General features: G+C 39.8%; 13 protein-coding genes and 1 non-coding gene across 15 annotated transcripts; 4 read left to right on the top strand and 10 right to left on the bottom strand.

The window, feature by feature from the left end:
* Positions 1–8,803: 8,803 nt before the first annotated feature.
* LOC134674063 (centrosomal protein of 104 kDa) lies at positions 8,804–23,354 on the bottom strand. Its single transcript, XM_063532112.1, has 19 exons — positions 23,016–23,354; positions 20,378–20,536; positions 19,658–19,793; positions 17,743–17,830; positions 17,114–17,294; positions 16,680–16,891; positions 15,857–16,024; positions 15,091–15,620; positions 14,644–14,794; positions 13,933–14,159; positions 13,421–13,558; positions 12,695–12,826; positions 11,894–12,107; positions 11,127–11,528; positions 10,605–11,022; positions 10,229–10,325; positions 9,823–9,962; positions 9,439–9,531; positions 8,804–9,340 (listed from the first exon to the last, which is right to left on the bottom strand). The coding sequence occupies exons 1-19, from the start codon at positions 23,053–23,055 to the stop codon at positions 9,219–9,221; spliced, it is 3,648 nt and encodes a 1,215-aa protein (XP_063388182.1). The 5' UTR covers positions 23,056–23,354; the 3' UTR covers positions 8,804–9,218.
* On the top strand, positions 12,331–12,402 carry Trnac-gca (transfer RNA cysteine (anticodon GCA)). Its single transcript has one exon. It is a non-coding gene; the product is annotated as a tRNA-Cys (tRNA).
* Positions 23,355–25,122: 1,768 nt separating the features above from the next.
* On the bottom strand, positions 25,123–34,023 carry LOC134674240 (venom serine protease 34-like). Its single transcript, XM_063532303.1, has 9 exons — positions 33,924–34,023; positions 31,495–31,635; positions 30,726–30,852; positions 30,450–30,556; positions 29,841–30,042; positions 29,446–29,509; positions 29,142–29,275; positions 26,290–26,441; positions 25,123–25,321 (listed from the first exon to the last, which is right to left on the bottom strand). Exons 1-9 carry the CDS (start codon positions 34,005–34,007, stop codon positions 25,139–25,141), a joined length of 1,194 nt encoding a protein of 397 aa, XP_063388373.1. The 5' UTR covers positions 34,008–34,023; the 3' UTR covers positions 25,123–25,138.
* A 6,278-nt stretch (positions 34,024–40,301) lies between these two features.
* On the bottom strand, positions 40,302–58,588 carry LOC134674043 (protein Cep89 homolog). Its single transcript, XM_063532093.1, has 14 exons — positions 58,395–58,588; positions 58,177–58,301; positions 57,378–57,636; positions 56,677–56,852; positions 56,051–56,288; positions 54,154–54,289; positions 53,500–53,630; positions 53,047–53,151; positions 48,863–49,156; positions 48,133–48,292; positions 46,760–46,927; positions 46,200–46,354; positions 41,843–42,026; positions 40,302–41,264 (listed from the first exon to the last, which is right to left on the bottom strand). The coding sequence occupies exons 2-14, from the start codon at positions 58,204–58,206 to the stop codon at positions 41,105–41,107; spliced, it is 2,196 nt and encodes a 731-aa protein (XP_063388163.1). The 5' UTR covers positions 58,207–58,301; positions 58,395–58,588; the 3' UTR covers positions 40,302–41,104.
* A 1,034-nt stretch (positions 58,589–59,622) lies between these two features.
* LOC134674231 (microtubule-actin cross-linking factor 1) lies at positions 59,623–372,110 on the top strand. The gene is made up of 108 exons (XM_063532291.1): positions 59,623–60,088; positions 153,533–153,594; positions 163,017–163,106; positions 170,905–171,075; positions 213,740–213,933; positions 214,860–214,945; positions 217,629–217,816; positions 217,995–218,126; positions 218,489–218,658; positions 219,510–219,731; positions 220,198–220,402; positions 220,903–221,013; positions 221,461–221,573; positions 222,388–222,532; positions 223,068–223,184; positions 223,437–223,561; positions 224,070–224,298; positions 224,861–225,040; positions 225,767–225,859; positions 226,433–226,607; positions 233,254–233,469; positions 233,997–234,093; positions 235,130–235,250; positions 236,987–237,219; positions 237,896–238,046; positions 238,964–239,047; positions 240,441–240,710; positions 256,164–256,279; positions 256,513–256,978; positions 269,687–269,833; positions 270,877–270,981; positions 276,911–277,029; positions 278,288–278,486; positions 279,348–279,575; positions 279,917–280,054; positions 280,346–280,569; positions 281,055–281,255; positions 281,880–282,080; positions 282,694–282,796; positions 283,191–283,298; positions 283,704–283,847; positions 284,165–284,270; positions 284,442–284,570; positions 284,775–284,932; positions 285,328–285,459; positions 285,900–286,012; positions 286,564–286,705; positions 287,229–287,395; positions 308,502–308,661; positions 309,147–309,343; positions 309,915–310,861; positions 311,449–311,573; positions 312,304–312,464; positions 312,933–313,057; positions 314,126–319,533; positions 320,071–320,265; positions 320,719–320,946; positions 321,491–321,625; positions 322,412–322,651; positions 324,921–325,091; positions 326,569–326,763; positions 327,879–328,010; positions 328,441–328,574; positions 328,919–329,111; positions 329,339–329,565; positions 332,044–332,308; positions 332,905–333,102; positions 333,806–333,969; positions 334,278–334,377; positions 334,821–335,006; positions 335,551–335,669; positions 336,185–336,343; positions 336,916–337,147; positions 338,015–338,203; positions 338,650–338,804; positions 340,085–340,310; positions 341,025–341,157; positions 343,716–343,839; positions 344,600–344,720; positions 345,109–345,266; positions 345,630–345,781; positions 346,755–346,995; positions 347,802–347,897; positions 348,184–348,366; positions 348,835–348,994; positions 349,413–349,490; positions 349,679–349,798; positions 350,250–350,522; positions 351,421–351,544; positions 352,321–352,448; positions 352,765–352,841; positions 353,188–353,259; positions 355,536–355,613; positions 356,691–356,862; positions 357,454–357,571; positions 358,235–358,344; positions 359,782–359,904; positions 360,434–360,551; positions 365,937–366,073; positions 366,380–366,416; positions 366,671–366,882; positions 367,324–367,478; positions 367,593–367,699; positions 367,790–367,952; positions 368,211–368,279; positions 368,884–369,240; positions 370,090–370,182; positions 370,427–372,110. The coding sequence occupies exons 1-108, from the start codon at positions 59,986–59,988 to the stop codon at positions 370,605–370,607; spliced, it is 22,965 nt and encodes a 7,654-aa protein (XP_063388361.1). The 5' UTR covers positions 59,623–59,985; the 3' UTR covers positions 370,608–372,110.
* On the bottom strand, positions 77,764–83,224 carry LOC134674096 (uncharacterized). Its single transcript, XM_063532149.1, has one exon. The coding sequence runs from the start codon at positions 83,195–83,197 to the stop codon at positions 81,566–81,568; it is 1,632 nt and encodes a 543-aa protein (XP_063388219.1). The 5' UTR covers positions 83,198–83,224; the 3' UTR covers positions 77,764–81,565.
* On the bottom strand, positions 104,004–106,648 carry LOC134673825 (proteasome subunit alpha type-7-1-like). Its single transcript, XM_063531853.1, has 4 exons — positions 106,270–106,648; positions 104,903–105,116; positions 104,471–104,623; positions 104,004–104,139 (listed from the first exon to the last, which is right to left on the bottom strand). Exons 1-4 carry the CDS (start codon positions 106,527–106,529, stop codon positions 104,020–104,022), a joined length of 747 nt encoding a protein of 248 aa, XP_063387923.1. The 5' UTR covers positions 106,530–106,648; the 3' UTR covers positions 104,004–104,019.
* On the bottom strand, positions 362,091–364,882 carry LOC134674034 (protein wntless). Its single transcript, XM_063532082.1, has one exon. It carries the CDS (start codon positions 364,470–364,472, stop codon positions 362,835–362,837), a length of 1,638 nt encoding a protein of 545 aa, XP_063388152.1. The 5' UTR covers positions 364,473–364,882; the 3' UTR covers positions 362,091–362,834.
* A 1,027-nt stretch (positions 372,111–373,137) lies between the features above and the next one.
* On the top strand, positions 373,138–377,003 carry LOC134674040 (26S proteasome non-ATPase regulatory subunit 9). Its single transcript, XM_063532089.1, has 4 exons — positions 373,138–373,417; positions 374,088–374,323; positions 374,928–375,041; positions 376,776–377,003. Exons 1-4 carry the CDS (start codon positions 373,207–373,209, stop codon positions 376,875–376,877), a joined length of 663 nt encoding a protein of 220 aa, XP_063388159.1. The 5' UTR covers positions 373,138–373,206; the 3' UTR covers positions 376,878–377,003.
* Positions 377,004–377,055: 52 nt separating this feature from the next.
* LOC134674037 (dual specificity protein phosphatase 23-like) lies at positions 377,056–378,754 on the bottom strand. Its single transcript, XM_063532086.1, has 3 exons — positions 378,357–378,754; positions 377,900–378,023; positions 377,056–377,449 (listed from the first exon to the last, which is right to left on the bottom strand). The coding sequence occupies exons 1-3, from the start codon at positions 378,744–378,746 to the stop codon at positions 377,145–377,147; spliced, it is 819 nt and encodes a 272-aa protein (XP_063388156.1). The 5' UTR covers positions 378,747–378,754; the 3' UTR covers positions 377,056–377,144.
* Positions 378,755–379,645: 891 nt separating this feature from the next.
* On the bottom strand, positions 379,646–384,401 carry LOC134674038 (dual specificity protein phosphatase 23-like). Of its 2 annotated transcripts, none has more exons than XM_063532087.1 (4): positions 384,383–384,401; positions 382,469–382,890; positions 381,222–381,345; positions 379,646–380,190 (listed from the first exon to the last, which is right to left on the bottom strand). In XM_063532087.1, the coding sequence occupies exons 1-4, from the start codon at positions 384,384–384,386 to the stop codon at positions 380,039–380,041; spliced, it is 702 nt and encodes a 233-aa protein (XP_063388157.1). In that variant the 5' UTR covers positions 384,387–384,401; the 3' UTR covers positions 379,646–380,038. The 2 variants fall into 2 exon arrangements, with proteins under 2 accessions (XP_063388157.1, XP_063388158.1); XM_063532088.1 differs by lacking the exon at positions 384,383–384,401 and adding an exon at positions 382,969–383,058.
* Positions 384,402–389,848: 5,447 nt separating this feature from the next.
* Positions 389,849–409,672, bottom strand: LOC134674102 (partitioning defective protein 6). The gene is made up of 7 exons (XM_063532158.1): positions 409,435–409,672; positions 401,928–402,153; positions 396,472–396,599; positions 395,903–396,000; positions 395,088–395,256; positions 392,913–393,037; positions 389,849–390,314 (listed from the first exon to the last, which is right to left on the bottom strand). The coding sequence occupies exons 1-7, from the start codon at positions 409,492–409,494 to the stop codon at positions 390,203–390,205; spliced, it is 918 nt and encodes a 305-aa protein (XP_063388228.1). The 5' UTR covers positions 409,495–409,672; the 3' UTR covers positions 389,849–390,202.
* A 296-nt stretch (positions 409,673–409,968) lies between these two features.
* Positions 409,969–411,499, top strand: LOC134673705 (coiled-coil-helix-coiled-coil-helix domain-containing protein 7). The gene is made up of 3 exons (XM_063531705.1): positions 409,969–410,132; positions 410,209–410,307; positions 411,360–411,499. The coding sequence occupies exons 1-3, from the start codon at positions 410,082–410,084 to the stop codon at positions 411,471–411,473; spliced, it is 264 nt and encodes an 87-aa protein (XP_063387775.1). The 5' UTR covers positions 409,969–410,081; the 3' UTR covers positions 411,474–411,499.
* An 11,446-nt stretch (positions 411,500–422,945) lies between these two features.
* On the bottom strand, positions 422,946–443,822 carry LOC134674044 (ethanolaminephosphotransferase 1-like). Its single transcript, XM_063532094.1, has 9 exons — positions 443,602–443,822; positions 441,983–442,051; positions 438,456–438,669; positions 433,079–433,232; positions 432,478–432,586; positions 431,221–431,378; positions 430,606–430,783; positions 426,917–427,093; positions 422,946–424,606 (listed from the first exon to the last, which is right to left on the bottom strand). Exons 1-9 carry the CDS (start codon positions 443,656–443,658, stop codon positions 424,544–424,546), a joined length of 1,179 nt encoding a protein of 392 aa, XP_063388164.1. The 5' UTR covers positions 443,659–443,822; the 3' UTR covers positions 422,946–424,543.
* Positions 443,823–447,896: the final 4,074 nt, after the last annotated feature.

Genomic DNA, 447,896 nt, shown 5'->3' with positions numbered 1-447,896 from the left:
GCCATTGTCAATAGAGGTGACAGTAGGGTGTGATCTATTGGGCATTAGCATGTCGAGCACTAGTAAGTTTACCTTAAATTCAGCCTATATAAGTCCCACTGCTGGACACAGGCCTCCTCTCGAGCGCGAGAGGACTTGGGCTATAGTCCCCACGCTAGCCCAATGCGGATTGGGGACTTCACATACACCTTTGAATTTTTTCGCAGATGTATGCAGGTTTCCTCACGATGTTTTCCTTCACCGAAAAGCGACTGGTAAATATCAAATGATATTTCGTACATAAGTGCCGAAAAACTCATTAAGTTTACCTTAAATCTTCGAAAATATTACTTCCCGGTTAGGAATGGACCCTAAAGCACAAATAACTTGCATGTCATGGAAATGAAACACCGATTATAGTCAGAAACCCTTTATTCATTTCTTCATCCAAAACTCGCGTTCGCGATAACAACCCTTACGCCTTGCCGTTAAGGTTCATAGTGCTACATCAACAAAACGGTGCTACAATAGTTGTACTGCGAGTAAACACAAACATAAACAAATATATGCTCCCATATGGTACTTTTATTTTGAAAATAATAATAGTTATTTGTTTTACAAGGGGGCAAAGTTTTTGTTTAACGCCTTGTGCTAATATTGATACCCGAGCATGCGAAAGATTCCAAAATTGAATTCGAAAAATGGAATCTTGAGCGTTGCGAGACAAAATTTGCCCCCGAGTGAAACACAGATTTTTTCACCACACCAACCCTAAGCAAATATAAAATATCAAACAAAATCAAACCAAATCAAATCCAAATGAATGTTATTGAATAATTATCATCCACAATCATCATTTAAAAGTCAATTCTACCAGCAAATATAAGAAAACAACTCAAAATTTGCATTTGATTACTTTGCCTCACAAAAATAAAATGCAACTATGCTATCAGTTTTTGAAGTGCAAAGTAAGCCTTTCCGAGCTGGTGTGGTGAAAAGAGAATTTACCCTTTAGAAGAATACTATTTAATCATTGACCATGTTCAGATATTTATGAGATTACTGTATAGGAGGTACTAATGATAGCTTAAATAACGAAGTCAATACACACGATATGAGAGCACAAAATATAAACAAAAAAAATACAAACACTTGCACGCGGTTCCATTAAATGACTTTCGTTAAATTCGCAAATTCCCTAATTGATTTTCAGCTTACAACTATTAGAAACAACGGCTAACAGATTTTTGTAGTATACTATTTCTGAAATGGTTCAAACTATGCTACCCATTTACCCAGGCACCTTTAGATATTCGCTTTTTAAGTCGGTATAGGTTCTTCATTGGGCATTATTGAAGGAATACTATTACAGAACCACGGGAAAAGGGTCTAGCAGGCTAAGCGAATAAGAAGTGCCCCCAACGACGGATTTGGTCATTCTTTCAGGTGGTGTAAAATAATGAGAAGAAAAATAAAATGTTTTTTTTTTATAATGAAGTATAAGGACATGATGCAGGTTAAACATATTCATTTTGTAGTCTATTTTATTGCTGTCAAATATAATTTTGTTTGGTTAATCTAACTTGAACGGTTTACAAAATATGACACTTTCAATGATACACTGATGATTTTACATTATCCTGAATAACTCGAAAACAAAAGAAGATCGAGGACTGATATTAAGCATAGAGAGTTCTTAGGACCTGCCAGTACACCACCTGAAAGAATGACCAAATCCGTCGTTGGGGGCACTTCTTGTTCGCTTAGCCTGCTAGACCCTTTGACATGTTTGAGTAGGCATATGATATTTTTATATGTTAAATCATAACTTAAATTCAGTAACTGTAATGCCATATGATAAATAAACAAGCCATATGACAAATATTAAAACATATCAGCTTATTATATTTTACTGACTGTGCCTGGGTATGGATAGACTGGTTAACTATTGACTGACATTAAAATGATGTGTAGCTAATATAGTGGCAAAACATTTTAAAAATTTTGCGGCACGCTCGATTCAGTCCAATTGTTTACATTAATACTCTCTTAAATACAATTTTAAATACTGGCCAAATCGTAACCCCACCACAACTTTCAGAATAATGCTAAAACCCACTGAAATCATTACGCATACTAGTGTCATGGCATTAAGCCTAAGGAATATATTTCCTACCTGATATTGAACTTTACTTCAAAGTGATAGGGTTCAATTTTGCATAATTTCTGACACCCTTATGCCTTTTAAAGTCCAGATGAAACTATTACCTCACAAAAGAGTAAAATATTACCTCAGCATGTGTTCAAAAAGTTGAAGTCGGGTAATAGAGTAAAATATAAATATTCGTTTTATTATTGTTGTGCGAGAACTTGCAGTTAAGCTCAATTTTGTTTTAGAAAGAAGACACACACAATTCAAGATAAATGCGTTGTTTAAATATAATGTCAAAATAATATCACCTTACATAGAAATAGGTAAACAGTATCAAAAGAGTCATCAGTTAAACGCTTATAAAATATGTAGGTATATTTTTTACAAATACCCTGTAGAATAGGATTAGTATAGATAAAAAAAATCTTTAATAATGTCCCGTTATACATCTTACAATTTAAATTAAGCCCTATGTGCGTCAGGACAATTCTTTTATAATATTGTAGACGGTATGAAATCACCTTAGAGTAGGTTTATTTAAAAATATTTTAGAATCATTCAAGAGTCGGAAACTGTCAAAATGTAACTACACTTTATTTCTTATTCATCTCGTTTATACTTATAAAATGCACTATATCCACAAACTTGTAGCGTCAGTTTATATTTACATAACGCACCTTAAGACCTACCTATTGTATATCTCTGCGGAACGGCCACCCGTTTGTCGCGTTAGTGACCACTTAAAACTATCTAATACTACTTCGTGGTAACACTCCACCGAAATCACACCTACCTTTTGATTATATGTTCACGAGACACACTTCAATCTTTTCAATCTTACCTCATGCTCATCAAACGCACACATCTATATTCTACTCTACTAAAGGATACTTACGGCGAAAATCCAACATAGTTTTTTTTTCCAGACACAGGAATGACCCAAGTATAGGATGGAACGACCTTATTTACTTATATAATAATCGAATTTCATTTAGGAGAAGACCTTAGATCAACAATAACATGTTTAGATATTTCTTGATTCTATTATCGTTGAGGTTCATGTGTATTTTGATTTAAACGATTATCTTGTCGCATATCAAGACAGATAACGCCCATATTTCATTAAGAATGTTTACCTATTTAAATTTCCTACTCAGTGGCCTCAAGACAGACCTTGGTATTTGTATGTGTATTTAATATTTAAGATCAGCCACCGTAATTCAAAAGCACATGTCAAAATGATAGGATACATACATAAAGATAACGAGATGTGTATTAATAGAACACCTGCTTTAGACAATAACTTCTGAATTAGGTAGGTAATGGGCCTGACCGTCTTGGATATTGGAAACATATTATTACTTATATCGTCGGCCTAAGTCGCAAACCTCGTAACTCCGTTTCAAGGAAATTAGTAATTGCTACCTTGGACAACAATAATCTCGTAACTCCGCTGGAGGAGTTACGAGGTTTGCGACTTAGGCCGACGACATACTACTATTTAGACTACCTATTCATTTACGGCGCTTTTGACCCTTTCCTTGCTGATTACATATTTACCTACTTAAGTTTGCTATAAATACTAAGTTATGTTCCTACAATACTGAATTTTAGTAAAAAAACGAAACTTAACTACTTAATACATAACCTCCTCCTTTTTTGAAGTCGGTTAAAAATAGGTAACTATACCAATCTTATAAATTCAAGTCAAATTAAATATAATTCAAATTATGAATATAGAATTACTCTCAAAATCAATCAAAACGAGGAATAAAAAATTCAATAAATAACCAACTTATTGAAAATGTTTTTAAGCTGTAAAACTAACAAATTGTTATTAGCATTTTGAATGCCAAGAACACCTAAAGGCGTTTTAACTAGTCGTGCCCACAGCACCATGGACAACTAAGTGTTATGGCGTACGCTGTCAAAGTAACCTTCACACTTTCAAGTAAGGTTTACATTAGAGATGCAACGAATAGTTGTTTGGTTGATACCGGATACCGAATGTTAAAATAATAGCCGGATATGCCGGATACCGGATAGTAACCGAATATCCACATCACTAAGTTTACATTAGCTTGCTGGCGCCCGAGACCTTGGCGTGTGAGTGACGTTTTTTGTTTATGACGTAAAGCGTCCAAAGGGTTAATAATGTAAATATCTACTCTACTACCGATATTTTTCACTTAATGAATACACTAATGGTACTGTTCTACTAAGGAAGAGCATTCGTAGTGAACTTTTGTTGTTTTACTAAACTAAGTATCATTACGTGTTATGTAGGTATCCTACTCTAAGCCATACACTATAAAATCCAGAACAATCTAGCTTCTACCTATATTGTGTGTTTACGGAGTTAACACTAATTAAACTTCCGTCTTTTCTTGCAATGTTTGGCAATGACGACTAAAAGTTCATATTTTATGACAGTATTTTATGTCAACGAAAACAGTGATGATTCGTTCTAAAACATACCAAGCATAAGTTGCCTGAAGAATCAAACAAAACTTCAAAAGTAATGGTTATATAATCATCAAAATATAGAATGTCAATAAATTATATATAATGTTGGAGAAAAAATGTAGAAGATGTAGAGTTACATTACATTACGTACGTATCCGGTTCAAACGACCAAATATTATACATATCAGTTATAGATTCTTCAAAACAAAAATAACGAGATTTTTTTTTTAAACTCACCAACTTGTGTAAAATATTTGCGAACATACGAGAAGAGTGAAGGAGAGAGAAAAAGCTTTGGACCTTCGAGTAAAATACATAGATGAACCTATTAAGATAAATGAATGATATTTGGGAGGGAAATTCTTGCAAAACAAGCAAAACAGGACGAAGGGAGTTTACTTCAAGTTAACATTATCCTTTAGGTAGGTACTTATCGCGTAATATTTACACGTCTATTTAGGTTAATACTTATTTATGATCATATAAATTTCTTCCACGTCGTGATAGTGACTACGTACGTGTGTACGGTCATATGTACAACTTATGTAATTAACTTATAGTACGATTATTGTATATGTATGCCTGTATGGCCCAAAAATTCGTTGACAAAGAATTTTTAGAAATATTTTTCTTAGATTATTAACACGTCTTTTAAAACATAATGTCATTAAAAAAATAACTATAATCATAATTAAAACCAAATATAGATACTCGTATCTTCAAAATATTATCCACCAAAACCACAGACAAGACATAGACCAGACTGAGCATAGTCGCGCTACCCCCTCTGCCACGCATACGGTAATATTGTCTTTGTGTGACGTCTGTGTCTTTGAACGGACCAATCACGACACGGGACTTCGCTCACCTCGTCCCGCGCACCCCCGCATTTTTGGCATCATCGGTTGCATGAATAATTGCTCTAAACTCGGTCTAGAGGATTCCTAGTCTATGACCAAAACGCAAACGTTTGTTATAATACTATCAACAATATGCCGCAGTAAACATTTACCCCCTTATTCATAAACGTTTACTAAAGTTATCAATCCGATAATAATCATTTGTCCCTTTCCGACGTATTGGTATGATGGAAAGGGACAAACGTTTATTATCGGCTTGTCAACTTTAGTAAACGTTTATGAATAAGGGGGTCAACGTATTAATTAGTCAACGTATTTTTGAGCCACCATGTACTTATCAAGTTACGATTGGAACAATGGTATATATCGCACATTTGAACTAACCGCGCCAACAGGTTTAATCGTGAGACGTTCATAACAGTCCAAAAGACCAAAGGATTCTGCATGTTTAGTATTTTTTCTGTCCTTCGGTTAACGTGCCTGCTCCGTACGAAAGTCTAACGGTGGCAGTACCAACTCCTCAAAACTGCAAGGATTGTCACCTCAGAGACAATCACAGATCGTCAACAAAGTGCACTCTAAAGGAGTCTTCTCAGTTCTTGACATAAATACTGTGACCGCGACACTAAGCCTGTGCTTGGAAAGCACTACTACATTTACTATTCCTAAAATCTATGAAATACGAGTATTTAGATCATGCAGAATCCAGTAGTTAAATGGTCTGTGTATATATACTGAGATAATCTGGAATATTCAAATTCTGGCAGTTCCAAATGTGTGAAGATATACCAAGAAACTGAAGTGGAGTGATCAATAGTTCTATGAATCTTAAATTTAAGTTAAAATCTAAACCGTCAACGAAGTCCCGCGCTTTATTCCTGATTTAACGAAAACTCGACCCTATCACAGTGGGTGATGTGGCTACGCTAGTTAATTTTAACTACGACTACATTAAAACTATACGAAAACTAGTTCGCGCAGTTTGGTAGCTATTGTTTTATGATCTACAACATTGTAGGGCATTCCGTGCCTTTATATGAAATAGAATATAGTTTTAAATGTCCTGCTTTATGCAAAAAAAGAAAACAGTTTTAATTGCTACTCTAAACCATAAACGACTAATTTCTAGCGAAATTTTATCAAATTCACTGCTGGTTGATGAAATAAATGGAGTACATACGATTAACTAATGACTCTTTGTGACATCTAATGAAAAATACTAACTTCAATAAATGAACAAACTATTATTAATCTCTACCATAGATTGTAAGTAACACGTTACATAACTCGGAGTAATTAACAATGGAGACGCCATGTCTAAAATTTTCGGTACAAAATAGTATGCCGTTTTTTGCGGGGGAGGGGCACATCAAATGTATAGGTACGTCATGTCAGATATTTCCGCCTATTTTCGACAGAGGGGAACGCCTGTTAATGGCGGCTCCATTGTTATTTACTCCGAGTTACATAACGAAAACAAATGGTCATAAAATTAATAACAACGATGTAACTTAGTTTAAAAAACTTTTTGTTAACAATAGATTAACGTTTAACTAAAATGTGCATATAGTTATGGCCAAGTTCTAAACGTAAATAGTGCATATTTGTAAGTTAAATATAAGTAGGTAGAGTTTGTTTAATTTAAAACTAAAGTACAAGCGTAACTGAGCATTTGTAAGACGGATTCTAGAATTTTGGACGGTAGCAGTGGAGGAAAGCTGTGCCTTAAATTTCATATATTCCTCAAAACAAATAATTTCGAGATAAAATATATTTAAAACTGTCCGATATATACTTGCTATTAACCCTGAAAAAATGAACTATTTAACCTTTAATCGCATATTATTTCAAAAAAAGTTTAATTGCGAAGTTCTACCAAGAATATATAAGTTTTCTGTTTATACAGTACCGGTCAAAAGTTTAAGTTCACTCTGCGAAATAAGGTTATCATATTTAATTATGTTCAAATATAGAATATGTTTTGAATTTCAAACGTTTAATTGTTTCCACTACTACCAAATAACAATAAAAATACCTCTTGGAGGAATCGTTTTATGTTATTCGGAAAATTTGATCCATTTAATATTTTTGTTCCGTGTTTCCTATGAGATTTCGTGAAGTTAGAAATCATTTAAAATGGGTCGCAAAGCCGATTTTAGTGTCGAAACTCGTGCTGTTATTGTAACTCTGTCAAATGAGGGCTACACGACGCGGAAAATCGCTGAAAAAATGAAGGTTTCTCAAACCGCTGTCGTGAGTACTTTGAAACGAAAACAAAAAACCGGTCTTAATTGCAGTCGATCTCGGTCAGGTAGGCCAAAAGTCACGTCTAAAAGCGAAGACCAATTTATTTGCGTGCAGAGCAAACGCCAACGTACTCTAACTGCTCCAGAAATTTGCGAAGAACTCAACGCCACCCGAGAACAGCGAGTATCGGTTTCGACAGTGCAACGGCGTCTGCGAAACTATGGTCTAAAAGGTCGTATTGCTGCCAAAAAACCCTTGTTACGTAGTCAGAATAAAGTTAAGAGGTTGAAATGGGCCCAGAAACACAAAAACTGGACGTTGAACAGTGGTCTAAAGTTTTATTTTCTGACGAATCGAAGTTTGAAATTTTTGGAGGGAGTCGTCGTCAATATGTTCGACGACAAGTAGGCGAACGAATGATAAAGCAATGCGTGTTGCCAACAGTGAAGCACGGTGGAGGATCAGTTATGGTCTGGGGATGCTTTGCGGGTGATAAAGTTGGTGATCTCGTGAGAGTCAATGGCATAATGGATAAGAAAATGTATCATAACATTTTGCAACGTCACGCTTGTCCATCTGGAAAACGGATTGTAGGCAGAGGTTTTGTTTTCCAACAAGACAACGATCCCAAGCATACGTCGAAGTTGTGCAAAAACTACATTTCATCCAAAGAGAACCAAAAAGAATTAAAATATATGGATTGGCCTCCTCAATCGCCCGACCTCAATCCAATTGAGTTGTTATGGGATGAATTGGACAGGAGTGTGAGAAAAATGCGGCCAACTAATAAAGAACAGCTTTGGGAATACCTATACATTTGTTGGAATAAAATTTCGACATCACCACTGCAAAAACTAATTACGCGAATGCCGAAAGTGTGTGTGTGTGTTGCATTGAAAGCAAAAGGCGGATATTTTGAAGAGTCTAAAGTTGGCAAAAACTGATCTTTTTTATTTAATTGTGGTTTTAAATTAGAGAATTACCTTTAATTTATTATGTAATAAAAGATTATTAAATACTTTTATTAGTACATTGTGTTATAGCTTCATTTAACCGAATTTACAGAGTGAACTTAAACTTTTGACCGGTACTGTATATTTGTTGTAACTTGTCATCTATTACCTATACCTTTAAAATTCATATTTTAATCATTTCAAAATGGACTTTACGTATTAGAAGTTAAAGTTCAAATTTGGCCGGTCAACTAGTCGCATATCATTTCATGATTTTAAGAGAAATTATCTAATTAAATTAGTTATAACTATCTAATATCTACTGAGATCTTGTTAAATTCTAAATGAGTATTTATTCCAAACTTTGTGAAAAACAATGGACAGTCAATGGACAGCCTTACATTCATACAAAGATGTAATATATCCAATCATAGGCTTTATTTGCCTCTACCATACGCACTTTGAATGTGCGCGTTACTCTCAATAAGGCCTTCTATACATTATTATTATGAAAATTGACTTATCTGAAAATAAAACAATCTCAGATTAGATCTATTTACGTTACGAGGTTTTGCTGAGCCGTGGGTTTCTAGGGCACTGCATGAGATGGCGCTGCCAGGGCAGGTCGCGCGCCAGCACGTTGGTCAGGCAGTACGGACACTTCCACTCGTCCATGCCTAATGCTGTGCAACAAATTGTTTGTTAGGAAAATGAATAATACTGTTTTATCACTGTGTGTTGTGCCTGTGTTTGTTGGCTAGTGAATTGTATATATACTCACGTATACAGTTGTGGTATTCTGGATCGCCCACTGCTAGCGCAGCACCGCATTTCGCGCACGCCTTCCACGAACCCTCGCCCATTGAGCACTCTTCTGTAAATAACAAGAACAAATACTTTAAGGAAAATTCAATAAATGTTAGTTTAGTTAGTTGAAGCCTGGAGAGAGTGGGGAGACCAATTGGAATGGTGTAAAATCATGGACTTTGTAATCCAAAGTAAACGAAAGAGAGTGTCTGTATGATGGCTCGAATCACCAAGTCAACTTGGCGCCATGGCTTCAAACTTCCAAGGAATTTGATCAGCTTTGAGGCCGATCGCATACGTTTGCATTTGTTTAATATCTCGCTGGTCGGCCCGCTATTAAAGCATCACGCAAACTTACCCAGCAAGTGCAGGTGCAGCACCCGCGCCTCCAAGGCCACGCGGCAGCTGGGGCAGCGCGCCAGCAGCACGCAGCGCCTCCAGTAGTGCGCTTCCAGCCCGTCAGCGCGCACGCGTCGCCCGCACCATGTGCAGGTCGTACTGAAATAGTACAGATCGAAGTTACAGTGTCTCTTTGGAGGCTGAAATATACCTATAGTGGTCAGACAAAGTGGACTAAGAGCATTTTTTGTCCTCTGAAGCCATTTCAGCCGCAACTGTGAGCCGAATTACATTCAGCAAATCAGCAGTATCAAAGAAGAATGATCTACTCGATCACTTGGCATATTGAGAGTACCTACCTCGTTGTCATTATCAAAGTACAGACAGAAATATTTAACATAAGTCTCACAATATTCGGGACTTACTTGCAGACGGGCTCGGGCGTGGTGTCGCTGCTCACGTCTCCCGCGCCGCGCTCGTACGACTCGAAGTGCGTCTCGCTCACGGCCTGCTGCCGCCGCCCTGCCACATCATTATCCTCAAAAAATATTTGTCCCTCCGTTAAACTCATGTTTGAGGTGATTCTGGCAAAACGAATAACATGGCCAAAGAAGTTGTTGCAATGGTCTCAGTCATTTAATGGGACCTTGATCGTATTTTTGGTGGACTACAGATGACGGGAGTGAATTCTGATAGCAGTGGTAGGTATAATAAGTACTTGGGATAAAATTTTTCGGCGTAATTTTACACTCAACATCAGACAGACAACATTTTAGAGATCCGGAATAGTTAAATACTTACCAGGGCTGTAGTAACCGCTCTCATCCATCTGACTGTCATCCAGTTGTAAGTTCCTTAACCCAGCCACCAGCTTAGGAGATTCCAGCACCGCCTCCCTGTAATACTCCGCCTTCACTTTAGGAGAATCCAAGCTTCTGCTATCAGAGTCACATCTCAAATCTATTCTGGACATTTGTGGTGAATCCATAGGCAGAGAGTCCATACTTCGAACGTCCATTCTGGATGTTTTAGGTGAACCTAAAGACGGAGAGTCTCTGTATTCCAAGTGTAGAGGTTCGTACACGGTGATGGGTCGTTCTTTGAGCTGTGGCTTGGAGTTGTCGTGGTCGTAGTGGATCATGGAGTGGCGGTTTTCTGCGTTGCGGTTTGTGCGCCGGTACACTACTGGTGGTTCCTCTTCCTTGTCCTGGAAATGAACCTGGGAGAAAATATACCATTGCGAATTAAGAGCGACTCAGCCATTAGTTTCTTGAATTTTATCAACAAGTTATTTTAAGAAGCGCTATTTAATTTTGAAATTACCTTCTCAGCAGCACTGGATCTCGGAGAATGTTTCGGACTCACAGCACTGTCCAACCTCAGTTTATTATAACAAGGATAGTTTGCGAAATCCTTAACAGCCCTGCTCGGAGTATACCTCTTCGTAGGAGATTTTTTAAGACTGCTTTTCGACTTGGAGGTTGTATAACTTCCACTTAAGCTGGATGGTGCTAGTGTAGCTCCACTGATGCTGGAGGTCATAGACTTGAGGCTGTAGGAGGAGGTGGCCCCGATGGATGACGTCATCCCGAACGACGAGGTCATGCCGCTGGTGGTGCCGCTGCGCGTGGATTGGGCGACGCTCGCCGTTTCTGCGGCTGAGTGAGATGCTGATTGGTCGCCATTCAGGAGCTGTTCTTCTGAAGGCGCTTGGTTTAAAATTTTCTGTAACAACAATGTTTTAATTACAGCCTATTGCTTAGCTGGTTTCTTGCTGCGATTGATTGATTGATTGATTTAAACGGAAATATCATACATGATTTTAATCAAATGAATTGCTATATAAGTCATTGCCAAAATCAAGAAGAAATTATTACAGTGAATATATTTTCATCAAACAGGACACATACAAAACTCCATGTGATGCCAGAGAATCCAATTAATTTACTGATAGCATATTTAATGCGGTGTGTCATGGTATCACCAAGGAGGAGTTTTGCTTTGACCACTCTAGGGGAAAGGACATAGCCCGCAACGCGAATTATACCTAACGCCTGTGGCAATTTCTGTTCAGTGACCCTGTCACTGACCTGCATGTCAATCCTGTCGAACTGCTGGAACAAATGTCGATAGATAAGGTTTCGGCGCGTGACAGCATCGTCGGGCGGCAGCTGAGCCCTGACTACTCTTGGCGAGCGCGCGTAGGCGGCGAGCAGGATGCGCTCCGCCGCGGCGCGCACGGAGCCGGCCGCGTGCTGCGCGCCCGCCGCGCCGCACTCGGCTAGTCGCCGGACCGTCAGACCGCTGCGACACACATCAGACAGTGAAACCGATAAGTTTATGATGATGATAAAAAAAGAACTGCAAATATAATATACGAGTATGTATAAAACACGTATTAATTGATAACAGCTGACGCAAGTTTCTTAGCCGACGTTAATTAGTCATCGTTTTAATTACTATCAATTTCACAACTATTAGAGTGCTTGATAACTAAGTATTCGTTATTTTCAACGAGACAGCAGACGGGGATATAGCTCAGTGGTAGAGCAATCGACTGCAGATCGATAGGTCCCCGGTTCAAATCCGGGTGTCCCCTAAGATATGTTTTTGGATTCCGTATAAATATAATAGCAACGTTATTTGTTTTATTTTTTTAATAAATCTTTCTCTAGACGATTGACGAAAAGATTTAAAGGTACAGACAGACGGAATGACTTTGTTTTAAGTACAGATTTAGCTAACACATTTTACGCAAAGTCGCAACGCAAGCAATCTATCAAGTAGATACCTACGTCACAATTTTGTTAAGTATAAGTTCGCTTCGCGTCGTTCGCTTTCAATCTAAAAATAACCATAACGCGAAACAAGTAAGAAGCATATAATCTTACCTGTTCTTATCAGTAGAGATGCCGTGGCTGAGTATGAGTTGCTCGAGCATCTGCAAGCGGGAGAGCGCCAGGCGAGGGTGCATGGAGGCGGGCACCGCGCGCACCAGCTGTTGGGGGATTATGTGCAGCGCCCTGCAACCGGAGTTATCATAACTACAACTATTCTTATAAATTAGCACTCCACTATTTTTTCAGCCAAGGGATATTAAATTTTTTGCTGGAATATAGATTTCCAAAATCTACAAAGATCTAGTGTGTCATTAGTTCACAGTCCAATTTACGTAATACTGATCAGAGAGATAGCTGACCCAATTTTGATGATACTTTCATAGAAGAAAATCGAAGTCTTAATTTTATCATTCCTCTCTACCTTATCCATATGCCATTTGAAGATAAAATTTCCTGGACACATGTCTGAAGAAAAATTAAAAATTATAAAATAATTGGGTTCCATATTATTATTGAGCATGGCGAAACAATGGCCGGGGCACCATAGATAATCAATGATCTGATAAACGTTTGGCGACAGACACTGACAAACTTTTTTTACATGCATTGTGGTAATATAGTTGGACCAAGAAAAGTCTGCAACGATTTTGATAGCACACGCAGTGCAAGTGTTATTTTAAACGTCAAACTTCTATGAAATTATGACGTATAAATAACACTTGCACTTCGTGTGCTGTCAAAATCGTCGCAACTTCTCTTGGTGTAACTCCATCTCACCGGACTTGCGGGCAGTCAGCGACGGTGAGCACGGTGTGCTGCGCGGTGGAGTGGACCCTGGGCGCCGGGTCCCCGCAAGCTCGGAGTAATTCTGGCAGCAGCTTCTCCAGACATCGGCCCACTTCAGCGGCGCACACCCTGAACCATTTTAACAAGAATTAATAAGTAATCATGAGTGGAGGTGGAGGTATACCAAATATAATTATGACAATTACAAATCTAACTGCCGTGAAACATATTATATGCAAGAAGCGAGATTTTCTTCACTGATAAGCAGACATAATAAATTTTATAGCATTTTTGGTGCAGCGGAGTGGTGGTGCGGCATAGTCGTCGGACGCCCTGTAGAATTTTGCATTCTATCTGTTTCTTTGCACGTTCTCTATTATATTCGCTTGTACCTACCTTACATCTCATCCAATTGCGAATAACTGTGATGAATCCAGCGATCATAACCCTAGAGCTGATTAGCTCTGACTAAGTAATTATACTACTGCGGCAAACGTGCTCACCTGCCCGGCACGAATTCCTGGAACAGCGTCTTGAGCACCTCGTTGGCTTGGCTGTACACGGAGAACACCTTGTCCCTGAGGGCGCGCTGCAGCAGCAGAGCCGCCGCTCGCGCCGTCTTGTTGGGTGAGGTCTTTGTGCTGCCGTTGGATGGAGATGTCAGCTCGGCGCGCAATCTTGCCAGGCCTTCCTCCTTATCCAGGTAGTTTTTGGAGTAGAATTTTTCCACCTACATAATTAAGTAGTCTGGTTATTGCAGTGGTATTTCATTAGTGCAAATAATGCCCACAATTGTATTAAACCCAAAACTACAATGGGAGGGATTTTATCTCTTGCAAAGTATCCTTCAGTTCCAGTAATAACTTTTCGCTTTATGTGTATCAATTAGCAAGAAGAAATAGACGCATTCTGCAAATTGCTTCTGGGCCTATTTTAACTGAACGGGATTTGGTGCGACGCTCTTAAGACTTATTAAGGTTACTGCATTTTAAATACCATGCAGAATCAGATCAGGAGATTAGGTTGCTAATACAACTTATGGATCCTTGGTACAATGCCTCAGGGGCCTATTTTAGATTTAAGCTAGTTATTAATTTCGTTTAGTTGTACCACTGTATATAATTGTATGTAAATGAATGATTTCATATTTTCCACTTATGGATAAGATTGTACTTTAAAATTTGCCTTGAGTAAAAAGTACCGGTTATACTTACAATAGGATAACCGAAGATGAGTATGGGCAGGGCAGCCTGCTTGCGTTCCCGCTCGTTGAGCTTGTGAGGTGGCCGGGGGTGGGAGGAGGCGCTGCCTCCGCCGCTACACTCCTCCTCGCGCGCCTCCCGAAGGTACTCGTTCGTGTGAGAACTGGAAAAAATCCGTATGTCACATTATTGGGAATAACAGATAGTTTTGAAGGTCATGTGGAACGCCGGACCGGTGGTCACGTCATACGCTTCATAGAAAGTTCCTATAAGATTAACTACGAAGTTTTATTGTCAGTCATTGTCAGGGTCCGTGTCAGGCTTTTGATGAACGTTAAAAGTAAAGATCCTTGCCATCATGAACTTATTCAGAAAACTCTGTAGATATATCATTAGTTTTCTCATTTTAATGTTACCATGCATTCTATACTGTCGATATCTAAACGGATCTTTACTTACTGTCTCAATGCGGGAAGCAGTCTTTCTTCATACGCTTCAAAGGTAGATCTAGGCCCCGCGCTTTTATTCCTCCGTCGGACCAAAGTCCCATTGGCAGCGTTAGGCGTGATGCTCCTTCTAGGACTATCCGTCTCTTTCCTCAACTCTTCTTCTTCCCTCCTCTGGATCTCTTCTCTCCTTAGGACCTCATCTCTCCTCTGAGTCTCTTCTCTCCTCTGGATCTCTTCTCTCCTCTGAGTCTCTTCTCTCCTCTGGGTCTCTTCCCTCCTCTGAAAATCTTCTCTCCTTATGGCTTCTTCTCTCCTCTGGACTTCTTCTCTCCTCTGTACCTCTTCTCGTCTCTGAAGCTCTTCCATTCTTTGCATTTCTTCTTTCTGTTCAAAGTCATCTCTTCTTTGTGCTTCTTCTTTCATTTTCTCATGTTGGGTAGTTTGTAGTAATGGTTGCTGGTATTGTTGCTGCGTTGGTTGTTCAATTTGGAAGAGCTGGGGTTCTGGTTGAGCTTCTTCGTGCAATTTTTGAATTGGGGACTGAAACACAAAGCTGTTTTTGAATATTCAGAGCAAGATACTTACATACCACTTACATACTGTTGTATTTCTTGACAATGATCATATCTACTACGACAGAGAAAATAGACTTTAAGATATAACCATTTAAAAAAAACAGCCACCTATTACGGATTTTTTTGATATCAAGTATGTAAAGCTGATAAAATAGCTGCTAAAATAAAGGTGGGCTTTTGCGTAAGACAATCAATCCTTACGTGAGGCACATCTTCTTCTTGATCCTGTTGTTCCTGGCAGTCAGGCTCGTCGATGGGCGGCACGGGCGACGGGATGTCGAGGCTCAGCGCGCCGGCGGCCACGGACGGAGACAGGTGGTGGGAGAAATCGTACTCTTGCGCCATTGATGAGTCGTTGCGGCTGTCCGGCTGAAAAATGGATCTCTTAACCTCCCGTGAACTCTTCCTAACGCTCTTATAATCGGACTGTTTATGTACGGGTGCGAATGTTAGTGTCGTTGTTACGAAACGTCAAAACTATTTAGCCGATTTATGTAATTGTACAGTAAATTAAAGTAGTGATATATCCAACATTATCTTATACCTTTAATCGAGCAATTCTTGTATATTATTTATTTATTTATAGGTATATATCTCTCAGGTGATCTCGGAAATGGCTCTAACGATTTCGATGAAATTTGCTATAGTTTTAGGGGGTTTTCGGAGGCGAAAAATCGATCTAGCTAGGTAGGTATCTCTGGAAAAATGCGCATTTTGGAGTTTTTATATGTTTTCCGAGCAAAGCTCGGTCTCCCAGATATTAAAATAATTACCGACTTTAAACAGGAAGTTTTTTTTTAAGAAAGCTGTAGTGGAACTTTTTTTGCTTGTGAATCACATCTTTCATGGCTCCTCTACACGATGGGCCAACGCCGGCCACTCCAAGGGACGCATTTATGCGTTAGAGGGAGCAAGTGATATTGCTATCTCATTCTACCGCATGACTGCGTCCCTTGGAGTGGCCATGCAGCGTTGGCCCATCGTGTAGAGGAGGCATCAGTCAGTCTTTGAATGGGCTTCTTACCCCTTCCTCCTCAAACAGCCTCAAGAGCGCCGGATCGTCCTTGATCCCGGCGAGCGCGTCCGCGATGCGGTCCCGCATGCGGCGCGCCAGCTCGAAGTCGTCGCGCGCCGCCGCCGTGCGCTTGCGCAGCCGCCACCGCCCGATCCTGATGCCCGCCGCCGCCAGCGCTGCCCCTGCTGACTTCAGGCGCCGAGCGTACTCAAATCGCTCTTCTGTACGACAAAAGGAATATGCTGACGTGAATGAAATAACCTAAACGAATGACATCGCCGACAGTATAAGTTCCGGTTCTAATAATTGGCAAAAGTAAATTAGTCGGCAACTGAAACTGCTGATGATACTCTTAAGTCCGGACTATAGTGGGCCTATAGGTAGGTACCTACTGCACCAAAGAAAGCTCTCCAAGAGCAAACAGAAATCTAAATAAGGCTTACCACACACTGCAGCCCGTTTCTTCTCATCCAAGCTCCTGACCAGGTCTGCGATCTCGGTGTCGACGTACATGACAAAGGCCAGGTCGTCGTAGGGCGAGTAGCACAGCTCCTTGTTGGACACGGGCGACTTCTCCAGGTCCTCCACCTCCTCGCCCAGCACATTCACTGCCATTAGTGCTACCTGCGTACAAAGCTTCATTCAATCTTCAAGTACATTAATCAAGAGGTATAACCTAAGTAATCGCTCGAAAAGATGGCACAATACCTTTGGCCTATCTTCGAGTAGATGGCGATACTTTTTGACATTTAAAAAATTTTACACATCAGTGAGAAAATAGGGATCAAAGCCAAATGCCGTTCTAAGAGTCTTAATCATTTGTGTACATTTAATTTACTTTGACAATATTTCTCTAGTCTAAATTCTCTTTGGCCTAGCCAAGATGCCAATGGTTTGCGACGTAGCGAAGGCAACAGTACTAATCTCTCACTATCACTCTTCCATATTAGTGCGACAGAGAGACATTACTCGTAGCGTATCGTTCGCTACGGACCTAACGATTGGCATCTTGGCAAGGCACCCTGAAAGGAATACCTCCCTTTGCAATGAGTTCTTGTACTTCGTATTTTACCTGGTCGTTATCGTTTGCTGGTGGATGCGGGCCAGATAGTTTCAGCTTCACGAATCGAGCGATGGTAGGTTCAGGAAGAGCGGCCGACCTACAAAAATAAGCATATATATGAAGTTAAAATTATTCTGTTAAATAGGTACTTAAAACGGTTTCATAATATTGAATGCCGTTGAATAGAAATGAGGGAGTAGAAGCGTCTATCAAGAGTAGAGGTAGTTGCATTAGGTAAAGCCAACCTTTTGACATATAAGAAGATAAGATAAGATAAGATAATATTTATTAATTAAAACTTATGCTAATTTGATTTATACAATGGTAATTATACAATTTATACTTAAATACTAGTAATTCATGGATTCAAGTTAAGATAGGTACAGATCAATTTAACAATATGTAGTGGACCCTATAATGGACGTGGAACCAGTAATGGGACAAAAAAACATAATTCCTCTAAAATAAGTATCTAAAAGTAGTTTATAAACACTGGCTGTATATTATCATAAATAAGAGTCCTAGAGCTGTTGCAGTTTGAAGTTTTATTAAATTTGGTTGTTTTTTAAGAAATTGGCGTCAACCTAAAAGTTGTCGTGTCACTGAAAAAAAATACCACTACGAATTCTTAAGAACTTCGCTAAGAGAGGTGAGTTAATTTATTAAATTTTAATTAATTAATACTTGATGAAAACTAGAATGTGTTTTGTTAATTGCATTTACCATGAGATAAGGTATACAACACACTATGTTGTGACTCCACAGATGTAAAAAAAAATAGTGGTATTTGGCCCAATCCCATTATAGGAGCTGTAAAACTGCGTACCTCCTATGATGGGACAAATGACAGAATGATGCTTGCTATGCCATACAGAAATAAAATGTAGTTAAGAAATATGTCAATCTGGAGGTATTCTCGGACTTCGGATAAATTAATATCGTTTTCCAAACTTTTATTTAACTTACTCTGTTAGTTAGTGTGGGTCCAATCTTGGTAGCTGAATTTGAGCCACTTTTCGATTTCCGATTCAGTTGAAATTTTGTGTAAGTGCGTAATTAAGTATGCAAATCGGATGATAATGCAATATTATGATAACATGGACCTGATCTGATGATGGAGACAGGAGGTGGCCATGGGAACTTTATCGCATTAAACCCTAACTAATTGTGTTAGGGTATATTAGAATTGTCTCGATGGATCTAATACAATAATAACTGGCTGATGTGGAAAGAAAAATACATTCAGCGATAAAAGCTTATACCAAAAATTGTTTTATTTTGCCGTAATTTATTCCCCATTTCAATATTTTATACTCATAGAGCAATGTTCATTATAGGGGGCCCATTACTGGATCCACGTCCATTACCGGGGGCCCATTACTGAAACTTTGGTGTCCATGACTGGAGAAAAAAAGCATAGTTTTAATTTGCTAAATATGTGGAAACTAATTGCAGTATCTTTGATACAACACGCCTAAAACATGAAAGACGTATAGGACTTTCATCTTTTAACATGCTAAGCGGTAGACCATTTACATGAATAAGGGAAATATCATACATACTCCAAATTTACTCTTAAATGTCCCATGACTGGTGCTGTTACTATAATACCGATACAAATGTGTATTTTCTAAACTCTAATGGAAAGAACAATACCTAAACTAAGTAAACATTTACTTGTATCTTAGGTATGCACGTTTTGTAGGTCAGTGTATAAGTGGGGAAGTGCTTACCAAACAAGATGATTATTTATTTATAATAACAATAAACTATATGACTATGACTATATTCTACTCTTTAGAACGTTAAGTGGTGACATACTTAGCAATTAGTTTGTACAACACACATATAAATCTTATGTTATGACCGTATAACGCAAATATCACCCAATAGTTGATGCGGTGCATTTGAATGTCAACCGTACCTGAGCTCCCTGGTCCTGGCCTCCAGCGCGGGCCTGGCGAGGGTGACGCGGCCCACGCTGGTGTAGGTGGCTCCACAGGGCGTAGCGGCGCCCTCGGACACCAGGCCGCCAGATACGAGGACCTCCACGCTTGATGCTGGAAAATATCACCCATTTTAGTCCTCTCTGAAAGACTGCTCATCATCATATCAGCCCTTTATCGCCCACTGCTGAGCATAGGCCTCTCTTCTAGTACGCCACTTGTCCCGGTCCTGAGCTAATCTCATCCAGCAGTGACCCGCAAAGTATAGGCAAAGAGTATTTGAAATAGAGGAATAAGTATTGTCAAAGTAAATTATGTAGGCTTGAGGATAGGCCAAAGGTATGGTGCCATGTTTTCGAGCGATGGTGCCTTTGCCCTACTCTCGACTAGATGGCGATACTTTTTGACATATCAGTGAAAAAATAAGGATCAAATACAAATGGCGTTCTAAAGTGTTAATCATTTGTGTTGAAAGATGGCAGTAAATGTACTGAGTACATCATTTACTTTGACAATATGTAATAGTTTTAATTCTCTTTGGCACAGGTTTAAATATGAAACCCAACAATGCTCTTATTAACAGTTAGCCTGTGTCCGTTCTCTTGCTAAAAATTGCTTTACAAAGTGACGTTAATTAGTGGCTCTTAGAGAAAATAGAGAAGCTAGAGAAATAAAATAAACAGGCGCTGATGACTCACGGATTAGCTGGTGGTGGGCCAGGAGCTGGAGCTTGTGCACGCTGGCGACGCTGGTGAGCCGCAGCAGCAGCTCGTGCGGCGGGCCGCCGGCGGAGCGCCACCCGCGCGCCGCCGGGCCCTGCGAGTTCAGCTCGCATGCTGGGTACGAGCTGTCCTCGCCTGGAATGACGGATTTTCAGTCTGTTTAGACACATACCTTGATTAGGTTTACCTCCTCTTCAAGGAAAGAAGCTTAAATGGCATCAAATTTATTGGTGCCTTAACTACAAAAATTCTGAATTGAAACACATTATGTTACTAAGCTTGAATTTATTAAATAGGTATCTGTGCTCATCCTGTGCTCATCATGATTTGAACCCGGGACCATCGGCTTCTTAGGCAGGGTCACTACCCACTAGGCCAGACCGATCCACAGGGAACGCCGAAATACTTGCCATATATAATGATAATGTAATAACCATGATAATGTTTAATGGATACCCATTTCTTGACATGACGTTGCAAAAATGATTCATACCTACAAATCTTTTTTGAAGGAAAATAGGTCGCGCGATCCACTAGTCATGTTTCCGTAATGATGGCGGACAATGCAACTACATCAGCCTTTCAGTGTACCAAAATACCTGTGTTTCATATCTGGTTATGCCTATGATGTATGACATGATAAATGTCTAAGATAGTCGGTACGGCTCTAAAGTTTACACGTGATAACTACTTAAGTACCTACGTGACTAAAAACGAACTTTTTTAACAAAGCAATAAGAAATCAGTTTAATGTATAGCAAGCTGCAAAATTGCACGGACCCTTAGTCAATGCAATTCATTCATAAACTGACCATGCACTTTAAGACACCTTCCTTCTAATTGGGGTAAAAAAATTGCGTTATGAGCACACGGTCGTCCGGTCGATATGTCACCTAGCCCTAAGTATTGATTCGAGCAGTCACTTAAATATTGAAGGCATAATGATGTAGCTCGCCGCTCGTTCGTGCTGTTCGACACATCTGTAGAGCTACGCGAATTTAGACCTTGCCACAATAACATTAAGCTATGGTTTGTTTAGACAGGTAACTTTTAAACAATAGATGAGCCTTCTGCGCTTTGCCCTAACATAATGCAATAATTGGTTCAAATTCAAAGGGGTGAGACAGTGTTGAAGTGCTGGAACTTGTGTTCTAAACTTCGCTGAGTTTACTACTGACTTTTGTAAACATAGTTAGCAAGTTCCATGCTTATGTTTTTCACCTAGCAGCAAAAAGTTGTTAAGACACCTAGCTTACCTATGGACATTTGTTTGTTACAAAGAAGCACTACGAACAGAGGCGCATACTTATATAGTGGAAAAGTTAAAATGACACCCCTGATCTGATAATTCCTACTCGGTAAACGTACCTACCCGGTCGTCTAGTAAATGCTGCAATAAAAGGTTCAATAAAGCATTGAAGGTCGTCGATTTAATTTCCGTGCGCGCACAGAAGGAAATTAAAAACCTTACACTAAAGTTTATACTGGCTGGTACTAGTTTGTAGTTTCTAGCGTTTATAGACTAGTTAGTCACTACTTGTTGTAGAGTCATGAACAGGACTGAAATATAACATAGTTAAATGCATAGGTGTTTCTGAAATAACTTAACGACGACATATTTATGTTTACGCAATCAAATCCCGATTCACGTAGAGTTATGTTATAGTTTTCATTTACGGGTCTACGGATCACCGTAGCGCCGTCTACGAGAGTTCGTAGCGGCCTCCCGCTTATTGTCTGCTAGACCAGCCGGCCTAGCCAAGGTTATAATCGCTATCGCTTCGACAACGAAAACCATTATGTCTCTCTATCACACTTCCATATTAGTGCGACAGTGACAGTTGCGTTTCGATCGCTACGGAGCGTAAGCGATCGGCATCTTGGCTACGCGGCCTGAACGGAGCATTTTTGCTACTACCTATTTGGAAAACTTATGTAGCAAAGTTAGTCGTAGCCTTTTAGGCTACGACATAGTAGTCCGAGAGAAACTCCGAAATAAATCTATGAATACAGTAGGTACAATACTGAAACGTTCCAATTTCAATATTCTGATCATCTTTAAATCACGCTGAACTGCCTACCTACACCCAACGGTTCTTAAGATAGAGCCCGCTGACAGGCGGACGGACAACGTATGCATAATAATAGGTTCCGGTAGTTACCATTCGGGTACGAAATCCTAAACATTGGTTGATGGTACAGACGCCTCGGGCCGCGTTCCAACTATAGTTCGTTTTTTTTAGCATTATAAAGAACTTGCAAGAAGGTAAGCGATCTTGACATGTCTTTTAATTGAAAAACGCTTTTTTAAAATCAAAAACTATTACTTATGAAAGCAGAAGAATATAAATGATCGTATTAGATTCTTAATTGTTACATATTTGCCGTAACTTATTTTTAAAATGTGTTTTTCAATTAAAAGACACATCAAGATTGTTTACCTTTTTTCTAATGCTAAAAAAACGAACTATAGCACTTGGTTGTTTTTGCTGTATGTTCTACATGCTAGATATGTTTTATAAATTTCTATCCACCTACGTTAAAATCTCAAATAGTCTGGCAAAGTAGAATTATTTAATTATCGTTTATAATTTCTATATTAAAATGCACTTACTTGTTGCGTACACGACGTGGAACGGGATGCGTTTCGGCATATCCCTTTATCTGGCCACCATCACCACTGCTCCCAAATCTCCCATCACTAACATAATAAAATCCCCACTAACAAAAAAACACTAAATAAAAGGACACTTCATTCGTCAAATCATAGCTAAGAAAATGTTTAGAATTACGTTTAACTACATTTACTAAGATATTTAGTGTAAAGTTATACCGGAGAGCTTGCGAGGAAATGAAAGAAGAATGCGAAGTCAGTAGGGAGAGGAAAATCAATAAGTTCGACGCGAAGTTCGCTCCTAATGAAAATTTTACTTTTTGATGACAGCGCCATCTATGCACGGTTTGGGAAACTAATTACAGGGTTTTCCCCGAGAGTTCGCTTTGACTGCCCTATAATTATAACTGCATTAATAATTGCATGCAACGTTATAAATAATTTGATATTAGAGGGTTAATGGCTGGGAATTAATGACAAACGAAGGGAAACATTTTAGGATGGGGTTATTAAAAGTTCTTTTTTTGTTTCAGACTTAGAGCGGGTTGCACCAAACCATCTGCCACCGTTTTAAAGCTTTCGTTAAAATTTATTGTGTATAGTTCGTTTTTTTTCATTAGAAATTAGGTAAACAATCTTGATGTGTCTTTTAACTGAAAAACACATTTTAAAAATACGTTACGGCAAATATGTAACAATTATGAATCTAATACGATCATTTTATATTCTTCTGCTTTCATAAGTAATAGTTTTTGAATTTTAAAAAGCGTTTTTCAATTAAAAGATATGTCAAGATCGCTTACCTTCTTGCAAGTTCTTTCTAATGCTAAAAAGAATTGGGTAGGTTTTTTTTATTTCATAGTTCACTGGTAAGAGTGGTAATGGTAAGTGATGATGAGCCCAGTTATAGTTTTTTCATCGCAATTTCTCATACACGGTGGTATTTCTCAAAAGTTTATTGGGTGAAATCGCAAAACAATAACCCAAAATTTGCAGCATGTTACTTTGCTACTCATCATGTGGAAAAAATATAACTTTCTCATCAGTTTGAACAATAAAGAGAGCGTTTTACCAGCTGGTGTGGTAAAAAATGTTGAAATCGGTTCATATGATAAAGAATTATCCGTGTAAAACCTACATACGTTCTATTTCTGTTTTCTTTTGTATTGTCTTCTTTTATTGAGGTGTGCAATAAAGAGTATTTGTATTGTATTGTATACGTTAGGTCGAGTAGGTAAATTAGCCGATAGATTTTTATATCCGCCGCGCCAGGAGTGTTGTTCTGTATCCAGGTGAGCAGCGCGGTGACTCGGGTGTCGCTTAGGGTGGTATTTCATCTGTCCAATGTCATTGCCACTGCCGCTAAGCCGCCTGCTGTGTCCAAGTCTAAGCAGCGGCCGAAGAAAGGGGTGCAGAGCCTTCGTGAACCTGTTCACAAGGATCGGTCACAGCTGACTCTAAAAGAGTCGGGATGCGACAGAGATGGCTTCAAAAAGGTGGAGGAGAAAGAAGTCAGCCCGTCCGAATCAGTGCGGTACCGCACCGACTGGACCCAACCATTTGCTGCGTCCTGCAACACCGACGACGCTGCTGTATGTGTCCCGATTACACTACCTTACGAAGGTCGAGGAGATCGTGAAGTATTATGTACGAGCCAAGTCCGGATTCATCCTGAGGGTCGTGAAGTTGGAATCTCGACACAATGTGAATTTTAATTCTTTTGTGCTGAGCGTTCCGACTGAACATACTAGCGACCTGCACCAAGGAGGAGTTTTGGCCGAAGGGTGTCAAGTTCCGGCGGTTCCGCGGCCGGCTCCCTGACACTGCGGGGTTGCGAACTGCGTCGCAACCATAATTGTGTTTTTAGTTTTAAGATATATTTTGTAATAATATGTATGCTAGTTTTAAGGTATTTATCTATGGGCCAATAGTTGCCTGAAAATAAATGTTTTCATTCATTCATTCATTGCGTCTCACTCTCTCATTAAGCAAAATGTGAGACAAAATACACATTGGACTATTGGACAAAGAAATTGCACAGGTGGAATATACCACCCTTAGTTAGGTACTAAATGATGAATGTGTATGACAGGTATATTAAACACAGTATGCATGACACCAGTTTATTTATTGCAATACGTGGCGTCGGGCGTGTTGGTGGTTATCCAGGGGAGCAGGGCAGTGACCCTGGTGTTGATGCCGGGCTGGCCCTGCTGCGCGCACAGGCGGCCGTAGCTGCTGATGCCGCCCAGGAACAGCAGGCTCGTGGACGGGTCCGTATACAGCGCCGGGCCGCCGGAGTCATCCTGTATACGATACGTATGTCATATTTGAAGGACCATTTTTTTTGTTTTTTTTTTAAATGTATTTGTACATAAATAAGTTTTTGGCAATACAAGCTTTTATTTAGTGTGTGTCTGTCGGCCTGTAATCAAATCTTGCAAGCTAAATTTGATCCACTTCCGTGTTTCCGATTGAGCTGAAATTTTGCATGCATGTATAAATCGGATGACAATGCAATATTATGGTACCATCGAGCTGATCTGATGACGGAGACAGGAGGTGGCCATAGGAACTTTGTGATGAAGCAACGCAACCTAATTGTGTTAGTGGTTTTTAGAATTGTCTTCATGAGTAGGTATTAGTTGTCTGTCGTAAAGCGATAAAAGCTTGTACCAAAAATTAAATTTTTGCCAAAAACTTATTACATCTATCGATAAGGATATTACGTCTATTAAAGATTGTTTTCTTTTAATTGGTACCCATTAACTCTGAAACTAGGCGAATTCCAGATATCTAATAGGACATTTTAGTCTTTAACCCTTTAACCGTCAGAGTCTGATATATAAGACATTACATATCCAGCTCATTTCGCCACAGTCTGATAAATAAGACAAAGACCTGATTTGGTTTTTACAGCACATTTATAACTCCCTTAACTATGCCAATCTTACTCTGCGTGGTACAATTACCGGCCGGTGGCGACACGAGCACGCTCGATCAAAAATTGCTGGCGGTTAAAAGGTTAAATTTGATCAGAATGAACACCAGTTATTATAATATCAAAGATGACAATTTAAGGATGTATGTTTGTGATACCCACCTACGGGCTACGAGTATACCAATGTCTGTAGATATATATGTACCATCACGTTCGGCGTGTATTGCGCCATTTAGGGTTCTAGCTAAATTGGTAGGTCACTTACGCTATAGAATTTCCAATTTGGCAAGAACCCAAAATGGCATAACAATCTCGTGTGGTGACCGTACATACCTGGCAGGTGTCTTTCCCGGCGGAGTAGTGGCAGACCTGGCGCGCCGTGAGCGAGGGCACGGCGCGCTGGCACGCGGCCTGGCTCAGCACGTCCACGTCCACCTTCTGCAGCGTGTTAGACACGGGCCCGCCGATGAATAGGGAGCCCCAGCCTGCAAATTATTCATGCAATCTACGTACTGTCACATAATAAATAATAGTACTATCGTACAGAAAGGAAACTTCCTACAAAACCGAAGTTTGACAGCGGTTCAGGGTCGAATCTAGCTATCCCTTTCTAATATATGACACTATCCCTTTCGGCTATTTACGGTTGTCAAAATTCAAGTGATTATCTTATCTGAGGTCGTGCACGCAAAAAGAAGCCAAGTGGTGCCAACCCTAATAATTGCTCGGAGCAATGCTGAGCCGAGCGGAGCCGAGTTTGGCCGATCTCAGGAGTTTCGCACCCCTGGTACTGTGTAGACGCCCTACTATATTATATAGGTGGTGTGCTGACGTGCCCAAAATGCGCTCGAGTATTTAGCAAGAAGATAGGGTACGTGAGCCACCTAAGGGCGTACCAGAGAGTGGATCAGCTACACTCTAATAACACGAGTTAAAAAAAAACAACGGGTTGCATTCCGGGAGTGCCAACAGAAGTGAAAACTCAATGACTAGTCCAAAATGTCTGCAGCACTATGTATGATTAACCCATCCTCCTTTCTATTGAAAAACTTTAGTTCCGAAATTGCTGGCCAGTGAGCTTAAATTTGTAGCGTTAATTGTTTTATCTACACACATATCATAAACTGTCTATGATGCCTTCAAAATTCGTAAATAATGGCCCACATTACGATTGTTACTGTTGTTACTGTTGTTGTGATTGTTGTTGGTGAATTGTTGAACTGTTTTGTTACAGCAAATTTCTTATCTGTGAAAATGTGGTAATAGCTTCATTACTATATCTAAATCGATTTGGTAATTGCATTTCAAATTTCGAACATCTCTGAAAAAAAAGGCAATTTGATTTGACCCCTATTCTAACATCAGTTGAGATGACGTTTTATTCGAAAACAAATGACAATTGCATACAATATTGACAAATCTCGCATGTAAGTTGGTATCGGACGATATGGTAATCGACCCCGACTCTAGTTTGTCTCTGAATTAAAAAGAACCTACGGATGCGTGACGTGCTTGAAAAAAGTTTTCATTTGCCGCCATTTGACGTACAGTTTATCTTTTAATTAGTTTATAAGTAAAAAATAATTTGTTTTGTTGTTTTTAAAGGAACTATAACAAAAGTTTCATGTAAAACGTGCGATAAAGATATTTCGGAGACGCCATCTCATATTCGCGAGTTCCGCCAGAGAGCAAAGTCGGCTGTAATATGAAGTTAGTGAATATATCATAGAAAGTTTATAATATGTGTGTAGATAAAGCAGTGTATGTAACTGTACATAATTAGGCATTAAAACACTCGTGTGATACTATTATGAAACTCATTTCATTCGTTTCATAAACCCACACTCGTATTTTAATGCCTTTCATTGTGTAGCAGTCACATATATAAACTACTATAAAATTCGAATAGAAATTGTAAAGTTACCTTGCAGACCTCGCATCTAAATATATTTGGTCATGATATTTTGAGTTTTATTCACCAGTACTAGAGTTCACTTTTATTAGCGATTTCATCAAGATGAAATGAATTATATTGCAGTGATATAAAGTTAGAATGTAACTGTGAGATCCTCGTATTTCAGGCCGTACAAGATTAGAACATTGAGCTTTATTGCTTAATATAAAAGTCCAGTTTTTAAATAATTGACCTGATTATGATACGTTATGACTAAAGTTCTTTGGTGAATAACATTGTCCGTGACACATGACGTCAGCGTTACATTACGCGTTACGCTGAATCGAGTTTATCATTTTTTCCCCACCTCAAAAAGTGCTCAGCGCCGCTAAAGAAGTTTATTCACTTCAAAAATGCCTACTCCAGAGCATGCAGTCGCTGTGCCCGAAATCGGTCAGAAGAGCATCATCATCATCATCATCATAAAATGTAGTAGGTAATTATTACAACATTTGGTACAGATGCTCGGAAACCTTAAATAAAAGTTAAATAACTATTTTTAGACTTACATAATTACGTTACGCATAAAACGTTAGGCGCCATGCATTAGTAGTAGTAGTAAACTCTTTATTTGTACAAAAATACATATTAAAAATAACATACAATTAGCAAGAAGTACAAAGGCGAACTTATCCCTTTGAGGGATCTCTTCCAGTTAACCTTTGAGTAGATTACATACCATACCATACTTACCATACTTGTCCTATATTTTAACCTCTTGGGCCTCAATGTCCTACCTAATATTAGTACAAATGACCTCCAATGGAATTTAAATCATAATGAAATGGAATAGAGGGTCTTTTGTTTTGTTTCGTTCGATTTTAAAACAAAGTAAATTGGCAAGTTTCCAGGCCCCTGTTTCACCAACGTGACAGGTGCGACGAATTGTAAAATCACTGTTGCTGACGTCACAGGCATCCATGGGCTACGGTTACCGCTTACCATCGGGCGGGCCGTATTCCTGTTTGCCACCATCATTGTATTATTAAAAAAAACTTTATGATATCGGAAAAAAACAGATATTTCTCTTGCTAAGTTTATGACAGTGATTTTACAATTCGTCGCACCTGTCACCGATGTGAAATTGGGGCCAGGTCACGTCAGCTTCTTTTTTCGAACTGTCAGAACGATTTGCTAATATGGAATAACTCGAGTGTGGGTTTAAGAAACGAAAAAGTGAGTTTTAAAGGTATCATAGAGGGTTGATGAAGTTTAGCTAAAGAATACTTACCTAACAAGGTGAACCGACTGCCAGCAAAGTCTGTATTTACAAACTTGAACGGCAGGCAGACGGGGCCCACGCGGTCGCTGTACACGATGTCTTTGGCCAGCCGCAAGATGGCGATATCATAATCGTAGTTAGAACTAAAATCCGACAAGATTTTAAAATTTAATACATTTCTACATCATACAAACATCAACATTTATTCAGCAAATAGGCCACAAGGGCACTTTTACACGTCAACATGGAATTCACAATCCATTTAAAGATTCCAACTGATTAAGCGCTTAGAAAACACGTTTTGAAAACTTACGATGTGTATTGAGGGTGGACTGTTACGCGTTCTACGTTAAATCCTTGTGTAGCCGATGTGTCACCTAAAAAAATATAAATACCTAAATAGTTTTCTATGCAACCTATGGTCTGTACACATAAGATCCCGACGTAGGGTTCCCCCACATATGTCGACCCGGAATCGGCAAAATCCGACAGCAAAAAGCTTTATATCTGCGTAATAAGAGCGAAAAAGTCGTCATTCGGCTCGGCTCGCATCGGCCGACGCCTGCCGACGCATAGACGGCTTGTTCGCTCTTATTGCGCGGACATAAAGCTTATTCCTATCGGATTTTGCCGAATGCGCGTCGATATATCTGGAAGACCCATATTCATAAACTAATTGCGTCCACCAGGATTATTCTGTAAACTCACCACCAGTGGTCTTATCGTGCTCGCCGACCACGACGGCCAGTGAGCTAGCGGCCCTGCCCACCACGCAGTGGGCAGCGGTCACCACGTATCGCGGGGCTATGATGGTGGCTCCGCACCGAATTTCCTCCTGGTCCAAGTATATGACGCCGGCCATCATTGGGAACTCGTTTACGCCTGTCTCCTGGCCGCCGACGATGCGATTCTGGAAGGTATGTTATTTACTAAATAGTGCCTCAAGTTGGCATATGGTCAACAGAACGTATAAGCGTTAAATATGGTTATTTTCTGTTTCAGTTTGAGTTAAAAATAAATTCGTAGGTGCGGCTCTGTCGTAGGTAAAACTCTACTACTTTCTTACATTATTTGCATTTACAAATGCAAGATAACGAGTTACGAGAGCACTCTATACTTAGATAATTCTCCAGCTAAGGGCGTTTTGGTGTTTTAGCCCAAGTACAAAAGCAGAAGTTGCTAAACGGGCGAGGTGTTTAAAATTACCTTGACACGCTCTTATTCTCTTAATAATAAAGTCGCGTCAAGATCATTTTGGACACCTCGCCCGCGTAGCAACTTCTGCTGCTGACTGTACCAGACCGTGTATACACCTACCCTCTTCTTATAGCCGCAGCTACACGGTGTTGGAGTTGGCGTTGCTGCCTCCGCCCGCAGTTCGCAGTAGAATCTGCCTCCTTTGGTCGTGGCTGATGTGATTAATCCTGAAATATAATAATATGAGTTATTATGTTAAAACAAATTCTATAAATATACCTACACATCATAGAGAATAGACGAGGCAAAGTTAAAAGTCACTTGATAAGACACGAAACTTTCTTTAAAACTATATTAGAAGTCAAAATTGAAGCTAGAAACTTTCCGTTCACTCACCGACGCTGATCCGCTGGCCGGTGGACACGACGGAGGTGGAGCCTCGCCCGCAGTACACGTCGCCACCGGAGAGCTGCGGGTCTCCGCTCCGGGAGATCAGCAGCCGGTCCACGGAGCACCCCGAGCTCTGTTCAAAAAGCGTAACGAAGACATGATAGAGAAAATTGTACGTTCTATATGATACCTTCTCTCTTCTTCTCTTCTGATACCTTCTTACCATTTTAGTCTTTAAAGCCATGCTGGTGATGATCTGCCATTAAGCAAGCGCCAAGTGGAATCGTGTAGTACGACGTCTGATCCAACTAGACTGAATAGATTATGTTAGGTAACTCTAATTTTACCCAGCGATCAAATGACGAGATAAAGCGCGTCTGATGTATGTTAGTGCTAGTCTTCTCCGGGCACTACATCCCGCAGCGATAGCTTGACGGGCAGATGCACCAGCGGCGTTGTGGAATATCAAGGGTATATTGATATAACACGTCTGGAGCGTGGAACATACTCGTATCGCGGGAAGGCTGATCTCCGGGCATTGCAGCCGGCAGCGGTAGCTAGACGAGCCGATGAACCAAGTGACGTAGTACATTGTAGGAATACTAGGAATATCCAGGACTGTGTATATAACATTTCTGGAGCGTGGGACATACCGCTGGTAGGATGATCTCCGGAGACTGCAGCCGGTAGTGGTACCCGGATGAGCAGACGAACCAGCGACATTGTAGGAGTATTTAGGGCTGTATATATAACACGTCTGGAGCGTGGGACATACCGCGGGTAGAAGGATCTCCGGGCAGACCAGCCGGCAGCGGTAGCCCGAGGGGCTGATCCCGATCCAGCGACACTGCCGCGCGCCGGTGTAGTTTTGAGGGTACTCAAGGTTGTACACATAGTACGTTTGACCTGCTTGAAGCTAAAAACAAACTGACATTACAGGATATGGCGACAAGTAGTGAAAGCCAACGATACATAGAAGGCTGTTGTAACGTCAAGTTGCTAATTGTTATAAGTATTCGCTGATGTAATTGGTAGATTTCAAGTATAAAATCATAGGTATTTCTTGAAATAATAAATAAAATCTAATATATCATCTACCTATTTAAAAAGCTTATGAAAAAAACAACATTGTTGTGGGCATTTCTCAGGAGGGCCATTTTTAAGTGTCCGGGGCAGTAATTGATTGAATTTACTGTTCAATAAATCTGAATTAATTTAGGCATGATCTTCAGCTTATATTCTGTCTGAGACACTATCAAATTATTTATTTATTATTTATATACCTAATACAAGAAAAAAAAAATCAAATGCCAAAAATGATGTTCGGTGGGCGTGTCCCGCACCCAGATTTTATGAAACAAAAAATTATTACTCAAGATGGGGCATTAGATCGCAGTTATTATGGGTATTCACGCATAAGGTATTAGTTAGCATATCATATTCTTTATATCACAATAATGTGTTTGCTCAACACATTGGAAATTTACGACGTGGCCCGGGCTAGTGTCTGATATCGGTGTAATTTGCAAAACATGTCGGTACTCCTTCAAAGTTGTAGACCAGGAACTCAGTGCCTCAAACATAGTATGCTTTAGTTGTGCCTTAACCGTTAAATAAAGTAGAGGTACAGTCACATTCTAATAAAGTGATTTTTTAAACGTTTCTCCGTCCTTCGGTGGGTTTGGTCCTATGTTTTTTTGAGATCGGTGGTGCAATTTACTCCGAAAGTTTTAGTGCAATTATCGTTATGCAAGTGATTAAAAAATCCTCAAAAGTACGTAAATCCATCATTATTACATCTCCTCTGTATCATTCATGCTATTTCTATAATTGCTGAAAAGCGATTAATTTTGATATCTCTGGTGTTGATTTCCTTGGTTTCGGTGGATTTTTTGACCACCGATATCAAAAAAGTGATCACTGAATTCAAATCCTGCTTTGTAAACTAGTTTGTTGTACTAATTTATCATATCTAAAAAGTGAAAGATACTTTGAATAAACGTAAAATTATGTTTTTTTTTTATTATGAATGGGCTTACTCATGGCCACAGACTAGCCGAGGCGTAGACGTGGCCTACGCTCGGCGTGGCGGCTCGGTGGTTTGTAAGTAAATTAAGTCATAGTAGGTACACAAAATCACTAGTTCACTATGAGTAGTTTTTTAAACCAGACTTGTAGACCCAATGTTTCTTTATCTGTCTTGATATTCTTTTCAAACCAATTAAGTAAATTATGTAAATTGTCCTCTGTATCACCTGGGTGTAGGGACACCTCGATACCTTTATACATGTCAGCCATGTTAAATAAATGTAGTCAATTAGATCCCACTTCTTTTAAAATAACTTGTGTATGTAAGTACTATGCACCCAAGGGACAGGATATAATATATAGAACAAGGGATTAAAAATAAAGTGGCCTTCTAATATCGACATAGCTTCAAAGTCACTGAGCGTACCTACTGATCGATATTTCGAAAGTATGCGTGACACAAATTGAACATAGAAAATGTTTTAACAATCCTTCATGTGTTATGTCTTTGTCTAAATATAGGAGTTACAATTTAGCTCAAGTGTTAGAGGGTGCTGGAGATCATAATTAATTGGTATTTAGATTTTCAAGCATTACTCGACCACATCAAATATTATAGTTTTAAATTGACGGAGTTCACACTTTAAAAACTCTGCTACGGTACTTACGGTACCAATGTAATTTATGTAAGCTTTCGAGATCATTAGCCTTGGTACATCGCGCGCTTATCAACAAATAGGAATGAAAAATATGGTTAAAATTTAATATAATGGAGATATAAAACTGAAATGTGATTTTTGTGTAAGCAATATAGAATTCGGTAACGCAAATTGATTTCAGTGCCTGCACATGATTTCGGTGTTTTTAAAATCTCAAATATCTTGAAAACTATAAGGTTCTAATGGAGGCCTCCTCTACCAATATTTTTTATATTAAGGGTAGATTTTAGGAAATAAAGTCGCATATCATATAAATTAAAAAATTGGCACCGAAGTCAGGCACCGCAGGTCATCTCTGAGAATCGCCCTTGTATGAATCATTCGATAGGAAATCTGTTAAAATCCGCGATCGTAATGTACCTACACTATTTAGGCACGCATCCCTTATGTACGAGTACATATAGGTAGCTAAATATATGGAACATAGGTATGTTAGGTACGTATTATTTCTACTTACGTTTTGTGTAAAATCGCAGTTGGCATCCTGCCCCGCAGCGAGGTGCAGCAGGAGCAACAACACGACGACTTCATACACCGCCATCTCTGAACACAAGCCTGACTAATAAGTTTGTTAAAAAGTTAAAAAGCTTCGTATATTAAATATTATTATTGGAACTTAGTTTACATAGTCTAATTAAAGTAATTAACTACCTACTATTAAGAGGAATCTACAATCTCCTCATTCATGGTAAAAATCCGTCTTTCAAAGCGTGCCAAAATAAGACATGCTTATATACAAACATAATCTACAAAACATTAGGTACTTACTTCAGCAGTCAGGTACAGTCACCTGCAACAATATGTTACTCTTCGAAAGCCGCAAAAATACGTGACACGCTAATAGCTCTACAAATAAGATCGTGTCAGATATTTTTGCAGTCTTCGTTCTGTAACATATTTTTGCAGGTTAGGTACTGTACGAGTATAATAGGTACCTGGTGGCTAACAGTGTTATACAGGGTGATTCATGAGACGTGAGCAGGACTAAACCTGCACACTCAGTTACTGATAATTGATCGATCACCGTCGTATTTAGGTGAAACAACAACACTTTTCCTATTTTTTAAATTTTTGGTGAGGGCAAATTTAACTCTCTACAATCATGGTTACCCTACAAGACCTAATTAATAAACATAAAACCTCTTTAACCGTAATGACAGCATTTTGATTACGAAGAAAATAAACTGTCAAACTTGAGTGAGATAAGAGTTTTCAAAAGCAACCAGACCGTGATGACAGTGATGACACAGAATATCGGTAGTTTAGTATTCTCATTTTAGGGTGACCATGCATGTCGTAAATAAATTTATTAATTTTTTTTTTTCAACACGAGTAGAAAATTAACTTTAATCTCACTAATACTGATACGAAACAGTTGCTTATAATTTACAAAATGCGCAGTGTTAGTCCTGCTCACGTCTCCTGAATCACCCTGTATGTACTTATAAAATCTTATAATATTAAATTTTAAAAAGCACCATTCATACTAAATTGATGATTTAACAATGTTGTCCTCTAGTTGTACCTACACGAAATTTATTTTATACTCTCTCATACACGTAAAATATGTACAAGAAAGGACTGTTAAAAAATAAGTTCTTAGATAATTTTAGACAATTATATTCACTAATACCTACGTTCAAGTGCTCATGAAGGTTTTTATTTTGGTTGTTATTATACTCCTAGAATATATCTTCACACTTCCTCAGGCTATTTATTCCATAAATTAAATTAATCCATATCATAATGCCCATATAATATTTTGCAGAAATTTCCACAGACAAGAATAGGCACTTACTTACTTTCAATGATCCCACCACACAGCCACTACGATAGAGCTCTACTACATTTCAGCATTTTATTAATTAACTGACGGCAAATGAACTGTTTACTTAACTGAACCTATAAACTGAATACCACCTGTACAAACGTGGAACATGAAGCAAGATTAGCCACCTTCGATAGGACTACAAGTGTGTGTCAGGCTCTAGGAAATAGGTTCGAAGTTACGTTGGAAATAGTAATCGCTGAAATTGTTTTCGTATTGGTTAAAAACACGTAATACTTTTATTTTTATTACAGGTATCATATAATAACACAGTTTAACTATCGTAAAATCAACCATAATTTATAGTATATACGGTTGTTTTTAAAAGATTTAAATATGAAAAAATTCAATTGTTACCTTTGTTTACTGAATTGAAAACCTTCGCCTGGCTGAAGGTTTTTGACATTCATACGTTTCGTTAGTCTTATTCTGAAGAACCCGGATAGCTGTTTATCCCTAGCAAAAAAGCGTTCTTACATCAAATTACACTAAAGATATATCTCACTGCTCTATTTCATCTGCCTGTTTCTCTTAAAATCTTTTATTACTAAGTAATTGAAACTTACCTAAATTACTTTGTACTCTAATTGAAATTAACTGCGAATGTCCTTTTTAATCGGACAACAAATATCCCTTAACCACTTTAAGGTAAGATCACTCTACTTTTTTTAAAGTAGCATTAATTGTAAGCATAACGACGCGTCCACGACTGAAGGCGTCGTAGGACACGACTCTCCTAGAAACGATTAATTGTTTCAAACTAATTAACACATCAACTGATAACGAAGCAGAGCGGCACTAATCGCCTCTACCTTTGATAACACATTTTCCGTCCGACAAAACATCAGGAAAAGATAGCTAATCCATCCATATTGGTGTCTCTTTATAGTCGCTAATCTTAGGTTAGGGGCATTGCCATTACAACTACGTACCTACAATGTATAAGGGCGTACGCTAGCTGGCGCGGGTGCATGCACGCAGGTGCCGTGGTAAGTAAAATCAGACGCAAGCGTCCGCGCCAGTTAGCGTTGCTCATACTATTTTTCGTTAACCCGCACATCCGCTCCGTGCATCCGCGCTAGCTAGCGAACGCCCTAAAGATCTCATCTGACTGATAGTGATAACTGCAAATAATATATGTCACTACTATGGTTATAACTATCGTCAACACTATTATATACTTATAAATGATACTTACCTCATACTTTTAATTTCCTTAGGATCTCCACAGCTTGAGTATGCCTTTCATTTCATTAGTTTTTCATTAGGTATTAATGTTTTCCGGCCGATTGCTCATAGTTTAAAACTAGGAGCTTTCATATAGGTAACTGATCACTGACAGTACTAAATTTTAGGATTTGATTATACGCTTTATGCCATATCGTTCTTTTGTTACGAAAACTTTAGCACCAAATGTTCACTTGATTTAATAATATGACTACGCGAATATTTAGATATATTCGACGTCAAAGATACGTTTACACTTTTGCACCTTACTCCTTTGTAATAAGGCGAAACATGTAAACATATCTTTGACGTCGACTGTACTAAAATTTTAAACTGTAACTGAAAAAAGTCGAAACCTCCGTTTGAAAATGCGTCTCGTAACTAAATACCAACTATGACCTTTCTCAATAAGGAGCAGAGGCCGTGAATACGTTTTGCAAACTCGTAACTTGCCTTTCCCAAAACTAATTGAATACCCTGTGCGCCTGTCAAACGATTTAATTTCCAGCATCGTGTGAACATAAGAGCTTTCTAAAGTAAACTCTCTCGATGAATAATATCAGCGGCACATGCTGGTGCAAGGAAACAGTCGACGTCACAAATTAAAATAAATCAGCCTTTGAGATAATTGAACGCATATGCAGGTAGGTATGACGTCACAATGTCATGTGTCTTTTGCTGATCGCATTTGCCTTTTTGACGTAAAAATTTGGCCTGTATGTGGGTACATAGATTAGGGTACAAATAGGTAGACTCTGTGTAATGTATGGGGCCCAATAGATTCCAGGACTTTCTCTTTCCGAACAGACTCTGCTTCGTCCTCGTTTGTATTTTCCTCGTTTGTAGAATATGGGTAAAACAAATGCTTAAGGTCGCCTCCATAAACTCGCGAACTAAATTGACATGAGTTTGACAAATAAAATGATACCAGGAATAGCAAAGAAAAAATAGTCACGGGTATATGTCGATAAAATGATATCGATAAGTAAAATATTGCACTTACTACCCATGTCATAATTATAAAGGGGTCACAAACGATTTCGATTAATATGAATGTGACGAGAAAAGTGGTTAATTCGATTGTAAGATTGTGTCGTTACCAATCAAATTAGGAGGTGCGGATGAGAAACTGACAAATTTCAGTGTCATGTTAGTGTGCAACAACTTGCCGTTCTTTATTTCAAGAGCTCGGTTGTCGCCATAAATCTAAAATTCATCATCATCATCATCTCAGCCTATATACGTCCCACTGCTGGGCACAGGCCTCCTCTCGAGCGCGAGAGGGCTTGGGCTATAGTCCCCACGCTAGCCCAATGCGGATTGGGGACTTCACATACACCTTTGAATTTCTTCGCAGATGTATGCAGGTTTCCTCACGATGTTTTCCTTCACCGAAAAGCGACTGGTAAATATCAAATGATATTTCGTACATAAGTTCCGAAAAACTCATTGGTACGAGCCGGGGTTTGAACCCGCGACCTCCGGATTGTAAGTCGCACGCTCTTACCGCTAGGCCACCAGCGCTCTAAAATCTAAAATTGGTGATTTAATTTTATACATGTGGCCGGTAGATGAGATTGATCCATAATTATTTATACTTGGTCAAGCAGATCCTGTCAGTAAAAAAGGCGGCAAATTTGAAAAACCGGGCAAGTGTGAGTCGGACTCGCGCACAAAGGGTTCCGTACCATAAAGCAAAAAAAAAAACGGAAAAAAATGCAAAAAGAAAACGGTCACCCATCCAAGTACTGACCACGCCCGACGTTGCTTAACTTTGGTCAAAAATCACGTTTGCTGTATGGGAGCCCCACTTAAATCTTTATTTTATTCTGTTTTTAGTATTTGTTGTTATAGCGGCAACAGAAATACATCATCTGTGAAAATTTCAACTGTCTAGCTATCACGGTTCGTGAGATACAGCCTGGTGACAGACGGACGGACGGACGGACGGACGGACGGACGGACGGACGGACGGACAGCGAAGTCTTAGTAATAGGGTCCCGTTTTACCCTTTGGGTACGGAACCCTAAAAATGAAGGCGCGATGGGATGTCGTCTCAAAGTAAATTTGAATTTCGCGCCTTTGTCTACTGACAAGATTTGCTTGATCTTGACCTAATTGTCAACTTAAACGTCCAGTTTAGGGACTGGGCTTCACAATCGAAACCATAGGGATACCGAGGCGATTTAATTTTTGCGTCCACACCACTCGAATTAAATGAGAAATTAATCACATTATACGAAATATTTCCCCGTCTGGGCCGGCCTTTTTTGTATTTTGAGCCAAAATCAATTTTTTCTATGTTATCACCTACAACTTAATTGTTACTCTAGCTGTAAGTTTTCCTAACAAATAAAACAAAATAAATATAATAAAATATCTATTTAATTACAATATGTTTATTCAATATCTTTGTTTCTATTAGGTACTATAAAATTGCACAATTTTGGAAATACCGACATTCTCTAATTCAAACTTTTTTGAAAATATCGATATGAACAACACTGGCCAAACTGTGGTATCATTTGTGCACATTGACCTGTCAATTTAGTTCGCGAGTTTCTGGAGGTAACTGTAGTTTTGGTGGTTTTATGCGAAAAAATACGCTGAGTCCAGTTTCAGACGATATATCGATATTACCACCACTACTTATAGTTTAGCTTTCGGAGGAAGAGTGGCAACTATTGTATTTCAGCATTTGTGTATGACCGAAAGTTGTTGCACTTTTCCAACTGCAAGGTGCAAATACGAAAGTGGGCACCGAGTCTATCACTACACCTTATAAAACAAAGTCCTCCGCCGCGTCTGTCTGTTTGTGTGTTTGTATGTTCGCAATAAACTCAAAAACGACTGAACGGATTTTTGTGCTTATTTCCCTTATCGATAGAGAGATTGAGGAAGGTTTCAATGTGTATAATTTGCTAACATAAGCGAAGCCGGGGCGCGTCGCTAGTGTAAAATAAATAAAATAAAACGAAACAGTAATTTATCGACATTCCTATATTGCTCCAGTCTACATAAAAGCACATCTTGTACCGTCTCCATATAATCTTTTAAATAGCTCTTTTCAAAATTTCTAAATACATATTATGAAATGCTTATAAACTCTGATCTCCGCTGAAATCTAAAACTACATCTATGACTAGGATGAACTAATTTTTCTAATTGACTTACGTTTGGTGCCCAGATTTCACGTTATGTTTTTGACAAAGATCATCACATAGAAATATTTATTTATTTATTTATTTAAACTTTATTGGACAGTAAAAAATTGTACAAAAGGCGACCGCGAGGCGAAGGTACCAGTTAACCCTCAGGCCAAACAGAGAACAAGTAGTAATAGGTGCAAGAAAAATTAAAAGTAGGAAAATTTAATATTAAGCATAAATTTTATGTTGAACAACATACTATTTCAAATATACATATTGCTACAATATACTTACTTATACATAGGTACATAACATACTAATACAGTATGTAAACTTACTAAAACCATTTACTCAAACCCGTTAATGTGTAGATCACACTGAGCAACTTTTATTAGGGCACCGACCCCGAAATCGCGAAAAAAAATTTGGTTGTTTCATACATTTTGCTGGTCTAGCATTGAATTTTTCTATGGGAGAATCAATTTCTTTTTTGCGATTTCGGGGATGGTGCCATAGTAAAAGTTGCTCAGTGTGACCTATTCATTAACGGGGTTGAGTAAATGGTTTTAGTAAGTTTACATACTGTATACATATGTGTACATGTAATATATATATAAATATAATATATATAAAAAAATATATACATATATCTACCTGCTTTCAGATTTCTATGAGACTTAGCTAAGAGACATTTCTAAAAGGTGTCTGCGCAACTTGATTTTAAACAGAGTTTTGGTCTGAGTTTGCCTTATCTCGAGAGGGAGGGAATTCCAAAGACGAATCGCATGCATAGTGAAGGAGTTGGTCATGGATCATGGAAATATATTAGTGTACTTAACTTTAGGTACTTAAATACGATTATCAACGGATAGAACACCTGTAAATCGACGACATAACAAGTTTACAGACTTGGGAACCCTTACAACAACACATTTATGCTAAACACTACTTTCCCGGAATGAGCAAAACATTTTCAAGCGTAGACAAAATGTACAGTAGCTATATTGGAATTTACGTCCTTCATGTTTATTTGAATTCTTTCGTTTATTATGCACCTGTCAACTTTGCTAAACATTAGCAGACCTTATCTCGTTTTATGACTGGTCAGTTACAGAACTTACAGATATTATATAGTTCCTAGTTATTTTCCATCGTATTTTCACGGAAACGTACGAACGTGTCTTGCTATTTCAGTCTGTCTCGGTACAAAAAATACAGAAATTGACTGAAGTAGCATGACAAATATGAACGTTTCCGAGAAAATGCGAAGGAAAATAATTATGCACTACATTCTGTACCTGTGTTAACAAAGATCTACATATAACTCGAAGGACTCTTTAACAGCTAGTGGACTGCATTTAGCTTTACATCAAAGCGATATTTGGCGTTATGTTTAGTATCTTATGAGTTCCTAATCCTATGTGTTATCTGTCCTTATCCTTTGCCCTTCTTTTTCCCCCGATCCTCTTGAAAGTACCCGCCAGGGCCGGGCACGAGCTTAACGCCGGTCCGTTCCGGTCGGTCGGACGCGGTCCGCTCCGGCGACGAGTCCGACACGATGCCCTGCAGTCGGTGCGCGTTCGTTTGACTTAGCCTGTTGATACAATACAATACAAATACTTTTTATTGCACACCTCAATAAAAGAAGACAATATAAAAGAAAACAGAAATACAAGCAGAGAGTATCAACTTGATATGTCAAAAACTGTTGCTCGTCCAACAGATTGGGACGATTCATAAGAGCTGGCACGAAATTTGTTCTGAACTCTCAATATTCCCAAACAACGTCCGCGCCAACTTTTGTGAATCAACCTAATACAGTGACAGCAACAGGCGCGCAGACGAAAAGGCAAACGGAAAACAACTTAGCTCAAAAATCTTTCGATGTGGTTTGGGGTGAGCACTCCATCTTCGTTTAGAGCAGCCTTAAAGGAGCCTACTGATTAACAGTCCGCTGGACGGTATCGGCCTGTCAGTTAGAACAAAATTTTGTTAGTTCCGAACAACTGACAGGCCGATACCGTCCGGCGGACTGTTAATCAGAGGACCCCTTTAAATAGAGTACGAAAATCGCTAACCTCCGGTAGGAGATGGCAACCGTAGGACCGTAATAAGAGTATCTATGAGTTTTGTGAATGATAATAATGAGCTCTCTGCTCGAGGATCACTGACCTGACCTCCTCCACATCGGCCACCTTGTCTATGAGGCTCCGTATGATGCCCTCCTTGTGCTCCAGCGCGAGATTAGCGCGCTCCAGCTCGCGGCGGTACTCGAGCTGGGCGGAGCTCGCGCGCCGCTCCTGCTCCACTATGCGACGCTCTAGCTCTTCGAGGGAGGAGTGAGCGCGGGATTTCACTTCCTAAAACAAACAGACATCTATTTATCCTCTATTATATGTGTATGATATGGATCCTGACCGAATTTTGAGCCATCTTTTGCATTTATTTCGAGGTCAGTTCCAGCGCGCCCATGGCTCCTAAACGACTAGGCGTGTTGCCTAACTACTAACTAACGGAACGCTTGGCCTTGGTGGCGCGCTATAAGGTACACAGACCGTAGCAGATAAGGTACAGAATACACATCTTGATCTCCCTCGTGATCCGCTACAGTGAGGCCAACGCTCTCCTGAGCGGAGCTCACGGAATGTTGCGAACTGACGGAGCGCTTCGGACGCGCTATAAGGTACACAGATCGTAGCAGATAAGCTACACACCTTTATTTCTCTCTTGATCCGCTCCAGCGTGTCTAGAGCTCTCCTGAGCGGCTCGGCGTGTTGCGAACTGACGGAGCGCTTGGTCTTGTTGGCGCGCTATAAGGTACACAGATCGTAGCAGATAAGGTACACACCTTTATCTCTCTCTTAATCCGCTCCAGCGTGTCCAGAGCTCTCCTGAGCGGCTCGGCGTGTTGCGAACTGACGGAGCGCTTGACCTGGGTGACGCACTATAAGGTACACAGACCGTAGCAGGTAAGATACACACCTTTATCTCTCTCTTGATCCGCTCCAGCGTGTCTAGAGCTCTCCTGAGCGGCTCGGCATGTTGCGAACTGACGGAGCGCTTGGCCTTGGTGGCGCGCTATGAGGTATACAGACCGTAGCAGATAAGGTACACACCTTTATTTCTCTCTTGATCCGCTCCAGCGTGTCTAGAGCTCTCCTGAGCGGCTCGGCGTGTTGCGAACTGACGGAGCGCTTGGCCTTGGTGGCGCGCTATAAGGTACACAGACCGTAGCAGATAAGAATAAGAATAAGAATAATATTTATTTCTTTAACATTATCCAAAATTTTAACATTCATAATACACTTAAATAGAACTTAACTAATGTAAATATACAAATATGTTTTTTTTTTAAGTAAACAATGATGTTTACTTAACATTAAATATAAAATCTTCTATGCAAGCAATATTTGTATCTGGCTCGAACATATTTTACATCAATACCTAAACTAAGTATATAATACTTGTATCTTAGGTATTTCGTGTTAGTAGGCCAATTTAGTGTAACTTATTGGGCAAAAACAATAAAGATTATATTAGTACGTGACAAAAACGTATGTAGGTAGGTACTTAAATAACTTTGTAGGTCAAGCAATGAGCAAGACAACTAAATGCTAACCTAAGTATAATAGCAGAATGATTATTTATAACAAACAATAGGTAGGTAAAGTGAGTGGACTATGTTAATACAAATGGCAACTGGTGACATAACTATTTTTATGGAAAGAGTGACTTAATTATACTACGAGTATTTTTGATAACTCTTGCTATACATAGCGCTCTAGGCACCCTCATAGTCTATAGAACTTAAATATCTAGTTTGCGCATTTTTCCTCGCTGGGCACTGCTCGTCTCCGGTTTTATGGTTGGACGGTTTCTTAAAGCGCTGACATGTAGCACATTTGGAAGGCTCACTCCTTGTACACTCCTTGATGCTGTGCCCTGATGATCCGCAATGTCCACATGTGGGCTCTGTATCTCTGCAGAACTTAGCCGAATGTCCATATTGCTGACAGAAATAGCATAAGGTCAGAAGAGTACAGTGTCTCGAACAGGGCAGGAAGACCAATTTATATATACACGCTGTTGTTGTATAAGCATTCTTCTGAGTTCGGCCGTACATTCCAAAATATAGTTGCAGGTAGAGCTGTCCTTCTTGCCTGATTTGTGACTGAGTTTGACTGAGTTCATAAATACCTCTCTGGAGAAATTAGGTTGCAGGTCTAATATGTTCTGTTCGAATATACAGTCAAACACATCTTTTTCGGGCATGTTTGTCGGTATCCCCAGCAGGATTATCTTGGGTCTCCGTTTGGCAGTGTCTTCTAGTTTAAGTCCTGATTGTTGGAGCTGTTGGGACGCTTTGAGCTTTTCGAGGTCGTCTTTTCTATCTGTGCTAATTATGACACCACCATTTTTCGTCTTCCTCATACCGCGAACATGTAGTTTAAGGGCTTCGGGCTTGATTAGGTTTTGGACCAGTTTTTTAGTATCCTCACTGGATTTCTCCTTATCGGCGGGGTAAATTGCGATGCTGCTGGTTTTGTATGTATGTATGTATGTATGTATTTACTTTATTGTACATAGAAATATAAACACGAGAAACACAGTTACAGAGTCAATTAAATACAACAAAGGCGAACTTATCCCTGAATGGGATCTCTTCCAGTTAACCTTTGAGGAAATGAGTAGAACAGAAGTAACGATGAATGACAAACAAAAGCAAAAGTGTACAATCCCTAAAATAAATAAAATGCACGTTTTGAATACACATTACTCCAAATATACATAAATAGAAATATAACAATACAAGAGTACATATACATATAATATATATAGGTATAAATAAAAATAAATAAATACTCAACATATAATATAAATAGATATATAGATATTAATTCGAACCAGAAAAGTAAAGGAAATGAAAGAAATAGGTACTTAATCGGGAAAAACAGAATTATCTAAGTATCGGAAAGCCACAATTTTCTGAGCCTCTCCTTGAGTGATGCTACAGATTGGTTTTGGTGGGCACAACAGTGGACGTTTTTCCGGTTCTGACCATATCGGCGAAGGACTGGTTTACTTCGGTAGTTTTGGGTGCTGCTTGTAGGTACTGCTTAAGTTCATGAAGTTGGGTGCTATAGTCTCTTTGCTGGGTTAAGTTCTTCACTTTAGCATGACACAGTAAATAATTCATCTTGGCCGAATGGTATTGAACGGCTAGCTGCGAGACTCCACCCATGACGCTCTTTGTTAGGTTGTTAATCCTCAATTTTTGGTCCGTGTTCAATTTACCTTCACTCGAAATTGTGCAAATTTCATTGAGGCGTATTTCAATTTGGGTCAACCATCCTTGAATTTCAGCTGTTGACACCGTATCTGGCATGTCCGATGGTGCTGACGCTACAGGTGTTCCTTGGGCAGTTTCCATGTCTACAGTATTTTTTTCTGAAGGCGGTGGGGTCCGTAAAGTCCGTGAACTTCTATTAAAGGCGTCTTGACCACTCATCGCGGCGTTGAAAAATTGTACTCATTTCCAACAATCAGTATTACTCACGCAATAGTTCACAGTGTGTGAAAAGTGCTGACACTGATTTGGCACAGTTACACTTTTATTGTTATGAATAATTATTAAATAAAGAATTCAAAAATAGCAGTTGACACGACCGCCTTTAACGGCTGTCGAAATAATAATTAGATAAGCTACACACCTTTATTTCTCTCTTGATCCGCTCCAGCGTGTCTAGAGCTCTCCTGAGCGGCTCGGCGTGTTGCGAACTGACAGAGCGCTTGGCCTTGGTGGCGCGCTATAAGGTACACAAACCGTAGCAGATAAGGTACAGAATACGCATCTTGGTCTCCCTCGTGATCCGCTTTAGTGAGGCCAGCGCTCTCCTGAGCAGCATATTGGCATGTTGAACTGACGGAACGCTTGGCCTTGGTGGCGCGCTATAAGGTACACAAACCGTAGCAGATAAGGTACAGAATACACATCTTGATCTCCCTCGTGATCCGCTTCAGTGAGGCCAGCGCTCTCCTGAGCGGCTCGGCGTGTTGCGAACTGACGGAGCGCTTGGCCTTGTGACGCACTATAAGGTAGTTACACAGATCGTAGCAGATAAGGTACACACCTTTATTTCTCTCTTGATCCGCTCCAGCGTGTCTAGAGCTCTCCTGAGCGGCTCGGCGTGTTGCGAACTGACGGAGCGCTTGGCCTTGGTGGCGCGCTATAAGGTACACAGACCGTAGCAGATAAGGTACACACCTTTATCTCTCTCTTGATCCGCTCCAGCGTGTCCAGAGCTCTCCTGAGCGGCTCGGCGTGTTGCGAACTGACGGAGCGCTTGGCCTTGGTGGCGCGCTATAAGGTACACAGACCGTAGCAGATAAGGTACACACCTTTATCTCTCTCTTGATCCGCTCCAGCGTGTCTAGAGCTCTCCTGAGCGGCTCGGCGTGTTGCGAACTGACGGAGCGCTTGGCCTTGGTGACGCACTATAAGGTACACAGACCGTAGCAGATTAGGTACACACCTTTATCTCTCTCTTGATCCGCTCCAGCGTGTCTAGAGCTCTCCTGAGCGGCTCGGCGTGTTGCGAACTGACGGAGCGCTTGGCCTTGGTGGCGCGCGCCGCTGCGCTGCGCATGCGGTGACGGAATATCACCGCCGCTTTGCGATATAGCCTGAATAAAAAAAAAACACTTGACAACTTTTCACCCCACTGAGTAAGTATCTTTGTTGTCGTAAAGAAGTTCCAGTTTCCGTTAATAATGTGTGTGTTAGCTTATGTCGCTCTGTCTATAAAAATTATTTTTTACCAAAATCTGATATTCAGCAGAGTTCAACGCTACTGAAACACAATTCAAGTAAACAAATTTACATACAAAGATTTAAAATCTTGACTTCCTCACCTCATTATGAGACCAATTAATCATAAAATTAACACTAGGTTTGGCGGGATACCGCTCTGGACCGATCAAAGTGGCGTGCTCTTGTGTTGGAGGCCAAGACTCATTTTGGGTCACCGCGCCAACCAAGTAAGTAAGTAACACTAGGTAGTCAGTTAAAATTCTGATGATAATATTAACCTGACGTTCTTTAGCGCCGCAGCCAACTCCTCCTTGGCAGCGAGCAGCTCCTTCTCCGCGTTGCTGCAACGGTCCTCGGCGGCGCGCAACTGTTGCTGCAACTTGGCCACTTGCTCGGTTTTGCGCTCGTTCTCCATGCCGTACTGGTGTTTCAGCTCTTCTAACAGCCTGTTACAATGAAATGTATGTATATATCTATTAAATACAGTTTATCAGTATATAATGGAGTTTCAAGAGTTGTGTAAGAAGAAGTTAAGAGTAATGCTACGAGCGTTTTAGCTACTATTCAAAACCACTTCTGTAGAAATGTGTCTATAGACTAATGGCGTTATTCATAAACGCGTTACTGGCCTAATAACCTACCTATAACTGCTGTGAATCGTTTGTCTTTATCTGTCATTTAGACTTAGAGTAAATGTATTTGTAGGAAAGGGATAAAACATAATTTAACTATATCAGGCTCGTAAAGTTTATGAGTTAACTATCTTGATTACCAACGCTTCGTATACCGTGTCTGTGCAAACCGAGTGGATGTTTAAGCGGGCAGTTCAAATGCCATAGACTAGAGATGCACCGGATGTCCGGTTACTATCCGGTATCCGGCCTATCCGGCCATTATTTTACTATCCGGCCGGATACCGGATAGTGACCTTCTATCCGGCCGGATACCGGATAGTAACATTGCTTGATTTCGGAGTAAACAAATTGGATTTAAGAAACAGACACGGTCATAATCGTACTTGTTTATTATTTTAAAACAATTTAATCATTCCACTGACTTGCACGCGCACTCATTTCGAACCTAGAAATGAGTCCGCCCGAACCTTTACTAGGATACAGGTCAAACCTGCAGAATGCGCACCTGAAAAACCGAAATGTAGGTATAGTTTCGCCGGCCGAATATCCGGCGGCCGGATACCGGATATTCGGCCACTGTCCAGGCCGGATATCCGGTAACCGGTATCCGGCCAAACAACTATCCGTGGCATCTCTACTATAGACCTTGGAAGCTTTACATCACGCTGTACGCCTCATCGAACGACATTGGAGCAAGACACAGTGATCGGACCTTTCGTTCCCGCCTATGGTTGTCGTTGCCGCCGTCGCAAGTCGCTCAATGTCGTGGCCGAGCCGTAACCCTAGCTCCGAGCGTGCACTCTCGACGCTGACGTCGACTGCCATGCTTATTTTAATCGAGGAGTATCGCTAATGGCTTCTCTACACGACGGGCCAGCGTCGGCCACTCCAAGGGACGCATTTATGCGTTAGAGGGAGCAAGTGATATTGCTCTCATTCTACCGCATGGTTGCGTCTTTGGAGTGGCCGACGCCGGCGCTGGCCAATCGTGTAGAGGCGCCATTACGATCTGTTACCGCTTGCAGTGGTCGAGGCGGCGCTCGTGCAGGTCGGCGGGCACGGTGCGCGCGCGCAGCGCGTCCAGCGCCGCCATCTTGCTGTCCGACGCCTCCAGCGCGTGCTTGAGCGTGAAGTACTCGCGGTGGACCGTCTCGTAGTCGCGCATCATGGCTGCCACTGACCAATCATACTACATGATAATAATAATTAAATGCAAAGTATTAAAAAAAAACAAAGTTATGAGAGTTGTAGGATGCCCGGGCTGAAAGCCTGCAACTTAAAAATAGACAAAAAAGGAACATAAACAGGCTGAAATGAACCCGTAATTCTAAAGTGCAAATATGCAGTTTAATAGGCATCTACCTATAATTCGTTTTATCCTGGAGAAAGTCGTGTGAAGGCTAGGCAGTATTTTTCATTTGTATGGCTGGGCCTTACAAATGAAAAATTCAGAATTTATTACTGAAATTTTAACCTATAGTGGGAATAGAGTTGATTTTGGTATTGTTTGAAAATTTAACGAAACAAAACAAATGCGAATTTGCTGAAACTGAATATGATTAAAATTTCATCGAACTGAATAAGTACTATAGGTTTGGGCCTTAGGAGGATTGGAAACTGACATATCAAACAATTGTCACGAACATGTCATAAAAGATCCCTTTATGGGTTTTGTTCTTGGCATGCTACACGAGCTAAGACATAGTAAATAAACTCTGTGAAAAACAGGTCAATAAATTCACTTACTCTTATCTTCATACAACTCGTAAACCTCTTTCAACTTGGACTCCGCCCTTTCAGCTCTCTCCAACAACGTAGCTCTCTCAATATCGCCCGTCTCTTTCTCCACCCCCAGCTTCTTGTAGCTCTGTCTCACTTGCGCCAGCTCCGACTCTAGGGCTGTCACCTTATCGAGCAAGCTTTTGTTTTCGGACACTATTTGTTTGGATTTCTTGTTGATGTTTTCGAATTGTTTCTCGTAGTCTAGAATGAGGGTGTCTTTTTCTTGTAGATTTTCTTGATACGCATCAAATAGAGGCGCTGTAAATTTCACAGTAACTTTAGGATTTTTTTAGGGTTCCGTACCCAAAGGGTAAAACGGGACCCTATTACTAAGACTTCGCTGTCCGTCCGTCCGTCCCTCTGTCTGTCACCAGGCTGTATCTCACGAACTGTGATAGCTAGACAGTTGAAATTTTCACAGATGATGTATTTCTGTTGCCGCTATAACAACAAATACTAATAAAAAATAAGTTCAAAAACTAAAACCCGACTACTGCAAATCGCGCTCTAAAAAGTATGAAACAAGATAGAATTCTTATCTAAAATTATCAAGCAGAAAATATTATATATGTTACCATTTTTTTTATATAAAAATACAACGTAATATAATTTACTGATTTTTTTATATATTTACAGAGATTCAGAGGATCGCCGTGGTCGTATGCCACGATTATAAACTTAAAAGTAATGTGGCATACGACCACGGCTATCCTCTGAATCTCTACGATATAGGCGATATCGAAGTCCCGAAGTATCCGACTCCTTTAGTGCCTATGAGGGCGCCGATGGCGGCCGTCTTTGGACCGCGTACGTCGGGTTACGCTCGACACTTTAAGTATGAGGGCGCCTTCAGCGCCCGGTTTCGGAACGCGTACGTCGGGCTACGCCCGACTCTTTTAGTATGAGGGCGCCGAAGGCGCCCGGCTCTGGAACGCGTACGTCGGGCTACGCCCGACTCTTTTAGTATGAGGGCGCCGAAGGCGCCCGGCTTTAGAACGCGAATGTCGGGCTACGCCCGATTCTTTTAGTATGCTTTTAGTATGGCTTTGGAACGCGTACGTCGGGCTACGCCTGACACTTTTAGTGTGAGGGCGCCGAAGGCTCCCGGCTATGGAACGCGTACGTCGGGCTACGCCCGACACTTTTAGTATGAGGGCGCCGAAGGCGCCCGGCTTTGGAACGCGTATGTCGGGCTACGCCCGACTCTTTTAGTATGAGGGCGCCGAAGGCGCCCGGCTTTGGAATGCGTATGTCGGGCTTCGCCCGATTCTTTTAGTATGGGGGCGCCGAAGGCGCCCGGCTTTGGAACGCGTACGTCGGGCTACGCCCGACTCTTTTAGTATGAGGCCGCCGAAGGCGCCCGGCTTTGGAAAGCGTACGTCGGGCTACGTCCGACACTTTTAGTACGAGGGCGCCGAAGGCGCCCGGCTTTGGAACGCGTATGTCGGGCTACGCCCGACTCTTTTGGTATGAGGGCGCCGAAGGCGCCCGGCTTTGGAACGCGTACGTCGGGCTACACCCGACACTTTTAGTACGAGGGCGCCGAAGGCGCCCGGCTCTGGAACGCGTACGTCGGGCTACGCCCGACTCTTTTAGTATGAGGGCGCCGAAGGCGCCCGGCTCTGGAACGCGTACGTCGGGCTACGCCCGACTCTTTTAGTATGAGGGCGCCGAAGGCGCCCGGCTTTAGAACGCGAATGTCGGGCTACGCCCAATTCTTTTAGTATGGGGGCGCCGAAGGCGCCCGGCTTTGGAACGCGTCGTCGGGCTACGCACGACACTTTTAGTGTGAGGGCGCCGAAGGCTCCCGGCTTTGGAACGCGTACGTCGGGCTACGCCCGACACTTTTAGTATGAGGGCGCCGAAGGCGCCCGGCTTTGGAACGCGTACGTCGGGCTACGCCCGATACTTTTAGTATGAGGGCGCCGAAGGCGCCCGGCTTTGGAACGCGTATGTCGGGCTACGCCCGACTCTTTTAGTATGAGGGCGCCGAAGGCGCCCGGCTTTGGAATGCGTATGTCGGGCTTCGCCCGATTCTTTTAGTATGGGGGCGCCGAAGGCGCCCGGCTTTGGAACGCGTACGTCGGGCTACGCCCGACTCTTTTAGTATGAGGCCGCCGAAGGCGCCCGGCTTTGGAAAGCGTACGTCGGGCTACGTCCGACACTTTTAGTACGAGGGCGCCGAAGGCGCCCGGCTTTGGAACGCGTATGTCGGGCTACGCCCGACTCTTTTGGTATGAGGGCGCCGAAGGCGCCCGGCTTTGGAAAGCGTACGTCGGGCTACACCCGACACTTTTAGTACGAGGGCGCCGAAGGCGCCCGGCTTTGGAACGCGTACGTCGGGCTCCGCCCGACTCTTTTAGTATGAGGGCGCCGAAGGCGCCCGGCTTTGGAACGCGTATGTCGGGCTACGCCCGACTCTTTTGGTATGAGGGCGCCGTTTGGAACGCGTACGTCGGGCTCCGCCCGACTCTTTTAGTATGAAGGCGCCGAAGGCGTTTCGGAACGCGTACGTATCTTGTAAAAAAATTGACTGTTTCATACATTTTGGCTGATCAGGACTTCTATACCTATTCACGTTATAAAATGTTGCAGGACATTAAAAAAACACCATGTATAGCGGCCAAACAAATTTCTTTTGCAAAAACCTTCTTTTATCGCCGTAGTCGCGTAGCACGCGGATAGAATCCAGAGAGCTTGTAGATTCATAGTTCGAATCACCTAACCGATAAATTAATGTTTTATCTGGCGCATGCAAGCAAAGCCGGGTGCAAAAGCTAACAATATTTATATATTTGAAATGTGCTATTTGAGCTCTTTCCAATGACGTATACATCATCATTACTTAATTTTAGTTTTTTGGTTCGTGACTTTATGACCTCTAGAGGGCGCAGTGTTCATTTTTTTGTGACGCCATATAGCCTATAACCAGCGGACGATTAAGACGATTCGAATGACACATCGTTTGTTAAATTATAATAAGTACTTTAGAAGTTATGAGGGAACAGATGAACATACATACATACATACATACATACCCACATACATACCGGTCAAAATCATAACCCTCCTTTTGCGTTGCCGTAGTCGGGTAAAAACAGAATAAAATAAAGATTTAAGTGGGGCTCCCATACAACAAACGTGATTTTTAACCAAAGTTAAGCAACGTCGGGCGTGGTCAGTACTTGGATGGGTGACCGTTTCTTTTTTGCATTTTTTTCCGTTTTTTTTTTAATTATGGTACTTCGTGCGCGAGTCCGACTCGCACTTGCCCGGTTTTTAAATCATCAATGGTAAGTAACCGAAAATATACTTAAAAATAACCTCAATTTCACTGTTTCCACCGGTTAGGTACAGTCAAGGAATTTAAATTCCGACCCATTTCGTACTTTGTCACAGTGACAACCGTATGAGGTCTCTAGCGGCTTTCATATTGATTGTCACTGTGACAAAGTACGAAATGGGTCGGAATTTAAATTCCTTGACTGTACATACTCAAGCCAATCTTGGCACCACGTCCCACGCACCAGTAGGCGAAGCACATGAATGGTGCGACAGTATCTCGCCGCGAGATAGACTGACTACCCGCCTCTGTCTAACCTCTAGCGGCCCACCATACAAGGAAAATTGGCAATCGAATTCGAATCAACGGTATTAGAAAATAGAGTTGAATTTGTTTTGTTTTAAAATCGAACGAAACGAAATAAAAGAAACTCTATTCCATTTCATTAAGATTTAAATTTCATTGGAGGTAATTTGTACTAGTATTAGAACATTGAACCCCAAGAGGCTAACGTATTAATGAAAGAGGGACGGGTAGTCTATCTCGGGGCGAGATACTGTCGCGCCAATCATGTGCTAGCACAGAATAAATAATAGTACTACCGTACAGAAAGGAAACTTCCTACAAAACCGAAGTTTGACAGCGGTTCAGGGTCGAATCATGCTATCCCTTTCTAACATATAGCACTATCCCTTTCGGCTACTTAGGGTTGTCAAAATTCAAGTGATTACCTTATCTGTGGTCGTGCACGCAAAAGGAAGTCAAGTGGTGCCAACCCTAATATGAATATGAATATGACCGAAGTCAGGAGTTTCGCACCCCTGGTGCTAGCCCGGCTGTAGGTATATATCTTTCATGGTCTTACCTAAAGCCTGTGCACTCAATAGTCCAGAAAGATCGACGACCCGAGACGAGTGCGGTAGATCGTCCGTCCCGCTCTTCGATTGAGCATCATCGGTGTTGCCAACTTCTAAAATAAAATAAAAATGTTTGGTAATATCATTTCGTGTGCGATCACTTAATGCTTCTGAAAAATAAGAATCTCGAAATGATTCTATTTTAGGGTTACCTACGCAAAAATCAAATTAGCACTGTTTTAGATATAGTTTGTCAAAGGACTGTCTCATTTCAATCAAAGACAGAGAGAATCATACTATCTTTGTCTTACTCTAGTACTAGCACTCAAAAGAAAAGGATGAGTATAGTTTTCCTGGTTCTTACTGACTGACAAATTGGGTCGACCAACTATACATATACTTACAACTGAACTGAGGGAAAGTGTTCTTAATGAAAATCTCTTCTCTTCCTAGGTACTAACCTGGCCCTTTGTACCCGAGACTGGTGGTGATGAGGGAGTCAAGGTCAAATTTATCAGCTTTGTTATCCGTCGCCAGATTTTGTATGTTGGCGCGGAGCTTCTCCTGGTATCTCGATAGCTGGACATTTAATCTGAAAATTGTAAGTTATACGACATTCGTACAAAGAACTCACGTACAGACACACACGACACATACACTCATCACACGATACAAGAGCACATCCCGTGAGGACCATTAAGTTAGACTTCACATCTACTATACAATTTATAAAAACTAATCCTAAGGCCCAAATCCTACTTACAGTAAATACTTCTACAGTTCGATGAAATTTAAATCATATTCAATTGGAACAGAGTCGCTTTTTATTTGTTTCGTTCAATTTTAAAACAACGCGAAATAAACTCTATTTCCTACCGTATAGGTTCAAATTTCAGTCGCAATTTTGTATTTTTCATTGGCCAATTGGACGTAGTAGCTCAAGGCGTCAAGACCTGATTCGGCCATGGCGACCGGCGAGAGCTATCGCAAGACCGGGAGGCATGGCGTGATCTGGTGTCGGAGGCCAGGACTCACTTTTGATCGTTCCGTCACCGTAATAATTATGGCAGGGCCTTTGGAGGGTATAATAAGCACAACAAATGGTTGATTGATACCTGTAGAGCACATCCTTGAGCGCCTGCATGTCCCTCTGCATCCTGTGCGTGTGCTCTCGAGCTTGCGTCAGCAGGATCTGACGGCTGCTGCAGCTCATGCATACCTCCACTAGTGGGATCACTGTTTCCACGCGATCTAAAATGTATAGAGACCTTTAAGAGGGAAACAGCATAATGTTGCAGAAAATGTGCGATGAAGCAAGGTCTTCAAACTCTGGCGCGCAGGTTAAATTGCCCTTTGAGCAGAATTTTGAAAGGACACGGATGAAAAGAATGCCTTCGATCAAATAGTTTGGATAACTGGTATCAGCGGTAATGCTCTGGTTTGCTAGGATAGCGGTGCCGTCATATAGCGGCCGTCTCCATAACAAATACTACGACATCCATATTTAGCCGTATTATTTAGTATGGAGACGGCCGCTATATGACAGCACCGCTATCCTGGGAAAACCGATCTTTAGACACGTTCAATTTTACATTTGAAAATTCATTCCATTCCATTTCCATCCATTCGATTTATTTAGCAGTATTTAGCAGATGGCGCCATCATACCTTGCTCCTATTTCTATGAGATTCGGCTTAAAGGGTTGCCACCCAAGGCATGAAATACCATTAAAAACCCTAAAAACCAAAAATTTGTCACAATTCTAGGGATTGACAGGGCAAATGCTGGCGCCATCTGGTAAATACTTCGACCGGCCAACCCCGTTACAACAGAAGTTAGGTGACAATTGTCATAAGTGCAAATGCAATCATAATAGTAAATAGCGCCATCTGCAAAAGTGATGCCGCGTGCGTGAAAGTTGTATGGAGATTGTGAGTCTTCTCTAATGACTTGTATCTGGTATAAGCGTACGGATATCATTACTTCAATTGTCTAGCTCTTCTGGACATACCTTTATCAGGCACATCCAACTGCTTGACCCTATCGCCGAGCTCCTTGCACCTGGCCTCCAGCTCGCTGTTCCTCTCTCTCTCCCCCTTGAGCGCCGTCTTGCACTCCTCCACATTCTGTACGAGGGTCGAGACCTGGACATACCTTTATCGGGCACATCCAACTGCTTGACCCTATCGCCGAGCTCCTTGCACCTGGCCTCCAGCTCGCTGTTCCTCTCTCTCTCTCCCTTAAGCGCCGTCTTCCATTCCTCCACATACTGCACGAGGGTCGAGACCTGGACATACCTTTATCGGGCACATCCAACTGCTTGACCCTATCGCCGAGCTCCTTGCACCTGGCCTCCAGCTCGCTGTTCCTCTCTCTCTCCCCCTTGAGCGCCGTCTTGCACTCTTCCACATTCTGTACGAGGGTCGAGACCTGGACATACCTTTATCGGGCACATCCAACTGCTTGACCCTATCGCCGAGCTCCTTGCACCTGGCCTCCAGCTCGCTGTTCCTCTCTCTCTCCCCCTTGAGCGCCGTCTTGCACTCCTCCACATTCTGTACGAGGGTCGAGACCTGGACATACCTTTATCGGGCACATCCAACTGCTTGACCCTATCGCCGAGCTCCTTGCACCTGGCCTCCAGCTCGCTGTTCCTCTCTCTCTCTCCCTTAAGCGCCGTCTTCCATTCCTCCACATACTGCACGAGGGTCGAGACCTGGACATACCTTTATCGGGCACATCCAACTGCTTGACCCTATCGCCGAGCTCCTTGCACCTGGCCTCCAGCTCGCTGTTCCTCTCTCTCTCCCCCTTGAGCGCCGTCTTGCACTCTTCCACATTCTGTACGAGGGTCGAGACCTGGACATACCTTTATCGGGCACATCCAACTGCTTGACCATATCGCCGAGCTCCTTGCACCTGGCCTCCAGCTCGCTGTTCCTCTCTCTCTCCCCCTTGAGCGCCGTCTTGCACTCTTCCACATTCTGTACGAGGGTCGAGATCTGGACATACCTTTATCGGGCACATCCAACTGCTTGACCCTATCGCCGAGCTCCTTGCACCTGGCCTCCAGCTCGCTGTTCCTCTCTCTCTCCCCCTTGAGCGCCGTCTTGCACTCCTCCACATATTGCACGAGGGTCGAGTATTGGTTCTTCAGCTGATCGTTCTCTTCTGCAAATAGTTTGTTGTATTCGAGGACTGCTTTCAGTTTGTCTTTTAGCTTTAAGATGTAGGCGTCTTTCTCGGATATCTGCGAAAAAAATGAGAATGTTGGAGTTGGAAAAGCTATTGGCCATGGAAAAATATGGTACTTACAATATCATAGCATATCTTTCACATGGCTAGTACACAAATGTAATAGATAAAAAATAATCAACTTATACTCGAATAGCAGAGTACCTATGACTGATTTACTGACTGACTTCACACTACATACACCACATTAGATTTATTTAGGTTTTCCAGTGTGATTAATTTCGCCTCTTTTTGCAGGCTTTTTATCTACGAACTCCCAGTACAATCGTATTTCTTAGATTGTTCCGTCTTCTGTTCTTTAGCAGAAACTTGCTCTCCCGTCTATGTGTGACATTACAGTACTTCTCATTTCTCATCTATATAGACATGGCAAACTATCTTACCGTGGTGACGCTCTCCTCACACCTACTAATAAGAGTGGTGATAAGCCCCTCGTACTTCTTGGATAGTTTCTTCTTCTGTTCTTTGAGGAGCGACTTACTCTCCCGACTTGGTCGAGGTGACGTTATTGCTATGGCTTGTATGTTGCGCTTCCGTGGAGGCTTCGGAGGCTTCGCGCCTACATGGAAAATATTTAATGTTGTATTTAACTACAAATTGGATACATAGTGCTAGCAAAGAAAATAATGCTTGTCACACTTTTATGCTTCTAATGATTACCAACTTGATTTCCATAAATATTCTTTTCCAATTTTTTGTTAGTGTAATATCAGTAATGTACTTTTAAAACAGACAACTTACTGTTTAAAGTAACATCAGACATCAACCATTCATTCATCTTGGCTTTCATAAATAATCTACACAAGTACAAAACACGAAACAAATTAATCTTCTGATATGCTTCTGATAAAGCTACATACCTATCTGAGAAGATGTTCAGATCTAAATATGACATCAAATTTTGATGTTTATTGTAACTGTATATGTAATGAAATTAAATAATTATTCATTACCTTAATGCTTTACCCTGTTGCGCAAGGTCTGCTGACTACATGCAATATTTATTAATGCATTTTCTACCATCTTTAGATGGATCTAAATTTACTTTCATACAAAATAAAAATTGTTAATATAAAAATCATACCAGCAATAACATCCCGAGGATCTTCATACAAAGGGTTCTCATCGACCAGCTTACACGGAACCTCATCAGTGCCCTCCAGTAGCTTCGACTCGGTCCTCTTAATGACGGTGTTGAGTATGTCACGTCTCATACTGGCTCGTTTTCCTGTACCCTGAATGTCAAACAGTCTATGGTCTAATGTGAAGTTGCCGGAAAATGTTAGCTTCTCCGGACTTATGTGAGCTAAGCATTTCTTGGACTTTCTTTGTATTGAAGATGTCTGTAAAGATGTGAAATGAGAGCTAACAGCAATTTGACTAAGAGCACTGATGATTTTGAATAATACATGTAACAACTAAGTAAGTGTTAGGTTAGGGACGTGGACGCGGTGGGCCCAATTTGTAGAAATACATTCAAAACTTCATGTAAGAAAACACTGCTGATGCTAGCAATAGTGTAAAAATGTGTCATAGGCTACAGTCACCTGACTGTTTAAAATTATGTGACGACTTAATTGTTATGTGAAATGGTGTTGGTGAATAACAATATTGTATAACCACTGTAAACATCCACTAGTACCTTCATGTGTATTAATAAAACACTGTTTATGTAAGGTCAAATAAAGTAACTCATTATGCTGCTCTACGTAATTTAACGACTCAAATTTGCTTTTAATTTTAATAAAGAGTAACAAAAAACAAGATTTCAATAGACATGCAAACATAATGATCTTTTTGTTAAATTAATTCAAGTATGTTATATGTAAACATTACAGCTTGGAACCTGTCATACATAACTTCTTAATAAAAACGTAATTTACCTTGGGACTTTGATAAAAACCATCTTCCATCGTCACCTAGTTTCAAGAAGCGAAATCTTAGCACCCATATTGAATATTACACAACAAAGGAAAGAGTTCCGCTCTTTGTTCCGACGAAGACAACGCTGAAAAGATTTGCGTGTTCTGAATAATTTGTAGGTCACGTATTTATGTGAAATGAAATCTAACTAGGTCACAAAAGTTCGATACTTACTTACACGCGAACAATGTATTGACAAAACTTTTCGCTGAAGTATAATAACTGGTTTGTACTATAAGCACTAAGTCAGATTCAGTCATTTTTTTGACTTATGAAAGAGGTGATTCTTTTTGCAGCATATTTATTATTTCCATTTGAGTTTAGCTTTGATATTTTTTTACTCTTACAGTAATCTAATCAAGTAGTAATAGTAAACACCGGTATTTTGACATTCGGTTGCCATAGTTACGGGGTCCGAACTATTTAAGACACTGTTTTACACGCGCGGATACTGTTAACTTTGCCAATTTAGGTGCATTTTTATTTTTGACCAGTTACTTATAGTGGCAGGAAAAATGGAATATGAATATTCGTTTTGTTTTCGTCATTTGTTTTTATTTTAAGTATTTAACTTTGCGTATCTTGCCTTATCTTGCACTTAATTTTAATATAATATCTTTTATATTTTTATTATTTTTTAATTTACACAAAAGTATGGTGTTTCATTGTGCTATCATGGTGTTCAAATTCCAGGATTTTCCTGCATAGGCGGTATATTACGTGTGTTTAAAAAATGTAGTTCTAAATCAATTATCAAATCCAAATGTTTAATAGACTAAAAGACATTCCAAATAAAATGAAGTAGTAACCAGCCTCTGTATTTTGCTATGTATCTATATTTTATTTCACTTTAACTTTTCTTTGAACAGATACCTATTTGTACTCCTTTATACACATACAAAGAACGTGTTTTTCAGCGAATGGGAACCACAAATTAGAATTACACCCTACCACGGAATTTATTTAATTGATAAGAAAACACAAGTAAAACGCAATGAAAGAAAATTTTACTGAATCATTTCATTATTAATTTAATAAATTCTCATTACTTTCTAATTTCTATGAAGAAGAGGATCATTGCTTTAAATATGCGTTCATTGACCCCGCATTTTCTCAATAAGATTTTTATCTTATCACCTTATCAGTTCTTTGGCACCTGTTTCAATGTTTGCCATTCGCGAATAGATGTCGTTACTAGTCTCAAAAACGCGTTAAAACATTATAATCGGGTAATTGCAATATGCTTCGTAACTTGGAAGAAAACCTGTGATAATGACGACTTTTGAATTTAGTCGGGTTATACTCAATAACGCGGCTGCGCTGAAACAGCTGAGCGACAGCAGCGACGCGGCGTGATGTGATTGAACTTCGAACTAAACAGTCGCATCATGTCTGCCCGCCGGTTCGGTGTATAACGCTCGGCATTTAGAATAACCTAAAAGCATTTGTCTTACTCCGTCCTCGCAAATTGAGGTTCCTTTTAGTTAATCATATTCATTAACTTTAATTACTTGTAGTAAGTATCGTTTTAATGTGTTTGTAGAGGTCACGGTAGTGTCTATCAAGATCCGCACTTGCTGCCGTATTCTCGCTTGCGTTTATCGATTTTCATTTTTACAATGAACATATTGTTTTGTTTACTTTATAACAGTGTGTAACGTTAATAAACCGATGCAAAATGTGTTGTATTCGTTAAGTGTTGTGGTGTAAGATTGATTCAAGTATGTGCGAAGGTGCGCGCGAGACTTCGTGTTTTGGATGACAAAAACATGGAATTTGAGAACGACTTCAGTCTGAAAGAATGGGCGAAGGACAAGCCTTTGTCCATTCTCCAGCTGGACCCGGCGGATAGAGCTGTGCTCAGGATAGCAGGTTAGTTAAAAAGCTCGTTATACAAAAACAACACGCCCCATCGTCTATCTATAGCATATGGGTGTCATTTCCCCATAATTGTCTACATTAATCAGGACACGTTATCACGCTTTTGATAACGTCACCATTCAAGATTAATGCCAGCAGTGTAAACTTGATAAAAAAGTTATTAAATTAAAACAATGCAGCGTGTTATTTTTGTACCGTGTTTGTTTTTTTCGTGCAATTCTGGCCTCGCGTAGGTTTTCACTTTCGTCCAGTCTCGTAAATTGGTCTAGAACGATACATGCAACTTGAATAACTTCGTTTTACTGTTTTCGAATTAAAACTCAAGGTTGAGCAGACCGGTTAATTAAGTAGGTATCTACGTAGGTATTTGCAGTTTGTTTACATCCTGTTGTAGTAAAAATGTAATGTAGGTACCTGTAAAGTTGATTGCCCTAGTCCCCTATGGACCGGTGGGTAAGTCGGTACCCATTAGCCAATAGGATGTTGTATTTTGCATGGACGTTTTCAAGGCCGGTCAATTTCCTCGGAGTTTCCGAAAGATAAATTCAATTGTCGACTTCCTATTTCGACGCATTTGCAGTTAGGTACCTAGTTAATTATAAACGTTCATTACAAAACTTAACTAGCGGCATAATTTTTAATAGTTTCTGTGATTTGAAAATGTTATAATCACGTAGGTATTTTATTTACCTAAATATCTACACCTATGAATGAAGCTTATCTACCTAGGTACATAGTCTACAGTACATAGTACATGCCTGTACTATACTGCCTATCAAATGTTTATGTGAATAAGGTAGGTATTTGGTTTGTTAATACATATTCTGAAATATAGGTACCTGCTACCTATGTACTTGACCTTGATCATCTATCTAGGTACCAGTGGCGGCGCGTCCATAAAAGCCGATTCCCACCGGCTTGCCTGTTTTTGGACGTTTGAGCAGAGTTGTAAAGGAAATATATAAGCCAAATCAGCCCCGGCTTGCCTATGGATATATTTGACGCGCCGCCACTGCTAGGTACCTATTTCACCTATAGGGTCTCAGTGTTTTACCTACTACCTAAATATCGATCTCGTATTGGGATGTTTCATAAATCTATAGAGTCCATCTTGTATTAACAATGATGCTAAAACGTATTTAATGTTATTATTACGTAGAATGATTTAATCCATTTTCTCCCATACTTACCTACATGACCAAATGTAGATAAGTACATACAATTTTAGTGTCTAAAAATTCTAGGACTAGGAATTGAATACACTCAAATAGCCTTTACCTATGCACCATAAGTATAACAAGTCTGTTTTTCTATAATACCCATGAAGGTGGTATTCCACCTATCCAATTTCTTTGTGCAATGTGTATTGCATTTCAATTTTTGCTTTAATGAGAAAGTGAGACGCAATGACATTGGACAAAGAAATTGGACAGGTGGAATACCTACCACCCCAAGTGACTCAAACATTGTTTTCTTCATTATACATTGTGCAGTGCAATGCAAACAATTACATTGCAACTTTTTTACCTACATACTTATAATAATAATTTTCATGTAGATACCTATAGTTCGTTTTTTTTAGCATTAGAAAGAACTTGAAAGAAGGTAAGCGATTTTGGCATGTCTTTTAATTGAAAAACGCTTTTTAAAAATCAAAAACTATTACTTATGAAAGCAGGAGAATATAAATGATCGTATTAGATTCATAATTGTTACGTATTTGCCGTAACTTATTTTTAAAATGTGTTTTTTAATTAAAAGACACATCAAGATTGTTTACCTAATTTCTAATGCTAAAAAAAACGAAGTATAGTTTACTCGAAAATGTAGAATCTCAATGACACACTTATACAAATTAAAACTTGTTCTTCTGAACATACCTATATGTGTTTTACCCGCGTGTAACCTAAAATAAGCTACCTACGTAGGTGTAGATACCTACCTACTTACCTAGTCAAGTCACGTATGTTACGAATACTAGACTTTTTACACGACTGCCCGAAAAAAAGGAGTGTATTGTTTTCAGGGTTCATGTTTGTATGTAAATAAAACCAGCGTCACGCTGAAACGCTGAAAATCAGCGTCATGGCTTGCCACGGCATTATGCTGAGTGGGGATCCTCTTTAGCATCTTAATAGTTTGTGTAATTTGTTTTGTGTGTTATTTCCAAGATGTAAAATAAATGTATTTCTTCTTCTTCTTCTTAATTAAGATTCTTTGTTCCACCATAAATATTAACTTTTGAATGACTGAACTCATTTAGATGTGTGATATGTATATCATTAGAATCCTTACATCATCCCGTCCCGAGTAACATAGGCTATGTGACGTCATAATAAAAACATTATGGCGGACTTTTTAGTTCGCTTTCAACCTGCAGTCGTGTTTTTAGGGTTCCGTACCCAAAGGGTAAAACGGGACCCTATTACTAAGACTTCGCTGTCCGTCCGTCCGTCTGTCACCACGCTGTATCTCACGAACCGTGATAGCTAGACAGTTGAAATTTTCACAAATGATGTATTTCTGTTGCCGCTATAACAACAAATACTAAAAAAAAACAGAATAAAATAAAGATTTAAATGGGGCTCCCGTTTGTTGTATACAAACGTGATTTTTGACCAAAGTTAAGCAACGTCGGGAGTGGTCAGTACTTGGATGGGTGACCGTTTTTTTTTTTGCTTTTTTTTTGTTTTTTTTTTGCGTTATGGTACGGAACCCTTCGTGCGCGAGTCCGACTCGCACTTGCCCGGTTTTTTAATTTATTATTAAACAGTCACATTTTATTTTACGGTCTTTGTGACGAAGTAATTAACGTACCTACAGAAGCGTAATCACAAAAGCATTGAAACAGTAAGGCGTGACGTCACAAAAAGCATCACAACACCTTTTCTTTCCTAATCAACAGTTCATTGACCCTCGGTATCGTGATCTTTTTGTCATTTCCATGGCTTTCACCGCTCCGGTCGCATTAGAATGGAAACTCAATGAAGGTTGAACTATAGCGTGATTAGGAATTTAAGTAGCCTAGCTATAGTTCGTTTTTTTTAGCATTAGAAAGAACTTGCAAGAAGGTAAGCGATCTTGACATGTCTTTTAATTGAAATACGCTTTTTAAAAATCAGTAACTATTACTTATGAAAGCAGAAGAATGTAAATGATCGTATTAGATTCATAATTGTTACATATTTGCCGTGACTTATTTTTTAAACGTGTTTTTCAATAAAAAGACACATCAAGATTGTTTACCTTATTTCTAATGCTAAAAAAAACGGAGTATAGACTAGAAACTAGCCTGTGTAATCTAGGTGTAGGCTTTCAGGACTTTCCTTATTGGTTTCGCTTAAGCACTCTCAACTCCAATCTTTTTTCCAACTTAAAAGAGGAGATTATCGATTCGACCGTATATATTTTTGTTTATTTTGTTTCTAGCTTCGTCTACGTGAAAAGATGATGATGGTTCATAAGAAAACTATCCTTTGTCCTTCCTCGCGCCTCGGACTATCTCTATTCATATAAATTGGTTTAGCGATTTAAGCGTGAAGAGGTAACCGACAGCCAGACAGAGTTGCATATTTGCGCATTTATAATATTAAAAGGGAGAATTTGACACTCAGCAAAGAGTATAACGACTAAGAAGAAGAAGAAGCGAGAATTTATATTAATCAATAGCGAAAAATCTTGTAATCATTTACGACTTTATTATATAATTTCCTCTAAATACGTATACGTAAACTAGGCAAGAACATTACCTCATAAATACATTTAGTAGATAATGCGTTATTTACATCTACATAAACAGGTACTACGGACGAACTGCGTAGACGAATGGACAAAATGCGATTTGGACGAACTGCGTATTGGACGTGCAGGCAACAAATCCTATCCTACTAAATACATATGCAATTATAAGCTAATCCAACTCTCTACTAGTAATTAGCGAAGAAATACGATGTAAAGGTTAATGACATTAAGCATTAGCTACTAATTCTATTCGAAATGGATGTCGTCTCCCGTTTATTACTAAGACATATCAAATAACTACCTATTTAGCCGCACAGAAAAAGAGCCCATCTTTTATCGCTAAAAATATCTGAACTGGTTAATAATGCGTGGGTAGATACCTACTTTTCCACACATTTCAAACATATCTTAACGGCCAATCCCAATTTTATTTAAATATGTAAATTCAGAACTATATCAATAAATTCGCATAATCTACATTTTATAATCCCAATTAAAAATACTTAGTTAAAACTAGTTTCATTATAACTAATGTGTGTACACATCACGATAAACACTGTAATTAACGAAGCAGACGTAAACCTGTTTGCAAATTAGGTACCTCTTGTACAATTTTTATAAACATACCTAAACTTTAACTTTGTCGATGGAATTAATTTATCAGAAAAACTCCTCGTGTGATCGATCCTTCAAGAGAATAGGTATTAAGGTGACGAAAGTTCGTAATGCAAGTTGATCTCTTCAGCTTTTATAAAATCTCTGTTAATAAATATATGTATGTACATGTACACCTAGATGATGAACGGCATTCATTCATAAGAATCATAAGCCATGCACTTTTGCAACTGCTTGTGCCTACATGAATTCGTAAATAAATTCTTTAAAGCGGTTCTATTTCTAAAATTTATAATATATGTAGACTACGGAAAGCCCTTTAATTTCAAGAAATTTATCTGTTTATTCACATTATGCGGAGATGTAGGGGGTTTCACATAGGTATTGATTAAAGTTAGAACATAAATCGTCAGTACGGCAATGCGCGTCTATAGTAAAAGTGCCGCGTTTTGCAGATTTCTCTGTTTATAATTTATAATACCTTCCTTTCCCTTAACTTAAACAGTATCGTAGTAGTACAAAAACAACCATTACAATAATTATTATCCAAGCCACTTTCCTAGGCATTGTTACGTTTTACGGCGTCGGATAAGGCACCGAAATCACCACGCTCCGCCGGCTCAGGGCTCTAATTACACGGTAATTATTTTAAACCCATAGGAGATATTTGGCTTGCGCCTTTCACACGATACTCTTGTACAGTCCTTAGGAAAATAGTAAGTATCCTGTAGATGATTCACTTAATATACATAATACGAAGCCTAGGCGATCACTGCTTAAATTTTTGTTTCATTGATTATTTTGATTGCATGTTATTTTTATTAATCTTGCACTTCCTTACACACGCCCTGATGTAATCAGAAAGCAACTAGGAAAGTTATACGTAGGCAACTCTGAAAGTTCTTAGAAAAGGCTACTTAGAGATCATATAACAAAAAGAGGCATATTATTTATGAAAATATAACTCTTTATACTTTTTTTGAGGTATATGCAATTTGGTCGTTATCTGTGTTTCAGGATTGATGGCAATTTGGAAATTGTACGTCAAGCGTTATTCCAATTTCGACCTAAGAATTTTTTCGTATTACTATTTATAACGATTTTCATTGTGGGCTCAGCCAACAACAGAGTTACAGTAGGCTTCAGTTATAGTTTCATAATGAAGCCTAGTTCTTGTACGTCGGTTTATTTTTTAAATTACTCATTTAATCGCTTTTGTAGGTATTCAACGGATGATCATAGAGAAGCATGTCATTCAAGAGTGACGTCAAAAGTTTACATCGCACAGTTGTGCGGTTAATAAAAAATACTGGCAAAAAATTGTATATCAGTAGTTTTTGATATCCCTCAGTATTCATATGACAATGTTAAAAAAATCTTGCTTAAATTATTTTGTGTCAAAAAAGCTTGAATCCCGATGGGTACTTCATGAATTTCATACAAAACCTCCGAGGACCTAAAATCGCCATACAAAAAAGGCATTGGAAGAATGAGCTGTGTGCGCTTCAGGGTAATCCTATCCTAATGAAAATTTGTACGCGTGGTCAGAAAGAGATAAAGCACGCATTACAATAAAGAGTAACGTCCTAATTACTTCAGCTTTTTCTATTCTAAACACTTTCAGTTTGCCCCTCGTAGTTACACAGTAAATATTTAACTACGACGATAACGCTGCAAAATAAAACACCACGGATATTATGGTCGTTCTTGTCTACGTGACAGCGTGATAAGATAAAACGGTGTCCGTCACTTTCTATCCCGTGGTGTTAAAAAGTGACACTTATTTTATCACATGGATAAAGTCATTCATAATATAAAGTACGTATGCGATGCATTGTTTATGAAATAATGAACTACGGCTAGTTAACGTCCTAACACTCCTTACATATACAAAGGGCATCACGATTTCAAAACTGTTATTCCAACTTGGGACCAGGAAGTCGCAATTCCTGTCGTAAACGCAACTTCACAGCGTGCCTCGCCACTAATCAACGCTGGCTACAGCTGTCATCGTAAAACAACACTCAATTTGTGGACTTCATTTTACGACCCTAGAGGAAGTCGGCTAATTCAGGTTTGATGACCTCTTGCTGCGGAATACAGATCAAGACGCCTTAAGCTCTTCAATGCGACATTTTCTGGCTTGAAGCCATACCTGGTTAAACGGTAACTTTTGACTGCAACTTGAAGTTGTTTTGTCGGCAATTTTAAAGAACAAATCGCCTTAGCTCACCGTACCAACTCTTTCTGGGAACTTGGAAGTTGGAACCATGCTATTGTCATTTCGAACGGTAACTCGTTTTGACCATGTTATTAAATTACGCTGTCAACTCGTCAGATCAACTTACTCATGGTACATTTCACATCTACATGATGAATTGAAACATGGGAATGTGTTGAGAAGTTGACTTACAACGTTTGGTCAAAGCTAAGTGACAATAGGGTGGGAATTTTGGAACACGTTCTAGTAGCAAAGTTTGAAACCAATTATAAATATAGCGGAATATTAACTTTTATTAGAAAAATTAAAGGAAATTCATAAAACGATATATACGGGGCTGTTTGAATGAATGATCAGTTAACGTTAAAATATACCCAAACAAAAACACATATTCTAAGAATTAAAAAACTTTCGAAAACTTTGCTTCGATTTATTTTGAAGACGAGCAACGGGATTTGTGGGATATACATGGTGGTATATAGACGGCGCCCGCTTACCTGCAATAAATCTCGCCATATCAGCTCAATCAGTGTAACAAAGGCGAGGTTTTAATTGCCGGCTAAACTAAGGTTTCATCACGCCAAGTAAAACGAAGTGAAAAATGTGCGTAGTACCTATGACTCGTTTTAATGATTTCTTTTCGTATCAATAAATACCTACTTGGACAATTTCAACAAGTGAGTCTAAATCGTAAAATTAATCAATGTTAGTATGTATGTCTCATAACAGTTTAAATTCGACCTACTTGGACGGACTAAATTTGTTCTATTAAATTAATTAATCCACGTCGATGACCTTTTTTTAGTACATAGAATTTCGTTTCTGTAAGGACCGCAGTTCTAACCTAACCTAACCCACTTTTCTAATAGCATTTCGATTCTGTGAGGGTGACAGTTCTAACCTAACCTAACCCACTTTTCTGATAGCGGTTCCGTTTTGTGAGGATCGCAGTTCAAACCTAACCCAACCCACCCAAACATAACAATAAGTACTTTAAATAGAGATGCCTATTTGTCAAATTTGCGAAGTGACAATTTTGACCAAACATCTTTTTGGAATATAATATTAGACAATAAAAAACGTTTGCTAAATAAGTTTTTGTCCTAATAACATTTGACAAAGTAAAATCATGCCAAATGATAATTTGACCAAATAAATTATATGCGAAGTGTAACTTTGCTAAAGGTTCCTTTGGGAAATGAAACTATTGCGATAAGTTTGTTGGGAAGTGAAATTTGGCGAAATGTATTTGGCCGAAACGAAAGTACACCTCAAACAGGACCCCTATTCGACAAGCGACGTTTGACGTATCGTGTTGATCTCCCGTTGATGTGGAAAAATCATAACTAATTTGGCTTACCTATAGCTTTTTTGCCGCCGTATACAGTCATATTATTGATATATCATTCACAAAGGACTCTAAACAACAACCTTGAATGATTACATAATCCAGATTTAATGCCATTAAATCTTGATATCAATGATATCCCCCGAGCGTTTGGCCCTTTGTCAGTGTCTCTAATCCCTAAATAAATGGTCCAAGAAGAAAAGGATAAAGTTGCAATTTATCACGGGGGTCATTGAACGCGGTACATAGATTCCACCTTTGTCAGTTACCATTAGTCATCGGTTGAATCAGGATCGCGAATTAACTTTGTCCCACATCTGTACATTGGGCACAAAGATGTCAACATCGTTTTGCACTTTCGTTAAACGAAATACAAAAGCCTAAAATAGAAGGTGCCCCGTCCTTAACACGCATTACAGAGCGTGGTATTAGCAGCAACATACTGAACTGAACATCGAGGGAGCTTATGTCTGGCTGAGTTAGCAATGTACAAATTGCAGAACATTCCCAAAACGCGGAAACGTTCTCGAGAATGTTCTCAGAACATTCCTGCAACATGGAAATTATTGTTTAAACAAGAGAATATACTTGAAATAAAATTTAAATAGGCATAACTTAAAACTAAATGTTATTATGCATATATTATTGTCTATTAGAGTTAGCTATTTTGTTGATGTGATAAATTTACCAATAAGTTGCTTAAATTCTCACTTTATATCAGAGAACATTTCGACTTTCGACAAATTTTTCCAATTTTTTTTTTAGTTTCATTAGAATCTAGAGGCCTCTATCTCCCGCCATGCCAAATCTCAGCGCGCTCGGACCAACTCGAAAAAATTAAAAAAAAAGTAGGCCATATTGAATTTTTTTTATGCAGTTTGTTTTGTCTCGGGGCCTTCTATGACATTTGGTCGAGCACCCCCCACCTAAGTCTGACCGTTTGGCCGGGCCGTCATACATTTTTCTGACCGGAAGCGGACGACCAAAAGTCGGAATTTTCTAGAGGTAAGGACTACACCTAAACTATCGTGAATATTCATGCATGCTATCACCTGCGATCTTTGTGGCAGGAAGTGTCGTGCTGCGATTGGACTTTACAGCCATAGGAAAAGGTGTGCCGCACCCCCGGTCTCCGACGGCGCACAGACCTCTTCTCAATAAACTGTCGCTGCAACAATCATCTGTCAAGATGCTGTGGCCAATGAAACTACGATAAATAAATAAATTCTCGTTCTCGAGAACATTCTCAGAAGTTACCGAGAATTTCTCATGTGGAAAGTTTCGCAACTTTGGAAAGTTCTCGTACGTGCATTGCTAGGCTGAGTTCCCACCAGAGATGAGCTAGGATGCGTAGCGATGGATGTGTTTGTTAAGAACCAATGTAATCACTTCACGCTGAGCAAGGATAGGTAAATTAAGTGATTCTATTGATTCTTAACAAACACATTCCTCGCTACGCATCCTCGCAGATCTCTGGTGGAAACGCAGCCTAATAGTGTAGATGTAGACGATACATTTGTGTTGTGTCCCGTCCCGTGGTGCTGCAATATCCTGCCCTGAAACAACTTACACCACTACAAATCGATGTCGCAAAGTGGAGGCACTGAAGCGTAATGTCAATAAATAAGTACTAGATAATTTATAGTCCCGTCTCCTATCCGTATCTATTGTCTACTGGCATATGTATGACGCAAGATACCCCTCTAACCGGTTTATTTTAAAACTCGCACGTTTTTAGCTTATCTTTGTCCTTTAAAAATTGCCATTCTTCCTAAGACTAAACAAGACAAGTTTCAAAACTAGGTATTTTAACTGCGACTACCTACTCTATAATAGAGCGAATTAGCGAATTTAAACACGCATCATTTAGTTACCTACTGAAACAAGTGAGTCAGCAATAAACAAAAGATGAAACGCAGGTTCAAGGTCAACACGTTTACATTGTTAAAATATAATACGGTTTGAATTACTTCACAGATGTATTCGTTAGATATTTGTTGTGTAAATAATAGAAAAGATATTGAATGATTACCCCTCTGGTGGTGCGGGTGTCTATTGGCGACGGTGATCGCTTACCATCAGGCGATTCGTCTTCTCGTTTACCTCCTATATCATAAAAAACCACTGTCCTACGTGAACGTGTAAATACATCCAATCAAAGTCCATTTCACGCACCATACTAAAGCTGTTAGTCATAACACGAACAGTTTTCACTAGCGACAAAATTATACACCTAAACCTTCCTCAAGAACCACTCTATTGATAAGTGAAAACCGCATGAAAAACCGTTCAGTAGTTATTAAATTTATCGCGAGCAAACATACAAACACACAGACGCGGCGGTTTGTTTTGTAAGGTGTAGGTTAGACATGGCGTTTTTGAGGTATTGCTGGCTAGACGGTAGCTTGAATAAAACAAGTCAGTAATAAACAAAGGCACAGGTCTCGGGTTCAAGGTCAATGCCGCCATCTTTCTCATATTGCTCGTACCTGCGTGCGCGAAGGTCTCTTATTCACATCCCATACTTATAGAGGCATTATTCTCGGGTGAACCAATGTATTTGAGACTTTGAGATTCATAAAAACTTTATGAGTCCCAGTGTTGTGTTGAATAGTTTTACCTACAATCTTCCATGAACTTCAATTTATTCTCTAGCCGCCCAGAGGCCAGAGGCCTATAAAAAGGTCTTTGGTTCCATTCTAAATTCAATCTTCATTATGACAAATTAAAATTGCATTTGTATTGGCAAGTTATGATGTCTGGGCGGCTACTCCTTCTTCTATTTTTAGGAAACTCGTCCTCGCACATATAGAAGAATTTTATGATATGAAAACACTTTTATGCTGGACCTTAAGGCGAGCATTTACTTAGCTAAAGGAATAAAATAACCCTGGAATGGAGTTTCATGGACGATATTAAAACTATTTATAGAGCCAGCACGTTGCAATTTTACCGTGGCTAAATTTTAATAACCGGAGTTAATGGTTCCAAGGGCCGGTATTATCTTGTCATATGTTGTAAATTGTATAAAAGAAATACGGCTGAGATTATAGAACTTACTCTCACAGTATTTTATTCAATTAAAATGTCCTGTGTAGTGGAACCCTAAGGTTGATCTGTAATGACCCGTCACACATGTTATAGTTATACGAGTTACAACAATGGAACGAGGATTGTGTATAAGTTTTGTAATACTATATACATGGACCTACGAGTACATGTGTCTTTAATGTCCTTACTTCTGAATTTGATATAAATCAAGAAATCGCAAAATTACTGAAAAGCTGGACATAAAGATATTCCATGCCAATAAATAAAATTCGATAAAACAGCCGTCTGGCATTGCAAGAGTCATGCGCAACTCTTACAAAGAAGTTTTAGAATTATCGATAAAAACTTTGGCAATATTTCAAACCTTAAGCTTTAACCAACTCTCATTTTTGTGTGTGGACCATTTCGAAGGTATGACAGGTTTGTAACCATGTTTTCATATATTAATTAAACAGGTGATGTGAAAATCTTCATTATACATTTCAGACGACCTTCGCCATAGGCACGCTTCATGTAAATTGGATGACATCACTACCTAAATGGCTAAAGGTGTGTTCTTTATACAGGATAAAATACCATGAACTCAAGAATAATGACTACATACCTATGTGCAAATGTTGTATATAAATTCAGTACAAAGTGCACCCGTGCGTGTATGTGGTGTAACCTGTTTGAAAATTTAGATAAAATTGTGGCGGGTTTTGTGTTTTGAATTTGAAATTAGCAGTAACATGTTTTTACTACTATTTGAGAATGTCGATAAATGCCTATTACATATAGGCAGGCAAACTTATACCTATTTATAGGCTTCGTCGAGGGAAAATGCTTAAATTAAAACAAAACAAGAATGATACAAATTGACCATCTCCAGGCTATGTCACAGGCTCACAGGCCGTTTAATAAGACTCAATTGGGCAATGAAGCTTAATGTCTATTGTTATTCAACCTACGCTGGTTAGTCAATTTAAATAAATGCTGTAAAACTTCATGAATTAAGATTCTAAACAGATTGAACACAAAACGTGGGAAATAATCTCTAAAGGGATATCCTTAGAAGTGTTTAAGAACTTTTGAAAGGACAGAATTATTTATTTTATTTGTTTTAATAAGGCTAAGTAAGAGTAGCCACTAGCGAAGTGTTTTTGCCTCGTAAGAGCTCGGAGCCGACAAGTATGATCTACATGCGCGTATTAAATTACAATACGCTGCACTAGTTATGTGTAGTACGGTTCAGTGCCCTGTAAGGCGATGCGTTACTTTCTCTGCAGATGCACCAGCCAGTTTTATTTACCAACTACGATTACAGACTATTACTTTGATTTGTCTAAGACTTCATATTTTTGAAAATTACGTGGCGGAAAATGTTAATTAGTACATTTTTAGAATCCTTTTTTGTGGAAATACAATTTTAATTGTAATATTGATTTGTAACGAAACTCATCATGCGGCTATTTAATATGTACGTCATATATGCTTTGTGATTATAAAGCATGATTTCTGTAGTTAATTGCAATAACTTAGCGACCGTTTAGTAATAAATTATAATGTACCTAACGACGATTTAATTAACAACCTACCACTTACACGGAACTGCCAATTATTGAATTGAATTTCCTGTCTATCTTTATTTGCAATCCAAACCAGATTTATAGCGGGGGAAGGTAATAAACTAACTTCTCGATAATTGCTCTTTCAATTAATTTTAATCTTTTAACATGGTTCACGGCGAGTGAGATATATTCTCAGAGACTTTTGCTTCTCATTTGATATTCGTCGTTTTGCATTCTATTTTTATTTACAAGCTTTTATTTAGTTTCACCTGACCGTTGTCTGTCTGTCTGTCTGTAATCAAATCTTGCAAGTTAAATTTGATCCATTTCCCGGTTTCCGATTGAGCTGAAAACTAGTAAAAGAAGTACATATAAGATTGTCTTTGGATACTTGTAACCAAAGGAAGGCACCTGTGCCATGTTTATCAAAAGCTTGTAACTTGTAATACAAATGGAAGTCACTTTCTAACAAAAGCTGTCAAAAAGGGACTTCCGCTTGTATTACAAGTTACAAGCTTTTGATAAACAGGACACTGAGAAGCTGGAAACTATCGGAATGTAAACCTTTGAGTTGGTGTAACTAAAAGCAACTGGATCACATGCAGTCTACATCTGTGAACCTCGACGTTAGGGAATCCCCAATCCTGTGTGACCTATAAACTCAGGCGCCAGGGAGACTGGCGACGGAGTGACGGACGCTCGTTGGCCCAAACTGGGGCATATTCCTTGAACGTCGAACTTGGCTTGCATTGTTGCAATTTTAGTTTTTGAACTGGAAATCTAGGTAATATGATAAAAATGTATGTGTCAATTTTTTTTTTGTTTATATTATACGAGTATTAACTGGATGGCTTCAAACATTCCCATCAAAATCACACACAAGACTTGGTATGCTACTTACTTAAAAATCTTGAATCAAATCACGTACCACTTTTATCTCAATAGCATGCGGTTAGCAAATAACCTTAATTTCAAGCTATTTTAGAGAATAGTTCTCAGAAACCCAAACATATTCCGTCTCGACGTCAAGTCATTCGTGACCACAATGCGAACTGGAGCACTTTCTACACCTTCGCTAGCATTGTGAACAAGAAATATTCAATTTATGCATACTTAGCAATCATCTTATTATCAATAATTGGTTTGTATCATGATATGTACTGTATGGTTACTTTCTCTGAGACTAATATTGTTACCGATCTTTACAACTGTATACGGTCAAGAGATAATCTGGATAATTATATCCTGGTAACTTCTTGAGCGATGCAATTAGTGACATGCTACTAAGTAGAACTAGCGATTATGGCATGACCAATCTAACGTGACATCATGAAAGAAAAATAAACGTTTCTTTTGTGAAACATAATAGCGGGATTGTTTATGTTAAACCGACCTATTTATTAAAATTTAATTTTTAAGTATAATTTCTGCTGTCAGGCATCTAGAGGTTTATAATGGGCCTAATAATCTATTACCAAGACACACTGTCAAGCAACTACTTTTCAACAATAAGTAATAAACAAATCTTCGTTTATTGTCTGCTATATTAAAGCGGTCTAGACTTAGACTAGACTGATCGGCTAAGGTGGCAAAATTACGAAAACTTATAGAACTTAGCCCAGTTGCTCGACATTTTATAATAGGCTCGGGCAATGTCAATCCGGGACCCTGACCGCTCACAGGCCAGCCCAGCGGGCGTTCACCCGCCTGATACGAACATAATATTGGTGGATTACGCGCATGCGCTAATCAAATCGCGCTTGGAATTCAAAATTCGAACGTGACAGTTGGTAGCGGAACTAGAAAAATATGGCGGGCCTTCTTGATGGCCAGAGACAATTTATTTCATGAATGGACGATAGTAAATCATAATAATGAGTCATGGTATCTTGGCGCCGAGGCAGAGTGCTCCTTTCGACGGTCCCGATTTTAAATATACTATTTCTATTTTTAAACTCATTCCTTCGTCTGGGCTACTGTTAAATTCTTATAGATAATTAACAGTTTGTTGAAACATTTGTGGGTAACGGATCCTTTTATTCATGATGCATTTATGTCAATAGCTTCGAGGAATGAGTAATTATACCACGTACCTTTTGGTACAAAAACCGTATCCTAATATGTATGACTCAACCTAGGTTCCCTCTTACTGCATTTTAATTTAAGGCGTGTATCATCGGCATTTCATAGTATTAATTAGCCAATATTACTATTAAAAAAACCGGTTTACTTGGCGTTAGAACGACACCAACTCGTTCATTTTAAATAATTGAAAATAGTTTTATCATGACATGATAAATAGTTATACCGATAAGTTGTGGACAGAAGACCCTGACATTTACCCCTTATTAAACGACACTTAGTCTAGGTTCTAAATTCTTATGTTATTGACATTTACATAAACGGTTTTAGCGTTTTATATGTATGCAATAATAAAGTTAAATTTTATTTGTAACTTAACACCCAATCAAAACAGAGCGGCTACCGCGAAAACCGAAATTCGCAAATTGCGGGGATCTTTCTCTTTTACTCCAATGAAGGCGTAATTAGAGTGACAGAGAAAAATCCCCGCAATTGACGATTTTCGGTATTGGCGGTAGCCCTGCAGATTTAGGTTGCTTAATCTTGAATCTCGTATAATCTCATTGCTTATTAAAATTGCTACAAGTTAAATTGACTCGTTAAAGTGATCATATCAGGATTGCAGTAGGAATGACCCAGTAATATGCTGCTGAACATATTGTGCAATTTATTTCTACTTACCTATATTATCCAAAGACCGCCACCCAGCAAACATTTTAAGTATTTTTTCCTAGGCTCGAAGAAGATTTTACCAATTTAAGTGAAAATTACGTCCTAAGTCACCAATTATTTTACGTATTGTACACTTTTACTTCCAAGTCAAAATATAGGGATAATAAAACGTAAATTTCACTTCATAAATACACCATGAAGTCAGGGACTTAGGGGTTGAAAATAAGGCGAAATATTAGGTAAAATTAACCTTAAACCCTGACCAATAGGTCAAATCGTCTAATAAGGTATTTTAGGTGTATTTGCAACGTAATTATTACTTATACGGGGACTATGAAGTCACGGACTTAATGGTTGAAAATAAGTCGAATTACTAGGTAAAATTAACTTCGTACCCTGACCAATAGGTCAAATATACTAATAAGGTCTTTTAGGTGTATATGCGACGTAATTATTTCTTATACGGGGACCATGAAGTCAGGGACTTAATGGTTGAAAATAAGTCGAAATATTAGGTAAAATTAACTGCAAAGTCTGACCAATAGGTCAAATGTACTAATAAGACATTTTAGGTGTATTTGCGACGTAATTATTTCTTATACGGAGACCTTTAGGTCGTCGATTTTATGTCCATTTAGCTACTAATTTTAGGTAAATGTTACTTAAAATAGATACCAAATTGCGACCATATAGTTAAAATCACTTGTAAAGTACTATCAATACCATAAGGTTGTGCCGCCATTTTCTTTCATTATAACGAGATGCTAAATATGAAATTGCATAATTTAAGTTGTTATATCTTGAATGGTGCCATCGCACGGTACTTCATTGTGCTAATATTCAAAACAAAACAATATTTTTGATCAAGTCAATACACTCACACACACAAATATTCAATTACAACACTCAATTACAAGCAAATATATGCATTTTGATTTTATAAAATGTTGAAAACTTAAATATATCAAAAGCCCATCGATAGTTTTGTATGTAAACCTAACATACTGCACGAAAAAATTTTCTGTGCACTAGATTTCATCGTTCTTCATCAGCGTAATCGGCCTAAATTATTTTACATGACTTAGTGGCCGCCATTATCATTGCACAACTTAAAGTTGTTTTCTTGTTAGACATCTTGTTTCTGAGTGAAAAGAATATATAAGCGTAATGTTTGTGTCTCTTTTTCTCTTCATCGCGTCTCATCTAAATATTGCCTCGCAGAGTAATTATGTATATGGATAAAAATATGTCGCCATCACGTCTAAAGGTGGTAAAGATTACCAAATTAGTACATTTTAACTACGCGGCACGTCGTGGCGACGTCGAATCCACGTCGGAAACATGACCTAGTGTTGACCTAATGGTTGTAATCACTAATTTACCGTCAATAAATACGTCGCCGGCACGTGCGTTTTTTCCCCATTTATGTCGACTCGACGTGCCCACGACGTCGATTCGACGTGCCTCATTTTGGTCCCCTAAATTGTGCGACCTAAAATAGGTGCCTTTTTCGGAATATCGACCAAAAATGTTTGCTGGGCATTTTCTGCTGAAATGAGAAAAGGGCATACAGTTTGGATATAAAATCTGAAATTTTCGGACAATCTCGAATTTGGACAAAGTTGCGTTCGGCGAGGTCACAAACTAGGATTATTCATTGAGCCATCAACATAAACAAGTCAGTAACAGACCTACCGGTTTTGACGAAAATGAACCACGTTACGTACTTTCAGGCGACAAAGTTACTGGATTATAGACAGATATAAGAATATCTGGTGGTGTCTGGTGAAGGTCGCGGGAGTCCGTTGGATGCGGGTGGCGCAAGCCCGGTCATTGTGGCACTCTTTGGGGGAGGCCTATGTCCAGCAGTGGACGTCCTCTGGCTGATATGATGATGATGATGATAAGAATATTAAGCAATACAATTAAATCAAATATACCGTAAAAAAATAAAACCAATTTTAATGACCGTGACTCGAAACGCCTAGAAAACTTCCAGTACGCACGCTGCAACTTATCCGAGATCGATGGAATCTTACGTCACTTCCAGCCTTGGTAAGTGCGGAATTATCATAATACCGGCGGTATTATACCGCATTATATTCAATCAGACTATCAAATAGTGACTCTTAAGAGGAATAGGGACCGGCCGCTTCTCCATACAAATGTAGTCGCCATTTTCCTCTCTGGATATTGCCATTATGGAAAATATTTTTTATGTAATTTGATGTACTAACGATGATGTATTAACCATAGCTACTTTTTAATTTTTTATTATTTTAATAATTAGGAGCGAAAAACAATTTATGCAAATTTTGAAATGCAGTAACTCCTATAATATTTAATTAAAAGTTCGTAAGAAAATAACGAAGGGGCATAACTATAGTTTTTTTTTTTTTTTTTTTAATCCTTTATTTATTTAGGGACTTTTAATCTTAAGATTACGCCAGTCCCATCGTACCTTAAACTAAATTACAATCATCTACGGCCTGACAGTATACTGACTAATATAATTATACACAAATAAATATATCTCCTTTGCCTCTTCAGAGATTGGTGCAGCCAAAATGCTTTGAAATACGCCTACATCTAACCTATTAAGATTTAGTGACTTCATTAACAATTGTCTATTACCTTCGTTCCGCACACATTCCACCAATACATGTTGGACATCCTCTACAACATTGCAAGCTTCGCAGTTTGGGGATGGCACTTTCTTCATCATAAAAGCGAACTTTTTCAGAGGAATGTGTCCTGAACGAAGTCTTAATCCTATCTTAATTAATTTCCTACTTAACCTAGCATTCATAAACCAAGGAATATGAGGAGGTTCACACTGCATAGTCCTGTACCATATACCTTTTTCTTTACAACGCTCATCAAAGTGTACTTTCCATATCCCACGTATTTTCTTATTGTATGTATGTAATTTTTCTGTAAAGTCTGGAGTAATGTAAACTTCTGATCCAATTGTGCAGGCTTCTTTGGCTAAAATGTCAACCTCCTCATTTCCACTCAATCCTATGTGTGCGGGGATCCATTGAAGTCTCAAAGACATATCAGTAGGTAAAGTGTACAATTTATCAAGCACAGTGTAAGCTATCGCTGTACCTCTGTTTCCAGAGGCGCAGCGAGCTACATGTTGCAAAGCACTTTTACTGTCTGTAAAAATGACGATATTTCTGCATTTTAAACTAATTGCATAAGATATCGCCTCTGAGATCGCAAATAACTCCGCCGACATAATACAAATTTCTGAAATTATGTTGTAACAACTTTTGGTTTTAAACACTGGGTCAAAATATGCGGCTCCTATACTAGTTTCAGTCTTTGATGCATCTGTATAGACTTTGTGCCAATCTCCATATTTTTCACTTAGTTCCAATAAAACATTGTTTCTTATATCGCTAGGATGGTATAATTTCTTTGCACATTGCACTAAATCTAAATTAGTACGAATTACATCTCTGAAACGAATATTAGAAACCCAAGTATCCAGACTGAACATTTTAAGGGGATTTGAGGTAAATATCCTTTCATGCTTTACGTCGGAGTAAACAGTTGCAAGCAATGGTGATTTTTTCCTTAGCCAGTACCTACATCTAGAAGATAATTCAAGTACTTCTAGAAATTCAACAGTTTTATTATTGGTCCATGTTAAACATTTAAGACAATATTTGTAAGCCAAATAAGATCTACGTATATGTAAAGGTACTATAGTTAACTCAGACTCCATTACATGAATCGGAGTAGTTTTTATAAAGCCACCTATTACTCTTAAGGCTTGATTCTGAAGCTTATCTAATTTCGTTACGTGGGAGTTAGCACTACAGTCATACAAAAAACATGCATAGTCCATCCTACTACGAATTAGCGCTATATAAATTCTCCTTAAATGAGAAGGGTGTACACCCCACGTCGGCCCGGACAGAACTTTCAATATATTAACGTATTTGGATATCTTTACAAGAATTTCATTTATATGGCTGCTAAATAGTAATGCTTTATCCAACCAGAAACCTAAGTATTTTATTTTGTCCACTAAACATATTAAGTTATTTCCATGAGTTAGATTAATGGGCAGTATTTTCCGTCTTCTAGTAAATAAACAAGCTTTAGTTTTACTATTCGATATTTCTAATCCTATTTCTTCTAACTTAATTGCTATTTCACTGAGTGACACTTGTACGCTCATTATACTTTCGTTCAAGTTACATGACCTTTTGTATATGACAAAATCATCCGCATATTGAGACAATATTACATTTTGTGTAAACTTAGCTATTTTATGAGTAACAATATTGAATATCAAAGGAGACATAGGGTCACCTTGAGCTAGTCCCTTTCTACACCACCTTTCACAATCTGTCAAACTATCACTTTTAATTTTAAGCTTCCTTCTAGTAAGAAATTTCCACAAGTAATTGCATACTTTAGAACCTACCGACAAATCATCTAATGTAGTTACAACTTTTTCTACCAACACATTATTGTACGCGTTATCTATGTCTAAAAAACAGGCGAGGGTTGGCATTTTCTCAGAAAAACCTATTTGTATGTACGTAACCAAGCGGACTAGGGCATCAATACAAGACTGTCCTCTTCGAAAACCTGTAACAGAACATGAAAATATTTTGTTTTTCTCAACATACCATTCTAATCGTTTAGTTAACATAACGTGGAAGATTTTGCAGATACAGGATAATAAAGATATAGGTCGAAGCTTATTTTCAGCATCGCTATGATTACCTATTTTAGGAATAGGTACCACCTGTATACTTCGCCATTGATTTGGTACAAAAGCATTAATAAATATCAAATTATATAGTTTCAACAAATACATTTTTGCGCACATAGGTAAGTTAAATATCATTGAATACGTTATTTGATCTTCCCCAGGCGAAGTATCTTTCTTTTTAATACAACACATTAATTCATGAATGCTAAACTGTTGGTCTAACTGCACATTTTCGGACCTAATAATGGGCTTACGAGGTGTCACGGAGTCTGGCGCTAGATTGCGCAATAATTCATTTTTCTTATCATCGGACACATTAAACGCGTTGCCTCGGATACCTTTGGCCCAACGCATTTTCTTCCAAACTTCTGATGCTGTGGTAGACTCGCCTAAACTGTCACAAAACTTATGCCAGCTTACAGCTTTCGCCCGTCTAATTTTCTTTTTGCTTTCAATATTAATTTTTTCTAATATATCTAAATTTTGTGGCGTTGGATTGCGACGAAACTCTTTCAGTGCTAACCGTCTTTGTGCAACTATTCTAGATAAATCTGAGCACCAGTAGTCTTTAGGCGTAAATTGTTGCACGGGGAATTTGCATATTTTAATTTTTGGAATATATTTATCTGCAGCTTCATTTATCAGTGTTAAAAAGTCATTATACAATATTTGAATATCTGCGACATCCGGTAATATCGTCGATAAACGCTCTTCAATATACTCTCTATATGCTATCCAATTCGCCTTTCTGTAATTACGCCTCGCGCTAAATACTAACTTACAGTTGAACGTCATAGAATACTTAATTATCAAATGGTCACTTCCTAAATTTTCATTACATATTTTCCAATTGAAATAAATTGCTATATCAGAAGAGACAAACGTAACGTCTGGTGATGACTTTTGTAACACGTTATTTACTAACTTTAATCTAGTATGACTACCATCATTTAATGAGATATATCCATTATGTAATGCCGCATCAGCCAGTTGAATACCTCGCCTGTTATTTTTATAAGACCAGTTTGTATGATGCCCATTTAGATCACCTGCTATTACCGATAATTTGGGAAACTTGGAAAAAATACCATCCCAATCGCCGTGAGTAGTACGTACAGACGACGGACAATATACTGCTAAGACGTTTTCTAGGTATTTACAATTTAGAATTTTGACATGTAGGATTTCAATTCCTGGGTTCACAACATTGTATGAGGTTCGGTACGATTGTATAGACTTATGAATAACGATAGCTACACCCCCATAGGCGTCTGCTCGATCGCAACGGTACACATCATACCCACTAAAGTTCATAACTGAGTCCACATCCAACCAGGTTTCACTTACTATAGCTATATGGATCTTTTCTTGGCTTAATAGTGCTTCAAACTGTACAAGTTTAGGTCGTATACTTTGTGAATTCCATTGTATAATATTTAAAGTCAGCTCTTTACCCATTACCAAAACTAGAAATTATACTACTCAAAAAATTTTCGCTACTTACGATCTTAAATACAAATTTAGTTATTGCGTCCATGATTAATTTAATTCCCAGTTTGACTTTTTCTTCCAGAGACGTATCTGATACTAATATATTTTTAGCCTTCTTTAAAAATAAGGCCCATGAGAAAAGATTCTTCTTTTCGTGGATGTTTTCTTGATCACTAGTGGTTTCCCGTCTTGCAGAGCCATCTTCACTTACTACGCCTGTGTCTTGATCCATCCTAACCTTTTGTTGTGTGCCATTCTTCTTCGTACCTTTTACTTTTTTCGGTTTTGGGGTACCAACATGCTTTTGATTTCTTTCTAAGTTACTTTCCTCGTCGCTTCCATCGTGTTCCATTTCTGATTCAGTGTTAGGGCTTTGTGTCGTGACAGTTTTTAGAACACTGTCTCGATAGCTTGTAGGCAAAGTGCTGGACGTGCCTGGTAGCGGGATGTGTTCATTTACTGCATCCGTTTCTGTTAGCACAGAGTGTACAGTCTCCTGGCCTTGTTTTTCACTTAACACTTTCTGTAATGCTATCCGGTACGTACAATTTTCTTCAGCCATAATCACTCGAATCCTTCGTTCTTTCTGGTATGACGGACAACTTTTGTCAAGAGCCATGTGTTTCCCTTTACAATTAATACATACAAAAGTTGTCGTTTCGCAGTTATCGTGAGCGCCTCCACATTTCGGACACGTTTTCTTCTTATTCGGACATACTCTTAGTAGATGCCCGAACTTCCAACATCCTGAGCACTGGGTAACAGGGAAATAATTTAGCTCCACCTTGATTCTATAGCCATATGCTGACACATATGGAGGCAAAGTGGACGACTGAAAACATACTCTGACGGTCTCACTATCAACCCACGCTCCGCGTTCATCGAGCCTTTTTAGCCTCTTAGCAGACAAGATCTTGTGCATACAATCAAAATTATTCTTTATTTCTTCTTCAGTAACATCCAATTCTATACGCCTCAATATTCCATATGTCAAATTTAGCTCAGTTGTTAGTTGACATCTGTATCCTAAGTCATTAATTTTTTTGGAATGCAACAATTTTTCTGCGTCATGTTTGCTATTGAACTTTACTAACACCTTGCACGAGTTTTTATAAGTTATTTTTTGTATGTTTTGTATGCCATCTGATCTCAATAACTTGGCCAAACCAACTTGTTTAGGCAAATCTTCCTTCGACGTGACACACACCTCACAACCCTCACATGTCTGAACAAAAGCCTCGACACGATTTTTCCGCGGTAAATCCGACAAATTATTTATTTGAGTCAAATCCGATAAGTTATTTTGCGATAAACTTCTATTCAGACGCTTTGATCTTCTCCTTCTTTCTACTAAGGTAAAACCTTCTGCATCATTTTCATCCGTGTCATCACTCGTATTTCTAGGTCTCTTTTCAATTCGTGCCATCGATGAGGGTGACGGTTGCGATAAATTATCCACCATACTTTCGTCATTCAAAACCGTATTGTCCTTATTTCCCTTATTCAAAATTCTTGGCCTTATCTCGTTATTTTCCTCTGACGAATCACTAGACACATCATCTTTTTTGTCCCCGAAACTCTTTTCACTCATTGTTCTACAAATAACACTTCATTCACTATAAGTACTTAGGCGTAAACAATAGACGCTCGACCCCGGCCGGCCGGCCGGCGGCGCGATAACAAACAAGTTATAATATAAATGCAATAACAGGTAAGGTGCAGCAATCGACACGTCGTGTTATCACTAGATGCGAAGCCGAACTATAGTTGATATACATCTAATTGTGTCAACATATTTTTAAATAATGTTAATATCCAGACAGGATGAAATGAGCACTTGAGGGCTACGCTATGTTTGCATGAAAAATTTGGCACGGCCGTCCACTTTCATCTTAATAAAACTATGAAATCAAATGGTAAACTATGGATGCGAACATGATGTAGCATAGTGAGTCCCAACACCTTATTTATCATAGAGCAAGAAAGCTTGACATATCATCTAACTTATATTGACAGCGAGGCAGCAGCGTGGAATAAAAACGTGTTTAATTTGTCTAGTTCAGCTTTTCTCATGGCGTGAGCTGTCTAGTGTCAACTCTGGCGCATCATTCATCATAGTTTTGATCGCAGCCCGATTACATTCTGCGAATGAATGGAATTGGAAGATTGCTGTTATTCAGTTGATAGATAAGCAGACAGTCGCTTAGTTGTTAGTTATATTAATATTGCAGTTTTTCTATACTTGAAGGCTTGAAGTTCTATAATAAATTAGTATCAGTTACACATTGTTGTGAAAGCCTTGGAAACATTGGAAGCCTTGAGAAACAAGCATCCCTCGCCATCTAGGCAACTTGCTTACCCTCCAGAGCCAGACCTTTCAAGTCAATTTCTTACAGTTTCAGTTGCGGATGTGAAGAATGCCATTGACTCTTTTTACAATGGGTCTGCGTCAAATATCAAACAAGCACTTCAGCAACTAGTATTAAACTTCCGCGAACTGGCGTGGGCGGTGACGTTGCGTCCTAATGTGATGACGTCACAGGGTGCGGCTCACTTGACACCTGTCATGCCCACTAATAACGCTCTAGGGAGCATACTAAAGTAACTAGACATATAATGAGCATAGCTTACAGCAAATGAAGCTTAATTAATTAGGCATATTAGCGGGCTGTTAGGCTGTTACTTAAGAAATTAACAACACTACTTAATTGAAACTATCGATTCAACTTTAAGCAGTTCTTAGTTTATTTCTAAAAGATACAGTGAAACGGGACGATGATGTAATCTACAGCTAGCCTGATTGATTTATTCTTATGTACCAAATCTGTCAATCTCGAACTAGTCCAAACAGGGTTACTTGGCGTTGTTTATAAAGCAAGCACGTTCTCGCCAGGTGGGCCGCGTCTCCGAGAACCCAGTTTCATGGAGTCAGGTGTCACCCTAATAATGTGAGGTCTCAGGTTTCAGCTAAGTAGAATCATTTAGGTTAAGAATGGTGTTTTCTGTATTTCAGAGCTCAATCCTATCATGTTAGCTCAGAATAGTAATTAATTATTAATTCTTGCAAGATGTCGATTTAGGTAATTTACCTACCAAATATTAATCGGCATAGGTATCTGTAGAATCTGTGGTAGCCCTTATTTTAAAGTGCAAAAGGCAATTAGAAATCTGTTCCAACCACTGCTAAGCCTGGATATTCAAATTATAATTCCATAATTATGCAAAACAATTTACCAATGACAGATAATACAAATTGCCCTCACAGATGCAACTTGCCCGTACTGGGCCAGGTGGCATTGTCACCTGCCCGCGTTTGTTCTCGCTCGCTCAAGCATACACAATCGCATGTCTCCCGAGCTCGCGACGGGTGTCGTTGCTCCTCCAATGAAAGTTAATTGTTGCCACATTCAAATAACTTGCTCATTATGTTTTTAATCAGCAGTTTGAGCTAATTTTATAGCCGATGCGGTCAATTAAGCCGGTTATCAGGTTGATCGGTGAATTAATGATTTATTTGTCGTATACGGTGTTTAGATCAATTATTAAAGGCCAGAGCACACGGGCTGCGAGTGCGTAGACGATCATGTGCGCTAAAATGTATGAGCCGCGCACGTATACGGCACGCAAGCGGTGTGCCGTCTCTCATAAGGATATGTATGTTACAACGCGCACGTGCACACCTACGCACACGCACCCGTTGGGCACAGGCCTTTACTAATAACATTACGTTTAGTATTAGCTGGTTTTATGCAACACTGATTCATAGTTTTAGTTTTTTCATCCCCAGCAGTCATAACCGTTTATTTTCTACATGGACACGAATCAAACGTTTTTCCTTGTCAGTCTAAGATCTGAAGCCGTTCTGTCACTGGAATGCGCGAGAGCCTGTCCCGTTACCTGGACCATCGTTCATCGCTGTGCCATGAATACTAACTAACCGGGAGTGACAAATGCACAAACTAACTGTTATATACCTACCACTGAAAAACACTTATGGTAATTACGTCGTGCAGCGCAGAATAAACATTTTAGTCTGGTATTGTTCAAACTATAAGCCCGTGGAACTTTGTTCAAATTAAGATGGCCTCCCGTTTGTCAACCATATTTAAATTCTTAGTAACATTTACTAATTAACTTTTTCCGTGAGCGCATTACCACAGTATAGGGACAATGGCAGTAAACTATCTTTGGCTCTTTTGGAAAACTCTCGACTTCACGTTTGCTCGAACGTATAAAGAACTGCTCGCAGATATTACGGGTCCTCTTTGTCGGATTCAGATACGGGTTGCCCTTGTAGCATGTATCGTCTCTTTGTTTTTGCGTGCTTTGTATGAACCTTTGTTTGAAGATGTATTACTCTGTAATAAATCTGTTCTGATGGTATCATATGTCGTCTGGCAGCCGCACCAAACTGGGAAGGGAACGGTTTCGCTCGAGCTCCTTTTTCCCCGCGAGCCTGATTTATTGCCGTCATGTAGGGCCGTTTGGGATGTAATGTAATTAATACGATCCTCATTTTCTTTATTAGGGCTTCAGTATTCAAGCGGTATGCAAAGCTTTCAGCATACGCACGATATACAGCGTATGTTAAGGAATATGTATGTTTCCCGGAAGGGTAGGCTAAGATCACGGATTCCTTACCGTTTTTACCAATATACCTAAAAACAAACCCACATAGTTTTTGGTTATTTATTTTAATTACATTTTTTTAATTCTCTGTTCGTCCACTCTTGACCTGACTGACCTGTCGTAATTTCTCCTTTGCTTGTTGAACTGATTTGGTTGAACAATCGTGCAAAAACTATCTTCTATCGTGTGTCTTATGATTTAACTTATTTCTGCAGTGACAACTGTACCGATTACAACCGGTCTTACATCAATAAATTTTCGCTCGATTCGACCACTTTTTTCTCCAATGAGTGCCAGCTAAGCACTGATATCTGCATTACAAGTACTGCAGTCTGCATCGTGGTATAGTATCGATATAAGCTTACGCAAATGCCAACAAAGAAAGATGCCAAATATGAAGATGCCTATCCGACACCAAAATACTTGTGGCTGTTTCTGACGATGTAAGGAGTCCGGTGTTTAGACCAGAATAGAAAATGACTTCCACTAATGTGCGATTTTGATTTATTTTAACATGAGTGGCACCCCTTTACAGTGTCAGTAGTTTTAGGTTTAAATTAGTTTTAATGCAATTTGTATATGGGTACTGCCTGAAATAAAAGCTTTTTATTTTATTATTTATTTATTTTTATATGTACATAACAAAAAATGCATTGTTTTACTTTTACTACACAGTTGTTCTTGATTGATATCAACAAGACGAGCTGATCTAGTTTGAGTACAGTATTGGATTGCAATAATCATTATTTTTATACTGATATTATGTACATTCTATTTAAAAGTTTATTAAAATTCTTAGGCAATTTAAAGAAAAAGTTCAAATAATTATTTGTAACGCAGCGTTTTTGTAGTTCTGATTTTACGATAGTAAATTAGTATTGTGTGAATAAGCTATCTAGAGTCATTCACATTCGTTAGTTTCATTATGCACGAATAAAACGTAACTTGTTAATAAAGATCGTAGTTTCTCATCTTACCGCAACAAGGCGGTGTAAGTGTTAACTAAGCGGCGTAAACTTTAGCGGATAATTAAATTGCGGACTAAGAGTCGGTTTCTTTTATATATTCTTAAGATAAAACTAAAGTTAGTTACTTTTAGTTTATGACAGAATTTAGGAGAAGCCGCATTTCTCTGATTTATGATAAAAAATATAAAAATGTGGAGTTATATATGATAAAAGGGCAGTTAAAATATCAAATTCTTTATACAATTCACCACTTCAACTAAGCTGTTATTAACTTATTAAGCATGGCGTCCAGGCCTAGGATCAGGCTAAGTAAATTTCTATGCCTTACTAAAAGTGACACTTATTAAACTTGTGCCACACGCCGTTCGCGAAAAAAAATCGAATCTCGTGCTCATCGTACCGTGACCAGCACTTTCCCGAGTTCGCCCGCGCGGGACGCTTGCAAATTCGTTCTTCACTCTCATAACCTCGTATCTTGTTATATTATGCAAGGAAAACTCAACTATGCCTCAACAAAATAAGGTTTAACTTTAGTAACATACAACTTAAGCGTACGAGAGCGATAGAGTTGTCGTCGAAATGCGATTGTCGACTGTTTATATTCTTACGATTGTATCATACTCGAATTAATTATTGGAGAAACATCTTTGTTCCAAGTATAATAAAGTTCAAATTGCAATGAGACGTAAGCTACGATACAATGTTTATAAATTATATCAATATCTGTTATAAAACTCGTGTCATCTGACATTCGTGATAGTGATGCGGTCTGTAAGAGTTGATTGATATTTCTTATCGTTATGATGTTTAATTGATTGGCAAATTTAAGCAGCCAAAGTAAGCATAGTGCAGTCGCGAGTGCACGAATTGAACCAAAATATGGAAGAGATTTGTCGGAATGTGGAATTAAAGTAAACTTATTACTTGACATCCCATTGGATTCAGCATGTTCCAAAAGGATAGGTACATCTTTTGTATTCTTTATATCAGTGAAACCAAACTTAGTCTAACGTGACGTAAGATCACTTTTTCTGCTTCAATTAATTACCAGACCATGCATAAAAACAGTGCATACGTTTAACTTAATGTTAATACCTGTCAATCTCCACACGCAGCTGAATGAATTTCACTTGATTGATTTAAATCATTCACGACAGCCGTGAAAATCAATCACCGGTTATTTTTACTTGACCTATGCCAACACTATCACCACGTGTTCAACACTAATAGAATCGGACAGACGTGATTGAAATATGTAAATATGTTGTGTATGAGCTAGTGTGTCTTATCGTTGGTTATTTTATTTATGTCAGTATTTTATCTTTGTGAAGCCGGTGAAACGTGGGATTGTCACTGTATAAATCGTACAAAGGAACATTATAGATAGGCATTGCTATTTTAATTAGGAACTACTAAGCCCTTTTTCCAATCAAAAAAATGTGTCTATGGTTGTGTGCCGATAATGTCCAACGAAGTAAATGCCTTTATATCACGATCGGTTTATTGACCGATCGAAAGCGAAGGTTTCAGTTACAGCTGGGGCAATAATGCTTTCGTTTTTCCGGATGTTCTCGTCTGCAGGCCGCGTTTTTCAACAGATTTTCGTGTTTGGTGAACAGGTTGGGTAGTTGTATAGGTTTTTTTGCCGATTCAGTTTTTGGATGTTTTTTAAATGAGTTCACGATGAGCTCACACTTGTGTATTTATTCGTCTTGTAAATCAGTTGTAAGCCACGTTATCCCTAGCATATAAATGAAACAGGAAACATGTGTTACCAAACAAACATTGAAACACTAGAGTCCTTAAATAGCTAATTAATCAACTTCAAATAGATCGTGAAGCCAAGATCAAAGAATCATCTCAGCATGTTGCGCAGGTCAGTGCCTTGTGGGCGATACGAGTACGTTAACGTTACTGTAGTTTTTGTTCGGCTAAATCGTTTAATTTATGCAGACATTAACCGATTAACTGTCGTGATCCGATTGCTTTGTTTGTGTGGGGGAGATATTTGTGACCCACGAGTACTGACATTCCCTTTGAGCGAGGGATTCTTTGGCGTTACTGTTCATTGTGTTCTATTTGTTTGTCAGACATTAACAGTTAATTAATAGTAACAAAGTGTAAAACTTACTAAGGAAATAAGGAAATAAAAAGGCTTTAATAATTAAATATTATACTAACGTAACCAGTCACTATCTTCAAAATACAAGATTGTGTAGAGCACCTTAGATTGTCGTAAAATTAAATAATAAGTGTCCCTTTTCATTGCTCTTGAAGGAGCTAAATCTATAATTTTCGGTACGTCACTATACCTATTGCTGCTAAAATTCAAAAAAATCCGAAGCACAAATGAAGGTAGGAGGGTAAGGCCCTCGAGCGATGCTCTATTTTTAAAGACGTTCGAAAATGTATCACCTGGGGTAAACCAGGCTTACCGTGTACGCGTAATGTATACCCAACTAATTTATCACCCTCCTTCAGTTTTTTAAACATACTAAAGCCAAAATAATGTAACGAAGTCAGGCTAGCGGCCATGACACCGTAAATCCACATCCTGACGAAACGTGTTCTCTAAATCTTGAGTTCCTTCAAATTATCAACTTTTAAGATCAGAACCTTGGGTTAATTGTTTACGTAGATAAGACCTTCGAGATAAACTAGATTAAACGGCGATTAAAGGGCATCTGGACAAATAAGTGATGTCATTTGTTACATACACAATGTTGGGCGTCACTGTATGCATAAGTACCTACAAAGTCTATTGGCCATTCATGGACCTTATTACAACGAGATAGGAATGACCAATAGTCACTTAAGTGTGTTGCTTTTAGTAGGTGCGATTAATCGAGTACGCAGTTCGCGAGAGGGTGTAAAGTTTCAACTAATGATTTCCTCAAAGGTAGAATCAAGGTACAGTCACCTGCAATAATATGTTACACAACGAAGGCCGCAATAATATCTGACACGATCTTATTTGTAGAGTCATAAGAGCGTGTCACATATTTTTGCGGCCTTCGGAGAGTAACATATTATTGCAGGTGACTGTACAAGTATTTGCACTATAACGTCTATAACGCTAGTCAAGTTATTTCGTGTTGTATAGTTTACAGTTACGCCTGATTTGACACTATCCTTTAAAGTGAAATTTTCCTAATAAGTTCTACGGTCACAACACAAACACACAAAAAAATTAAACCTAATTGAGACCTTCCTTCTTTTTTGAAGTCAGTTAAAAGGCGGGTGATTTGATTCGGTCGGGTCGATACACCGGCCGGCGAATCAATGGAACCCAATGGTCAATACTGGACGCCCACTTAGCATCACATTATGTGACTGAATGACGTGTAAGACACAAGGGAACGGCGGTTTATTTAATTGAATACATCTAACAATAGAGCCTTTTTAATACAAATAATCAAACAGTGTTTTGTTAGTTATATTTTAGTCAAATCTTGGACATGAGAATTAGTCATATCAGTATAGCAGTGACGTTACCTGTTACTCTTTTTTTCTACTCCCGTACTTTTATTAATCATTTAAAGGGTCGTGCACACACCTTTAAAACCCTACCTTATAGTTGTCAAGACAAGTCTTTAGTCTATTCCCCAAAAAAGTATTTGTGCATACACGCAGTATCTTTTTAGCGATTTTACGATACTTCGTGTAATGACCACTTAAAATATATTGAATGAAATACAGTGTTGCCAACCTTACTTTAAATGTCATCTCTGACAAATAAGTGAACCATAGACATGTTTTTTTTTTAATTTCATTCAGTCATTCATTGTTTTCCTGCGCGTACCCTCCATTTTTGCTACTTCTTGAATTAAAAAGTTTTGGTAAATTCTCAATTTTATTTCAAAGTATGTGCTTGGTCGTAGAAAAAGTATTGTATGCAATGTTGTTTAACTGAGTCAAAAAATACTCGTGGCGTCTTTATTAACAATTTTCGGCTTCGCCTCAAATTGTTACTCATGCCACTCGCCTTTTTTGACCTCTCTTAAACAACGGTTGCATAAAATACTATAAAAGTTTTCCTTAAAAGACGAGATTTCTATCAAAATGCACTTTAACCTTAGATTAATGTGAGATATTTCGTAATGCCTAATGCCATGGCAATGGTACAGACAACAGGACACTGACATAATATGCTTGCAAGATTTATTTGCAAATTGCGCAAACGCAAGTTATATTTCATTTGGGATTTCCTACATTACTATGAAACCGCTGTGATATCATCGCTTCTGTCCCGACAACCGACAACTCAATTGAACCCAGCGGCTGCTACAATCATGACATCTGCATAATGTTTTGGGTTATGACATGCGTACTCTCATGTAGTACTGCCGTAATAAGCAGCCTCGCTAGTTGCAACACTTGCAACTACAGATGTAGTGCATAATCGTTTTCCTTCGTATTTTCACAGAAACGTTCGAACGTGTCTTGCTATTTCAGTCAGTCTCGGTACAAAAAGTACTGAGGTTGACTGAAGTAGCATGACAAATACGAACTTTTCCGAGAAAATACGAAGGAAAACCATTATGCACTACATCTGTACGCTAGTTCAAACACATTAAGGACTATTTATATTCATGGAGTAGGTAACATGAAAGTGTAGATATGCTCGAATTGCTTCACTCAGAAACTCTCTACAACTCTTGGTATTTTTCGTATTTGACTCTGAATAAGTGAATATTTTAAATTAATTGATACAAAACGGACTAACAAAGTATTGTAGGACTTTTAATACACATACACATGTGGTTATCTACTTTTATGTGTCCACCCGTATCATTAAAATAGAGCAATTTAATCATTATCGTACAAAACCCTTAAAATATTTCTAGTCGGCACTGATAGAAACTTCAAAGAGATAGTTATCTTTATATGTGTCGTTAAATCGATGACTATCAAGTATTTGTATAGGCATACAATTTATCGAACGGAATTATATGCAGTAACTATAAAGTATAATTCTAACTTTTTTACTTACGAATAAATAATATAAAATAGTAATTTTATAGGACAAATATAATATTAATTTTATACATACACTAGAAAACCTGCGATAAGCGGTATTTATATTTATCAAATCATAAAACGAACTAGCATAGACATAGATAGTACTTTGTTATCACCGAACACTCATACTATGAAATCTTATCAGTACAGTCAGCAGCAGATATACCTGAGCGGGCAAGGTGTCCAAGAAAACATATACACTTCAATCGTCACAAAAATAAGGACATCTTAGTTGTCATTTTCACTTAGGCTTTCAGTTCGTCACATATACCTTAACTTCTGAGTTTTTCTTTAACACATACACGCTTATTTAATCACAATGACAATAACGGTTAGAATGTCAGTGGTAACTAAGCGCTCAAATTCAAGCTGCTGTCATTAATACCTACGCGCACTGCCAATCACGTACGTCAGCAGCCAGGGTGCCACCAGTTGCTAAGCAGTTGTTATTTTAATGGTAACTAAGCATCAACATTTTATCTGTCTAACTTTAAAATAAATACTTTCGCAGCTATGAATTGACACCTCCTTTCTTAAAGAAGTATTTTATCGTTAAGTGTCAAACTTAGACAATAAATAAGTAGGTTCTACGAGAATGATCGGTTTTTTATTTTAACTGTCATATGCGGCTGTTCTTCCAAACCGTAGAGCATATTATATATGTTAATATATTTATTTAGCCCGCTTATTGTACTAAAATATACTATACAGGGTGGCCCATTTAGATCGGCCAGTATGGGAAAATCTGATACTATAAGATATACACCGATCTCTTCTTAGGAACCATGTCATCGATTTTAGTAACACGAAAAACTGCATTCATACATTTAAAATTGTGTACTCAGCTCGGGAATCGAACCCCGAACGTTTTGAAAAATAAAACTAAGACTATTTATATTTAATATCGATTGTGTAGGTTTATTTAAGCTTAAATGTTACTATGAAATAATTATGATGTCTGAAATTAATAAAATGCATTGTTTTCATATCCTTTAATTTAATTTAGTAAGTTTTCGAAGAGACCACCATTTTTAGGGTTCCGTAGCCAAATGGCAAAAAAACGGAACCCTTATAGATTCGTCATGTCTGCCTGTCTATCTGTCCGTCCGTATGTCACAGCCACTTTTTTCCGAAACTATAAGAACTATACTGTTGAAACTTGGTAAGTAGATGTATTCTGTGAACCGCTTTAAGATTTTCACGCAAAAATAGAAAAAAAACAATAAATTTTGGGGGTTCCCCATACTTAGAACTGAAACTCAAAATTTTTTTTCATCATCACGTATAGGACGTGTGGGGTATCTATGGATAGGTCTTCAAAAATGATATTGAGGTTTCTAATATATATTTTTTCTAAACTGAATAGTTTGCGCGAGAGACACTTCGAAAGTGGTAAAATGTGTGTCCTTCCCTGTAATTTCTAAAATAAGAGAATGATAAAACTAAAAAAAATATATGATGTACATTACTATGCAAACTTCCACCGAAAATTGGTTTGAACGAGATCTAGTAATAGTAGTAGTACTAGTAGTTTTTTTTTAATATGTCATAAATCGTAAACCGCAATTTTATTGTTGCTTGCTGCTATGGAACCCTTCATGGGCTCGCACTTGGGCGCTTTTTTCCGCACAGGAGTAATCTAAGTAACACCCACTGCGAGTTCAAATCTATTACAACGTTCTGATAGAAAGTCGTACATACGCTACATGTGACATAGCTTCAAAAATTATATACATAGCATAAAACCAAAAGACACAAATTATGAAATTAATAATAGATATGAAACCCAAAAAAAATAAAAAGCTGTAATCTCTAGGTGCGTACGACTTAGATTTGAACCCGCGGTCTCTGCTTTGAAAAGCAAACGCCTTAGTAACAAGACCACAACGTGCCTTGACAATTGGCTCTAAATTCCGCTTCAGTTAGCTTTCGCTATATGTCATTCGTTTTGACGATTCTGTTAAAAGAAATAGTTTGCAGTAAGTTGACCGAGAGGCTCCTGTCAAATGGTTGAAGGATAAAACGTGAGATGGATGTATGTGATGACAAGACTGTACTGCTTTCGATGATTGTCAAAACGCTTTACCTGAAATTAGCATGGCTATCTTTCATTCAATATTCGACCATACTTGTATGCTTTAAAGTCTATTTTTCCATATTGTTCAGATATATTTGACACGTTGACCGCTTAGATACCATTGGTTTTTTGACAGCTAAGGTATCAATCAATGACTTGTTGTAAGTGTAGAAATTAATGAATAGCGACTGTTAAGATATTTGTTACACGTTAAGCGCTCACAAGTAAATACTACTATGACAGCCAACAACTTTTTGACAGTTTAAACGTTTACCTCTCTTTGAGCACCTGGAGTGTATAGCGACTTCTGCTGCTGACTGTACATACTAGGTAAACTAATTTACCTAGAAATTACCTACTCTTATATTATTAGAATGTTATGAAACTTGTTAATACACTTGAATACGCGGCAAAAATGCCGGGATAACGTGAGGAACAAGAAGACACTTATAGGGAGCCTAAACTGTGATAATATTTTTTCTAAGAAATTGACGGTTCGCTACTACCTATCGCTTGTATAGCTAGTTAATATGTAGCTTACATTTACGTCTTATATTTTTCCTACTTTTACTTTCTTCGAGTAAGGAGGCGTTGATTGAATTAGTCACTATTGTTCCTGATTCCCGATATATTATATTACTGATAACTGGAATTCCCATGACCGCAATGCTATAATTATCAATTTGTCATGTCCAATCAGCATCATTCATACTATATTGTATTTAAATAGATAATTGTTGATAACATACCGGATTGCGGTTATAAGCCACGAAAACAACTTAACATATAGTAGGTAAATCAATTAAGTCATCCGACCTTAAACTTTGTCATCATATATCACCGCTGATGTCACGTATCAATCGTTGAACAAGATATTAACGCGATGATGTCGCTCTCTACCGGTCTGCAGGTAAATACTAGTAAAATATACTACACTCATGTACTGCATTTTTTATATGCAGAGGTCAGATATGTAAGGTCAACGATGACAGTGGAGTTTTAAATCGATTTAACTGATGTTTCGATCAATGCTTTTCACAAGTTTCATAACAATACAAATTATTTGTTTAACAATACAATTTTATTACTAAGATTTCTGTTTCAAAAGTTGGTTTAATATATATTTTAACAGATAACTGAAAAAATACTGTTTAAAGAAAAACAGGTAATAATTTTCAGGATCTTCAGGTGCTTACATAAATTTAAATATCACTTTATTTAACAACATGTATGATAAATGATAATGTATGTACATATAATTAGGTATTACTATTTTTCTACAGTAGTCGTAGGTTAAAATTTATATCGTAGTCGCATCAGAAATAAATAACTCATAAACCATCACAAACTAGCACATTCAGTGCCGAAAACCCGACTATCGGGTATTTTAAGATTTCGTTCCCAGGCCGGACGACCCGATAGTCGGGATCGTGGTACTACTGCTTTATATGACGAAATTGTTTTGGCCTGGCGCGGATGTCTTGTTTGGCTGGGTGGCAATTAATGTGCTAGATAACCGGATCCAGGGGCCCCACAAAAAGCGGAGTTTTACTATGTGGAAACTGTTACACTTATACGAGTGGCGGTTATGGCTATAAAGAGGTAACGCGTAAAGCACTTAAAGTACCCTACTTAACAATTATGGTTTAAAGTAGCGCTGCATGCGACTTGTTTACGACTTGATCCCGATTTCGGTTTTAAAAGATGTTTAGTTTGACGGTTTTTTCAGCCGACTTTAAAAGGAGGAGGTGCTTAATTTTCCAGTTCGTGCTAAGCCGTTTCATTGGCATGTATTCTGCTTTTATCGAATATCCATCAAAGGAGTTCTCAAAAACTGTTATTGGAAAAGTGTCTGGAATGTCAAGCCCGTAGGTACAGTACAGTCAAGTGTAATAATATGGGTGGACAGTCGACGTCAAAAATATGTTTACACTTTTGCACCTTAAGTACTCCTTTGTAATAGGGCGAAAAATGTAAACATATCTTTGACGTCGACTGTACACAACTATACATTTTACTAAAAAATATGTCTCATAGCTCTTTATGTCTGGGAATCAAGAACGGCACATATTTTTGAGTAACTTGTATATTATACACTGATATTTTTAATACTTATTGTGCGTTCTTCTTAGTTCTTACTCGTAAAAAATGTCCCTGGCGTACTTTACACCAGAAAGAGTAGGATGCTTGACGATGGCAATAACCGGTGTCGTGCTCGCCCTACAGGTCAAACAAAGCATAAAGGTAACAGGGATAATAATAGACAGTGAACGTTCGGACTGTTCTAAACGCGGAGCGGCGTAAGAAAGGGACCGAAATAGACCGCTTCCCGGTTTGACGAACTTGACATTAAGGGTCTGCCCGTCTTTCTAGTCAAGTATCCTTGTAACTCATCATTCAACGTGCCTCTGTTAAAATGACCCTATCGTTCTTAATAAATTTCCGAAAACGTTGGTTACTTAGCAATTCTGAAATGAAACGTCAAAGCTTACTGAATTGTCGCCCTGTTGCCATCCATCTTGTAGGATTTTAGTTAAGCACCCTGCGGGCTACATGGCACGTTTTGGGTCAATTTTTACCACTGGCTTCAGGAAAAAGATTCTCGATTCTACAGGTCATACAAGAATATTTCTAACATCAAGCTTTTAAGCCGCAGTGGTGTAGTCTGTGGGTGTAGTAGTCGATGGTGACTCGCTTTTATTTCTTTCTCTTATCATAAACTTCTCTTCTTCTCCGTCGAATTACTCTTGACAGAGCAGTCGTGGTCACGTTGAACGACGAACGATTCTACGCCAGTTCTCCCTGGCAGATGCTTCTCTGGCACATGTGTTAAGTGGGTTGTTGGTAAGGGCTTTTATCTGATCCGTCCAACGCATTGGGGAACGTCCTCTTGACCATAAACTTACTATAATAGATTTTACTTAAAATTAACAAGTAGGGAAGTAGGTCAAGCATTAATAAAGTAACACTTAAAACTTCAATAAAAATGATGAATTATCATTTTGTTATGTGACCCGACCTTGAGTGATACCTACTACTGATTATCGTTCATTTCCTGTGTACAGTGCAAAATATTCACTGCAAAATCTGAATTATCTGCTTTAACACTGAATAAATATATTTGTAAACATGTGTTCAATGTAGAAAATCTGAGCGAGGAGTGGTGGATTGGGCCGTACGACTTTCAAGAGCAGGGGGTTTAAATTTAATCCACCAACCCCAAAATTAAGGATGTTGTCACTCCTTGTCTTTAAGGCGGAACATCTTCCATGTGAGATTACACTATGTATGACTTCAAATAGCATTTTAACCATTAAACAATCCTAAGCACTTAGCGTATTCCACTTCCAAATGACGTCTCACGTAGGCTGAGGGAAACTGTTGTCACAGCTTGCATCCATCATGACATGATCATCATAGGAAGCGAGCAGTTGCCGAGAACCGGTTCCTCTAACTGACCTAATGGCGTCCCAATTGCTGGCATCCTCGAGGTGTGCATGGGTTCGGTGCTAATAACTGGTCATAGACGGATTTAGGTACTAATTTGTTTTTCCTGTATATGATATGTACCTACTTACAAGGAATGGAAGGCTATTTGACTATATTATGTGGCTTTCCATCACAGAAGTCTCCTTAGGCTTCAAGTGCAATAAGGAAGTTTCCATCTGAAATTCTAATAGAAATTCTGATAACAAAGCATATGGACCATTTTCTGATGGAAAGCCACATGTCTGCCTAGTAAACAGGTCAAAACAAAGTTGGGAATAGCCTGCTTTCCAGCATAAAGGCGACTGTTAATAAGAACTTATGATTAATTCTCTGTCCTGTACCCATGGTATGGTGGTCGTTGTACAACGGGTAACGAATCAATCACTACACATAAAACAAAGTCCCCCGCCGCGTCCGTCTGTTTGTATGTACCTATGTATGTATGTTCGCGATAAACTCGACAACTACTGAACGGATTTTTATACGCTTTTCACCTATAAATACGGAGATTCTTTAGGTAGGTTTAGGTGTGTAATTTGTTAAGGTTTTGTATAAGTAGCCCGTGCGACGCCGGGGCGGGTCGCTAGTTTATTTATTTAAACTTCATTACACAATGACAGGAAAAATGTACAAATGGCGGACTTAATCCCTAAAAGCATAGTTAGGTATAGTTTCTTCTAAAAATGTCATCTATAATTATCAGTACGTTCATTTGATTTTCAAATTATTTAGACTTTTAGACTAACGACGCGCCGGCGCCGGAAGCAATTAGTTTAAGCAAGGTATTCGTGTCAATAGAAAAAAATATATTGCTTCAATGACATTGTAAATTTAAAATGCTGTAACTGTTAGATTATCTCAATGTTATATTGTCTTCTGCCATTGAATAATACTCGTAGTGTAGCGGCTAATAGCACTATATTTACATGAACAAACGTTTTATCAACTGGAAAACTCCACAATTACCCTTATTTGAGTAATTGTACCTTTTTGACAAGAATAGCTCCAAAACCGTTACCGTTATTACCCTAACAATATGGTCCCTACCAGACAGAGATAGACATAGGAACTCATTAAAAACGGACGGAGACGCTGTTCTGTGGTATGCTTTTGTTCTTTGGGCTGAGGTTCTCAAACTGTCTAAGAATAGTTTGCTCTTTTGGAACACTAGTATATACTGAGTTGTTCTACTAAAGCAGTGTTTTTCAAACTTTTTCATGACGCGATCCCCTTGGTACTTACGAACAAAATGTTTCGCTCGTGTATTGATTCGACGTTAGGTCTGTTAACATTTTTACTATTACTACAAAATCTCAATTATTTAATAACGATGACGATGCATAGATCGACTTCTATGGACATGGAATTGATTAAGTACTTGGTCGTTCAACGATATTATTCGATCGATCGATCAATGTATTACTTCGTTCATTCTTCGAATACCTAGTTTATTTTTTTTAATCATCCTTATCAGTATTTTTTAGTAGTTAAAGTTACACAGTAGTTTTAAGTTAGTAGTTTTGTCGACATTCCTTTGTATTTATGTCTTGGATTCATCACTACCCCTTATAAAACAAAGTCCCCCGCCGCGTCTGCCGGTTTGTGTCTTTGTATGTTTATTCGCGATAAACTCAAAAACTACTAAACGGATTTTCTTACGATTTTCACATATCAATAGAGTGATTCTTGAGGAAGGTTTGGGTGGATAATTTGTTAACCCCTGCGAAGCCATTTCGTAAAGCGGTTTCAGAGCGGGCAGATTTCCGGGAGCTCGGCGTCAGTGAGAACTGGCGTGAATCCGCGCAGGACCGAGTAAAATACACAAATACAATACAAAATAATACAAATAATTTATGGACAGAAAATGGCGTGCTCTTGTGTTGGAGGCCATGACTTATTTTGGGTCGTCGCGCCAAACTAGTAGTAGTAGTAGTAGTAAAGCGGTTTAGCTTTTCCAAGGATCAAGCACTTTGAGCACCTCTGTGTGTAAAAACTGGTTCACACGGCCGCGTTAATTGCCAAAAACCGACGATGTTTGCCAGTTAGCGTCGTTTGCGTCCAATTCACTTCCTACTAAACGAACACACGTTGTCTTCAAACACGCCTGATGTGTAGAGCTAAATGTATAAGCCAGGTCGCCGACTCCCTGTGTAGACGCGCGCGTCCACACCGGTTGTAATGTTTGGAATTATTAGTCAGATGTCACATCTCATGCATTGCATAAGTGTGTTCACGCCCTTATCTAAGCAGGGAGCCGGAACCGTGTCGACCACGAATGTTAGTTATCATTATCACACAGATGCGCAATTGCACGCCACTCCGGAGTGTGAGCGAGACGGCGCTATGCACGTATAAAACAATGACCCGCTTCGCTTGTCCAATGTGAAGTGTCTGTGCGGAACCGCATCCAATGTGAAAGATCACCACAAGCTTCCACGGTGTATTGGATTTTAGCTTCCGAGTAAAATTCCAATCCTATATGGAACCATTAAAATGTGCTTTAAAGAAAGGACGCTTACCACTCGGAATTTCGTACACTGACCCGCCGGTCCTATCTCTGTTGTACCTGCATAATTATATTGCTGTCCCGCTCGCACAGTGTGATTGACCGCCGGCATTAGGGCTCATTTAGACGATGCGAGAACTCTCATGCGAGTTTCGTTACATTGCGGTTTTTGATCAGTCGGTTGAATTGGACGTAACCGACAGTCCGCAATGTAACTAAAATCGCATGCTATTTCGCGCGCCGTCTAAATCAGCTCTTATAATTTGCGCAATCAGCAATTTAATTGCGTTAGAGATAGGAACAGGCGGGTCAGTGTACGCAATTCCTTGTGATAAGCGTCCGTTCTTTAGATGCCAATTTCGGAACTGCCACATCGGATATCGCATCGCAATTAAACATGTGGCATCATACCTAAATTATAATGCAGTTAAATCAAAATATTGACCACCCAGGTTGCAAACTGTCACGACTCATGAGGTCATGAGTGTCGTAATAATTACGGACAATAAGATTGCATCCGATGACAAGGAATCGAGATTACAGCTCGGCTACCGAGAACGATTAACAATGTAATTGTCGTTGTTAAATTACGATTACATGTGTAATTATTGTTATTAAGTTATTACAGGTCTCTTCATTGACTTTTATGACTTGTCAGCTTATCGAGATAATGACTAGCTAGACCGACCCATCGTCGGTTTCAATGAGTGTGATCTAAGCTCTATCTATCAGATTCTACCGCTTAGAATTATCTCAAGGAGCATAATATTAGTTACAATAGCATGGCTGACGTTGAAAGTGACAGTGATGGTCATGGACCATTGCTTTATAAGCTTCCTCCATTTCTCCAGTTAGTTTACGGCGTCCTAACCACAAGACTAAAGGATAATTATTACGCACAGTATAGAGTTGTAAATACTGTCTAGTAGAGCAGATGGGGGAGGTCTATATTCAGCAGTGCAGATCAGTTACGAAATGTTACCGTTGGCTAGATCACATTTGCAGTGTGCACGTGATGCCTTTGCATATTAATTAACTTTCTTCCAGATTCATAGAAATTTTACAGTATTGACTAGTCAGCATCTAATAAATAGAGGCGGCCAAAGCCCCAAATATATGGCGATGTCATCTTTATTTGGCTGGTAAGTAAAGCCATACCATACGGTAGGTAAGTACTATAAATTTGGCTACTTTGACCGTGTATCAAGTGAGCCCTCATACCATTTAAGTTATTTTACGACGGGGTAGAGTAAACGACATACAGTATGGAAAATTGGCACCATGCATTATACTTTTTAAATTACCTAAGTTATTAAATAAATATAACCTATGAAAAGAACTAACAAGAAAATAGAAGTCAAAGCTAACGAAATACTGAATTAAAACATCGAGTCATTATACTGTTGTAATTTATGTAATGCGACAAAACGTTTTGTATAGCGTACTTTCACACGGTAACCACCTCGCATTGCAGGTGGAATGCTAATGCAAATGCCATGTAGGTCACGGTTCAAATTAGCCATGTACGGTACGGGACAATAAGAACAATAACTCCTTACTGAGAATATGCTCCTTTGCTGCAACATTTTGCAGCGAATCGAAAAGTCTATTCATCCATTGATCGCTCATTGATGGTTTCATTTGTCATTGTGGTTAAAAGTCACGTTTACAAATAAGTTTGTTGAAATGATGACAGATGAATCAAATAGCGAAAAATTGGCACTTTGCTATAAAGTTTTCGAAGTACAATTCAGTGTTAATAGGCCAATAACTACGTTCATTTCGAATTGCATAAAACATAACCTCTCAGATGTCGCCGGAAAGCGCGCCGATTTTGATTGTTTTGCTCTTCGGTCGTTGACCAAGTCATATGACATACATATCTGTGACATAACAATTCATGCGTACGCGACGCGCATCTCTCCCCATCTATCGGCATTCTCTAGCAACTCTACGCAGACTCGAGACCGAAACGCACCGATGCGTGGGACGCCACTCGAAGTCATGTTAGTTTATAAAGAGCTATGTAGATGGCGCTGAGATCAATAAATTAATTTTATTTTTTATTATTTTTACAGGTAAGAATTCGGCCCCATGGATTAGTGTTTATGGTAAATATGTTAAGTTTATTCTGTACACAGGGTAGTCATTTGGAACATTTTTTTTAAAGATTTCAATATAATACGCTAATTTTAAATATTAACAACAGGAATATTTAAAATTAGAAGTAATCATTTACTTGTGATCTTATCTTGTGATCAAATGCATAAAAATTTGTGTTACAATCTAAAAATTAACTTATGACGTCTCGTAATCCCTATTCTCTGAACGGATATAACTTTAATGTTATGTTTATTATCTCATAAATCGGTTAGTGATAATGTATCGAAAAGATTACGTTATGTTATGTATGTTTGTCTTTAAACGTAAGTAGTATCATGCCGCGTTAGGCTAAAGTGTCACGTAGACACTAACGCCCTAAGGCTTATCTACGGAATAGGATTTAAAGTTAGGTCTTAAATATAAAATAAAAAGTGTATAGTTATTGAAAAATGCTTATGTTACGTTTGTAACTCTAACGTGCCTATTTTCATATTCCTACTTCTGTTTATTACACATCTAAGTATATTGTTATGATACTTATGATTATATGTTTGCCAGTATAAAAAAATACATGACATGCTTTATGAATAGAGTCTGTGCGGAAAGAGAAGAGTCGTGGATTCTATGGGACCCAATACATTCCACGACTCTTCTCTTTCCGCACAGACTCTAGGATACAATTAACATATGTAAATTATGAATTTGTGATTGAAAGCATAAAAACGTAAGTAATTTGGGCGATTTTACAACGGCCTTAGATAACGACCTCGGCGGTTAGTATAAAAAACTCATGAACATTGAGTATAAAAAAACTCATGAACTTCAAGTTAAGTTGGCTAGTAAACGAGTGCAAAGATGATTTATTTGATACACGATTAAAAACTCATACAGTGAAAAAAAACATAACCGTTCTAAATATTGAGTAAAAAAATCTTGTTTATTTATTATCAATGAGCTTATGATTAATGGTACGTGAAGCTAAACAAATTGTTAAATTTATAATGTTTAACGAGGCATGTCAGGCATGTGATCACGGTGTCTATATGACGATAAGTATTTCACTCTAAAATTATTGTGGACCGTATATTCAAACTATAAATAGCAGAACAATTAAAACTGGTCAATGTACATGAAAATGTTTGTGCAATCATGTAATGCCTGCCTACAACTTTTGAGAAAAGTGTCTGTGAAGGTTTAGGTCTAGGATGTAATGTCCAGAGCTCGGCGGGGGTGAGCTGTTTTTAGAGTTTGCACAATATGGACATGCCTTGTCATTCGATGGTATATGTGGTGTAATTTAATAACTAAATAAATTGTTTTATTTAGGCTACCTTTCCGCTACGATCTTTACGTCGCCATTAAAACAAATGAATTTTATAGCAAGCTTTTTTAGTAAACCTCTTCAAATAATATGTATATCCATCCATATGCTACTATTAAAGTTGATTTGTACATAAGGCATTGTCATTTTAGTTTAATTATAATTAATAAAGTTTTACTTTAATATTTCTTTCTAAGGTGTATCTATATTAATATCTACACTTGACATAAGTGACGTCAAAATGGCTCACCCCTGCCGAGCTCTGGTAATGTCTCAATCATTTTGTTTTAACTGTCTTTTATTTCTTAAGCTTAAGTTCCTTCTCCTCTTCTTTATCTTTCCCTATCTCCGCGATGATAGCGCCTATCGCATGTAGATCCAGCATTTTGATTGGTTTGCCTCTCTGCAACACAGCCACCTATGAACGATGATTTGTTTCAGAAACGTTTCTTCCCAAAATACAATACGAGAAAGATATTAACTCTGCCTGTTATTATCCGAGGGTGTACATCAGCGCCACGGTGATACAAGTCGTGCTTTTCACCATTACTCGTATTCGCGTTTTAATTTGAACACGAGAGTTATGTCTTTATCGTGATTGGCATAAATCAGCTCGGTTAGCCTACATCTAATTATCATTGGTATCCGCATACGAGTTACTAAAACAATGGCTAGGCCAATTTAGCCCCAACTGCACCGAAGCTGCTCGAAGCATCATACTTTTCTAAGTTTCTATTAATGCAACTTACTTCTAATTTTCTGTGATCTCTTCCCTGTACTACCTCTAGCAGTGCTCTGATGGCTAGCTTGATAGTCCCCGCATCCGTAGCAACTGCCTGCGGACTGTAGTTCTTCTCTAGGAACTCCAGAACCGCCCCGTCGCATCTGCCCGCTGCGCAAGCCTGACAAGACAACAGGCTTAAATAAGTAATAGAATTTCATACAGAATTATCACGCTCCACCCCACCCCAAATGGAGCTACCTCACCTCTCTATTACCATCACCAGAATCTCAGTTCAATAATTAACCGGTGACGGAGCGTTGAGAGGACCAACTTATGCTCAGATACTTCTGGGGACACGTGAGGGCCGAGAGTGGCAAACATCTTATAGACTGCGAAGACCACCTACCACCATCAACGTAACATCAGACTTGCGGCTGTTCAAACAAAGAATATATACCTGCCACTCGTAATACGTTCCCGAAGGGTTTGTCTGGAACAGATGTGGTGTCCCGTCGCAGTCGAATCCGCCAATGATGCAGGAGATGCCAAAGGGCCGGCGGCCGTTGCCCTGAGTATACTTCTGCTTCAGGCCCGCGATGTATCGCGCGATGTACTCGACGGTCACCAAGTCTTCTACCATAAGCCGGAAGGATTGGCATTCGATTTGTGCCCTAAGGAATTTCAATATTTGTTAAAGATGAGAAACGCATTCCACATATCACAAATTACACAAATAACATAAAGAGTAGTTGGTTAGTTGGCTAGTATTTTAAAAGAATGTGATATTGTAAAACATTGGAAGTCTTGTTTAACCTTATAATTATGTATTGAATTATAAGAGAGCAAGACGGCGTGGATGATGAGCGTTCATCATAGGGATAGATTTATTTAAAAGAATACCTGCAACGTTTTGAATCAAATAAACAGTACGTAAAAAATATGATGTTTACAAAATTCTCAGATTAGTCCCGCGCCTCGCTAAAGCTCCAAATCATTTATAAAGTTGTATAATTTCACTGCCTGCAAAAAGATGAGTGTTTTTAAATTAAAATTCCTTGTCTCTCCATATTGCCGCCGCTTTAAATCAGATGTTTTATGATCGTCAAATTTGGCATTTTCTGCCTCGTAAAAATATTTAGTCGAAACCGGAATGACATCAGAAGGCACAGACGGATGCTACCACTGATAACATTATAAAATTATACCCAAGGGATTAACATTCCTGCTACTGCGTCGTAAACAGATCGTACAATTTGAATTTTATCTCGTTCAAAGTCGGCGCAGTCTAACGATGGAGCTTTACAAAAAATCACAGCCAAAAACACCTATAGCATTAAACAAAAGCATTGAATGCCCATTTTTAGGGTTCCGTACCCAAAGGTTAAAACGGGACCCTATTACTAAGACTTCGCTGTCCGTCCGTCCGTCTGTCACCAGGCTGTATCTCACGAACCGTGATAGCTAGACAGTTGAAATTTTCACAGATGATGTATTTCTGTTGCCGCTATAACAACAAATACTAAAAACAGAATAAAATAAAGATTTAAATGGGGCTCCCATACAACAAAGGTGATTTTTGACCAAAGTTAAGCAACGTCGGGAGTGGTCAGTACTTGGATGGGTGACCGTTTTTTTTTGCTTTTTTTTTGTTTTTGTTTTTTGCATTATGGTACGGAACCCTTCGTGCGCGAGTCCGACTCGCACTTGCCCGGTTTTTAGAGTTCCGTTGTCAAAAATGGAGACCTTATAGTTTCGTCAAGCCTGCGTTTGGCAATGCATCATTAAAACTTTGCAGTGCAGTGGATACAAATGATAACATCGAACCTTGAAACCATAACTCTGGCATCAGCGGCCCACCCAGAAAACACCAACACCACATGCTCGTCCAGCGGGTATATCTTCTTCTCCATCCTGTCTTCCTGCAGTTTTGCCAATGCTCTCTTCTCCCCGGCCAGCACAACAACATTCGGCCCTCGAATCCCCACAGCTGCGAAGCCCCTCTTTACTGCTTCTTGGGCGTATTGGACTTGGAGAAGTTGACCGTCAGGAGAGAATACAGTCACAGCTCTGTCATAACGAGACATTATTATTCTTATTCGTATTCTTCTTTCACAAGATTTATTTGATGTAACTTTGGTAAAAGATGTAAAACATAAAAAAATATATAAAGATAAAAAATAATGCTTCTGTATAAAACTAATATTATGACGTGCTGTCAAAAGCTGACAATACTAAATATTCCCAAACATTGTTTATGGCCCATAAGGCGACTTGCACATTGAACAAACTATAAAATATGTCATTTAAATAGGGACCACAACTTTGTAAACCCAAAATACATATATTACATTAGAGTTTGTGCGAAAAGAGAAGAATCGTGGAATGTATGGGGGCCCAATACATTCCACGACTCTTCTAGAGTTTTACCCATATTGGTGGTGACATACTTAGCATAGTCGCGGTCTATATGTTTGTAATTTATAAAATATATTTAAGAAACATTACCATTGTACGCAATAGTCACTATTCCCCCAGAATGAGGCCACAATGCATCTCTGTATAGATACATCCATCATAGAGATAAGATTGTCAATGGAGGTATTGTGATTGGAGATGCAGCGAACCGTGGTATCTTTATTATATGGCTTCTAGTGTATGTCACCTGCTTAAAGAGATCATTGTTTGAGTTGTTGTGTACTTAATTACTGATTAAATTCAAAGAACAATGGCGTATGATATGGATAAATCTAATTTAAATCCAAGCCGGTTCATAATCGTACCATGAATGTTGCAGCTTCAAACAGGATTAAGGTAGAATATTGTGATAAGGCTTACCCGTCAAACGCAACTGTAAAGGGGCCCACAGATTACCAGTTGGTAACTGGTAATCTGTGGGCCCCTTAAAACCCGACAGCAGTACACTGCAATTTCTACTTCTAGGTTTGGCACTGTGAGACTCCACATGGCTTCTGGCTATGGTTCATGCATGACGCCACTCTGGTCTCATTTCAGCTTAAGTCCCCTAGCAGCGTGGTTGGATGTTAGAGCAGACCAGGTCTTTTTAGAGCAGTTTTTGAACTTAACATTAAGTACTTGCTAACTTCCATGCAGGCATCCTATTACCATGTTTTGCAGACTGACCTGCCTCCGAGAAGAAGGTACAAATTTTCCCGCTTTCTCCGCTGCATACCACCGGCTAGTGATGAATTATTTATTATATCCCCTTTGAACTATTCATAATAATCGGCAGTCTGCTAAAATGCTAATAATATGGTTGCAACACCGCATGCAAGCATAAATTTAATAAGGGATAAATGTCAACATCGCTTAGCGAAAGATTGAAAATGGATTCTGTTAACTCTTGGTGATAGCACAGAATAAATAATATTACTAGGTATAGTCAGCCAAGAAAGTGGAGTTTTCGACTCTATCATCTGATGGATAGAGTCGAAAAGTGCCACTTTCTTGGCTGACCGTAGAGAAGAGTCAGTTTTCTTCTGAAGATTTCAGATAAAGTTTGAGTCATGAAATAGGCTAAATTCCGAACAGAGCTAAAAGAATTGCAACTTTACCAACCGTTTTTGCCTGTTAAGATAATAATACTTACCCAAATGTCTGTCTAAATTACAGATATTACTTCATTTGTTTTGATTCGCAATCTAGATAGATTTTTTTGACCGTTCCTAATTGAGCATGATGTTATAAGTAGTTTCCACCGCAACAAAGATTCTATTTAGAGTCATGAAAAAAACGACTTAATCCTGTTTTAATAAAGCTTAAAATCAAAATTTAATCAGGTCGAAGAGTTATTGCAGGCACTGACTGCCACAGACGCGGAATTCAGACAAAGAGTCGTAACGACCAATTTAGCTCAAGTCGAGAGAACGATCGTTATTAATTTATCTTAGTACTTTGGTACCGATGTGAGATTTACTTGATGAGGCATTATTTGATTATCGTAAAATGTAGTGCCTGTGAATATAGAAACGTGTACAATATGCACGTGAGATAAAAAAATGTTCCAGTGGCCTAATTATGTAATTATTTATTTTATGATTGTATGGAATTACAGTAAGCTCTATACATTTTCAAACATGCAAGCATATTAATTGCTCTTAGCTTACAATATCTGTTCCATCTTAGTATATTAAAACCTTATTGTAGTTCCTTCCAATAATAGTATATTTTTATTTAGAAGTAAACACCCGGCCTTATGTCATTTGTCACTTATGGTTCGTCTTTGTCATTATTGCTTTGTGTTTATTTTATTGTTATTCAAAAGAATTGGTTATATTTCTGGAGGATGTGAAACATTGTGAAATTGCTGCCCTTAATATTAGGAACAGATTATTATTTATCGATTAACCTAGAACTTTTTGTCTTATTGGGAATTAAAGAAGAAATAACACAAAAGGTAGTGGACCTATGCGACTCTTTCATCATATTCGCGCGTACCGTGCATCGTATTGGTCTTCCGCCTTCATACCACAACAACTCAGTCGTAAAAACAAGTAAGTTGCCCAATGCCCATTCTATTGAAGACTATTTTCTTACTTCTTGAATTTGTTGTTCTTAAAAATCATCACAACGCACTATAGGACTCCGGTAAGTTGTTTTTGTGTTTTTATATCAACCAGCCCAGAGATGGGCAAAATGTAATCGACTAACGATTAACGATTAAGACTAAAAGAATTAATGGCGACTGACGATTGAAAACGACGACTGATCAATCGTAGTTGTATAGAGTGCAACTAATTTAGTTGCAACTAAATTAGTTGCCGATTGATTACGGACAACTAATTTTTGTAATCGACTAATTAGTTAGACTATTTTTTCCGCGACTAATGTTAGAAGCAAATTAAATGGAAAACCTCGGTATGGCTATGTTGACAGCCAGCAGATTAGGACTTATTAACGCATGTATAAAAATGAAATAGCACATGTGTTACTTGCGATATTTTGACCATTTTTATGGAGTGTAAAATTTCTCTTATCTAAGGGTAAATAAAGATTAGGTACTTTGTGCATTGACACTTAAAACACAATTTTATAAATAAAACTTTGTATTTTGTTGTTAATCAATGTCAATCGTAAAAATAATAATTAAAATAAAAAAAATATCAAATCAACGTTCTATATACGATAAAATGTTCATATCATATGTTATGATATAAAACATTAAAAAACACACTTATAATAAATCAAACTTTGTATATGAAACATTCAAAGCAAAAAGTATCAAAAAATCAAAAAAAGCTTATAAATAATCAACATGTTTGTACATACATCATAACATTATGCATGCTCAATTAAAATTTGCGAAGTATGTTTTGCATTTGTGACATTTACTTATTATTTAATCACTGTAAAAAAAATGTTTATAATTAATAAAACAGACACATTTCCAATATTGTGATAGGTTTAAAAATAAAGGATATAATCATTGGTAAATATTTTTTTACTATGTACTTTCTTTACCCATTATATATAAAGTATAACATTCAATACAATATATCAAGCTCTGCATATAATAAACTACATAATCAAAATTTGCTCATAAATATAACCATATAAATGTACTTAAAAATTAGAGTACTCACAACAAATACAACACGAGTAAAATAATCTATAGAATATGTTTACTTTTTTAAGTTCGTTTTCAATACTACTCTTTCTTCAAATAGATGATCTGAGAGCCTATTTTATTTAGGGAGATTCATCATTGTGGCATATGAAAAAACTCTCTCGACAGATGCTGAAGATGGCAAGGGTAGTGACATAGTTTTAATATAGATTTAACCGTGAAATTTAGTCGATTGAAACTAAAACTAATTTAGTTGTTAGTTGTACATTCTCACAACTAATTTAATCGCAACTAAATTAATCGCGATTAAAAAATGACGATTGATATTTTTAATCGATTGATTAGTTAACTAAAAAGTTAATCGATTAATGCCCATCTCTGAACCAGCCCTTGCGGGTAGGGTTTGCACGACGGATCCGAAATGTATGGGAAGATCCGCGGATCCGGATCCGGATAATTTCATACATTTCGGATCCGGATTGCAAACCCTACTTGCGGGGATTTATTATCTTTAATATCTCAGTTTTACAGGCCCCAAGTTGCCTTTTCGTTATCTCTGTGTTTACACATCCTTGATAACATTACCGGTATTGATCGATGTTCTTACTGAATGTGCTTGTCGCTAATTCCTGGACGCCCGCCTATATTCGGCCTTCGCTAAAAGCGTCCGTCTGCGTTCCACCCGTATTGAGATAACCCTCAAGTAAATAAACATGTTTTAAATTTATCTGATTTCAAGTCTGTTTTGTTCTTCATCATTCCGACGAATTTGGTAAATTATGAATGCCTATAATTTATAAAGGATATCCCTTCGTGATCTGAGATACTTGGCTTTGGCAATGTATTGCAATGTGGTCCAGCCCACGCTTCTAAATATGTTATAGAAGTAAAGCATATAACGCATCATCTGTGCGCTCTGTGCTCTACAATGGTTCTGTTTTACCTGAAAACCAGGTGTTTTCGCACTAAACTTTGCGCTGTCCTGTGACAAGTTGGTATCTACTTCTTACTTTAGAACTTTGTATTAAAATTGGAACAGTCTGTGTAATCTAACACACCATATAATAAACGTACATCTCTTTTCACACTGCTAATATTATTCATCTGTTTCTGTTTTATTGCCATTGCCAGAGATGAAGGGGGATGTCGCAATGCGTTTTAATCGAATAGGGTTAAACAAAAGCACATGTTGAATATTGAGATATCTCAATTTGATTGCAAAATATTCCACACGTTTCTATGTATGGGCATGTATGGTTTACAGCCCTAGAGTCCCATTAACAAAATGATTCACGCACAGTGGGCCGGATCGTCGCCATGTATGTCTCGGCAAACATTACACAATTATTGACCGCCTTGTGATGTGATTGTACAAATAAGCTACCTTCCTCTTAAGTAATAGTATAAAAATAACTGTTAACACAGTCGGCCTGTTGACAATATCACACCTTTGATCTTATTCGTTGCCAGAAGTAGATCCGGTTATTTGTGGTCTCTACTTAACTCTATAGTTGCGTTAGCTAAGGCCTCCGTTTCAACATGGGCAAAAATTATTTCGTATGTCCGGATGTTCTCCAGAAATTCGTGAAATTTTGAAAGTAGGTTCAGTAATGAATTAATTTTCACAAAGCCACTATAGTATAAAGTACCTGCAAGACGATTTCTACGGAAATGTGGTTTATAGAATATATGTTAGAATGTTTCAAACTTTACCTATACAAGAAGTTTGACGTTTTAAATAACATTTGCACTGTGTGCGTTAATATTTATTTATTTATTTATTTATTTATTTATGTTAGGAGAACCAACAGCTATAAAATTTACAATAGACAACAAGATTAAAACAGGAAGCCAATTACAGGAACTCACAGGTAGTTACAAAGTAATAAATTTTAAACTAATGCTAGCACCTACGCACACACACATGCGTACAAAAAGAAAGTGAAAAAAAAAAAAAAGAAGCATAATTGAAAATGGCAATAGAAGCCTTACAATAGATCTTAAGTTTTAATACTTATAGCTAAGTTTAACACACACTAAGTTGATAAATTCAATGTATTTGCTCGCCTAATGAAGAAAATAAAAAGAAAAGCCGAAAGTATAAGTACATGAATTAAATACAGTAGTAGAAAGGTCGCTCACACAAAACACCGCTTAACCAAACTGTGCCTCACACTGGGAACTTTGCAATTGAATATATCGATATCAATGTCCTTCGATAGCTCATTTAGCCTTCGACTCGCGCGAACTAGGAAGCTATTCTGTCTATACTTGGATGATGCAGTTTTAACAGATAATGGGGGATAGTACCTTTTAGAACGATAGGGAGTATTGAAAGAAAGTTTACCAAGTAGCTCGGAACAATCAGTTACACCACTGGTGATGTTCAAGAGAAAGGTAATGTCCGATATATCACGTCTTTCTTGCAACGGGACTAGATGGTGTTTCTTACAAATACTTAAATAATTGGATGAACTATAGGGATATTTCAGTTTATAGCATAAATATTTTATAAATTTTTTCTGGACGCGTTCGATTCGGTCAATGTAAGTACTATAGCATGGGTTCCAGACCTGTGACGCGTACTCCAGTTTACTCCTCACATATGCGCAATAAAGCACTTTAAGGGTTTTAGCCTGGGTGAAGTATATGGAATTTCGCATTATAAAGCCTAGCGCTTTTAGTGCTCCACTAATAATACTATCAATGTGCTTGTCAAATAAAAGTTTACAATCGTGAATAACACCCAAGTCCTTCATATAAGTTAATTTCTCAAGCGGGTGGCCCTTTAATGTATATGATGTGGAGGTTACATTGCGTTGACGGGAAAATGTAATTGAAAAGCACTTGGAGGGATTAAGCTCTAACCTATTTAGTTCACAGTACTCATCAAGACGTTCAAGATCGGATTGCAGTAACATTGAGTCATGGTTGGATTTTATCTTGTTAATGATCTTCATGTCGTCTGCAAAGCAAAGAAGTTTAGAGTGCAAAAAACACTTGCCTATATCGTTAACAAAAATGTTGAATAATAAAGGACCGAGCAAGGACCCTTGAGGGACGCCGCTCGGGACTGACACCCATCCAGATATATAGTTATTGACCACAACGGCCTGAGACCTATTATTGATGTAAGAGGAGAACCACCTCAGTAAATCCCCATGTATTCCCATGTCACACAACTTGGATATCAGTAACCTATGATCAATCCTATCGAAACACTTGCTGTAGTCAGTATATATGACGTCAACCTGAAGGCCACTATCCATTGCTTCAGTGACATAATCATTCAGTAAAACAAGATTGGATACAGTAGACCTTCGTTGCAAAAATCCGTGCTGATGATCACTAAAAGAATGTTTAAAAGTATCGTATACTTGTTTAAATACAATTTTTTCTAGTACTTTTGAAAGTATACATAATTTCGATATCGGTCTGTAGTTAGTTATTTCCGTTTTCGGACCCTTTTTATGCACGGGGGTGATAAAAGCCGACTTCCATATGGAGGGTATTGAGCACTCGGCGAATGAACGACGAAAGAGTAAAACAATGGGACACACCAAGCTCTTAGCACAGTTAATTAAGAACAGGGCAGGTAGCTCATCAGGTCCCGCTGACTTTGAGGGATCTAATTTTAATAATAAATTAGTGACTACGTCCGGATTAATTTCAATGCTATTTAAGCTAGCCTCTGAGTCATACCTAGGATAGATTGAGTGATCGATGTTTACTTTTGAGGCTGTGAAGGTGGTAGAAAAATAATCTGAGAAAGCGTTACAAATATCCAAACCTGAATTAAATATTCTGTTTTCATACATAAGGCTACTGGGTAAACTCTGAGAGCATGAACGAGACTTCACAAACGACCAAAATTGTTTTGGGTTAGTAGCAATATTTTTTTCCACCCGGTGTATATACGAAGTAAAACATGTATCCTCTAATTTACGTACTCTTTCCCTAAGAACGTTAAATGAGACTAAATCTGATAAATTCTTGTATATTTTATATTTTTTGAAATATTTGTATTTTTCTTTAATTGCTTTCTTTAATGAAAGTGAATACCATACCGGATAATTATCCCTTTTAATTGTTTTACTGGGTATAAATTTATTCCTAAGTTTCTTAAAAGTTAGGTAAAAGAAATCCAAAGCCTGCTGAATATAGGCCATTAATTAAAGCTTATTGTGACAATTTAAACATATGGATGTGAAAATAGTTTGTATACAAAGCATGCTTTCGTTTTTGACAGCAGGTATCTTAAGTTAAAGCGGTTGCTATGTCGCGGCATGTTTAGCCAGAGATAGTATCAGTCTTGTTTAGATCTTTAAAATCATAGATGTGTCCTGTTTTGCTATTGGATATAGCCTTACCTTATTTTTGATAAATTATTGTTATTAAGTTTCTTAATTAGTTATTTTGTGGCCGAACTAACCGAACGCAAAGAGCATCTCTTTTACATGTAAGCACGAGCAAAGATCTTCCTATTCACAGCGAGACGCGATTGGTCAAATTCATTATAGTGCACTGAAGTGTTTTGTAATAAAATCATTATAGTTGATCGTCCATAAGTATGCGATTATAGTTTGGTTTACGAAATCTTAATTCAATCATTAAAGTAGAAGACTAGAAAACGTAGTTATCTTTGTTTTGTTGGTCAAAGAACGCAGTGAGTCCGCATCCACTATGGATTTCATCTAGTATTTGTTTCCCATGGCCGTTGTCTCGCGACTTTCGCCCGGTTTCCCTGCGGTGGGAATATTATAATAAGTTAGCGCGAAATTAAGTAACGTTTCGCAGGAAATTGCATGTTATCCCCTTCTCTAGGACAACTTTGAGACGCACGGCTAATGCATATTCCTCGACGCTTACTAAAGTACTGTAAACTAAATATGTAATCAGTTGTGTTAAATTTAACATGCTACCACGGCAGTTTCTTAAATTTACTAAAAACAATATGTGACGTCCCACGGCAAACGGTAAGGTACCTTATGGCGGTTGGCGCTTACGCTATTATTAACGCCGCTCCCATGCAAGTATTATTGCGGCACTATGCGACGTAAGCGCCAGCCGCCATAAGGTACCTTTTGTCGTGGAACGCCACATATTATAACATTTATAACTAACTTTCGTAGGGATTTCGCTCGAGTATAGTGAATAGTAATTTAGATAGTTATTATAAATTAACATACAGCTTATTTTATTGTCTATTGGGCCATTGTTATGTAAGTTTCTTTAAAAATAGTCTTATACCCGAAAAAAATTCAGCGACGGGGTATATACGAGCAAGTATACCTAATCAATTATTTCCCAAATTCGTAACGTATTTCCCGTAGCCTTTTGCAGAACATAGTTAAGTAGTTTCAGAAATAGGTATGCAAATGCGTCAGGTTAGTGACCCACACCGACAAAAACGGCCCGTGAACACGATTTTAGGCTGAATAGATAGAACTAGTTATACTGTTTTATGCCTTTTTATCATGCAAAGGAGATTGTAAATGAAGAAGGCAATTTTATTTGTAGCTAGATAATTTTCTTTTTTATTATAACATATATTTTATATCGAAAAATAGTAAAATGCATCTAAAACTCAATACGGCATTAATTTATGGCATTTGAAGTTGCCATTAACATACGTACCAATCTGCCCCACCACGCACAGTCGAAACAGCTATTGGAAAACATCAAAAACAAATTCAAACTCGTTTCTGAACTGGTCATTCATACCTATTAGGTATATTATGTATATTACTGCCGACAATAAAAAGTAGAATGGTCAGCGTTTCGATCCGATTGGATCCCGGCACAACCGGTGTAAAAGCTATAGTGCTGGTTCCTTATACTCCTCGTAAATTTCTTTTTAAAAAGTAATATTTGATTGAAACCAGCAAGTTCAAGTTCGTCAGTTCAAGGCTCCCGGCGCCACGACCGGCACGGCATACGAATAGGCTTCGATTAGGCCTAGGGTTGCCAGTTGGTCGGGATTTGGCGGGATCCTCCCGATTTCTAGCATGTGTTCCAGATTCCCGACAAAGTGTAAACTGTCCCGAAAAATAGCTTCACGTTTTAAAACAATAATTTCAAGCTCCGAACTGTCGTCGAGCGAGCGAGCTGACGTAGTGTCAATAATGTAAATTATCGTTGTTTTTAATACAGTTACTTTAATTTGAATGTTTTTTTTTCCGACTTAAGTCCCAAAAACCCGAAAAATTTCTCTTGTTTCACGATAATAGCGCCTTTCGATCTGGCAACCCTAATTAGGCTGCACCGGCGTGACGTGCGCGGCTGCGCGTGCGGCTGTCTTTGGGTCGTTACTACTCGTTACGTTACTTAACTCATTGTAGAAAATTCAAGGGCCAAGTTTGTACGACGATAAAGACGTTCCATGTCCAAAACTAATAGGTATGAAAGAACTGTCATCATAAATTTAACTAAGTTTGTTCCCGATTGACGCATTGATTGAATTAGTTAGTGTATCGTCTGAACTTTGCGTGGCCAAAATTTTTTCCATTTGCCGTCGGATTGTACATTATGTACATGTTTATTTTTACGTCAATTTATTGTTGACTGCGATGCAATACCTTAATAACATAATACAATTCGACTTAATTACCTATGCATATGTAACGCTACCTATCGCTTCCTTAAAAGCCAGTGTATTGAGTTTGAAGCTCGCCGAATTTTCTGGATAAACCAAGCTAAGTTTGTCTTATATGGATATGGAACACTGTCATTGGGCGAGTTGGCAGCCTCCTAAATCACACTATTAAAATATCGTGTATTGTCTCCCTTACATCGCACTACATACATTTTAAACAGTATGGCATTTATATAGACCGCATCACTAAAACAGCAAAGCATCGCCAGCTTTCAGTTATTATTGGTCCCGTATTTCCAAATCGATTATTCTTCAATTTACTGGTCTAGCATTCGTTCTGCCCCGTAGGTGGTCTGTGTTGAGTCAACCACACTCGTTCTGCGCACGAGTACGATCTGTGGTGTTAACCGCAGCGCAGTGCCGGTTTTTGTAAAATATATCACGTTTTTTATTAGTTTCTTACAGGGTGCACGGCGCAATTAGTCTTGTATAAAAATACAAGAGTAATTGTACAGTCGACGTCAAAGATATGTATGTTAACATTTTTTGCCTTGTTACGATGTAAGGTGCAAAAGTGTAAACGTTTATTTGACGTCAACAATACGCTACGTCTAATAATCTGAAGGCAGCAAGGGACGGCCCCTTGCACGAATGCGCTAAACGCGCAGCCGTCTGGGAGGAGTCTCCACTCCTCCCGAGCGAGCCGTCAAACGTGTCACAAAGGGAGACTTCCAATGATGACCACGACCGCTCTGTCAAGAGTGTCCCGATCAAGAAGAAGAATAATCTGAATTGTGATGGTACCAGAACATTGAAAGTTTCCTGTAGAAACAATTCCACTCAATCCCTATCATGTTAAATAACTGCACTCGAAAGTTGGGGCTTCTTCGCCAAATAACACGTCGTCAAACTGTTGACGGTATATCCACTGTGCCCCATATCACGTAGGCGCAGTGGAGGCGGCTGTTACCAAATCGGCGCCGGTTCGATCTCGCTGATCTCATCGGCTCCACAAACAACATTATGCTTATTATTAACGAATAATGCTGTCACAAGCACATGCTATCGATGAAACGGTACCGATATGGACATTTATGCTTGGCTTTTAAATTCTGATATTATGTTTGATTTATTTAAGGTCAAATGGTATGATTCAATTTGAGAATCGCCTGAATCAATACAACCATATGTGGGCAAGACTTATTGGTGTTTATAATAGTCAGTTTACCATGTTACGCGTGGCTTCTTGATACCTACATGAGAGAACCAAACAATTTTCGGTAAATCATTAATTCAACCTGATATACGGTAAAATCCTAAAAAGCTTCTTACGTGAGTCTTTGTATCATTGTCGACATGTCGACACAATTAACATACCATTTGTTAATATTATTGCGACTTAATTCATAATGGTCATGGTGGTATTGCTGTTACTGCATATAGATTATACTAATGCCCCTGTAGCCTCAGTACACTGCATTGTGGTGCATTTTCCTCTAAAGAAAGTTAGAAAAAATTTCGCTATCGGTCAAAGGTCTCGACACTTGGGAATTAGGTTTTATGAAAGCCTCATCGCACACAATCATATTTGCCGGTGCGTAATTGTAGAACTAAATCGGGACCAATATTTACCGGTTCCAGTTCGGTATGCTTTCAATTTAAGAACTGTCAATACTAACCCGCCGGCGGTCACTCGGACAGTCACCGTTAACTTTTTTGTACAATTCTCCCGCGCCTTATACGGACTTGCTACTTCACTACTAGTACGTGCCTCGCCTCCGTTTGCCACCGTCATATTGAGGTTTGGTAACTGTTGTAATAGCTCTAGACTCTCTAGAGCCACATATATATATGTAGCAGAGCCGATTTTGAATGTTGAGAAAAGTCTGTGGAAGCAAAATTCGACGCGTTCCTTGCATCTCAATGCAAGCTATAGAGCGCTTACTGCGCTAGTCATTGAGTAAACAGTTTGTTTGCTGCTTTATTCCAGCGGGTGTAACATTTCGACAGTGTTTCCTCGATGTAGTACAGTATTATTGCTATACAACACAGTGACTACACGTGATACTTACAAAATGATGTCGTAACCACAAGCTTATAAAAGTATACACCACTTCATTGTAAAACAAATGAACGCCGTATAAGTGCATTCAATTTATCGTTAATCGTACCAGCCTCAATAACGTAACGGATCGTTTCATCCCACACCATTCCAGGGGTCTTATTCATGGCTGGCCGAGCATTCGCCTCAGTAAAACCAGAATTTATGCGGCTTTCAATAACTCATAGTTGCTAAGGATCGCTAGATCACACTTATATTGGTTTGTCCAATACGACGAGTATGGGAATGACATTTTAGTTTTTGCTCGCAACAAAGGAATTACATAATGTTGGAGTTCGCCGTGAACAGCTGATTCAATCAGCCTAGACCTCGTTCGATACTAACTAGAATTCATTGCAAATTGAAGCGTCTTCAGAATAAACCTACTAATGTCTATACTAGCTTATAATACCTATCCTTGCGAGTTTGCTAGCTTCGTGATGACAAGTGATGCATAGGAAATCTATGTTTGCGAAAAGCTCTTTGTTATCATCACCGGAAGAGGACTTTCATTTAAACCAACAAAATTCAGAGGTGTTATAGAGGTGTAGCTTTTAAACTTTCCTTAGTAGGTATTGTACAGTGTAAAATTTAATTTAATGTCATCTTCGTTCACTATCTTATAACTGAAATTCGACGTGTTGTAACTTGCTGCCAGTGTAACCAACAGCATGAGTAGCATGACATTTTAGTCAATATCTATAGATTGTATAAATACTAGATTAACCAGTAATATTTAACTATGTCAAATCCAGACATTAGCATATATATCGGCAAGATTTATTCAGTTGGTTTCGGTAAGGCGAGCCAGTCGGGTGACTGGTGAGTAACGAGGATTGCAGTAACGCCCGGTAGTGGCGAAAGTGCGCCGGTCTGTTCCCGCCTTGATACTGTTTAAAGATCCTATTAATGTTAGACTAGGCTCTACTTCGAGCCTATGATTATCGCGTTTATGGTGTGTCGTTGGAGATTAAACTTCCATAACCCATGACTCGGTTGATAAGTAACAAATACAGTCTTATCTACTTAATTTTCTTTTCGTGTTGACTGGTATTGGCATCGGGGATAAAGATTAATGGTTTTATGGGATGGCAGATGTTAGCGCCATTTATAAAATTAAGATAATTGGTATTGGTTGCTAAATATACACGTCATAAGTGCAGATATTGCAATAGGACCCATAAATATAGTTTGAACGCGCCCAATATCGTAAAGCTGTTTGTCACAAAGATTCACATAACGTATATAGTATAGTCTCTAAATAAATAAAAAACCCCATCACTTTTACATCACTAGTTCTGGTCTAGATATATATTAGGTAACTTAGGACCTAACTAAAATTACCGAATTGTTATTTCTGTTACAGTCGACGTCAAAGATACCTATCCCCTTACTATGTACAAAGGAGTAAGGTACAACAGTGTAAACATATCTTTGACATCGACTGTAGGTACTTACTGCTGCTCGAAGGTGTCGAGTCTACGACACGTCTAGCATCTACGGTATCTAGTATGCAAATTTGAGCGATTTATAGCCACCTCAGTGATTTGTTAGTCCTTGACAACCGTGGGCGAAATTATTCTGTTACAATTAACTTTCCTTTCTGTAGGTTATCCTTATGATTTACTGTACTGCAACCACTTAATGTAACCGGATATTTTATAATATTTCTTCTCTAATCAACTCTGCCTGTAAAGGAAAATGGCTGTGTGGTAACTTCACATAATATAAACTTACCACTTTCCAAGCTAAATTGAAAAGTAAGACATTCTAAATTTCCGTTATGGTTAATCATAGACTAGGAATCCTCTAGACGGAGTTTAGAGCAATTATTTCATGCAACCGATGCTGCCAAAAACGCGGGGGTGCGCGGGACGAGGTGAGCGAAGTCCCGTGCCGTGATTGGTCCGTTCAAACGACGAACGAGTTCACGGACGTCATACAAAGACACTTTCGACTCGAACATGGAGCAAAATTACCGTATGCGTGGCAGCGGGGGTAGCGCGACTATGCTCAGTCTAGAGGATGTTTTGTCTGTGTGGTTAATTAAACACATGTTAAAAAAGTTGACTCCCAAACAGTTCATTTGATCTATGAAGCTTGTCATATGTCTATTAATATGAACGTTGCGTATAATGTTCATGATTCAGATTGCTAATAATAAAAGTATCATGATTTTAATTTCAAACTTAAGCAACACCTAGGGCCTAGTAGCAAAATAAATTAATATAGGCTATAAATTTACGAGTTCCAGGAACCATTCTCAAAAGCTCTATTTATTAAGCTTATAAGCCAGTTTTAATTAGTTCTAAGCTCTCAATTGACTGTTTCTTAGAACCCAGCACAAGTTACATTACAGCGGCAAGTAGGTGGCCCCTTTAACCCACTAAAGATCTATTATCTTATCAATGAGATTTCTAATCAAGTATCAACACAAAAGGTGAATGGACGCCGTATTACAAGGCTGCTTAGTGACGGTTCGTTTAAATGGGTATTCATTCGGTGTTTTGTTCTAAGATAACGTTCGCAAAAGGCATGTTTCAACGATACTTTAGAAAGGAAATAGAAAGCATTCGAACATTAATTTTATACTAGCATAAAAAGCGTGTTAATAAATGTTTTAGCGTTGAACCCTAGTTAATTATCAGTGTTCATTAAGACGAAACAGGAGCTGAGTTTTAAATCTTTTAGGTAAATATACCCGTCTCGCTAACGGAAGCGGCACCTAAAAGTGGTGCCATAAGGACAAGGCGAAAAATCCTGCGTAAAAATCTCAAAAATCGAGGTTTCGTACTCCTCTGTTTCCTCCTCCAAAACTTAACCAATCGTAACCAAATTTGGAAATCTAAATGATTATGAAATTACCTGTGTCGAACCGTTTTGCTTTTTTGGCTAATTGATATCAGTTTTGAATGCCACGCCTCTCATTGCGGCATAGTCAATTAGGCCATTTTGGCCATTTTTGAAGGGCTCTAGCGCCTTAAAAAACAAAAATATCAAAAAAAAGCAAAACGGTCCGACACAGATATTGACAATATTAATCTGTGTTGAAAAAATCATTGCTCTAGCTTCAAAAACCACGGAGGAAAACGAGGAGTACGTTTGTATGGAGAAATGACCACTCCTGTTGGCTCTTAAATGACTGGAACTTGCTATCAAGAACGTAGACTACATACGTATAATCTCTACGCTAAGTTTGCGGCTTACACCGACTTGGCAGTAATAATATGGGAGCCGCCATACTTACTTTAGCACTTGGTGTGCGAACTTAGCTCAAACAGACTCTAAAGAATATCTTTCAGCACCTTGTACAGCGACCTACAATGTTTGTACTTTATGATTGAATGGAATTCATAAAGTGTATAGGCAAGGATGCACTTTGGCAGCTCGATGTAAGTACATACAGTATAGATATTTTATGGCTCCTCTACACGATGGGCCAACGCCGGCCACTCCAAAGGAAGCAGCCATGCGGTGACTTGAGATAGCAATATCACTTGCTCCCTCTAACGCATAAATGCGTCCCTTGGAGTGGCCGGCGTTGGCCCATCGTGTAGAGGAGCCATTAGATGGCAACTGTACTCACCATGTTTGAACCTGTTTTGGTAGGTAAAGGTTTGTTTACGCCGCCGAACCCATTCGCTAAATGCACGGGTAGGTTCAGCAATCCATCAACATTAGGGTTCATGCACCTTGCTATTCGCGGACGCACCCAACTTATTGGTGAATTATAACAGGGTTGCTGCCTGCATTTGATATAGGTACACCTTCGACAATTATAATAGGAGCATTATTTTATATACATAGTTGTTTTTACTTTTTATTTGTATTTGTATAGTTGTTTTTACAGATTTTTGCTTTGACCATACATAGTACAGATCAACTTCACAATGATCAATTGACCTGATACCATCTCCAAATAGCTGCAAAATGTACTGTTGAGGGTTAAGTTGTAGTCATATGGTCATATTAGGACGGCAAACCACCTCTAACTCTAATTATAAACCAGACCAAACTTAATCTTCACCCTTGGTGGCGCTGTGGTGTCAACCCTCGCTGGCTCAGACTCATAAATCCAACTTTGACATATCGTAACCCTTGGTCGAAGGCGAATTCCGTTTGCCTTCTAACTTTAACATTTGCAACTTTTACGACTACTCTGAACTATAACTACATGCGTTTGCAATAAAACCTATCAAACACGACAAGTTAGCTCGTATTTCAAGCGCTATAAGAGTCACGGTGCAAAATACAAACAATGTTCTGTACAGGATTAACGATTTACTCGGCACTGTTAGAATGTGAAGTACAATCCATTAAAACATTGGTGAGCCGGTACAGTCGCAATCAGACAGGAGAGTGGCCAAAGTGTTCACAAATGAGTAAATAAACAAGCGCTTTGCTTCTACTTTCCTTATGCGCACTGCCAAGGAATGGAATTCCTTGCCGGCGTCTATATTTCCGTGTTCTTATAACCCGGCAACCTTGAAATCAAGAGTGAACAGGCACCTTCTGGGCGAGCTCGCTCCATCGTAGGCCACGTCTACGCCTCGGCTAGTCTGTGGCCATGAGTAAGCCCATTCATAATAATAAAATAATAAATAAACAAAGCTACGACGTTGTAATAAGAAGAAAAATAAGAAATTAGGTTGGTTGAGCCCCTTCACAACCTATCGAAAAGGATAATTAAAGGTAAAATGCATGATTGTTTAACCCGCGCCCGTATTACAATATGTACAACTTAACATATGTATGTTTATATTTTTTGCAGCTTATTAAGTTGTAAAAGTAAACATATCTTTGACGTCGATTGTACATGAATCGCTACAATCGTTACACTAGTAGGTATCGTTACAGTAATACAGGTATGTTAATAAACACCCAATTTAGGCATTTGCCGAAATTACCATTTTCTCTGCAAAGGACAGATCAACGTGAGAATGTTGACAACTACTCGCCGCTAGAGAGCGTAGGTGATGCGTAGGATGTATGGTGATCTAATGGCAGTCTTTGCCATATTTCCACTTTGGCTTTTAATACTGGTGCCATACCCAATTTTGTATCTTAGTCGCTATGTAACGATTGAAGCTTTAAATCCTTTTGAACGCCACAGACGGCAATTGACGTCAACGCAAAATCGTGACAACGACGCCAAAGACGGTATTTGACGTCGATCGTTTTTTGATGAAAATCTACTGAAAAACACCCCACTTTTAGGTTGGCATTATTTATTCACGAAACTATATTTTACCCCCGTGGCGTCAATGGCACGGCAAATGGATCCGCCGTTTGGCGTTCAAAAGGTTAGATCTATTTCAAATTCTGCATTTGTAACCGCAAAACTTGACAGTTCGCCGTTGACATCGCCACTTTTTATCGTCACTCATTATAGTGTCCATGTGGTGTGGTTGCTATGTTAAAAACTGCTATTAATGCGAGTCGAATTTGCCTTTTGATTCTTACAACCGTTTAGGACATGGTGGACAAATTCGGAACTAGCCTTTCTATAAACATATTAAAAATAGTATTTGGAGCGACGACAGCGCCATTTTTAACTCGAAGTAAGTTGGTGATGATCTAATTGTTGTCTTCACAGAATTAAGTAACTTATCAGAAATATACCGATTAGGATTTGATAGGATTCCGATATGGTGTTATTATTATTATGAGTTTATTTTTAAGTGGCATGGCGTACATGTATTCATCGTATCATATAAATTAAGTAAATGTTTTTGTTTTTCTGAGCTTATTATGATCAATTGATCATTGTCTATTTTTAGAACCAACGGATCTTGTCTAGTAACAAGATAGTATTTAGTGATATTATTGCGCAATTAGAGAACTTCATAAATATCGCTGTGTAAACTGAATTCGAAAATATAAGATATCGACCTCGGCCCATCTCATTTTGACGTATCTCTTCAAACCTTACAGGGCATCTAATAAACAAAGGACGATTATTCAAAATCTCATCTATGGTATTTTCTCATTTTCTCGACGAATGTCCTTTCAAGTCTCATAATTTAATTTGCCAGCAATACCATATCCCTTTATTCCCTATTTTAGCATCTTATTGTTCGTTATATCTTAATGAACGTGGCTTAGCGCCAACACGGCTTTCCATTGCTAATGCCCGCCCGCATGCGTTGTTATGACACCTTTAACTGCGCGTTTACACTCACAACTATAAATGCGCGATTTGTCTGGACGACTGCCATAGTTGGTCTACCGCAAGCAAGACAAACGTACTGTAACTCATCTCAACATTCGTAGTTTGAGAACTTATTCGATTTGCTTGGGTTCTCTCAACTACAGCAGAAGCAGTTCAGTAAACTACTAGGTGTCCCTTTGGTTGCAAACATGTCAATTTAACTAAATGTTGATTTTGGCCTTGTTGTATATTTGAGCCGTCCTTTGCTGTTATTGTGAATTACAGATTTTGTTGAATTGCAGTCTAATTATGCAAGTCAGAGAAGCTTTCGGCTAGCTGTTTAGTTTTGCTATTACCATCAGCAACGAGTTTTGACTATGATATATGTGCAGCTTTTATTCGGGTCCTTATGTGTGCTGTGGTGTATAATAGAGCCTATGATGGTGATATGTCTGTAAATATCACATTATCCCACTTATTCAGTGCAACATATAATCATTCGCAATTGACGTCACCATTACGAATGCAAGATCGCTCATTTAATAAAGCGATTATCATTCAGTATGTATGTTGGTCCCCTTGCCTATCTAGATATGGCGGCGACCCAGAATCTGAGCCTTGGTGTATATGGAAATAATACTTGGCTTAACATTGTCGGCTGTCAACGGCGCCGATTCCATCAATGGCCTGATGAATAGACAGGTTGAATTATTAGACTAAGTTAGTTTGTATTGGACTAACTTTAAGGCGGTCATATATTATCGCCGAGGTCAAAATAAGGGTATGACCAATGAGGTTATATTAGACTTGTAAAATGTAAGCACTAAAGCTCAAACTCGTATGTAAGCAAGTGGTTTAGAATGGGGTCTTCGATACAGACTTGAGTTGCTTGAGTCTCAAAGTCTAAACCAGTTGTAATAGTAAAACATATCTGGGCTGTCGAAAGTACAAATGTTGATGGATATCATAGTAATGTGGCGTTTTGGATTAGGCCGGTAGCATGCAGGCTTCCACTTAACATCAATTAGGAGTGACAAAAGAGTTAAATTGTCACAAAGTCACCTTCATAACAGTGTCAAACTAATGCATGCAACTAATATTACGGACTACTATCAGCAGCAGGACTACTATCTATTATTTACATATTAATCGCAACCAATCCAATGTGAAAACATTGTCCCAAAAGGGTCATAAAAACCTAATTCAAAGTCTTAAATATTATCAAGCAGTGTTGGCCGAAACGTTAATGCAATTGAAAATGTTGGCCATTAATCATTATAAATTGAACCTTAAACCGTAACGGACGATTACAGTCAGTCTGTTATCGAGTCGATAATATTCAAGACAAGTTAGAGTTAAAATTTAACCCTAGCATAGCGTGTGAGTAAGCGTTAACTGGGTTACTTTAGTTATCAGGAACTGGCTCGGAACTGGCATATCTTTTAATCCGTTCAGAAAGTTTGGTGGTGAAGTTATAAATGGGCGTTACGCCACCGAGTGACTAAACGAACTAATTAACATCTGTGGGAGGCTTAGTCACCAGATGGGATGCTAATCATATTTCGAGTAGGCTTTAATAGTTAGCTTGAGCAATCAGAATAACAGTTGCTGCAATGTTCCTGTCTGGTTTAATACCATACAAAGTAGAGCTAGACCAGAGTGCGAGTCTTGCTATAACACGATATTGACGATATTCTTTTACTTGTAAGTCTTTCCAAATTGTTTTTTTTTTAACCCCAAGTGCTAAGTCGAAACTGCCTCCACCAGCAAATTCCTCCGAATAGTGCAAAGAAGAAGGTAAATTATAACAGAGTATAAAAGTCGCTCCTAATTGATTAATTCTCAGTATTTGGTCTGAATAACACCCCGATTTCATTAATGACACCGATGATTCAGTGACAGCATCTGCTTACATAGAAACTACATGACATCATTGACTGTTAAAAATGTCTTAAGAGGAAAATAATTAAACTACATTAAATATAAATAAGTAGGTCGTGTTCAGAAAAGGAAGATTATTAGGTTAATGTGTGTTCAGTCAACGGTAAAAATATGGGTGTAGACAACTTACTCAAAAATATGTCCCATAGTTCTTAATTCACTGACATAAGAGTTATGGGACATATTTTTGAAATGATTTGTACACCCATATTTTTACCGTTGACTGTTCATACCTAAATGTTTTCAATTATGAGTAATGTTTGTGCTAAGTTTATTTAATTGGATCATGTTCATAATTATTTATTATCTTTGCTAATTTAGGTCAATTGTCTGGTTTTTACGCGTTCTACGAAGTTGGTGGCACGTTTAATTTTCAACATAATAGTATTTTATTTATGTAGCTTGAAATCGTTATTGTTATATGCAGCTTTTATCAAATAAACTGTTCATTAATTATTAAGTAGTAAAATTGTTTTATTTTTGTTTCAGGTAACTCCCGTGTAAATAGCAGTTTTCATACAGAAGCTGTGTAGGTCGCATTGAAGTGCCGGGCGAGGTAATCCTTATAATCCTATGTTGTCCTAAAGCTCTGAAAGCTCTAGCTGCAGACATTTCGTAAGTACTGTAAGTACGACGCTTATCATGAATAGTGGCACAACTCAAAATGAAATCCTATTGCATTTAATATTCTATCTTTTACTGGTAAGATTTATAATCGAACGGCATTTCATTTTGTTTTATGCCACTATTCATGATAAGCAACGAGTAGTTGTCTAATTCGTTGCTTATCATGAACAGTGGTACAACTAAAAATGAAATGCTATTGCATTTTATATTCTATCTTTTACTGGTAAGATTTAAAGTCGAATGGCATTTCATTTTGTTTTGTGTCACTATTCATGATAAGCGTCGATTATTCTTTGAAAGGTAGACTTATTACTGAAAGGTATATTTATATTAAAAATGTTAAAGTTTTACTGTCTATAGAAGATGCAGCCTAGAGAAGATTAACAGAAACTCGACATCAGATACCGACCAGGATGTCTAGTCAAGGACAGTGACGTCACTATATAAATTTCTAACAGCATCTGTGAAATCATCCACTTAATGATCATGCAGTTTCTACAGAATCTCAAAGGAAGTTTGCCAATAGAACTTATTCAACTGAACAACCTACTCAAAACGGTTTGTTGTAAATAAACTCGCCGTCTCTTTCCGGTTTTATTGACGGAAGTAGGACAGACATTGCTGGGAATATTTGTTAGGTTAAGTCGTTTCTACATGTTCGTTAAGAAATGCCGCAGGCAACTTATGATTTAGGGTTGCCTAATAGGTAACCAAATTTTACACTAGCGTAGATATTAAAAAGATACACGTATGACACGTTTTAGAATCTAATGATAATGATGATGATGATGATTGATGATGAACTATTTATAGCACAAATGTGTCGTCTAGATAGCTAACAGGCACTAACAGCCAACACCGGTAGAATTCATATTAACTCACATTATAGACGGGTCTAACGCGAATTATATTCAATTACCTTGATTTACCGACGTTTCGACACAGGTTTCACTGGTCGTGGACCTGTCTATATTGTGAGTTAATATGTATTCAAAACGCGAAAGTTTAAAATATTATACCGGTAGAATTATCTGCATCGGCATCGGCACTTGGTCTTAAACGCAAAATTTGACAGCTCCGGACAACTGACAGGCCGGTATCGTCCGGCGGACTGAAACACGACACTGTAGTCATAATTATATAAAGTTCTATGAAATTTCATTCTGTTTACATTTATGACTTCCGGAAGATAGAGCGGTTCAACGGTTTCTTGATTCTCATGTTCCACTTATGGTGACAAGAAACATTCCGCCAAAACTAAAATTGCTTGTCAAAATAGTATGTATTTTCTCAAATTGTTTGCACTTGCAGCAATATGCACGGCAATGACCCTAGCGCGGTGACCGGCACAGGCCGCCGGGCCAATCAATCGGCCAGTCGGTTTATTAGCGATTTCCGAACCAAGATTTCAACCAATTTACCATCGTTTAGCCAATTCCACGCCAGCTCTTAACGAGCTTCAAATGAACGGCCACTCGAGCAAACTGTGTATAAGTATGTGTGTTGCAATTTCGTCTTCTGTTTTTTTTTTTGTTTCCTGATATCATCCAGATTTTAGTTATTTTATAGGATTAGGATTAGGAATTATGTGATTGTTGGACTTTATTTAGTGTAGGTTTACCTTCCTTTTATTGATTTAATGGGGTTGGCCGGTGGAAGTTTTTAGCAGATGGCGCCATCATAGCTTGCCCTGTCAATCCCTAGAATTGTGTCAAATTTTTGTTTTTTTAATACCCTGGATCTTTAAGCCAAATCTCATAGAAAAAGGGGCAAGCTATGATGGCGCCATCTATGCAAACCTTTGACAGTTGCCAACCCCATTGGTAATTAGAAAAATTAAACAGGAATATAATTTAACTGGGTAACCTAATATGAGACAATAGTAAGTAAGCAGACGTCCTGAATTTTTTGGGACGTACTGATTTTCAGTTGCTGAATTTGACCATGTCTGAACATTGTCCTCAATTTGGTCCTTAAGCACCAAAACCTAATCAATTATTGTTTTCAATTTAGTCTTTGTAAATATATGTTTAGGTATATGTGTATGTATACGTGTATGCTTGTTTATTTTATTGATCTGCGTCTCTTGAATGAGATATAAATAAGCTAAACATCATTGTTGTCATAGATAGACGAATCTTGAAACGAAATATATAGGTTTCAAGGTAGGTACGTTAAAAGATGAGACAAAAGAACAACCTTGACTTAAGATTAGAAATTCGCTGCGTTGTTACTATTTAATAAATTGAGCAAATAATTGCAGTTCTTAATAATAAGTTGAGTCATCAAGTATTAGTAAGTAAGTATGCGCGGTGGGTTGCTTGCCTTATCCATTCAAGCCTTCACCACACCGACACAACACACACACAGCTGAGCGCAAGCCAGTTTGACAGTTCTCGCCTCACTCAGTTGGCCGGTGCACGGCGTCGCGGCACTATCGTCCGCCATTTTGTATTTACAAAATTCGGAGTTTAATAAACCGTACGTGTTACCAACAAGTGTTGTGTGTGCTAACGCTCTCTCGGAGGTTCGAAATATAAATTCAAAATTGGAAATTTGATCCAGGGACCCACTTTGTGATTTTGGTATTTTCAAACGGTTGTTTTTAAGGTTATAAACGTATTCGCGCTCTTGCCCGGTGTTTTTTTTTCTAACTCACCGATGGCGTGAGTCTGTATGATGTAATGCAATAATTATTGTTATTTATATTTCTCGTGAGTATTTTACATATGTGCATTAGAGATTCCATCTCATTAAACAACCTAAACACAGGTAAAACTGGCCCTAAAATTAAAATAGTATAACAACATACATTCCAACCGGCTTTTGACGTTTTAAATTGGTGTTAAGACTCAAATTTAAAAATAATTCGGCAACACAGTCTTGATTGATTGTTCATAAAACTTCGTAGTTTGGTAAACTAGTTATCTGCACATCAATGATCGTATCTTTTTAAAATAGTCGGGAAATAGGTTACGGTTAACGTTCAGGAATTGGGTTAGTTCGTTAGCCAAAAGATTTCAACGCACGCCGTTACGCACCTATCAGAAATACATGTTTTTATACAATATTGATAAATATGGCACCTTGGTGTTTTTTTCGCGTTTGTGATTCATGAAATTAACGTTTTTTTTTTTAATATGAGATTTAAATTTTGTGCCTGTTCATTAGCCGTGTCCTATTAGCGTGACTAATTAATGACGTCCTATTAGAAAGTTATTAATAACTCATTAGTTAAATCTTGATGCAAGGTCACTGTCATCAATGATATCATTATTAAATTTGCCGCTACTGATGAGGAAACAATCGTTAATGCTATATCCGTATAAAAGTTATTATTCAACTTCCGTTTTATTTATAAAATCAATATAATAACTCCTGAACATAAATTAATAAACAACAAAAACTACAAACATCAATTCATCATTACAGAAAACGAAAAAAAAATATTCCTGTGTATTGCGAAATACCTCCAGGTAAACCATAGACTACTTAAATACTTCCCAATAAATACAAAGCGGGGAATCCCCTGAAAGTCTAAAGGCGCCCACTGATTAACAGTCCGCCGGACGGTATCGGCCTGTCAGTTGTTCGGAACTGTCAAAATTTTGTTCTAACTGACAGGCCGATACCGTCCGGCGGACTGTTAATCGGTGGACCCCTTAATGTAACCTTAAAAGATTGTCCTAATGTTTTATATTTCCTTACAAAAACTGTATGCGAACTTAAAAACTCGTATCATTTTACGTTTGACTCATTGATAACGTCATTGGTAACATGTACCTATTGATTATAAAGAAGGAACTTTATTACCTTAACCGTAGGTTCATATTTTAAACTCCGGGTTTAGATATGTGACTTGCCGCTAAACCTTTGGGCAAACATTTTCATCAGCTCGAGGTAAACATTGTGTTTTTGTTGTCATTGGATTTTACTTAACGTTTCTTAGCTCAACTCATGTCTGTGCTTCCTGGCTCTTATTAGAATTGGAACTATTTATAGTCAATTCAGTAAAAAATACAAGAGCGTATGAAGTATAGTTGTTGTAAAATTCTTCCTTTACTTTTTTGGATTTACGCAGTACTTCAAACATTATTTGGGGTATGTAGATATTTTAATCGCAATTAGGTTTTCGCAATTGATAATTGATCATCTTAATAGTCTTATGAACAGGTAAGTATAAAGACTCAGAGAGAAAGACAAAAAATTTAAGATGATTTCGATTACTCAGATGTGTTTACAAACTGAAGACAATTGAATACCAAAGTTCTGAAAGGACATTGAGAGATAATGGCAATTATCTGTGAATGTACGCTGATAACAGCTACAACATGCACAAGCCATAACAATAATCCTACTACGAAATCGCAATGATCAGATAATGTGATAAAGAAGGTCGTCGATTCGATTATTTTTGGAACTCTCCAAGATTAAAACAGATACAGAAATTCTGTAATACTTACAATAGTCGTAGTACAGAAAACTTACATTAATGTATCAAACGAGCATATCTTAATTTGTATCTTGTTGTTTGGTCTAATGAAATAAACAAATAGAGGATCGGATTATTTCCGACCCGGATCGCATCAGACTTCTGATATATTTGCTAAACAGAACGAATCCGATACCTATTGTTATCATGATAAACAAAAAAAGCTGATTGTCTTAAATTAAAATATTATCAATCAATATCCGACATTTTTGAGAGCATTCAGTCACATCACTGTGATTTCCACGTATGCATATTTTGTAAGCAGGCACATAAGCTGGAAATATTATATTAAGACGTAGGTTACATTGAATTCTCCTTATCTGGCATTTAATTCCGACCTCAACACCGACCTTCAGCCAGGTTTCGTAACGAAAAAGGAAATCCAGTGCATTTCGAATGCACCATTGTGTCCGAAAATGATGCAATTGTTTTATCTGAAGTTGTTACCGTTTTGATTGTTGTTATTATGCTGTCTATCTTAGATAAGATGGATAAATACTTAAGCTAGTGCTTGGCCTTCTAAGTTAGGTCAACGTTTAGTTGGGACCTAGTTGTGGTTTTGTTACAAGCAAAAAATTGTTTCAACCTGCTTTTTCTCTTAGTAATTGAAGGCTTTTGCCTGTATTACATAGAATAGGAGCATGATACCGGAAGTCTAGGTTGGAAGGTCAGACGGCAGTCGTTTTCGTAAAAACTAGTGCCAACGTCAAATCATTGGATTAGTTGTCAAGCGGACCCCGGGCTCCCATGAGCCGTGGCAAAAATGCTGGGATGACGCGAGGAAGAAGAAGAAAGGTGTATGATGCCGGATAAATAGAATTTTTCATTATATGAAAATCATCAAGCTCAAACCGAATAAATATACATGAATTAATGTTTGGTATGTGGGCTACATTCCAAAGTTTGTCATCTATAGCTCATTCAACTATTGATTGCTCTCTACGATCTACGTCACTCTTGATAATGTGCCAAAATACAAAATAGTACATTTCGATGCTAGTGCGGAAGGTATGTCATTACTTCACGAGTACCGAGATATCTTGCCACGAGCCGCAGGCGAGTGGCAAGACTCGGGACGAGTGAAGAATGACATTTCCGCACGTGTATCGAACGACGTTTTTTAATACAGTTGCGAAAAAATAAGAAAAACATTGTTAATCGTACACTAAACAAAAGTGGTAACAGTGACAGCTCGGTTAGACGTCGTCTTTAAGTATATTACATCTATGGGCGTTTGGCAGCTATTCCGTTCCATTCAGTCAACTTATTAAGAACGGAGTTTTCAATATTGAATATTAAAAAATAAACGTGTTATAATGATGAAGAGGTAAGTAATTAAATATGAAATATGTAATATTTTTCGTATTCTTACATTAACGATAGGTTTTTATGCTGATTACGACGTTTAAAGGAAACTAATATTAACACTCATCAATAAGTAGTCGTGAATTGGAACAAGTATAAATTTAAAAAAATTGGAAAAGTAAAAAGCACTAGTTCGAGATAACCAACTTTCCGCACGCTAAACAGCTACGTAAAGTAGCACTTTTTGAGCAACTGTATTAAAAAAAATATTCGTATCCGCCTGAGCGTTTACGATATTTGATACAAAATTAATGTCTCATGTCATGTTCGTGAATATTCAACATTGATGGAGATCTCTATCTCTCTTCACGCGGTAATTGTAGAATTGTAAAGACAAATGAATTGCTTATTTAGTGGAGACATAAGTCGCCCTAGCCCCAGATATTAGCACAGAATAACTAATAATACGTATTAGTATGTACAGTCGCCAGAAAATATATGAGAGCGCTAAAGGTGGTCCAAAATCTCTGAAGAGCAGTTTAACGTCTTGGCAATAGAGGCTTTGTTCAGATATTTGTGACTCCTGATGGCGACTGTACTGTATTTCAACTATTATCTAATGGTAACTTATATATTGCCTATATTGGCTTTTAATCTTGTTTATCTTATAATCGTTTACACACTACTTAAGCAATTATATATGCGGTCAATCAATTCAATGGCGAATCGACTCCGAAATGTGTTTTTAGAATTATAATAATATTTGATATTCATGAAGAATCGATCTTGTGAATATTTTTATAATTCTTCCTCGATGTCCGATTCCGATCTCTATGATTGATTTATCGATCATATCATAAAAAAAGACTAACTAGATACCTACCTCTATGACAAAACTGTATTGATATTGAAATATATTACGTTCACTCATTCTCCCATACACTTCTGTTCTGCCTCATTTCGATCGAAATTGGCATCAAATTTTAAAATTATGAATTCTTAACAAATGCCTACAAGTAATTTATAAAATGCAACACTGATTGAGTATAAAATCTTCGGTTATAAATAGTAGAGTCCATTTATAAATCAGTAGCTAGTTTTATAAAATAACAAATGTATAAAATTTCAATGTGTCTGGGTGAGCGTTGTTCATAACTATTTCAAATCGATAGCTCAAGTAGTTCTCAAGACACAATGTGACAGACAGACGGGCGGACAGAGTCGCACCATAAGCGTTCCTTTTGTACCTTTTTGGTACGGAACCCTAACAAGCACTGGAGATAAGCACTGAAGACTGTAATAGTTAGTATAGTAGACCTATTTGCAGACTTAACAATGATACTTTTGCTTAAGTTGATTTTGCATTTAAACATTATGCATTAAATTAAACCAATAAGACCACAACAACATACAAAAAATATCCCGAGCTCGCCTTAGATATAGAAATATGATCGCTCTACTAAATTTGTTTCTTTTGATATTGATTTGCAATCTGTACGACAGTTAATGATTGGAAACAAAAAGCTGTCTTGTAAAAAGTTAATTAGAAGGTTATTGAGGGCGCCATCGGTGTACCGATCAGGTATCGAGACCGGCGAGCAAAAACCTCAGATCTTTTACTTCACATCTGATACACAAAACAGATAAGTACAGAAGTCAATCACATGTATGTACTTTACTTTTCATACCTACGCTCGGCGGTCGCTCTAGGGTTGCGATTGTTGCGAACTATGACTTATGCACAAAAAACTATCGTGGTAGTGGCACTCGTATCCATCGTATCGTATCTCGTATCTAGTTGTTTGATTTATTGTTGAGGATGAAACGGGAAGAATGGAAATATAAATTAATAATAACATTAATAACTCAAATAGGTATTTTCATTTTAATGTCATTGTTATATTACAAATTTGCCACAGAAAATATCTTGCGATGATTTCGAGATTGGCGAAATGCACGATTATTATATTTTAAAGTGTAATAAATTCGCATTCTCATGTACAATGTAATAAATTCGCATACGCATTCTCTCTGAAACCACTGGTAGCTTAAAAAACGACAATTCACCGGTTAATGTTGAATTTAAACAACCGTCCACTGTACAGTTATAATAACTTTTTGTTTTGTTTCTCCATTATTGCACAAAAAAGTTCACAGACGCGTGTCGCAAGCGGATGGCACTCGCGCTCGCACTGGTCCCAACTGGTCCGAGATATCGTGTCCGTGAGCAGTGTCTATGTGTGCGTTGCTCGAGCGCGCTTTGTATGTAGATTGATTTCTGTACCTATCTCTTTTGTGTCTGATACGTATTTCTGTGGCACGTGTAACATTATATTTATATTCAACGCGTGACACTTTTGTTCATACATAAATTAACCTATTCTAGTGCAATGGACAATTTATTAAGTAGCCGTAAAGAATACAGGACCTAATTGCCGCATCATACGTTTATTTTCGAAATTGTTCTAAATTCCAAACTATTCGAATCCGAATTAAGGCTTCTAATATCGGTAGACGGGTTATAATAATGAAATCATGGTTCATCTCTCCTCAGGTCATGTGTACAAGTCCGTATATCTTTTTGCATATATTTAATTTGAATTAAACGCAATATTCCAACAAGTTACAATCGATAAGAACGGAAACCGTAATTACATTGGCTAGAAATCACAACTAATTCATATTTCAAATCTTTATCATTCTAAATCTTGCTGTTTACTTTAACTATGCGTCCAAATACTATTCAAGGTAGGAAGATGATACGTGAGTTACATACCTGTTCATTATTGAATCAGTAATTCAATACATTTGGGAGTAGAGATGCATAGAAACCTACACCACACCGCGTTGATCATGCCGCATCGAATCTCGGATACTAGTTTCGTACGTGAAATGTACTTAGCGGTACCGTTAGAACCGGTCGGATGGCCCGCGTTCCGATCATTGTTCCCCATGTTTTGCTCGTTCCTCAATGGACCAGTGTTGTGATTTTTATCTCCACTGTGTGCTTATCGGACACTTCTTATTGTGCGAAATTGCTGCGTTACTGTAAATATGATGATTATTGCGTTCGTAACAATTATGAATTAGCCTTTGTAGCAGCATGCATTGCATTCTGTGCTTATTATGGTTCTTCCTTTTAGTTTTTATAAATCAATCTGAATATTTTAACACCCTTGTAGATTAGACAGAAATACTAAGCGTATAGCCGCATTCTTAAATTATTGGTACCCAAAACGTACATCTTAAGATTCTTAAGTATAATTCTTGATTCATTTTATTAGTCGAAGCGGCGTCACTATGACTAATACAGTTTTAATTAAAACAGTTTCTGCTGCAGTTATTAACTTAAAAATTTGCATTTATAAATAAAATAATATACATAATAGCGTTAAATTTATTTGCAAATATGAGGTCATCCATATTATTCCCAATAGAGGTATGTATACACAATACGAATCAGCAAGAGTCTTCGTTCGTAACAAATGTTTTGTTTCTTTGCGGCGTGTTATTGAGAAACGGTATTATTATGGTAATTATTTTATTGTCTTTAAGAGGTTTTTGGAGAATGTTTGCCAGCGATTCAGCTGGATCGCACTCAGCGTGGTCTTGACATAAATATTACGGTAAACGAAATGTTCTGGTACATTTCTTTATGTTTGCTACCTCTATGGGTTATAGGTACTCTAGTAAAAACTATCATTGGGTTCATTTCGAATTTTCAATTCTATCCCTTCACATCATTACTTACATATCTCAAGAGAAATACTTTCAAACACGTTTACGTGTTTAAAACCAGCTCACTAAGTACCGACCAAGAAATACTTGCGATCGGCTGAGGAACGAACCATTCAGCGAGAAAATGGCCAACTGCATATTAGAGATTTCACGGCAATAACTAGTAACGGTGATCCCGGTCAATGGTCAAATGAATTGGATTATTTTTAAACTGTATTCTTCACAATGGCAGATCCGGCTCTAGATATTAAGCTTCCCACGGCAATGGGGTTTAAGTATTATCATAAAATTTGGTCTCATGCGCTGGCTGGCTGAGCTCTTTAACGGAATGAGGGAAATATTTGTAATTCTTACATTTAAAACGTCGTTTTCAAATTGTTTTAAACACAACGATTCCGAGGAAGTAGGTAAACTCTTAATTCGTTCATTTAAGAATACTATATATTCAGAAACTGAGAAACTATAAAATAAATCCTGAAGATAAATTGTGATGTGTTACACTCTTTAGGGCAGCGGTTCTCAAACTTTTTTGGTGACGGAACCCTTTTGGAAAGCGAAATATTTGACGGAACCCCAAATTAAAAATTTGCGTTCGTCACTGTGGACCAGATATACCTATAGAAGTGCCGTTTTTTTTGTTCTTATTATTACAAGTATTTTCGCGGAACCCCAACAGAGGCTTTGCGGAACCCAAGGGTTCCGCGGAACTCACTTTGAAAATGGCTGCTTTAGGGGGATCGGTTATAATATAACAAACGATTTGTAAACAAAAATCGTTAATGTTGTAGCAATACCTGTGAAGTATAGTCGAATTTAAAGGAAGTTCTTTCAACATTTTCTATAAAAATATTCAATTAAGATTCATATTACTGTTTAACTCCTAATTAATCATTTCAGCTGGAATTTGGTATAAAATCCCTTTAACGCAACAGTGTTGCACCGAAAATGCTACACATGTTGCGATGTCTGATTATAAATACGATTATTTTGGCGCAACGATTTTTTTTGCTACTTATATTTTAACAGTATAACGTTCAACTGTTAGCCACTGTCCAAACAAGCAAATAGTATTTGTGTACCCTGAATAGACTTCTGTGGACATATCTGTTTGCAGTCGGCCAGTTTTACCCGCGAGACATGTTTTAAATACGTCCGCGTATTTACTTGTTGCCGCTATTTTGCAATGCCTAATGTTGACTGAGTTATGGCTGATGATGTTAGCTTTTCATTCCATTAATCTATATCATATTTCATATGATATTTGCTTAGTGATTAGATAAAAGTTTTAACATTTCTTACTATGAAGAATGAACGGCTAAAGAATACGACATAGCGTCTTAAATCTTAACAACAACAACTAGAAATCCATGCATGCAAGCGATCATGGGAAAACTGTTGGGTATAGCATCGTCTTTTGTTCCATCGAACACAATTTTTCAATTAGGCACAATTCGTGTGACATGTTACGGCCTAATTGAGTACAATGATACCATTAACGAAGAAAAAACTTGTTCATTCGAACACTACTGTACTCCCAACACGATAAGGCTTAGAATTGACGGAAGTCAATTTCGAAACGGAACTGATAATATTGTTAGGAAGGTGTGTTTTTTAACCATCTTTAGTAAAAAACCGCCGATCACCACGTAGGTTGAAAACAATTGATTGAAACTAATGGAATTAGGCAATGATTATACACGCTTGAAAAGAGGATGTCTCGATTGAACGTCTGGCAGTGATGCCATTCATTAATTAAGCTCTCGTTTCCTAGGATAGCGGTGCCGTCATATAGCGGCCGTCTCCATACAAAATACTAATCCTTCCACAGATTTTGTATGGAGTCGGCACCCCTATCCTAGGCAAACGGATCTTTACAATTTTATTAGTTTTATTACAAATAATTTTCGCTGATTCCTCCCAAATGTACAATACGATACACTCTAGGTCTAGGACACACATTTCAGTAATTATTTGGCTTAATTGGTGAACGATACCTACATATATATAAAATTATAACCCTTAAGCAATATTTATTTACTCAGTTCATCTTTTCAAGTACGTCATATTACTACATACAAATCCTTACTTTTTGCTTTAATTCTAACTTCATAAAATTAAATTGTTCCTCAGAAACTTTTTGTCGTCAAGTCCATCAATCATCTTGTTCGCGTCTGTGGCAAGATTACTCTGTAATGACAGCATTAGCTGCAATATTTAATCATGGCTGGTATCATTTGGAGTTTCGAAACCGTGTCACATGCTCTTGGCTCGGTTTGGAAACTGGACAATGCAGTGAAAATGCCTTGTGTGACCTTACCTGGCGAGGTGGCTATGCGAGCGGTTACATTCGCTGAGCGGATTGATCGTATTTCTACTTGAACTGAAATTACGTGCCTACACAGAATCTTATAGATTGGACAAATTGAACTATTAACTCATGTTGAGGGCGGAAATCGAATAAAAGTCATACTTACTTACTAATACTTAGTAATACTTATGGGATAAATAGTTGCCCGCAACTTTGCGTGGGATGATGAAGATGATTAATAAAAATTGTCTTATGTCCTTTCCCGGGCCTCAAACTATCTCCATACCAAATTCATCTAAATCCATCACTAAATATAATGAAATTACGATAATTGTTGTAAAAAAAGTGTTGGCAACTTGGCACCCATTGTCCCCGCTGGCACTGGGGCGCCGGCACCCGTCGGATTCCCACGGCGGTGCGCAAGGTCACCGCCTTGGATGAGTTATTTGTCTGTGCGTTTGGGGACTGTCACACAATCGATTTTGGCGATTCCGGACCCGAAAAGCGGGTTTAACTTGTTATTCGTGCCCGCCTGAGATTAATATGCATACTTGGTAGATCCGATTAGTAAAATATGATTAAATTTGATGTTTTCCGAATATTTAAAACTGTCGGATCTGTATTTTTAACAATTATTATTTATTTATCGACCCTTTTTTAACCTAAAAGTATTTTTTCTTGGTTTTGCTAGATGAATTTATTGAAACAATATATTTATGATGTTAAATAATATCTCAATGTCGAAATGAAAGTAATCTAGTTTTTAGGGTTCCGTACCCAAAGGGTAAAACGGGACCCTATTACTATGACTTCGCTGTCCGTCCGTCCGTCCGTCTGTCACCAGGCTGTATCTCACGAACCGTGATAGCTAGACAGTTGAAATTTTCACAGATGATGTATTTCTGTTGCCGCTATAACAACAAATACTAAAAACAGAATAAAATAAAGATTTAAATGGGGCTCCCATACAACAAACGTGATTTTTGACCAAAGTTAAGCAACGTCGGGAGGGGTCAGTACTTGGATGGCTGACCGTTTTTTTGCTTTTTTTTGTTTTTTTTTTGCATTATGGTACGGAACCCTTCGTGCGCGAGTCCGACTCGCACTTGCCCGGTTTTTTTGACTAACTTTTGGCGTCTTAATTCATCCGTCTGTTGTTTTTCTAGGTATTAGGTAATTCTAGGAAAACCCAGTCATCTTGAACCAGAGACAATCAAACTTTATAATTGGTAACAGTCGATGATGAAGGATTGCAATGAAAACATTTAAAACCATGACGCGTCCATTTTTAGCCATCGATGTCAAGGCCATACTCGTAAATAACAAAGTAATAATTTTCACTTAATCAACCCAACTCTGACAACGGATGTATGTACGAATTTATTTTGACGTTATAATTTTCGCTTTTGGAAATCGGCCGTGAAGCAAGATATTATTGTGCCAAATAAAGGGATAATTCCGGCCGCTATTGCGCTTAATTTCGATAAATGCACCGCTCCTTAGCATTCCGGATTTTGAGAAATATTCGCGTTACAGTAATTGGCAATGACGGATCAAGGATTGCTTTTCACCTTGTTTTGATTTCTTATAGGTGAACACGAAATATTGAATACCTATTTTCATAGTTATACGCCGGAAGTTTTACTCAATCGTAGCATTTCTTAGGCATCTATGGAAACGTAGCCTACTAATCATTTAAGCCTATTACTGATTTTACTTAATTGGCTATACTTTTGTTAGTCACTCCGACGAATAAGATTCTCGTTTAAATTTCGGGTGTATCTTTGATACGGTGCGAGCGTGCGATTTCGATTTGGTTAGTCGGATCAAATCCAAAGGTCTAACGTACGCGCAGGTAGATACCCCGTCAGACGGGTCGGTTATTTTTATCGCATTTATTACATATGTAACATACCATGGATTCTAATATATCCGCAATTCTTGGAATGGATTTTAAAATTCAACGTCTTCGATAGGTTATAGACAAATATAACTAAGGGAATTGCGTATGATTTTATGGATATCCGCTATGATTATATGGTTACTTATAAAATAGTAGCCGCGTAGATGAAGCAAAAACTTTAATAAGATGATTATACTTTATTCATATGTCATATTTAATCGTCATTTCTTATATTGCGTATAATCAAACAGTAATTATTCCTCATTCTTAAACGAGTTCGTCATAATCATGTTTTGATCGAGGATCAAAATATAAAACGCTGATCAGAGCCGCGAATACCTACTCCGTAACAAGGTTTTTAAATACCGAAATCATCGTCGGGTTTTTATAATAGTCGTCATTAACTAACCTCCGAAAGAGCGTAAATGATAAGTGTATGAGGCAATCTGGACCTCGAAACTTGATATGGAAATTATCTTATTCCATTGTGTTTCCATTTCCGCAGGTGTTTCCACTGCTTCTCTATTTAACCAGATGCAAGAAGCCATGTGAAACCCGACGTGAATCATAGACAAACGAAAACGAACCGACATTCGATTTAAATGTAACCAAGCATTCCAAATTAACCATAAAGTTGCCATATTAACAAACTTTTAATCAATAAGTAACACAGTGACAGATAAATTAAGTGGAAAAAATTGTGTCAAGATCAAAAAGTGTGTGTCAAGGGATCTGTGCAACTTTCCTTTTGTGGAGTCGATGCCGTGATACTCTGGTGAATCATTAACAACCTTGGTCGCGAACGGGTTGCAGGATTTTGGCGGATCCTGCCTCATCGTTTCAGCGGAAAAAACGAAAGTGTATAGTGTTTAAAGTGACCGGCATGCGAGTGTTGATCTAACATGTCGACGCAAGCGTACTACAAGGAGCGGCTCGGGTTCGACCCGCAGGAGGTGGACGGAGTGAACGGGAACGGGTTCTACGAGGGCCACCAGCCGAAGCGGCACCGCAGCGACAGGCGACAAGGCAACGACTCCCACGACCAGGTGTACGAGGAGAACTTGACCAAGTTCAAAGGTACCACATGTTGGGGGTTCTTTATACAGCAGGCAGGTTCGTGGTGGCGGTTATAGAGAATGCGCGTGTTGTGTTGTTTACAACGCTTGCGTTCATTGCGTGCGTTGCTTTGCGGCGGTATTATAAACTTATAGGATAGTACAGTCACAGACAAATACATCGGAGCCTAAGGTGCTCAAAAATATCTGTACACGCACTCTAAATGTCTTGATAACAGAAACTTTGTTCAGATATTTGTGAACACCTTGCCCGATCTGATGGCGGCTGTACCTACATTTAGCAACTAGGTACTCATCACTGCCCTAAAAGAGAAAGATTTACCTAATATTGGGTTAGTGACTGTCTGTCGTATCAAAAATTTCGTACGCCTCTGACTTTAATAGAGTCTTCTGGCGTAATTATAATACAAAACCTAGGCAAATATTTGTACAATAGTTCGATTTTTATACCTATCTTGGACTAACATAAAAAAATGCCACTGAATAGCAATATGTAACTGTATTTCAAAACAGTGAAAACTGTTTGTAAACTGCCGCAAAGTAAACCACATCAACAGTGAGAGCAGCACGAGTGCGTGTGACATCTTGACAAGTTTCACTAACTGTTTGAACCAACGATAGGTCTCTCATTACATTTGCATATTTTTATTAAAACTAAACATTACCGACTCGACTCTCTTTAACTGCAGTCTTTAGTGACAGTTAAAAGCCACGAAAGAAAGTAATTAGAGTAAAAGATACCTCCATATTTTCAAATTAAGTCACTAACACATTTACATATTTGACATTAATCGGTTGTTGCTTTTACGCGTGGCTATATATCTAAAAGTCAGCAGTAATCAACTTAAAACACAGTAAACGTATTATATCGTGATTCAGAATACTGGTTTTACCTTCAAACTAAAAGTTGTGAGCCAGTTTAAAAATCCAGTAATTAAAAACTAAGACACATTAACATTATCATTTGTTTTTAATTGCCAGTTTTAAATACTGGCAGTATTTCGTAAATGGTTACAATGACAAAAATTTAAAAGGATTTATCCAGTTGTTTTAGCCATGAATATTATTGAATATATTATGATATTCTCTGCGGCATTTATTTTTCATTGACGATTGCGACTACTGTCTTTTGATTATGATAAAATGATACACAACTAACACCAAATGTATTATATGCAGAGTTGGGCAAAATGTAATCGACTGACGATTAACGATTAAAATTAACCGACTTAATCGCGAGCAACGATTAAAAGTGACGATTAATTAATTTTAGTCGAAAAGCTCCGACTAATATTGTCACGATTAAATTAATCGTCGACTAATTACTGGCGATTAATTTTTTTAATCGATTAATTAGTTCGATTAATTTTCTCTCGATTGATTTTAGCAATAAATATGGTCTTTTTAACCGACTTTAAAAAAAGAACGAGGTGCCTAATTGTTCTGAAACATTTATAAATAATATAAGTAACAGACGAATTTTTATGTATGTTCACTTGGAGACTATTAATTCGACAGTCTTCGAATTTTGTTTTTGTTAGAAAAGGGATGTTTTAGAGTTCGTCCCATTTTGTTATCAATAAAATACTGAAACCGCTATAGGCATACCTAAAGCAAAATTATCATTTTTTTAAACAAACACGTGCATTTGCTCTCGAAAGGTACTTACTATTGTGCGAATTACATATATAGACCGGCTGACGAAGATATAATAATGGCATTTTAAGGTCTGTAGGCAATTTTTTTTGTTAAAGGTTGTTCTTATCTCGGGTTATGTTGACAGTTCTTAAGGTCGTATAACAATGGCAAATTATGGATAAACGGATTGTTATCTATTTTGGAATTTCTAGTCCTATGTAAACAATAAAACAAACCTACAAAGAGTACGTATGCTTAGTATTTTATGTAACTGTATTATATGCCACGTGTTATTAGTTTCTCAACTTGCCCAGGTGTTTAACCCTTAAATGCACGACTTTGTCTTTTTGCCGGAAATTAATATATGTATCACATAATTGTTTCCTGATTCTAGGAAAAATGGTAAAAAAAATATAGCATCGATTTTTACTGCGAAATCAGTGTTGGAAGTTGCATAGGCTAAATCATATTTTATGTAAATATATAATTACATACTAGTAAGAGATATAGGAAAAATCTTACTGCCATCAGAAAGGTATACTATTTGTGATATTCCTATGATAAATTCTTGAAATATAAAATTATTACAAACCCCGAAAAATGTGCCCAAAATCACGTACTAAAAATCATCAACTTCTGGGTTTTTCCAAGTTTTTCGACATTTCGTCTCAAAACAAATGTAATTTTTATAAATTAAAATACTTTAAGTAAGAATCCGGAATATGGATTAGTTTTACTATTTAAATAATATACAGGAACAAATAGAATTTGTCTAATTATGCATAAAATATTATGTTTATGTTGTGTAGGCTGCATGCATCACTATTCACTAAGCATTATTATAGTAACCAATGTAACCATCTTATATTATTGAAGCACAGTTATAACACTGGAATGGTTTTTAATATGTACGCAAGAAGTTTTGATTTTTAGTTACATACAAAAATGACCACCTGTCTACTTTCAATCGAGAGTTAATCGAGAAATTTAATCGATTAATATTAAGATTAATTCAATTTCAATCGTATGTTAGGTCGACTAAATTAATCGCGATTAAATTAATCGCCGATTAATTTTGACGATTAACTTTTTTAATCGATTGATTAGTCGATTAAAAAGTTAATCGATTAATGCCCATCTCTGATTATATGTAAGTATTGTTTTGTGATGTGTTGTCTTGTCAAACTTGTTTTGAGCGTGACGTGTGTTGCTACTAGTTAGCATCGAGCCTGTCTGTTTTACTCACTAACTAGCCAGAGATGTGACTTATTTGAAATACTTGTATTTAAAATGCAAATACAAAATGCAAAATACCTATTTTGTATTTAAATACCTTTTGAAGAAAACTATTTTGTATTTTATTTGAAATAGTTTTTGGGACCTATTTTGTATTTTCAAAATACAAAATACTTTATAGTAGGTAGGTAATGTAGGTAGGAGTTACAATCTCTTCTGATGTTACAATCCTGGCAACTCTCTCATTCTTTTAACATGGAACTGTTGAATCTGTTTAGTAACGTCGCACATGACCACAAGCGTAGAGAGTGGTTATAAAAGTGGAATCTTGAGTGTTGCGAGGGTTTCAAGGCACGAGAGGAGAACAAACTTTTCTGCCCTGGTGAAACAAACGAGACGTTTTCATCACACTAACGAGAGGCATTATACTAGCTGTAAAACATTACAAATTAATGCTTTAAAAGTTGGCCGTTAAAAACCATCATCCATACCTACATCCTACCGGTTAATATGAGCAAACAACTAGACAACACTTTAGATAGAGGATTGATTTCAAAGAATATAGAGAGTCTTTTCAACTCGGAAAATCCGAGTAATTCTTTTTAATTCAGACTAGGTATTCACTACTCAGAGTAGTACCTTTTATCGCAAAGTATTTGTATTTTTAAAAAGTATTTTGAAAATACCTATTTCGTATTTTGTATTTAAATACAATTTCAAAAACTATTTTTCACCACACCAGCTCGGAAAGGCTTACTTTGCACTTCAAAAACTGATAGCAAAGTTGCATTTTATTCACATGTGAGGCTAAGTAATCAAATGCAAATTTTGAGTTGTTTTCTTATGTTTGCTGGTAGGATTGACTTTTAAATGATGATTTTGGATGATAAATATTTAATAACATTCATTTGGATTTGATTAGGTTTGATTTTGTTTGATATTTTACATTTAATATTTGCTTCGGGTTGGTGTGGTGAATAATTTTGTGTTTCACTCGGGAGCAAATTTTGTTTAACCCTCGTGCTTTGAAACCCTCGCAACGCTCAAGATTCCATTTTTTGAACCACTCGCTACGCTCGTGGTTCAATTTTGGAATCTTTCGCTTGCTCGGGTATCAATATTAGCACGAGCGGTTAATCAATAACTTTGCCCCCTTGTAAAACAAATAACTATTATATTTTGCATTTGAAATAGTATTATCAAAAAGGTATTTGTATTTTGTATTTAAATACTTTTTATAAAGTATTTTTCACATCTCTGTAACTAACATTAATTAATGTGTAAGATAATAACATTATTTTTAAACGTTTACCACCACTTAAGTGGTCATTAATATACCCTGTTTTATTCTCATATGGATGAAATGGTTTGTTAAGTGTATCGTCGTTAAATTCGAAGTGTAAGTAACTAAACAACATGCGGGGTATTAAGGAGATGTAGAATACATGTTTGTTATCAAAATTTATGATATTCTTCGAGTTTTGTGTCTTACCCACGCATGTGGAACAACTCCATACTCGTCGTTGGACATGAGAATTTTCTGTGATCCGATTTATAACTTTTTGTGGTGTTGACAAAGAACCGTAAAATTTGGGAGGGTTAGCCCTGAACATATTCCCAAGATTTCATAGATTTTAGTTTGGAGAATTAAAAGTTTTCGCCGAAAAACAGAAAATTCTTATGTCTAACCTAACCACAAGTCCATGGCGTCGTTCCACACTCCTCAGTGCTCCTGATTGTAGTATTGATTAGATAATGGGTATATTAAATATATATATGGGTATATTACGCTAAAGGTAAATTAACTTGCCTCGACAAGTCGGCTGTCATGTCTAATTGTATATAAACAATAAATTTCAATTTCAAATTAACTGCAATGCAATGCAGCACTGAAACTGTCCCGACTGATCGAAGCCAATTAAATTCCTCGTAAAATACCAATTAAAGCCAATAACTATGAAAGCCGGTACCTGTGGCGGCATCTGTTGAATCAGCTCGAAGGTCAAAGGGTGGCCAGTGGAGACCAGACGACATTGGAACGAATTTCTTAATAAGACCAATTTGGTGGCCAGCTCTCTACTGCACGGATCTTAAGTGGTGACTTGCAGATATTCTTATACAGATCAGGTCACAATTTAATAATCAATATTTTGATGTCCGGTCAGTGTCAATGATGATTTTGAATGACATGATATTAATTGTATGTAATATGTTGTAACGTGATCAAAAATGGATTACTTTCTTGCATTGGTTGGTTGACAGGAAATGTTCGATGCTTCACACGATTTTTACTTTTATTATCGACGACGGTTTTAAATGTTTTAATAGTCTCAAACAATGTAATCTATGGTATCAATTCGCATTGTCGTAAAGTAATCAACGAATCAATTATAGTTCCAAGGATCGGACAAAGGTCGTCGCTCTCCCAAATTTGTCGCCTATTCCGAAGCTCGTAAAACATGCGCCAGCGCGACTAAATACGTTTGTCTGCTCATAGTAACAAATCAACGATAATCTACCTAGATCTAGCAGACAGTGAAACAGACTGTTAAAGTAGTTGCGGAACTGACTACGCCATGTACGGAACACCAGGAATCCGATAAACTCGCAGATAGACTCCAGTTGGCAGTGGGTCAATGCGGACCGGTTACCAAGGTAATTAGGTAAACGAATAATACCTATAGGATATGTAGTTCCATTGAAAAGCCTTCATTGTTTCTGTCAATTTATGTGAATGAAGTTGTGCTGCTGATGTTTGTTTGAGCAGGTTGTATCCTCATGAGAAATTATATACATAGGTATATGAATGGCACTATAGAATTTGCAAATAGCGAGTATTGTAACAAATAGTTTTTATGCCATAAATAAATAAACATAGAAAATTAATTGTTCAAATGGAATATGGAGTCGTTCAAGTGATGTTAAATTAGAAAACAGTACAGATGTACTTAGTGCATAATTAGTTTCCATCGTTTTTCACGGAAACACACGAACGTGTCTTGCTATTTCAGTCTGTCTCGGGACAAAAAGTACTGAGGTTGACTGAAGTAGCATGACAAATACGAACGTTTCCGAAAATATACGATGGGAAACAATTATGCACTACATCTGTAAGTGGTAAACTAAAACGGGCTCGAGTACGACTGTTGTGAACTATATATTCAACGAGTTAGTATATTACAACAGCACGCATACGGGCATAATAATCGTAAATCCTAGTTGCATCACTTGCTAAAGCCAATGCAGCAAATTAGCGAACAGACGCTAACTGAGTGCGCCTGTGCTCGTCAGATGCGCATCTTATCAAGTGTGGAGCGCACTTGGGAAATCAAAGTACTGAGTCGTGGAATAGTCGAAACGAATCTAGGAACTAATTTAGGAATCTTATCATATGGACTCCTAGCCACCGGTCGTGGGGAAGTTAGATTTTACAAGTTTTAGTTAAATCACGAACTCGTCATGAAACCAAGCCTTGTGTCAATTATTTAGTTATTACATGTGTACAGCACCTGATAGCAATTAAATAGTACTGAGAAAAAAGGAAAACCTTTCTGAATAATTAAGTACAATTGGATAATTTCGGTCAACAAGTAACTTGGCGAAAATGTCAATGTTGCTGATCGACCTTATTCCAAATTCTTGTTAAATTAGCTCCAATACCACCTCAAAAATAATTAGCCATATAATTTAATTTGCTAACCAGTTATGTAACAGAATTAAATAAGAATGGAAACGTAACTATGAAACCAAACCGCGCGACCATTTGACATCGTTATACCTTCTGCATTTTCGTTTGTCGAATTATAGGTGTGACTGTGTTAGCATACAGTTAGAGTCCCACTGCTACTTTTGACGCATCGCTAAAGGACAGGTGAAGGCCGCTGAAAAATATGATAATTTCTGTGATATAACAACGATAACGTGGACAACACTATAATTCGACAAACGAAAATGCAGAAGGTATAACGATGTCAAATGGTCGCGCGGTTTGGTTTCATAGTTACGTTTCCATTCTTATTTAATTCTGTTACATAACTGGTTAGCAAATTAAATTATATGGCTAATTATTTTTGAGGTGGTATTGGAGCTAATTTAACAAGAATTTGGAATAAGGTCGATCAGCAACATTGACATTTTCGCCAAGTTACTTGTTGACCGAAATTATCCAATTGTACTTAATTATTCAGAAAGGTTTTCCTTTTTTCTCAGTACTATTTAATTGCTATCAGGTGCTGTACACATGTAATAACTAAATAATTGACACAAGGCTTGGTTTCATGACGAGTTCGTGATTTAACTAAAACTTGTAAAATCTAACTTCCCCACGACCGGTGGCTAGTATCGTTGTTATATCACAGAAATTATCATATTTTTCAGCGGCCTTCACCTGTCCTTTAGCGATGCGTCAAAAGTAGCAGTGGGACTCTAACTGTATGCTAACACAGTCACACAGTTTTGATTCTAGCTTCGTTCTTATCAGCTAATCAGCTTCCAATAAAATTTAGTAACTGTTCATTTATTTCCTGTACCACGCTTTTCACTTTTTTCAGACTTTCGAAGAATTGTATGATACATACGCTCCGATAATAAAAGCCCTCGGTTTTAAAGCCAAATATAAAATATTGGTGTATATTTGAGTTGGCAGGTTGGCACACATGACTAGTTCCGATTATTTTGAACTGTAAAAACTACAACAATCATTATAACAATCCGACAGATCATTAAGAAGAAAGTCAATCGATTAGAGTAAGTGTGCTATGTTATAATGAGGTTGCAATGATAATTGATCGATCATCACAGGTAGCTTTATAAACCGCCGATGCTGTTGAATTAACGTTCTTAACTCTTTGATCTAAGATTCAGGTCATTATGGATAATAATCAGAATAAATAAGAAGGTCTGATTAACTGCACGCGCGGGAATTCTTCCGTTATATCAATCGAAGTGTTTATGTTACCTTTTTAGTTTGCTAGTCAATAAAACGCATCTGCTAGGCGACTGTTGCTGTATGACTGCTAATTCAATTTGAAGAAAACAGAGGCGGTATGGTCATTTGGTACCTAACTTCCTGATGCATTTATCCACTACGAGTACTGACCAAAGTAAGCTCCAATTAAATTGTACAGTTGTGTCAGATAACATCTCCAAAAGCAAACGGTGACAAACCAACTCCCGCAAACACTTGAAATAATTTCGCATCCCGTCAATCTTAATGATTCAACATCACATGTGTAATTGAGTTGTCAATCACGGCATCGGGTCCGCTAACTGATGATTCCATCTTGACTCGCCATTACACTCGATGTGAGCAGGTCAGTCTGCACTTTTAATAAAGTAGTATGAAGAGCTGCAAATGTCAGTCAGCTCGGAAGTCCCAGTCGGCACCCGTTCATTTCCATTGACATGCCAGGTTCAGGTTCAGTAACGTTAATCGGTAACAAGATGCTGAGTTTGAGCAATCGGTTAAGGGATATAGGAGTTCCGGAATATATTTATAGCAGCAGTTGGCCTCACTTATTGTCTATGACTGATGTTTGAGTCGAGATAGGCCTTCGGGTGACTTAACAATTTGTTACAGTCAAGCAAGAAAAATAATTTCCCCTTTGGTATGGCAAAGACATTTCATTTGAAATATGTAATAGCCGATCGGACACTTTTTTGATGCAACAGGAAATGCGGTAAGGCCGCTATGATATGGATTCAAAGTTACATTTAGGAATAACGTAAAAATAGTGTACCACAAGACTATATACAACCACTACACATACTGTCCCACTCCCACTCATAAGTCTTATGAAAGTACAAACTAAAGTTAGTGACAAACACAATCAGTTTGATCCTCTGTGGTTTGAGCACTATTATGCTATTCGAGAGTTACTGACGCCGTGCGCCACTAAGACAACACAGGAATGACTGTAACTGAATAAGAATTTCATGTCAGATGTTACCTTCTCAGAAGAAGACTTGCAGTAGGCGTTAACAAGTGCAGTGCACTCACAATGCTCAATTGCAGCGATAACAACAGCCGCTCGTTAAGAATGCATTTCAGCGCACATCGCTTCAATTGTTAAGAAGTTTGCGGTGAAGTTTGTCCTAATTTGTTTAAGGTTAGGTCAAGTACCTAACTTTATTCAAACGACTTTGAGAATTACCGTCAGAGGTTGCCGCGATACAATTTCAGTGAATATATCACTGAAATTCTATCGCGGCGACCTATATCAATAAATGAAAGGAAGACACACAAGTCACACAACACATTAGAATCGGTTGAAGCAGAAAGTTTCTTAAGTGGTGGAAGGTTATCCTTACCAGGACAAGACGGTAAAATGATTTTGTTAACATCACATGGACAATTTCACCGGTTGCTTGGTCCTACATAAGATTTTACCAATTTTCAGACAGACATTTTTTTAGGCAGCCTATTAAGTAACACCATTGGTTGGCGCCAACATCTATGTTTCTCTAAATTAAGTTTTACGTTTATTCCCTGCGGTCTGTAAAGTATGCTGCACGCAAGTATACGCAGCATATTCCGCCGAGTAGGTTATAATTTCCGTCGTGTCGGCATTTCTCGAGATGATTGCTAATGAATGACTGCGATTTCCTCTAAATTGCACCTTCTACTGCAACAATTTATTAAATCCAACATCGCTGCTCGATATATGCCCACGTTATCCACAGTTGGTTTGTACAATATTACCTAGTTAGCTAATAATGTCTAATCTACATGAACTTCGTTCCACTCGTACAAGGATCTGTTCTTACATGTCTAGAGAAGGCACTCCACTCCATAACGTAACACGAGAAGCGAACATCTGCGAATGCTAATCAACTTGCTGATATGCTTAAGTGCTTATATTGGTACCTAACTGGGAACGTAAGTGTGCATGTCAGACTTTCGTGTACTACACATACATATCTGTATATGTAGGTTGAGATATTTAAACGTCAAAATAAAGCCAATTATGCATACTTGACGCTCAAATTATGAATATATCATAAAATAAATCTTATGTTGTCCCGAGTCTGTTTTATTTTGTTACAACAGTAGGTAGGACTCACTTAGCAAGCCGAGTATTTGCGCTACCTGCAGCACATATAAATCAATAAACAAATGATACCTAAGCTAACACTTCACAACAGATCTGCATAAATAGTAAAATGCATCACAAGTAATACGGAATTCTTGCCCTAACCAGTCTAGTAGGAACCATCAATTCGAGATTGTGATCTGTATAGGGCATTACGTGGGCAGATCTGGCAGCGTTGGCCACACCTTACTTGGTCATCTAGCTCGTGGTGTGAGATATTTTAATTAGTACCACGGCTTACTTGATGTTGATTAAGACGTGTCTGAAACTGTTAGTGCAGCATGAGATAGGACGAATAGCCCCGCATTCTTGGCATAGTAGTCATAGATGTAATGACACTAGATGACTATAATAATTCAGTTTGGTGAATGCTCAGCCAATAAGGACTTAAACAGATAAGGAGATAGATTCGAACCAAGTTCAAAGCCGAAATTACGTATATGAAAATTATGACGTTTATAATGAAATCTCCACAAATCTAGAAATCGTATCGTATCGTAAATTAAAGTTGGTAGAGCTATAGTTAGCTTAGATGGACTCTATTGATGTCGAATTAAGGAAATGAGAGAAATGCTTTTATATTTTTTCAAATAAACCATAACCACCTAATTAACGTTCAAGGAAGTATTACAAAACATCCAGCCGTAATGCGTTGTTGCAAATTCTCATAGCGAATGTTTGGCAAACAGTTCCTACTTCCGATCTAGAAATACGCGGTTCCCTGAAATAGCTGTGCCTATGTTTAGCCTAGCCGTCGATCCGTTCGTTCACCTGCTGTTATTGGATTTGGATAACGCCTAAACTCTGGCTTAGATGGGCTTATTGATTTTGTCGTGCTTATGTGTATGGTATCTTTGGAGGATAGCAAAACTATTATTTGGATACGACTATTGCACAAGGTTTTTACCAAAGTTTCAAGGTAGACAATCATTAAAACCGGAGTGGGTTAATGTTTAAGGGCGTAAGTAAGTTCTAAGTTATCAAGATGTATGTTATTAACAGATGTCGGTTATATTATACTTCAATACATCTTTTTTATGAAAAGGCGTTTTGTAATAGTTATGACTGCCTTAGGAGAAATAATGACAATTTACAAAAGTTAAGAACACAAGTGCACTTTTGAGACAAAGCGAAAATTTTCATTCAATATTTCGCCGCCCGTAATTTCGCTACGACGACAGACAGGTCTAAAACCACCTTAGGTCGCGACCAAGGTTAATACCATCGGCAGTCTAAATACTAAATAAATACTAAATACTAAGCATCTATATCTATATTTATATTTTATTTTTTCTTTCCAGACGAGCGAGATGCCATACAAAAGAAGACGTTCACAAAATGGGTCAACAAACACCTTAAAAAGGTAAACATACTACTTATATTTTATTTGTTTCTTAATATTATGTGTAACTTTTCGAGAGCTTTAAAATGTCTTATCATGGCTAAGGAAAATCTGTCTCAAGTTGCTATCATACTCGGTGTTGAATAGAATAATGACAATGACCCGATCTGTCAACAATGTCAACATACACACGTGTGTCACCGTCATCATGGCGATCAATTGTATGAATCGATAGTTTCATTGGTTAGATCATCTGGGGCTTCCATGATGATTCTTAATCGTGTAGGTATTCAAGTCTGATTGAATTTTCGTCAATTTCTAAACTAATTTCTAGTAAAGTAAGCTTCGACTTAAGCTAGTTGTAAATTCCAATAAATAATTAGTACATCGCCGGTCACGTCTGTCGCATGCATCCAGACAGATGGGCTAGTGTAGCTACCAAGTGGATGCCAGAAGGGCGTGGACCCGGCAGGCCGAGCCGGAGATGACGGGACGACCTAGACACCTTTCTCAACAACTGGCCGGAGGAGGCACTATGTCGGGAGTCGTGGAAGAAAAGGGACTTGCCCAGCAATGGGACGCCATAATAGGCTAGTAAAAAAAATTGTACGTCAACTCAATTTTAAGGTTATTGAAATGTCCAACAAACAAAGCAATGAGATAGCCATAAAACGTTACATTGACACTTCATTGATACCTACTTATTAAACAAGTCGTGTATTGCAAATTGACACCGATGTCATGACATGTCAGTAGACGATTGACGTAGAATCGTGACGCTGTGGAGTCAGCGCGGAATAGTAATGTTAAATGTATCATTACATAAATGCAAATATAAGGAAAATTATGGTAAAATAGACCTTGACTTGAATAATAAATTCCATTAAACTAGGTTTATTGTTGTTATTGACATCATCTTACCTTTTGCAAGTTGCAACAGGAACTATAACTAACCCTAACTTATCTACGACGGTTGGTTGAGTACTTGCCAGTGGCGGAGCGTCAAACATTTCCATAGGCAAGCCCGGGGCTAATTTGGCTTACATATTTCCTTTATAACGTCCAATAACAGGCAAGCCGATGGGAATCGGATTTTGTGGACGCGCCGCCACTGGTACTTGCGCAGTTGTTTCCTAGTAAGAACAGTCGCCATTCAGGTATATCGGAGTGGCCAAAGTGCTAAAAAATATCTTGATAAATTGATAATAGAGGCTTTGTTCAGATATTTGTACCTAACAGCTTGGTTGTTTCTCTAACGCTTTTAGCATGATGTACCGAGTAGGTATATTCCAAGAGTAAGCACGAAACCTGGCTTAACTGATAGATCATGAATGACTACACACGTCTTGATGACCTAACCTTTCTCTTTAAGTATGAGAACATACGCTTAATCAATCTAAGTGATGACTAACCGCTTTGCAACCAGTCGTGATATCCCTTTGTATTCAATTTGCAGGCAGTCTTCCAATAACAAGGATCAAAAGACCAAGTACAGTCAGAGTAAATAAACCTGCAAACGATTCAGGCCACTGCCTTTCGTCTTCATTTGTTTAGTGAATTCTTCATTTAACATATTTGTTGATTATTTCATTTCATGTATTCTTCTTCTCGAATGAAATTTTGACCGTTATGATTATTTATATTCAATTTCAACCAGTCTATTTCCTTTTTGTTTTGAGAGCCCTAAAAGAACAGAAGACGTAGAAAAACAGCCTTCTTAGGCAGTATTTAAAATGTTATGACGAAAATAGTGACTTATTGGCACATACATTGTTCCATTGACTGTGTAACTAATAGCATGAAACTACTCGAAAATTACTTCCCCGAAACACGAATCCGCAGCCGCGGCATGTAGCTTGAGATCAAACATACTTACCTCAAACAAAGGCAGACTAAGCAAATATTCCTCTAAGGGGTCATTGCATTGCAGATTAATTTGTTTATTCGTTTGTTCTTCATTGCTTTGGTAACAGTAATCGCTCAGGAATTCCTTTTTGGTATTTCCTTGAACGTTCATTTTGAAGTTACAAATATGCCTAACGAGTTACAGGAAAATAGCAACTCAACAAAACTTTAGGTACCCGGTAATGCTACTAAGTATTCAGAAGCAGTACAGTTTATGGTCAATGTGTCAAATTTTCGATAATATGATGGCCGTAGAATATAAAGTAGAGTTTAATGGGCATTAGAAATCTAGCACCGAGTGCTGGCAAAAATATTAAGTACTTAGTTTTTAAATGTTTACCTACTTATCTTATTCAGACATGAAATATCGATTAAAGGCTACAAACGAGACATCCATATAGCTACTTAAGTTATGTAGGTATGTACAATCTTTATCGTCGTTTTATTATATACCTACCTCACGAAAGAAACAAAGACGCGTTGAATCTTTTAAGGCTCCCTGTGAAAGAACATCAAACTCCTCCAAAGACTGCCCCATTGAAGTAAATACAATGTTACTCACAGCGACTCGTTACAACAAACAGTACATACTAATGCTTATCGGACGTCTTTGCACTTTCACACAACGTCCGTCTGTCTGTCTGAGTCACCAATACTTTTGGCTCGTTGTTCTTTGTTGATTGATATTATGATTACAATCTTGTGCGAGTCCGCACATGAAATTACTTTGGCGGTTACCATATGTAGTTTAGAGCTAATGACCTGACTTGACCTGCTGAATTAATTCGCTTATTCTTATTTTGAGTAATTATATCCGGGTTTCGTTTTGTTGATAGAAATAAACTAAAATAACTAAATTAACTTCATACCTAGGTCTACGCTGTACATATTAGAGAATGGCCATTCTTTCTCGAGTTAGCTCCGTTCAATCTAATAGTTATTTAGTTCCGGTTAGATATACTCGTGCCTTTGCAAATCTTCCTAACACGTTCAGTTGTTCTTATATTTTGCCAATAAGAATTAGATTAGATTAGATTATTTATTTCATGAAATAAATTACAGTACAACTTTGCCTAAACCAAAATTATAAGAATTAGAAGAATGAAAGCTGATTAGTAAATACATGATACTTGCTTTGTTCCTTAACTAATTATTGTTAAAGGGTTGTATATCCCTGTGAATATTTAACGTCTCAATTATTACACTTACTCTATAAACGACGAACACTAGTTTAATAAAACTAGGTGTATTTATTAAAACTTGATTTAGCGCTCATTTACGGTTAGTTGTGATATTGTTACTTAAAAAATTTACCGCTACTCCTTTTAAAAAGTCCTACATAATAAGAGACCGAATCCCAAATAATAGGAGTATGCACAAAAGACGAATGCGCCTGAAAGTTGCTATCCCAAAGGGTACTAAAATATTCATCCAAGATATTTTTAAGGAACATTAATTTTGTTTTGATAGAACTAACGCGACATAAGTTATCAGCATCCATAAATCAACCCTGCTGATACTTAAGCTGTATGTGTTGCAGATCTGAATTAATTTAGCCTACAAAAGTGGTGTAATATTGTGTCGCTGCTTGCTCATGCTCATGTACGTATCGTGCTTAGAACATAAATTACCGTTTAGCAATCACCGTATAAAATATTAATAATCCGTAGTTCAATATTGACATAGCCGAGTGGGTCGACTGCTGGTTTAAGCAACAGCGATAACAAAGGATGTAGTGACGCATGCCGCGGGCGCGCTGGATGTTGTCGTTATCCGATTGACCCGCTGCTGACTCACAGGTGAAGTAATCTTAATGGCGCTTTCAAAATAGGTACAACTAGCGACCCGCCCCAGCTTAGCACGTGTAGTTCAAATAATTTACACAAAACCTTAACAAATTAACCTAAACCTTCCTCAAGAATCACTCTATTCATGACCACATAAAAATCCGTTCAGTAGTTTTCGTGTTTATCGTGAACATACATACAGACAGACTCGATGGGGGACTTTGTTTTTTTAATAATATGTATTGATAGCACCACGTAGCACACTATCTCTTCTAATGGCTTTTGGTCTGCCTCAAGGCAGTCGCGTTGTTACCGTAAAGGTTACAGTCCATTTGTAACGGCAGCTGCACTACTGTTCATTTTACTATGGAAATTGACAATGACAGCGACGCGTTCAGTACCGGTAGTGCAGCTGCGGTTAGAAATGGAATGTTACCATAAAGGCAAAAGTACTCATGTCTGCGTATGTTACCAGATTTGTCACCAAGAATATCTCAGGTTGCGTTAGTAATCGTAGAACATTTGGAAATTGTAACTAACTGTAAACTTACCCATTTCATTTCCATAATTTATTCTTTGATTAGTATACAAGAGCAAATGAAAACTTATGAACATTTTAGCACAAATCTTACGACACGAAGTTACCTATTTACTTAAGTACCTACCTAAATTAATGCGGAAGCTTTATTACCTCAATAATATTTCCCTACTTACAGTACAGGAAATTAATAACTAAGATTAGCTTCATTTTATGGATTCTAAAATATGAGCTTTATCCCTGGTTTGGTTTTAAGTATCCAACCAAGCACATTCCAACTTTATTACCTAACGGTGGGTGACTTAATTCGTTTAGCTCAAGATAAGGAATTTGCTTCGATATATTCCGAGAAAAACTTTTAATGTAATAACTGGGAGGTATTCAACAGGAATACAACACTAGCAGAGTAAATAGCCGCGTTATTCTGCTCCCAATTTGGGATGGATGAAAAATCACTGGGTGCTTAATCCTTTGGAACTGATATTTCTATACCTACATCTCCCTAATTTTAGCGATCGAGCTCCACAGGATGTGTAAATGCCTAAATTGAAGTATAAAGAACATTGACTTTTACTTTACTGTTGCTTGAAGCGTCTGCAACCCGAATGACGGACCACCCTGCCACAGGATCCCTAACGTCTTAACGTTAACGTTCTATCATCCGACCCTTACGGTTGGTTTCCATCATTGTGGTATGAAGCCAACAGAATGACGGAATGATTTCCCAACCGGCCCACTCTCCAGAATTCTCCGTCGTCATCAACAATGACCGATGACGCAAGGCTGTAGGTTGAAGTCAGATTTACGACTAAACCTTATGCGGAGTGGTCAATCCCGAACTGCCACCCACACAGCTAAGACACCCACGACAAAATGACACCCTGTAGGTGAAATAAATGTCGATGAAGATGTAGTTATAAGTTCTAAGAAATATTGTATTTAAGCACACGTATGAATAGCGAGAAAAGCTGCCCCATGTCAAAGTTTTCCCATTCCATATTACCATACGAATAAGGTTTAAATTTGGCCCCGTTTTAGTTGTACGTGTACTTAAAGGGTTCCCATACCAAAATAATCTTTGCACACTCTCTTAGATCGATCGCATGTGATACATGCAAGCCGCTTCTATTGGATAATGCCAGAAGGGAAGTGTGCAAGTTGTTTATGCAGTGTCTTCAAGCATCTTATATGCTTTCAAGGAAATATTAAAAATGTAATCCAAATACGTTTAAATTCTGAATAAGTAAATCACTGCAATCTGCCATCGTTTAAATTCAAAGGATATTTATTTGCCTTGTATACGGATGAATATTGCAACCGACAACGTTTATTTACTTTCTCCATTGTTTACGAAATGCGAGGTTCGCTCCCTAAACTAAACACATTTCCCAGAAATCAATTAATCATCACAAACCGAAGCATTATTTACGCTGAGTGCTACTTTTGTCTACGCCTTACATGTTGCTAGGAACTAATATATAGCTTAGAAAGTTGATGAATACTATACAAACAAAAGTGTAAAATTTAAAAGTTTTTGTCTAAAACAAAAATTTTAAATAATTTTCGCTAGCCTGCTAGTAGAGCAATACGAAAACGACGTAGAATTAATACGACTAGGTATGATCATAATGGCGATAATACCATAACAAGAGCATCATGATTCAGAATTTTTAGAAGCGCGTTCCGAGAAGGAAGTAGTTTTGTTGATCGACCAAATTTTTAGCATGTTTAACAATGCGTTATCATCTTGTAAGTTATTTGTAAACTTATTTAATTCAAAATACATTAATGTAAGTAAATTCAAAAGTAAATTTTGCTAGAGCAACTTAACTTAGGTAACTTCAATACGGTCCTTTCTCGTACGAATTTTTTACTACTGTGTTTGATCATTTTTTGCGCCCAAACCGGCTCAAGGTTGAAGGTCGAAGCATCGTTAGTGCTAAAAATAACTAAGATTGTTGTAAATCTTTCGGATTCGTCGACGATGCATAATGAACCAAACCTAAAGGGTTGTCTGACATCATCCTCGGAATGTAAGTAACAAAGATGGAGCGCATGCATATGCAAAGCTTCAAGAATATCCAAATGGATCCATGCTACCGTGTCCTAAATACCGGAGGGGTGATGTATCGTGTTTACCGTAAGGCTAGCTAGGAAACCTGAGCCCTAACTGTGCGCTAAGCGTTGACTTATTATTATTTTAGGACAGAAAAAATAAAAACAGATTTCATTCTTATAAAATTCAACTAGTCAAAGCCTTGAAACAGATTTTCTTTAAACTAACTATTTAATTGGATTTTAACTTTAATTTGTTGTGATATTTCTATCTTTAAATATTTATTTACTTTTAATATCGTATTTTCTATTTAATACGTATTTGAGGATTACATCGAATACAAAGTTCACAATAGAATATAGGTAATTAGGTATATGTATATAGGAACCGCAACAAGAGCTTTTTCTCCTGTTTGTATTCTGATTGTATATCGGTCTGTTTCCGAAATTACAAGATAATACTTTGCCATTCCTAGTTATAAAAATTCAAGAACGTGGTTGATATTTCTACAATTTGCCCGGTAATGCTTATCGAGTGTATGGGAAATTAGACGACTATGAGGTAGTTTAAACTTTTACCTCTATCGTGACTTATGTTCTAATGGCAATAAAATCTGAATGAATGTAAGTAACAAGGTATTCAGAGTTGATTTGTACAATATCTTCAAGCCTTAAGGGATTTTCAGTATTTAACTTAGCTGGACACGCATTTTACGTGCACGTTTTGTTCAATAATACATTCTTTGACTTTTCATCGCTTATCATTTGGATGGAGCAGCACTGGAAGCATCTCAAGGTCTGTAACATACACTGCTTATTTAACCTCCTTTTTATTTGCTTTTGATTTTTTAATATCAACTGATTACTTTTCAAACTCAGACGGTAGTTATTTACTCGTTCTTATAACAACTTTACCGGCAAAGAGCCAATTGCTTTTTGCATCATTATGATACGAGTTTGCGAAAAGTATCAGTGAATATTATGTCCATTTTGAAGTCATTGAACTCGTCCATGTCCAATGTTCATTGACAGACTAATAAAAACTCTCATCGTGTTCGTTTGTTTAGTTTCGTTTTATATTGTCGGCTTCTTTTGTTTTGGTTGTGCATGCCTCATCTGTTTAGGTATTTCATTAAGAAACTGTGTTAGTTGACATGAGTCAATACTAACTAAATATCAATGTAATTAAAATCATTTTTTATATCTGTGAAATATGACAATGTAGTAAAAGTTTATATTTTGTTCAAAAGTAGTCGTCATTTTACTATTCCTTCTACAAGACCCATTAGTGGTGCCTTCCACAATGGACCGGCCACTAAATGTCAATTTGGCGGATAAATTTGTGGTTAAAGTTCGCGGTTTGTGACTTTAGAGCATCCGTCAAGGCTGAAAGTTTAATGATTTACACGCGTACGCGCAAAAAATGTTATGGTGTTCGTAGAACCTTTGCAAATTTACTAAAAACAAAACCGACTTTGAACGCTGAATATTTGTAAGTAGGTATATCACATCGTGTATGATAGCATTTTTGGTGCAGCGGATTGGTGATGGTGTTAACGGAATTGGTATAGATAATTCCAACTGAAATGGTAAATTAAGGTTAATACTAACGTAATTAACGTTAATTAATCATTAGGGTTGAAATTCTTTATATATACCAATTCCGTTAACACCACTCCGCTGCACTGAAAATGCTATAAAATTTACGATGTCTGATTGTAATACAAAGTGTATAACTATTAAATTCTTTAACGTAATTGAGCCTTTGATGGACCAGATATACCTATTACTATACGAATTTCTGCTATAAATAGTAGTCTATGGTATAGATTGAACTCATCAGACGATGTAACAGGATAACAATTAGGATCGTTTTGTGTGCTCCTTTGATTACTAAGTACTTCAGTATATCTTATCCAGGTGTTATCGTATCTTTCCACCATGCTGCTCGGACAGACATATACGAGGCTACACGTATGTGAGATCGTCAACAACCAGCCGTGTTGTCCCCCTCAACAAGTAAGTCTAGGTAGTGCTGACTTTACAAATAGGATGAACCGTCAAACTAAGCAATACTACCTCTCTCAATCTCATACTTTTTTGTACCTTAACCAGATATACTTTGGAATGATTTTTCGATGGAGATGTAGATATTGTAGATCGAGGTAGAATTGGCCTGTTTTTTCGGGAGAGTGATCATTTCTTCGAAAGGAATACAAGTTTGACGGTCATTCCATGTAATTTTGGAGTATGTAGACTCAGCACATTGTTGTTGTTCGTTGTTGTTTAGATTCGCATGCTGATGCCAATAATGCAATTGTTTCTTTAGTTTACTTTGAGTTCGTCATCGTCATATTCATCGACTACGTTATCAATCATTCATATCATTATATTTTTGGTTTTTGTTGAATTTTTTGGCTTGTGTGATTTTCTTCCTAAGTTAATGAATTCTGATTAATTATTGTTGAATTCCACTAATCTTATAAGTTTCTTGTTTTCATCAACTGGCTTCGTTGACCTTTTTTATTTTGTTTCAATATATTGTTGACTTATATTGGTAAATTTTGCTTGTAGATTGATGAGTAAGTTTGGTCTCTAAAGTAACATAACAGCTTTTTGACACTTTTCAGCCGCCTTGTATAACATCATCTATAATGAAGTTTAGTGTTGTTGGAATTTACTTTTATTAATAATTATTATCTTTTCAACCCTTTGACTGCTAAAGACGTCAATTAACGCGTGTAGCTGCAGCACAATATCAACCTCCGTGCATTCAGCCAAGGAGAGAAGGTTCATGATGACGCGCCGCACATTACAGACGTGGCATTCAAAGGGCTGTTACATATATTTAAGTGCCTTTGTTTCTTCCTTTGGTCAGCAGCTTCAGTGATAAGACCTGGAAAACGCTACCTCTGCAGGATGCGATACAGAAACCCAACCGCAAACACCGAAGTGCGCAAATTGCGGGCATCTTTCTCTGTCAGTCAAATTACGACTTAATTGGAGTAAAGAGAAAGATCTACGAATTTGCAAGCTTCGGTGTTCGCAGTGGGCCCTCAGTTGTGAAACTGTTTAGAATTTACAACTTCTTTGCTCTCCAGCATCGCCAGTTTTGCTACCAGTAATGCAACAGTTCTAACGAGAATGCTTGTGCGCAGGTGAACCGGCACGTGAACGACCTCTTCGAGGACCTGCGCGATGGACTCAACCTCATCTCGCTGCTGGAGGTGCTTTCTGGCGAACACCTCGTGAGTATACGCTTCATTTGTTTTATACAACCTACTCTGACAGTTCCAATGTCGTGTACTGATATTCATAAAGCTGCAGTGAAGCAGTCTGGAAAAAAAAATACTACTTAATTTTCTCTTCATTATTGTTTTCTTAAGAGTAGAAAACTTGAAATGAAACTTTCGTGAACGTGGGCCTTAAACATATAATAACGCAACACCTCGACAGGCATTTTTTCACCCATCCCACACTCCACAAATATGAAAACAAAAAGAAAAAAGAATAGGGTTAACACCGGCTGCACTTCCTCCCATTGAAAGTGCACCTCACCAACATCAGGGGGTTGCACTCAAATATCGATCCGGTCCACCACCATCTTGAAACCGAAAAACCGCACCTATTCTTTTTGACGTAGACGCAAATCAAAACCCCAGCGGACGCGTCGTACCTCAACTACCCAGGCTACTCACTGGAACATAAGTTCAGAGCACGTGCTGGGGTCTGTGTGTACGTCCGCGACGACATTTGCTGCAAGCGTCTCCGTTGCTTTGAGGCTGCCGGGTTTTCCACTTTGTGGATTATGGTTGACTCGGGCTCAGAGAAAACTCTGTATGCCTGTGTCTACCGATCGCACAGCGGAAACCAGGAGACAACTAGGCTCTTTGACCACCTTACTGAGATGGCAGATAAAGCCCAACAGCGGTACCCCGCGGCTCAACTCGTATTCCTTGGGGACTTTAACGCCCACCACGAGGAGTGGCTGTACCCGTACAAGAATACTTGCCACGCTGGGAGGGAAGCGCGCAAATTTGCTGTATCCCTAAACCTTACCCAGCTGGTAAATGTTGCGACGCGGATACCGGATGTTACTGACCATACACCCAATTGCCTTGACCTTCTGCTGACAACTGATCCAGACAGGCACTCGGTTTCGGTCTCAGCTCCGCTAGGATCGTCCGATCACTGTCTGGTGAAATCCGTGTCGATCCACTCTCCTCCTGATCTCTGCCCTAGGGGCACGAGGAGAGTATGGCGATACGAGTCAGCGGACTGGGATGAGATGCGGCATTTCTTTGCGTCTTTCCCCTGGCAGCAGGTCTGTTTTTCTTCGGGTGACCCCTCGTGTTCTGCTGAGGCTGTTGCGGATGTGATTCGGCAGGGAATGGAATATTTCATTCCGTTCTCCGACCTATCGCTCGATCACAAGACCCGAGCATGGTACAATTCGGACTGTGCTCGAGCCGAGGCTCTTAAGCAGTCTGCATACCAGGCTTGGGTACTAGCCCGCGATACCAAAGCTGGAGCACAGAGGGTTCGCGCGAGGAAAAAAGCCTTTAACTCAGCTGCCAAGTCCTGCAAACGGGTGCTTCGAAAGGCTCGATTCGACCACGTCAGTCGAATAGGGGCCAAACTCGCCTCCTACCCTCCTGGTAGCAAGCGGTTCTGGTCCCTGTCGAAAGCGGTCGAATCCAACTTCTGCAGACCCACATTGCCACCTCTGCAGAAACCTGATGGGACACTGGCCCACTCCGCAACAGAGAAAGCTAACTTGTTTGCTTCTCTGTTTGCGAGCAATTCACGTCTAGATGCAGGCTCAAAACTTCCACCTACGCTACCTCATTGCAGTTCCTCTATGCAGAGAATTGCTATACATCAAAAAGAGGTACGCCGAGCTCTGCTGAATCTTGACGTGAATAAGGCCAATGGACCAGACGGTATACCTGCACGTGTACTAAAGCAGTGTGCGCCTGAGTTGTCTCCTGTACTGACACGCCTGTACCGCCTCTCTCTCCAAACAAGAACGGTGCCGAAATCCTGGAAGCTTGCAAACGTGCAGCCAGTACCCAAGAAGGGTAGTCGTGCTGATCCCTGCAATTACCGACCAATCGCCATTACCTCCATGCTCTGTAAAGTCATGGAAAGGGTACTTAACGGCAAACTGCTGGCATACCTCGAAGCAAATGATCTGCTCAGTGACCGTCAATATGGCTTTCGCCGAGGTCGGTCTACTGGGGATCTTTTAGCGTATGTCACGCACTGCTGCGGCGAGGCCATCGAGAGGAACGGTGAAGCGCTTGCTGTTTCACTGGACATCTCGAAGGCCTTTGACAGGGTTTGGCACGCAAGTCTCCTTAGCAAGCTTCCTGCTTACGGCATCCCTGCTGATTTTTGTAGCTGGCTATCTGATTTCTTGAGTGAACGGTCGATCAGAGTAGTTATTGATGGCTGCTCTTCGGACCTCATGGCCATTGACGCCGGTGTTCCTCAGGGGTCTGTTCTCTCCGCAACCCTTTTCCTGCTCCACATTAACGACATGCTGCAACCCAGCATTGTAGGTTATGCAGATGACAGTACGGTTGTTGAGAGATATTTGGCTAGTGCAAGGGACAGCAGGGAGAATATACGTTCACAGAGAGAGGCCATGGTTGAGCGAATGAACTTGACCCTTAGTCTCGTTTCCCAGTGGGGTGATGACAATCTGGTCACGTTCAATGCTTCCAAAACGCAGGCGTGTCTATTTTCCGCTAAACGGAGTCCATTCGACCTGACTCCTTCTTTCCGGGGTGCATCTGTACCTATTACCGACAGCCTGGAACTCCTCGGCATGGAGCTGAGTTCAGTCCTCGGCTTCGGCAGCTTCATTGAGTCTAAAGCACAAACTGCGGCCAGAAAGCTGGGCGTCCTAAATAAGGTGAGGCGATACTTCACACCTGGACAGCTTCTAACACTTTACAAAGCTCAAGTCCGGTCGTGTATGGAGTATTGCAGCCACCTGTGGGATGGCTCAGCTAAATACCAACTCGCCGCTTTGGACTCAGTGGAGCGCAGAGCCAGGAGGATGATTGGCGACAAGAAGCTAACGGCTAAGCTTCAGACTTTGGCCCATCGGCGGAAAGTCGCCAGCCTGTCGGTATTCTACAGGTTGCACTTCGGGGAGTGTGCCCAAGAGCTACACGAGCTCATTCCACCGTCCCCATTCTACCATCGGACTTTTAGACGCACGGCCGGTTTCCATCCTTACTTGGTAGATATTCCGCCAATTCGCACTAAGCGCTTTGCTTCTACTTTCCTTATGCGCACTGCCAAGGAATGGAATTCCTTGCCGGCGTCTATATTTCCGTGCTCTTATAACCCGGCAACCTTCAAATCAAAAGTGAACAGGCACCTTCTGGGCGAGCTCGCTCCATCGTAGGCCACGTCTACGCCTCGGCTAGTCTGTGGCCATGAGTAAACCCATGCATAAAAAAAAAAAATATAAAATAATTATTCAATAAAATTTCATTTATATTCGAATTACTTAATGTCTTAGCCTTTAGTATTTTGACATAGGTATGGTACAAAAGCGTATATGTTTATAACGCTAAAACAAACCGTCGTTTTGGTCTTTATCCACATTATTTATTTAGTTTTCGTATTATAAGTAAGTCAAACAATATATAAATAACTACTTAATATTTTATTAAAAGCATCTGATTACCATGGGAATGGTTCAAATCCATTATGGAAGATGATAATGCAAAATAGTTCGTCCTCTCAATATACTCATCTCATTTGCAAGCAATCACTTATTTTCTATTCAATCTGTTTTTAATACGAATAAAAAACATTAACTGCTCTCAATAAACGCAACATTAGATACGAATTGAATGAAAATTTAATTTGAAATGAATTACATACTTACTACTTATTTTATTAATTCATTTAGGTGGTAGGAGTAAAATCAATTAAATGTGAATCAAAGCATACGAGGAAACGTGATGTTAACTAAATAGCAATTTAAATGCAAGGTTCTTAATTAGAATAAGAATTTGTGAAAAACATGAACCTTAAACGTTTTTATGGTCAAATTAATAAAATCGTAGTAAGTTTGCTACGAAAATATGTGATGACGTCCGCTAATATGTATTAGGCACTGGTCCCACCGCGAGCTAATAAGCTATGAGCTATCGGCTATAAACACGAACAAAAGATAAGCACTCCCGTGTAAATAAAAGAGACACGGCGATATTTATAGCTCACCGCTGGGCGAGTAACTATAAATATCGCCGTGTCTCTTTTATTTACACGGGAGTGCTTATCTTTTGTTCGTGTTTATAGCCGATAGCTCATAGTTTACTAGCTCGCGGTGGGACCAGGTGCCTAACACTGATCTACCAGCGACGTTCAATAATATTCTTTGATACTTTGACTGCAGGTACTAACAGTTTACTAGAACGTTAACGGATATTCCTATTTTTACCAAAATGCAGATAAATTTGTGGATAATATATCGATTGGGTCATACGTTTATGTATATTATACAGCCCTGCAGTATTAAACCTGCAAAACAATATAACTGTATGTGGGTCGCCAAAAAAATTCTATCACAAAATTTTAAGCCGTTAAACTTGACTCAAATCAAACTACACCCGACTATTCCAATTTTGAACCAATCAACTAGCGAACTAATAGCCATAGATTAAAAAGTTTTGCACTCCATTGGTTAATTAAATTTTAAATTTCCGTCAGCGCCCGTTAACGTGGTACTTATAATGTTGGTATCGCGTGTCATGGGGCCGATTTGCAGCGTCTGCTCATAGATAACTATGGTGTGGTGATACATGAAATCTTTAGCCGCTTGACTTACTTTTGGCATGTACGTATTTAAAATTTATGGATCCGACTATGATTAAATGAAAAATTTAATTTAATTTTTTTTAAATAAACTAATTTACCTTTATTTCACAACTTGGTTCTATCAATAATGTATTGGTACAGTTAAAATTGTAGGTACATATTAACATGCATTTTAAATTAAAATCTGTTAATTCATATTTCAGTAATCGTTTGTTATATGCCAAATGCTCGCTGTCTGTCATAATGTCATATGCATATTTGTAGCTAATAAAGTCTGGCTACTGAAATATTACCTTAAGTTTTGGCGGGAAATTCAAAAAATCTTGGGCTGGTCACACTGTGTGTAGTAGGATTTATAGTTTTGATACTAGAAAATATTTTTGATTTTCTGTGCACACGTAAGGTACCTAAGGAAATAAGTTAAATATACGTTGACGTGCACTCAAAGACAGCTCACATAATTTCTACCACTATTTAAAGTACAGTCAACGTGCAACACATAAGTTTACGGTCCAATGTTTTGATTTTATTGATATTTTCCAGAACTTCTAGTTTATACGTTTTTTACACACTTGTCCTGTTTATGAGATTCAGGTATTAATAAATTCACGCACTTAATCAAAGTTATAGGGAAATGTTAGAAATAGTACTTCAAGTATCAAAATATTAATACAGCACCAACCTACTAAATTGTTTACGACTTGTAAACATTACAGTTTTTCGTTAATAATCGATTCATGTCGACTTCGCACATTATCGTAATTATTTACGAGCTTAAATAATAGTTTGCGGATCACACTCGGTATAGTCATTATTCATATTATTTAAGTATTATTTAAAATAAACGCCTTATAAACCGCAAACAATTTGAATGAATGACATACATTGACAACAGACTTTTAACTTTTTTTAAAAGCATAGACAATTGGTGATGCAACAAGGAAATATTTGTCAATAAAATTTGGCTAGCCAGACTCTAACCACTATTAGTTTATTTTTTTCTAGTTAATACTGAAATTACTGAATGCCATTGTAACTTAGACTTTATGTAATTGTTTGTTAAAACACGAACTTTTATATGTGTGTTTTTATCACTTTCATTTTCTCGTGTAATATAAAAAAATAGACTAATAATTCAGAACTAAAAACTCACTCCTGATAGAATAAAATCTCTTTATTTTGTCTTGTTGAATTAAAAAGTTCGTCTAGTCAAGTTTTCTTCCAAAAAAAACAGGAACAGAAAGCATACTTGCTCAGTTATCTATCCCCTAATCAGTTTTAGTATACAGGTGTGGTGGAAGTTTAACTACTGCGCCCCCACACGAAAGAGTTTCAAATGGGGCCCAGGGGGTTAATGCACTCAGTTTATTCCTCATCATCATCATCATCTCAGCCATAAGACGTCCACTGCTGAACATAGGCCTCCCCCTTGGACCTCCACTCGTACCGGTTGGAAGCGATCCGCATCCAGCGTCTTCCGGCGGCCTTAACAAGGTCGTCCGTCCATCTTGTGGGTGGACGTCCTAGTTTATTCCTACTGCCTATAAAGTACTAAGTAGGAAAATAAATTCATGTTATGCCTTTCTTACCAAAGTAAAAGTGAAGGTACTTTCAAAGGTATGTTTAAATATTTCCGTATAGTCAGATTTTTCATAACTGTTAAAAGTTGTTCAGCCGTATCATGCCCCATTTATCTTTTGAATATTTAATTACCGTAGAGGCGTGGTTTATGCGCCACTTATTTACGATGACTTTCATGGTTATATACAGGGCGTCCCACGGCGATGCCACATGGATGGAAAGTACCTTAAATATCATAGATAGCATATTTTGCTGAAAGAAGACTTCATTTTATTTTTAAAACTTAGTAAAGTTGCATTCATACTTTTTTAATTATTTTTGAAAAAAAAATGTATGGAAAAAAATGATCGCGTCATTGGAGGAAAAGTACCTTAATTATTGTAAATGAACATCTTACTGAAAGAAGACATTATTTCGATTTAAAAAAACAAGTTGAATTGCATTTTAAATAATTTCATGGTTAAACCGGGAATCGAACCCGCTACACGAGAAAAAAAATACCTTGTACCAAAAAAATAATTCTCACATTGAAGCCTTTCGATCGGTATGACAAAGCTACAAGGTATTTTTTTTTCTCGTGTAGCGGGTTCGATTCCCGGTTTAACCATGAAATTATTTAAAATGCAATTCAACTTGTTTTTTTAAATCGAAATAATGTCTTCTTTCAGTAAGATGTTCATTTACAATAATTAAGGTACTTTTCCTCCAATGACGCGATAATTTTTTTCCATACATTTTTTTTTCAAAAAAAATTAAAAAAGTATGAATGCAATTTAACTAAGTTTTAAAAATAAAATGAAGTCTTCTTTCAGCAAAATATGCTATCTATGATATTTAAGGTACTTTCCCTCCATGTGGCATCGCCGTGGGACGCCCTGTATATCACGTGAGTAAGCTTTTTTCATGTTTTGGTTTAATACAAATATGCCTACATTTACAAGTTATAGAATGTGCAAGAGTGCCTAAATAAATGGACAATTCTATTTATTCAGTTATAGCTTTTAAATAATACTAGCAGTTGTACAAAACATATTTGAAGTGGATTACTTTCGAAAGTTTCTAATTCAACTGCGTCATTTGTCGCTTATCTTTTATTTATAACATTAAATAGTCGTGGCTCCCAAATCTATTATTGCACTGTAAAGAATATACAGTACAAGTACAAGTAACGGATCGTATTCCGCGTCAAAGGTATCCACCATTCTCTAATAATGTTGTAACGTTGTACGTACATGTTTTAATTATAAGTAATATAGTATGTCTCTACATGTAGAACAATAGAATAACACTGTACTCTTGAACGCAAACTTTATAAGTATCTCAATTTGAAAGAGTATTTCAGAGTGGCATATACTTTTAGCGCGTTGTTTCATCCGCTACTACTGATGCTGACTTTACACTGTGTCAGCGTATAAATTTACTATTATGGCCCAGTCCCTCTAAATCCTAACCTTTATTAGTCATAGCCTTTTTTGCAATTTCATATTTTTGACCTCCCAAACGTAGAAGAAGCTAGATGTTATTGGGTTAGCTTTTCAGGCGACGGCAACGGTCCAAATTGTTATTTAGAAGTTTGTAAGTGATCTTCCTAGCAATAACCACAATATTCCACAATTCCAGCCGCGCGAGCGAGGCCGCATGCGGTTCCACATGCTCCAGAACGTGCAGATGGCGCTCGACTTCCTGCGCTACAAGAAGATCAAGTTGGTCAACATCCGAGCAGAAGACATCGTCGACGGCAACCCCAAGCTCACGCTCGGCCTCATCTGGACCATCATCCTGCACTTCCAGGTCAGTGCCTAGGTCCAAACCTGTTATTAAATACTCTTTCAACGTGAAGACTATCGTGTGCCTAGGTTGATTTTAAGCTGTAGCCACCAGCCAGCAGTCTGTTGACATCTCTGGTAATCAAAGGGTTAAATGAGACAGCAATGCTTCGTCAATTATCGATATCGTCACACTTTTCCAGTATCGACTGTCAGTGCGTTAAATAGTAACACCGGAGCCGCTCTTTTCAAAATTCAAGTTTAAGTTTAATGAATAATGACGATTAAGTGTGGACCATCAACAAAATTAAAGAACTGAATTAAACTTTATCGTATTTTTTATAATATCTATGATAGTAATCATCAGTACTTATATTAGGAAAATCTTTACGTTTGATTTGATTGAATTAATTTTCTCTTTGGCAACTAATGATAAATCGTTCTTGACGACGTTCAACTTAAGTTAAACCAACCAACATTAATTCATATAGCTAGACATATGTCCTGTATGTGTATATCGCCAGTGTAATAAACTTTCCGATCTTTTGCTGCGATACACAGCTGTGAGTTATCTACATTTCTACAAGAGCTCCAACTTTATCGATGATTTTTCTGATAAACAAGCTGTTTACCCACTGCGAGGGCTCTTGGAACCCGTCTGCCACAAAATGTTTAATATAAATGAGCTTGTTGCATGACATAACATAATCATTGATAACGAGGGCCCCTGGCGGCATTCCTGATGCTTCATTATATGAAGTTCCTATAGAGATGAGAAAATAATAAGAAATTCCCCAACGGGCTATTATGATTCACATTTTAATATTGTTGAAAAACTTATTTTGATCCATCATCATCTCAAGGATTTTTATCGACAATACGTGTAACTTCTACTCATATAATATTGTCTGTCTGTCTGATGGGCTGTAGGAAATATAATGATTGTATTAAATATTTACGTCATCTAAATTACCCTAGCCATATGATATTTATTTTATTTATATCTTCTCAGCTTAAGTAAATGACTTTATTTCTACTAGAGCTTCCTCACGCGCGATTAAACGTATCAACTTAATCTAATACACCTTCGAAACATCGAAATCCATCTCTATCGCCATATAATAAGGCTCAATGTCCGTTGCAGGGTTAGTTAATAGTGGCATTCTTGTATGTAACTTTGACACGCACTAATCTAATGATATTATGTAGATGTAATAGGATTATGTCTAAAAACACGCTATTGGGGCCAAGGTTTATGTCATACAGCCAGAAAATACCAAATTACCTTGTGGTTTCGTGGAAACGCGTTATACGCACAGTGTTAGCGTTAGTCATTGTAATATTACAAGCACTACTTGTTAGGGCTAATGAGAATGAAATGCCTAAAGTTGTTGTATGTATGACTCGATATTTTTTTTTTTATTAATTAGGTAATAATATTAACTGCTTACTAAGCTTTTTAAATGACGAGTGTGTTTTCAAAAGGGGTTATTTCTCTATGAACACCATACAAAAATAAGCCCTTTTGAAAAGAGACTCCTCATTTAAAAGCTTGGTAAGTAGTTACGTAATTAAAAACCATATTTTAGTTTAATCGAAATTAAGTAACAAGAACTAACCGAAAAATAATTTATTTTACAAAACTATTTTGTTATTGGTGCTTAAATACGGGAAAATGCTAGCCAAAAAATTGGCTAGCATTTTCCCGTATTTTAATTTTATGTTAATCTCACAAGATCTTATCTATGTTAATTCTAGGATAAGGTCTAGTCCTACTTTCGCACAGAATTGCGACAAACCAAATTGGCAACCAGAAGGCGCCAGAATTTCACAAGTTGACCGGTCGGCTTCTTTTAAATTCAAATCCAACAGCCACTTACAAAGCCACGCCAAATATCCTTATTTGTGCAAGGCGATCAGCATTCAGATCACACCGGGTGATTCTAGCGACTAGCCTGGGTTAATCCACGTCGGAAAGTAAAACAGACTTGGATGTTTTTTGTAGAATCAGTAAGAGTTTCCAATTCTTTAATGTAATTGAATAACTCTGAAGGTATTATCTAAATATTTAAGCTCAACTAACAGCTATGCAAGTATGATAGCTATGAGGGGTGAGGTTAATGTTTTATGACAAAACTTTTGTAAGGATTTGTCATAAACATAGGATGTCATAAGAATACGTTAAAGATCATTAGGTACAAATTTAGAAGAGTGTTACAATTACCCTAATTAAAAAGCTGGTCCTAGTTACGAGTATGTCATTTGCAGTAGAAAATTCTGTAAGCTTTCTTAGAACAGCAACTGAGTTTTATATATATTTATATGTACGATGTATGTACATATAAGTAGGTACCTATAGAAACGTTTATAGGTACATATGTAAAATCACATAAATAATAAACCATAAACCACAGAAATTCTTTCGAAGCAACGCAACCTGCGGTTTTATTACGGCTGACATTGTATTAAAACACTAATTAATATAAGGCTACAGCTTCAGACTAATACTGTTTGCCGACTTCATTGCATTGTAGTGGTCCGATGATCTAACTAATATCAGTAATTATCTTGTTGCCTCAAATTATGAGGCGTGAAATAACATTGCAATTTAGTTACGCTTATGATTTTGCTTAACAATATGATATTATTTATAGTATTTACTAACTTTTTGACGTCGATTTGTTTTACAAAACTTAAAAAAATCAATTTTGCTATATCCTCTAGATGCCGAGATATCAAAACCTGCCCAGTTAAATGCAATTGTGATTTATCAAATAAAGGTTCAAATTAGAATGAATTAAAATGGAACGGGAGACCTTTTTAAAGACCTCTGCGCGGCTAGAGGATAAAGGGGTGAAAAATAGGTACTAGACAAGTAGAATAAAATTTTGATCAAGTGTGTAGAGTTACCCGGCATGAAACCTGTCTGTTTGTTAGTTGGCACGTAACTGCGATATCATGGGTGCAAGATCACGACGTGGCCGACGGTTCGCCAACAGTTACCGCACTTTAAGGTTTGCCTCTAATTTCATAAACTGTGGCTTAGCCGCTGTCTAGAGGAAGAATAAAGTGGGAAATTGTGAAATAATTAGATATTCTTGTATCGTTTTATAAAACGATTACCCAATCGCTAGTTTACAGAGCATAATGCCGGATTATAAATATAACATTTTTGATAGTAGTCGTAGTGAGGTCTATTGTCAAAGATCATAATGGAGGTCGCTTTTCGATCACTCTAAACGGTCGAGATTTCGCCAAGTTTTGCTTGCAATTTTTGCTAATAGATATTCGTCTAACTATTCATTTGGATTTGCGGAAATAACTCCTTGACGGAGCTCAACGCGGTTTAACATTAATCTTTCGATTTAACGGTAAGCGACAGCAGGAAATTGCTGTACTTTATTGGATTTACAATAAGAAGAAAATATTTCGCTGTAAATATAATTGTCGGATATTATTTCCTGTTGCTATTATATGATTGATCTAAACATACTTATTTGGTCTTACATCTTTAATATATTTAGTCTCATATCACAGTAACAAATCGTCTTTTGAAAGCTCAAATTAAATTACTGTAACATAGCAATCATAATGCGATCTTTAAAATAAATCGTTCACAAAAACTCCACCATTACCCAAGCCCACCCACATGCTCCTAAAATGTCAATTGCATTGCGCAATTGCTCTTCAAAGAGATCGTACGGACCCAAAACTTTCGCTGTCACATTCATTACGTCATTTAAATCCTGTATGACTTTTTAACTCTGGCGATACCATTTTGAATTTTTGAGCCAGTGTAGAGAATTGAAACCGTTCGCGGACTCATTTATACTATGATATACTATTTTATGTTTCTGAAGCGATGTTGACTCGTCATTTTTGCAAACCCGTTTTAATTCATATTTACATATATTCAGTCTTTACAAATTCGACATGATTCGTGTAGGATTATAATTTTGCTGTACAAGTAAATGATTTTACTATAATACAATAAGAGACCATTGAAGAATTTATAATTTTGAAGCGTTATTTAATTTTCGCATAGTCGTATCATACATTCGCAGTTATTTAAATTTTTGCTTTATGAAAGTCAGATGATCGCTTCAAGTTCATATTTTTGCACGAAACGTTCAAAACGAAAGTGAATCGGTGTTTTTGAACAGCTTTAAGTGCCGATTATTGGTTACTCTGGTGTAAGAATGAAAGTTTGTTTTCAAGTTGCGGTGTGTTTTTGTGCGATCAAGTTTCACTATAATTTGGGGTCTCATGCCATTTATGGCCGTATTGGTTGTTGCTAATTACATGATACTTAAACAATTAACTTTAGTATTTCTTTAAATTGGCGAAGGCTGTTATAATGTTTGACATTCGACATTTCAGTTAGTGGCTAACAGTAGTACATAGTAGGAATCAATGTATTATATTCCTGTTAACAGATTTAGGGTACTATCAACGATATTAATATATCAGTAATTATCGTATAAAGAGATAGAATATAGTTTATATTTCAAGTAGGCATATTACAATCCGCTTATGAACGTCAAATAAAGCTACGCCGGCGCCGGCTCTAACCCTAAACCTCTCAGTCTCACCCGAAAAGATTTACTTAAATCCCTCGGAGGAATGTAGCCCAATATCGGGCTGGCAAGAAACTCGACGGGACACATCTTATCAAAACATTACATCTTATATAATTATCATGCATTAAATTAAAAAAATCCAATTCATATAACTATAGAATTATACAGTGAAACCTGGATAAGTGGGATCTCAAGGGACGAGCAAATTTGTCTCACTTAAAGAGGTTTTCCACTTACACAGGCTCCCAGTTAGCCAGGTAAAAATAAATTTCTGTCTCATTTACAGAGGGATCCATTAATAGAGGTGAGAATAGAGTATATTTCAGTTATAGAGGTGGTTAATAAGGTATTTAGTAATTATCTTTAAAAATAAATAAGGTAAAATAATCCTTGTCCCTAAATAGTTTTAAGTCTGTTTAAATATTTCTTTGAATTTATTTTGAATGATTCTCCAAAGGATAGATATTTCAATATTAAATTAAATTTGATACGGACTTCATTGCGTATTAGAAATTTAATAAATGAAAATTTATTTTTTCGTGTTACTTATCAAAATTTCAGCTTTCGTTTGGATAGTTTTGACTACTTACTTGAATTAACTAAATCAAACTTGAAGTTGTTTAGACACAATTCGACGCTTATCGTAGTTGTACCACTGTTCATGATAAGCAACGAATTAGGCAAATACGGAATTTGTGGATAGACTAAGAGTTAGTAAGAATACGGCAATTGTTCAATGAAGTCCAAGTTAGAGAGGTCATAGATTGACGTTATCTCAGATACAGAAGTCAATTCCCTATAAAATTCTAAAAAACAATTAGGAAAATGTAATCTTATAAATATAGTCTCAGTAAAAGAGGTAAAATACACTCCATGTCTCAATTATAGAGGTAAATGTGACTATAAAATCACAACAACGAATCCCAGTTATAGAGGTTCGTTTTTTCTCAGTAACAGAGGTAATTCAGTGCTAAAGTGTCGGGACCGCACCATGAGTCTCAGCAATAGAGGTTTCTCAGTTATCCAGATCCCACTTAACCAGGTTTCACTGTATTATATTGGGAAACTATTATTAAGAAAGTATATTAGGAAACCCCTAATTAATACGTGTGATCAAAGACATATGTAACTTCGTATAAGATGAATAAAGTCTATGGAAAAAACGTGCCTCGGAAATCAAGAAATAGTCATTCTCGCATAGATGGCGCACACACCTTTGGTCTATGCTCGGCTAGATGGCGTGACGACACCGTTTCATATTTCACAATTTTAACACATAGATATCAGTGAATGAGCATGGGTCAAGACAATATAAAAATAATAAAATCATTTATCCATATATATAATCTTTTTTGATAATTTTATACGTGTTTATGTTGAGTTTTAGTCGTGTGTCGATAGATGGCAGTAAATTTACTGTGACTACAAAATTTGCTATGACAGGACCCCTCTATACTATCTATTCTCTTTGGTGTGATATAATGTTGGGTCCTACAAAATCCCTGCAAAAACCAGCCTCACGGCGTCACCGCATGACTCAGCTTGTGGTAGGTATCGTACGTGGGCAAAATTTAACCGAATAATCGCTCATTTCACTTTCGCTCCATAACATATTGTATTTTACTACTCGTACTTGCGTATTTATTACATTGTGTTACGTTAAACGTCATCAAATGTGACACACAGAAGTAACATCCTGTAATGGACTAGAAACTGCAGTATAAGCCCGATGCAGCGCATAAAGTGGATGTAAGATCGTTTTGATTGTCTCGGTGCTATTGTCATTTCTTCTTCTTTGTCGTCACACAATCAGTCGCTATTCCTCCCGTACTGTAGCCCTTCTTGTACATTCATGGAGTGGTTCATTGAATGCACTTTTGACTAGGTCTGACCAACGCATTGGTAACCTTACCGCGCCTTGTGCCTTTGACTTTTCCCTGCACTACAAGATGTATCGTTACGACGTGTAATATGTCCAAAGAGAGTGAGCTATTGTGATTAACATTCGGCAATAAAGCTTACATAGCAAGATTGTACATAAATGTTTGCGTAGTTTTGTTTACTCTGCTTCATTACTTTATATGTATTAGGTATATGTGACACACAAGGATATGCCGACGACCTTGTAGTTATCGTCAAAGGCCCTTGCCTCAGCACCATATCCAACCTAATGCAAGGAGCTCTAAACACAATATTCAAATGGTGTAAAGAAAATGACTTGTCCATTAATCCGAGCAAGACTGTAATAGTACCATTCACAAGGAAACGGAAGCTCGATAAACTAATAAAACCAAGACTTAATGGACAAATAATACCGTTCTCGGATAAGGTCAAGTATCTAGGGGTCACTTTTGACCAAAAGTTAACTTGGAACCCTCACCTGAGAAACATTATGCAAAAAGCAAAAATGGCCATGTGGTCATGCTGTCGAATGGCAGGAGCAAGATGGGGCTTAAGACCCAAAATTGCTATGTGGTTATACACAGCGGTAGTGAGGCCAATTGTCACCTACGCCTCCGCAGTCTGGTGTAACAAAACCAACCAAAAGACAGCAATAGACACTCTAAACAGCCTGCAACGCACGGCTTGTTTAACAGCTACAGGCGCCTTCTCCTCGACACCGGGAGCGGCCCTAGATGCACTGCTAGACATCATACCACTCCACCTGCAGGTGCAAAAGGAGGCCAAGCAGTGCGTCTACAGAATATGCACGCTAAACAGGCCAAAATGGCGCTCTCAGGCATTAGCCAATCTAAAGGCCTGGGTTTTTGCAAATAGAACCCTTAGCTTGCCCACTGATGACACGCACACCGAATGTCATCTCACCAAACTGTACACAGTAGAAATACCTCCTAGAGACAAATGGATCAACAACCAAATGTACGTCGAAGAGGGAAGCCACGTTTGGTATACAGATGGTTCCAAAAAAGGCAATGATGTAGGATGTGGGATCTATGGTGAGAGACCTAAGCTCAGAGCTAGCGTCAGCATGGGCACACAGGCCTCAATCTTCCAGGCAGAAGTCTTCGCCATCAACAAATGTGCGGAGATCAACCTGGATAGAAACCTAAGACACCAGCATATCTACATCAACTCAGACAGCCAGGCTGCTCTGCTGGCACTAGAATCCCTTGAGTCAAACTCAAAACTAGTCCAGAACTGTAAAACAAACCTAAATGCACTGGCTAACTCCAACAAGGTCACACTTAGATGGGTACCAGGGCACTCCGACATTAACGGAAACGAAGAAGCGGACGAACTTGCTAGAAAGGGCGCAGACACACCCCTGGTCGGCCCAGAACCGTTCTGTGGAATCACAAAACGGGATGCATATTCTCTGCTCAGCAAGTTAGAAAAAACGAGAGCAACCGAGTGGTGGAAGTTCGTTAAAGGACAAGAACACTCGAAAGCTCTAATCAAAGGGTTCAACAGCAGAACTGCTAAGGAGCTTTTAGGACTCAAAAGGCACAAAACCTGCGCGGTGACCAGAATACTGACTGGACACTGTAAGTTGAATAAACATATGTTTCAAATTGGGAAGAAACAAGATGCGACATGCAGGTTCTGTCAGGAGTCAGAGGAGACGCCCACTGAGGTGAAGGGGTGATTTCCCCTAGAGTCGGGTCCGAGTCCGGACGGCTGCTGGCGAGGTTGCGGAAGAGTACTTCGGCGTTCCTGGGACCTCGCCGTATAGCAGCGAGGCGGCAACAGAGGGGTTTTAGTGGGTAAACCTGGGGTCTCATGAGCCCACAACAGGGAGTCCCACATAACCATCCCGGCCCGTCCCCGCGCCGGGGTGGTATGCGTAAAGCATTTCCCCTCTTGAAAAAAAAAAAAAAAAAAGGAGTCAGAGGAGACTGCAATGCACATTCTCTGCTCTTGTGGACCACTAATGTCAAAAAGAAGTACCTACCTAGGGCGACACGTAGTGCAACCCTATGAGGTACAGAACATTACGGCCCAAAGAATCTGGAACTTTCTGGATGCAACGGGCATTAGTAATGATCTTTAAAGGGCCGTCACAATAGATCAATGCTGGTCGATGCGACACTCAAAGGCCCACAACACCACAATAATAATAATAGGTATATGTGAGATACTAGGCAAATACCATCTTAACTAGTCCCAAGTGCCCCCGCAAAGTTTCCTCATCTATTCGTACAGTTCACTTTTACTTTTGCAACAAAAACAGTGCTAGTCTAATTGCAAGTGGGGTATTAATGTAATCGAGTGAGACGCGTGGGCCGCCCGGGACCTGTCGCGGCCTTATAAGGAGCGCTATACAGCATGTCCTGACGACGCTGTATAGAAAAACAACCACTACCGTTACCGTTGTAGTTTGATTTATACTTGTGCTAGATACATATGGATTTATAAATCTTATCATTGTCGCAAGTGAAAAGCCACTTAAAAATTGCATATGAATGTATAAACACTGCGTACTTAAATAAATTCCCTTAAATTAGGTATTGTAGCAATACGTAATGATAGCGACAGTAGTCAGCCTAAAATCTCGTTTACAATGACTCCTAAAAGTCTCACACAATTATTTGCAGAACTATTGAAACGAACAATGTTAACAAAATGGTAAAAAAACCAAACTTGCATAATATATCACGTAAGCTATTAAGCCATTACACATCAGCCTCTAAGTACACCTTTTATGGGCAAGTAGTTAGAAATAATAACCGATATGATTATTCATACCTGCAGCCGGATACTGGCTAGACGACTTACCGTGCTTTATAATCTGGTTTAGTAGGATTTTGATTAAATCCTTCATTCATAATCCGATTTCAACAATCCAATACACAAGTCTAAGCTTTTATTCGTAACAAACCTCATTAGGCTTGGCCACACACAGAGCGCGACGCAGCGCCGCGTCCGCGCCGCGTCCACGCCGCGCGACCGCGGCACATGCTAACAGGTTACCGACGTCAAACAGACTGCGTCCCGCCGGTATCACGCCCCGCTTCTGTCGCGCCCCGCGCCGCGCGGCCTCTAGCGTCCACGCGGCGCGTGCGCAGCGCTGCGCCGCGCGGACGCGGCGGCCCGCCGCGTCTCGCAAGGTCACGTCAGTAGGATCGGACGTTAGGCAGCGAGCGGTGCGCCGCGTTCCCGCGCGGCCGCGCCGCGTTCACGCGCGCCTTGAGGGCGTGTTGAGAGCGTGAGGCCGGCGCGATCGGCGCGCGCCCTGTTTGACCAGGCTTCGCGTCGGCATCACGCGGCGCGGACGCGGCGCTGCGTCGCGCTCTGTGTGTGGCCAAGCCTTTACTCGTACTGTGTGACGTGGCCTTACAGGTACTTTCTTACAGGATAATCTTACACAATTCGATCTAGTCTCACAGTAAGCTCAAGGCACACTCTTTGCCGTGTCAGGGTGAATTGGTATCCTCAGTATTTTCAGTGACAGTTCCGAAACTATCTGAAAGGAAAGATAACGCTTGCATCATTGGCATGCAAACACCCCGTGTGTTGGATAAAGCGAAACTATACTTCACCCCGCGGAAAGACTGCTTTTATAGAAGTCAGATCCCGTATGGAGTAGGTACTGTTGTCTTTTCTTACCTATCGTCCATTTGAGCAGAAGCACCCTGATACAAGCATCTTTGTTTGCTTGGCTCAGTTCAAAGACGCGCTGTAGGAATTCTTGACGAAGCCAACTAACTAAAGATTAACCCCCTTATTCATAAACGTTTACTAAAGTTGACAAGCCGATAATAATCGTTTGTCCCTTTCCGTCGTATTGGTATGATGGAAAGGGACAAACGATTATTATCCGCTTGTTAACTTTAGCAAACGTTTATGAATAAGGGGGTTAGGAAATATTTAGAACTATGCCAATATACTTAAATGTAAAATTGGTCCTTCCGTATAAAGCATATGTTGCGGAGAATTCCTTAACGCTATTTATAAGTATTTTTTTTATTTTTATTTATTTAAGCCATTTAATTCCTTAATAAAAATAATATACGTATTTCATTTATTAAATTAAATATTAATACATTATTAAATTAAATTAAATATTATCAAACTAATCTACATGCAAGTTTAAATTGTAAAATTCTATTCAATAATTTAGTTTGTATTATTAAGGACCTCTTGACGAGTAAAGGCCTCCTCCATTTTACTCCACATTTCCCTGTCTTGGGCTATTGTTACCCAGTCGTCGCTGGCAAACTTTTTTAGGTCTTCTGTCCATCTTCCCAGTGGGTGGCCTGACCTTCTTTTACCGGGAGGTCCCGCCCATGTAGTGACTCTCTTAGTCCATCTATCGTTGTTCATTTATAAGTATTAGTACCTAGCAATTATTAGCCTGACATTACGTCAATATAGCTCAATCAAATAAAATAAGGAAGTCTTACTTAGGTGCAGCATTCTTCACATAATATATACTCAGCAGTATAACTCTATTAGGAACAGAGATGTATACGGTTGGAGCCGGTTTAGGTTTATTTGACGTTCATAAGAATCATAAGCGCATTGTAATATGCCTACTTGAATAAACTATTTTTTATCTTATCTTATCTTATCTTTATTGTTGACTGACGAACGACTGCCCAGTTTCCCTTCGTTTAAGCTCCATTTAGATAGTTCAAGAACTTGCATGCAATTGTCGTTACATTGAGATATTTGGTCGATCGACTGATTATTGCACTCTGTTTGCCGCACACCCATTTTACATCAGATAATCTAATGACACTAGATTGTTTTACGCGGTAAACGCAGCGGTAATTGTCATTTTGCCTACATTCCATTGAGGCATGCGTTTATTGCATAAGACATCCGCGCGCTTTATGGTTATCTCATGGGTACAGTCAACAACAGAGCTATGAATACAGGCAAAGTGCCAAAAATATGTATACACGACCTTAATGTACAGGCAATTAAGTACTGTAAACATATTTTTGACACTTTGCCTGTATTCATAGCTTTGTTGTTGACTGTACGTGCATAAAAATCTGGTAGAAACAGTGACGTGTATGTAGAGCTGATTAGTCCAGGCGCGCGCCTTACGGCGGCCACGGCGCCTCCGGGCGTGCACCCGGGAAGCCAGAGGCTGCGGCGGTCGCGGGTCAACGAACCGCATTGTGTGCGACACTGGCGTGCCCATGACATTCTAATGCTGTTCCTTGCGGTTCCGGTAAACACGGCGTCTTCAATCACTAACCCCCTTATTCATAACACTTGTTAAATTTTGTCTCTTGCCAGCCAAATACAAATGTCAAAACGACGAATAGGGACAAACGATTATCAACGGCGGAATAGAGTTAAGCCACGAAAAGTCTGCAGCGATTTTGATAGCCCTCGCAGTACCTGTGTTATTTATACGTCATAATTTCATAGTTTGACGTTTAAAATAATAATTGCACTGCGTGGGCTATCAAATCCGCTGCAGACTTTTCTTGGTCTGACTCTAGCACTTTACGAGTAATAATATGTAAATGTTCAAATAATTAACGATGGCGTAATCATAAAAAGTCCAAGTTATTCGTAATTTGCCGTTCAGACTTCCTATTTTTATCAAAACGGATACGCTTAATTACTTAGTTTTTTGCATGTGCTGATTAACTTCACAAAATAGACTTTATTAATTATGAAACTAAATTGGTTGATTTAATATTTCGGAAAAATTAAGGTTTCTCTGAAATGCACATATTTACAAATTTTTGTTTCACTTTCAAATAATTATGAAATCAAATATTAATTTTATCCTAAAAATCTAAACATAAGGCTTGTTATCAGTAAGACAACGTGTCCCATTCTTTGTTATGTTACGTTCCAATTTGTAAACATTGCGCTGCCTAGCGCCATCTGTATTAGAATAGCTGAAGCTTCGTTTCATTATAATCGCTTCGTTCGTACTTCACTAGATGTCGCTTGTGCTGGTAAACAACTTTTTGTAGGATTTACATATATGTTGTCGAGAGTTGTTCTAATATTGTTTATCGTGACGAAATTAGTTTCCAAGATTTTTTTACAAGTTAGACGTGAAAGCTTTTTTTTTTAATCTTTTTCTGAAAATTGCGAATTGCGAATTTTCTGAAAATCCTCTTACCTCAAAGTTCATGAGCTATATTACCTATTAAAATACAACAACAGTTTATTCATTTATATTTGTGACAATATTCTTACTGAACGAACAAGACAAATGACCGGAACCTGAAACTACTAAATTTAAACTTAATAGGACAGAGGAAGAGCCTAAAAGGTAGTTTTAAATTTTGGGGCGCTACTTTACTCTATCATAGGCGTGAACGTACGTCACAGACAAGACATTCTCCAGTCTGAGCATAGTAGCTCTACCCCCTCTGCCACAAATACGTTTACTCCATTTTCGAGTCGAAAGTGTCTTTGAACGGACCAATCACGCCCGTATTTTTGGCAGCATCGGTGTCATTACATAATTGCTCTAAACTCCGTCTAGAGGATTCCTTGTCTATGACTTACGTTATGTGTCGTGCCAAGAAGGTGTCGTACTCCTACCCCAACAGAAAGACCTCAATTTGGGAGGTTTGGTGATCAGGGAAAACCTTTCTTGGGGTTTTAATTATAAAGTTCTCCTTAGGTTATCCTCGTTAGTATTATAATACTAGTAATTATAGTATTATCAATGACGTCAAAGCGGAATGTACAAAGGATACTAGAAAGCCGAACGCGGGCGGCGGCGGCGTGGGTGCCGCCATCTGGTGCGGCCTTCCGACCTACGTGCGCCCTGCCCTGTAGGTCGCCACTCGTTCGCAATCAACACATCACGAGAAAAATCTTTCGAAATAACGTGTACCACAATATTGAGGGTCATTTGAGATATATGGGTATCTGATATTACTTGAATTTTCCACAAGTCCAGAAATTTCATTTTTTTATAGAAATGTATTAACTGTTGAGAACAGATTAAGATGATGATGCCATGTGAACAATTGTGAACGCTTTATGACAAATGTTAGGTTCAAATCTCCGGTCAAGAACTGGAAAGTTCCAACTGCCGTATTCGAACTTCAAGATATTCACAAGAGACGACACGTACTAGATCCATTCTAGATAGATACGTTATAGTTTAGATATCAACTAGTTCTCTTTTGCAGCGCAATTCGGGCAACCAATGTCACTTTTACGTTAGATAGAGTAAGATATCTATTAGATGTGAGTTGGATCTCTAAGTCATATCCTGTGGAAATCGTTCAAGAGTATCTCCAGAATCGCGCAAATGTCTAATTTGACAGGTTAGACCTTAAACATATCGTTATCGTATCTTGGTGATGTCTAAAAGATAACTAATAGATGTCTATTTCAAAATCCGAATCGGGCCTTAAATCACTGAAGCGCATATGTTTCTTTAATTGAGCGACCCTTTAATGACGAATGTTTCATTATTTTATGGTGATTATTGATTAATAACACATATACGGTATACATACATATTGCGGTGCCATAAAGGTTTATGATATTTATGCCAATGAAAACAATCAAAGGTATATAAAACAAGTAATAAACAACTCTAATTACGATTGAAATGTATTCAGCTGCTTACAGCATCTACCGATCGTTACAAGATAACAAGTCTAGATCTCTATATAGGTCAAATAGTTGTATCTGTGTCATTGTTACCATACCAGTATGGCGCCATATATTTGTATCAAGGACGGGGTTAGGCTGTATTTTTGTTAAGATTTATTAATTTTAGGTAGGGTATTTGTGGGAATTTCATTGTTTAGGTGTAGGCACATTTGTTACTCCAACTTGGGGTGAACGCGACACACTGATAATAATATTAGGTTTGTATTAATATCAAATGTAAAAGGTCCAAGCTAACCCTTTTAGTTGTTACAAACAATAACACTCTTAGCTTAATTACAATTAGTGGTCCGTTAAGTAACACTCAAGGAATCCAGGGTCAATTATTGACATTAAAGTCCTTCCTATTAGATAGGTACAGAAAAAGACTCTTGCCTCCGTTGCGTTTCTCCTTTTACCACTTTTTCCAAATTATTTTCAGAAGTAGGCCGACTGCCAGTGAATTGCAAAATTGGCGTAAATGCAAAGTGGATCTATACCGTATCTTGTATATTATGAACTTTTCTCACATGTTTTATCTGTCCATGCAAACGATGCAGACTGTGATGGTAAGTCTGGCGGAAAGGCTTTCGCTTGGCGCTTACTGTTGTGGCCTAGAGGTGGCGCTAGGCGTGCTGCGCAGGATTACGGGCTGAGCTTCGCTTGGCAACGGCTTCTGCCGCTTGACGATAGGTGGCACTAACAGTGCCTGCGTATATATCTCGAATATATGAGAAAACGTTTGTAAAAACGTATGTATGTATAGTGCTTTCATAATCATGAAAATTGTAGAGTTTATAGATTTCCATAAACAAGTAAGAGCCAGGTTTTTTTCCTTGTAGTATTTGATACATTACATAGGTAGTAAATTTGCAATCCGATTTGCATATTTTCTAGTAGTACGTATACTTTAGCACGTAAGGCTTCAGTGTATAAACTGACCTGTATCTATAATGGCCATACAATTTTGACATGACATGTCCTATAAGTTCCGGTAACAGAAAAAGCAATATAGCATTAATAGTAGTTTATGTGACTGCTACATAATGAAAGGCATTAAAATTTAAAATACGAGTGTGGGTTTATGAAACGAATGAAATGAGTTTCATAATAGTATCACACGAGTGTTTTAATGCCTAATAGCTATACACTGCTTTATCTACACACATATTATAAACTTTCTATGATATATTCACTAACTTCATATTACAGCCGACTTTGCTCTCTGGCGGAACTCGCGGATATGAGATGGCGTCTCCGAAATATCTTTATCGCACTTAACTATCTTTACAGGAAACTTTTGTTATAGTTCCTTTAAAAACAACAAAACACATTATATTTTAATTATAAACTACAAGATAAACTGTACGTCAAATGGCGGCAAATGAAAACTTTTTTCAAGCACGTCACGCATCCGTAGTTTTTAGGGTTCCGTACCCAAAGGGTAAAACGGGACCCTATTACTAAGACTTCGCTGTCCGTCCGTCCGTCCGTCCGTCCGTCCGTCTGTCTGTCACCAGGCTGTATCTCACGAACCGTGATAGCTAGAGAGTTGAAATTTTCACAGATGATGTATTTCTGTTGCCGCTATAACAACAAATACTAAAAACAGAATAAAATAAAGATTTAAATGGGGCTCCCATACAACAAACGTCATTTTTAACCAAAGTTAAGCAACGTCGGGCGCGGTCAGTACTTGGATGGGTGACCGTTGTTTTTTTGCATTTTTTCCGTTTTTTTTTTGCATTATGGTACGGAACCCTTAGTGCGCGAGTCCGACTCGCACTTGCCTGTTTTTTTTAATTCAGAGACAAACTAGAGTCGGGGTCGATTACCATATCGTCCGATACCAACTTACATGCGAGATTTGTCAATATATTGTATGCAATTGTCATTTGATTTCGAATAAAACGTCATCTCAACTGATATTAGAATAGGGGTCAATTCAAATTGCTTTTTTTTCAGAGATGTTCGAAATTTGAAATACATTACCAAATCGATTTTGATATAGTAGGTAATGAAGCTATTACCACATTTTCACAGATAATAAATTTGCTGTAACAAAACAGTTTAACGTAATGTGATGTGGGCCATTATTTACGAATTTTGAAGGCATCATAGACAGTTTATGATATGTGTGTGGATAAAATATTTTAAATCTCTGTATGGCCCATGTAATGCAATTTATTAGCACGATATAACACTTACTTATTTATTACTTAGTTCTTATCTTATCAATAATATCAACTCTATTTACTACGCACATGTAGGTAGCTGTAGTACCTATTACCTAACTAGTTTGTTTAAACAAGACCCTAATTTTATGTCGTGAATTTATGTTGACATTAATTTCTGGTTATTAGATCATCATAACAAGGTTAAACAGCTTACATATACTCTTGATCATATAATTAAATTTTAGGCGGCTATCCTTTTATGGGACGTTAGCGTCGTATTTAAAACATTACTTACTTCCACATGATATTGATACCATTCGCTTTAGGTTAAGACTATTGTTTTCAATAACTATGTAACTTGATATTAAAGCTACCGATATGTTCCTCGAATGTCACATAGTTAGGAAGTAAGTATCAGGAAGAAACAGCATGATACTCGACAGGTGTGACCAGGTACCCACGCCAAGCTTGTTTACTTCATATAAAGCGAGTGGGCATATGGGCGGTCTAAAATGTATTACATATTGTCTATATGGTATTGTACTATATTATTTAATTATCTTGGCTGACGAGTTTATGAAATATATTATAGAACGTGTGGGCATATCGGTATGTTTGTATGGAATGTGAACTAAATTTGCAATGACAAATAGTATAGTCAAGTGTAAAAATATGGATGCATACAACTTACTCAAAAACATATCTCCTAGTTCTTAATTCGTTGACATAAGAGCTATGGGACATATTTTTGAGAATGATGAGTGTATCCATATTTTCACACTTGATTGTACAAAGGTTCCCAAAAAGTCTATCGCGTGATTAGTTCAAGATAATCCTATATCAGTTTGAAGTAAACTTTAGTTTTAAATGCTACCTTAATTTAACCAATTAATTAACTTTGAAAATAGAATATAATAGAATAGAAAAACATTTATTTATAACAAACAAACACAGAGATGACAAACATGTTGACAAATATACAATGTATAACATTTAGTGCAAAATGCCATAAAAGGGTCACAACTCAGCATGTAGCTGGCAAAGCCAGCGCTGTAAAAAATAATTGCAAAAACTTCAAGGACACGCATAGGACGTGCAGTTAAGAAAAACATATGAAAGTTTAACTCTATGCGTCGTCTGAGAAATCAGTTGAAAACTGAGAAAATCTTTAGCTTTCATCTCTATCGTATAGCTTTACAATTTATGCTCGTCACCTCCATGCTCGTGAACATAGCCCGCCAAAAGTCACCAGATGGTGCCATTTATTTAGAAAGTTAGCATTGGCGCTGCTGACATATTTGCCGTGGAATTTCTATTGTGTATTATACTCGTAATCCTATACTTATTTAAATCTGTTATGAGGTCACACACAACTAAGTCACGAATCCATTGCAATAGTCAAAAATCATGACACAAAATCATCAATGATTGTAGCTAAACGACATGTCATTGTTAGGTATTCAAAAACCGATTGAATACTCAGTTATACAAAACGAAACGAAATACGGATATGAATATTTACAATTTATTAATCATCTTCCACGATTGATTTACATATGCTCATCAGTCTCACCGCACATAGTATTTAAACATTTGTAAAATAAATACACAATATTGAACGACTTGTAGAAATGACTTCATCACAAAATTTTAATCTAATAGTTAATTCATAAATCTGATCTCATATTAGTGACGTATACTTTAAAATGGAAAATCGTTATCATCAACGGAACAATTCGCGATTAATATATCATCCATTGTTTGTACAATATGATCTAGTTAAAAAATCCTAATAAAATAAGTCAAATTGTTTAATAACAAACCTGCATACGCCTCCGTCCGTCACGCTGCTTGCGCCGGCGCACCATCAGCACGCCAGTCACCTGTCAACCCGCGCTCTGCTCGCACGCGCCGCGTCCGTCCCAACTCAAACACATACGAAACGAAACGAACGTTCACTAACACGACTAATTATTAACCAGTGATTTGAAAAAAGAATTGTGGTGTGTTTTTTTTTTTAAATTTAGTGACGTGATTGGTGGATTCGATACGCGATTTTTATGCCGGTGACAGCTTCGAGAGTCGATTGTTTGGCGTTGATTTTCCTTAGGAAATTAAAATTATGAATGGCATTAAAGGCAAATGAATTAAACCTTAGGCTCCTCCAAGTCCCCGAACAACCGAACATGCTTATAATTAGAAATTATTAATTTTATTTCTTATACACTTACAGTACCTACTTGGTAGATGTGAGGCAGTTATTAAAATGTAGTCCCGAACACTATGCAAAGGCTGTTTTCCTCTTAAAATTTATTTTAGCTTAACATTTTTAAAAGGGTGGCCAATTTAAACCAGATTCATATCAGATTTCATACAGATGAGAGAGACATTTAACATAAAACCCACGACGACACATTTCACGACAAAGTGAAATACAGTCAATTCGCACTATACTTATAATGATCAAAAGTAATATTCTAGTTAATGCTTTAACAAATTCTACGTTAACTCCTTTTAATTAGGCAAGTAAAATTTTATTGCTTACATACAAGGACTGCATTGTCTAAGCGTTTGACGTAACGTATGAGCCAGAGCATGCACAGAGCAAAGTTGATGCATGGTAGCAAAAAGGCACATGCGCTGTGCTAGTCTTCATACATTTACTACCTTTGTCAATGGTGGACACCAAAGATTATTCATTAACGCTACAATCATGTCAGTCTATTGTTGCTGGTTGTTTTTAAACAAAAATATACCAAAGCACTAAATAAGTATAATAACACCTGTGTATTTTGTGATACTTATGTCTGAAGAAAAGTTCTCATAGGAAGAGTATGCTAATATTTATCAATCAATGTTGTTAGATGTGTAATTATTTACCCTATAAAAACAGCTCGGAAAATAATCTCGGTAAACCCTACAGACTTTTGTTTCGTCCCATTTTAAAACATCAACAATAACAAACTTGAAAATTAAGCCCAGAAATGCAGATTAAAAACGTTGAAATCTAAACATCGCCTGGCAATTATATCTAATAATTTATAAAAATTGCAAACTAGTTATTAGCTGGCCTTATCATACAAGTGAACACATTTGGAATCGTTTTTTACACTCAAAAGTGACATCACTTTTTCCTTAAACATTCCAATATAACATGCGTTTAATTTTTTTTGCAAGACCGGTTTAGAGCAAATTGTTTTGAAGCATCGAATAGGTAAATATTAGGTATTAGTTTACTTGTTTGATTTTGGATCATTATTAATACTGATCACAGTGATCACATATTTGTAATAAACACACGTATTTAAATATATGCAGTATCTGTAAATTGATCAGGACTTCTTAGTAGATTTGTTTAACGGAAATGTAAACGAGAATCTCGTAACGAGATTTACAAATCCTTTATTGCGGAAATCATTTATCTTAATTTTTTCATTAAGATTTATGACCGACAAAAATAATCTGTAAATGTCTTAATTCGTAACTTTAACTTGGTTTCCACGTATGCTTGCGTGATGCGTCACAGGATATATTATGTGACACTCTGTTCAAAGCGCCCGCCCTCCTTACCCGTTTGCGTAACTTCTTTTCTTACAACGCATGACACATTAAATCTTTTGCTCGCCACCAAAGGACCTGATTTATGATTAATTCTGGCTTAATCTGAAAATATGTTTCTTTTGAAATCGGGGATCCCAGGAAAATGTTGTCTTTTCCCATCTGGTTCAGTTATGAGAGACGTTGATGAAATGAAATTGATTGTTAAGAAAACCTAAATTAGACATTAATAACGATAATTTGGTACACCTGTATGAAATAGTTTTTTGTAAATATTTTGTTTTCTACATTTCGTTGTTTGTGCTTCATTTGTTTGAATAAAACAATAAGTCACGATAACTCAAGGTGCTATTGCAAATGGACACTTGTATGTAGGTATGAATCTAGTTTAGCTTCGCATTCCTACAGTAAAAATACTGACAATTACAAGTAGCCATACAAGGAGTAGCAAGGCCCGTCGTAGGCGTCACCATTGACTCGACCCCCGCAAACAGAACCCACGCGGCAATACCTCAATCATTTGCATTATTTCGATAATGTTCTAATGCGAAAAAAGGCAGCAGGAATTTAAGCTGTTCGAAAATCTAATTTCAGTAACGAAGATAAATTCGATGCTTAATAAATACAAGGCAGGTTAAGATGCAATGTGCCAATCCAAAACGTTTAATAGCAAATGAAGATTAATGATAATGACGATTATAACCTTGTCAAATAACACATGTTCTAAAAAGAACCTTAGGCAGATGATGACTAGGGACATATTGGCACTTGCATGTTTTGATACCTGTTTATAGTGTAGCTTTTATACCCTAAACTAAAGGAATATAAAAGGGGGTAACAACTAAAGGGGTACCCACGGATGATGAATCAAAAACTGCAAAGATGCAGTCTAAGAACATTGATTGATAGATATTTAACTCTCCAAATATTACTAGCATATAAAATGAAACGAGAGAGTAGTTATCGCCAAGTTGTTTGCATCTTAGGTTACTCGTATGCAACGCAAGCGCAATTAGCAAGTCCACCTTTTGCATAACTGTGTGCTTAACCAATCCAACATACCTGCTAGAAACACAGTATAGAGATGATAGTAACCTATCTCTGAACATTTAAGAATCCTAGACGCAACTACTAATCCAAGTTAATATAGAGTCTAGATTAACTTTAGATAGATAGTCTAGATTCTAGACTATCTGTACGTACACATGTAACATTAATATAACATCTACTTGTTTCTTGTTTGTGGCTAGCATACCTTTATGTCTATCGAAGATATACTGCTCTATATTATAAATGTACACTTCTATAACACTTCATAATTAGTTGTAAAATCTAGGATGTGTCTAGTAGCTACATTGCCTTGTCAAAGTGTCAACTGTTTTGCCACATATCGGAAGCATATGGTTCCTAATGTATTCAAGCCATGTAATGGCGACGCATACTTGATCTCCCATTATGTCAACATGTTTATTCATGTGTTTGCTCTCCGTATTTCGGTCAAGGTTTACCTCATTTGCCTCAAATGTGCGTTCATAATTTCCAAACTTTCCCTTTGATCTTTCATTGATATTTATATCACTGAATTGGTCATTTAGTGCCTTGTCAGAAAGTTTACTTCAAAACTGATACGGTAACATTACGTAAACGGTAGCATTAAGTCTCAACATTTGCAGGGGCCCTTGTTAGGTACCTATTACATTTCCCTGACGTGTCTCGTGTCTCACATTTCCCGTTTAACTCAAACAACCTGTTGTTAAACATTTATTTTAGCTAAGGTTTAACTCGCCACTCGCCTGGTCTTTACACGCCTAATACGATGTCACCGGTTGCTTAGCTCCGAAGCAGGCATGTGACGTCCGCCGGAAGGGTCGCACCATATTCGGCGCCCGCGCACCCATGGCCGCCTAATCCGTCAACTAAAGTCACGCCTTTCAATTTCAACATTTACAATTCACTTTCAAGATCATTGTCTAAAATTCCCACTTATTGTCGAGGAGAGAAATAAGCTTGTCTAAAGTTGTCACCGGTTTTATTATAGAAATGCGTATCGAATTGTTAATTCCACATTTGTTGTAGTCTGCGAGCGATGATAAAATTACGCCTGTGAAGGCGAGAACGAATCGAAAATGTCAATGTACAGATTCGTAAAAGAAGGAGGCAGCAGCAAGCGCCTCTTTGTGCAAGGGACGCTCGAGAACGACGACTCGAAGCCTTTGAAGTCCAGCCTGAAGAAATCGACACCGTCTCCCGTCGGCTCCCCCATCACCACCAGCCTCAACTTGGCTTCCGTACCGAGGAGTCTCAGGGAGGGATTAACGAAACACGAGACGGTGTACGATGGTAACTACCCGGGCATGGAAAGGACGTCGAGCTACCGATCCGGATCGTACCGCGAGGAGAACTACAACGGTCGGATAGTCCACGACGGGAACCAAACCCACTTCGAGTATGACGCGGCCGACGGCGCGCTGGCCGTGCCCTCCTCGGCCGGCGGCTACGGGGTGTCGGAACTGCAGGCGATTCACACGAACAAAAGATTGTCGACCGAGATACTAGGCTCTTCGCTAGAGTCGACGAAGATCTCGAAGAAAGACGAGAACAGCGGCCAGAGGCGAATCACGACCAGGATCGTGAAGAAGGTTACCACCCTCACGCGAGGGGAGGAGAAGGCCGCGGCCGAAGAATTGGCCCGCCGCGGAGAGGCTCGCGAGGTGCACAGGTCCGCCGAGCACTACAGGCACGTGGAGATGGAAGCGACTCACTCGCGAAGAGTGAAGGTAATTACGTCTGAAATTTTAATTGAGGAAGCCGTCTTTTTATCGAACGGAAACCGATGGACTTGCCATGATAATGTCCATTAAGACCGATAATGTGTTTAAGTCGTTTGCTTTTGTTGTTTAAAGTTTTTTATCAAGATTTTTGCTTTAACCAGTCTCTTCGATCATTCCTAATTCTTTTTAAGAATATATTGTAACAATTAGCTTTCAAAATACATCTTATCTTTGTTCTACATATACGATAGATTGGAGATAATTTGACGTTCACGATAGATTTAAAGAGGCAAACAGTCTAATAGCTCTCAAAAATCTTGAACTCTTGCTGTAAAAGCGTCGCTTAGAATCAGTGCTTAAACGAACGCGTGTAATGACGAAATTGGCATCTATTAGTTACACGAGTGATTTCCTGCACTAACCATTTACCATTACATCCTTGCACCTTGTGATTAAGTATCTGTGAGAGAAAGCTAAGATGCAATGGTATTTATTTATCTAATACCTCTCTTCATTAAATATCACCCATTTCCTAGTGTTTATGGGTTGTTTGGTTAGTGAGAGTGCCCTCTGACCTAGGTTAGGTAAATAAATCGCTCCCAACGAAGGATGGTTCATTAAAAGCTGCAATTCATCACGTCGGACGTTTGAGATACAATCCCAAAATAGATAGAATGTTCCTTGGCTGTTTAAGTATATTTCAGATAAGGCTTAAAATTCCAATCAATTTAATAATCCTTACATTGACCAGATAGCCTAACTTATTGGATTTATAAACCGTAGTGTTTTCAGAGTATAAATAACATATCGTTGATGATGATGGGCACTTTGTATTTGCTTATACGAATGTCATCCGTATTTAAATTTCAATGACTATCGCTTTTTGATGCCCACAAAATGTCAAGTGTAAAAATATGGGTGCACAAATCATCTCAACAATATATCCCATAGCTGGGCATATGGGACATATATTTGAGTAAGTTGTCTACACCCATATTTTTACACTTGATTGTACCTACGTTTATTTTTTAGAGGCTCGTCCGAAGATTTATTTGCTCCCTCTTTAGATAAATTAGCTTGATCCGTACCTATTGGGATCTTTCGATTGCGTTCTTCGCACACACATGGTCCAAAATAACGGTGCGCTCCAAATCTGAAAGTGTTAAGGATGCGGAGGAGTGTTCAATGCAAGTAGAATATTTTTCAACGTCTGCCTTCATTAACCGTTATTGTGGGAATTCTAATAAATGCACCTAATTATAAGCTTCCAAAAATAGTCAAAGGATGGGTATTTTATGTAGGTACGAATACGTTCTGCTTTTATCTTGTGGTTGCCATAATTACAAATATGTAATTTTATCTAAAATATCTTCAACAGACAAGATTTATTGTTTTGAAAATAAACATCTAACATTGATAGCTACGTTGTCAATTCTCACGTGTATTATAAATTAAATCAAACATAACAAAGTCGGGCTTAAAAAAATATAAGCGCTGAATAAATTAGATAACAATAGCAACAATACAAATATCAAATCATTTTGCAATTCAAATTTTGGGGTGGTCATGAGTGGAAAAGGCGCCCGTGACGTCATCGGTGACTTCACAGCGTGGGTGACGCGCTGGCGACGATCAAGATCCGTATAAGGCTAAGAGCATAAGCTGGATTTATAATGGATCTGTCATAAATATTTAATTACTTCTGATTGCCTTCTTGTTTCCAATCGATAACATACTTAGAGTTATCTGACAGTATATGTCTCTGTAAAGTAGTCAGATGTAGTGCATAATTGATTTCCTTCGTATTTTCTCGGAAACGTTCGTGTCATATCACTTCCGTCAACCTCAGTACTTTTTGTACCGAGACTGACTGAAATAGCAAAACTTATTCGTGCGTTTCCGTGAAAATACGAAGGAAAATACCTAATTATGCACCACATCTGTATGCTGTGGCGTCATTTCCCCAAAAAAAAAACGTCAACAATCAACAACGTTGATAATAATTTGAAATAGAGCAATAGGTACTGCTACCTCTTGAAGTTGGTCTCTTGCACTAAAATAAACAAAGTTTTACATTGGAAACAGATATGGTGCAGCTCTTATTAATAAAAATCACTGTAATTAAAGCAATAGCAAACCATCAACCGTTTAGCTTCAGGCTACACTTAAATAAATAATTGCATATTTCCGACAATTGCTTCGTAGATCAAGGCGGAAAATTACAAATATAAAGTAAAATGACTGCACAGTAAACGTACAAGGTTTTTTTCTGTATGATTCAAAATTCACTCTTAAATATTGCCTAGGTACTTACAAAGAGAGATCCTCTCTTGGATAATTGGGGTCATGTCATCTTATCATTGCATTATTTAGCAGTAAGTATATTACTGCAAATTATGTATTTGCTATCTCTTTTTAGAAGGGAAGAAAGGCAAAAATACATCAGCTGTCAAAATGTGCTCGTTAAAATAACCGTCGGATTTGGATCGAAATTTAAAATGGCAGATCGAAAGCCGGAGATAAGACCACAATAATAGCATAGACATGACGACGACGCCTAAAGTTCAACTCTTGAAATAACCGGAGTAATGTCAGCAGTTCAACCGTCTGTGAAGACGAAAATATTATACCAGGTTAATCGAAAACAGTCCTTATAAATCGTGTCATAAGAATCATAATACAATATAGATTCCTTCATGTTGCGCTCGCCTTTAATATTTGAAGTTTGTAATTAAGATCTTCAATTCTTTTTTTAATTAACGCGTTGTTGGAATCCATTCAGCCAGTGAAAGTACGTTATCATTTTAATTCCATACAATGGATAGATTTTCTCTTAATTAGTAATAGGAAGGCCAGGCGTGGGCGATTTGTTCAGTTAACTAACCATGAGATATGCGCTTACATTGTCGTGAACATGTTTAGTACATTTACATTCATTAAGTATATTAGGGACTTGCAAGTCACAGGACAATAGTGTAGCATAATCCTACCTACATACACGTTCATAAACTAGTGGCACTGTGAACTGTAGACCTCGCGAGCGTAACTTAAAACTAAATAAAACTATGACTCCGTCATTTAGAATATTTCCAAACTGAATCGACAAAAAATGTCTATTCAGTCATTGAATCTGCTCACAAAATTTCACGAGAATCTGATGAGAATTGTGAGGGATTACATCGAAATCAAAGTTGGACCAACAAACAAATTCTAGATTACAATTTACATTATGATTTTATGAACCCCATTCGGCATGTTGTATTTTAGGTCCGTAGGAATACCTATATGTAGTAGATTCTGCTCGTTTAATTCGTCTCACGGCCCGTTGCTTCGACTAACGCATAATTGTATTCGGATTGCAACGATTTTGCATAAATTGCACTGCCAGTGTGTAGTTAAATTGCGATTTTGATTTAGCGTTTGACTTCAAACGACGATTAATTTCTTTGTTAAGAATTGTAGACCATGAGTCTATTGGTGATTTTTACACATTTTAAAATGAAACTATTCTGATAATCCGAGGTTTAAGCTGTTATCTGATAATTAATGATATTCGCCCATAAATCCGCCGGCATACCTCAAGGCACCCATCTGAGACCGCTGCTGCATATAGTTGTTAGTTGCATATAATTATTCTCCATGCTTAACGCTTTTTGCTCATTTCTAGGTTTTTTGCATAATCATGTGCTTTCTTTTGTTTAGTAATTGATGACCCATTATATCAATTCAATGGGACGAGCTTGGTTTTTCTGACCGTTATTTAAAAGCCTTATAATACACATAGTAGGAACAAATAGGAATGAAGATGGTCTTCTATTCTTTGAAATGTGAATAGATTTAAACTTAACTATCGACTGTAGATGGAAATCTATGGGAGGATACAATGACTTATTCGCTTTTTCTCACGAAAATAGTGTTAGGGCACTTAGGGCAGTGTTTAGTTACGTTATGTATGTAAGAGTCCTAGCAAGATGTTGATCGGCGTGGATAGGAAGAAACATGTATCTGGTATCTATCTATACACCTTTTAACCTCATACCTTCTGAGGTTAAAAGGTGAGAAGGGTGCAGGAGTAATCTACGTGACGCAATCCGTAAATAGACGATAATGATATATAAACTCCATTCAACCACTTTTCTGACGTCAATTTAATGGGACAATTAGCCACTTAATTCAAAGGAAAAACTCACAAGGAACTATCTTAATGCTTAATTGGTTATGAAGAAAAAAAACAGCTGTTGAGGTGGTTGAACTCTAAAGTACTGCAATTTACTGAATCGTGATACTTGGCTTGTCCTTTAACCGTTCAGATTTCGCGGATTAGACACACTAGAGAGGTCCCCGTGCTGGCGATAGCTGTCATTGAGATAATAAAGTGGAATAATTTGTGTTGTGATTTTGGGTCCTCTGTTAATTTGACTATTTCTTCGATAACATTTACTTAAGATACTATAAAAATAAACAAGTACTTACTTGACATACATACATAAATAAACTTAAGTACTTACTTACAATTTACATGCGAGTAGGTACAAAGATGACTCGTAACAGTCCTTGTCAATATTTTCATAGACAATCGGCGCCAGCTCTTGGTAATCGTAATCAATTTGTACAGTGAACAGCAGAAATATAAGCAGGCGAGGTGTTTCAAATCGTCTATACGCGCTCTTATAATCTTAACAATGAAGTTGTGGCCAATATAAAGATTTTAACATTTAAAAATCAAATTCAAGAATTGAAGTTGTGTTCATATCATTTCACTTTGCCCGCTAAGCCACTTCTACTGCTGACTGTACACCTGAGTAATGTCGATATCGTGCACAAGCAATGTATTTAAACATTATTTTTCTAAAACCGCATATGTTCTAGATCTGTCTTGAGTTTTATGTGAGATTATATCTCGATCGGTTTTCGCATCTCACAGTAGCGGTCGTACTCGTAAATCACCGGAGACGCGGAGATGCGCGCCGATGCGCACGATTGTCGAAATCATGTGCGCAGACGTTTGCACAGCAGGTCCCATTGTCTTCCATTGTTTCGTTTAAAAAATTATGTAATGGTTTTACAGTACCGGTCAAAAGTTTAAGTTCACTCTGTAAATTCGGTTAAATGAAGCTATAACACAATGTACTAATAAAAGTATTTAATAATCTTTTATTACATAATAAATTAAAGGTAATTCTCTAATTTAAAACCACAATTAAATAAAAAAAGATCAGTTTTTGCCAACTTTAGACTCTTCAAAATATCCGCCTTTTGCTTTCAATGCTGCCATACACACTTTCGGCATTCGCGTAATTAGTTTTTGCAGTGTTGATGTCGAAATTTTATTCCAACAAATGTATAGGTATTCCCAAAGCTGTTCTTTATTAGTTGGCCGCATTTTTCTCACACGCCTGTCCAATTCATCCCATAACAACTCAATCGGATTGAGGTCGGGCGATTGAGGAGGCCAATCCATATATTTTAATTCTTTTTGGTTCTCTTTGGATGAAATGTAGTTTTTGCACAACTTCGACGTATGCTTGGGATCGTTGTCTTGTTGGAAAACAAAACCTCTGCCTACAATCCGTTTTCCAGATGGAAAAGCGTGACGTTGCAAAATGTTATGATACATTTTCTTATCCATTATGCCATTGACTCTCACGAGATCACCAACTTTATCACCCGCAAAGCATCCCCAGACCATAACTGATCCTCCACCGTGCTTCACTGTTGGCATCACGCATTGCTTTATCATTCGTTCGCCTACTTGTCGTCGAACATATTGACGACGTCTCCCTCCAAAAATTTCAAACTTCGATTCGTCAGAAAATAAAACTTTAGACCACTGTTCAGACGTCCAGTTTTTGTGTTTCTGGGCCCATTTCAACCTCTTAACTTTATTCTGACTACGTAACAAGGGTTTTTTGGCAGCAATACGACCTTTTAGACCATAGTTTCGCAGACGCCGTTGCACTGTCGAAACCGATACTCGCTGTTCTCGGGTGGCGTTGAGTTCTTCGCAAATTTCTGGAGCAGTTAGAGTACGTTGGCGTTTGCTCTGCACGCAAATAAATTGGTCTTCGCTTTTAGACGTGACTTTTGGCCTACCTGATCGAGATCGACTGCAATTAAGACCGGTTTTTTGTTTTCGTTTCAAAGTACTCACGACAGCGGTTTGAGAAACCTTCATTTTTTCAGCGATTTTCCGCGTCGTGTAGCCCTCATTTGACAGAGTTACAATAACAGCACGAGTTTCGACACTAAAATCGGCTTTGCGACCCATTTTAAATGATTTCTAACTTCACGAAATCTCATAGGAAATACGGAACAAAAATATTAAATGGATCAAATTTTCCGAATAACATAAAACGATTCCTCCAAGAGGTATTTTTATTGTTATTTGGTAGTCGTGGAAACAATTAAACGTTTGAAATTCAAAACATATTCTATATTTGAGCATAATTACATATGATAACCTTATTTCGCAGAGTGAACTTAAACTTTTGACCGGTACTGTAGGTCAATGTCGAATTTTAATTGATTTTCAGCTGTTCATAGCTATACTGCATATGTTATCAACAATTCAACACGATACGATTTGTTATGGTTGCAAAACTAAAACTAATAGAGCCGTAAAACTGTGAAATAGCTACGGTTAAAATCATGTTATTTATGAGTAAAAATACTGAAGAAATGATTAATTTAATATTCGTTACTACGTTTATTATTGAAACTCTACGTTTTGACTTTTATTGTGAATCAACGGCTTAAGTTTTAAACAATGTTTTTTTATTTGCTCGATCTTCAAATTTGAACTAAATATTCTGTTATCTAATGACCTATTTGAGTTCCTACCTAAGGTGGCTCCCAGCGGTCAGTGTCTTTGAAACAATAGTTAATCGCCAACCGCCAAGCTCCCAAGATGGCGGACAGGAAGGAGACAGGTGCGGCGCGCGCGCACCGGCGCGTGAACACTGTGCTCTATGGCCGTGCTCTATGGGCGCGGGGTGGCAAGACCGGGTGCCTCAAATTAAGCTACTTAACTCTAATAATTGTTAAAACACAAAGGAGTATGTTCCATGTCGTTGAATACTGGAATCTTTGAATTAGACCTGAATTTGATACAACATTGGGTGTGTTCTTGCAAATATTTAGTAGAGATTTATTCCATCAAAAACATAAATGTGAAATGAGAGCCAAGTTCAATATCAAGAGAAAAGAGCGTACTCCCATCTTAAAGGCCGGCAACGCGCTTGCAACTCTTCTGGTGTTGCGGGTGTCCATGGGCGGCGGTAATCGCTTACCACCAGGTGATCCGTCTGCTCGTTTGCCTCCTATTTCATAAAAAAAAATATATATATATATTAATAATATGCGTCGTTTGTTGACTTCGCCGGAAAAATAATGGAGATTTATATGGGACATGGGTGCAAAATTCTAGTTCGCTTCGGATGTAATCAAAGTTCAGGATTTGACTTACTTATATGGCAAAATATGTTATCGATTCACTCCTCTTGATATTCTTCTTTATAAAATAATAATCCGCGAACTTGTTCCGTTAATCTTATTTGGCAAGATGCAATAACCGCCTTATAAGGCTCTCTTAAATGTTTATTACCTGTTATATTTTATTTACATCATTTGAGTCAATCTGCCGTTATAAGCTCAAAACATGATTCAAGCTCTGACCGAACCAGCTTTTATTTTTTACTGCTGAATCATTGCAGTGTTAAACATAAGTGAGTCAGATTTAAAAACGTTTACGTTCTTACTAACTGCCTTTGTTTTAACTTATAAATGCATTTACTCTATATCGAATGAGGTTGTTTTAAGAATTTGTTTAAACTTGCCATAAAATGAAGTATCCACAGTGGAGCCAGCATCGAAAGTGTTAGTTCCGAACTAATAACCACAGACAGAGAAAGCAAAGGGCCTCTAATTGGGAAAGTGAGACGGCGATAAGTGGACACGCGATACTGGAGGCCTGGCATTCTATACCGGAGATTGATAACTCTTCTGTGTAATGAGTTTCCTTGCTTTTTATTCATGACTTGATTAGACATCCGTTATACTTGTATGTATACTTTCTTCGGAAAATTTAACTTATTTAAATCAGATGTTCTTATCTGTATGGTTTGAGTTGTTTTGATAATTTTGGATATGCTTGGTAAACTCCTTAATCATCTTAATGTTTGAATGCAGAATAACGCAAACATATTGAATGAACAAGTGTTTGCATTTGTTGTTCATAATAAAGTTGCTCCCCGTATAAATGTTACAGACATCATACATCTGACATACCTAGCTTAAAAATGTCTTGACATCCACTATGCTCTCTAACGCGGTGACAATAGTCGTGTTCTGATATTTCTATGTAGGTACCTTGTTTGCGATGATATATCTGATCTTGACTCTGCCGTAATAATATGAAATCTAAAAAAATATGGAAAATGATATCCAATTACGCTTTGCAGAAATGATAACAAACCGGGTTTAAGTCGCTATAACCGAGTGCCTAATGAAATCACTATCTCGCTAGTCTTATGCAAATGATTGTATTTGCATGGCGAATGATAAGAGCTCGAATCTAGCGCCCACGTGAAGTAAATATTGCGGATTGTGTTGTTCACCCCAGCCTGTTTTAGATGATCATTCAAAAATGGTTAGCCAATTTGCATATTTACATCGGCGAAGATATTCTAAGTTCTAAGCACATTGATATTGATATTGATATTTATTGAAATTAAATTTTACAGCATTACAGCTAACACCAATGCACTGTAAAATTAAGTAGAAAAATTAAGTACCTAAGTAATAATAGAGCGATTAATAAGCTAGCTATTGGATGTTTGTTCGCAAAAACGTAAAAAATCTTTAACAAGTTTATGACTTTCGTCGGCAAACAAGTCGGAGTTAGGTGCAAAAGATAAGAAATTATTAAGAAGTGTCCGGGAACGGACAATTGCAATTGCACATGAAGTCCCTGCCCTAAACCGGTGTATATCAGAGCTGATATAGAGCAGAGAGATTATGTAAGCTGATGATGATGAAGCAGAAAGTAACCCGGCTACCTCAAAACTTAATTTTGTAACCAACTTCAAGTGAAAAGTTAGACGTATTTTTTTTGTCGGCGTCACACTTTACTAAGCGACACAAGTTTAACTGCATAAAATTCAGAAAATTTGCATTTCCCCGTGTATATCAACCGGTGTATATCAGAGGTCTATGCTGGCTTTGAAATTTACGTAAGCTGATGACTGCGCTGATGAAACAAACGTTTACCTCCAAACTGAATTTAGTAACCAACTTTAGGTGAAAAGTTAACAGTGGCGGCGCGTCCACAAAAGCCGATTCCCACCGGCTTGCCTGTTTTTGGACGTTTGAGCAGAGTTATAAAGGAAATATGTAAGCCAAATTAGCCTCGGCTTGCCTGCTTGCCTAACTATGGATATGTTTGACGCACCGCCACTGAAAGTTAAGTAGGTACTTTATTTGTCGGCGACACATTTTACTAAGCGACAGAAGTTTAACTGCATAAAATTCAGAGAATTTGCATTTCACTGTTATGTCAACTAGCAAATTTTAAATAAATATGCGATATAAATGTATCCGTAACGGCATATTAAGTGAATTTATATTAAGGCAGACATTTTTACGGTTTGTCGACTGTAAAAAGGATCTGCACGTGAGAATTTATGCAGACAGTTATACAAACGACCTATAGTTAGCTCTTATTATGTTAAGTCTTACAGTAAGACATAAAACTATCGTGCCATCTAAATTGACTCATGAGTTACTTATTGGCGATTGACATGACATGATTGAAACATAGAGTGATATTGATCATAGATTGTTATCAGGTTATCATTGGCAGTGCAGGATAACTTACTAGCAATTTGGTAGTTTTTAGCGAGACTAAAAAAAACGTAGCTCTTTATTTTTTGTTTGTAACTGTAGATTTAATATATTACAGCTTTGAATATCAGCATATTTATCACCTGAGAATCCATTAACTCCTTCCAAAAGTTACAACTGTTACAAGTCTATCAGATCCCAAAACGGCTTCCCACATGGACCGTTACCTCCGCGTATGGTTCGCTCATTAAACTATACTGTATGCAATATTATTTGCGTTATTTGACACATTGTGACTGACGTATATAGAGATGTAACTAACCCAAATCGATTGTCACAGCAAGCGATTACGATTGGATGGCACGTAGACTGAGGTATCGAATTGTGACGTATAATGAATTTTTATTTGAGATTTAAATAAAGCTACAATTATATGGTTTTCCCGCAAGGTAAATGCATTTAATACACCGACCGAGTAGGTCGCACCCATCGTCAAAATCTAAACTAACTGGGGATCTATTTTAAAGTTTATTTATGTTATTTCTGTGTCAAATTTGTTGTCTGTTAGGTGACGATAAATATATCCATATTTGCAGTTAATTATCCACCTTTTCCTTACTTTTATTAAAAGAAAAATGAAAAATTCATATCGATTTACTTAGACGACTACCGATTCATAACGATGGTGACCGGCCAACCCTAAAATTAAAAAAGAAAAGACGTAGAACGTAAACGTTTGCAGTGCAGTTGTTTTCCTTTGTGATTTCGATGTGCAAGACATTTTACGTAGTATTGCTGTTGTGAGTGACAGACGTCAAATACCGCAAATAATGTTGTATACACTATACGATTGTCCGTCAATTCAGGTCCTACAGATTTATTCTTAACGTGGATGTGGATTAATGGGCTTTATATTGAGCGAATGCTTTCCTATTCTTGGTGGTGGTGGTGGTTCTCATTACAGAGTTATAGTTTGGCTAAAGTTGCTTGTCAGTGGACCATGAGCTGAAAGAACCATTCTGTCTTTTGCTTATGCTAGAATATTATAACGCAAAAAAGTGTATAAGTACATATCTTACATTATACTGTTACTGACAAAACTTTTTTGGCTGACTATTTATCTGTATTTTATACTTTTATTAGGGCTTGTTTGTGATAATTTAGATTTGAAAGAAAAATTATACTGTATGTAAAAGATGAAAGATAAGAGTCGCTTACATATCTTTATATGTTGGTGTTTTTAGTTTAATATGCTGGTGACCGGCTAATGATTCATATGATGTTGAATAATAGACTTTTATAACACAAATAAATGGAATCCCAGATAATTTATGCTTGGTGTCCGCTAATTCGAAGAAATTTTTAAGAAGTGTATATTTTTAAATATCCCAAATCCGAATTATTCAAGCTAAAATCAATATCAGCACCTAAAAGGTATAAATATATAATACCTACCGAAACAATATTGGAATGTTTATTACAAAGGCACGTCGGTTACTTCCGACGCGATGTTTTTGCCGCGTTATGATAATCACGATGATCTATCTATCTATCGATGCCGGCCTTGTCGAATGCCCATCTATAGTCATGATGTCAACGGTTCTGCGATGACCTCACCCGCCGTGTTATTTTACTTAGACCCATATTTTGGGGTATATAATTCAGTTCAACCTTATTATTATCCGAAATAGTTTGGGCTACATCAAATTATGAGCCATAGGCCGTAGGTGCGTGTCACAGTAGCATTTTATACAACGACACAACTCGCATTTCAGTCCGAAGAAGAGGCTATTGTTAAACTTCTGATATTAGGTACTTTGTTTGAATGCTTTATGATAGATTCACGTCCAACTCTACGAGAGTAATATGCATGCATCCATGTTATTGAAATGAGCCAGAATGCAGCCAACCTGAAAGCGAGGTGCGAAACAATTAGCCAATTATCTTAACCATGCGACTCCAGAGCCGCAGACTAAATAAAGATGGGCGATAACGTGGGAGCAAGGATTGTCGGACGTGAAATGTTGCCGGATTGTTTCCTTATCTGTTTCATCGTCGGCGCTAACGGGGCAGCAGTGATCAATGTTACTTTAGTGCCCTCTTTTACTTTTGAAAGTTGGAGTCTTTTGAGGATGGCAGTTACGTCCAGTTTAACCCTGTTCTCAATTCAAGTTTTTTTTTTATCATACTTAATAAACAGCTCCGATCATGATACTCGGAATAATAATTCCAATCAAACCATATCAGCAGTTTCTTCAATGAGGATCTAACTAAGATTCACCTACATATTAGATTCGATTTCGGGATAGATTTCGGTTGATTCTATGTCATTGTTTTTTTTCTCACCGTCACGCCAGTATCTATACCTAATCCCTTGGTTATTCCTCGTTCTCTTTCAGTACAGACATTGCTCAATTTAAGCAGCTTCAGCTCATCGCAAGTTGTCCTAGTCATAATCGTAATTGTGTACGAATTTCCCTCGTGTCCCATGGCTTGGCTCAGACCCGCTATGTTTACAGAGCGGTGACGGCAGCTCATTAGGTCGTGGCAGACGGTTATCGCGGCATCACGCTCGCAGCCCCACGATTCTTATGTTTCACTCCCAACCCAACCAAGATGCCAGGTGCTTGATACTGTTTGGACTTTATAATGGGATCAAATATTACGATGAAGCATTGCTTAGGTTTCTCATTCGGGATTCTTTTTGTGCCGAATTTTTATAGAGGCTGCTATAGGTGGGTAAATTTCAGCCTCGACTATTGGCGCTTTCTCTGCGTTTGAATGCCAAACTACCTCGGCAGAAATGAGTGCCTTTCATCCCTTGGTTAACACTCTACTATAATTAACGTTCTAATGGTATCACAAATTCAGTGCTAAAAAATAAATGGAAGCTTGCTAACTGATAAATGTTATGGACCTGTACCAGTGTACCTACTTTATAATAATGATGTTCTATCAGTATGTTCATAAAACTATTAAAATAACTAATCAACTGCAGTTGGTAAACATGAATTGATTAAATATAGTTTTGTTTCATCAAAGATGATCGATTACATCTGGCAATGAACATGATCCAGCATTGAACTTCAAATGCCAATGAACTCTCTATTTCAGTCAAGTGGCTAATCCAAAAGCAGACCACTTATTGCCATAATCATATTATATTGATTGAGGAATTTCAATATCTTTATTGTTGTATTGAATGCATATGAAAATGCAATGCTTAACTAGAATTTCTTGTACTTGTACAAGATGAAATTCATCTTATGTGTGTAAAATACATACACGCATACATAGGAACACATACATATTAGGGTGGGTCACTCGTGTATGGAGAAAAAAAAAGTATTAGTTATCCTTCGGGCACAGTTACAAAAACTTGCGTAATTATGCCAATAAACAGTATTTCAAATTATTCTGTAATCAGAATTCATTTTCTGCCTCCGGATCGATTTCAAAGTTTTCATATAAATATTGTTATGTTTTGTATGGTCTGCTGAGTATATTTATTTATCGCCTCTTTATTCAAACTTTAGCTAAAAAGTTATACCATTTTTAGCTCGAAATAGCATGGTAAAGGTTCATAGCCAATAAATATACCAAAAAAGTACTCAAAAAGAAACATTTTTTTTCATAATGTCCATACATTTAGCAAAAACTTTGACTAAAATCCGGAGGCAGTAAAATTAAAGCTAAAAATAAAATAAAAATATGTGCAATAATTAATCACCAAATGGCACCTTTTTTTGACTGTGCCCCCTATGAAATAAAAAAAAAGTTAAAATGACCCACCCTAATACATATATACATAAATACATATACATACATACATAGCAAGCTATCAACTAGCTACAATGCGTCAAATCAAACGTTGAGAAGCAAAAATATTCCCAAAAAGTAAACAAAAACAACTTGATACGATCTTCAAGAAATTGTTCAACACTTGCTCACGATTCGATTGACAAATAAGATGGATTCACGACTCAAACAAATTGGTGGGCACAATCCGATTCCGAGTGGTTGCTAGCATTCTTGACGATTCGATTGGGATGTAATGTCGGCGCTATTCGTTCCGCTTACTGACTTGGCGGTGTTCAGTTACTATGTTAAGATAGTGCTCTATTGTTTTAACTGCCAATGAAACTACTATCAGATTCCTTTAGCAAGAACGCAACGTGTACCTATCATCTTAAGGATTTGATTAATCTACCTCTAAGGGCCATGCATGAACCACAATTAGCGGACTGATCAACGCCATTCAACAGTGAACTATGAAACTTCCCATAGAATAAAGTTTAGCGTACGCTTTAACGGTGGTAGACGGTTGGTGCAACTGACCCTAAGAAAGTCCGTAAATAATTGATCGGCGACAGACTATTTATATCTAAGCAGGGTTTTGGGCTTGTTTTGTTGTGACATAGCCAAGCTTATTCAATTTACTAAATAGAATTTTGATTACATATTTCTAAATACATTTTCCGCTAAATTTGCGGTTTCTAAAAACCACCATTGAGAGTATCCATTGTGCTTCTAGATGCTTGAATCGTGACTCGAATCCCCGCTTATATTCCGCACCATAGATCAACTGCATTAGGGTCAAAGATTTGTAATAACATAAAAAACGGTGAATCCAATCCGGACAAAACCTAGCTCGCTCCATATTTCACAGTGTCAGTCCATTGTCCATTCTGTTCGAAACCGCAGATCTCGCTCGAGCTAATCTAAACTCAACAGCGATAGCGATAAAGTTCTTAATGACAATAAAGACGACGGTGATTACCTGGAGCATGACCAACGTTTCATTAAAGTTGATGGACAATCACTACAATCAGCGGCCGCTTTGCGATTATTGTTTGCAGCCAATGATACTTGAGGTGATGGCGCTAATAAGATGCTAATGTTGCCAAAGTAAGGACAGTTGAGTAATATGGACATCCTGCCAGTTAAATATCCTTCCACGCTTCAGACAGAACTATGTTTGAAAAAAACTTCAAATTAACGTAATTGTAAATTTACGTTTGGATTTAAGTTTTCGCCAAAATTTTTGAACTACATAAATAATAATGATTTTCCTGGTTACTTAATTATGTTCTTGTCGTCTATTGAGGTCATTGCCGAACTTGTACATGTATGAGCTGTTAAAACTGTCACAAGTATTTAGTGGTAAGTCAAATTAGAAGACACCTGCTATATTTTAATACAAACTAACAATTGAAAAGTGGGCGTATAATAAACGGTTTTAATTGTTTTTTTAACGTCGTACTAAAGACACAAGCCTATAAAGCAATCAGATATGCAATAAAAAGCCAAGTGTCGACTAAGTGAAGGCCCTGACACACTACCCGATGACATCATGGATTCTTTAGCCTCCGAGACTACACCCACGTATCCACGTATCCATACTAACCCACAAATTAATGCCGCTACCTTATTGCTAATGGTTTAAAACTCAATATTCAACATACAATGTTAATCCAGGTGTAACTGCTGATTGGTATCAAAATAGCCTCAAGCTTATCAAAATAAGATTCTTAGGGAGTATTAGTCTCCAAAAATGGTTGGTCTTAATTCATATTAAAGGGCAACTGGTTGGTAATGTCTTACGTAACGTGCGGACCAATTAGCATTTTCGTAAGATGGATGGATGGCCTTAACTTAGGATGGCACTTTGACTCCTTTTGTTTAGCTATTCTTTTCCTTTCTAACTCATTCTGCCTTAAGGTTGTCCTAAATTCTTACAACAACAGCAATTGCATACCTACATTTTGCAACATTTAGACTTTTTTCAGAATAACGTCGCCACAGCAAAGTGCAGCCCTTTACGAGTATTATGCTTTAAAAACTAGGCGTAGTTAAACTACAGTACTATAATATATTTACTAGTTGGACTATTCAATTATGATCACAGACGTACTCGTTTTCGACTGTTGCCAAATATAGTAGTCAAATGGACTAGCCAGATGTCAATAACAAAAACTTCGCACATCACACATTAGCAAACATTTGTATATGTAGATAGACAGTGAAAGTATGTCCGCGTGCAATGCTCATACGTCCAGCTTCATGGACTGATTCCCCTGCCCATGGCATTTGCTATGATAATGATACTTTCATTTGATCCGATCATTCGAAAACTAGTTTCCACTGCAATTCAAGACCAGTGCAAATATAAGGTCGTACTGGCTCTGTTGGAAATTGATTTGATACTCGTTCTCTGGTCCTGTCGAGTGTTTATCCAATCGAAAAGAAATCACGTAATTTATCAACATGAAATCCTATACAGACCTTGGCGCAGTTTGACAGGTTTAGTTACTAAATGTAGAAGTCGCGGTCGACCCTAGATATACCTACGCAGTATACAGATGATCGGACAGTCAGAAATCCTGCCTGAACTACATATTTAGTTCATCGATTGTTTTGCGATGCATCAAGCGTGGTGTAGACTCTTGAATGAACGGTATAACAAAGACATTGACACGTGCGCCTCGGTGCCGTGGCGCTAACAAAAACGGTTTAGGGATCTGTATTCCAAGAGAAAATCCCGTTGTTTATGTCAACATTTACTACGAGTATAATATGAGAAACGGCGAAGAACACAATACTGTATTGAGTATTATGATGACTTTTCTAAGCAATATCTAATTCTTATTCTTATTTGGAAACTGATCAAACATTCTAATTCTGCAATCCATCGTGTATACGGTAAATACGTTAGATTATGGTTCCTTTCTCTGGATGTAAAAATGTGCTGGACAAATATACTGAACCGTTCGCATTAAAACTGTTACAGAATTCGTCTTATTTCTTTAAATAACCGTTGTAACTATCAACTTTGTTAAAATGCGAGAAGAGTTTGCTATGCAAAGTACCTATAACGACTTTTGTCCACAGTACACGTAGGTATTTCAGCTATCTCTTTTGATACGACAATGACCAACGGTAAAACAGGTGTACCTTTGCTTTATTTTGGAAGTTTGGTTTTGTTTTAGAAGAAAATTCACGATTCACTGAAAGTATTGTCACATACTTACCATCGAGAGTATGGAGACTTTTATGTGTAGTTGAGGAAAAGTATTATTAGTATTTTAGTTATGAGATAATTTTATTCTGAGATTCAAGATTCCTTTTTACAATACAGGCAATCAGCAATTTTTTTTTACGTAGGTTCAGTAGGTAGTTGGTACCTACTTAAATGCCCTAAGCCGTTTGGCAAGTGGTCAAGCGGTTCGATGAACTATAATCAGCTGATCGATTCGATTTAGCATTGACACCGAGTTCATTGTCCGAGATTCGTTAACAATAGAAGAATTACGTGATTCGTAACATTTTACAGAGGCTTCGTAGATACAAATAGGCTTCCCAATATGTAAACATTGAACTTTCTGTACTCATTCTCAAATCATAAGCTTTTCTTATTAGCTATTACCATTTATTTGTCCAATATATAAGGCTGTTCAATCTTTTTACTATTTTATAGTCATTAGCAGTACAAAATAGCAAAATGATTGCAATGATTGAAGTATAATTTCTTTAAATTATAGACATCTTTTTTGATGCCAGCTCCTGTATGATTGGAGCAATCAAAATGATTTATTGGCCTTTCTGTAATTATATAGTAGAAGAATGCTAGTTAATCTTCATTTGTGGATAACCCGTTTTGTAAATCCTATTTTTTTATTTATATAAATGGTTTACAGTTTTACTAATAATTACATATTTCATAGTTAGGCTGCACGCGTATAACTTAGTACCTACTGCGAATATGATGGTGCGTTGATATGGCTCGGATATGGTTGTATAATTACACCCCTATAAGTAGCAGTATCTGCATATACGAACGAATTATACGGATTCTGGTAAACAGACCAGTAGTAGTAGTACTCATTTGGAAATGTTTACTATCATTAGTTTCTAAATTTGAATTAATTTAACTGCCATTACGGTATACCATATTTTCACGTTTTCCTGCAGTCAATTGCAAACCACTTAAAATAACTGTTGTTTGTCCGCTTACTTCTTGGAGCTAACTACTGGCGTGTTTTTCTCTAGGCTCTGGCCAGCTGCAGTTTTCCTTATAAGACACCGATAGCTTCGACATTCCAGGGCCTCAATAAACCCTAGGTTATCCAGTCAGGCTTAAATTAGAACTTAATTCGACCATTACACGTCCAGTGCGTGTTCGCTTCCTCATACTTTCATGCTATTATTGGTTTCAGTTAGACGCATTAGATTTATTGAGTCTTATTGCTGAGGTGATAGTGGTGAATTTGGTCTGTTGGATTATTTGTGCGGTTATCGCTGTCTATGGTCGGCCACTGCTTGCGGTTAGTTTTAATTTTGCATTTGTGTATAGTTGATTTGTATGCAAGGATCTCGTTATTACTTAGTAAACACAAAAGGAATGAAATGAGGTATATTTTGCACATATCCCTGGAAATACACTTAAGTTAAAATACTACTTAAAGCGTCACGCTTAACAACGATAGCATTATATGTTTGCTTAGTAATCGAATACAGCAACAACGAGCAATTTTCCGAGGTAACTTTGGCTCCTAACATGGCTTATTGTCATTAGAATTTGAACCGTAGCTACGAACAACACAATGTCTATATTACCTTTCACATATTTGATGCGAGTCTGATGTTAGACTTTAAAGAAGCGCTAAGTTTTTTGGCGCATTCTTGTGGCCGTGGGAAGATGGCGTCATTGTTTGTATGAAATGTATCAACCATTCCTAATGCGATATGAGGTAATCGGGCAAAAACCAAGTAATCGTGGGTTAGTAGAACTCTGCTCCCGTAACTCTGTTGAGTGGAACTGATGATTGCGGTTATGTCTCCTAATCGTGTATTCCAACTTGATCAAAGTATAAGCCAGGCAAGAGCTCTTAAAATTAAATTGTTTGACATTTTATTATCATTAAGACGTAGTTTACGGTCTTAGCTTAGTATTAGGTACTTCAACTGTCACAAGGATTAGGTCAGGGGTCACCAAATGGCGGACCTCGGTACGGATCCGGACCGCAGACCTATTTTATTTTTTTGCTTAATTTATAAACTCAAGTAAAAACGGACCACGATGTTCATTTTATTTTAAGAACCAAACCCCTGCCCTGAAGAAACTAATTAGGGTCCCCTGGATTGGGTTATCGCTGATGACGCAACTCAAAACTCCTAAAATAGAAATATTCCTTTGTTTACAATTATGTTTTTATTTATTTGTAAAAGAGCTTTGGTCCGTAATAAGAAATGTTGTTTTAACTGCTATAATTAACATGAGAAAGTTACGTTGTAAAAACGCTACTTACCAATAAAACCAATCTTGTAATCATCTTGTTATTTATCGTTCCCGTTTGCATCTTGTACGAACTTACTACTAATTACGACAAACAGGTACAAGTATTTTAATTACACTCTATTAGCTTCAATATACGGCTCAATTTCTTGTAACATCGAGTGCGGTACTGGTCTATTGTTGGTAGTATCATCATAATTGTTTTTTCCCAAAGCACGCGAATCGAGATTAAATCTTTAATAAGCTGTAGATGGCTTTGTTCAGTTCATTTGTATGTTAATGTAGAAACTTCAGAGACATGTTAAGATCTCTATTAAGTTATGTTACACTCGTATTTTCTCTGGCTTTTTATTTGACGCCAAAATTAATTTGATACTTCATAATTTAAAACTACTTTAAGCCAGTTATTAATTTCGTTTAGTAGTACCTACCACTGTATATATATTGTATGTAAATAAATGATAATAATAATAATAAAATGCTTTATTGCACACTACAAAAGAAATGGTACAAAAGTATAAACAGGTACAAATATGTAGGTAACAACAGGCGGACTTATCGCTAAACAGCGATCTCTTCCAGACAACTTTCAGATAGTGATGATAGTGATGATTAAACTACATATTATTTAATTTAGTAGGCAATACAAATCATTATTGTTGATGGCCCTCTCTAGTCTAGGAACGGTTAAGGTTTGTGTATGTTATAGGTACAAGTGTGAAATAATATTGCGATTGCTTATTATTAAGGACCGACTACAGCGTAATAAGACGTTGACGCTGAGTCTTCCGAGTAGCCTATTTTAATTACCAAGCTCCTAAAGTTCTTTCAAGTTGTACGTTCAGATTCATCTCGATAAAATGTAGAAGTTTTTAGAGTTCCACAGTTTTTAACGGATTTTCTTCTCCCTCAGATCTCTGACATCGTGGTGGGCCAAGAAGCAAACGTGACAGCCCGCGAGGCGCTGCTGAGCTGGGCGCGGCGCTCCACGGCCAAGTACCCCGGCGTGCGGGTCACGGACTTCACGTCCTCCTGGCGGGACGGGCTCGCCTTCAACGCGCTCATACACAGGAACCGGCCTGATCTGATAGACTGGCGTAATATCAGGTGAGGAATTGCATAGTACTAGTTGGTGTGTGGGCCAGAGTATACCGACTGTGTTTGCAGTGCGCAGACATGCCACGTGTGCACAGGCCTTTAAGCGACGGCAGCTGAGTGTTAGAGTGACATTCCATTTCCAACTGCAGCTGCAATACTGTTCATTTTACTATGGAAACGCGTCGCTGTCAGTGTCAATTTCCATAGAAAATGAACAGTATTGTATAGAATGTCACTTTTAGGCTTACGACTTTCCATCTGTAAGTATATATAGTTTCGAATCCTGGTTCGTGCTGAGCCTTGATTCTCCTCTAGGTTTTAATGTTATTCATGTATCATGCTTGAGGTAAACTAGGCGAGAGGAGCTATGGGTTAAATAGGATGCCCGGGAAATAGGGGGATAGAAATAAATATAGAAGACGAGTAGGGATTTTTTTTGCAATTCCTCTTCCCCTCTTATCTGTGTGATCTCATTTTATCTGTAGCCGTATGTGCCTTCATTAGTGGAAATTAGTGTCCGATCACCTAAATGTATATCACCGGTTCAGAATCTGACATTTCTCGCGCTGTAAACATGCACGCTATTAAGCGGTCCCGTTAGTGTAGCAAGCTTTCTTCTCAGGGCTAATAAAAGCTACGAGTACCTAATTTACTTCGTGTGAAAATGATCATTAACACATTAGGACGTCAGCTCTGATACTTTATTGAAGGAACTAAGTACATACATACCGTTAACTTTACATATTGGTGTAATCCGTGTAGTCATTTTTACAGTACATATGGTGCCACTTTCCTGGACTGGCGCTGGAATTAACACTTTCCATGCCTATGTCGAAACTGTAACACGTGCGAATTTCCTACTTTACGCACTTGTGTCGTAAATAACTATTCATTCATTGCGGGCTATGGCTAATATGACAAATATTGTTCTGCAGGTCAAGGCAGGTCCGCGAGCGATTGGAGACAGCGTTCCACGTGGTCGAGAAGGAGTATGGAGTCACCAGGCTGCTCGACCCCGAAGGTAAGTTGACGTTTTTCCCTTCAACATTCAAACTTTTACAATATGATGTTTTATGTCAAAATTGAAAGTTATTAGCGTATTTTCATATTTATTTGGAGTATTTTTTAATCAAAGCATATATCAATTTTATGTCACAACATAACTTTCATTGTACCAAAAGTTGTTGTATGTACGATGTACGTTGCTTATTTGGAAAATGGAAAAAGAAGCAAGTTAAGTTGGGCGCCGGTTGGCGTTTAATTAGACTACCCAACGCTCATCCTCACGCGGCCTAGCTCTCCGCTTCCCACGCTAGAGGTCAGCTATTGACATGTCAGCGTTGCGGGCAACGTCCCGCGCTCACCACTCACATGTCAACAATTATCTCGCCGGGCATGACCGACCATTGAGGCGATGACGGGACTTAAGTGTAAAAGCTCATTGATCGCAACACGAAGTCGCAGCACCAAAATTAGATGAAAAGTCTGTGGAGTAGCCCGTTTACAAGCTGTTTCGTCACTTTTAACTCTTGCATTAAAGGGGATTAACAGTCCGCCGGACGGTATCGGCCTGTCAGTTAGAACAAAATTTTCAGTTCCGAACAACTGACAGGCCAATACCGTCCGGCGGACTGTTAATCAGTGGGCCCCTTTAGACATATTATACATATTCTCCATTTTTAGAAGTTCAGTAGAAAATAAGGAGTGAAGCCCTTTTTGACTGTGTCTGAGCGACGTACGTATACAAATACGAGAGTTCTTGTCCTATGACGGTCTCCCCAGCAATATATTTTATAAGCTGGTCTTGCCCACATTAACCTTAGGTACAATGTGGCCGGTTTGAGAGCCCAAATTCTCCTACATAGCTACCTATTTTAATTGAATATGAAGAAATATTGATTTTAGAATTTTACTGATGGCTTTGGTACTGATGTATTGTACAGGTTTCTCTTACTCCTTAGCACTAAACCAATAACTACCAAGCGTATGGTATGTGTACCATACGCTTCCCTCGTCCTTCCCACCTGTCCACGCGCCCCAGCCACGTATCGTAACGGTTCCGCTCGGCGCCCGCGCCGGTGCATCGATTCATCGATCGCGATTATGCTAAACAATCGATTATGCGACGCTCCACCGCGTCCGGTTCGGAAGTGAAGGTTTAACTGGACAAAAACGACTGATATGCGCTCTTTAATTAATATTACAGTGTTTTTATCCGATTTATGTAATAATAAATCACTTTCCGGTCAGGGCATAAACCTCTTGATTACGTAATTTCCTTATGGCTCGAAACCATTAAAGTACATCTCTTATTATTTAGCAGAGTTGCCTTATAATATTGTATGTTATTTTGTTTAGAAGCCTTCCCAGTAAATAAGTAAGCTAAACAGTTGTTTAGCTTACTTATTGGCATAAATAGCGCATGAGCCAACAACCTAGTTGGGTTGTTGGCTCATGCGCTATTTACGGCGGTTATGGCAAATACATATAAGCTAGAAAAACATACAAAGTGCCATAAACATTTTATTACCTATATACTAGCTTAAAAACAATGACCGGACGATTTCAAACAATTTCAAGACATTTAAGTTGTGGTAAGTTGGTCAGGGTTGTCAAATTATAATTTGTTTCAGTGCATTGAAATTGAAATACTATATTTTGAGTAGAGAAATACATTTAATTAAAATATTTTATCACGTTCTCACTGCGAGCAACGCGTTGATGTTATATTTATGTACTGACTATGTATAAAAATACTTACAAAATAACGAGGTGTTACGGCGCTACTGCTCTACTAATGCTAATCTCATGTTGCAAAGTTCTCATTAATAGACCTCCTGACAGTCGTGACGTTTGTCATATTCGAAATATGAAGGCTTTCCTCCTTACGGACTTGATATATTCCAATGCGAAGGGATATACTTCCCGTTTGCTCACTGCGGGGCAACCCTGCCCCGTGAGAGCTGCGCAGGAGTTTACGAGGCATTGTTTACGGCCGCCTCGCATGACGTCACTCGCAAAAAATACGCCCACAACCAGTGCAAAGCATATTTGTTCCTATTTGAAACATGTAGCCAGTGTTGAACTTGATTTATGTGAGAATGTGAGATGACGTAACATTACAGATATTTACGTGCAACGTCACTAATGTATACTTTACGTTTAAATAGAGAATGGCAAGTTAGAGACATGTAGGTATACGGAACCTTCAATGCGACTTGCACTTGCAGTAAATTGCTAAAACCGTAGTAAGTCGCGGCTGGGCACGTATGTGTTGTCGCGTGGCGTAAATAATCGCGCAGCCTTCCTTTGTCGGCGAGAGGCGACCGCGCAGATAACAAATCGTTTCGAATTAACCACCCACCGCAGTTAGAGGCACCCCTACCATGACTGATTTAACGGATTTGCTGAAGAAATATGGAAAATTCTATCGTAAATAGAGACTTCTTAGATAGTTTTGGCATGTTATCAGACTTTAGGCAATTATAAATCCATAGTTACCAAGACAGAGGATTATCAGTTTTTTTGTTCAAAACTTGTATAGTTGACGTCTAAGATATGTTTGCAGCTTACTCCTTTGCAATAAGGCGAAAAATGTAAAGATATCTTTGACGTCTACTGTAACAACATTGATTGATTGTCAAGTTGGCAATTAGCAAAATCTTTCTTTGGTTCACATAAAATAACCTATGCATTTATTCCAGATGTGGACACCCACGAGCCGGACGAGAAGTCCCTCATCACGTACATCTCGTCGCTGTACGAGACGTTCCCCGAGCCGGCGGCCGTGCACCCGCTGTTCGACGCGGAGTCGCAGCGCCGCGCCGCCGCCTACACCGAGCAGGCCGCCTCGCACCGCGCCTGGCTGCACGAGAACATTGCCTTACTGCAGGTATGCTATGAGCACAGACAAACCATACTGCGCATAGTAGCGCTACCCCCTCTCCCACAAATATACGATAGTTTTACTCCATTTTCAAGTCAAAGTGTCTTTGTGTGAAACCAATAGGACCAATAAGATCTCAATGAGCTGTCGTGAGGAATGTCTGAAATGTTGTTCGTTCCCCCAGGACCGTGCTTTCCCGTCAACTTTGATCGAGATGAAGAAGCTGCTCAGCGAGAGCACGCGGTTCCGCAGCGAAGAGGTGCCCATCAGGCAGCGGGAGAAGCAGAAGTTGTTCCACCAGTATAGGGAGTTAGAGGTTAGTTGACAATATCTTTAATTTTCTGTTCGTGATCATTTTTAGATGGCATACTTATCGAGGGGGTTGGAGTTCCGTATTGAGTGTGATGAGACTGAAGAGCTAGGAGTATGCAAGGGCAATTTCAGCAGTTTGGACGAGAAACGTGCGCACCAATGGTAACGCAATCTCGGATCACATGATTGATATATTTCAGTGTCCTCTATTATAATAATAAAATAAGGGCGACAGCTGATAGCTACGTCTACCAAAAGCATACGAGTGGCTCGCTGATCTTTGGTGGATGCATCCTTTATGACCTACGAAAATCTTGAACAGAAAACGTAGAACAAGTAGTTATCTCAGTACCGTTGCGATTTCAGAAATATTTCGAATCGGTGGGCGAATGCGACATAGAGCCGACGCTCCGGCCGGAGGCGCTGGAGCAGGCGTGGGCGCGGCTGCTGATGGCGCAGCAGGAGCGCGAGCGCGACCTCGCCGACGAGATCCGCCGCCTGGAGCGCCTGCAGCGCCGGGCGGAGAAGCTGCACAGGTAACTGCGACATAGAATGCGACATAGAGCCGACGCTCCGGCCGGAGGCGCTGGAGCAGGCGTGGGCGCGGCTGCTGATGGCGCAGCAGGAGCGCGAGCGCGACCTCGCCGACGAGATCCGCCGCCTGGAGCGCCTGCAGCGCCGGGCGGAGAAGCTGCACAGGTAACTGCGACATAGAATGCGACATAGAGCCGACGCTCCGGCCGGAGGCGCTGGAGCAGGCGTGGGCGCGGCTGCTGATGGCGCAGCAGGAGCGCGAGCGCGACCTCGCCGACGAGATCCGCCGCCTGGAGCGCCTGCAGCGCCGGGCGGAGAAGCTGCACAGGTAACTGCGACATAGAATGCGACATAGAGCCGACGCTCCGGCCGGAGGCGCTGGAGCAGGCGTGGGCGCGGCTGCTGATGGCGCAGCAGGAGCGCGAGCGCGACCTCGCCGACGAGATCCGCCGCCTGGAGCGCCTGCAGCGCCGGGCGGAGAAGCTGCACAGGTAACTGCGACATAGAATGCGACATAGAGCCGACGCTCCGGCCGGAGGCGCTGGAGCAGGCGTGGGCGCGGCTGCTGATGGCGCAGCAGGAGCGCGAGCGTGACCTCGCCGACGAGATCCGCCGCCTGGAGCGCCTGCAGCGCCGGGCGGAGAAGCTGCACAGGTAACTGCGACATAGAATGCGACATAGAGTTTCCGCTTTGGGTTGCAGGGGAAATGAAATGTGATCGAGTGTATTCTACTTCCATTTTATTACATTTCACTAGCACTGCCATTTTTCACCTTTTTGTCAAGCCATCTATTTAATGGATTCAGTAATTATGAGCGAATATTTTTCTTACGTGGCTGGTATGTTTTTCCAGAGACATAAAGCAGACAGAGTCCGGCCTCGACAGCGTGGAGCGACACATCGAGAGCGAGATCCGTCGCGTGGAGCGCGGCGTGCACCCCGCCGAGGCCAAGATGGCGGCCGAGCAGATCGAGCAGGAGCTCAGGACCATGGAGAACACCATCCACGAGATGTTCCAGGACGCGCAGGCGCTCAAGGAGGGCCGGTACCCTCAGGCCTCCGACCTGCAGCGACGGTGAGTTTGCCACTGTGTTCTACTCAGAAAAACATTTCCGAAGTGCCTGTCTGTTCTCCTACGCAAAATTATAGTTGAATTATCTTTCTTGTGTGTTTAGTATGCAGCCAGATCAAACCCCTAATCCCTTATGGGGTGGTTTCCATCTGTCCAATGTGTATTGCGTCTCACATTTTGCTTAATCTCAGAGTAATTTAGACAAAGAAATTGGACAGGTGGAATACCACCCTTAGCAATTTTTAAATGTAGCCAAGGCATTCGGTCTCAGCCTGCCGTTTGAATCCTGCAGAGACGGTTAACTCATTCATTGCCAGCGCGAGCTACGCGCTACGAGCGTAGCCGATAACACAAGAAAAACCGTATGTAGCGAAAACAGGGAACCCGCTTAGCGGGTCGCCGGCTACGATTGTGTTAAAGTTTAGAGAAATGAATAGCTATAACTAACTTTGAATGGTTGTTATTCCAGCGTCCAACAAATCCACGACCGCTGGCTGAACGCGCGGCAAGCGTTCACCGGCCGCCTCCTGCCGCGGCTGTCGTCCGTGCGCCTCCCCGTGCAGCACACCACCGTGCGCCGCGAGACGCGCACCGTGCTCGAGACCCGAGTGCACGACGCCGACCCGCTCTTCCAGCAGCTGCAGGACGCCACCAAGTGGTGCAAGGAACGACTGGTTAGTACTTAGGGCATACTGAACTGGCCACTTAGAAAATATAAGTCGTCTCATATATCAAAATCCAGAAATTTTCAGTATTGCCCACGTACCACCGCTCACACTGTTAACTGTCTATCGGTGGACCTTATTACAAAAAACATAAGGTCCACCGATGGACAGTTAAGAGTGTTGCCGTTTGTACTCTCTTACTTTCACTAGTTCAGTAACTTTGGGCTGATCGACCAGTTGACGACCGATATACGTAAGCTCATTTGGTCCTACGAACCGTGATCCGTATACTGCATGAAAGTGGTGCTAGTTCTGCCACCTTCATTTGAGGTGTCAGGTATTTTTTTAGACATGTCTTCTCTGATATCTTACAGAACAATGACTTTAAATTCCAGTTTTTCTTATATCTTTAAAACCTTTGAAATTATACTAGTCTGTTATACTCCTCAAGTAGAATAAGTAAGTAATAAAAGAAGGATAGTAAATCCCTGTTGGTTTTGTAATTGCAGAAGAGACTCCACGAAGCAGAGTACGGGTCTGACCTGCCGGGCGTACAGCATGAACTCGACAAGCACCAGCGCGAGCACAAGACCATCGACCAGTTCCACTCCAAGGCAAGTGTTATATTTACCATAAAACAGTCGAAACAGTTAACTGAACATTTTATACTTTATTGCGACGAGTTAAAGTTTACCGTTGGCAAGTTTGGCTTATTGCTGATAATGAGCCGAGTTTTCTAACTTATAGGGGGTTAATAAGACGCATAAAATCAGGATGTGGCATTTGATATTGGATAGGAAAGTGCCTATTGATATGAGATGTTTATGTTTAGCTTCCTGAGATCCGGTGTTATAAATATATTACGAGGTGCTAAAGTTAAAATTTGTCAAATTCTGTATATTCCTTTTACTTGTCTGGAAGAGATCGTTTTTGCGATATTACTTCTTGTTGTTAACCTCTTATTGAGTTGCTGTATTATTTGTATTATTTTCTGTATTAAGTCGTCCAATAAAGAGTATTTGTATTGTATTGTACCAGTTTCTAATTATATTTATGCCCAGGTGGAGCAGTGCGTGCACAACCGCGCCAACTTCTCCGGCGAGGAGCTGACGCTCTACAACCAGCACCTCAACCAGCTGCAGAAGCTCTATGCTGAGCTGCTCTCTACCAGCACCAAACGGTAACTATGAAGCTTTGGTTTAGATCAGCGGTCGGTAATCTGCGGCCCGCGGGCCGCATGCGGCTCGTGAACCTGTCACTTGCGGCCCCAGTGCCGCCTTAACTATTTTGTATGTAATAGTGACAAACTACAATGTCTCATAAAGTCATAAATATTAACAAAGTACGGCCCGCGTCACCTCCGTTAACTACTATGTGGCCCTTGGCTGCTAAAAGGTTGCCGACCGCTGGTTTAGATAAAACGACGAAATTGGTTTCTTAAGTTGTAAAATTAGCTTTGCCATCAGCCAAGACACGATTCTCACTAGCAAAATGAAAGCAATACAAAGAGTTTCACAAGATAAATGCAAAGGAAAAGTTTACTTTCAGTTGTAACGGGAAGTAACTATCGAAAACTTAACACGTTCGTTGTGGCAACGATTCGGTTCGGCCAGATGCAGTATGTTTAGCTGTGTTGTGACAATGTGGATATATTCGAAAACATAAACATAATTCTCTATCACTCTTGCATATTCGAGCGATAAAGAGGCAGATACCTAAATTTCAATTTTCGCTTGTACCGGTAGGCCCTTAATTAGCCGCCTTGATGCATCAATGTGAAAACTTGTAAAAAAACAGTTGAATGCAGAGTATGTATAAGTTACTCTATGGCTCACTAGAGGCGCTAGTGCTGCACTCTGGCGGCAGAACATTGCAGTAATACCCCGGGGATTCACAAAGATAATGTTAATGCAAGAGCAACATAGACCAGTTGAAAATTAAACTTGCTGGAGTGACTCAAAATTAACCATATTATATATTCTATATATGTGCAGTATGTCGGACCTGGACGCGCTGCAGGAGTTCCTGCAGAGCGCGACGGCCGAGCTGAACTGGCTCAACGAGAAGGAGCAGGTGGAGCTGTCCCGCGACTGGGCCGACCCGCACATCAACCTGCCCGCCGTGCAGCACTACTATGAGGTAACTAACTTCACACTATTCTATTATCCAATAATTAACGCCCTTGAGTTCTTGGATTTAGAGTTGAAATTTGACGTAGCAGTACTGGTTGCAAAATAACCATTCGGAATGTCAATAAAGTCCAGTTTTAATTGCCAATTACCTATCTGGATAATTTTAGTAGAAATTAAACTAGATGGCCGATTATTTCGTAGATTTTAATGCTCACTTGCATCAGCTAAAAGCTACTTTTACTCATCGTTTTTTCATACTAAAGAGTAACTCTGATTTGAACATTCTTGCCCTAGCCTCTGTAACTGAGCGCTAAAATTGTGAATGAAATATCCATAAGACGATGTTGTTGTACCGTTTATTTGAAAATATGTTTACCAAATTCCGTTTTCAATCCTTGCAAGCATTCCTTTGGAGAAGATAGCGAGGTTTGTTCATTTGTTTTAATTTAATTTACTCCTCAGTTGCCTTTATATTTTCACGCTTGTTGACGCTTAAATAAATTTAAGTCTTATGCAGATAATAAATAAGGTTCGTTTTGCAGCAACTGATGTCATCGCTGGAGAAGAGAGAGCTCCAGTTCAGCAACGTGATCGACCGCGGAGAGGCGTTGATCGCTCAACACCATCCGGCGACGAAAACTATCGAAGCGCACTTGCAGGTACAATTTCAACTTTATTTGTTGCAATATAGAGTCTATTTTAGACTACCACTTAAATGTTCAAGTCTAACGACCCTCTTGTTCGGCGATACAACATTAACCTTTTGAACGCTACGGTTACCGTGCGCGGGGAGTGTCATCCTGAATCTTATTACAATGCATGAAGGTTGATATTAGGCTGTAGCCGCGCCTAAGTTGATGTAAATTTAGAATAAATTTCTGTGTATTTAATGTTTCTGTTCGATATATCAGGTGATGCAGTCGCAGTGGGCGTGGGTGCTGCAGCTGACGCTGTGTCTCGAGACTCACTTGAAGCACACCACCCAGTACCATAACTTCTTCGAGGAGGTCAAGGAGGCCGAGAAGTGGATACAGAAGTAAGAGCTCATAGTAGTCCTTTTTAATAAGCGTGACACACTAAACGAAGATGTTACAAGAGGAGTTTTAACTAGAAAGATTTGTTTTTTTTTCGGGTTTCAATAAAAATCACTTAAAAATCGTGTGGCGCTTTTGACCTACACCAAAATAAAGATTATTTAGTAGGCAAATTACAATGCGCTTATGAACGCCAAATAAAGTTACGCCGATTCTAACGCTACACCTCTGACCCGAGAAGATTTAAATCCCTCCTAAATTGTGCGGATATCCGAATATGGGCTCGTCTAGAATATTTTTGTGTTGCGTCACGCACAATAAACATTAAAGATAGTAGCGGTAGCTGTCATCTCATAGAAATCTTTAAACATTTCAATTTGTTATCCAGCGCAGGGTGGTATTCGAGCTGTCTAATGAGTATTCTGTCTCACATTTTGCTTAATGAGAGAGTGAGTCGCGGTGACATTCATAAATGTTCTACAATAATTGATTTACGTTTTTCCTCTACAGACGCGAAGAAGCTCTAAACTCGACGTTCTCCCAGTCAGAGTTCACTCTCGACCAGGGCGAGCGTTTACTAAAGGGCATGCAAGAGCTCCGTGAGGAGCTGAACTCCCACGGCAGCGTCGTGTCTCGGCTGGTGGAAGAGGCCCAGTCCGTGAGGCCGGTGAAACAGCGAAGAGCGCCTATCACCAGGCCGCTCAGGGCCGAGACTGTGTGCGCTTACAAACATGCTAACGTAAGTAGAATAAGTTTGTATTCTTTAGAAATCGGAAATTTGAATTCGTAGTCTGTGTCCATGAGTAAGCCCATTCATAATAAAAAAAAAATTAGATGATTTTAACGATCTGATGCGTCCATACCCTATAATTGTGAATACTTCGTGAATCGCACACGAATTGTAAGCGCTCATTGTAACTGTTTGAGTGATAGAGTGCACTATGCGCTAGTTTTCTGCAAAGAGGCGCAATCGCTGCGCGTTTTCTAGATGACGGCGGTCGGCGCATCTTAAGAATTAACGATGTCAAGTAAAGTAACGGCAGGGTCGCCATGTAAGGCTTAATATAAATTATAGAGTCCGAAGTCCTAATAAGCTCTTTGTACTAACTTTGATAGAAAGTGTCTAAGTATAAAATTTCATAAAAAAAATACTTTGTAATAACATTCCACACTTCGACTTATTAAATTCTACGCAGCGATAATTCGCTGCGACTGTACACACAGTACATACGGATAGTACAGTGTAGATATTTGAATATCGATGTATTAGGTGTATGGTAACGATGATGATTCTCGGTCAGATCGCGATCGAGAAGGGGTCGGCGGTGACGGTGGTGGACAACTCGGGGCGGTCGCGCTGGCTGGTGCGGCTGGGCGGCGCGGGCACGGAGGCGCAGCTGCCGGGCGCCGTGGTGGCGCTGCCGCCGCCCTGCGCGCTCGCCGCCGAGGCTGCGCAACGGCTCAGGAACGCCTACGACAGGGTAACTTGCTACTCGACATTTTGAACATTTTACCAAAGTTTTGCTTACCCCCTCACACCTACGCGCTTTTCTACCTTTTCGTTCCCTCGGCTTGAGCGTGAAGAGACTCATATGACAACTGTACGGTACCGTCCTCAAACATTCCTCTGGGTACCCCCGCAAGAAAGCGGGCCCTGGCGCTAGGCCGGGAAAACGCTAGGTTGAAGAAAACTGTAATTTGTGTTGCTTGTATAAATTGAAGTGGCTAACCTAATAAGTTCCTTCCTACAACACACATAAATACCAAGTTATAAACAAATATTTATATATTTTAAATAATCTTCATCACACGATAATCGTAACAACTACATACGATAAACTGAATAATACATTGGAAATAGCAATTAGAATTATATGTGTCTACAGAATTTTTACCTCATATTAGAAACTCCTAAATATATCCTTTGTTTACAAATCATTACCGCTAACCTTATGAATTATCTACGAAAACAAATATTAATGCTTATTGCATATTGAACTCTACATTATTGCCAATAAAAACTAAAATGGCATAACAACAATTCAATAATACTAATAAAATTGAATATAAACAATCGATTTAACAGTAACATCATTCGCTTTAAGCCATTCCTATTTCCCTTTAGCTCTTGGTGAACTAAAGTTATGTATACTGTATACATGTTGTACAGCAGTACAGTGTTGTTAATGTGGTGGTTGTGGACACAGGTGATCCAGCTGTGGCAGCGGAAGCAACTGCGCATGCGGCAGAACATGATCTTCGCCACCATCAAGGTGGTCAAGGGATGGGACTTCCCGCAGGTAAGATTGTCTTAGTATCTTGTGTGTTTGTTAATTTGGTTTGTGTCATGTGCATTTAATATAGTGATATTAATTATCTTAATGCTTCAAAAAACGGTAAGCGTCACTTTTTTAAAGTATATTAAAAACAAGTTAAAAGCTGCATTTTGTGACTACATATTTTAAACATAGTGGGAAAAGTTATAAACGCTTAAAGTACAGATATTTAAACTTGCTAGCTTTACACCTGGACCTAATTGGCCACTTTGGCCATTCTTTGTTTGACACATAACACGAAGATTTATTTTTAAGAACCGCGTAGATACTGTGGAATAAGACATATGGTAGAACTGTGCATGTGCAATGCTTGCAATTTGTGGTCGAATCATCATGAACTTACGGCAGTTCAACATAGCAGCTGTTGACTGTCAATTCGTCAAGAGATCCTACGATTGGCTAATTGAGAGAGTTGCTGTTAGTTCCTGTTATTAAAAACTTGTTAAATGTTCTCCATTTCTAAGTAACATAAATGTCAAAATGACGAATAAAGAATGACAAGCGTTTATGAATAACGCCATATGGTTTCCTTGACAGTTCGTTGCCATGGGCGCGGAGCAGCGGCAGGCGATCCGTCGCGCGCTGAACGAGGACGCCGAGAAGCTGCTGAGCGAGGGCGACCCCGCCGACCCGCAGCTGCGCCGCCTGCGCCGCGAGATCGACGACGTCAACCGCCTCTTCGACGAGTTCGAGCGACGAGCCAGGGCCGAAGGTACGTGACAAACAGACTGCTAGCCTATATGTGACAGCTCGGGCCATGGCCCTGGACTTACTCACCTACCCGGCCCATGGGCTAACTTTGGAAAAACACTACAATGTACTATGGAAAAACTAGCCCTGGGGCTAAAGGTAATTAAGTCCATAGATAGAGAACTACGGCCTGTGGACTAGATCCAGCGAGCGAGCCTGCCTATACATAGACTAGGAATCCTCTAGACGGAGTTTAGAGCAATTATTTCATGCAACCGATGCTGCCAAAAATGCGGGGGTGCGCGGGACGAGGTCAGCGAAGTTCCGTGCCGTGATTGGTCCGTTCAAAGACACGGACGTCACACAAAGACACTTTCGACTCGAACATGGAATAAAATTAACAGAAGTGGTAGCGCGACTATGCTCAGTCTGGTGGATGTCTTGTCTGTGGAAACAGACTGCTAGCCTATACAGGCTGTCCCAGAACTACCTCGTCACAGTGACACCGGAGGTAGGTCAACTCGAGACGAACCTAATCAGCCTAACATGACCCCAGTCAAAGTTGCAAGGTTTTCGAGTTATTAGAGAATTTTCCCCTTTGTGTTAACATTTTTAGTGCAAAGGGAAAATTCGTTTTTTTTTCACGAAAATAACTCGAAAACCGTTGTTTCTGAAAACCGAAAAGGTAGTTCTGGGACAATCTATATGTGACAGCTCGGGACCATGGGCGCGGAGCAGCGGCAGCCCATCCGGCGCGCTCTAAAGATACAGTCAGCCAAGAAAGTGATTTACCACTTTTCGACTCTATCAATCAGATAATAGAGTCGAAAGGTGGTAAACCACTTTCAGCCTGTGGGCTGGATCTGGCTCGCGAGCCTGCAAATCCGATCCACGAGAAGAGCCAAATTCCATGCTATCCGCCATGCAAGAATGAAGCAGAGGCCTGACCGCTATCCTCAGGTCCGAAAATCTGGAGACCTCTCTGATATACGTACAACTAGCTAAAGTAAATCTACTATTACAACGTGACTAGATTTTAGACGTAATAATTTGATGAATTATTACAAACCTGGTTGCTTATCTTATGCTTTCATGATTGCTATTTGATTTATTTAACCTTTCAAGTAAGCATTTATTAATTCGCATTTATAGTAGGTACTGATTTTATCAATCAATGCGATTCATTGAAGAAAGTCGTTTTAGCTATAATTTCATATTGACAATAGTAATAAATATCCCGAGTCGTCAGGAGATAATTGAATTGAAACCGAGTTGCAATTAATCAATTTTACTCTGTTACCAAGACGCACACCAATTAAATAATTGTAGGACAATTGGTTTGTTTTGTTACCATATTTAGGGCACAACTGTTGAAGAGGTTTGGGTTTTTATGACCCAAAATTAGTGTTTGTTAATATTTTAACTTCCTCTAGTTAGTTAAATGCTTTAATAATATAGGATTGCTATGATATAATGTTTGTGAAGTGCATAGGTTTGCGATTATCTACACCTACAGCATCTTATTGGCAATATTAAATATGATCATAATTAGGTCTCTTTTGAGAAAATCACCACAATTAGTGAACTCTACTCTGTTTTTAAACGGTTCTTAAATTCAATTCGGTTCTCAGTAGTTTATTATTGATCTGTCAAATACGGTCTAGGCTATTAACTTGAATGTCCGTCCTTGCAGCAATAGTTGTCCGTATGGGCGGCACTGTCGCGTGCCATAGCGAGTGGTGGACTGATAGCGTAATTAGGTAATTACAGTGTGGGTGGATGCACCTTAACGCTTTACTTTTAGTCGGTCTTGATAGTTGCTGACTTGCTTTGTAGATAGCTACAGGATCAGTTAAATCATTATCGGAATACTCTTACAATGAGCGGGATATAGGTTACTTTATGAGACCAGAAAATAATAAGAAGAGAAGAACTATTACTCTATGTCATAGGTGAATGTAGAGCGCGTGCTTGACAGTACATAATTTAAAACTATAACCAAATTAATTATTAAATACAAGCTGCATTAGAGGCAGATCAAATGGCAGTGAGCTACTGATGTTATAAAATGATTTATTAAAGTTAAGGACGTGTGAATATTGCATTGTTCTGATTTGGAAATTTGACATATTTAATCCATTTTTCTCAAAAATGGACGGCAAAGTCGACTTTGCCGTCTAAAAAATAGGTCGCGAAGCGCGGAGTTTATGGTCAGTCAAAAATTAAAAAGTTAAAAACATTGCAGTCTCGATTTTGGGACTGCAATGTTGCATACAAATTCCATTATTTGTCGAGTTTCAAACTTTTTAAAAGTTCAAATGGCCATATCAAATGAAGGCACAGGCCCATTAAACAGCCAAACAGATGATTAGTACCGCGACTATTTAGTTGTCTCAAATAGGTTGGCGTATTTTCGGCAAAAAAATACACTTCTATTTTTTTATTAAAAAAATAAAAAGGCGGCAAGGGCTTTTCTCTGTGAAAATATATACGTAAGAACGTTGCTTTTGTAAAATGTTTCTATGATATTTATGTTTCTTGCACCATTTTTGAGAAAAGCACTATATATGACTCGGCTGGAAGGCTACTTGCTGGCTTCGGATTCAATTAAACGGACTCCCAAGGTCGTCCGTTTAAAACGAATCCTCAGCCTGCAAGTAGCTACTTCCGAGCCTCGACAATAATGTACTATTAGGACACCGCAGATCCTTTCTTACAAGTATCAAACATTGTCGGTGTAGCCGTCAATGTTGAGGTCACAAACTCTCAAACGACAGTAGCGTAACCGTCCTACGGGAGCCGCAATTAGTCCGTACTACGGGGACGAGTCCGAGTGACGCTGGACGCGTTCTCCTTTCGAAAGAATTATATTTCATTGCTTTAAATTACGCCCTTTTATCGGTTAAAAGTGGTGTGAGTTAGGCTACTGCACGATCTGAATTGATGTGTGTTAAGATTACATTTCGCAGCGGTTAATTTAAATTGCATTGATTTAGTAATTTACACATCATTTCGAATTTTGTCTATCAACAAAAGTGATGAAAACGACATTTTGTGCCATATTGTGTAGGCAATAGAGGATATCAAAAATGAAGAAGATAAAACGAATATTCTCTAGAGGAAAAGATGGTAAATATTCCAGAATAATTATAATATTAGGACCACAACTATCTCAACATTTTGGGTCAAAATGTGCTACAATTCCTCCTTTGTTTCATAATAATATTACGTTTACATTTTGATTTTTAATGATTTATCGTGTAAAAAAATTAAGCTGTGCTCGCGCTTAAGATAATAAAACATATCACATACCACATGAAATTAAGTACTTACTGAGATTATAATTTTTGTTTTATGGTGCAATAATAAAGTTCATCGATCGGCTTAAGAGATAACAATAACATTAATTCTTCCAAAAAGAATAGATAGTATAGAGGAGTCCTGTCTAAGTAAATTTTGTAGTCACGGTACATTTACTGCCATCTATCGACACACGATTAAAACTTAAAATAAAATTTAAAATGTATAAATTAATCAAAATATGTTTACGGATAAATGTTTTTTTAATTTTTATTGTTCCACACTGACCCATGTTTCTTTCACTGATATGTGTTAAAATTGTTAAATATTAAACGGTGTTGCCAACGCCATCTAGCCGAGAATAGGCCAAAGGTATATGGCGCCATCCATTCCAGAAAGACTTTTTCTTTCGTTCCGAAGGACGTTTTTCTTTAGACTTTATTTATTTTATACGGAGTTATATATATATCTGCGACATATACATATCTCTGATTCTTCTAAAGAAACAGCCTGTCACCTTTTCAGTTCCGTCGGGGCATGTCGGGGTTAAAAGACTCACTCTAAAAATAGAGTTTATAATCACACTAATTATAAAGATCACAGGTATTCATAAAATGTTTATTCTGGCACGAGCTGTCAAGCGAGCTTTGATATTTATCTAATTATAGAAACGATTTGCACCAATTGCCTGTTTTTATGAAAAAATATGCCTCCAGTCGGGACCGTAGTGAATAAGGCACTCCTTCCTTAATAATTTAATACGAAATCGATCTTATCAGCAATTGATCAGTAGCCTGAAAACTTTACAATACAGTGTATTAATTACCTGGCGCCTTGTACTAATCAGTCAATATTTCCTTAAATGTTAAACGCCTAGCTCTTGTAAATCCAGTACCGAAACAACTATCAGATCAGCTGTCATATTGTTTATATTCGCGGTAAACACAAACAACAAATAGCTGACTGTCAAAACTATTCGTAACAGGCCAAAAAGCTGCAAATGACAGTGATGTGGAGACTGTAATGATGCACCAATTGAAATTTGACAACAATTTAAATAATGCAATTACACCAACGCCTGATGACCTTCAGCGTGTTTTCAACTGCGTCGGGTCATGTTATTGTGGCCCGCTTCTTGTGAAGTGCCATCACCGTTATATATAGTCAACGAGTAACACAATCGTACGAATGGATCTATGAATGCAATAGTGACAAATGACAATAGTTATGAAGATGTTATCGTACTCCTTATTGACCTAGGCTTCTAACCTGTATGAAAAACGTATGTCTATATTCTCTATTCGATGTTCAGTCAGGCGTAGCTCACTCCGCGATTTCATCGCTTTGCTACAGGTAGCTAAAAGTACATCCGTTCCACCCCAATTTTGGGGAAAGCCATAAGCCGCGCGTGGCGCTGTCGCTACCTAGCGGCCATATCTGTGCTGATCGTAACAGACGCGTTTTGTTAGAGAGTGAGTCTTCTGTATCTAGTACTATTATTTATTCTGTGGTTCAGTCAGTAACCCTGTAACCGTAGCCCATGGCTTGTCACTCGTGATTTCAATATCGACACTTGCTTTACTAAACTTACTTTTACTAAAAGTAAATATATCTAAAGTACTGCTGTCTTGACAGTTTAAAAAGTCAAAAACTATTACTGTTATAATGATGCATCCGGAGATACTTGTTAGTAAATACATCAAACCTTATTTTATTTCAAAGCAACAGTGATAACAATTCTTGTGAAAATCGCGACTCATGGCTTTTGTTTACAGTCTAATTTGGCATCTCGTCCTAGTAAAAAACAACCGAACCAAAGTACGTACTTTATTAATGATAACGACTCCTTGAGAATAAGAGAGCGCCTACACGAGACGAGAGTGACATCACGGTTGTCATTGCGCAATTGCAAGGGCAATTTTAGGTGTCGGGCGGCGATCGGCACTTAGGTGACCGCATGTCCAAAACATTTCGTAGGTACACTGAAGTGTAAAAATATGGGTGCATACAACTTAGTCAAAAATATTATATGTCCCATAGTTCTTAATTCGCTGACATAAGAGATATGGAACATATTTTTGAGTATGGTGGGTGCACCCATATTTTTACACTTGACTGTACAAAGACAATTTTGGGGACGACTGACTCGGTTTGTTAATTTTTGACGGGTTGCAAACACGGGTTAAAACGGTGTTGTCATATCAGTATGATATAAAACTTTAGTAATAAGTAGTTATGGTTATGTTTATACATAGCATACTCGTACGAGTAATTAACATTGAATAAGGCTATAGAAACCAAAGCCCAAGTCAGCCGTCAGTTAACATAGCAATTAAATTAATCAACTGTAGTATCATTGCTCTAGCTCTATGTTTTTATACATCGATCGTTTAAAACGAAGTGTTCTCAACACTATGCGAATATGCATAAAATATTTCTAACGTTGGTAAATAAATCGACAAGTATAAGTGAGTTTGACCATCTCTCAAGCTCTGGTTTCCTAGGATAGCGGTGCCGTCATATAGCGACCGTCTCCATACAAAATCGACATCCATATTTAGCCGTATTATTTTGTATGGAAAAGGCGGCTATATGACGGCACCGCTATCCTAGGAGAACCGAGCTTTAGGCCAATTATAAAATGATCCCGATGTTGGGCGGCAATTTGTCATACGTTCAGAATGTACCCGCTCACTGGACTCGATCGCTTACACACGGTTTAAATGTTTCAGAGAGTTGTGACAGTGTTTAGGGCGAGGAGTTTTGAACGCACGTGGTGTGACTATATGCTGTCAGGTGATTTAAACAGTTGTCATATAGTATTGTTTTGATAGTGTCTGTTGAAATGTAGTGTCATTGACTGACTAGTTTTGTTTGAAGTATTCGTTGGTAATATGAATTTAGGAGATGGTTAAACTTTTTATCGTATGTGTCCATATTCTTATGTAGATATAGTTTGTAATTGACAAAAATGTGCCACAGAATCAATTGGTTCAGCAATAAAAAGATTTATAGTGATAATCATTAATGTCTAAATCAGGTTTTATACATCTTTAATTGTAAGTTATAAGTGGTATTCAACTCTTTTCCAGACATAGTACGATTTATCGACCATATACGCGCCACTAGATTTTCCATTTTAGCATTCCGATTTAAGATTCAAATTAAATTGCACTTTCGGGAATTTGACTTACGAGTATCTTCAAATGAATCATCATAGCTGGATTAATCGGAATATATTTGGATTTTTCGGGATAACCTTGTAGATTGGTGCGGCCTGGAAAAGGGTTAATGGCTACATTTTAAACTTTAATTGTCATGTTTAAATCTCCCTTAATAAACCTCTAAACAAACGTCCACATTTCCAGAGGAGAGCAAGAATGCCGCGCGCATCTTCACCGAACAATCATCGTCGCTGCTAGAGCGGCTCGAGGTGCTGGAGCGTCAGCTGCACGAGCGCATCGCTAGCCACATCCCGCGCGACCTGGACTCGCTCGAGCACCTCGTGCTGCAGCACAAGGACTGGGAGAGCTCCGTGCACGCGCTCACCAGCCACGTCGAGGAGGTGCAGGCCACCTTCAGAGGTAAGCCACGAGACATTACTGCCTTGAACCTGCCTTGTCAACCAACTGACTGTCTCTGAACCTTTCCTATCACAGCATACCTCCTTTAGTAGCCCGTCTGCTCACTCTTCTTTCAAACTTTGAAAATTAGAGATCGAGACAAGTTAACGACTAAGGGCCTCTTCTATCATTCACTTACCCGGGGTTAACCGATTAAACCTGAAGTTACCATGGCTACCAGTACAATTTGACACTGGATTAACGGTGTAACCGGTCAACCCCTGGTTAGTGGGCTGGTACAAGTGGCCCTAAGTAGGTATTATCGCCTTGTGAAAGTCCTGGCCTTCCAAAATTTCAATCAACTCGTCTTGTAGTGTGAATTTCCTTTTACCAACATAAACTCTGCCTCGTCTTCCCACTTCCGCATACGAACGGAACACGAGTGCGCGCCAAAGAAATGCAAGATTTCCAATGTAACTTTTGAATCTTTGTACTGACAGCAATATACGCCTTTCACAAGCAATATTCTCACGCTTGTTTGTTTCCAGGCATCGCCCTAAAGACACCGGCCATGAAGAAGAACCTCGACAAGGTCATGGGCAAGTGGAACGACATGCAGTCTAAGAGCCAACTGTTCGTCGAACGGTGAGTGACATATTTTACAAATTCTTTCGTTAACAGTGCAAAAACCTTATGAACTGTATAGTTCGTTTTTTTTAGCATTAGAAAGAAGTTGCAAGAAGGTAAGCGATCTTGACATGTCTTTTAATTGAAAAACGCTTTATAAAAATCAAAAACTATTACTTATGAAAGCAGAAGAATATAAATGATCGTATTAGATTCATAATTGTTACATGTTATTTTTAGATATAGTTTAAATTTTGTAGGTTAGTTATTTAATTATGTTTTTTTAAGTATGTATATTAGTAGCTTTATTGTTACATATTTGCCGTAACTTATTTTTTAAATGTGTTTTTCAATTAAAATACACATCAAGATTGTTTACCTTATTTCTAAAAAAAACGAACTATAGAAGGAGCACTTAAGAAATATTTGGACAACTAAAATTCCAAAGATACCATATAGTACTTCGTAGTTTTCCCCACTTTATCTTTCTTAATGGACAAGTGCGTTAACGTAATATGGTTATATTATATTGAGGACAGCACCACTTCCAACACTTTTTCCTTAAAATTAATTGTCGCCAATAGTTGTATGTACCTATTATATGTCTACGAAGCATATCAAACATCGTATGAGCTAAATTTAAGTTATTATCTCAAGTTTTTAATAAGAAACCTACATAACATGTTAATAAAGTTTTCAAGTGAGTTCTGGACCTCACACCGCACAAGTTATGTCCTAATACATATTCTCTAATCGATTTTTTCTGATTAAGTATCTCCGTTAATTGATTCCCATATTAGGGCCCCCCACATCTGGCGTCTTTCGAGCGTCGGCGTCTACAATTCTATGGCCGCCGCTCGACGCAACGTCGACGCAACTGCGCAGCGACGTCATTTTCCATAGCGCTGACCAGACGCCGACAGACGCCGACGCTCGAAAGACGCTAGATGTAGGGGGGGGGGGGGGGGCCCTTACTGCGAAAGCTATATTTGAAATTGAACAATAACCAAATACAGCCTATCTATATTCTTAGTTTCCTATGTTATGTTTACAGGCTGAAGTACGTAGAAATCGTAGTAAACAGCATGGAAGAGAACAACCAGAGCATCACCGAATTCGAAATCAAGCTCGCGCAGTTCAACGACCTACCCAACGACATCGAACTGCTGAAAGATGTAAGTATTTAAACAAGTCCTAAAAGCTTTCAAATTCAATTGAGTACGTTCAGCAGAAGTAGGCAAGCGGGTCGGGTGTTCAAAATTATTGAAACACACTTTTATTGATGAGGGATCAAAAGGGTTTGCAGATAATTTTGAACACCTCACCTGCTTAGGAATTTCTGCTGCTTATTGTACAATTAACGACAGGAAGTACTTTTTGTTCTGGCGTCAAAGTCCAAGTGATACACTAAATTTACAAACATATTTGGGTGCGTAACCTGCGTGTCAATCGTTTATGCTCCGTAGCGCTGCGAACGAAACGCAATCGTCTCTGTCGCACTAATATGGAAGTGTGATAGGAAGAGATGACTACGATAAGGAGCGTTAACGCACGTTGGCTAGGCACCAGGGTTACTAACTGTTACGTTATGGTAATAGTATAAAAACAGCATAAAATGGTAACAGCATAAAAAGTAGCCGGTAATTTTCTATGTCTGTTAACGTCCGATATCGTAGCCAGTGACTTTCTTGAATTTTTAAACTCGAACGTTGTATTTAGACTTGATATTAATTGACGACTGGTCTAGCCAAGCAGGAAGTGATCCTGCCTGTGAAGCCGATGGTCCTGGGTTCGAATCCCGGTAAAGGCATTTAGTTGTGTGATGAACACATATATTTGTTCCTGAGTCATGGTTGTTTTCTATGAATATGAAGTATGTATATCGTCGACTAGCACCCATAGTACAAGCTTAGTTTGGGGCTAGGTTGATCTGTGTAAGATGTCCCCTAATATTTACTTACTGACTCCTCTGGCGCAGCGACCCAAAGTGTGTCTTGGCCTCCAACACGACTGTTCACCACTGATCCCGGTACTGTGCCGTTTTTCGCCAGTTCTCAACCCGGAGCTTGCGCAGATCAGCATCCACCACATACGCCCATCGATACCGAGCGGCGTCCTAACGGTTTTCCCTCAAGCGCTATTTTCATCGTCTCCCCCCATTCACTCAAGACGGCCGAGCCACCGAAACTTCTAATATTTACAATAGTACATTATTGTCGAGGCTCGGAAGTAGCTACTTGCAGGCTAAGGATTCGTTTTAAATGGACGACCTTGGGAGTCCGTTTAATTGAATCCGAAGCCAGCAAGTAGCCTTCCAGCCGAGTCATATATAGTGCTTTTCTCAAAAATGGTGCAATAAATATAAATATCATAGAAATATTTTACAAAAGCAACGTTCTTACGTATACATTTTCACAGAAACAAGCCCTTGCCGCCTTTTTATTATTTAAATAAAAAAATAGAAGTGTATTTTTCTGCCGAAAATACGCCAACCTATTTGAGACAGCTAAATAGTCGCAGTACTAATCATCTGTTTGGCTGTTTAATGGGCCTGTGCCTTCATTTGATATGGCTATTTCAAATTTTAAAAAGTATGGAACTCGACAAATAATGGAATTTGTATGCAACATTGCAGTCCCAAAATCGAGACTGCAATGTTTTTAACTTTTTAATTTTTGACTGACCATAAACTACGCGCTTCGCGACCTATTTTTTAGACGGCAAAGTCGAGTTTGCCGTCCATTTTTGAGAAAATATTTATTAATATAATCGTTCGTGGCGGGATACCGCTCTGGACCGATCAAAGTGGCGTGCTCTTGTGTTGGAGGCCAAGACTCATTTTGGGTCACCGCGCCAACAAAGTAAGTAGTAAGTAGTAGTAGTAATATAATCGTTGGTACGTTTGTTACAGATGCACGAGGACCTGCTCCGCATGCAGGTGGCGGTGAGCAAGCAGCAGGTGGCGGTGGAGCAGATGAACGACGACGCGGAGAACTGCCGCCGGCTGGTGGAGGGCTCGCGCGCCGCGCTGCCGCACGCGTCGCTGCCGCGCGCCGGCAAGCACGTCGACCTCGAGCGGCTCGACAAGGAGGTCGCGCAGCTCAACGCGCGCTGGAACAACGTGTGCCAGCAGCTGGCTGAACGGTCAGCACCATCTTATCTTATCTTAGGGCCCATTTAGACGATGCGAGAACTCAGATGCAATGTAACTAAAATCGCACGCGAGTTCGCGCGTCGTCTAAATCAGTCCTTATTGTTTTCGGGGGCCCATGCGGATACACTTCGACCCATAGGGATCTTTTGTGCAATTATCCCCCAGAGAAGATTCGGTCTACGGTCAGTACCATACTAGTACTGATTTATAGACATTAATACAAGGAGATTAAGGTCTAAAGTGGCTATAAGTAACGTTGCTTTAAATGTCTATAGGCCCAAAAGGACGCGCAGGAATTAAATGTCACTGACACGTGACCGTTCCCTATAGACTTGAACTTCGTGATAGAATGGTGAATAGTTGTCCAATGTGTAATGCGTCTCACATTTTGCTTAATGAGAGAGTGAGTCGCAATGATATTGGACAAATGAAATACCATCCTTAGTTATCATTTGTCGTATGGTCGCCTTCCTACCATGGTTTATCAAAATTATCAATGTACATAGCTCGGGGAGGTATTTGACAGTTAATTTCATCAGTCAGCGGGCAGACTAATGTAACTCTGCAGGACAATTACATTTCAACAGACGTAATTACATTTACAAACAGCATAAACGACTGATAATTGTTCCAATAATTGACAAGACTAATTGAATTTCATTGCAGCCTCCGAAGCTGCGAGGCCGCATACCAACTCCTGCGCAACTACAACGCCGGGCACGAGAAAGAGGCCGAATGGATCGACGACTCGTTCGGCAAGCTGCAGGCGCAGCCGCCCATCGAGGTGCGCCCCAAGGAACAGTTCGAGCCCACCAGGGTGAGTCTTCTGCCAACAACTATCTGCACTGGAATTCGCAATATCTATGCAATGGTTTTTGACAAACGTGTACCTGTTTCTGTTATGCTCTGGTTTGCTAGGATAGCGGTGCCGTGATATAGCGGCCGTCTCCATACAATATACTACAACATCCATATTTAGCCGTATTATTTTGTATGGACACGGCCGCTATAAGACGGCACCGCTATCCTAGGAAAACCGAGCTTTACACCATGCGACGGATGGTCAGATGTGAAATCGACAAACTTCGACATCTATCGATGCGTCGATCGTTGAACGATCGATTGGCGTGGTAACATACTATTGTCGACACGGTTAACTAAACATTCGTGAACCGTATTGCAATGCAATTAGATTCACGAATACTCAATGAAGTGTGTTGCACCTTTTGCTTATTTAATGCGAATTCACAGCGTATCCGTCATAATACTTAACTATAGCAACATTTTAATTGTTGTTGGCAGTTTAATATTTTCAGATTTTATTGTCTCAGATGAATTTCGACTTCAGATATCGACTTGTTAGGTCTCGAGTCCTTTCTTTCTCGTCTTCAAGTTGGTCATAAATATTGAATTAAACCAGTTATAACCAAAAAGCATGTGGTTACTGACAAACTGGAGACGTGGGCTGAATGTGGATTACCACTTACAGGTCCTAAAAAGTAATTGCATGCACAAATATATTAACTTCAAAGAAATCAACGATATACCTACTAATTATATATTGACTAAATATTATTGGTTTTAAAATAAAAATACTCGATAAATTTGCATGTTGATCAACCTATAAACCTAAACTATAATTTATCAGTCACGAAATAAGGTCGATTTTTGCACGTGTGCACCTTATTTACTAATTAATACTCATTTCTGGGTGTCTTGTGGTTTATATTACAGAATCTACTGACCAGTGTTGTGGAGCGAACGCCAAAGATAGAGAAGGTTAACGTTGACGGTGGCAGATTCATAAGAGAGGCGAAGGTAAATCACAGAACACTAAAACACACCACAGAATTTACTTAATCTGTGACCTGTCTGCGGACTGGTTCGAAATTTGAAACTTGTTTTTAGAGTCAACATAATAATTTCAAAAACAAAATAACTGACGATCGATACTCGGCAATGTCTATTCATTTGTTAAGTTATTTTGTTTTTGATAAGAAAATTTGACAATATCAATTCGTCAGATTTTGTTATAATTATTTTATGGAATTAAATATTCCTCATCTCTATTGAATGAGGGTTGTTTATGATTGTCGTTGGATGGATGATATGAAATAGTTCAGCATTTCATCACCTTTCCTCATTCCTCGTTTTCGCTTAGTCGTTTCGTCTTCTTTTTTGGGTCTCTTCGTCTAGGCTCTATTGTCTGCATCGTCGCACCTTTACTTTTAGACGCACGTCCGCTTTGGCCGTACATACCCCTGGAGTGCATTTTTATTTTTGAATCTACCTTCACAGACGTAGATTTAAAATTGTGACGCATGTGTTCACTCCAGTGGTGCTTTTGCGCTTATAAAATAAATTCCACGCCTTTTGTGACTAAAGTGTGTGCAATTTACTAACATTAACATGTATGTGTGACGTGTGGATGAAAATATGATGGAACCAGCAATATATTACTGCTCATCTGAAATGGCATTGTGACTAAAGCGAAATAGAATTAGCAAACAATTATGTTACGCACCATCTATTTGTGATTTAAATTTTATACATACCCATTTTAATAAGATCTTCTTTTACATTAGAAGTGTTAGAAATAAGAGTTCAAATTTTATTTGTCTAGTCGTCTGTAATTGAGGTCATTGATCTCTAATGACTACCTCTGCATGCATTGTTTGGGTTTATCACTGTAGTGTTGCTATAAATTTAGTAAAAAAAATATTGTTCTTTTTTTGCTTTGGTGTTTTGTTGGGGTGTTAATGCACGAAAAATGGGTATGAAAAGTAAAGTGTTTCGGTGTTGCACGCTTAAAAAAGAAAAGTTAAAGCTTTGACTATCTCCCAGCATGATTCTCTCCTGGGATACCTTGAAACTGAACAAATTAGCCCTATAAATTTATATTATGAAAGTGTGATGTTTGCAAGAAATGATAATTTTGCGTGAAGTATGAATGACTTACCAAACATATACATATAAATCATTCCCGAAGTAGGTATTTTATGGATGGTGAAATGAATGTCTCGAGAATCAATTTTCTAATATTTAATGCTTAATTATATAACAAAGCAGCTGATTGCTCTTTTTCTAAAATCTCTAAAAGAGGTACAATTTGATAATTTCTTAATATTTCAACGGAAAGTACACTAATTATTACAAAAAAGAGCATTCAACTAACTAACCTATAACCTGCTTCGATCCTAACTCGACTTAGATCCACTCATCGAGATGCCAGCGTTACGCCGAATGGCTCTGCGACGAGGTGCACCCCTCGCTCGACATGAAGCAAGTGAAGCGTCAGGCCGAGCTCGACCAGGCCGAGAGACACCGCAGCAGGAACAAGCCCGTGCCGGAGCAGAGCGGCGCGGAGAACGTGGCCAGAGAACTGGATGACCTGAACGCGAAGCACCAGAGATTGCTTGACATGCTATATGAAAGATTGAGGAGGATCGCCGCCGCCAACCCTGGAGACATTGTCACATTGGTAAGTGTTTTTATTTTTGCTTGGATGAGGCATCGACGAGTATGTGATGCCATATATTCGACTTCTAAATGTAAAATGCTACTCGTCAATGTCAACCAGTTGTGTCATTTTGTTTATTTTCGAAAATTCTGTTTAATGTTTGAAACTTGTATATGTTCCGCAATAGATCCTTTTAAATATGATATGGGAACTATTTCGAAATATTTACGATCTTTTCAATTTTTAGGACTTTAATTAGATGTAGGAATGCATTTAGGATAAATGAATCTTATCTTACTCTGACATATTTCACACAACGTTTAGGTTAAAAGACTATAAAGCGCTACGTTTTATTGCAATGCCAATTGCATAAATTAAAATTTAAGTGATTTATCGAGTTATTGTTTTATAAATATGACCGCTCTGACACTGCGGTTGTGTGTCACGTTCTACGTCCACTTTCAAGGTCATATTAATAGGAAACGGAAATATTATGAGCACGCGATCCGAACTGAAATATAAATCAAAAAGATTACATTTCAATTGCGGTAAACAAGTCCTACACTTCACGACTCATTGTTTAATATTGATTTTAACGTTAAACTGTTATGAAAGTTGGTTTAATTCTGAGGAATTTAGTAGGTAATAAGCTAACGGAAACGAAGTTTAAATTAGTATATACGCGATATATTCTCTAAACACGCCTATTATATTATTTAACCGATTCCACGCGCGAGCATCGGTTCGCGTGTTTACGTATAATTCACGACAGTGATGTCACCACATTATGTCATTAGGCTGGCCTCGAGGTGGACCGGCTAATGCCAAGATAGGCGTCTTAACGACATTTCATTTTTAGGTGCTTTTCATTCTTCCATCTGTAATACTTATTCAAGTCGTATGAAATCCTATGTATCTATATTCTATAATAAACAAGTGTAACTTTTAAAAAACATAATAGTCTTCTGTTAAGCCTGTAGCAATTATTTAAGAAGTTCGTTACTTTGTTTGCACGTTACATGCATTTTAAAAGGCTCCATACTTAATCGTTCCAACCTTTTAACATTATGGCTAAACATTGACTATGTACTGGTAATAAATAGTAGGAACTGGACCTCCAACCTATGCTCTTACGCCGATCGTATTATATATACAATAAAAGTCAGTTGTTTATTACCTAGGGTGTAAAACGGTGCGCAATTCCGAGCACATTGTTATGAAATGTGGCAGTGTGAAGGTCGCACGGATAATGCATTCGCTGCACTGAATATTACTCATACAACGCCGAATTTTCCGTCATAATATATCTTCTTGGATATTACATATGAAAACGCTCTGAAGCGATCATGTGGCGACATTGTGAGATCGTAATAAGGCTGATAATTGGTCCGATAGGTTCGTCTATGATGGTACTATGTAGTACAAGTTTTAAATGATGCATCGCTTTTGTTAATTTCCGTAAAAAATATCTACATTATTATAGGCACAATATTATGGTATGATATTTGGTTACTGGATAATAGCTATACACAATTTTATCGTCTGCAACGGAGCAAGACCAGATAGATGTTAAGTGCCAAAATATGCAAACACCCACACATTAAGTAATTGTAAAAACTTAGCCTTCTATTTATTTACGCCATGCAATTAAAGTCTCGATAAAGCCTCCATTTATCGTCCACCCACAGGCTGAGCTCATACCGTGGGCAGCACCTTTACATATATGGCAGTTGATTGAAGTTTGTTTTGGCTTTTAATCCGAAAATATATCCGCATATATAACAGGCACGTTTTGTCTAAATGGGTGATGTGATGTTATTGAAGTCTGGGGTTATCTAGCTGCTAGAATAATCGTGTTTATATATGACATACTTATTTATATCATTTGTCTCTACTCTAACTATGTAGTAGATTTTTAAGTGAAAAGGGACGACTCAATTTCCCATTTGAATGTAGATTAGTTCCCAACAAATTTTAATAGTGACGTAATTTTATTTTGACTACCTAACCATCTTTGATACTGACCATATTGCCTCGAAATAATTCAATGATACAAATAAAATAAAACCTGGAGCTAAATACGTCAATTATGTGTCTGGATTACATTCATACAGATAATAACGGCTCTTGAACTTCAATTTATAATATTGAAGTGTAATCGCAATGCTTTGAAGAGGCATCTTAAAATAAGTAGCGGCTTACTGACTCGTACAGTCAGCAGCAGATATACCTGAGCGGGCAAGGTGTCCAAGAAAACATATACACTTCAATCGTCACAAAAATAAGGACATCTAAGATGTCATTTTCACGTAGGCTTTCAGTTCGTCACAAATACCTTAACTTCTGAGTTTTTCTTTAACACATACACCCTTATTTAATCACAATGACAATAACGGTTAATAAGTCAGTGGTAACTAAGCAATCAAATTCAAGCTGCTGTCATTAATACCTATACGCACTGCCAATCACGTACGTCAGCAGCCAGGGTGCCACCAGTTGCTAAGCAGTTGTTATTTTAATGGTAACTAAGCATCAACATTTTATCTGTTTAACTTTAAAATAAATACTGTAGCACTACGAATTGGCACCTCCTTTCGTAAAGAAGTATTTTATCCATAAGTGTCAAACTTATACAATAAATAAGTAGGTTCTACTAGAATGATCGGTTTTTTTATTTTAACTGTCATATGCGGCTGTTCTTCCAAACCGTTGATCATATTATATACCTATGTTAATAAATTTATTTAGCCCACTTATTGTAGTAAAATATACTATACAGGGTGGCCCATTTAGATCGGCCAGTATGGGAAAATCTGATACTATAAGATATACACCGATCTCTTCTTAGGAATCATGTCATCGATTTTAGTAACACGAAAAACTGCATTCATACATTAAAAAAAATGTGTACTCAGCTAGGGAATCGAACCCCGAACGTTTTGAAAAATAAAACTAAGACTATTTCTATTTAGATATCGATTGTGTAGGTCTTAAGCAATAAATCATGTTTCATAGTAACTATGAAACATGATGTCTGAAATTAATAAAATGCATTGTTTTCATATCCTTTAATTTAATTTAGCCAGTTTTCGAAGAGACCAGCATTTTTAGGGTTCCGTACCCAAAGGGTAAAACGGGACCCTATTACTAAGACTCTGCTGTCCGTCCGTCTGTCCATCCATCCGTCCGTCCGTCCGTCTGTCACCAGGCTGTATCTCACGAACCGTGATAGCTAGACAGTTGAAATTTTCACAAATGATGTATTTCTGTTGCCGCTATTATAAGTAACAAGAAATACTAAAAACAGAATAAAATAAAGATAGGGGCTCCCATACAACAAACGTGATTTTTGAGTAGTAAATATCAAATGGCATTCCGCACAGGAGTAATCTAAGTAACGCCCACTGCGGCTTCAAACCTACAACGTCCTGATAGAAAGTCGTACATACGCTACATGTGACATTATCTTCAAAAATTATATAAACTAATGCGAAATTAACATAAAACCAGAAGACACAAATTAATAATAGATATGAAACCCAAAAAAAAACAAAAAGCTGTAATCTCTAGGTGCGTACGACTGAGATTTGAACCCGCGGTCTCTGCTTTGAAAAGCAAACGCCTGTTACTGAGACCACGACGTGCCTTGACAATTGGCTCTAAATTCGGCTTCAGTTAGCTTTTGCTATGTGTCATTCGTCTTGACGATTCTGTTAAAATAAATAGTTTGCAGTAAGTTGACCGAAAGGCTCCTGTCAAATGGTTGAAGGGCAAAACGTGAGATAGATGTATGTGATGACAAGACTGTACTGCTTTCGATGATTGTCAAAACGCTTTACCTGAAATTAGCATGGCTATCTTTTATTCAATATTCGACCATACTTGTATGCTTTAAAGTCTATTTTTCCATATTGTTCAGATATATTTGACACGTTGACCGCTTAGATACCATTGGTTTTTTGACAGCTAAGGTATCAATGACTTGTTGTAAGTGTAGAAATTAATGAATAGCGACTGTTAACATATTTGTGACACGTAAAGCGCTCACAAGTAAATACTACCATGACAGTCAACAACTTTTTGACAGTTTAAACGTTTACCTCTCTTTGAGCACCTGGAGTGTATAGCGACTTCTGCTGCTGACTGTACCGTAAATAACAATTATAATTTTTTTAATTTTTAACAAGCAGAAACGTCTGCGAACGATGCTATTAAGCTTAGAATAAATTTAAAAGTGGAAAAATTACTGTCTTGGGTGAGACTTGAACTCACGGCCTCTGGATCGATACTCCAGCGCTCTGCCATCTGAGCCACCAAGACCTCATCCCCAGCCAGCAAATCTTTCCACCATATTATAGGTCAAGGGGACCCTTAGCGACATCTACCGTAAGAGTGTTACACTTCTTAAACGGCTACCGGAGTTCCAAGTCATATTGGAAATTCACCAGTTACGATGTGCTACCCATACTAATTTTGATATTAATTTTTACTGGGGAATTTTGGCTGGGGATGAGGTCTTGGTGGCTCAGATGGCAGAGCGCTGGAGTATCGATCCAGAGGCCGTGAGTTCAAGTCTCACCCAAGACAGTAATTTTTCCACTTTTAAATTTATTCTAAGCTTAATAGCATCGTTCGCAGACGTTTCTGCTTGTTAAAAATTAAAAAAATTAGTATGGGTAGCACATCGTAACTGGTGAATTTCCAATATGACTTGGAACTCCGGTAGCCGTTTAAGAAGTGTAACACTCTTACGGTAGATGTCGCTAAGGGTCCCCTTGACCTATAATATGGTGGAAAGATTTGCTGGCTGGGGATGAGGTCTTGGTGGCTCAGATGGCAGAGCGCTGGAGTATCGATCCAGAGGCCGTGAGTTCAAGTCTCACCCAAGACAGTAATTTTTCCACTTTTAAATTTATTCTAAGCTTAACAATTATAATATTCATAATGTACGAATGAAAATTTCGTGATAAATATGTTAATGCACATTTTATCAAGGAGGAATTTAGTTCAACTATTAGTGGTTAAATTAGTAACGGTTTATGCCCGATTGTTTAGATGGTCGGTGTCATCGACTATATCAAATTAGTATATAGATCAAACACCTTTGCATGATACCGCAAAAGGAATTAACGGACGAGAGCTAATAGGGTTACATCATAATTAGACGTGAAATACCTATTACAAATTCTCATTCAGCTGAGTGAGTTGAAAGTTTTATAGCATTAGGTACTCTACGAACATTTTAATTGGTTCAACATAACTTGGATCGTACCTTCTTGCCTGCCTTGGACTTTATTTAAATGTAGTATTGTTACACTGAACGTATTAGGTCACACTCTGACCCACACATATCTCAACTGTAATAAGGTAAACTATATTTAGACGTTACGTGGACTGGTATAGTTAAATCGTTGTCTTTCGTATGGTGCTAATTTTATTGATGTAACATGGAACCGGTTTTTTTATGACGCCATATTGCCCCTGTTGTGATCTTGGATAACTTTTTTACATACTGAATCCTTAACGGCTTCTTTACTTTTAAACTCACATTTGGACGAAGATGAAATAATTCAATGAGATCATTTTATGTACCTAACATTAAGATCAAATCTTTGGTCCCACTTGAATAGGACATAATAGGCGTGACAAGTCTGCGTAACCAGACGGACTTTTTTTGCATCTTTAATGTTTCGGGCGTGTTGTTATTTTGTTTGTCTTGATGAAAATATCGAATACTTTATCGTTTCTCAAAGTAATTAAATGAGAATCCCAAGTTTCAACTCCAATTTTAAATTACTGCTAACATTCCTATAGAATTCGTTAATATAATTACTCATCATGACGTCATTTTACTTGGAAGCAAGCATCGAGTTAAAAAATGTTATTCCGTCGGCTAGTAGGTAACTAGTCTTTAGTGCGGAAAAGTTTTAGCTTACTAAATTCTAGCCATAGACTAGGAATCCTCCAGACCGAGTTTAGAGCAATTATTTCATGCAACCGATGATGCCAAAAATGCGGGGGTGCGCGGGACGAGGTGAGCGAAGTCCCGTGCCGTGATTGGTCCGTTCAAAGACACGGAGGTTACACAAAGACACTTTCGACTCGAACATGGAGTAAAATTACCGTATGCGTGGCAGAGGGAGTAGCGCGACTATGCTCAGTCTGGAGGATGTTTTATCTGTGATTCTAGCTAATTATTTCAGCTACCCGATTCGGTTGAACGAAAACTTTACTAGTAATTTAACTTTGTCAGAATTCTTATAATTCAACTTGAATATTATCATGATAGCTAAGAAATCAGCAAATCGTTGCAGTTAAGTTAGAGTGCTGCTGTATTCTTGACGGCAGAATGTATTTGCGTGATTGCTATCCGTGAACGGGCTTTGAACCTGCCATAATACCGCAGCGATGGACGCCGGTCACGAAACTCAATGAATGGGCGAAGGGTTTTTTGCGATTAGGTTTTTGCTCTACTTTTTGTCCTTATGCGCTGATGAGTTGATGACAGACGTGGAAAAAACTTATCTATTTGGCGCCAACGCTCTAAAAAAACCTGAAAATAAACAATGTTAACATCATAGTTTTGACTTCTAGAATGAATGATTGATGAGTTTTGATTGGTCCGTTCAACTGTGATGTAGTGTCGTGCCCTAACGCATCCGCTAGCCGTGGCCGACAAAATTAAGTTTAAATTGTTAATTTCATGTGACGGCAGTGTTTTTGATATACAGAGTGATTTCGGGGTCGTGGAGCAAGAGAGCCAGACATCATACGGAATCCAAAGATGGCTAATGATGTTGTTAATTATTTTTTATCACCAATAATGATGATTATTTTCCAGATGACAAGTAGGAAAATAATTTTTGCATACAATTTGGTGACCCTAATACTCATTGTGACGTCTTGTCGCTTTCCATACAGCATATGTCAAAAGTCCTAGGGTGACCATAATTACTTAGGGCCCCCCCACATCTGGCGTCTTTCGAGCGTCGGCGTCTGTCGGCGTCGGTCCAGCGCAATGGAAAATGACGTCGCTGCGCAGTTGCGTCGACGCTGCGTCGACGTTGCGTCGACGTCGGCCATAGAATTGTAGACGCCGACGCTCGAAAGACGCCAGATGTGGGGGGGCCCTTAGTATAACATTAATTTTACTTGAAAAATAAGAATAATTAAAGTAATTATCTTTTAATCTAATACTACCATATGATAATATGGATCATTTACAGAGTCCGAAAAAATGGTTCTGGATCACGACCCAGAAATCACCCTGTTTAATCTGAATCATGACTTAACCCTCAAGGTTTTTCCTCGATATCCCATTCGCATACAAAGAGTCGTTTCACTACTCGCCAAAAACGGCCATGTATCAAGTACGTGTGGAATTCGCAAGAGTTAGTGTTGTTATTACTTGGGTGACGTAAAGCGACATCAATCGTCATGGTCATGGTGTCAAGGTTTGCAGATTACTTGTTTGAATCGAATACTAAACAGTAATCGGGGATAACCAGTTATGGCTTTAAATAATCTATATTAGCAATTTAGTTCGTTCGTAAGGTTAGATCAAATGTCAGGGACTCGCTATCACATGTGAAATAACGATAAGAACTGAAGGCACAAGTACATAATAAGTATCGTTTAAGACGCCCCGCTCAAAAAGGGGAGTAGGACATATTTTTAAACAATGGCCGAAGACTCCCACCGGAAGGAATGGAAAAAGCGGCGGTGTTACACAGGGGACAGAACAGGGTCTAAATAATAATAAAAATAATCCTTCAAGAATTGACTTTAAAATTCAGCAGCTACTCTTACATACAATGACGTGGCAAAGGACATTGCATCGAATTATTCAGTCGAACTGATAGCAAATTCGATACGATGACGCGTGGTAGAGTTTTAGTAACGCGCGAACGACGGCCGGCGACCGACGCTCGGCGCAAACTAAACCGCTTCACGAGCGACGAACGAATTTTACGTTTCCGAATTTCGAAGAGTTAATGAGTGTTTGAGTGCCAGTATTTTTGGTGTTGTGTTGAAAGGTTGTCTATGGATTAGTGAAGTTTAAAAAATGTGTTTTTAGAAAGTTTACGTTTCGTTGTCAATGGTTTTTATCAGAAACCTTGACTTAAGAGTTCAGTATTTCTGCAATTTGGAGACCGGCTTAAATACTACATGTTTTTATTGCATTTGATAAGACACGCTGATTATCCGACATTGTATATAAGTAAATAAACATAACATACATGTGCTATCAGTCAGATAACACTTGAAGATATACAGGCCAGATTGGCATATTAAGCGAATAATTATTGGTTAAATAATAACTTAAAAACTTTTCGCATTGAGTAATGGGTGTCAGGGAATTTAACATTTATGGTTACGAAAGTTAAATATTTTCGACCGGCGTTTCAGATACAGGAAAAATCACGTTTAAAGTAAAACCACTTTTTGCTGTCACGCAATTATGCGGTTTTGTCGAAACAAGATTTATAAATGGAAAACTTCTTTTTTTAAAACACCAATTCTCGTTTTTATAGCTCCTACTGCAAAACTTTGCGTTTGGAATTAACATATTTACCGGTTTGCGACAATAAGACAATGCGGGCTGCAACATGCGCTCTTGTTCGGTTACGAGTATCTGATAAGGTGTACGCTTGATATAAAATTCGATAGCTGAAATAATTGCGATAGCTTTTTGTTATTATTACGAGATAACAATACCGAATGATAGCTTTATGGATTTCTTAGAAAACAATGATGCTATTAATGTACCAAGCTACTGTAGGATTCTCCTCTGATTATGAAGTAGGTATTCGTAAATCTGTATTTGTTGACATTGAGAGTGTAAAATAACTAGTTAAAAAATCTTAAGTAGCATTATTATCTCTGCTGAATATATCATAATGTTGTTATATATTAATATAATATACAAACCTATTTACAGTCAAAAAGTTTAACAACTCACTTAAAAACCTTAGATTAGATCATAGCGCACCGTGACATCACAGTTTGTTTCAGCAAAACGAAACCAAATACGTGCCGGAAATGTGTCTGATGGTCATTATTTTTTTCGTTCGTCTGGCCGTTGACAGATCCTTGGATTATTCATGTCAAAGATTTTAGAAAACATTTTTTTATTTGGAGGTTGTATCGAAAAAACGAATATATATCTTGCTTTTAGTTTAAGGATAATTAACAACAGCTTTCAATTACCGGTATATACATAAAATCAGGCTTAACCGATCAATTCAAAATTAAACAGATATTTGGTAACATCTGTAGCCTTTTACAAATTTCATTTATTCGTTCTATATTCGCTGTGTATGTTACCTGTTTGTGTTAATTTTAATACATACCTAATTAGCATCGGCGCGTCTACTAGTGGTCGTAGCTGCATATACAGAAGTGGACCAAAACAAATTGCCGCAGTGCTGAATTAATCATGGCCGGGGGGCCGAGATGCAACGCGTATTGTGCATTCGGAAAATTTTGCACCGACTTTTTATCCTGTTTGTAAAACTTTTTTTTCGTTACGCCCTATAAGTTATTTTGTCAAATATAGTATGCCATTTTAATTTACTACAGTATACTGTAATATCTATAAAAGAAAGTCTGTAATAGAAAACTCAATGAGTATAAAAAAACATGGCTAATCAATACCGCGTGTACACTGTACCATGTGATGAAGAAAGGATACGCTTAGTAACGATACAGAGATAAAATCAAGAGTTTATTGTTGCGAAACCACCGGGGAAAACGCGTCAATGCATGATTAACTGCCATCTTGGAAAACTTCACGCTTTCGCCCAGTTATTAAATATGAGGAATTTTACATTTAGATGAGACTGGTCATAAATACGATGTCGATGCAGCCGTTATATGCACTGTCTACCTGCGATTTTGAGCTCCGATACCTATCCAAGTAACATTTATGGCTGATTCTGATTTATATCTTATGATAACGTTAATAGAATCGATATTGTTCTCAAACCTTTATAGTGTTTGGAACTTTTCTAGTCCCAGGTAACGATTTGGCAACGATCGCACTAGAATGCGTTCACGTTACTATTTTTACTCACTGCCATATGACATTGCTTTAATTTGCTGCCCTTAAAACTCTTTTCGGGCTTTCATCGATCTTATGCTCTTGTATATAAGAGTTATGTTTATTTTCCCGCAACGCATCTTAAATATCGGCGTGCTTTTGTTTTCATTAGGTCTTTCACTAGTTTCGATATGTTGTAATGGACCTCTTTACATGTCTTTGCCGTTCCGTGAGTTTTTTCATTATTAAATCAGTATTACTTCTAATTCAAATGTATTTATGTTTGTACTTCCAAGTGCATGTGTGTCTATTTAATCTAAGTCAACACATTTCCGTTTTCCCTAACCTTGAGTGTGTTGTTTAAATTACGTGTTTTTGTTCATATATATTGCTGGCGGTTAATTTGAAGGTTAAACATCACATAAATGGCAATAACAAATGTTGCACTAACTTTTATTGCCTAAATTAAGGTATCAAGGTTGCAGTTAGTCATTTCTTTGATGTTGTGCGGAGTAAACTAATTTGCTCAGATTTTATCCAAGGTCTCGGTCGCGCGAAGTGAATTTAGTATTATAATGAATACCGGTTTTATTTTGCTTCCTTGAATGTCACTAGATATACCTAAAAATACCTAGACATGCTGTCTCTTCAAACTTTACTATGAATTTTAACACATAAACCAGTTCACAGTGGTTAATAGGTAGAATAAATATAATGCCATACTTTTTGTCTTTAATTAAAACAAACATTTTATAATCACCGTTCTTACTCATGCTATTGTAGAATTTGTAGAAGTGGTCTCGCTCTCTAGAATTGTGCACAGCATTTTTAAATTATTGACATAAAATCTTTAGAATATTATTAGAACGACATTTGGAAATTGTTATTGTTGCGTTTGGACCCTACTGCGTATTTTCGGAAGGTGGTTCATAGGATGACATCACTAATCCCCTGTTGACAAAAATATATGCATTGGGAATTGAATCGTAAATCAATAGAGATACGGTAGGAAATAAACATAAATCTGTTTGGAAATCGGTCACATTATTTAAATGTGCGATATTATATGCGCTAACGCAACCCGTTCCCTTTTGATTAACAACCCACTGCGGAACCCATCTGGGTCGCTGACCCCATTTAGGGTTTTTTGAATGACTGCCAAATACAATTTGCCACCATAGCTCCAGTTCGGTTTGTTGCTCAAACATATTGTAGATTTTTTGGTGACATCATTGGCTTGTTCCGTCTAGTAGTGTTCTTCATTTTCGCTATCGCACTTGATCTCGTGTTTTTTGTCCAAAGGCAGTTATTTATTAGCAGTTTCGTGAATTAAATGTACGAATACGTTGCTTAAATTTAAATTAGCGGTATAATGACGTTTTTATGGTAATATGAGTAGGTATTATCTTGGAGCATGAATCTCAATAGTGAGTTGGAATAATTGTAAAATCATTTTTAATGTATTGAAATGACGGAACAGTTGCGTTTCCAGCGACATTGAAAATTCTGTAACAGCCTTTTGCTTTCCAGCGTCCTGTATTTGTAGTCACTTAACATGACTAGACTAAACTTGGAAGTGGGTAAATAGTTGTAGTTGAGTTCATAACTCACGCCTCATTGTTTACTAATGTCCAACAACTATTAGTACGAATATGTTTACACGTTTGTTAATCAGTAGCATGTTTTCTACCTTATGTTTATGTTATTTCTGTTGTAAGTTTATGTTAAGCATTTAAAAATGTCACTTTTGTACTCAAACCTATTTAAACTCAGAAATTGGAATTATGGTGCAAAGGAGTAAGATATTCACACATACCAGCCACTTCATCATATCCGGAGTTTGGAAGAATGCCGCCGTTGGATCATTGATCTAAATATAGCGATTACTATATGTCATAACTCATAACCCTCTTGCGTTACTACATATACGTAATCTCTGTTTATACTATCCCATCAAAAACATAAATGTAAAAAAGGAGAGCCAAGTTCAATACAAAAATTATGCTTGGCTGTGGGGTTCGCCGCAAAAAGAATGGAGATCTAAATGAGTGCCAAGTTCTATGTAAAATCCAAATATGTATTTATAGGAACAAAATAACATTATAAACAAGTATTAAACTCTATCTTTGCTTTATTGGATACCTATAACAATTACTGTTATTTAAAAAAAAATGCGAGATCTTAAAGCAGGTTAGATTTGACTTGGCCAGTTTTCATTACACCAGTCATTTTATAAAGTTATTCAACATATATATTTTGTAATTCTGATAAAAACTGACCAAGCCAAATCTAACCTACTTTAAGATCTCACATTTTTTTTTAAAATAACAGTAATTGTTATAGGTATCCAATAAAGCAAAGATAGAGTTTAATACTTGTTTATAATGTTATTTTGTTCCTATAAATACATATTTGGATTTTACATAGAACTTGGCACTCATTTAGATCTCCATTCTTTTTGCGGCGAACCCCACAGCCAAGCATAATTTTTGTATTGAACTTGGCTCTCCTTTTTTACATTTATGTTTTTGATGGGATATCAATACTTTTTGTAAAGAAAACTAGGCAGGTATTGAGATTTAATGTTTTTTCTTGTGTTTCCGCTGCATGTTTTTTACTTCTGTTCTTTGTATGAATTATGTGGTGCCGCGCGCCGCCAACGACACACCGTTGGCCGGTTGTTTAGCGCGTATTACAGGTTTTTTGTATGGGGACCCCCCCTTTTTTTATTTTTAGATTTTTTCCTACGCTTACACACAATTACCGAGCTGGATTCCAAATTTCATCCTTCTAGGTCATCTGGAAGTAGGTTAGGTTTAGGTACTATATGTCAGTCACAATAAAAAAGAAATTTGTATGGGGACCCCCCCTATTTATAAACTTTTTTTGTTTTTAGATTTTTTCCTACGCTTACACACAATAACCGAGCTGGATTCCAAATTTCATCCTTCTAGGTCATCTGGAAGTAGGTTAGGTTTAGGTACTTATATGTCAGTCACAATAAAAAATGTTTTTATTGTATGGGGACCCCCCCTATTTTATAACTATTTTTTATTTTTAGATTTTTTCCTACGCTTTCACACAATAACTGAGCTGGATTCCAAATTTCATTCTTCTAGGTCATCTGGAAGTAGGTTAGGTTTAGGTACTTATATGTCAGTCACAATAAAAAATGGTTTTTTTGTATGGGGACCCCCCCTATTTTATAACTTTTTTTTATTTTTAGATTTTTTCCTACGCTTTCACACAATAACTGAGCTGGATTCCAAATTTCATCCTTCTAGGTCATCTGGAAGTAAGTTAGGTTTAGGTACTATAGGTATGTCAGTCAGTCTTAAAATTTACGACTTTTTGACCTTCATATCTTTATAACCGTTTGAGCTAGCTTCATGAAATTTGGGCTTCTAGATGTCCTTATGGATATAATTAAACACACGTAGTTTTATGTGTTTACGTTAAAGATGTTTTGAGTTATAGAAGGGTCAAAAGTGGCACCAAGTGGTTCGTGTAATATTACACTTGGCGCTGGCTAGCCAGTTCCTTTGCTTGAACTTGGCTTGACACGCTGCCGCGTGTCTAGATAATACCATACGCTTTTGAAGTGATAGTAAAATGACCGCTTTTTTTTATTTACTTACCCATCGTTAATTTTTAAAAGCCATTTTTTTTAGCGATTTTTATGTTGCCGTAATTACCCAAAGCGAATATAACCAACGTCATTAAGTTTAAAGTCCTAGGACGTAGAAGCACAGAATAAATAATAGTACTAGGTACAGAAGACTCACTCTCTAACAAAACGCGTCTGTCACGATCAGCACAGATATGGCCGCTAGGTGGCGACAGCGCCACGCGCGGCTTATGGCAAACCCCATAATTGGGGTCGAACGAATGTACTTTTAGCTACCTGTAGCAAAGCGACGATATCGCGGAGTGAGCCACGCCTGGTAGAAGTCGCATAAATTATTTTGCGATAAACTTTCGATGGATACGACGAACATCCCTTACAGCGAAGCCTTGGTAGTGAGTGAGAGACTTCGTGAAAGACGTCAACTTTTTAATAAGCTCAGGGTTTGTAGCTGACAAAAAATCTGTAGACGTCATTCATTTAACTCTACTTTCATGTTGTTTTTGAAGGGCCTAGTGTTGTTACAATCGCGGTCTGCCAACTTTCGAACTACAACTGTTCTTGCCATTCGACAATCACAACCCAATGTCAATATGCGACATTTTAAGTGAACCCAATTTAACCCTTCGATAAAGTAAATGCGGTATGTTATACAATCCACCCACCTTTACATAATGCGATTTTGTTTTCAAAACGGTGTCAGAGTGTCAAGATTAAGCGGTCACCGCACCGGCGCGGCGAAGTGCGCGCGCACCATTTCCACGCATTTTCCCAATCGAATCAGCCAGTCACCATCCTAACCTCAAAAGCTGTCGAACAGCTGTTTTATCTAAACCTTACTTGTAGGAAAGCACAATTAAAATGATGGTAACTAACGACCGGGTAATTACACGCGCGCGCTAGTCGTGCCGGTCGCCAGTTCGGAATGATTTAAAATTAGAATCTGTAGTTTTTTCGATTTACGGTTTTCTGGCTTCCATTCAGTTTCCAGACAGTACGTTTGTTAGCTGTATTCTCAACTCGTTAACTATCAATTCTTATAATATTTTAGTTTTTAATCTCTCTATTTTATTTACCTTTTCATCTTGTAGTAAGTTAGAATTTAACCGGTATTTATTTAGGTACAGGTTACATTTTAGATAAGCATTTTAAAGTGATGATTAAGTAGACGTTGTGTGAAATGTGTCAGTGTTGTGTGAGACGGATTTAGTGTTTGTGTTTTAAAACTGACAATGGAGGAGTACGAGTATGATTTCGCGTACGAGTGCCGGGTTGGTATTATAACAATAATTGCTTTCATTGCTAAAAAATTGCATTATACTATTTTACCTTGAATGCAGAGGTCGCACCCTTTAGGATTGGTGATATGACCTAATAACTGAAAAGTTAACACTATTCTAGATTTAGGGTGTCTATTATAACTATAATGGCACATGCGATCTCGACCTGGCCTGCCCCGTTAACACGCAAACAACACAGTATATTGTTATAATAAAAAGTTAGTAATTTATCAGCTTCTGGTCAAGCGTGTTAGATGTTTTCATAGAAATTTCTGAGGCCTAGGCCAGAGTAGTGAACAGACTGAACATGTTTCGGATTCTAGCTTGTTGGGGTGCCGGCTCGAGACTTCCCACAGTAATATTATTGTAGAACCTTATAATTAAAACGTATATTGAAAATAAATCACTATTACACTAATATGAGTCTAATATTAAAATCGTTGCAATGTAAATTTTCCAATTATCTGGTGTAGATAGTTTTAGTGGCAAGCAGATTTATAGATTCTAAAGTGATAAATTTTTTATAGCGTCTCGTGGAGGCGATGGCGCCGCGCTCCGCGCGCTCCTTCCGCCAGGAGTTCAATATGCAGGACCTGGCCACCTCCACCGAGCACACCTACACCTCCACATATACCTCCGAACAGTAAGTGATTCATGGATTTAGGCTTTAGCTATACCTAAATCGGACTACATTGTAACTTTAGAGACTTTAAGAGTAACTTGAGAGTGTTTCCTTTGAGAAGAATAAAGACTTATGTATTACGTTTTTCATTAAGCAAGAACAGTAACACTACATTTCACTTGTTGGTTATAAGAGAGATCAGTTAATTTATAGATTTGTGTGTCAGTTTTTAAGCAAAATTACTTTGATAACAGATACGTCAGGACGTCGCATTCGACAGAGCTAGACGGGCACACGCCCATATCTAACGGCAAACTAGTCTCGCCCAACTACACGACCAAAACTATCATCGAAGACGACAGACCTGACATAAGGAATCTCAAACGAGTACACAAAATGTACGAAGGGCCTAACATAATAGAGTCCAGAGGTATCGTCCACCCAGAGACGAAAGAAATACTCACAGTCGGACAAGCTATAAACATGAGAATACTCGATGTTCGGACGGGCAGATTACTATCATCGCCTGAAACGAGACAAACTATGACAATAGAGCAAGCAGCGAAGCAGGGGCTCATAGATCCCAAACTTGCTGCGAGGTTAACGGGACCTTGTGGAGTAACAGAAGACGGAAACGAAGTTACCTTACTGGAAGCAATCCAGAGCGAACTGTACGACGCCGAACAGGGACTGGCGGACCCAGCGGAAAAGAGAATAAAGGTAACAGTTCAAGGGGATAGACCGAGCACACAAGGAATGAGTATCTCCGACGCCCTCAACAGGGGACAAGTCGATCTACAGAACGGTCTCTACAGACTGCCCAATGGCAGCTACATTACCATCGCCGAAGCGTACCAGAGGGGTTACCTCATCTACAATGAGATTATCAAAATAAAGTCTAGCGTTCTGTCTTTATCCGACGCGATTAACCAAGACCTTGTTGACAACAACGGTTGGATTTTGGACAGAAATTCGGGCGACAAGTTCCAGTTAGATGTCGCCATCAAAAATGAATTAATCAATCCCAACGTTAGGGAAATCGTTGATCCTAAACATGACGTAAAAATAACGCTTGCTGAAGCAATAGAGAAAAATATAATAAACACTAAACATTCGAAATACGTACACAATGTAACTAAAGAAAAGCTCTCTTTCAAAGACGCGGCTAATAAGCGCTTAATTTGCAAACCCATGACACTTAAAGACGCTTGTGACCATAATTTAATGACAAACGACGGCAAAATACTATCGCCGGCCAAAAGGACACCTTTGAACATTTTGGAATCTATTTCAGTAGGTGTATTAGATAGCGATAACGTAAAATGTGTAACCGATACTAAATCTGCTCAGTTACTGACCTTGTCGGAAGCCCTAGGCGCGTTGATCATTCAACCCGATAGCAAGTTCCGAGACAATCTGACGGGAGAGATCTGCTCCATTCCTGAAGCAGTTGACCGCGGTTTGATTACGTCTGTGTCCCAAAGATCTATTTTCGACATCGACGGTTTCAGAGACCCTAAAACAGGCGAATTTGTCTCATTCAACACTGCCATGAGCCGTGGCAACCTTAAGTACGTCAACGGCGAAACATTCCTTAAATCGGAAAGCGGGGATTTCGTTTACCTAGAGGACTGCACGAAAGTGTCCATTGTTAGGCCTGAAGTATTAGAAATGTTTAATCGCAAGATAGGTATTTATGAAAACGGAAAAGAGCTCAGTGTTCTAGACGCAGTGTTTAAAAATATTCTAGACCCTAAAACAGGTTATTTGCTCGATGCCACTACCAAAAGACCTATACCTTTCAATCAAGCCGTCGAAATTAACATGATTACTCCCGAAGGAGCAGCATTGTTGAATTCTCTCCTTAACATTACTCTAACGTTGCAAACTGTTACAAAAACCGTCAAAAGATACGTCACGCTTACCAATACCAACAGCTCACAAAGATCTGAAACAATTATTACTTTCGCGGAAGCCGTAAGACGAGGGCTCATTGACGAAACCACCCAGACGTTCACAGACCCGCTTACCGGTACCGTCTTCCCCATACAACAAGCTTTAGATGAAGGTTTATTAGGCGTAGAGAAGAACGAGCCCCGCGTCATCCAATTACAGGATCGTATTAATAAGAAAGAGCTAGCGCCGGGACAAGTAGTTGAATTTAAAATTACGAAAAAATCTTATATCCAGGACTTGCCGGTTAGTCCTGAGGGCAAAGTTCAAGGAGACTCTCGACCTGAAACCGTCAAAAGTCCCGACCACATAGTCCGTGAAACCGTTCATCCGTCGAACATCACGATGCACGAAATTAGATCATCAAAGTCAATTGTCACAGAGCCGACAGTAACGTCTATGACTATTAAGAAAAATACGATTGAGCTACCTCGTGGTGGCTGGTCCCTCAAAGGCGCGATAGATCAGCGTTTGTTTGATCCTGAATCGGGAACATTTACTATTCCAGGAACAGACCGAGTCCTCGACTTTGAAGAGGCAATAAAACTTAACATAATCAACCCTGATTCTGCCATGGCAATCGACCCTAAAACCAAGAAACAAATCCCTCTAGATAAAGCTCTCGAATTCCGTGTTCTCGATAACACCGGACGATACAAGCAAACTTCGGGAACATTTAGTATGAAAGTAGCAATTGAAAGGAAACTAATAATCTTCTTACAATCTTCTATATCTATGTCCTCGCAGAAAATTTTAACTATCACGTCAGTAGCCGGTATGCCTGACAAAATGGAAATTTCAGAAGCCCGCGACTCTGCTTCACCTTATGACGTAACCAAAGAAGATCAGTCTGCGCTTGAACCCGTTCAAGTAACCTCTGGTGTTATCTTTGACCCAGCTACTGCTTTAGTCATATCAACCTCAACTGGTATTTCAGAAAACGTTTTAGAAGCCGTCGATAGAGGTATAGTACCAGCAAATACAGTTAAGGTCGTTGAGCCTCAAACAGGCATCCCTATAACTCTTAACCAAGCGATAGAACGAAATATTATTGATAAGAAAACAGGGGAATATAAAGATAAATCTGGTAAGAAAATAAGCCTTACGAAAGCCGCTCAGATAGGACTCATTGCAGTGGTCGGAGCACCACTAGTAGGCGCGTCTAAAATTATTCAAGTGGTTAAAAGCACTATGGTCGTAGATCCACGTACTGGACAGAAAGTGCCAATGGAAGTAGCATACGAAAGAGATTTGGTCGATGCGGTTACTTTTAAGAAATACGAGGAATCTTTAAGAGACAAGACTCCTGACAGTGACTCTACCGATAATGCCCATGGGCTGCCAGGCTCTAGCACAACAAAAGTTTCTCAAACTACAGGTAAACAAATTTCTGTAGGAGCTGCCGTGTCGGAAGGCTTTATTACAGTAGAAACTATTCAGAACAATCTGTCAGCCGACACTAGACGTGTTACTGAGCTACCTGCGGACAAGCATAAATCACTTCACCCCGCGGATGTAATACAAGTAGGTAAAGTTACACAAAAACCGAAGTACAGCGTCAATGTAGCTAAGGAAAATCTAGTTGAACAGTTTGAAACAAAACCAATCGTATTACAAAAACTTAGAAAACAAGTAGTTACGCCTTTAGAAGCGGTTGAAAAAGGTCTTATTGACAAAGACACAGCTACCATTTTGGAAGCTGTCAAAGTATACAAGGATGAAAGTGGGTCACCTATTACCCTTGAAAAAGCCATCCAAAAGGGCTTAGTAAAAGAAAACACCGGTAAAATCATAGATCCCCTACATGGTGATGCTGTCACTATTAAAGAAGCCCTAAAAAGAGGTTTGTTAGACGGAGAAGGTCAAGATGAGATTCTGATTCCCTTGGCCAAGAGTTTATCTATCCCTGAAGTCTTAGAACAAGGATTATTAAATCCTGCGACTGGAAAAATAATCCATCCAGAAACCGGTACCCAATTGACACTACGAGAAGCAATTATTTGCGAAATAGTAGATCCTCTGTCAATGGTGACCATTTCTCCAGGCAGAAAATTAACACTAGCCGAAGCTATTGAAAGGAACATCATTGATAACGATAAAAATATCCTTAAAACTAACGAAGGTTCACTGGATTTAGTCACGGCCGTCAATGCAGGCGTATTTCCAGAGCCTGAGACTGTGAAGTCATCCGAAAATATTCCACCTGCTGCCATGACGCTCTCGGTTGCTATTAAACAAAACGTGATCAATCCTAAAACGGCTGACATCAAGCATCCTCTAACAGGAAAAATAATACCCGTTCAGGAAGCTGTTAAGAAGGACCTGATAATGGCTATACCGTACCCACAATCGGAGGAAACTATAACACTGGAAGAAGCTTTAAATAAAGGGACAGTCAATTTGAAAGACGCCACTTTCACAAATCCAAAAACAAAAGAAATTATTCCGTTAGATAAGGCAATGGAACAAGGGCTTTTGGCAGTCAAGCCAAATACAGAAATAATGGGAGGCGTAGTTACAACAATTACTGAAACCTTTACGTCTCAACACACAATAACAACAAAAATGATTGAACTTCTAGCCGATTACGTGCTGGTAAATGCCAACGAAGTACAAAATACTAAGACTGGAGAAGTCATCACAATTGAAGAGGCAAGAGAAAAGGGCATTGTTAGAGACGAACAGGTTAGCAAAGAAGAGTTTACAACAAGCGACACAAACATTAGCTTTGAGGATGCGCTCACTCACGGGTACATTAATATTGAGCAAGGTACGTTCACTCATCCAAATACTGGAGAAACCATACCTATTGCTGAAGCTGTAAGCACTGGGTTATTAAATACTGAGGTACCTAAAGAAGTAACTGAACCCAAACAGAAAAGCGAAATGGAAATGCTTGACTTAAATGAAGCATTTAATCTTCTGTACGACGAAAGATCACAGAAGTTTAGAGATCCCAAATCTCCAAACAAAACTATCACGTTTAAGGAGGCTTTGGACAAGAAAATTATTAACCCTGACTCAGTAATTTACAACATTGAAGCTAGCCAGCCAGTTACTTTAAGAGATGCCGTAGACTCGGGTCTGATCGACAAAAAGTCAGGTAAATTAAAGGAACCGAAAACCGGAAAGTCAATCGACGTTAAAAATGCGGCCAAAATGGGCTTAGTAGCCGTAGTTGCCGCTCCAGTACTTGCTGGTATGGCCGTTGTTCAAGGAGCCAAGTTGGTAACAAGTAAAATTATGAAACCAAAACAAGAAACCGCCCAAGCTACAGAAACGCAAGGCCGAGTTATCACTGAGAAGTCACTCAAAACAGTAGACATACGTAAAATAGAAGAGCCAAAGAAATCTGTAGTCGAACAACACGAAGTTGCTCCTAAGCCAGCTGCAGTACCTGCCAAACTTTCTCAATCAAAGGAAGTCACTTTTGAAGGAATTAAGCCGGTAACAAATCAAACAATTGTAATAGAAAAGAAAACTGAAGTAGAACCCAAGACTACCAAAGCTCCTTTACACAAGAAAGACGAGCCTACGACACATTTCCAAACGGAATCCAGTGTTGTAGAAACTAAAAAGGCAGAAGAAATAATAATAGTAACAAAGACTGCTGATACTGAACCCGCTCGGAAAAAGTCAACGGAACAGAAATCAAAAGAAACTACTCTTATTCAAGACGTTAGTCCACAAGAAACGCTTAACCCACAACAGGCCATATTAGAAGAAATAAAACTGCAAAAGTTGCCCAAAGAGAATGATAAAAATCTTGTGACAGAAAAGACCGTCATAGTAACACAAGGCCAAATGCCAGAACATACACAAGTTGACTCTGCTATTCACGAAATACCTATTACAGATGTAAGACCAAAGCAAACACCCGGGCAGCTGATTCAAACTCTCGAAAAAGGGCCAGTTATACAAGAATTCCGAAAGACGACCCCCGAAGGCGATGAAATAACGACTATTGTTAAAACTGTTGTGACTACATCTGAACCTACTACTGAACACGTTACGGAACACGCCACTAGTACAGTAGTCACAAAATCTTCTAAAGTAACAACAGTTGAAATAACACAGAATGAATCATCATCTTATCACGTAATTAGTGAAGAAGTTTCTGTTCCTCCTAGTTATTCTGAAACTACTATTGAGAGCTACGAGACAGAATACTCGGAAGCTCCTGATGATAAAACAATAGTAGAAAACGTAGTTAAAGACAGAGTAACGCCAACAAAATCAAAACCTGTTGAAGAATCCAAAGACCCGGCCCACAAGGAGGGATCACCGTCTAAAGATGATATTGCTCCAAAAAAGAAAATCCAAAAAGACCAAATCTCCTCTAAAGAAATCACAAAAGAAGTACAAGAAGTACAATCAGCTACACCAGTGGAGGTGGCTCCGGGCGTAGTATATGATCCTAAAACAGCAGCCGTGATTTCCACTGAAACGGGCTTACCAGATGATTTATTGAAAGCTGTCGATAAGGGAACAGTATCTAAAGATGCTGTGAAAATTGTTGATCCCAAAACTGGTAAGGAAATTACATTGAAAGACGCCATTGCCAAAGGTGTGGTCGACAAGAAAACTGGAGAAGTCAAAGATAAATCGGGAAAGAAAATAAGTTTTGCAGACGCTGCGAAACTTGGTCTAGTGGCTGTTGTTGGAGCTCCAATATTAGCAGTTTCAAAAATAGTAGAGGTTGTGAAAAATACTTCTATATTAGATCCTAAAACGGGTGATAAAGTAACCGTAGAAGAAGCCCATCGACGAGGCTTAATTGACCCAGACACATACAAACGCACCATTGAAGTTGTAAAGGTCCATACATCACCTGCACATGGAGTTGAAATAAGTGAAATAACTCCAGCTGAGGCATTGGCTATTGAAAACTCCTCTAAGGGACCTAAAATAACGGATAAAATAGAACAAATTACTACTAAAACGTCAACACGTCCAGGTGAAGTCACTATCACAACAACTACGCAATATAAACCGGTAGAATCAGTGACTACAACATCGTCGTCAGTAGAACACAAAACTTTGGAAGTTCAAGTCACCAAACATACATCTATTGAGCATGACGCTAAGACAGTATCGGCAATGCTCATTGACGCTGAAAGGCAACCTCTGAGAGTCATTGACGAAATTACGGAACAAAATGTCACAAAAGTTAAATCAGAACCAGTGCAGATACTTTACGAAAACATTCCATTAATAGACGCAATCATGCAAAGTAAGATTGAGCCTAAAGTGTGTAGAATTATTATAAACGGCATAGAATCACCTTTAACAGTACAAGACTCATTAGAGCAGGAACAAATTAGTAGATTCACCCCTGTAGATGTAGTTTCGAAAAACGTAGTTATAGTCAGAGAGTCCAAGCCAAAATATAACGTGGCCATTTCACAGAAGCTCACACCCGAAGAGCTTTCTGAAATGGGTGTCTACGATATAGAAAAACAAATCTTTATGAACCCCAAGACAGGTGCCAAAATATCTTTCGAAGAATTAGTTTATGGATTGCAAATATTCGACCCTGAAACTGTTTTAGTCAAAGATTTAACTTCCAAATCAGATAACTACGTTCCATTCGATGAAGCAATCGCACGACCAATTATCGATAAAACGACTGGTCATATGGTTAATCCAAAAACTGGCAAACGCGTTTCGTTCTTAGAGTGCATACAGGTAGGCTGGATTGTTGAGAAACCTGAAGATGTGTCGGTACCTGAACAACTTACTATCGAATCGGCTTTAGAACAAGGATTGTATAATCCTACCACCGGTGAAATTAAGGACATCAACACTGGTGCTTTGGTACCCATTGGTTCAGCGGTTGAAAGCGGTCTTGTTGATAATGAATCACTACTTATTAGAATACCTCATTCAAACGAAAGCATAACCTTGTCCGATGCCATTGAACGCGGAATCGTAGAAGTTAGACATGGCGTTGTAACGATTATTGAAACTCAAGAAATTATAGATATAACTGTCGCCATACAACGAGGTTTAATTATCATCTCAAGGAGACCGATTTCAATTGAAGCAGTTATTGAAAATGATATGTATGAACCCAAATCTGGAAAAATTAAAGACATTGCAACGGAACAACTCGTTACTGTTAAAGATGCTGTGGATAGAAACATTGTTCATCCCACAATATCTGAAATCAAGGACACGCAGTTAGATAAGTTTGTACCGTTATCTGAAGCTCTTGACACTAAACTTATCAATCCTGAAACAGGTAAACTTGTAGACAAAAAGACTGGAAAACACATTCCATTAGATGATGCGTTAAAAAAGGGTTTAGTCGCCACCAAAGCGGTTACTTACTCCTTATTCGATGTCATCGAGTTAGGTTATTATTCCCCCGATTCGTGCAAAATTTTAGATCCCAAAACTGGTCATACCATTCCCCTTAGCAAAGCGATTACACAAGGACTAGTTGATCCTTCTGATGTTAAAATTAAAGAAGACAAATCTGAGGCAGTCGTGCCTTTTGACCAGGCAGTTAAATCTGGACTGATTGACTTAGAAAAAGGAATAATTACAGCGCCAGTTCTAAACCTTAAAGACGCTAGTGAAAAGGGCTACTTGCTAAGTGACAAAAAGCCATGGACGTTGCAGGAAGGACTGGTACAAGGCTGTTACGATCCAGATACTGGCTTATTAACTATTAATAACGCTACTATGACTCTCGAAGACGCTATCAAAATCGGAAATATTAACCCAGAGGCCATGACTGTCAGGAACTCTGTAACTGGTGACATGATCTCTCTATCAGATGCTATTAAGGCAGGTATCATTGACTCTAAAGAGGGTAAGGTTAGGGATCCAATTCAAGGAGATAAAATTTCTTTAACAGACGCATCCGAGCGTGGTCTAATAGTCCCAGCCAAACGCAAGTTAAGCTTGCCTGAAGCAGTTTTCAAGGGTTATTATGACCCTAAAACTGGCAAGTTCTCGCATCCTCAAAGCAAAGAAAAGATTCCAACCGATAGAGCTATTAAGAAACGCATGTTAGATCCTCAGTCCACCTTAGTTCATGCTGGTGGAAAGGTAATTCCGTTTGAATTTGCAGTAGACAAAGGTATTGTAGATAGTAGGACAGGTACAATAATATTAGGTGACGAAAGGATAGATTTCCGCGAAGCGTTTGAACGGGGCATCTTGGTTGAAGTTAGAAAACCCCTTTCTCTCATCGAAGCCATCGAAAAGGGTGTTTACAATGAAATAACTGGTCTTTTCATGGATCCTCAGAGCGGTAAGAAATACACCCTAACTGAGGCCATTAAACTGAACTTAATTGATCCGCATTCAGTTCATATTCAAGACAACAGATTGGGCAAATGGGACAAAATCACAATTCCCGAGTCACTAGAAACCGGTGTCATTGATGATAAGACGGGCAAAATAATAAACATCAATGCAGATAACGAGGAAATTAGTCTTCGCCAAGCTTTCGAGATAGGATTGCTCGTTGATAGCAAAGCTTCAATAAGTCTACAAAGAGCATTGCACCAAGGACTCTATGATGATAGCACCGGTAAATTCATCGATCCCGCTACCAGTCGCAAAATCACCTTGCATGAGGCACTTAGGAGATCAATTATCAGTCCCAAATATCTGTGCTATTTCGATAAAAAATCTGAGAAGCCACTGACTTTGGCGGAATGTTGTCGTAGTGAGATCATTGATAGGAGGACCGGCAAGTTCCACGAGCCGTGTTCTGACGTTCAAATCCCTCTTTCCGAAGCCATGAGCTTGGGTCTCATCGTCGATATCGAAAGTGCAGGCTTCACTTTATATGACACACTGGCTATGAACTTATACGACATTGGCGATCACGTCTTTGTACACCCCGTTACCGAAAGAAAAATCTCCCTCCAAGACGCGATAGTTGAAGAATTAATACACCCCGAAACCTCATTGCTCAAAAACATTCCTACGAGCAAATACATCAAATTAGACGAAGCGATTGAATCAGGCATCGTTGATGATAAAAACAGCGTTTACGTTCTACCAAACGGAAATCAAATCAATTTACTTGACGCTAAACACCGCGGTTTAGTAGTCACGGCTAAGAGAAACCTGGGCCTGGAGGAAATCATTAGGAACGGTTTGTTCAGGGCAGACAATGGTAAGATAGTTGATCCTAGCACCAACGAATTTATGGATATTACGAAGGCTATTGAAACAGGTCTGATGAATCCAGAGTTAACAGTGGTCAAGGACAGCTACACCAACAAATTCAAACCGCTGCCCCTAGCAATTCAACAGGGTGACGTAGACGTTACGAAAGGTAGGGTTCTTGACACTAAAGCCAAGAAGACCTATAGCTTGGACATCGCGTTCGATAAGGGTCTACTTGTAACCATCGTTCAACCAATTACTTCTCAAACGGTTACGAAACGCCACGTCACTGACTCGTCGGCTCCTAAAGAAGCCATGCTTAGAGAATTCACGTTAGACGAAGCTATTAAGTACGAATTCATTGATCCCGAAACGGCTGTCATTAAGGATCCTCATAAAAACAAATACATTCCATTAAAATTAGGTATTACTGAAGGGTTAATTGATAAGAGTGCTAAGGGATCGTTTGATCCTCAAACCGGTAGGTCGCGTACGCTTTGCTTTGTCTTTGAGAACGGTCTGATTGTGTACGTCCGCGAGCCTCTAACGTTTGAGCAAGCGATAGAAAACGGTCACCTGAACATCACGACAGCTCGCTTTACTGATCCACATTCCAAAGAAGTACTTACCATCAAAGACGCTGCCACGTTGGGCTATATCGATCCGGACACAGCGCTAATAAAAGATAATCTCAAGAAGAGGTTAGTAAAACTCCCTGAGGCATTCCGTAAAGGCCTTATGGACGCAGAAAAAGGCAATATTTTAGATACAGAGACCTCTAAGTTAAACACGCTCCCATCGGCTATCGAGAGTGGTCTGCTTATGACACCGAAGAAAAGTTTCAGTCTGATCGAAACCCTGAACTTTGGGATTTACAACCCCACCACCGGAGCGTTGAATGACCCGTTCATAACTACTAGTGTTATAGATAGAAAGAGATTGAACCTGGGCGAGGCCATCCAACAAGGCATCGTCGATGCTTCAAGCACTGTCGTCAAAGAACCTGACACGGGCAAGATCTGTCCGTTAGTGCAAGCCATTGAACAGAAATTGGTCGATCCCGTTGAAGGCAGACTAGTTATTGATCCAACCAAAGCTATCACATTGGACTTAGTCAAAGCTCTAAAGAAGGGATACCTACTGCCCGCAGAAACTAGGGTAAGTTTCACTATATTTTCTTGTTATTTGTGCTTTTATCAAGCGAAGGTGTTGCTTTATTTCTTACTCTACTCTTAAGGTGATCTCTAAAGCGTTTGGCTTAAACATTGGCATGGCACGACACCCACAAGACTTACAGTGTCGATATGTAATGGGTTACATGCAATGGGGGAGTCACTATTGTGGCATACACTAAATTACAATGTTTTTATCAATTCATGGATTAGAATATTGCATATATTTTGAAGGTCGTTTTTCTACCGATTTTTAACTGAACTTCAACAAAATCTGAACATAAGTACTCAATCCAATGATACAAACTTAAACACATAAGAGTGTAAAACAAAGGTACGTTAAAAATCGGTTGAAAATATCCGTTAGATTTCACTGTAAGAAGTAGTTAAATGCTTATCACAAGTTCATTGTACATTTTATATTGCCGCATAGTTGACTTTACACGTAGGGATAGAGCAAAAATTTTATAAATAAATCTAGTAGTTGATCAAAATTTCAATAGCAAAATTTTTACTCTTTGTTCTCTAGATCATTAGAAGCTTAAGTTTAGGTTATATCGCTTTCAATTGTGAGTTTTCTACTAAACAGTGTTCTGTTTGAGCGAACTAGCAATTGCGTTAAGGTGCGTGTAAACGGGCTCCCTTTTCACGGAAATATGTGCTGCAACTGCGGACATCTTGGTTGCCAGCTACATATTGCTGAGAAAATGTTGCATTTTTACCCGCACTAGAAGCGACGATGCTTATTCACAGTGTATTAAGGCTCGATGTATGTTGTTTTTATTTCCAGCCGTTGCCTGCGATGCTAAAGAACCCTTTTGAGCTAAATCGTGAATGCTTGCCTGTGAGGGATCATATTAACGACGATAAACGAACCATCACCGTCTCGCCAATACCTAACATCCCATGATCACTATGTGCTAAGAATTTGCGAAAGAGATCGAATGGGTGTTCGTTCATTACGATCCACCTTTCGAAGCTTTCTTTTGTTTGCTTTTTTCATACGAAAACCAGTGATTTATGACTGACTGGTTTTTTTCGGTTTATACCCTGAATAAGTCGATATACTCATTCCTTGGACCCGCTCACGTTTTGGAATGCATGACAGCGCTATGCTATTGTGATGTTTCCTGCGGCCTCTCGCGACAAACACTCACAATATCATCAAATGGTAAAACATTTTCGACAAACACAAACACTGAAGGTAGTATTTATATTTTCGTCTTAGTTTAAATGCTCGTTTTGTTTTGGGAGTTTATTTCATTATGAGATTGTAAGCATGTTTAATTTTATTTCTCTGATTCGGAATTTATGTTGTTATATCTAAATCAAAAACAACAATGGATCCATTTAAATTACTTGACACTTAATTGTAATGAAATAAAATCTCATTTAAATTCAATGTTTCTCGTACAATTTTAAATTTACGTGTAAATCTTTAAGTTACTTGTTTACCAAAATTATCTTGTACCTTGCTTTTACCTTACATCAAAACATTTCAAAGTTTCAGATTTCAACAGGTACTTCTAATTTTAAAATTTAAACCCAATTAACTCTAATCAAAACGTAATTTTAATTTAAGCCTAAGGAAGATGTTAATACCATAACTCACGAATGTCAAAAGCGGTCATTATTGTTAAATTTGTAAGCTTTTGACGTTTGTGACATTGATTCACTGCTTGCATGTCACGCTTTGCATGTTATGTTACGGTGTACGCAACGTTCTGACTGGTTGTGTTGTCATCTCCACGCTATTGTGTTGGCTGTCTGTGGTCTCGCCTTTTGTCTATTTGTTTTTTCGAGGACTCGTGTCTTTGCTTTTGTCTCTGCGTAGTGTTGTCTGTAATTATAAGCTTCCTTTTCAGGTACTCAACATAAAATCTATTTGTAAAATTTACAATTTGCATGATATAATCGAACTTTACAATTTTGTAAATATTTGAATGATTTTTAATCGTCTTGGTACAATATTGCATCTTTATAAAATCCAAAGCACTGTATGATTTTCCAAAATGAAGTCGTCCTGTATAAAGTGACTGACTGCACTTGTCTGTAGATAGATGCATTGTATAATTTGCTCAGTAGTTAGAGGCACAGCGAAGCCGGCGGGCTTTGTACATTCGCGTAGCTACAGGGTGTGCAAATATTAATGCGTGTGTTGTTAATATAGCAAGCAGTAGAGGAGAAGTACAGACTTTGCGACGAGACGCTGTCGAAGCTGTTGGAATGGATCGCGGTGGTGGAGGAGCGGCTCGCCAACCAGGAGGCCGTCAAGGAGGACCTGGACGAGCTGCGCAACCAGATCAATATTCTCAAGGTACGTCTATGAATTCGTAATTATAATGACTTTTACTTGGGCCATTGGGTCATACACACGCAGAAAACTCGCGTCTTTCGTGTTTCGGAAACTTAACCGTAGTGGAGTCTAGTTCTAATTAAGAGAGTCTGATTTGTGGGTATGACCATCATCGGTTCGGATTTTTTTTAGAACAAAACCTAACAAAACTGTGATAATCTCTGTCACCAATCAGAGAAGACAAGTAGGAACCTAATGATGTGTATGGCCTAGTCCATCGTAAAGTCTAAACATTCAGGCTTTTTGCCTAGCTGTAGGTATTATCTGAATCAAAATACGAGTAATAAAATATTCAAATTCTAATACGTTATTGACCGGGCTCTAAACCGGATAACCAAAACCTCCGATGGCTCCATAGAGGGCTGGCGCCCACTCGCTGCAGGATATTTTGGGAAAACAACCATACAATTTAATGTTATTCCATAAAAGTTGCAATTTTACTACTGCTGCATATTTAGGCTTTTCGTATAGTTCTTAAGTAGTGCATCAGTATTGTTTTCGCAAGTAACGGAATCCATTCTCCGACTGGATTCGTTGTGCATCTATACACGGTGTAACATGTGGGAACCGAATAATTTTAACCACGCATTTCTGAGGTCAAAAGAAGAAAAAAAGGTAATATGGGTTTAGGTCAATTTCTCGGATTTTTTTTTTTGTTTTTTCCATTTTTTTAATGTATTTGTACATAAAAAATAAATGTTATTGGTAAACTTGTCACTTAAAATTGATTTTTACTTTTTACGTAAAACCTACTTTTTGACATCTATCAATAAAGATATTTAGACTACGTCCCATAGCAGCAACATCGCCATCAAGAAGGCGTTTTGCACTATGTAACAATAAAAACATGATTTTTTTTTAAATTGGTATTAACTTTGAAAGTACGCGAAGTTTAAAAAAGTTTATAGGACATTTTTGTCTCTAAATATGATCAGGAATATGGTGTTGAAATTATTCGATTTCGTCATGTTACACCATGTATTAACTGAGCGTGTATTCCACAGCTGATCAAGGATGACCTGGAGAGCCACCAGCGGCAGGTGTCGGCGTGCTCGGACCAGGCCAAGCAGCTGCTCGTGTCCGGAGGAGACGTGCTGGCTCCGCATGAGGTCAGGAATCACCTTAGTTTTAGCATTTCAGCTTTATGGTAACATTCCATTTCTAACGGCAGCTGCACTACCGGTACTGAACGCGTCGCTGTCATTGTCAATTTCCATAGTAAAATTAACAGTAATGCAGCTGTCGTTGGAAATGGACTGTCACCTTTAACCTTCTTGTCTATAAATCTTAGCAAAGCTTTGCTCAATATTGTCAAAATTACTGAGGTACAAACGATTATCAACGGCATTTTAGATTGCAGACAATTATGAACTAAGTCTTGTTGACGTAATTCTAACCTTAAGATCGGTTTTCTTACTAAATCATCATCATCATCATTTCAGCCTATATACGTCCCACTGCTGAGCACAGGCCTCCTCTCATGCGCGAGAGGGCTTGGGCTATAGTCCCCACGCTAGCCCAATGCGGATTGGGGACTTCACATTCTTACTAAATAATTAACGAGTCGCATTACTGAACCCGGATTCAAACTTCATAAGCACATTGGCGATAGCAATCCTAGTTAAAGCGTAAAGTGCAAGCGAGACAGCTGCTGTTCTGTGGACTCCAAAAACTCGCCAACAAATCAGGAACGAGCATCCCCACCGACAATCAACTTACCGACGGCAAACGCAGAACAAAAGAAAATAGGCCTACGCTGTGAATTATAGTTTGTTTACGAATTTTCGCTTTGAATTTTTATGTTTTTTATTGAATAGCAGCAAGCGAACAAAAATGAACTGCCAAGCATGCCCACTCCCAATAGCCAACGCCTTAGATTTACTACGGTGCGTTGCCTGTAATGATACATATCACTTCAAGTGCTTATGCATGACTTCAGCCTATGTAAGAGAACACGATCAAGAATTGAAACGCTCATGGGTTTGCCCGCGTTGTGCAAATGTTACCTCGCGACGTACTCGTAAAGACGACAACACTCCTATCCGTAAGAGTCACGAACAGAGATTAATTAACGATCCAGATATGTCAGTCGACGACCAACTCCAAGAAGATAGAAGTTTAATAGGCGACACAAACTACTCCCTAAACCTAGACCTTACAAATAACCTACAACAACCACTTCATACACCACACACAATAGGTCTTGAACAATTTAGCATCCTTCTCGATCAAAAATTGGAGAAAAACTATCACAAAATTATGCATAATATGAAACAAATGATAATATCCGAAATGAGTACAACTATAAACGAGCTTAAAGATGATTTCCTACAGCGAAATAATATAATCACAACACAACAGGCAGTCCTGAAAAATGACATAATTAGTATAACTAGCAGGATTGTAAAGCTAGAACAAGAAAACTATAAATTAACCAGCGAACTCAAGGCACTGAAAAATCTCGCACATGGTTCAAATGAAATCGACCAAAATAAAGAGAAAAAAATTGTGTTGTACGGCCTTCACGAGTATAATGACCTCGAGAGTGAGTCAGAACTGGTATTTCGAATTTCTAATTTGTTATATGATTTTCTAAACATTGATATTAACGACCACGTTGATTCAGTCGTCCGTATAGGCAAAAAAGGAAAACTAAGGCGGCCGGTTCTCATAGAGCTAACAAATAAAAGATTAACTAAGCACATACTAGAACAAGGCTATTGTTTTCATAAAAGCAGATATGCAATTTCAGAAGTATTAGGGCGCGAAGCTTTACAGGAAAAGCGACAGCAACGAGAATGGTTATTACAGGCGCGGCGAAATGGGAAACACGCAGTTATACGCAATAATATGCTTTATGTAAACGGTCAAGAGTTTATTCCACCATCGATATCAAACAGCCAGCCGTTAACTCAAGACACAAGTCGACCAAACGATAACAAGACACAGACAAACCATGACAGCCACTTATTATCACTCAGTCCAAACCACTACCAAGTCTCCACCCAAAGTGAACCAAAACTGCATCAGCCCCCAAAAGACCCTTCGCTTAAAGAGCAACCTAACCATTCCTTTCGCAGCAACACCCTCGCATAATAATAATAATAAAAGCAATAACTGCAATATGAGTATACTTGTGCAAAACATCCGAAGTATAAAGAATAAAACGGAATTACTAGAAAGTCTTCTACACGAATATAACTACCCAGTTGTATGCCTAACTGAAACCTGGATTTCTGCACTGCAAAAAGACATAATACAAATTCAAGACTATGTCTTCGGAGCGGCCAGCTACAGGACCGGAAGAAGAGGAGGCGGTACAGCGATCCTTATCAAAAATGGAACATTTTTTAGTGAGAGAAAAGACATATCTGATTTGTCTATTGATAATATTATGGAGTGTTGTGCGGTAGAACTGTCCCCTAATATTTTGTTAATAACTGTATACAGAGTAAATAACAATATCCATATATTTTTTGATGCTCTAAACCAACTACTGAGTAATGTTAAATCGAAAATAAACAAACAAATAATAGTTGTCGGAGACTTTAACCTGGATGCTTTTCAAAATTCGAATGATTACCGTAAACTTATAAATATAATGTTAGAATATAACCTGCACCAAAAAGTTACGGAACCGACTAGGATCACAAGTACTAGCTCAACATGCATCGACTTTGTATTTTCAAATAATAAACATAGTACCACTTTTGTAAAGGACCTAGGCATATCTGATCACATGGCCCTGATTTATGAATTCTCAACGAGTAAAATTTTGCCTAATGTTGACATGTATACCAAAAAAAGATTATTCACTTCACGAAATATCACAAATTTTAGGGAGGCTATAAAACAGTTTAAATGGGATGATATTATCAAAGATGCTTATGACGTAAATGAAAATTATACTCGTTTCGATGGTAAAATGCAGGAATTATTAAATAAATACATACCTTTAAAAACTATAAAAATTAAAATCCACAGGAAAAAAACTTGGATCACAACCGGTCTTCAGCGTTCATGCAGGCACAAAAGACTCCTCCAGATGCTAGTCAATCAATCCAACGACAAAATATTAAAAAAACACTATCACACGTATAAAAATATTTTAAAAAAGAGCATAAAAACTTCAAAAAAACTCAACTACGCCCGTGAAATTCTAAATTCAAGTAATAAAACTAAAAGTATGTGGAGCATGATAAACAACATAATTGGTTCAAAAACCATAAATCGTTCGTCTAACATTACACTAAAACACCATAATTCCACTGTACAATGTCCTCGACTAGTATCAAATTTATTTAATGATTATTTTTCGACCGTGGGTGCATCATCTTGCACGCAGAGCAACCGACCAACTGGCCGGCCGGTTATGCAACCTGCCATAAACTCGATGTACCTCAGACCCGTAACTGATAACGAAGTACATTCAATAATAAGGAAACTCCCAAACAAATATAGTGCCGGTATAGACGAAATACCCACAGCTTTGCTAAAAAACTGTAGTGCAGAACTTACGCCTATAATTACTAAATTAATTAACCAGTCCTATACGCAATCAACTTTTCCAGATAAATTAAAATTTACAATAATAAAACCTATCCTTAAAAATAAAAGTGACCCGCAAAATTCAAACCAATATCGACCCATAGCCTTACTACCTGTAATATCCAAAGTTTTCGAAAAAACAATGGCAAATCGCATTTACAAGTTTTTAGAAAAATTTCACCTATTAGATGTAAATCAGAATGGTTTTCGCAAAGAACACTGCACCACGCTCACAGTATATAAATATGTAAATGAAATTCTTAATTGTATACGAGATAAACATTACGCTATCGGTTTGATGTTAGATATGACGAAAGCATACGACAAAATTTCACATTCAATCCTATTAAATAAACTTTATGGAATAGGTATTCGAGGCGATGCACACAAATGGTTACAATCCTACTTAAAAGACAGAGCGCAATGCGTACAAATCCAACATCATGACAAACAAACAGGTGAAGTCTCAAACATACAATCAGACACCCTAATAACCAATTGTTCAATACCTCAGGGGTCAGTTTTGGGATGTATCCTATTTTTAGTTTATATTAATGATTTGCCCAAAATTACAAAACACACTTGCATCATGTTCGCAGATGATGTGTCCCTCTTGTTTAGAAGCCCTAATAACCATAACTTTCAGAGCGATATCAATGAAACCTTAACAGAAATTACGAATTGGTTAAATGAACACAATTTGGAACTTAATATGAGCAAAACCAAATTAATTCAATTTCACCCGTACCAAAAAGACGATTTAGATTTATCGACCACCTCAAAAGAACTTGGCATCGAAGAGGTTAGCTCTTTCAAACTACTAGGATTAAACATTGACACGAGTTTAAATTGGAAAACGCATATTGAAGAGGTCAGGAACAAATTATCACGTTTTTTGTTTGCGTTAAGTGTATTAAAAAGGAACACTAACGTAGAATGTGCACTCTCGGCATATTATGCATATGCCTATGCATGGTTGCGGTATGGGGTAGTCTTATGGGGGAATAGCCCAGACGTCGAAGATCTCTTTATAGCACAAAAAAAATGCGTACGCGTTATAGCTAACATCCGACAACCAGAAAGCTGCCGACCACACTTTATTAACCTAAAGCTTCTAACCTTACCATGTATTTACATACTGGAGGCTGGACTATTTGTAAGAAAACACATATCCAACTTCCAGTATGTTAAAAGCGCGCGTCGAAATAGACAACTAGTTCTCCCTGAACCTAAATTAACTATGTATAAAAACGGGCCCCATTACCAGTCGATAAAAATATATAATAAAATCCCTGATTCTATTAAAGACGTTGAAACTTATAATATGTTCCGAAATAAACTGAAAACGTGGTTAATTGATAAATCATTTTATTCTTATCAGGAATTTATGGCATCTGACAATAGTGATAATGACTGAGAATTAATTTTACTGAAACCGATAACTTTGTCTCAATGTAATGGAATGATTAAATGAATTATTATTTTATAAATGAATTGACATTATTATTATTATAAATAAATTGACACTATTATTATTATAAATGAATTGACATAATTAGTTATTGTATCGCTTAGTGTTAGTATGATTCACGACAGCTTAAATTTGATTATTAATATTTGACATCATTGCATTATAAAAACAAGTATAGCATTTAAATTCGTATTGATTATTATTAGTGTTAAATAGATTCCATAATTATTATTTACTATGATGAAACTAACTAATTAAGCAATACGTGTAATATGTTTTGTAAGGTAACTTTAAGTATTTAGCTATTAAGGTTAACTTGCCATACCCTATTCAGGGTCCATGTTGTACAATTCAATTTAAAATACCATCTGTAAATACCATGGAATGCAATAAATAAATGAAATGAAAATGAAATAATACGGCTAAATATGGATGTCGTAGTATTTGTATGGAGACGGCCGCTATATTACGGCACCGCTATCCTGGGAAACTAGAGCATGCTCTATCTTATGCTCTAGTTTCCTAGGATAGCGCTGACGTAATATAGCGGCCATCTCCATACGACATCCATATTTAGCCGTATTGTTTAGTATGGAGACGGCCGCTATATGACGGCACCGCTATCCTAGGAAAACCGATCTTTACTCTGAACCTTATACTGAACGTAACGTACTGTTCTCAGTCGGATACTAAAACATTAATCATAACATTATTATTTGTCTTGGGTAGAATATTTCTGTAACGTCATTCTTCATTGTGCAAGAAAAGTGTAAAGCCCATTTCTCTATCTTGGTATATGTACAGTCGCCATCAGATATATTGGAGCGGCCAAGGTGCTCACAATCATCTGAACACGCCTCTATTGTCAGGGCGTTAGAGTGCGTGTTCAGATATTGTAAACACCTTGGCCGCTCCGATATATCTGATGGCGACTGTAAGAATATCCCACAAAAAGACTTATGCATACCTTGCAAAAAGAAACAAATGTATGAAATACAATAATATATCTCGTGATACAGGTGGCAGCACTGGAGCGCGGTGTGCGCCAGCTGAAGCAGCGGTGCGACAAGTGCTCCGACAAGTGCGACAAGATGCTCCGGCGACTCGCCGCGGCGCGTGACGAGCTCGGCAAATTCAAGTGAGTCTCCACTACTTGTCTGTGCACTACCGTACCCCTAATAAGTTTTTGGCAAAAATTTCATTTTTGGTACAAGCTTTCATCGCTGACTGTACTTTTCTTACGACAGGCAACTAATACTCATCGAGACAATTCTAAAAAACCCTAACACAATTAGGTTGCGTTGTTTCATCGCAGAGTTCCTATGGCCACCTCCTGTCTCCATCATCAGATCAGTTCGACAGTAGCATATTATTGTATTGTCATCAGAACTACATACAGCTGCCAATTTTCATTACGCTACGGTCCTTGGAAGATGGTTAAATTATTTACCTTAGATTCCATTACATAGTTAGTTACATACAGGTCGACCTAATAAAAGCTTGTTAAAAATAGGATCAAAGCTGTGGATCTATGCTTAAGTTGACTTATGCACCAGGTAATGCGAAACTGATAATATTTGAACTCTGAAGAGAAAACATGTCCCCAGTATATACATTTTGATAAGTGAGGGGTCATGAGTGATACAAGCTACTTGAAGATTTCTTAGTAATAAACAAACCAGGGTCAACGGAATTAACATGACTTTTAATGCATAGGATTAAAGAGCACGTGAACTATTGGTATATTTGGTATTAATCACTGGTATTAAAAGTTACAACCAAAACAAAATTGTTCTTCTTATATAAATTGACAATGACTTGCTTAGCTCGTACAATTTGATTTATAGTGCGACATAAAATAGAAATTAAATAAAAAAGAACTGAACAATTTCTATACTAAATTGATGCCATGTTTAAGGGTCGGTTGCACCAAACTGTTCGTATCGTTAAAGAGTTCGCAAAATTTTTATGTATGGAAAGTTTCATAGTAAAGCGCCGGGGCGCGCCGGCTGATGTTGATCAGTCTGTCAAATGTGGTTGGTGCAACTGGCCCTAAGCATTTTACGTCAAAAATGTGACAGATACGTAGGAAGTGGCGCCCTCAATAATTTTCTACAATTTCTTGTCGTACTATAAATATCTGCATGTTTTCCGACGCCGTTATAGATCGACCGTTTAAATGAGTCCGCCTGCGCGGTGCGGGGGCGACGGGGTAGGACGACTAAGGGCGGCGGGGAAGGTGCGGGCGGCAGGCGTACCTTCCCCGCCGCCCTTAGTCGTCCTACCCCGTCGCCCCCGTACCGCGCAGGCGAGGACTCATTAAAGCGGTCGGTCTATACCTTTGATTTAATTTTGCATAATCATAGGACAACAATGTAAAACGGCACCTTTTCCAGTAACGAGCTGAACACGTTCAACACTTGGATGGAGGGCGCGTACCGCACACTGGAGGAGAAGGAGGCGGCGATATCGAAGCTGAAGAACCTGCCCGGGCAGAGCGAGGACGTGCGCGAGTTCGTGTCCGACGTGATCGCGCACCAGGCCGACCTGCGCTTCATCACCATGGCCGCGCAGAAGTTCGTCGACGAGAGCAAGGTATGTACTCGTACAACACCTTACTTATGCTCTGGTTTCCTAGGATAGCGGTGCCGTGATATAGCGGCCGTCTCCATACAATATACTACGACATCCATATTTAGCCGAATTATTTAGTATGGAGACGGCCGCTATATGACGGCACCGCTATCCTAGGAAAACCGATCTTTACGGAACTGGGGCCTTACCATGATGTCCTTATTGCGATTCTGTTTAGGACCTAAACTGAATTGCTAAGCGACGGAGTTATGCGACTTATATACCTAGCTCCGTCCTTTAACTATTCAGTTTAGGTCCTAAACAGAATCACAAAAGGACATTATGTTAAGGCCCCTGATTTTAAACCATGACAATTGACCATTATTTGTAAGAGTTCAAGTGGATGGATGAGACGGCCAGGGCCAGGGCTCGGAAACATTTTATTTTTCAAACCGGTTTCGTTCATTCACCCGGGAACGAAAAGGATTTCGTTTCCGTTTGCGGTTACCGGTTAAAAAACTGTTCTATTGAGATATTTGAGAAATTCTTTTGCCTTCCGTTTTTGTGGAACGAAATTAACCGGTTGAATTGAAAATATCCAAGCAAGATAATTGCTGCCTCTTTATCGTATGACCACGAGTTTAACCAAAAGTCTCCGACAGTCGAAAGTAACCGGTATTATATATATCGTTTCCCACGAACCATAAAATTCCATTCCCTCTTCGTACCGGTTACGAGAGTAAACGTATTTTTTTTAGATACTAACAGGTATTTCAATACCGGTTCCGAGCCCTAACCAGGGCTGTCAACATTACCCCATTTAATCTCGAATCATGATTACCATCTGAAATGAGCTGGATATTAATCTCTTTGTAATTCCAGGAATTCCTCACAATCCTGAACGACTACCGCACATCGCTGCCCTCTCGCCTGTCCCACATCCACCCGTCGGGCGACAGCGCGCTGCGCGAAGCCGCGGCTCTAGCCAGGAGGAGACACGCGGAGCTGGCCGCGCGCGCGCAGCGCCTGCAGGAGAGGCTGAGAGGCGCCGCTGACGTCACCAAGCAGTACCACGACGCTCTGGACCGCGCGCAGCGGTGGATGAAGGAGGTACTAACATTATCTCAGAACAAAACCCCTATGAACTTGTCAATCATAAAGCGTGGCATCGACATACAAAACTTATGCTATGCAATCGATAATTTACCTCTAACTACACGTATGTGATTCGCAAGTTTAAGCTTAAAGATAAGGCAGATGTCGCTAGGGTCCCCTAGACCCGTATGGTGGAAAGATTCGCTGGCCTTGGATGAGGACTTGGTGGCTCAGTTGGCAGAGCGCTGGAGTATCGATCCAGAGGCCATGAGTTCAAGTCTCCCCCAATGCGGAAATGTCCCCCCAAAAATTAATTAAATTCTGAATTTTTTTAATGAACTGTAATTGGTTTGTAGGTTGAACCTCAGGCGCGCTCGGTGATATCAGAGCCCGTCGGCGGCGAGCCTCGCGCCGTGGAGACGCAGCTTGCACGCGCTAAGGCGCTGCACTCCGAGATCTTAGCGCAGGGCCGCCTCGTCGACAACGCTAAGGACGTAAGTACTTGACATTGGTGATACACGTGTTTTTCAATTTGAAATACGCTCGCATACGGTGTAAGTGAATTTTGATATTTTTGGTTGAACTGTATTGGTATTATACCGAATTATTTTAAATTCGTATTAGTATTGAATTTTGTTTGAAAGAAACACTAATTTTTGTCGAGGAAATTGGTTTCCTGCCTCTTTTTATAAAAGGCCTCGTCAAGGTTTCGGCTCCTAAAACTACACGAGTCAAATACTTTAGGGAGTATCTGTTTTAATAGTTAATACTCTATCGTCCAACAGGCATGCGACCAGCTAGTCAAATCCCTGGAAGGCAACCTGACACCAGCAGAGATCCGGCAGCTCGAAGTCCCGGTGCTGGACCTGACGGCGCGCTACGCGGAGCTGACGGGCGCCGTGGGCTCGAGATGCCAGGAGCTGGAGGCCGCGCTGCTGCAGTGCCAGGGGCTGCAGGACGCCGCCGAAACGCAGGCGCAGTGGCTGCAGCAGGCCGAGACACTGTTCAAGTGAGTCGCGTTGTTGCAATTTTTGAAGTGAAAACTTCTTAAGCGGCGCTGTGCACTTTTTGTGATGGGAAAGAAATGTTAAACTCGCTACAGGCACGTGACCGACAGATTCGACAGATGGAAAATTCGTAAGACGAACACGTGACCTAATCGAAAAACAGTTACAATGTCATTGAGTTTTCACTTCTGCCGGCACTCCCGGAGTGCTACCCGTTGTTTTTGTCTCCAAAAGTAGCGAAGAGGGTAAGCGGGCGAGGTGATTAGAATCTACCCACTCTTATTGTTCTAACAATATTGTGTTGTGTTGTATTGAACATCACGCTCGCTTATCCACTTTTTCTGTTGACTATAAAATCTACGGGAGACATTTTTTGGTCAGTTTTAGGGTTTTGAATATAAATTGACATCACTTGTCCTTTTATTTCTTGGAAAAACTTCTGTATAGAACGGAAATATTCAACGTACTAATTACACCCTTATTACAGGACGCAATCAAAACCAGCGTCCCTGATCCGCGAGCGGCTCGACGAGCAAGTGCGCGAGCAGCGCATCGCGCACGCGTCGCTGGAGGCGCGGCGCGCCACGCTCGCCAAGCTGCTCGGCCAGGTGCGCGACGCCGCCGCCAACCCCAGCAACGCCAGGATCGCCAAGAAGCTGGAGCAGAGGGCGGAGGATATTTACAACAGGTATTGTGTGCACTCAAACTTGTTTTAGCTCTCCAAAACTTTCTTTTCGATCATAGCGACCAAAAAATTAAGAAATGTAAGCGCATACGAGTCGCTTAGCTTCAAACTCGGGTAAATCCATATGTCAGATTATACGATTTCGGTATTTATGAAAAGGTAATAGGGTAGATAATTGCTGAGAGTGTCGAATGGATTTACCCGAGTTTGATGTTAAGCCACACATACGTTATTCGACAACTATCGAACTCATACATTTGATCGAAACTTTTTTGACTTGAGATAAAGCAGAGAGAACTGGGTGCTTAGCCAAGACGCCAAACTCTCTCAATCACTCTTCCATATTAGAGCGACAGAGACAGTTGCGCTTCGTTCGCTATGGAGCGTAAATGATTGGCATCTTAGCTACGCACTCTGAGGATCTGTAGATGGATACAGAATTGTCATAGTTAGTCGGATATCAAAACACCATCGGCCAATAAGCGAAAGGATTACACAAACTATCCTTGAATTCCCGTCAAGTTAGGATTAAAAGAAAAATAACGTATTTCTACAAGTTTTTCGGCTTTCTTCTTGACATGATTTGACTTTGTGAATTTTAAGATTTATTCATAACGCCCCCTACAGATACGAGAAGCTATTGGAGCGCTCTACGAAGCGCAACGAGTTCCTGGAGGGCGTGTGGAGCGAGCTGTCCCACTTCACGCAGCTCGCCAACAAGCTGGACGCCGCGCACGCGCAGCTGCTGGAGCAGGCCGACTCCAGGGAGCTGGCGAGGATGAACGCCGATGAGCTGCGCTCCAGGCTGAGCGACCTCGCGCACTTCAGGTTAGTGACTACCACATTACGCTTGAAATTATGAGCTTCGATAACCGACCTCTATCTTCATGACACAAGACATGTGTCTTATAGAACTAATGACTAAGGGCCGGTTGCACCAAACCGATTGTCACCGTTAAAGCGTTCGCTATATTTCATAGTATGGGAAGTTTCATACTACATTGCTGATTGACGTTAATCAGTCCGTTAAATGGGTTGCTGCAACTGGCCCTAAATGTCAGCGATTTCACACAAGATTCTAGAACAAAGTGAAATTCGAATTATGGTAAATAGAAGCTCTAAATAGGTCTCATAAATAGAAGCTTTTGGTAGCACAGCAGTTTTGATATTTATTTAGCCAGGGTTAACCTTTTCAACGCCAACGACGGATCTTCCGAACCGCAGGTCCAACGCAGAGTACGAATTAATCCGTCACTGACCACAGAGCAATATAGACCTACGTGCATATGCATAAAGTTCAACATCAGCTTTGACACTTCGGTAACGTGGCGTATGAATGACAGCTTATATGTTTGACACGGCGTCGAAAAGGTTAAACCACGCAGCATTCATATTTACCTCAATACGATGGATTTTTTTTAAATGGTAATTGTTTTTACAGAGACGTACAAATGCCGCTGCTAGACGAATGCCTGCAGCAAGGCAAACAGCTGATCTCCAAGAAGGACGTCACCGACACACACGTCGTCCGTGACAGGATGAAGGTAAACAACCTTGTACCTCTTTAATAGCTTTTATATGTATAAATAATCTTAATTTTAATTTTAACATAGTCGTTATGTTGTATCTTCTTGCTGTGTAACTTTTTTCTTTTTTAACTATTTGTTTACTGTATATTATCTTTATATCTTTTTCTTCTTGTCTGTTACATTCCGTGATTCTTCTCACTTGATGGTCTCATCGGAAGATTAGTGCTGGAAGCCACCAGCAACATGCTGAGATGGAGCCATTTTTTGTGTTATCTTATTATAAAATGCATAAGGTCCACCGATGATTAGCAGTATGAGCAATGGTACTGTAGATCATCATCTTCAATCCTCAATGGGTTCATGTAGATGTGAGAGTATTATGGTTAAAGTAATGGCTTGTATGTGTCAGCTCCTGGAGAACGCATGGCGCGACTTCAATACGTCACTGGAGGAGAAACAGAAGCTGTCCAAGCAGCGCGCCGACCAGCTCAGCCAGTATGAGACCCTCCGCGCTCAGGTGAGCCCACATTACACTATTTATTACGACATTTTTACTAATATTGGGCATAAATACCTAGTGGCTCTGTGAGCTGTAGACCTCGCGATCAGCTTAGAAAATTTAGAAGTGAAAAATACTTGGTTCATTGAATCATTATCATAGTGAACTCACAATGGTCTTAAGCGCCATAGACTCTATTGGTGCTTAAATAATTAAATAAAACTAAATCAACAAGAAACTATTTAATCATAAAATCTGGTCACAAAATATCACGAGCTCGCTCTGTGGGTTTGTCATTTCGGATAAGTAGTTTAGTTAGTGTAGAGATATATTATTAATGGCAAAGAGTAGATTATTTTCAGATAGTCACCTAAGTTAACTACGTTACTGGTATGTTTGAATAACGTAAACCATGTTCCCCAGGTGTTGGAGTGGCTCCAGTCGTTCGAGAACCGAGTCGGCCGCCTGCAGCCCGTGGCGCTCGACCTGGAAGTGCTCAAGCAGCAGGCCGACGAGCTGCGACCGCTGGCCAAGGAGTACCGCGACTACTCCATTACTATCGACAAGGTAATATTTCTAGATTCCGTCATTATCCCCGTCCCTTGAGTCTCTAAAACACTAATTTTTTTGGTCCAACATAAGCCAAGCTTAGTGAAATTTTGATACTTAACAATGGGACCAAGATCAAAATGTTTTGCAACTAAGCCCCATTTAATGCGTGCAATATTCGATACATTGCTAACCAGCTAACCACAGAGTACAATAAATTAACTTGATCGAATAATGCAAGTTCGTGATCCGTCTAAATGTGTTTTCTGACCGCTATTTTGAAAGCGATATTATTGAGATTATTGTACTGAACTAATGAAAAATGTATGAAATAGGTGAACGAGGCGGGAGCAGTGTACGAAGCTCTGACACGTGGCGACCGCGTGGACAGCCCGCACCGCAAGAGACAGCTCTACAGTCCCACCAAGCGACAGACGCCAGGTCAGTATTCTCACCTATGTTGTGACAAGTTTAGGGTGGATCAATATCAAATATTCGAAATTAAACTTTCGTTTCACTCACTTGAGTTTTTTAATTACACATTAACTGCAGCATCCGTCCAGTAATATTCAATTTATTTAATAAAAAAATTGAATTGTTTTTTTCTTGCAGTACGCACACTGGACGGTCGCTCGCCCTCTCCAACCAAGGGCCACGGGCTGGTGAGTCCGGGCTCCACGCACTCCACGTCCAGCGGCTTCTCATCTCGCCGCTCGTCCAGCGACCAACTACATCTTGAAGGTAACATTCTCATTCCCGAGAACACGAAATAAATTCATTAAAAAGTTGAATTATGATTCGCCAACGTCCAACGTCCCTTTTTTGCATTTGTTCCTAACCAGAATCATCACAACTAACTAGAGCTGAGGAGCTATGAACTCAATCTTCCGTGTCTTATGTAAATGAGGATTAAGAAGATGTGTTAACTGTTATATTTTATTACAGAACTGTCGCCGGTACAACAGCAGCTGTCAGAGATCAACAACCGGTACAGCTTGCTCGGAACTAAACTGGCCGACCGCCAGGGCGAGCTCGACTCAGTCCGTGAAGAGCTGAGACGCCATGAGGACACCATCCGCAACACGCATCACTTCCTGGACAAGGTACGTGCAACCTTGTGGCTAGCAAACAGCATAAATTCTAAAAAAAACCTTATAATCAAAAAAATCCGTTTTATTCCAAAATTGCCTAACATTATCTTGAAAAGGAGCTGATTTTCTTTAAACTGCTTAATCGATTTCTATTAAACATAGCTAAGAAACACCGCAAGGTAACCTGCTTTCACGTAAAAAAAGTGCTTCGAAATCGGTCCATTCGTTGGAGAGCTACGGTGCCACAAACAGACATTGGCGTCAAACATATAACGCCCCTCTTTTTGCATCGGGGCTTTAAAACACAATATGGTGCCGTGACTAGGATATTACAGTTCCTTAGTCTTACGAGAAAATAATTGAATAAAACAAGAATTTAGTTGACATTTCTGTGTTGTATTATTCAGGTCCAGAGGCAACTGCCAAAGGATTGCGTCCCCAACACGAAGGAGGAAGCCGACAAGACCATCAAGCAAGTCCGCGCCGTGCTCGAAGAGATGTACGAGAAACAGAGCACGCTTGACTCCGCAAAGACTCAGGTACTTTGGATTTTTTTACCCGATTACGAAAGCAATGGAAAGGCTGGTTGTGTTTGTGTTGTATTCTTTGTATGTGTGTTTGTGCCCAGCAGGCCAGCAGTGGGACACTTGGCTATTAACCTAATACAAATAAAATCTACTGTAACGTCAAAACTACCTAGTCGGGTTTGATGGGTGAGGTTACAATCGGTTCATTTTTATGGCCCGATTTATATAACAGGAAAGTTAAGGATATCTGACTTTTAACTAACTTTTTGTTATTGCTTCGTCATTGGATCTGCAGAATTACCAAAATTAAAGGCTATCTGATAATTATAACAAACTAGCAATTTTATTCAAAAAACGCAGAGAAGGAAAGAACGAATCGACCATTCACGACTTCTACTTCAAAAAGTAGGCTATTATAGTAGGTGATGATAAATTTTGTATGTTTCATATAGGTCCGCGAGCTGCTGAAGCGCAAGCAGGGCGTGGCGGGCGCCGACCGGCTGCACGACGCCATGGAGGACGTCGTGTCGCGCTGGAGGAACCTGCACGACGCCTGCAAGGACAAGTACCTATCCGAATACATTTACAACTCATTGACTGAACGTTGTACGGTCAAAGAATTTAATTCCCGTACCATTTTGTACCTTGTCACAGTGACAATCCATATGAAAGTCTAGATACCTCATACTCTTGTCACTGTGGCAAGGTACGAAATGGTACTGAAATTAAATTCCTTGACTACTGTACAACAATTTGTTATTGTTATTATTTGTTTGTTATTTGTTAGTTGTTTGTTATTATGTTATTTGTTAGTTACGAGCAAAATCTTCCTAATAATAAAACGAGTGGGAAGAGGGGTCTACATGATTAAACTGTTAATGATTATGATATTTGTAATATTGTAGATGAGTTGCAAAGCCTAAGAATAGTTTTAGGGCCAAGAGAAAATAGGCAGCTGAATCTCTTGCCATATGTTTTGTGGTAAGTGAACTTGTAGATATTTCTTAGACTTTGCACACTCTTTTATAATGTTATGCAAAAAGCCCCTGTTATTAACTATTGGTTTAAAAACATATTGTTTATCACACGATATATAAACGCCTATCGTTTTACCAGGATCCGCCTGATGGAGGAGGTGAAGGACTTCCAAGACACACACAGCAACCTGTCGTCGTGGCTGCTGTCCAAGGACCGCATGATGACTGCGCTGGGACCCATCTCCTCAGACTCGCGCATGGTGCAGACGCAAGTGCAGCAGGTATGTAGTGACAGATACTTAATTAACCTCTAGCGAACCAGAGGCCTATAAAAAGGCTTTTCGTTTCTTAATATTTACTTCGACGACCTTATTTCGGCTGCTAAAGGTTTTTCAGGCTGTTACGGTTACGGTTTAATAACGATCAAAACGGACGGTAACGGAACGGTCAAAAAATTGCCATTAACTTAAAGGTTCCACAGTTCCACAGTCAAATTAATTTGTGTTCGAACCAGAAGTCAGCCTTATACTTTATTTAAATATTATCTCCCTTATTCATAAAACTTTACGGGCCTGATTTAGATCCCATTTATACAAATACATAAGTCAAAATGACACATACAGACAAAATATTCAGAGCTAATTCAGGCCAGTAACTAGTTTATGAATAACGCCATAACATAAATAAACAAATCTATAGTAATGAGTTCTGTTTCTAGGCACTGTACTACATACTTTACTAAACCAACACATATACCTGCGAGTTTTGTTTATCGTACAGAAAACTAAAAGCCACTATTTCCAGGTGCAAGTCCTCCGCGAAGAGTTCCGCACGCAGCAGCCGCAGCTGTCCCACCTGGAGCAGGTGGCGGCCGGCGTGCTGGAGCGCCTCGAGCCACGCTCGCCCGACGCGGAGAAGCTGCGCACCAAGCTCAAGGACCTGCAGGACCGCTGGAACGATCTGCTCAACAAGTGAGTTACATGCCTTGGAATAAGAATTTAAAGTTGTGGCAAAAAACTATTCTTCTTCCTAAAATGGAATAAATTTTCGATTAGAAAGTAATTATGATGTAAAGTGAACGCAAAAAATTACTCTCATCAATATCAAATTACCAGGGGCCTTATTCCACTTGTGCAAAACTGACATTTCAAATCAACATCACATCAACAGATGATTGTATCGCATTGTTCAATGGAATCGCGTTCTATCGCAAACTTGTGATCGAAAAATAAGTAAGAAAAAATCAACTTTGTTTTATTACTACTATACGGTTTATAATGACTTTGAACTCGGGGTAGGTCGGTTAAGTCGGTTTGGTTCGGTTGTCACCTAACTGTGGATTGCTAATGTCAAATTTTGACAGGCATGGATACTATCGCTAGACTTTTTTGTCCATGGGCTTGGGCACCATCTTGGAGTTTTTGACGTGCGAAAGGGTATTTTATAGCATAGAGTAAAGCTTTTTTTTTTCAATATATACGTTTACAGGAATTAATGACATCTTGTGAGCGATAGATGAACTAAAGCGCTATTCATGGTGCGGCGGCGAGTAGTGGAACTATACGTGACAATTTCCATCAATCAAAAGGGGACTACACTGTTGATGGTCGATAAAGGCTATTATTAATTGAATTTTAACAACACGAACGCCTTATTGACAAGCGCTCTTTTTGTTGAACCCACACCTACACGTCAAATAATGCTCGCTCCACACATTCACCTATGAACGCTCAAAAATGCCTATTCACGCAAGTTGTAATTAAACCATATTTAGAAAAGTCAGTTTTTATTACTGGGTGGAATTAGGGATGAAAATCCCGGAAAAAAACAAATGCTTATCGCACACACAAAAAACAACACAAAATTTCGTTTTTTCCGGTTTTTTTCCAGTTTAGGATGACTCACGTTAGACCGGGCTGTGGCCGGGCCGCCGGAGCTACCGGAGCTTCCTTTTCTATGCAAAGCGTTAAGCAGGCTACTGACCAGCCTTCCAAATGGATGCCGTTACAATGGATTCATCCAAATGGACGGCATCCTAATACTAAACATTGTACGTTTTTGACATTCACGGACCGATTTTGGAATGTAGCCACGCTATTTGGACTGTTGGAAGGTTCGTCAGTGGCCACCTTTATGTCATCACCAGGGCTCGGGAATGGCACGGTGCGGGCCCGGCTCGGTCTTGCTATGTGCAAAGCCCTGATCCCCCCGAGTTTCTTGACAAGTTTCATTTTTTTCTATGACATTGATGCATCAAGGTGATTTGCTTACAGTGCCTATGTTTACAGATAGGCTACCGCAAAACGTGATAATCGAAATTTCGTTATCTGCCTCTCTGTCGATCGAATGGCCATGAGTGATAGAGGCAGAAAACGATATTTCGATTTACGTGTTTCGCGGTAGGCCCTGGGATGTGCTATTAACGCAGGGTTTTGCGTAATATTGCCTATTTCCTGCCTCAAATTACAGTGTGACAAAAACCAGTAGAATATAAATAAGGGCGCCACTTTCTACGTTACTGTCTCTCTTTTTTCACGTAAAATGCTTAAAAAAATGGCATCAATTTAGTATCGAAGATTTTTAGTTCCAGTTTATTTAATTTCTACTATTTTATGTCGCACTTTGGGTATAGGCACTAACTACTGAAATAATACAATAGTACTCTTTGTATATATATTTTTTATAATAAACTAAACGGGGATTGGGTCTATAGTTCGTTTTTTTTAGCATTAGAAAGAACTTCGCAGAAGTAAGCTTGTGGTTCCAAATCCGGCACTTTTAGCGGTAATCATACGAAGTAAATTATATGCATTGACCATGCTACATTAGATAATTCAATAATTATTAACAATTAAAGAGCCTGATAAAAACTGCACGCTTGCTTCTGTGGAGTTCTTTCTAATGCTAAAAAAAACGAACTATAGTCACACCTGATGGAAAGTGAAAACAGAGCCTAAGATGATGGAGCTTACCGGCTCAGTAAGTAATAATAGCCTATTCACTCTTGCTTTAAAGACACCGAGGCAGTGGCGTAGCTAGAGGATATGGCGCCCGGGGCACCAAATTTGCGCCCCCCCCCCCCCAAACTAAATGAACTAACGAAAGGGTCACTTTGTTACTTATTAAAGTTTACTTACATATAACTTAGACAAATACAGTGTATACAGGGCGTCCCAAGACTATGGGATGGGACATCAAGGGAAAGTACCTTAAATATCGTAGATAGGATATTTTGCTGAAAGAAGACATTATTTTAATTTAAAAAACAATTTAAACTGCATTTATAGATTTTTAAATAATTACATGGTTGAACCGGGAATCGAACCCGCTACACGAGAAAAAAAATCATCCAAAAATAATCCTTATCATGAATCCTTTCGATCGGTATGATAAAACTACAGGTGATTTTTTTCTCGTGCAGCGAGTTCGATTCCCGGTTCAACCATGTAATTATTTAAAAATCTATGAATGCAGTTTAAATTGTTTTTGAAATTAAAATAATGTCTTCTTTCAGCAAAATATCCTATCTACGATATTTAAGGTACTTTCCCTTGGGGTCCCATAGTCTTGGGACGCCCTGTATGTGTTTTTTTGGTACATCGGTGGCTAACAAGCTTACGACCCACCTGATGGTAAGCGGTCACCGCATCATATGGACGCCTACACTCCAGGGGTGTTACATTACATGCGCGTTGCCGACCATTTTAAAACGTATACACTTCTTTTTTGGAGGTCACCATAGCCTGTAGCCTCTCGAGAAAAGGGAATCTTATTTAACTTATTGTGAATGAGCTCCCTTTTCTCGACGAATTTCCTCCCGCCCGCTGTGAAGGGAATTCCTCTTAAACCGCACAGAGCGCGACCATTTAGATTCTAGGGTGTGAGGATAAACACTCTGCCTACGGCGAGCGGTGCAGTGATGGCAAGCTGTAACCGATGGCAGTTGCCTAGTTAGACAGCATGTTAAACAATTTTTCAGACAACAGCTCATTGTACTTTACCTTTTTTTTTCTTTATAAGGCAAACTTTTTTTTCGCGAGATCGGGGTTGGTCCCGTAGTAAAAGTTGCTCAGTAAAATCCCAAAACCTCCCTAGCAACGGGAGTGTAGTTATTTTTAGCCACCCTGTATAGGAATCCCCAGTACCTACTGTCGTCCGACAGATACGCAGCAGCAGCTGCTATTGGAGCAGGTTCCGTCTACTACGGCATATATGTGCTTGCCGGACAAAGGGCTAGCGATCCATTTGCATAGGTAGTCTCTTGGACAGTCCATAAGATGGTAACTTCCCGACAGGAGACCCCTGACGGAAAAGACGCGCTAACATGGGACACAGCTCTGAAGCACTCAGCCCGCTCGCCTTATAAAATGAAAGCATAGTAACTCCCGCCGAATATCCCTCTGCTTGATAGGAGTACCTAAAAGATCGGCTTTCTCTTTTGAGCTGTGGGCCAGATTACCATCCACATTTCACACTTCACAGTGGTGGTAAATACGACTGACGAAAGTATCCCTGCTGCTGTGCTTTTGGCAAGGCGGAGAGGTAGTCTTTTGCCCATTTTTGCGCCCCCCTTTGGACGGCGCCCGGGGCACGTGCCCCCTCCAACCCCCCCCCTAGTTACGCCACTGCACCGAGGTCAAATTTTCCAGGAAACACAGATGACGGGAGCGCATTCCATTCCTTAATCGTCCTTACAAAAAAGATGAGGCAAACCGTTTTGTGCGGACAAATATAGATAGTCAAGCAAATCTTGTCAGTAGAAAAAGGCGCGAAATTCAAATTTTCTATGAGACGATATCCCTTCGTGCCTACATTTTTCAAATTTGCCGCCTTTTCTACTGACAAGATCTGCTTGACCAACTATAGAATATTAACAACGAACGGGTGCAGTCGCTTTGCTCCTCCCGCCTGGACGTCCGACATTCACATAGACCTAGTATTAGGTACATAGATGAGCTATACGCGTGCCTCCGTGAGGGATAAAACATTCGCAAAGCGACAATATTAAAAACACGTTTTGACATTCCTGACAACATACCAAAAACAATCTACGTAATTCGGTCGGGTTATTTGTTGCCCACCATAAACCATATAAATAAATTTTGGTGGGGAACAAACAAAAAGTGAGACTGTGACAAGGACAAGCAATAATACCGCTTTCTCTGCTACTCCTACTGAAATTGCCATAAGTGCATCTGGTTCGGTCGTTTAGCCCCACCCCCGTGTCATCTCTATACACCGTGTTTTTATTGAATTCCGTTACCTTCGGGGTATGGATAAGTACGTTTAAAGCAGGCCACTGACGAGCCTTCCAAATGGATGCCGTTACAATGGATTCATCCAAATGGAAGGCATCCTAATATTCAACATTGTACGTGTTTGACATTCACGGACCGATTTTGGATTGCAGCCACGCTATTTGGACTGTTGGAAGGCTTGTCAGTGGCCACCTTAAGAGAACTAAATGGCGTAGATAATTAAAAAAAAATCTATTTTTCCTTTTTTTGTAGAAATATTAAGTTTTAAAAAGTAATTAAATGTAGCACATAGCGTTGTAGTAACACGGGCATTACATTTAACTCAACCAAACAATTGAAATCTGTGACATGTCAATGTTATTTTGAACATAAATCGACCGAGATTGTACTTAAGTTTAATAGCAGATGTATGAACTCATTCTAAACACTTATCAATGCCGGCACTAAGGCAAGTGTACACGCTTGTAGAGGCCTTATAGGAAAAAATAAATTATTGATTATCTCCGAAATTGAGTTAATTAGAATATTGGTGTCTTTGAGAAAGTAATTTGATTTAAGCTCAGGAATGCATCCTTGAAATTAACGGAAATAAAAAAAAACACGGTGTATTATTGTACCTCTATGACGTCCGATGATGAAAAGGGAAAGGTGGGATCAGGTCGTGCAATTCTTTTGGGTTATTCCCACTAGTTAACACCAAGTTCTTACGGGTGGTAACTACTGGGATTTTTTTCCCCACCTGTGGTAAACCACTGGTAACTACTGGGAATTTTTATTCCCACTAGTTACCACTGGTAAAAGGTGGGAATTTTTTTCCCAGTAGTTACCACCAAAATATTGCTAGAATGCAATACTAATAAAAACAGTATAAATACTAAAGGATAAATGTAGCGTGCTGTAATAAATAATTGGGTAGGTAAAGTTTTTTGAAGATAGGCAAATTATATTTTTTCCCGATAGTATTCATTATAGCGATCACGGAAATGCAGCTCTTTTATTTTTATATCATTTTATTGATTAAATATAATTTTTTAAATGATCGATATGACGTTTGTGAGGTGAAATGGCAGATTCCAGTAATTAATTCCTTGGCGCGTAGTAAATGGGACGAGATAGAAAAAAAAACGATGTCAACTGTCAGTGTCACTTAGCTCTCATTCCCGAAAAATAACGGACAAGCCTCATGTTACCTTGCGAATTGCTATTAATGTTATCATTGAGATTTTCGGCGACCTCAGCACGACCCACGGACTTCTGATTCCCCACGACATCTGCGCGTATTTGGACAAAGATTGAATTTACTTTCGATAACTTGGCACTGCATAAATTATTGGACAACGTTTTCTTCCCCACCCCTACACGACGGCCCCTACGCTGACCCTTGGACAGAGTTTTGCAAGAAAAATAAGCGAGTTCATACGAGATTGCGAGCAGATTCTACAAATTTGAAATTATTATCATAACAGTGATAGGCACAATGCCGTTGAATTAGAGGAGCAATGGCCGTACAGGAGTACCTACGTATCCGTGAAATACATAGGTACATAAAACTTTCTTCACTTGTGTTTTGATTTTTATTATTAAATTGCCATGAGCTGTTAAGTTCGTAAACAAGAAATCGGTCTAATTTTTTCTAACAATTTCAACCATCTGTTAGTTTTGTGTGGTTATCCTCATTTTATGAATGTTGTTCTTATTTTCAGGTGGATGTAAACATTCATTGGCGGTATTATACTGATGGCTAATTAGAACCATTGAGCCATGACATACTTCCTTGCAGTGTTATTCGGCTAAGCCTCTCCGAGCATCCTGTGAATCTGAAGGATATAATTATTTCCATAAAAAAGAGCAATCGAATTAGGACCAAGATATCCCGAGAATCTAAAGACATTTTATAAAAAATGCAATAAAATGAAAATGGGAGACTCTCTTATTTTAACAATGTTACAAGATCATGACAATGTTATGGTCTATACTTATTAAAATTTTAAAACCAACATGTCTTTATCTTTGACTTGAAAATGTACAAATGATTTGGGTTAAGTTTTATGAAATGCAACTTATGCTAAAAATCTATTATTATTATATGTCAAATTATCGTGAACTCGATGTTGCTTAAGGCGTATCCAGATTATTCAATTTTTCGCCAATCTGATTAAATTGCCCGATCGAATCGGGACGTATGGACGCAAACGCCAATTTGGCTCGCCGAATTCAACCGCCGATAATGACCAATAAAATGAGGTGCGGACACAAGAACACCAATTTGTGAGGCTAGTATTTTCGTTATGGGGCATTTTTTCAACTTAAATGGGTCTAATATCACCATAAATCTAAAATTGGAGATTGACGCCAATTTCATTTCTGATCAGATCGACCGATTTGATCAGTCCCGTCTGGATACCGCTTTAGCACCGCGAAAGGGCGCTGCGCGGTGCGCGCGGGTTGACGCATGCGCGTACCGTATGCTTTGTATCTATGGTAATATAATTTTAAAAAATATGCAAATAAAAGGCGGCAAAGTCTATTCGTTGTGCAATACTCAATAAGTTACCGCTTGTTATTTTAATACTCGTAATAAACAAAATGAGTTCAAGTGACGAAAACGACCTGGAATAGACGGCATGCACCGCCTCATTTGAAAGCAGAAGCAAACTTAATAATGAATAACTAGCTTCCTGCTAAGTCCTGGGACAAATACAACAGGACTTACGACATGCTCATGCTGTGGAAGGACACAAGAAGGACAGCCAAAACGCAAGAAACACCTACTCTGAATGTGGTTTTTAGCGTATTTCTGTGACCAAGTGAAAACTAAAAAGCCATCTACATTTAATATAAACTAAGAATATGCGTTCTTTTTTTAATTGTATTCGCGTCACTTTACCCCTATTAAATACGCTTTACTAAATTGAATTTGTTTTATTTCCTCACATAATTTGAGAATAGTGCTTACTATGTATACCTCAATGGAAGCAAAAATGTAGTATTTTTGCGAGTTGATACACTTGCTACTTGTGTATAGTGGCAAATGTATTAAACCCGCAATCAACACTAATCAATATGTAAACAGGCCCCAACGTGAAGCACATTTACCTACCCTACAGACATACTTATCCATATTGACCATATTTGAACCGCTCAACTCTCTTCAAGGGCACGCCACACAGCGTGATTCTATATACTGTTGTAATGTTAATGCTTAAGGATAATAATTTGTGGATTTTAAAATAAAACGAAACGAAATTTACTGGATTTATATTATATTATTTTGGATTTATTTTATTTTTATTTTATTTTATTTTATTTTGTAAGGAGTACCAACAGCTGCAAAAACATTATATAGATTTAGGTAACAATACAAAGCCAATTACAGGTACTCACAGATAGAAGAATTTATATTATAAGTTTTCTAAAGTACAGTCGCCATCAGATATATTGGTGCAGCTAGGGTGCTCATAAATATCTGAACACGCCTCTATTATCAGGGCGTGCGTGTTCAGATATTGTGAACATCTTGCCGAGCCCATATATAATAGCCAATAACGACCTAGTTATAAGACTATTACAATCTTAATCATTATGTATGTATAATACAACAATCACGTTTATATAGTCCTCACAAACGTATAAGTTACCATTTTGGCCAATATATCTTCAAAGCTTGGCACCGAATCGCTGTTAAAGACTTTGGTGTGCTCAAATACGCTGAATTTGGAAAGTAACGTATCTGTACTTCCTACAAGACGGTACGACGCACTTTGAGTTCATCTCTGTAATATTATATTTCCATTCGAACGTTTCCGGGATCGTCTCCATCTATTGTGTTGATACTGAGATCCAAAATGACTCGTGTAGCAGTCCAAGAGTCGTGGTGGAGGCGTTAATAAAAATGTTCTCCAAGAAGCAGTGCCAAGTAGTCGAAAGCAATCGTTATCATTATCAAAATATCCGTGTTGATCGTGCTAGGGACGTTAAAAATACTTATTCTAGAAATCACACCGACATCCAATTACAAGAAAACACAAATGTTTCGTCCGACCATTATTTTCCAATTATTTGCAAGTTATTTTCCAAGAATGACACTGACAGTTGACATCGATTTTTTTTCTATCTCGTCCCATTTACTACGCGCCAAGGAATTAATTACTGGAATCTGCCATTTCACCTCACAAACGTCATATCGATCATTTAAAAAATTATATTTAATCAATAAAATGATATAAAAATAAAAGAGCTGCATTTCCGTGATCGCTATAATGAATACTATCGGGAAAAAATATAATTTGCCTATCTTCAAAAAACTTTACCTACCCAATTATACATCAGTTAGTGATTCAGTAAACTGCTTTAAAAGTGATCAAACATATTAAACCAGTTTTACCGGTATAAGCGTAAACACTAAAGTAGAAGAGTCTCATTCTAGTTAAGAAGAAATTAACTTATTATCCGGATTAAATTTATCTTATTAGCTGTAAATTGAATTACATATTTATACAAACGTACAATTCTCAAAACTCAATTTAAGGTTGTTTTATGCGATTTTAATTACTTACACGGTCTTCCGATAAACATATTTTCCAAAAGAATAAAAGTTAAATAAAAAAAAAGAAGTGTACCCTCTGACTACTGATGCCTCACTGGTAGAGTGTTATTACCGTCCCGCTAGCGTGGGTGTTTAAAAGCAATCGAGCCAACCAGCGTAACATGACCGAGCGATGTACCCGAGCGTAATTGGAATGCGAACCTACGCTGGTTAGTCCGAGCAGTCAGCCGTCAGCCCATCCGAAGCGCGCCCTAAGCGGTTTTAATAACAACCATGCCCTTTTATTTAGCCTGACTACAAATTATGAATACCTACATATTCCAGCTCTGCGTCGTGTTATAATACTTATAATAGAACGAAATGAAGTAGCTCTAAATAATAAAACGAAATCAGTTCTGTCCGTTTTTGACTGATTGGTTTGTTCGTTTGTATAAATATGTAATTCAATTTACAGTTAATAAGATAAATTTTATTCGGATAATAAGTTAATTTCTAGTTAACTAGAATGAGACTCTTCTATTTTAGTTTTTAAACTTATACCGGTAAAACTGTTTTAATATTTTTGATCACATTTAAAGCAGTTTACTGAATCACTAAGCGACACATAATTATTTATTTCAGCACGCTACATTTATACTAAACTATTTATACTGTTTTTATTAGTATTGAATTCTAACAATATTTTGGTGGTAACTACTGGGAATAAAAATTCCCAGTAGTTACCACGTGCGTGTATGACCACGCCAAATTTGTCAAAATTGTTGTTATTACACCATCATCTGTAAATATGTAGTTAGTTAATAAGTTTGTGCGTGTATCCTACTAACATTTGTTGTAAGATTTAAATTAAAATGACGCGAAATTGATCCTTAGTTGGCCTTAAATAAATTAAATTAAATTATTAATCACAGGGTAATTAAATAACAACAATCTTAACAAATATAGCGTGTATGATCATGATTGTAGGATTGCTTTCAAATAGGATCAATAAACATTCTTTGAATAGGTAGGTATATCTTCCTTTGACGTGGCTGCTATAGTCTTCAGGATTTGATGTGCCGTGTGATCATCGCTTTCTGGTTGCAACTTGGTGCCATCGAGGAATGTCCATAGTATATATATGAAAGAAAAATATTTATCACACAGGGTTTACAGGGCGGCACCTTTAACCTTATTTTGGCCGTGATAATAATATATCCTTACTTAATATAAAATAGGTTAGGTGTCTACATAATTGTGTATCAATAATATTTTCAGTGGCTCATCTCTGTTATATATATGTCGTAGTCAGAACGTATAATCCGCCGTATTACATTACGGCTAGCCGTTTTCAAAAACAGGGGCGTTTTGAAATGCGGCGGTTCGTCGATTAGCCGGATTGTCACTGCGATACGTTCTTCAATAAGGCGGCCCACGTTTAGCCGCATCGTACATTGTAGAGTGACCAGTTCTATCGGTCGCCTACGTAACCGGAGTTTGACAATGTTTGCAATTTAATTTATTTCTACCATGGTCCCACCGCACTACATGTGTTTCTTTTCCAAAACATTTCCTTCACAACTTAAATAGACGGAGCCCCGCAAGCGGGGCTCCTATTTCTGGGCGGTTTGCCCTTCGGGCATCTGAAGTTACCTAACGAACCTAACCTAATTACCTACCTACGCTTTTTTCCCCAAAGTGTAACGTTTTCACGGACGTCTCACTTAATCAATAGGTAGGTAGGTTAGGTTCGTTAGGTAGCTTCAGATGCCCGAAGGGCAAACCGCTCAGAAATAGGAGCCCCGCGAAGCGGGGCTCCGTCTAGTTAAGCTGCGAAGGAAATTTTTTTTTGAAAAGAAAGTCCGACAAACTCCAGATTTGATGGACACCCCAGCGTTTGTCAGGCAGCGCCACGAGTGTTAAAAATGGGAACTAAAAACTGTCAAAGCGGCGGCTAATGACTCGCTGTATTACATTACGGCTAGCCGTGATGAAGAACGTATGGCGCCGAATACATTCCGGCGGATTCTCATTCAGCCGCATTCAATACGGCTAATCGTTAAACCGCCGCATTTCAAAACGCCCCTGTTTTTGAAAACGGCTAGCCGTAATGTAATACGGCGGATTATACGATCCGACTGCGACATATATACTAGCTTTTCCCCGCGACATCTTTAGCGTGGAATTATTAATTTAGGTAGGTAGCTATTATTTTATTCAATCAGTTAAAGGGTAATTTCTTGAATGAAAACTACCCTTTGTCATTCCCCGGGACTCAAACTATCTCTATGTACCCAACTAAATCGTGCACCAGCACCGGTGCTACACCGCGCGGGCGGGACAGTTCCTATTGACAAAGTTTGTTGTCCAGTTTGTGTTAAGTCCCCATACAAAGTTCCACCCCTTTAAGGGATGATTTCTGGAATAAAAACTATCCTATGTCCTTCCTCGGGACTATAATACCAATCTCTATACCATACCTATTTCAAATAAATCGGTTCAGTGGCTTAAGCGTGAAGAGGTAACAGACAAGACAGACAAACAGACAGCCACACTTTCGCCTTTATAATATTAAGTATGGATATGCACTAGTCCAAGCACCAAGGGCGTGTAAGCGATAAGATAGAGATTCCGTGTCGGTAAAAGACAATAGATAGGTACCTATATTAATAGTTGATCGCTGGCTGTTCACATTGCCGGCGAGGACTCTCTTTGCACTCTTTACTCGCAGCGATAAAAGCTGTCAACGATAAAGTCGCTTAGCGGTAGGTACTCGCTAAGCGATGTTCGCTTGGCGGTCGGAGAGACCATGCAACTAGAAAAAATAGTCGTATTGTTTTACCACATGTATATCGATATTACTAACGAACCTCTGTAACTCAAAAAAAAAGAAACTGTATTTTTACGTGTCTATGTATAATCACCTGCCTAACACGAATTTTAATGTGTTTTTAAGACTAACAAAAACCTACAAGAACCTCTCTAAGTCGATGCACTCTATAAGATAAAACCTCGTTAACACGAAGTTTTGGCGTTTCCCTTGAGATCCGTGCTATCGAGGTTCCACTGTACTACTATTCTGTGACTAAGGTTACAATACTTAATTCACGAAGGCTGATATTTGCTTGTAGACCTTCATCATCATTATCATCATCTCAGCCATAAGACGTCCACTGCTGAACATAGGCCTCCCCCTTGGACCTCCACTCGTACCGGTTGGAAGCGATCCGCATCCAGCGTCTTCCGGCGGCCTTAACAAGGTCGTCCGTCCATCTTGTGGGTGGACGTCCTACGCTGCGTTTGCTAGTCCGTGGTCTCCACTCGAGCACTTTTCGACTCCATCGGCCATCTTCTCTGCGCGCAATGTGGCCTGCCCATTGCCACTTCAGCCTGCTAATCCGGTGGGCTATGTCGGTGACGGTGACTTTAGTTCGTCTACGGATCTCCTCATTTCTGATTCGATCACGCAGAGAAACTCCGAGCATAGCCCTCTCCATAGCTCGTTGAGCGACTTTGAATTTTGAGATGAGGCCGATAGTGAAAGACCACGTTTCGGAGCCGTAAGTCATCACTTGGTGATTACTTGGTGACACATTGATTAAAGACTTTCGTCTTGAGGCACTGAGGTATGTCGGACGAAAAGACATTACGTAGTTTCCCGAACGCTGCCCAACCGAGTTGGATTCGGCGGTTGACCTCCTTCTCGAAGCTTGTAGACCTTATTAACCTTAAATACGGTGTTTAAAACGTCAAACTCGCTTCGGTCGCAGCCGGACGCCCCAACTCGTTTCCAGTTTTCTAGCTCTAATCGCTTCTCGCTCATCGTTCTTGGTGAAACCAATGCCAGTATATTGAACCTAAAAAATAATATATTATATTTACATTTATAACACGAGGTACGATAAATATACCAATTATTTTACACTACTGAAAACTGCAACTAAAACGTTCGATGTGTTTCAGAAATGTTTGGGCACAGTCATTTGTAAGGTCAAATATCCTCCCATCACCCATCTAATTAAATAAAATGTTCCGTAGGTTGTATGTATAACTATATACAGGATACAGGTGTATAAAGACGGGCCAATAACACCTGCTTTGTAGGTATCTTAGTTCAGTCATTATAGATTTTGACCTGTGAATAATCAGTTCTTGGATTTTTTTTCGTAGGTCCCTCGGGGGGGTCAAGGGAGTATAAATTCAAAAAGTAGACTGAATCAGGCTTCTGTGTATATTCAAAAAACGGTTTTTCTTGAATAACTCGGGCATTTTTGATTTTACAGTAAAACCGTGAGGACAAAAATTGTAGGAAATTTGATTCTCTACAAGTTTGGTCCTCACAATTTTTCTTCTAGGATCGATATTTTGGAAATTAAATTTTAAAAAAGCGACAAGTTCCTAAACCTACGTATAATGAACACCAACTACGCCGGTATCGTCTTGGGTTGTCCCATTCGTTTTTCGTCAAGTTCTTAAATTAGTCCTATTCTGCTTTCGTCACCCATTCTACATTCGTCACAATCGTCGGTGGCTTTCAATGTAGAATGCGTGACGAAAGCAAAATAGGACTAATTTAAGAACTTGGCGAAAAACGAATAGGACGATCCAAGACGATACCACTACGCCATATTGGTTAGTACCATGCAACCCCGCGACCCGCCCCGGCTTCGCACGGGTTACACAAAACCTTAACAGATTATACACCTAAATCTTCCTCAAGAATCACTCTGTTGATAGATGAAAACCGCATGAAAATCCGATCTGTAGTTTTTGGGTCTATCGCGAACATACATACACACAAACAGCGCGGCGGGGGACTTGGTTTTATAAGGTGGAGTGATTCTATACTCGCTGTGGTCAGTTCTCTTCCTCCCTCTCTTCCGCCCGGGAGGGTATAAATAATAAATAATTAAAAGCCTAAGCCGAAACACCTATTAAATACTTGTCATGGAGAAGTTACTTTCTGGTCTTCATGAAAAAGTTCCATTCACCAAATAGCACTCTTTAAATGCAAATGTAAAAATATACTATAAGTACCTATATATAAAATATTTGAAAAGTTTCGTCTATTCTTTCTGGAACCCATCACCAGAAATAGGTCTCGACTAAAATGATGCTTAAAAATAACTTGCAGATTAAACATAACGAAGAAGACATATTGCCAAACGTGAAATACGCGTCGTTAGGGTGTTCCAGCTGGTCTTCATCAGCAGTTCCACTTCATTAAATATCACTCATTTTATTTAATCTGAATGCTTGATCATCATATGATTCAACAACAAATTTAAATGTATTATGTCTGTAAGATTAGACGAGTTAGGAATAAATTCTTACGGAATGATCATTCACAGAGATAGGTAGAAAGATGGACAGACGGACGGATGCACAGACGGATAGACGGACAGACGGACGGACGGACGGACAGACGGACAATAAAGTGATCCTAAAAGTGTCCTGTTTTTTCCTTATGAAGTACGGAAACCTAAAGAATTACTTTCTGCTTATCATAGCGTTCTTTCTTTAGACATACGAGTACTTTATAGTAAGTAATAATCGTATTAACTTTATTCCTCTTCAACTCGATACCTACACCCGTTCCCGAGATAAAGGGCCTTGACTTGACAGACAGACAGACGGACGGATAGACAGACAGACGGACAGACGGATAGACGGACGGATAACGAATTGATCCTTAAAGGGTCCCGTTTTTTCCTTTTGAGGTACGGGACCTAAAAAAATAACTTGTACTGATCATAGCGATCTTTGTTTGGACATATCGTATAGTAATACTCGTATTTACTTTACACCTCTTATTACATATTTCGGTCCCTTTTACATATTACTTACATAGGTGAAAGAAAAACTATTAAGTTAAGTATGTATACCTATATATATTCTAATATTATTTCTAGTACCAAAAAATCTACTTACTAACATACCTACACGTAATTTAAAAAAACCGGCCAAGTGCGAGTCGGACTCGCGTTTCTAGGGTTCCGTACATAGTCCGACTCACGCTTGACTGCACATTTCTAATAGGTTTTCCTGTCATCTACAAGTGAAGATTTTATGTATTTATATTTTGTGTATTTCAAAATTTTAGACTTAGTAGTTTCGGAGATAAGTAACTTTTAGGCTATTTTCTTAAATAACTTCGAATAAATGTATTTTAAAATTATAAAAAAAAACTACTACTAATTTACATATGTGTACCAAATTTCAACTTAATTGGTCCAGTAGTTTTGGAGCAAATAGGCTGTGACAGACGGACAGACAGACGGACAGACAGACGCACGAGTGATCCTATAAGGGCTCCGTTTTTTTTCTTTTTGACGTACGGAACCCTAAAAACAAACCTCCTATGAGTAGATCCACTTCACTAAATGTCACTTTTTTTGAACGTAAATACTTGCTTTATTGATGAAAACACAAAAATCGCTATATGTATGCCTACTTACAAGATTCGAGGAGTTCGGATGGACCCATCATCAGAACTGGGATTTGATAAAAACGGGATACCTATACTTTAAAAAAAAATCCAAATCGGTTCACCACCGCCAATCGGTTGAAATTCTAACCTACGAGTAAGTAGTGGCTTACAAAATTAAAAATACCTACTTTCCAAATTTCATTATAATATAGTTTTTGAGTAAAATTGCTGTGGCATATGGACGGATAGACGAACAATTCTACCTTAGTGTACTTATGAGCTTAATCACAGAATAAATAATAGTACTAAGTACAGAAGACTCACTCTCTAACAAAACGCGTCTGTTACGATCAGCACAGATATGGCCGCTAGGCTGGCGACAGCGCCACGCGCGGCTTATGGCAAACCCCAAAATTGGAGCCGAACGGACGTACTTTTAGCTACCTGTAGCAAAGCAACGAAATCGCGGAGTGAGACACGCCAGTTAATATTTACTTACTTCTTTTTTTTACTTTGAGACATTCTTAGCGGTAAACGTATTCGCTATGGCCGAAAACAGTTTATAGATGATTATCTTATATCGATGCTTTAAATTATTGTTGCTTTCCCACAGCCATCGTAAATTTATTATCTTTTAAACTTTCGTTTTTCACGCGTTCCTGAAACCATAAAGTAACTATAACCTGTGCTGAAACTGAACAAATCTGTACACATGAACACTGAAGAACGTGAGATTGATGGAAGAAAATAATGCCAAAACCTGAAAGCTGAAATCTAAATTTGAAGAATGTAGCAGAATGCATTGAGCACTGTCAGTTTTTTGATATTCCATATTCCATAATATCAATATCCAGAGAGGAAAATTGCGACTACGTTTGTATGGAGAACCGGACATCCCCTTGCCTCTTAATAATATGCTTCGGCACATGATTACACATATTTATATGTAGGTACGTGCATTGTATTTCCATATCTTACAAGCAGAGAGCCAGACGGTGCTTGCTGGATATTGGTTTTTGAAATCTTCGACTAAGTCTTGGGTCATATGAAAATAAAGCTCTTTACATAACATTGTATAATATTTTCCTTTTTCATATTTTTTTTATATAATATGCATTTTTTTCTTGGATATAAATTTCTTGACTTCGATTGACGTGTTTATTATTTTCGTTACTATGACAGCGTGAACATTGTAAAAAAAAAAATAACGTGAAGGTTGAGTCCGCAGGTGAAGGTACAGTGACATTTATAGTTGGTCAAGCAGATTTTGTCAGTAGAAAAAGGCGGCAAATTTGAAAAATGTACGCGCGAAGGGATATCGACTCATAGAAAATTTGAATTTCGCGCCTTTTATAACTGAAAAGATTTGCTTGACCATCTATATAACTCACACAAGCAAGAACCACCAACGACGATTTAAATTAATATGATAAGCATTTAAATAGCAACTTTTTGGCGTTTATCGTGCGTACTTCTATTCGTCTTTTGGGAAAAATTACCACAAACAAAGGGCCTACGGGGAAACACGAAATTCCAAATTCGTTAACTGCCACTCTATCACTCTTGCATATCCGAGCGATAGAGTGGCAGATAAAGAAATATCGCTTTTCGGGTTTCGCGGCAGGCTGTAAACAAACCGCCTTGATCCATCAATGTTATATAAGTAGTTGGTCAAACCAATTTGTCAGTCAGTAAGAACCGGGAAATCTATAGTCGTCCTTTTCTTTTGGGTGCTAGTACTAGTGTAAAGTGTAAGACAAAGATTGTATGATTGTCTCTGTCTATGATTGAAAGGAGACAACCTTTGAAAAAACTATATTTATTCGAAACATCTGTGAAAACTTGATTACTTATGCATGCAAATTTTCAGCTTAATTGAACACCCGGGAAGTGGGTATTTAGATTTGATTGATACAAACAAACAACGGGGCAGGTGAAAGTGAAACTACATAAAAGCTTGTAAAAATGTGGCATCTGGAATTTCCAAGTTCTATTGGAATTTCAGATGAAAACGTCCTTATTGCATTTGAAGCATAAAGACGTACCCTTATTTTATGGAAAGCCACAAATAACAACCAATTCGAGGCTACTATTATTAAGGTGGCAAAATACGAGTAGGTCAAAGTAACTCGTAAGCCTCGTAACACAAAATAAGTTTCACAGAACAAAATTATTTACATATTCTAATAAAAGGACTGAAGTGTAGTGCTGCGAAGAAACGGTATTTTAATGACATAATTTTATTATGGATACCTATACATGGTAGAAGTAGGCATGGAATCCTCCATTTTGCGTGGTCTGACGCATCTGGCCGGGCTTTCCCGATTTTCTGTCGATGTCTGTGAAGACCTTTCGTCACAAAATACCTAAAATAATAAGTTTTAAATTAATCAAAAACTCTCCAGTTTGCTATTCATTCAAACTGAAAACATCCAAATTTCTAAGTCGTTATACGACCGGTGTCTTATATGCCACTGAAAATTCAACATCAATAACAACTAATTAGGCATAGCGTCCAATGTAGAGAATGGCACAGGCACTTAGTTCTTACGAATTTTACCTGAATTTATTAATCAAAGGAGCTGATGTAAAAGTGAGTTGGGAAAGTTGGCAGCTAGTCGCCGAAGGTCCGGTTTTCCAGAGTTTAGCCCCTAATCAAGTAATCATGCACCTCACATACCCTGGCTCATGGCTTAGGGCTTTTAACAACACAATAAATGCTTTATTTTATTTATTACTATTATTAATACAAGAAATAACCTTATGATCTAATTCAGTTCCCTGCAAAACTGTTTACACAGTTTGTCTGCAGGTGCGAGTCTCTGATATAATTACTTACATATGTAATCAATGTAAAATATTATAAAAACTAACATCATACACTTAACTAATATAATCAGATATACCTTACTTTACTTGGGTGACATTTGCAGGCACAGGCATGCAATTGTCACCCAAGCATTTTCAATAGGTGCTGCTTTACTGCTGTTTTAAATCTAGTTTTATTGGGCTCGAGCCTGATATTTTCTGGAAGACTGTTTAAGAAATATGGCAACCTTTTTTTTAGAGTTCGGTCTCCGTAATAATTGGTGACGCGGGGTATTTCATATTTTTGCACAGCTACTGATCTTGTATTATGTTTATGTTCTACTCGTGTCGAGATTTGCTCTTTATTGCTGTGGTTGTTAATTGCTAAGAGGTATTTGTGTTTTAAACTGACCGGGAGTATTTTACAAATTTTAAATAGTTTATTATAATTACCTTTACAACTGTTTCTAGTTTTTTTATTGACGAGTAACTTTAAGAATCTAATTTGTAGCGCTTCTACTTTATCTATATACGATTTAAAAGTGAGACCATAGCAATCAAGGGCATAGCTTAACACGGAATCAACTATTGCAAAATATAAGCACTTTAATACATTAATTGGTACTTTAAAGCTAAGGTGGTAAAATCTTCCTAATAAAATTCTAAGTTTGCTACAGATATAATTTATATGTTGTTGCCAAGAAAATGCGGAATCTACTTTAACACCTAAATATGTAACACAATCAACTTTTTCTATTGGTTTACAATGGCAATCGTGTAAGTTATTATGAAGACAAGTAAAGCTATGGGTATACATAGGGAGTGGCATTTCTGTTGGGCTTAGATATGGCGATTGTATAATTAGGAGCTTAGTTTTATCTGAATTCAATATAATGCCATTGTCATGTGACCACTTTACCACTGAGTCTATGTCTTGTTGAACTAGACGACAAGTTTCTATCATATTGGTACCTGCGCGTAGGGTGCATAGGTCGTCAGCAAACATATGTGCGGAACAGTTTCGCAGAACTCCACATAAGCTATTTACATGCATTAAGTAACACACGGGGCCACATACGGAACCCTGTGGTACTCCACAATGTACTAGTGTCTCATCACTTAGGTCGTCTCCAATCTTCACTCGGTATGAACGTGATGTGAGATAGTCGCGAAACCATTTGTTTAGCGGCTGCCCCACACCACATTCAGCCATTCCATTTAAAAGGGTGTTTGTATCTAAAGTGTCGAATGCTTTCTTAAAATCATAGAATATTGCTACAACAAATTTTTTATCGTCTAAGTAAGTATTAATTTCATCAGTGAATTTGGACAAAAGAGTGGCAGTACTTCTACTTTTCTGAAACCCATGTTGACAATCATTTAATATACTGTTTTTTTGAAGAAAGGAGCTTGTTTGATTGATTATACATTTTTCAACTATTTTATCTATACTGGAGAGAATGGATATTGGTCGATAGTTTGAGTATACTTTACGGTCACCCTTTTTATGGATTGGACGTACTAGAGATTCTTTTAACTTATTAGGGTATTTATGTTGAGTAACTGATAGATTAATTAATTTGGCTATGACTGGACATACTTATTTTGCCGCTTTCTCCACTATCTCTCCCTGCCATCTAACCCAGAGGGGAAAAATATATACCTTATTGTGGCTACTCCATCTTCCTCATGATAATTATTTTACTTCACAGAAAAGCAATTGGTTAAGATAGTTACAACAAAGTCATTGTTAATAGCCGGGGTTAGGACCCACGACCATTGGTTTAAAAATTATACTTTTTACCTATATGATTTGTAAGTATGTTTATAATAAATCTGTTTTCTTTTTGCCATTTTGAAGTAGTATTGTATCGCTTTATATTATTATTTGTCAATTATTTTTTTAATCATAGACAATTGTCACATGTTCGTTTCATGATAGATCTACACCCACGCAACTGCATGTCATGTTCTTGCGGTTTACTTTTATAACGCCAAGATCGAAATTTGACTGCTAACTCCATCTTGCGTCCAGTAGAAGAATCAAAGTATTGTAGAAAAATGAGCATGCAGTTTACTCTATGCCGTAGGATCCCCTTTTGAATGTCATAAATCCAAATATGGCAGCCATACCCATCGACAAAAAAGTCTAGTTTCATTGACAGTTACGATCACAAGTTGTCAAATGTAACAACTTGCGATACATTGTGATCCTAACTAGAGCTGGGACACGTTGGCAAAATGCGTACCAAAAGTACGTTTCTATGAAAATACCAGTTTTACGTGTACCACCCCAAATAGGCAATTTACGTGTTTACCGTACTTAAGCGACTTACAAATAAGGGTTATTTATGCAAATATCGACTTTTCATTAGTCTGATCTGACGTATCGTGACGTTTTGAGTCAAGGCCATTAATCAAATGACATATTAACAATGTAAAAATTATTTCCATTATTTTTTGATCCAACAGACACCCAGACGACTGCCTGTTAACAAAAAAATATTTTACTTAAAGTAAAAATAAGAATGGAGGTACGAGGTGTTGGCAACTTCATATTTGTTATATTTCGAAAAATAGAGTCCGTGCTTTTAAATACTCGACAAACAAAACGTCGTCCATTAGGAAAAACTTGTCCCAAAAACTATTTCAGTACAACACCCCCACCTCTAGTGTGGATAGAGTTCACTGACAGGTGGTGATTGTACGCGATTCCACAAGTCATGATTTATCCGCATCAACTGGATATCCTCCTGATACGTCAAATGTCCGTTCTCGAATACACCCCCTTATGTACGTATCTAATTTAGGAATTTGGCTTAGTCTGCTTCAAATTTATGGAAGTATTTTAAATGACTTTGATGTATGTTTCAAATATGCAAATTCGATGCGTCTAATTGTGAATCACTAGGAGCACTTACCAATATAGTGCGTAGAGCAAGACGCGTGTCACTCCTTATTTTTGCTATTAACCTACGCATGTAACTAGTAAGGCCAACGGTTTATTGCAAGTGGATCTCTTGTACTTGAGTACTAATTTATATCTTGCGATATAGACTGGAGCAGCGTGCGTCAAGCCTGGGCGCGGCGGCGGACACGTCGCGCGAGTTCGACGCCGGGCTGGCGCGCCTGCGCGACGCGCTGCAGACCATCGGCGACAAGCTCGACGACCTCGCCATGGAGAAGGAGCCCGAGGAGCAGCTCAGGAAGATCGAGGTGCGTTACACTTTGGTGCCGGGACCAGGATACCACTTGTTCATATATGAACTTTTGTACATTTTGTTGACTGTGTTTGCAGTCATTATTTTGTAGATATAAGTTCCAAATTATGGTTGAATTACTAAACTGAGTATTTCTCTGCTGCATTAGATAAAAAAAAATTACCGAAGATGATTTGACTAATAAAGTAAAGTTAGGTCACCATAACCTTATATTTTGTACCTCTAAATTCTGTAAACAGGTTTTTGATGAAGTGTTTCGGAATTTGATGATATTGTTTGGTTTTTGTTTGGCATGCAGAGAACAAGCAGAAATATCATCAAAATTTAATGATATGTCGCCTAAAAGGCATTTAAAGAAACTAGACGTTCGAATCGCCCGTGCTACCGACACACATGACTCTTATGGCAGGTTCCTTTTTAAAACTGGCTGCTACTATCCAAAAAAATCAATAGTATACTAATGGCCCCTTCATTCGTTAGAACCTCGAGCGTCAACTGGAGGGCCAACGTCCGCTGCTGGCCGACCTGGAGGCGGCGGGCGCGGCGCTGGCCGACGTGCTGTCCGACCCGGCCTCGCGCCAGGACATACAGAGCAAGCTGGCCGCCGTCGGCCGCCAGTACGACAACCTGCAGAGGAAGCTCGACCACAGGAAGGCGGAGATCGAGGCGGCGCTCAAGTGAGTCTCATACATATTGTTATGGTTAAAGGTTGTCTGGTGGAGATCGCTTTTTAGCGATAAGACCGCCTGTTGTTTACCTCTGATTCTGTTTCAGTTTTCTTTTGTATTGTTTTCTTTTATTAAGGTGTGCAATAAAGTTCTTTCATTCCACGAGTATTTGTATTGTTGTTAGATTGTTCGCGGTATAGTATTCGAAATACTAAAATGACAGTTCGAGTGATCCATTCACTACCTAACCATCTTGCATTTGTATCGATTTTGTATTAAAATGATTGTTCATGTCGTTTGGACAAATTATTGGACCTTTTTTTTAATAGGTAACATATAAAATCAAGGTTCTTAAAAAGTAGTCATGTACAAAATGTACAACATTTTGTACATTAACTTACTTTAGTCCGATTGCGTCATAGTAGTTCTAATAATCATACGATTTCTTGGTTTGATGTGACCGCGGTCTTCAGTATCAATGTCGATGCCTTTAAACACAGAATGCGTATTGTCGAGAAGAGAGATTTCCAATGTAGCTACGAATTTTAGAACGGTTATAGCATAAATGTTTCGTGTTCAGGGACGGACGCAACTTGGAGGAGAACGTGGCCCGCACGCTGGGCTGGCTGCAGTCCGAGCTGAACTCGCTCCCCGGCAAGCTGCAGGTGTCCGCCGACAAGCACAAGCTGCAGCAGCAGCTGGAGCGACACGAGCCGCTCTACCGCGAGGTCACGCAGCGCGAGCACGAGCTCATCATGCTGCTCGACAAAGGTAACGTCAACCTGGAGGAGAACGTGGCCCGCACGCTGGGCTGGCTGCAGTCCGAGCTGAACTCGCTCCCCGGCAAGCTGCAGGTGTCCGCCGACAAGCACAAGCTGCAGCAGCAGCTGGAGCGACACGAGCCGCTCTACCGCGAGGTCACGCAGCGCGAGCACGAGCTCATCATGCTGCTCGACAAAGGTAACGTCAACCTGGAGGAGAACGTGGCCCGCACGCTGGGCTGGCTGCAGTCCGAGCTGAACTCGCTCCCCGGCAAGCTGCAGGTGTCCGCCGACAAGCACAAGCTGCAGCAGCAGCTGGAGCGACACGAGCCGCTCTACCGCGAGGTCACGCAGCGCGAGCACGAGCTCATCATGCTGCTCGACAAAGGTAACGTCAACCTGGAGGAGAACGTGGCCCGCACGCTGGGCTGGCTGCAGTCCGAGCTGAACTCGCTCCCCGGCAAGCTGCAGGTGTCCGCCGACAAGCACAAGCTGCAGCAGCAGCTGGAGCGACACGAGCCGCTCTACCGCGAGGTCACGCAGCGCGAGCACGAGCTCATCATGCTGCTCGACAAAGGTAACGTCAACCTGGAGGAGAACGTGGCCCGCACGCTGGGCTGGCTGCAGTCCGAGCTGAACTCGCTCCCCGGCAAGCTGCAGGTGTCCGCCGACAAGCACAAGCTGCAGCAGCAGCTGGAGCGACACGAGCCGCTCTACCGCGAGGTCACGCAGCGCGAGCACGAGCTCATCATGCTGCTCGACAAAGGTAACGTCAACCTTTAGTAATTCTCGATCGAATTGTGCTGCTGTATCTCCGGATAAAGAGGTGCTGCTGACCTTATGGTACTATTAAAATGGTCCTTATTGACAACGTCTAAATGATACATTTTGCATGGAAACACATCCCTCGAAAACTGGTCAAAAGTATGCAATTCTGACTCCTCAACACATTGCACTTTGTAATTCAGAGCTTTTAGAGGCTCTGTGTGATTTTACAGTAGTTTCAGTAGAGCGCAAAGTAGAATACGTTCAACTGCGTATTAAACCCAATCCTTCTAGATGAGTGGTGGGAAAACTTTCTTCATGGGGGGCCAGAAACTTTAGAAAATTTAAGTGGAGGGCCAGAATTGTAGCCAATATTTATTTTGATTTGTGTATAAATTGATAATCGTGGGCCAATGCCATATACTAATTATTTCATAGGACCGGCGGCGGGCCGGATAAAATCCATTCGCGGGCCGGAGATGGCCCGCGGGCTGTACTTTGCCCACCACTGTTCTAGATCTAGAGTCATATAATATAAAAAGTAGCCATATAATAATAAGATTAATTTACGTCACACTGTTTGTTCAGGTCGTGAGATGGAGAAGAAGCCCGCCCACCAAGGCTTACGCAAGGACCTGGACCGCGTGCAGACGCAGTGGGAGAAACTCAAGCGGGAGACCCACGACCGACACACACGCCTACAGGCCGCTATGGTAAGGACATCTAACCGTAATCATGCTTGATATTTTTCATTTATTAATATACTGCCTAGGAATCCTACCGACTGCGCCATGTCAGGAGATATATATAGTTCGTTTTTTTTAGCATTAGAAAGAACTTGCAAGAAGATAAGCGATCTTGACATGTCTTTTAATAAACGCCTTTTAAAAATCAATAACTATTACTTATGAAAGCAGAAGAATATAAATGATCGTATTAGATTCATAATTGTTACATATTTGCCGTAAGCGTAACTTATTTTTTAAATGTGTTTTTCAATTAAAAGACACATCAAGATTGTTTACCTTATTTCTAATGCTAAAAAAACGAAGTATAAACGACCATTACCGTGCATCGTATTATTCAATAATGTAAATTATTAAATACTTGTTATCCCATCGGACACTGTAAGTTGAATAAACATATGTTTCAAATTGGGAAGAAACAAGATGCGACATGCAGGTTCTGTCAGGAGTCAGAGGAGACTGCAATGCACATTCTCTGCTCTTGTGGACCACTAATGTCAAAAAGAAGTACCTACCTAGGGCGACACGTAGTGCAACCCTATGAGGTACAGAACATTACGGCCCAAAGAATCTGGAACTTTCTGGATGCAACGGGCATTAGTAATGAACTTTAAAGGGCCGTCACAATAGATCAATGCTGGTCGATGCGACACTCAAAGGCCCACAACACCACAATAATAATAATATCCCATCGCAGGAGCACTGCCGTAAATACTCGAAGGCGCAAGAGAACTTCCTCCCCTGGATCTCGGAGGCTGAGGAAAGAATCAGCAAGCTGCCGCCCGCCGTGTTCACCAAGCGCGACGTGGAGAAGCAGCTGCGAGAGCTGCAGAGCATCAGGAACGACATCTGGAAGAGGTACGTACCTCTCTCTCACACACACACACACACACACACACACACACACACACACACACACACACACACACACACACACACACACGTGTCTGAGTATCAGTAGCTAAGTGAGTTTCGTTAAATTTTCTGTCTGTGAATGTGTATCATGTCAGTTCTGCTGATCCTAGAGACGATAACGATAACTCGTGAGATTTTTCTGTATTATTTGTGGTTTTACAAGGTTGTGTCTATACACTTGTAGGATTAGCACAAAAGCGCGAGCCCCGCGACATTATCTCGCCTACGAGATAGAATACGCGTCTTTTTTAAACTGTATTAACTAGTGCGGGATGGCTAATCTATTTATTTCTGTGTTAAGCCGGCTGGCATTGTTAAAATTGACAGTGGTCTTTACGTAGCTGCCGATTTAGTAAATATAAAATATATCTTTGACCTGATGTCAAACTAATACTAATGATATGTGGTCAGGTCTGGTGAATACGAGAACAACAAAACTCTGGGCGAGACCTTCATCTCGGCCTGCGACGTGGACCAGGATATCGTACGATCTCAGCTCGACAGCATGAAGCAGCGATGGGACCGCCTCAATAACGGTGAGATCTTTTTACTATATTATTAGGGTGGACTATTTCTTTAGACATGACATTAAATAGTACATTGCTATAGAGGTTAGAAAATTAGGAATGAGTGGATGAGATGATTCAAAGGGAGAATTTGTGCTTTGTACGGAATTTTTCGACTTCCAAACCAATTAGAGAGTGGAAACTGTAGAAGGGAAAAGTGTAGCGATTCTAAAATATTATGTATATCTATGTTCATTTTGTACACAACAAATCATTACTTTATAGTTTCTACTTAGACTTTTCATGTCACATTAAAGACCGGTTTTCCTAGGATAGCGGTGCCGTCATATAGCTGCCGCCTCCATACTAAATAATACGGCTAAATATGGATGTCGTAGTATTTGTATGGAGACGGCCGCTATATGACGGCACCGCTATCCTAGGAAACTAGAGCATAACAATGCATAAAAAAGTAGTCTACTGCGGTTTAAAGAATAGTACATTATTGTCGAGGCTCGGAAGTAGCTACTTGCAGGCTGAGGATTCGTTTTAAACGGACGACCTTGGGAGTCCGTTTAATTGAATCCGAAGCCACCAAGTAGCCTTCTAGCAGAGTCATATATAGTGCTTTTCTCAAAAATGGTGCAAGAAATATAAATATCATAGAAATAATTTACAAAAGCAACATTCTTACGTATACATTTTCATAGAAAACAGCCCTTGCCGCCTTTTTATTTTTTTATAAAAAAATAGACGTGTATTTTTCTGCTGAAAATACGCTAACCTATTTTAAGACAGCTAAATAGTCGCGGTACTAATCATCTGTTTGGCTGTTTAATGGGCCTGTGCCTTCATTTGATATGGCCATTTCAACTTTTAAAAAGTTTGGAACTCGACAAATAATGGAATTTGTATGCAACATTGCAGTCCCAAAATCGAAACTGCAATGTTTATAACTTTTTAATTTTTGACTGACCATAAACTACGCGCTTCGCGACCTATTTTTTAGACGGCAAAGTCGACTTTGCCGTCCATTTTTGAGAAAAATCATTAGTGCGAGAAGACATCAACAAATAACGGTATATTTATCTCTAACAGAGGTGTTCCAACAAGTGGAATTCCTGGAGTCGACCGCGCGCAAGCTGGGCGAGTTCCAGGAGCGCGTGCGCGCGGTGGAGACGCCGCTGCAGCGCTGCGAGGAGCGCCTGCAGGACGCGCTGGGCGCGCCGCCCCAGCAGGCGGCTGAAGCCGTCGCGCGCGTCGCCGACACCGTGCAGGCGCTCAGGGCGCCGCTGCAGGTAACACTGCCCACTGTACCCGCGCGCAAGCTGGGCGAGTTCCAGGAGCGCGTGCGCGCGGTGGAGACGCCGCTGCAGCGCTGCGAGGAGCGCCTGCAGGACGCGCTGGGCGCGCCGCCCCAGCAGGCGGCTGAAGCCGTCGCGCGCGTCGCCGACACCGTGCAGGCGCTCAGGGCGCCGCTGCAGGTAACACTGCCCACTGTACCCTCGCGCAAGCTGGGCGAGTTCCAGGAGCGCGTGCGCGCGGTGGAGACGCCGCTGCAGCGCTGCGAGGAGCGCCTGCAGGACGCGCTGGGCGCGCCGCCCCAGCAGGCGGCTGAAGCCGTCGCGCGCGTCGCCGACACCGTGCAGGCGCTCAGGGCGCCGCTGCAGGTAACACTGCCCACTGTACCCTCGCGCAAGCTGGGCGAGTTCCAGGAGCGCGTGCGCGCGGTGGAGACGCCGCTGCAGCGCTGCGAGGAGCGCCTGCAGGACGCGCTGGGCGCGCCGCCCCAGCAGGCGGCTGAAGCCGTCGCGCGCGTCGCCGACACCGTGCAGGCGCTCAGGGCGCCGCTGCAGGTAACACTGCCCACTGTACCCTCGCGCAAGCTGGGCGAGTTCCAGGAGCGCGTGCGCGCGGTGGAGACGCCGCTGCAGCGCTGCGAGGAGCGCCTGCAGGACGCGCTGGGCGCGCCGCCCCAGCAGGCGGCTGAAGCCGTCGCGCGCGTCGCCGACACCGTGCAGGCGCTCAGGGCGCCGCTGCAGGTAACACTGCCCACTGTACCCTCGCGCAAGCTGGGCGAGTTCCAGGAGCGCGTGCGCGCGGTGGAGACGCCGCTGCAGCGCTGCGAGGAGCGCCTGCAGGACGCGCTGGGCGCGCCGCCCCAGCAGGCGGCTGAAGCCGTCGCGCGCGTCGCCGACACCGTGCAGGCGCTCAGGGCGCCGCTGCAGGTAACACTGCCCACTGTACCCTCGCGCAAGCTGGGCGAGTTCCAGGAGCGCGTGCGCGCGGTGGAGACGCCGCTGCAGCGCTGCGAGGAGCGCCTGCAGGACGCGCTGGGCGCGCCGCCCCAGCAGGCGGCTGAAGCCGTCGCGCGCGTCGCCGACACCGTGCAGGCGCTCAGGGCGCCGCTGCAGGTAACACTGCCCACTGTACCCTCGCGCAAGCTGGGCGAGTTCCAGGAGCGCGTGCGCGCGGTGGAGACGCCGCTGCAGCGCTGCGAGGAGCGCCTGCAGGACGCGCTGGGCGCGCCGCCCCAGCAGGCGGCTGAAGCCGTCGCGCGCGTCGCCGACACCGTGCAGGCGCTCAGGGCGCCGCTGCAGGTAACACTGCCCACTGTACCCTCGCGCAAGCTGGGCGAGTTCCAGGAGCGCGTGCGCGCGGTGGAGACGCCGCTGCAGCGCTGCGAGGAGCGCCTGCAGGACGCGCTGGGCGCGCCGCCCCAGCAGGCGGCTGAAGCCGTCGCGCGCGTCGCCGACACCGTGCAGGCGCTCAGGGCGCCGCTGCAGGTAACACTGCCCACTGTACCCTCGCGCAAGCTGGGCGAGTTCCAGGAGCGCGTGCGCGCGGTGGAGACGCCGCTGCAGCGCTGCGAGGAGCGCCTGCAGGACGCGCTGGGCGCGCCGCCCCAGCAGGCGGCTGAAGCCGTCGCGCGCGTCGCCGACACCGTGCAGGCGCTCAGGGCGCCGCTGCAGGTAACACTGCCCACTGTACCCTCGCGCAAGCTGGGCGAGTTCCAGGAGCGCGTGCGCGCGGTGGAGACGCCGCTGCAGCGCTGCGAGGAGCGCCTGCAGGACGCGCTGGGCGCGCCGCCCCAGCAGGCGGCTGAAGCCGTCGCGCGCGTCGCCGACACCGTGCAGGCGCTCAGGGCGCCGCTGCAGGTAACACTGCCCACTGTACCCTCGCGCAAGCTGGGCGAGTTCCAGGAGCGCGTGCGCGCGGTGGAGACGCCGCTGCAGCGCTGCGAGGAGCGCCTGCAGGACGCGCTGGGCGCGCCGCCCCAGCAGGCGGCTGAAGCCGTCGCGCGCGTCGCCGACACCGTGCAGGCGCTCAGGGCGCCGCTGCAGGTAACACTGCCCACTGTACCCTCGCGCAAGCTGGGCGAGTTCCAGGAGCGCGTGCGCGCGGTGGAGACGCCGCTGCAGCGCTGCGAGGAGCGCCTGCAGGACGCGCTGGGCGCGCCGCCCCAGCAGGCGGCTGAAGCCGTCGCGCGCGTCGCCGACACCGTGCAGGCGCTCAGGGCGCCGCTGCAGGTAACACTGCCCACTGTACCCTCGCGCAAGCTGGGCGAGTTCCAGGAGCGCGTGCGCGCGGTGGAGACGCCGCTGCAGCGCTGCGAGGAGCGCCTGCAGGACGCGCTGGGCGCGCCGCCCCAGCAGGCGGCTGAAGCCGTCGCGCGCGTCGCCGACACCGTGCAGGCGCTCAGGGCGCCGCTGCAGGTAACACTGCCCACTGTACCCTCGCGCAAGCTGGGCGAGTTCCAGGAGCGCGTGCGCGCGGTGGAGACGCCGCTGCAGCGCTGCGAGGAGCGCCTGCAGGACGCGCTGGGCGCGCCGCCCCAGCAGGCGGCTGAAGCCGTCGCGCGCGTCGCCGACACCGTGCAGGCGCTCAGGGCGCCGCTGCAGGTAACACTGCCCACTGTACCCTCGCGCAAGCTGGGCGAGTTCCAGGAGCGCGTGCGCGCGGTGGAGACGCCGCTGCAGCGCTGCGAGGAGCGCCTGCAGGACGCGCTGGGCGCGCCGCCCCAGCAGGCGGCTGAAGCCGTCGCGCGCGTCGCCGACACCGTGCAGGCGCTCAGGGCGCCGCTGCAGGTAACACTGCCCACTGTACCCTCGCGCAAGCTGGGCGAGTTCCAGGAGCGCGTGCGCGCGGTGGAGACGCCGCTGCAGCGCTGCGAGGAGCGCCTGCAGGACGCGCTGGGCGCGCCGCCCCAGCAGGCGGCTGAAGCCGTCGCGCGCGTCGCCGACACCGTGCAGGCGCTCAGGGCGCCGCTGCAGGTAACACTGCCCACTGTACCCTCGCGCAAGCTGGGCGAGTTCCAGGAGCGCGTGCGCGCGGTGGAGACGCCGCTGCAGCGCTGCGAGGAGCGCCTGCAGGACGCGCTGGGCGCGCCGCCCCAGCAGGCGGCTGAAGCCGTCGCGCGCGTCGCCGACACCGTGCAGGCGCTCAGGGCGCCGCTGCAGGTAACACTGCCCACTGTACCCTCGCGCAAGCTGGGCGAGTTCCAGGAGCGCGTGCGCGCGGTGGAGACGCCGCTGCAGCGCTGCGAGGAGCGCCTGCAGGACGCGCTGGGCGCGCCGCCCCAGCAGGCGGCTGAAGCCGTCGCGCGCGTCGCCGACACCGTGCAGGCGCTCAGGGCGCCGCTGCAGGTAACACTGCCCACTGTACCCTCGCGCAAGCTGGGCGAGTTCCAGGAGCGCGTGCGCGCGGTGGAGACGCCGCTGCAGCGCTGCGAGGAGCGCCTGCAGGACGCGCTGGGCGCGCCGCCCCAGCAGGCGGCTGAAGCCGTCGCGCGCGTCGCCGACACCGTGCAGGCGCTCAGGGCGCCGCTGCAGGTAACACTGCCCACTGTACCCTCGCGCAAGCTGGGCGAGTTCCAGGAGCGCGTGCGCGCGGTGGAGACGCCGCTGCAGCGCTGCGAGGAGCGCCTGCAGGACGCGCTGGGCGCGCCGCCCCAGCAGGCGGCTGAAGCCGTCGCGCGCGTCGCCGACACCGTGCAGGCGCTCAGGGCGCCGCTGCAGGTAACACTGCCCACTGTACCCTCGCGCAAGCTGGGCGAGTTCCAGGAGCGCGTGCGCGCGGTGGAGACGCCGCTGCAGCGCTGCGAGGAGCGCCTGCAGGACGCGCTGGGCGCGCCGCCCCAGCAGGCGGCTGAAGCCGTCGCGCGCGTCGCCGACACCGTGCAGGCGCTCAGGGCGCCGCTGCAGGTAACACTGCCCACTGTACCCTCGCGCAAGCTGGGCGAGTTCCAGGAGCGCGTGCGCGCGGTGGAGACGCCGCTGCAGCGCTGCGAGGAGCGCCTGCAGGACGCGCTGGGCGCGCCGCCCCAGCAGGCGGCTGAAGCCGTCGCGCGCGTCGCCGACACCGTGCAGGCGCTCAGGGCGCCGCTGCAGGTAACACTGCCCACTGTACCCTCGCGCAAGCTGGGCGAGTTCCAGGAGCGCGTGCGCGCGGTGGAGACGCCGCTGCAGCGCTGCGAGGAGCGCCTGCAGGACGCGCTGGGCGCGCCGCCCCAGCAGGCGGCTGAAGCCGTCGCGCGCGTCGCCGACACCGTGCAGGCGCTCAGGGCGCCGCTGCAGGTAACACTGCCCACTGTACCCTCGCGCAAGCTGGGCGAGTTCCAGGAGCGCGTGCGCGCGGTGGAGACGCCGCTGCAGCGCTGCGAGGAGCGCCTGCAGGACGCGCTGGGCGCGCCGCCCCAGCAGGCGGCTGAAGCCGTCGCGCGCGTCGCCGACACCGTGCAGGCGCTCAGGGCGCCGCTGCAGGTAACACTGCCCACTGTACCCTCGCGCAAGCTGGGCGAGTTCCAGGAGCGCGTGCGCGCGGTGGAGACGCCGCTGCAGCGCTGCGAGGAGCGCCTGCAGGACGCGCTGGGCGCGCCGCCCCAGCAGGCGGCTGAAGCCGTCGCGCGCGTCGCCGACACCGTGCAGGCGCTCAGGGCGCCGCTGCAGGTAACACTGCCCACTGTACCCTCGCGCAAGCTGGGCGAGTTCCAGGAGCGCGTGCGCGCGGTGGAGACGCCGCTGCAGCGCTGCGAGGAGCGCCTGCAGGACGCGCTGGGCGCGCCGCCCCAGCAGGCGGCTGAAGCCGTCGCGCGCGTCGCCGACACCGTGCAGGCGCTCAGGGCGCCGCTGCAGGTAACACTGCCCACTGTACCCTCGCGCAAGCTGGGCGAGTTCCAGGAGCGCGTGCGCGCGGTGGAGACGCCGCTGCAGCGCTGCGAGGAGCGCCTGCAGGACGCGCTGGGCGCGCCGCCCCAGCAGGCGGCTGAAGCCGTCGCGCGCGTCGCCGACACCGTGCAGGCGCTCAGGGCGCCGCTGCAGGTAACACTGCCCACTGTACCCTCGCGCAAGCTGGGCGAGTTCCAGGAGCGCGTGCGCGCGGTGGAGACGCCGCTGCAGCGCTGCGAGGAGCGCCTGCAGGACGCGCTGGGCGCGCCGCCCCAGCAGGCGGCTGAAGCCGTCGCGCGCGTCGCCGACACCGTGCAGGCGCTCAGGGCGCCGCTGCAGGTAACACTGCCCGCTCTGTGACTCTACCCTCTGTTGATTAGGTGTTGTCGACGATGTGTCGGGTGAATAACACCGATTCTAATTTGCTCTAGGTGAAACGATTTAGTTAATATGTGATTATCAAATAAATAATGTTGATATGTAATGTGGTTATCCAATCACATCACAGTTTATTAACTCGATTATTCAACCGATACAGATTTAGTGCATAATTATTTTCCATCGTATTTTCACGAAAACGTACGAACGTGTCTTGCTATTTCAGTCGGTCTCGGTACAAAAAGTACTGACGTTAACTGAAGTAGCATTTCAAATACGAACGTTTCCGAGAAAACACGGTGGAAAATAATTATGTACTACATCTGTAACATTATTTCTCAGATACAATAAATTTATAAATCGTTTAATTAATAATTTCTCAGTTTAATATTTTTGGTCATTTAACAAAGCATAATTATTTGATTGATTTATATGATTGATTTTGATTAATCCTTTGCCTTTTGCAGTTATTCTTAAAACTTACCTTTTTCTTCATAGAGTGTAAACGCAGCAGTAGACGACATCGTGACAATGGCGCACGAGATGGCCGGGCCGGACGCGGCGGGGCGCGCGCGGCACGTGCTGGACGCCACGGCGGGCGCGCTGGCCGAGCGGCTGGACGAGCTGGACGCGAGGGCCGGAGAGGCCCGGGACCGGCTCGCTGGCGCTGCGAGCGCTATGACGCACTTCCAGGTACGGGACGGACACGAGTATTATTTTCATCAACAGTTCTAAACTGTTCTAAATGACATAGAATGACCAGGTTTACTAGTAGGACAGGAAAGCAGCTCTGTGGCGACTAGTGTAGCTAACGCTCAAAGAAACATTTAATTTTTACTACCTATACCCGTGTTTTGTCTTTATTTTCGGTTATGATAAATAGCATTTTTCAACAAATTTTTGTCAAACCTTTCTATTGATAATCGGTTGCTTCTGTACATCAGTTTGACCTTCGTGTTCGTAAGAAAAAGACCAAGTTTACGAATAAGGGGGAAATCACTACGATAAGCAGTTTAGGTCAGCTGAATTTTAATGCCAACGGTATTTTGCCTCAAAAACAATTTAGATTTTATACACTTCATTACGCTGGGCAGAAAAAATGGAATGAAAATCTAACCCAAAATTTTATTCAATTTTTACCTCCAGGAGAAAGTCAAGAGCCTATCAGCGGACCTGTCAGATTTAGAGAAGGAACTAGACACGATGAAACCGCCCGGCCGAGACATCAAGACCGTCCGCCAGCAACTGGACGACATCACACGCTTCTACAAGCGGCTGGAGCGAGCGGACGACGTGGTGGCCGACGTGGAACGCGCGGCTGAGGGGCTGGTCGACAGTGGGTACGCGGGTGACGCTGCCAAGACTAGAGACCAGGTGAGGAACTCTCTCTCTTCTCCTGACCGATTTCCTGAGCGTCTGCATTATATTATGCCTAGGACCGGGAACTGCGCTGGTCCGCCCGCTCGTGCGCCCATATGTGACTGCAGTATCCAATCTTCTACAGTGCTCGTCCACACTGAGGGCATGACAGGACTCAGTCAACTTAGTGATAGGTGAAGGCATAAGGAGGTCGGGCCTTTAGAGCATCTCACTTATTATCAAGGTCTACCAGTATGATTATCTGGACGTTAATTCAACTTTGAGCTTGGGTATATTTCTTCGAATATATTGGCCAGATATATATATTGGCGAGTAGATGATCCTTAGAAGCTTATTTCACGCAATATTTCCCTAAATATCCCATACCTGGGATAATGGATCCCATTAACTATAGGATTTATTTAAATATGAATATTGATTATAGCTATTAATTACTACTTCTACGTTCTCAAAAGGGCAAAATTCTCACATAAGTATGTATATCCTACAAATTTATTGTGATTTTACTCCGATAAAGATACAAAATGTCCGTTCCCAGGTTGAAGGGCTCCGTAAACAGCTGGGCAAGTTGGACGAGCGTGCCCGCGCCCGCGAACAGGACCTCGACGACACACTCAGCAAGCTCGAGGCCTTCTACAAGGCCTACGACTCCGTCATGGACGACGTACAGGAGGTAAGTGCGACTGAAAAATATCACTGTGCTAGTGATGATGATGATGGTATCCTGTTATCCCTCATCAGGGACATAGGGCTCTTAGAAGGGTTCTCCACTGTTGTCGATCCCGCGCTGTCTTCGAGTTTCTTCCAGTCGAGGCCAGCGGATGCTACCTCTTTGTGTTACTCGCTCACTGTGTGTTGTGTGTTGTCACTGTGTTAGTAAACGGTCTTAATTCTCTTCGCAGAAATCATGTCGAAAATCGTGCTAGACATATGTGTGCCATGTAGTGAATGTGTCAAAATAATTAGATTCGTATCCTACTGACTGCGCCATTCAGATGAATGTTAGATGCAGGACTCAATAACACACATAAGCTGGCTATTAGACAGTATGATTGTATTCAGATATCCAGAAACAGGGGCAAACTTAAGTGCCTTTAATTTCTTCTACACGCAAAGACTACGATTTCGCATGTGTATTTTTAAGTTTTGGTCTCCGACTGACAACTCGTTTGAATGAAATATTGCTGTGTATTCTTGTACGCTTTGTACGACGTCAACCGATGATGAAAACATTTAATAACGACTTATGAAACGCGACCTTTTTATCAGACCAGTATTAATTTTTAGGCTGGGAATCCATAATTCAAAGGTGTATGTGACGTCTCCAACCCGCATTGAGCCAGCGTGGGGATTATAGCTCAAACCCTCTCCTGCTTCAGAGGAGGCCTGTGCCCAACAGTGGGACGTATTATATAATATAGGCTCTATTTTTTTTTACCCATTTGATGTATTCCCCCAGGCCTCCGAGCAAGTCCGCAGCCTGAAGCCCGTATCCTCCGAAGTGGAGCAGATCCGCGCGCAGCAGAAGGACTTCGCGGAGCTGCGGCGGCGCACGCTGGAGCCGCTCGGGCAGAACGTGGCGCACTGCAACAAGATCGGCCAGGGGCTGGTGCGCTCCGCGCTGGCCGCCGTCTCCACGCAGCAGCTCGAGAAGGATCTGGAGAAGATGAACGACAAGTGGAACGCGCTCAAGGAGAAGGTGAGCTGAGTAAAAAATAAATAAAAAAAAGCGTTTATTCACAAGCTTACTTACATCTAGATACATTACATTGTTCTGCCAAACCAAAGAGCATATAATCACTACGTTTTAAGAGTCGGCACTCTCGAACAATCCTCGAACCGAATTATGAACGTACATATCCCAACACACCAAATACAGGCTTAAAGATCTCGCATCCAGGCCATGATTGTTAAAAAAAGAAAAACCACACAATACTACCAACACAAAAAAAACAACGCTAGGGCTCGACACTTCCAGTACCTACTGTTTATCGATATCGATAAATGTGCGATACGTGCTGCTGTATTTACCTACTGTACTACCTATTAATAAAATAAAAGAACATTATATATATATATATATAAACAATTTTATTTTACATGATAAAAATAACATAGTTTATTATTCAAGTAGGCATATTACAATATGCTGAATTCGCGCGCATTCTTTTTTAATCTGGTCCCTTTTTATTGAAGGCACTGGATGGAGAATGATTTCCACAAATGAACTTGTTTCCATTCAGCTTTTGAATAGGTAAATAAATACGCCAAATCCTCATTTCCTTTTCCTCAGCTTTGCCCATAATCGACATCTGAAATAAAGAGATTATCGATAAAATTGGTCGTACACTATTCGTGTCATAGGTTACTTAGTTTTTTACTTAAAAATACTTTATTCACAAAATATTTTCGTTTTAATCATGGATTGTACACGACTAAAACTAATTAAATTAGTAACTGTTAACGACTCAAAGTAAAAAATTAAAATATTGCATACAAACATCAGTTTACCGACCTGTTCGGATCAAGTTGGAAATTTGGCCAAAAATGCGTCAGTAGTTAGTCTTCTTACACACCCACTACAAACTTCACATTTCCTTAAAGATTTGGCCCCCATTTAAATAACAGCTAAAGTTATTTTACCAATTACAATAAAAAATAACCACGTATTTCCACGTTCACGACAATTCAAATGACGTTTGACGTTTTACTACCAATCATACCAACCTAAAGAAAAGTAAGTATAATACGTCTATGTTAAAAGCAAGTATGGTATGTGCCACCAAAATGCAACAGCAGTCATTTTAATTCGATAAGATTATTTCTATGCCTCAATGTTGGTAACAAGGGCTTTCATAATTTATCAAAGTATGGGGTGTCGATGGGCTGTGCCAAACCACACAGCGGTTTGTTGGCAGACGAGGCTCCTATTATAATTAGTTTATGCAAGTACTAGGCAAGGTGCAAGTACTATTATAATTAGTTGTGCGACTAAAAGAATAAACAATTTGTATTCAAGCAGACATTCTGCTATCAAATCTTAAGGATGTTTTCATCATCCTTTGCATCTAGCTGGCACTAAAGGACCATTTAGATGGTGCGAGAATTCGCATGCGAGTTTCATTATGGCTCCTCTACACGATGGGCCAACGCCGGCTACTCCAAGGGACGTAGCCAAGCGATAGAATGAGATAGAAATATAAACCGTTGATAACATTATACATGTCACTATAAACTTCGTCGCAATAAATGAAGACGTTATCACATGTCCAATGCAAACTTCAAAATCTAATTTTGATACCCCGTACTTGCGTACTATCAACTAACGAAGCAAAAGATCATCTGTAGGGCTAAGATGGTCGCCTCTTTATCTTCAGTCACCATGTCTGTCACGTTCTAACAAGTATGTAAGTTCTAACAAGTAACAAAGTTTGGTTTTGCGAACCACATAAGGGCATTTCATAATCCGGATAAGAATTGTCGATGGAGTCGCCATTGCCAGATACGGCAAGGAAGAAGAAGAAGAAGACTTAAGTATTATATATATCGTTGTAGTATCTGAGTACCCACAACACAAGCCTTCTTGAGCTTACCGTGGGCCTTAGTCAATTTGTGTGATAAAGTCCTATATTTTGTTCTTAGTTTTTCAGTAATTTTATTTTTTCTTTGTTTTTACACTATTTAATTGGTGTCCTGTCACCGGTAGTAGGTTTTGATTATGTAAGCGAATGTTGTTAGTCCAAAACTAAGAGTCTTATCTCTTTCATGTGTGCGATGTGTGTGTGTGTGCGTGTGTGTGTGTGTGTGTATGTGATGCGTGTTACTTAAGTATATGTTTTTAGTACATATCTATTTGCGAGTTCCTGTAATTGGCTCTATATATCTATTTAAGATTCCATTGTCATTTAGTTAGCTGTTGGATCTCCTTATGTAAATAAATAAATAATATTTATTTATTTCGTCAATAGATGAACGAGCGCGAGCGCCGGCTGGACGTGGGCCTGCTGCAGTCGGGCAAGTTCGCGGAGGCGCTGGCCGGGCTCGACAAGTGGCTGTCCGACACCGAGGACATGGTGCGCAACCAGAAACCGCCCTCCGCCGACTACAAGGTCGTCAAGGCGCAGCTGCAGGAACAGAAGGTATGCTGTCTTAGGGTGGTACTCCACCTGTCCAATTTATTTGGACAATGTGTATTTTCTCCCACATTTTGCTTAATGACGGAGTGTGACGCAATGACATAAGAATGTACAGATTATTTGAATGTAGATGTTTGAAATCACAGCCTGAAACAAATGTGAAGTTGAATGTTACTTCACACACACATATATTAATATAAATTTGTAATGAGCTGTGCTTACTGATGTAACGATTAGATTAGATTTAGATTAGATTTCTTTATTTCAAGATGAAAATTACACTATAAATTTGCTACATTCGTCAAAATTATGTTTATCTTCTCATCATGATCGTCAAAAATTACATTATATATTTAAAAATAAAAAATATTAAGATTAATAAAATTATGTCTCCCAATAAGGATCGTCATGTACAAAGAAAAACATGTCAAACAATTGAATATAAACCAAGTTAACATTAAAGTCGATGTCAACATAAATAATTTGTAACTGTCATTAAAATGTCGAATTTAAACATAAAAATATCACAAAAGAACAAAATGTCATGTTTAAAATACAAATCTACAATTTAATAATAAATAAAATTACATATGTTGTTACAAATTCAATTCCATGTACTCATTTACAGAGTACAGAGGGTTATCCAACAAAAGGTTTCTCAATTTGCGCTTAAATGTTTCGTCACACGGCTCATTTCTCAGAGCGGCAGGTAGGTGCTCGTAGTAAGTAGGGCCGATTACTCGTGGGTTCTTTCTTGAAAGTGCCATGCGACGGGGAACTGTTCTCAGACGCCCTGCAGCTCGAAGCAGTTTGCCCGGAAAGTTAATGCGTGCAAATTGGGATATATTCTGTCTTACATATATCAGTACATCGAACAGGTACTGTGAGTAGTGCGTCATTATACGTTGAGAACCAAAAAGCTCTTTACAAGGGTGCCTGTCTTTCACACCGGCAAGTGTACGTATTGCGCGTTTCTGCATTATCAGAACTCTTTTGGCATCTGTTGAATTGCCCCAAAGCAGTGAGCCGTATGCCATGATAGAGTGGAAATGCGCAAAGTACACCTGCTTTAACGAACACGCGACATTTATTAGAAACTAGCCATTGCCATCCAGTTCTTTGCCCGTGCTATTCTACACCGCGTTTACAAAGTTTAAATACATGTCCTGTTTTAACATTGTCTGCTTCAGACAAAAAATAACGCGACCTTTAATATTAATAAAAGCATGTATCCTACTGACTGCGCCATTTAAATAACGGCCAATGTACGACCAAATTGTATGTTTTTCTTTTCGTGTCTTGGTTTTTTGTTCCAATAATTTGATAAAAACATCGCAGTAAAAGGATTAGCCGCTCAAACTTCACTGTACCGCGAGATGCTGTGATAAAATCGTAGTAAACTAACCGCGGACAGACTCATTTCATGTATTTCAATTGAAATTCTAGCACATCAATCATATGTTGTCTATTTTCCTCCCAGTTCCTGAAAAAGATGCTGATGGACCGTCAGAACAGCATGTCGTCGCTGTTCGCGATGGGCAACGAGGTGGCGGCCGGCTGCGACAGTGGCGAGCGCAAGGCCATCGAGAAACAGCTCAAGGGGCTCATGCAGCGCTTCGACGCGCTCACCGACGGCGCGCAGCAGCGCATGCTCGACCTAGAGCAGGCTATGAAGGTATTTACTAAATCCTTTGGCCCAGGACTGTCTCATTTCAAACACAGCCACAGAGAATCATACTGTCTTTGTCTTACGCTATACTTCGTTTTTTTAGCATTAGAAATAAGGTGAACAACCTTGATGTGTCTTTTAATTGAAAAACACATTTTAAAAATAAATAAATAAATAAAAATAAATAAATAAACCATTTATTCACGGAACAGCATATTCTTACATGATAGGTACAACCTCCGCCAAACTGTATAACAGTTTGTTGGCAGAAATAACAGTAATAAGTAATAAGTATAAAATATGTAACAATTATGAATCTAATACGATCATTTATATTCTTTTGCTTCTGCTTTCATAAATGGGTTTCATAAATTAGTTACTGATTTTTAATACACGTTTTTCAATTAAAAGACATGCCAAAATCGCTTACCTTCTTCCAAGTTCTTTATAATGCTTAAATAAACGAACTATAGTACTAGCAACCAAAAGAAAGGGATGAGTATAATATACTGGTTCTTACTGACTGACAGGATATGTTGGCTAGACTATATCTCAAGGCTAAGTCTAATGGTGTGCTCGAAGTGAGGCCTATGCTCGGCAGCTCGGAGTAATTAACAATGGAGCCGCCATTAACAGGCGTTCCCCTCTGTCGAAAATAGGCGGCCAATGGTCAACCACATGTCAACCATATGTATGGACTGACGTTTATCTGACATGACGTACATTTGATGTGCCCCTCCCCCGCAAAAAACGGCAGACTATTTTGTACCGAAAATTTTAGACATGGCGTCTCCGTTGGTTATGTCCTCTAAGCTCAGCAGTGGTATATATAACAGGTGATAGTACTGACAGGTTAAAGATGATAATATTGATGATAATTTTTATTTATTTACTTTATTACTTCGTTCGCTACACGACAAGTGATTAAAAATTGGTCTATGTTTTTTGATGTCATCTCACTCTTGGGCATAGATCGTATAATGGAAGTCCATAAATCCTACCACTATTCAAATATAGAAAACAAATCAAATATAACAAAACTCAGAGCAATTGGAAATCATTTCCCACTTTAGACAACTTTTTTGTGTAAATATAGTCATTACACTCATGTAATATTGCAGGTTGCAAAACAATTCCAAGAAGAACTGCAGCCCCTAGTGGAGTGGCTGACGAGCACCGAGCGCAAGGTCAAGGCGCTGGAGCTCGTGCCCACCGACGAGGAGAAGATCCAACTTAAGATCAGAGAACACAAGGTACGGTAGACCTTTGTCAGCGTTAAAATAACAGTCTGCAACTATTCAGTTTAAAAAAACCCTGCGCTATATGCCATCAATGCCTTACGTCATTTTGGAAAAAAGCTAATACTCTTCAAGCTGTTGGATCTATGGATCAATCATAGCTCAGAAAGACCACAAGAAAACTTGCTTTCACCGCAAAAAAATAAAATAAATCGCATCGATATCGGCCCATCCGTTGGAGGGACAGACAGACATATAACGCTTACAAACGTCGGGAGTTAAACCCGTATGGCGCCGTACAGCGTCATTTACGTCGACTGACAAATATGCAGCTACAATATTTTTCCTTGATTTGTGCGTATTAGAATCCTTTACTGCGTATTAAATGTCCGCGCATTATTCTGCACCTCGTTTACCCGCAAACTCACCGCGTACCTGTTTTCAGGCGCTGCACGACGACGTGCTATCGAAGCGGCCCGCCTTCCAACAACTGACGGAGACGGCGTCCGCGCTGATGGCGCTCGTCGGCGACGACGAGGCCGCCGCGCTCGCTGACCGCCTGCAAGCTGCCACTGACAGGTACATATACCTTATAACAAGCTGCTAGTAACAACACTCATGTATAGGTATACCCTCACTGAAGTTCAGTCTGATCGGAGTTGACACATGGACATCCTGGCCTGGGTCGCCTGAAATGCCAAAAATTCAAGTTAATCATGTCTCCAAAACGCGAATATTAAAATCTATTTGTCCGCGATACCACTCTAAAGTAGAGTGTTTAACTGGGGTAAAAGTAACCATCTCACCCTCGGACTATTGGCGCTCTCTCTACGTTCGAGCACCAAAATATCTCGGGTGAAATGGTTCACTTTCCACCCTTGGTTAATAATCTACTATTGTTACAATGTCTACCCACTCCCCAGATACCAAGCGCTGGTGGAGCACAGCCTGAACATCGGCGAGCTGCTGGACAACTCGCGCAAGGGGCTGCGGCACCTGGTGCTCACGTACCAGGACCTGTCGGCCTGGATGGACGCCATGGAGCAGTACCTCGCCAAGAGGAAGGTGTTGCCAGTGCACATGGAGAAGCTGCTGCGGCAGATGGACGAGCTGGCCGTAAGTACCATGTGTTCAATTTTGAACTTTATACCAAGATAAATACAACTTTAATTTCTTTGACCGCCACAGACGTCAAATGACTCGCGCGGGTATAGCTTAATATAGACCTTCGTGCATTCCGACATTCAAAAGATGCTGCCATCTTCGTATAATATTTACTCCTTAATTTTAAAAAACTGCGACTAGAGTAGATTTCGAAATCTAATCGATACTGTGTCCTCCAGGAAAAAACCGAAGAGATAGCCTCCAAGCAAGAGGCCGTCGACAGCACAGTGGACTCCGGCCTCGAGCTGATGAAGCACATCTCCGGCGATGAGGCCCTGCAGCTCAAGGACAAGCTGGACGCGCTGCAGAGACGTTACAATGATCTCACCAGCAAGGGCGCCGACCTGCTGCGCATAGCCTCGGAGACGCTGCCGCTTGTGCAGCAGTTCTTCAATGCCCATAACAAGTTAGTTTTTGTTTTTAGCCTATTTGTGTGTGCCACTGCTGGGAAAAGGCCTCTCTCCTAGTTCTCCATGACTCCTGATTTAGCGGTTCATAGTTTACGATGCTATAATAATCATAATCCCTTGCGGTGCGATATCGGATCAGAATTCAATTCTAAATTTTAAAACTCCAAGGTTTATTGGTTTATATTTAAGTTTAGTTTTTAATGTACATGGACAAAATATTAAATTACATAAATTACTAAAAGACATAAATAGGAATATAAAACTAAAACTAACTACAATTAAAATAAAAAAACTAAAAATTAAAAATACCTATCAAAATTTGGTGCCCTCGGGAGGGTGCCCAAAACGCAGGCAGCGTTCCCGCGCTGGATCGCGATGGCAATTCGCTGCGCGAGAAAGCTGCCCGCGCGGGGGTCACCCGTTGCCTCCCTCAACTTTTTCCCAAGCGCCTTAAGGAGCATATGTGCGCCTCTGCCCCACGAACCAAGTGTCTCGACGCCAAATGCAACGAATTCGTATTGGGCGCCGAGACAGCTGTACTTGGCTACCTTTAGACGCTCCCGGGTGTCCGCCGCCGCGCCAGCACGCCTGCTGGTCGATGGGACGTAGGACGCCGCTAGCGTGTCAGCGCAAGTGGCGTCCCATACCAACGCACGACCCATCTTCCAGGGAATCAGTGACATCCCGTCAGGGCGCTTACCGTCGTTCCGCACTATTTGGGGCTCCAGAGCGGTTTATTGGTTGTCAAATTCAGACAAAAAAACATTGAATAATTTTACGCTTTAGACTCACTTGTTTACCCATTTACTTGTTGACGTACCTTACTTACTTAGGTACTTATAAAGGCTAATACAGTGAGTAAATCTAATACGGGCGATAAATTAAACCGGACATAGTATTCATTAGTGTAATCATGAAGTAAAAGGTTTTTTTGAGTTGCAGTTCATTACGACCCCATAATTAATTTTTTTTAAATTTCTCAGCAGCAATGTACTGTAAACATGGTTGCGGTACCGAAATGTCAAATGTTCATTAGCAATACAACAATAGCATTTACAAACTTACCTATCTGGAGGAACATTCACGATACATGTTAGCATTACACTGCTTTTAATGTTTTGTAGTTATTTTGGTAGATAAAAGTACTACTAGGCGTGTTAAAAAATATTAAATCTTATTTATTTATCATGTTTATCAACAAGAAACTGACTTCATTTTAATCAGTCACGATGACAGCACTTGACGTGATTATTTCTAATCTGAGCAATAGACAAGCACCTTTGATAGCATACCCTTTTTGAAAATTCATCTAATATCAGTATCTCATAAGTGATTATTGTGTATTCATTTCGTATTTAATTTGCCTGTTTTTTTTTATACGAGGATGGCGGAAAATAAGCATACGGCCCGCCTAATAGTTGTACAGTTATTACCAAAATTATTTCGAGAATTAACTAAACCGTCTAAACACCACACAACTTGGTTGGTACATTGTGTGAAAACGTGGCAAACTCTTTGGTGGAATTGCAAGTTTCTTATTTTATTTCAACTCTGATTTGACAATGTCAGTCGTTCGATTCAAAAGTAATCGTATGTTACAAAAATGCCTCGTTTAACAACTTTTACTGCTCCTGAATTAATGGACATGATTTTAATTTACGGTGAAACACTACAAAATGGTCATCGAGCGCTAGCTGTGTACAGAGAGCGATTCCCTCATCGGGTTGTACCAAGAAACGCTCGAGTAATTGTAAACGCGATACAGCGAGCTCGCGAAGGATTGCCCGTAACTGGAAGGGTGGAGGGGGCAAAACTAAACTCAGGTTTCTCAGAATTTGTATTGTTGTAAATTGTGTTTTTTAGTTGGTTTTCTTTAGGTAAGTATTTCAGCAACTTCAGTACATTTCAGTTGTAATTTCAATGGGTCGTTATTAAAATAAATGATTGCTTTAATAAGATTTTTTCATGTAATTTGATTTTAAACTAGGTAGTAATTTCGTCCGATAAAAAACATCATACTTATTTATTATTTACCCACTCATGACAGTTAATGACATTACATACGCAATAGGAGTTTTTGAAAGTAACTGTCAACGAGCATTTAACGTGAGTGTGTTTGCATTACATTGCGGGCTGAATTATTTTGTATGGACAAAATTATTGTTGCAACTTTAAGTAAATGTTATCTAATTACCTTTACTTTGTCCTATACTAACCACCGTTAAGAGATTCGCCCGTATTAGATTTACTCACTGTATAGGTATTCATTAAACTTAGCAAACCTCTGTTAAATTTTGTACCTTTATAACAAACATAAAATTCAAAATGACAGACAAACGAGCATTACGTTAATGAATAACGCCGTATTAGTGTAAGACTGTGTATGTATTTAAAACACACCATTTACAGTTATTCGTCTCTGTTTTATAATTTGCTAAAGAAAAACAAGTATTTAATTATCATTTTGCTCGCAGCTTGACGGAATGGATGTCAGGCGCGGAATCGTGCCTGCAGTCCGTGGAGCCGCGCGAGGAAGACATCCTTCGCCTCGAAGGCGACTTGCAAGAGTTCCGTCCGCTGCTCGACAACATCAACCTACTCGGGCCGCAGCTGTGCCAGATCTCGCCGGGAGAGGGCGCCACGCACATCGAGGGCATCGTCACGAGGGACAACCGCCGCTTCGACGCTATCGCGGAACAGGTGCAGCGCAAGGCCGAGAGGCTGCTGCTTAGCAAGAAGGTAAGGAGAATGTCCTCTAGTTGGGTTAATTGATTAATTCAATCATTCTCTTTAGATCCAGTCGATAGATCCAAAATGGATCTAGTGGGAAAAGTTTTTCTTCTTAGATCCAAAATTTATGTTGACATTTAGAAACTGCATCTATAGGGAAAATATAAATATCATTAGATCCATTAAATTTAATCATGTATGAGTTATGAATATGTACATGTGTCTAAAGGAAAGCACACAGCACTTTCCCAGCAAATCAGTATCGATACTTAAATGAGACATGTGGCATTTGCAACGCGCGACGGGGAAAAAAGAGTGGAATGGGGGGGGGAGGGATTTGACCAGCAACAAGTATTGAGGCCTTTTTGCGACTGCATCCCTACTAAATTGCTGCAAAAAAACTATGTTTGCATAGAAAGATAGAAGAACGCTTAGGGCTATTTCTAACTAGTACCACTCAATAATTTCTGATAATCTGACGACTGCGACAGAGAACGCGTCATGCGTTAGGAAGGGGCAGAGATTCATGTCTTTCCACTGTTTTTATTGCTTGTTTAAAATTTGAATAATTATCACCGGTATTAAACATACTCGTCTTTCCCCAGCGCTCCCTGGAGGTGGTGGGCGACATGGAGGAGCTGCTGGAGTGGCTGCGCACGGTGTTCGCGCAGCTGCGCGACGCGGAGCCGCCGTCCAGCCAGCCGGCGCTGGTGCGCGCGCAGCTCAAGGCGCAGCGCCCGCTCAACGACGACGTCGCCGCGCAGCGCGTGCGCGTGCGCGACCTGCTCTCGCAGGCCAAGAAGGTGCGTGTTAGAGCCCATTTAGACGATGCGCGAACTCGCATGCTAGTTTCATTACATTGCGGGTTTTAATCGGTCGGTTAAATTGGACGTAACTAACAGTCCGCAATGTAACTAAAATCGCACGCGCCGTCTAAATCAGCCCACTTGTCGTTGCTGCAGTTACTAGCGCCAGTGGGGCGACAGTGGCGACACTAATCCTTTCGGGAATTCTCGGCTCCGTTCGGCTCAACATGGCTACGAGCAATTATTAGGGTCGGCACAACTTGATGTCCCTTTCCGTGCACGACCACAGATAAAATAATGACTTGAATTTTGACAACTCTAAATAGCCGAAACGGACAGAGCCATACATTAGAAAAAATACCATAATTCGACCCTGAATCGCTGTCAATTCGGTTTTGTAGGATGTGTCATTTCTGTACGGTAGTACTATTACTTATTATGTGTGCTTGTCCACCCTTATTACCTAGGTACTAACCGTCCGCAACTGGCCATATTAACTTCTGTACGACTGTCACAGTAAAGGGTAGATCCAGTGTCTGTTAGACAGTCAAAAATTTTAGTTTTTCTTATGTCATAACTGATCTTAGTCGACTGAATTTTATAGGCAGTGTAAACAGAATGTTAATTAAATGGCGTGACAACAAGCTGAGGTTTCACGTTTCTCACTTGACATCTCTAGAAACTTTTGCTATGTGTACAGGTGCTCCGCGAGTGCCAGTCATCGGAGGAGACGGCCGTGATCCGCGACCGCAGCGAGGAGCTGAAGGAGATGATGGAGGAGGTGGGGCAGCTCAGCGCCGAGCGCCTCGCCGCGCTGGAGCAGGCCCTGCCTCTGGCCGAACACTTCGCAGACACACACCAAGGGTGAGAACTGTCAGACCGTCTGTTATCATACATATCTTAGTGTATGCGAAGGGATATTGGAATTCTGTTCATTTTGACGAGGCTACAAGTCCCATGAAAGAATTTTTCAGCTTGTCCGTCTGTGAACCCTGTTCGATGTCAAAAAGTAGTCCCCAGACATAGGAATCCGCGGGGCAAGTTGTGAGTTAAGACTTTATGTTTGTGCACTTATGGTACGAATTACTGGTAATGTCTGGTAGTCCCTTTAGAAGATTCTGTTTATCTTGTGTTTCTTAGCTGGTAACTGATAGTTGTGTTATTATGTGCAGACTGTCGATGTGGTTGGACGACATGGAGAAGCAGATCCAGATGCTGGCCATGCCGGCGCTGCGCCCCGAGCAGATCGCGCAGCAGCAGGACAAGAACGAGGTATGTTCACTATTTACACACACCGTTATGGATGGTAGAACGCCAAGATGACCTTCTTCCAGCAAGCTCCTCCCAATGCTCTCGATGGCGCAAGCGCTCGGATGCCGTTTGAGCACGCAGGTGCTGACCACCGTGCTTCCGCTTACCCACTGCCAACACAGAGTAGAGGACAGCTTTAGGCAAGCGGTGGTCATCCATTCGAAGGACGTGCCCACACCATCCGAGCTGCCGCTGCATTAGTATGGCTTCCATGCCATACATTCCGGAACGACGCAGGACCTCGGAGTTGGAGTTATACACACTTACACAGACAATCTTAAATGAAGCATAGCAAAACGAAGGATTTTATACTGAGGGAGATCCCTGGGGAAATGGGAAATGGGCGTTTCTAAGAAGAAGAAATAGTGAAGGTTCCGGTTGTAACTGTATATTGTATTATACAGATGCTGCAACAGTCGATCCTGGGTCACAAGCCGCTGGTGGACAAGCTGGTGAAGACGGGCGAGGCGCTGGCGCGGCTGGTGGGCGAGGAGGACGCCGCGCGGGTGCAGGACGTGGTGGAGGCGGACTGCGAGCGCTACAACGCGCTGCGCGCCGAGCTGCGCACCAGGCAGCAGGCGCTCGAACAGGTACAACACCATACAGTTCACTAACTATTTATACCCCCTTTGCGAAATAAGTTATTTCTCTGCACCAGTATAACATCACTAAATGCGGTTGTTGGCCGGTTGAAGTATTTTACACATGGCGCCAGCCAGCCGGTCTTTCTGCTAATCCCTAGAATTGTGTCAAATTGTTGTTTTTTGATTTTGTAATTATACGAATATGGCCTAGATGCCAGCCCTTTAAGCCGAATTTCATAGAAGAAATCTATAGAAAGGGAAAAGCTATGAGGGCGCCATCTAGGCAAATCCATGACAGTTGCCAATCTCATTATTCGGTCTCACTCACTGCTCCGGGTTGACAATACTGCAGGGGGATAGGAGAGATAGAAGGAAAACTTGTAATGCATTAAAGAGCGACAACGTAACACGGGACATTCCACTGTCAAATGGTTTCGTTAAGTCAGAATTCTATTCTACTTTTCATTTTCCAGCTGAAGACATCCATTGCTGCTTTCAATAAAAGGATAAACCCGGAACCTTGTATTAACTGCTCGATTTGTTTTGACAGGCACTGCAAGAGTCATCGCAGTTCTCAGACAAGCTAGAGGGCATGCTGCGCGCGCTGGCCGGCACTCAGGACCAACTGCAACGCGCCGAGCCCGTGTCCGCGCACCCGCCCAAGATAGAGTCAGTATTCACTTTCTACGTCCACACTTTACACCGTGAATTAAGTTAAAACCTGCTCAATTCTTACTTCAGATGTGGCTATTATTTTAATAAGATGCAATACTTATCTTAGGGTGGTATTCCACCTGTCCAATTTCTATGTCCAATGTGTATTTAGTCTCACATTTTTCTTAATGAGTGCGTGAGACGCAATGATATTGGACCAATATATTAGACAAATGGAATACCACCCTAAGCCCGATTGACGACTTAGCACGTCGGAAATAAAAGCTAACTTATAGTTTTATTTTTTTGGTACATGGTACGCAACTCCAAAAGTTTAACGAATGCTTCTACAGAGCTTTAAAATATAGAAAAGATATATAAATTCTGTCGCACATCGACTCTGTGCAGAAAGAGAAGAAGCGTAGAATGTATGGGCTCCCTTACACTCCACGACACTTCTCTTTCTGCACAGACTCTAAGGAATTGGATCATATGTTAGGGCGAAATTTAACGTAAATGTAACTTTTCAGAGACCAAATCGAGGAGAACAACGCCTTGATCGAAGACCTGGAGAAGCGTACCGAGGCGTACAACGCGGTGCAGCGCGCCGCCTCCGACGTCATCAGCAAGGCTAACAAGAGCGACCCCGCCGTGCGCGACATCCGCAACAAACTCGACAAGCTGCACAAGTGAGTGCCACCTTCTCAAATACTCTGAGTTTAGAGCCAGACGAGAGCTAATAGATTCACTGCCAAGGACACGTGTGTTCATTTTGTACTGGAAACGGGTCGCGCGGCACCGAAAGTGTTAAATGTTGTCATTTAACAATCGTCTGCCTCTTAAATTCCATATCGATTATGCGAAATTGCCTTGAACAAACACTCCTACCCTTTGACGGTTTAGATTTAAAAAAATACACTATTCAAGCCTCATCGCCTCTTAAAAGTCCCAAAATTCTGCATAAGAAATAAAAATGATTGTAAGGTGGTCATATGGTCATTCCTGCCGTATAGGCACTTGACGTCGCATTTTCATGCCCGACTTACAAAACTGAGTAGTATTTCAAAACTTGCCAGGTTAAAATTTCACCAACGCTATAATATTTTTCAAACTCGATAGATAGGACCGACCACTGTCATTTCAATACAATTTTGAGGGATTTGGCGTTTTTATGTTATAAATTATACCTATGGAAATGACATGGCAGGTGTCTACCTTCCCTTCGAGTTTGAAAAATATTATAAAATCCCGTATCTTCCAGACTATGGGACGAGGTGCAGAAGGCGACGTCGGACCGCGGGCGCTCGCTGGACAGCGCGCTGGAGGTGGCGCGCAAGTTCTGGAAGCAGCTGGACGCGCTGATGGCCACGCTGGCCGAGCTGGAGGACACGCTCACCGCGCAGCCGCCGCCCGCCGCGCAGCCGCGCGCCATCCAGGCGCAGCAGGTCGCGCTGCAGGAGATCCGACACGAGATCGACCACACCAAGCCGGAGGTCAGTCCCCTAACCGAACCCTAACCTAAACCTATTTACCTTAAGCGCCACTTGCACCATCCCACTAACCCGGGGTCAACCGGTTAAACCGTTAACCCAGTGTCATATTGTACTTGGTACCATGGTTTAAGCGGGTTAACCCCGGATTAGTGAATGCTGCAAGTGGCCCTAAGAGGGAACTAATCACTGGTTTCATAGCAGTTGATAATAATTTGCCCGTATCCATAATTTTGATATTTCAAATCATGGGATTAGTTGTCAAGCGGACCCCAGGCTCCTATGTGAGCCGTGGCAAAATGCCGGGATAACGCGAGGAAGAAGGGGGGGGGATCCATAATTTTGATATTTGTGCTTGTTAGAAGGAGACAAAATTTGATAGAAGTTTCCTACATTTTAAGAATTAAGGGGAATAATTTGCCGGACAGAACGCCCTAGCCTAAATCCTTGAACGCAAAAAGTGCGGTATCGTTCTGTGATATTTTGATTTATGGGGAGGCATTTTGCAGAAAAATTATTGCTTGAAAACATACAGCAAAAATTCCTTAAAACTCACTTTTGGATGAAATAGCTGCCTAACAGATTAACCCTTCAGAGGGCATATAGCATTACAGTTGTTGGGATTTTAACTACATTCTCGCTGCGGGAATATGCTATTATACGAAGGCGTTAATATCATGTAACCTCACACCACTTCTAACATCTACGTCATACCCATGAGCTCCATCATCCGGCACATGGAGATGGTGGGAAAAGCTCTTGAGTAGTGGACTGATCTTTCCTAGGGGTAATTGTACAAAAAATCCCTGAGTCGGAAGTCTATCCACGAGGGCCCTAGAAAACGATAAGATAACATGTTTGTCATTATAGGTGGAGAAAGTCCGCAAGACGGGCTCGCACCTGATGTCGCTGTGCGGCGAGCCGGACAAACCCGAGGTGAAGAAGCACATGGAGGACCTGGACAGCGCGTGGGACAACGTCACCGCGCTCTACGCGCGCCGCGAGGAGAACCTTATCGACGCCATGGAGAAGGCCATGGAGTTCCATGACACGCTGCAGGTATGTCAGATTATACATTGCAATGAACTATGCTTGCATTCTTATCGCCTGTCACCATGCCAGTCGCGTTCTAACAAATATGTAAGTGCGAAAGTGACGGGCGATGAAAATACGACCATGCTGCCACTGCAGAATAGAGTTTCAAATGAACTTCCTCAGAAAGGAAAATAACAGGTTTCCAAAGGAGGCCGTTTTATCTCTTACGCTTGCAAATTAGAACATTGTTGGAGCTTTTCATGTCGTCATTTGTCGTCCATGTTTTACCGAGGACGTATTCTATATTGAAGTTCTAAATCGTGGAGCTTGAGCTTAAACTTCTTCAATTTTTCAATCAAAAAGTCGAGTCTGATAGTTTAATAATAATCAGAATATACTGTGTTACTTTTCTCATTCGTCGGTCTACTAAACCTAATATAATTTACTCATCAATATATATATGTCCTCAGAATCTGCAAGAATTCCTGGACAAGGCAGAAGACAAGTTCTCCCGCATGGGGGCGCTCGGGTCCGACATCGACGCCGTCAAGAGGCAGATCTCGCAGCTGGCCGCGTTCAAGCAGGAGGTCGACCCGCACATGGTGAAGGTCGAGGCCCTCAACAGGTGAGATCCTACCGACTGCGCCAGTATTGCAAATTCTTTATATGAATTATGAAACTTAATGGATAGCATGATTATTATGATTTTTTGTATAAACTCATGTCAATAGTATCCGCTCCGTGCACGACTGACGCGCGTGAATTGGGTTTGGGACGTATTGCTTATTTGATCCACAATCAACTTCGCACATAGCCAATTTTATATATTTAAAACAAAATTACCAATAAAACATAATCATAATGGAGCAAGTAATCAACTACAAAATTTGTAGGGTTTACAAATTTTCAGGACTTTTAGAAACTTCTTAAAAAATCATGGTATTTGTTTTGTTTCACAAAGTTTTGAAAGGGTGTGTTCAATTGGGGCTTGTGGTTTATACAAAAAATCGTTTTTCAAGGAAAGATCGTGCAAGAATTAAAGGTTATTTTTTATTCTGGTGAAGGGTTACTTCGAAACTCAACTCTCCCCTTATTTTCTAAGACTGTGTTTATAACATTGTTATAATTGTTAAATGTTTATCGATTTCCCCTGTCTGCTTAGTGTTTTTTTTTATATAGCCTCAGTGTATAGCCCAATAACTGATTCATGATACTTACAGAGGTTATTAAATTGTGTGAAATAACTGAACCTCCTCCAAATGTTAATATTTAATTGTGTATTTTTCTATGCGACCCTTTCCTACGGATTGACACCGACCTGACAAAAAATAGGAGTTTGATGAGGCAAGAATAAAAAAAAGTTTTGTGTGTGCCTGTTTTGTAGACTAACAGTAGAATAAGTTACAGGACAAACTTTGTGTGTGTTGCAAGATCATTTATTTCTATTGATTTGTCTTGTAATTTTAAATTAGTACACCTTTTTAATGATACTAACATATTCTTAGAGTTTTAGTGGTTGTATTTATCTTTTTTTTCGCAACGTGTGATCGTCGCTTTTACTTTCAGTTATATTCCCTCCTTCACAATTGTGTAGCTTGAGGCTTTCTAGATTTTTATGTCGATAATTGAAATGAATGTTTTTATGGACAGTTTTACCATGCTACGTCCTACATAATACGTCCGCTTTTCCCAAATTATTTTAGTCTCATTTTATTACGCTGAAAGGTAAACGACCTTTCAATATTATCGACATAAAACTTAGCTAACACGTTCACTGCTCCAATCTGAATTGTTAACCTTAAGGCTTTGTAATACAGGCTTGCCGTGACCCATATACGGGGCACAGACAGTGAACGTGTTAAAAACAAATCCCAACACCTTTGTTAATCGACATAAATGTAACAGGCAAGCTCAGGAGCTAACAGAGCGCACGTCATCCGAGCAAGCGGCCGCCATCAAGCAGCCCCTGACCGAGGTGAACGCGCGCTGGTCGGCGCTGCTGCGCGGCATGGTGGAGCGCCAGCAGCAGCTGGAGCGCGCGCTGCTGCGGCTCGGGCAGCTGCAGCACGCGCTGCAGGAGCTGCTCGCCTGGATCAACCACACCAGCGACACGCTCGACACGCTCAAGCCGGTAAGATTCATTTACACAAATGTAACAGACAAGCTCAAGAGCTAACGGAGCGCACGTCATCCGAGCAAGCGGCCGCCATCAAGCAGCCTCTGACGGAGGTGAATACGCGCTGGTCGGCGCTGCTGCGCGGCATGGTGGAGCGCCAGCAGCAGCTGGAGCGCGCGCTGCTGCGGCTCGGGCAGCTGCAGCACGCGCTGCAGGAACTGCTCGCCTGGATCAACCACACCAGCGACACGCTCGACACGCTCAAGCCGGTCAGTTTAACTTTAGGTCTAGTTAGGTGAAGATAAGAAAGGTTAGCCGACATCAACGAATTAATTTTACCACCTAAGACCCAGACCTTCTTTAATTTAAGTATAGTTCAAAATTCGATTAGAATTTGTCATTTTAAAATAAATCGGGACTTAGGAGCCTTCCGTCTACCAGAATTACAATAACAGGGTCCATTTATACAACTTTACAAATCTATATAACCAAAAACACCACACACTCGCTAGACCAATGGGTCTAGGGGGTATCAAAAGCTGTTTTACACCATAACACTAATAAAATGCTGAATTGAATTATCCCGCTTATTGACGGTTAAGTTTAGCTTCAAATAGTCAACCTAGGCTAAAATAAAGCCGGTAGCTGAACCGGTTATTGTGAACTCTAAGAGGGAAACTTACTAGATTTGTTTAGAATAGGTATGTGACTAAATTAAACATTCGACAGGTGGCCGGAGACCCTCAGATCCTGGAGGTGGAGCTGGCCAAGCTGAAGGTGCTGGTGAACGACATCGCGGCGCACCAGGCCTCCGTGGACACGCTCAACGACGCGGGCGCGCAGATCGTGCAGCAGGGTACGGGTATGTGCCACGCGCTTGCGCTATCATTCATTATACATCTCTTGATGGCTATCAGTTGTTATTCTATCGAATCTATGGTTTTATAATCGTCGGGTGACAAGCAAAAGTCACTAACTAACACCATTGAAATTATTGGACAACGAACCGTGTTACAAGCGTAATAAAGTACATTGTTCCTTTAATTTTTTGATAGTATTTAGTGACTTTTGCTTGTCACCCGATGATATATTTGACCTCACAAAATATGAGGAAATAATTTTACTAAACTTTCACCCGATACCAATCGGGTGTAGAGTGGAAACGAACTAGAAAAAAAGCTCAAAACAATTGTACAGTCGACGTCAAAGATATATGTACTGTTTTGCACCTTACTCCTTTGTAATAAGGCGAAAAATGTAAACATATCTTTGACGTCCGCTGTGATATAAACCTGATAGCTATCTATCAAAATAATACTTAAAGATGGTATTCCACCTATCCAATTTCTTTGTCCAATATGCATTACGTCATTTACGTCTCACTCTCTTATTAGACAAGGTGTGAGACGCAAATAAACATTGGGCCAAGAAATTGGACAGGTGGAGTACCACCCTTATATACATTTTCGCCGTTTTATCCCCTAGAGTCCCAGGGATCTAAAGATAGCCAGAAAATGGTGTAAAAAATCAAATTTAGAATTAAATTTACTGCCATTGCTGATCCGTTGTCGCGTCGTAGGACTCGAGGGGTTAAGTTGTTAATTTTGTCATTTGGTTCATATATGTATGTACATCTTCAGGTTCCATTTCTTCATTTTGTCTTCTTTTGAGCCTAATATAACATGGTAAAGATATCTTCTACAGAGCTCTGAAATGGAAATAAATTTGTATTCTACGATTTAACTTAATCCATTCAACTAAATAAACAAATTAAAACTAAACTAAACCTATCTTAATCTATGGGGTCTAAATTATAACTACAAATATCTTAATTTTCAGCAATATCATTGTGTTAGATATGATACCCTCCATTAATATTACAATTACAATCACCATAATCAATCAGTCACGTCATTTTCAAAATTCAAAATCAAATTCAACTTCAAACATGCTATTGGCTCTAATGCTTCAGCTTCCGTGTTTGTCCGTGTGTGTGTTCAAATGTTGTAGGTACCTAATCTGTCAAATCTGTATTTTTCTCACATTTTCCTGTAACGCTTGTACAGTCAAAGAATTTAACTTCTACCCGTTTTTTTACTATGCCACAATGACAAAAGTATGAGGTCTCTAGCGACTTTTATATTGATTGTCACTGTGACAAGGTACGAAATGGTTCGGAAATTAAATTCTTTGACTATACGATTTAACTAAATACCTAATATATCACCTAAAGATAGACTTAAATAGACCATAGTCTAGAGTAGTTAAATTTAATGTAAACCCAATGGTGTAAACACCACTTTAATTTAGGACCCAAAAAGAACTTTGTGGCAGTTACATATTCTCTTCCTTTCCTATATGTTGTCAAAGCTGTCAAGTACAATACAACTTCAACGGTGACGACTGACGGAACTTATGGCCGAAACGCATATCGTCGGGTGACAAGCAAAAGTCACTAACACCATTAAAATTATTGGACAATAAACCGTGTTACAAGTGTAATAATAGTACATTATTGTCGAGGCTCGGAAGTAGCTACTTGCAGGCTGAGGATTCGTTTTAAACGGACGACCTTGGGAGTCCGTTTAATTGAATCCGAAGCCAGCAAGTAGCCTTCCAGCCGAGTCATATATAGTGCTTTTCTCAAAAATGGTGCAAGAAATATAAATATTATAGAAATATTTTACAAAAGCAACGTTCTTACATACATATTTTGACAGAAAAAAACCCTTGCCGCCCTTTTATTTTTTTATAAAAAAATAGAAGTGTATTTTTCTGCCAAAAATACGCCAACCTATTTGAGACATCTAAATAGTCGCGGTACTATTCATCTGTTTGGCTGTTTAATGGGCCTGTGCCTTCATTTGATATGGTAATTTCAACTTTTAAAAAGTTTGGAACTCGACAAATAATGGAATTTGTATGCAACATTGCAGTCCCAAAATCGAGACTGCAATGTTTTTAACTTTTTAATTTTTGTCTGACCATAAACTACGCGCTTCGCGACCAATTTTTTAGACGGCAAAGTCGACTTTGCCGTCCATTTTTGAGAAAAGTGCATTGTTACTTAATTTTTTTGATAGTACTTAGTAACTTTTGCTTGTCATCCGACGATATATTAGACATACATTTATTTCCGTCTACGTTGAGTTCTAGAGAATGCCATTAGGCACTTGGCTATCACTACACCTTATAAAACAAAATCCCCGCCGCATCTGTCTGTTTGTGCGTATGTATGTTCCCGATAAACTCAAAAACTACTGGACGTATTTTCATGCGGTTTTCACCTATCAATAGAGTGATTTTTGAGGAAGGTTTAAGTGTGTAATTTGTGAAGGTTTTGTGTAACTCCTGCGAAGCCGGGACATGTCGCTAGTTTGTAATAAGTAGGGATACTTATTATAAAAGTGTTATGTGCAGGCACCGACGAGGCGAGCGAGACGGCGGAGAAGCTGAACACCCTCAACAGGAAATGGCGCGAGCTGCAGCAGAAGGCGCGAGACCGCCAATCCGAGCTCGAAGACGCGCTCAGGGAAGCACAGAGGTAAGTTGACTATGCCTTCCTTGTATGAAAACTTCTCTTGTTCAATTTAGGTACATATGTATAGTTCGTTTTTTTTAGCATTAGAAATAAGGTAAACAATCTTGATGTGTCTTTTAATTGAAAAACACATTTTAAAAATAAGTTATGACAAATATGTAACAATTATGAATCTAATACGATCATTTATATTCTTCTGCTTTCATAAGTTGATATTTAAAAAACGGTTTTTCAATTAAAAGACAGGTCAAGATCGCTTACCTTCTTGCAAGTTCTTTCTAATGCTAAAAAAACGAACATTAGTGCATAATTGTTTTTCATAGTATTTTCTCGGAAGCGTTCGTATTTGTCATGCTACTTCAGTCAACCTCTGTACTTTTTGTACCGAGACTGACTGAAATAGCAAGACACGTTCGTATGTTTCCGTGAATGATGATGGAAAATAATTATGCACTAGATCTGTACAACTTAAAGATGGCATCACGTTAAAGATGTCTTACTCAATTCTGCTGTAGTTGGGACATATAGCGCTTGCTTATATAACAGTGCGGTGTAGTGTATTATCGCAGTGAATGTTTGTATCCGTTTTTGGTTAATTCACTCATGACTGGGGACTCATGGGGAATAGGGATATTTTTCCTGAGACATCTCGCTACTGTTTGACTCTATTTGACAGCTACCAACTGTCAGATAAGTAATGTTTCCTATGCTCGCTATGTCGTGCACGTAGCGAATATACCGTCTGACTCCACTTTTGTTTCAGCTTCAACGCGGAGATCGGCGACCTGCTGTCTTGGCTGTCGGAGGTGGACGGCGTCATCGCCGCCTCCAAGCCCGTCGGCGGTCTGCCCGAGACCGCCTCGGAACAGCTCGAGAGGTTCATGGTAAGATCGCCACTAATATTGTGGCTAAAGATGGTATTCCACCTGTCCAATGTGATAAAGAAATTGGATAGGTGGAATACCATCTTAAGATAGGTACTGCATGAGTTTGCGAGTCCAAGCTTTGGATATCAGTAATTCTAAGTTGTAACCTGATTTGAGCTACAAGAGCGCAACAACCGCCTTTAGCTTCTTTTTCCAAGGTTTTTCTTTAAGGGGTTATGTTGGGGATCTATGCCAGGGAGTCTTAATTAAGAGGAGACTTAAAATTGATTTAAAATTTGCTGTATTATGATACGTTAATAACTCACTTTACACTAAATTGTTCAATTACAGACGTATTTATAACCTTTGTATCTATGTGACTAATTATATCACATCATATCAACAGGAGGTGTACAACGAGATCGAAGCCAACCGTCCGAAGGTGGAGGCGGTACTGCAGCAGGGCCAGGAGTACCTGCGTCGACAGGAGAAGCCCAACCCCTCCAGCCAACTGCATCAAAACCTCAAGAACCTCAAGTCGCGATGGGACAATATCACTGCCAGGTAAATAGTGAATACCGACACCAACGGATTAAGGATAGGATCCGTGTTGCCACAAGGAAATGTAACAGGCAATTCCACCAACTATAAAACGTGCATGAACTACCAATTTCCATAGCCTCATACATTGGTTTTTACCTACTGGTCCCTGGTATCACCATTTAATGGTCCGCGAATTTAGAATAGAACTATCGAGGCTTCCAAACATGGTACTCCTTGCCATAAATACATTTTATTAAAAGGTCCCTGACAGGTTAAGAAACACTGAACGCTGCTTTGATTTATTTACTGCCTAATACAATGTTAGAGGTAGTGAACAAGCATTGAAACAGAAATGAATTCTAAGTCTAAGTATTATATGTACAGAGCATCGGACAAGAAGATCAAGCTGGAGATCGCGCTGAAGGAGGCGACGGAGTTCCATGACGCGCTGCAGGCCTTCGTCGACTGGCTCACCGGCGCCGAGAAGACCCTCTCCTCCGCCAAGCCCGTGTCCAGGGTTATGGAGACCTTGCTAGGTGGGTATTAACCTTTTGGACGTCAATGACCGATATATCCGCACCGCAGGTTCAACGCCAAAGACCGATTAATCGGTCACAGACCACATAGCAAGATAGACCTACGTGCATATGCATAAAGTTCAATTTCAGTTTTGACACTTCAGTGACGTGGCGTCCTCGTAACAGCTTTTGTGTAGGCACGGCGTCGAAAAGGTTAATAAAGATTATCGTCATATATGTTGAATTTCGTTGAATAAGTTCTTCATACAAACACTAGAAGTTTTCTGTAGGCGGTCACTATGCTTTCTTACAAGCTCTAATGGTACAATCACACTGGATCATTCGTAGCATGAATACAGCCTAACATGAAGCCTGGCAACTTCATGCTTTGATCGATGACGAGCAGCTTTTAACACTTTCTATTTACTAGTACTTTAGGGCCAGTTGCAATAACCACAATCGACAGATCCACCATTACACTGATTTAAACTTTCACGATTATTTAACATTATGAAACTACACAACGGGACTTAATCGCGTATTTAAGTTTTAAGATTTACCTCCGACGTTTCGAGGACGGCGTTGTCCCCGTGGTCTCGGAGAAGACTGGCTTAAGTTGACATCAACATCTAGCCGCGCGAGTTTTTCGAACTACCCGCACTTGGTCTTGTTTATCAGTTTGAACGTTTTGCGCACTAGGGATGTCACTCTGTCGACACACAACACTAACGATTCGATATAAGTCCCGTTGTGTAGTTTCATAATATAAGATTCACCATTACTCAACAAAATTAGTAAGTAAATATATTTTATTGCACCACAAAGAAAAATACAATAACAGATTTACAATGTAAATAAAGGTAGTAACAGGCGGTCTTATCGCTTAGGAGACTTCTCATACAATAAAATTTAGCGAACATTTTGACGGCGACAGACAGTTGTGCAATTGACCCTTAAAGAAACGGGATTAAGATTCATTTTTCTCCAACAGTTCAAATCGAGGAGCACAAATCGTTCCAAAAGGAAGTGGCGACGCACCGCGAGACGATGCTGCACCTGGACAAGAAGGGCACGCACCTGAAGTACTTCAGCCAGAAGCAGGACGTGATCCTGATCAAGAACCTGCTGGTCTCCGTGCAGCACCGCTGGGAGCGCGTCGTGGCCAAGTGCGCCGAGCGCACGAGAGCGCTCGACCACGGCGTCAAGGAGGCCAAGGAGTTCAGCGACATGTGGTCCGTACCCTTGCCTTTTATAACAACTTAGCTACTAAAAAAAACCGGACAAGTGCGAGTTGGACTCGCCCACCGAGGGTACCGTACTTTTTAGTATTTGTTGTTATAGCGGCAACAGAAATACATCATATGTGAAAATTTCAACTTTCTAGCTATCACGGGTCGTGAGATACCGCCTGGTGACAGATGGACGGACGGACAGCGGAGTCTTAGTAATGGGGTCCCGTTTTACCCTTTGGGTACGGACCCCTAAAAATTGATAACAAAACTTCCGTGAACAGTCTATAGGTTGTCAGTAAAGCTTACGAAAAGGATTTCTTAAATCCTGCGAAAAAAATTACTAAAAGTGAACTCCAGCCTATCTAAGAACTAATTCGCTAATGATATTACGACCGGTCTGGACTAGGGGGTAGTGACCTTGCCTGTGAAGCCGACGGTCCTGGGTTCGAATACCAGGTAAGGGCATTTATTTGTGTGATGAACACAAATATTTGTTTCTGGGTCATGGGTGTTTTATATGTATATAAGTATGTATTTATCTATATACGTATATATATCGTCGCCTTGCACCCATAGTACAAGCTTTGCTTAGTTTGGGGCTAGTAAGGTTGATCTGTGTAAGATGTCCCCTAATATTTATTTTATTCATGAAGTACATCCTAGAATGAATGCTGTCCCCACAGTCCAGTGTAATTTTGGGCAAAACCCTCATCATGAATGATTTATTTTTATGTTTTCTAAGTTTATTATATTGTCCCTTAAATACCTACCGGAGACGTATGTTTATTGCTATTGTGTTTTCATAGGAACAACCTGATGAACTGGCTCAACGATACCGAGAAACAGCTAGACGAACTCAACTCGGAGACCACCGTCAACGACCCGGAGAAGATCAAACAGAGGTAAGAATGTCCATCTATTATAGAATCTTCTTCATCATTACTCGTTTCGCTGAAGAATTAGGATCTATACTCTAAGGCGGCAAAATGAAAAACATTATTTCGCGCCTATTTCTACTGACAAGGAGGTAGTCTTTTTTTCTAAATGTAGGTAAAACCAGAATTGTTTAATCAGGAACCTAATTGTTATACGTAATTCCAGGCAAAATGTACCTAAATACGTTTTGATAAATTATAAAATTGCTAGTTTTCAAGTTTCCACGTATATTTGATATTCCGTATCCCTCAGACTGTCGAAGCACCGCGAGTTCCAAAAGGCGCTGGCGGGCAAGCAGCCCGTGTACGACCAGACGCAGAAGGTCGGCAAGACGCTCAAGGACAAGGCGCCCAAGACCGACGAGCCGACATTACGAACCATGCTCCAAGATCTCAAGACCAAGTGGACCACCGTCTGCTCGAAGGCCGTCGACCGGTGAGTTTCAACAACCAATATGTACATATGTAAATTTATTTAGTATAGTCACAGTTTTTGGTAGGACAACCCTGACTGACTCCGTAAGGATGTATCTGTGTTCAACGTAAACGTATCTTGCTCGTTTCTGTTTGTTTTATTTTCAATTAATGCTCTGGTTTCCTAGGATAGCGGTGCCGCCATATAGCGGCCGTCTCCATACAAATACTACGACATCAATATTTAGCCGTATTATTTAGTATGGAGACGGCCGCTATATGACGGCACCGCTATCCTAGGAAAACCGATCTTTAGTGTAGTCGGAGTAAATTTTTATCAACAATATTTCACCGTATGTGCTCCTCGGGCTGAGATATTAAGAATTTCTCAATGACAATTTATTTTGATCCATATTGAAAAGAAATCAAGTCTCCAGTTTTATTACACCATGCCATTTGAAACCTTTTTAACGTTGATATACCCCAACAGACAACGCAAGCTGGAAGAAGCGCTGTTATACTCGGGACAGTTCAAGGACGCGATGTCCGCGCTGCTGGAGTGGCTGAAGAAGCAGCAGACCAAGCTGGCGGCCGACTCGCCCGTGCACGGAGACCTAGACACCGTCATGGCGCTCATTGAACAGCACAAGGTAATCTTTGACTATCTATATGTTGGGAATCGTGGCCGTATCATTCTAGGGAGAATACATTAAATCCTCCGACGAATATATCTTTACAAGGACAATATTTGTACTGTGCCATATGTTTTGTGGACACTGAATGGTAAACTTCTCATAACCAGGGTTACTGCATAATGTATAAAGTCTTACAGCGCCATCTACAGCAGCTGTCAAATTAGGGGCACGAATTTGTCTTACACTTTACGTTCTGACAGAGACCTTGTGACGGCATACCTACTGTATTATGTATTAACAAACAACATTTGCAACATATAAACGTTTAAAGAAATAATAGATGATAAATTATGGCTCCAAAAAATTGCTCATTATTAAATCCGAACGAAACCAATATATAAGAGCAAATAATTAAATTTTATTTATTTTCCAGCAATTCGAGGAAGATTTCCACTCTCGCGAACAACAAATGCAGTCTGTACTGAAGACCGGCAAAGATCTGGAAGCCACGGTAAGCCAATCCATATTTACTGTTATGTAATATATTACATACATCCATATTTACTGTTTTGTAATATTACCTCCAATAATCATAGCCTAAAAAATACTTATGGCAGTAGCAAAGAGCTGAAGACCAATCTAATCATAATTATATCACATCAAAATAAACCTTAATATTAATCATCTTGGTTTTATCAGGTGCCGCGCGAAGACGCAATCGGCATCCGTCAACAGTGCAGCGAGCTGAAGCAGGCTTGGGACTCCGTCAAAAGCTTAAGCGAGAAGAAAGCGCACCGACTTGAATCTGCGCTCAAGGAGGTATGACACAAAAGCACAAATTATGCACAAGAAGTCTTTTTTATCTTTTTTTATCTAAAATATATTTAGACTGTGGTCGGCCACGCTAAGTTTGCAGGGACTTGACAGTGACAATGTAGGCATACGGCATAGAAGCACTATACTTAACATATCAGGTACCTGACATGAAAATTTTGCATGGTCGGACTCAACATTTAATTGCAATATTTGGTCTACATGGCATTAAAGCTCTCTACGTGTGGGGGCCCATTTCTCGAACGATATTAGTCTAATATTATTAGTGTGTTGCCATGCATGGCAACCCATACGATTTGACAGTTCGTGGACTAATAATACTAATACCTATAATATCATTCGAGAAATGGGCCCTTGGATCTATATCCCCACGCAAGCCTATCAAAAGACCGGGATTTATAGGTCCTTGAAATCCAAAATGGTGTTTTTTTCTCAGGCTGAAAAACTGCACAAATCCGTGAACATGCTCCTCGAATGGCTCTCCGACGCCGAGACCAAGCTGCGCTTCTCCGGACAACTGCCGGAAGGCGACCAGGAGACCCAACAGCAGTTACGAGACCACGAGAGGTTCATCCGCGAACTGAAGGAGAAGAAGCGCGACAAGGACGACACCATCACGCTGGCCCAGTCTATCTTGGGCAAGGCGCATCCTGACGCGGTGAACGTCATCAAACACTGGATCACCATCATACAGAGCCGGTGGGATGAGGTCAGTTCATACTACGAGTATATGTACTAGAACATAAATTTTGAAGTCAAAACTTCTTTAGCGTCGCTGTGCACTTTTTGTGATGGGGATGTTAAACTCGCGACAGGTCACGTGACCGTAAGATTCGTAAGATGGACACGTGACCTGATCGAAAAACTGTTACAATGTCATTGAGTTTTCACTTCTGCCGGCACTCCCGGAGTGCAACCCGTTTTGTTTTAATTCTTTCACCTTGGCATAAATTAGTATTTATTGCATTTCACTGCTAATCTTGTATGTCCTTTAATTATCAAATCAATTCTTATCATAAATAAGATATAAACTATCTCGTGATATAACTTCTGTTTTTGAGTCGCAATTTTCCGATTAACGTAATAGTTGTCTAATGGGCAAGTTTGTTTTTATATTGTGAAGGATGAGTGAAAAGACGAAAGCCCGAAAAACTATGGTGTCAATTATGCCTGTGGTACGGATCTTTAGCAGGGTAACTCCGGGACAGGTATACCTTAATTCTACCATAAACTACATGTTTTTTTTTATAATACTAAGCATATAAAAACCTCGACATCTGAGCGTATCAAAGCTTCCAAGTCAATTTTATTGTAATTACTAAAAAGACGTCTATGCTCTTAGATAACTCTGGGGCGTTAGGGTTTAATTTGTGTGGACAGGTTTGATTTGGTCGCCGATGGGAAAAAATATGTCACCGTGGGCTATATAGAACTAGCATGCGAGTTTCATTACGTTGCGGTATTTGATTGGTCGGCTGAATTGGAAGTAACCAATAGTCCGCAATGTCACTAAAATCGCATGCAAGTTCGCTCGTCGTCTAAATCAGCCCTTACTTCAACCCATGTTTAGCAGTAAGCTGTTAATTAATGATTGTCGTGTTGTCCAGGTGTGGCAATGGGCGATGCAGCGCGGCGGCAAGCTGGAGACGCACATGCAGAGCCTGAAGGACCTGGACTCCGTGCTGGAAGAGCTGCTGCAGTGGCTCATGGGGCTCGAGAACACCCTGCTTTGTAAGTATTCTGCTAGTCTTGAATGGTAACTGTCACTGGATCGGGTAGATAATATTGATGGCCCAGTGTGTCTAGAATCACACTAGGCATACTACTCCTTGGCTTAACCTTTTAAACGCCACAGACGGCAATTGACGTCAACGCAAAATCGTGACAAAGACGGCGTTTGACGTCGATCGTTTTTTGATGAAAATCTACTGAAAACAACCCACTTTTAGGTTGGCATTATTTATTCACGCAACTTAACTTTAACCCCCTTGACGTCATAGGCACGGGATATGGATGCGCCGTTTGGCGTTCAAAAGGTTAAGGCTACCGTTTTTACCATTGACTTTGGATTCGAGCAGTACGTTTTTTTTTCTACCTAGGTAGGTTCAGAGAGGTCTCTGTCGTTCGTCATCTTATCATTTAGTTTTTTTTTTTAGGAATATACTAAAACCAAAAGAGGCCAAAGGCCATTCGATTTTGCTCAGCTTTATGATGCTATTTTACGAAACCTACTGTTTTATGCATTTTAGTATGTATTTCCTGTTTCCATGTCCAGTGCCCTCATCTCAAATTTCAAGAACATCTATTTATATTGTGTGTTATAAGTAAAGCGGCCCACTAATTAACAGTCCGCCGGACGGTATCGGCCTGTCAGTTAGAACAAAATTTTGACAGTTCCGAACAACTGACAGGCCAATACCTTCCGGCGGACTGTTAATCAGTGGGCCCCTTAAGACACCCACTAATAATACCCAGAAATTGTTATAAAGTGTAATCTTCTCTCGTAGCCCTGGAAGCGGAGCCCCTGCCGGAATCCATCGAGCTGCTGGAGGGACTCATCGAGGACCACAAGGAGCTCATGGAGAACACGCAGAAGAGGCAGAACGAGGTCGACCGCGTCTGCAAGGCCTACCAGGTACGTTGGAAAATTAAGCGTAAGACATACAGGATAAGGCAGACTTTCCTATATTCATGTTCAGGTCACATGTCAATGTGAATCTAAGAACCATAGACAAGATAAGCAAACTTGGTTGTAAAATTTCTCAATACTAGTTTTTACTGCCATAACGACGTAAAGCAATGTTTCTACTAGTTATTGTCTGACATGACAGTGAAAACGTTAATAGTGACCAAAAGTTCATTTTAATGGACCTAAAAGAGGTTTCAACATAATATAACTCACACACACACTGGAAGTTTCTTAACATAATTTAATGTACAACCATTTGCAGGTCAAGAGTCAAAGCCAAGGAAGGGAGTCGACACCGCGCAAGGTTTCGGCGAAATCCGCCGTCAAGGGTGCACCTGGGTTCGTATACAACACAATATGTCCAAGACCAATTCACCAGTGGACTGCAAATGCTGTTACCTTTTTCAAAAAAGTTTTTTCTCATCAACTTAACTGTATATCAAGCGAAAAGTGTTTGAAATACATGCAAAGTCAGGATTATTTGTACAAGTTTTTCATGATCTAACTACGTCCACTGGTGGTTTGATCAAATCCGTGTATGTACCTTATGTATTGTCAATTTTATGTTCCATTATTTCATTTGTCGTTCCGTCTCTTTCACATTCACGCACGCCGCCATTGTGACGTCATTGCATGGTGTGACTCTTCACTCGTGTTGTCTCGGTGTTCCCTCACACGCACACAGACGCGGCTCGCAGCACGACCTGAACAGGGAACGATCGGTGTCGCCCGACTATTATGGCTCTAGGCGGTACAGGTGTGTTTATTATTTGTTTCCCTATTATTTTATGATTAAAATTACTCTTTTAAGTTTTTTTAATCTTTGTGTGATTTTCATTCAAGTCCATATTCTATTAGACAATCGCCTATTAATTGGAAACTAAACAATTTGAGTTAATTTTAATGTTTTTACTTGTTTTAATGATTCCTATTTTTTTATTATCTGAGCTTATCTGTAAACGTGTTGTTGTATTTTGATTTTGGTGTAAATAACAATCATGTGCCTTATGTCATTATTTCCAAATCAGAAAATGACATGATATCGATTATATTTCCATGTAGTGAACCAAGTTATAAGTTCATGTCATTATCTGACGTGGAATAACCACCTAACTTCGTCTCGCTTTAACACACATAAATGTCGCTTTTTGTCTCATCTCGTCACGCTGGGGGCAGGTCCAGGATTCACCCTCGAAGTAGGAGAGGAAGGTTTGATTTGTTTTATTATTTTTTGTAGAATTTTTGTGTGTGTATTTTGTCTTTGAATGGCTTTTGTAGTTTGATTTTCATTTTATAGTGCGTCAAGCAAATCTTGTCAGTAGCAATGTAAAGCAAACTAAAGTAGGGCAACACTCAAAGAGTAGTATTGCGCTAAGAAAAGCAGCAATGTACAATGTACATCGAACCAAAACTTTTTTTTCCGCCGAGCGCGCCTTGTCACGTACGTCAATTCAAATTGTCACTCGCGGATTCTCTATTGAAAATGTTTGAAATTGTTATTAATACGTATGGACGGACAATTTAAAAGCGGTGTGTGATGTTGATAAAAATGATTAACTAATTTGAAGATCTAAAAATAAAATTGTAAGTGGACTATGCCGTTAAACAAGAATGTATGAATAAAATCATTGCTTCAGCAGGTTAGATGTCATACCGGATTTTCATATTTTATTAGATTTCTCAGTTGGCACTGTAGACATTGTAGGCACCTTAGCTTTAATTAAGCACAGTCTTGTTTAATATATTGGTATTTAATGGTGACACAGCAGAAATATCTCTTGAAATAGAATCGATTCAGAATGTAAACATTGTAAACCATTTGTAAACAAACAAGATGATGGCTGTCATTCACGATCCACATTCCACAGATAAAACACAGATGACACGCGAATTTTCGAATTATTCGAACACAGTGTTGCTAACCCGCGATTTTTCAAATTTGCCGCCGTTTGCTACTGACAAGATTTGCTTGACCCAGATTATTTACGCCCAAAAAAAATATTATTTTAATTATTTGATTATAATTTAATGCAGTCGATTCGAAATATTCGAATATATTATATGTTGAGTCATATTTTTATTATACGTTGTTGATTTTTGAATTTCCTTTTAAGTAACTATCAACTACCTCTCTCATCTACATTGGGTGATACTGATATGTATTCCCATACACTTAAATTTAGATTCTCAAGCTTATTTAGTCCATTTCATGCATTTTGGGTAATATTTTTGCTTGTAGAAATAATGCTTATATTCGTTGGTTGGGGCTTATTGCATGCTTTAAAAACAAATTGGGGCTGTCAATCAATAGGAAAAAAAAACACCATAAAAATAAATTAACTCTTAAACCCAAAATATATTGTAAAACTTGTATCTATTGCGCAAAATACTATTTCTTTAAAATAAACACACTTCAATACGACTACTTTTCACATGGTAAAGGAAACCGCGAAACTCCTTCCTTGAATAACACTATACTAACCCGCCACGCCACGCCACGCCACTCACAAGTCTCACAACTAACCATAACCGACGATGTCTACCTAACACGCATCCACCCTTACCTGTTACAGTTGTACCTTATTGAAGACCTTTTATTGATTATTCTATATTGAAATATCATTACAATCGTTTTCACATTGTCAAATGTGAAACGCCTGGAAAGTGTGAAATGATCGTAGAGTTTATAAAGAAGCGTGAAAGTACATACATGGAAATGTATCACCAACAAACAGTATAATCCACACCGTATATTGTACGCGGTCGGTTACTCATTATTAAGAACGTTTAAAATTACCTAGCATTCCATTTTTCCAAAACTCATTCCTAATTGTCTCAAGATTGGATCATAAAAAAGTCGAATGCAATATGTTCACTCATTCATAGACTGTTTCCCCACAGCATAATGCCGTATCGCAACATGGCATATGCATATCGGTAGTACATTATATTATATTCGATAAGGGACACAATAAGGTACACTGTCAGGGTTGTGTAAGTGTGGTATAAGTTTGTACAAATGTGCGTGTGCTGCAGTCGCGTGAGCCCGGGCCGCGAGACGCCCGACCGCAACCTGCCGCACTACGGGCCGCGGTTCCCGCCGAGGGGCAGGTAAGGCATCACACACACACACACACACGTCGACGACAATATTACCGACAGATGAGGCGTACACACACGAAGAGAAACACCAGGAAGAAAATTTATTTATACTGAAATTTTAACTCCGATTATACGATATATATGTGACAGCACAATATTCCAACTGATATTGATTTGAGGAACTAAAATTAATTTGCCTTACTTCACAAAAAACTAGCTTAAATTCAATATGTCGACACTGTTTAAAGAAATATCCTGTGTCAATACATCATGATATCTAACAGATCCTTAAAAACATTCCGTACACTTTCAAATAAAAGCCACAGTTACAAACATAAAATTCGATAGCGTACTTTATGACAGCTACGACGATAACATGGCTAAGTAGATACTTATATATTTTTTAAAGTTTTTGGGGATGTTTGATCAATGTCCATACCATTTGAAAAATATTTGCTTGGGTAATCATGTATTATGTAGTCATGTGTGTGACAGCCCTCGCTGCTATGCGTTTTTAAGTTCAGCATTTTTGCAATTTTATTTTGATATATTATGCACGTATAAAATTCAAAGCTTTTTAAATTTTTATTGTACCATCATGGCCACGTATGTAATTTGCAATTTTGCATACCTACTGTTTATCAGTTCTGTGTAAGCTTATTCTAAATGCCGGGCTTATATTATGTGTTCCGTACTCCACATCGAAGAAAACGACTGCCATCTGACCTTCCAACCCAGAGGAGAAACTACGCCTTATTTAGATTAGCCCGGTTTCCTCACGATGTTTTCCTTCACCAAAAAGCAACTGGTAAATAAGTTCCGAAAAACTCATTGGTACGAGCCGGGGTTTGCTTATTGGTACAGTCAACGGTAAAAATATGGGTGTAGACAACTTACTCAAAAATATGTCCCATAGTTCTTAATTCACTGACATAAGAGTTATGGGACATATTTTTGAAATGATTTGTACACCCATATTTTTACCGTTGTCTGTACGAGCCGGGGTAAAGGTCAAGTTAACTAAACACTACCCACTAATACCCATCTAAGTAGTACCCAAACTAAAATGAGTGTTTGCACATGCAGCAAGGGCGCGGAGCCGGAGTTCCGTTCGCCGCGCGTGCGCCAGCTGTGGGACAAGTGGCGCACGGTGTGGCTGCTGGCGTGGGAGCGCCAGCGCCGCCTGCACGAGCGCCTCGCGCACCTCAAGGAGCTGCAGCGAGTGTCCAACTTCAGCTGGGACGACTGGAGAAAGCGGGTATGCCACTCGTATCTTAAGAAATGCCCTCAAGTTTCGATGAAGAATTACAATCTTTTTATAACATCTCATTACAGCCTTATGTATATGTAATCAGCGGCGGTAGCATTTTCATCGCTTGTGTCCAGGCCTGTCACGTTCTAAAAAAGTATGTAAGTGTGAAAGTAACGGGAATAGTGACAGGCGATAAAAATGGAACCATGCTGCCCCCTAGCCAAAATGAAAATGGTTGATATAAAACGCCAATCGAAATTCACATGTCAAACACGACTTCAAGTATGGAGTCGAGCGCGGTGACGCAAGTGCAAGTCATTCTGATCTGATGAATTAGAACCGCCTCTTAAAATCAAATTGAAATGTCAAATAGTAGATGTTCGTTATGTTAGAAGTTTAGAACTGCAAGTTCTAAGCATACCTAACAGTATGCGTTTTTTGCATAACTCGCACATGTTATAAAAGTAGACTCTTAATAAATATTTAGCTAGAGGGATTTCTTGTTAATGACAGAATATCATAAAGTTTTCATTCAGTTACCAGTTCACAAATTGTGCATTCATACGTGTAATATTAAAGTGAATCTTTTTCCCATAGTTCCTGAAGTTCATGAACCACAAGAAGTCCCGCCTGACAGACCTGTTCCGCAAGATGGACAAGGACAACAACGGCCTCATCCCGCGCAACGAGTTCATCGACGGCATCATCAACACCAGTCAGTATCGCCTTTACCTTCATTCTCATCTTTACTAGCTCAGGTTTAAGCTTATTATGCCAGGCGTGGCTCACTCCGCGATTTCGTCGCGTCGCTACAAGTATACATGTGGCCACACCAGTTTTGGTGTCTAGCAGTCGTAGTCGCGCACCGCTATGGAACGGACGCCTGCTCGCGCTTGCACTTGTATCTCTCGTAATAGACACGTTTTGTTAGAGAGTGAACCTTCTGTACCTAGTACTATTATTTACTCAGTGATTATACTTAGGCTTATTTCCGAGTGGGAATGATTAGTTGCCCATTAATCTCCGTATTGCGACTATCCAGTATATCCAGGCAAAATTTTACACTTTATTTTTTGGTAGTACTTAGAACAAAACTACTACTTAATCTGTGGAATCTTAGCGAAATACATATTTCTCATGAATCAAATGAGCAACATCAGAAAAACTAACCCTCTGGGCCAAAGATATCCTTAGATACGGGAGTAGAGTAACAGACACTAACACTTCAAGTTTGCACCATATTAATCTCCCGCCACAAATATTCTCTTGACACAGTACTTCCAGCGTTACATCAGCAAAGCTAATTCTTCTACGGACTGTACAGTAATATCTCGTACTGACTGACTCTTGAGTCTCATGACATTTGTTTGTTGTGCAGAATTCGACACGTCCCGCCTGGAGATGGGCGCCGTCGCCGACCTGTTCGACAGGAACGGCAGCGGGCTCATCGACTGGGAGGAGTTCATCGCGGCGCTGCGGCCCGACTGGGTAAGATACACATTTTACTAATATTTAATTAAGCACGTTACTTTTTCTTACCTCAATTTCAGCACCCATAAATAGAATATAAACCACATCGCATATTGCACTTGGTCGGTTCCACTTCCAAGGTCGGATCCCATTATCGTCGATAAGTAGACTGTTTCCCCACAACACAATGCCGTATCGCAACCAGGTATGTGCGAAGTCATAGTAAGCGAAATGATTACCACAATCGTTTTAAAATTGCCCTTATTAAATACCTGTCAAGCATGAAATCGTTCAATTACCTATATTTATGGTTTAAGACATTTATTATCTCATTAAGAATTTACAAAATTCACTTACATGAGATACACTTATAAAACAACACTTTTTTTTTTGGGATAGCGTGCACTAATTAATTTAAATGTAAACAATATTATATACATAATAATTACTACAATTTACACTATAATTTTTGTAATGCATGGTAAAGTGGGTAGAAATCGTTTGTAACATGTAGGTATTAATTACCAGCGGCTTAGAGAACAAGTTATTTCGACCGTCCTGTTCAGATGCGTTGCAGCGTAGATAACGAAACTAGTATGAATGTTCACGAGTTATAATGTAACGCGGCATGGATGGATGCGGCATGGCTGTGCACACTACACTACATATTTAAAGTGGGTAATCATTAGTCCATGATTTTAAAATAGCTAAATGTAGGGTACCTACCCAAAAATGATAAAAACTACTGTTTGATTTTAGAAAGTGACGAACATAATAATAACGTAGGATTTTGTTAGCTTTGCATCTAAAATCTAGATTGAAGTTATCAATCGAGTCCGTGCTATCTAATCTCTCGAAGTGCGCGAATCGATCTCAGTTTGATGTCACAGTGCGGTTACAGCTAGTACCTAGTGTTACTTATAGACCTATGACATCTGAGACTAGGTATTTGTTATTTGTGGTTCTTTTATAAATTATGAGTATTTAAATCCCACGTAAGTTTATCTAAACCGTATAGAATTTTAGCAATAAAAATGTTATATTTCTAGACTTTCGACTAAGCCTTAAAAAGTAGAGTTGTCAATGTTAAAGTACCTAAGCCTTCTCTTGAAGAATTTGATGGTTGCCTTACTTATTTGGTCACAACTTTCAGCCTACTGGCATTGGCGATGCCCTTGGCAAATTGTATCATATTTCAGGCGTAATCTAATACCTTAAACGAGCAATTCTTGTTTATTTAGGCATTTATTTATTTATATATATTTTTAACGATTTCGATGAAATTTGCTATATGGGGGTTTTCGGAGGCGATAAATCGATTTAGCTCTTATCTCTGGGAAAACGCGCATTTTTGAGTTTTTACATGTTTTCTGAGCAAAGCTCGGTCTCCCAGATATTATTACTAATATTAGTGAACCCCGTGAATAGCGTAGCTAAGTTCCGTGTTGTTGTCAGGTGGAGCGGCGCGGGCCGCCGACGGACGCGGACAAGATCCACGACGAGGTGAAGCGGCTGGTGATGCTGTGCACGTGCCGACAGAAGTTCCGCGTGTTCCAAGTCGGCGAGGGCAAGTACCGGGTAAGTGTCTAAATTAAATAAATAAACTTTACGTAATATATTCAATATATGCAGTTCGTCTGCCCCTCATTGCCATGGCGATTCTGTTCTGATTGGCAAGGGAATTAGTCTGGTGGCAACACTAAACACGTGTCTTGGTAAACTCAATTGTTCATTGATTTTATTAAGATGTAAGTATATGACTAAGACAAGTTCGAGCTTTGGGTTTGACAGCTAATGTAGATGGCATTATACGGCTTCCGTTATCAAAACTTAACGTATGACAATTCAGTTACCACATGATACATGGCATCGTACAAGCTTCGTCTACTTCAGCTATCTTGGAGGGACGATTACTTTTATGACTTTATCTCTATTCCAATCAACAACTGTTTGCTGACATCTTCAGTCTTTCATTTGTTCGAGTAAAACAGCCAAAAGTATACGTATAATTGCTGGCATAATATTTTTTTGGAGAAAAATGCGAGAACTTGTATGTAGCACCAAAATTTCTTTAGGCACAAAAACTAAGTTAAGTTATTTGTTTCAGTTCGGCGACTCCCAAAAGCTGCGGCTGGTGCGAATCCTGCGCTCCACCGTGATGGTGCGCGTGGGCGGCGGCTGGGTGGCGCTCGACGAGTTCCTCGTCAAGAACGACCCGTGCCGAGGTACGTGCCCGTCCGCGCTCAGGGGACAGGGGTAGAGGTGGCTCGTGGTTACCGTGCCAACGGAGATAAAGGCTTCTTACACACTAGTCTTTTAAGCGTCGGCGTCTAGTCAGGGAAAATGGCGTCGATGCACAGTTGGGCCAAAGTTGCGTCGAGCGGCGGTTTTAGGCAGTTGGCTAGACGCCGACGATCGGGAGACGCTAGTGTGTGGTGGCCCTGTGGTTGATACTCTACGACGAGTACCTATATACGTCTGATTGATGAACAGTATAGGAGAGGACTATAGTCCTCACACTGCCTATTAGACGTTAAAAAGTTGATGATTTTCGTTTCTGTAATTTTAAAGATGTAGTGAGTCGTAATGTTTATGGTAAGGGTCCCGCCATATTTAACCTAAGAATGCGTGATGCATTTTGATGGTTTTAGTGCTCCGTAAAAAACCTTGTTCACGGCGCACTTATGGAATCACTTTGATCTTGTTTGAATTTAAATATAAAATTGTTTTTCCAAGAATTTACACCCATTGACGATAATGCTTGGCAACGGACTCTATTTATATAAAATTCCGTTAATGTTCGTTTGCAATTAGCAATGGTAAACCACTAGCCATCTCTTAACAGATACAAAAATAATTATGCAGTTCACTTCTACTTGCCGTCGCCATATTTTTAATAAATTATAAATGATATACCTACGAATAATTAAGAATTTAACGGTACCAATAATACCAAGGATAAGTAGAAGTGAAGTTCCTAAGTGATAATATTCAAGACATGAATAATCAGTTTATTTCAAGTTTTACAGTAATCGAAGGTTTGACTAATCAGGTATTGCTCAAACAATTTCTTGACGACTTGTTTGATATCTCTTAAATTATAATTTCAAGTCAAGTCAAGAAAATGTATTTGAGAAAATGATTTAAATTTCCAATATTTATTCAGGTCCTTTATCTCAAATGAAATGTCTTAATTTTCATTTGTTTATGATCTGGGCTAGTTAGTTAGGATTTTAATTAAAAGAAAAGTAAATCTAATCTAGAAAAGTAATCTGGCAAACCATTTTCGTCATTAGAAAAGGGAAATAAGTATTAAAAATATGAAGATGTTTTAAAATTCCCGTATTTTACCCACTTACCTACTTGGTAAGTGGTAGGGTATTTAGAGATGTGTATGGTTGGCCAGACTATACATTTGCCTAACTGACCAGCCTAACTTTTTTATACTTTGTAACATATACAGTACTCCACTTTTCTACCTACCGTCTGTACATGTTACAATGATGAAATATATTATGATTATACTGGCTCTTCCGTATGTATTTAACTGGATGTATTTTTAATAATTCCAAATGCATCAAATACGAGAAGAGCTAGTTGAAATATTTATGGTGATATTCAAAGTGTCAATCCAATTATCGGGAAAATAATACTTGTGTTTAACCCCTAACAAGGGCACTAACTGTGACGTCTAATATAAAAGGGCGAGGGCCAATATTTTCGAACGAAAATACTTGCCCGATTTGCAGAAATAACAAAATAACTACAATAATTAATTAATTTTTATTGTTATAACTTCTAACCGCTTACAAAATCGGAGTTACGATTACGACTACACATAAAAAATACGTTTCATTAGACTTAGTACACGTATATCCTCTAAATTATCCAGACAGATTACTAATTAACATATCTTATTATCTCTTTTACAATTCAAAATAGAAGAGGTACAAAATATTGGCATTATTAACGCAAAATCCGTCTAGAACATGCTAGCAATACAAAGAGAAGTGTTTTAATAATACTGTTACGTCACTTAGAATTAACATTAGAAAAATGTTACATAAAAAACTATCACAGAAAAATTTAAGTAACAATATCAGTTTTAGAGGCAGACGAAATTGGATAAATTTGGAAGCACAGCGCGAACCAAGGTCACAGAACCTGTTTAGCTCAGACAAGCCGATTTTATTTAGACCGACATTCTTTATGACTAATACACAGGCTAGATACCTAAATACATGTATAAACTAACAGCTAAGAGATTGTCTTATAAATAATTGTAATTACACAACAAAACTCATAGGAAAAATAATACAGACACGAACCTTAATGCTATATGGCATGTAAATATTGTACCACAAACTATTGAATACAAAGATAGCAGAGCAGCTATTTCCTACGGGCAAGATAAACATTTCTAAATATGGCCTACACTTCCTTCTAAATATTCGAGTACAAAATTTGTTCAGTTAATACTGTTCTTCAAAATAATGCATGACAAAACTTTAGTCAACATTAGGCTTCCTAATGAAAGAGGTGAGAGAGGATATCTCGCTGGTCACACCCTCGTTTGGCAAACGGCTGAATTCTATCTCCTCACTTAAGTTCTGGGTGTCCGATGTATTTTCAGCAGCTGGCCAACGCTTGTGGCTCGGAGCATACAAAACGAGTAGAGAAAAGATGTATATGTTCCACATTCCATACACACCAGTAAAAAATGCAGAAGTATATTCTAACTCAATATTCTCATCCCACTTCCACTGGCCCTCTGCCACCTGTCCAAGTATAAACCCGATGACAGTGAGAGCAGCGCAGAGCAAGGTGGCCAACATCAGAAACTTGAACCGGTAGATGATTCCCTCATAGTGTAGACGTCTAACTGAGCTCATTGTGGGTAAAGATTGTCGCTTGTGGGAGATGTTTACAAAAACCTGCCAAATCATGTAGCACAGGAAAAGAAAGTACACTCCTGTAGATATCCCAGCCAGTATTATGAAGGTCAAAGCGAGATTTGTCCCCAAATCTGTAACCCAGATGGAGTAAAATGGATTTCTCAGTTGCACTCCCCGCTCGCACATATCAAAAATGAATAGAGATATACAACCCATTGCTACAGCACTTAAATGACGCCAATACTGCTTAAGAGAGCTTTGGGTAGATGCATCCTGAATTAACATGTGTTCACCGGCAAAAACAAGCCAAAATGAAAATAGCATTGCATAAAAGACTCCTTGTCTTATGTCCCCTAGTAACAGCATAAATGGCAAGTCAAAGTGTAATGTAAAGTATTCAAGAGGCATGTTCAATAGGCACAGGGATATACCCAAACTCAGCAGCATCTTCTCCAAAAGTACAGGCTTCCGTTGCAAGATGTGAACCCTCCTCCAGAACCAGGCAATAATAGCTATGATGCAGGGGAAAAACACTGTTTTCAGAGAGACCCAGACTTTTGTGAAGCCCCCATTTTGGTTTATAACTGTCAGCCACATGTCCTGCACATGGCCAATATGTGCATTCATTTCCGGAGTGTCCACCGGTAGCCTGATGTTAAGTAGATAGAAGTCATGGAACAAAGAGCCCAATTCAAACAAAGGCAAAGCAGAACAGTTGTACAAATATTCCTCGGATTTCACTGCAATATCACAGTCCAAGTGTCGCTTTTCAATAGATTGTGTGTACAATTTCCACTCGTCCTCGGGATCCCCTTTGTTCCTGTACGCCAGTCGCGCGTCGATCGTCATCAAACTCCGCGGCTGCACCTCCATCGCCGAATGATACCGTATATCCACCTGCAGCACTCCAATTAAGTTCTGTTGCCATCTAGAGAAGTCTAGAATCCTGTTCTCGCGCGGCATCGGCATTTGAAATGCGAACACGATGTCGTTCTCCGTGTAGTCTAGGTGCGTCCCGGTTATCTCGATCTTGGTACATGCGCCCTTTCCTCTGTTGTAAAACCATTTCGTGGTGTCATTTTTTACCGTCAGAGTATCCTTGCATACCGTTCCGAGAATTGTTTGGGCGTTTGCGGGCAGGGGTGCGACCAATCCACCGATTAGGAAACATGTTAATTGGCACAACAATAGAAATGTTACTAGAATGGCGAGTTTTCGACCGCTCAGGTTCTCAATTATAGTACCCGTCATGTTGTGGGCGGTTCAATCGCGAAAAACATTAAATTAAAACACTGAGTCACAGTAAAATCGACCGGCAGCGCGTTCCATTGTCTTTGTGATGAAGCGACAAGCGGGCCAAGCGGCACGGACCGTCCGACCGAAGCTTCGCGTTTGACATGCGCAATGCGCAGTGGGCGGGGATACCAGCCTATAAAATAACGACTGTTATAACGTTATCGCGTTAACGTTAATAATGCCTTAAAATACAAAATAGTTGAAAAACCATGTTTGTAAAAAGTAACACAAATGTTGTACTGCGTTGAAATGAAATAGTATCGGGAATGCAAACCACTTTCATATCCATCGTTAGCACACGTTACACATAGCAGCGTAAGCTAGTACCACAACTAAGTTCTTGCTAAAACAAAAATACGTTAGCAAAAAACATTGTTGTTGACTTGCTACTAATTTACTAATGCGTTCTCGCTTTCACCCTTCCAATTCCCATTGTCCTTAAAAAATTATACATTTTGTTTGTATTGTTTGAATTGCGTTAAAAATCCTTTCGAAACCCCTTACATAAGTAGTGTCGTTAGTGCTACCGCTGCCTGACCCGAGCAAGCCGGAGCAGCATGAAGCTTGTTGCCCGCTCGGTAAGAATCGCGGCCTGCTTTTGGAGTTCAATCATTAAAAAATTGTCAGCTCAGCTTTATTTTCACTGAAATAAATGAAAACTCCATTGCAGGACGTTAACCGTTCTAAATGCTTTATTTATTTAAATTTAGTGTCGCGTTAAATTTAGCAGTATTGTGTAAATTATCAATGTTCCAGAAATAATGCTTTTAGTAGTTAGAACAGAATTATTTTAATTAATCGTGTAGTATGCTTTTGTAATCATGTATCAACATTTAATCATGGCTTTGGTATTGATGTATAAATTGTGTTATATAAACAACATGAATTGCTTAGATTCACTAACAGCATGTTATGATCTTTATTTGCGTAAGGTTTTATTTTATTTTGTAGTAAATGTGTATATAAGACAAGTGCAAGTTAAAATGTTACCTACATGCATAAGTCACTGAAATGTACATAATACACTAGATATTATGCACCTTGCCAATTGCAGTTCTATGTAGTAAACATTGCTGTATTTAGGAAATCCTCTTTTTATAAAAAAAAAAGGTAAAAGTTGAAATCTTGCGCTTGATTTATATTCGATGCATAACTTGGTGAAAGTGATAACTAATGGTATTTTGAAATTCCTATCCCTAAATGCACACTATTTAAAATATCCTAATTTTTTATCATTAATTTTGTTTTGTTTTGACGTGTTCTGATTTTTGTTGTTTTTTTCCTCACTTCCGTTGCACGCTGTCCTGTTTTCTTAACACTTTTTGGTGTTATTTTTCACCTACCTTTTAACCGAACGGTTTTCTTTGACCTTGTCCTTTCCCTACCTTTGTAATCCCACGCACCGGACGCCGCATGCAGCCAAGGGACGTACCAACATCGAACTGAGGGAACAGTTCATTCTGGCTGATGGAGTCTCGCAGAGCATGGCCGCGTTCCGACCGCGTACGCCCCGCTCTAACACAAACACCCCTCCGTCCACCGGACCCATCACCAAGGTAAGCAGCTAGACACGGCTACTATTACAAATAATTTCTTCTTTTCAACAGGAGTTCATTTTAGTTATAATTTGCACACATACTACATAAAGCGCACTGTAGTTACTGGAGGGAGCAATCGGTTTGGGATGTTCAATTTTTCGCTTTTGTTTTTGCTGCACCTTGCACATGGATGGAGACATCCGTTTGCAAGGGGCCCGTGAGTACCGCATGTGTTGAGCTCGTAGTGTTTGGTCGTATTGCATTAGTGTGATCAAGCTATGCATTGAAGCACAGACTCGTATAGTTTTTGGTGTTGTTTGTTAGCATATTCATTGGATCCACTGCATTGGAGAGGTGGCACGTCAGCGCATTTGGATGTTATGGTAACGTATTTCGTCCCCCTTCCTGCTCGTTCCCATCACACCCGCATTTCGTGAAATCGCGCGTCGTCTATTAAGCGTGTGGACTAATCGTAACAAAGTTTTCTAAAAACATCGTAAGCGTAACGCTATTCGTCGAAGCGATTGGCACTATGAAGGCAAAAATTGTTTTGTTTTGTAACGGATCTTTTTCTCTTCGTAATGTTTTGCCCCGGTTTTGCATTGATGCGTTTAGCTGAGGAGTTTTTGGAGCAGCTGAAGCCTATATTTGAGGCATTAAGGCAGCGAGAAGAGCTACCGTGTTCATACCCGCTGCACGTCGGTTCCACGCACGGCACAAAGCAGGCCTTCATATACGGCCACTCAAGATCTCAGGGCTCGACGACGCCAGGCGCGCATCACTACACGCATCACCATGGCTACCAACCCTCTCCAGGATACCACTGGGTAATATATAGGCTTCGTGATAGTGCCGCGGTTGATTTTGCACTTTTGACATCATTCAGTTTTGCAGCTCTGTATTTTTGTTTATTTGTCTTTTGTGTAAGTCCATTGTCAATGTTTACTAGTAATGAGATTGGCGACCTCCAATGTGATAGTCATTATAGCTTAGCATGACAATATGAAACAGTGTTAAGTTACTTAATCGATATCATTTTGAAATACAATGTTAAAATAATACAATATACGTTGTCAAATTAATTATATTTATGTTCAGATGATCCACATTAACTTATACTCTGAAATTTGATTGTGATTACTAATAGCATGTCGAAACTGTTGCGGATGAGAGAAGAAGTGCAAAGGCATCCGTAAAAAATACACTTTGCACATCATCTTTAATCCGCATAGCAAAGAACAGTATTTTCAAATCGATATAATGTTTAGGTGCGCGAACGTACGGCGCGTTCGGTGCCTATGTCGGGCGGCGTGCAAGGACGTGCCTCGCGTTCATCACTTAGCGCTGGAACGCCCGACTCCCTCAGCGATAACGAAGCCGCCAGTGGACTCGGGGCAAGATATAGGAAGCCCAGTGTGCCAAGGTAAGTCCTATAATGTTATAATACAACATATTAAATGCAGAGCTTTGGTTGAAATATTTTATGTATGACTTGACTGATTTATAAATACTAATCACTCAAATTATTTGTTTATAGATCAACATTGACTCCTGGAGGTTCACGACCAGGTTCCAGACCAGGATCGAGGACAGGTTCCAAGCCTCCTTCGAGACATGGCTCTAATCTCTCATTAGATAGTACAGGTTCGTAGCACACACAATAAAACTGAATAAATATATGTATTGTGTACATCATTCCGTTCATTTATGTTAATGTCGTTGCTATCTTTGCAGATGACGTATTAACGCCTTCCCGCATACCGATGCGCAAAGTGACGAACACGCGTACATCAACGGCGCGCGCGGCGGCCAACGCCGCCAAGCTCGGCGTGGCCACGCCCAACGGCGGCTCGCGGCCCCGCACTCCCACCGGCCTCCTCACGCCAGCTAGTGGAAGGTACGAACAATATATTACATGATTAAAACATACTTTTGCACGGGTGCAGATAATCTCGATTTTTTATGCGATGTTGAATAATCATCGGTATGACATTTAATAATTTAATTGTTGTATTTTAACCTTGATTATCTACATCCATGCAATCTAAATTTCGTTAATTACCCCCATAGAGATAGTTTTGCAGGAAGCTATCGTTTAAATGTTTTAGTAGCGATATTGTTTAGTGTTATTAAACAGTGCTGTGCGCACGAACAGGTACCCTAGCGGAGCGATGTACCGCACGTCCAGTATACCAACACTGTCGCCGGTCCCGGCGCTCGTGAGGTACAGGCAATGATTGAGAGTTTGTTCACATGTCACGACCAGACGGACGTAATCTGTTTCAAATAATAAAAGTTAGGTATAATTGTATATAGATGTAACCAACAAATTACAACGGTCCCGTTATCGGGAATTGCTATTTTCAGGATAGTAGAAATAAAGGATAAAGAATTTATACATTTTGAAACAGGTTGTGTCCGTGCAGTTTGTTTGGGTGTTCACGATTGTGGAAGCACGTCGCTTGAAAGGGATTAGGGATAGTAGTGAAGCAGCAACTGGCAGTATTTGAAATCTGGACAGCACACATTGTATTTTGATTCGTCATGCATATGCTTTCGAGAACGTTCTACATTTTCTTGTGGTGGTGGATTTTTGTACCTACGTATTATGTGGTATGATCAACGAGGCCTTTCGTTAAGAAAATATTTATAAAACTTTGAAAATGGCGGCATGACCGTATTTAGTTTAACATTAACACAGCTTACATTTTCACGTTTTCGATAGTACTAATAAATTTGTAGGTAGACAATTTTGAAGGAAATAATTAAATTTGTATTTTTTGTTCCTTCCGCATGCATCGAATCTGAAAATGGATACGAAATAACAGCTCGACACATTCCCAACCATCCTCAATGGTTTCCGAACTTCCCAAAACTGCGTCTCACACTCATCCCGCATTCCATACCCAGGGCTCTACAAAAATCCCAGTGTACGTGGGCACCCGATCCCAAAGGTCCCCGTCAGTCGAGAGACTGAAAATATCTCGAAAATCCCAATCCCGAGAAATGTCCCAGGAACCAAGTCCTACCTCTCAAGACCCTTCGAGGAAATCCGAGCAGAGAAGTCCGGAGGATGACTCCTCGTTATTCAGCATATCGGGAATGACGAGCGACAATGAATATGAGAGTAACATAAGCGAGTCGAGTGGCGACGCATCAAAGCCGACCCAGCGAGACATTAAAGGGTACAAGCTTGTAGAATGCTAGTTTCGCTATTGGCCCGAAAATTTGATTGTTGCCCGTTGAATTTTGGATTTTCAGTTGATCATCATGTTTCAATTCAATATTCATTAATCATTCATTATGGAATAAAACATGCTTGATGTCCGGTCGCCGCAATTAAAATTCATATCACTTCTCTCATTGTATACACAACATGGGTCATTTGGCGTTTAGAACCTTTGTCATTTCCTCCTGTTCAATTGTATTTGGTAAATCATACACGTATTAACTGATCAGCTCATACCCATGCTTCCAAACTACCTGCACAAATGCCATAAAGTGTACACTTCATGTTTGCTTTCCTGATGTTCGGCTTACACATTTTATATTCATATTCATACTGTTATGTACATTTATTGAACACATTATTTGTTTATACTGTTCATACTTCATGTTACTTACCTATATTTATTACTATTACCTACGTTAATGCATGTACTCTTTATCTCTAACACCTGATCCGAATTTATTAATGATACTTTTATAAGTCGTAGAGTTTACTTATTTTCTAAAGTTAGACCAAGAAAAGACTGTAGCGATTTTGATACCATACCCAGAGCAAGTGTCATTAATACGTCATAATGTCATACAAGTTTGACGTTTAAAACACCACTTGCACTGCGTATGCTATCAAAGTCAATGCAGACTTTTTTTAGTCTAACTCTATCACTAATTCTTAAAGAATAATTTTTGTGATTCAATAAACGGAACCTAAATTACTAATGTTTTCTATTACATGCATTGACTCTCATTTATACTTATTTCTTCTGTCTGTGACTAATCAACTTGTTCTTTCGCGCGCTAACTCTTAGGAGCGGGTCGTTTGCCTCGACCGATGGCCACACTCCCGGTCGCAGCCGTATTCCAGTGCTTAAGGATCACCATACTAACAGTAATTCCAATAGGTAATGTCACTTTATGATTGTTGCTTGTGTTTCTTTCCATTCCGCCTTTCTTGTGATGTGTTGTTTATTTGAGTTTCTTATTTAGTTTTGTTATGTAGGTTAGAATTTATTTCAAAATGTAGCACAGAGAGTAGTGAATGTTGTGGTTTTGGTTATTTTCATTTAGTTTGGTTTTGTTCGTAGCAGTGGTGCATGATGTCAGACCAGAATTAGAACGAATTATAATTTGATTGTAATGTGGCAGGCAAAGGACACCATCCGGCAGCACGACGCCAGTGCGGTCGGGGCAACAGACAGCGGTGTCGCGGTTGTTGCGAAAGCCGTCGGACGCGTCAGACAGCGGAGCGCCTGCCACACCGGGCTCGCGCCGCGGCACGCCCGCATCTTCAAGAACGATCGAAAAGCGCGAGCCTTTCAGGCTTTAGACGATTTAAGGACGATATAAAAAATAATACCGCTCTAATTACACTGATAAGAAAAAATGCCTTCCGAAGACATTTTTTTCCTAATAGTGAAGTTTGCGGATAATAGTTACCTGTGTGATGAGAGTCGCTTTGACTTGTGATATTACGTATTCACGATTTTTCTTTTTTTGCTTAATTGTATTTGATGTCTAGGCCAAATATTTGTAAATTCCATCTTTAAAAAATCTATTTGAGTCGTTGCGACTGTCATGAGCATAGAGAATGTTATAATTAGTACTAACCGAGAATTAACCGATTCGCGAATTAAGCAAAGCTTAATTTTATAAAAGAACGAATTTGCGAATGTGGCTTTTTAGTTAAGTAAAAGTTAATAGATGGTAGTAGTAAAACGTAAAGTCTGCACTTGTTGCCTTGTATACTTATTTTTTTCTACAATCTGTGCAATTTTGTGCACATTGGATTACTTTATTTATTTTGTGCTGTCAGTATTCTCCAGTTAACTCTTGCTGTGTCTAAGCAAGATATTATTTCTGTATCAATGTGAATATTCCCCCTTTCTCTTATTTATTGTCAACGTTGCCATATGTTAGTGTATGTTTTGTATGTAAAATACGTATTACGGTCTCTCTATTGAGACTGGCTGGACGGAAAAGTGTGATTTTGTAAACTTTTTGTAATATTGTTTTTCTTTTAGGGACCATTTTGTAAACGAACTATTGAGTAGGTAATGGCGGGCCAGCGTTTGTATTGGTCGAATTCACGCGCGTCGTATACGCCAGACTTCGTGTGTTGATAGCCCAATAACAAATTTTGACCAGTCATTTGTAAAGGTGATAAATAGTCGTTGAGTGATTAATTTTGTATGCACAATCATGTCTTCATTATTTCACTTTTAATTATTTTGTGTTCACTTTTAGTGGTATGAATGATTTCATGGTTATCATTTGATACCGTATGTACACATATGTACATGTTATTATATTTATACGGTGATATTGCACAATTACTTGTTATAACGGGAATAAAGTGTTATTTGGTTAACAAAAAGTGCACACTGCTATCGCCAAAGTGGTGTGCCTTTTATGTGTAAAATATCTGCTCATGAAAATAATTCCAAAACGGACTTTTATGTTTAAGAGATTTAACTAAAGTACACGTTGTCGCAAAAGACATTACTTCTAAATGCTAAGAATAACTTTGATGTATGAAACGCTTTAAAATGTAACCTTCCTTCATTTTATTAAAAAAATGTTAACCAACACTCACACTTATATTTGTTAATTTTATCTTAAATCTGACTCTACAATTAAGTCTTTATTATTAGAGTTATTAAACTATTAATCTGGTCATTTTTATTTAAATCATTGTTATATTTGTTAAATGTAAAATCAAAGCAACTAAAAAGCTTGCAATATTTTTTGTATAAAATAAATAATGATTCTGAAGAGCTACAGTGTTTAAAATCTCATTTTTGATTTCAAAATATAAAATAATAACAAATAATATGGCAGTTTTACTTATGAATTCCATCAAAATATAAAAGAATAAAATAACATTTATTTAAGACAAAAATATATGTGAAATATGATATAGTACTTCAACATTCGAATTTTAAGACGTGGTTATGTGATTTTGCACATACTTAACTACTTTTTCTATGACAAACAATACTTCGTTAAACTAAATAATCACAGCTTCCGATGAGAAAATGTGTTCTAAGTTCTAATTGCGTCCAAAAAACATATTTTTATGAAAGGATATAAATGAATAATATGAAATTAATACAATATCTATAGTTGCAACAGTGAGGCAACAGTAGAGATGATCGCGCCTTAGCCAGGGGTGCGAAACTCCTGAGATCGGCCAAACTCGGCTCCGCTCGGCTCAGCATTGCTCCGAGCAATTATTAGGGTTGGCACCACTTGACTTCCTTTGGCGTGCACGACCACAGATAAGATAATCACTTGAATTTTGACAACCCTAAATAGCCGAAAGAGATAGTGCCATATATTAGGAAGGGATAGCATGATTCGACCCTGAACCGCTGTCAAACTTCGGTTTTGTAGGAAGTTTCCTTTCTGTACGGTAGTACTATTATTTATTCTGTGCCTTAGCGCCATAATATTTATTTCAGGTCGTGGGCTTTTGCATGTGACCATCTAGTTTATTATAATTACCTATTTTAATGACTTTTTATTGCAAAATAATAGTCGCCATTACAAAAAACATGCAAAAACTAAATTTGCCTTTTTAACTAGTTATAAACCGTTATATACCGTTTTTTGTTAAGCTGGCAATATTGAACCTAGTTTTTTTTTGTTTCGACTTTTTTTCTTCATATCCTTTTCGATCATTTGGAATGAAATACTTCGAGGTTTTTGATCTCTACCATCTCTTCACAAAGTTATAAGAGTACTGAATAAAAATACTTAAACCTCAAGTCCAAAACACTAATCGAATAAGCGGTTTTTAATTGATCTCAAACACACTGAAACGTCAAAATGACGTCAGATTTGAACTGTCATAACAAAAAACGCAAGTCAATCGTAATTCATAATAAAACCCGATTATTTCTTTAATTTTTGGTTTCAACGTTAATATGGTTGGTTTTAACATGGACGGGCCGGCGAGAGACCGAGTACTGAGACTGATGGAGGAGAAGGATAGACTGGAGAGAGAGATTCACGACCACACGGCGGTGTTGGAAACCAACAATGTTGGTATGCACGACTCGCTGGTTGACGCTGATGGGTTTCCGCGGAATGATATAGATGTGTACAAAGTGCGACATGCTCGGCATCAGATCATATGTGAGTATCGTGATATTTTATTATATGGTTGCCTACTATTCAATGCCCAATGGTCAATGTCTTAGGGTGGTATTCCACCTATCCAATTTCCTTGTCCAATCTGTATTGCTTCTCACATTTTGCTTTTAATGAGACATTATACCACCCTTAGTAGATTTTTAGGATTCCGTACCCGAAGGGTAAAAATGCGACCCTATTACTAAGACCCTTCTGTCCGTCTGTCTGTCTGTCACCAAGCTGTATCTCACGAATCGTGATGAATTTTCCCCCTGATTTTTAGTTACATATTTTGGATTTGAACAGCAGTGTTGACGGACTGAAATCTTATTTATTTATACAACTCATGAAGAGAATTGTTCAAAATGCAAAAAAATTCGTAATACAATAATTGTCTTTGTTTAACAAAAAATCAATAATAGACCTATAGTCTTTTTTACATATTGTTTTTTTTTTTAATAAACTAGTACTGTGTATGTTTACTAAGTTTTATGAATAAGGATTAGTAACTATACTCAGGCACAGCCACTATATTGTCAGTAGAAAAAGGCAGAAAATTAAAAAATAAAATATAGTCTTGATCTCCCAATCTCCCATAGAAAATTTGAATTTTGTGCCTGTTCCTACAGACAAGTTGGGTGTGTTTGAGTAAGTATATAAGAAAATATTCTAGGTCTCCAGAATGACCACAAAGCCCTAATGAGGAGAATAGAGCAGGGGTTGGCTGAGGTACACGCAGACCTCATGGGGTCCACTGGGGAAGGATCCGCAGCTCAAGCTCTTGAATCCCTGCACATGAACGGAAATGGGACACATCATCAAGCCGATAGCCCTATGGAGGTGGAAGATGAGCGGCAGGTGTTTGCAAGGGTTTCTTTTGTGCATAATGGGTCTCCAGCTGATGATGCAGTGAGTATTCACATCTATCTATCTATATAGCCTTTTATTTCCGATCTTCGGGTTCAAAAGTTTTTTAAAATGTTACCGTTTTTTCTACAAAATGTCCCGCAGTTCGGTGTGCCTCTTGGCATAGGCCTCCTCCAACCTTCTCCACTGTACTCTGTCTTCTGTATTTTGTATTATTGAGTATTCACATAGTAACTACTATTTGTGAAGTATTAAACTTGTAATAAAATTAAGTAGTTCGTCTGACAGTGGCACAGTTATTATAAAAGTTGTCATTTCAAAGCAATCTAGTCATACAAGCATTTTTTTTAGAATTGGTTTAAATTGCAATTCCTACTATCTCCATAACTAAATTGCATATAGTTATTAGTTACATTGTCTGCTGTTTTTGCTATAAACTATTGCCAGCAGTACCCATAGTTGAATTAGATCTCTTTGAAATATGAAGGCAATATTTGCATTTTTGAAATTAATACACTTAAGAACAATGATTTTTTTTTTTTTAAATTATGAATGGGCTTACTCATGGCCACAGACTAGCCGAGGCGTAGACACCAAATGATTCCCATATTGAGTACCCGACAGGTCCATATTATTCTACTTGCAGGGCTTGTGTGTCGGCGACGAGGTGATCCAGTTCGGATCCATCACGGCGCAGAACTTCAACGACATGTCGCAGGTGCACGACGTCGTGTCGCACTCCGTGGGCCAGCGTCTACAGGTACTGTTCCAATGTTAACTGTTTTTTTTAACTTGTAGCTACATTTCTAAGGTGGATTCCGATTAGTGGTCATACTAACTTTTACTATGCAACTGACCAAAAATGACATGATAACATGGACCTGATCTGATGATGGAGACAGGAGGTGGCCATGGGAACTTTATCGCATTAAACCCTGACTAATTGTGTTAGGGTATATTAGAATTTTCTCGATGGATCTAATACAATAATAATTGGCTGTGGAAAGAAAAATACATTCAGCAATAAAAGCTTATACCAAAAATTGTTTTATTTTGCCATAATTTATTCCCCATTTCAATATTTTATACTGATAGAGCAATGTCCATTATAGGGGGCCCATTACTGGATCCACGTCCATTACCGGGGGCCCATTACTGGAACTTTGGTGTCCATGACTGGAGAAAAAAAGCATAGTTTTAATTTGTTAAATATGTGGAAACTAATTGCAGTATCTTTGATACAACACGCCTAAAACATGAAAGACGGATAGGACTTTCATCTTTTAACACGCTAAGCGGTAGACCATTTACATGTATAAGGGAAATATCATAAATACTCCAAATTTCCTCTTAAATGTCCCATGACTGGTGCTGTTACTATATCAACATTGTTGTAATTTTACAACAATGAAAAGTAGTTTTGGGGTTTAGTTTTCCTCTTTTCATAAGTTTACACCATCGTTTGCGTACTTTCGCATCTCTTGGCACATCAAGAAATGTTTTCTCGGGTGCATTCATGGTAGTGTTTCTACACATTGGTTCTAAACAATACCTATTAGAAGTATAAAATGTTTTTTTAGGTTCTTCCATGTTATTAACAACAATACAACGAATAAACACAGAAAGAGCGGAGTTGCTTGCATAAGTTTCATAGAACAGTAAATAATAACAAACGTCAGTTAGTTCAAGAGTCCAACGCGTGACGTCATCGCGTCATCGAGAATTCGCGCCAAAAATTATGAGCGTTTCAACCGCTCAAAATTTTTCAACATTTTAAATATTTTTTAATAAAATAATGGGAAACTTTATAAAAGAATTTTTATATTTTCCGGTGTTCAAACGATGTTAATAATGATTTGAAAAATTAAAATAAAATCACGCATGGGGCTAATTTTACTTTAATGCCTTACAGCTGACTCAAAAAGAGAGAATATTCAAAAGGGGTCATCCATTAATTACGTCACACGAATTTCTGGGTTTTTTGACCCCTCCCCCCCTCCTTGTCACACTTGGTCACATTTGGCAAACCCCTCCCCCCTAGTGTGACGTCACATTTTTTTCTACGAAAACGCCAAATCGAATTAAGTAAGTACCTAAGTAATATTAATATTTTATCAAAATATTTTTGACGATATAAATATTAGTAATTTTATAACCTAAAACTGCTTAGGAAAGAAAATTAAACGAATAAAAACGGTTATCGTTTTAAAAACTTGTTATTTAAATGTACAGCGAATAAAATAATTTAAATAAATTTTCGGTTACTGATGAAGTTAAAGTAACGTCACAAAGTTTGTGTCTCCCCCCTCCCCCATGTCACAATATGTCACATTTTCTTGACCCCCTCCCTCCCCCTAAATGTGTGATGTAATTAATGGATGACCCCAAATCATGTTCCGCTGACCAAACCAAACTATTTCGCGACTGCCGCGAGTTTAATAAGTTATAAACATTATGTTAACTTAATAAGCTGACCTATCAAAAAATGTTTAAGGTACGCGTGCGTCGCGCGCGGCTGGTGCTGAACCTGTCGGTGGTGCCGCGGCCGTGGGCGCAGCCCGGCCTGCTCGGCTGCCAGATCAACAGGATCGCCTAGGCCTAGGAGCCCTACGGAAGAGCATCGTGCGAACACTGCCTGGAATATTGCGGCCTTTGTGTTTGCCTCTGTTGTCTCAAAATTCATTTAAAATAAACGAATGTATTTGAATTGGTGCGGATAAAAATATTTACGCAATTTAATTACTAGATTTGTGAGGTGTGAATTTGTTAAACTGTTCACCGTGTGAAATGTATTTATTTCCGTACAAAAGTACAAAAAATTGTTCAAGTTATATTGTACATGTACATAATAAGTATAATAAAATTAGAAATAAATTCTATGATTGATTATCATTGTGTTCGTTTTTTTTTCGCACAACTTTTTGATTAGCTCTCTTCTGTCAACGAAGTCTTCTTCAAACTTGACGACCGTTTCTTTCTTGACGTTTTTATCCTTTTCCGTGGTTATTTGTTCATCATCATTGTCGCTGTCTTCGAACATGTGTTTCATAGAGCAGTCGAAGTAGAGTTTGTCCTCGACGAGGCGGTAGTCTGGCTTCTCTATGGTCCCGCGCACGCAGTCGTGGTAGTGGCACACGATCTTTTCTTGCTCGTATGTTTCACAGGACCCTGAAAACGATAAAGCACTTCTAAGTTTTTATTATGAAATGTTAATGCTAACCTAACCTAACAGAGCTTCAGAGATTTGTAGTCAAGATGTTTGATTGACAAAGAGGTAGAGTAGACCAAGTAAAGTCTGCAACGATTTTGATAGCACACGCAGTGCAAGTGTTTATTAAACGTCAAACTTCTATGAAATTATAAATAACACTTGCACTGTGTGTGCTATAAAAATCGTTGCAGACTTGTCTTGGTCTAACTTTAACGAATACCCCTTGTCTAAAAACGACCCATTTTCTCATCTTCGTACTTTTCCAATTGCTTCAGAAAACCCAATATAATACAAAAATTAGAATCCCAAGAAGGCGCAGCCATACGTTCATTAGGGTCTTAAGGTTAAGTCTTACTGAAATTAATTCGGTTCTTACATTATAGTCCCAGAGAGCCAACGATACTGACCTGGGCGCTGCACGCGCACGGTGAGCACGGCGCGCTCGGGCGCCATGTCGCGGAAGTGCACGAGGTAGCACGCCAGCATCGTGCCCGTGCGCCCGCGCCCGTGCCGGCAGTGCACGCCAATCACCTGCGACACCACGCTACCATTAGTTTTTTCGATCAGCGAGGCGAGAGTTTGGTTTTGGTTGTTCGCGTTTCGAAAAGCATGAATGCGCATTTAATCGGAACCAGTAGTCAAATTATTCACAATACAACATATTAATAAACGAACGACGAGCGTCTTCATACCATAATGGAGACTAAATCTCGTCAGAAGATAGTTGCCTGATAAAATAAAATAGCACAAAGCTCTCTTTTGAAGATTGATTACTTGGTCAGGCGTTTAAGATCTTCAAGTACGTAGGTGGCTTGTTTGGAGCTTTATTGTAACTTCACGTAAATATAAAATGAGAGTACATACCTCTCCCCTAATCTCTGCTCTCTCACAAATTTCAATAAACTTAATGATCTGCCGCAACGTCGGCGTCCCGAACTCTTTTATCCTGATCTCGGTCCATTTCAGCTTCTTCTTGCAGTCCAGGATCGGCGGTCTCCTCTCGGGCGACAGCGTGATCAAGTGGTCGATGCCAGCGTCTGCCAAGTAGTTCAGATTGGCCACGGTTTGCGGCCATCCCATGGCGGCGACCTTGCCTTCGACGAACCACGAGAAGTTGTAAGGCGGGTAGGATTCGTACTCCTCTTCCACGGGCTTTGGACTCTCCTCGATAGGTTTTTCCTCTTTTTTCTCTTCAGTGTATTTATATAGAAGTCTTGAGAGCTTCAGGTTGGTTCGCATTTTTTGGGAACTCATTTTATAGGTTGTATAATTACACTGGAAGTAAAAAACGTAAGTAGTCAGGTAACAATAATTTCTAACGGATGGCACAAATTACCTACTTTCTCTATAGTTCCAGCTCTACTCATCAGGAGTACTGTGTCATGTTTTACATAGCTTGATATGAATTTCTGTTTAAATTGTTCCTTTAAATATTTACTTGCATCTTAATGCTAAATTGTCATCTTATTTATTTTCTAAAATCTTTAAATTTAATCTAATTCGAATTGATCGAGATGAATTACAATGTTCATGCATCGAATTGCGCATATCCTGCACCTACAGTACTTGTTTATATGTATTTATTAAACATGTCACAAGAAATATTTACGCGTAACCGCAACTTACCTTACGTTCACAACTCCATTCACAAATGAAATAAACAAGAATGCAACTTCCTACAGTGAAGTAATACAAGTCCATAAAACAATTGCGGTGCTACACGACGTTGCGGCTATTTCAGCCGGCAGACGAGTTGGCATCGCGGTTGGGCGGGTGCCAGGGTTCCTCCGTTGGCAAGTCTGGCTTGAACGTGTTAATTAATTGGTTATTTTAAGCAATGAGAGCACTACGTGAGAGTGTCGATTTGAGTTGCCACTTAATTGCCGTTGGCACATCACATCCGACAGTCCTCTATCCGTCATAAAATGACAAAACTTACATGTCTCCTCAAGAACACATGCATGTGCGTTAACCTTCGGATAAAAACATTCAGTAAGGTTGCTTTAGTATCTTAAAATAGAAAGTTATTAGGTGTAATTAATTTGTTTCCCTCCTTTTTCATTGTCATTTATGTAATAAATCTTACTTTAACGTAACTAAACGAGGACAAAGTACGGTTCGAAGGACCAATTTTAATTAAACATTCTTACAAGTTGGTTATAACGATTTAATGTTAAGTTTCAGGTACAACAAATAACATTCACAAACAATCAATCAAATCAGTCGTTATCTTAGATCACAGGCTTACACTTACATTAAATTAATCACGTACTTACACAACTCGCTCAATACGAAATTCATACGTTCAATGGTTTCGAATCAAGCGTGGTGTGTAAGGTGTATGGTGTATTCACGTTTTCTCTTACAATACACCGCTAAAAACATTAGCTCCTTTGTGCCTTCCCATACTTGTTATGTGGTACTTATTTTCCGAAGCTTTCATCCAACCCGAATAGTAAAGAAGCTAGTAAGGGGTTGTTTAGATGAGAGATCACGACGCCTCGACTTTACAACCACTAACTGTTAATATCTTTAGCAAAAACCACTTATTGGATGTTATTCTTGTTGTAATCTTTAGCGGCTTGTATGAAGTCCTCCATGACCTCGCCGGACACGCCGAACCTCAGCGGGTTGTCCTCCGTCAGGTACGTGAAGTACTGGCCCACCGCCTCTTCGTGCTCCGCCAAGTCGCAGGAGCCTGCAAGACGAAGAAAGGGAATTTAAATACAGATAAATAAACTACGATCGACGAGAGCTGTAGACGGGGTTGACAAGTGAATGACCAAAATTATTTTTCATCTCTCCTGTTCGGAAAGTTCACCTTTCATACGCTGATAGCCGGGTGGAAAATTTCATTTCCCACCCTAGGGTGGAAAGTTATTTTTACTTCGAGCAACAGCTAACAGCCATATATGCCATAATATTCAGTTAAAAGCTCTCATATTAGCTTCCGCATGACTGAAATTGGCGCCGTTTACATTTTGATCGAAAAATATCGAAAACCATATCCATAGACAATCCGATCTTAAATTGGGATGTATCTGAAACGGCCTTAATGTATACGTGCCTTAAAAAAAGTAAAACTGAATGAATGAATGTAATGTAATGATAATATTACCAATAATCAACCTACATTTCTCGTGTTTGACTTTCCTCATAGTCGAAATGAAAAGTAGAGTGTTTAACTCGGGTAAAAGTAACCATCTCACCCTCGAACTATTGGCGCTCTGTCTTCGTTAAATCAAATATCTTGGGTGAAATGGATCACTTTCCACCCTTGGTTAACAATCTACTATATTTGAACATAAAGTAGCTATGTAAGCTTTCCTATAGGTTCATGCACCATCATGCGCTTGTTGCGCCATTTAGGGTCCTAGCTAAATTGGTTGTTCAATACTTACGCTATAGATTTCTAATGTAGCAAGAACCTTAAATGGCATAACAATCCCGGCGTGTGATTGTACCTTTACTTTTACGAATTCAACGTGTATTCATCCCTATTCCCGACATGTCGTCCTTAAACTGATAGTTTTGTGTTCTCAATTCAGATTTAAAATCAACCATATAGAACGAACCTAAATCCACTTAAGCCAGGGATTATCAAATCTAAGTACCTAATATCAATGTACAAATGCCAAGCCCGCAGCAGTCGTATTAGCTACGTGCAAGCAACATGTGTCCCCCGTTTCTGCCGCTGACTGCCACAGATGGGTGTCTGATCGTAGTTACCTGGGCGGATCATCCGGATGGTGTTGAGCGCCTGGTCGGGCTGGAACCGGTGGAAGTGCACCAGGTAGGCGGCCAGCATGACGCCCGAGCGGCTGCGGCCTTGTCGGCAGTGCACGCCCATCACCTGCACAACAAAATACAACTTTTTATACTTTCTGAGATTGATCTCTCACTTTCTCTTTGACTTTAGTATAGTATACAATCAAACTATCGTTCTGATTAGGTATCGTCTGCAAGCAGTGAAGCTTATTTGAGACCATTGATGCTTGCGTATTGAAATAAAACCTTATCCTGGAGATTTATGGATCACCTAGCCGCTGAAAACTTACAAATACCTGTATTATCTTTGACAATAAGTAACTTCATGTAACATCGTGTCTCTATAATAAAGCGTGACTGGTGGTTGTAAGAATCGGAAAATAAAAGTAAATAATTGAATTGGCTTCGGTAATTTTATCGATCGGTTGGTTTGAATAGGTAATTAATAGATAGATAGATACAAAGTTTACCTACACGTACGTACCAACTTAGCGTGTCATATTTAATAATAATAAATACATTAAATGTATTTACTACTTCAATGTATTTACTACTTCAAGCTGTAAAAAAAAAAAGGAAAAAAAAAAAAAAAAAAAAAAATGTATATACTTGTAACTAAATGTGAATCTTTTTAAGGAATAATAAAGGCTATAATAATAATAATAATTTAATAATAATGAGTTATTAATTATTTATGCTCAGCCAAAAGAACTCCCTTGAACTCTCCGACCGCTTTGCAACGATTATGAAGCTTGCCAATTTTCTTTAACACTTCGTTAACTTGTGTATAAATAAAAACCACGTGGATTTGGAATAACCTCAACATGATTTTTTAAGCTCAATTAGTTGTTCGTTTAGGGCCACTTGCGCCATCCCACTATCCCGGAGTTAATCGGTTAAATCTGGAGTTACCATGGTTACCAGTACAAATTGATACTGGGGTAACGGTTTAACCGGTTAACCCCGGGTTAGTGGAATGGTGCAAGTGGCGCTTAGAGACTTTAGAGGCAGGTAGTAGAATATTGGTTTTACGAGTATAACTAGGATCATTCAATGAAAAATATTTGCTTCAAGAAAACCAAACTGCTCTATACTTAGTAGGCAGGCAAACTATTATACCCACAGCCCATCATCTCTTATGTGATTTTAGATGTGTACTTAAGTATGTTGTAAATAGTTAAGTGTTGTAAGGTAATAAAATACAATACCTCGCCATTTTTATCAGCCCTTTTGCAAACGTCGATGAACTTCTTGATCTGATCCAGTGAGGGCACCTCGAATTCCTCCACCGGTATTTCTGTCCATCGTGAAAACTCTTCCACATCCACCGGGGGTTTCTTCCCCGCCGTCAGTGTTACCAGGTGCGTTATACCTTGATTAGTCAAATACTTTATGTTTTCTGGGTTTCTCGGGAAGGCCATGGCTGCCAGCTTTTTCGGTATAACCCAGGAGAATTTTAGAGGTGGATAAGCGTCAACTTCTATTTCTGGGAACGGATTTTCAGGGATTATAACAGTTAATTCGTTCCTTATTTCCTTCCTAGCTCCTGCTAGATGCTTGTCGTCTTGCTCCGTGATGTCTTCCATCCTGGTAAAAACTTGATATTCTTCGTCACCCATTTTGGATTTTACTGCAGTTGACAAAAGTTAAAGGTTAATTTAGTTGGGACGACTGGCAAAATCTAACTATTTAAATTGGGTTCACAAACACTGGCACTTTTCACACTGGCAGGTAGCACTGTTGACCGTCGAGCTTGCTTTTTTACGGAGGACTGCCGAGACCCGAGACAACGAACGGAGAAAACTTGGCACTGACTCCAAACTCTGGAGGATGTAACATTTATTTCTGGAGACCCTAACCTTGGCCACGGGAAAATTACACCTTGAAAACGCGCATTTATCTAATTTTCAGCTTTCTGTCGTTGTTATACGGCGTATTTATGTATATTTTAGGTTACAACGTAAGATTGTTGTGCTAGTAAATAAAGCAGAGAAAAAAAAACAACATATCGTTATTAAGTCTTTGGGACGCTTTTCAGAATAATAAATGGCCGCGCTAATCGTAAATAAGATTCGGTGGAAGATGTGACGCCATTGATAATTTAGTGAATGAGGCATATGACGTCAGAGATTTTCGTAAACACATTATGTTATGCTGGAAATTAACTGGATTAAATTAGATTGGCCAGACTTTGGAATAGCGGTCCCAATTTTCCGTTTTCATGCGCGTCAATTACGAGATGAAATTAGAAACGCAACGGTAAAATAACTTACTGATTTGTAAGTCGACATAAACAATATCGCCAGGTGACAACCAAAACTCAGTAAATACTACCATAAATTCAGAGTCATAGTTAACTGTAGGTGCCTACCTGTAACAAAACAAGGTAGGTTTTGGTTGTTAGGGGTCATCCATTAATTACGTCACACGAATTTCTAGGTTTTTTGACCCCTCCCCCCCTCCTTGTCACACTTGGTCACATTTGGCAAACCCCTCCCCCCCTAGTGTGACGTCACATTTTTTTTACGAAATCGCAAGGAATCGAAATCGGAAGTACCTAAGTATTATTAGTATTTTATCAAAATATTTTTGACGATATAAATATTAGTAATTTTATAACCCAAAACTGCTTAGGAAAGAAAATTAAACGAATAAAAACGATTATCGTTTTAAAAACTTCTTATTTAAATGTACAGCGAATAAAATAATTTAAATAAATTTTCGGTTACTGATGAAGTTAAAGTGACGTCACAAACTTTGTGTCTCCCCCCTCCCCCATGTCACAATATGTCACATTTTCTTGACCCCCTCCCTCCCCCCAAACGTGTGATGTAATTAATGGATGACCCCTTATGTGACCTGACGATATATAAACTATAAAGCTTTCCATAAACGCAAGTACTTTCCTTTCGAGAGTTTGGTTGGTCACACTATAAGCCGCAATTTGCTGATGCTACCAAAAAACTGGAATTGTACGCCACTATATGAAATGGTATAAAAGTCGCGTTATTTATCAAATCACATAGATTTTATGAATTTGACATGGTTGTATCACGCAGTGTGTGCGAGTAACAGTGCATGGTATATCTTCATTCAACAATATTAATGTCTTCAATACTCACACATGTTAACTTATAAATTTAATAATCACCAACAGTAACTACAGTGAATGTGGCCTGAAATCACTCCTAGCACTGGCTGAAAACAAACCGTCTTAGACCACCTGTGAGAATATCACTGTCCTATATGTTAACTGAGCACATTCAATCTGAAATAAGCCTTAAATGTAGCTCAGTAAGGTACAATATCAAAAATCAATGATTAACCGGCCGAAAAAAACAATATTATCGATATGGATCGATTTTTGAAGGTGATTTCAATACAACACAAATTCGACTGTATGTACTATACAATATGATCGATTTTCTGTACATCTGACCTTGACATAGAGTTGACACAATTCATCTGCCAAAAATATCGAATGAACTTGATCTGTTTGATTTGTGTTTGTTTTTGACAGCAGGAGTCGTTGACCTACTTTCGTGTTAGAGTCAAAGTATTCATGTTATTTTTAAAATCCAGATCTGATTATTTCGAGCGAGTGGGTCAGTGAGGCGAGTCGTAAAAGCGGGGACACACGACTACATAACGTCGGCTTAAGTCGCAAACCTCGTAACTCCATTTCAAGGAAATTAGTAATTGCTACCTTGGACAACAATACTTAAAGTCGTAAACCTCGTAACTCCCCCGGAGGAGTTCCGAGGTTTGCGACTTTGTCAGATTGCGCGTTGTGTTCCCGGGTGGGGTTCCGTCCTAGAAACCCCGAAATGCAAAACAACCCCGTCTTTTAAGCAGGTCTCCACTGTCTCCAGTGAAGTAGTGGAGGCCAAAACTGTCTTGTATAATATTAGCTTTCTTTTTTTGTAAATGTGTGTGAAGTGCGATTGTTATTAGTATGTTCAGTGATTATAATAAAAATATAGAAATTAAATAAGAATATATTTTATTACATACAACACAAATGTATAGTAGCTTAGAGTGTAAATATAACGTATCTCCTAAACTATGTATAATCATTTGACTACAAACATCATTTTGGACCAATTTTGAGCCAATCAGCAAATAATATGTAAATTTCATCCAAAAACGCTTAAAAGGCAACATGTGATAAAACAATTAAGTACAAACTGAACATTAATACAAAACATAAAATGTATACAGAAACAAAAATGATGTCAAATGAAATATCACTCATTGATTAAAATATACATGACATTACGAAAAAATACTAAGTAATACTATGGAATTCATTTCATACGAGACCTATACGCTCGGCGACACAAGTTTATATCGAGACCTGTAACTGTACATTTTGTTGTTGACGATATAATCTTGACCACTGTATAACATTGGTACCCTGATCATGATATTGGCTGAACTGAGATTCGAAACTCAACAGTGAACGCTAAAACGAACAAAACAGTCCCTTAAAAATATATTGAAGGCTATTCCGTGTCTCCGAATAACGGAGACTTGAAAAAGCCATCAGCATGTGAATACAAGGTGTCCAGAAAGGGTACCGGGTATTTGTTTTAGCGCCATATTCGAAACGGGGCCACGAAAGGGAGCGGGGAGGGGTTCGTAGCGTGCGCCATTTAGTGGAGTTTTAGCCACGATGGAACAGTACTCGGGGACGCATCGCGCATTTTGCGTACGAGCGTATTATCGTAACGGTGATTCAATAGTGACTGCTCAACGTCTGTATCGTGCGGAATATCGTACACGCCACGCGCCAAGTGACGAAATGGATCAGGATGTTCAAGAATACAGTTTTGAATTTTAATCGTCGCACCTGTATTCTCGAACATCCTGATCCGTTTCCTAATGCTATCGTCACTTGGCGCGTGGCGTGTATGATATTCCGCACGATACAGACGTTGAGCAGTCACTATTGAATCACCGTTACGATAATACGCTCGTAAGCAAAATGGGCGATGCGTCCCCGAGTACTGTTCCATCGTGGCTAAAACTCCACTAAATGGCGCACGCCACGAACCCCTCCCCGCTCCCTTTCGTAGCCCCGTTTCGAATATGGCGCTAAAACAAATACCCGATACCCTTTCTGGACACCTTGTACAATCATTAATTTGCAAACAGAATACAAAATGATAAAGCAGGACTCAAACAGATTGTGGCCACAATTGAACTTGAATTGACCGTTAATGCCTGTGCCGCTAACAATTGTGAACAACATATTTCATAAATAATTTCGAAACAACCAATTTACCAATACCTACCAACATTTGATCCGCCGACTCCTCAGAGTCATACATGATATGTATAACTATGCTAACAATACATGCGTTAAGTTAATTAAATACAAATAAACTTAAATAATTAATTTAAGCTCGAAACTAACATTATTTTGATCTAAAAATCAATAACTAAAGCATTTGATAAGGTGTCAGAAGAATAAAATCTAAACATTATATTAATACATGATTTTATCGCTCAGTTTAAACGCGGCTGATATAAATGTTTATACCTCAAACCTTTTAATTTGTCACATTCTTACGTAGGTATTTTCATACAGAAATCTAATAACATAATTCATACCGTTACTTAATGTTTTCATTGTAGGTATTATGATGATAGATGTGCTTTAAATATGAATGCACAAAAAAGGTAAACATTATAAATCACGTTATGAATGTTAGCATAAATGACGTCACGAATAACAAAATGATATGGACGGTGGAATATACAGTTGCACAATATTCTAACATATTTACTGACATGTAAAAGACGAAGTATATACAAGTTGATGGTAGTCGGTGTTACACTTAATAATAATATGTCTAAACTGGTCAATAACGATTGCAAATTATCGTGATCATAAATACAAGGCACGATATTAGGCTGTTACTATATAAGGCCTGAATTACATGCAATTCAACACATGCAGTAGATATTTTTATATTATAAAACTGATGCTTAAATTAAGAATTAAATAGTTTTCATAAGGCCGTGAATACTTTTTGATTGATGGCTAAGCTCAAATAGTAGCAAATGACTTATAAATGATAATTGTTACAAGCTAAATGCATATAAAACAAGGTAAGTATAGAGATTCAAGGCACTGATGTGTCTTTTACTGGAATGTACGTTTTCGATGGTGACATATTTCGTCAAATAGAGGTACTGACATAGGTTTTGGTAACTCAAAATGAAACCAAAATAGTTTAAGTAGTCATTTCTTTGTGTTACGTAAGACATTATATCATATCTATGAATTTGACGCACTTTCTATTCTATATCAGGCCCAGTAGAAAACATGCAAATAGCTAACGCTACGTAGCGAACGAAACGCAACTGTCACTGTCACACTAATATATGGAAGAGTGATAGAGACAAAGAGCGATTCGACGGCGAAGCGCAAGCGATCGTCACCTTGACTAGGCCGCCAGTACCTTTAGATATTACCAAGTTGTCTTTTGCTAGATGTTTTAACATAATTTGAATAACGACTTGACAGCGTAGGAACTAAATACTGATTTCGCGTATTAAGTACTCGGTTACGATAAGCCTATATAATTGATATCAAATGTGCTTATGTAATCAAACGTTTCACGTAATTTCATTTAATAAATTTCAATCACTTAGTAATAGCACCTTCCACGGGAAGAGTATATAACATTAATACTAGTTTTGTAAACAACGACGGATAAGGTGAGCTCGCTTCAGCAAAGGTCTGTTTAATATAAGAGTCAACTTGCTAGAAATAATGCTTATTCAGATAACAACATTGGTGATGTCGGCTGACGAACATAGCCTATGAGCCTTTTTCTATTATTCTTTCCTATCCAGAGCCATTAAGGTCTATTGAGAATCAAGGGGGCTTAAGCTACCTTGACTTTATTGTGCCAAAACAAGGTTTGACACATTATTAATATTATTATGTTATTACCTACTGCATACTGATTGAGATTACTTACTGCATCAATTCTCAAAACTATTGAAATGATGTTGTAGGTAAGTATGACAACAATTAGTTTGAAAAATGTTTATGTTCCGATCCCACAGTATTTTCGTACCAAGACCGCTGGTACTGAACTGAAGCAAATTAGATTAACATTCTTGCAAGTTGACACTATAAAATATAATACATTAAATTAAATGATATGGATTTTTTATTCATAACGGATGGACTTTTGACACTAAATATAAAAATTTATAAAACTATTTTTTATTGTCGATAGTATAAAATGATTTTCTATAAAAAAGGGAGCTTATCTAAAAAATAATTGTTTCAAGCCTTCTGGAATGTTAAGGTTCCTAAATTGACCAAATTAATTATTGCTACAGAGTATTGTGATGCTGGTTCCCACATCACCGTTAGTAATTATAATACCGGTTCCAATAACTGGTTTTCACCCCTAATAAGGATAGCATAGCACGGCCAGTAACCGGGCCGGTTAGGGCCAGCCCACACTAGCGTCACCCGAGTGTCGGCGTCTAGTCATCTCTACGACTACAACTCAAAAGACGCTAGTGTGGGCAGGCCGGTGGCCCTAAATCCAATCATTAAGCATGATTATTGGTATTATTGTATTAAACAATACCATACCTCCCTGTGTTAACTCTTCTGATTGGACTAAGGCGTAAACATGATACTACCATTCTATTTGGCCTCCAAAATTCATTTGGAATGAGGCAGAAAATAAGTACTTACAAGGTGCCTCCTTTCAGCGTATGAAATATGGTTCTTAAAGGTGTAATATGACAGGGCGACGCGTGGAAGCCTGATGAAAACTACATACAAAGATTTCATTTTTGTACACGCGTGTGACCCTTCCACAGACTACATGACACCACATGAAGCGTTAACGTAGAGCGTAAGGTCAACCACACATAAGTGCAATTTTTCTTTTATGTTAAAAACAGCCCATATTTCAGTTCATCTCAAGAACTCAATTTTTGTAGATATAGTCTGACAAACCAGTTGGGTCAATAAAGGTTCAATCTCCCTTACAATTTGAATTGTGCACCTTTTTCTTATTGGTTTGCCAGACTATATTTTAAATGTAATGAGTACAGGTCATAAACGAACTGAAATAAGCGGTCGCGTTAACTAATTTAATACTGAAGCACCTAAGGGCTACTTGCACCATTCACTAACCCGGGGTTAACTAGTTAAACCTGGAGTTACCGTGGTTACCAGTACAATTTGACACTGGGTTAACGTTTTAACCGGTTAACGCCGGGTTAGTGGGCCGGTGCAAGTGATGCTAAGTGTGGTAGCGGCTGTTGTCGGAACTGCTGTCTCTGTAGACCCTTTTTTAACCCTTTGACCGAAGAGGTTAACTGCCCAAGCCACCTGAGCAATATATCAATCTTCGTGCAATCCGAAAAGGTTGACGATGACGCGCTAATTAGGGCTCATTTAGGGTCGGTTGCACCAAACTGTTCGTATCGTTAAAGAGTTCGCTAAATTTTTATGTATAGAAAGTTTCATAGTAAAGTCCCGGAGCGCGCCGGCTGACGTTGATCAGTCTGTCAATTGTGGTTGGTGCAACTGGCCCTTAGACGGCGCGCGAACTCACATGCGATTTCAGTTACATTGAGGACTATTGAGGTTACATCCAATTCAGCCGACCGATCAAATACCGTAATGTAATGATACTCGCATGCGAGCTCTCGCACAGTCTAAGGGCCAGTTGCACCAACCACATTTGACAGACTGATCAACGTCAGCCGGCGCGCCCCGGCGCTTTACTATGAAGCATTCCATACATAAAAATTTAGCGAACTCTTTAACGATACGAACAGTTTGGTGCAACCGACCCTAAATCAGCCTTTAGCGTGGTTCAACCGGTATTTTCTGCTATCTATGAAGATGTAGGGTTCATATGCACTGTATCACTGCACTGCACTGCACTGCACTAGAGGTGTAGCACCTGGCCGTCGTCCTTGCTCGGCAGGGGGAAGGTTTCCGGCTCCTCGAGGGTCACGGCCGTCAGGTCGACTATCTCGTCCTGTTCGTCTTGGTCGAACCTGTAAACAAATAGGCAGTTAAAATTATATGCATAAGTTTCTTATTGGCGAAATACTCTGTTTTTATAAAATTTGTAGACGGGATCAGTTAAGTATTAAAATATAATTAATGTTTTAATGATAAAGAAAATAACGTGTAAAACATTTATTCAATTACAAATGTAAAACAAATGTAAAATGTAATTGTAAATGTGTAAAACATTGTTATGGCAGGTGTCCGACCTCTCTACAATAGCCCAGTCTCATTGTCCACCAAACTTCAATCCATAGACCGGTATACTGTTCACTTTTTCTACAATAGTCCCAATGTCTGCTGAGACCGGTTCATGGGTGTCTACTTTTGCGTCTGTGAACGGGTTCCAGCAGGCTTTTTACATGACATTAAAGCTTTTCAAGGGGCCTCTACGTGTTGGATCTACAGGGTGATTCATGAGACGTGAGCAGGACTAATCCTGCACACTCAGTAACTGATAATTGATCGATCTCCGTCGTATTTAGGTAAAATAACTACACTTTTTCCTATTTTTCAACTTTTTGGTGAGGGCAAATTTAATTCTCTACAATCATGGTCACCCTACAAGACCTAATTAATAAACATAAAACCTCTTTTACGAAGGAAATAAAATGTCAAACCTTAGTGAGATACGAATTTTCAAAAGTAACCAGAGCGTGATGACAGTGATGACATTGAATTTGACACAGATATCTGTAGTTTAGTATTCTAATTTTAGGGCGACCATGCATGTCGTAAATAAATTGAAAAATTTTTTTTCAACATTAGTAGAAAATTTACGTCAATCTCACTAATATTGATACGAAACAGTTGCTTATAATTTACAAAATGCGCAGTGTTAGTCCTGCTCACGTCTCCTGAATCACCCTGTATATTCACACGTAAACCTATCAAAAGACCGGGATTTATAGGCCCGTGAAATGCAAAGAAAATAAGTATTGTGAATTCCTCTCTGGTAGGAGTGGTACCTGTCCGATCTGTCCAAGTGTCTGAAATGAAGATGCTTCGCTGGATGTGCGGAGTAACGAGGCTCGATAAGATACGCAACGAGTACGTTCGCGGTAGCCTCGGGGTACGTGATACCGCCGAGAAGCTACAAGAGAGCCGACTGAGATGGTTTGGACACGTAAAAAGAAGACCTCCTCATTAGATCGGGAATGTTGCTATAGATCTGAACATTGTTGGGTCCAGAGGAAGAGGAAGACCGAAGATGGGCACACCATAGCAAAAGGCATGAGGGCCTGCGACGTTTCAGTAGACGACTCGTCCGATCGCGCAAAGTGGAGAGAAAAGACCAGAAAAGCAGATTCCACAATCAGATGGGTACAGAGTTAATAATGCTGAGGAGAGAGAGAGAGAGAAGGTATACCTGTCGTCGTCGGGCTCGGAGCTGGGCTGCGAGGCGGTGGCGGGTGGCGGTGGTCCCGCGCGCTGGTTGGCGGGCCGCACCGTGATGATCAGGTTGGACGAGTTGGCCACCATCATGTCTGTCACCTCCGTAATGAGTGGTAGGAGTGGTACCTGTCGTCGTCGGGCTCGGAGCTGGGCTGCGAGGCGGTGGCTGATGGTGGTGGTCCGGCGCGCTGGTTGGCGGGCCGCACCGTGATGATCAGGTTGGACGAGTTGGCCACCATCATGTCCGTCACCTGCGTAGTGAGTGGTAGGGGTGTTACCTGTCGTCGTCGGGCTCGGAGCTGGGCTGCGAGGCGGTGGCCGTTGGCGGTGGTCCCGCGCGCTGGTTGGCGGGCCGCACCGTGATGATCAGGTTGGACGAGTTGGCCACCATCATGTCCGTCACCTGCGTAGTGAGTGGTAGGGGTGTTACCTGTCGTCGTCGGGCTCGGAGCTGGGCTGCGAGGCGGTGGCCGGTGGTGGTGGTCCGGCGCGCTGGTTGGCGGGCCGCACCGTGATGATCAGGTTGGACGAGTTGGCCACCATCATGTCCGTCACCTGCGTAGTGAGTGGTAGGGGTGTTACCTGTCGTCGTCGGGCTCGGAGCTGGGCTGCGAGGCGGTGGCCGGTGGTGGTGGTCCGGCGCGCTGGTTGGCGGACCGCACCGTGATGATCAGGTTGGACGAGTTGGCCACCATCATGTCCGTCACCTGCGTAGTGAGTGGTAGGGGTGTTACCTGTCGTCGTCGGGCTCGGAGCTGGGCTGCGAGGCGGTGGCCGGTGGTGGTGGTCCGGCGCGCTGGTTGGCGGACCGCACCGTGATGATTAGGTTGGACGAGTTGGCCACCATCATGTCCGTCACCTGCGTAGTGCGTGGTAGGGGTGTTACCTGTCGTCGTCGGGCTCGGAGCTGGGCTGCGAGGCGGTGGCTGGTGGCGGTGGTCCGGCGCGCTGGTTGGCGGGCCGCACCGTGATGATCAGGTTGGACGAGTTGGCCACCATCATGTCCGTCACCTGCGTAGTGAGTGGTAGGGGTGTTACCTGTCGTCGTCGGGCTCGGAGCTGGGCTGCGAGGCGGTGGCCGGTGGTGGTGGTCCGGCGCGCTGGTTGGCGGACCGCACCGTGATGATTAGGTTGGACGAGTTGGCCACCATCATGTCCGTCACCTGCGTAGTGCGTGGTAGGGGTGTTACCTGTCGTCGTCGGGCTCGGAGCTGGGCTGCGAGGCGGTGGCTGGTGGCGGTGGTCCGGCGCGCTGGTTGGCGGGCCGCACCGTGATGATCAGGTTGGACGAGTTGGCCACCATCATGTCCGTCACCTGCGTCAAGTCATGACGATACATTTACATTTATTTCAATAAGGGTTTTCTGAAAGAGTCTGTTCGGGAAGAGAAGAGTCGTGGAATGTACCCACTCCATACATTCCACGATTCGTGACTGATTCTCTTTCCGCACAGACTCTAAGTTAGGTCTTGAAGAAACGTAATTAAATAAAAACGGTACCGTCAGTTAAATATATTCTAATTTTGAAAATAATCCTAATACACATTTCGGTAATATCAAATTTTATCCAGACGCTGTTTAAACACTACTAAAACAGGCTCCGAACTAAGACAAGATAAGATGGATAACAACTTTTAAAATTAGTTTTCCAAACCTGTATACGCAAACCCCACCTCTAGATCATCATCATCATCATCATCATTTCAGCCTATATACGTCCCACTGCTGAGCACAGGCCTCCTCTCATGCGCGAGAGGGCTTGAGCTATAGTCCCCACGCTAGCCCAATGCGGATTGGGGACTTCACATACACCTTTGAATTTCTTCGCAGATGTATGCAGGTTTCCTCACGATGTTTTCCTTCACCGAAAAGCTAGTGGTAAATATCAAATGATATTTCGTACATAAGTTCCGAAAATCTCATTGGTACGAGCCGGGATTTGAACGCGCGACCTCCGGATTGAAAGTCGGGCGTCATATCCACTCGGCCACCACTGCTGCTGCGGCTCCTCTAGATCAACGAGTTCCAAACTACAATAAGTCCAGAGACATCCGAACGGATATCAATTCTAATCTTTAAGATGTAGCTGGTATCAAATCCAATGGTGGCACATTGCATGTAGAACCAATGGCCATTTCAGGGCGGAAAAGTTCGTAGCGTGGGTAGACCCCCACAAGGTGAACTGATGACCTGGTAAAGGTCGCGGTAGTCCGCTGGAAGCGGGTGGCGCAAGACCGGTCATTGTGGCACTCTTTGGGGGAGGCCTATGTCCAGCAGTGGACGTCCTCTGGCTGATATGATGATGGTATCAAAATGAGCCGTCTACCGACCTGGTCGAGGGTCTTGTTGCACACGTCTATCCCGTTGACCTCGAGCACCTCGTCGTTGACGCCCAGCAGGCCGGTGGACTCGGCCAGCCCGCCGGGCACGAGCCGCGAGATGAACATGTCGCTGGTGTGACATGAGCCGTCTACCGACCTGGTCGAGGGTCTTGTTGCACACGTCTATCCCGTTGACCTCGAGCACCTCGTCGTTGACGCCCAGCAGGCCGGTGGACTCGGCCAGCCCGCCGGGCACGAGCCGCGAGATGAACATGTCGCTGGTGTGACATGAGCCGTCTACCGACCTGGTCGAGGGTCTTGTTGCACACGTCTATCCCGTTGACCTCGAGCACCTCGTCGTTGACGCCCAGCAGGCCGGTGGACTCGGCCAGCCCGCCGGGCACGAGCCGCGAGATGAACATGTCGCTGGTGTGACATGAGCCGTCTACCGACCTGGTCGAGGGTCTTGTTGCAGACGTCTATCCCGTTGACCTCGAGCACCTCGTCGTTGACGCCCAGCAGGCCGGTGGACTCGGCCAGCCCGCCGGGCACGAGCCGCGAGATGAACATGTCGCTGATGTGACATGAGCCGTCTACCGACCTGGTCGAGGGTCTTGTTGCAGACGTCTATCCCGTTGACCTCGAGCACCTCGTCGTTGACGCCCAGCAGGCCGGTGGACTCGGCCAGCCCGCCGGGCACGAGCCGCGAGATGAACATGTCGCTGGTGTGACATGAGCCGTATACCGACCTGGTCGAGGGTCTTGTTGCAGACGTCTATCCCGTTGACCTCGAGCACCTCGTCGTTGACGCCCAGCAGGCCGGTGGACTCGGCCAGCCCGCCGGGCACGAGCCGCGAGATGAACATGTCGCTGGTGTGACATGAGCCGTCTACCGACCTGGTCGAGGGTCTTGTTGCAGACGTCTATCCCGTTGACCTCGAGCACCTCGTCGTTGACGCCCAGCAGGCCGGTGGACTCGGCCAGCCCGCCGGGCACGAGCCGCGAGATGAACATGTCGCTGGTGTGACATGAGCCGTATACCGACCTGGTCGAGGGTCTTGTTGCAGACGTCTATCCCGTTGACCTCGAGCACCTCGTCGTTGACGCCCAGCAGGCCGGTGGACTCGGCCAGCCCGCCGGGCACGAGCCGCGAGATGAAGATGCCGGGTGCACGCTCCACGCCGCCCGGCGTCACGCGCACCGACGTGCCGTCCCTGCAACCAGACCACATGTTACATCTGTGACCTCCCCGGTCTATATTGTAGTGGGAACTAGCGAACCGCCCCGGCTTCGCACGGATTAGCAATTACACTTAAACCTTCCCCAAGAATCATTCTATCGATAGGTGAAAAGCGCATGAAAATCTGTTCAGTAGTTTTTGAGTTTATCGCGAACATACATACACAGACAGACGCGGCGGGGACTTTGTTTTAAAAGTTGTATTGCGTCTTTGGTGACAATATTTAATTATAAATTCTTAGCTGACAAATTTCGGTACGTAGGACTAAAGGAGCTGGAGTGAGTTGAATATTTTTGTAGTTTTCTTAAAGCGTAATGCAAAAGTCTTCTTAAAGCGTATGCAGCTGAGGCACAGAATAAATAATAGTACTAGGTACAGAAGACTCACTCTCTAACAAAACGCGTCTGTCACGATCAGCACAGATATGGCCGCTAGGTGGCGACAGCGCCACGCCCGGCTTATGGCTTTCCCCAAAATTGGGGTGGAACGGATGTACTTTTAGCTACCTGTAGCAAAGCGACGAAATCGCGGAGTGAGCCACGCCTGGCTGAGGTCACTTTTTCTTTTTATAATTCACAAACTTTATACATTCAGTTGTACACAAAAAAGTAATAAGCTACCTTATGAAGAACCCCAGCGGCCGATCCGAGCCGTGCTTGAGCAGTTTCACCCTCCGACACGTTTCCGGGACGATGTCCACGTCGATGATGGCCGACACCTGCAACATACACATAATTTTAATAATTAACACATTCATTTTAATAATTAACACATTCACTGCCCCCAACGCACATGTGCGTTCACTGTCATACAAGTTTGTTCCTAGGCCACGCCCCCTGGCAGTGAATGCCTTGAGAAGAACTTGGTTTCAGGTAGCAATAGATGGCGCTAGCAATCCATACACGTTGTCAAAAACTATTTTTTGTACGAATTGTACGTCAATCACTTATGTTTTGAGATCTTTCTAGTCAGCCTAAAGCCAGGCTTGTGTTTTTCCTCCGAGGAGCTCCTTTGGCTTTCCGACAGCATCATAATATCAGCTTTATATCATATTATTGCATTGAAATCGGCATTACATAAGTACACAATTTCACCCTAATAAAACAACGGGAATTGGTTCAAACATTTAGACAATACAGCATCTTATCTATAAGGCCTCGTTCATGTGAAAGTTTAAGGTGATACGTACCATTCTAAAGTCGTGGGGGTTGGAGATGGCCAGCCCCTTGTTCTTGGCGGGCGTTCCGCTCAAGATGGACGAGATGAAATTCCGGTGCCGCATCGTGCCGTACCCATTCAGCTCTTCGAGGCTGTCACCTGCAAGATACAACAATAACTACCAGCCCCGATGCAAATTATTTCGTCTAGTTCCACGCAACAATTTTGTTTATTTTAATAAATTTTAGACATGAACATAAAATGACCCAGTAATGGGAACCATAATAGCAATGTTTAATGTAGTTTATTTTGATCGTATAATAAAATTGCATGAGACTTTTTTTGCGGATAAAAGGACTTTTCAAAAACGTTGTCCAAATAATATTGTCATGTCCTACAGCACTGCTGCATGCATGGGCTCGAAACAAAATTGTCAGTACATTGGCAGAGCCCTATTGCTTTCCTTAGTAATAGCCCTTTTCACATATGTTGTAATCCTACCCGTCAATAAAAAAATAAAAACATGATTTTTTTCCTTTCAGTACAAACGGTATTTCTTGTATTTGGGTTTAGTTATTCCAGAGTATTATCATATAAAATTAAATTACATTAGTATAAGCATTAAATATTAGTAATTATTAAACAAAAACATTATTTTTGAACAAACGCGAGAACCTCAAAAAATGGTCTCACTAGACGAAAACATATACATCGGGGCTCGTATAGATTTACAAGCAACACGTTTGAATAACCAACTCGATCACGGTTTATAAGTAAAAAAAAACTTCGTTCTCTTTCAATGTCGGATAAAAATGTAGCCTAAACATCCGCGTCATAAATGATCGCTGCACCTCTTCACTTCGGTTCTGTAGTTTTGACGCTTAGGTGGTACACACAATACAAACATATCCACGTACATACACTAGCGACCTGTCCCGGCTTCGCACGGGTTAACAAATTGTACACCTAAACCTTCCTCAAGAATCACTATATAGGTGAGAACCGCATGAAAATCGGTTCAGTAGTTTTTGAGTTTATCGCGAACAAACATACAAACACACAAAAAGACAGACGCAGCGGGGGACTTTGTTTTATAAGGTAGTGGTAGTGATATGACTAAAATCACAACCTTTCTGGTAAAGAATTGAAAAATGTATATTTTCCCACGAAATTATAGTGCCATCTGGCGAGTGGAAACCCAAAAAACCATCGCTGGTGTTTCACAAATCCTTTATAGACAACATCAACTCATTCTTGTTTAGACATAAATGGGAACACAAAACTTCTTAATCTAAACGCATATACCTTGACCTAATTAATGAATAACCCTTTTGACATGTAAAGTTTGTAATCTTATGAATAAATGAATATGAATATACCGTCTCCGTTAAATTCCGTTGGTGAAAACATTACTACTTATTTGATACAGTTACACTACATAAAATCGATTTCGGTGAGCGTTCCGTACATTGAATGGACAATCAACAAAGACTTATCACACCCAAATGACGAATTCCTTCTATTGTATACCAACATCACGTTTATAGAACAGCTATTTAATCATACATATTGTTCTATTTGTTTCTTACACAATGCTTTAATCATTAAAACATGTTGACAGGTACCTTAGTTGGTAAACCTTAGTCATAGTTTGAAACATGTTGCATTCAATTTAAGTTTCCGAAAGGGGCAATTGACTAAGGCCCCATTTAGACGGCATGCGATTTTCATTCCATTGCGGTATTTGGTCGGAGGACTGAATTAATTGTACTCTGTAGTTAGCAATGTCAGGCGTGGCTCACTCCGCGATTTCGTCGCTTTGCTACAGGTAGCTAAAAGTACATCCGTTCGACCCCAATTTTGGGGTTTGCCATAAGCCGCGCGTGGCGCTGTCGCCACCTAGCGGCCATATCTGTGCTGATCGTGACAGACGCGTTTTGTTAGAGAGTGAGTCTTCTTTACCTAGTACTATTATTTATTCTGTGGCAATGTATCGAATACTGCACGAAAGTTCTCACGCTGTGTAAATGAGGCTTAATACGGAATAATGTGACTTGATACCTACTTAACAACTTAACGTTTTAATTCTTGGCTTTATTCTGCCCATTATGCCACTCATGCGAACGCGTTTAAGTGCTACTTTTCATGACACATAATGGAATGTAACTAACGAAACATGTCAAAATACGATGGGAAAAGAACTTCCGGTACACAACAATGGCTCTGTTGTCGACAGTTTGGTTACAAATGTAATCCTAACTCATTGAGCTTCGTGTCCAACAGTTATTATGCCTTGTAAAGACTGCAGTGTCTGCATTGTTAATATAGAGGTCGTAAATGTGCATAAGACTTCGCACCTTACTTCAATGAAATAAGGAAATAGTGAACCTTATTTAGAACTTCTGCATTTTTTATAACGAGGCCGAGGACTTCATAGCAGGCCAAGGTGTTGATCTATGCGCCAGGCCAAAATATCCTCAATTATTTTATTTACCGATTATCGAGGCAAAGATGTATAAGTATATTAGCTTAACGTCTGAGTGTCTGAGGGGACAACTGGGATTGAGGTTGTTATCCTTGGCACAGTCATAGGGAAATATAGTAAGCATTGTTCACTCCATACATCAGTTTTGGTACCAAAAGTACTATTATTTTCGCAGTCGACATCTAGCACCGAGTAGCAGAATTATCAGTACAGCTACTTGAATTCTCGAGTGTCGCGACTCACGAAAACTGTTATTGAACAACAATTTACGACTAATATTAAAAGCAGAAGGAGTTGTAAAATAGAGTTCCGGGTATATTAGCTGAAAATTGATGAGCATTAGACTTTTCGCTAGTCGCAACATCCATTGTCTAGTAGAGGCGGTCTTATCTCTAAGAAGAGTTCTTTTCCAAACAGCCATGTAATGTAATTAGGGCAAACCTAATACACACAAAAGCAGTTAAAACGAATCGTTGCGGTCAGAAGTGTCTATTATAAAGAGACCCGTTTTCAATGCCAAGTTTAAACAAGAATAGAATAGAATAAAACGTATTGCGGGTTTGTCTGTTATAGCGCTAGTGCGACATGGTACTAAAGCGATCACCCACACCATACCGAGTGTAGCTGTACGTGTACAGATGTGTAATTTAATTACGACTCGCATTGTACCCATGACCATGGCACGGGAGTAGGTGACTTGATACGTGGGTGCAAGCGAAGAGAGATATAACTGTTGATCTTTAGTAAAGGCCGGCGTAATGCGCAAGGCAAGAATCTTGTGAGACCCAAATGAATCCTACTAGTACTTAAGGATTCACAGGCACCTAGACTATTACCTAGCTAGGCTATCCTGACTTCCAATAAGAATAATTCCCCTAGGGCGTAAACCAATAGAACTAATGACTTATGAATTAGTTCCAAAGCAGGAAAACTTAAAGAAAGGTTGGAGAAAACTGAAGCTTTTGGTGATGAAGTGTATCGGCGTAAAATGAAAAAGAAAATCGCCTGTATCTAAATTGTTTATTTAATGCTCGCCGCCAGTGTAATGGGGTCCTTTCCGCAGGCCGAACTGTTAGACGGGGCATTTTTTGTTATGATTGGGTTAAGTTTTTATACTGTAAATATACTAGGTAGGCACTAATTTATTATTAATTTTTAATTCTAAGGTAATTTATAGTATTTTTTTATTAATTTCTATTGTTATCGAATGTTATTATTGTATGTTAAATAAAAGTACTTATGATCAATGCAGGTAGTTCAACAACGAATATCTGCACAACGATTATTTGCCTTAACGCTACAGCTTGTAACTTACTAACCGTCGTACTACCTACCAATACCAAACGATCACATGTCACTACTAAATGAGTATGGAGATATGCATTTATATGACCACGGCAGCAAGTGTATTCAACCTGTGTTTATGCATCAGTGGATATGCATGCCTGACCATTATATAAGTAACTCTGAATTCTATAGGATTCTAAACAAATTATAGGCCAAAGTTCCCTGGTCTTTAAACGACCGACGTATGTGTGACCCTAAGCGGTATGCGGCCGTATACAGAGGAAGGTCATACAATATTGGTTTAGCTTGTTCTATTTTGCGCTACTAATTAAGTAGGTATAAGGATAGAGAAATAATTAAATCTAAATATTAGACCGAGTCTACAATTAGTTTTAATTAAAGCTGCCAAGACTGCTTTTCCCTTTTATGTATCACGTCTTCTTTGATTGTAATTAAGCTATTTAGGTTTCGTTTGTCTGTACTTCTCAGTTTCGTTATTTGATCAATTGATCATGAGTTGTAGCAAATTTGTATATTGATGATATACACGGTGTAACATGAGGAAACCGAATAATTTTAACCACGCATTTGTGAGGTCAAAAGAAGGAAAAAATGTAATATGAGTTTAGGTCAATTTCGCCAAAAAAAATTTTTTTTTGTTTTGTTTTTTTTCAATTTTTTGAGTGTATTCGTACGTAAAAAATAAATGTTATTGATAAACTTGTTACTTAAAATTGATTTTTACATTTTTTTTTCGTTAAACCTTCTTTTTGCAAAGTGTTACTTGTCACTTTTTGACATCTATCAATAAGGATATTTAGACTACGTCCCATAGCAGCAACATTACCATTAAAAAGCTTTTTACATTATGTAACAAGAAAAACTTGTTTATTTTTAAATTAACATTATCTCGGAAAATAGGCGTTTTTAAAAAAAAAATTATAGGACATTTTTGTCTCTAAATGTGATCAGAAATACGCTGTTAAAATTATTCGGTTTACTCATGTTACACCGTGTATATCAGTAATATTCAAGTATATTCACTGTACCTACTTGAGAACTGGGCTGATTAGAGTATGAGCATTATTTGATATAAACTAATTTCTTTAATTTAACTAGTTCGCACACCATCAGGTCTCCATTCACATATCCAGAGGAAAATTTAATCTTCAACAACAATAATAAACTGCACATAACAAGTCTGAAAATATTCCAAGACAAGCAAATATGAACTCTGTCTTCAGCATGATAAGAACTAAATTGAGATGGCTGTCATTAATTATACTTCTCGTATTATATGTTAATTAACTTCCTTTGCTGATGCAGGTTGCGTCTTAAGACGTGTAGTGGCGACATCAGATTTATTAAAATAGTAGTATCAATAATTAATAAACTCGTCAACTTTCGTGAGTGAGTGAGTAAAAAGGATATCTTTATTACTTGCTTCTAGCATTTGAGCCTGAGATGAGTAGAGTCTATACGGCGAATTCACTTTTAACTAATTTTCTCATTTAGAAAACAACGCTACTGAATTTTCATGATTTCAAATTACATAAGACGATTAACACTACATAATATGGAGTATATATTTAGATCACCAATCCGCATTAGGCTAGTGTGGGAACTACAGCCCAAGCCCTCTTGCGCATGAGAGGAAGCCTGTGCCCAGCAGTGGGACGTATATAGGCTGAAATTATTATATATTCAGGACTCACCCTTCCTCTGTATGATGACCCTGAGGAGCGGGCGCGCCGTGAGCAGCGCCCGAGCGAGGTTGTCATCGTTGTTGATGGGCAGAAGGTCTCCGTCCCGAGGGTCCGTGTACGAGATGAGGAATGTGACGTCATGCAGCCGGTGTAGCTTCTCGATCAGACCCTTGAAGTCCTCGTACTTGAGCTTCTCAGAGCGGTTGAGGGAAAATCGCCGGAATTCCGCATCAAACTGAATTAAAAAACAGTTAAGATAATATTTTATAACAAAATTGTGTAAAAAGTATCTATTTATCTATTAAGCCCTTTTATTCTGAGTTAGAGTATGTCTCTTCACTCAGTGTGCCGCTTGGCAAAGGCCTCCACCAGGTGTTTCCATTGGGGTCCGTCATGGGCCACTCTTCTCCTGTTCGGGCCCGCTGTGAGTATGATAACTCAAACTCACAGTAAAAAGTATAACATATTATAAATATAATGGTAGGTATCAACAATTTTGTCCATTTCGAGAGTACAATACAATCTTATAATACTAAATTTAATGTCTAAGAAACAGGTATTCAAATTAATTATATCATGGTGGATTCATCAGATATTTGGGTTTTTTATATGGTTATATCCTCCTGGGTCCCAGATGCACAAAAAAAAGTAAATAAAGGACAAGTATTGGGGACTTCACATACACCTTTGAATTTCTTTGCAGATGTATGCAGGTTTCCTCACGATGTTTTCCTGCACCGAAAAGCTAGTGGTAAATATCAAACAACATATTGTACATAAGTTCCGAAAAACTCATTGGGGGTCATCCATTAATTACGTCACACGAATTTCTAGGTTTTTTTACCCCTCCCCCCTCCTTGTCACACTTGGTCACATTTGGTAAACCCCTCCCCCCTAGTGTGACGTCACATTTTTTCTACGAAATCGCCAAATCGAATTAAGTAAGTAACTAAGTTTTATTAATATTTTATCAAAATATTTTTGACGATATACATATTAGTAATTTTATAACCCAAAACTGCTTAGGAAAGAAAATTAAACGAATAAAAACGATTATCGTTTTAAAAACTTGTTATTTAGATCAGGATCTCTAGAAGAGTGTCGTATGCATAATTGTTAGACCGCAGTTTGACTTCTGATCCTTGTAGTAGGGCTCCTAGGCTACAAGAAACCTGATATTGCCGGACTGAAAAGTGGTGCCGTTCCCCCTACCACCCCCTTGAAAATCCCCTATAAAATGTTCATAGTCTTGAGCGATTCTAATGGTTTTATTTTATTTTTAATAACTTATTTGTGTTAAAATAAGCTGCTATAACATATACCGTGATATATAGAATAGTTTGACGGAGCTGTTTTTGACGGCCGAGGCTTTGCGAGGTCGTCAAGTAATAAATTTTAGTAGCAGTCCAACGATGGACTAGTAAAATAATTTTCACACTACAGGGAAGTTAAACCTATATTGGAAATTGGCCCCAGGTCTATGCCCTCCGGTAGGGTGCCCAGAAAGCTGGCGGCGTTACCGAGCTGAACGGCAACGCCAATGCGTTGGGCGAGGTAAGCTCCAGCCTTCCGGGCACCCGTTGCGTCTATTAGGCGCCTGGCCAACTCTTTATAAACGCTGTGCGCGCCTTGACCTCACAGCCCAAGCGTCTCCACCCCAAACGGCTCAAACATGCAGCCGGTGCCTAGGGCTGCTATATTTGCGCCGCTTGAAATGCTCGGCCGCATCGGCAGCGGCGCATTGGCGCCAGCCCTGGAAGAGGTCCCTTGAAGATGGGACGGCGCGAGCGTATCCACGTACGTGAAAAATAAATTACATAATTACTTAGGTACTTAAAGTGAGTTTTAGCATCAAAATTATCGTGACAATTGACAGTGGTAATAATATTATTTATTACCACTTCATAAGTAGTGAGATTTCTCTCATAAATTGTGTTTATAATATTATCAGTAAAAAAAGAGCGCTCCACCTATTTTTGAATTTTTTATTATATTATAATAACCAGAGATGTGACTTATTTGAAATACTTGTATTTAAAATGCAAATACAAAATGCAAAATACCTATTTTGTATTTAAATACCTTTTGAAGAAAACTATTTTGTATTTTATTTGAAATAGTTTTTGGGACCTATTTTCTATTTTCAAAATACAAAATACTTTATAGTAGGTAGGTAATGTAGGTAGGAGTTACAATCTCTTCTGATGTTACAATCCTGGCAACTCTCTCATTCTTTTAACATGGAACTGTTGAATCTGTTTAGTAACGTCGCACATGACCACAAGCGTAGCGAGTGGTTGAAAAAGTGGAATCTTGAGTGTTGCGAGGGTTTCAAGGCACGAGAGGAGAACAAACTTTTTGCCCTGGTGAAACACAAACGAGACGTTTTCATCACACTAACGAGAGGCATTATAATAGCTATAAAACATTACAAATGAATGCTTTAAAAGTTGGCCGTTAAAAACCATCATCCATACGGATGTAGGTATGGATGAAGTAAGAAGTAAAGTTAATATGAGCAAACAACTAGAAATTTGCACTTTAGATAGAGGATTGATTTCAAAGAATATAGAGATTCTTTTCAACTCAAAATTCCGAGTAATACTTTTTAATTCAGACTAGGTATTCACTACTCAGAGTACCATTTATCGCAAAGTATTTGTATTTTAAAAAAGTATTTTGAAAATACCTATTTCGTATTTTGTATTTAAATACAAATTCAAAAACTATTTTGTATTTTGCATTTGAAATAGTATTATCAAGGAAGTATTTGTATTTTGTATTTAAATACTTTTTATAAAGTATTTTTCACATCTCTGATAATAACGTCGTATAAACAGTATTAGAACAGAAGAAATTATTTGAAAAACTTACAAAAACGTTAATCTGTATGGTCCTTATAATAATTTTGTTACCTGTATATTCAATAAAAACTAATATAGATTTAACTTCCCTGTAGTGTGCAAATTATTTTACTAGTCTATCTTTAAATGAACTGCTCCTAAAACTTATTACTTGACGACCTCGCTAAGACTCGGCCGTCAAAAACAGCTCCGTCAAACTATTCTATATATCACGGTATATGTTATAGCAGCTTATTTTAACACGAATAAGTTATTAAGAATAAATTAAAACCATTAGAACCTTTCAAGACTATGAACATTTTATAGGGGATTTTCAAGGGGGTGGTGGGGGGAACGGCACCACTTTTCAGCCCGGCAACATCAGGCTTCTTGTAGCCTAGGAGCCCTACTACAAGGATCAGAAGTCAAACTGCGGTCTAACAATTATGCATACGACACTCTTCTAGAGATCCCGATCTAATTTAAATGTACAGCGAATAAAATAATTTAAATAAATTTTCGGTTACTGATGAAGTTAAAGTGACGTCACAAAGTTTGTGTCTCCCCCCTCCCCCATGTCACAATATGTCACATTTTCTTGACCCCCTCCCTCCCCCTAAACGTGTGATGTAATTAATGGATGACCCCTTGGTACGAGCCAGGTTTTGAACCCGCGACCTCCAGATTGAAAGTCGGATGTCATATCCACTCGGCTACCACCGCTCTATGAAGCAAATACTCGAAATAATTGTTAGTTCTCAAATTCAAATACAAAATAGATAAGTACAGAAGTCAATCACATGTATGTACTTTACTTTTCATACCTACGCTCGGCGGTCGCTCTAGGGTTGCGATTGTTGCGAACTATGACTTATGCACAAAAACTATCGTGGTAGTGGCACTCGTATCTATCATATCGTATCTAGTATTTAGTTGTTTGATTTATTGTTGAGGATGAAACGGGAAGAATGGCAATATAAATTAATAATAACATTAATAACTCAAATAGGTATTTTAATTTTAATGTCATTGTTATATTACAAATTTGCCACAGAAAATATCTTGCGATGATTCCGAGGTTGGCGAAATACACGATTATTATATTTTTAAGTGTAATAAATTCGCATTCTCATGTACAATGTAATAAATTCGCATACGCATTCTCTCTGAAACCACTGGTAGCTTAAAAAACGACAATTCACCGTTTAATGTTGAATTTAAACAACCGTCCACTGTACAGTTATATTAACTTTTTGTTTTGTTTCTTCATTATTGCACAAAAAAGTTCACAGACGCGTGTCTCAAGTGGATGGCACTCGCGCTCGCACTGGTCCCAACTGGTCCGAGATATCGTGTCCGTGAGCAGTGTCTATGTGTGCGTTGCTCGAGCGCGCTTTGTATGTAGGTTGATTTCTGTACCTATCTGTTTTGTGACCAAGGCTCTCCATTCTGCACGATTTTCCGATTTCCTATTAATAGGTGCCTGTGTAGATCCCTGGCAGGCCTTTTTTTTACAGTGTCCACCCAGCGGGTTGGTGGATATCTACTACCCCGCCTTCCATCCACCATGCCAACCATAATGCGCTTTTCAAAGCACTTTGGATAAAACTACAATGCCAAATTACATTCTGACTGTCTCTTGTGCGATATCTCCAGTTTTAAAATACAATTTACATTTTCTTGTCTATAGCTAAGGATGCTGACTGCTATGCTAAAAGGTAGATCCATTACGGCGGAGCTGGGAGGAGTAACAAAGACAATTAGTCCAAGAAGAGGGTTCCCACAAGGGGGATGCCTGTCCCCCCTGATGTGGTGCCTACTTCTGGACTCAATGGTAAAAGAGCTCAACAGAGGAGGCATGTACATGCAGGCTTACTCTGATGATGGAGTGCTGCTAGTGAGAGGAATGGTTCTCACCGTGATAAGAGATATAATGATAAGAGGTCTCAGACAGGTACTGAGGTGGTGCAGAGAGAGGGGGTTGGATCTCAATCCATCGAAAACGAAACTAGTGCTATTCACTAATAGAAGAATAAAGGAGATGAAACCCATAAAGATACAAGGAATAGAACTAGACATGGTGGAGGAGTTGAAATATCTGGGCGTTACTTTAGACAGTAAACTCAGGTACAAAACTCACATCAAGGAGCAGACGGCTAAAGCTATAAGAACACTGTTCCAATGCAAAAGGGCAGTAGGAAAGAACTGAGGACTGAAGCCAGGAATGATCCACTGGATCTACAAGGCGATAATACTACCCAGGGTGCTATATGGAGCAGTGACATGGTGGCATAGAGCACATATTAAAGAAAACCAAAGAGAACTAACCAAAGTCCAGAGACTAGCGTGCCTCATGATGACGGGGGCTATGAGAACGACCCCGACACACGCAATGGAGGTAATGCTAGGCTTGAAACCACTCTGGATTGAGGTGGAGAAAAGAGCCACGGAACAGTGGTATAGAATGAAAGCATGCAAGGAATGGAGAGGAAGCAGCGTGGACAAGAGACACGCGCTGATACAAAGAGAGGCACTATCAAACCTTGAAATGTTGATGGCTAATAATGACCTTATAAAGAGGCAGGAGATTTTTGACAAGAAATATAGAATACACATAGGAGAAAGAGACAACTGGAAGGTGGAAGTCGGACACCCGACGACCATCTGCTTCACGGATGGCTCAAGAAGAAGCTCGACGAAACTAGCAGGAGCGGGCATAGTGATCCCCAAACTGGGAGAGAAGGTATCAGTACCACTGGGTAGATATGCTAGCGTGTTCCAAGCCGAGGTATGTGCTATAACACGCTGCGCAAGCATAATCAAAAAGAGCGCGAACCAAGAGGGAGCTGTTGTAATATATACAGACAGCCAGGCAGCACTAAAGGCACTAAAGAAAATATCAGTTACCTCCTCGCTCGTGAGAGAATGTCGAGAGGAGCTCAACTTGATAGGCAAGCAAAGAAGTGTCACGGTGGCATGGGTACCAGGACACCAGGGAGTAACGGGAAACGAGAAAGCAGACGAGCTGGCGAGGATAGGGGCGGAGACGGAATACATAGGTCCGGAACCGGCTCTGCCTATGTCAGCTGATGTCACGAAGGGAGTCATAGAGAAGGTAAAAGAGATGGTAGCACAGAGAGAATGGGTAGAAGAGACTGGATGCAGACAGTCGAAGATGATGATCAAAGGTATAGACCACAGGAGAACCAGGTATCTTTTGAAACTAGGTAAGAGCAGTCTGAGACTACTGACAGGTATCATTACAGGTCACAATACTCTCAACATACACCTTAAGATAATGGAAATTAGTAGAGACGCCTCCTGTCCACATTGTGGTAAGGAGGAGACCAGCTTACACTTACTAGCAGAATGTACTATGTACGCGGCACCGCGATATAATACATTCGGTAGAGACACACTAGAAGAAAGCGAACTAAAGGACGTCGAACTCAAAGATGTCCTTCTGTTCTGCAGGAAAACAAGAAGATTTGAGGAGAATAGTGTGGGAATGCCGCCGGGACAGTAACCTGCAGCTCCAACTCCAGGGAACCGGGCTGAATGAACGCGACAAGCGATCGACAGCCCGCCTGCTTCCGGCCGGGCGTCCCTACACTACATCTACTATCTACTAAGGATGCTGACAGTAGATAATTTTGACCACTTCATGTGCTTCATTAAAATCGTTAATCTTAGTTACTAGATTCTAGTATATAACTGGATCTAGCATGAGGGGTGGGGGGAAATGATCGAACGGGATAGTCTTATGTATCTTTCAGTTTGTACTTGTCAGTCTCACTTTTTTTTATTCCCCACCGTAAATTTAGTATGTATTATGGTGGGCAACAAATAAATTTGACCAATCATAGTGTCACATTGCATATGTTTTGTCCCTCATGGAGGCACATGTATACCACTTCTATAGGGTCCTACCTTCTATGATTAAAATGGTTACTTCTATCGCTGCTGTAGTGAGAAGTGCAGCAAATAAACATGTTTACAAGTAGATTATAAGTAGATAATGGCTTATCTTTTAAGCATTCAGCACTGTTATCAGGCACATTGCTTAATAGAGCACTAAATGCTAATTTCCTTCTGGTTTTCTGATGAGGTTAACCTGAATGACAGGCTATGTATAAGTTTTCTTACTTTACTTTTTATTTGTGTTGTTAATCATTTCTGCTACTGGTGACTTGAGCTATGTTTTATTTTCTTTAAATAAATGGTGTCCACAGATTATTGGTTTCATTACTTGGTATTTATTAAGGCTGTGTATATAGCCTGCATGATGTTCGAGTCTCTAAATTTGAATTAAGATCCAAGCCACAAAATCCACTTTTTAAGTGGTTTAAAATTCTACATTTACTTAGCAATTTTAAGAGCTGGGTATAAATAAATTATGTATTTATTATAAATACAAGCTTCATAACTATATAAAGTGCAATTATGCTGTTAAATACGACATATTATTAGGCTGTACGTGATTTTCATTCAACCGACACATAATTATACGATCTATCTCGATTCACCTTGGTAACCGCTGCCTACGAGCATTCCTCAACTCATCATCCACAAATGCTTAAGTAAATTAAACACTCGTTGCCCCAAGAACATAAACTAGGCCTCAAAGATAACGTGACTCACTTTATTCGTAAGAAATATTAGAAATTACTTACCTTAGTTTTGACTTCAACATTTTGACTGTCTATCCGTGCGGCGATTTTGTTCTTCGACATCACTATAGCATTAAATGCACTACTTATAAAAAACCATCAAAATATTTAGGCACTTCATTAGCAATATAACATTGTAAAATATAAAAGTTTTTATTAAATTAGACGATTATTGCTTTCAGAAAAAGGCTGTTATTCGACTCTCGCTCGCGTCGTAAGTTTGGTCAATTCTCATTTACAACATTTTTACTGCATTAGTAATCGCTTCATTTGCTACATTTCTATTGGTCGCTGTTGAAAACTAAGGAGTTTTAATTGGGTGGTTTGCACCGTAATAGGAAACAAACTTTATTATTATGACGTTCCGATTCAAGCAGGCTCGCGAATAACAGTAGGTGATGAAAAAATGTTTGAGGCAACGAGTAAAACGCTGAAAAGTGTACAGACGTTAGCTGTCATTGTGTCACTGACCGTCTATGTAGCTGTCACTGTCACTTGCGCTGTCCTACTTTTTGACGTTTCGTTCGGTTTCGTCTTTCTTGGTCCGAAGAAGAGGCAGAGGCTGATACGATTGTTTTTCTGAAACGAATGAATTATTTACGTACTTTTGAGTACAAGTATTGCACAGACGTTAATTGTAGACATAAACCATGACGAAACTGAATAATCCAAATGCTGCACGAATTAACCCCTGCTTAAAGGTTTGTTTATATTCCTAAATTAGTGTTGAATTAGTACCTCAAAACGAATATAAAATTATGTAATTTAATTTTTCAGGAGCAAGAGCAATCTTACGAGTGTCTGAATAAAAATGGTTATGACCATAAAAAGTGCGAAGCATACTTTGATAACTACAATACTTGTAAAAAATTCTGGGTATGTATTTAAAATTTCTGATTGCCAGACTTTCATGTCTCTTCTTCTTCCTCGCGTTATCCCGGCATTTCGCCACGGCTCATGAGAGCCTGGGGTCCGCTTGACAACTAATCCCATGATTTGACGTAGGCACTAGTTTTTACGAAAGCGACTGCCATCTGACCTTCCAACCCAGAGGGTAAACTAGGCCTTATTGGGATTAGTCCGGTTTCCTCACGATGTTTTCCTTCACCGAAAAGCGACTGGTAAATATCAAATGATATTTCGTACATAAGTTCCGAAAAACTCATTGGTACGAGCCGGGGTTCGAACCCGCGACCTCCATATTGCAAGTCGCATGCTCTCACCGCTAGGCCACCAGCGCTTTTTTCCACCCACCCAGACTTCCCAGACCACCACCACCAGACCAGACCAGATTGCCAGACTTTCATGTACTTTCCATTAATTTATACAGACTTCCTTAAAGCATAGAAATTCGCCCCTTCTTCCTGTTACTAATTCTACCCAGTCTGTGATTGCCATCACACTACAAGCCGGCGTCTTCCATTATTTATGCAGTGACTTTTTTCCAAACTTCTTAACCAAATAATATAATCAGTGGCGGATTTGCAGTCTTTGTCGCCCTAGGCCCCAGGCCCTGTCGCCGCCCCTTTCTCAGCACCCATCATATTGACTACATTTTGAGTTATTTCTTATTATCATCAGCAAATTTTGTGTCACAATTTGCCGCCCCTAATATCTTGCCATTTGATCCACTTCCCGGTTTCCGATTGAGCTGAAATTTTGCATACATACGTAAGTCGGGTGACAATGCAATATTATGGTATCATCGAGCTGATCTGATGATGGAGACCGGAGGTGGCCATAGGAACTCTGTGATAAAACAACGAAACCTAACTATGCTTGGGGTTTTTAGAATTGTCTTGATGAGCATTAGTTGCCTGTGGAAAGAAAAGTACAGTCAGCGATAAAAGCTTGTACCAAAAATGAAATTTTTGCTATAAACTTATTCAGTATAATGATGATTGATAAAAATTTATACTATTTTTCAGGGAAAGATTTACAGCGACAGAAAAGCAAGAGGCATTTATCCCTACCTGCCCGATGTTGAAGAGAGAGAGAAAATCAAGTCAGATTATATAAAGAATGTGAAGGACGCATTGTGATTGTTGACTAAACTTTTATAGTTTTAGACATTTTGTTGCCATAATTAAAGTTACGCATATTATTTGTGGGCTGAAATCCAACATAAAATCATCAGCAAGAATGGTAGTAGACCTGGCTATCTGTTATCATATGAATGTACCTACTGAGACAGATGTACAGAAATGGCCACATTATGAATGAATTTCATTGATAATGTGTCCATGCAATTTTGCAGCTTACCATACACAACTGTAGTATTTCAGTAAGTAACTGCAGCATTCATATCAAGCTCCTATCTGGAACTTCAATAATATAATTTGATGATCATTAATCATCTCAGCCATAAGACGTCCACTGCTGAACATAGGCCTCCCCCATTTTTGGGGGGTGAATGCCATAATCGCCACGCTTGGCAGGCGTGTTGGTGACTGCAGTCGAGTACACCGAATTTGAGGGACGCTGCTGCCCGTCCACCAGTGGTCTTGGACGTAGTTTAAGAACATACCCGGGTCCCATGATCATTAATATCATTATCTTACCCCTTCTGATATTTTTTTTGTTTTTATTTACTTTGAATGTAAAAGTCTATACTTTGCATTATCATCTGAATTGGCATTTATTTTACCATTTTCTAACCATCTGTAATGGGTTGACTGTTTAATAATGTACTATCAATTTATACAGAACATAACAGAATATATCTATGTACAGGGTGATTTCGGGGTCGTGTGGCAAGAGAACAAGACATCATACAGAATTCAAAGATGACCACAATAATGTTAATTATTGTTTATCACCAATATTGGTGATTATTTTTCAAACGACAAGTAGAAAAAAACATTGTTGCATACAATTTGGTCACCCTACTCAATGTGACGTCTTGTCGTTTTCCAAACAGCGTATGTCAAAAGTCATAGGGTGACCATGATTACTTAATATAAGATAAATTTTACTTGAAAAATATAACTAGATCTATTTTAATCAAGTACTGCCATATGATAATATGGATCACTCACAGAATCAGAAAAAGTCAATTTGGATCACAACCCAGAAATCACCCTGTATAATTTTATTATTGAAGTACTCTAATGCACAATGGCCGTTTTCTGTATAATACAAATAGTTATGCTCTTTAATTTAAGTGATCATGTTTATTTTTACTGAAAAGTAGTATATTTTGGTTTAAATTTTTAGTAAAGGAAATCTATTTCTTTATTTACTTATTTTTCTGATTCCCTAATATGTCATTATTTCAAAGACTTTTAGAAGAAGAGGTTAACATTTTGATGAACTTTAATAGGACCGTTACAGACCGACTGTATGGGAACTGCACGCCGACGTTGCAGTTACTGCTGTCACAGAATAAATAATAGTACTAGGTACAGAAGACTCTCTAACAAAACGCGTTTGTCACGATCAGCACAGATATGGCCGCTAGGTGGCGACAGCGCCACGCGCGGCTTATGGCAAACCCAAAAATTGGGGTCGAACGGATGTAGTTTAAGCTACCAGTAGCAAAGCGACGAAATCACGGAGTGAGCCACGCCTGCTGCTGTGGCGCAAAGACCCGAAGTGGATCTTGGCCTCCGACACCAATGACTGTCATGCTACTCTGTTCAAAGCCGTTTCTGTCCAGTCGACGGCGCCGAGTTAGCTAAGGTCTTTCTGCCCTTCGTCTCTCCAGCGGTACCTAGGGCGTCCGGACGGCCTTCGGCGACTTGGTACTCCAGAGTACGCCCTCCAGACTGCGCGATCTTCCCCCATCCGGACTACGTGCCCGAGCCATCGGAGTCTAGCGGCTTTCGATTCTCCAATGATTAGTTGACTGACGTAAGTACAGTTTCCATACAAATTGCAGTCTGGTTGCAGCCCGTCTGTAGGTATAGGTATTTAGACAATACCTATCTATGGGAGATATTCAATCCTAATTCCTAAAAAAATATAAAACTACCTACAAAACTAAAACTAAACCTAAAAATAATACCTAAAAATCTATATCTAGAGAGGGCCCCTGGGGCATAGTGCCAAGAATGCTGACAGCATTTCCTCGCTGGATTTATCGCCTAATTTAAATGAATTGACCTAAATAATGTGACGGGTTTTAAACTAAAATAAAACGAGCATTGAGTTCACATGATTTATTGATCGTGACATTACATCGACCGCTGTAGGTGAATGAGCCTGAAGCGAGGCTCGTGTAAAAGCACTAGCCTACTCTATCACAACGACGAAGGCATATCGGGAAGAACATGTTTCACACTCGACCGACATGTATGCCGGCTGTAAATACTCGTTGAGAGACCTCGAGACAGGCAAGAACGAGTGTGTACATTCTCCCCTCTCCGATTGTGCCGAAGCGGTGCCGAGACTTTGCGATAGGCGCTCGAATAGTGTGTACAGCCGGCATTACATAGAGAATAGCACCACCCCATCTCGTCCCGTGGGTGTCGTATAAGGCGACTAAGGGAAAACTGGCGACAGATATGCATATGAGCAAGGCTCGCCCGTATCCTTACCCCGGCTACACACGTAACGATAAAACTGTGCAGTCCGAACTGCGCAGTTTTATCTGCCGTGTGTATGACAAATCGAGTGTGGCCGACAGTGGCGCCGCCTCTCGGTTTGGCCACATTGGTTATTTGCGAGTTAGCAAATAGAAAAAAAAATTTGCCCGTGGCACTCGATTGAAAACTTCAAAATGTTCAAATCCGTTGGGCTGAAGGGCGTGCATTCTTCATCAGCCATTTATTGGGGTTGTTTGAACATGTTGAAATAACTGAGCCAGTGATAAAAAAAATGTAATTTCAAATAAATCGGTCGAGTCAAGTACACAAACACTATTAATTCAAGGCACGGTACAAATCTATAGGCCTCAATACCACCCGTATCTAGGTTACCAGATACAAATTATGAATTTCCTGTCAAAATTCCTGATTTCCGAATTTTTTTCCTGACATTCATATTTTTGACGACGACGGGTTGTGTCTAGCCGTTAGCGATTTTTAATTACATTTATTATCTGTATTAACTCGGGTTATAATTATAGTGCAATAATATATCCTGGACCGAGTAAATCTCAATGGCCAAAGTTACCCTCCAGGGCTAAAGTAACCCGACTTTACGGTTTATGAAAAAGTCTATCAATTCAAACAATTCCTGACATTTTCGTGTTCCGTCCCCATTCCTGACAAAAGGCCAAAATTCCTGACATGTCAGGAAAATTCCTGTCATCTGGTAACCCTACCCGTATCAAAATGGCCAGAGAAAGACGAATGATAACCCTTCTCATTCCCACGTTGACTAAGATGTGAGCCAGTTGGCTGTGCCTTTAGATAGTGCCGATCCCTGATTAAGGTACAATAGTTTACTTAGTTTGAAGATACAATAGTTTACTTAGTTTGATTTTGACTGGATTGTGGCCTCTGACTTCTAAATCAGCTTAAATACTGAATTGGTTGTAAATTTCATGCTTTCAATACAACGTCGGTGGCAAATAAGCATACGGCCCGCCTGATGGTAAGCAGTCACCGTAGCCTCTGGACGCCTGCAACTCCAGGGGTGTTACATGCGTATTGTCGACCTTTAGCTTTTTTAAGCCCACTGAACTTTAGTTTTGTTTTAATTCAACCGAACTACGTTCAATGCTAATCGTCATAGTTATAGGTTGTCCACAACGACCGGTCGTGTGCTAGCCACATCTAACGGTATCTTGTGACCTTGACCACATCGGTATACCTTTTTAGGACCGAAATAATTAGTTTCAAACTGAAAAGAAGTCAGCGACCACAACTGAACTTATAGGTCACTTTCTTCAAAGCTTTATAAGTGATAAAACTTCGATAAAAGTGACATCATAGTAGGTTATCTGTACAGCTATTTTTTTTCTACATTAGTGATTAAAACATTTTATTTATGCTACTGAGTTAACGCTAGAGTCAAACTTTTAACAAGTTTTCGTTAGTTTTAGCCAACAAGTTACGCAGGGTAATTACGTCAGACATAACGGAGCGGCCAAGGTGCTCATAAATATCTCACGCCTCTATTGTCAGGGCGTTAGAGAGCGTGTTCAGATAATTTTGGGCACCTCGGCCGCTCCGATATATCTGATGGCGACTGTACGTAGTTTACGAACGTCGGTCATCGAGAGCATTTAGTAACTGAGGGGCTACCGCGAAAACCGAAATTCGCAAATTGCGGGGATCTTTCTCTTTTACTCAAATGAAGGCGTAATTAGAGTGACAGAGCAAAATGCTTGCAATTTGCGAACTTCGATTTTCTCGGTTATAGCCCTTGAGACGTCATGGCTGTCATTTCCTGTACAAAACAGTCTGAATTTTCGCGGGGAGGGGACGTCAAATGTATTGCAATTTCTGCATGATTTTAACGTAACGTACAAATAGCCATGTCAGTCCATACAAAAGTTTGCACAATTGTGCATGGTTTTCGGCAGAGGGGCAAGCTCTTAAATGGTACTCCAGTTATTAAATGCTCTAGGGTCATTGAGGATCATAAACGAATGTCAATTTTGTTCGACGAAACGAAGACCTGTCAAAAGTGTGATTTAGAATTTTTGGAATAACAATTACTTACGTGACAAAAATATCATTCACTCGTGAGGCACTTGATATTAATACTAGCGATTCGATAAGTGCTAGTATGGAACTGTGATTCGGAAACAACACACCTTTTTATGATAATCTACGATAGTTAATACCTATGTAATGTACCTATATAAGTACTGTATCATTTGAAACGTGTAGTGAATAATTATATGATACCGAACGTTTTATTTTAAACGAATAAATTGATTTTAACATACTACATGGTGCTGTAATTGTTTGTAATTACAAAATTGTAGCACAGCCCTTAGTTCAAACACAGACGTGTAGACACACCCTCATACACACGTCTGTGAACCCCCTTATCTTCATACACTCACCATTCATCACATTCACTCAACCAATCACTCAATCACCTCGCGTGCGCCATGATAGCAGTCCGATTCGGTTGGCCTATAGAGATGCAACGCACGCGACCTCATGATAATTATTTTCAGTGAGTGATCCTTTTCTTAGCTATTTTGTGTAAATCACAGGACCTCTTTGACCATCCCCGGTTACACGTGGCGCCCAGCGTTCGGATTGTGTTACGGAATAGCAATTAGACGGGAATCGCGTTCAAAATGCCACCGAAAAAAGACATGGCCGCCGCCGATTCAAACACGGGAAACGGTGCGAAGGCAAAATCTACACCGCCGACCCCGACATCGGCGACACCGGAGCCATCTTTTAATTTAACGATGCCCCAAGAGTACCTAACCATTTTGTTGCAACAAATGCAACAATCGCACAACGAATTGTGTGAGAAGTTAGTGACGGCAACCCAAGCCACAACGTATCAACGCGACAGACACTTCGCCGGTTGCAAACTCAGCTTTAGCGGAGCTGAAGATTCGGTCGAAGACGCCTTAGAGGTTTTTGTCGATGGCATCCAAACATACAAAGATTGTGCTAAGATATCCGATGAAAATGCATTACGCGGATTGTCATTTTTATTCACCGGACTCGCGGCAACATGGTGGAATGGCGTTCGTAAAACCGTCAAAACGTGGAACGAAGCCATTACCGACCTACAACATGCATTTGGCAAGCGAAAGGCTCCATTCCTCATATTTCGAGAGATATTTCGCGAAGAACAAAGCGATGAGAAGACAGAGATTTTCATATGTAAAATTCGTGCATTGATAGCTCAGCTGCCATATTCGTTCGATGAAAATATTCAAATTGACATTGTCTACGGTCTGCTGAACCGACGGATACGGAAGCGAGTTCCCCGCGATGACGTTAAGTCATTCAACGATTTATTACGAAAAACTCGTTCAGCCGAAGATTCACTGGCCGAAGTGAACGAGAACGGAACGACCTCCGTGAATGCGTCAAACGTCAACGCTGTCAATAGCCGAACTGTCAACCGAAATAGTGGAAATAACGACCGGAATTCTGAAAATAAAACCGCGTCTTCCGATAATAAACAAATAAAACAGAAAACCTTTACGCGACAAAATGCTACAAGTGAAAATAAAGTGCCGAACGATGCGAATTCCAACGCGAAACCAAAATCTAGTCGTTTCTGCAATTATTGCAAGGTATTCGGACATAATAAAGATAATTGCAAATGGTTACTCGCGAAACGCTCTGATACGACGGTTACTTCTACCGATAACAGTGACAATACAAAAAGTGAGAAGTTTTCGTGTTACGGATGTGGAAATCCAGGCGTGGTACGCGCCAACTGCCCGCGATGTAAGCAAGACGCCGGCGCTCCGGGAAGCAGCGGTGGTGTTGCATTCTGCGCACTCTCGACTGAAGACTCAACCACTACGACGGAGTCTACCACACCTCCTGTCGATACGCGCGCACGCGAGACATACACACACATTCATACACTTACATTTACACCAAGTGAATACGACCTTCTACTGGGACAGCAACCCGACAGGCCACGACCTATTCTTCCTATTACCGTCTGCGGACGCGAAGGTCGTGCAGTCGTCGACACAGGTGCGAAGAGGAGCGTTGCAGGTGAAAGTCTGTACAATCTAATGAAGAACTGTGGTGAGTCATTTACCCCTTCCACTTTGAATATTAAGTATGCTAAAGGACGTTCTGAAGTAGAAGATATACTTTCTGTAAACATTATCGTCACGTTAAAAGGTAAACCTATACCTATGAACTTTATAATCTTCCCCGAAGCTACTGATAATGAAACCTTGTTAGGCATGGATTTCATATTCAAATCAGGATTAAAGACTGATTTTGACAACCATACCTGGAGCTTCAGAGGTGAACCTGACATTCAGTATGAACTGCATTATGAAAATGAACCTGTAGCTATAGCCGCATGCAAACCTACTGAGATACCTCAGACACTTCGCGACAATGAAGGTGTTACACTCAATAACGAACAACGGGACAAGTTGTCCTCACTCCTTAACCGTCACCGGGATACTTTCAATTTAGGGGGAGAACCAACCACTTATGCTGTCCATCGTATTGAGTTGATCAATAAAAATATACAACCTATCTCTGTACCACCTTACAGATTACCAGAGCCTAAGAAAGAAGCCCTGCGAGTGGAACTCGAGAAGATGCTGAAAGACGACATCATCGAAGAGTGCGAGTCTCCATGGTCTGCACCTGTGGTACTAGTCCCGAAGAAAGACAACACTATAAGAGTTTGCATCGACTACAGAAAATTAAATGCAGTGACCAAGCCCGATCGATACCCATTGCCGAGAGTGGATGATATACTACATGGAACTGGCAAGTTCAAATACATATCTGCCTTAGACCTTCGCTCTGGATATTGGCAAGTACCAGTCGCAATGGAAGATCGTGATAAAACCTCATTTGTAACACCATTAGGAACGTACCGCTTTAAGCGAATGCCTATGGGATTGCGAAACTCTGGATCCACATTCCAAAGATTAATGGATAGATTTCGTTCCAACCTTCCCAATGTAACAATACTGGCCTATCTCGATGACGTTCTGATCCTCTCAGATAGTTTTGAGAAGCACCTCCAAGACATGGAAGCTGTATTTGAGAGACTCAAACTTTTCAAGCTGCGAGTGAACAGAGAAAAGAGCACTTTTACCTGTGAATCAGTGAAGTACCTCGGACACATCCTGTCAGCCGATGGAATCCAACCTGACATTGAGAAGACTAAGGCCATTAGTGAGATGAAGGAACCACATAATGATAAACATCTGAAGACCTTCATCCAGACTTGCTCCTGGTTCCGGAAATTTATACCCGACTTCGCCAAGATAGCAAGACCACTAACAATGTTACTTAAAAAGAACCAAAGCTGGATCTGGGGAGAAGATCAAGTCAAGGCTTTCAAAGATTTGAAGAAACGCCTCACATCTGCACCAATTTTACGGCAGGTTGACTACACCTTGCCTTTTATTCTAAAAGTTGATGCGAGTGGATACGCCTTAGGAGCCGTACTGCTTCAAGGCGAAGGCTATGACGAGCGACCCGTAGAATATGCGAGCAGACTACTCACGAGCGCCGAACGGAATTACTCGACTACAGAGCGTGAAGCTCTTGCTGCCGTTTGGGCCCTTGACAAGTTCCGTGGGTATATCGAAGGCTCTGAAGTCACCCTCGTCACTGATCACCAACCGCTGAGATGGATCCTGACTCTAAAGACACCTACAGGACGTCTCGCGCGATGGGCTCTGAAGATACAGGCCTACAATTTGAAAATTGAATATCAACCCGGAAATAAGAATGTTGTTGCTGACGCCTTGAGCAGACCTGTGTGTGATGATACCACTAAGGATTCCTGTAACTTATGCACAGTCATAGTAGATATGCCACACGTGTCTCCTACTGACCTACGGAAAGCTCAAGAAGAAGATCCAGAAATTTGGAAGATCGCCAAAGACTTCGAAAACAACAACATAGAAGCAGCTACACGCTGGACTGAGCGCGGTTATTATATGTCACAGGGAGTGCTATACCACTTTAACCCTGACGTCGAGAGCGACGATCCGCAGCTTGTCATACCACAGTCCATGAGAAAGGAGATTTTAAAGGAATTACATGATGCTCCTACGGCTGGACATAACGGAGTTGAAAGGACATACCAACGGGTGAGCCAAAGATATTATTTCCCTGGTATGAAGAGATATATAACTGAATATATACGAGATTGTAATGAGTGCCAGCGTTACAAACCATCCAACTTGAAACCTGCAGGCTTACTGCAAACGCCTGTACCGGCTCAGAGATTCGAGGTACTAGCGATAGATCTATTTGGACCTTTACCTACTGGAAAGAATGACGAACGATGGATTTTTATTATAGAGGACATTGCGACTAAGTGGGTCGAGCTCTTCCCATTAGTTACAGCAACTGCAGAAGTTTGCGCCAAAACCCTGGTTGAAGAAGTTTTCCTCAGATACGGATTTCCCAGGAGAGTTATATCGGACAATGGTGTACAATTTGTGTCACAAGTCATGCAGAAAGTCATGCACACCCTAGGAGTAGAACAGAACTTAACGCCTCTTTACCATCCAGAAGCAAACCCAGTAGAGAGAAAAAATAGAGACCTCAAGAGCCAACTCGCTATCATAGTTGAAGGGAACCATACTAACTGGCCGAGCGCCTTACCTGCTATACGCTTCGCCATGAATAGCGCTGTCACCCAAAGCACCGCGAAGTCGCCTGCTTACCTCGCCTTCGGGAGAGAGATGCGATCACCGGTAGAGAATAGACACGACCTGCGGGCAGTTATTCAGGCAGAGAACTTTATACCTCAGATAACACCCTACCTGTTGAGACTCAGCGATAATCTCGCCCAAGCTCAAGAACATAATCTTCAACAACAGGAACGCAGGAAGACCTACGCAGATCAGAAGCGTAGACCCAATGAAAATTATAACATTGGCGATAAGGTTCTTTTGAAAACACACGTCCTAAGTAACCAAACAAAGGGCATAACTAGCAAATTTGCGCCCCGACGTGACGGACCCTATACTATATCAAAGGTAGTCAGCCCGACTACTTATATGTTAACAAACAATGGTGAAACTGTTGGTAAATATCACGTGTCAGACTTGACTACATACCATCAGAAGAGTGGTGATGAAACTGCAGAACCTATCATGCCACAAAGGAAGAGAGGTAGACCGCCGAAGCGAACACCTGCTACCCCTACTCCACCTGCAGCTGGTGAGAAGAAGAGAGGAAGACCACGCAAGAAGCAACCTGTGTGTCGGCCCATGGGCGAGGACGTCCCCATGGCCCGAAGGGGGAGCCTGTAGCACAGCCCTTAGTTCAAACACAGACGTGTAGACACACCCTCATACACACGTCTGTGAACCCCCTTATCTTCATACACTCACCATTCATCACATTCACTCAACCAATCACTCAATCACCTCGCGTGCGCCATGATAGCAGTCCGATTCGGTTGGCCTATAGAGATGCAACGCACGCGACCTCATGATAATTATTTTCAGTGAGTGATCCTTTTCTTAGCTATTTTGTGTAAATCACAGGACCTCTTTGACCATCCCCGGTTACAAAATACATTTACGATCACAACACTCAAATAGGTTCATCAGTTTAGTAGCTACGGTGCTACATACAGACATACATATACACATGTTAAAAATACGATGTCATATAGTTATACACTACATCTTTCATTTTGTCAGGCCTGTGACTTTTATAACATTTTAAATTTAACTGTATTGCATTGCCTTTAACTCAGTCAAACTATTTACACAATTATATCACAAACTAAATCACGAAAGAGTATTATAAAATCAAGATACAATGCCAATAGTCAAGAATAAAAGATCATTCCCAATTGTACACATGAATCATTACATTTAACCCAAAAATGCAGGCCAAAAAAAAATTGTACTTAACATTGGACCATCGCCCTCACTGTTAACTGTATATCGGTGGACCTTATGCCTTTTGTAATAAGGTCCACAATAGTTGCTATTTCGGCATGAATATACTTATGATGAGTACAATATTGAGTGCCTTTTAAAGTTTAAACAAAAAAGATGTAATGCCATAATATAAAGCAAATTATTAATACAGTATGTACAGTATGATTGATACAAATATTGATTTTGTTTTTCAGAAAATTTAATAAATTATCTATTTGGATACTTATCACATTTGTATATTAAACAAACTGCCTAAATCACTGTCTCAATCTACTACTTAATATAGGCCAGTGTACAACTTAGACTTAGTTATAACTTATACTTTATAAAAAATACAGTTTCACTATCAACGCGATTGATAAATAAATAAGAATACTAAGAAATACTTACAAAAGCGTTTAAATACAAATACGGTTAGTACAGAAATACAGATGCGGTACAAAACAAATACAAGTACTTACGTAACAAAATACTAGACACTAAAGTAGCAATTTGTACCTTGGGGCTGTCCATAAATTACGTCATCTATTTTTGACCCCCCCGCCCCTAAAATCATCCAAATATCATGCTTCGAATGACCCCGTTTCCTCCTACGTCATGCTACCATCATCCGATGTCCAGACCCCCCCCCTCCTAATCTGAAATGACGTAATTTATGAATAGCCCCCTTACTGTAATCACATAAGGTCTAACTGCCACTTTGGTGTTTTAGTTAGGTTAGGTTGGTACATTCGCCATCAGATAGATGTTGGCAGCGGCCGAGGGCCTCAAAAATATCTGAACACTAACGCTTTGACAATATAGACGTGTTCAGATATTTAAGAACACTTTGGCCGCTCCGATGTATCTGATGGCGACTGTACATGGGAGCAATTCATAACACGAGTAGAATAAAACCAATGCTGAAATCATCGTCTCTTACTATAGTCAGACCGTAAAAAGTCTGCAGCGATTTTGATAGCCCACGCAGCGCAAGTGTCATTTTAAACGTCATACTTCTATGAATTTATGACGTATACATAACACTTACACTGCGTGGGCTATCAAATCCGCTGCAGACTTTTATTGGTGCGACTATAATCGACTGAGGATGTAAACTTATATTGGAGGGGTGTTCATGTAATATTTGTTACTGTATAGTGTATACTCTCTATAGAAGCATTAACGTCTGTCAAATCTAAAATTACACTGAATCTATGCCTTATATTTGCCTCAAACGTTCGTATATCATTTAAATTAGGCCTTATAAAATCGGCGATCGAATTATTAGTAATTAGTATATATTTATCTTTCCAAATGTCAATACTATGTATGAATAGCTCCCAAACTTAATAATAATGACTTGAAGCTGGCTTAATTCAAGGGTTAATACACTGTTAGATCTTCAACATAATACTAAATGTTACAATTGGGGGCATATTGCATAATAAAATACAAGCAAATACTATTATAGTATTATTGCATAATAAAATACAAGCTAATGCTATTAATAGTTATTATGCAATAGGCCCTGGGTCTATGAATAAAATATTAAAACACGTACTAAGATAAAACTAAGAAGAATTATGTTTTAGTACAGTCAAGTTCATTACTTATTTGATTACACTTTAGATCTCAACCGTACAATAAACATTGCTTAAATTAAATAATTTAATGTTAAATAAAAATGTATAAGAAGATTACTGTAAAACACAAGCTATAAAAAGCAATATAAAACAAAAATAGACAATGCGCGTTACAAACACTAAGAAAATATATGCACAAGAAAAAGTTCGTAAAATGTATCATGATTGTTTTAAAATATACAGTCAGCATCAGAAGTAGCTAAGCGGATGAGGTGTTGATAAATATCTAAACACAACTTTATTTTTAACAGAATAAGAGCATGTTTTGATAAATTTGACCACCTAGCTCGCTTAGCCACTTATGACTGCATGTAGTACCGAATTAGGGTAAATAAACAGTATGATATGAAGTACATTTCAGCGTATTATTAGCAGTCCGTGTACTGTTTGACTCGTTTTTGAAGAGCACTGTGCATAATCTTCACGTAACATAACATCAGAACAACATATGCATAATTAACAACATAATACAGATACTCCAACGTGTACACACTGATTGCGATTGTAGCTCAAGTGTGAAAACTATTCTTAAAATAACTCTAAATATACCAATATAATCCATCTAGTGAGTTAAAACCTATCTAAGAATCCTCGTAGGCGTATCAGTTAACCCTTTTCCAGGCAAAGATACGATCTATCGACCACATACCCATCAATAGAATTTCAACTTTAGCGTTCCGATTTTAGGTTCAAAATAAATTACACTTTCGGGACATGTGGCTTGTCTTACAAAATAATTATCAAAGCTGGATTAATTGGAATATATTGTTTTTTTGGAAATAACGAAAACTGTACTCAAATCGGCAATGGTTGAAATATCATAAAGTCCTTTTTTTAACAATATGGTGAAAACTAACACGTAAGCTACTATCACCTCAGTCACTATCCCTTTACTGATACTGAGCAGTTGGAGCTGTGTTCGAGTGTTGTAATGGATATGTATGTGTGTTGTGTGATGTTGTTACTAACACGCATTGTCGTCTAAGAGTCAATCGTCGCGCTTCTTTATATGGAAGCAGTTTATTCGGAAGTGCGCGCACATCTGCTGCACCTGAAAAAAAAGATTGACAATTTAAATTCACCGACAAAGTTAAGGCCGGGGTCGTTTTCACCCGTTTTCGGGGGGACGCCGCACACGGCGGGTGAAAACGACCACTCCCGAGCATTCCCGAACATACCATTCAGACGCCGCGGGCGGCGGGCCGCTGTCGGCCGCGGGCGGCGGGTGAAAACGACCCCGGCCTAACCCTTTATAAGGCATACGGGTGTCAGGAATTATGCAAAATTGAACTCTATCACTTCGAAATAAAGTTCAAAATCAGGTGGGAAATATATTCCCTCTGCGTTATAAAGGCTTAAAATCGTAAAAGTGGCAAGTTGAACTAGTAAGTTGAAACTTAGATAATTTAGATATTCACTTAATGAATAATGGCGTTATTCATAAACGCGTTACTGGCCTGAGTTAGCTATGAATCGTTTGTCTTTATCTGTCATTTTGACGTATGTATTTGTTAGAAAGGGAACAAACAAAGTTTTACGAATCCTTATAAAGTGTTATAAGACTTATAAGTGTATGATACTCCCCTTTTTGCGCCGGGGAATAAAAATAGAACTCGCGGTTCTTAAGAATAAATTCGGCTATTTCTAATAGATTCTCATTTTTAGGGTTCCGTACCCAAAGGGTTTCCCGTTTTAACGGGACCCTATTACTAAGACTTCGCTGTCCGTCCGTCCGTCTGTCACCAGGCTGTATCTCACGAACCGTGATAGCTAGACAGTTGAAATTTTCACAGATGATGTATTTCTGTTGCCGCTATAACAACAAATACTAAAAACAGAATAAAATAAAGATTTAAATGGGGCTCCCATACAACAAACGTGATTTTTGACTAAAGTTAAGCAACGTCGGGAGTGGTCAGTACTTGGATGGGTGACCGTCTTTTTTTTGCTTTTTTTGTTTTTTTTTTGCATTATGGTACGGAACCCTTCGTGCGCGAGTCCGACTCGCACTTGCCCGGTTTTTTCGTACTGCCCAGTACGGGAGTAAGTACAAGTACATTTGGATTAATCCTTCGGGTCTCAGCACTTTGATAGTCAAAAGTCTTGGGTGTTTTAGACTTGTCGCCTATTTTGCGATATTGGGTCTGTGGGGTCCACATAACCGATTTGACCCCCATAATTCAGCGAACATTAATTCTTTGGGAAGAATCGTCGTTTATAATTAAATACGCACCACACACGCCCCATAATGTATGTGCGCCAACACAGCCAGCACAGTAACGCCGTAGAACGCAGTCAACTCGTGTTGTGGTGACATGAGCCCCACTGCGGCGCACAACACCAGTGGATATAGAAGCCAGTTGACGGCGTCGCAGCGCTGGTTGGACATCTGACTGACTATTAGGGTAACATAATACGCACCACACACGCTCCATAATGTATGTGCGCCTACACAGCCAGCACAGTGACGCCGTAGAACGCAGTCAACTCGTGTTGTGGTGACATGAGCCCCACTGCGGCGCACAACACCAGTGGATATAGAAGCCAGTTGACGGCGTCGCAGCGCTAGTTGGACATCTGACTGACTATTAGGGTAACATAATACGCACCACACACGCTCCATAATGTATGTGCGCCAACACAGCCAGCACAGTGACGCCGTAGAACGCAGTCAGCTCGTGTTGTGGTAACATGAGCCCCACTGCGGCGCACAACGCCAGTGGATATAAAAGCCAGTTGACGGCGTCGCAGCGCTGGTTGGACATCTGACTGACTATAAGGGTAACATAATACGCACCACACACGCTCCATAATGTATGTGCGCCAACACAGCCAGCACAGTGACGCCGTAGAACGCAGTCAACTCGTGTTGTGGTGACATGAGCCCCACTGCGGCGCACAACACCAGTGGATATAGAAGCCAGTTGACGGCGTCGCAGCGCTAGTTGGACATCTGACTGACTATTAGGGTAACATAATACGCACCACACACGCTCCATAATGTATGTGCGCCTACACAGCCAGCACAGTGACGCCGTAGAACGCAGTCAACTCGTGTTGTGGTGACATGAGCCCCACTGCGGCGCACAACACCAGTGGATATAGAAGCCAGTTGACGGCGTCGCAGCGCTAGTTGGACATCTGACTGACTATTAGGGTAACATAATACGCACCACACACGCTCCATAATGTATGTGCGCCAACACAGCCAGCACAGTGACGCCGTAGAACGCAGTCAGCTCGTGTTGTGGTAACATGAGCCCCACTGCGGCGCACAACGCCAGTGGATATAAAAGCCAGTTGACGGCGTCGCAGCGCTGGTTGGACATCTGACTGACTATAAGGGTAACATAATACGCACCACACACGCTCCATAATGTATGTGCGCCAACACAGCCAGCACAGTGACGCCGTAGAACGCAGTCAGCTCGTGTTGTGGTGACATGAGCCCCACTGCGGCGCACAACGCCAGTGGATATAGAAGCCAGTTGACGGCGTCGCAGCGCTGGTTGGACATCTGACTGACTATTAGGCGACACTGTAACATAACATGACATGTTTTTAGAATAAATTGATAAAACTAGATTTACACCATACGATCTCCAGATTTTTCTAATGAACCCAAACTCAAGGAGTTTTCGTCGAAGATCTTTTGGCCTCTTTGTGATTGCATCATCAGATCAACTCAATTCCATGGTAGCATATTTCTTGTTGCATTGTCATCAATATTAAGGCTTTCAGTTTTTTACAAAACTTTCGATACTTTTTATATTGAACTTTAGAAGATTTAATTCAGTGTTCAACTACACTATTTACACTCAAAAAGTATTTCAAGAGCTTCGGTTATGGTTATCTTTGAGGTTATGGACGACCAGAGAGTCTGGGACAGAGGTAGGGTCCAGCCGGCGTGGATAAATGGTTTTATCCACGTGATAAAATAACTGTCACTGTAACACCGCGGGATGGAAAGTGACGGACACCGTTTTATCAAGCTGTCACGTAGACAAAAACGACCATTATATCATATCCGTAGTCTGTTCAATTAAAATTCTGCAATTGTCAGTAACTGCAGCCTGCCAAATGATAAAAATTTTAAAGCTCATTAATTCATGTATGATACCCTCTTAAGGCCCAACGTCCTACCTATAATACTTATTTAGTTCGATGAAATTGGAATCGTATTCATTTGTTTACTTTCGTTAAATTTTCAAACAAAACCAAAATCGACTCTATATTCTGCGCTAAAGGTTCAAATATTAGTGGTAAATTCTAGATTTTTCATTTGAATAGCTGGGCCTTACAGGAGGATATATGCTCGTGGGGGGCACCTTCAAAACAATATTTCCTTTATATTTGCTACAAAGGGGGATGTATTAAATGTCAACTAACTTACAGCGTCAGTAGGGACCAGAGTGGTCTGAGCTTCAAGGTGACCTGTTGTCATTGCTCGGGGGTGTACTCACAGCGACATTGCTGAACAGTGTCCCGATGAGCAGGAACAGCATCCTGGGGTCGTGGTCCGGCGGCCGGTGTGAGTAGTGCACCCACACGCTGCACACTGTGAATACTGTCAGGAGGGACCAGAGTGGTCTGAGCTCCAAGGTGACCTGTTGACATTGCTCGGGGGTGTACTTACAGCGACATTGCTGAACAGTGTCCCGATGAGCAGGAACAGCATCCTGGGGTCGTGGTCCGGCGGCCGGTGTGAGTAGTGCACCCACACGCTGCACACTGTGAATACTGTCAGGAGGGACCAGAGTGGTCTGAGCTCCAAGGTGACCTGTTGACATTGCTCGGGGGTGTACTTACAGCGACATTGCTGAACAGCGTCCCGATGAGCAGGAACAGCATCCTGGGGTCGTGGTCCGGCAGCCGTTGTGAGTAGTGCACCCACACGCTGCACACTGTGAATACTGTCAGGAGGACCAGAGTGGTCGGAGCTCCAAGGTGACCTGTTGTCATTGCTTGGGGGTGTACTTACAGCGACATTGCTGAACAGCGTCCCGATGAGCAGCAACAGCATCCTGGGGTCGTGGTCAGGCAGCCGTTGTGAGTAGTGCACCCACACGCTGCACACTGTGAATACTGTCAGGAGGGACCAGAGTGGCCTGAGCTTGAAGGTGACCTGTTGTCATTGCTCGGGGGTGTACTTACAGCGACATTGCTGAACAGCGTCCCGATGAGCAGGAACAGCATCCTGGGGTCGTGGTCCGGCAGCCGTTGTGAGTAGTGCACCCACACGCTGCACACTGTGAATACTGTCAGGAGGACCAGAGTGGTCGGAGCTCCAAGGTGACCTGTTGTCATTGCTTGGGGGTGTACTTACAGCGACATTGCTGAACAGCGTCCCGATGAGCAGGAACAGCATCCTAGGGTCGTGGTCCGGCAGCCGTTGTGAGTAGTGCACCCACACGCTGCACACTGTGAATACTGTCAGGAGGACCAGAGTGGTCTGAGCTCCAAGGTGACCTGTTGACATTGCTCGGGGGTGTACTTACAGCGACATTGCTGAACAGCGTCCCGATGAGCAGGAACAGCATCCTGGGGTCGTGGTCCGGCAGCCGTTGTGAGTAGTACACCCACACGCTGCACACTGTGAATACTGTCAGGAGGACCAGAGTGGTCTGAGCTCCAAGGTGACCTGTTGTCATTGCTCGGGGGTGTACTTACAGCGACATTGCTGAACAGCGTCCCGATGAGCAGGAACAGCATCCTGGGGTCGTGGTCCGGCAGCCGTTGTGAGTAGTGCACCCACACGCTGCACACTGTGAATACTGTCAGGAGGACCAGAGTGGTCTGAGCTCCAAGGTGACCTGTTGACATTGCTCGGGGGTGTACTTACAGCGACATTGCTGAACAGCGTCCCGATGAGCAGGAACAGCATCCTGGGGTCGTGGTCCGGCAGCCGTTGTGAGTAGTGCACCCACACGCTGCACACTGTGAATACTGTCAGGAGGACCAGAGTGGTCTGAGCTCCAAGGTGACCTGTTGACATTGCTCGGGGGTGTACTTACAGCGACATTGCTGAACAGCGTCCCGATGAGCAGGAACAGCATCCTGGGGTCGTGGTCCGGCAGCCGTTGTGAGTAGTGCACCCACACGCTGCACACTGTGAATACCGTCAGCAGGACCAGAGTGGCCTGAGCTTGAAGGTGACCTGTTGTCATTGCTCGGGGGTGTACTTACAGCGACATTGCTGAACAGCGTCCCGATGAGCAGGAACAGCATCCTGGGGTCGTGGTCCGGCAGCCGGTGTGAGTAGTGCACCCACACGCTGCACACTGTGAATACTGTCAGCAGGGACCAGAGTGGTCTGAGCTTCAAGGTGACCTGTTGTCATTGCTCGGGGGTGTACTTACAGCGACATTGCTGAACAGTGTCCCAATGAGCAGGAACAGCATCCTGGGGTCGTGGTCCGGCAGCCGGTGTGAGTAGTGCACCCACACGCTGCACACTGTGAATACTGTCAGCAGGGACCAGAGTGGTCTGAGCTTCAAGGTGACCTGTTGTCATTGCTCGGGGGTGTACTCACAGCGACATTGCTGAACAGTGTCCCAATGAGCAGGAACAGCATGCTCGGGTCGTGGTCCGGCAGCCGGTGTGAGTACTGCACCCACATGCTGCACACTGTGAATACTGTCAGGAGGGACCAGAGTAGTCTGAGCTTCAAGGTGACCTGTTGTCATTGCTCGGGGGTGTACTCACAGCGACATTGCTGAACAGTGTCCCAATGAGCAGGAACAGCATGCTCGGGTCGTGGTCCGGCAGCCGTTGTGAGTAGTGCACCCACACGCTGCACACTGTGAATACTGTCAGCAGGACCAGAGTGGCCTGAGCTCCAAGGTGACCTGTTGTCATTGTTCGGGGGTGTACTCACAGCGACATTGCTGAACAGCGTCCCGATGAGCAGGAACAGCATCCTGGGGTCGTGGTCCGGTAGCCGGTGTGAGTAGTGCACCCACACGCTGCACACTGTGAATACTGTCAGCAGGGACCAGAGTGGTCTGAGCTTGAAGGTGACCTGTTGACATTGCTCGGGGGTGTACTTACAGCAACATTGCTGAACAGCGTCCCGATGAGCAGGAACAGCATCCTGGGGTCGTGGTCCGGCAGCCGTTGTGAGTAGTGCACCCACACGCTGCACACTGTGAATACTGTCAGGAGGGACCAGAGTGGCCGGAGAGCTTCGGTGAATGAGCGCATCTTGCCTGTCCGGAGCTTATATGATCTGAAATAACAAATTATTTATGAGTCAAATAGCCTATTAGATATGAAACAACGCAAATAATGTACTTAAAAGTATATATCTAAATTTATCAATCAACTACAAATATATTCAAATATTTGGGCATAGAAGGAAAACATAGGCATTAGTTCTTATGAAAGCGACTGCCATATGACCTTCCAACTCAGAGGGGAAACTAAGCCAGAAAGACTTTCCTTCAAAGAATTTCGCGCGCACCCGAGCTGCATATGTCGTCATTGTTAGTAGCTCGGTACTACTTACAGGACTAGCGTGTCTTATTTAAAATGTTTGTAATTTTTGAGCAGTTGTGTAAACCCTACTGTGACAACCCTACTGTGTTCTTGTGCGGCAGGCATTTACGCAGACATTAAAGGCGTCGGTCCACTGTTACTTTTTACACTGTGACCAGGGGAACTTACTGATACGTGTTGTAGACCGCCACGGGTAGGTTGGTGAAGACACCGGTGGCGTATACCAGCCACTCGAAGCCATCAGCGAGTGTGTACCCGCCCACTAGGTAGCGCTTGTACCACGCCGTGCCCGCGTGTCCGGTCCACAGGAAAAATATTGTTGACGCCTGAAACAGACAAGTTACTCGAAATTAAACTTTTGTGAGACATATTTTAAAGTATTTAGATCGCAACGGTTACACTCACGTGAATTGTTACTATTGTTAGTCGCTATTGGCGACATGTTTGTGTGAGTGCACGGAGTGCAGCCGTCGCGAGCACTCGCGCCTGAACAAGGACCCCCGATGGGCCCGAAACATGTATAGCGATTAACAATTCACGTGAGTGTATAATTCGTACCAGAGCCCGGCGGCTAATCCTATTGTCTATTGTTAAGTAAAACCGCACGTGCTACTTACCTGCAAAAAAGGGTCATACTTATTCTATTTGGCACCTGAGCGCAGGCTAGTCCAACGCTCAAAAAACCAGTGTAGGTGCGCTCTCCGATAACGCGCCTTTGTTACGCATCTCGATGACACATTTTAGACTGGTTCTGTAGCGTTCGACTCGCCGGCACTCAGTAACCGAAGTACGCAGGTATTTATGCAGGTGGTGGTGGCACGTGGCACGAGAGGTTTTACTTAACAATAGACAATAGGATTAGCTCGGGCTCTGTTTGAAACCTACGAACTATAACCGTTGTGATCTAGACAAGTCACTGTGCATTTATATCCATCCACGGTAAATAACCTGCCAAGTTATACATGAATTACGAGTAGTGATCTTGCACGTTGGTGACCAAATTTGTGACCAAATTTGAAAACTTCAAATTGACTTAATCACTTCACGACAATAAGCAGGTGCTACCCTAAAGTAGATACGATCTCTTGTGCTTTGTAAGGTCTGGAAAATTTAAGCATTCACAATTGGCACTAATGACACAGAATAAATAATAGTACTAAGTACAGAAGACTCACTCTCTAACAAAACACGTCTGTCACGATCAGCACAGATATGGCCGCTAGGTGGCGACAGCGCCACGCGCGGCTTATGGCAAACCCCAAAATTTGGGCCGAACGGATGGACTTTTAGCTACCTGTAGCAAAGCGACGAAATCGCGGAGTGAGACACGCCTGCTAATGAATAGAAGGCTTCTGTGAGAGGTTCCAATACATTGCGATCCGTTTTTGTTGCCATAAAGTTTAACATAAAATGAAATGCACTCACCCACATGCTGAAGTCGTATCCCCACGGCAGGAACAGCACGCCCGTGTTGTACTTCTCCCAGTGGCTCAGGTAGAAGTTGAGGAGGATGTTCCACATTATGTAGTACATTCTAGAACAAGTGATTTTATGATATACGTCGAAAATAATGATGATACGGAAATGTTGAAAATATGGATACGCCTTGGCATAAAATATAATTTTGTCGAAGGAGTGGTGACCTGTACTAAGCGTGGGTGTACTATTGCTGTTAAAATACACTATGTCAGCCACCTGAGAGCTTACGAACGTCGCTCTCACTAACCAGTACAAATCCGGCCTGTCAACGATACTGGCCAGGACCGGATAGAGATGATAATTTTTTTGTCAATTCACGCAGTAGTTAAGGGGTGAATAAGGCGCCTAAGCATCCTAAAAACATTTGAGCTTGTACATGAAAGATTTTACAATCCCTACCTAAATATAACCTCATTGGGTTTAAGACCCTCTCAAACCAAAATCCTGGATCCGTTACTGCCATTCAGTTATGTTATCCTAAATGAGCTATGGTAGTTAGCGAGCTCACAAAGCCACTAGGTTTTAAGAATAAGGGGTTGAAGTTTACCTGATAGGCTTAACAGAGTAGTCCATACAGCCAAAGATGGAGTAGAGGCAGGCCGGGATGAAGAATACCGAGTAGGAGTCCAGCCCGTGGTCGAACAGCTCACCCAGCGGGCCCGAGGTCTGCGTGCGGCGCGCCTGCTTGCCGTCGATACCGTCTGCAATTCAATGTGTATAATCGGTGTATACATATAATCGGTGGTTAAAAAATAACTGCATTCCCGTTGCCAGGAAGGTTTTGGGATTATACTGAGCAATAGTTATTTACGATACAAGTGCGAAAAAGAGGAAATTCGAAACGAGTGGCGATAAATTAAAACACGACCGAAGGGAGTGTTTTAAATCGACACGAGTTGCGAATTACCTATTCGCACGTGTATCGTACAACGTTTTACAGTACATATGGCCCTTTAAACTTTTGACATCGCACGAAAAGTGCTATTTTACGCACTAGTGCGGGAAAATAGGACCATATGTACTGTAAATATTTTTTTAATACAGTTGCTCAAAAAGTGCTACTTTACGTAGCTGTTTAGCGTGCGGAAAGTTGGTTATCTCGAACTAGTGCTTTTTACTTTTCCATTTTTTTTAAATTTATACTTGTTCCAATTCACGACTACTTATTGATGAGTGTTAATATTAGTTTCCTTTAAACGTCGTAATCAGCATAAAAACCTACCGTTAATGTAAGAATACGAAAAATATTACATATTTCATATTTAATTACTTACCTCTTCATCATTATAACACGTTTATTTTTAAATATTCAATATTGAAAATTCCGTTCTTAATAAGTTGACTGAATGGAACGGAATAGCTGCCAAACGCCCATAGATATAATATACTTAAAGACGACGTCTAACCGAGCTGTCACTGTTAGAGTCTGTGCGGAAAGAGAAGAGTCGTGGCAGAAACGGGAACTAACATTTTAAATTTTATATGGCAATCAAACCTTTGACACCTGTCTTGTAAAAAGTAAACAAACTTCTGTCAATGTATATTTTTATTAACAAAAACCGCAAGTTTTATGTATAAAATATTTTCAAAACACGATAAAACCGTACATAAAACCACAAGGAAAATTACATTTAACATTGTTCGGTTTTGTCAGCGGGAAGATAACGGCTAAAAGCCGACTATCGACTTACAAAAAGTCGCGGAACGTGTTTCCGCTATTCGCGGGTATTGATGTTGTATTTAATATTAAATAATTACTTATTTAATAAGCCCCCTAAGTAACTTGTCTCCGGTACATAATCGGTAAGTATATTCATTCAAAATATATTAATTTTCATAAATATGCAGGTCATTCATGATCTTTAAAATAACTGACAAATAGTCTTGATACTTGCCATTTTATGCATATTTATATGTAATTTCTTTTTCAGGATTGTGTAAAACCGCTAAGTAGGTGATATGCAAGAATTCGTAATCTACGTGCCGGATTCAAGCACATCCAGTTCAGATGAAGATAGTTCTATGAGTGTCACTGGTTGTTTTGAAGCTAGCTCAAACATAAGTGACATTGAATATTTTAATTCAGACTTCGATTACAAAGAATAAAACTTTTTCTAATAAAATATTTCTTTATTTGTAGGTTCTGTTAGTTACGAAATTATATTTCATATTTAGCAGTGACTTTTCGGCGAAGTAAAATATCGTGAGATGAGAGAACCGGACATATCCCAATAAGGCCTACCTACTTATGCACTATTTTTATTCATATTCATATTTATTATTAATAATGTACACATACATTACAAGTCAAGTTTACAATGGGTGAAATATATCCCAGATAAAATTACAGTTCTATTGCCCAATTTCTACCCGATCTACCCGGTTTTAATAACTGTTGGACTGCACAGATTAGGCAGTACATAAATGAGACTCTTATCTTCTTTGGTACTAAAATTACAGTTGTATTGGGCAGATTCTTAAATAGTTTTAGCAGTTTTGTCAATCGCAGTCACTTTTTAGTATCTGAGTTATAAAAACAAGTGTGTTTTAAAAAGAAAACTAGTGCCTGCGCTAAATCAGAGGATTGAGTTGACGAGCCGACACCACCACCAGGCTCCGTTTAGTAAGCCGTGGTAAAAAACCGGAACAAAAGGGATTCAAGTATCATGACCCTTAGTGTCGTACTATAATCACGTGACCAGTGTTGTCAGCATAGCAAAAACCATAAAATAGCACTGGCGCGCCCTCAAATCCCACGACTCTTCTCTTTCCGCACAGACTCTACCACTTTTGTTTAGTGTACGATTAACAATGTTTTTTTTATTTTTTCGCAACTGTATTAAAAAACGTCGTTCGATACACGTGCGGAAATGTCATTCTTCACTCGTCCCGAGTCTTGCCATCTCGGTACTCGTGAAGTAATGACATACCTTCCGCACTAGCATCGAAATGTACTATTTTCGCGATTTCGGGGATGGTCCCATAATAATAGTTGCTCAGTATATATAATCCCGAAAGCTCGCTGGCAACGGAATACAGTAATTTTTTAGCCACCTTAGATACTATAGCCACAGCCTATTTTTTAAACACGAATTGGTAAGTCAAGAGCTTCGAGCAACACCGGGAAGGGAGTCGGCATTCCCACTATTTTCCGTGCCGAAGCACATGCCTAAATAGGCATGCACGCAACTAGCGCGGTGCGTGTTGTGACTCATCTGTACACAAAAAGAGATCGAGGTGTGCAAAATTTTCCTTTGACGTGTGTCAACACGGTGTGGTTGATTAGCATAAATCATAAGATAATTATAACAAATATATATATTGATTTTTTTATCACTCTCGATGCAACACGCGCTATTTATTAGTCTCTCGGACAGTGTATTAATCAATAAAAATAATATAATTATTAAATAACCGAGTTTTTGGGTCAACATACTGCTGTCATACTTGTATTGCGTAAAACATGCCGTGGCGTTACCTGTGCGAGGGAAAAATGCCTTCATTTATAATGAACAGCAGTAATATTCCTATCACTAGCTGGACGAGGCGAGCGTTCGGCTCATTCAAACCAGTATTGAGAGGCCCACAGAATTTTGAAAACTTGTTATAGTTTGACTATGTATACGTATCTCTCGCAGTAATAATTTTTTTTCAACCCTTGGACATACTCTAAGTCTAAGATGTAAACATCTTATTGGTACTGAATAATTTACCTGACCCAAAACTCAAAACAAAACATTTATTATTGTCCCATAGAATACACGTGATCGGTAGAAAGGGCGGTATATGAAAAAAAAAATTATGACGTCTAATAAATATTAAATCGAGTGCCTCACCAAGTGATAATACAAACAGCGACACTTAACTGTCCATCGGTGGACCTTATGCCTTCTGTAATAAGGTTTACCAATGGACAGTTGACTGTGTGGGCGATGGTACGTTTCTGTTATACAAAACGCCAATCGCAACTGAAATAAATTTATGAAAACCTTCGAGCAACACGGAAGGGAGGCGGCATTCGCACTATTTCCCCTCTGCCGAGGTACAAGATTAGCGCGTCAATTTAATCTAGCGCGGGTAATAAAACTAGTTGCACTTGGATTTTTCACTAGACCGAGTCCAGACGAGCGCGTGAACACTGCTGCACAAAAATGCCTGTTTGCTCGGTTTTTTGTTATAAAAAGAGGTCGGGGACATCAAATTTACAAAAAGAAAGTGTTACATTTCACATGTAATATTTTTTTTACATATCATACGTTAAATTACATTTAAATACAATTATTATATTTTAGTCTCAAGTAATTGTTGGATTTATCGATTTTGCTCGCTCAGTACAAATTGCGGATCGGTCGAGCGACAAATCCGACTTCTCATCTCTCAGAATACATAGGCTGCCTTTTATATTTCGGGATTTGAATAAACTAGTGCTGCCATCTGCCAACTGAGGTTATAAACGTGTAATTTAAACATTTTGGCGGCAATATGAAGAGAAAAAAGTTATGACTCGACCGTGTCGAACAATCTCTCGCTTGATGCAGAGATCGATATTCGTATTGGCAAAGCGGCGACCATGTTCGGGAGGCTACGTACAAGGGTGTGGTGCAACAAACATCTCACTGTTAGAACCAAGATGATGGTATACCAGTCTTGCGTTCTAAGTATACTCTTGTACGGAGCAGAAACCTGGACGACGTATGCAAAACAGGAGCGACGACTCAACACTTTTGACATGCGCTGTCTACGCAACATTTTAGGCATAACTTGGCAGGACAAAGTGACCAATCAGAGGGTTCTTGAAAAAGCACAGCTGCCCAGTCTTGCCGCTCTTCTCAAACAGAGACGCTTGCGGTGGCTGGGGCATGTGCACCGGATGGAACCCGCTAGAATACCTCGACGTGTCTTGCTTGGTGCAGTTGCGTATGCTAAAAGGAACGTGGGAAGACCGATGCTGCGCTTTAAAGACTGTGTCAAGCGAGACATGTCTGCATTTAAAATCGACCACCATGCCTGGGAAGCCTTAGCTGAAGACCGTGATGGATGGCGCAAGCGTGTTGTGGAGGGGAGAAGGCTATGCGACCAAGCCTGGTTTAATGCTTTAGATAGCAGAAGGTGTCGCAGAAAGCAAACCGGGACTGGAACCTCGGATGGCATGAGCTTTCTCTGCCAAAAATGTGGGAGGTCATGCCGCTCACGCATCGGCCTCCACAGTCACCAAACCCGGTGTCTGCACAGCAATGTATAAATCGTCTGCAATAGACGGAAAGGCCTGTGATGTGGCGTCACTACAGATTGGATTTTGTATGAACTACAACTCACCTAGCGTATAAGCAAGGAACAGGAACACAGCTAAGAAGTACCACAGCGTCTGCGGTATGACCTCAGGCCGCTCGCCCAACTCCACTATGGTCTCGTTCCCGGCGCTGGCGGCCTTCTGAGAGTAATACCACAACATATGAACTACAACTCACCTAGCGTATAAGCAAGGAACAGGAACACAGCTAAGAAGTACCACAGCGTCTGCGGTATGACCTCAGGCCGCTCGCCCAACTCCACTATGGTCTCGTTCCCGGCGCTGGCGGCCTTCTGAGAGTAATACCACAACATATGAACTACAACTCACCTAGCGTATAAGCAAGGAACAGGAACACAGCTAAGAAGTACCACAGCGTCTGCGGTATGACCTCAGGCCGCTCGCCCAACTCCACTATGGTCTCGTTCCCGGCGCTGGCGGCCTTCTGAGAGTAATACCACAACATATGAACCACAACTCACCTAGCGTATAAGCAAGGAACAGGAACACCGCTAAGAAGTACCACAGCGTCTGCGGTATGACTTCAGGCCGCTCGCCCAACTCCACTATGGTCTCGTTCCTGGCGCTGGCGGCCTTCTGAGAGTAATACCACAACATATGAACCACAACTCACCTAGCGTATAAGCAAGGAACAGGAACACAGCTAAGAAGTACCACAGCGTCTGCGGTATGACCTCAGGCCGCTCGCCCAACTCCACTATGGTCTCGTTCCTGGCGCTGGCGGCCGTGTACGAGTAGTCGTACCACGAGAGAAGAACGAAGTCGAGCACGGTGAGAAGGAACCCCAGGAACGTGAGCAGGTTTGGGGCCACCCAGCGGGGTACCAACTGGAAATATAGAAGATTAAACTAGATGTCTTGCATTTGTGGTGTCATGTTAGTTTTAATCATACTACGCCAAAACATGATTTTAGCGACAGTTATAATTTTAGCAATATACATATTTGTTCTACAGTCTGATAAAAAAGAATAGAAATTAATAAGTGGCAATACTGATAGTGTCATCCTGTTTTCTTATATAAATTGGTTTGAAAGGGACGACATTACAGTATTGCCACTTTTTAATTTTGACTCTTTTTGACAGACATTACGTTTCAACGTAACGTCGAAACTATTTACTGAGCAGATTTTGATGAATATTGCGTGGTTACAGCCCAATATCAACAACCTACGTGCATTCCGACCATTTTGTGGCACTTTAATCTTATTTTGGTTTTCTTATTTATTATGGATTGTCTCGATTGTTTGTGCTTACGAATAAATACTATTCTATTAAAGTTTAATAAATAAAATAAAATAAATAAATATTCTATTCACGACAACACGCAGCATACTCTATGGGTTAAACGTTTTACTCGTACAATTTTCAACGCAATGTATGTATGATGTGGTTATGTTGTCTTACTTATTATACGTACTAAGTTTGTATGACCATCCTTCAGACAAGGTCAATGGCCTTTTCATAATACCTACCCGTGTGTGACAAATTTTAGTTGAATACGTATGCCCAACCGCGAGAAGGTAATAGGCTACAGTCTCTATATGAATACGTGTAAATTTCCTTAAACTTTAATAATATAGTTAGCATCTATATTCAATAGTAGCGGATGAAACATGTAGTATCTGCTACCCTGGAATACTTTTATAGGGATTACTTTCTACAATTTCCGATCAAAAGTATCCGATATAAGGACTGTATCGTTTGTTATGAATACAACTTTACTTAGCCGTTTTTTCTGGTATTATATTTTTATTAAAAAATTACACATATAGTTTAATTAGTGCTTTAATAATAAGTAACATTTCGTCCTGGGAGATCACGTAAAGCATAGGTATGGTTTGGACAATATTTACCCAATCCTCCCGAATAACTACAACGATTTTGGACAAATACTACAAGAAAATTTACGGTTTGCGAACAAGACGAGATATTACACAAAAAAAATCGTACTATGTAAACAGCAATTACATATGATTCGTAAAGCGAAACATCTGGGCATAGTCTAATCATTTCTTTTAGTTGGAAAAAAAGTTTTGGATCTGTGCTTGGTGGCCTTTTAGAGAATATGGCATGTTACTTACGACAACCCCGACTTTGGTATACAATATAACCATCATGGAGCGTTTCTATCGACCTGTTCTAGCCATGGTTCAACGCCATGAATGTCCGTTAGGCTTTGGATTTCGGTAGATTCTTTTAGCTGTTTCCCTCATTTCGCTGGCGTCAGAAATTGACGGGAATCCAAAATGTTGCATAAAAAGTCGTTTTCATGTAAAGATAAAAATTCACCACATTTATTCTGTGGATGTTCAATTGAGCAATCATGAAAAGGACACTTAGATGGCATATTTTGGCAGCATATTAACCTTTTGTTTCTTTAAATCGGACCAAGGAATCGGTGAAATAGTCTCAAATTAAGCTCGATAGGCTTGTCCGAATTACATTTGCTAGACGGTATTAAAATCATCATAAAGTCCCTAAAATAAAATAAATGTAAAACCTTCTTATATCAGATATGGCTTAAAAATACCCCCAGATTATACCTTAAGAACATAGTAATACAAAATAATACACACGTCAACAGTTAGACCAGGTTTTATCTGTATTTAAAATAAACGATACAGTCCTTAGTTTAATTATCCTATATATTTATAGAAATATATCTCTTTTTGTCAAGCTTATAATACGTTTGACGTGTATTTTGATCCGTTATGATACAGACTGTACCTATTTAAATAGTTGCATGCCTAAGTGTGTCAGTGCCATGTTTGCTTATGCCACTCCAGTATTCTGACCTAAAGCCCTATCCACACACACCTTGATATTAATTCATTATCTCTATTTACATACTCTAAATACGAGTGTATTCTTACAAATATGTGACGCGCATCGGACCATACTGATAAAGCTATCATAAGATAAAGATCTCGACCCAGACTATGAATAACTTAGAGAATGAATGATTCATGAGCCATCCTGCAGACAAACATATTTAAATAGATCCTACCTAAATACATACATATGTATACTAATTGACTGAAGCGTTAGCGAAGGTCACCGTTTTAACCGGGCGAAATGCTTTCATATGTCCGGTTCTCCTCTACGGTCGCAATTCTCAACCAATTTTCGTGAAATTTTGTGTGTGTGTGTGTGTGTGTGTGTGTGTGTGTGTGTGTGTGTGTGTAGGTTCGGTAGTTAAGTAGACTTTTTGTGTGAACATGTTTAGATGTTTGCTGATCAACAACGAAATTGGATACAATTTGGCATTCTAGCAGTTTATAAGTTATATATTAATACATTTTCTACTGGAATGTATGAAGTAAATTTATGAAATGGGTGACGGGTAGTTGTAGGGGAGGGGGGGCAGACGAAGTTGTAGGCAAATGTTAGAAAAGGTAACACTTTTTTTAGGGTTCTTTGAGTAGGTATTGTGTGAAGTATGGAACCGCTTTTTTTATATGGCTCACAACCACACATTAGCCAGTGCATTTCTATTTTTATTTACGGAAAATAGCACATTTTTACTTCATGGATATTTATAGCATATTATAGTGAGATAAAACAATGTGTAAACAGGAAATCAATGATTGAAATTCCCAAAGCTACTAAATGTATGCATGAGTGCAGATAAATAACGAATTTTTGATAGAATTATACCTATAGGTATGAATATAGCTACTTTCCTACTACTCTACTACTGGGATACTACTTTAATGCAGTATTTTACAAAATTACTAATATTTAAAATTACTAAGTTCCTTCATCACTTAAACTTAGCAGGTAAAAAGATCAACACCTGACTATAGTGCTGCGGCTTTGGACTGCGGCTCCTTTCCCTTTTCCTTTCCACCGAACCAGTGATGATAAGTATTTCATAGTTAAAACAAGTATTATTATTATTATTATTATAGCCTTATATATTCCATATTCTTTTTTAGTATGGCTTTGTATTTTTAGAACTATTTTTTTTTTTAATTATTATTATTTTTTTTTTTTAATTTATTTATTTATTATTTATTTTTTATTTGTTTATATGGATCCCTCTCTGGGTGAAGGCCTCCTCCAGTTTTTTCCAACTTTCTCTGTCTTCTCCTGTCTCCATCCAGTGTAAAACAAGTATAATAAGTTGAAATTTCTTACCTCAACCACTTTGTTCCAAAACGGGTGCATAACGTAGACACTGAGGGGGCTTGTGTCTATGGCCATATACTGGAAATATGCAAAGATTTGTTAGACATAAAATATTCACAGTGGCTAGGCAAGGGCGAAGGCCCCATTCGCCTTGGCGTCGCACAGGGGGGCCTCGCAACGCCAACCTTATTATTAACTTAGGAAAACTCATTGAAAAGGGCCTCGCAGATGTAATTTTCACCCATGCTTGAGTAGATTGGTTCATGCTACACTGAATATTCATATTACATAGACTAAGGGCTGGTTGCACCAACCAGATTTAGCGTCAACATCACTCAGCATTTAACTATGAAACTTCCCATATGATAAAATTTAGCGAATGCTTTAACGGTGACAGACTGTTTGGTGCAACTGGCCCTTAATGTGGATTTTTGAAGTATTTTTAACTGACTGTCATAGATGTTAAAATACTTAAAAGTCATTTTCAATCTGCCTAGGCCCAAAGTAAGTCATAGTCATACATCAGGGTTTTAGCTGCGGGAATGAGTTTGTGTATTTATAACTTTGATGATGATGATGATGGAATCCTGTTACCCCTCATCAGGGACATAGGGCTCTCAGAAGGGTTCTCCACTGTTGTCGATCCTGCGCTGTCTCTTCGACTTTCTTCCAGTCGAGGCCAGCGGATGCCACCTCTTAACCTCCTCTTATTTATAACTTTGTTTATTGTAAAATAATTACCAAACTTTGAATCAAAAATACTAGTAGTAACCGCCAAATGGGCTTAGAAATGTTATAATAGTTTGTTTCTACAGGTTTTACCCATTTTTTGGCTAGTTTAAAACATCCCCGCACCCTAAAACTCAATATATGGTCATCATCATCTTTTCCATGATATTCCGGCTTTTTGCCAAAGCTAATGGGAGCCTGGGGTCCACTTGGCAACTAATTCGTATGGTGTAGGCACTTGTAAGTATCTTTCAGTCTATTGCAGACTATACAAACAAGTGTCAGGCAGGGTGACAATGTTTTTCATGGCTGTAAGTATTATAACCTTTAATTTGAGCCCTACACAAGAAAAATCTCAAGCCAACAGTCATCAGTCAGACAAATTATGAAAGTCAGTATTCAGTCTTGAGCCTAGATTTGTAAAAAAAATATGCCATTTGCATTTTACATAAATTTCCATAGTAAAAATTGAAACTTTACAGATTTTCTCCAATTTTTACCATAATCTCTAAAAGTAATTAAAATGCTCTTTTAATTAAAACCTATTTCATTCTGTGTATAAGTTTTATCACCTAATTAATTTTTAATAAGCTATCGAGTTGATTGTGTATTGAAAATTCATATACTTATGTTGAAAACAAATTTAATCGCATTGGATATGAAATAAGAACTTTGTATGAGGTATTAGTAATAAGATCATCCTGAACAGTTATCGTTAAACGAGTTTTTACTAATTAATACCACTTTTAATGTACGGCGTCATGTCATGCGATGCGCATAACTAGTTATTTTAAGGTTATGTAAGTAATCAATATTTAGAGAAGCATAAATCAGACAGTAGCACTCGCTATGGACAATTATAAGTATAAATATTCCGCATAACACAATGAAATTCTTACCTTATAATTATCGAAACCCTCCAAGTGGTCTTTGCTCAAATACTTGTAATTCATCATATTCACGATTTTACTTCACTTATACATAGAAAAATACTGATTTATAAGCGGAGGAGCTTAATTTAATTTATCGAAAGTATTCACGTCATGGTTTAGGCTTTTGTTGTAAATGTAATATTATAACACTAAGGTTTCAAAATAATCGACCGTGTGCATTTCGCACAGTACACAACACAACTGACATCATAATTGATATGACACAAGACATGACACCCAGTGTTGCCAACTAAGATTTTGAAATAATGCTAGACTAGTGTCTTGATTGTGCCAAAATTATGCCAAAGTTTTTTGTTGAAATAATATACTCAAAAAATTCTGATGTCACTTGAAATTAGACACTTAAAACACATATTTTTTCAAATTTGCCGCCTTTTTCTAATGGATGAAGATCTGCTTGACCAACTTTATGTACTCCGTCGACGTCCATCCGTCCACAAAAGTCAAAGTTCATGTGAAAATAATAACCACATAAGGCGATGGTGCATATTGTTGCTGCCAAGTTGGTGCAAATTTGGCTTAGGCTAAATTATGCTAAAAAATATGCCAGATGCTAAATGGAAAATTTTGGTGCCAAAGCCAGTGAAAATATGCCAGATCTGGCATCATTTATGCCAAGTTGGCAACACTGATGACACCCACGGTACTCCGTTTTCATTTTGCTAGAGTTAGATTATTAGAATATTATTTTGACCAATCATTGAGAACGTTTGCCAACTTAACTTCCAGTTGACCAATAGAATTACAGAAGTGACAGAGCTTTTGCGCTGCGTCACTTTTACGTAATTGGAAACAGAGTGACTTCCTGTTTATATAAAGCATCTATTCACGAGATATTTTCATCATGTTATGTTTGAACTACCTATGTATATTATAATAAATTATGTAGGTTAAGATGAGACTTATTTTTCCAATATTTCAAAGATAATTGCGAACAATCTTTTATTTTTTATACGGTTTCAGAGTTAAATATTGCTATAGCAACACTAAGGTGCGTGACATTTTTAAATTATGGCGGGGACTTACCGGTTTGTGTAAAGATCTTCACAGATCTAAGAACAAATTGCATGCGATTTTAAATAGGTACATTGCCAAATTAGTAGATGCAATGAATTCAATCTATCGATCAAATGCCGCATTGTATCTAAAATCACGAACGATATGTGACAAGGTGAGGGGATTCCTTACAAGATGTAAAGCCCCCTCCAGACTATGTGCGTGAATCGCGGGCGAAGCCGCGAACGCGAGTGTGGAGTCGATTTCGCTATCTACGAAAATCGACGCCACACTTGCGTTCGCGGCTTCGCGCCGCGATTCGCGCACGAGTGTGGAGGGGGCTTAAGAACGCTGCTGTGTCGATAGTCCCGTTTCCTTGAATTTGGCATGCACGCTCCCACGTGTCTAGATCTCATGGACAGGGCTCTGAATGTCCCTGATAGGCAAGCCCGATTTAATATGACCTAGGTACACGTAATATCTTCTTAGTTGTTTGTGCTAATTGCCTCGTAGGTTTTGGCCCAATTTTTGCATAAATTGCCCAACTGCGGTGCGCCCTGTAAACTAATTAACCGAAGTCGTTCCTGGCCGCGTAGCCAAGACGTCAATCGCTTACGCTCCGTAGCGATCGAAACGCAACTGTCACTGTCGCACTAATATGGAGGAGTGATAGAGAGACATAAAGCTTTTCGTTGTCGAAGCGATAGCGATTGTAACCTTGGCTAGGCCGGTTGGAGTCTGGGATCAGGGCTATAACCACGAAAATCGAAGTTCGCAAATTGCGGGCATTTTTCTCTGTCACTCTTATTACGCCTTCATTGGAGTAAAAGAGAAAGGTCCCCGTAAGTTGCGAATTTCGGTTTTGGCGGTAGCTCCTCAGTACAGGATCGGATCATTGTGTATAGGTACCTACCTTAAAGATTGTAGTAACATCATAGAGGTACAAAGAATGCTGTGATAATTATACCTGCAACAGGTAGCTACAAGAACATCCGTTCCACACCAAATACAAATACAAATATTTTATTAATAACAAAAAGTTACAGGTCGTGTTGGGATAGTGGGTACATTCTGTACATTAAATTATTATATTATATAAGCCTATACGGTGTCCCACTGCTGGGCAAAGGCCTCCCCCCTTGATTTCCATTCGTCTCGATTTTGGGCAATCTCCGGCCAGTCGTTAAGGTATGCGTCCAGGTCGTCCCGCCATCTCCGTCTGGGCCTACCACATCCTCGCCCGTCTTGCGGCACCCATACCGTGGTTATTTTGGCCCACCTCTGTGGGTGCATGCGGCAGACATGGCCGGCCCAGTCCCATTTCAGCTTGGCGGTCTTAGTTCCAACATCGGTAATGCGCGTTTTTGAGCGCAGCGTAGAGTTACGGATTCGGTCAATCCGTTTTACTCCTAGTATGCTGCGCTCCATAGCTCTCTGGCAAACCTTCAATTTGGTCTTTTGCGCCTCGGTGAGTGACCACGTTTGAGCACCGTAGGTTAGGACAGGCAGAATGCACATGTCGACGAGTTTCCGTTTTAGGGTCAGAGGAAGGTCGCCCTTCATCAGCTCCTTCATAGACCAATAGCTCCTCCACGCGTTTTGGATCCGTCTTTCGACTTCTTTATCCTGTCTATGGCTGAAGGAGACTAATTGGCCCAGATACGGGTACTCGTCGACATAATGTATTGTCTGCCCATCTACCTCAACCCCACGTTTTGTGCTGTACATTAAATATGTCTTCTAAATTACGATTTTAAAATCACAAATAGGTACTTAATTATTCATTATAAAAAAATCACTGTAAAAAATTAAACTAAAATTATTAAATTATCAATAATATCATTAAAATTATTCAATATTAGTATGTCTCACAACAGTTTAAATTAGAGTATTATGTCATAATAGGTAGGTTAAAATATTCTGCATAATCGTAGAACACTTCGCTCGTGAGCCACATTTTTAGTTTATACTTAAAGCCCGCGGTGGTAGCTGCGTTTCTGACATTATCGGGTAAGCGATTGTAAACAGACGGTCCCGCGCAGTATACAGATCGCTGGGACTTAGTGAGTCTGGGTGTTTCGGCGACCAGTCTGTTTTTATGCTCATTGCTCCGGAGATGGTAGTTGTCGTTTGTTCCCTTAAGTTTGAACTTATCTAGATTTTCGTGTGTAAACACGGCTACCTGATATAGGTAAAGACAGGGGAGGGGCAATATGTTGAGGTCCCGGAAAAGGTCTCGTGCTGGGGCATCTGCTGGTTTACCGGCCATAATGCGGACGGCACGCTTCTGCATGACAAACACGCGATTCCAGTCCGATGCGCGGGCCCATAACTCCACGCCATAGGTGAGGAGCGAGTGCATAGTTGCGTAATAGCACTCGCGCACCGCGCACAGCCGGGCAGCCCGGCGGTGTTCGCTAAGCGCCGTAGCGCATAACATGCCCGTCCCAACCTGCCACACAGCTCATCGATATGGGACTCCCACGTTAATGCGCTGTCCAGCTGGAAACCCAGGAGGCGTGTGCAGGAAACTTGCTGTATAGGGGCACCGCCCGCACACACCTTCAGGGTTGGGCTCGGGTGACCATTTAGCTTGAACGTCATGAAGCATGTTTTTTCTTTGTTCATGGCCAGGCCGTTAGACTGGAACCATTTGTGTAGTTGTTCCATGATGTCGTTTATCGCTCCCTCCAACTCACGTTCAGCTGAAGTGGTGACGACTGCCGTGACGTCGTCGGCGTACATAAATATCTCAGCGCCTTTTATCGCCTTTGGCAAGTCGTTTAAAAGGACGCTGACCAATTTTTGTGGCTAGCCATAAGCCGTGCGTGGCGCTGTCGCCACCTAGCGGTCATATCTGCCCTGATCGTATATCTTTTTTCGAAATGCGTTTTGGCTAGGCCCCCAGATTCGTTTTGTTAGAGAGTGAGTCTTCTGTACCTAGTATTATTATTTATTCTGTGCTACTGGCGAAAAACTTGCTGCCTCTGTAGGGACACATTGTAACAGGAATGCTGACAACGCATTCTAGGTGCGAGCCGCGGGATGCGGGCCTCGCCAGTTGCTCCCAGTGTTACGACCAGCTCGGTAGTTCATAAACGTGTAAACGTACTTGTACTATTACTACTACTGTAACAGTTTTGCTAAATTTATTGATATAATTGACCTTCAGTGTTAACCCTAGTTTTGATATAACAATTGTAGAACTCTAAGCCCCCATTCGCACGGCAGCTTTTTCAACGCGT

Source organism: Cydia fagiglandana, chromosome 19 (assembly GCF_963556715.1).
Source record: "Cydia fagiglandana chromosome 19, ilCydFagi1.1, whole genome shotgun sequence".
Classification (NCBI taxonomy): domain Eukaryota; kingdom Metazoa; phylum Arthropoda; class Insecta; order Lepidoptera; family Tortricidae; genus Cydia; species Cydia fagiglandana.
This window is presented reverse-complemented; position numbering and strand designations above follow the sequence as displayed.

Bases quoted from the DNA above. Each gene is read 5' to 3' on its own strand.
- LOC134674063 (XM_063532112.1), bottom strand. From the start codon at position 23,055: ATGCCGAAACGCATCCCGTTCCACGTCGTGTACGCAACAA. The intron at 13,559-13,932 runs GTGAGCACGTTT...AAAATGGTTCAG, and splicing joins CAGGAATTCGTGCCGGGCAG to GGTGTGCGCCGCTGAAGTGG. The intron at 11,529-11,893 runs GTCAGTGACAGG...TTGTTGTTACAG, and splicing joins TCGACAGGATTGACATGCAG to AAAATTTTAAACCAAGCGCC.
- LOC134674240 (XM_063532303.1), bottom strand. From the start codon at position 34,007: ATGGCGGTGTATGAAGTCGTCGTGTTGTTGCTCCTGCTGCACCTCGCT. The intron at 30,557-30,725 runs GTGAGTGAACGG...ATTATATTTCAG, and splicing joins CGGCCAGCGGATCAGCGTCG to GATTAATCACATCAGCCACG. The intron at 30,043-30,449 runs GTAGGTGTATAC...CATACCTTCCAG, and splicing joins GCTGCGGCTATAAGAAGAGG to AATCGCATCGTCGGCGGCCA.
- LOC134674043 (XM_063532093.1), bottom strand. From the start codon at position 58,206: ATGGAAGATGGTTTTTATCAAAGTCCCAAG. The intron at 57,637-58,176 runs GTAAATTACGTT...ACATCTTTACAG, and splicing joins GTTTTTATCAAAGTCCCAAG to ACATCTTCAATACAAAGAAA. The intron at 54,290-56,050 runs GTATGTCCAGAT...TATACATTTTAG, and splicing joins GTTGGATGTGCCCGATAAAG to ATCGCGTGGAAACAGTGATC.
- LOC134674231 (XM_063532291.1), top strand. From the start codon at position 59,986: ATGGAATTTGAGAACGACTTCAGTCTGAAAGAATGGGCGAAGGACAAG. The intron at 223,185-223,436 runs GTACAATTTCAA...TCGATATATCAG, and splicing joins CTATCGAAGCGCACTTGCAG to GTGATGCAGTCGCAGTGGGC. The intron at 360,552-365,936 runs GTACGTGCCCGT...CGCCGCATGCAG, and splicing joins CAAGAACGACCCGTGCCGAG to CCAAGGGACGTACCAACATC.
- LOC134674096 (XM_063532149.1), bottom strand. From the start codon at position 83,197: ATGAGTGAAAAGAGTTTCGGGGACAAAAAAGATGATGTGTCTAGTGAT.
- LOC134673825 (XM_063531853.1), bottom strand. From the start codon at position 106,529: ATGTCTCGTTATGACAGAGCTGTGACTGTATTCTCTCCTGACGGTCAA. The intron at 105,117-106,269 runs GTTCGATGTTAT...GAAATTCCTTAG, and splicing joins GCCAGAGTTATGGTTTCAAG to GGCACAAATCGAATGCCAAT. The intron at 104,140-104,470 runs GTAAGTTGCATT...CATCGTTCATAG, and splicing joins GAGATCACAGAAAATTAGAA to GTGGCTGTGTTGCAGAGAGG.
- LOC134674034 (XM_063532082.1), bottom strand. From the start codon at position 364,472: ATGACGGGTACTATAATTGAGAACCTGAGCGGTCGAAAACTCGCCATT.
- LOC134674040 (XM_063532089.1), top strand. From the start codon at position 373,207: ATGGTTGGTTTTAACATGGACGGGCCGGCGAGAGACCGAGTACTGAGA. The intron at 373,418-374,087 runs GTGAGTATCGTG...AAAATATTCTAG, and splicing joins TGCTCGGCATCAGATCATAT to GTCTCCAGAATGACCACAAA. The intron at 374,324-374,927 runs GTGAGTATTCAC...TTCTACTTGCAG, and splicing joins GGTCTCCAGCTGATGATGCA to GGCTTGTGTGTCGGCGACGA.
- LOC134674037 (XM_063532086.1), bottom strand. From the start codon at position 378,746: ATGAGTTCCCAAAAAATGCGAACCAACCTGAAGCTCTCAAGACTTCTA. The intron at 378,024-378,356 runs GTATGTACTCTC...GTGGTGTCGCAG, and splicing joins GAGCAGAGATTAGGGGAGAG to GTGATTGGCGTGCACTGCCG. The intron at 377,450-377,899 runs GTCAGTATCGTT...TATCGTTTTCAG, and splicing joins CGTGCGCGTGCAGCGCCCAG to GGTCCTGTGAAACATACGAG.
- LOC134674038 (XM_063532087.1), bottom strand. The intron at 381,346-382,468 runs GTATTGTATTTT...TTTGTTGTGCAG, and splicing joins GGGCTGATAAAAATGGCGAG to GTGATGGGCGTGCACTGCCG. The intron at 380,191-381,221 runs GTAACTACGATC...TTCGTCTTGCAG, and splicing joins CATCCGGATGATCCGCCCAG to GCTCCTGCGACTTGGCGGAG.
- LOC134674102 (XM_063532158.1), bottom strand. From the start codon at position 409,494: ATGTCGAAGAACAAAATCGCCGCACGGATAGACAGTCAAAATGTTGAA. The intron at 402,154-409,434 runs GTAAGTAATTTC...TTTTTAATTCAG, and splicing joins ATGTTGAAGTCAAAACTAAG to TTTGATGCGGAATTCCGGCG. The intron at 396,001-396,471 runs GTACGTATCACC...TGTATGTTGCAG, and splicing joins ACCCCCACGACTTTAGAATG to GTGTCGGCCATCATCGACGT.
- LOC134673705 (XM_063531705.1), top strand. From the start codon at position 410,082: ATGACGAAACTGAATAATCCAAATGCTGCACGAATTAACCCCTGCTTA. The intron at 410,133-410,208 runs GTTTGTTTATAT...TTAATTTTTCAG, and splicing joins GAATTAACCCCTGCTTAAAG to GAGCAAGAGCAATCTTACGA. The intron at 410,308-411,359 runs GTATGTATTTAA...ACTATTTTTCAG, and splicing joins ATACTTGTAAAAAATTCTGG to GGAAAGATTTACAGCGACAG.
- LOC134674044 (XM_063532094.1), bottom strand. From the start codon at position 443,658: ATGATGAATTACAAGTATTTGAGCAAAGACCACTTGGAGGGTTTCGAT. The intron at 431,379-432,477 runs GTGAGTGCATTT...TGTCTGTTTCAG, and splicing joins GATACGACTTCAGCATGTGG to GCGTCAACAATATTTTTCCT. The intron at 424,607-426,916 runs GTGCGTATTATG...CTTTTTTTTCAG, and splicing joins TACATTATGGAGCGTGTGTG to GTGCAGCAGATGTGCGCGCA.